Genomic DNA, 576716 nt, shown 5'->3' with positions numbered 1-576716 from the left:
TTGATTAAAAACAGAGATCCAACATGGAGAGAGAAGCTAAATTACTTTTTAAAAAGCAAGAGATATAATGGGTGTCATAATACAAATAAACAGAAAAGAGTCTCTTTATTGGAAAAGAAAATGCAGGTTTGGGAAATCTGATAACATAAATATTCATAAGTAGTTAGTAAATTATGCAGAATCATCACTGTTTAAGAAAGTAAATTTTTTCTTATTTAATACTCTGTAGAAAAATATAGAAATCATTATTTTACAAAAATATTGATTGAAGTTAAGTCTTTCTCATTCTTATAATACAAAATGTAACTGATAAACCCACAGAACTTCTGAGCACTTAACATTTAAAATAAAATCAAAACTGAAAATGGCCAGAGTTTCTATCTCTTTTCCTTTTTATCTCTTTAATCATGACTATGTCTCTTAATACCTTTGAATCTACTTTTCTCTATATAAAATATGCAAAGCAATATCTACATTGAAGTGCAAATAAGATTATTTATATATGAAAAATCTTATATTGCAATAGAATATATATCTTGACATTGATTTATGGAGCTAAATTAATTTATTGACAAGAATCATCTCTGTAATATAGTAACCCAAGTCAATCTAGTCAATGTGAACGTACGAATTTTACTCATATCTCTGTTAATAGTTATACCAGTAGAAATCTGTTCTGCCACCTGAACATTTGTTCACATCTTCAACAAAGGATCATGGATTGGCTTTGGGAAATTATCTCTTCCTCATTGGATATAGTATTGATGATACCATCTGTGAAGATACTCTAGATCCCTTTGGCCCAGGGTTAGACACATGACTTAAAATTGGCCAATGGGGCATGCTTCTGGGAACTTTAACATTGAACAATGATTTTTAAAGAAATGAAACAAAACAACAATAACAACAATTTTAAAAAATTGAAAATAACTGGAATGTCTGTGTTTCCAAAGTTTTGCCCTGAAGAGACTGGTCTTTATTTCCTGCTCTTGAATTCTCAGTTCAGTTCAGTTGCTCAGTCCTGTCTGACTCTTTGCGACTCCATGGACTGTAGCATGTCAGGCCTCCCTGTCCATCACCAGCTCCTGGAGTCCACCCAAACTCGTGTCCATTGAGTCGGTGATGCCATCCAACCATCTCATCCTCTGTCGTCCCCTTCTCCTCTCGCCTTCAATCTTTCCCAGCATCAGAGTCTTTTCCAGTGAGTCAGTTCTTTGCATCAGGTGGCCAAAGTATTGGAGTTTTCAGCTTCAGCATCAGTCCTTCCAATGAACGCTCAGGACTGATCTCCTTTAGGATGGACTGGTTGAATCTCCTTGTAGTCCAAGGGACTCTCAGCCCTGTGTAATTCTTTTTCCTATGGATGCTAAGTTCTAGTCCTTCAGCTTCTCCTGTGAGCCACTTCAAACCTTCCCCATATATTTCATTTTCAGTGAGTTAGTTAGAGTTAGATTCTATTTCTAGCCCCCAAAGAAAGTAGTTGATAAATTGAATTTCTCCAGCTTCCTGGAGAAATGCCTATCAGCTGCTAAGCCAATGCAGTTGTGTCCGACTCTGTGTGACCCCATAAATGGCAGCCCACCAGGCTCCCCCGTCCCTGGGATTCTCCAGGCAAGATCACTGGAGTGGGTTGCCATTTCCTTCTCCAATGCATGAAAGTGAAAAGTGAAAGTGAAGTCGCTCAGTCGTGTCCAACTCTTAGCGACCCCATGGACTGCAGCCTTCCAGGCTCCCCTGTCCCTGGGATTCTCCAGGCAAGAGTTACTGGGGTGGGGTGCCATTGTCTTCTCTGTTCTCCAGCTTATAGATACATAATTTAACTACTATTTACAACATTAATCAGCTTTGACACTGTTAGTGGGAATGTAAATTTGTGTGCTACTGTGGAGAACAGTGTGGAGATTTTTAAAAAATTAAGTAAATAAAAATAGAGTTGCCATATGATCCAGCTACCCTAGTTTTCAATTGTTTAAAGAAACACAGTATAGTTATAATAGAGACAAAAATATAAGTATAGACATTCAGACCGGATTTCTACCAGAGTTTTGCTACATGCTCCTTCTCCTCTACCACGCCCCACCCCCGCCACTTTCTTTTTCTTCTGTTTAGAAATTACTATTCTGTGAGGGGAAAGTAAACTAGGGGAAAAAAATCTGAGAGAACTTCAATTTTGTTTTCACCTAGGTATTTGATACTACTTAAAAAGTGGAGGTAAATTGTTAAGTCAGTATAATGCATCTAACTGATAAAGGTTTAGATTGTGTTAGCTATTCTAAATTGTGTGTGCCCCTATAACATAGCAATTTATACAGAATATATCTCTTTGTGTCCTCTAGAAGGAGAAAGATAACATAAAGATGAATATAATGAAAATGCTTTAGTTTATCAAATTATACTTGGGAAGAAAAAGGCCGTATCTATCCCTTCATCTTGCTGAGATGTCAGAAAAAGAAATCAGAACAATATAATTGCAAATAAGTAGAAGTTAATCATTGCATAAAATGCTCCTTTGTAAAAAATGATGATTAAGAAAGAAAGATAGTTTGTAGCCACCTAGTTACATTATCATGTAGACTATGAAAACTACAATTTAATTTAATCATTGAATTAATGGGAGTAGTAGCTATTTCCTTTAATGTGCTCTCTTCAGGACAAAAATACAATTTATTTAAGTTCCCTCTAGTAATATAAGAAATATGCCCATGAATTGCGTTGCTCGATCATATGGCAACTCTATTTTTGTTTTTATTTTTTAGAAGTCGCCACACTGTTCTTCATAGTGGCACACCAATTTACATTCCCACCAACAGTGTCAAAGGGTTTCATTTTCTGTACACGCTGTCCAGTGTTTATTATTTGTATACTTTTTAATGATGCTCATTCTGACCAGTGTGATTGTAGTTTTGATTTGCATATCTCTAGTAATAAGGAATATTAAGCATCTTTTCATGTGTCTGTTGGTCATTTGTCTATCTTCCTTGGGGAAGGGAATTTTTAGGTCTTCTGCCATTTTTGATCGAGTGATTTTTGTTATTGAGTTGTATGAGCTTTTTGTGTATTTTGGAAATGTATTCTCTTGTCAGTTGCATCATTTGCAAATATTTTCTCCCAGTCCATAGGTAGTCTTTTTATTTATGGTTTCCTTTGCTGTGCAGAATCTTATGAAAACTATAATTTGAAAAGGTACATACATCCCTGTGTTCCTTGCGGCACTATTTACAACAGAAATGACGTGGAAACAACCTAAATGCCGATCAGCAGATGAATGAATAAAAATGTGGTATGTATACACAGTGGAATGCTACTCATCATAAAAACAACAAAATGCATCTGCAGCAACATGAATGGACCTAGAGGTTATCATACTAACTGAAGGCAGAAAGAGGAAGACAAATACTGTGTGATATCAATTATATGGGGAATCTAAAGTATGATACAAATGAATCTATTTATAAAAGAGAAATAGGTTCACAGATATGGAGAACAGACTTGTGGTTGCCAAGGGGAAAGAGGGCATGGGGAGACCTGGATTGGGAGTTTTGGATTAGCAGATGCAAGGCATTATATATATATATAATGGATAGACAATAGGGTCCTACTGTGTAGCACAGGGAACTATATTTAATGTCCTGTAATAAACTATAATGGAACGGAATATGAAAAAGTATATTATATATGTGTGAAAGTGAAGTCACTCAGTCGTGTCCTGCTCTTTGTGACCCCATGGACTGTAGCCCACCAGGCTCCTCTGTCCATGGGATTCTCCAGGCAAGAATACTGGAATGGGTTGCCATTTCCTTCTCCACATATATATGTGTATATATGTATATGTATAACTGAATCACTTTACTGTACAGCAGAAATTAACACAACATTGTAAATAAGCTATACTTTAGTAAAATAGATTTTAAAAAATAAAGGGAAAAAAGTAAATATGACTGAAGAATGAAAAGGGTATATGATTACTATAGAGTATATTAAGACAGTACTGCAAAAAATTGTATGTCAAAAATTTGAAAAATGAAATGGAAAAAATTGCTCAAAAATATGGCTGACTTAAATCTCTTGAAATTGTTGTTGTTTTGGAGACTTAAATAATTCAAATGGAGCAAATAATTGTCAATCGTCTGCTAGACCTGCTTGGAGAGATAATTTTCAATAAAAAAGTAATAGTCAGGACAGTGGCTTCTCGTTCCCTGTATTCTCTTGAGTGTCTGCTACAGTGCACACAACTGGTAGGTGCTCATGTCTCTCTCTTGGCTAGTCTTGTCAAAGTACTGACTTGAGAGGTCCGCACAAAGTTATTTTGATTACATCTAAAAATTATTTTCAGAATAGTCCTTTAGGAGAAAGTGTGAAATGCTGAATAGTGAACAGACATAAAAATTTTAAAATATTACACTTTCTTTTTGAACTTTTTTTCTTTAAAAAAGAAAAAAACAACTTTGAACATATATTTTACTCAATGTTTGTACATATGCTGTTTTGAAAACAAGAACTATTAAAAGGTACCTGATACTGCACTTTAAAAAGTTACATTGGGATATGTTGTAAGAAAATATTTTAGCTCAGTGAAAACAGAGTCCCAACAGAGAAAAGTTTAGAAGGAACTGTGAAAAATGTTGGGGGATGTTCCGTACTCAAATGTAATTTATTATGCATGATTTGAGGATGCCAAATCATCAGGTTTAGCACACCAAGCTGCCTGATTTCACAGAACTAGAAAAGGACATAATATCCTTCACACTTATTTCTGCTGCTATTAAAACTAGCTTCTCAAATTTCTTTCCAGCAAAGCAGAACAGAGTTGCTTGTCAAACTGTGTTATTGATGAGGGTGAAGCACATAACAAAAAACAAGCTAGATAAATAGATTAACATAAATGATCACTTAAGCATTTTATCATTTGTCAAAGGAACCTGAATTAATATTTTTATTTGATATATGATATTATGTCTAAATGCAGAAAAAACAATGACAACAAAAAGCACTAGTTTTATTTGCATCGAATGACTGTTACCTCCATGTGGTATTAATCAAAGCACCAGTTAGTATAATTTTTGGTATGGCTAAGTTTTTGAGGATGGCAATTAATTTCAAATACACATATTATTTGTATTTTATTATAGTATTGAAGTTGAATTTTTTATTATTTACATTTTGAATGTTATTGTTATATTATTATTTTAATATAAATTGTTAGGATCTCTTTCAAAATTCATGCCCGTATCTGTCTTTAATACAAAGTCTAAGCTATTATAGTAAAGCTTTTTCATATGCTGCCAGTAAGACGCTTTCCATTTACGTAGGACAAGTATTGAAGTTCTAATGTAAAATATTAACAGTCTTTTTTTTTTTTGACTATTGAGGAAACCTTGTTAAGTGTGTAAACATATTTTCTGAAATTTATCAAAAATTCCACTTAATTTTGAACTAGGTATTATTAAAGAAAAATTATGAATATTTTTATAAAAGAACATTTTAGCATTCCATATTAGGCTTTTAATCTCATGGCAATAACTTTGTGGTGTTAGGTTGATTATTTATTTTGAAATTTTAAAAAAGTCATAAAATAATGCATTAAGGTTGGGATACATATATATTTTCAAATATAAATGAAATAATTTGTTATATTATTGAATGATTGCTTATTATTGATCTGATTAACAGAAGAACCAGTGAGAAAGTGTTTTTAAGTTGATTTCATATGAAAAATGAACCTTTCCTTATACTAGGTAAATGTATTATAATTTTAAATTATGTCATCAAAATCTAAGGAAGCTGTGCAAAAATGTTTTATAAACATAAGAAACCACTCCTGTTTGAAAAACATGTCAAAGATTATAATTTGACTCTTTTGTCTGTGAGGTATATTTTGATGTATTTTGAAAGCAAAATGATTGCAAAAAAAATAAATAAATAAAGCTGAGTTTCCACTGTTTACAAACATCTTCCCTGGACTTCAAAGTAAGAGACTGACATACCGTAATTGATAATTCTACAGAGCTCTTGCTTCCCATAAATTAACATTTAAAATGTAACCTTGAAGAAAGTAATCATTTTAGATATTACTGTTTAAGGGCACATGGTCACAATGTCTAAGATTAAGGTGGTTTATTAAGGTGAATAGATGTGATAGAAGATTTATAGTTCTGGGCTCCCCTGCCCGCCATAGCCTTTAACATCTCACTATACCTTATTTTCTGAATTTATAAAAATAGAGCTTATCTGTAGATATAAAGCTGAGACTTTGAGCAGATGTCAAATAGTAGGTGCCATGGGACAGAAAATAATTATTATTCAGAGAAAATCGTATCTTTTTCACATTGCCATTTATCTTTTTCTGCCCACCAATTGATAATAGAAAGTAGGGAAAATGTTGTTTTCAGCATACTGATGATTTTATTCTGTTGGTCTTAAGTTTCTCTTGGCTGTTGTTCCCCTTAATCTTTTTTGTTTCTCTCTGACATCTTTCTCGCCAAGCAAATAATGTAGGAAACCACAGAAATCTACTCTAATTATACAAAAATTTTATACTGGTTATAGTAATCTGTAAGGATGTGAATAAAAATTAGACTTATATAGGCATTGCTCATAACTGTAAATCTGTAAAGACTATCAAGATTGTACTTGCTGTGTAAAAGTGGTGTTAACTGTATCTTTCTTTATGAGAGTACCTGAAACATCTATGAGAATTGAAAACGTGCAGTTCCTACAACCGACACTTACATGACTAGGAATCTACTCTAGAGTATACTTACTCATATGTCAGATGAGACAGATTCAAAGATGGCCATTTGTGACTGAAGAGTATAGTGAAATACTAGAAAAAATGATACATGTGCTAGTTGATAAAGAGATAAATGAATAAAAAGTGATATATACATATAAATATTTAAAATTTACTCATTTATAAAATTTAACTGTATAGTGATCTATACAGTTATCTATACAGTGATCTATACAACTGCTCAGTTCAGTTGCTCAGTTGTGTCTGACTCTTTGCCACCCCATGAATCGCAGCACACCAGACCTCCTAGTGTGTAAAAATATTTAAGATATTATGGAGTGAACAAAGTGAGTTGCATAAAAAGCATGTTATCCTTCATGTAAATTAATGAAAATGCTATATACTATATACTATACTATATACTAATGCTATGGATACATATGTAAAGTTTTGAGAAAGGGAGTGGAAGGATGAATCATAAACACATAGCAGTGGAAACTTCTAAACAGATGTCAAATAGATAGGACTTGAAGAAGGGGCCAAGTAAGCTTTACATTCTGCTGTCTTTAACAGTTTATATTAGCAACTTGTTAATGGTCTTTGTATAATTTTTAATAGATACCATATAGAATTATATTCAACTGTATGTGACATAAAACCAAGAAATTGTGGTTTAAAGAAGATAGAAGTTGATTTCTCTATCACGTGAAAGAAGTAGGTTACCAGGGCTGGTATGGTGACATCATGGTGGCACCCAATCCTTCTCAGCTATTTTGAGAATTTTTTTTTAATGTCAAGTCATGATCCAAAATGGTTGTTGGAGCCTTAGTTGTCATTTTTGCATTCGAAACCAGTAGCAGGAAAAAGGGTTCCTAAAAATATCTCTCCATTCTTTTCAGGGACTAACTTTCATTTCTATCTCTTTAGCCAAATTTAGTTGTATGGTTGGAGAGGGAAATGGCAACCCACTCCAGTGTTTTTGCCTGGAGAATCCCAGGGATGGGGGAGCCTGGTGGGCTGCCGTCTCTGGGGTCGCACAGAGTCGGACACGACTGAAGCGACTTAGCAGCAGTTGTATGGTACTGCTCAGCGCTAGAGATACTGAGACATGCAGCATTCTAGCTTGTTCAGATAAGACATAAGCAGAGAATGGATGTAGGGAATCAATTTGCATTCTCCTTTAAAACTAATTAACTTATCTTAATTGGAAGATAATTGCTTTACAATCTTGTGATGGTTTTTGCCATACATCAACATGAATCGGTCGCAGGTATACATGTGTATCCCCCTCATGAACCTGCCTCCCACCTCCCTCCTTACCCTATCCCTCTGGGTTGTCCCAGACACTGGCTTTGGGTGCCCTGCTTTGTGCATCAAACTTACACTGGCCATCTGTTTTACATATGGGACTATACATGCTTCAATGCTATTCAATGCTATTCTTGTCTTCTCCCACTTAGTCCAAAAGTCTGTTCTTTACATCTGTGTCTCCTTTGCTGATCTGCATGGTAGGATCATTGTTACTGTTTTTCGAAATTATATATATATATGTGTTAATATACAGTATTTGTCTTTCTCTTTCTGACTTTCCTCTGTATAATAGGCTCCAGTTTCACCTACCTCATTAGGACTGACTCAAATGTGTTCCTTTTTATAGCTGAGTAATATTGCATTGTGTACATGTACCATAACTTCCTTATTCATTTGTCTGCCAGTGGACTTCTAAGTTGCTTCCATGTCCTAGCTATTGTAAATAGTGCTGCAGTGAACATGGGTACGTGTGTCTCTTTCAATTCTGATTTCCTCAGATTGTATGCCCAGAAGTGGGATTGCTGGGTCGTATGGCAATTCTACTCCCAGTTTTTAAAGGAATCTTCATACTGGTTGTACCAGTTTGCATGCCCACCAACAGTGTAAGAGGGTTCCCTTTTCTCCACACCCTTTTCAGCATTTATAGTTTGTAGACTTTTTGATGATGGCCATCCTGATGATGTGGGATGCCACTTCACTGTGGTTTTGATTTGCATTTCTCTAATAATGAATGATATTGAGCATCTTTTCAGGTGTTTATTAGCCATCTGTATGTCTTCTTTTTTGTTTAGTTCTTTGTCCCACTTTTTGATTGGGTTGTTCATTTTTCTGGTATTAAGTTGCATGATCTGCTCGTATATTTTGGAGATTATTTGTAAGTTGTTTCATTTGCTGTTATTTTCTTCCATTTTGAATGCTGTCTTTTCACCTTGTTTATAGTTTCCTGTGCCGTTCTAGGAATGGCACTTGAACAGCAAATTTTAGAAATTTTAAGTTCTTCTCTTTCCTGCATGCTAAAAGACCACTTTGAATTAATTAAATTGAAGCAGTGAGACCATATCTATGATAATGGTAACACAACTTATATTTTCAGTATTCAATCACCAATAATACTAAATTTTAACCTTAAAAGCATTTGTGCAAAAATTTTTAAGTTTAATTAGGTCCCATTTGCTTATTTTTATTTCCATTACTCTGGAAGTGGGTCATAGAGGGTTCTTGCTGTGATTTATGTCAGAGAGTGTTCTGCCTATGTTTTCCTCTAAGAGTTTTATAGTTTCTGGTCTTATATTTAGGTCTTTAATCCATTTTGAGTTTATTTTTGTGTTTGGTGTTAGAAAGTGTTCTAGTTTAATTCTTTTTCAGGTGATTGACCAGTTTCCCAGCACCATTTGTTGAAGAGACTCTTTTCTCCACTGTATATTTTTGCCTCCTTTATCAAAGATAAGGTGTCTCTAGGTGCATGGATTTATCTCTGTACTTTCTATTTTGTTCCATTGTTCTATATTTCTGTCTTTGTCCTAGTACCATAGTTTTTTGATGACTGTTGCTTTGTGCTTTGGCTATTTGAGGGCTTTTGTGTTTCCATACAAATTGTGAAATTATTTGTTCTAGTTCTGTGAAAATACTGTTCTTAAAGATGGAGATAGAGATGGGGAAGTGAGAAACAGCCTGTGCACTAGGAGAGAAGGAGGGATGCAAAAGTGAATAGTTGAATTTGAGTGTAGAGATATGGATGGCTACTTTTTGAAATATGCACATTTTATATTAAAAAATACTCATAGTTAAAAGTATTCAAGTTTTCTTGTTTTTTTTTTTTGATAATTACCAGCCCAATCTCATTAGCAATGTTTCATCTATAAAATGTAAATAAGACCACTTACAACATATACCAGGAAGTTTTCATAGTCACTGGGGCTTGAAGCAAGAAGCCATCAGTGCAGATGCTGCTTCCAGGTATGAATGGTTACCAACAGTGTATGCTTCAGACACCTCAAGTTCTAAAAGGTGCATCCAAATAAGTTTGTCCCTGAGAGAGTTTATTTGATTTATACTCCTTTTGAGGATGATCAGGAGAGGAAGAGTTACTGGTGATTGAATACTGAAAGTATAAGTTGTATTATAATTATCATAAATATGATATGTTTTCACTGCTTCCATTTAATTAATTCAAAGTGGTCTTTCAGCATGCAGTAAAGGGAAGAATTTAAAATTTCTAACAGTAGCTGTTCAAGTGCCATTCCCAGAAGGGCATTACCAAGTATTTTCTTTTGAGCTTTAATTAACACTATGGCTCTGAGATGGCAGGTAGAACATCACTGTGGAGAGACGTGCTTCTTTGAAGCCACTTAAATGCAAGCTGCTGTTGCTGCTGCTAAGTTGCTTCAGTCGTGTCCGACTCTGTGAGACCTCATAGATGGCAGCCCACCAGGCTCCCCTGTCCCTGGGATTCTCCAGGCAAGAACAGTGGAGTGGGTTGCCATTTCCTTCTCCAATGCATGAAAGTGAAAAGTGAAAGTGAAGTCTCTCAGTCATGTCTGACTCTAGCGACCCCATGGACTGCAGCCTACCAGGCTCCTCCGTCCATGGGATTTTCCAGGCTAAAGTACTGGAGTGGGGTGCCATAAACACAAGGTGGATGCTTAAACACAAAGTGGATTGCCATTATAAATTTCAGAATTTCATCTCTTCATTTCCTTCTCTTTTCCCAAATACTCAAAGGAACTGTGAAAAATATACATTGAGATTATAGATTTGGTTGTGAATGACATCAAATAATGGTTTTTGTTGGCTTGTTTCTGCTTTAGATCTCTCCCTCTTCCTGCCTTTCCCTCTCTCCCTCCTGTATCTCTTTCCAATAAATTAGATATTACAGATACAGCTAAACTCATTTCCCATGACATATTTGCCTTCTCTCACTCTCCTAAAGTTTACTACTCCAGGAAAAAAAGGATGGTACTTTGTGTATTTACATAAATAATGAAATCATAAACCTATCTTTTCCAATAAACATATCTTAGTTTATTTTTACTTATTATGCTTTGGAAATGCAACTATGTTGATTCATGTAGATCTAGCAAGATTATTTGATTTAGCAGTTGCTCATTTCAAAAAGAGACACAGATGTATAGAACAGTCTTTTGGACTCTGTGGGAGAGGGAGAGGGTAGGATGATTTGGGGGAATGGCATTGAAACGTGTATAATATCATACATGAAACGAATCGCCAGTCCAGGTTCGAGGCATGATGCAGGATGGTTGGGGCTGGTGCACTGGGATGACCCAGAGGGATGGTATGGGGAGGGAGGAGGGAGGGGGGTTCAGGATGGGGAACATGTGCACACCCATGGCAGATTCATGTTGATGTATGGCAAAACCAATACAATATTGTAAAGTAATTAAACTCCAATTAAAATAAATAAATTTATATTTTAAAAAATCAAGTTACAAAATCCAAAAAATAAAAATAAAGATCAGTAGGACAGGGTTCCAACTTTCAATGAAAAAAAAAAAAGCAACTTTAACTGGAAACGTCAACATCCTCTGATATCTAAAATTAAATTGTATATTTTATAAATTATACTAATGCTACATATTATTTTAGATAATTATTTTGTTTGGGTTTTGAGCATTAGAGTCAAAACCTGATTTTTTTTTCTTTTTAAAAGTTGCTTGTAAATATTTGCAAATTTGAAGTTGCAATTAATAACAATTTGTAATTACAGAACTCCAATTTTTTTCTAAAAAAAATGTAAACAACAACAACAACAACAAAAAAAAGAAAAGTGTTTTGTATTCATCTTTTTATAGAAACTAGTGTATGTAAAATGTGGTCCGTGTTATAAATTCTTATGTATCTATTCCAGTATCCTTTATTTAGCCAGTCTCCTGTTTAGTATTAGATAGACTGTATAATTGCAAATCTGCTACTTTCACAGTAATAGATTTTGACAGCTTTTTAAGTAACATGATTTTGTGTAATTAGAATGTTTTCCAGTCTGTAAGTTAGTCAGGAACCTCACCACTTTCTTGTATAAAGTTTTTGATTTTTAATCAGTGACACTTTCCACCTGTTTATGTGCAAATTCCATTATTACATGAATACTTTCCACTATTTACAGTCAAAACCTAGTTTATTGATCCAATATAGTATATTGTGTTTTCATTCCAAATCATCTGTATTAATCACTTAAGTATATTTTAAAGGGATTTGATGTTGAACAGTTTGAATATACTATATAGGGCCTGTACATCTAGTTAAGATTATAATTCATTTTATTAGACAATAGTTAATAGATTTATCTGAACCAAAACATCTTGTTGATAACACACCAGCAGATACTGCACCCAAAATGTAAACTTCTATATAATCAAATTAACAAATCAGGATAATTGTTAAGTAGCAATTTAATATCTAGTAATATAACCAACTAGCTCAAAATAGTCTCAAAAATGTAAACTGAAATTGAAACTGAAATATATATATATTAAGTGTTAAGTATATATATATTATATATATATTATATATATATTAAATGCTAAGTAAACAAATTAATATAAATTCTGGTTTAAAAAATAAGAACTCTGGAGGTACTGAATCTCAATGTTTTCCATGAAATATTGATTAAAAACATTTATTAAACTCCTGGTGAATATGCATGTAGCACTTAATTATGTTTAGTGGGGAAATAACATATTCTAGCCCACAAGGAATCTATGATTAACCATGAACATACAGTTAACTAAGGACATACTTAAAAGTAACAGTGATATAGTGAAAACTCTTAAATTATGTTATCCTGAATTATTGGTATAAGTTCCTTCACCTAAAAGAATTTCTAGTTAACTAAAGTATTGAAATGGCAATTATGTTTAATCACGTAAATGAAAGCCATATGTAAAGGAGGGCATGCTTTCTAAACAGAATATTCTGTGCAATTGTACTTTCAGTTATTATATTTGCTATAATGAAATAACTTTCTGTTTGCTTTCATGATGTTAGTGCATCTGCTTTTGTTTTCCCACTACAGACTGCGGAGGAGAATATGCCTAGTATGTGTTCCCCATGCTGTTCTGCACAAGGTAAAAAGGTTTACACATGTTAAATGGAACGGTTGAGATTTTTAGAGAGAATGGTCTATGGTTTAAAAAGTTTGGGAGACAATGTATTAAGTAAAAGTAGCTATATTTGTTTTAGAATCAGTTTCCATGCATAAAATGTTAAAACTTTGAAGATGAACTGTTTGTTTGCAATGTTTCACTAATTCTATTAGACCATAAAACTCATGTCTTCATCTTCAATACACTAGTGTTCCTCAAACATAATTTTGGAAATACTGGCATTATATATTGTCCTCCACTTATACACAGATGATTACCTTACCACTTTGACTCCTATATTTATAAACATTTTTATATTAAAAATAAAAATAATTTAAAAATTAAAAATTATTTAGGTTATTTTAGGTTCTTTAGATTTTTATAGAAATGTTCAAATCAGCCTGTGAATTTGTTCAAAAACTCCTGGTGGTATTTTGATTGGTATTACAATGAATCTGTAAATCAGTTTAGGGAGAATAGACATCTTAATAATATTGAATCTTTCAGTCTAGGAACATAGAATAGGTATCTATTAAATTGCCTTTAATTTCTCACAGTAATGTTTTGTGCTTTTTAGGTCTTAGTCATCTTTTGTTAAATGTATTCCTATAAATGTCATGTTTTATGATAATATTATAGTGTCATTTAAAATTTTTAATTGCCTGGTATAAATAAATGTAATAAATTATTTTTGGCTTCATATCCTGTAATCATGCTAATTTTACTTAATAAGTCTAGATTTTTATAATTTTGGTAGAGTCTTTAAGACTTTCTATGTAAGCACGTCCATCGAGTCAGTGATGCCATCCAGCCATCTCATCCTCTGTGGGACCCTTCTCCTCCTGCCCCCAATCCCTCCCAGCATCAGAGTCTTTTCCAATGAGTCAACTCTTCGCATGAGGTGGCCAAAGTACTGGAGTTTCAGCTCTAGCATCATTCCTTCCAAAGAAATCCCAGTGCTGCTCGCCTTCAGAATGGACTGGTTGTATCTCCTTGCAGTCCAAGGGACTCTCAAGAGTCTTCTCCAACACCACAGTTCAAAAGCATCAATTCTTGAGCGGTCAGCCTTCTTCACAGTCCAACTCTCACATCCATACATAACCACTGGAAAAACCATAGCCTTGACTAGACGGAGCTTAGTTGGCAAAGTAATGTCTCTGCTTTTGAATATGATATCTAGGTTGGTCATAACTTTCCTTCCAAGGAGTAAGCGTCTTTTAATTTCATGGCTGCAATCACCATCTGCAGTGATTTTGGAGCCCCCAAAATAAAGTCTGACACTGTTTCCACTGTTTCCCCATTATTTCCCATGAAGTGATGGGACCGGATGCCATGATCTTAGTTTTCTGAATGTTGAGCTTTAAGCCAACTTTTTCATTCTCCTCTTTCACTTTCATCAAGAGGCTTTTTAGTTCCTCTTCACTGATGGCATTACTGACTCGGTGGACGTGAGTCTGAGTGAACTCCGGCAGTTGGTGATGGACAGGGAGGCCTGGCGTGCTGCGATTCATGGGGTCACAAAGATTTGGACACGACTGAGCAACTGAACTGAACTGAAGTGTGTGGGTATAGACAGATTTATTTTTTCCCAAAATTGTTGCTGTATTTCACTGTTAAAACTCATTACAGTACAATATCTATAAAAAGTTGGAGTGGACAGTTTTGCATAGTTCCTTGTCTTACAGAGTAATCATTCAATATTTCACCATAAAGATGTAGGTATTTTTTGTTTTGTTTTGTTTTTTGTTTTTAGATACCTTCTATCAAATTAAGGACATTTTTTTTATTTTTCAAGTGTGCTGAGAACTTTTTTAGTACATGGATATTGAATTTTGTCAAAGGCTTTCTCTGTACCTATTAAGCTCATTATGAGTTTTATCCTTTGTTCTATTAATGGGGCAAATTACATTATTGATTTTTAGTTATTACACTAATTTTGCATCCCTGCAATAATTCCCAGTTGTTCACAATGTGTTTTTCTTTTGTATATATTCGTGTTTGATTTTCTGATATTTTGCTTCTATGTTTATAAGGGCTGCTGTTATGTAATTTTTTGGTAGTGTTTTGGTCAGAATTTGTATCAGGATTGTGCTGGTATTACACAGTAAGTTGGTAAGTTTCTTTCTCTTGTCTGTTTTTTCAAGGGTGGTTAAATGATTGATAGTATTATTTTTCCTTAAATGTCTGACAAATTTACCAAAGCAAGTGTTTGCCTTCAGAGCTTTCATTTAGGTTTTATTTTTAATTATGAGTTTGATTACTTGTACAGGTAGAATATTACTTTGGCTTATCTCTTTTATTCTTCACTAGTTTTAATAACTTATTTTTCAAAGAATCATCCTTTTCATTTAATTTTCAAGTATATTCACATAATACTATTTATGATATTCTCATTTAATGATTTTAGATTCTATAGTAATATCACATTCTGTTTTCCTAGTATTGGCTTTTTGTGTTATTTTTGTATTTCTTTATCTGCCTTACTATATGGTTAATTGGTTTTATTAATCTTCCCAGAGAACCAGATTTTGACTTTATTAATTCTAATATTTGCTTTGTTTTCATTGATTTCTTCTTTTCTACTGGTTATTTTTTAATTCCTACTGACTCTGATTTTAATTCTTTTTTAATCTAGCTTCTTAATTTATAAACATTGATAAGTTATTGTAAATCTTTTTTCCTTTAAAACATAGATATCTAAAGTAAAAAGTTTCCTTAAGTTCTATTTCAGTTACAAATCACAGTTTTCTGTTTGAATTTTCATTATCATTTTCTACAGAATATTTTGTTTTCTCATGAACTTTTGTTTTATATGTTCATTCTTTTTTTAATATAAATTTATTTATTTTAATTGGAGGTTAATTACTTTACAATATTGTATTGGTTTTGCCATACATCAACATGAATCTGCTGCAGGTATACACGTGTTCCCCATCCTGAACCCCCCTCTCTCTTCCCTCCCCATACCATCCCTCTGGGTCATCCCAGTGCACCAGCCCCAAGCATCCTGTATCCTGCATCGAACCTGGACTAGTGATTCATTTCTTATATGATATTATATATGTTTCAATGCCATTCTCCCAAATCATCACACCCTCTCCCGCTCCCACAGAGTCCAAAAGACTGTTCTGTACATCTGTGTCTCTTTCGCTGTCTTGCATACAGGGTCATCATTACCATCTTTCTAAATTCCATATATATGCATTAGTATACTGTATTGGTGTTTTTCTTTCTGGCTTACTTCACTCTGTATAATAGGCTCCAGTTTCATCCACCTCATTAGAACTGATTCAAATGTATTCTTTTTAATAGCGAGTAATACTCCATTGTGTATATGTACCACAGCTTTCTTATCCATTCATCTGCTGATGGACATCTAGGTTGCTTCCATGTCCTGCCTATTATAAACAGTGCTGTGATGAACATTGGGGTACACGTGTCTCTTTCAATTCTGGTTTCCTCGATGTGTATGACCAGCAGTGGGATTGCTGGGTCACACTGCAGATGGTGACTGCAGCCATGAAATTAAAAGACACTTACTCTTTGGAAGAAAATTTATGACCAACCTAGATAGTATATTCAAAAGCAGAGACATTACTTTGCCGACTAAGGTCCATCTAGTCAAGGCTATGGTTTTTCCAGTGGTCATGTATGGATGTGAGAGTTGGACTCTGAAGAAGGCTGAGCACCGAAGAATTGATGCTTTTGAACTGTGATGTTGGAGAAGATTCTTGAGAGTCCCTTGGACTGCAAGGAGATTCCAACCAGTCCATTCTGAAGGAGATCAACCCTGGGATTTCTTTGGAAGGAATGATGCTAAAGCTGAAACTCCAGTACTTTGGCCACCTCATGCGAAGAGTTGACTCATTGGAAAACACTTTGATGCTGCGAGGCATTGGGGGCAGGAGGAGAAGGGGACGACCGAGGATGAGATGGCTGGATGGCATCACGGACTCAATGGACGTGAGTCTGAGTGAACTCCAGGACATGGTGATGGACAGGGAGGCCTGGCATGCTGCGATTCATGGGGTCGCAGAGTCGGACATGACTGAGTGACTGAATTGAACTGAACTGAAGGCAGTTCTATTTCCAGTTTTTTAAGGAATCTCCACACTGTTCTCCATAGTGGCTGTACTAGTTTGCATTCCCACCAACAGTGTAAGAGGGTTCCCTTTTCTCCACACCCTCTCCAGCATTTATTGCTTGTAGACTTCTGAATAGCAGCCATTCTGACAGGCGTAAAATGGTACCTCATTGTGGTTTTGATTTGCATTTCTCTGATAATGAGTGTTGTTGAGCATCTTTTCATGTGCTTGTTAGCCATCTGTATGTCTTCTTTGGAGAAATGTCTGTTTAGTTCTTTGGCCCATTTTTTGATTAGGTCATTTATTTTTCTGGAATTGAGCTGCAGGAGTTGCTTGTATAGTTTTGAGATTAGTTGTTTGTCAGTTGCTTCATTTGCTATTATTTTCTCCCATTCTGAAGGCTGTCTTTTCACCTTGCTTATAGTTTCCTTTGTTGTGCAGAAGCTTTTAAGTTTAATTTGGTCCCATTTGTTTATTTTTGCTTTTATTTCCTATATTCTGGGAGGTGGGTCATAGAGGATCCTGCTGTGATTTATGTTAGAGAGTGTTTTGCCTATGTTTTCCTCTAGGAGTTTTATAGTTTCTGGTCTTACGTTTAGATCTTTAATCCATTTTGAGTTTTTTTTTGTGTGTGTGTGTATGGTGTTATAAAGTGTTCTAGTTTCATTCTTTTACAAGTGGTTGACCAGTGTTCCCAGCACCACTTGTTAAAGAGAATGTCTTTAATCCATTGTATATTCTTGCCTCATTTGTCGAAGATAAGGTGTCCATAGGTGTGTGGATTCATCTCTGGGCTTTCTGTTTTGTTCCATTGATCTATATTTCTCTCTTTGTGCCAGTACCATATTGTCTTGATGACTGTGGCTTTGTAGTAGAACCTGAAGTCAGGCAGGTTGATTCCTCCAGTTCCATTCTTCTTTCTCAAGATAGCTTTGGCTATTCAAGGTTTTTTGTATTTCCATACAAACTGTGAAATTTGTTCTAGCTCTGTGAAAAATACCGTTGGTAGTTTGATAGGGATTGCATTGAATCTATAGATTGTTTTGGGTAGTATACTCATTTTCACTATATTGATCTTTATTTTTTTTAAATCAGTGACTAATGTCAAGTATCATCACATCACTGGCAGAAAATGAGTATTTCTGCTGTGAAAATAGAGTTGTTTTTTATGTTTTGTGTGTTTGATTTACCAAAATACTGGATAATTAAAAGATATCAATAGGAATTTGAAAGTACTGGCCTGGTTTGGGGATAAATGGGGGTAGAATATTAAGGGATATAGAAATAAGGCTCTATAAAAGAAATTGTATTGATATGTGGAATTCTATCATTAGTCATGATTTAATATCCTAACAAAGCCACTCTGGAGCCACTCTTGATGTGTTACTGCTGAGCAGAAGGCTGTGTATAGTGTCCATTCCTGCCCTTATTCCTGCTCTACTTATGGGCCTGTCATAGGACTGTCACATAATATCAGCAATAGGGGGCTGAGGAAGAAAAGAGGCTGGCTCCTCTACTGTTCTGTTGTTCCATTTAGTGTTTATTGTTTAATAATGTTCTATTGTTTTTATTCCTCAATATTTCTTATGCAAATATTAATCTTTGTTTAAAATATGCCTATCGAAATATCTTAATACCATTCATTAACATTTATATTTTCACCATAAATATGAAGTACAATCTTGATTATATTATAGCTTTCTAAATGTAGTTGTTGTCATTTTTTAATTTGTCTTTTCCAATAGCCTGTCTACACAATGCCATTTTAAAATTTTAAAACGTTTAAGTTCCCTATCATTACAGACTAAGTAGCTTTAAGCCTCAATGTACAAGTTTTAAAGCACACATTAATACGACACCAGTAACAACAATTTTACATTTGTTTCATCATCTATCACCTCCACTGTATTATCTTAAGGGATTTGATTTAAGTCATATCTGAATGATATAGTGTTTTTCCCTACTTTCTTCAATTTAAGCCTAACTTTTGCAATAAGGAGCTCATGGTCTGAGTCACAGTTAGCTCCAGGTCTTGTTTTTGCTGACTATATAGAGCTTCTCCATCTTCAGGTGTAAAAAATATAATCAGTCTGATTTGGTAATGACTATCTGATGATGTCCATGTGTAGAGACAGCTCTTGTGTTATTGGAAGAGGTTGTTTGCCTTGACCAGTGTGTTCTCTTGGCAAAACTCTGTTATCTTTGCCCTATTTGATTTTGTGCTCCAAGGCCAAACTTGCCTGTTACTCCAGGTATCTCCTGACTTCCTACTTTTGCATTCCAATCCCCTGTGATGAAATGGACATCTTTTTTGTGTTAGTTCTAGAAAGACTTGTAAGTCTTCATAGAACTGTTCAACTTCAGCTTCTTTGGCAATAGTGGTTGGGGCATAGACTTGGATTACTGTGATATTGAATGGTTTGCGTTGGAAATGAACTGAGATCATTCTGTCATGTTTAAGATTGTACCAAAGCACTGTATTTCAGACTCTTTTGTCAACTATGAGGACTACTCCATTCCTTCTAAGGGATTCTTGCCCACAGTGGTAGATATAATGGTTATCTGAGTTCAAGTTGCCCATTCCCATCCATTTTAGTTCACTAAAATGTTGATGTTCACTCTTACCATCTCCTTTTTGACCATGTCCAATTTGCCTTGACTTATGGACCTAACATTCCAGATTCCTATGCAATATTGTTCTTTACAGCATTGGACTTTACACTCACCACCAGACACATCTGTAACTGAGCATCATTTCTGCTTTGGCCCAGTTGGTTCATTCTTTCCGGAGGTATTTGTCCTCTCTTCCCCAGTAGCATATTGGACACCTATTGACCTGGGGGCTTATCTTCTGTTGTCATATCTTTTTGCCTTTTCAACTGTTCATGGGGTTTTTGATGCAAGGATACTAAAGTGGTTTGCCATTCCCTTCTCCAGTGGACCACGTTTTGTCAATGGTAGACAGAGTGCCTGAAGAACTATAGAGAGAGTTTCATAATATTGCACAGGAGGTGGTAACCAAAAGCATCCAGAAGAAAAAGAAATACAAAAAGGCAAAATGATTGTCTGAGGAGGTCTTACATACATAGCTGAGAAAAGAAGTGAAAGGCAAAGAGAAAGAGAAAGAGATCCCCAACTGAATGCAGATTTCCAGAGAATAGGACAGAGAGGTAAGAAAGCCTTCTTAAGTAAACAGTGCAAATAAATGGAGGAAAAGAATAGAATGTGAAAGACTAGATATCTCTTCAAGAACACTGGAGATACCAAGGGAGCGTTTCATGCAAAGATGAGCACAATAAAGAACAGAAACAGCAAGGACTTAAGAGAAGCGGAAGTTAAGAATAGGTGGCAAGAATACACAGAAGAACTGTACAAAAAATGTCTTAATGACCCAGATAATCATGATGGTGTAGTCACTTATCTAGAGCCAGACATCCTGGAGTGTGAGTCAAGTGGGCCTCAGGAAGCATTACAACAAACAAAGTTAGAAGACATGATGGAACGCCAGCTGAACTATTTCAGTTCCAAAAAGATGCTGCTGCTAAAGTGCAGTACTCAACATGACAGCAAATTTGGAAAACTCAGCAATGGTCACAGGACTAGAAAAATTCAGTTTTCACTCCAGTTCCAAAGATAGGCAATGCCAAAGAATATTCAAACTACTGGACAATTGCACTCATTTCACTTGCTAGCAAAGAAATGCTCAAAATCTTTCAAGCTAGGCTTCAAAAGCCTGAGAACTGAGAACTTCTAGATGTACAGGCTGGATTTAGAAAAGGCAGAGGAAGCAAAAATCCAATTGCCAGTATCCATTGGATCTTAGAGAAAGTTAGGGATTTCCAGAAAAATATCTACTTCTGCTTCATAGACTATGCTAAACCTTTAACTGTGTGGATCACAATGAACTCTGGAAAGTTTTTAAAGAGTTGGGAATACTAGTCCACCATACCTGCCTCCCGGGAGACTTGTGTGTAGGTCAATAAGCAACTGTTAGACCCAGAGGTGAAACAACAGATTGGCTCAAAATTAGGAAAGGGGTGTGTCAAGGCTGTGGATTGTCACCCTACATATTTAACTTTGCAGAGTACATCATGTGAAATGCTGGGTTGGATGAATCACAAGCTGGAGTCAAAATTGTCGGGAGAAATATTAGCAACCTCAGATATGCAAATGATACTACTCTAATGGCAGAAAGTGAAGAAGAACTAAAGAGCCTCTTGTTGAAGGAAAAAGAAGAAAGTGAAAAAGCTGGCTTAAAATTCAACATTCAAAAAATGAAGATCATGGCATCTGGGCCTATCACTTCATGGCAAATAGGTAGGGAAAAAATGGAAACAGTGGCAGATTTTACTTTCTTGGGCTTAAAAATCTGCCCAGATAGTGACTGCAGCCACAGAATTAAAAGACCCTTGCTCCTTGGAAGAAAGTTATAATCCTAGACAGTGTATTATAAAGCAGACATCACTTTGCTGCCAAAGATCTATATAGTCAAAGCTATGGTTTTTCCAGTAATCATGTATGGATGTGAGAGTTGGATCATAAAGAAGGCTGAATGCCGAAGAATTGATGCCTTTTTATCGTGGTGCTGGAGAAGACTCTAGGGAGTCCCTTGGAGAGCAAGGAGATCAAACCAGTCAATCCTAAAGGAAGTCAACCCTGAATATTCATTGGAAGGACTGGTGCTGAAAGCTGAATCTCTAATTCTTTGGAATCATCTAATCAGAATCATCTAATTCTGAAGCAAAGAGCTGACTCCTTGAAAAAGACTTTGATGCTGGGAAAGATTGAGGGCAGGAGGAGAAGGATGAGATATTTGGATGATATCACTGACTCAATGGACCTGAGTTTTAGCAAACACAGGGAGATAGTGAAGTACAGGGAAGCCTGGCATGTTACAGTCCATGGGGTCACAAAGTGTTGGACGTGACTTAGTGACTGGACTGCAACATCGCCATCTATAATTAAATCAGACTTTAAAATAATAGATGCAGACTTTTTAATTAAAAAAGAAGTAACAGTCCTGATAACAGGCTTTCTAGTAGTCAAAGATTTTATAAAAAGAAGTTTTGTTACTAACATCTCATGTATATTCCCTCTGTGTTTTTTTTTTTGTTGTTGTTGTTGTAATATATTTTTGTCTAGAAGTAAGTTAACAACTCCAAAATTAAAGCTATGTTTTATTGCCCTAAGGCCCATGATTCATCTAACTTCATCTGGCTTCACTTTTTTCCTCCTGCAGTTAATAATTGAATATGATAAAATAGAAGGTAGAAATAAATTAGAATACTAATAGTTTCTTTGAATTCAAAAATATGCAAGGAAGGGATAAACAATTGATATTATTCAGAAACCTGGTTGTAAATGTGGCAGATTGTTCATTTCTCTTTGTTGTTTCTACAAAGATCTGAGTTTTCAACTGACAGAGATGCATTCTTTTTTTATCCCAGAGATAAATCATCATCAGTCTAAACCTGTCAATGTGATCTCAATCTCTTTGGTCTAATGAGGAACACTGTTACATAAGCAGAGTGTTTTAGAGAGCTCCTGAGGTTTCCTCTTCATGAGAGGAGAAGTATACTTGCTAGGCCCATCTCTTTTCTTTCCTTCCTTCCTTGACCTAAGGTATGATGCCTGAAGTTGTGGTAGCCAACTTGCATCTTAAGGAAAAAGCCCCAGAGATCACAGCACAAAGAGCATTATCATCCCAGGGATAACATTAGTGATCTAATGAGCTGATCACTATAGGAAACTATAGCTTTAGGGGAAGAATCATTATGGAACTGAAAATGACTCCAAAGCATTCACTTGTGTTTCCTCCCATTTTTGTAGCCTACCTTATTTAAGTATATGATACTGACAGATTTATTATGAAAATATTTTGAATAGTAGATTCCAAAGTCTTCAGAAATTTGATGCCAACTCTTCTGTATGATTCTCTCAGAGGACAGAACACAGATCACCCTGTTGTCTTAGTATTTATGCATCTAGGTTGGTCCTCTCATGGTCCCCAAGGATTCCTGCAATCTGGTATTTATGCATGTATGTATGCCTTTGAATGTGAACCAGGCTTAGTGACTTGCTTCTGTCAAGTAGGATGCAGTAGAAGTGATAGGTTGTCATTTCTGAGATCAGATTATAGGAAGACTGTGGCATGTATGTTGGGTGATCTCTCTGGCTCTCTTCCTCCCTATTCTGTGCTGTGAGCTGCTGTATAGGAAAATTACTCCCTGTGTGTTTCTTTTTTACTCTCACACTACTGCCTCCCGCATACCATTTCTGATACTAAATGAATGGGGAGTTTTCCTACACCAAGTAGTTCTCTGCAATACCAGCTGTGTGTCCTACAACTCAGTTCTGACACTAACCAGAATTAGCAAAGACACTATAGACTAAAGGCTAGTTTTACAAGACTGTACTGTACCCCAAATTTTTGAAATTGTTAGTTATTTATTCATGTCAACTCTTTGTGACCCCATGGACTATATCCCGCCAGGCTCCTCTGTCCATGGGATTTTCCAGGCAAGAATACTGGAGTGGGTTGCCATTTCCTTCCCCAGGGAATCTTCCTGACCCAGGGATCAAACTGGGGTCTCTCGCATGGCAGGTAGACTCATTACCATCTGATTCACACCCATTTCACACGTTAGTCTGAAGTAGTAGACCCCCATGTTACCCAAAACTTGTGTCTGACTTGCCTGTGAATCAGAAATTCTCATGATTCCTTCCTTGAATTTGATCATTTGCTATAACATTTCATAAACCCAGGAAACACTTAAGTTTAGCACTTTACTATAAAAAGGATATAATAAAGAATACAGATGATGTACAAAAGAGAAGAGATACATAGGGCAAGGTCTGAAAGGGTCCCTAGTGCCAGAGCTTTGGGCCCCATAGAGTTGTGGAGTACCACTCTTGATACAAGAGTGTGTTCACCAACCCAGAAGCTCACAAACCTTATACTATGGGTGTTTTTATGAAAGCTTCATCATGTAGGCCTGACGGAGCATTAACTCCATTTTCAGCCCTTCTTTCCTCTCCAGAGAATGGGGACATGGGGCTGAAAGTCTCAAACTTCTACTCCTAGGTGCCGGGGTCCAGCCCTGGTGGATCCAGGGAATTCGAAGCAGGGACGGCATCGGTGTCTGAGGAATTAATTGCTTAATTAAAGATATGGAGGGAGATTAGAAAGAAATAATGTAGTAGGAAAATAAGTGGAGAAAAAGATGCTGAATAACTTGGTTTACATGGAAAGCCAATAAAACTCTGAGACAAGGAGTTTGCACCACCTACGTAGGCCACCGGCACCCACTTGAATAGCGGAGGGTGCCCCGCGTTGGGCTCCCTCTCCCGTGGGTCTTAGAAGCCAGAGCAAAATTAGTAGGCTTGGGGAGCCTCCACACTCCAGATGGGAATTCAGCCAGAAAAGAAGAGAATGAGAAAAGACCACACGGGGGAAACCAGTCTTTCCAGGAACTGGTCCGTTTCTGTATTTTCCAGGTCCACTTTTATACTTTTAATTATACATAGAGATAAATGTAAGAAACAGAGTCACACAGGGTCAGCTGCTCCGACCCTTATCTAAAGACAGTGTTCTCAGTATATCTTTGTTCTTACAAGGGTCTTACATTTGTTTACAATATCTTCTGGTCTGGAGACAGATCAACATTTTATGGCCCCACCTTACTTTCTATTGATAAAGGTTAGTCGATCAGAAAACTTGTCTCCCCTTAAGATCTAGTAAGTCTTAAGATAGCGATAAAGTTACATTCTTACATAGCAAGGACACAATGATTTATAAAAAAGAAAGAGGAGTACAGTGATCTATAACAAAGAGAAAATTCATTAACTCAAAAGTCTAGTATTGCTAACATCAAAACTACTATACTTCCTTTTCTATGTTGCAATTACATCAATTAACATACTCCCAGGTGCCTAAGGATATGGAGGCCTGGTGTCAATCATTAACTCAGCAATGAAACCCTTCACCAACATAATTTCTAACTAAATCACTAGTACTATACTAATAATTTTCTAACTTCTCAAAAGAATATGTTTTTAGAAAGTTTAAAGCATCTTGTGCCTCTCACAGTTAGGAGGCTGTAAACAATCACATGTGGCGGGATAATCCTGTCAGGTAGGCTAGAGAGCCATCAGAGGAGTTTTTGGACTGAAACACCCTTGCCATGCCCAGGAGATTTATTAACTGGAGTCCTAAGTTAACTCCTTTTCAGAGAGAGGTGGTGGGGGATAGCCCCCTGTATAATGTCAGAAGAGCAGGCGAAAAGCACAATGCAGTAAGGCAGGCAGACTCTGGTTTTGGGACAGATGCACGAGCAGATCCAGCGAGGCTCCCTTAAGGCCCGACTCACCTTTGCCTGTCAGGCCCCTTAACCTCATGACCTTTGCCACTGGTGGGACTCCTCGTGCTGGCTCCCAGCACTTGGGTAGGTCTTTCTGGTTAACAGCTCCCACCTAGGAGCCTACCGAGTTATAAGAACAAAAGACATTTCTATCAGCCAGAAAATTCAAGGGATTTGGGAGTTTGGTGTCAGATGCTCCTATCACTAAAGTAATTAGAGTCTTCTGTATTAAGAACTGGGCTCAAACTCTAAATGTTTGAAAAAAAGATTCTCCTGGCAATTCTATTTACAAGAGTTTTAGGAATGTTGTCTTAGGAACCAGGGGGAAGAGATATATGTATTTCTTTATTTCACAGCTACCGTAAGGGATTCCCATGTAGCCAGGAGTTTATGTTTCTGGCCAGTGACCATCAAGGACCTGAGCCTGTCCTTACACTTACAAGGCTGAGCTTGAAAGCCGATCTCCCCCCAACAGAGCCTTAAAATAACTCTAATCCAGCCAGCACCTTGATTACAGACAGGGATTTTCTGCTTCACCTACAAAAGTAGGAAAAGCATGAAGAATGTTCCACAGCTGCTGCTCGTTAGTATCATCATTTAGCCTTCTTTTACTCTGTCTTTCTCATTTGGTATGTAGTGGTTATTCATTAGCACACATATGGATGATCTGTAGTCCCTAATTCCTTCTCATCTGTATTAATTTAACAGTGAAAATTCTGCTTTCACTAAACACAACTCTAAAGAAAGTAAAATGTTTTCTTCTTTTCAGTGATAATCTTTAAATAGTTGGTGATTATATTAAATATTATTACATTCACTCACCTTTCAAGAATTTTTCCCACTGAGAGATGCACATTTAGCAATAACAAAAGCTAAATGCAGTACAATAAAATTATGTGGGAGGGATTTCAATTTCATAGTAAAATGGTAAGTTTATTATGAAATGTTTACATTCCAGTCCTCATCTTAGAACATAATTGTGTTAGTTATTAAACTGTTGTCAGCTATGAGTTCATCCTCCATATGGAGTATTTTGATGCTGCGGCTGGTCCTCTGCCAACCACCTTTCTTCTCTGCCAGTTGGCTCCCCATTAGGTTCTGCCATAGGGACACTGGAGCAAGTGCAAAAAAACAGGAGAGGGGAGAAAGGAATTTTGTTTATCTGTTTGTTTGTTTTTTCTTGTTGGCATTGCTCCAGCCTTGGCCCTCTACCAGGTGCAGTAGCAATCACCTCTAGTTCCCAGGTTTTTCACTCCTCTTAGAAGTGGCCTTGGCAGCAATGTCAGCTTCAAAGCTGGCCTTCCTCCCTCAGGGTCTGGGCCAAGCTACACAGGGGTCTTTGAGGTTCCAGAGATTAATGTCAACCCTGTAGCATCTGCCCCTCAAATTCTTTGGTTCTAGATCTGCAGGGTCATTCCTCTGAACTGCTAACTTCTGATAACCCTACTCTTCCTTTTGGTCCCTTAGCCTTAGTTAGGGCTCTTACCTACTTCTTACAGTTACTATTTCTTTCCATGTTAGTATTCTTGTTTTGTTTTGTTTTCTAATATCAGCCTAATTTCCTCTATAAAATTCTCTTATTATTTTGTTTTGTTTAAGAATAATTGTTTCTGTTTTCCCACCTTGATTATGACTGGTACACAGTGCAGTAGTAGAAGAATTTACATGGAGAATATTTCAAATTCACAATAAAATACTACAGAAGTCCAAGACATAGATCCTATTAAGTTTATATTATATATTGATTGTTTTGTAATGTGTTTTGAATGTTAAATACTGGTCTTAAAAACACAAATGTCCATAATGGCTGTCCCTTCTAAAAGAAACACTTGAATAGGCTTAATAAACAAGTTGGCAATGAATCATTCTCTAATGTTCTCTCTGGTTCACAGAAGACTTCTCACCATCACTAACCACCTCTTTCTCTGAATTTATATTTGCTTTACATATTCTGCTTCTCAGTTTCAATTCTCAGTTCTTGTACACTGTATTATTTCTGCTATATCAGTTTTTTCTCCTAAATAACCTAGCAAGTTCCTTGTGATTTATGAATCCTTTTCTTTCTTTCTTGTCTCTCATATGCTTAGCACAACTTTCTTGAAAGATAGCACTATTTAACAAGTATTTGTTGATAAATATATCCAGAATGCTCCACTTTTATATTTGTAAAAAAAGATTTCTTTTAAAGAAGTCAGAGAAAAGGAATGTGGCAATGGTGGAGAATAAAAGAAAGAGCTAGATATTAATAAATTGATTAAAATTTGTTGACCAAATTTAACAAAGTCTGCTGATATTTAATACAAATATATTGCTAAATATTGCTAATTGCCAAATTCAGCATTTCATGACTATTTGGTGAATGATAAATTTATAAATATTTGATGAACTTCAGAAAGATATAAATTGTTGTTTAGATTTATGTAATGCTTCCAAGTTCCTTTAAATGAAATAAATGCTTGTGTGTATGTGTGCGTTAGTTGCTTAGTCATGTCCAACTCTTTGTGACCCCATGGACTATAGCCTACCAGGCTCCTCCATCCATGGAATTTTCCAGGCAAGAGTACTGGAGTGGGTTGCCATTTCCTTCTCCAAAATAAATGCTTACCTGTTTATATTTTATTTAAATCCACTAAAATTTAAATTTTCTACTTAAGCATTTTCTCATCAATGGGATATCTAAACCCCAATATCTAGACTAAAGACAGGTTTCTTTGTCATAGTTTTTACACTGGAAAAAGTTCAAGGATTTAGAAAATTATTTCTAGTTCTCAAAGTTTACTCTCTTTCTAAAACAGTCCAGTGATTAGAGAGATCTTTGTTCACATTCCACAGCAGCCATTGCACAACTCTGATCTCCAACCAATTAATAGATTTAATAATAATTTCTTTATAAGGATTTTTAAAAGATAAGATGAAATACTACAAATTAAATACATCAAATTCTTGGAGATTATTAGCTGTATGCAGGCATATGATAAAAGAGAACAACATCAAGCATGTAGTTGACACTCAGAAATCAACACCTTTTCTTCAGGTTTGTTTTCAATCTCAGTTCAGTTCAGTCACTCAGTCGTGTCCGACTCTTTGCGACCCCATGAATCTCAGCACGCCAGGCCTCCCTGTCCATCACCATCTCCTGGAGTTCACTCAGACTCACGTCCATTGAGTCAGTGATGCCATCCAGCCATCTCATCCTCAGTCGTCCCCTTCTCCTCCTGCCCTCAATCCCTCTCAGCATCAGGGTCTTTTCCAATGAGTCAGCTCTTCACATGAAGTGGCCAAAGTACTGGAGTTTCAGCTTTAGCATCATTCCCTCCAAAGAAATCCCAGGACTGATCTCCTTCAGAATGGACTGGTTGGATCTCCTTGCAGTCCAAGGGACTCTCAAGAGTCTTCTCCAACACTCCAGTTCAAAAGCATCAATTCTTTGGCGCTCAGCTTTCTTCACCGTCCAACTCTCACATCCATACATGACCACTGGAAAAACCATAGCCTTGACTAGATGGACCTTAGTCGGCAAAGTAATGTCTCTGCTCTTCAATATGCTGTCTAGGTTGGTTATAACTTTTCTTCCAAGGGAACAACTAGATTTTATAAGCCTAAGTTTCAGTCTGTTATCTCTCTGGTTAGAACAAAACTCTCAAACTTAATTGATTTGCGGTAGAAATGCATGTAACTGTCTACTAATTTAAATGCTTTATAGAATCTTTGATCCCTTTGGCAGTTTTGTGTGTGTGTGTATATATATATATATATATATAAAATTTTTATGATATGCAAAAAGTTAGCCTTTGTTTGAAACAGCAGTTTTCTCATTAAATATTTGAGTGCAATCTTGAATTGTGGGAGAACTGAAAATTGGGAACAATGTACTGTAGATAAAAGGATTTAGATAGTTGATAGACATCAACTTGCTGGTACTAGAGTACATGTGTGTAGTGAGTTAGCATGGGATGGTTTATAATACCACAGTAATTGAAATCCTATACAGACATGTCTGCATTAACTGGAAAGGATCTGCATCTTTCCAGTGTTTTTAAATCCTCTGAAAAATGTTTTTAGCATCACTTCTAAGTTTCTGTAGCAAAAATACTAGAGTAGCTTAAATAGGATAGAAATGTATTTCTCTCTCTTATATGGCAGTCTGCTTGCTCCAGGCCAGAGGGACAGCTCTGCTCCACAAGGTCGCTCAAGTGTTCTGGTTTCTTCCATCTTGATTATTCCGCTCTCCCTGAGGTGCCTCCCTTGTCTGCAGAGTAAAATCTCATTTGTGCCTATGTGAGATCCAGCTTACAGAAAAGAAAGAAAATCTTAGGCAAATAACTTACTTGTAACAAGGGCTACAGAAGTTGCCCTCATCATTTCCACTCCATTATATTAGCAAGACCTTAGTCACATATATAGAGCTGCAAGGAAGTTATATTTAACAATATATGTATATAATATATTATTAAAATACACAAAATATAATATATGCAAACTGGTGTCTAACATAACAAATTAAAAATAAAAATTTTTAAGACCTGGTGTCCAATAAAATTTTGTAAATGTTTCATATGTTCTATTCCATTTGTCTTAAAATGCATGTATTTTCTCTATGGTATATAATTCTATAAATATAAATATATCAGTATATATCACATCCAATCAATTCATTATGTTATTTACATTTCTATTCAGATTAAGTTTATGACTGTCAGTTTCTACTAAAAGTATATTACATGCATTCACTATGAATATAGTCTTGTTTTTTTCTTTATTATTTTATCTGTTTATGGTCTGTTTCTTTCTATGAAATTTATTAGTGCACACAAGTTCATAAATAATATTTCTTCTAGTGGGTTGGTTCTCATATTTCCTAATATTTTGTCCAAAATAATACTGTCCTCTTAGTAATATTTTTCCAACTACTTTCTTTTTCATATTTCTCTTAGTAATATTTAAGTATTTCTTTTAAACTGTAAATGTAGTCACCATGTAAAGAGAGAGCAGAGTCAGGGCCCTCTTGCCTAGAAAGACGTTAAGTCTGCCATTTGCTACTTACCATGTTTGACCTTGTTGCTATAGTTACAGGCATAGCTCATTCTTTATGTCTTCACTGGCCTTTCCAACTTAATATTAAGATCAAAGATAGTTTCAGCAATGTCTTATGATTAATAGTAGCATTTTATTTTTAAAGTTTACTATAAAAATAGGAATTTCATGAAAATAAAGATAGCTGTAATTATATCTGGAACAGTCAGTTCTACAGATTAAATAAATGTGTGCAAATGTTTGTGAATTTTTATATGCTGAGAATATTTTGAAAGTCCTTGACAAAGATGATGCCATCAGAGATAAACCATTGACTACCCAGCTGCTCTTTGAATAGGCCCTTGAAATCTGAATTTTCTCTCAATCCACTAAAATTGCCCTAAAGCACCCAAACTTCTAATTGCCAACTGATAAAATTTGCTTGAGCTGGAAGCAATCTCTGGGCATTTCTATGCCATGTCCTTCAGTAGATGAGGAAAGTATGGCCCAGAAGTGTTTATAGTTTATCCTAGTTGCATCTTTAGTTCTTCTTAAAATCAAACTAGTGACTTTAATAAAGTAACATTAACCTTGTAATTTTCTTGCTTTTTAGTACCATGCTTATTTCCCTTTTTTAAGATCTCCTATTCTGGGTCCAAAGCTTAGCCAAAGTTAGAGCTTTAGTCCTTCCTTCTTTGCACATTTTCCACTTTAGTTGTCTATTGGTTTATCTCATAACGATTAGATTATTAACCCATTGTTTTAGCTAAAATTCTCAGCAGGAGTTTTATAAAATCAATTTCCAGCCATAGCTTCCTTCCAGATTATTTACTCTTGACTTCCAACCAAAGGCCCAGCATTTCCACTGGCACTTGAAATTCAACATTTCCTTTCCCTTTCTGTTATTTCATTACACATTAAGATCTATAATTCTTCCCTAGAAATATAATCTTTTAAGAGGCAGTTCAGTTCAGTTGTTCAATCATCAACTCTGTGACCCCATGGAATGCAGCACGCCAGGCCTCCCTGTCCATCACCAACTCCTAGAGCTTACTCAAACTCATGTCCATTAAGTCAGTGATGCCATCCAACCATCTCATCCTCTGTCATCCCCTTCTCCTCCTGCCTTCAAACTTTTCCAGCATCAGGGTCTTTTCCAATGAGTCAGCTCTTCACATCAGTGGCCAAAGTATTGGAGTTTCAGCTTAAGCATCAGTCCTTCCAATGAATATTCAGGACTGATTGCCTTTAGGATGAACACGTTGGATCTTCTTGTAATCCAAGGGACTCTCAAGAGTCTTCTCCAACACCACGGTTCAAAAGCATCAATTCTTCTGTGCTCAGCTTTCTTTATAGTCCAACTCTCACATCCATACATGACTACTGGAAAAACCATAGCTTTGACTAGATGTACCTTTGTTGGCAAAGTAATGTGTCTGCTTTTTAATATGCTATCTAGGTTGGCCATAACTTTTCTCCCAAGGAGCAAGCATCTTTTAATTTCATGGCTGCAGTCACCATCTGCAATGATTTTGGCATATGCCCTCTAAATATAAATATTTTATACCATTAGGGGATAAATATTAGTTGCACTTAAGTATTTCTGAAAGAGGATACTTTAACCTTTATGTTTTATAAAAATGAAATACTGGCTTCCATCATGGTTCAATAAAATGCAGGTTTTTTTTTTTTTCTTTTAGTGCCTAATACATAGACCAAAGCCACTGAGGATAAGTTCTCAAATTGTCCATTTTCCTTTCCTTTATTTTCCCTCTATTAACTTGTGGCTGTTTTCTCCATAATATCCATTTTCTATGGTGTTCATTTACAATGTAACTATTAGAAAAGCAGAAGGTGACTGTGTCCTTAATGAGCTGGCTATTAGTTTTAAGAGAGCATATTTTTTTAATCTACCCTTACAACATCTGGTTATAAATTTATAATTTATTTAGGACCTTGCTTTTATATGTATTCTGTCCCCTGTTTAAAGGTGAGAACTTGTGCTTATGAGTTCACCTGTTTATTAGTTGTACTTAATGTAAAAAGCATTTTGCAGTGTTTGAGTAGTATCACCAGTATGTCCAAAAGTTTTAACACTTATTTAATAATTTCTGAGGCAGCTCTCCTAACCTTCTACATTTTCCCACATTGCCTATTAAATATACCAGCCATCTGGAACCTAGTTGTAGCTCAAGAATTCAGTTAAATAAAATCCCTCAATTTAGTTGGTTAATAATCCATTATGTACCGTGTTACTGAAAAAACAATTTCACTGACTAACTTTTTAGAGAATTAGGCCATATGTAAAATTTTTCCATTGGCCACTTAGTCTTTAGATGTATCAGAAAACAATTGAAGTGTCTGTACAAGTATGTAGATATATACTTCTTATTGAGAGGGAGTGTACAGTGCATATAGGAACAAAGTATAACATGTCATGATAAGCACAGTTGAGAAAATAAGAAAAAATAAACTATAAATTAGTTGTGCAAATAAAACATTTAAAAAACTGTAATAATTATTCTGCCAAGGTTTCTAAATGAAAAGTCATAAATTGATAGTTTAAAATAAAGTGTATAAATCTTCTTTCTTGCAAATTTGAGCTTAGGAAATATATAAATTATATCATACATGTTAAAATGTCCCTCAGTTCAGTTCAGTCTCCTAGTCGTGTCCGACTCTTTGCGACCCCATAAATCACATCACGCCAGGCCTCCCTGTCCATCACCAACTCCTGGAGTTCACTCAGATTTGTGTCCATCGAGTCCGTAATGCCATCCAGCCATCTCATCCTCTGTCATCCTCTTCTCCTGATCCCAATCCCTCCCAGCATCAAAGACTTTTCCAATGAGTCAACTCTTTGCATGAGGTGGCCAAAGTACTGGAGTTTCAGCTTCAGCATCATTCCCTCCAAAGAAATCCCAGGGTTGATCTCCTTCAGAATGGACTGGTTGGATCTCCTTGCAGTCCAAGGGACTCTCAAGAGTCTTCTCCAACACCACAGTTCAAAAGCATTAATTCTTCAGTGCTCAGCCTTCTTCATAGTCCAACTCTCACATCCATACATGACCACTAGAAAAACCATAGCCTTGACAGGACGGACCTTAGTCAGCAAAATAATGTCTCTGCTTTTGAATATGCTATCTAGGTTGGCCCTAACTTTTCTTCCAAGGAGTAAGTGTCTTTTAATTTCATGGCTGCAGTCACCATCTGCAGTGATTTTGGAGCTCAAAAAAATAAAGTCTGACACTGTTTCCACTGTTTCCTCATCTATTTCCCATGAAGTGATGGGACCGGATGCCATGATCTTCGTTTTCTGAATGTTGAGCTTTAAGCCAACATTTTCACTCTCCTCTTTCACTTTCATCAAGAGGCTTTTGTGTTCCTCTTCACTTTCTGCCATAAGGGTGGTGTCATCTGCATGTCTGAAGTTATTGATATTTCTCCCGGCAGTCTTGATTCCAGCTTGTGTTTCTTCCAGTCCAGCGTTTCTCATGATGTTCTCTGCATAGAAGTTAAATAAGCAGGGTGACAATATACAGCCTTGAAGTACTCCTTTTACTATTTGGAACCAGTCTGTTGTTCCATGTCCAGTTCTAACTGTTGCTTCCTGGCCTGCATACAGATTTCTCAAGAGGCCGGTCAGGTGGTCTGGTATTCTCATGTCTCTCAGAATTTTCCACAGTTTATTGTGATCCACACAGTCAAAGGCTTTGGCATAGTCAAGAAAGCAGAAATAGATGTTTTTCTGGAACTCTCTTGTTTTTTCCATGATCCAGTGGATGTTGGCAGTTTGATCTCTAATTCCTCTGCCTTTTCTAAAACCAGCCTTTTCTAAAATCAGGAAGTTCACGGTTCACGTATTGCTGAAGCCTAGCTTGGAGAATTTTGAGCATTACTTTACTAGCATGTGAGATGAGTGCAATTTTGTGGTAGTCTGAGCATTCTTTGGCATTGCCTTTTTTTTTTTTAACTAAATACGATATATTTTTTTAATTTTTATTTTTACTCTATTTTACTTTACAACACTGTATTGGTTTTGCCATACATTGATATGAACACACCACGGGTGTACATGCGCTCCCAAATATGAACCCCTCTCCCACCTCCCTCCCCATAACATCTCTCTGGGTCATCCCCGTGCACCAGTGCCAAGCATCCTGTATCCTGCATCGGACATAGACTGGCAATTTGTTTCTTACATGATAGTATACATGTTTCAATGCTATTCTCCCAAATCATCCCACACTCTCCCTCTCCCTCAGCGTCCAAAAGTCCGCTCTACATATCTGTGCCTCCTTTGCTGTCTCACGTACAGGATCATCGTTGCCTTCTTTCTAAATTCCATATATATGTGTTAGTATACTGTATTGGTGTTTTTCTTTCTGGCTTACTTCATTGCCTTTCTTTGGGATTGGAATGAAAACTGACCTTTTCCAGTCCTGTGGCCACTGCTGAGTTTTCCAAATTTGCTGGCATATTGAGTGCAGCACTTTCACAGCATCATCTTTCAGAATTTGAAATAGCTCTACTGGAATTCCATCACCTCCACTAGCTTTGTTCTTAGTGATGCTTCCTAAGGCCCACTTGACTTCACATTCCAGGATGTCTGGCATAGATGAGTGATCACACCATCGTGATTATCCGGGTTGTGAAGATCTTTCTTGTACAGTTCTTCTGTGTATTCTTGCCATCTCTTCTTAATATCTTCTGCTTCTGTTAGGTCCATACCATTTCTGTCCTTTATTGAGCCCTTCTTTTCCTGAAATGTTCCTTTGCTATCTCTAATTTTCTTGAAGAGATCTCTAGTCTTTCCCATTTTGTTCTTTTCCTCTATTTCTTTGCATTGATCACTGAAGAAGGCCTTCTTATCTCTTCTTGCTATTCTTTGTAACTCTGCATTCAGATGCTTATATCTTTCCTTTTCTCCTTTGCTTTTTGCTTCTCTTCTTTTCACAGCTCTTTGCAAGGCCTCCCCAGACAGCCATTTTGCTTTTCTGCATTTCTTTTCCATGGGGATGGTCTTGATCCCTGTCTCCTGTACAATGTCACAAACCTCACTCCATAGTTCATCAGGCACTCTATCTATCAGATGTAGGCCCTTAAATCTATTTCTCACTTCCACTGTATAATCATAAGGGATTTGATTTAAGTCATACCTGAATGGTCTAGCGGTTTTCCTGACTTTCTTCAATTTAAGTCTGAATTTGGTAACAAGCAGTTCATGATCTGAGCCACAGTCAGCTCCTGGTCTTGTTTTTGTTGACTGTATAGAGCTTCTCCATCTTTGGCTGCAAAGAATATAATCAGTCTGATTCCAGTGTAGACCATCTGGTGATGTCCATGTGTAGAGTCTTCTCTTGTGTTGTTGGAAGAGGGTGTTTGCTATGACCAGTGCATTTTCTTGGCAAAACTCTATTAGTCTTTGCCCAGCTTCATTCTGCATTCCAAGGCCAAATTTGTCCCTAGCTTTGATTATAAATCAAACTCAAATTGAATATATTAGTAGAATTGAGTTGTGACATGGGCCTTGCTTTCGAAAAGCTGCATGATCTTTATCATTCTCAGTTTCTTTCAGAAATCATTTAGAAACAAGAGGATCGGGTGAGTCAGAGTTCATAGAACAGTGATCTCTGTCTTTCGAGTGTGTAGGTGCTCAGTTGCTCAGTCCTGTCTGACTCTTTGTGACCCCATGAACTGTAGCCCACCAGGCTTCTCCATCCATTGGATTATCCCAGGAATACTGGAGTGGGTTGCCATTTCCTCCCCCAGGGGATCTTCTCGACCCAGGGATCAAACCCACTTCTCATGAAGTTCCTGCATTGGCAGGTGGATTCTTTACCACTGAGACACCTGGGAAGCCCCTGTCTTTCTAGTACATGAATCCAAATGCCTCTATGTGGCAGCCATAGGTCTCTATTTACTTAGCTTAGCTGATTATCTTTAAAATATTTGTGTTTGTCTCTTTTAGGTAGATAATTTCAGTGGTCTCTTTCTAAGCTAGAATTTTATAGAAGAAACAGGATTCTGGTTGCCTGAAATTTGACAGTTGTCCTATTTGTATTACTAGGGATATGCATCAGCCCTCTCTTTCCCCACACAATGATGGTCATCATGGTGGTTTCCCTGTAAATTTCTGATTGATTGTCCTTAACACAGGCTTTAGGCATTGTACAGGAAAAACTGTAGCTAATGTAAATGTTCCTTTATCCTGAATAAAAATAATCAGTGACCTCTAATGGCAACTGAGGTGGGGGACTTTTTGCAGATAAGTGATTCACCCATTAACAGTATGCCATTGATACCATTTCCAGACATATGCTCTCTGGAATTTGGTGACTTGCAGATGTTTCAAGGGGAAGCTGTCAGCAGAGTTGTCCTTTTGATATGCAATAATTCCTGGATGTCCTGCATGTATCATCACATGATCTAATCAAAGTCTTAAATCTAGTAGGTGGAGTAAATACATATATTGTGTCTTAGTGTCACTTCAATAAATATTGCTGATGTGACAGTCATTCTGGTTTTTGGGGCACTAAACATAGGTGCCATAATTCAAGAATATAATTAATATTATCAATCATGGCAAGTCAGTCGTAACTTATTGTGACTCACTAAATTTATTTAAGGTGACCATCAGAATGTAAACTTTGGATGTATTCTGATGTATGTATCACATTTTCTAGCTTCTGAGTCACTTATTGAAATAAACTGAAAGCTGGTTTTCATGACTACTTTGTTGTATTCTGTAATTACAGTTTTCCATTTTTTTCTTACTGTCTGTACTAGTATAGTTGTAAAATATATGTTAGTCTTTGTGAAGGTAAAACAAAATTTCTTTATCCAAGATTTGCTGTTTGTAAAAAGGTGTCTCATTTTGCAAATTGTTTTTGCTGGATTGATTGATCTCATGTGATAGTCGCATCAGCCCTAAAGAAGCAAACTGAAATATTATCACAGTTGTAAAAATAAAGATATCAGTGGTCAGAATGAACAAGTCACTCAGCCATCATCAGCTTCTGTATGGCAGAGCAGCCTCTTCCTGATACGCATCCTGAACATCTTTCCATCATGAGCATCATCTCTTTAAGCAAAGCATGTCAGTGAAACCCTCACATAATACAAGTACAGAGAGACTAGCTCTCAAACTTTAATGTACACTGAAATCATCTGGAGGTCTTGTTAAAAACATATTATGTTCTCAGCCCCTACAGACAATGACTTGAATAGGAACTAGAATTGGCATTTTACATAAACACTTGTAGGTGACAAGTGGACAGAAAATCACACTATGTGAAATTATGATTTTAAAAAAGTACACCCCAAATCTTTAGTGGTTTATAGAATAACTTAGAACTGATGTTATTTGAACATAATAGAGACACTTATGTTGGGTAAGTTTTATGCCTGAGTGTCTGGCATTTCTTATGTAAAACACAAGCTGATTTAGATAACAGTGCATGCTGTTTCTTGATTACATTACTTCATACCCTCAAGTAGTGGAAGCAGTGTTCTTCTGTGTGCATATTTTTGAATGCCTAAGATTAAGATGAATTTATTTAAGCCATAATTTCTGTTCTCCTTCTCTCTCTCCCCACTCCCTTTCCATTTTACTATGAATAAGCAGGTGGTATGCAGTAGGTTTATGATAGGATTTAAAATGAAAAGCAATTAGAAGAGTAATTAAAATGGAAACTGACAACATGTCTCGATGTGCTTGCTGCATAAAGTATAAATATTCCAGGAACTTTTTATTTAGTTACTAAAAAAATTATGAATCACGGGGAACCATAGAGTGTTTGCTCTCACCAGCTCCCTCATCACACCATTGCTTTATCAGCTGTGTCCTGAGCAAGAGCCAAGAAGGGAAATGGAAAGTATATTTATTTAGAGAAATAACTGATACTCCCAGACAATGGCCAAGGAAAAAATCCTCCATCTATTGCAAATATTGAATCCTTCACTGTAGTAAGTGAAGATATGACCTTTATAATGGATTATTTCCCCATGAATTAAGCAGAAGTCAAAGTTCTGAAGTGTTAAAAACAGACGGTGTGTAGAGTTCCACTTTCATCATGCCAGACTGAGCTCCACAAACCTGTTCTCCCATGGAACTGATCTCTGGTCTAAAAAAGAAAAAAAGAAAAAAAAAACCCTAACGATTTAAGATATCTGCAAATGATTATAAGATCATAAGGCCACTGAGAAAAACAGATTTGGGAGACTCTACCAGTATGCTACTGGACATCAGTGGAGAAATAACTCCGGAAAGAATGAAGAGATGGAGCCAAAGAAAAAACAATACCCAGTTGTGGATGTGACTGGTGATAGAAGCAAGGTCCAATGCTGTAAAGAGCAATATTGCATAGGAACCTGGAGTGTTAGGTCCATGAATCAAGGCAAATTGGAACTGGTCAAACAGAAGATGGCAAGAGTGAATGTCGACATTCTAGGAATCAGCAAACTAAAATGGACTGGAATGGTTGAATTTAACTCAGATGACCATTATATCTACTACTGTGGGCAGGAATCCCTGAGAGGAAATGAACTAGCCATCATGGTCAAAAGAGTCCAAAATGCAGTCTTGGATGCAATCTCAAAAACGACAGAATGATCTCTGTTCATTTCCAAGGCAAACCATTCAATATCACAGTAATCCAAGCCTATGCCCCAACCAGTAATGCTAAAGAAGCTGAAGTTGAATGGTTCTATGAAGACCTACAACACCTTTAGAACTAACACCCAAAAAAGATGTCCTTTTCATTATAGGGGACTGGAATTCAAAAGTAGGAAGTCAGGAAACACCTGGAGTAACAGGCAAATTTGGCCTTGGAATGCAGAAGGAAGCAGGGAAAAAGCTAATAGAGTTTTGCCAAGAGAATGCACTGGTCATAGCAAACACCCTCTTCCAACAACACAAGAGAAGACTCTACACATGGGCATCACCAGATGGCCAACACCTAAATCAGACTGATTATATTCTTTGCAGCCAAAGATGGAGAAGCTCTATACAGTCAGCAAAAACAAGACCAGGAGTTGACTGTGGCTCAGATCATGAACTCCTTATTGCCAAATTCAGACTTAAATTGAAGAAAGTCAGGAAAACCGCTAGACCATTCAGGTATAATCTAAATCAAATCTCTTATGATTATGCAGTGAAAGTGAGAAATAGATTTACGGGACTAGATCTGATAGACAGAGTGCCTGATAAACTATGGACGGAGGTTTGTGACATTGTACAGGAGATAGGGAGCAAGATCACCCCCATGGAAAACAAATGCAAAAAAGCAAAATGGATGTCTGATGGAGGCCTTACAAATAGCTGTGAAAAGAAGAGAAGCAAAAAGCAAAGGAGGAAAGGAAAGATATAAGCATATGAATGCAGAGTTCTAAAGAACAGCAAGAAGAGATAAGAAAGCCTTCCTCAGCGATCAATGCAAAGAAATAGAGGCCAACAACAGAATGGGAATGACTAGAGATCTCTTCAAGAAAATTAGATATACCAAAAGACCATTTCATGCAAAGATGGGCTTGATAAAGGACAGAACTGATATGGACGTAACAGAAGCAGACGATATTAAGAAGAGGTGGCAAGCATACACAGAAAAACTGTACAAAAAAGATCTTTACAACCCAGATAATCACGATGGTGTGATCACTCACCTAGAGCCAGACATCCTGGAATGTGAAGTCAAATGGGCCTTAGGAAGCATCACTACGAACAAAGCTAGTGGAGGTGATGGAATTCCCATTGAGCAATTTCAAGTCCTGAAAGATGATGCTATGAAAGTGCTACACTCGATATGCCAGCAAATTTGAAAAACTCAGCAGTGGCCACAGGACTGGAAAAGGTCAGTTTTCATTCCAATCCCAAAGAAAGGCAGTGCCAAAGAATGCTCAAACTACTGCACAATTGCACTCATCTCACACACTAGTAAAGTAATGCTCAAAATTCTCCAAGCCAGGCTTCAGCAATACGTGAACTGTGAACTTCCAAATGTTCAAGCTGGATTTAGAAAAGGCAGAGGAACCAGAGATCAAATTGCCAACATCCGCTGGATCATGGAAAAAGCAAGAGAGTTCCAGAAAAACATCTATTTCTGCTTTCTTGACTGTGCCAAAGCCTTTGACTGTGTGGATCACAATAAACTGTGGAAAATTCTGAGAGAGATGGGAATACCAGACCACCTGACCTGCCTCTTAAGAAATCTGTATGCAGGCCAGGAAGCAACAGTTAGAACTGGACATGGAACAACAGACTGGTTCCAAATAGTAAAAGGAGTACGTCAAGGCTGTATATTGTCACCCTGCTTATTTAACTTATATGCAGAGTACATCATGAGAAACGCTGGGCTGGATGAAGCACAAGCTGGAATCAAGATTGCCGGGAGAAATATCAGTAACCTCAGATATGCAGATGACACAACCCATATGGCAAAAGTAAAGAACTAAAGAGCCTTTTGATGAAATGGAAAGAGGAGAGTGAAAAAGTTCGCTTAAAGGTCAACATTAAGAAAACTAAGGTCATGGCATCTGGTCCCATCACTTCATGGCAAATAGATGGGGAAACAGTGGAAACAGTGTCAGACTTTATTTGGGGGGGGCTCCAAAATCTCTGAAGATGGTGATTGCAGCCATGCAATTAAAAGACGCTTGCTATTGGAAGGAAAGTTATGACCAACCTAGATAGCATATTAAAAAGCAGAGACAGTACTTTGCCAACAAAGGTCTATCTAGTCAAGGCTATGGTTTTTCCTGTGGTCATGTATGGGTGGGAGAGTTGGGCTGTGAAGAAAGCTGAGTGCCGAAGAACTGATGCTTTTGAACTGTGGTGTTGGAGAACACTCTTGAGAGTCCCTTGGACTGCAAGGAGATCCAACCAGTCCTTTCTAAAGGAGATCAGTCCTGGTTGTTCATTGGATGGACTGATGCTGAAGCTGAAACTCCAGTACTTTGGCCATCTCATGCGAAGAGTTGACTCATTGGGAAAGACTCTGATGCTGGGCGGGATTGGGGGCAGGAGGATAAGGGGACGACAGAGGATGAGATGGCTGAATGGCATCACCCAATCGATGGACATGAGTTTGAGTGAACTCTGGGAGTTGGAGATGGACTAGGAGGCCTGGAGTGCTGCAATTCATGGGGTCGCAAAGAGTCAGACATGAATGAGTGACTGAACTGACTGACTGACTGACTAAAATTAGTAAATACTGGCAGAATCTTTAGTGTTTGGACCAAGCCTTTTTTCTCCCAGCTCAACCCACACTGGTGAGTTGAAAACACAGGGCTCACTCTCCTACCATCTTTCTTCAAAGGGCAATTTTCCCAGGAGGTGCAGGCTGTCTGCAGTTCTCATCCTGCTAAGCTACCTATTGCTGAGGCTAAATTCAAGTTGAAGGCATCTGATAGGTAAAGACTCCTTTTTTCTACTGCCTTCTCACTGAAAGGAGAGAGATGCTCTACCACTAGGCATGACACCACTGAAAATCAGTTCAGTCACTCAGTCGTGCCCAACTCTTTCCAACTCCATGGACTGCAGCATGCCAGGCCTCCCTGTCTATCACCAACTCCCAGAGCTTGCTCAGGCTCAGATCCAGTGAGTCGGTGATGCCACCCAACCATCTCATCCTCTGTCGTCCCCTTCTCCTCCTGCCTTCAATCTTTCCCAGCATCAGGGTTTTTCCAAGGAGCCAATTCTTCACATCAGGTGGCCAAAGTATTTCAGTTTCAGCCTCAGGATCAGTCCTTCCAGAGGATATTCAGGACTGATTACCTTTAGGATTGACTGGTTGGATCTCCTTGCTGTCCAAGGAACTCTCAAGAGTCTTCTCCAACACCACAGTTCAAAAGCATCAATTCTTTGGTGCTCAGTTTTCTCTGTAGTCCAACTCTCACATCCATACATGAGTGCTGGAAAAACATCAGCTTTGCCTAGACAGACTTTTGTTGGCAAATAATGTCTCTGCTTTTTAATATGCTTTCTAGGGTGGTAATAGCTTTTCTTCCAAGGAGCAAGTGTCTTTTAATTTCATGGCTGCAGTCACCATCTGCAGTGACTTTGGAGCCGCCAAAATAAAGTCTGTCACTGTTTCCATTGTTTCGCATACATTTGCCATGAAGTGATGGGACTAGATGCCATGATCTTAGATTTCTGAATGTTTTAAACCAACTTTTTTCACCCTCCTCTTTCACTTTCATCAAGAGGCACTTTAGTTCTTCTTTGCTTCCTGCCATAAGGGTGGTGTCATCTGTGCATCTGAGGTTATTTATATTTCTCCCAGCAATCTTATTTCCAGTTTGTGCTTCTTCCAGCCCAGCATTTCACATGATGTGCTCTGCATATAAATTAAATAATCAGTGTAACAGTATACAGCCTTGAGGTACTCCTTTCGTGATTTGGAACCAGTCTGTTGTTTCATGTCCAGTTCTAGCAGTTGCTTCTTGACCTGCATACAGATTTCTTAGGAGACAGGTAATATGGTCTGGTATTCCTATCTCTTGAAGAATTTTGAACAATTTATTGTGATCCACACTGTCAAAGACTTTGGGGTAATCAATAAAGCAGAAGTAGATGTTTTTCTGGAATTCTCTTGCTTTTTCGATGATCCAGTGATGTTGGCAATTTGATCTCTGGTTCCTCTGCCTTTTCTAAATCCAGCCTGAACATCTGGAAGTTCATGGTACATGTACTGTTGAAGCCTGGCTTGGAGAATTTTGAGCATTACTTTCCTAGCGTGTGAGATGAGTGCAATTGTGCAGTAGTTTGAGCATTCTTTGGCATTGCCTTTCTTTGGGGTTGGAATGAAAGCTGATCTCTTCCATTCCTGTGGCCACTGCTGAGTTTTCCAAATTTGCTGGCATATTGAGTGCAACACTTTCACAGCATCATCTTTGATAATTTGAAATAGCTCAACTGGAATTCCATCACCTCCACTAGTTTTGTTTGTAGTGATGCTTCCTAAGGCCCACTTGACTTCGCATTCCAGGATGTCTGGCTCTAGATGAGTAATCACACCACTGTGGTTATCTGGGTCATGAAGATCTTTTTTTAGTTCTTCTGTGTATTCTTATCACCTCTTCTTAATATCTTCTGCTTCTGTTAGGTCCAGACCATTTCTGTCCTTTATTGAGCCCATCTTTGAATGAAATGTTCCCTTGGTATCTCTAATTTACTTGAAGAAATCTCTAGTCTTTCTCATTCTTGTTTCTCTCTATTTCTTTGCATTGATCACTGAGGAGGGCTTTCTTCTCTCTCCTTGCTATTCTTGGGAACTCTGCATTCAAATGGGTATATCTTTCCTTTTCTCCTTTGCTTTTCACTTCTCTTCTTTTAACAGCTATTTGTAAGGCCTCCTCAGACAGCCATTTTGCCCTTTTGCATTGCTTTTCCATGGGGATGGTCTTGATCCCTGTCTCCTATACAATGTCACGAACCTCTGTCTATAGTTTTTCAGGTACTCTGTCTATCAGATCTCATCCCTTGAATCTATTTCTCACTTCCACTGTATAATCATAAATGATTTGATTTAGGTCATAGCTAAATGGTCTTGTGGTTTTCCCTACTTCAGTTTAAGTCAGAATTTGGCAGTAAGGAGTTCATGATCTGAGCCACAGTCAGCTCCCAATCTTGTTTTTGCTGACTGTATAGAGCTTCTCCATCTTTAGCCGAAAATACTATTTTCCATTGAAAATACTAGACCTGAATTCCCTTGACTCCAACTCATGGGTGGGATATACCCTGACAAGAAAAGAAAGATGAGGAGACCTGGAGGTCCCTTCATCTATCAAATGCTTATCTTCTAAAGTAAAGATGTCTCTCAGAAGCAAGCCATCATTCCTTCCCCTAGCACAAGATGCTTAACTCAGAGATTTTGCCTGATGAGAGAAGCTAGGTTTAGGGTTAGCTCAAAGTCTCTCCCCATTGGAACTGACTTATTTTGCAACAGAATATAAAATTCAAGCTTAATGTCAATCTCAAAACCACTGAAAATTTGGTGAAAAGTTATTGGGAAGATGCTGATATCAGAGAAATATACTGATATAGGACAGTTAGTTTGCCTGGGAGAAACAGGAAAAGAGACATTTGGGAAGAACCTTTCAGAGATCAGGAGAAACCTCAAATACTAACTTGAAGAACTATCCCTTCAAAAAGTCTGATTTTTTTTTATACATCTGCAAAGCAATTTATGCCTCAGAAGATTTTCGAAAACAGTGAAGCAATCAGTAATTAGTGGAGTTTATCAGTTGAGTCAGGGAACTGACACAGTCAAAGGGAGACTTGCTATAACTGTTTTCATCTCAGGATGACTGTGAGCATATCAAAAACTACATTCCCTGAGAAGTAATATTAGAGGTTTCGTACTAACTTCCCCGTGATGGGGAAAATGGACTTCACTGGAATAACCCAGCCAGTCACTAAATAAGTACAAAAGTAAATAACAATAATAAATTGGGAGAACCACGACTCAGACTTGCTAAAATGTCTAGCATTCCAGTTTTCAACAAAAAATTTAGAAGACATGCAAAGAAACAGGAGAGTAGGACCTATAAACCAAAGAAAAAGGAGGCAACGAAAACTGCCTGTGAGAGCAAACAGATGTCAGATTAACAGAAAAAGACTTCAAACTATAAGAAACCATAATAGGAAGTAATGGAAAATAACATGTCAGTGCCATATCAAATAGAGAATATCAATAAGGAGAGAGAAATTGTCTCTATAAAAAAGATAACCAATGAAAGTACTGGGATTGAAAGTGCAATAGCCAAAATGAAAAATTCATTATAGGGGCTCAATAACCATTTTGAACTAATGGAAAAATTATCAGACTTTAAGAACTTGATGACTGGTTGATCAAGCGTATGCAAGATGAAGAGGAGAGGGAAAAAATGAATGAAGATACATGAAGACAGCCATAGAAAAATGTGACACCATCCGTCTACAACATGTATGTATGTAATGGTAGTTCCAGGAGGAGAGAAAGAAATAACAAATATATATATATATATATATATATATATATATATATATATATATATATATATATATATTTGAAGAAATACTGACTAAAAGCTTTCCAAATTTATTGAAAAACATTGATGCATACATCCATTAAACCCAGTAGAATAAATGAACCTGAGTAGATGTGAAGTAGAATAAATTCAAGGAGGTCCAAATGATCAACACAGCATGGTAAAAATGCTGAAAGTCAAAGTCAAGGAGAAAGTCTTGAAAGAAGCAAGAAGGGGAAAAAAATGATTTATCATTTACAAAAAAAAAACTCTGATAAAACAGTAGCTGACTTCTAATCAGAAACAGTGGAAGCTGAAATACAGTGGTCTAGCACATTCAGAGTTCATAGAGGAAAAAAACTGAAAATTAAGTATCCTGTAGTCATCAAAGGTATATTTCAAAAATGAGAGTGAAACAGCCTTTTTTAAGAGCCAGTTATGGAAACAATCTAAGTGCCCATCAACAGATGAATGGATAAAGAAGACGTGGTGTGGTGTGTGTGTGTGTGTGTGTGTGTGTGTGTGTGTGTTGTGTGTCACAGTCTTACATAACGCAATCATGGAATTGGCATCCCTTCAACTTTACCATATTCAAGTGTTTAACAGCACGTCACAGATCAGCCCAATTCAAGAAGAGGGGATTTCATGTGAGCCTGGTACCTGGAAGTGAGGACCGTTGGGGCTGTCTTCAAATCTACCCCCTACAAAGCTTAACACCTTTATAGTGGTTCCAACTTCTCCATCATAAGAAAAAGAATAGGTGGGGAATTGATAAGTAAGCCCCTAGAAGTAACATGCCCAGAGATTATGAGATCTTACTGTCTCATTCAAGGTCCTCTGTGTGTTTGTTTTTTGTTGTTATTGTTTATTTTTTGTCTTTGCATTAAAAAAAATAAGTAAAGGCGAATTTTCTGACCCTGTGTGGATATTTATCTTGATTAATCTGGAAAACATGAAAAGAATTATCAGGAAAAAAGAGCCCTCCTGATAGTTAAAATTGCATTGAGATGAAAGCCAATGTAATGATTCAGTTCAGTTCAGTTCAGTCACTCAGTCATGTCCAACTCTGCAACCCCATGAATCGCAGCACACCAGGCCTCCCTGTCCATCACCAACTCCCGGAGTTCACTTAGACTCACGTCCATCGAGTCAGTGATGCCATCCAGCCATCTCATCCTCTGTCATCCCCTTCTCCTCCTGCCCCCAATCCCTCCCAGCATCGGTCTTTTCCAATGGGTCAACTCTTTGCATGAGGTGACCAAAGTACTGGAGTTTCAGCTTCAGCGTCATTCCCTCCAAGAAATCCCAGGGCTGATCTCCTTCAGAATGGACTGGTTGGATCTCCTTGCAGTCCAAGGGACTCTCAAGAGTCTTCTCCAACACCACAGTTCAAAAGTATCAATTCTTCAGCGCTCAGCTTTCTTCACAGTCCAACTCTCACATCCATACATGACTACTGGAAAAACCATAGCCTTGACTAGACGGACCTGTGTTGGCAAAATAATGTCTTTGTTTTTGAATATGCTATCTAGATTGGTCATAACTTTTCTTCCAAGGAGTAAGTGTCTTTTAATTTCATGGCTGCAGTCACCATCTGTAGTGATTTTGGAGCCCCCCCAAATAAAGTCTGACACTGTTTCCACTGTTTCCCCATCTATTTCCCACGAAGTGATGGGACGGAATGCCATGATCTTCATTTTCTGAATGTTGAGCTTTAAGCCAACTTTTTCACTCTCCACTTTCACTTTCATCAAGAGGCTTTTTAGTTCCTCTTCACTTTCTGCCATAAGGGTGGTGTCATCTGCATATCTGAGGTTATTGATATTTCTCCCAGCAATCTTGATTCCAGCTTGTGCTTCTTCCAGCCCAGTATTTCTCATAATGCACTCTGCTCAGTGATAGTCATATAATAATAATCTGATAGTACAAAACAGCAACAGTAAAACACTACAGTTATCAATATCACAAAGTGCTTTCAGTTCAGTTCAGTCACTCAGTTGTGTCCAACTCTTTGTGACCCCATGAACTGCAGCATGCCAGGGCTCCCTGTCCATCACCAACTCCTGGAGCTTGCTCAAACTCATGTCCATAAAGGTGGTGTCATCTGCATATCTGAGGTTATTGATATTTCTCCTGACAATCTTGATTCCAGCTTGTGCTTCATCCAGCCCAGCGTTTCTCATGATGTACTCTGCGTGCAAGTTAAATAATCAGGGTGACAATATACAGCCTTGACGTACTCCTTTTCCTAGTTGGAACCAGTCTGTTGTTCCATGTCCAGTTCTAACTGTTGCTTCCTGACCTGCATACAGGTTTCTCAATAGGCAGGTCAGGTGGTCTGGTATTCCTATCTCTTTCAGAATTTTCCACAGTTTATTGTGATCCACACAGTTAAAGCCTTTGATATAGTCAATAAAGCAGAAATATAAGTTTTTCTGAAACTCTCTTGCTGTTTTAATGATCCAGCGGATGTTGGCAATTTGATCTCTGGTTCATCTGCCTTTTCTAAAAGTGCTTTATGATATGTTAAATTGTAAGTTTGCTTCTCTTGTCTGTTTCTCTTCTCTTCTAAATCAGTAATATCTTGGTCTGGGCATCATATGCTTTTCCCTTTTCTAAAAGTGTATAGAATAATACCTTAAGTTTAGTAGGCCCGTAAATATTTATGAAGCCTCATTCTGTGAGTTAATTCTTTAAAATGACCCTTTGTTTCTCACATTCCAACCTGGGCTCTTCATAAATCAGACTTGAAGTGTAGGTAAATTTATGTGGTAATTATTAAAGCTATACTTGAGAATTGTCGAAGCAGTACATATATACATGCTATATATATATTATTGAAGCTATACTCTTGAGAGTCCCTTGGACTGCAAGGAGATCCAACCAGTCCATTCTGAAGGAGATCAACCCTGGGATTTCTTGGAAGGAATGATGATAAAGCTGAAACTCCAGTACTTTGGCCACCTCATGCAAAGAGTTGACTCATTGGAAAAGACTCTGATGCTGGGAGGGATTAGGGGCAGGAGGAGAAGGGGTTGACAGAGGATGAGATGGCTGCATGGCATTGCTGACTTGATGGATGTGAGTCTGAGTGAACTCCGGGAGTTGGTGATGGACAGGGAGGCCTGGCGTGCTGCGATTCATGGGGTCGCAAAGAGTCAGACAAAACTGAGCATCTGAACTGAACTGAACTGAACTGAACTGATCTTTCAAGGGTATGGGTTCAAAACATGATCACCTCATCCATTTCTTAAGCAGAGATTGGTCTCAATTATTTTTACTTCCTCTTATTGTTTCTGTTGTGCCTGAGGCATACTTATTAGCCCACTGAATTTTGCTATGTGTAATTCTCAAGTAATAAAATCTTCATCCAATCCATAAAATGTATAAATATAATATACAGATCTGGTAGCTGATGCCAGAATATTACTTGTCCATTTCAGTCTCTGAAGGAGCTGTCTGAGAGAAATTTCTCTTATAATGAAGAAATGTGGTTTTGAAGCCTTTTTAAATTGTTTTAAAATTTGACTAAATTTAATTAATATGTACCTATATTAGTCCAAAAATTTTAGGTTACCAAAACATATAGCTTTAATTCTTTACTATAAATCACCTTAATTTCTATCTCAAGTACCTCTGGCATTTAGGCAGCAGAAACTGTTATAAAACAATTTGGGGTATGTCTTCTTCATATTGTATTGCTTGTATAAATGTTAGGTCTACAGAGGTGGGCAATAAGGGTAGAAGGGAGATCTTTTCCAAGATAGCATCTTTTCTTCAAGAATCCATATAGAAATGGCCTTTCATTTTTTATTTATATGAAGTAGATATGATGAAGCCAATGTTCTAATTGTAAAAGTAAAAAAAAAAAAGGTGAGATGTATTACAAAATAATCCTTTTTAAGATACAAAAGCTGAGGAAACTGTGATGAACTTTAATTCTGAAAGAGAGCCTTTCTGAGGTGAGCTGATTGCTGGCCATTTTCCTCACTGTGGATATTTGCCAATTCTGGGTATAGTCTCAAAATCAGAGCCAGCTTCTTCTGTGGGGCACTTGCTAAGTTCTGAGGCAGTGTGGGAGCTCTGCTGAAAGTATCCGAAAAACAGAGCCTTATCTTATTATCTCAAAAAGTCCCTGTAGAGAGAGGTTCCTATCTCAGATACATAATCAATTTGCCCTTCAATACAAAAGAAGAGACTTGCTAGACTTTGAGGTTTCAGGGGATGATATAATTGGAATCAAAATCATAGGGTTCTTGCTGAAATTAGCAAGTTTATTCTAAAATTTAAATGAAATTTTAGATGGGATATAAATAGAAATCTACTATAGAATATTATCCCATAATACTATGGAATGTTTTACATGAAAAGTTATATGGAATAGCTAAGGCAGTCTTAAGAATGAGGATGAGAAAGAGGAAAAGAAGATAGCTGGAAGACAGCCTGCTAAGTAGGAAGACTTACTATAAAATTATAGTAATTTAGGAGTGTAGTCATTGGTGCAAGTAGAGTAAAACAAGAAATATAAAACAAGTAAAAAAAAAAATCTCAAAAAAGAGATTCCCAAATAGATAGCAACATAAGTTCAATATTGCAATTCAATGTGGAAGGAATGTTTCTTAATAATTCATTGAGGGTCAAATGAATATCTACATATTATAGAAAAAAGTCACTCTTTCCTCATACTACATATAAAAATGTATGAGTAGATAAAATACTTTTATTTGAAAGGTGAAACAATAAGTACTCTATGAAAAACATGAGAATATCTTTATTAACTTGAGCAAATAAGATATTTTTTGTAAAAATAGAACAAGCACTGACAATAAAACAGTGATAAATTTGGACCACTTTAAATTTATGAATTTCTGCTTATCAAAAGACAACATTTTGAATAAAAAGTCAAGCTACAGATGTGGAAAATAGTTGCAATACATATTTCTGGCAACTATTATCCAAAGTATATGAAATATATATTTTAAATATATAGTATTATAATAAAAATAAATAAATTTTATATGATATATAAAACCTCCCACGTTGACTAAAGGTGTTCAAAAGCTACAGACTTCCAGTTATAAGTAAGTACTGGGAATGTAATGTACAGCGTGATGATTATAGCTAATACTGCTGTATGATATTCAAAGTTACCAAGAAAGTAGATCTTAGAAGTTTTCATAAGGAAAATGTTTTTTATCTACATGAGATGATGGATGTTAACTTATTGTAGTAGTCATCTCACAATATACATAAATCATTGTGGTATACACAATGTTATACATTGCAGTATCAATTATATCTCAATAAAACTGTAAGGAAAAAAAGAAAAAAACTCCTACAAGTTAATAAGAAAAGCCAGATTTTAAAAAATAAGCAAAGAGTAAGAGGAATTTCTCAAAGGAGGATATCTCAATCAACACTAAGTACTTGAAGTGGGGATTAACATCATTATTCAGCAGTGAGCTGCAAGTTAAGAATGACAGTGATGTACAATTATATCCCGAACAGGAAGGCTAAAATAACAATACAGGCAAGTTACTTGCTGTTGTCTGTGTTGTTCATTCTAGCTTTTCCCTTGTGCTTGACCCAGGAAGCAGAGTCCAGGGGAGTCCTTCATTCAGGGAAACTCATGGTGTCTCCTCCTCCTTTTCTCCTTGCTTCAGATAGGGGATTCAGCTTGTGCTCTTCAAGTGTGATAATCCTCCTCTTATTTATGTTGTTCTCTTCTAGATTTATTGCCTATGCTTTGAGTGCTTTTAATTCTAAGTTCCAGCATTTAAAAATTCAAAGACAGTCTTTATTTCTTTGTTTTTTCTCACATCCCTTCAGTAACCCCAAGCAATAGCCTGGTTTCTTAATGGAATGAAGACCATGAGATAGAAGAAAATATATATGTTTTAAAAAATATGTATCCTAATATGAAAGTATTAATGAATTTATTTTATCCGCATTAGTTGACAGTTTAAAAAATCTATCTACAAAGAAACTTTTATCTTTGAATTTAAAATTAAATGCCCTTGTGAACCTAGTTCAAGTGATTTCTCCAAAGTGTATTTTCATATTTGTAAAACATATGAACAGCATATAAATATTCATATGCTCTGAATAAAGTAGTTAATTCATTTTTAAAGTGGCCATAATGATCTTATTTCCTCAGTACCTGTGTGTTTAACTGGAAGCGGAGGTGTGTGTGAAGGTCAGCACAGAATAGGAGAGTGAGCTCCTCCATTCCAACCAGGCATGCAGAAGCCACTCTTCCTGATATCACCAAGGAATTGATGGTTGGGGAAAATAACCCTGCAGCAGCTATCCACATACCTCTTTGACATAGATTTTGGGGATGGGCTGCTGGATGCTTTTAGAAGCACCTTGAAGATTAAGGCCCTGTATGTCATGAAGTACTAGCGTGTTGTGTTAGAGATTACCAGATTTTATTTGTCTACACTTACTTACTAAATATATTTTTATTTATGCATTATCTCTTATTTATAGAACTCAGGGCTGGGATGAATGATTTCTTTTCTAAATTATCTGTGAAGATTAGTGTCTTGTACCTAATAACATGAAGTAATAACTACTAGATATTCACCAGAAGTTTTCTTTTTCTTCTAGGCAAATGGACTTAGGAACTGGGAATGTTCCTGAGCCTCTCCTGTTGTTAGGGACTAGGTGCTAGCCATTGGAACATGATCAAAAGTGATGGCTGTCATTTCTGGCCATGTCCCACAAAATGTGCTTCCTACATGTTTTCTTCCATGCTATTTCCCTCTTCTAGACAATTAGGAAGGAAATGATACAACCAAGGCAACTCTGGGAAAGCCCCAGAGCTTCAGGCAGCCTAGGCACCAGAATTATTGTGTTAACCGGAGATTTCCTACTAAGAAGGTACATCCACTTAGGTCTGTTGTACGAGCCATAAGTATACTTGTACTGAATATAAGTGCCTTTACATTTTCAGATCTTTTAAGTGCACTGACTGAGCCTGTGTTAGGATTATGCTAACTAATTTAAGGGGAAGGTATAATGATATACTTAGAAATTCTGTACTCAGCCCAGATTTACCACTGACTGCCTCTTAAGTAGCCATGGACGACTCACATTACCTCTTAGGCCTGGAATTTCTTCCTTATGCACTAATGAAATAGATTAATTTATCTATTCTTTTTTTCATGTTCCAACATCATAGAGTGGGACATTTATTAAACTGTATCAATGGTGCTTCTTTGTATTTTAATGCAAGGACACTATAGTGTTTGCCATTGCTTTATGTGTTATACATTTGTTATATATATCTGCCCATTTTATTTTCAAATCTGAAAGAATATTTTTAATAACTTTCTCAGGATGACTGTTCACTGCTGTTGGTGAAAATTCCAACTGAATTGTTGTAGATGCAAGGTCACACCTTTGAACTTATACTTTTTCTAACAGACTGTCTTTATCATTAGTGTATCTATGTATAAAGTTGGTCTCAAATCAATAGGAAAGTAGTATTTATTTATCCAAATATAGCATCACAAAATTGATACTATGTTAAACTGTTGCTTCTCTTCTATGCAGTTTATAACATTAAAGAAAAATGTGCTTTTGAGCAAAATCTTTCTATGCCTGGATTCTGTAAAAAGGACATTTTCTTTCTTTTAAAAGTGTGAGTAAAGTTGATTTGACTATTTTTGAGTCCCTCAAATAAATTATTCACCTAAGGGGAAAAAAAGATTGCTCATTTTGTTTTTAGCTTATATCATGAAGAAACCCTAGAAAACATAATGTTGCTCTTTGAAGTATGGGATTTCTGTATATTTTATAATTGCAATGGGTACAAAACCAGATATATATATCTAATAGAATGAAACTGGTCAGCTTTAGGTGCATTCCTTTCTTTTAGAGGATTTTGAAAAGCATTTGTTACTTTTGACACTTATGAACTTGACAGTTTCATATACTGTAATCCCTTGTACTTGGAAACATTAACTTGATGGGTAATTTTAAGTTATCAGCATTATTTAGAATGCATTAACTATTTTAATGTTCAATTATATTCTTCAAAATAATCCTTAATAGAAGAAGGAAAAGATGACTCATATGGGCTCTATAAATTGTGGCGTCCTTGATTAAAAGACAGTAAGATTGGGACACACAGTTTTGAGAGGCATGAGCCCACCATGTCCATTTTGTTTGGCAAAGCAATAAGGCTATTCTTTTCTACTTCACCTCCCCCACAAAAAAATACAAGAAGATGACAAATAGTAGAACTGTTGACTTTGGTTTTAAAGCACACAGGGTTGATGCTCAATGAGGCAGCATTACTGGTAAACAAACTTCAATTGCTTACATTTTCCCATTACTTCCCTTTTTTAGAATTACTACATTTTTCTCTTTAAGTGGAATTCTGGCCATCTTATTAAGGACAACTGGTCATTTTTTGGCATGAAAGTGATTTAATCTTATGGTGTTTAGACTTTTTTTTTTTTTTTTTTTACCATTTTCCCTAACCTTCTAGCTGACAAATACAAAGCCTGCCAAACAAGTAAAATATAAAGAGTACTGAGTATATGTAATGAAATAAATTTTTCTGGTCCCCTATATAGGATTAACTTTTTCAACCAACAGAGGTAGAGAAATTACTTCCTTATACTTTCTTAGATCAGAATGACAGGATATGTATATGAAATACTTTTTGTAACTCTAATCTCTGCTAGTTGACAAGGAAGTTAAATGTCTATGGGCCTTTCTTTTTTTTTTTTTCTTTTTCACTTTATTTTCAATGAAAACTAGGAAAACGAACCATCTTTCCAAATAGTTCTTACTGTTCTCTTATGTAAATCCAATGAAATTTATTATAAATAATTTGTGTCACTCAGGTCAAAGTGCACATTTTTAACTTGTTAATCTCTCTGAGTTTGACTTTAATGCCTTAATAAAATATGTCTCAACTTCTGGGCACTAATCAGTCCCAGAGACTTATCACTTGCTCTAACCTCAAAGAAGATATCCACCTCAAAGAAAATACTATGGCATGAGAAGACGATGCAGAGGATACTTGAAAGCAGAGTAACATTTATAAACTGAAAACTTATTCAAATGCCTTTGCTCGTTGAATGGTCTACAGACGATAGATATAAACAGAATAGTCAGAGTTAAAGCCTTTTGTAGAATGGAATAGAAGAAATCAATGAACAATTTCTTCAATTTTCTGGGCTAGTGTGAGAGGCCTATTTCTGTCAGATTCCTTGTCACCCAGTTGAAGGGTAGCAAAAAGTTGAGGCATCATGTTCCTTTCCATTACTGTGTGAGTTATTAGAGAAGCTACTTTAAAGAAATATTTACTGTATTCCTTTTAAAGGATGACAGCTTATTGTTACTAACTGCTGTCAGACAGAATATTTCCCCTTCATTTTGCACTTTGTAACTCTCCATGAGCTCATAATCATCAGAGAAAGCAAATGGAAATTGTTCCTTTTTGCTGAAGTCTCAAAGTCACATTACCATCAGTCACAGCCATGTGGCAAATGTTCACAGAGAAGGAGGAATTAGAGATGATGAAGAAGACTCTCAATTAGATCATTCTAGAGCTCTTATGACTGGATCATTTTCAAACGAAACAGGAAATATATATCATGTGACATTCACATTCTACATATTTTTTAATATCTTTGTTGTTGTGAAAATGTTAGTATCTAGGTTTAAACTAGATTTTAAAGTATAAAAGCAATATGTGAACATGTCAACAAAATCAACTAGTGCAGTATAAAATTGAAAATCTCTTTTTATTCAATATGCTTACCAGTTTCTCTCTCCAAAGATAATGGCTGTTACCAGGGTTTTGGTTTTCTTTTCTTTTCTTTTCTTTTTTTGTATCTTTACAGAAATATGTTTATATTATACAAACATGTATTTTTTTGTTTGGACTTCCCTGATGGCTCAGAGGTTAAAGTGTCTGCCTGGAATGCAGGAGAACAGGGTTCGATCCCTGGGTCGGGAAGATGTTTATATAAATAATTTTGTATTAATGCAATCATGCTCTATGGACTCTCATGTACTTTGATTTTATTGGTTACACTCTAAGAACTGCTAATATTTGGGTATGTTCAGGAGTATGTTCATGTGTACATCTATGTGTACATACACACACATGGCATTCATATAAATATGTTGATAGTTGTTCAGTTGCTAAGTGATGTCTGACTCTTTGTGATCCTGTGAATTGCAGCACACCAGGCTTCCTTATCCTTTACCATATTTTTTATAACCATGTAAAGGTTTAGAGAAAGTGTTCTCAGTTCAGTTCAGTTGCTCAGTCGTGTCCAACTCTTTGCAACCCCATGAACCGCAGGACGCTGGACCTCCCTGTCCATCAACAACTCCGGAGTTCACCCAAACTCATGTCCATTGAGTCAGTGATGCCATCCAACCATCTCATTCTCTGTCGTCCCCTTCTCCTCCTGCCTTCAATCTTTCCAAACATCAGGGTCTTTTCAAATGAGTCAGCTCTCACATCGGGGGGCCAAAGTACTGGAGTTTCAGCTTCAACATCAGTCCTTCCAATGAACACCCAGGACCGATCTCCTTTAGAATGAACTGGTTGGATCTCCTTGCGGTCCAAGGGACTCTCAAGAGTCTTCTCCAACACCACAGTTCAAAAGCATCAATTCTTCTGCACTCAGCTTTCTTTATAGTCCAACTCTCACATCCATACATGACTACTGGAAAAACCATAATCTTGACTAGATGGAACTTTGTTGACAAAGTAACGTCTCTGCTTTTTAATATGCTGTCTAGGTTGGTAAGAACTTTCCTTCCAAAGAGTAAGCGTCTTTTAATTTCATGGCTGCAATCACCATCCGCAGTGATTTTGGAGCCCCAAAAAATGAAGTCAGCCACTGTTTCCACTGTTTCCCCATCTATTTGCCATGAAGTGATGGGACCAGATGCCATGATCTTTGTTTTCTGAATGTTGAGCTTTAAGCCAACTTTTTCACTCTCCTCTTTCACTTGTATCAAGAGGCTTTTTAGTTCCTCTTCACTTTCTGCAATAAGGGTGATGTCATCTCCATATCTAAGGTTATTGATATTTCTCCCTGCAATCTTGATTCCAGCTTGTGTTTCTTCCAGTCCAGCATTTCTCATGATGTATTCTGCATAGAAGTTAAATTAGCAGGGTAACAATATACAGCCTTGACGTACTCCTTTTCCTAATTGGAACCAGTCTGTTGTTCCATGTCCAGTTCTAACTGTTGCTTCCTGACCTGCATACAGGTTTCTCAAGAGACGGATCAGGTGGTCTGCTATTCCCATCTCTTTCAGAATTTTCCACAGTTTATTGTGATCTATACAATCAAAGGCTTTGGCATAGTCAATAAGGCAGAAATAGATGTTTTTCTGGAACTCTCTTGCTTTGTTGATGATCCAATTGGCAATTTGATCTCTGGTTCCTCTGCCTTTTCTGCCAGAGTCCAGCTCCAGCAGCCAGGGATTCAACCTGAAGGTATGAGCGGTGTCGGTGAGAAACTGAGGCAGCCTCTGAGTTTGTTTTTTGTACTGCCTGTTTATTTCAAGCTTATGATTCTCTTTTATACTTTTACAAAAGCATTAGGTCAGAGGTTTGATATTTTTAGTTCCCATTGACCCAGATTTATTTTTCTCCAAAAATCATTGTTGCCCCTCAATAGGAGTTCCTTCCTCAGCGATTCTCTTATCTACTTCTTCTCATGTGTCCTTGTGAATACACTGAAACTCATGCTAATGTCTGGGCTGCATACCACATTCCTCAATTTATTTCTAATCTTTCAAAGTCCTGTTTGCCCCTAGTATCCTAAGCTCACTATTTCTTATAAAGGGCTTCTAGTTAATAATATCTCTAAAGTCCCTAATTTCTATAAGCTATAGTAGAATATTGTAACATCACAGCAATCCTTAAATCTTTAGCTTCTAACTATTTTAATTATTCCTAAGCCCTAAATTCAGCAAATTCCTTTGCCATAAACACTTTTCTCACAAATGAGCTTCAGATAGCAATCTCTCGCATGACCTCAAGCTGCAGCCTGTGTGCTCACCCTGGAACACTTTTTTGTAGAAGTCCTTGAACAAATGTCAGTGATTAACTTTATGAATTATTCTTTGAGCACAGCTGCAGAAGGCTTTATGCCTTCTCATGCTCCTCTCAAAAACAGTAAGCACCTTAATATTCTCTTCAGTCAACTCAGCCAAGGAAAGGAAAAAACAAGTCAGAATCACAAAGCCTAACTCCTTCATTCTGGGTCCACACCTACAGAACAAAGGGAGGGGGTTTAGGGCCGTGCCTCTATTTTGTCAGTAATGCCTAATGCGCTCCTGACACTTTTCTAAAACCAGCTTGAACATCTGGAAGATCACGGTTCATGTATTGTTGAAGGCTGGCTTGGAGAATTTTAAGCATTACTTTACTAGCGTGTGAGATGAGTGCAATTGTGTGGTAGTTTGAGCAAAGTGTTCTAAAAGGTCTCGTATGGACATCATGATATGTCCAGACTTCAGTTAACTCTATCGGCCATATTTTTCAACTAGAGGGAGCATGCCTCTCAAATTCATGAATTGTTGATTAGATTATAGATTTTGGAATCAGAAGAGAGATTTACTTAGATTTTGTCTGACTTGTCAAATATGACAACTTGTTCACTGTTGTTGTAGTTTTCTCTCTTTACCCTTGTTTAATAGAATCCTGCCTCTAAGGAATAAACCCAATATTAATTCCTCAATGAATTTGTCATTAGTGCTACAATCCCTCTTTTTTATCTGTTCTCCTCTTGCACTTTACAGATACACCTTGTAATTTAGTGTCTAACAATAACGATACTATAGATCCATTTTCTTAGCTTTCCTATTTAACAGAGTATCTTGAATATTATTGGCTAACCCAAAGACTAATATGCCTCCATTGATTGAACAATCAAGGAAGCAGATTATAATTAAGTCATTGAATCCATTTAACCACTAGAGCCCCTGTTGGCACAATTAACATGTGCCAGATAAATCCATTTTTTAAGATGTTTTAGCCTGAAAATCACTGCTTTTTCCGCATTTCTATTGCACATTTTGAAGATGAGTAGGAGTGTCAGGTGAAATCTTTGCATTAAATATAGAAGCAATTTGATTTTTCATCCTCATATTTCACTATTAGAGAATTCAGTGCACTCATACCAGCCTCAATCACCTTCCAGCAGATGGTGCTCCAGTTTGATTAACTCTTAAATCTGAAGCTGCTCCATTAGTTAGTTTTAGTAGCTTTAGGGAAGCACATTAGGACATTTCCTTCTTCAGATGGTTCTGAAAGCATGCATAAGAAAAAACTTTATCAGTCATTTCAGCATTTCAGTCAGTTCAGAAATCTGATAAATTCTTTATCAGAATTTCAGCAGTTGTGTGTGATTCTAGAAATACTTTGACCCCAAAAGTCTGGGGGAAAAAAATCAGTAGATTGAAAAGTAGGTTGAAAAGGAAGATCTACCTTGCCTATTTTTTTATCACTATAGAATAAAACTGTATACATCTCTCTTAAACCTGAAATTGAATTCTTAGGGGTGGGATTTATTGAGAAGTACTTAGATATAAGACAGAAGAAAATGAGACCAACTAAAGAAAGAATAAATGGAGAGATCAAAAAACGGTCATTATATTTCTCTTCTGTGCTTCAGTACAGACATAATTTTTACCTTGGTCTATATTTAGAATGAGCAAAAATCTATCAGTAATATATCAGTAATCTTTTAGAATGGTTACATTTTTTGGAAGTATAAGGGAATAATAAACTTTAATCAACTTCAAGAGTCATATTTATCATATCTGTTTGCTAATTATTTCCAAGCACACCTAACAGTTATAGTGAGAGGCTCACAGCATGCAGCTAAATGATGTTTTTCTTTAGAAAGTCCATGACTGTATGTGCAGGATTTAAACAAAATTCATCATACATTACTATCTGGCTGGTGCTGATGTTCAAAGCAAACACCATAAGTACATCTTACATTGCAGCATGGGCTTAAACAACTGTCATCTTTCATTCAAGTTTCCTAAGTTTGAGGAGGTTCTTATTTTAATGCTCAATAACTTAATTATCTAAGAAGTTGCTTTTTTAATGGGAAATAAATACAATTCTCAGTAATAGTCATTCTAATGTAGTAGAAATATTTGAACTTATATGTATATGAAAATTTGCCGGAATATATTTATGTCATAGATTTATTAGGAAGATTAGATGAGTATTTTGAATAGTAACTGGCATATGGTAAGAACTTGTACAATAATGGTGATTATGATGATGCCTTTAGTTGATTTGTAACATCCTTTGTTTTTTTCTGAGATCAATTTCCACTCTATTAAAAGATATAAGAAGCCATGATAATGATCACTAGTTCATGGAATAAGAATATATACAACCACCTTATGTATGTAGTACAGCCCTCTGCTGCTCTTTCCCAGTTTAGTTGAACCCTGTTTGGCATTAGGGGGAACATATTTTCCATCAGAAGCTCTTATCCATGGTTTAGAGTAGAGTTTTAACATCTAAGGAATTCCCAGAAATCATTTTCCCTAATCCAGAATGACCTAAATCAAATCCCTTATGATTATACAGTGGAAGTGAGAAATAGATGTAAGGGTCTAGAGCTGATAGATAGAGTGCCTGATGAACTATGGAATGAGGTTCATGACATTCTACAGGAGACAGGGATCAAGACCATCCCCATGGAAAAGAAATGCAAAAAAAGCAAAATGGCTGTCTGGGGAGGCCTTACAAATAGCTGGGAAAAGAAGAGAGGCAAAAAGCAAAGGAGAAAAGGAAAGATATAAGCATCTGAATGCAGAGTTCCAAATAATAGCAAGAAGAGATAAGAAAGCCTTCCTCAGCGATCAATGCAAAGAAATAGAGGAAAACAATAGAATGGGAAAGACTAGAGATCTCTTCAAGAAAATTAGAGATACCAAGGGAACATTTCATGCAAAGATGGGCTCAATAAAGGGCAGAAATGGTCTGGACCTAACAGAAACAGAAGATATTAAGAAGAGGTGACAAGAATACACAGAAGAACTGTACAAAACAGATCTTCACGACCCAGATAATCATGATGATGTGATCACTAATCTAGAGCTAGACATCCTGGAATGTGAAGTCAAATGGGCTTTAGAAAGCATCACTATGAACAAAGTTAGTGGAGGCGATGGCATTCCAGTTGAGCTGTTTCAAATCCTGAAAGATGATGCTGTGAAAGTGCTGCACTCAACATGCCAGCAAGTTTGGAAAACTCAGCAGTGGCCACAGGACTGGAAAAGGTCAATTTTCATTCCAATCCCAAAGAAAGGCAATGCAAAAGAATGCTCAAACTACCACACAATTGCACTCATCTCACATGCTAGTAAAGTTATGCTCAAAATTCTCCAAGCCAGGCTTCAGCAATACATGAACAGTGAACTTCCTGATGTTCAAGCTGGTTTTAGAAAAGGCAAAGGAACCAGAGATTAAATTGCCAACATCCGCTGGATCATGGAAAAAGCAAGAGTTCCAGAAAACATCTATTTCTGCCTTATTGACTATGCCAAAGCCTTTGACTGTGTGGATCACAATAAACTGTGGAAAATTCTGAGAGAGATGGGAATACCAGACCACTTGACCTGCCTCTTGAGAAATCTGTATGCAGGTCAGGAAGCAACAGTTAGAACTGGACATGGAACAACAGACTGGTTCCAAAGAGGAAAAGGAGTGCGTCAAGGCTGTATATTGTCACCCTGCTTATTTAACTTATATGCAGAGTAAATCATGAGAAACGCTAGACTGGAAGAAGCACAAGCTGGAATCAAGATTGGCGGGAGAAATATCAATAACCTCAGATATGCAGATGATACCACCCTCATGGCAGAAAGTGAAGAGGAGCTAAAAAGCCTTTTGATGAAAGTGAAAGTGGAGAGCAAAAAAGTTGGCTTAAAACTCAACATTCAGAAAACGAAGATCATGGCATCTGGTCCCATCACTTCATGGGAAATAGATGGGGAAACAGTAGAAACAGTGTCAGACGTTATTTTTGGGGGCTCCAAAATCACTGCAGATGGTGACTGCAGCCATGAAATTAAAAGACGCTTACTCCTTGGAAGAAAAGTTATGACCAACCTAGATAGTGTATTCAAACGCAGGGACATTACTTTGCTGACTAAGGTCCATCTAGTCAAGGCTATGGTTTTTCCAGTGGTCATGTATGGGTGTGAGAGTTGGACTGTGAAGAAGGCTGAGCGCCAAAGAATTGATGCTTTTGAACTGTGGTGTTGGAGAAGACTCTTGAGAGTCCCTTGGACTGCAAGGAGATCCAACCAGTCCATTCTGAAGGAGATCAACCTTGGGATTTCTTTGGAAGGAATGATGTTAAAGCTGAAGCTCCAGTCCTTTGGCCACCTCATGCGAAGAGTTGACTCACTGGAAAAGACTCTGATGCTGGGAGGGATTGGGGGCAGGAGGAGAAGGTCACGACCGAGGGTGAGATGGCTGGATGGCATCACGGACTCAATGGACGTGAGTCTGAGTGAACTCCAGGAGATGGTGATGGACAGGTAGGCCTGGCGTGCTGGGATTCATGGGGTCGCAAAGAGTCGGACATGACTGAGCAACTGAACTATACTGAATCCAGAAAGCTGTACATCTCCGAAGTCAATTAGTTAATCTCAGAGGCTCTGTTTTTATAGTCTGATGATTAGAGTTCAAAGTGGAAATGAAATTGTGTTTTCTTTGTGGATAGCAGGCAAATAAAGAATGCCTATTAAAAAGCATGTTATATTTTGGAATGTAACTGCAGAAATAAGAAATTACAAGAACTTTTTCTTGTAATTTCTTGTAATTTCTTGGGCAGCTGATTCCCTGTAAGTTAGAATAATGTTGCTACTCATCTCAACTCCAAGTAGATTGTCAAAGCAGTTATGTTATTCAGAAGGCTGATAAGAACTGCACCACACCTGTAAGGGACCTGTCTAGCAATTTTTTTTCACGCCTTTTTGAACTTGCAGCAGCTTAACTTTAGAATGACACTCTGTGACAGGAGGCTGTCTGAAATTTATCAGGAGTAGCCTTTGAAAAGAGACCTTTTCTCAGGGTGTTTGATTCAGAAAGAGCACAGTGTGGGTCTAAAAATGTCCCCTAAGTATGAAGGATGTTATAAAGTTTAAAAAGCAGCTAAAGGAATATCACCTTCATGAAACCAGGGCACTGACTACAAATGTCCTTTCCTGATAGAGACCAAAGTTAAAATAACCTAGAAAAGGCTTGGACTCAAAACAGATGCGTTTCACTTCATTGAGCCTTAAAACTGCGGTAAGAAGTGAGAAAAATCTTATGTATCTATTTTCCTACTCAAAGCAGTAATTACAGTATTATTGCTATACATTTTATTGTTGGTGTTTTGTCTGTTCTTTAGATTGTTTTTTAAATTTCTTGAAAGATGGGAACCATATGACCACTTAAAACTAGGTTTCACAAACCACAGTGTGAGTTTAATAGCAAATTCCATTACCCTCAGTGAGCCATCCTTGATAAGTACAGAAGTGGAGAATAAACTTTAACAAATACTTATAATGGGTTGATGTTGCTACAAACTTAAGCTTGTGATCAGTGGACATATCATACTAAATAAGGTATATTGGAAATGTTCAACTCTCTTGGTGCAGGTTATGTACTGGTCATGTGTGATAAAATCATGTATCTGTTCATGAAAGATTTGAAATAATAGAAAAAGACAAAAATCAAAACCACGGCCCATCACCAATGTGGGTTTAGAAGTTCTTCCCTGAATGGTTTGAGAGATTCTCATATCCCATACTCCATATATGATAGGGTAGGAAATTTCTTCATTGTTTTTTACATTTTTTATTGAAATATATTTGATTTACTGTGTTGTATTTGTTTCAGCAAAGTTATTCACTTATATACATATATTTTTTCAGATTCTTTTCCCTTATAAAGTGAAAGTGAAAGTTGCTCATTGGTGTCATTCTTTGTGACCCCAAGGACTGTATAGTCCATGGAATTCTCCAGACCAAAATACAGGAGTGGGTAGCCTTTCCCTTCTCCAGGGGATCTTTTTGCATTCTTGTATTAAGTCGTTTAAGGGTCTTAACATACCAGTTTTTTTATGGAAAGGGTCATAGCAGATACTCCATTGTGAAGTGTACCTAACACTCCTTCAAGATGAAAAGACTTATTTCCCCAGCTGCTGTGTATTTTGCTGCTGGCGGCTGATTAGTCTCTCCTGATATTAACTCTTGGCTGAAAAGATGTGCCTCATCTAATAATATGTCCCCCTTCCCATGTGAATATAATCACTGTTCTATGAGGGGATTTTACAAGCTGGTTCATTGCTTCAATTTGAAACAACTTTACAGTACCATCCCAGCTCCAGAGCTTCGCGTGGCATTTAGCTGAGGCTTTTGTTGGGACTGTATCACAGCCTACTCTTTTCCTTGGCTCAGTCTTACTGCCTCCACATTCCCAAAGCTGTTGATTTCAATAGCGCTTCCCAATAAACTTCCAGTATGCAAATTTCTGCCTCCAATTCTGCTTCCTAATGAAACCAAGAGTTATTACAGTGATTTGTAGAGACATATTTTCATTTTTATTTTTTTTATCAAGATAACCTTGATAGAGAATAACACTGTGAAATAATGAAAAAGTGAATCTGGAGAGTGATCTTGGGAGTGTGGGGGCTATCTGGTAGTTGTGAGAGCTGGCTGGAACTGAGAGCCCAGGTCACTTGGGCCAGGAGTAGGGAGGAAGCAATCGCAGAAGACTCAGGCCTGTAATTTTATATAGGGAGGGGACTAGGGATCTACATTTTTCTTCTTCATTTCCAGGGATAACCATTCCTTTCTATATATTCACAAATTCAACTTTATTTTTCTCATCTTAGGGTTCTGCCTGGGATTTCAGAGATGATAGAGGCCCAGTATCAAACTGAATACTGATACTCATAAAGTACTAAACTCCATGTTAATCATGGAGTATATAATATAATGTAGTATACAATCTAAGGAACTGAAAATGGGTGCACTAAAATTATTTTTATTTAAAATGGTTCAAAAGCATTCCTTCATATTTTAAAAATCTCTGGCCATACTTTATTGAGTCTTAATACATTTTTGTGACTACACCAGAGATTTGTCAAATTAATGCTTCCCTAGATACTCTAATGGTGAGGCAACCTACTAACCAACTGCAGAGTACTCTAGGCACATTATGACTGACATTTTGTGCTCTTGCAAGGGTGCTCTTGAGACATCAGCATCACGTTAGAGCCTGTTAGAAATTCAGAAGGCCTTTTCCAGACTTACTGAATTGGAACCTGCTCTTAAAAAATATTCCCTGGGTAGTTCTTACACATATTGGTGTTTGAGAAACATTGCTGTATACAACTAAAATTCTCTGGAGTTCTTAATATTGCAGTTTGCATGAATAACAACCCTGATATTAGAGGCAAGTTCTGCAATGCTATTGCTACCATTCACTCCAGCAAATTATCGTAGTTACTTCATATAAGGAAGTTGGAGAAGGGATGAACTGAGACCAGAATGATTAAAAAAAAAACAAAACTGCTGTTTTCCATGATACAAAATCTTTAATAAGTGAAGATAAAATACCATTTGACATATATATCTAAAGGAAAACATTAGCTTACTAGGACACAGGCCAAACTCTGAAAGATGATTTATAAAAACAAATCTGCATAAACCTACATGCTTTTTCAGCCTAATCTTTTGCTACCTCCCACCTCTAAAAAACACACACCCACAGTTTTATACTACTAAATCAATCTAGTTTCATCCCGAGCATTGCATGAGTTGTCTTTTTCTGAAACATTCTTCTTTTCACCTATAAAATTTATATTCATATTTTAAATTTCATATTGGATACCATTTCTTCCAGAAAGCCTTCTGTAGCTCCAGCAGGATCCTGTATTTCCTCCAAATTCATGCATAAAATAGTGAATGTCTGACTCATCAGGCCTTAAAAACTTGGTTTAGCACTGGACCCAACTCCCAGCACAGTACCTGGGCACATATTTACTGAATAAACAAACTATGATTTGACATAAATAGGAGTGTTAGTTTTCTATTGCTAAATAACAAAATTACTATAAACATAACTGCTTTAAACAACTCATACTCATTATCTTACAGTTTTCATGGGTCAGGAGACCAGGCATGGTTGGGACTTGCCTGGCGGTCCAGTGGTTAAGATTTCATGTTTCCAATGCAGAAGGCAGAGGTTCTATAACTGCTCAGGGAATGAAGATCCCATATGCTGCATAGCATGGTCAAAATATTTTTAAAATAATAAAATAAAATCACATAGCCTTGAAGTGGTATGATCCAGGAGCACAGGCATGGCTTAGTGGAATCCTCTGTAAGACTACAATCAAGGTGTTTACTTGGGCTGGATTCTCAATCTGGAGGTTCGTGGGGACAAATCTGCTTCCAAGTTGTCTCAAGGTGATGAGAGATTTTATTTCCTTCAGTTGTATGATTTAGGGCAACTTACTTCTCCGAAGGAGACAGAAACACTGGCAAGATGAATGTAACACTCATGAAATCTCATACACTTAATCATAAATATCCTATTACCTTTTTGCATCCATTTAGTTACAAACAATTCACAAGTGTTGCTCAGACACAGAGGGGCAGGATTAGGAGAGTTGTGTTTACAGGGAGATGGGAATCATGGGTGGGCGTTCCTTTAAAATCTATCACAAAAGGTATTGTTAAAGTTTTATTGTTTGTTTTTGCTATATTTAAAGTATTAATTTTCTAACTTATTTAGGAAGTTAAACTTTTCCAATATGAGATGCAAATTAGTGGCCAGTAAAAAAAAATTGTCAGGAGATTTTTTCAATTCTATTTCCTTCTTTTAAAATCTCTGCAATTGGATTTTGTACCTCTGAATAAACCCAATTGTCTCTCTTGAGATGGCGCTCCTATTTCTCTAGACAGCACCGCTTACCTGCCACACGAGTATTATAACATTTAGCTTTCTGACTTGAGTCTTCAAATATGTTTTTAATTTCTGCTAACATTAGTCAATAACCAAGTTGTTTGCTAAGCTGAAAATTTAAAGCTAGCCCATGTAATTCTCATACATTTTTTAATCTCATAGTTTTATTTTTCTCACATTCCTCTTATTGTTCTAAAGAGTTGATAATAAGCTGTCAGGCACCTGTGTCTGTTGAAAGGGAAAATTTTCAAATTTGCCTCTGGCAAAGGTGCACACTTTCCATGTTTTACAACTGAACATCTTCAAATTTTGTAGAAGTAGTGTAAGTCCACTTGAAACCCAGTTTAGCTACATTGTCCATTCAAAAAAAAAATAAGAACCACATCTATTCATTTCTTTAGCAGAACGATGGATACTAGAATAAAGAAAGGTAGAATGGATAAGTTTTGATTACTACATTTAGGGAAACAAATTCTTATTTCACTTTTAGTAATATGATAAATGATTTTTTAAACTGATTCCATCTTTTGGATGAACTTGCTTTTTCATATTCATGATATGTGTGTGTGCTTTAAATTTTTGTCTTTGTCCTTCCTCCCCAACTTACACTGGCTTCTGAAATAATGGTTTAAATAGATTACTGTGGTTGTTGTTGTCAAGGTGGTTACCACTGGTGTAACTATGATTTTTAAAAAGAACAAGAAATTATTGCCAATCTGATCCAAATTTCCAAGTGAGTAAAATTATAAGACAATATAATATAGACAGTACAAAGGTGATCAAACTTAAGTGATCAAATATGTTAATGTTCTTTAATTACATAGGAAAAGAGGAGAGATACTAATTTTAGACTGCATTAAGATGAACATTCATGTGAAGAATTCAGAGTAACCACTAAAAATTTCAAATATAGTTCTAAAGAATGGAGAATTAAAAAAAATAAATAAACAATGGAGAAAAGGAAATAAAGAAGATTCTCCCAATTCGATAAAAGTTAGGCATGACATATAGAAGAAAATATAGATAAAAACATTAAAATTATAGAAATAAGCCCAGGCATATAGGCAAATGAATATAATACAAGTTGATTATTTTTACTCAGCAAACTAGAGGCATTCTTCAATTAGATAAAACAAAACAAATCTACCTAAGAGTTATTTTCATTAAATACACCTAAACCCAGTGACATAGAAAAGGTGAAACTTAAATGATAGAAAATTAATATATTATCAGTAAAATCCCATGCCTACGTTCTATCCCTGTCCTCCCCCCCACCCCACCCCCACCAAAACCCTTGGGATTAGCTCTATTAATATCACATAAAATAGTATTTAAAAGTACTTTGGTGATATGACTGATTCTAAGACTGGAAGAGGAAACATTCAAGATGAGCCTGGAAATTTTGGTAATACCAAAAATTAAGAAAATGTTAAAAAGCAAATAGAACAAAAACTTAATGAAATAGCAAAACAAAGCATTATTGGCTTTATACCCAAAGTATAAAATAAATATCTATGTGCTCATACTGAGATAAATGAATGACTAAATAAGTAAGGGATAAGAGATAAATATTCCGTGCAGAAAATTCCAAAGTATAGATATTCTACCCTGAAGGAGGAGGAATGTAACTCCCCACTTATTAAGTATGGGCTGCACAAAGTGACTTCTTTCTGAAAAATGAAGTAGGGAAAGATGGAAAGGAGGGGAAAGAGTAACTTTACAGTGAAGAATTCTGACAAACACTACTTCAGCCAGATGATCTAGGTCAATGTCAACTGTCAAATTTTGTTGATAGTATGTACCCTTGAAATGATTTGATGAGAATGGTGTTTTGCCTCTGTCATCTTCCTCCCTCAAACTCATAACCCTTCTTATCAAGAGAAATGTATCAAATAAATTACAATATGGAAACATACTATTATATATTTAATACTTGACCAGAACGTCTCAAAACTATCAAGGTCATTAACATTATAGAAAAATCTAAGAAACTGTCACAGCCAAAGGGCCCATTTTCTTTCCAATAATTGTTTATAACATTTATATTTTCTCAAAATTAGCACATAATTATTTAAAAAGGCCATCTATTCTGGTTAATTCTGTTTACTAGTCAGAGTTCTTCAGAGAAATTGAACCAACTGCACAATATATAAAAAGAAAGAGATTTACCATCAAGAATTGGCTTACATGAGTATGAAGACTGACAAGTTCCAAGGTCTGCAGTTAGTAAGCTGGAGACCTAGGAAAGCTGATGGTATAGTACTAGTCTGAGTCTAAAACCCTGAAAACCAGAGAGCCAATAGTGTAATTCTAGTCCAAAAGTCAACCAGATAGAGACCCATTTCAGTTTGAATCTGAAGACAGAATGAAATGATGTCCTAGCTTAATGGCAATCAGACAGTAGGAAAGATCTCTTACTTGTGGGAAGGTCAGACTTTTGTTTTATTGAGGCTTTCAACTGATTAGATGGAACCCACTGATGTTAGGGAGGAAAATCTTTTATTTAGTCTATCCATCTAAATGTTAAACTTATCCGAAACACCCTTACAGAAACATCCAGAATAATGTTTGACCAAATATCTTGGCATCCAGTGGCTCAGTCAAGTTAAAATATAAAATTAAATAGAACAAATGATTTCTACAAAGGTTTTATCTGTGTCACTAAAAAAGTACTGGTTTTCAAAAATTTGATTAAAAACTGTACATTGAATGCCAGTTCAGTTCAGTCTCTCAGTTGTGTCCGACTCTGCGACCCCATGAATCGTAGCATGACAGGCCTCCCTGTCCATCACCAGCTCCCGGAGTTTATCCAAACTCATGTCCATCAAGTCAGTGATGCCATCTAACCATCTCATCCTCTATGGTCCCCTTCTCTTCCTGCTGCCAATCCCTCCCAGCATCAGGGTCTTTTCCAATGAGTCAGCTCTTCACATGAGATGGCCAAAGTATTGGAGTTTCAGCTTCAACATCAGTCCTTCCAATGAACACCCAGGACTGATCTCCTTTAGAATGGACTGGTTGGATCTCCTTGAAGTCCAAGGGACTCTCAAGAGTCTTCTCCAACACCGCACTTCAAAAGCATCAATTCTTCGGTGCTCAGCTTTCTTCACAGTCCAACACTCACATCCATACATGACTACTGGAAAAACCATAGCCTAGACTAGATGGACCTTTGTTGTCAGGTAATGTCTCTGCTTTTCAATATGCTATCTAGGTTGGTTATAACTTTCCTTCCAAGGAGTAAGCGTCTTTTAATTTCATGGCTGCAGTCACCATCTGCAGTGATTTGGAAGCCCCAGAAAATAAAGCCTGACACTGTTTCCACTGTTTCCCCATCTATTTCCCATGAAGTGATGGGACCAGATGCCGTGATCTTCATTTTCTGAATGTTGAGCTTTAAGTCAACTTTTTCACTCTCCTCTTTCACTTTCACCAAGAGGCTTTTTAGTTCCTCTTCACTTTCTGCCATAAGGGTGGTGTCATCGGCATATCTGAGGTTATTGAGATTTCTCCCGGCAATCTTGATTCCAGCTTGTGTTTCTTCCAGTCCAGCGTTTCTCATGATGTACTCTGCATATAAGTTAAATAAGCAGGGTGACAATATACAGACTTGACATACTCCTTTTCCTATTTGGAACCAGTCTGTTGTTCCATGTCCAGTTCTAACTGTTGCTTCCTGACCTGCATATAGGTTTCAATATTGGCACATTATAGGATAATTAATGATCACTAAGTTTCTTCACATTGTATTCTAAATATGTAGAGGTTCTACCCTGAGAAAATTCATCATAGGTTTAGAACACTATAATAAGTTCAGATTGTTTTTCTTTATGATCTACTAGTATCTGACTTTCTCAAAACTACCCATGTTAACCTATGGTCTATTGACATTTACTTCTAGACTGACCATGTTCTGGGACTGACTTGGATCAAGTGAGCTACACATATAAGGATCTGAAAATGACTGCTTGTCAGTGTATGCTAGTCGTTGATGTTCTATTACATTAAACTTGCTTATAATTACTGTGCTTTAAGTAATTAATTTTAGCCTCTTCCTTGATTTTATATACCGCTCTTACCACGTGTCACTGTGCTCTGCCAGATTTCACTTGCCACTGCGTTTATTCCTTGTCCCTTCTTTCTAACCCTAACTTGTCTCAGCTGATTCAGATTTACTCTCAAGCTTCTCAAATATAATGAGAATAATTAGGAAGTCAACAGTAAAAGGAAACCTATAGGCCAGGGTAAACTAGATCCTAATATAAAATTAGCACTGAAACCTGTTTTACGAGTCAGCCAAAAAATTCCATTTCTTATTTGATTTTTCTCATAAAACAAAGAGACTTCATTTGGAAAATAATGCCCTCTGTACTGTCTTGGATTATGACATTTTTCTTCTGAGTAATATGTAATGGTTTCAAGCACTAGATTTAATTTCTGTTTGAAATTTACTGTGAAGTATTTTATCTCAGTAGACTTCAAGTCCACACAGAAATTCATGGAGCTTTCATTGATTTAGTATCCCAACAACTGCATTCCAGATATGCAAATATAAGGAGATATAGAAGCATTGATGGATGAGTTTCATACAGCTGGAATCATATCAACAACAGAAAGGATGAAGAAGATGGAAGCTATATATCTGCCAGTTTAAGCAAACCCACACACAGTTATAGGACATCTAAGGCCAACTCATCCATTTTGTCAAGACATTATCTAGTCTGTTCCAGTGGCTTCTGGAGAGTCTTAGACATTCTAGATTGATAGTTTTCTATCCTATCCTTCAGCTGTGTTTTCTGATACTGCTGAAAGCTCATAGGTTCCAAATTGCTGACTCTCAGTTAAAGGGGCTATTTAACTTCCCCTGATAAAATAAATCATGTTCCTTACTTATATGACCTTGAATTCAGTGCATTTTTTTTTGGTAGACCTATTTATATCTTCCTATGGAATTGGTATATTTGTTCTCTGTCAACCATAGAAACAGAGAATTGTTTACCATACTCTTCAAATCATATGCTCTTAGGAATTTGGATGGATTATGAAACTTTTCTGTTTCATTTAATATTTGTGCTGATTTATTTAATCTTAATTATATATAGTAATAGATATATACTAGCATCTGATTTAATATTAGAGATATTGCTATAATATTTGCTATAAGGTTACATTTGAAAATAACCATCAAATGCAGAAAACAGTGATACAGGCCGATGCAACATTAGTGTTAGAAATAACCCTATATTGTTCATCATTTCATCATAATGAGTAAACTGAGGCTCAGAAGGTGAAGTGGCTTGCCTGAGGTCATGAAGCTGATTTGCTGCTGTTGCTCAGTCACTCAGTCGTGTCTGACTCTTTGCAATCCCACGGCCTGCAGCATGCCAGGCTTCCCTGTCCATCATCTCCCAGAATTTGCTCAAATTCATGTACATTGGTCAGTGATGCTATCTAACCATCTCATCCTCTGTTGTCCCCTTCTACCTTCAATCTTTTCCAGCATCAGTGTCTAATTAAGAAGCAGAATCCTGGCCTCTTAACTCCTGCCACAAACAATAGGACGCTGTGTTGTCTCAAGCATTTATACTTCAGAAAAAAAAATTTGTTCTTAAAAAAAGAGAATCAGTTTTTTAATAGATGAAGTATGAAACTAGATGAACTATGTTGAGTGAGTTATGCCTTTTGTCAATATATTATTCCTTTGCTGAAAATTAGCTAGATAATTAGCCCTATCATAATATTAAATTCTAATTAATATCTAATTATCAGAATTATTTTGATGGGCTGTCCACATAATGATCACAGTGCTTTGACCTAAATACACAGAGTGACTTTTTTTGGTTCCCCTTACCAATCATAAAAAGTTTCCCTCTCCTCTTGCTTGCCTGAGTCCAAGTTCACCTGTGGTTTCTTCTGGGTTCTCCCATATTTGAAGTGTTACTATAAGTCACCCATTATCCAGAAACAAAAGGCTAATTCTGAGGGGGAATATTAACAATAGTCTGTGGGGCCACAATCATCTTGGTAGACATATCACCACTCCCCTTTCTGTAAATAGAATTAATTTTACTAATTTGAAATTTATTTTAAAAAATAGAAAAGACACTTGTTCTCCTACCACCGTCACCAAACCTCATGGAACCTATATTTTTATTATTTTTATTCCTTTGTAAGAATACATTGATATCAGATGTATTGAGTTATATGTTGTTTTAAGAGAAGAGAAATAATCATCACTTGGAAAAAAGAACAGATAATGATAAATGATTATATTTACACATCTGTTTTGATTATGATAATGCAGTTTTTAAAATACATACATTTTGTGCAACAGTAACTATGAAAAATATTCTTTAAGTTGACTTTTCTGTTTCTACTGTCCCCTCTCTGTGAATTTCCCCTGTGGATCTAAATTAGTTTTATGCTCCAATTTCTAAATGGTTCACTAGAGAATTTTCAGAGCCTACAAAACTTCCATTTTCGGTCTTTAGTTGAATTTGACTCCTTATTGATTATTAGTTAATTATACAGACACATTTTTTTTTAATGTAAACTTTGTTCATGTTTCAGTTTTAAGTTAATGTTTAAGTCATCGACTCGTTCAGGGCATGAATTTTCTTTTCATGAAGTTGTCAATAAATCAAGGACACTGTTTAGAAACTTCTAAGGAAGACAACCTTTACAATATTATGCCTCCAGTACACTATAGGGCTTAAATTTATAGTCACATGGGACACATCATTGGAAATATAGTGTTGTTAAATAATGTTATCATCCTCGCAAAGGTACATATTTTTCAGCTGGGTACAGCTTAGGAGGATTCAGTATTTATGATCTTTTAGGCTAGAGATGCAGATGAGCATTAAAATTGTGAGTAAACAGTAGAAACAAAGGTCTCCAGATAGTTTCATGTTAATACAATAATCACATGCAAAATAAATGTGTTTTAGTTCAGTGTCAACAAAATGTCAGCAAACTGTGCTAAAGAAAGTAATTTAGTCACTTTAATAGATGATGAAGAATAAACCCTCTCCTTAACCCTCACATCCAGTAAAGAAACATACAAATCATTGGGGGAATTTGAACTTGTAATCCAACAGAGACAAAAAACAGAGCAAGGACTCTGGAGACAGAATCAAATCCCGGCCCCACCACTGTTTTCCATCTGTTAGACTTTAGTCAAGTTACCAGATCTCTCAAAGTGTTAGTTTTCACATATATAAGGTGGGATGGGGGGAGGGGAGTGGGTAAGAAATTTCTCAAAGGTTAAGGTGTGCTCAAAATGAAATGAAATGACATGAAGTGTTTACCACGTGTGTTCAAGTCAGTTAATTATCACATTTATTTAGACTAATATATTCAGTATGCTAGACGACATTGTATCTTTATTACTGTGGTCATTTTAGTTTGTTAGATTTATGTTGTACAGTTAAGATCATAATGTTCTGTGCATTTGCAGTCCCTTGTTTTTGTTTTTCAGTTGCTAAATCAGGTCTGGTTCTTTAGGACCACATGGACTGCAGCACTCCAGGCTTCCCTGCCCTTCACTGTCTCCCAGAGTCTGCTCAGATTCAGGTCCATTGAGTCGATGATGCCATCCAACCATCTACCTCATCTTCTGATGCCCCCTTCTCCTCCTGTCCTCAATCTTTCCCAGCATTAGGGTCTTTTCCAATGAGTCAGCTCTTCGTGTTAGGTGGCCAAAGTACTGGAGCTTCAGCTTCAGCATCAGTCCTTCCAAAGAGTATTCAGGGTTGATTTCCTTTAGGATTGACTGGTTTGATCTTCTTTCTGTCCAAAGGACTTTCGAAGTTCCAAAGCATCACTTCTTCAGTGCTCAGCTTTCTTTATGGTCCAACTCTCACATCCATACGTGTCTACTGGAAAAACCATAGCTTTGACTATAGGGACCTTTGTCGGCAAAGTGATATCTCTGCTTTGAAATATGCTGTCTAGGTTTGTCATAGCTTTCCATCCAAGGAGCCAAGCATCTTTGAATTTCATGGCTGCAGTCAGTCTCTGCAGTGATTTTGGAGTCCAAGAAAATAAAATCTGATACTGCTTCCACTTTTTCTCCACTATTTGCCATGATGTGATGGAACCAGATGCCATGATCATAGTTTTTACTCCCTAAAGAACTATATTATATAACTTTTAGGAAATGTAGACTGTCTAGAAGGAACCATGTAGTGCTGTGGTAATTTCATCCATAGGATATTTTCTCTCAGTGAATATCCACAAAGAATCTGTCTGACCCTGCAAAAAGAAAAATAAAGCAAAGCAAAACAAAAATAAAGCCTTTTAGGAGTCTCACAACACTTTCATAAAAGTGACAATAATTTTCTCTAGAAAGATTCCTTTATATAGTATTTATTTTATTGAGAAAATAGTGTATTATAATAAGTATCCAAACTTCAGCTGGAATAAACCATTATTCAATATCATTATATGTGTGATATGAGTACAGATAATATAAATAGCAATAACTTCTTTTGTAAGTGAAAAACTGTATAGTTTCTATTTAATCTTCCCATTATTTACTTCATAAGATACTTAAGACAGATCTTCAGTTCCATCAGTTATATAGATGAATAAGAGATTTGTCAAAGTTGCCTGGGTAGAAAATGAATGATTCAGACCCTAATCTTTGTTTATATTCACAAACACCTCAGATGTACTAATTCCTACTGAATAGAATGGTTGATTGTTGCTTATAAATAGAAGGAAAGCTGGTATAACAAGCAGCAAAACATTGGACAACTTCTATAATTATTTCAATGATAATTTATAATTTAACAAATCATCTAATAAATCTTACTGACAGGAACTAAAAATAGCATAATGGAAAAAGTGTGTTCTAAAGCTAAGAAAGTATATTTGAAATTCTATTTCCCTTTTCCAGATTGTGTCAATACTTGCAGAATGCCTTTAATGGACACAAGGATATAAAGGTAAAGAAAAGAATAAGTCCCCTGCCCTAAGGGAATTCACAGTATGGTCATGGAAGCAGACACATGAACAGATTATTTTAATAAAATATGATAATTGTTTCCATTGACACATGGCCTGAGTGTTACTGGAGCCCAGCAGTAGGATATTTGCCCAATCTAAGGACTTGAAGAAATTTCAGGAAGGAAATGATGCTGGACTTAAACTCAAGTCTGAGTGATCATATACTAGGTGAGGAAAGATAGGAAGAATATATCTGCATTAATCAATTTATGTAAGCATAAAGCAGATAATACATTTAAGGAATATGGATGTGTACTGCTGCTGCTGCTGCTGCTGCTCATTCGGCTTCAGTCGTGTCAGACTCTATGCGACACCAGAGACGGCAGCCCACGAGGCTCCCCCGTCCCTGAGATTCTCCAGGCAAGAACACTGGAGTGGGTTGCCATGTCCTTCTCCAATGCATGAAAGTGAAAAGTGAAAGGGAAGACACTCAGCCGCATCCGACTCTTAGCGACCCCATGGGGTCGCTAAGCCTACCAGGCTCCTCCGTCCATGGGATTTTCCAGGCAAGAGTACTGGAGTGGGTTGCCATTGCCTTCTCCGATCGATGTGTACTACCAGAATATAAATGACAAAGCAGAAAGAATCAGGAGTGAAACTAGAAAAGTAAGCGAGACCGAGTGACTAAAGAACTTTTGTGCTGAACTTTTTTTACTATGATGAGGAGGTGGGGCTATGAAAGGACATGAGTGGAAAAACTGATGAAATCCAAGTAAGTCTCTAGTTTCAATAATAGTATTGTATTAATGCTGATTTCTTAATTATGCATGTTAATATTGGGGGAAGCTTGAAAAGGATTGCTATTTTTTAGTCATTTTTTTTGTAGCTTAAAACCAGATTCTCCTCTATTTTTTGAAAAAAGAGGACTTTCTGCTTGCAACAAACAGCTAGCAGGCTATACAACCCATGGGTGACTTAAAACAGCATTCTAATTATGACTTCCTCTGGTATACATTATTACTTTAATTTTATTATTTCTATAACTTTTATAGAATGCAGTAGGAAAATTCTAAGGGAGTCAGTTTCAGAGAAATTCTAAGAAACTTAATAGTCTATTTTTTGCTAAAGAGATGATTTAATAATTAAAGTACATGACTACATAGCACCTTGCGTCGAGGCAATTTGCCAGTTTATTTAACAACATGAATATTACCAAATAAAATAGCAGTTACAGTAATGAAGCTTTGGATTTTATATACATAATATGTCTTTTCCATGTATCAAAAGTGATAACATTATAAAGCAATTAATAACTAAGTGGGGTGAATCTAGTGGTTGAAACATGTATTCATTTTTTGTGTGTTTGTTCACTTAGCAAAAGTGTTTTGAGTGTCTACTATGCTTTTAGCACCATGCTAGGTTTTCCTGATCACAATCAGAATATACTCAATATCTTTTCTACTCTGATCAAATACAAAATAATCCTTGGATTGTAGGCGCATCCACAAGAAGCAGAGGCTTATGTAATCATGTTCTATCTCTTCGGTCCAAAAATCTGCTTAGAAATTGTTTCCAGAAGAAACACTTTGTTCTTGTTTGCTGTTCAATCGTGCTTCAAAGTAAACCTTAGGCCTATGTGAGACATACATGAATAATAATTCAGAATTAATTTATTTTACATAACCCTCATTTTCTAAAACATGGCTTCCTCTGTATCCCAAATGGTACATGATTAATAATTTAGAGTTAAAGAGAACATTGACTCTGCATAAAATGAAGATAAAGTTGGCTCTCTTGAGTAGAATAGCTAAGAGATATCAGCTGCTATTGATTGCTTCTAAAATATTAAGGAACCCTATCCCCAGATTACTTGAATGAAATAAAGTTAGGCAATGGAGAGAATCATTTTTCCTGGCAAAGATGATAACTGTTTCCTAAATTGTTTCATGCACTGAGGGGAAAACCTAAGCCTTTTCCTTGAAAGGCATGATTTTACAATTAGTTCTTATTCTTGGGTATGCTTGCTTATGCAGATCTGTGAAGGAAATTGCATTTGAAGCAATGCATCTGTGGGAAGAGACATGGCAGAGTTATTTACTAAAGGATATTTTTCTTGCTTGTTGATTATAGTCACGAAAAGTACAGAAGCAAAAATCAAAGTATCAAAACTGATCAGAGAATACTGGCGCCATAAGGGCCTCACCTCAATTAATTGTCAAGTACAATTGAGGATACGAAGATAAAGGTATAGTTCATTACTGGCTAAGGATATCTTGTAAATATTGACAATGTCAGAACTGGGCTACACTATATCTTAAAATTCATTTTGAAAAAAAATTACTACAAAATTAATTTATCCTATCAAGTAACTTCAGCCTGTGACACTATCAGTACTAGAAAAAATACCTTGGTCATTGTATTTTGGGGAATATTAAAGAAAGTTCAATTTGGAATGCATGTGCCTATTTTTTTCTGATAGTAGTACATGTGGTAGTTCACTGATGATAAGTGGATAAGTAGATATACGCATACATACATAGAAATGTCTGTGTTAACACTGTGGATATTGTCTCTTTTTAGGAACCAATATCCTTGAAAATGAAATTAGTCATCTACTATATTTAAATAACCTACAGCATTTAAATTGGCATACAGGAAATACCATTTGAAAATAAAATACATTTATGTTATTTAAATTGAAAGATAGATTTGATTGTAGTATTTTCCCTACAAGTCTTTAGCTAAATAGAGCAAAAGTGACACATCTGTGCTGAAATATTTTTTTGTTTCTATATTCTCTGCTAATTTGACTCCAGAAGTTGGTGATGGACAGGGAGGCCTGCATGTTGTGGTTCATGGGGTCACAAAGAGTCGAACACAACTGAGCGACTGAACTGAACTGAATTTAGGCCCTGCTAAGCAAAAAAAAAAAAAAAAAAAGGGCATGAAATGCCAGGATAATATACTGAGTAGACTGTAAACATCTTTTTTTGGGTGTTAGTTCTAAAAGATTTTGTAGGTCTTCAAACCATTCAACTTCAGTTTCTTCAGCGTTACTGGTTGGGGCATAGAATTGGATAACTGTGATATTGAATGGTTTGCCTTGGAGACAAACAGATCATTCTGTCGTTTTTGAGATTGCATCCAAGTACTGCATTTCAGACTCTTTTGTTGACCATGATGGCTGCTCCATTTCTTCTGAGGGATTCCTGCTCGCAGTAGTAGATGTACTGGTCATCTGAGTTAAATTCACCCATTCCAGTCCATTTTAGTTCGCTGATTCCTGCAATGTTGACATTCACCCTTGCCATCTCTTGTTTGACCACTTCCAATTTGCCTTGATTCATGGACCTGACATTCCAGGTTCCTATGCAATATTGCTCTTTATAGCATCGGATCTTGCTTCTATCACCAGTCACATTCACAACTGGGTATTGTTTTTGCTTTGGCTCCATCCCTTCATTCTTTCTGGAGTTATTTCTCCACTGATCTCCAGTAGCGTATGGGGCACCTAATGACTTGGGGAGTTCCTTTTTTGGCATCCTATCATTTTGCCTTTTCAAAGTGTTCATGGGGTTCTCAAGGCAAGAATACTGAAGTGGCTTGCCATTCCCTTCTCCAGTGGACCACATTCTGTCACGCCTCTCCACCATGACCCGCCCATCTTGGGTTGCCCCGCAGGCATGGCTTGGTTTCATTGAGTTAGACAAGGCTGTGGTCCTAGTGTGATTAGATTGACTAGTTTTCTGTGAGTATGGTTTCAGTGTGTCTGCCCTCTGATGCCCTCTTGCAACACTTACCATCTTACTTGGGTTTCTCTTACCTTGGCTTGGGGTATCTCTTCACGGCTGCTCCAGCAAAGCACAGCTGCTGCTCCTTACCTTGGACGAGGGGTATCTCCTTACCACCACTGTTCCTGACCTTCAACGTGGGATAGCTCCTCTAGGCCCTCCTGTGCCTGCGCAGCCACCACTCCTGGGGTTGCTACTCCAGGCCGCCAGCCCTGGCCTTGGGCATGGGTGGCTCCTCAAGGTCACCGCCCCTGGCCTCAGGTGCAAGGTGGCTTCTCCCGGCAGCCCCTGATCTCGGACGTGGGGTGTCTCCTCCCGGCCGCCACTGACCTCGGACGTGGGGTAGCTCATCTCAGCCACCGCCCCTGACCTTGGACTTGGGGTGTCACCTCCCGGCCGCTGCCACTGACCTCAGATGCAGGGTAGCTCCTCTCGGGTGTTCCTGCGCCGTCGCAGCCTGGCACTCTAGGCCACTGCCCCTGACCTCGGACATGGGGTAGCTCCTCTTGGCCGCGCTGGAATGCAAAAGTAGGAAGTCAAGAAACACCTGGCGTAACAGGCAAATTTGGCCTTGGAATGCGGAATGAAGCAGGGCCAAGACTAATAGAGTTTTGCCAAGAAAATGCACTGGTCATAGCAAACACCCTCTTCCAAGAATACAAGAGAAGACTCTACACATGGACATCACCAGATGGTCAACACTGAAATCAGATTGATTATATTCTTTGCAGCCAAAGATGGAGAAGCTCTATACAGTCAACAAAAACAAGACCAGGAGCTGACTGTAGCTCAGATCATGAACTCCTTATTACCAAATTCAGACTTAAATTGAAGAAAGTAGGGAAAACCGCTGGACGATAATTGAAGAAAGTAGGGAAAACCGCTAGACGATTCAGGTATGACATATCAAATCCCTTATGATTATACAGTGGAAGTGAGAAATAGAATTAAGGGCCTAGATCTGATAGATGAGATGGCTGGATGGCATCACAGACTCGATGGACATGAGTCTAAGTGAACTCTGGGAGTTGGTGATGGTCAGGGAGGCCTGGCGTGCTGTGATTCATGGGGTTGCAAAGAGTCGGACACGACTGAGCGACTGTACTAAACCTGAACCGAGACTGCAAACATGAATAATTTCACATAAACATGAAAGACAAATATATATTTTAACACTGAATTCAGCTCAGTTCAGTCACTCAGTTCAGTTCAGTCACTCGGTCATGTCTAACTCTTTGCGACCCCATGAATTGCAGCATGCTAGGCCTCCCTGCTGGAGTTGAGTCCAGCAGCCAGGGATTCAACCTGAAGAGAGGGACGGTGTCGGCAATGATGATGTAGCCTCTGACTCATAGTAAGAAGCTACATCGGTAGACGATGCTGTCATTTCTGACTCATGGTATGGGACTATATCTGGCAGACAATGATGTAGCCTCTGACTCAAAGTATGGGACTACATGTTTATTTCAAGCTTCAGGTTCTCTTTTATACTTTGACAAAAGCATTAGGTTAGAGGTTTGACATTTTTAGTTTCCCCCACCCAGATTTACTGTACTTAACTTGTGATTACATTGTAACTCATGCTACAGTCCTCAGTTTATTTCTTATCTTTCTAAATCCTGTTTGCCCCTAGCATTTTAAGATCATTATCTCCTAAAAAGACTTCTAGCTATTCTTAATTAATCCTATAACTTAAACTCAGCAAACTTCTTTTGCCATAAACATTCCCCTCACAAACAGGTCTCAGATAACAATCCTTCCCATGGCCTCAAGCTGCAGCCTATGTGTTCATCCTGGGACATTCTTTGTAAAGATCCTTGCACAAATGTCAATGGTTATTTTATAGATTATTTTCTGGGCACAACTGTAGAAGGCTTTGTGCTTTCTCATGCTTCTCTCAAGCACCCTAACATTCTTTGCAGCCAACTCAACTGAAGAAAGGAAAGAACAAGTCAGAATCACAAGGCCTAACTCCTTCATCCCAGGGCCATGCCTGTGAGATGAGGAGAGGGTATTGGGGCCGTGCCTCCCTTTTGTCAGTAATGCCTAACATGGCTCCCGAAACTTCCGTGTCCATCACCAACTCCCAGAGTTCACTCAAACTGTTGCCCATCAAGTCCGTGATGCGATCCAGCCATCTCATCCTCTGTCGTCGCCTTGTCCTCCTGCCCCCAATCCCTCCCAGCATCAGAGTCTTTCCCAATGAGTCAACTCTTCCCATGTGGTGGCCAAAGTATTGGAGTTTCAGCTTTAGCATCAGTCCTTAAAAGAACACCCAGGACTGATCTCCTTTAGAATGGACTGGTTGGATCTCCTTGCAGTCCAAGGGACTCTCAAGAGTCTTATCCAGCACCACAGTTCAAAAGCATCAATTCTTCAGCGCTCAGCTTTCTTCATGGTCCAACTCTCACATCCATACATGACTATTGGAAAAACCATAGCCTTTACTAGATGGACCTTAGTCGGCAAAGTAATGTCTCTGCTTTCCAATATGCTATCTAGGTTGGTCATAACTTTCCTTCCAAGGAGTAAACGTCTTTTAATTTCATAGGTGTAATCACCATCTGCAGTGATTTTGGAGCCCAGAAAAATAAAGTCAGTTACTGTTTCCCCATCTATTTGCCACAAAGTGATGGGGCCAAATGCCATGATGTTAGTTTTCTGAATGTTGAGCTTTAAGCCAACTTTTTCACTCTTCTCTCTGTCTTTCATCTTTTAGTTCCTCTTCACTTTCTGCCATAAGGGTGGTGTCATCTGCATATCTGAGGTTATTGATATTTCTCCTGGCAATCTTGATTCCAGCTTGTGCTTCATCCAGCCCAGTGTTTCTCATGACGTACTCTGCATATAGTTAAATAAGCAGGGTGACAATACTTTGATGTACATCAAAGGAGCCTTGACATACTCCTTTTCCTATTTGGAACCAGTCTGTTGTTCCATGTCTAGTTCTAACTGTTGCTTCCTGACCTGCATACAGGTTTCTCAAGAGGTAGGTCAGGTGGTCTGGTATTCTCATCTCTTGAAGAATTTTCCACAGTTTATTGTGATCTGCACAGTCAAAGGCTTTGGCATAGTCAATAAAGCAGAATAGATGTTTTTCTGGAACTCTCTTGCTTTTTCCATGATCCAGCAGATGTTGGCAAATTGATCTTGGTTCCTCTGCCTTTTCTAAAACCAGCTTGAACATCAGGAAGTTCACGGTTCACGTATTGCTGAAGCCTGGCTTGGAGAATTTTGAGCATTACTTTACTAGAGTGTGATATGAGTGCAATTGTGTGGTAGTTTGAGCATTCTTTGGCATTGCCTTTCTTTGGGATTGGAATGAAAACTGACCTTTCCAGTCCTGTGGCCACTGCTGAGTTTTCCAAATTTTTTGGCATATTCAGTGCAGCCTTTTCACAGTGTCATCTTTCAGGATTTGAAATAGCTCAACTGGAATTCCATCACGTACACTAACTTTGTTCGTAGTGATGCTTCCTAAGGCCCCCTTGACTTCACATTCCAGAATGTCTAGCTCTAGGTGAGTGATCACACCATCTGGGTTGTGAAGGTCTTTTTGTACAGTTCTGTGTATTCTTGCCACCTCTTCTTAATATGTTCTGCTTCTGTTAGGTTCCCACCATTTCCGTCCTTTATTAAGCCCGTCTTGGCTTGAAATATTCCCTTGGTGTCTCTAATTTTCTTGAAGAGATCTCTAGTCTTTCCCATTCTGTTGTTTTCCTCTATTACTTTACATTGATCCCTGAGGAAGGCTTTCTTATCTCTCCTTGCTATTCATTGGAATCTGCATTCCAATGGATATAGCTTCCCTTTTCTCCTTTGCTTTTCATTTCCCTTCTTTTCACAGCTATTTGTAAGGCCCCCTCAGACAGCCATTTTGCTTTTTTGCATTTCTTTTTCTTGGGGATGGGCTTGATTCCTGTCTCCTGTACAGTGTCACAAACCTCCATCCATAGTTCATCAGGCACTCTCTCTATCAGATCTAGTCCCCTAAATCTATTTCTCACTTCCACCGTATAGTCATAAGGGATCTGGTTTAGGTCATACCTGAATGGTCTAGTGGTTTTCTCCACTTTCTTCAATTTCAGCCTGTATAACATTGAGTACCACTCATCATTTTATTAATATAGTAAAGATGAAAATATGTGTAGCTCCAGTTTCAGGTAAGTCAGAAGTATGCCCACTTCAGAGATTAGTTTGTTGTTTTCATTCTCCAAATAGGAAATGTCTTCGAAGAAAATCTGTAATCTAGCACTATAGAATTACTGTCCCTTACACATGGTAGAAGAATGCTCTACGGTTCTAATTTTTGTAAAGATGACAACCTCCATTTAGACTCAAGACATGATGTGCCATTTTCCTAGCCTTCTTTCTCCTCCTAGAGAATTCTTTGCTCTTTCTTAAAATCTTTTTGATGGTGGTAAATTTCACAAAAATCTGAAAATCTTTTTTTTTATTTTTTTCAGATGAAAATATGCTGGAATATCTGAAGAAATAAGAACTAAAAAATTGGTGATTAGGGAATTTTCTGGTGGTACAATGGTTAAGGACCTGCCATTTCACTGCCAAAGGCCAAGGTTCAATTCCTGTTCAGGGAACTAAGATCCCACAAGCTGCTTGTACTTAGTTGCTCAGTCATATCCTACTCTTTGCAACTCCATGGACCGTAGCCCACCAGTCTCCTTGGTCCATGGGGATTCTCCAGGCAAGAATATTGGACTGGGTTGCCATGCCCTCTTCCAGGGGATCTTCCCAACCCAGGGATCGAATCCAGCCTCCCACATTGCAAATGGATTATTTACCATTTGAGCCACGAGGGAAGCCTAACAATACTGGAGTGGGTAGCCTATCTCTTCTCCAGGGGAAATTCCTGACTTAGAAATTGAACTGGGGTTTCTTGCATTGCAGGTGGACTCTTTACTAGCTGAGCTACCTGGGAAGTCACTTGGCACAGGAAAAAAAATTTTTTTAATTTCATATTAAAAAAGCTAAAAATAAACTTTTATTGAAAAAAATTGGTAATTAGCTTCACTTGATTAGACTAAGAACTTGAACTCAGCTAAGAGATTATCTGACCTTTCTGTATATTCTTTTAATCGAATCTCAGGCCTAGAAGTAGAGGGAAGTTTGAATAACTCAAGTCAGCAAAAGTTTATTAACAAGACAAAAGTGAAGTAAATCAGTGGGAAGTCACAATATTGCTTCTGATAGATATAGTAAACAGCTTCCACATAAAATATAATAGCATATATCTTCTCTCAATTCAGAGAATATAAAGGGAAATATTCAGTTTGGATAGAGAAACATATTATTTTTTAAAAATCACTGATGATTATCTTTGATAATGCACTTACATTCTTTACAAACATTTTTATGGCAGCACAAAATACACTGAATCCCTGATTTTAGTTGGCCTCTGGGTTAAACTCACACACAGATTTTGGTTTTTGATAGTCCTCCAAGAAAAGAAAGTGGAGCTCCTTGGAGAACTGGCTAACTCTAGGACTGAGATAGGAAAATGAGATCAGCCTGGAGCATTTTATAGTGCCAAGAATTGAGGAAGTGTCAAAGAAAAGATAACAACAATAAAAAACATTGATTCACGAATGTCAAAAGGGCACAAGAGCCAACTCAAAATTCTTCTGATAGCCAGATCTGAAGCAATTTGAGCAACAAAATAGCCCAAAATATAGAAAGAATATCATGAGTTCATGCTTAACAAGAAAATTATTAAGCAAATTGGTTAGTAGGGAAGAAGAGACTAATATCTTATGTAGGAGAATTACAACTTATGTGTATAAATACTTCATCCTGAAAGAAAGAGAACATAACTCTCCACTACTTAAGTGTGTGCTGTACATAATGACTTCCTTCCCAAAAGAATAGTATAGAAACAGGGGGTGGGGGGGGGGGGGAGGAATAACTTTAAAGTGGAGAATTCTGACAAGCACTATTTAGCCAAGTGATTAAGGTCAGGACCAATTATTGATAGTGAGTACTCCTGATAAGATGTTATGAAAATGTCACTTTACCACTCTGACCTTTCTCCCCCAAACTCATAACCCCCCAGTCTAATTATGAGAAAAACACAAGTCAAGCCCCAGTTGAGGGGCATTCTATAATACCTGACCAGTATACCTCAAAACTGTCAAGATCTTCAAAAACAAGAAAAGTCTGAGAAACTCTGATAGCCAGTAGGATCCCAGGGAGTCATGGCAGCTAGATGCAGTGTGGCATAATGGAGAGAGACCTGAAACAGAAGACAGACATCAGTAAAAAGCAAGGAAATTTTAATAGAATATGGATTTTAGTTAATAATAACATATTAATGTACACATGTGTGTGCTTGATTGTTCAGTCATGTCCAACTCTGTGACCCCATGGACTGCAGCCTACCAGGCTTTTCCATTCATGGAATTTTCCAGGCAAAAATAACCAGTGGGTTGCCATTTCCTACTCCAGGCAATCTTCCTGACCCAGAGATAGAACTATCTCCTGCATTGGCAGGTGGATTCTTTACCACTGAGCCACTTGGGAAAACAGATCAATATAGTTCATTAACTATAAGAAATATATTCCTCTCTTTACTGCCAGTGGAAGACTTTGCTTGCCTGGGTGGTGCTGGCATCAGAAAGAATCTGATTTGCAAGGAGAGAGCTCTTGATCTTGTACCACATCCAGAAAGGGACCATTAGGAAAATGGGAAAGAGAAGATGCTTAAAAGTTTCAAAGATTTCCAGGGAAACTGGAGGATGCATTCAAAGATCAAGCCCTGAGCCTTTGGAGTGGGAGCACTGACTCCAAGACCCTAGACTACTGGAGAACTAACCCTGCTGCTGCTGCTGCTGCTGCTGCTGCTAAGTCACTTCAATCGTGTCTGACTCTGTGTTACCCCATAGATGGCAGCCCACCACACTCCCCCATCCCTGGGACTCTGCAGGCAAGAACACTGGAGTGGGTTGCCATTTCCTTCTCCAATGCATGAAAGTGAAAAGTGAAAGTGAAGTCGCTCATTAGTGTCTGACTCAGTGATCCCATGGACTGCAGCCTACCAGGCTCCTCCATCCATGGGATTTTCCAGCAAGAGTACTGGAGTGGGGTGCCATTACCTTCTCTGAGAACTAACCCTAGGGAGCATCAAATAGTGAGAACTCACACAAAGAAAACCACTTGAATACAAGACCGAGTGTCACCCAACCACAAGTAGCACCCTGTGCAGGACACTTCATCTAAACAAATCATTCAGTACCACTAAACCCAATCATCAGCAGACAGGATTACCACCTCACTCAGCCTTGCCCATCAGAGGAAAAACAAACAAACAAAAACTCAATACAAACCGTATCATATACTAAGCTTACACAAACCACTGGACCAAAATTAGAAGGCCAGAAACCAAAAGAAAGAAAGAACTCAACCTTGAATCCAGGGAAAAGGAGACCTCAAATACAATAACTTTAAAAAAAAAATGAAAATTCAGAGAAATACTGCACAAATGAAGGAACAAACTAGAAACACAGATGTCCAAGTAAATGAAGCGGAAATAGGCAAACCACCTGAAAAATAATTCAGAATAATGATAGTAAAGATGATTTAAAAAAATTTTGAAAAGAGATTGAAGAAAATGTAAGAATCAGTTAACAAAGACCTAGAAGAATTAAAGAATAAACATACAGAGACAAAGAACACAATTACAGAAATTAAAAATACTCTAGAAGGAATCAATAGCAGAATATCTGAAGCAGAAGAATGAGTCAATGAGCTGGAAGATAAAATGGTGGAAATAACTTCTGAAGAGCAGAATAAAGTAACAAGAATGAAAAGAACTGAGGATAATCTCAGAGACCTCTGCTGCTGCTGCTGCTAAGGCACATCAGTCGTGTCTGACTCTTGCAACTCCATATACAGCAGCCCACCAGGCTCCACCGTCCCTGGGATTCTCCAGGCAAGAACACCGGAGTGGGTTGCCATTTCCGACCTTTGGGACAATATCAAATGCACCAACATTTGAATTATAGGGGTCCCAGAAGAATAGAAAAAGAAAGGATATGAGAAAATTTTTGAAGAGATTATAGTTGAAAATTTTCCCAACATGGGAAAGGAAATAGTCAATCAAGTCCAAGAGGCACAGAGAGTCCCATATGGGATAAACCCAAGGAGAAATATGCCAAGACATACTAATCAAACTAACAAAAGATCAAATGCAAAGAATATTAAAAGCTGCAAGAGAAAAGCAATAAGTAACATACAAGGGAAACCCCATACATTTAACATATGATATTTTACCAGAAACTCTGCAGGCCAGAAGGGAATGGCAGGATATATTTAAAGTACTGAAAGGGAAAAATCTACAACTGAGATTACTCTACCTGGCAAGGATCTCATTCAGAACTGATGGAGAAATCAAAAGCTTTTCAGACAAGCAGAATTTAAGAGAATTCAGTACCATCAAACCAGCTTTACAACAAATGTTAAAGGGACTTATATAGTCAAGAAATACAAGAGAAGAAAAAGATCTACAAAATCAAACCCAAAACAACTAAGAAAATGGCAATAGGAACATATATATATCAATAATTACTTTAAATGTAAATTGATTAAATGCTCCAAACAAAAGACATAGACTGGCTGAATGGATCCAAAAACAAGACCCATATTTATGCTATCTACAAGAAACCCACTTCAGACCTAAAGACACATATAGACTGAAAGTGAGAGGACAGAAAAGTATATCCCATGTAAATGGGAAGCAAAAGAAAGCTGGAATAGCAATCCTCTTATCAGATAAAACAGACATTAAAATAAAGAAGATTACAAGAGATAAGGAAGGACACCATATAATGATCAAGGGATCAATCCAAGAGGAAGAGATAAGAATCGCAAATATCTATGCACTCCGCATTGGAGCACCCTGATACATAAGATAAACATTGACAGACATAAAAAGAGGAACTGACAGTAAGATAATAATAGTAGGAGACTTTAACACCCCATTCACACCAAGGGACAGATCATCAAAACAGAAAATTGATAAGGAAACACAAGTTTTAGATGATACATTACATCAGATGGCTCTCATTGATATCTTCAGATATTCCATCAAAATGCAGAAAAATATACCTTCTTCTCAAGTGCACATGGAACATTCTCCAAGATACACCACATCTTGCGTCACAAATCAAACCTCAGTAAATTTTAGAAAATTGAAATCATATTAAGCATCTTCTTTGACCACAATGAGACTAGATATCAATTACAAGAAAAAAAAACTGTAAGAAACACAAACACATGGAGATTAAACAATATGTTTCTAAATAACAAACAGGTCACTGAAGAAATCAAAAGGGAAATAAAAAAATTTCTAGAAACAAATCATGATGAAAACATGACAACTCAAAACCTATGGGATGCGGCAAAAGCAATTCGAAGAGGGAAGTTTATAGCAATATAATCCTACCTCAAGAAACAAGAAAAACATTGAATAGACAACCTAACTCTACACCTAAAACAACTGGAAAAAGAACAGAAAAACCCCAAAATTAGTAGAAGGAAAGACGTCATAAAGATCCGAGCAGAAATAAATGAAAAAGAAATGAAAGAAAAAATAGTAAAGATTAATAAAAACTAAAAATTAGTTCTTTGAGAAGATAAACAAAATTGACAAACCTTTAACCAGACTCATCAAGAAAAAATGAGAGAAGAATCAAATCAACAGGATTAGAAATGCAAAAGGAGAGGTTACAACAGACAATGCAGAAATACAATGGACTATAAGACTGTTATGACAACTATGTGGCAATATAATGGATAACCTGGAAGAAATGGTCAGATTCTTAGAAAAGTTCAATCTTCTAAGACTGAACCAGGAAGAAATAAAAATTATGAAAAACCCAATTACAAGCACTGAAATTGAAGCCAATATCAAAAATCTCCCCAAAACCAAAAGCCCAAGACCAGATGGCTTCACAGGAGAATTCTATCAAACATTTAGAGAAGAGCTAATGCCTATCCTTCTAAGGCTGTTTCAAAAAATTGCAAAGGAAGGAACACTTCCAAATTCATTCTACAAGGCCACCATCACCCTAAAATCCAACAAAGACAACACAAAAAAATAAAACTACAAGCCAATATCACTGATGAACATAGATGCAAAATTCCTCAACAAAATTTTGGCAGGATTATTCCAGGAATGCAACCATTCTTGAATTATGCAAATCAATCAATGTGATACACCATATTAACAAATTGGAAGATAAAAACCATATGATAATCTCAGTAGATGGAGAAAAAGGCTTTGACAAATTTCAGCACCCATTTATGATTACAACTCTTCAAAAAATGGGCAGAGAAAGAACCTATCTCAACATAGTAAAGGCCATATATGATAAGCCTACAGCAAACATTTTTCTCAATGGTGAAAAACTAACTGAAAGCATTCCCTCTAAGATCAGGAACAAGACAAGGGTGTCCACTATCACAACTATTCAACATAGTTCTGAAAGTCCTAGCTATGGCAATCAGAGAAGAAAAAGAAATAAAAAGAATCCAGAAAGGAAAAGAAGAAGTAAATCTCTTTTTTTTTTTTTTTGGCAGATGACATGATACTATACATAAAAAACCCTAAATATAGTATCAGAAAATTACTACAGCTAATCAGTGAATTTAGCAAAGTTGCAGGATACAAAACCATTACACAGAAATCACCTGCATTTCTATATACTAACAGTGAAAAATCAGAGAAATTAAGGAATCAATCCCATTAACCACTGCAACAAAAAAGAATTGAATATCTAGGAATAAACTTACCTAAGGAGACAAAAGAACTGTACTCAGCAAATTATAAGACACTAATGAAAGAAATCAAAGATGATATAAACAGATGGAGAGATATTGCCTATTCCTGGGTAGGAAGATTCAATATTGTGAAAAATGACTACATTACCAAACACAATCTACAATCTAGATTCAATGCGATCCCTATCAATGGCATTTTTCACAGAACTAGAACCAAAAAAATCTCACAATTCATATGGAAACACAAAAGACCCTGAATAGCCAAAGCAGTCTTGAGAAAGAAAAATGGACCTGGAGGAATAAACATTCCTGACTTCAGATTATACTACAAAGCTACAGTCATCAAGACAAATGTGCCATTTTGTACTGGCACAAAAACAGAAATATAGACCAATAGAACAAGATAGAAAGCCCAGAAATAAAACCATACATCTTATTTTTTACAAAGGAGGCAAGAATATACAATGGGACAAAGACAGCCTCTTCAATAAATGGAGATGGGAAAACTGGACTGCTTACATGTAAAAGAATGAAATTAGAACACTTCCTAACACCATACACAAAGATAAACTTAAAATGGATTAAAGACCTAAATGTTAGAACAGAAACTATAAAACTCTTAGAGGAAAACTTAGATAGAACACACAATGACATAAATCAAAGCAAGATCCTCCATGACCCACCTCCTAGAGTAATGGAAATAAAAACAAAAGTAAACAAGTAGGACCTGATTAAACTTAAAAGCTTTTGCACAGCAAAGGAAACTATATGCAAGGTGAAAAGACAACCACAGAATGGGAAAATATAATAGCAAGTGAAGCAACTGACAAAGGATTAATTTCCAAAATATAAAAGCAGCTCATACAACTCAATACCAGAAAAACAAACAACCCAATCAAAAAGTGGGAAAAAGACCTAAACAAACATTTCTCCAAAGAAGACATATAGACGGCTAACAAACACATAGAAAGATGCTCAACATCGCTCATTATTCAGTTCAGTTCAGTCGCTTAGTCATGTCCGACTCTTTGCGACCCCATGAATTGCAGGACGCCAGGCCTCCCTGTCCATCACCAACTCCTGGAGTTCACTCAGACTCATGTCTATCAAGTCGGTGATGCCATCCAGCCATCTCATCCTCTGTCATCCCCTTCTCCTCCTGCCCCCAGTCCCTCCCAGCATCAGAGTCTTTCCCAATGAGTCAACTCTTCGCATGAGGTGGCCAAAGTACTGGAGTTTCAGCTTTAGCATATCGCTCATTATTAAAGAAATGCAAATCAAAACTACAATGAGATATCACCTCACACCAGTCAGAATGGCTCTCATCAAAAAGTCTACAAACAATAAATGCTGGAGAAGGTGTGAAGAAGAGGGAACGCTCTTGCACTGTTGGTGGGAATGTAAATTGATACAGCCGCTATGGAAGATGGTATGGAGATTCCTTAAAAAACTAGGAATAAAACCACCATATGACACAGCAATCCCACTCCTAGGCATACACCCTGAGGAAACCAAAATTGAAAAAGACACATGTATCCCATTTTTCATTGCACTGCTATTTACAATAGCTAGAACATGGAAGCAACCTACATGTCCATCGACAGATGAATGGATAAAGTTGTGGTACATACACACAATGAAATATTCAGTTCAGTTCAGTCTCTCAGTCGTGTCCGACTCTTTGAGACCCCATGAATCGCAGCACGCCAGGCCTCCCTGTCCATCACCATCTCCCGGAGTTCACTCAGACTCACGTCCATCGAGTCAGTGATGCCATCCAGCCATCTCATCCTCTGTTGTCCCCTTTTCCTCCTGCCCCCAAACCCTCCCAGCATCAGAGTCTTTTCCAATGAGTCAACTCTTCGCATGAGGTAGCCAAAGTACTGGAGTTTCAGCTTTAGCATCATCTTTCCAAAGAAATCCCAGGGCTGATCTCCTTCAGAATGGACTGGTTGGATCTCCTTGCAGTCCAAGGGACTCTCAAGAGTCTTCTCCAACACCACAGTTCAAAAGCATCAGGTCTTCGGGGCTCAGCTTTCTTCACAGTCCAACTCTCACATCCATACATGACCACTGGAAAAACCATAGCCTTGACTAGATGGACCTTTGTTGCCAAAGTAATGTCTCTGCTTTTCAATATGCTATCTAGGTTGGTCATAACTTTTCTTCTCAGCCATAAAAAGGAACATAATTGTGTCAGTTTTAATGAGGTGGAAGAACCTAGAACCTATTATACAGAGTGAAGTAAGTCAGAAAGAGAAAGACCATATTCTAACACATATACATGGAATATAGAAGTGGTACTGAAGAATTTATTTACTGGGCAGCAGTGGAGAAACAGACATAGAGAATAGACTTATGGACATGGGGAGAGGGGAGGAGAGGGTGAGATGTATGGAAAGAGTTTCATGGAAACTTACATTACCATATGTAAAATAGATGGCCAATGGGAATTTGCTCTATGGTCCAGAAAACTCAAACAGGAGCTCTGTATCAACCTAGAGGGGTGGGTTGGGGAGGGAGATGGGAGGGAGTTTCAAAAGGGAGGGGATACATGTATACCTATGGCTGATTCATGTTGAGGTTTGACAGAAAACAACACAATTCTATAAAACAATTACCCTTTGCAAATCCTTATGAAGGCAAATTATCCTTTAATAAACCAATTAAAAAATAAATTTTTAAAAACTATAAGAAATATGCCATACTAGCATAAGATGTTCATAATAGGAGAAACTGAGTGTGAGGATATATGAAAGCTGTCTGTACACACTTCTCGTTTTTTTCTGTAAATCTAAAACTCCTCTAAAAATATTCTTTTATTTAAAAAAAGACTTCCTAGTATAAAATATGATAAAAAGATGGATAAATTTGAGCATAAAGACAAGGAAAAGGCCAGGAAATGTTACTGAATCATTGCTGAAGATACATGGAAGAAAAATGTTTATAATCAGAATTATGCTTTGACAGGATTTTATGTGTTTGTTTTTAATATACTTTCTCTTCTCAGTAAGTTGAGATACAAATTGTGATTGGAAAGCAGGGATTTAATGAAATCAAAATTTTAGTCCTGGGGACAGTGCAAGTGTTTATAGATTATTTAATTAACCTGTTCCTCAATTTTCTGAGAGAATAAAATAGTTTAGTTATGAAGTCATCCAAAGCTCTAGTATTTTGCATTTCAAATTCCTTGACAGATATTATTCCTAGTTGAAAAAAATGGCCATCTCATCTGAATCTGGTGATTTAATTCGGGAATATCATATTTTGTTGTTGTTTCTCAGTCGCTAAGTCCTGTCTGACTCTTTGTGATCCCATGGACTGCAGCATGTGAGCCTTCTCTGTCCTACACTGTTTCCCAGAGTTGGTTCAAATTCACATCCATTGAGTCAGTGATGCTCTAACCAATGCCTCCTCTGCCACCCGCTTCTCCTTGTGCCTTTAATCTTTCCCACCATCAGGGTCTTTTCCAGTGAGTTGGCTCTTAGCATCAAGTGGCCAAAATTGGAGCTTCAGCTTCAGCAAAAGTCCTTCCAATAAATATTCAGAGTGGATTTCCTTTAGGATTAACTGTTTTTATCCCCTTGAAGTCCAAGAGACTCTCAAGAGCCTTCTCCAGCACCACAGTTCCAAAACATCAATTCTTCAGCATTCAGCCTTCTTTATGATCCAACAGTCACATCCATATATGACTACTGGAAAAACCATAGATTTGACTATACAAACACTTGTTGACAAAGTTGTATCTCTCATTTTTAATATACTGTCTAGGTTTGTCATAGCTTTCTTTCCAAGGAGGCTTTGAATTTCATGGCTGCAGCCACCATATGCAGTGATTTTGGAGTCCTAGAAAATAAAATCTGTCACTACTTCCACTGTTTTCCCTTCTATTTGACATGAAGTGATGGGATCGGATGCCATGCTCTTAGTTTTTTGAATGTTGAGTTTCAAGCCATCTCTTTCACTCTCCTCTTTCACCTTTATCAAGTCTCTTTAGTTCCTTTTAAATTTCTTCCATTAGAGTGATACCATCTGCATATCTGAGGCTGTTAATATTTCTCCCAGCAGTCTTGATTCCAGCTTGTGATTCATCCAGCCTGGCATTTTGAATGATGTACTCTGCATATAGTTAAATAAGCAGAGCAACTATATACAGCCTTGACATACTCCTTTTCCAATTTTGAACCAGTCCATTGTTCCATGTCTAGTTCTAACGGTTGCTTCTTGACTCACATACAGGTTTCTCAGGAGACAGGTAAGGTGGTCTGTACTTCTGTCTCTTTAAGAATATTCTTAAACAGTTTGTTGTGATCCATACAGTCCAAGGCTCTAGCTTAATCAATGAAGCAAAAGTAGATGGTTTTTTTTTCTGGTATTCCTTTTCTTTCTCCATGATCCAATGAATGTTGACAATTTGATCTTTGGTTCCTCTGCCTTTTCTAAACGCAGCTTTATCATATTGTATATAAACATGTCTTTTAACTCCTTTTCAAGCTCCTTTGTTACTATGTTTCTATAGTATACAATATTCCAACACTAGAATAAGCATTAGTGTAAAATATAGTTCACAACAAAGCAGTGAAATTTCATGTGATACTTTAGTAGAAAGTTACATTTTCATTAATAAAGAAAACAAAATACATCTTACACGTATGTCAGTGAGAATTAAAAGTGGCTGAATACAGAATCAGTTTCCATATATTTACCTTAAGCTGTGCGTACAAAAAGTAATGTTATTTGGCTATTTTTTTCACTGTGATCAGGCTCAATGCTAAAGTATTACAGATCACTCATTATATTCACATGAAATATATACCAAGGTTTTATGCATTTTAAAATAGATGCAATTTTAACATACTTTTTAATAACATTCACTAAAAATATGATTGACAGTCTTAAGTGGTATTTTCTTCAATTATTTCTGTGCATAATAATAAATGCATTTATAAAACTACTAAAATAAAATTTTACTAAAATTCCACAACATTATATGACAATCATTTTTTTGTTGTTAATGTTAACTTAGAATTTTACTGAATCTGTCTAATTAAAGTGGTGATAATAACAAATGAAGCTGCACTCTTTGGGCACTAAGAAGAACTTTACTTATGACAATGAAGACCTGTTCTGTTAAGTGAAATGAAATTAGTTTACAACTGAGGGATTTCCTCCTAAAATTTTTGCAGGATTGCACTAAAAGCTTCCCCAAACAAAGCTTGAAATTATTTGTTCTAGTTCTGTGAAAAATGTGGCTGGTAGCTTGATAGGGATTGCATTGAATTTGTAAATTGCTTTGGGTAGTATACTCATTTTCACTATATTGATTCTTCCAATCCATGAACATGGTATATTTCTCCATCTCTTAGTGTCCTCTTTGATTTCTTTCATCAGTGTTTTATAGTTTTCTATATATAGGTCTTTAGTTTCTTTAGGTAGATATATTCCTAAGTATTTTATTCTTTTCGTTGCAATGGTGAATGGAATTGTTTCCTTAATTTCTTTTTCTACTTTCTCATTATTCGTGTATAGGAATGCAAGGGATTTCTGTGTGTTGATTTTATATCCTGCAACTTTACTATATTCATTGATGAGCTCTAGTAATTTTCTGGTGGAGTCTTTAGGGTTTTCCATGTAGAGGATCATGTCATCTGCAAACAGTGAGAGTTTTACTTCTTCTTTTCCAATTTGGATTCCTTTTATTTCTTTTTCTGCTCTGATTGCTGTGGCCAAAACTTCCAGAACTATGTTGAATAGTAGCGGTGAAAGTGGACACCCTTGTCTTGTTCCTGACTTTAGGGGAAATGCTTTCAATTTTTCACCATTGAGGATAATGTTTGCTGTGGGTTTGTCATAGATAGCTTTTATTATGTTGAGATATGTTCCTTCTATTCCTGCTTTCTGGAGAGTTTTTATCATAAATGGATGTTGAATTTTGTCAAAGGCCTTCTCTGCATCTATTGAGATAATCATATGGTTTTTATTTTTCAATTTGTTAATGTGGTGAATTACATTGATTGATTTGCGGATATTGAAGAATCCTTGCATCCCTGGGATAAAGCCCACTTGGTCATGATGTATGATCTTTTTAATGTGTTGTTGGATTCTGATTGAGAAAGAAGAATGGAGCTGGAGGAATCAACTTGCCTGACTTCAGGCTCTACTACAAAGCCACAGTCATCAAGACAGTATGGTACTGGCACAAAGACAGACATATAGATCAATGGAACAAAATAGAAAGCCCAGAGATAAATCCACACACATATGGACACCTTATCTTTGACAAAGGAGGCAAGAATATACAATGGAGTAAAGACAATCTCTTTAACAAGTGGTGCTGGGAAAACTGGTCAACCACTTGTAAAAGAATGAAACTAGATCACTTTCTAACACCGCACACAAAAATAAACTCAAAATGGATTAAAGATCTAAATGTAAGATCAGAAACTATAAAACTCCTAGAGGAGAACATAGGCAAAACACTCTCAGACATAAATCACAGCAGGATCCTCTATGATCCACCTCCCAGAATTCTGGAAATAAAAGCAAAAATAAACAAATGGGATCTAATTAAAATTAAAAGCTTCTGCACAACAAAGGAAAATATAAGCAAGGTGAAAAGACAGCCATCTGAATGGGAGAAAATAATAGCAAATGAAGCAACTGACAAACAACTAATCTCAAAAATATACAAGCAACTTCTGCAGCTCAACTCCAGAAAAATAAACGACCCAATCAAAAAATGGGCCAAAGAACTAAATAGACATTTCTCCAAAGAAGACATACGGATGGCTAACAAACACATGAAAAGATGCTCAACATCACTCATTATTAGAGAAATGCAAATCAAAACCACAATGAGGTACCACTTCACACCAGTCAGAATGGCTGCGATCCAAAAATCTGCAAGCAATAAATGCTGGAGAGGGTGTGGAGAAAAGGGAACCCTCCTACACTGTTGGTGGGAATGCAAACTAGTACAGCCACTATGGAGAACAGTGTGGAGATTCCTTAAAAAATTGCAAATAGAACTACCTTATGACCCAGCAATCCCACTGCTGGGCATACATACCGAGGAAACCAGAATGGAAAGAGACACATGTACCCCAATGTTCATCGCAGCACTGTTTATAATAGCCAGGACATGGAAACAACCTAGATGTCCATCAGCAGATGAATGGATAAGAAAGCTGTGGTACATATACACAATGGAGTATTACTCAGCCGTTAAAAAGAATTCATTTGAATCAGTTCTGATGAGATGGATGAAACTGGAGCCGATTATACAGAGTGAAGTAAGCCAGAAAGAAAAACACCAATATAGTATACTAACACATATATATGGAATTTAGGAAGATGGCAATGATGACCCTGTATGCAAGACAGGGAAAGAGACACAGATGTGTATAATGGACTTTTGGACTCAGAGGGAGAGGGAGAGGGTGGGATGATTTGGGAGAATGACATTCTAACATGTATACTATCATGTGAATTGAATCGCCAGTCTATGTCTGACACAGGATGCAGCATGCTTGGGGCTAGTGCATGGGGATGACCCAGAAAGATGTTCTGGGGAGGGAGGTGGGAGGGGGGTTCATGTTTGGGAATGCATGTAAGAATTAAAGATTTTAAAATTTAAAAAATAAAAAACTAAAAATAAAAAAATAAAAAAAATAAAAAAATAAAAAAATAAATAAAAAAAAATAAAAAGTAAAAAAAAAAAAAAAAAGCTTCCCCAAAATGTAGATGTTGAATAAAATGAGGAATATAATGCACATTTGTAAATGATAGAAACATCATGAATTCTTAAGCAGCATTATGAATTCGATCCTTATAGACTTATGTGTAGTTCTGAATCTTTCTGCTTATTCCTTTTTTTCCCAACTTCGTTCTTTCAGTCTCTAAGTCATGTCTGATGCTTTGTGATCCCCTGAACTGCAGCATGCCAGGCTTCCTTCTCCACTATCTCCCAGAGTTTACAACTCACTGGATATTTATTTTACTGGTTATTTATTCTGCTTACAGATTTGCCTATATCCCTGTGACTTATTCATTTTATAACTAGAAGTTTGTACCCCTTTATCCATTTTGTCCAGGTCCCAGCCTGCAATTTGTTGTCTGTATCAATGAACTTGGATTTGTTTTTTCTTTAATTATACACAGCAGTGAAATCATACTGTATTTGTCTTTATCTGTCTAATTTCACCCATGTAATGCCTTCAAGATCCATCTGTGTTGTCCCAGATGGCAAGATTTATTCTTCTTTATGGGTTAATAGTACTTCATTAATCACATACATTCACTGCATCTTTCTCCATTCATCTGTTGATGGACACTTAGATTATTTCCATATCTTGGCTATTGTAAATAAAGCTGCAATGAACATGGGTGTGTGTATATATATATATATATATATATATATATATATATATATATATATATTCAGATTAGCATTTTCATTTTCTTTGGATAAATACTCATAGTGGAATTGCTGAGTCATATGGTAGTTCTATTTTAAATTTTTTGGGAAACTTCCATACAGTTTTATATAGTAGTTCCACAAATTTATATTCCCATCAACAGTGTATAAGGGTTCCAGCTCAGATATTGCTTCTGATCAAGGATCAATTAAAAAAAATATTTTACTTTCTGTATAATAAAACACACATGTAAAATGTAGAAATTAATGAATTTAGACAAACATATGTGCCTTTTAACCACCGCTAGCACAATTAGCTTCTCCCAGGTGGCACTAGTGGTAAAAGATTTGCCTGTCAATGCAGGATAAATAAACGACACAGGTTCCATCCCTGGGTTGGGAAGATCCTCTGGAGAAGGAAAGGCAACCCACTCCAGTATTCTTGCCTAGAAAATTCCATGGACAGAGGAGCCTGTTGGCTACAGTCCATGGGGTTGCAAAGAGTTGGACACGTCTGAACGACTAACACACGCACACCACAATTAACATATGAACCACTTCTATCAGTCCCAAAAGCTTCCACTATACCCCTCACAACCCCTCTCTCTCCATCCTGGATATAGGTGAACACTGCTTTCTATGACTGCATGCTAGATTTACTTTTTCTAGACTTTCATGTAAGTGGAATTGTGGAGGATGTAGCCTTTTGCTTCTTGTTTTATACACGTAACATAATATTTTTGGTTGTTGTTGTTGTTTGATATTCACCCATCTTATATTAATAAAGTATGCCAATAGTTCAATATCCTATATTGCTTGTAAGATTCTGTTGTGTAAATATTATACAATTTGTTTATCCATTTCCCAAATAACAGATAATTAGGTTTTTCACAGTATATGACTAATGCATAAAATTGCAATGAACAAGTTTTGCATTGCATTTTATAAATAAGTTTTTATTAATATTGTGTGATACTTGGCCTTAGTAGGTCAAAGATGAGAGGATGTTTAATTTTCAAGAAACTGCCAAAATTTTCTGAACTGGTGGTACCCATTTTTGCACTTCAACATATAAGGCATGAGAGGTCCGTGCTAAGGGCTTCCCAGGCAGTGCTGCTCCAGTTGTTTTAAATTCTCATCAAACGAGTTTGTCAATATGTTTAATATTAGCCATTCTAGTCGACATGAAATAGTATTTCATTATGTATCATGTTGTTAACTAGTGTTTCCTAATGACTGATACTTAGTATCTTATCATGTATTTATTGGCCATAATTATAATTTGCTGTGTGAAGTGTCTGTCTATTCCTATCTTTTGCCCATTTAAAAACTGGGTTGTTGGTCTTCAGTTGTAAGAGTTCTGTATGTATTCTGGATAGCGTTTCACTGTATATGTATTGCAGGTATTTTCTCCCAATCTATGGCTACATTCTTATTTTACTCGTGTTATTTTTCAGAGAACAAAAGTTTTTAATTTTTATGATACTGATTTTACCTATTTTTATAGTTTTTACTTTGTATTTAAGAAAATTTGCCTACTCCAAGTTTGCAAAGACCATTTTTTATATAAAATGTATTTTTACATTATAGCCTTTATGTTTGGATTTATTATTTATTAATATTTTGGGTTAGTTTTTGTTTATAGTGACAGGTAAGGAGTAGAATTTCATTTCCTTTTCACACAAATATCCAGTTCTTTAGCATTGTTTACTGCAAATAATTCTTTCTTTAGTAAAAATATTACTTTTACTAAAAATGTTTTATTTCCTCTATTGAATTACTTTGGTACCTTTGTCAAAAGGGCCTCCCAGTTTGCTCAGTTGGTAAAAAATCCACCTGCCAGTGGAGGAGACACATGAAACATGATTTTGATACCTGGGTCAGGAAGATAGCTTGGAGCAGGAAATGGCAAACCAATCCAGTATTATTGCCTGGAAATTCGAATCAGAGTCAGACGTGAGTGAGTGCATACACAATCATTTTGTCAAAAGTTAATTTACTGTATAGATACAGGGCTATTACTGGATTCTCTATTCTTTTTCACTTATCTATATCTTTTTGTCAAAGCCACACTATTCTGATTACCATAGCTTTAGTGTAAGCTTTGGAATACAAATTTGTTATTTAAAAAAAAAGATGGCCCAGGTGTTTTATAAAATATGCCTGTCTGTACATATTTTAGAATCAACTTGTCTATTTCTTTAAAATAATCATCTGTTATTTTCATTGAGACCTTATTATAACCAATATCAAAACAAAATAAGTGAGATAAAGTGCTCACACCCATGGGATTCATTGATCTTACTATGTACCCATTACCCAGAATCAACAGGACTTGAAAATTCCATGGATGAGGAGCCTGGTGGGTTACAGTCCATGGGATCACAAAGAAGTGGTCACAGCTGACCGACTAACACACACAGACACACATACACTGCAATCTCATGCAGGCAGAGTCACAGGTAACTCAGGCCTTCATGAGTGAAGATCTTCTTTCACCCAACAAGTGAAAAGTGAAATAGTTACAACATATTCAATTATGAAAAAGCTGCTGCTGCTGCTGTCACTTCAGTCTGCAACCCCACAGATGGCAGCCCACCAGGCTCCGCTGTCCCTGGGATTCTCCAGGCAAGAACACTGGAGTGGGTTGTCATTTCCTTCTCCAATGCATGAAAGGAAAAGTGAAAGTGAAGTCGCTCAGTCATGTCCGATTCTTAGCGACCCCATGAACTATAGCCTACCATGCTCCTCCATCCATGGTATTTTCCAGGCGAGAGTACTGAAGTGGGTAGCCATTGCCTTCTCGAATGAAAAAGCTGGATTATGACAAAGCGTTAAGACTTGTGTGGTGCTATACAGATTTTAGCATACAACCTGCATAAACATATGAAGATGTTTATCCCATGGCCAGGAGAAAACATGTGTCCTGGAAATAAGTGTGGAAGTAAAAGTGGCTTAGGTAATTTCTGATTCTTGTATATACATCTTTAGACTTGGTTGGTTGTGAATCTTAGTTTTTAAAGGAGCTATGCTTTTATGGGGTACACAGTTATTCAGTTCAGTTTAGTCACTCAGTTGTGTCATACTCTTTGCGACCCCATGAACCACAGCACGCCAGGCCTCCCTGTCCATCACCAACTCCCAGGGTCCACCCAGACCCATGTCCATCAAGTTAATCATGCCATCCAACCATCTCATCCTCTGTTGTCCCCTTCTCCTCCTGCCCTCAATCTTTCTCAGCATCAGAGTCTTTTCAAATGAGTCAGCTCTTCGCATCAGGTAGCCAAAGTATTGGAGCTTCAGCTTCAATATCAGTTCTTCCGGTGAACACCCAGGACTGATCTCCTTCAGGATGGACTGGTTGTATCTCCTTGCAGTCTAAGAGACTCTCAAGAGTCTTCTCCAACACCACAGTACAAAAGCATCAATTCTTCAGCCTTCAGCTTTCTTCACAGTCCAACTCTCACATCCATACATGACCACTGGAAAAACCATAGCCTTGACTAGATGGACCTTTGTTGGCAAAGTAATTTCTCTGCTGTTTAGTATGCTGTCTAGGTTGGTCATAACTTTCCTTTCAAGGAGTAAGCACTTTTTAATTTCATGGCTGCAATCACCATCTGCAGTGATTTTGGAGCCCAAAAATATAAAGTCTGACACTGTTTCCACTGTTTCTGCATATATCTGCCTTAAAGTGATGGGACTGGATGCCATCATCTTCATTTTCTGTATGTTGAGGTTTAAGCCAACTTTTTCACTCTCCTCTTTCACTTTCATCAAGAGGCTTTTTAGTTCTTCTTCACTTTCTGCCATAAGGGTGGTGTCATCTGCATATCTGAGGTTATTGAGATTTCTCCCGGCAATCTTGATTCCAGCTTGTGTTTCTTCCAGTCCAGTGTTTCTCATGATGTACTCTGCATAGAAGTTAAATAAGCAGGGTGACAATATACAGCCTTGACGTACTCCTTTTCCTATTTGGAACCAGTCTGTTGTTCCATGTCCAGTTCTAACTGTTGCTTCCCGACCTGCACACAGGTTTCTTAAGAGGCAGGTCAGGTGGTCTGGTATTCCCATCTCCTTCAGAATTTTGCAGTTTGTTGTGATCGACACAGTCAAAGCTTTGGCATAGTCAATCAAGCAGAAATAGATGTTTTTCTGGAACTCTCTTGCTTTTTACATGATCCAGCAGATGTTGACAATTTGATCTCTGGTTCCTCTGCCTTTTCTAAAACCAGCTTGAACATCTGGAAGTTCATGGTTCACGTATTGCTGAAGCCTGGCTTGGAGAATTTTGAGCATTACTTTACTAGCATGTGAGATGAGTGCAACTGTGCGGTAGTTTGGGCATTCTTTGGCGTTGCCTTTCTTTGGGATTGGAATGAAAACGGACCTTTCCAGTCCTGTGGCCACTGCTGAGTTTTCCAAATTTGCTGGCATATCGAGTGTAGCACTTTCACAGCATCATCTTTCAGGATTTGAAATAGCTCAACTGGAATTCCATCACCTCCACTAGCTTTGTTCGTAGTGATGCTTTCTAAGGCCCACTTGACTTCTCTTTCCAGAATGTCTGACTCTAGGTGAGTGATCACACCATCGTGATTATCTGGGTCGTGAAGATCTTTTTTGTACACTTCTTCCGTGTATCTTCACAACACAGTTATTACCAGATTGAATTCAAGTTTGAATTCTGTCTTGTCATCTTAAGTACCTTTTGATCCTGTAGCAATAGACAAATAGGAACTGTCATCAAGGGGAATTATAATTTCTGCTACACAGTAGGGACAAGGAGAATATATCTAGAACCCAAGGATTCTCTCAAGCACCTATTATGCTTCTACTTAAAGTTAATGGGAAACTGCTTCCCTGGTGGCTCAGATGGTAAAGAATCTGCCTGCAATGCAGGAGACCTGGGTTTGATTCGTGGATCCGGAAGATACTCTGAAGAAGGGAACAGCTACCCACTCCAGTATTGTTGCCTGGATAATTCCATGACAGGGGAGCCTGGTGGGTTACAGTCCATGGGATCGCAAAAGATTTGAACACAACTGAGCAACTAACACACACACACACACACACACACACTGCAATCTCAGACAGCCAGGGTCACAGGTAACTCGGGCTTTCATAAGTGAAGATCTTGTTTACCCAACAAGTGAAGAACCATTAAACACTGGATTCTTACTGAGGAAAAGAACATAAAATAAGTAGTGGCAGAAGGAAGGTGTTTGTAAGGGTTTTGTGGTGGTATAGGTTATTTGCAGAAACACGAACTTCAGTAACCATATTTATCATTGATCATATGCATTTATCATTGATCTTTTATCTATACACACACAGATTTTTCTGTATCCTCTTCCCTCAGTAGTTTTTACAAGGTATTATATTGGTATTAAAGTTATGTGACATCAGTCGATGATTGCAACTGATTTAATCAGGATATATGTATCAGTGAAAAATCGATGCAATTACTTATGAATTTTTTTCTCCATTTTTAAAATCTACATTTGTTTAATGAATGATTGTATCCTGTTGTGACTTGGTAATTTAGACATATACATAAGTGTGTATGGAAGCTGAATAGCTAAAGAAGTAGAACAGACTAGAACAGATAAGTTCTGTTGATGCTTAGTACCATCTCCACCTTTCTAAGATTTCCCATCAGCCACAAGGGATTGTTATGGATATTACATTGCAATGATTCTCACAAAGAAATATTCAATCAGTGAAAGCCAGTGGTAAAATAGTTGGAAGACATTAAAGAAGAAGCCATAATTCTCTGGTGGCAATTTTAGGCAGAGTCTTGGGCAAAGGTATACTGTAAAGCAGCTTTCTGGGAGAGTCAAGTCATTGCTACAGGAGGCTGAAGTCATTTGTGGTGAATCCCTGTTTTCTATATTCACAGATTTCCTAAACCTTAGGAGTGGCTTTAGTGACTTCTGTTCTTCAACTCTTCCAATTATCCTCTAAGTCCTATAACGGATATTTTGGTGGGTGAGTGAGGGGGAGTGACATAAATAGAGCATGCTATGGGCTTTTGAGGTACTGATAATGTTCCATTTTAAGATTTGAGTCATATGTCATGGGAATGTTTACACTCATTTATTGAGTTATACATTGTAATATGTATATTTTAATGAAGGCACATTATACTTCAATTAAACTTTTTAGTCATAATTTCTGCTGAAAGTTTTGTAGACTAAAAGCTTCTGACTGATTGCTAACTGATACACAAATAAAATCAATAAATGGAAAGTATATTATTGCTACAAATCTTTTCTGCACTGTTCATTTTCTCATCTATAAGAAGAGTATGGTGATAGGACCTACTTCATGATATTGAAAGAGAAATTTATCAGACTTATCAAGTTTAGAAAGTGTATACCACTTTCTAATAAGAATGTACGCCAGAAAGTGTATACCACTTTCTAGTAAAAGGAAAAAAAGGAAAGTGAAGTTGCTCAGTCGTGTCTGACTCTTTGTGATGCCATGGACTGTAGTCTATAACGCTCCTCCGAGTTATGTAAATGTTAACTTGTTGAAAAAGTAAAGAGATGCGTACCTCCTACCTACATTTATATATAAATATGCAACAATTTTAGGCCCATAAATTATTGTTAGCATAGGGGCTTAGAATAGACCTCCCCAAGATGTGCTAATTTGGCATGTGGATTATTTTGAGCTGAAAGCATTCAAGACCCTGTAGTCTCAAGGGAAACTACCACCCTTCCCTAGAATACCCATAAGAATTTGAGTTTATTTTTTTTTAACCAGAAAAAGAGTTATTATCAGCAATCAATTTTATCTAAGTGACTTCATCATGGGTCAGGGCAAGCATCTGATTACCAAATATCTGTTTCTCTTGCCATCTGTGAATGACCTTCCCAGCCTTGAGAACCCTAGGCCCTTACCCCCTTTCTTAGCTCCAGATGGCTTATATACCTCATTTTACCTTTCTATCTATGAACCTCTTATGTATGTAGGGTCTCTGACTTTCTCGTGTATATAGAGTTCACATATGTGCAAAATTAAATATGATTTCTCCTGTTAATCTGTGTCATGTCAATATAATTCTTAGACCATCTGTAAGAACCCACAGGGCAGGGAAAGCTTTTTCCTCCCTGACAGTAGACTCCGTGCTTTCCATGGTCAGTCTACATGTCCATTTTCGTCATTGTTGTTGTTTAGTCGCTAGTGTGACTCTTTTGAGACCCTGTGAGCTGTAACCTGCCAGGCTCCTCTGTCCATCTAATTTCCCAGGCGAGAATACTGGAGTGGGTTGCCATTTCCTTTTCCAGGGGATCTTCCCAGCTCAGGAATTGAACCTGTGTCTCCTGCATCACAAGTGGGAAGTGAACTATGTGGGAAGCCCACATGTCCATTTTGGTCATCCTTAAATCCCCTTGATCTTGAACAATACCTGATGTGGCATTGCTGCTCAAGAAAAATTAATTAAACAAACTGAATACATTTAAGCCCCAAATTTAATATTGTGTGCTAAGCTTTATTTGGCATTTCCATTTTCTGGCTAAGAACCATCACTTTGCTTCTCTTCATTTCCATGAGTATCACTACTGGTCAATTTTTCTTAGAGACTGTTTCTCACTGACAAAGGCTTATCTCTTCAAAAGAGTTCACTGGATACGCAACATCAAACAGAGAACAACAAAGTCCTGTGGAAATGGAAATGCTGTGAGTTCTGCTGGTCTCAGATACCAGCTGAAAGCCTTGCTCCTGCTCCCTGGCCTCAAGGTGTATGCAATTCAAATGCTTGTTTCAATAAAGTGACCTATTCATAGGTGTCACCTTTAGAACCAGGAATTGATTGTCATAAACACAGATGTTCATTTAAAAGTCTACTATAATGCTAGATTTTTAAGCTAACTCTGGTAGTTTTAATTTTCCTAAAAGAAATACATGTCCAGAAAGATATTAGTTTAGTTTTTCAAGCATAACAGAAACTTAATAAAATAAGCGAAAGAACAGCTACTCTTCTGGAGTTTTTTCTGTGTATTTTATATTAATAGTATGTGTGTGTATAATATATATGCATATGTGTGTACACTATGATCATATATTATGTCCTTATATATCAACTGATGCAAGCATAGGAGGAAACAGGAAGAATGAACTTTGCATGGTATAATAGCTTCTTGAGAAAATATATAGACACCAAAGAAAGTTATAAATTCTCATCTGTATAAGCCTCTAAAGAAAAATAATTTACTGAATTAGATTTAGAATATAGCATCATATGTAGTTAAGGAAATATTTAATGCAAGAGGGATTGCTGTCTTTGAATCTATTCTCCCACCTTCTCTTGATATACCAAGTGTCTGAAGAAGTCAGTCACATTGATCCTCTACAGCAGATGGTTCTCAGTATTCATTTAGATTAAAATGTAGCATTTCTTTCCTTGAAATCAATTCAAAAGAAGGAATTCAGTGAATTTTAAGCAAGATGAATGCTTTTGTCTGGCTTTGTGGCTGACTAACTCAAATATGGATTATGTGGCCTAGCCCAGACGTCATCTGTATCATCAACTTCAAAGATAAAAACTCTGTTCAAGGGGGAAAAAATCAATTCAGATTATCTTTAGAATGATAGGCAGCTACCTTCCAGACTACCTATTGCTAGATTTAATTATTGCCAATTCTTATGATGAAAACTACATAAAATGTAGATTTCCTATTTGTTCCTCTTATTCATGTCAGTCTTCTCTGCAGAAACCCCAGTATGCCATGATGATTTTGTAATCATGTCACTGAAGGAGAACATTTTAAATACAAAAGAGTACTCATCTTTCCAGAATGGTATAGCTACCATACTTTTCAGAGGTGGAAAACATGGGTAGGATCTTTACTTACCCTTAAAATCTCCATGATACCACACACACAAGAATTTCTAAAATGCTTTCACTAGCTTCTATGGATAGTAAGGCATACACAAAAGGATACGAATGATTGTTGTGGGAAAAAGACCTAGATCATTAATATGATAGTGTACACTCAAAATACCCACTTATAACAAAGTCAGTGTTTTGTAGAAATCTCTGGATCTGAATCTTAGTTGGACAGAGGACTCTTGTGAGAAATTTAGTTGGTCAAATATAAAAAACTGGCGGATGTATGTCAGTCTTTTCTCAAACATGGTTGTGAGTCTAAGGCTGTTAACTAAAAGTAAATATCCCTTGGGACTGGATTTGAGACAAAGAGCGTGGAATGGAATGGGAAGTGAATAAACGCAAGGTGTTTCAAGATGGAGTACACTCTTTTTGTTTGATGACTAGAGAGAATATTCAAATACAGAGCTAGATACATAACATTCAAATAACTGAAATCTATTCTTGTAATTCAGTATAATTATCTCTTTAGGGGCTAATGAAGCATATTTGTCCGTTTCATCAATTTATTCATTTAATCATCATTCACTGATTTCTGTGATAATGTATGTTGAATGCCATACTTTCTATGCATGAATCCTTAAAATACAGAGAGGAAAAAAACCACTTGTGAGTTTACAGAAGGAAATCATTAGGATTAAGTAAGTAGTTACCAATTATTTTATATAATAGAAAAGAAAATAATTGTGTGCTCTAAGATACTATCATCAGTTCAGTTCAGTTCAGATCAGTCGTTCAGTCATATCTGACTCTTTGCGACCCCATGAATTGCAGCACGCCAGGCCTCCCTGTCCATCACCAACTCCCGGAGTTCACCCAGACTCACGTCCATCGAGTCAGTGATGCCATCCAGCCATCTCATCCTCTGTCATCCCCTTCTCCTTCTGCCCCCAAATCCCTCCTCAAAATTCTCCAAGCCAGGCTTCAACAATATGTGAACCGTGAACTTCCTGATGTTCAAGCTGGTTTTAGAAAAGGCAGAGGAACCAGAGATCAAATTGCCAACATCTGCTGGATCATGGAAAAAGCAAGAGAGTTCCAGAAAAACATCTATTTCTGCTTTATTGACTATGCCAAAACCTTTAACTGTGTGGATCACAATAAACTGTGGAAAATTCTGAGAGAGATGGGAATACCAGACCACCTGACCTGCCTCTTGAGAAATCTGTATGCAGGTCAGGAAGTAACAGTTAGAACTGGACATGGAAAAACAGACTGGTTCCAAATAGGAAAAGGAGTGCGCCAAGGCTGTATATTGTCACCCTGCTTATTTAACTTATATGCAGAGTACATCATGAGAAACGCTGGACTGGAAGAAACACAAGCTGGAATCAAGATTGTCAGGAGAAATATCAATAACCTCAGATATGCAGATGACACCACCCTTATGGCAGAAAGTGAAGAGGAACTAAAAAGCCTCTTGATGAAAGTGAAAGAGGAGAGTGAAAAAGTTGGCTTAAAGCTCAACATTCAGAAAACGAAGATCATGGCATTCTGTCCCATCACTTCATGGCAAATAGATGGGGAAATAGTGGAAACAGTGTCAGACTTTATTTTTGGGGGCTCCAAAATCACTGCAGCGGGTGACTGCAGCCATGAAATTAAAAGATGCTTACTCCTTGGAAGGAAAGTTATGACCAACCTAAATAGCATATTCAAAAGCAGAGACATTACTTTGCCGACTAAGGTCCGATAGGGGTTAGGAATTTAGATTAAGGTGTTCAGGATGGTTTATCTGAGAAGCTGTCATTGAAACTGAGATCTGGAGATGGAATTATCCAGGCAGTGAGTGGGAAGAAAAACCTCTTGGATAAAAAAAAAAAAAAAGAAAGAAAGAAATCTCCTGAATCAGGAAAGAGTCGTAGTGTTGTCAGAAACAAAGGAAGTGCAGCAAAGCTCCAGTTCGGTGAGTGGAGAGAGTTATAAGTGGTAAGGATTGTGAGGTAGGTCATTCCAGAAGGGTTTATAGATTATAGTAAATGTAATATTTTATCCTCTGCACAAGTAAAAACCATTTGAAATTTTGAGAAGGAGAGCAGTGTGATCTGATATATGTTTTATTGTTATCCTTCTGGTTGCTGTAAGGAAATCTATCGTAGTGGCATTAAAAGGTCAGGAGTGGAAATGCAATAGCATTTGTCTAAACTAGATTTGATAGTGGCAAGGATGAGGGCAATGTCAATGAGAAATTCTGGCAAATAGACAGATTCTGTGGTGTTCAGTATGCTGAAAGCATCAGAAAGCCCTCAGACCCACATGACCAGGAATGACATGGGCCTGCTTGACTGGCTAGATAGCTCCAATTTTGGTGACGAGTTAGAAGACATGCATAATTAATTTTAAATCCTGCTGAGATCTAGGAAATGATGAAAATGTATCAACTTTCCACATTGTTAACACCTACATGTGCCAAAGGCATAGCTGGGCTCTGTCTAGGCCTTAAATTTATGACTTTTAACTATGGTAAAGAGTTGAAATATACTATTAGTAATCTAGCTTAGTTAAATCATCAAGTCATTAGTAAATTCTATCAGTCCACCTGGGAACCTATCCACCTTCATAAAGTCGTTTCTTTGTGGAAAAACATCACCGTATTGTATATTGGAAGAAACAGAGCTGTGTAAAGTAAAAGGGGTCAAGGAGGACTCTACAGTAATATACATACAAGGTTCAAACAGAACTGTTCTAGGAGAGACTGAACAGCAGATAGACGACTTCAGTCAGTTCAGTTCAGTCACTCAGTCGTGTCCTACTCTGCGACCCCATGAATCGTACCTCGCCAGGCCTCCCTGTCCGTCACCAACTCCCGGAGTTCACTCAGACTCACGTCCATCAGATCGGTGATAGACTGCCATCCCCTTCTCCTCCTGCCCCCAATCCCTCCCAGCATCAGAGTCTTTCCCAATGAGTCAACTCTTCGTATGAGGTGGCCAAAGTACTGGAGTTTCAGCTTTAGCATCAGTCCTTCCAAAGAACACCCAGGACTGATCTCCTTTAAAATGGACTGATTGGATCTCCTTGCAGTCCAAGGGACTCTCAAGAGTCTTCTCCAACACCACAGCTCAAAAGCATCAATTCTTCGGTGCTCAGCTTTCTTCACAGTCCAACTCTCACATCCATACATGACTAGTGGAAAAACCATAGCCTTGACTAGATGGACCTTTGTTGACAAAGTAATGTCTCTGCTTTTTAATATGCTATCTATAGATTGGACTTAGATATTCCTAAAAAATCAATTTCAAGTAAAAAAAAATTATAAGTACATAATGATGTAACTCCTGGTTTTAAAACAAAGCTCCTACAAAACTGAAACTAGCTAGAAAAATTCTGAAAAGAGTTATAGTTTAAGGTAAAAATTAGGATTAGAGTGAGATTTTGTATTGGATAAGAAATTGCCTCAAACTAATACCAGTACATTGTTATTAGTGAAAATGTAAATGATACATATTAAAATCAGGGCAAAATAAGAATTTCTAATGAAAATTAATTTAACCTTGCTCTGTAAATATTAGCCAATGCAATAAATAAAAGAAAAATAGTACAAATAGACAAAGGTAGGGAAATTATTATTTTTACATATTGTATAATTGTACATCTAAGAATCTGAAAAAAATGGCTTGAAGCACTCTGAAGGTAGTAAGAGAAAACAGAAAAGTGCCTGGTGAAAAATAACATGACTTTTTAAAATAACAAAGAAATACTTGTAATACATTATTTACTGATATGAGCCATACATCTAAAATGTCAATTTACCTTTAAAAAGAGTAATTGTTATGTACACATACATAGAATGTCTGTTATACTGTTGCTTAGAAAAGCAAGTATTATATAATGTGATTTTATTTTTGAAAAAAATACCAGCATTATACACTTAAGTATTATATATGTTATGAAAATGTCTGCAGACTCATATTAAATTTTTTAATAATTGTTCTCTCTAAATAATGTAATGAGAGTGGTGTGAAGAGTTATATGTTACAAAATTGTCTGTTGTTTTTATGGCAAGTATTTCTTTTACAAGAAAAATGCTTTAAAAATCAAGTTACTCTTTAGTTTACTTTTCTCGGAGCATTATATCTTTGATAAATGACTTGCACAGTTTAATTACATTTTAATCAAGTTAACATTTTGTAACAAGATGTAAATCATTACCATTCGTCTGTGTTAAAAAGAAAACCATGAGGGTTACTCTTTAAATTGCTCACTACATCTACCTGAAAACTCAGCTCCACATACACATTTTCTAATACACACTTTCCTAGGCTACAATAAAAGCTAATACTTTTGCTGCAATTACTGGTGTCACCTTTCTAATCTTTTCCAAATCAATGTTTTTTAGACATTTATGGGAAATGTTTGACTATGCCAGTTTAAAATATACAATAGAATATAAAAAATAGAAAAGTCATCTGCCTCTATAGGTCTCCCATTTCCATAATAGATTTAGCTGATATCAATTACCCAAGAAAAAATAAGTTAAATGAAGACTTCTTTGTTGTGAATAGAGTGAAATGGCTTCAAATAAAAGGGTCTGTGTTGTAATGATCTGTATTAAAATATCTGCAAGCTTTAGAACTATAAAAATGCTGCAAGGTCATGGTCAAAAGTATTTTGATTAATAGAGATAAGTCTGCCCAACTAAATTACCTTGCTGAAGAGAACATAATGTAATAATGGCAATTTCCATGCTTTTCTCAACTTACCTTTTATTTCAGTGCTAAATTTTATTATGATACCTATTAGTTCTAGCTTCAGAAACAGCTTCAGAATAAAAAGCAACAGGTTTCTCTGAAATGAAAGTATAAATTTAAATTTTGAACTCAATATTACTTAAATAATTCAAAAATTCTAAAAATTCACCTAGACTTTCAATATAATTACTGGAAATAACATTTGTAGAATTTAATGGACATGGGTGCATATTTCTAAGAAAGCCTTAGGTTTGTAATACAAATTTTATAATGTTATCAATTCTACTCAATAGTGCACTTGAAATTTAAGAAATTAAACATAAATCTGTGTCTCTGTGCCTCTTCTTCTGTAATCTTAAAACGCCATTTACAATTTATTTTAAGGGATTTCTTTCATAAAGCAAAGCAAAATGAAACTATGACAACCTTAGAAGTGGTTTTCAGGGATACTTAATAATCAATTTATTCTGCCAAAAAGTGTTATTTTAAAATCATTTGAAGCAATTTTTAAAAAACTATTTAATAAGCACATTGTGTCAGAAATCTTTGAAGAGTGAAATTTTTTTCTTCTATATAATGTGCAAGTTTCATACCTTATCATGTGCAAAACTAATTTGTAAAGGACAGATGTCATATATAAATATGTGCATACATGAGAAAAATAATCAGATGCCAACTTGGAATCCAGAAAGGGGAAGCTCTTTTCTTTCTTATTTGGTTAGTGAGCAAAACTCAATAAAATTATTGAGACAGAACCTTCAGTGGTGAACAAATGAAAAATACACTTTGGGATGAAATAGTTCTTTGCAACCAAGAGAATATGTCATAGATTGTTGAACCTCTGTCAGTGGTTAAAAATTTAACCTGATTCCTTCTTTTAATCAGAAGAGGAAAAGCATCTTTCATAATTCAGTTTAGTTCAGTTGCTCAGTCGTGTCTGACTCTTTGTGACCCCAAGCACTGCAGCACGCCAGGCCTCCCTGTCCATCACCAACTCCTGGAGTTCACTCAGACTCACGTCCATTGAGTCCGTGAGGCCATCCAGCCATCTCATCCTCTGTCATCCCCTTCTCCTCCCGCCCTCAATCCCTCTCAGCATCAGGGGCTTTTCAGATGTGTCAGCTCTTCACATCAGGTGGCCAAAGTATTGGAGTTTCAGCTTCAACATCAGTCCCTCCAATGAACACCCAGGGCTGATCTCCTTCAGAATGGACTGGTTGGATCTCCTTGCAGTCCAGGGGACTCTCAAGAGTTTTCTCTAACACCACAATTCAAAAGCATCAATTCTTCTGTGCTCAGCTTTCTTCACAGTCCAACTCTCACATCCATAATGACCACTGGAAAAACCATGGCCTTGACTAGATGGACATTGTTTGCAAAGTAATGTCTCTGCTTTTTAATATGCTGTCTAGGTTGGTCAATACTTTTCTTTCATAGAGCAAGCGTCTTTCAATTTCTTGGCTGTAGTCACCATCTGCAGTGATTTTGGAGCCCAAAAAACTAGTCTGTCAAGGTTTCCCCATCTGTTTGCCATCAAGTGATGGGACCAGATTCCATGATCTTCATTTTCTGAATGTTGAGCTTTATGACAACTTTTTCCACTCTTCTCTTTCATCAAGAGGCTTTTTAGTTCTTCTTCACTTTCTGCCATAAGGGTGGTATCATCTGCATATCTGAGGTTATTGATATTTCTCCTGACAATCTTGATTCCAGCTTGTGCTTCTTCTAGCCCAGCGTTTCTCATGATGTACTCTGCATATAAGTTAAATAAGCAGGATGACAATATACAGCCTTGACGTATCCTTTTGCTATTTGGAACCAGTCTGTTGTTCCATGTACAATTTTAACTTTGCTTCCTGGCCTGCATACAGATTTCTCAAGAGGCAGGTCAGGTGGTCTGCTATTCCCATCTCTTTCAGAATTTTCCACATTTTGTGTTGATCCACATAGTCAAAGGCTTTGGCATAGTCAATAAAGCAGAAATAGATGTTTTTCTGGAACTCTTTTGCTTTTTCGATAATCCAACAGATGTTGACAATTTGATCTCTGGTTCCCCTGCCTTTTCTAAAACCAGCTTGAACATCTTGAAGTTCACATTCATGTACTGTTGAAATCTGGCTTGGAGAATTTTGAGCATTACTTTACTAGTGTGTGAGATGAGTGCAATTGTGTGATAGTTTGAACATTCTTTGGCTTTACCTTTCTTTGAGACTGAAATTAAAACTGACCTTTTCCAGTCCTGGGCCACTGACGAGTTTTCCAAATTTGCTGGCATATTGAGTGAAGCACTTTCACAGCATCATCTTTTAAGATTTGAAATAGCTCAACTGGAATTCCATCACATCTACTAGCTGTGCTCATAGTGATGCTTCTTAATGCCCACTTGACTTCACATTCCATGGTGTCTGGCTCTAGGTGAGTGATCATACCATCATGATTATTGGGGGTCATGAAGATTTGTTTTTGTATAATTCTTCTGTGTATTCTTACCACCACTTCTTAGTATCTTCTGCTTCTCTTAGGTCCTTACCATTTTTGTCCTTTATTGAGCCCATCTTTGCCTGAAATATTCCATTTGTATCTCTAATTTTCTTGAAGAGATCTCTAGTCTTTCCTATCCCCTTGTTTTCCTAGATTTCTTTGCACTGTTCACTGAGGAATGCTTTCTTATCTCTCTTTGATATTCTTTGGAAACCTGCTTTCAAATGGGTATATCTTTCCTTTTCTCCTTTGCCTTTTGCTTCTCTTCTATTCACGGCTATTTGTAAGGCCTCCTCAGATAGCCATTTTGCTCTTGTATTTCTTTTTCTTGCCATTAGTCTTGATCCCTGTCTCCTGTACAATGTCAAGAACCTCTGTCCATAGTTCATGAGGCACTCTATCAGATCTAACCCCTTGAATCTATTTCTCACTTCCACTATATAATAGTAAGGGATTTGATTTAGGTCATACCTGAATGGTCTGTTGGTTTTTCCCTACTTTCAAGAAACTGACCCAGATTTGCCCGGGAGTGTCCAGGAGTCTCCAGCGAGGCATGGGTTAGTGGTGGGCTGCTGCTGGGTTGGAAGCAGTGAGTGTAGCAGTACATACCTTGGATCTTTTGAAAGAAGTCACCATTATCTTCATTACCTCCATCATAGTTTGGCCCCAGGTAAACAGCAGGGAGGGAACACAGCTCGCGTGGACAAAAAATTGGATTAAAGATTTACTGAGCGTGGCTCTGCCCATAAGAACAAGACCCAATTTTCCCCCCAGTCAGTCTCTCCTATCAGGAAGCTTCCATAAGCCTCATATCCTTCTCCATCAGAGGGCAGAGAGACTGAAAACCACAATCACAGAAAACTAACCAATCTAATCACATGGACCACAGCCTTGCCTAACTCAATGAAACTATGAGCCATGCCTTGTAGGGCCACCCAAATCGGACAGGTCATGGTGGAGAGTTCTGACAAAATGTGGTCCACTGGCGAAGGAAATGGCAAACCACGTCAGTGTTCTTGCCTTGAGAACCCCATGAACAGTATGAAAAGGCAAAAAGATAGGACACTGAAAGATGAACTACCCATGTTGGTAGGTGCCCAATATTCTCGTAGAGATCAGTGGAGAAATAACTCAGAAAGAATGAAAAGATGGAGCCAAAGAAAAAACAACACCCAGTTGTGGATGGGACTGGTGATCAAATCAAGGTCTGATGCTATGAAGAGCAATATTGCATAGGAACCTGGAATGTTAGGTCCATGAATCAAGGCAAATTGGAAATGGTCAAACAGGAGTTGTTAAGAGTAAATGTTGACATTTTAGGAATGAGTGAACTAAAATGGACTGGAATGGATGAATTTAACTCAGATGAGCATTATATCAAATAATGTGGGCAAGAATCCCTTGGAAGAAATGGAGTAGCCATCATAGTCAACAGGAATCCAAAATGCAGTCTTGGGTGCAGTCTTAAAAATGACAGAATTATCTCTGTCCCTTTCCAAGGCAAACCATTCAATATCATGGTAATCCAAGTCAATGCCCCAACCCATAATGCTGAAGAAGCTAAAGCTGAATGGTTCTATGAAGACCTACAAGACCTTCTAGAACTAACACCCAAAAAAGATGTCCTTTTTGTTATATGGGACTGGAATGCAAAAGTAGGAAGTCAAGAAACACCTGGAGTAACAAGAAAATTTGGCCTTGGAGTACAGAATGAAGCAGGGCAAAGGCTAATCGAGTTTTGCCAAGAGACCACACCTTTCATAGTGAACACCCTTTTCCAACAACATAGGAGAAGATTCTACACAAGGACATCACCAGATGGTCAATACCAAAATCAGATTGATTATATTCTTTGCAGCCAAAGATGAAGCTCTATACAGTCAGCAAAAACAAGACCAGGAGCTGACTGTGACTCAGATCATGAACTCCTTATTGCCAAATTCAGACTTAAATTGAAAAAAGTAAGGAAAGCCATTAGACCATCTTTCATAATATTGATCCTTAAAAAAAGAGAAGACTCTAATACCTTACACAAAGACTGGAAATCTCATGCAGTATTAAATACAGATAACTTGTGTGATTGGGAACAGAAGATAAAAATATGGACTGATTACTTGCTTAATACAGAATTGAAAGCAGAATTGGACAAAGTTTTTAAATAATAGTTATACTCCTCAAATCTAACAAGATACAGTTGGCCTTCCATTTCTGAGGATATGGAACCTGAGGAAATGGACAGAAGGTGGGAATGTACTGCTCCACTTTGTATAAGATACTTCATCTTCCGTAGATTTATGTATCCACGGGGATTTTGTTGTTGTCGGTCAGTTGCCAAGTCATGACTGTCTCTCTGTGACCCAGTGGACTGTAGTACTCCAGGTTCCTCTGTCCTGAACAATCTCCCGGAGTTTGCTTAAATTTATGTCCACTGAGTTGGTGAAGTTACCAAACCGTCTCACCCTCTGCTGTCTCCTCCTCCTTTGGCCTTCAGTCTTTCCCTGCATCAGGGTCTTTTCCAGTGAGTTGGCTCTTTGCATCAGCTGTATTGAAGCTTCAGCTTCAGCAAAATTGTCCTTCCAATGAATATTTAGGATGGATTTCCTTTAGGTTTGACTGATTTGATCTCCTTGCCAGTCCAAGGGACTCTCAAGAGTCTACTCTAGCACCATAATTTGAAAGTATCAATTCTTCAGCACTCAGCCTTCTTTATGGGCCAACTCTCACATCCATACATGACCACTGGAAAAAACATAGATTTGACTAGATGGATGTTTGTCAACAAAGTGGTTGCTTTTTAATACACTGTCTAGGTTTGTTACAGATTTTCTTCCAAGGAGCAAGTGTCTTTTAATTTCATATATGCAGTCACCATCTGAGGTGATTTTGGAACCCAAGAAAGTAAAATTGGTCACTATTTCCTCTTTTTTGCCTTCTATTGGCCATGAAGTGATGGGGCCAGATGCCATGATCTTAGTTTTTTGAATATGAAGTTTTAAGCCAGATTTTTCACTCTCCTCTTTCACCCTCATCAAGAGGCTCTTTAATTTCTCTTCAGTTTCTGCCACTAGAGTGGTATCATATCCATATTGATGGTTGATATTTCTCCAAAAAATCTTGATTCCAGCTTGTAATTCACCCAGCCTGGCATTTTGCATGATGTACTCTGCATATAAGTTAAATAAACAGGGTGACAGTATACAATGTTGTCATATTCCTTTCCCAATTTTGAACAATTCCATTGTTCCATGTGGAGTTCTAACTGTTACTTTTTGACCTGCATACAGGTTTTTCAGGAGACAGATAAGGTGATTTGGTACTCTCATCTCTTTAAGAACTTTTAACAGTTTGTTTTGATCCACACAGTCAAAGGCTTTAACGTAGTCAATGAAGCAGATGTTCTTCTGGAATTACCTTGCTTGCTATAAGATCCAGTGGATATTGGCAGTTTGATCTCTGGTTCCTCTGCCTTTTGTAAACCCAGCTTGTACATCTGGAAGTTCTCTATTCATATACTGCTGAAGCCTAGATTGAAGGATTTTAAGTATAACACTATTAGTATGTAAAATGAGCACAACTGTATGCTAGTTTGAGCATTCTTTGGCATTCCCCTTCTTTGGGATTGGAGTGGAAACTGTCTTTTTCCAATTGTAGTGAAAACTGTCTTTTCCCAGTCCTGTGGCCACTGCTGAGTTTTCCAAATTTGCTAACATACTGAGTACAGCACTTTAACAGCATCATCATTCAGAATTTGAAACAGCTCCACTGGAATTCCATCACCTCCACTAGTTTTGCTCATAATAATGCTTCCAAAGTCCCACTTGACACTCCAGGATGTCCAGCTCTAGATGAATGACTATACCATCATGGTTATCTAGATCATCGAGACCTTTCTTGTATAGTTCTTCTGTGTATTCTTGCCACCTCTTAATGTCTTCTGCTTCTGTTAGGTCCTGAATGTTTCTGTCTTTTATCATGCCCATCTTTGCATGAAATGTTGCCTTGATAACTCCAATTTTCTTGAAGAAATCTCTAGTCTTTCCCATTCTGTTGTTTTCCTCTGTTTCTTTGCATTGTTCATTGAAGAAGGCCTTCTTGTGTCTCTTTGCTATTGTCTGGAACTCTGCATTCAGTTGGGTATATTTCCTTTCCTCCCATGCTTTTTGATTTTCTTTCTTCAGCTATTTTGAAGCCTCCTCAGACAACCATTTTGCCTTCTTGCATTTCTTTTTTGGGGGTGTGGTTTTGATCACTGCCTCCTGTACATGTTATGAAACTCTGTCCATAGTTCTTCAGGCATGCTACCAGATCTAATCCCTTGAATCTGTTTATCACCTCTACTATGTAATCATAATGAATGTGATTTAGGTCATGCCTGAATTGCCTAGTGGTTTTCCCCACCATCCTCAATTTAAACCTGAATTTTGCAATAAGAAGCTAATGATCTGAGCCATAGTCAGCTCTGGGTCTTATTTTTTTCTCACTGTGTGGAGCCTCTCCTTCTTCAGCTGCAAAGGATATAATCAATCTGATTTTGGTATGGACCATTTGGTGATGTCCATGTGTAGAGTTGTCTCTTGTGTTGTTGGAAAATGGTGTTTGCTATGACCAGTGTGTAATAATTAATGTAATAATTAAACAAGATCAAGCACATGAAAGCTTTTAACCAAGCACATGGCAGACAGAAGTTGTGAGCAGGAGGAGTAATAAATGGTGATTTTCTTACTGACTTATAGCAATATTCTATTAGTGTTAACACAATTTTGCATTTTCCAAAGAAAATATATACCCTATGGAAAAAATATGTGTCTATCTGGGAGATTAGGGAATGGAATAGGATTTCATGTTCAGGTCAAATACCTTTTTAAGAAATCCCCTACATAGTGTTTCTAAGGCAGTTATTAGAATGATTGATTGGGACCTAAGTCAGCAATATCAATGGAGAATGATACTTTTCATCCCTAAGTCACTTAAGTCAGATAACATTTTTGCCCTAATAATTCACATGTGAAAACAGAAAGACATTGACTATTTTCTTTTTTTCTATTTTCTTTGTCTTTCATGCCTAACCTTGCATAAAAATTATTATTATTATTATCAAATTTAAAATTCTTCTAGCTTTTTTTTTAATGGAAAGATTAAAACTTATAACTATGGTTTCATATGGTCAGAACTGTGGGGAGAATTTAGTTCATCATTCCTGAATAATGGTAGAGAAAGTATACGGTCAGTAAAATCACAAAAAGCATATCTCTCTTGAAAAACACAGGGGAGAAGAGGTGAAGGACCCTAAAGCTGAAGACACAGCAAAAAGAATGAGAGAAGCGGTATGGGTAAGGGGCAAGTAAGGACAATAAGCGAGAGAGGAACCCAGGAAAACAAAGGTCTGTCTGACGTGGCCACATGCAGCCTGATCATTGTACAAGGAGGGGTAAGGTCAGCAAGGAGCAGAAGGCATAGAAGGGAGCATCGGGTAACTCAGGGTGACCCGGCTCCAGGGAAACCTGAACTCCAGTAGGAGAGAAGGTATATTTAAGGTAGACCAGGGAGCATTCAAAATAAAAGGAATTGGATATCAGAAAACATTTTGTGATGCTGTAATGAGATCTCTGTTGGATTCATGCCCTAAGCAGTACAATGCAAGTCCTGTTATTTGAAACATATTGAGTTAGAGAAATCTACTGAAATACGCTCTGTAAGGGATTAGTCTTATATCATCACAACACTTATTTCACGGCTACATTCTTTTAGTGCAAATTCTGTGTTCCTTTTGTAACTCAGTAGTCTACTAAAACAGAAGAAACTGAAGTTAGTCAGTGAGAAATATTGTTTGTGTTTGTATAGAACTGTTTTTTGTTTGAGTTTTGTTTCAATATCTTGATGACACCACATTTCCTTTCTTTATCTAAACCTATCCAACTGTGAAGTTAGAATCCTTGAGATAACTGGACCATCCAATTAGGGCATTTATGTAGCCTGCATAAAGCACTTGGGTAATTGGCCCTTTACATGGGACCATGTAAGGGAATGGAATAAAAACAGGAAATAGACACCCTCAACTGCTTCTCATAGTTGACTTGTCATTTTCACAGCTCTCTGTGTGGCAGACTTACTCTGTTTAGCTGTCAAACTAAATCAGAAAATGTTTGTCATTCACTGTAGTGAAACATTTCATCTTGCTATGCATGTAGATTTCTGCAACTTTGCATTAAGAAAAAGAAGCCTTGTTTTCAAATAGCATATTTTTTTTTCCTGTGGGAGGAAGAAACAGAAAAAAGCACCTAAGCAGTACTCAATTTTTCTTAGCAAACTGAAGCTGCACTGTTTTATTCTGATAAATGATGCTAATGAAGCTTGGGGACTTTTACAGGTGTATAATTCTTCATTTCACTACATTATTGTTTTCCATTATTTTTTGGTAAAGAACATACATGCTTTAAACAGTTTGTTAGGCAGCCGACAGCATTGTTTTTAGCACAATATATTGAGAAAATGTGTAATCAAAGATGAATCTACCACAAATCCTCTTTTTTCTCATAGTGCCTCTCATCCCCAATTTTATTGTTGCAGACAATTCAGTGAATCGGGGGCTTTGTCTGGTCCTGTCCTAGTCTACACTTGACAAAACTAACAAATGTGAACTAGTTCATTTTAATACTAGAGTCCATGTTTTGGGGTCAGATCACCTCTTGGGCTTACTTGGGGAAAAAAGGGAGGATATGAAAAAGTATCATAGATTAACTTAATCTACCAATGCAGTTTTGTCATGGGGAATGTTAATACTTCTTGAAACTGAACAGGCTACCACTTTATGGCAGAAACATTTTGCAAGGTCCTATTAGTAAGTCAGTCTGTAAAGGCCAAATGAGGTCAAATACATAACATCTGGGAGTAGAATTGATACAGTCTTGACCTTGAAAGTTAGTTGCCTTGTGGTCACTCATAGCTTTCCCAGATATTTTTCTCTTCATCTTGAAGAGGTGAGGACCACAGTAGAAACAGTCAGCTTAAACTAGCACTGTATGGTTAGGGATTGTTCTAAAAAGTAACCAAAAACACTGTCTAGGGTTGAGATAGGGGTCCCATTTCTTTCCTTATCGCTTGTGTTTCTCAGTCAGATAGAGGATATTCACCACAAGTAATGACAAGTTGTAGCCACACACATAGACTACAACTGTAATGGCTTAAATACATTTCTGTATGTTGTTTGTGGGACTAAAAAAATACTACCTACTAATTAAAAAAAAATCACATAGTTACATGTGAAAAGAATGAAAATCACCTGTAATTTCTTTCCTGCCCTCTATCTCCAAAGTAAACCGTTTGGAATATATCCTTTCAGAAATGTTTTAGGTCATAAACATTCTATTAGAAAAGGAACCATTGAGGCCATATTTTAAGCCATATTTAGAGTAATAACATAATCGTTCCCTGACCTTCTAATAGACTTATTTTATGAATGTATCAAATTTTCTGATTCAAAATAGGAATTAGATGACTCTGTCAACCAGTATATAGCCCATGCTGGCAGGTGAACACAGAATAGACCCTGTCACTTTTAAATTACCTTCTAGCTTCAATTATATGCAGTCTCAGCAATGAGGCAGAAAAAGTATGCTGATAGAGTGTTGTCTCTATTATATTACTCTTATCTAAACCATGGCTTATTTTGTTCATATGTACAAAGTTAAGAGGAAGATCTAAATATAAATGTCTTATTAGATCCTTTAGGATTTAATTGAATCACAACACAAGGAGGAACTGTAGCAAGCATATAATGCAGTGTCTTCTTTTTACAAAAGTGAATGCTGAGATATTGAACAGTCAAGAGACTTGTCCAAAGTTAGATAGCTCATTAGTAGCAGGTCTGAGATCAGAACATTTAGTTCAGGTTATGCCCAAATATATGCTATTGTCTGAGATGAATTTATATCTTTCAAATTGGTAGTTTCTGGGTATTAGTAGGCCTGTATTGCTCTTAAAACCCACTTTTTATTTTTATTCTTCTTAAAGGAAAATTCTATAAATTTACTCTGCTTCTATGACAGCTATCATGGCTGTGTGAATTACCTTGTTCCTCTCGCAGTAGACCTTGGTTGCTGATGGTAAAGCTTTTCTACAGATCCTGTGAAATTGCATTTCTTGTGTGTTAATTCCCTTGTTGGCATATGGTATTGGTTCATTCTAATCCTACACTTGTCTTTTATTATTCCAACAGCTCCCCTTTGTCCCATTGTCAAAATGGTACATAAACATAGCCCACAGATTATATGAAATTCATTTCTTCACATATTCAGAGGATTTAACTCACTTCAAAAACCTTTATTGTCTAATATTTGCCAAGCCCCAAAACTATGTTTTTATAGGAAATGTAATTTTACTTGATATCACTTTTCTTAAGGTCTCCATGTGTTTCTGGCTCCAGATACCAGGTGAGATGGCTTTCCTTATATAAACAGTATTCAGTGCTTGTGTTGCAATGATTAGAGGTGATATATGCAGAGGGCACAAGAAAGGAAATTTCCCAAGACCTCATACAATGTTCCTCATAAAAATATCCTGAGATAACTCATTTATCAAAACTTTCCTCTCCAACTATGGGACCTGATCTGGGTGACCTTATCAGTCTGGGGTCATTTTGAAATAGTGACTATAAGAATGATCTTGGTAAACTATTGTTCTATCAGGTAAGATCTTGGCATTTTTACTTGAAAAAGCCTAGGAAGTAAGGCATCTATATTTTATTATTGTCAATCACAGACTTTTCCTTTTAGGCCTGGATATGGTTTCATATTATTTGTTAAAAAAATACCCAGGCCTGAGGAGTAAGGAGAATGAGGGAATGCAAACTCCTGTTTTATCTCATCTCTTGCCTTTAAACATGAATGCTTTATCCATGTAAAATAGTACAACTGACATCCTCAAGGCAATTGTTGACACCAAACTGTTTATAGACAATTATCCTAGATTGAGACTAAATTGACACCAGTAGTTCTTGTCCCTCTTGATATTAATTTCTCACTTTGTATCCCAATTCTCTATAACTGCTTTTGAAACTTCAAATTTTGGAAGTAAGTTTGAATTCATTTTTTAATTAATAAAAAATACTTACTCAACTCTCCTCTGCATATGCTTCTGGTTTTGAATCTCCACAACTCATATGAGAAATTCCCCTTCCCAGCTATAATTCCAGATAACAAAACTGGTTGGTTATTGTCTTCCATGGGAAGGGATTTGATTCGTCTGAGCTTTCCTTAGAAGCTACTATCTATGCCCACTTTGCCTCAGAACCAGTCATCCAAAATAAATTCAAGAGGCTCATAGTCATACCTAGAACATCTGGATATCTATAAACCACAGTATTTACTAATACCTTTCAGTTCAGTCGCTCATTGGTGTCTGACTCTTTGTGACCCCATGGACTGCAGCACGCTAGGCTTCCCTGTCTATCAACTCCCTGAGCTTGCTCACACTCATGTCCATTGAGTCAGTGATGCCATCCAAGCATCTCATCCTCTGTCATCCCCTTCTCCTGCCTTCAATCTTTCCCAGCATTAGGGTCTTCTCCAATGAGTCAGTTCTTTGTATCAGGTGGCCAGAGTATTGGAGTTTCAGCTTCAGGATCAGTCCTTCCAATGAATATTCAGGACTTTTTCTTTAGGATGGACTGGTTGGATCTCTTTGCAGTTCAAGGGACTCTCAAGAGTCTTCCCCAACACCACAGTTCAAAAGTGTCAATTCTTCAGTGCTCAGTGCTCAGCTTTCCATACATAGCCACTGGAAAAACCACAGCTTTGACTAAATGGACCTTTGTTGACAAAGTAATGTCTCTGCTTTTTAATATGCTGTCTAGGTTGGTCATAGCTTTTCTTCCCAGGAACAAGTATCTTTTTAATTTTTTCTTCCAAAAAACAAAATATAATTTATGAGCAAATGCTATTGATTGAGCACTGTGTACTTTCTGAAGGATGGCTCCAGTGTTTTGTTTTGTTTTTTAATTTTAATTGGAGGCTAATTATTTTACAATATTGTGGTGTTTTTTTTGCCACACATTCACATGAATCAGCCATGGGTGTACATGTGTTCCCCATCCTGACCCTCCTTCCCACCTCCCTCCCCATCATATCCCTCAGGGTCATCCCGATGCATCAGCCCTGAGCACCCTGCCTCATGCATCAAACCTGGACTGATGATCTATTTCACATACGATAATATACATGTTTCAATGCTATTCTCTCACATCATCCCACCCTCACCTTCTCCAACAGAGTCAAACGGTCTATTCTTTACATCTGTGTCTCTTTTGCTGTCTCGCATATAGGGTCATCGTTACCATCTTTCTAAATTCCATATATCTGTGTTAATATACTATATTGATGTTTTTCTTTCTGATTTACTTTGCTCTGTATAATAGGCTCATTTCATCCACCTCATTAGAACTGATTCAAATGCATTCTTTTTAATAGCTGAGTAATATTCCATTGTGTATATGTACCACAGCTTTTTTTATCCATTCATTTGCCGATAGACATCTAGGTTGCTTCCATGTCCTGGCTATTGTAAACAGTGCTGCAATGAACATTGGGGTACGTGTCTCTTTCCATTCAGGTTTCCTCAGTATGTAAGCCTAGCAGTGGGATTGCTGGATCATATGGCAGTTCTAGTCCCAGATTTTTTAAGGCATCTCCACACTAAGGAACAAGTATCTTTTAATTTCATGGCTGCAGTCACCATCTGCAGTGATTTTGGAGCCCAGAAGAATAAAGTCTGTCACTGTTTCCATTGTTTCCCCAACTATTTTCCACGAACTGATGGGACTGGATACCATAATCTTAGTTTTTTGAATGTTGAGTTTTAAACCAACTTTTTCACTCTCCTCTTTCACTTTCATCAAGAGGCTCTTTAGTTCCTCTTCACTTTTTGCCATAAGGGTGGTGTCATCTGTGTATCTGAAATTATTGATATTTCTCCTGGCAGTCTTGATTCCAGCTTATGCTTCATCCTGCCTGGCATTTCACATGATGTACTCTGCAGATAAGTTAAATAAGCAGGGTGACAGTATAAAGCCTTGACATACTCCTTTCCCCATTTGGAACCAGTCTGTTCCATGTACAATTCTAAATGTTTCTTCTTGACCTGCATACTGATTTCTCAGGAGGCAGGTCAGGTGGTCTGGTATTCCCACCTCTTGAAGAATTTCCTACAGTTTGTCATGATCTACACAGTCAAAGGCTTTGGGGTAATCGATAAAGTAGAAGTAGATGTTTTTCGGGTATTCTCTTGCTTTTTCAATGATCCAGTGGATGTTGGCAATTTAATCTCTTGTTCCTCTGCCTTTTCTAAATCCAGCTTCAACATCTGGAAGTTCACAGTTCACATATTGTTGAAGCCTGGCTTGGAGAATTTTGAGCATTACTTCACTAGCATGTGAGATGAGTGCCAATTGTGTGGTAGTTTGAACGTTCATTGGCATTGGAATGAAAACTCAACTTTTCCAGTCCTGTGGCCACTGCTAAGTTTTCCAAATTTGCTGGCATGTTGAGTACAGCACTTTCAGAGCATCATCTTTTAGAATTTGAAATAGCTCAATTGGAATTCCATCATCTCTACTAGTTTGTTCATAGTGATGCTTCCTAAGGCCCACTTGACTTCACATTCCAGGATGTCTGGCTCTAGGTGAATGACCACGCCATCATGGTTATTGGGGTCATAAAGATCTCTTTTTGTATAATTCTTCTGTGTATTCTTGCCACCCCTTCTTAATATCTTATGCTACTGTTAGGTCCATACCATATCTGTCCTTTATTTTGCCCATCTTTGTATAAAATGTTCCCTTGGTATGTCTAATTTTCTTGAAGAAAACTTAATACCTTTGGAGCTTCTTTTTTTTACAGTTTAATATACACTCAAGTAATACATACAATGCATGGATTTAACATATCTACTGGTGTCATTTCCACAACGAATATAATAATTTTGGAATCAAGTTTACAAACCAAAATTTATACCTTAAAAGGTGTGTCTATTTTAACATAAAGCACTATCAGCAAAAACTGCAGCTTCAGAAAAATGTCAGCCTCCATATATAGGGATTTTTGAAAGTATGAAAGTTTAGAGACAGTGGTAAAGTGCTCAGAAAAGTGAAGCGAGGTGAAAGGAGAATCTCAAGAGGCCATATATACATGAAGTGGATATGATTCTAGAAGAAGAGACACAAAGCAGGACAGTGAATCTGGGAAGAGAAAGCATTGTGTCAGCGCCCTCTCATGAGCTCATTCCTCCATAGTCATGTAAACAGCAAGATATGAGAGGGCCAGGGAAATTTTCCTTTCTTCTTTTTTCTTTTCCTCTTTTACTCCTATCCTTCATTTCATCTTTAAATAGAGTACATATTTGTTTTCATGGTAAATTTCCTCAAAATCTGTTTGGAATAAGCGTGAAAACCTGAGCATATAAAACTGAGAAGGGATCGAAACTTATCCTTGATGACCTGGGAAGAAACCAGGAAATAAATGGTAGATAGGAAAAGTTACAATCCATAGTTATCCGTCCACTCAATAAATATTTTATTGACATCCTACTTGTATTTGATCTTGTACATTTAGTTCCTTGAGCATGTCAAGGTAAACAATACATAGTCCCTTGTTCTTAAGAATATGTAGTCTAAGAGGAAGGAAGACTCAGATAACCAAAGTCTATCATCAAGAGATGTGCTGATTACAGTAATGGCAATGAGGAGAGATAAAGTTTTCTTAAGTGAATCAGAAAATCTCATTAAGTTCTCTTGGTAGAACAGAGAGGTAGAGAGAGAAAAAAAAAAAGGAATTTATAGAATTGCTTTTTGTAGGAATACCTGCAACAGGAACAAAGTCATGGGCAAATCACAAAAATCTTGAGCATTTTGGTATTTCTGGAAAATGGAACCAGAATGGAGTATGAAGAGAGTTAAGACTGAAATATTGTCAAAGATAAGAAATAAAGAACCTTGTTAGTATATCAAATTTAGGGATTTATCTTGTGATCAATGGCAATAATTTCACAATTTTAAACAAGCAGGATAGAATTATGTCCTAGAAAAATCTCTGGTTGCATTATGGAGCATAGGTTGCAGATGAGAGTGGGTATTATTGGTAGATAAACTATCATTCAGGTCAGTTCAGAAGCTCAGTTGTGTCCCACTCTTTGTGACCCCATGGACTGCAGCACGCCAAGCCTCCCTGTCCATCACCAACTCCCGGAGTTTACTCAAACTCATGTCCATTGAGTTGGTGATGCCATCCAACCATCTTATCTTCTGTCGTCCCCTTCTCCTCCCACCTTCAATCTTTCCCAGCATCAAGGTCCTTTCAAATGAGTCAGTTCTTAGCATCAGGTGGCCAAAGTACTGGAGTTTCAGTTTCAGCATCAATCCTTCCAATGAATATCTCAGACTGATTTCCTTTAGGATGGACTGGTTAGATCTCCTTGCAGTCCAAGGGACTCTCAAGAACCTTCTCCAACACCACAGTTCAAAAGCATCAATTATTTGGCACTCAGCTTTGTTTATAATCCAACTCTCACATCCATACATGACTACTGGAAAAACCATAGCTATCATTCAAGACAATATAAAATTTCAGAATGAAAGGAAATGGTGATGTTAACTAGGGTAAAAGTTTGGAGGTAGGTGGCCAGAACCAACACATAATTAGGAGTTAAAATTGATAGGCCTGATATTGTTTGGTCAAAAGTGGGCAGTTAGATAAAGGGAATCAAATATGATTTGTAAGATTCTTTTTTTTTAATTTGTACATTTTAATTGAAGGATAATTGCTGTGCAGTATTGCTCCTCCATACATCAACATGAATTGGCTGTAGGTTTACATATATCCCCTCCGTCTTGAACCTCCCTCCACCTCCTTCCCTTCCCCACCCCTCTAAGTTGTTACAGAGCTTCGAGTCCCTGGAGTCATACAGCAAATTTCCATTGACTATGTATTTTACATAGTAGTATATCTGTATAATATACATGTTTCCATGCTGCTCTCTTCATTCACCCCTCCCTCTCATTCCTCCCCACTGCCTGCGTCCAGAAGTTAGTCCTCTATGTCTGTGTCTCCACTGCTGTCCTGCAAATAGGTTCACTGGCACCATCTTTCTAGATTCCATATATTTGTGTTAATATATGATATTTATTTTTCTCTTTCTGACTTACTTCACTCTGTATAATAGGCTCTGCATTCAGAAGTATTTACACGATCTGCAAAAAAACCAGAGTATTGTAAGATTCTTGATTTAGCTTGGGTGACGTGGTTCAATACCATAAAATAGAGGTAAAAATGAGAGTAGGTTTAGTGAAGGATAATATGGGTTAAATCTTGGATCTGTTGTTAAGGTATTTATAGGATAAGTAAAGGTCAGTAAAGATGTCTTGTAGGCAGTTAATACTCAAAAGAGATATCTGGAATGGAGATTAAGTTTTGGTAGTCAGCATATATATGATTCAGAAGTTCTAAGTGTAAATATGACTGTCAAGATAGTGTGTAATAAGAAAAGAATTCTGCAAACCAGATCAACTGTTGAGAGTCACAAGATAGGCCCTGGGAAAAGACTTCTAGAATGATTAATCATGTCAGTCTGGAAGATGTCATTGTACGTTATTTTATAGACCTTAAAAACCATGCAAATAATTTTTAAAGGGTCATGCAATTTTCATTCTTATGTATTCAGTTGTAATGAATCTAGGACAGAAATTAAAAAAAAAAAAAAAACGGTAAGAAGACCTTGCACTTGAATATCATGTCATTGGTGTAGGTTAAGCTGTACCTCCCTGAGTTTAAAGGCTGAATTCGGTTATTCGGGAAACTTAGCCTCTAAGTTGTTTTTCATCTTATTTTGTTCTACCTTTCATTTAAAAAGTGAATGTGAGAGAGTTGGGGTGGGTAGGGAGGCTCAAGAGGGAAGGGATATATATTGAATAATGAAACCAACAACCAACACAGCATTGTAACACAATTACTTTCCAATTAGAAAATAAATTTTAAAAAGGTTAATGTGGATATTAAGAAAAATTGAAGATACCAGGAAAGCAGAGAGTAAAAAGAAAGGTACTTTTTCAGCTTGTTCTTATTTCCCAAACTCTGATAAGAAATAAAGTTATACAAGTAGATTCAAATCCTGAATGAGGAAAGATTCAAATCTATAAGAAGACTGAAGAGTAGATTCTAGGTAGGTATCTGTAATGAGAGTCTCATGTGAGGTGCATATTGAATTCACACTGGAGTTCAGATATTTTTCTTGAGACTATGGGGCCATCAGAGGACTATTTATTATAGGACTGAGGAGGGTGTGAGAAAGAAAGAAATCTCAAGTGTAGAAGGAATCAAATATACAGGCTTAGTGCAGCAACAGCATCTCAGTATTGATAACAGGGAGACTCGAAACCCAAAGCTTATCACTCTTGATCCTCCAGCTCATCACCAGGGATGATACATTTGTTTGTTTGTTTTTGAATAAAACAAGTTTTCAAAAGAAATCCATAAAACATTACAAATATGGGAAGCACAGCTTTAGAATGCATAAAAAGAGCAATCCAAAAGTAAATGATATATACTATATGATACCACTTACACGGAAAATCTAAAATCAGACTCAAGGAAGTAAAGAGTAGAATGGTGGTTGCCAGGGGCTAGGGGAGAATAAATTGAAAGATATTAACCAAAGGGGACAAAGTTTCAGTTATGCACAATGAATAAGTCCTAGAGATCCAACATCATAGATCCCATAGTCAATAATACTGTACTGTATAATTAGAAATTTGCTACAAGTGTAAATTGTATGCTGTATGTTCTTATCACAAAGTAATAACACTAAAACTAAGCTAATACTAATATTAAAGAGGGAAGAAGGAAACTTTGGAGATAATAGATAGATCTATGGCATAGATTGTGCTTATTGTTTCACAGATGTATACTTATCTCCCAACTCGTCAAGCTGGTTACAAAAGTATGTAGAACATTTTGTATATCAATCATAAAGGAAGAGAGATTCTCATCAACCAAGACCAGGGTGCAGGATTTCATCAGAAAATACTTTGGTGGATCTCAACAGGCACTGCAGCAAAGCAGACACTGTTCATTACACCTAGTAGCCACCCTTCCATTATTCTTGTCAGCAGAATATCTATATATTTTTTTATTGGAGCTAAGTGCAAGGTGGGAAGATAATTCATGATGGTCTAAGTCAATCCATATTCTTTGTTAGCACTTACTAGTCTAATGTGGCTACATGGTCCAAGTTCTAGTCCACGTAATGTAAAGAGAAATTGGCATGATTTATGTGAAAGATATTTCTAACAAAGCAAAAAGACCATTTTTTGTCTGAGTGCCTCCTTTCTTCTCTTACCACTTAGAAGGTTGTAATATGAAGTGCTCTAGCAGCCATTCTGTGACCATCAGTTCAGTTCAGTTCAGTCGCTCAGTCGTGTCCGACTCTCTGCAACCCCATGAATTGCAGCACACCAGGCCTCCCTGTCCATCACTAACTCCCGGAGTTCACTCAGACTCACGTCCATTGAGTCAGTGATGCCATCCAGCACCCTTCTCCTCCAAGGGACTCTCAAGAGTCTTCTCCAACACCACAGTTCAAAAGCATCAATTCTTCGGCTCTCAGCCTTCTTCACAGTCCAACTCTCACATCCGTACATGACCACAGGAAAAACCACAGCCTTGACTAGACGGACCTTAGTCGGGAAAGTAATGTCTCTGCTTTTGAATATGCTATCTAGGTTGGTCATAACTTTTCTTCCAAGGAGTAAGTGTCTTTTAATTTTATGGCTGCAATTACCATCTGCAGTGATTTTGGAGCCCCCAAAAATAAAGTCTGACACTGTTTCCACTGTTTCCCCATCTATTTCCCATGAAGTGATGGTACTAGATGCCATAAGGGGCAGTATTTGTAACACACTGACTTGGGCAGAGCAGAAATGAGGCAAACAAAAATGGGCCTTTAAAGACAGTACTGAGCTACTCCACGGACTTGAAATCATTGTCTCTGAAACTTTTTGTTATATTAGATAATCCAATGTCTTTATTGTTGCAGCCACTGTGAGCCAAGCAGGCTATTACTTTCAGTCAAAGCATTACTGACTTATACATGGTAGCAGAAATAAGGCACTTTCAATTGGCTTCACAGGGTCACTTGGATAACAGATGTTTCAAGCCAATGTTTCAGGAAGCAAAGCTAGAGTCGAGGGGGTTGTAAAGTGGCAGGTGCCACATGATAAAGGAGAGGAGTCTGTGAAAGTAACCAAGATAGCCCACCCCACCCTATTTTTGCTTTGGTGTAAGGATTTTCAAAAGTGAGATTTGGAAGTCTCCTGAGGGTTTCCCTAGGGGTACAGCGGTAAAGAATCCACTGCAGTGCAGGAGATGAAGGAGATGCAGGTTTTATTCCTGGATCAGGAAGATCCCCTGAAGAAGGGAATGGCAACCCACTCCAGTATTCTTGCCTGGAGAATCCCATGGACATAGGAGCCTGGTGGGCTACAGTCCATAGGGTGACAAAGAGTTGAACACGACTGAGCATCTAGCACTTTTTCTTTTCTTTTCAAGGATTTTCAAAAGTGAGATTTGGAAGTCTCCTCAATAATCTGGGCATAACTAAAAAATCTTTTCTCTTGGCTATTTTTGTGATGTGATTTATCTTATAACTGCTGAAACCTAGAGAAACAAGTTTATTAACCAAATGGATGAAAACCATAGTAAGTGTTAATGAAATTTGACACTGTAATTAGGCTATAAGAAGAAAACAACATGCTAACCAATCTAGTAAAACATCTGTCATAATAACTACTCCTTAAATGTCTGTTGAACACCACCAAAGCCTCAGATCCCATGTTTCTTGAAAAAGTTAATGCTAGTAAATGGATCTTACCACAAAATAAAAAGGATTACCCATAATTATCTCCCAGATCTTAGTAGTACAATAATTTCTTCTTTATTCACTGTCTGAATTCTGTGCCAGGCACAAGACTGGAGACATAAATTCCAGTGAACAATAACCTATTTGAGAAATATAGGTACCTGGTAGGGAAGTGTGGAAGTGTCTCTGGGAAGAGAATAAGTTGATAAAATGTGTTCAATCAAGCCACCTACCATAGTGGACTATTAGAGCTTAAATCATGACAGAATTCTGGGAAATGTACAGAACACTTCAAAATTTCCAAGAAGCCAGGAGTCATTGGTTGGGGAGCAGTAGGAAGGATGAAGAGGATTGGTAATTCCTTAATACTTGGAGTTTCAGAAAGAAAAAACCTTCAGGCACTAATGAAGTTACAAACATTTGTCAATCAGCGTCAAAGATCCTGAAGGGGTGTGGGCAAGGCATGATTATGTTTGCTACAAATACTTTTTAATTGTATCCTGTTCTGTCAGCTTTTTGTGCTTTCTCCCACTTGTCTGGAAATATGTGATGCATTTGGAAGGAGAAAGTTTTTAGGTGAAAGCAGAGATAATGAGCAGACGTATTGGAAGATTGTTGACAAGTGTACTCATCTTGCCTTCTATTGGCTTTCTTCTTAGAAGACTAAAATTGAACCTACTGTAAGTCATATACCTTGAACAAGACCTCTGCAGTCCCCTGATAGATGCAGCATGTAGCTTACTGCTTTCTCATTTCCCCTTTGGTTTCTTCTGTCTTCCACTGCTGGAGACACTATTTACCTGACTCCTAGATACCTAATGCCTTCATACTGCTCTCTGGTTGCTATAGTTTTTTTCCATCAACCTGATTGTTCTCAGTGTCCTAAAATTATGTTATTTCATGCCTTCTTCATTCCTCTGTAATCTACTATTCTATCATTGTCCTCAGCTAAGAAACAGAAAACCAAACTGAGTGATATTAAAGTTCAAAGAGGCACCTATGTAAACTAAATATTTGCAAATTAACTAAGCAGTTCTCCTCTGACACTGTATGAGAGCAGGGTGATAAACCAAGGGAGGAGATAGTTGGGGAACAGAAGTCTTCTCATAGCATCCCATGAGCCATAATTCATACACTCAAATCTGAGTCTATCTAATCTAATATGCTGATCTTTGAAAATATCCTAGGTTAGTTAGACTTTCAGGCAGTAGGACACAGGCTCTGGTGCTCCACGTTAAGTAATTTATTACTTTGTAAAATGTTATTATATTCCAGCAGGGCACCCTGGTGAAACTGGGCTTTTAAAATGTTAATTAGTCATTGAAAAATGATCCCTGTGACCCAGTTTGCCTGATAGTGTAGTTCCTATGAGAAGTAACAAATCCTATGTTTGAATCTTGCTTAGTCAGCATGCTGGAACATGATGCTCAGTAATTTAACCCTCAGTTTTCTATTCTTTTATGAAAAGGGTAAAGGGGACGTACTCATCTTGCACTTTGTAGTTCTCTCAGAGAGGGACGGCCACTAGCAGTGCTTTGGTTCCATCTCCCCCACCTCTGCCATCTTCCTGCTCACTTCTTATTCCTCTTCCAGAGGGGGAATGTCATATCTTTTTAATTTGGAATATTTCTCTATCTTTCAATTTTTCTCTTAAGAGTACATTCAAAATAGATGTATAGAGCACAGGAGAATTTTTAGGGCAGTGAAACTGTCATTATGTAATGGTGAGGACATGTTATCATACAATTGCCAAAACCCATATTATATATAGTTAAAGGAGTGAATGCTAAGTAACCATGGATTTTAATTAATTGTGATCATCAATATTGGTTTATCAGTTGTACAAATGTACTACACTAGAGCAAGATGTCGCGAAGAGTCGGACACGACTGAGTGACTTCACTTTCACTTTTCACTTTCATGCGCTGGAGAAGGAAATGGCAACCCACTCCAGTGTTCTTGCCTGGAGAATCCCAGGGACGGGGGAGCCTAGTGGGCTGCCATCTCTGGGGTCACGCAGAGTCGGACACGACTGAAGTGACTTAGCAGCAGCACCAGCAGAGCAAGATGTTAGAAAATAGGGGAAATCTGAGGGGCTAAGTGTATATATGGGAACTCTGTACATTTCACTCTTTTTGTGTATGTGTGTACTGCTTCTAAAAATCTATGAATTTTTTTAAAAAAGCTAAGTATACACCTCAATGACTCAGCCATACCACTTTCATCAATATTCACCCAGAATAAATGAAAGCAAATATCCATAGCAGTTTCATTTCTAATGGTTCACACTTGAAATAACCCAAATAGGCATCAACAGATGAATGGGTAAACTGAAAAATTCAATGAAATGCTACTCAGTAATAAAAAGAGATGAACTATCAGATGAATCACCAAATAACGATGTGGAGTAAAAGATACTAGAGAAAATAGGGAGGTGATGAAGGGAATGAGGAATCTTTTGGTGGTGAGATGGTTACTTTCACTTCCAGGTTGTTGTGATGGTTTTTTCAGCGTTTGAATGTGTCAGAATTTATCAGAGCATCCACTTTAAGTATGTGCAGCTCACTGTGTGTCAAATATGTATCAGCAATGATATTTAAAAATTCAAAAAACATTACATCTTCCTCCACCTTCCCTCCCTTCCTCTGTTCTTCCCTTTATTTCCTACCCTTCTCAGACTGCACGCCCTTGAATGAGATACTCATAGTCCCAAAATGCCTTTTACCGGTGTTCTGGCTTTACCAATTGCGGGTTGCAAAGCACAGAGAAAAAAAACCATCATTGTTTCTCAGCACTTGTGAGTTAGGTGAAGAGTTTTCTCTTCATACCTTTTGATTGTAATTGGTGTGCATCGTTTCACCCTGTGATTCCTCTATTAGGTTAGAGAAAGAGACACCTATAGTCTACAGACCTACTCACACCTTCAGCCCACCACACTGACACCAAGTTTTGAGTTTTATGGAGAAAGGGACTCAACCACTCAAGGGAAAGTTCAAGAGGAAGATAAATTGAATAATATAAGGGGTGTTTTTTTTTTTTTTCCCATAGCCCATTTCTCAGGGTGATTCCTTATTGTATATCACTAAGATGCCAATACTACTGTCTTATCCTTTAGAAGTCAATCAACAGAAAATGTCTAAGTTGTCCATTGCAAAAATTTGCATTACCCTTTTAGAAAGAGAGAGCTAGAATATGTAGCCCAGTCTCTTTCTACAAACTAAAGGAGGAATTTTAGTCTTCTTGTTTTACTTTTTAGTTAACTTTCTCCTTCTAAAGCAATCAATTTCTTTGGACATTACCAAAGAAATAATTTGTAGAATCTAACACACTATGGAATTTCATGCTAGTTAATAGTGATACAGTGTAGTATCTAGGAAGTCTCTCTTGAGGGTGTCTGCCTGGATTTAAAGAATATATGTCAGTTACCAAGTTAATAGCTTGTATAAACTTTAGCAGTTATCTGCAAAATGGAGGAATTAACAGAACATAGTACTGCATGTGTTATAAGGATTAAATGAGATACATTGAGTACTGTTTCATGTACACCATAGGCACAAACATAATCTTTAGCAAATATAATTATTATTTAATTACAGTGCCACAAAACATTTGGCTACTCATGTTTGAAAGACATAATGAAACTATTTTCTATGATAATGTGCTGATTTAAAGGAATTCATCTGTTATACCAGTGCTAAGCAGTAAATAACAACTGCCATCATTTCCCAAGAACTTAACATGAAATTATAGTGAAAACTAAACAGTGCAATCATAAACTGAGAATTTATTGTGATCACATATCTTCTCTTATGCAAGGTCCAATTTACACAGTTGTAAGCTAGCATTATCTGAACTGTGAAAATTGTGATACAGCATACGAAATCTGCCCATTTATTAGAGACTTGCCACATGATTATTCAGTTGTTTGTTTAACAGACAGATTGAGGTATGCCAAGCACTATCTTAAAAGCTAAAATTCAGCAGCAGCAGCATCAACAAGATATAAACAGTTTTTCTATCATGAAGTTTATAATCCAAGGGAGTGAGACAATAACAAGTAATCATTTAATTGCAATTGTGGTGAACCATTGAAGGAGAACAGAGTTATAAGTGGGTAAGTAATAAAGGATCCTCACCAGCTCATCTGCTCTGTGAGGGTAGTGCGGTTAGAAGAGCCTTTGCCCCACAAAATGTGCTCTCAAAACCATTTCCTCATTAAATTGTGTTTAAGATAATACTTCTTAGATTGTGATAATACTTACTAGCTTGTGATTTTGGCTAAGTTGCTTAAATTATCTGGGATTCAATTTCTTTGCTTATAAACTAAGGATAATATTTATTTTAAAACAATAATATGATTAGGAAAAATCTGTAAATTACTGGCCAACACTAATTACTGTGTCTACTTCCATGTCAAATATGTAACTTTGGTCTATTCTTGCAATCAGAAAGTGTTTAAAATTCAAGATATTGGATGTTATTGTAAAATTTATTTAAATTTTATAGAGATAGATTGTTGTAATATATACAAGTCAGGATGATGAGAATAGAAGTGAAACATTTATGTGTATGTGTGCACGCACATGTGGAAGTGGCTTCTGATTCCCTTAGTATAGAAAAGGACTCTAAAATGTAAATTTTTTTCAACTTTTGGCAGTAGTAAATGAATTATTAAATAACAATAAGGGAAAACTTTTATACTGTTGAACATGAAGGCCTGTTTACTCCTGCTGCTGCTGCTGCTGCTAAGTCGCTTCAGTTGTGTCCGACTCTGTGCGACCCCATAGATGGCAGCCCACCAGGCTCCCCTGACCTTGGGATTCTCTAGGCAAGAACACTGAAGTGGGTTGCCATTTCCTTCTCCAATGCATGAAAGTGAAAAGTGAAAGTGAAGTCGCTCAGTCGTGTCCAACTCTTAGAGACCCCATGGACTGCAGCCTACAAAGCTCCTCTGTCCATGGGATTTTCCAGGCAAGAGTACTGGAGTGGGGTGCCATTGCCTTCTTCAGTTTACTCCTGATGTATATATATTTTCCCTGAGGTATTAGTCACATGTCACCCCAGTATTAATATGAAACCAGTGGCATCTTAATCTGGCAAGTGATAAATGATTCCAAAGCACTTTTGAGTAAATCTGAGAGGAGCAATAAAATCCTTTCTTCACTTATGGAACACCATTACATTACAGGTGTATATTTATACCTTTTCCAACAATTCCCTGTCTGTGGATAAGAGAGAGCCTCGGGAGTTTTTTTGTTGTTGTTTTAATAACCGCACCCCTTTAAGATTCTCAATTTATAATGGAATGGGGAAAAGTATTTTTTGCCAGGATCAGCTTTTATATCTAAAATTACACCAAAGACCATCTCTTAGAAAGGCTTATTATAATTACTTTTAATAATAGATAAACTCTGGTTAGACCAGTCAACTAGAATAATATTTATGTAGAATAAAGTTGGTAATGTGGGGATTAGGAAAATATATTTCTCTCTGGGTACTTAGAATTATTATTCAGCTGTGTCTGACTCTTTGTGACCTAGGACTATAGCCTGCTAGGCTCTTCTGTCCATGGAATTCTCCAGGCAAGAATAATGGAGTGGTTTACCATGCCCTTCTCCAGGAGACCTCCCAACAAGGACTGAACCTGAGTCTCCTGCACTGCAGGCAGATTATTTACTGTCTGAGCCACCAGAGAAGTCCCAGGAATTGTTATTCACATTTTGAACATAATATATTATGAGGTTAGGTGAAGCTGTATATGAATTATAATAACTAACTAGAAAAGCATATAATACATTGTCTAGTTCCTTTGATTTTTAGAAGATATTAAATTATTAATTATGGCATTTTTTACATGGATTCCAAGATATGCCTACCCATTTTTTGGCGGGGGTGGGGGGAGGTCTTATTACATACTTTCCAGACATCCTGGAAGTTCAAGTGGGCCTTAGAAAACATCACTACAAACAAAGCTAGTGGAGGTGACAGAATTCCAGTTGAGCTATTTCAAATCCTGAAAGATGATGCTGTGAAAGTGCTGCACTCAGTATGCCAGCAAATTTGGAAAACTCAGCAGTGGCCACAGGACTGGAAAAGGTCAGTTTTCATTCCAATTCCAAAGAAAGGCAATGCCAAAGAATGCTCAAACTACCGCACAATTGCACTCATCTCACACGCTAGTAAAGTAATGCTCAAAATTCTCGAAGCCGGGCTTCAGCAGTACCGTGAACTTCCATATGTTCAAGCTGGATTTAGAAAAGGCAGAGAAACTAGAGATCAAATTGCCAACATCTGCTGGATCATGGGAAAAGCAAGAGAGTTCCAGAAAAAACATCTATTTCTGCTTTACTGACTATGCCAAAGCCTTTGACTGTGCAGATCACAATAAACTGTGGAAAATTCTGAAAGAGATGGGAATGGCAGACCAGCTGACCTGCCACTTGAGAAACCTATATGCAGGCCAGGAAGCAACAGTTAGAACTGGACATGGAACAACAGACTGGTTCCAAAAAGGAAAAGGAGTATGTCAAGGCTGTGTATTGTCACCCTGCTTATTTAACTTATATGCAGAGTACATCATGAGAAATGCTGGGCTGGAAGAAGCACAAGCTGGAATCAAGGTTGCCGGGAGAAATACCAATAACCTCAGATATGCAGATGACATCACTCTTATAGCAGAAAGTGGAAAGGAACTAAAAACCCTTTTGATGAAAGTGAAAGAGAGTGAAAAAGTTGGCTTAAAACTCAACATTCAGAAAACGAAGATCATGGCATCTGGTCCCATCACTTTGTGGGAAATAGATGGGGAAACAGTGGAAACAGTGTCAGACTTTATTTTGGGGGGCTCCAAAATCACTGCAGATGGTAATTGCAGCCATGAAATTAAAAGACACACTCTTTGGAAGGAAAATTATGACCAACCTAGATAGCATATTAAAAAGCAGAGACATTACTTTGCCAACAAAGGTCCGTCTAGTCAAGGCTATGGTTTTCCAGTGGTTATGTATGGATGTGAGAGTTGTACTGTGAAGAAAGCTGAATGCCGAAGAATTGATGCTTTTGAACTGTGGTGTTGGAGAAGACTCTTGAGAGTCTCTTGGACTGCATGGAGATCCAACCAGTCCCTCCTAAAGGAGAACAGTCCTGGGTGTTCATTGGAAGGACTGATGCTAAAGCTGAAACTCCAATACTTTGGCCACCTCATACAAAGAGTTGACTCACTGGAAAAGACCCTGATGCTGGGAGGGATTGGGGGCAAGAAGAGAAGGGGATGACGGAAGATGAGATAGCTGGATGGCATCACCGACTTGATGGACATGAGTCTGAGTGAACTCCAGGAATTGGTGATAGACAGGGAGGCCTGGCATGCTGTGATTCATGGGGTTGCAGAGAGTCAGACACAGCTGAGTGACTGTACAGAACTGAACTGAGCTGAACTGAAATATTTTCAGGCTTTCTTGAACTCTTTTGCCACACATATGGGTCTTCAGTTAATTATAATTTTTTAACTTTCCCTCAGCTTAAATATGGGCTTCCCAGTGATACTAATGATAAAGAATCCACCTGCCAACGCAAGAGACATAAGAGACACAATTTCAGTGCCTGGGTTGGGAAGATACCCTGGACGAGGGCATGGCAACTTACTCCAATAGTCTTGTCTGGAGAATTCCCATGGACAGAAGAGCCTGGTGGGCTACAATCCATAGTGCCACAAAGCCTACTGAAAAAACTTAGCTTGCACACATGCTGTTTAAATATAACCAGATATCTTTCCAGATTCTTTTAAAAAACCCATAAGTAAACAGCCACCAGAAGTTAGAATATCTTGGTGGCTAAAGGAAAAGGGAAACATTAAAGTCCATTCAGATTTTTTAAAAAGAAAAAGAGCAAATTTATTTATTAAGATTGTATCTAATGTCTAATATTTAATAAGCAGAACAAAAGCAGTAATTTTCACCAAAAGAAAATGTTAAAGTAGAAAGTTGTTGCTTAATATAAAATGAACAACATTGGACTGTATGGTTTGTAGAAGGTAGATATAAAATATGTAAAACTAATAGTACAAAAATGGGCAGGTGGAGGGGTTATGGAAATATGCAGAGGGAAATATATTAAGAACAAGACTGAATTAATGCCACATGCATGAAATGCACTTTAAAGAGTTAGAGAAAGTTGAAAAAAAAGTATGAAAAGATATAGACCATGAAAGCAGCATAAGAAAGAAAGTGTGGCTGTGGTATTATCAAATAAAGTATACTTCAAGACAAACTGTATTCCCAACAATAAAGAATGTTATTTGATGATGATAGAAGATTAATCAGAAAGACAATATAATCATACATGTTTATACACTTAAATAGAAAATATTCAAAATATATAAGGCAAGAAACTATCAGGATTGAAAGGCAGAAAAAGAAAAGTTACTTGTGATACCGGGAGATATTTATGCCTCTTTATCAAATAACTGAAAGAATGACTAAACACAGTATCAATAAGTGAATATAAGATTTAAATGACATTATCAAATATTTTGACCTATTTGACATTTATATGGTATAGTGATAAAGAACCCACCTCCCAGTGCAAGGGACGTAAGAGACATGGGTTCTATCCCTGGGTTGGGAAGATCCCCTGGAGGAGGAAATGGCAACCCACTCCAGTATTCTTGCCTGGAGAATTCCATGGCCAGAGGAACCTGGAGGGCAACTGTCCGTAGGATCACAAAGAGTCGGACACGATTGAAGCTGCTTAGCACGCACATGACCAACAATAGACATCCTGCAGAAAAGAATAGACATCATTTTAAAAGGCATATAGACTAGTCATCAAATATAGAACTTATAGTAGGCTGTAAAAAAGTCCTCACACATTTTTTATTAATAAAATACTGCAAAATTTTAGCCGATCACTGCCAGAATTAACAAGATAAGAGAAAGAAAATCTGACTACCCACTAACTGTTAAAGAAATGTAATATGTAATTATAAACTGGCATTTAAAAAGAATTTGACCATATGTTACATAGATTCATGATAAATACACTCAACAAAGTAGGAATAAAGGTGGATATATGTTTTCACCACCTTTATCAAAAATGAACTGAAGTCCTGACCAATTCAATAAAATAAGAGATAAATAAAGGATATACAGATTGGTAAGAAAGAAGTAAAATGATCAAAGTTTTATTATTTACATAAAGAATTCTACAAAGCAAATGTTAGAACCAATGAGTAGATACAGTGAAATTCTTGAATACAAGGTCAGTTCTACAGTAGGCCAAATTCTAAGATGATCCCAAGATTCCCACCCATTTGGTGTACCCATACTTTCTCCCAGTCATTAACTGAAACCCTAATCTCTTATGAAGAAGTTTTACAGATGTAATTGAGATCCCCAATTAGTTAGAGGTTATCCTTAGTGGATCTGGTGAACTCTTAAATGGAATAGAATTTTTGCTGATGAGAGAGATTCAAAGCAGAAGAGTGGTTTGACATGGAGATTCTTCATTTTGAAAATGGTTGGATCCACACAGCAAGGAATGTGGGTATCTCCTAAGAACATGGAGCCATGTCCAGCTGAGAGCCAGTAGGAAAACCAAGCCTCAGTCTTACAGAAATGCAAGAACTGAATTATGCCAGCAACCTGAATGATCTTGAAAGTGAATGCTTCCCTTGAGTCTCCAGATGAGAAATTGGTATTGTGGGCACCTTGATTTCAATCTTAGAAAGCCCCAATAAAAGGAATCAGGTTATGTGATGCCTGGTTACCTACAGAAATGAGAGTTTTAAATGGATGGTGTTTTAAACCACTAAGTTTGTGGTAGTTTCTAACACAGCAGTAGATAATTAATACAATGTGAAAGTATGCCATGATCCTATATATTAAAAGTAAATAATTAGAGAATGAGATTAAGGGAAAAAAACCACTCAATTTGGTAATAGCCTAAACAACTAGTTGAAAATATTGTTAACAGAAGAGATGCATGACCTCTAAACAAATAGCAACCAAGTATTGCTGAGAGAAACTAGAGTGAAAAAACCAGCGCTACCTACATAAATACTCTTGTCCTGAATTTGGGGAATTAAAATTAAAATGTTGATCCCCTCAAAATTAGTCTATTATTTCTGATTAAAATCTTAACAGAGTCATTTTTAGTTGAATTAAGCAAGTTTATTTTAAACTTATATTGATGAGCAAAGGACTGAGAATAGTAAAATAATCATGAAAAAAAAAGTTATTTGGAGGCTTCACACTACCTTATTTCAAATTTAATATAAAGCTACTATCTCAAATGCTGTGGCATAGGCATAGTGTAAACAAAAAGATCAGTGGAGGGAAAAGAGGATCTAGACCCAAAACCAGATATACATGACTTTAAACAAAGATGCCAAGACAATTCAAAGAACAGGATAGTCTTTTCAACAAATAATGGTGGATACGTTGGTTGAATAGGGGGAAAAAAGAATTTTCACTTCTATCTCAGTTTGAGATAGATCATAGATTTAAAAGTAAGCACTGAAACTGTGATGCTTATTAGAGAAATACGTCAGAGGATACCTTTAAGACCTGAGACAGGCAAAACTTTTTCAGAGGGGAGACTAAAAACACCAACTGTAAAATTAAATGCCATAAACAGGATTCCTTCAAAATTAAATATACAGCTTGTTAATATACATCAGTAAGAGAATGAAAAAGCAGTACAAATTGGGAGAAAGTGTTCTTGGTACATCTATTTGATAAAGGCCCTTTATTTAGAATAAAAAAAAGAATCTGTACAAATCAGTACTAAGAAAATAAGCAGATCAACTTTAAAAATGGACAAATGAAAAAGCTTCACAGAAGAAGATATATGAGTTATAATAAATTTATAAATTTATTTATAAATCATAAATTTATAATTATATTTTAAATTATAATAATTAATAAATAATAACTTTAAATTATAAATTTATAAATTAAATTATGAATTATGAATAAATTTATAAATTATAAATTTATAATTATAAATAATTCTATTAAAATGCATTCAAAATCTGTAGTCATCAGTAAATATCAGATTAAAACCAGTATGAGATACTATATCACATGCACTAAATAAAATGGCTAAGACTATATAGTATATAAAATTTTGATGAGGGTTCAGAGCCTCTGAAACATTCATTACAGGTGGAAGTGTAAAATACTGCTACTATTTTGAATAATATTTTGGAAGTTTCTTTTAAAATTAAATACACACTCCAGTATTCTTGGACTTCCCTCATGGCTCAGATGGTAAATAATCCACCTGCAATGTGGGAGACCTGGGTTCGATCCTTGGGTCAGGAAAATACCCTGGGGGAGGGCATAGCAACCCACTCCAGTATGCTTGCAAGGAGAATCCAATGGACAGAGGAGCCTGGTGGGTTATAGTTCATGCAGTCACAAACAGTCAGACATGACGGAGCAACTCAGCACAGCACAGCACAACACATGTTTATCCTATGACCCAGCGATACCACTTCTAGAAAGAAAGGAAATTTATGTCTATTAAAAAATAGTTTTATTTTTTACTGTCCAAAGACTAGACACAACACAGATATTCGATTAACATGAAAGTGAAATAACATTGTTATGTAGTCAATCAGTAGAATTCTGCTTAGCAATAAACAAAAATAAATAAGCAAGCCTATATTGACGAACAACTAAAACATTTTGAAGACAGACACAAAAAAAGTATATGTGGTATGATTCCATTTTTAAGAAGTTTAAATAAGTGAAATCATCTATTAAGGACAATTGCAGTGGTTACATATGGGGATATTAACTGGAATATGGCAAGGGGAACTTTCTGAAATAATATAAATATTCTATATTTTTCTAAGATGCAGGTTATATACTTTTACATATGTTAATCTCATCAAGTTTCACTGTTCATATCTGTGTAATTCATTGCATTGTGAATTATATTTCAATGAAAAACATGATGCTGTTAGGGTTTTCTGCTGCTGCTGCTGCTACTGCTAAGTCACCCTTCAGTCATGTACAACTCTGTGCAACCCCATAGGTGGCAGCCCACCAGGCTCCCCTTTCCCTGGGATTCTCCACAAGATTACTGGAGTGGGTTGCCATTGTCTTCTCCAATAAGGTTTTCTAGGAGGGCTGAATGAGTCACATCATTTCACTTTGTTGTCATGTTATTTATAAGCTTTTAAAAGAAGCTTACCTTAAAATTATATAGAGAAAATCTCTATCAGAATATTATTAACCTTCAATTTGTTTTAAAAGTTAATTTTAAGACCAGTAGCTGCCGGGGCCCAGCCCCGATGGATCCAGGGTAATTCGAAGGTGGGGACGGAGTCGGCGTCCTGGAAAAAACTTATTTAATAACAGATATAGAGGGAGATTAGAAACAGATAGTGTAGTAGAAGAATTAGTGGAGAAAAGAGGCTGAATAACTGGTTTACATGGAATACAATCACCACCTACGTAGGCCACAGGTGTCTTTCCATTCTCCCAAAGGAGAGGAGGCACTGAGGCCTCCCCGGTCTGATCTCAGAAGCCCAGGCAGAATTAGCAGGCTTGGTGAGTACCCACATTTCAGATGATAATTCAGCCAGGAAAGCAGGGAGCGAGAAAGAAACGACATGGGGGAATCAGTCTTTCCAGAAACTGATCCGATTTCTTTATTTTTCAGGTTTGTTTATATACCTTTTTGTTATACATAGGGATGAATACAGAGTCATGTAGGGGGTCGGCAGACCTGACCCTTGTCACAATCAGGTGCTTCATATAAAATTATACAAAGGTCTTATGAGTTTCATCATCTTTTGGCCATGAGGTCTGCTGACATTTTATGGCCTTTTCTGATACCTGTCAGTTAATCAGAAAACTTATTTTTCCAGGGGTGATTTTTTCTTAAATCAGGCGCCACCCTCCAAATAAAATTGCATTCCTATAGGGTGAGGGTGTAGTGAGTTACAATCAAGAAAGGAATTTGCTTAACCTAAGGTTTAACATGATTAATCTTAAAGGTTAAAACTTATTTCTCCTATATGCTAGTTATATTCATTATAAGGGCAGGAATATGGAGATTTAGCAGCAAATATTGGCTCAACAAATGTAAATCCTTCACCAATGTTCCCCTTAAGATCTATTTTGTCTCAAGATAGTGATAAAGTTACATTTTTACATAGCATAGTGATTTATAGTGTTTTATAACAAAGTACAGTGATCTATAACAAAAGAGAAGATTCATTAACTCAAAAAGTCTAGTATTGCTAACATCAAAAAACTACTATATTTCCTTTTCTATATTCCAAATACATTGATTAATATATTCCCGGGTGCCTAAGGTTATGGAGGCCTGATGGCAATCATTGACTCATCAATGAAAAAAGCCCTGCGCTAATACTCCAAACTCTCTGTGCTGTTTATGGCTGAGAGGCTGTCGCACAAGCTAGTCTGTCAGCAGAGAGGTTTAACCTGAGACATCCTTGTCACACCCAGGGCAGCGAATCAGCAGTAATTATTGGCAGGATAAATGAAAAAACCCTTCTCCAATATAATTCCTAATCATCCTACTAATACTATACTAATGATCTTCTAACTTCTCAAAAGAGTCTGTATTTAGAAAGTTTTAAAACATCCTGTGCCTCTCACAGTTGGGAGGCTGTAAACAATCACATGAGGCCGAACGAGCCTGATCAGGCAGGCCAGAGAACCTCCAGAGTTCATAAGCTGAAACACTCTTGTCACGCCCAGGAATTTTTATTAACTGGAGCTGCAAGTTAACTCCTTCTCTGAGAGAAATGGTTATGGGGGAGAGCTCCCTGTAAAGTACTCTGGTTTTGGGGGTAGATGCTCGGGAACAGGGGGTTTCCTGAGGCTTAATCACGCCTTTGTGTATGCCAAGCTTCCTTCCTCATGACCTTTGCCATGGGCGGAGTTCCTCATGCTGGCTCCCAACAATTAGCCATTTCCTTGGAATTTGGGTACAATGAGATTACTAGAAGAGCTTTACATAGCCCCGCCATCAGCCTCTCTAGACAAGTTATTTCATGGTTATTTCAATGTAGCAGAATGACTTTATTTATTGCCTTATAATTAACTGGAACATTCAAGCCAATATGAATGAGCCCAAATCACAGAGTCAATTGCCATTTAAACATTTGCTAAATCTCAAGGTAATTTCTAGCAGAAATTACTAGTATCAGTATCTAACCTAGTGATCAACCATTTACAGGATTCTTTCACACCTGTTACTTTATTTAGTATTCTTAACAACTAGATATGGAAGGTACTTTTAGTCTCATTGACCTGATGTGAAAATTAGCAATCACTGAAGTTAAGGAATTCCTCTAAGAAAGTGTCAAGCTATCAAATATCAGAGTCAAAACTCAAAGTCATATCTTCTATTTCCATGCTTAGTGCTCCATCCAATAAACCATCTGACAGGTGAATGAAAACAAGGTTATTTCTCAACAAGTTCATAACATTAAGAAAAGAAATAAGAAAATCTCTACTGCTGTAAGGGTGGGATAGTTGCCATGTCTGAAATTATACACTAAACAACCATTGGAAGAAACTTTTACATGACTCTAATAAAAAGTCCGTACAAAATAAAATTGTTTAAATGTCTGCTATCTATAATAGTTGAACTAGACAGAGAGTAGTTATGCCAAAGGTTGCATGCAAAATTATACAGTTTTCACTGCAGAACCATAAGCTGCCTGCACCTTGCCCCATTTATAACTTCTACATAACAACCTTACTTTCACCTGCATTTATTTTTAAGATAAATTGTCAAAGTAAGCTGAGTGAAAGTGTCAGATACTTCAGTATATCCCAGAATTTATGATTCATGGAAATCAGCAAATGTGCCAAAGTGATGGTAGAGCAGAAAGTGTCAAAAATGATTAAAGTAGTTATAAAAAAGAAAGGATCATTGAACCTCTTGAGAGGAAAGGTCTGATTAAGAACCTCACCAAAATTTAAACCTAGCTTTTTGGGGAGAGATATGGAAATAAGTAGGCAAATTAGAAGTTATGCAATCAATGGACAGTAAAAATAAAAATCTAACATTTTTATTTCACTTTAGAACCTTGAGAGCTTCATTGACATGGGCACTTCAAGCCTCCTGTAGAGTTAGATCATTTACATCCTTCTTCTTAATATCTTCCGCCAACTAACAATTCCAAAATTACAGCTAAGTTAAAGACATTGCCTGTTATTTGCTGTATCTTGGAACACAGATCTCCCCTTGGAGAGCTCTGAGCTCATTCAATGAGGCATAGCACTTAATTTCATTTGCAGAGTTGCTGCTATTCAACTTTCCACAAATTAAATGAGATCATTCATTGCTTCCCCTGTAGGCTAATGGGACTTATATTGTTTGTCCACATTTAATGTCCTAATATCTCAGTTTCACGGTCTAATGTTTAATAACAAATTGGTAATGGAATTGAATGTACTGTAAGAAAAAAAAATCTCTTCAGTTTATTACCTTGCTATGGTTCTATGGAACGTTAGACCTCTTCTATCTCAGAATTGTAAACTTAGATGCCTACAGGGACCAGGCAGGCTATAAATGTGTGAACTGAACTTGATGTTAGAAAATAGAATAAGTTGGTTCCCATGATAACCTAAAACGGATTTCTTACTTTAAGGTGTGAAAATTACAATTAAGAAAAAATAAGACATACAAACATACCAAGTGTCTATAGCTGGGTTTTGCCCAAAGCTTCTCCAATTCTTAAACCTAATCTTGCCTACCTTTTCCATTTTATAAGTTAGAAAATAAATAGTAAACAAAAAAAACTTAATTACCAAATTCATTTATGATCCAAAGTATAGTACCTGAAAAACTGTAGCAACACTTTACACTTGAGAGGAACTGCAAATATTCATAATTTTGACCTGTAAGAGGGGAAAAACATCCTTTTTAGAGGAAGAGAAAGCCTGGCATTGGATTAAGGTAAAGAACCAAACTGTTGGAATTAGCATGTGAAGCATGTTAATGAGAAAAATGAATATCTGAGAGAAAGCACATAAATGTATACATGTGATCAAGATAACAGATATGGTTTAGATGATTGGACTAATTAAGGTAGATATGTCAGCTCTAGAAAGAGACCCCATAAGTTGGAACATTAAATAGACAAACATGGTTTTTCTTTTTTTCTTTTCTAGTTATAAGCCTAGTCTTCAGCTAACTAGGCATTTTTAAGCAATCAAACTACAAAAACTGGCAAACTGTAAACTGCCTGTGGCTTCTGTAATTAACTGAAGTGTAATGTTTCTTTACAAATTTAGATTTAGAAAAGAATCACAAGATGCTTGTATAATTATAAACCATGAAATTTATTTGGAGACACAGGTGGAAACACATCATTTATACCAAATTTCTGTTCTTAAAAAGATGAGGTGGCAAGCCCAAATATGCTAGCTCAAGTGAGCAAGATTTTAAAAAAGAGCAGTGATCCTGGTAATTAAACATATGTTTGTACTCACAGGATCCTAGATAGCATATTCAAAAGCAGAGACATTACTTTGCCAACAAAGGTCCATCTAGTCAAGGCTATGGTTTTTCCAGTGGTCATGTGTGGATGTGAGAGTTGGACTGTGAAGAAGGCTGAGTGCTGAAGAATTGATGTGTTTGAACTGTGGGGTTGGAGAAGGCTCTTGAGAGTCTCTTGGACTGCAAGGAGATCCAACCAGTCCATTCTGAAGATCAGTCCTGGGTGTTCTTTGGAAGGAATGATGCTAAAGCTGAAATTCAGTACTTTGGCTACCTCCTGCAAAGTGTTGACTCATTGGAAAATACTCTGATGCTGGGAGGGATTGGGGGCAGGAGGAGAAGGGGACAACAGAGGATGAGATGGCTGGATAGCATCACCGACTCAATGGACGTGAGTCTGAGTGAACTCCGGGAGTTGGTGATGGACAGGGAGACCTGGCTTGCTGCGATTCATGGGGTCGCAAAGAGTCGGACACAACTGAGCGACTGAACTGAACTGACTCTTTGTTTGACATTTTACCAATTCTCAGTATTTGGTAAAAAGAAAAAAAAATACTAATAAAATAAGTTGTTTCATTTAATGTTGTTTTCAAGTTCTGTGTTTTCACTAAGCCAAGAAACCTCTTAGGAAACAGATTTTTTTTTTAAAACAGAGATTCACTATTCCATTTGCTGCTTTAGAAATAACTCACTCTTTTGGCCAATGTAGTTGTTTCAGCAACTAAAAATATGTAAAACACTTTGGAAAGGTGACATTTGGCTGAAGTTTTAGGGTTTGTGATTTTTAAGTTGAGATGTTCTGAACAATGTGTCTCCAGTTGTCCTATAAAAATCATTTTATTGAGTGAAAAAGCTAACAAGAAAAATTCTTTCATATCTGATACTGTAAAAAGTTTTCTGGGGACAGATTCATTATGTATGAATGAAGTGACATTTAAAATTGGAAGCTTATTTTTTAGTGTAAAATTAAAGAGAATGAATGAAGAATGTTCTGTTATAAAGCTGGGTGAAGGGGGAAAGGATAGCAGGTGTAGTTTAAATGACTCAACTAATGAAGAAGTATTTCAGATGAAGAAAATGTTTCAGATAAAAGGAACAGTTCAGGTAGAAGGAATTAAGTGGGGCTGAAATCATAAGTCATATTGTCAGTGTCTCCTTTGGAAGGTGGTTCAGAAGGAGGAAAGAAGTAAATTGATCTGTCTCACAAGTGTCCAGGGAGTTGACCTAAAATTCAAAGATTTTATGAGTTTCTCCAGGGACTTGATATTATGAATAATGAAGAGAAAAACAACTTTAATGTAGTCAATACCTACATTTTAATATATGAATATAAATTGAAAACAAACTAATTTAAATAAGTGGTGAAAATGACCTCATGCAAAGCAAGACTGGGAGAAAATTGTGACATTTATAGAAATTCTGATACCAGATGGTGTAGTTGAATTTAGGCTTACTGCTGTTTTTTATTTCTGGTAATGTTTGCATGACAAAGATGATTTTCAAGGGCAACTCTCCTCTGTTAATCTGATTGATTGATTTAACCTGCCAGTCCAAATTTTCTCTTGCTTGTTAGCTGAATAAAATTATCTGATGAAATAATGCCCTGAAATGTCTCAATTTCAAAGGCTCCCAAAGCACCTTTCCATACATCTTCTTCCTGTACGTTTGCCATCATGAAAGTAATATCTTCACTACTGAGAAAGTAATCAGATTCTAAATTATGAAATTAGTTATCAATGGATTTAAACTTTCTACATATATTTATACCTTCAAATGTTATATTTAAGTCAAATGGCTTAGTCAACATAAAAGCAGAAAACAAGAAAAAGAGCTTTTAAGGGTGGAAGGGGAAGAATTACTTGTTCTGGGTGCCATGCTGCTGCTGCTGCTGCTAAGTCACTTCAGTCGTGCCATAGTTTATCATAAAAATATCAGAAGAGGTGGAGTCAGTGACTTGACACAAATCATTTAAAACATTTTCCACATAGATTGTTTTGTCTTTTCTATTTAAATTTATTATAAATGGATATATAAACTTATAGTGGGTTGTAAGATCCTTGAAGTCAGATCCTGTGTCTTGTCTCCCATAGTAGACCTATTCCTAGCATAATGCCTCATAGTTAGAACATGATCCTAAATATGTCCTGAATAAATTCACAGTAACATTTGGAAGAAAAAAAAATGAATTTTGGATCAGTAAACATATAATCTTAAATAGCCAGTTTTTAATTCTATTATATTGATTAGATATGAAGATGTATGGGCATGGTACTGATAGCTTACAGAGGTTGTTGCCGAGTTTGTGATCTCCAAAGGAGAAGATTTAACTCAAAAATGGGTCTCAGTCACTCAGAGCTTTGTGCAGCAAAATTTAAAGTGACAGGACAGAGAAAGCTTCGGACATAGACATTGGAAACGGGTAGAAAGAGAACTCACCCTCACTAGTTTAAGCAGGGCCTTATATACTTCTCAAATGGCTGCTGAGAATAGATAAAAAGAATACCTCAAGGTTGTAAGAGTTCCATAGACCCTTTCCCAAGTCATACATCCTGAGATAACTTCAGTGCAACGTTAGCCAGAAGGAGCAAGTTCCTGGCAAGATCTCTCTGTGAGATATACTGTTGCTGTGTAATCAGAGGTACAATTCTTGAGAAACAGCAAGATTTGTTACAATTAAAACCTATAACATAGAGCCTAAGAAAAGCATTTCCTTAAGTAAGACAATGTCCTGCAGTGTAATTATCAGCTCCAGGACCTAAAGAAAGGCCAGTTCTTGGGCAAGATACCTTGTTGCACAAGGCTAAGGGAAGGCAGGACCAGAAAGGTTCACCTCCTCTTTAAAGGGCACTGGAATCCCTGCCTAAGTTAACTCTCAGTACATAACAGTATTTAACTAGGTTTTCTAGAGTGTTCCCTAAAATCTCAATATAGGTCATTTAACAGATACATCACACTTGCTGGACAAAAATTGCCTTAATATTGTAAAACCCCTAAGGAAATGATAAAGGTTTAAAAAAAAAGATATTCTAGTCCCTCATAACAATTAGAAATAATCCGTTCAGAATTCAGTCACCTTCCTCCTTGAATGACATGTAATTATAAATAAGACCCTTGCTTTATGTTATGAGTGAAGACTTGGTCTTCTACATTTAGTGGAACACAATTTTTTCTCTATGAAAGTAATGTGTACGCATACATGTAGTCACTCCTTTGTGTCCAACTCTGTGGCTCAATGGACTGCAGCCCACCAGGCTCTTCTGCCCATGGAATTTAATAATACCAAAAGCTAATTAAAAAGCCAACAAGTATTAAACTCCTATTCGCTAGGTACTCTGGGATCACCAAAGAACCTTGATCCTCTTCCTTTAGTATTCTACAGTATTATTGGAAAACCAAAAAATATAAATTTACATTGCTAATGAAAATACTGGGATATACAACACACCCATGAAAGAAGAAATTGGATTTGGAAAATATGGTTCCTTAATCCAGATGGTTTTTCTGTTTTTAAATTCAGTTCAGTTCAGTTCAGTTGCTCAGTCGTGTCTGACTCTTTGCGACCCCATGAATCGCAGCACGCCAGACCTCCCTTTCCATCACCATCCCCCAGAGTTCACTCAAACTCATGTACATCCAGTCGGTGATGCCATCCAGCCATCTCATCCTCTGTCATCCCCTTTTACTCCTGCCCCCAAACCCTCCCAGTATCAGAGTCTTTTCCAATGAGTCAACTCTTCGCATTAGGTGGCCAAAGTACTGGAGTTTCAGCTTTAGCATCAGTCCTTCCAAAGAACACCCAGCTGATCTCCTTCAGAATGGACTGGTTGGATCTCCTTTCATTCCAAGGGACTCTCAAGAGTCTTCTCCAACACCACATTTCAAAAGCATCAGTTCTTTGGTGCTCAGCTTTCTTCACAGTCCAGCTCTCGCATCCACACATGACCACTGGAAAAACCATAGCCTTGACTAGACGGACCTTTGTTGGTAAAGTAATATCTCTGCTTTTGAATATGCTATCTAGGTTGGTCATAACTTTCCTTTTGGAAAAGGAGTAAGCATCTTTTAATTTCATGGCTGCAGTCACCATCTGCAGTGATTTTGGAGCCCAGAAAAATAAAGTCTGACAATGCTTCCAGTGTTTCCCCATTTATTTCCCATGAAGTAATGAGACCAGATGCCATGATCTTCATTTTCTGAATGTTAAGCTTTAAGCCAACTTTTTCATTCTCCACTTTCACTTTCATCAAGAGGCTTTTTAGTTCCTCTTCACTTTCTGCCATAAGAGTGATGTCATCTGCATATCTAAGGTTATTGATATTTCTCTCAGCAATCTTGATTCCAGCTTGTGCTTCTTCTAGCCCAGTGTTTCTTGTGATGTACTCTGCGTATAAGTTAAATAAGCAGGGTGACAGTATACAGCCTTGACGTACTCCTTTTCTTATTTGGAACCAGTCTCTTGTTCCCTGTCCAGTTCTAACTGTTGCTTCCTGACCTGCATATAGGTTTCTCAAGAGGCAGGTCAGGTGGTCTGATATTCCCATCTCTTTCAGAATTTTCCACAGTTTGTTGTGATCGACACTGTCAAAGGCTTTGGCATAGTCAATAAAACAGAAATAGATGTTTTTCTGGAACTCTCTTGCTTTTTCCATGATCCAGCAGATGTTGGCAATTTGATCTCTGGTTCCTCTGTTGTCGAGGTCCAGCCCTGGTGGATCCAGGGACGGAGTCGGCGTCTTAGGAAAGAATTATTTAATTAGAGATATAAAGAGAGATTAGGAAAGAATAGTGTAGTTGGAAAATCAGTGGAGAAAAGAGGCTGATATTCCTTGGTTTACATGGAAAGCTAATAAAGTCTCAAGACAAGAAACTTACACTGTCTACGTTATGCCACAGGCGCCTGCTTGAATAGCGGAGGGTGCCCTGCCTTGTGTCTCTCACGTGGGTCTTAGAAGCCCAGGCAAATAAGTAGACACAGAAAGCCTCTGCCTTCCAAGGGATCAGCCTAAAAAGGAGAGAACGAGAAAAGACCACACGGGGGAAACCAGTCTTTCCAGGTACTGGTCCATCCTTTATTTTCCTTTATTTTTATAATTTTGGTTGTACATAGAGATCAATGGATAATACAAAGTTATGCAGGGTCAGCAGCCCTGACCCTTATCAAGCCCAGACTTTCTTCCTGCAAATCTTTCTGTATACTTAGGGTCTCAGGTGATTTACATTATCTTCTGGCCAAAAGGCCTGTTAACATTTTTTGGCTTTCTTCCTTAATGAATGTTAATCTCATTTTCCCTGTAGTGTTTTTCTTTAATTTGCATCACCTTCAAAGTACTAAATAAAGTTACATTAAAAGATATGAAAACTTGGCAGCAAGTATTGGCTCAACAATGCAACCTTTAATCAGTTTTATTGTAATGATTTTTCCTAGAATTTCTTAAGCTTTCAGTGCCTCTCGCTGTTGGGAGGCTGCAAACAATTCACATGCGCAGTTGTAAAAATCCGGACAGACCCGTCAGATAAGTTAGAAAGCTATCAGAGGGGTTTAAGCCAAGACATTCTTTTTACTTTTTATGCCCAGGAGACTTATTGACTGGAGCTCTAAGTTAATTCCTTTTAGAGGAAGGTGGTGGGGGACAGCCCCTGTTTATGTCAGAAGTAAGAGAAAAGCATAATGCAGTACAGCAGGCAGATTCTGGTTTTGGGGGTAGATGCTCGAGAAAATCCAACGAGGCTCCCTTAAGGCCAGACTCACCTTTGCCTGTCGGACCCCTTAACCTCATGACCTTTGCCACGGGTGGGACTCCTCGTGCTGGCTTCCTGCACTCTGTCTTTTCTAAAACCAGCTTGAACATCTGGAAGTTCATTGTTCACCTATTGCTGAAGCCTGGCTTGGAGAATTTTGAGCATTACTTTACTAGCGTGTGAGATGAGTGCAATTGTGCAGTAGTTTGGGCATTCTTTGGCATTGCCTTTCTTTGGAATTGGAATGAAAACTGACCTTTTCCAGTCCTGTGGCCACTGCTGAGTTTTCCAAATGAGCTGGCATATTGAGTGCAACACTTTCACAGCATCATCTTTCAGGATTTGAAATAGCTCAACTGGAATGCCATCACCTCCACTAGCTTTGTAGTGATGCTTTCTAAGGCCCACTTGGCTTCACATTCCAGGATGTCTGGCTCTAGGTGAGTGATCACACCATCATGCTTATCTGGGTCATAAAGATCTTTTTTGTACAGTTCTTCTGTGTATTCTTGCCACCTCTTCTTAATATCTTCTGCTTCTGTTAGGTCCATACCATTTCTGTTCTTTATCAAGCCCATCTTTGCATGAAATGTTCCCTTGGTACCTCTTTTAAATTCAGGTAGAAACAAATCCCATGGTATCAGAATGGAGTCTTGGATTTGCTCCTTGGTTTTTCTAATAGACATCAATGTCTTCTAAATATTTTAGGCAGGAAAAATTGTTTGATGATGATAAAGGCCTACTTAACCCAAGTTAAAGATATTTATTGTAAAAATTCATATTTTTAAAATTTAAAGAAAAACAGAACAACCAGATTTCAGTACTACTGGATAACATGAAGCTCCAGGGAGCTCATCTGTAGAAGTTCATGGACCTTTACTCTAATGATCTGCCATTACCTCAGCTAGCAGCTTATTAGATTTCCACATATCTTAGTTCATATTCTCAAAAGGGAACCTGATTAATTCAGATTGGTTTATGGATTAGTTCCTCTGGGGTTGGATAGCTACTCTTGGCTCAATCAACCATGTCAGGGGAATGGCATTGCTAATTAAGAAAAAGGAAAAGGAAACAAAATCTTTCTATAGCAGAGATTTTTACAATGCCTGTATTTATTTATTTACATGTAAATATATAACAGAAAACAGACTTTATGGATATTAGTAAAGTGTCATTATCTTATTTTATGGAGGTATATTTAATGGTGAGCTGTTAACAGTTCTTCTTTATATTCAACATATTCATCTATGTAGCTCACAAGCTACATAGATGCTTAAGTTAAAACCCAAGTTTTCATATTGACTGGGCCCCTTAAGTTACCACACATATCCCAATCACCAAATCCTAGCTCATCTATATCCTAAACAACTCATTATGCTGAAATCATCTATCCATGGATGAAAATCTCCCATTACATGATAAAATCCATGGAGGAATGGATTGTGTTCAGATTTTTCATATTTGTATTTCTAGTACCTAATACGGAGAAGGCAATGGTAACCCACTCCAGTACTCTTGCCTGGAAAATTCCATGGATGGAGGAGCCTGGTAGGCTGCAGTCCATGGGGTTGCTAAGAGTTGGACACGACTGAGTGTCTTCACTTTCACTTTTCACTTTCATGCACTGGGGAAGGAAATGGCAACCCACTCCAGTGTTCTTGCCTGGAGATTCCCAGGGACAGGGGAGCCTGGTGGGCTGCCGTCTATGGGGTTGCACAGAGTCAGACACGACTGAAGCGACTTAGCAACAGCAGCAGCAACAGCAGCAGCAGCAACAGCATCAGCAGCAGTACCTAATACAATGCTTGGCACTAGCAACCCTGTCTGATACGTTGACTGTAGCTCTTTGCAACCCAATTGCAGAGTACTCTACTACACAGTGTCCACAGGAAATGACACCATAAACATGTCTTGTTTAAGTTGCTAACTTTGTGGTAGTATTGTTATGCAATAATAGATAAAATAGCCATTTTTCTCTTTCTGCATTAAATTTGTAAAAATAATTAATGACAAAGTCTCATTTTAAATTCTGAATCTATGATTTTATTTTCTATAACAGTCTAGTATTTAGTGTTTAATGATTTTTTATTAACTGGGCACAGAGCCCAACATGGTGGAATGAGTGAGCAGGATGAAGACCAGTTGTGGGGAAATCACTTTCTTTTTTTTTTTCGGTTCCTCCTCCCTGCCTTGTTTTAGTTCAGAAGACTTTTGTTGTTTTAGTCAGGAATAATAACCAAATATTTGTTTAGCTTCTGTGTAATATGTCTATACCTCTTAATTTTTCCTAAAAGATTCCATGAAATTAGCAGGTGCCCTGAATTCATCTCAAGTTCAGATCAATATATCACATGTGCCTCTACTTTAGGAACATTCTACTCCTATTCGGAGGAGAGTAGATGGTTACAGTTTTTGATCTCTATAATCGTATATTGATACAGCAGAGACGCTTCAAATGACCATTTCCTCTCAATGGTTCCAGAGACCAGATATCCTGAGTCATCTAAGAAATCCTGCAACCTGATAGAAATCCATTTTAACCAATTAATACAATGGTACATGTGAGAAATGAATTTTACCACTCAAATACTCCAAAGAAGTTACAAAACTAAATAAAGAATGTTGAATAAAACTAAAGCAGTGACAATTTCATATATGTAGCCTACATGATTTATTGCTGCTATACCTGGGTGTGAACTTCGGAGTATGAAGCTCTGTGTTAATCTCTCCTTCTGTCAGGAGGCAGTAATCTTCCAGATGGACAAGCTCTCCTTTTCATCTGTTCCTGGAGTTTCCTAAGTCCACATGTGTATCAAGTTTCCAACTGCTTCTAGAATTCCTGCTTCTGGGAGGCTAGTAACGCCTCAGCTTGCCCTAGAATGTGACTGAGGCTTTAAGGCAGCATCACCAAAATTCTTTGTGATATGCTGTCTCTCAAACTAAAGGATTCAGAACACCCACAAGAACACTTAGCTGTTAAAGGCAACACATTTGAGCAATGGAAATTGATTAAAAGGGAATTTTTCTCTACTCACAGTAAGCCTAGACAGCACACGGCAGAGGACACATGCTTTAAGTTAGGAACCCAAGTCTAGCAAGTGACATTGAGTGTATCCTAAGATTTCAATATGTATACATGTAAGCAGCTCTGTTTGCACAGATTAGATAATCATTGCTTTGGAGACAAAAAAGATTTCCTCCCTTGAAAAGGAGCTCTGGCTACTATGATTTTTATAACCACATTATGATAATGTATTCAATCTTAAAATGTATTCAAGTATCTTAGGGTCTCAAAAATGATTATTCAGGGTGGTATTTATGAATAAAACAAAAACATAAAATATTTGACTATAAGCACTTATTTTATTGCAAAATGGTAAAAAAAAGAATTGTGACAATAGCTTGCTGCAGAGTATGTTCCTAGCTAACAGGACAAAATGACTCTGAGAACATACTATATGCAACTAAAAATCCTGAGCATTACCTATTTGTAACCAGCGATAAATTGTTTTCAGATAGTGTCCAGCTCATAAAGAAATCCAAATTTTGTATTCATGATAGAACATAGGTAGGAAATAAGAGTCTTATTTGCATAAGGCTAGATGTCTTTAAAAATTATTTGGTTATTTCAATGTTTGCCAACTTTTTTCTTAAAAACAAAGTTTTGTTTAAAGGTTTATAAGGAAAAATGTATGTTTCCTCTTTAAAAGAGGAAAAGAATTCATAATTCTTAATTCATTTAATTATGAATTAAACAGAGAAAGTGTAGTTCAACATTGATTTTAAAATAATAATTCTATAGTTGTAGTCTATACTGGTAAATGCAGTTACTACTGAGCATAAAATTATCAGTTTGTGGCCTGGCATTCTTCCATTCTGAGTAATTTTAATTTCTGTACTGAAATTAATAGTTGAGCTTTTACAAAAATATGGAGTAGAACATAGTATTTGTAAGAGAAATGTGAATATTAAATTGTGTAACAATTATAAAATTTAGTATTTTCCATTAATGTTTTAATGAGCCAGATAATTTACATGTCTATGGTTCTAAGGAAAAATTTATATTTGAAATATTTTAGCAAGGTTTCAAGGTACAAGTCTTATGCTTTTTTGTCACAATACTCTAGTTATCTAATAACTTTGTTCTTGATAAATTCTATTGTTCTAGTATTTAACTCACTTTAAGAAATTTAAATTCATATAATATTTTAGTAATAGATACATTGGAATTCTTCAGTAGAATTTTCTATAATTCAGAAAGATCCCAGTTTTATATATCCAGAATTTTGGAGTGGGAGAGGAACTCAGAGATGGATTTTCAAACCACTTATTTTATGTATACTAACTTAGAAATAAGATGGCATCCAAGATTCTAGACATCTTTCTCAAAATCTTCCTGGAATGAAATAAATAATTGATACTAAGTGATAATATTAACAGAAATTGAATATATACATATGTAAGCTTTGGCATAACTGCTGCTGCTGCTGCTAAGTCGCTTCAGTCGTGTCGGACTCTGTGCGACCCCATAGACGGAAGCCCACTACGCTCTTCTGTCCCTAGGATTCTCCAGGCAAGAACACTGGAGTGGGTTGCCATTTCCGTCTCCAATGCATGAAAGTGAAAAGCGAAAATGAAGTCGCTCAGTTGTGTCCAACTCTTAGCGACCACATGGACTGTAGCCTATGAGGCTCCTCCGTCCATGGGATTTCCCAGGCAAAAGTACTGGAGTGGGGTGATATTGCCTTCTCCGAAGCTTTGGCATAGCAGTGTGCAGCAAAATAGATTAAGGTTATAAGAGAATACTATATTTTATAAAAAGAAAGTGACTCTAAGCTTTTTAAAATGAGTAGGAGGAATAAAATATATCACAACAGGAATTTACAGAGTAAAAATTGTGCATATGTGAAAACATGTAGATTTTAATATTGTTTGAAAGTTAACATAGAAGACAGAATTGTTTTGCACAGGCTGAAGTCATACATGTGAATCTTACACATATAACTATGCATTTAACCATAGTGGATAGACCAGATGGTGGCTAAATGAAACACTTTGTATAGGGATTCAGAGTTTAAATTGCTGATTTTTTTTTTTCTTTCCACATCTCCTAAAGTAGACCAATAGAGCTTATTTCCAGCACTCCATGTCAGAATCTAAATATTAACACCTAAAAATGAAAGTTTTGAAGAACATGGAACTGTTATCTGTTGTAATAACACCTTCAAATTTAAATAAACTGCCATAAATGACACAAATAAATAGTGTTGTAGTCATGTGAGATGAGTTATGAGTGATTCTAAGACAAAGTAAATTGTATACATATGTCTGTTTGGATGCATACTAAAGCAGAAAGGTCTATATGGGAAACCTTGAACTTCATTTAGTAGTTTTATTTTTAATATTAACATCCTTTTTATGATCTGTGGCAGCCCAGATGGGAGGGGAATTTGGGGAAAATTGTTACACATATGTGTCTGGCTGAGTCCCCTTTGTGTCCCACTTGAAACTATCACAATTAAAGAAGTACTTGGTGTTGGGGAAATTTCCCCTCTCCACATTATGGAATTTGATCTAAGAACCCTAAAGAATTACATATATGATAAAGATTTTTTAAAATAAGAGAATAATATACAATGCCTCAGAAAATGTATTACCAAACCTGATGTCATATATCAATCTATATATATACACTAAGTTGTATGTGTGTCTATATAGTTCTCTCTCTCCAGATATATATCTCCAATTTTGTATTGGTTCTATTTCTCCAAAGAACTCTGACTAATAATGATGCTAATACACCTTCCAGGTAAAAATGAAACTTTCTTGAGTTCTGTTGAAGTAAATCAAGTAAAATAACACAAAAATGATCTTATCACTTTGGGCTGACATAGATGTCATTGTGGTCCTTGGAAACAGCAGTGCTGGTAGAGTGTTAGCTTGATAAGACAGGGTTGGAGGAAAAAATGAAGATGAGTGAATCGGAATGGTGACTATAAATAGCTTCTTCCCACTCATATTTATTCAACGCATGTTTCTTTTCTTCAGTAAATTCAGTGAGGGCAGGATCACAAATTTATACTCCACATAGTGCCTAACGAATTCATTTGAATAGTATAGGTACTATCTGTTTCTTATATTTGTTAAACAAAATATTTTATGATTTTTTGCTCAGAAAAATGAATCATGTCTCCAGTTGGTGGAGAGAAAAGCTTTCAAAGGTCTGCTTAAAGGTGTGGTAGGGGAACTTGTACAAGACATAAAATTTACTTTGAAGACTGTGTAGAGAGTATTACCTGCTGTCCTAGGCTAAATAAAGGCTTCTACAGATAACTACCTCCAAATTTCTATAATTTGTCAGCATAACCTCAATGTAACAGTTAAGAATCCTGACATTAGTAAGATTTTTTTTTTTTAGATTACTAAATGGGTCTAAAATCCAAGCACAAGTATCTTGTAAGAGGGAAGCACAAGGAGATTTTATCAGAGAGGAAAAGCCCAAGTGAAGCTGGAGAATAGACTTGAAGATATCTCGCTGGCTAGGAAGATGGAAGAATGGAAAAAATGCAGCAATAGAAGGTAGGAAATTCAAGGACACATATTCTCTCTAAGAACCTCTTAGGGGAGAGGAGTCTGTTGACACTTTGCTTTTAGCGCCCTAAAATTCATTTTGTACTTCTGGTCTGCACACCATAAAATAATAAATTCTGTCATTTTAAACCACTAAATTTATGGTAATTTGTTCCAGCAGTAATTCTAATACACCCATTTCCTCCTAGCATAGGGGTTCATACTGTGGAAAACTTAAAACAAAATTTGATTATATCGAATGTTGTGGGGTTGAGTAATACTCATCTAGAATTTTGATAGCCTACAGGAGTCTAGGTCTTATTCTATAAATCATATAGGAACAAAAATAGTTTTTACATGGAAAATTAACTAGCTAAAGAGTGACATAGGACATATTTTTCTGAGAGCAGAAGGAAAAAGAAAATGATCATGAACATTTAGTTGGATACCTGGGTGAATCCATGTGTGACGTGATAAGAATTTAGATGGATGTAGAGAAAACATGAAAGAGAAAAACTAATGGGTAAATGGAATTCTCCAAAATAGGAGTTATTATGATGGCAACTCCTGGGTTGAGTAACTGGGGATAAAGGTAAAAAAATTAAAATAATAATGATGAAAATGGAAGACTAGAAGGATAGTGCTCTTGGCAGAACTGATAATTAACAAAAAAAAAATTATGGTGGGAGAATTTAAAAAGCTATGATTTCATTTCTGCATGAAGGATCCAGTATAAACTTGGAAATCTGATATTAATATTTTGATGAGTAATACTGATACTTTGATGACTAAGTTAAGGCCACAGATGGATATATGTCTGACTACAGATGAACTGTCCTAGAATAAAACAAAGGTTTAAAAATTCTTAGAAGGTGAGAGAAGGAACTCAAAAAATAGCTTGGGGAATATCTCTCATAAATTTTCAGTTATATGATCTCTACTTCAGTCTAACAGCCAAGACATGGATCAGATTTCATATAATAAGAAACAGGCAGGTGAGAAGAAACAAGGTTTGATATATCTAATTCCCCTTTACGATTCCTTTAAGTCATAAATAGCTTCCTGACTTCCTAATTTTAGGAACTCTACATCTAATGGTCTGATGCATTTCTTTCTCCACACATGGCCTCTGATGGCTGGTCATTTTTTGTTGTTGTTGTTAATGAACTTTAGGACTTGGCTCTGTCACGCAGTTGACTATTGTAATGCTGGTATTTCATGGTCCTAGTCTTACTGTCTGTGTCTTGGAAACCCAAAGGACTTATGTATTTGCCTGGTTTCCTTTATGCAGAGCTTTAGGTAGAGATTACTGTTAAGGCTAATTGTGTTGCTTCTCCCAATATCTTTGCGTTTCATTTGAAACAAAGCACCTATTGAACTTAATTTTGGAATTCAGGGATTCCTATACAGGCCATAATGAAAAGATTCAATTTCCTTCATTTTCTCTTTCTGTTGTCTTCTTTTATTTGTTTTCTGTTCTTCTCTTTTCTACTTAATGGGAAAAAGAAGTGACACCCCCCCACCCACCAACTTCCTCAAGCAACTCTCCATGACTGGCCAAATTAGGTAGCTCTAGTCAGGTTAATTTCAGATCTTCTGGAGTCAACAGAAGACATAGTGATGCTCCATTGACTATCATTCCATCTGTCAAAACAACAGTTTCATTTTAATTGTGAAACTTCCAGTCTTGAGTAAGGTAGAAAATGAATCACCATGTAGTTTAATGCATTTTTGCATTCTTCTGCTCAAGCAAAAATACAACAGATGGCCATAAATTTAGGGAAGCTTAATGAATTGGCAAGTTATAACATAAGTAACTTGTAAGGAAGTAAATTAAATGCCTATTAACAAAGGAAGAAAAATCCTCAAACACACTATTTTGGACATGGAATACATTAAAATTTATGATTTCTATTTTCTTTTAATTATTATTTCCTTGATATGGTTAATTTAAAAAAGTTAAATTCACATAAATATAACTATTTAAAAATTTTTTAAAGACATGGTGCTTTTCAGCCAAAAAAAAAAAAATGATGTTCAGTTATACTTGAACTGCAGATTACCCCTCAGTTTACTAGTTTGGCTTTCTAGAGGCACAGTGCCAATTGCTTTGCAGGCAACTTGGAAAGTTCAGGGTTCAACTGTAAACAGCACTGATAGAGAAAGCCTCTGGGGAAGAAAATGCATTCCCTAGGATAGGACTGAATCATATAAATCCTTATTGAATTTTGCTGTATACCCTCAAATAATTATAAAACATAGTAATTTTCTATGGAAATACCAAAGACATAGAAAGAGAGAAAATTCTTCAAGGGTTGGCTGATTTGTTGCTCATAGGCATTAATCTCTTTGTGATGTATTTTCAAGATTACATTTTCTCATACTAAACATGTATTTATTGACATACCTTGTCTGGTACATACAGAAACTAGAAAAATGCCTGATGATTGTTCTATAAAATGTTTTAAGCAAGGCCCTGTACCCTTCTCCACAGCCAATCAAAATCAATTTTTTAGAGTGAGGATACATACTATGAATATGTTGAACAAGTAAAGTTGAGTAAATTGCCAAAAATTGGGGAGGAATTGTTAATCTGTCGCAAAGCTGTGCCAACTAGGTGTTAACCCTCCCAATGCAGAGAAGCCACAAAGAAATCAGTAGAGACCTTCATGTTGTTTATATCAGGACTATATGTTAACGCATTTATCTTAAGCATAGAAAATTTGCTTAGTAATTAGTGAGAATAATTCACATGCTTGTCAACTTACAGATCATTTCTCAAAAGTGTTTTCAAAATAAAAGTAAGTAGGTCTTATCACAAAGATGATTTCATAGTTCTACAAGTAGCAAAAAAAGTAGAAAACTTCAATATGATAAAGACTGCAAAGTGTCTATAGAATACTATGATATTGATGTTAGTTTCAATTTGTGAGAATCAGTTCAGCAATATGGCAGATCTGGAATCAGTTGCAAAGAGTCGGACACGACTGAGCGACTGAACTGAACTGAACTGAATGAGAAAATGCCAACAAGTAGTTGTAGACAGTGAGACACATTACTTTTTCAGTGAGCTTAGCAAGAAATGGCAGGAGAAGAAAGAGATGAAAAGACGTTTGTGATCAGACTTTAGCATATCTTGGGTAGAAGGAGCATTTTAAAGGGACAGATAATTAGTTAAGATCTCGCTGTATATTAGGTTTCACTGAGATGCTGGGAAGATTATCCTTGGTTGCAGTTTTGGGAGAGGTTCTTTTCTCCTTTCATTAAGAACTTTCATATTTTCCTTGAGGCCTGATTTTATACATATTTAAACAATGTTAGGTAAAATATCCTTGTGCTTTCGTAATTATGAAAAATATTTTATAAAAAATGTGATACATTTAGGACTGGACAGAGAAGATATCCACCCCTTCCACAGAACATTCATGTTAGAATCTCAGAAATATATTTGAATAATTCTATGGAATTAGTGTTAACAAAAATCAAAGTGTCATATATACCTCCAATCACCTTACCCCCACTAAAATATAGAATCACTGTATAGATGAACTTTGTATCCAAACATAAAATTTTATACAGCACAGGAAGTTACTTATTAGAAAGTGAACTTATTAATAAGCATATTTAGTTTTAAAAATCCCCAATGGACCTACAACAAATGAAAGGAGCAATAAAGTATAACTTGAGAGTTTCTAAAAAGCTTCTGTCCTCTCAGTTGGAAAAAAAGTAGATTCTTTTATTTTATTCAAACTTCAGCATCAGTTGGATTTAACTATGCATATTTTAAGCTTTAAAAATTTCTTATAGTACACAAGGCAATGGAAAATTTTTAAAATTTTTTCTTTGATGTCTGGTTTAAAGATAAAGAGATACCAATAAAAATAAAATTGTAAACAGTAGTTGTTGCTCAAACCTTTAAGGATATTGGAAACTTAGAAAAAAAATATGCTGAATACCTTTATGTTGTTCAAGCAAAGCTTATTTTTAAAAAGAATTTACATTTACAACATTAATCTAAAGATTACAATGTAAAATATAACCCTATTAATAAACCATCAAAAATACATGTTTTTTTTTAATTTTTAAACATCTATAGATCTGTTTAATATAACACATGATTTAAAAGCATTTACCAAACTTTCCCCATGGTCTTAAGCTTACAGCCAAAAGACAACACATATTGTCTATCACATGTTGTGTTGTGTTGCAGTTCTTGTTGTTGTTCAGTCACTCAGTCATATCCAACTCTTTGTGACCCTAGGTACTACAGCATGACAGGATTCCCTGTCCTTTCAATCTCCCTAAGTTTCCTCAAACTCATGGCCATTGAATCAGTGATACTGTTCAACCATCTCATCCTTTGTTATCCTCTTCTCCTTCTGCCTTCAGTCTTTCCCAGCATCGGGGTTTTTTCCAATGAATAGGCCCTTAGCATCAGGTGGCCAAAGTATTGGAGCTTCAGCTTCAACATCAGTCCTTCCAATGAATATTCAGGATTGATTTCCTTTAGGATTGACTGCTTTGATATCCTTGCTATCCAAGGGACTCTCAAGAGTCTTCTCCAACACCACAGTTCAAAAGCATCAATTCTTCAGCACTCAGCCTTCTTATTAGTCCAACTCTCACATCTGTACATGACTACTGGAAAAAACGTAGCTTTGACCATGCAAAACTTTGTTGGCAAAGTGATGTCTCTGCTTTTTTAATACACTGTCTAGGTTTGTCATAGCTTTTCTTCCAAGCAGCAAGCATCTTTTAATTTCATGGCTGTAGTCACTATCTGCAGTGATTTTGGAGCCCAAGAAATTAAACTATCTCTGTGTCCATTGTTTTTCCATTTATTTGCCATGACGTGATAGGACTGGGTGCCATGATCTTAGTTTTTTGAATCTTGAGTTTTAAGCCAGCTTTTCCACTCTCCTCTTTCACCTTCATCAAGAGGCTCTTTAGTTCCTCTCCACTTTCTGCCATAAGAGTAGTGTCATCTGCATATCTAAGGTTGCTGATAATTCTCTGGCAATCTTGATTCTAGCCTGAGCTTCATCCAGCCCAACATTTTGCATGATGTACTCTGCATATAGGTTAAATAAACAGGGTGACAATGTACAGCCTTGACGTACTCTTTCCCGATTTGGAACCAGTCTGTCATTCCATGCCCAGTTCTAACTGCTGCTTCTTGACCTGCATGCAGATTTACCTTACCTCACGAAACAGGTAAGGTGATCTATTCTCATCTCTTTAAGAATTTTCTGCAGTTTGTTGTGATCCACACAGTCAAAGGTTTTTGTGTAGTCAATGAAGCAGTTGCTTTTTTGGAATTCACTTTTTTTTCTGTCATCAAACAGATGTTGGCGATTTGATCTCTGATTCCTCTGCCTTATCTAAATCCAGCCATTACATCTGGAAGTTCTCATTTCATGTACCGTTGAAGCCTAGCTTGAAGGATTTTGAGCACTACCTTGCTAGCATATGAAATGAGTGCAATTCTATAGTAGTTTGAACATTCTTTGGCATTACCCTTCTGTGAGATTGGAATTAAAAATGACATTTTCCTGTCATGTGGCCACTGCTGAGATTTCCAAATTTGCTGGCATATTGAGTGCAGCACTTTTAATAGCATCATCTTTTAGGATTTGAAGTATCTCAGCTGGAATTCCATCACCTCCACTAGCTTTGTTTGTTGTAATGCTTTCTAAGGCACACTTGACTTCACACTCCAGGATGTCTGGCTCTAGATGAGTGTTCACATCGTTGTGGTTATCCAGATCATTAAAACTATTTTTTGTGTAGTTCTTCTGTGTATTCCTGGCACCTCTTCTTAATATCTTCTGCTTCTGTTAGTTTTGTACCATTTCTGTCCTTTGTTGTGCCCATCTTTGCATGGAATGTTCCCTTGGTAGCTCTGATTTTCTTAAAGAGATCTCTAGTCTTTCCCATTCTTTTGTTTTCCTCTCTTTCTTTGCATTATTCACTTAAGAAGTCTTTCTTATCTCTCCTTGCTATTCTTTGAAACTCTGCATTCAGATGGGTGTATCTTTTCTTTGTCTTTGTCTCTTCTTTTCTCAGCTGTTTGCAAGACATCCTCAGACAACCATTTTGCCTTTTTGCATTTCTTTTCCTTGGGGATCATTTTGTTCACTGCCTCCTGTGGAATGTTACAAACCTCTGTCCATAGTTTTTCTGGCACTCTGTCTATCAGATCTAATCCCTTGAATCTATTTGTCACTTCCACTATATAATTACAAGGGATATGATTTAGGTCATACTTGAATGGCCTAGTGATTTTCCCTACATTCTTCAAATTAAGTCTGAATTTTGCAATAAGGAGTTCACGATCTGATCACAGTCTGTTCCTGGTCTTGTTTTTGTTGACTGTATAGATCTTCTCCATCTTCGACTGCAAAGAATATAATCAACATGTTTTTGGTATTGACCATCCTGTGTTGTCCATGTGTAGGGTCTTCTCTTGAGTTGTTGGACAAGAGTGTTTGCTATGACCAATGTGTTTTCTTGGCAAAACTCTTGTTAGCCTCTGCCCTGCTTCATTTTGTGCTCCAAGGCAAGACTTGCCTGTTACTCCAGGTATCTCTTGATTTCCTAGCTTTTGCATTCCAGCCCCCTATGATGAATTTGTTGTAATTAGAAGTCACTAATTCTCTCTGAAATTCAATGTTCTCATCTGCAAAATGGGAAGATAATATGTTTTCTTAGAAGGACTGCTATGAGGACCTAATAAGAAAATGTGAGAGAAACACATTTAAATGTTGCAATGAAACTTAAGATATGACTGTTATTAGAGCATTTATTATTTTCTCCAAGAAAAGAAAACTTCTTGAAGTATTTATAAATTTATGAAATAGGTTATATTTAAAATTCTAGTCATAAGCATTAAATTTCCATAAAGGAAAAACATCTGTATTGGAAAAACATCTAGCAAAAACAGTCATCTACACAATAATATTTATGGAATGCTAGGTGCTATGCTGGGCTTCTCTGATGACTCAGTGGTAAAGAATTCCCATGTCAAGCAGAAGATTCCTGGGTCAGGGAAATCCCCTCGAGAAGGAAATGGCAAACTACTCCAGTATTCTTGCCTGGGAAATCCTATGGACAGAGCAGCCTGGTGGGTTATACTCCATGGAATCACAAAGGAGTCAGATATGACTTAGCAACTCAACAACAACAGCAGGGTCCTGTGCTGGGGATAAAATTGTGAACAAGATAGATCTGAATTTTTCCCTTATCAAGTTTATGATGTAAATCAGAACCTGCAGCAGGGGTCATTTGATTCATATTAAAATATGTATTTCCAAACCAACCACAGATATACTTAATCAGAATCACTGATAATGAAACTTGGGAATCTACATTTTCAAAAAGCATTGTGAGAAATTCTTAAGCATACTAAAGTTTGACATCAGTACTCCACAGTTTACAAAGGAGTTTCTTCGGAGTATGATTTGTTTTGTAGTGGCCCAAGAAACTGGTAGCTGTCTTTCTTTTTTCTGTTAAGCGGTAATACCAGTTACCAACTATAAAGAGTATAGCATCATAGAAGTAGGTCAAGTCTGAAAATATTCATTCTGTCAAAGAAGTACAGGCAAGTTAAATAATCAAGGAAAACTGAACACAAGAACATTGCAATCGGCATTCAGCTTCACTGGGGGGGAAGGTGGGAGAATATTAGGCACTGGCATGAGGTAGTTGAATAGTGCTTAAGACTTTGGTGGGAAGTTTGGTCAATATGACTGAACCATCTGTGTTTACTAATTGGCGATTATTGAATTTGGACTTCTAGTCTCTCAAGACACAAGGGAACTACCTTTCTTAATGATTACATTTCAAAGGGATGGCCCCAGTTTCTTGAAAAAACCAACATTCCTGGGTTGGAAAATTGACAGGATACTGGAAGAAGATTTCCATGGCAAAGGACAAAGAAAGAAATTACAATTGCAAGCTATCTAAAGTAAATACTCTAAGAAATGGGAGGAGAGGGACCTAGAGTCAATAAGAAATCTAATGTTAAGTCTAACTGAAAGACACGTTAAGGCTGGTGTCCATCAGATTTACTACTGTCTCTGTCACTAACTGTGAATTTGAACAAGCAATGTTCTCTCTTATGACCAGGACAATGAGGTTGTTTGATTGCAGGGTGTCTATTACAATGTCTAATGCAAGAAATCTATGTTTCAAAGGCTGTTATTTAGCCGTTATAGACTATTATTGTCTTACTGGTTTTTAAAATATTGAAACAGTTTTGAAATTGTTTTCAGATAGCCTCTGGTCTTTCTCTAAGACTCCCAGACCTTCCCAACCTAAAACCAATGCTTCTTGAACCCTACTTCAATACTAAGGTCATGTCCATCAGATATTATTTGTTAAATGTTTTGAATATCATTCTGTATGTTACAGTTTATACTCAGTCAGAAAATGACTTAAATGAAAAATAGCATTATCAAAAAAGGAATTCTTAAGATTTAAATATGTCATATTTCTCTGAGAATCTATATCAGTCATTGTAATTTCTCTATATTCTCTATAAGCCTTTGATATTTATTTTCCAGGAGCTAAAATGTTTTTCTCTTTTATATTCAATTAAAATCTATTCAATTTTGTTCTGCATAAAATGTACAGGAGCTCACAAATGAATCAAAACACTAACTTTTAGATTTTTCCATCTACTAAAGGGAGAGAGATACATGACTTATCTACAAGGCACTAAGAGGATACATGATTAATTCTGGTTGTAGGTAATGGGTTAGAGCTGAGATGTTTGAGAAAATTAAGACTATTTCTGGTAAGGTCCATTTGGATAGAAGTTGATTTATGGGACCAAGTAAAAATTTTTTTTCAGAATTTTAAAGCCTTTTTTCCTGTGGAGGAAGGATTAGACTTGTTCTGTATAGCCTCAAGTTTAGAATAGGCTCATGGGGGCTGGGAGGGGACATTACAAGGATATCTGAGGTTAATGCAAGAAATAATTTTTAAAAATCAAAGTTAATGTCAGTGTCCTGTTCTGAACTTTCACAGCACCACTAGGAGCACATTTTCAAGAATTAATGAAGTCAGAGATAAATTCTGACTTGGAATCTCTTATCAGACTATAAAATCCTGGGCAAAGATAGCATGGGATCTTTGGGTTTATCCAATATCTGATGCCTTTTTCCAGCACATATTGGATATCAGTTAGTGTGTCTCAAGTGAATAATTAATTTTAAAAAAAGATGTTCCAGCCTATTCTGGAGTGCCCATTCATAGATGTATTGTAAGAGAAATCCAGGCATCATGTAATTTTTTAGATTGGATGAATTAACACTGTCCAGCAGAATAAGTCTTGCTAAAATTCCTTAAAAGGTCCGAGTTACACATTCTGTGCATTAGATTCTGGACTTTAGCAGCCAGGTAGGTTTATATAGATTGAGTGTGTATAATGACACTTGGAAGTCTTAATTCAAATCCTAACAAAGATACTAGTGCCTAGTCGAGTCTGAATAAATGGATATTCAAGAATAGTTACTCCATCTGGATTAATTATACAATCAAATATAAATACTAGAGTTAAGCTATGATATAAACTTCCAGTCTTTGTCATTATGGGAAGAGGAGAATGTCTTCCACTCCATCAAATGAATGCTCAGCCCACTTATGGTTCACTTGCTGATCATGTTACTATTTACAGTAAGCCTCAGTTCAGTTCAGTCACTCAGTTGTGTCTGACTCTTTGCGACCCCATGAATTGCAGCATGTCAGGCCTCCCTGTCCATCATCATCTCCCGGAGTTCACTCAGACTCACGTCCATCGAGTCAGTGATGCCATCCAGCCATCTCATCCTCTGTCATCCCCATCTCCCCCTGCCCCCAATCCCTCCCAGCATCAGAGTCTTTTCCAGTGAGTCAGCTCTTCGCATGAGGTGGCCAAAGTCCTGGAGTTTCAGCTTTAGCATCATTCCTTCCAAAGAAATCCCAGGGCTGATCTCCTTCAGAATGGACTGGTTGGATCTCTTTGGAGTCCAAGGGACTTTCAAGAATCTTCTCCAACACCACAGTTCAAAAGCATCAATTCTTCAGCACTCAACTTTCTTAACAGTTCAACTCACATCCATGCAAGACCACTGGAAAAACCATAGCCTTGATTAGACAGACCTTTGTTGGCAAAGTAATGTTTCTGCTTTTCAATATGTATCTAGGTTGGTCATAACTTTTCTTCCAAAGAGTAAGTGTCTTTTAATTTCATGGCTGCCGTCACCATCTGCAGGGATTTTGGAGCCCCCAGAAATAAAGTCTGACACTGTTTCCACTGTTTCCCCATCTATTTCCCATGAAGTGATGGTACCAGATGCCATGATCTCCGTTTTCTGAAAGTTGAGCTTTAAGTCAACATTTTCACTCTCCTCTTCACTTTCTGCCATAAGGATGGGGTCATCTACATATCTGAGGTTATTGATATTTCTCCCGGCAACCTTGATGCAAGCTTGTGCTTCTTCCAGCCCAGAGTTTCTCATGATGTACTCTGCATATAAGTTAAATAAGCAGGGTGACAATATACAACCTTGACGTACTCCTTTTGCTATTTGGAACCAGTCTGTTGTTCCATGTCCAGTTCTAACTGTTGCTTCCTGACCTGCGTATAGGTTTCTCAAGAGGCAGGTCAGGTGGCTGGGTATTCCCATCTCTTTCAGAATTTTCCACAGTTTATTGTGATCCACACAGTCAAAGGCTTTGGCATAGTCAATAAAGCAGAAATAGATGTTTTTCTGGAATTCTCACTAGCCACTGCAAATGTGTTAGAGCTCATATGTAAAATGAAAATTCCTGGTCTAGGAAGCACTTTTTTTTTTTTTTTTGGTCTATTGTGTTTTACCTCTTGCAATGTTTCAGTTAAGTTCAGTCACTCAGTCATGTTGACTCTTTACAACCCCATAAACCATAGCACACCAGGCCTCCCTGTCCATCACCAATTTCCAGAGTCCACCCAAACCCATGTCCATTGAGTCGGTGATGCCATCCAACCATCTCATCCTCTGTTGTCCCCTTCTCCCCCTGCCTTCAATCTTTCCCATCATCAGGGTCTTTTCAAATGAGTCGGCTCTTTGCATCAGGTAGCCAAAGTCTTGGAGTTTCAGTTTCAACATTAGTCCTTGCAATGAACACTCAGGACTGATCTCCTTTAGGATGGACTGGTTGGATCTCCTTGCAGTCCAAGGGACTCTCAAGAGTCTTCTCCAATACCACAGCTTAAAGGCATCAATTCTTCAGCACTCAGCTTTCTTTATAGTCCAGCTCTCACATACATACATGACTATTGGAAAAACCATAGCCTTGACTAGACAGACCTTTGTTGACAAAGTAATTTCTCTGCTTTTTAATATGCTGTCTAGGATGGTCATAACTTTCCTTCCAAGGAATAAGCATCTTTTAATTTCATGGCTGCAGTCACCATCTGTAGTGATTTTGGAGCCCCAAAAAATAAAGTCAGCCACTATTTCCCCGTCTATTTGCCATGAAGTGATGGGACCAGATGCCATGATCTTAGTTTTCTGAATGTTGAACTTTAAGCTAACTTTTCCCCTCTCCTCTTGCACTTTCATCAAGAGTCTCTTTAGTTCTTCTTCACTTTCTGCCATAAGGGTGGTGTCATCTGCATATCTGAGGTTATTGATATTTCTCCTGGCAATCTTGATTCCATCTTGTGCTTCTTCCAGCCCAGAGTTTCTCATGATGTACTCTGCATAGAATTTTAATAAGCAGGGTGACAATATACAGCCTTAGCCTACTCCTTTTCCTATTTGGAACCAGTCTGTTGTTCCATGTGCAGTTCTAACTGTTGCTTCCTGACCTGCATACAGGTTTCTCAAGAGGCAGCTCAGGTGGTCTGATATTCCCATCTCTTTCAGAATTTTCCACAGTTTATTGTAATCCACACAGTCAAAGGCTTTGGAATAGTCAAGAAAGCAGAAATAGATGTTTTTTCTGGAACTCTCTTGCTTTTTCCATGATCCAGCGGATGTTGGCAATTTGATCTCTGGTTCCTCTGCCTTTTTGAAAACTAGCTTGACAATCTGGAAGTTCACGGTTCACGTATTGCTGAAGCCTGGCTTGGAGAATTTTGAGCCTTACTTTACCTGCGTGTGAGATGAGTGCAATTGTGCGGTAGTTTGAGCATTCTTTGGCATTGCCTTTCTTTGGGATTGGAATGAAAACTGACCTTTTCCAGTCCTGTGGCCACTGCTGAGTTTTGCAAACAAGCCGGCATATTGAGTGCAACACTTTCACAGCATCATCTTTCAGGATTTAAAATAGCTCAACTGGAATTACATCACCTCCACTAGCTTTTTTTTAAAATTTATTTATTTTAATTGGAGGCTAATTACTTTACAATATTGTATTGAGTGTTTGTAGTGATGCTTCATAAGGCCCACTTGACTTCACATTCCAGGATGTCTGACTCTAGGTGAGTGATCACACCATGGTTGTTATCTGGGTCATGAAGATCTATTTTGTACAGTTCTTCTGCATATTCTTGCCACCTCTTCTTAATATTTTCCACTTCTGTTAGGTCCATACCATTTCTTTCCTTTATTACACCCATCTTTGCATGAAATGTTCCCTTGGTATCTTTAATTTTCTTGAGATCTCTAGTTTTTCCCATTCTATTGTTTCCCTCTATTTCTTTATATTGATCACTGAGGAAAGGCTTTCTTATCTCTCCTTGCTATTCTATGGAACTCTGCATTCAGATGCTTATATCTTTCCTTTCCTCATTTGCTTTTCACTTCTCTTCTTTTCAGAGCTATTTGTAAGGCCTACTCAGACAGCCATTTTGCCTTTTTGCATTTCTTTTTCATGGGGTTGGTCTTGATCCCTATCTGCTGTACAATGTCACGAACCTCCATCCATAGTCCATCAGGCACTCTGTCTATCAGATCTAGTCCCTTAAATCTCTCACTTCCACTGTATAATCATAAGGCATTTGATTTAGGTTATACCTGAATGGTCAGTGGTTTTCCCCACTTTCTTCAATTTAAGTCTGAATCTGTCTCCTGTTCTGGTGGTGGTTTAGTTGCTAAATCGTGTCAGACTCATTGCAACTCCTAGCCCACCAGGCTCCTCTTTTCAAGGGATTCTCTAGGCCAGAATACTGGAGTGAGTTGCCAATTACTTCTCCAGGGGATATCCCTGACCCAGGGATCAAACTCAGTTCTCCTTCATTGCAGGCACATTCTTTACCGAGTGAGCCTCTAATGAACTTAAATTGTCTAGGCTGGGATACAGCATACTGAAATCAGGTCTTTTAACACTATTTCTAAATAAATCTCTGCTAATATGATTCCTCAAAATTCACTTTAAAATTAATAATTTTCTTTTATCAAATGGTTTGCTATTTTAATGTGTATTCAGATATCTGAGTTACTGCTTGGGAACTAGTAGTGTTTCATAAAAATAGGACTTTTTCTCTGGTTTGAGCAAAGTCTTCATTTTGTTAAATGTCTTGAGTGTTCAGAAATGAGAGGGATGCATTAAACTCTTCTTGTGGAAAGAAATCCTTGTGGTCATACATATAAATATATCCCTCACAGGGCAGAAGCAGTGATTCAATGGTACATCTGATTTCCTACCATTAATTTATTCTATTCTCCTGTGCCTCCAAGCTCCAAAAGCTCTGAGAATGATCCCATTGCAACATTACATGGACATTATGATTCTTTATACTCTTTCTAGTTGCAAATCTTTAACTTGACATTCATAATTTAACAAAGGCATGAAAAAGTCAAGAAAAGAGGCATGATGGGCTTGGTGTTGGAGAAGACTCTTGAGAGTCCTTTGGACTGAAAGGCTATCAAACCAGTCAATGTTAAGGGACATCCACCTTGAATATTCATTGGAAGGACCGATGCTGAAGCTCCAGTACTTTGGCCACCTGATGTAAAGAGCTGAGTCATTAGAAAAGACCCTGATACTGAGAAAGATTGCAGGCAGGAGAAGATGACAACAGAAGATGAGTTAGTTGGAGGACATCACTGTCTTGATGGACATGAGTTTGAGCAAGCTCCGGGTATGGTGAAGAACAGGGAGGCCTGGTGTGCCACAGGCCATGAGGTCGCAAAAAGTCAGACATGACTGAGTATCTGAGTGACTTTCAACAAATTGAAATAATGGTGATTCCTCCTTGGTTTTAAATCTACTAATTTAAATCCTACTACCTTTCAAATTTTCGTGAGAAAATTACCAGAATCATCCCTGTCACAGTTTAGTCTTGGATTTGAGCATCTTTATATCTAATTTCTCATCTAATATTCCAAATAAGTATCATTTCCAGATATATTAAGCATAGTCATTAATAGGAGCTCTTAATAAAGTGGTACCCAAACTGTATTTTCTCTAGTTATTATATGGAGCTGCTGCTGCCAAAGTCAGGATATATTTTGTCTATCAAGTTCTCTGTGGCTACCAGTCTTGTCACTTCTGTCATAGGTGGAAATTAAGTTGATTTGACAAGATTTACCTTTCACAATGCCAGGCAGATTTTACCCAGTAACCCATGATTTTCTAGGTGCTTGAAAATTGATTTTTTGATATCTTTCAATAAGTTTCCAACATATAAGTAGTGATGATGACAGACCTATAATTTTTAGGGATATCTTTATTTTTAAAATCATCATGGAGTAGGAAAAAGAAACACACTGAGATAAGTACTGCATTTATTCTTTCAACATAGTTGACTCCCCAAGTACTTTACAAATTAAATGATGTTGGATTAATTGTTCTTCATTGGCTTTGGCAAACTCCTGAAAAAGTGTTGTAAGTCACCAGAACTTGCAGTTCAGTATGTCACAGTTTATGAGATTAGTTTTACATAAGAAACTTTATATCACACCCAAATATCATAGCTGTTGTATATTTCAAGTTTTCAAATAAATTTAGGAAACGTAATTTGAGGATTGGCTAAACTCTGCAACTATTTATATGATTTATGATCCTTTCTATGTAAGAAAACTCATTAGTTAAACACTTAAGAAGTGATTTACATTAAAATGTATTTCTGCCATTAGATTCATTTATGAAAAAAAATTAGGCAATATTGCCCTAAATAATATATCACTCTAACAATTATATATGAAAACCTCCAGACTGGAATAATATCTATTAGAAGGACCAAATAAAAATCAGATGGCTAATTAGACTTTGTGATTACAGCCTCTAAGGAGAAAGACTCTTAATAAGTTCAACTGAAATAATATATACTTTAAAATATATAAAATAAAATAAAATAATCTCAAAACTGTGATATTCCATGGTTTGTAGAAGATAACTGATTTTTTAAGCACTTTTGGGATGCCAGTCATTACACTTAAATACTGCTAATAAAAGCCAATATCCATTGAACACTTACTCCATAATAGGAACTATATTAAGTTCTTAATAAAAATGATTTCACTTAGCATATTCATCTCACAAGGGTTCTACTGGGAAATATTATCATTTCAATTTTTAGATGAAGTAACTAATGTTTGGACATGTAAATAATGTATTTAAAGTCATATAAGTACTGGTGGTTGAGTATTTGAAGCCAGTTGTTCTTAATGTGCACTCCATGTGCCTGACCACTTCATAACATTACCAAATGTTCCAAACTGTCACAAATAACTCTGGAGTTAGATATCATATTCATTTTTATACATATGGAACTCAAATCTTAGTGATGGTTAACACATAGTTTAGTCATATATAGTTCAAAAATGCCACCTAGATTCAAATTCATACCCTTTGTCTCTAGAGATCTACAGGAAAAAATAATAAGTAACCATTAATTTATCTGGAACAAATTAACCTGTTAGTTTCAAAATAGTGAAAAGAATCTGGTTCTGATGAGGCATAAGGCAGACAAATTCTTCTGTAACTCAAAGGGTCTACATGTGGGAGTACCCAGGAAGTACAACTCTTTGGAGCCATAGAGCATGTCCCTAGGCAGCCAAGAAGGAGCATCCCATAGGGACTGGAACATCTGGAGAAGAGCATGAAATTAAAAGACGCTTACTCCTTGCAAGAAAAGTTATGACCAACCTAGACAGCATATTCAAAAGCAGAGACATTACTCTGCCGACTAAGGTCCGTCTAGTCAAGGCTATGGTTTTTCCAGTGGTCATGTATGGATGTGAGAGTTGGACTGTGAAGAAGGCTGAGCACCAAAGAATTGATGCTTTTGAACTGTGGTGTTGGAGAAGACTCTTTGGAGTCCCTTGGACTGCAAGGAGATCCAACCAGTCCATTCTGAAGGAGATCAGCCCTGGGATTTCTTTGGCAGGAATGATGCTAAAGCTGAAACTCCAGTACTTTGGCCACCTCATGTGAAGAGTTGACTCATTGGAAAAGACTCTGATGCTGGGAGGGATTGGGGGCAGGAGGAGAAGGGGACGACAGAGGATGAGATGGCTGGATGGCATCACTGACTTGATGGACTCAAGTCTTAGTGAACTCCGGGAGTTGATGGACAGGGAGGCCTGGCGTGCTGTGATTCATGGGGTCGCAAAGAGTCGGACACGACTGAGCGACTGAACTGAACTGAACTGAACTGAAGATCTTTCATAATTCTTTTACACATACATGGTTCCCTTCAGATTCTTATGACAGGACACTTTTATTTTCTCTATGTTCTTTTAAATAGCTCGTAAAATTAGCATAGAATCATGGCATGGTAGATATATTTGGGCTCGAACATGGTAACAGACTGCTTCTAGACTCTCCAGTTATTTGTTTGTCTTTCTCACTAAGAGAAATAAAACTCAGAGATGTCAATATACCCAAGAGAAATTATTGCTCTCCCAGGCTCTGTCACAGATAGGGCTAGCTATAGAGCACAAGTCTGGCTACGGAGAGGTAGCTAGGGAGTCCTGGGGAGGAAACTAAGAAAAAAGAGTCTCGCCAAGAGAAGAGCATTTGGTCTTTCTGCATTCTTCTGAGAACATGGATGCAGTTGTTGTTTCCTTGAGTATGGCACTTTTCCTATAAACTTAAAAGCTACATTCTAACAATGATGCAGAAAGACTGATGACATAACCTATCTTGGCCTACTTCTGAATACGTCTGTAGATGAAAATGATGTGGTATGATTCTCTGTTTAAGCCACTGTGCCAGGGATTTCTGTAATTTACAGTCATATGAAATATGATTTATTAATGGAGTCCTAAAAGAAGTGCAGTGATTCCCCAAAATTATTTTAGTCATAATGTAGTTTATTTAAATTACTTCATATGTGTGTGTGTATATATATATATATATGTGTATATATATATATACATATATATATATATGTATATACCTTAAGCATAGAATAGTTAAAATCATTGTTTTTAGGTTGAGGGAAGGGTATTAAATGTGGGTTTCCATTCTAAGCACCCCTGACTATCCTTTTTTGGAAAAAAATTAAGAGACTCAAAGTAAAATAAGACTTTGTGTTTATTAAAGTTTGATTTGCAATCAGGAGGAGTGAAATGCTCATTAGCCAGAGGTGTGTGCTCACTACACACTTATATCAGAATTTCAGCTTTGCTCTTGTAGATGAAGACAGCCTTGTGGCTCTCTGGGGGAGGAAAGTCCTGCAGAAACCCATGTAGGACAGATGAGAGCTCCGGACATTGTGTACCAAAGAGAAAAGTTACCTTACAGTTCCAAGTTTGTGAACTTCAACAGGGCCAAAAGAGGTTCTAATAAGGTGCATTTGAAAATGGTCTTTGTGTTTGTCCAGCAAAACATTACGGGCTCATTCATTTGTGAAGACTCCTTTGATCTTTAACTGCTAATGAGGAGCTCTGTGTTATTATGGAGAGACTAATCTCATCACCATTGTCCTTTATGCAGATCTCACAGGTACCTCCACAGGGCACTCAAGTCCCTACAGAATATGATTGTAGATTATTGCCTCTGCTTTACCAAGTCATGACAAATCTTACTAGAGGGGGTGTCCTGCCACAGGTTAAACCTGTTCTTGTTGACTAGAGAAGTACTCAGTTTCATCACAGGGTAGGTGAAGAGCTCACTAAGAGCAACCTCCCGCAGCAAATAAAAACCATGGGAATGTCTGAGGGATGTGTCTGTGAATCTGGAATGTGAAATGCAGAGTCTCAATTATGTTTTGAAGATATTTTTTAAAAAAGGAAAACTCCACATCTCTAGAAATAGGGAGTCTCGGGATGGGGGGGATGGGAAACAGAGTTTCTAAATTCCTAGAATAATTTTACTGAAACCAGTCCTTACCCAACACCTGTAGGCTGTTTCACCGTGGGAAGTGGCTCTATGTATGAACAAAGTTGTTCTGAGGGCCCTGCTCAAATGAGACTTACTCTTGGGAAGGAACTTCCTCCAAAGCATTGCTGTCAGTGGGCATGACCCTGGATTGCATGTGGACCAGAGCAGAGGTTCTGTACTAGTCATGGAGTCTTTGCCAAACCACTGTGGGCAGCATTGCCCACAGGAACAGACGAGATGCCCTTTTCTGACAAGCGCATCTTTTTCTGAAAACTAACGGCAACCTCATCCTGAGCATCTTCATGACTTCCACAAGAGATACTTGATTATAGACCTTCATCACCTGAGTCAGCTCCCCACAGTGGCATGTAGAGTGTTTGGACTCACCTCTCATTCTGACTGAGGGCTTCTTGAAAATGTAAGGGTGGAGAATTTAGAAACTTTCTAATTTTGCCATGGCATTCAGGGAATGAGCTAGGCATAGTCCTTGAACCCCCAGGTATTAAAAGACCATCCAATTCATATAAATGTAAAGAAACTAAGGCTCCGAGAGACCAAGTGACTTAACTGACTATCTTTAGGTACACACTTGCCTCTCTGGGCAGCTGGCTGTCATCTCGGTATTTGTGGAAGTGTTCTAAGAGCATAATACCATTTTAATCCTTTGACTTACACTGACTTTATTTCTGAAAGGCAAATCCATCCTTAACAGATAATTTGTCTCCCCTAAAAATCCAAAATTAATTCAGTTTTATAAATTCAAAATTAATTGACAATCTTTGAGGAAATTTTTAAATGTATCTTGATTGGTTTTAGTATAGTACTCAAAAGAAATAAGTCTACTGAATGCTATCTCTTGTACCACATGAAGAGATTCTTCTGACACTGAAATACTCTCAGAGTTCCACATATTTCCTTTAACACACGATCTGTGTAACTCTCTCAGGTCACGGAAAGCATTCGTGTTCCATTTTATTCCTAAGACACTGAAGCTCAAGACCATGTGGTGGCTGAACAGAAAATCAAGGGCGACAATGTCCATGAACTTAGTTCCAGATCTATATTCTTTGCTACTATACTGCAAGCATGTCCACACCATTACATCCATTCTTACTACACTGTTCTGTCTCCCTCATGTTCACTTACTGAATAAGAAGGTGATTTTCTTATTGTTGTTTTCTGTCATTTCCTAAGGGGGAAAAAAATCTATATATGCACTTGCCTATCTAATGACAGAATTTAAGCAGTGTCTACCTTCAAGTCTCAGCTGGGCTGACTTTTGTGTTGTATTAATTACCAATTTTCCATTTCCCCTTGATTTGCAAATGTTTGGGGGGTGGGAGTGAACAGAGGGTGGAACAGCATAGATTGAGTGCTCTTGCCTTTAATATCACATGTGGAAATTCCCTTCACCCATAAGGCTACTTTAATTTATTTTATCAAAATGGTTATTTACTTACCAGTGTACTTTCTACACTTTCTGATTATTATTTCCATGTCATTGAAAATGTCATGCTTTTCTGCATTTTTTATTTTGTGTGTGTGCTGAGTCACTTCAGTCATGTCCGACCCTTTTGCAACCACATGGGACTGTAGCCCTGCCAGGCCTCTCTGTCCATGGAATTTCCTAGGCAAGAATAATGGAGTGATATTTTCTTCTCCAGGAATCTTCCCAACCCAGAGATTGAACCCATGTCCTGCACTGGCAGGTGGGTTCCTTACCACTGAGCCACCAGGTAAGCCTGTATATATGCATATGTGTGTGTACATATTTTTTCTTTGCATTGATCACTGAGGAATGCTTTCTTACCTCTCCTTGCTATTCTTTGGAACTCTGCATTCAGATGCTTATATCTTTTCTTTCTTCCTTTGCTTTTCATTTCTCTTCTTTTCAGAGCTATTTGTAAGGCCTCCTCAGACAGCCATTTTGCCTTTTTGCATTTCTTTTCCATGGGGATGGTCTTGCTCCCTGTCTCCTGTACAATGTCCAAACCTCCATTCATTGTTCATCAGGCACTCTGTCTATCAGATCTAGGCCCTTAAATCTATTTCTCACTTCCACTGTATAATCATAAGGGATTTGATTTAGGTCATACCTGAATGGTCTAGTGGTTTTCCCTACTTTCTTCAATGTAAGTCTGAATTTGGCAATAAGAAGTTCATGATCTGAGCCACAGTCAGCTCCCAGTCTTATTTTTGCTGACTGTATAGAACTTCTCCATCTTTGGCTCCAAAGAATATAATCAACCTGATTTCGGTGTTGACCATCTGGTGATGTCCATGTGTAGAGTCTTCTCTTGTGTTGTTGGAAGAGGGTGTTTGCTATGAACAGTGAGTTCTCTTGGTAAAACTCTATTAGTCTTTGCCCTGCCTCATTCCGTACTCCAGGGCCAAATTTGCCTGTTACTCCAGGTGTTTCTTGACTTCCTACTTTTGCATTCTAGTCCCCTATAATAAGAAGGACATATTTTTTGAGTGTTAGTTCTAAAAGGTCTTGTTGGTCTTCATAGAACTGTTCAACATCAGCTTCTTCAGCATTACTGGTTGGGGCATAGTGTTGGATTATGGTGATATTGAATGGTTTGCCTTGGAAAAGAAAAGAGATCATTCTATCGTTTTTGAGATTGCATCCAAGTACTGCATTTCAGACTCTTGTTGACTATGATGGGTACTCCATTTCTTCTGAGGGATTCCTGCCCACAGTAGTAGATATAATGGTCATCTGAGTTAAATTTACCCATTTCAGTCCATTTTAGTTTGCTGATTCCTAGAATGTCAATGTTCACTCTTGCCATCTCCTGTTTGGCCACTTCCAATTTGCCTTGATACATGGGCCTAACATTCCAGGTTCCTATGCAATATTGCTCTTTACAGCATTGGACCTTGCTTCTAATACCAGTCACATCCACAACTGGGTATTGTTTTTGCTTTGGCTCCATCCCTTCATTCTTCATGGAGTTATTTCTCCACTGATCTCCAGTAGCGTATCGGGCACCTACCGACCTGGGGAGTTCCTCTTTCAGTATCTTATCATTTTGCCTTTTCATACTATTCATGGGGTTCTCAAGGCAAGAATAGTGAAGTGTTTTGCTATTCTCTTCTCCAGTGAACCACATTCTGTCAGACCTCTTACCATGACCCGCCTGTCTTGGGTGGCTCCACATAGCATGGCTTAGTTTCATTGAGTTAGACAAGGCTGTGGTCTGTGTGATTAGATTGGCTAGTTTTCTGTGATTATGGTTTCATGTGTCTGCCCTCTGATGCCCTCTCGCAACACCTACCATCTTACTTGGATTTCTCTTACCTTGGACCTGGGGTATCTCTTCACAGCTGCTCCAGCAAAGCACAGCCGCTGCGCCTTTCCTTGGATGAGGGGAATCGCCACACAGCCACGCCTCCTGACCTTGAACATGGAGTAGCTCCTCTCAGCCCTTCTGCACCCGAGCAGCCACCCCTCCTTGGACGTGGGGTTGCTCATCTCGGCCACCGCCCCTGACCTTGGGCGAGAGGTAGCTCCTCTCGGCCAAGCTTCTGTGCAGTGTGTCACAGCCGCCACACTTCGATGCAAAGAAATAGAGGAAAACAGCGATCAATGCAAAGAAATACAGGAAAACAACAGAAAAGGAAAAAACTAGAGATCTCTTCAAGAAAATTAGAGATACCAAGGGAACATTTCATGCAAAGATGGACTCAATAAAGGACAGAACTGGTATGGACCTAACAAAAGCAGAAGATATTAAGAAGAGGTGGTAAGAATACACAGAAGAACTGTACAAAAAAACTCTTCATGACACAGATAATCATGATGGTGTGATCACTCATCTAGAGCCAGACATCCTGGAATGTGAAGTCAAGTGGGCCTTAGAAAGCATCACTACGAACAAAGCTAGTGGAGGTAATGAAATTCCAGTTAAGCTATTTCAAATTCTGAAAGATGATGCTGTGAAAGTACTGCACTCAATATGCCAGCACATTTGGAAAACTCAGCAATGGCCACAGGATTGGAAAAGGTCAGTTTTCACTCCAATCCCAAAGAAAGGCAATGCCAAAGAATGCTCAAACTACTGCACAATTGCACTCATCTCACACGCTAGGAAAGTAATGCTCAAAATTCTCCAAGACAGGCTTCAGCAATACATGAACTGTGAACATCTAGATGTTCAAGCTCGTTTTAGAAAAGGCAGAGGAACCAGAGAACAAATTGCCAATATCCGCTGGATCATGGAAAAAGCAAGAGAGTTCCAGAAAAACATCTATTTCTGTTTTATTGACTATGCCAAAGCCTTTGACTGTGTGGATCACAATAAACTGTGGAAAATTCTGAAGGAGATGGGAAAACCAGACCACCTGACCTGCCTCTTGAGAAACTTGAATGCAGGTCAGGAAGCATGAGTTAGAACTGGACATGGAACAACAGACTGGTTCCAAATAGGAAAAGGAGTACATCAAGGCTGTATATTGTCACCCTGCTTATTTAGATTCTATGCAGAGTACATCATGAGAAACACTGGACTGGAAGAAACACAAGCTGGAATCAAGATTGCTGGGAGAAATATCAATAACCTCAGATATGCAAATGACACCACCCTTATGGCAGAAAGTGAAGAGGAACTAAAAAGCCTCTCGATGAAAGTGAAAGAGGAGAGGAAAAAAGTTAGCTTAAAACTCAACATTCAGAAAACAAAGACCATGGCATCTGGTCCCATCACTTCATGGGAAATAGATGGGGAAACTGGAAACAGTGTCAGACTTCGTTTTTCTGGGCTCCAAAATCACTGCAGATGGTGATGGCAGCCATGAAATTAAAAGATGCTTATTCCTGAAAGGAAAGTTATGACCAACCTAGATAGTGTATTGAAAATCAGAGACATTACTTTGCCAACAGAGGTCCATCTAGTCAAGGCTATGGTTTTTCCAATGGTCATGTATGAGTTGGACAGTGAAGAAAGCTGAGCCCCAAAGAATTGATGTCTTTAAACTGTGGTGTTGGAGAAGACTCTTGAGAGTCCCTTGGACTGCAAGGAGATCCAACCAGTCCATTCTAAAGGAGATCAGTCCTCGGTGTTCATTGGAAAGACTGATGCTGAAGCTGAAACTCCAATACTTTGGCCACCTCATGCGAAGAGTTGACTCATTGAAAAAGACCCTGATGCTGGGAGGGATAGGAGGCAAGAGGAGAAGCGGACAACAGAGAATGAGATGGCTGGATCACATCACCAACTGAATAGACTTGAGTTTGAGTAAACTCTGGGAGATGGTGATGGACAGGGAGGCCCAGGGTGCTGAGATTCATGGGGTCACAAAGAGTCGGACACAACTGAGCGACTAACCTGAACTGTGTGTGTATATATATATGTGTGTGTGTGTGTGTGTGTGTGTGTGTATGTGTATGTGTGTGTGTGTGTATGTATGTATATATACAATTTGCCATTTCAACCATTTTATAAGTTTACAGTTCAGTGGCATTAAGTGCATTCACATTGTTATGTAACCATCACCACCATCCATCTCCAGAAACTTTTCATCATCCCAAACTGAAACTCTGTACCCATTAAACAATAACTCTTCATTCTCTTCTCCTCTCAGCCTTGGTAACCACTATTCAATAGTCTATGTCTATGAATTTGACTATTCTAAATACTCATCCAACCAGTCCATTCTGAAGGCGATCAGCCCTGGGATTTCTTTGGAAGGAATGATACTGAAGCTGAAACTCCAGTACTTTGGCCACCTCATGCAAAGAGCTGACTCATTGGAAAAGACTCTGATGCTGGGAGGGATAGGGGGCAGAAGGAAAAGGGGACGACAGAGGATGAGATGGCTGGATGGCATCACCGACTCGATGGACATGAGTTTTGAGTGAACTCTGGGAGTTGGTGATGGACAGGGAGGCCTGGCGTGCTGCGATTCATGGGGTTGCAAAGAGTCAGACGTGACTGAGCGAATGAACTGAAGTACTTCATATGTTGCAGAAGGAAATGGCAACCCCCTAGTCCATGTGTTCGCAAGAGTTGCACATGACTTAGCGACTAAACCGCTTCCATCAAGTACCTCATATAAGTGGAACTGTACAATATTTGTTCTTTTGTAACTGACTTTCACAGTATAGGGTCATCCATGTAACAGCATATATCAGAATTTCCTTCCTTTTATAGGCAGAATAATATTCCATTGTATGTATATGCTACATTTTGCTTATCCATTCATATGTTGATGTATACCTTGTTTACCTCTACCCTTTGACTATTGTGAATATGCTGCTATGAAAATAGGTGGGCTAACAGTCATCAAGACAGTATGGTACTGGCACAAAGACAGACATATAGATCAATGGAACAAAATAGAAAGCCTAGAGATAAATCCACACACATATGGACACCTTATCTTTGACAAAGGAGGCAAGAATATACAATGGAGTAAAGACAATCTCTTTAACAAGTGGTGCTGGGAAAACTGGTCAACCACTTGTAAAAGAATGAAACTAGATCACTTTCTAACACCGCACACAAAAATAAACTCAAAATGGATTAAAGATCTAAATGTAAGATCAGAAACTATAAAACTCCTAGAGGAGAACATAGGCAAAACACTCTCAGACATAAATCACAGCAGGATCCTCTATGATCCACCTCCCAGAATTCTGGAAATAAAAGCAAAAATAAACAAATGGGATCTAATTAAAATTAAAAGCTTCTGCACAACAAAGGAAAATATAAGCAAGGTGAAAAGACAGCCATCTGAATGGGAGAAAATAATAGCAAATGAAGCAACTGACAAACAACTAATCTCAAAAATATACAGGCAACTTCTGCAGCTCAACTCCAGAAAAATAAACGACCCAATCAAAAAATGGGCCAAAGAACTAAATAGACATTTCTCCAAAGAAGACATACGGATGGCTAACAAACACATGAAAAGATGCTCAACATCACTCATTATTAGAGAAATGCAAATCAAAACCACAATGAGGTACCACTTCACACCAGTCAGAATGGCTGTGATCCAAAAATCTGCAAGCAATAAATGCTGGAGAGGGTGTGGAGAAAAGGGAACCCTCCTACACTGTTGGTGGGAATGCAAACTAGTACAGCCACTATGGAGAACAGTGTGGAGATTCCTTAAAAAATTGCAAATAGAACTACCTTATGACCCAGCAATCCCACTTCTGGGCATACACACCGAGGAAACCAGAATTGAAAGAGACACATGTACCCCAATGTTCATCGCAGCACTGTTTATAATAGCCAGGACATGGAAACAACCTAGATGTCCATCAGCAGATGAATGGATAAGAAAGCTGTGGTACATATACACAATGGAGTATTACTCAGCCGTTAAAAAGAATTCATTTGAATCAGTTCTGATGAGATGGATAAAACTGGAGCCGATTATACAGAGTGAAGTAAGCCAGAAAGAAAAACACCAATACAGTATACTAACACATATATATGGAATTTAGGAAGATGGCAATGATGACCCTGTATGCAAGACAGGGAAAGAGACACAGATGTGTATAATGGACTTTTGGACTCAGAGGGAGAGGGAGAGGGTGGGATGATTTGGGAGAATGACATTCTAACATGTATACTATCATGTGAATTGAATCGCCAGTCTATGTCTGACGCAGGATGCAGCATGCTTGGGGCTGGTGCATGGGGATGACCCAGAAAGATGTTCTGGGGAGGGAGGTGGGAGGGGGGTTCATGTTTGGGAATGCATGTAAGAATTAAAGATTTTAAAATTTAAAAAATAAAAAACTAAAAATTAAAAAAAAAAAAAGAAAAAAAAAGAAAATAGGTGGGCTAAAATCTGTTTGAGTTTCTGCTTTCACTTCTTTTTAGTATGTACTCTGACATGAAAGTTTTGAATCACATGATAAATGCACATTTAGTTTTGTGGGGAACCACCATACTGTCTTCCAGAGAAGCTGCACCATTTTAAGTACTCTCCAGCAATGTGCAAACATTCCAATTCTTCCATACTTCACGAACACTGGATATTTTCTGTTTTTATATTAAAGTTGTTTTATAAATGCTTTATAACTATATAGCATTATGCCTTTCCTCTAGTAGTCCTCCACAAGCATTTATTGAATTAGGAAATGATGTTATATCTTCAGTTCATTGATACTTCTGGCCTTGTAGCAAGGTATTTTTTAAATCCGGCATCCATGGGCATCAGAATCACTTGTGGTAGTCTGTAAGAAAGCAGATTCCCAAGGCCACATTCCACACCAATTGGGGTTTTAGGACTCTGCAATTTTAACAGCATCTCAGTTGATTTTGGTGCAAGATAAAAGTAGGAATCAGTGCATTTGGCCAGATTGTAAACCCTAGAACATGGGACTGATCCTTTCTAACCCTTTGGCAGATTCCCACAGTAAACTCTAAAACTGTTTTCCTTTATATTATGAACACTGAGATATGTATTTATATGTATTTTAAACCTCACAAGAGCAAGTTTTGGATGGTTGTTTTCTATCCATGGATTCTCTGTGTGAGAGTGGTAGAAGCCTGCCTGTAACAGAACATGAGCTTTGTGCTAAATAACAAGTATTGTCTGGTACCCAGCCTGCTTGGGATAATCCATGAAACATTTAATAATATCTTCTTTTATTAAATACCAGTTATCTACATCCTGCAGACAGTTTCCGGGATGCTGGGGGATCGGTCCTTTGACTGTGGATGGGTTTTTGTTCTATAGAATTTGAAAACAAAAGCTGCTTCAATCAGCCTTTACCTGGCAAACCTTGTAAGCTGAGTACCCAGCACAAGCAGGGGTTATGGTCGAAAGTGCACTTCTCTCTCCCATGACTTACTAAATAATGTAGCTCCCCGAGCTAGCTATGAGAGATTTGGTGTCTTGTAACCTCTATCTAGCGACGTATGTCCATCATGCTTGATGTTCATTAGTTAGATGAGATCAGTGAGTTAAAGAACTGTTAAATTTGTGTTTCCCTTTAATGGATATGTAACTGTGGTAGCCGAGTCACAGGACAGGAATTTGACAGAAAAGGACATGGCGGTAAGATAATCTTATTGCTAATATACAACTTCACAAATTTTTTAATAACTTGTCTTAGCTAGGTGCTTTGCCATTTCTTTTAATAAATGTGAATGAGGAGGTAAAAAAAGAATAATAAACAAATGCATTATTCCTATTTTTTCTTCATGTATATGAATTATGCATGTATCTTGTTAGTGACAAATTAAGTAAAGTACTAATTTTAGGTACATTTTCAGAAGGAAAACTAATTGAAAATCTGTTTTGATGAAGTTAGAATACCAAAAAAAAAAATTAATGGAATCGGCAACATCTAATATTAAAGCTATAGTCAGATTTTTTTTAATAGTCTTTGAAACTCTTGATTCATTTCTTTCAAATTCTTATCAGGGAGATGTTCAGCAACTATTCGCCAAAGCTAATTAAAAGTTCCCTCCCCAAAATAGCTCAATTAATTTTTTGACAAATATTTTTTGTCAATCTCGTTGTCATTAGATTTTTTTCTCTGAAAAAATGAGTACTGTCTGAGAATATTTCAAAGTCAGGACAAAAATACTGAATGCTGGATAAAAGAAATATAACCAAAAGAGAAAAATAAATTACACTAATATTAGTATTAGAAACCTAATGCTAGGGATTCTTACACATTTTTGGAAGGTGCTAGTTTAAATTATTTCCCTAATCTTAACTTGCTTTCAACAGTTGCAAGACTGAGGATTTCCTTGCCAGAGAATCTGGCTCAGTGACAACAGAAATTTGGCATGTTCTTAGAAACCTTTTGCTTTGTATTTTGAAACTACAGTTTGCTGATGTTGATATGCCTCACAATCTTCTTATGTTCTGTCATCTTGTTGGGCTCATTAGCTACTGTGTTAAAGGAGGCTAGTATTATATTGTGAAATATTTTCCCCTTCCAGGCATATAGCTGTAGTTACCAAAGATGAGACACCTACTGAAAAAAGTTCTACCATATAATACATTTTTATTCTAATCTGATTTTTTTATTATTAAATTGATAGAGACTTCATTTGATTGACAGATTTTTCTAAATTTGTTTGGTATGAAAATAGCTAAAATGTATGTGAAAACATGTTTTTATACTGTAGTCATATTTTAGGGCTTCAGGAGAAGCCCAGATTCTACTCTGATCCCTGAAATGCAGTGCTTAAGAGGGTGGAGTGTGTTGGGAAAATAAAAGATTTAGAAACCAGTAGAAATAATTGCATGCAAACAGGCACTTATTTTTAAAAAGCAAGTTGATTTATGTAAAAATTCTTGTATGAAACAGCTTTGTCATGCAATCCAAACCCTCTGCAGCATGCTGTGTTCAGAACTTCAAAATAAACATTAAACAATTGGATAGAGTAAACAGGGTTAAATAACCCCCTGAAGAACTCCACCTTCCTATATATGGCAAAAGGCTTCCCATCCGGGTCCCCACAGGAAATATGTTGAAGAGGCTTCCCGAGTTCCTGAAGTCGAGTTTGTATCCTTCATAATGTTTGGCTGGTTACTTAATGTGAAGTGCCATGAATTTTGAGCAATGGAAATGACATCACTTGCAGTCAGACTCAAGCATCATTTCATAGAAGCAATATAAATATATATACATAACCACAGAGGGAAAAAGGAATGATTGCATGCTGATTCTAGGGAGGGTTGGGTAGTGTTGTAATTTAAAACAGAGATGACTGCAGTAAACTGACTCTTGGGTTTAAATTACCTTCAATGGCTTTTCTCTGCTGCGTGAAAACTGAGAATATTTGAATTTGATGCTATAAATATTAGAGTAATAGGTGGGAGATTTTTAAATATTTTAGAAAAATCTGTAACTGTTTCAAAAGGCATCATTTCTTTTTTCTCTCCCAAGGAAGGAGGTAGACAATTTAAAGTTGCTAAAGACAGTATTGTTTTTAAGTGTGGGAAAGCCAACTTCCTCAAATCTCAATACACTAACACAATTATTTTTACTTTTTAAAATGCTTTCAGTTCTTGAACATACGGATGTATTTTGAATTAATGAAATACATTTACTTTCATGTGTTTATTTGCTTAATGTTATTTTGAATTAATGAAATACATTTACTTTCATGTGTTTATTTGCTTAATGTTATAATGTATGTTATTTCAATATTTTGATGCTACCTTCCTATTTACTAGTTCAGATGGTCACATAATTTCACTGTGTAGCTGAACTATAATTAAAACATTCCTCATGCTTTGAACTTTAGGATTTTCTTTTATAACGACTATAAAAATGCTGGAAGGGACATTTGCATATAAAGAGGGTTCTTCTATTAAATTATTACTTCAGGATAAATTTTCCATTTTGCCAAAATTATCAGCACTTTTGTCACCCTTGCTGTATATCAGGCTGTTCAAAATTTTTCACTTAATATGATTCTATAATAATAATCATATATCTTTTAGATCTGGAAGTGCGTTTCAAATTGATAAATAACTCTGCTTTAAACTTGAAACACTCTTAGAACAAAATTATACCAAAGCATGTTTCTAAATACAAGAAACAAGAATTATGATTTACAAGAAGTGTTAGTAAATCAACCATATAAGACTATTTACGAAGCTTATTTAAAATTTGACTTCAGGGAATTTCAGTAGAACGGGAAAGCATTTGGTAATTTTTCTTCTCACCAAGAGTTGCTCAGAGACTTCATTTTTCTTTGAGCATATTGATGTGCTTGACAGGCAAAAATCATTGTTGTTTGTGACACGTGCCACACACCTTATATATCACATAGTGTTATAGTTACATGTTATGTTATATATTATTATAGCTACATACTATAATTATATTCATAAATAAACTCAATGTAACAATAATAGAGGCAGGAGATAATTCTTATAGAGATCACAAGATATAAGAACATTTTTGTAAGTGTTCAGTTGTTAATGCCTTGATGACTTAATCTTGGTTAAGGTTTTCCTTTCTTTGCTTAAAAATTCTCCCTCTATACACCTGATACTCTTTTATATAAGATAGCAAGCAGATCACTAGGTAGCAACAAGAACTAAAGACTTTGGAATCCTCATGTGAATGCTAGCTCATTTATATAATGCACTAAACCTTGGCAGATTTTATCTCTGTCAGTCCCTACAAACTATCACTCTTTTTATTATTGTTTCACAACAGACCTGAAAGTGTGGACTTCAGATCACTTTCCTTAAAATGACCTCAGATGCTTATTAAATAGTGAACCACAGCATCTTTGATAAGTCAGGAATTGTTCAAGAGAGTCATGCCTTAAGTTGAGACCGGAAGCATAATTATGAGGTATCAGAACATAAGGGGGAAGAGTATGGAGGCAGAAAGAACAGCATTTGCAAAAGTCTTCTGGAAGGAGAGAAAATAAGGAATATATGAGACTGAAAGAACAAAGTGTTGAAATCCCAGAGAAAGAGGATGATAGAGAAGAATATTGCTTGAAAATCTATTAAATCATAAATACAATCCCCTAAACAAGGAAAAATGCACAGTCCATTTGCTGAAGTTAGATCAAAACACTTTGTGTCGCATGTGACAATGCAGGACAGCATGCATTTCTATGCCAACATTGGATGTATTATGCCCTAGTGCTTTTTCTTTTTTTTTCAGTTAATCCTGCTCCTGTGGACATTTTTCAGTTTTACTCTACCTCAGTCTGCTTAGCTAAAACCTCTGTCTCAATTGACACAACATAGTTATGCCTAACTTAGGCAAGACATCCACTCGACACTGAAAACCAAAGTCCAAAATTCCTAAACTCAAGTTGTTCTTGAGCATTGCTCCCCTGGGGGTCTAGATTCTACCATATCCACAAACAAGCCTCTGGATACGCAAACACAAGTAAATCCTGTGTGAGTCCAGTTTTGTCTTACTGAATGTGGAAGATGAGGATGCTGTAACCAACTGGCCACCTTGCAGTATAGTCCCAGGGAGATCACTTACATAGCTCCTGGGGATCTTTATTTCAACGTAGTTTTTTAAGTTAATATTTTCTTTGATTTTAACTACATTTTAATTCAGTGATTTTGGTTGTACAAAATATGAAGTTATCTTCCTCAGTTCACACATCCCAGATTCCTCAATTCTGGGAAATTCTCTCGTTTTTATACCTAAATGTTGCAGTTTGTCATGTGGTTTTTAACAGATGCCAGCTGTTTTTTAATAAAAAAGGTATTTGTTAAATATAGTAATTAACAGAAACACTTTTAAAAAGCTTGTCAAAATCATTAACTTAGATGAATAGCTAATCAGTTTATTAAATGGCAACCCACTCCAGGATTCTTGCCTGAAAAACCCCATGGACAGAAGAGCCTAGTGGGCTACAAACCACAGGGTTACAATGAATCGGACATGGCTGAGTAACTGAGTGTGCTCACGCACACACACACACACACACATACACAAACACACACACACACACACACATACTAAGAAGAAATCTGAGGCTTACTTTTTCTAGTTAGTGATTTTTGCCTTATGTCAACATTTTCCAAAATGGCTTTGATGAAAGATAATACTTAAGGATGTTAGGAGCAGTTTATGATAAAAGGTCCTTTGCTTAAATAAGCGTAGAACACCCTGAATTGCTTAGGCTTCTTTTTGTCTCAAAGATTGTTCAAAAGCCTTTAATTTAAAAGTTCACATTATAGCTCTCTCAGAACAGTATGAATATTAAGTTTCTTAAACTCATTTATCTAGATAATACTTGCTGTAATGTTTTCTGTAAAATGTCATGGAAGACTATAGAGTTCAATGGGACACTTTAAGGGCAATGCCTCCATCTGCCCTGTTGACTGTCATTTCCTGACCAGGGAATATAGGAAGCCATACCACATCCCAGCACACTCAGTTATAAGGGGGACAGTGGCATGCTTCGTGACAATACTGAAAACATGTGGCCTCGTGACCTACCTGTTGGAGTTAGATAGTGGATATTTCTTATTGAGGGCTTCTCAGATGGCTCAGTGGTAAAGAATCTGACTACCAAGAAGGAGACAGTTTCTATCCCTGGGTTAGGAATATTCCTTAGAGAAGGAAATGTCAACCCACTCCAATATTCTTGCCTGGGAAATCCCATGGACAGAGGAGCCTGGCACGCTACAGTCCGTGGGGTTTCAGAGTCAAACGTGACAGCGACTAAACAGCAGCATCTCTTATTGAGCAAGAGTAATGTGCCAGTGTGTAATCAGCAAATACAAACCAAATAAAGGTTAAACAGCAAAAGCTGAATATAAAGAATAAACAGCCACAGTAAAAGTGTAACCATAAGGAAATACTATATGGTACCCTAGGGCTGAGGGAGAGTAACCAAGGAAGGACAAACTCGAAAAGAGTTCAGAACCCCTTGGAGGAGGTGTGGCTCAGCCCCTAGAAAAGCAGAGTGGAAAGACTTGCTGGTTTAGCTAGGCTGGAGCTGTTCTGCAGTTTCTAAACAATAGGCCACCCTTCAGGGTGCAGACTGAATGGGTGATCAACAATTGGTAGCAAGGAAACACAGTGGTAATCAGTGTGTCTATCTGGGCAAGAGACTTCAGAGGACAAAACTGTGCAGGAGCTGGCCGAGGAAACAGCAGATGGGTGTTATCTCCTGTGTTATGGACCAGCTGCACGCAAGCTGCTCAAGGCCTCCTAGAATCAACAGCTGCTCCCTGTGTGAACCTCCAGGACACAGGCAGCTATGGGATTTGTTTCCATCCTGAGAGGACTGTGGAAAGATTATTCCCAGGCTAAGGCTATAAGATTATGAGTGGTGGCATTCCATGTCTGTGACTGGACAGGCTCCACTGGGTGTTCTCACATTCTCCTAACCCCTGACACAGCAGCAATGCAAGAACTTGCTAGAAGCTCTTCTTCCTACAATGTCCCTCTGGCGCCCTCTACTGAGAAAGCTAAACATTGTAAAGAAGAAATGCTTAAAGGGATTTAGTCATTTGTCATTCAGTGGCTCAGTCGTCTCCGACTGTTTACAATTGCAGGGACTGTAGCTCACGCCAAGCTTCCCCGACCTTTGCCATCTCCTGGAGCTTGCTCAAACTCATGCCCATTGAGCCGGTGATGGTGATGGTGCATTTATCATGGTGCATATATTGAATGATACACCTTGAGGTGAGAGGCAATGAATTGACAGCTGACATAGGCATGTAGCTTCCCATTCGTTATAGTGACCTATGTAGCAGAGTACCTTACCACTCTCTGTCACTGCACAAGGTGAAATGCTGATATTTCTATGTTTCTAATCCTTCCCAAGTAAAATAAAATCTGGAGGAATTACTACCAAATTACTGTTTTATTTTTTTGGTTTTCAACATCTTCAGCTCAGTTCAGTTGCTCAGTTGTGTCGACTCTTTGCTACTGCATGGACTGCAGCATGCCAGGCTTCCTGTCCATCACCAGCTCCCAGAGTTTACTATTTTATTTTGAAATTATTCTAGGTTCAAGGAAGTTGCAAACATAGTACAAAATGAGCTTATGGACCTCATGACTATAGAATATTCTCAAAAGCAGGAAATCAATACAAACACAACGTATGTATCAGTTCAGTTCAGTTCAGTTCAGTTGCTCATTCATGTCTGACTGTTTGCGACCCCATGAATTGAAGCACGCCAGGCCTCCCTGTCCATCACCAACTCCCGGATTTCACTCAGATTCACGTCCATCGAGTCAGTGATGCCATGCAGCCGTCTCATCCTCTGTCATCCCCTTCTCCTCCTGCCCCCAATCCCTCCCAGCATCAGAGTCTTTTCCAATGAGTCAACTCTTCACATGAGGTGGCCAAAGTACTGGAGTTTCAGCTTCAGTATCATTCCTTCCAAAGAAATCCCGGGGCTGGTCTCCTTCAGAATGGACTGGTTGGATCTCCTTGCAGTCCAAGGGACTCTCAAGAGTCTTCTCCAACATCACAGTTCAAAAGCGTCAATTCTTCGGTGCTCAGCTTTCTTCACAGTTCAACTCTCACATCATACATGACCACTGGAAAAACCATAGCCTTGAGTAGATGGACCTTAGTCAGCAAAGTAATGTCTCTGCTTTTGAATATGCTATCTAGGTTGCTCATAACTTTTCTTCCAAGGAGTAAGCATCTTTTAATTTCATGGCTGCAGCCACCATCTGCAGTGATTTTGGAGCCCAAAAAAATAAAGTTTGACACAGTTTCCACTGTTTCCCCATCTATTTTCCATGAAGTGATGGGACCAGATGCCATGATCTTCATTTTCTGAATGTTGAGCTTTAAGTCAACTTTTTCACTCTCCTCTTTCACTTGCATCAAGAGGCTTTTTATTTCCTCTTCACTTTATGCCATAAAGGTGGTGTCATCTGCATATCTGAGGTTATTGAGATTTCTCCCACCAATCTTGATTCCAGCTTGTGTTTCTTCCAGTCCAGCATTTCTCATGATATACTCTGCATATAAGTTAAATAAGAGAGGGTGACAATATACAGCCTTGACGTACTCCTTTTCCTATTTGGAACCAGTCTGTTGTTCCATGTCCAGTTCTAACTCTTGCTTCCTGACCTGCATGTAGGTTTCTCAAGAGGCAGGTCAAGTGGTCTGGTATTCCCATCTAAGAATTTTCCACAGTTTATTGTGATCCATACAGTCAAAGGCTTTGGTATAGTCAATAAAGCAGAAATAGATGTTTTTCTGGAACACTCTTGCTTTTTCCGTGATCCAGTGGATGTTGGCAATTTGATCTCTGGTCATATATATTTTCATGCCATTTTATCATGTGTAGACTTTTGTACTTTTGTTATAGCTATTAATTCTTTACAACCAAAGCAAGAAAGATATGGAATGTTTCACCTGCTCACAGATCTTTTGCTTCAGTCAACCCACCTGACCCCTATATTCATAACCTCTGGTAGCCACTAATCTCTTCCTCATATCTGTAATTTTTCAATTTCATGAATATTATATAAATATAATCATACACTATGTGAATTTTTTGAGATTGGATTTTTCACACTGTATAATATCCATATATATATATATATATATAGTTAGTTAGCTAATAATTTTTATCTACTCTGTAATCTCTGTCTTTTAATTAGTCTTTTTAGACCATTTATTGGAGAAGGAAATGGCAATCCACTCCAGCACTCTTGCCTGGAAAATCCCATGGATGGAGGAGTCTGACAGGCTACAGTCCATGGGGTCGCAAAGAGTTGGACACGACTGAGTGACTTCACTCACTCAGACCATTTACATTTTATATAATAATATTACTGGGCCCACCATTTTATTTTGTTTTATGTTATTCCCTCTGCTTTTTGTTTCTCTCTTTACTTTTTCATACCATCTGTGAGAATTTATTTTGATTTATCTACAGTGCATTTTAATGTATCTCATATGTGATGGATTTTTTAAGTGCTTTCTGTAGGTCTCACATTATACACATATAACTTAACACAATCTATTGGTCTCAACAATCTCCGAGCTTGAGTGAAATGTAGAAACTTCACCTTCTTTATCCCTTCACTGTTGCTAGTCCATAGTATAATTGTCTCAAATAAATCATCTCCATATACTAAGTACCACATCAGATAATGTTATACTTATTGCATCAATCATCAACATATTTTAGAATATATAAGAGGAGAAAGTCTAATGCATTTCTCTATGATTTTGCTCTTTCCATTGTTCCTTCATTCCTGATGTTCCAAAATTTCTTCTTTTATAGTTTCTTTTGTATTTTAAGAACTCCCTTAGTCATTCTCTTAGGGTAAGTTTGATGGTAATGAATTCTCTTAGTTTTTCTTTGAGAATATTGTCACTTTGCCTTCAATTCTGAAGGTTAATTTTGGTAGAGATACAATTTGGGGTTGACAGTCATTTTCTATTAGCACTTGAAAAATATTTTGTCACTTCCTCCTGAACTTCATGGTTTTTGATGAGATATTCACTGTCATTCAAATTGTTTTTCCTCTATAGGTAAGGTTTCATATATTTCTTACTGATTTCAACATTTCTGTTTTTTTCAAAATTTTGTTTTTCTGAAATTTTATTTTGATGTGTCACAGAGATTCACTCAACTTTTTTACTGTCTCTCTCTTTTTTTTTTTTTTTTACTATATCTTACTATGTCTTTTCATATCTTTTGTTGTTTAAAAAGTTAGAAACTTTTTATCCATGTTGTCTAATAATATTTTTCAGCACCACCATCTTTCTCTTCTTCTTCTGGGATCCCAGTGACATGAATGCTGGATCTTTTTTATGGTCTTACTGGTCTCTGATGTTCTACTTTTTTTAAATTATATTTTCTTTGTGTGTTTACATCAGGTAATTTCTATCATTCTGTATTTGAGTTCATTGACCTTTTATTTTGTCCTTTCCATTCTGCTGAGACTATCCAGTGAAGTTTCCTTTTCTTTTGCTTTATTTATATCTCATTCTAAAATTCAATTTGTTTTTTTAATCTTCTATTTGCTAAGCATTTTCCATTTGAACATGTTTAAAGCAGTTTGTAATTGTTCATTTAGCAAAACTACTTTAAAATTCTTGCCAGATAATTCCAATATCTGAGTGGCCTCAATGTTATTACCCACTGATTGTTTTTCTCCTTCAGTTTTTAAGTTTTTATGGCATTTCAGTATCTGGACACTTGGGCAACTATGTTATGAACTTTGGATCTTACCTAAATCTCTTTCAGAAGATGAATGGAGGAGTTGCCTCATTATTGCCAAGTTGAGGTAGAAGTCCAGTTTCCCCAATTAGTGTTCTTTGACTTCCTGGAGAAGGGAATCCACTACTGTTATATGGTGGTAGGATTCACTGATATTATCCTGCCTGGCTGGGGAGGGGATTGCTCCTCTTTATTGCTCCCCTTGTAGCCTCCACCGATACCACTGCTAGAAGAGAACCCCTACCAACAGTGAATGTTGGGGAAAGTTGTGGTTGCAAACTCCAGTGTCCTCTGACACAGGTAGGGAAGAGGAGAAATGTTTCATTACCGCTAGGTGGTGCAAAAGTACACGATCCGTGTGTGTGTGTGTGTGTGTGTGTGTGTGTGTGTGTGTGTGTGTGTTAGTCGCTCAGTCATGTCCAGCTCTTTGTGACCCCATGGACTGTAGCCCGCCAGGCTTCTCAGTCCATGGAATTCTCCAGGCAAGAATACTGGAGTGGATTGCCGTTCCCTTCTCCAGAGGAACTTCCCAACCCAGGGATCCAACCCAGGTCTCCGGCATCACAGGCAGATTCTTTACCATTTGAGCTACAGGGAAATCCATGATCCTTACACGGTCACCAGTGACAACTTGGAGGAAGACTTTATTACCATTGAATGGGTATGAAAATCCTGGCTCTTCACCCAGTTTTCTCTGATACCGTGGTTATAGTGGGGAGGGAAGTCAATGAGGGATTTGTGATAAGTATATATTTGATCTTTGTCTCTCACTCCTGGCACGTAGCTCCTAAAGCTCTTAGAATCTCTGAAGTGATGACTGATTGTGTTTTGTATGATGACCAGGTGACTCATGGCTGGGGGCCCAAGATAGCTTCAAAATGAGGGTTACTCACCAGAAACACCAAAGCGTGATTAAAAGATGGGAATTTTAACCACATACCCTGACCTGCAAGGAGGGGAGAGGGGCTAGAGATTGAGTTAATCATCAATGACCCATGATTTAATCAATCATGCCTATGTAATTGTTAGGTAGTTAGAACAGGAAAAAGGAGACCATAATGGCGGTGGCTAAAAGACAAAGAAAGGGAAAAGCCCATGACCATAGAACAAAGGAAGGTCCAAGGACCAGAGTGAGAATCTCAGGTGAAACAGCCCTCTTGGCTAGCCCTGTTTACACAGGGCAAGCTCGGGGGAGGAGAAAGAACATACAAAAAGAGGAGCCAAAATTGAGTCGGGGGCTTTTCTTCTCTTCACATCTTTTGGGCCGGCCCACCCTCACACCTCGAGGATCTCTTTTCCTTTGCTTGCCAATTAAAACTGAGCTGTAGCACCGACCCACCCATCACTTCAAATTTTTGCTGCGGTGAGACAGAACTGAGGAAATTACGCACTCCCCTGACATAATGATACCTTTGTAAAAGCTCTTTAAATGGTGGATTTGGAGAGCTTCCGGGTTGGTGACTACATCAAAGCGCTTGGAGAGTAGCACACCTGGAGAAGGCATGGAGGCTCCACAACCCCTCCCATGCTTGCCCGGTGTGCCTTTTACGTTTGACTGTCCATGGGTGGCATTCTTTATAATCAACAGGTACATTTAAGTAATGTAGCTTTCTGAGTTCTATACACTCTTCTAGAAAATTAACAAACCTGAGTAGGGAATCATGAGAACCCCCAGCTTATAACCAGTTTGTCTTATAACTGGCCTCTGAAATAGGGGCAGTCTTGTGGAACTGAAGCCTTAACCTTTGGAATCTGTGCTAATGCCAGATAGTTAAACTGAATGGTAGCACACGCCATTGGAGTCCAGAGAGGTATGGCAATTATTGTCTAAAACACTTGCTAACTTTCCCCTTTCCTACTTCTTTTGCTAGAGACAGCAGGCTGTTTGTTCCTATTGGAGTCTTTGAGTTACTGGCTCTTTGAGCAATATGTTCTGGATATATGACTAAAAGAAAACTCAAGGAATTCACCACCATTTTGTTCCTCAAGTGCAAAAGTTCCTAGACTGTCTGCCTTCTCTTTCAAAGTCCTCTTATGTTTCATTTTACGTATTATTTCCAGGATTTTTAGCTATATTTAGAGAGAGGAATTGAGAAAATATGCCTATTCCATCTTCATCTAGAGATAGAATTTCCAAGTCAGTTTTGAATATTAGGATCATCTTTCCTATATGAGAAAAATGGTTTTCCTTCTCCATCTTCGAGTTTTTTCCCCTCCCAGCTTTGCATTCCTAATTATGCAAGATTGACTCAGAAACAATTTTTTCATTAAATAACCTCATGAGGTCACTATTACCAGCTGTGAGATGTTTCCACCATTCTTTCCTTTGCTAGTGAGATCTTCTCTGAAGTCCATTTACACATGAGACACAGACATTTTCAGCATATGTTGATTAGACTCTCACCATATGTTGATCATTCTCTAAAACAGATATTCAGGTCTTGTTGGGTGCTACTGCTTTATTGAGACTTTCTATAATAAGAGGCTAATCCAAATTTATTAATTAGCAATATCATTAAAACCAAAATTTCCAGTCTGTTCAGTCTATGGATTTGTGGATTAAAATAACCTCTTTCTTTACAGCTTTCTTATCTAGGAGACTGCTACTTAGCATAAATGATTGAGTGATTAAAATGATTTAGCCAGAGGTGGATCTGGGAATGGAACTGACAGCTACTGGAAGATCTAATTCACACTAGACATTTTACACATTATCTAATGCATTTCTCAAAATAAAGCCTTAATGTACATAAGTCCATTTTACCAATGAAGCTTTTGCAAGGTCACACAGTTGGTAAAAACCCAACCTGGGATTGAGCTCCTACTGTACGCATAGACCTAGCCAGCAGTCTATGAAACATTAGTCAACCATTAATCAATTAATGGACAGAAAACATTTTCTTAAGTGAAGGATATTAGAAAATATCATCAGACATTTCACATAGTAAAGTGAAAAATTATTTAATGAAAACAAGCTCACTTCATATACATATATGTATAGATACATATAAATAAATTTATTAATACATATGCACTGAGTCCCGGTGCACAAAAACATTTTTTATAATGTGGTTGGCGGACAAAGAAGTCTGGAGCCATTTTGTTAGGTGACCTTTTGAGATACTCTCACTTAATCTAAGTGAGATTGTTTACCATACCCACTGTGCTAATAATTTTCCAGGAAAAAGCATCATCTTTCAAGAGCAAAATATATTTTTTGAAGCCCCAGATTTACTGTGAGAATCTCTGGGTTACAACAGAAAGTTGCTGTTTCTGTGACAAGAATTCATGCTAATGTGAAGCCCTTGATGCCTATGATTCGTTTATGTGTGTGTATATGTTTGTTTCTGGTAAACGGACATTTTACAATTTGATTTTTTCCTACTCACCACAAAACTCTGTATCAAAGTTAAAATTTAATCAGTTTCATAATGAGATATGAATTGGACACTTGAAGTACAAAGAGGACATTACACTCCAGTGGTTAAAAGGGAAGGTTCTGCAGTCACACAGATGTATTTCAAATCCAGGCTCTGTTACACAGAACCTTAGGCAAATTAATTCTTAACTTCCTTACCTGAAATAGTATTCATAGTAGCAACTAACTCATTTTGAGAATGTTGGAATTAAAATGAGGTATACATATAAATTATTATCAAAGTATTTTTCTTATAGCAAAAGCTTAATAGTTTTTAGCTATTAGTCCAAAACTTTTATGTTAATACATTTGCAGAAACCAAGAATTACAAAAGAAGTCCTGAATGGTTACAGGCAGAAAATAAACCCCCTTTTTTCCTGTTGTTGTTAAATCATCCAGTCGTGTCTGACTCTTTGTGACCCCATGGACTGTAGTACGCTAGGCTGCTCTGTTCATGGGATTTCCCAGGCAAGAATACTGGAGTGGGTTGCCATTTCCTTTTTCAGGGGATCTTCCCTACCCAGGGATCAAACCCATGTCTCTTGAGTCTCCTGAATTGGCATATGGATTTTTTTTTAGCCCTAGCACCACCTGGAAATGACATTCCTGTTGGACTTGTTAAATTGCTCTTTCCTCAGAACATACATGACTGAATTACTAACAGAATATACTAAATGATGAGAGAATATTGCTTAAATTTTACTTTGTAAGTAATTATTGGCTGATTTAACATAAAAGAAAAGGGAAGAAAATAATGTTTTCCTAGTTTTGTCTATATATGGTTTTGATATATATGTACGGTTCTATAGTTTTGCCTATAAATCGACATTTATAGTCAAATGTCCATGACTTAGGGCTTCCCTGATAGCTCAGTTGGTAAAGAATCCGCCTGCAATGCAGGAGATCCCGGTTCGATTCCTGGGTTGGGAAGACTTGCTTGAGAAGGGACAGGCTACCCACTCCAGTATTCTTGGGCTTCCCTTGTGGCTCAGCTGGTGAAGAATCTGCCCACAATGCAGGAGACCCTGGTTGGATCCCTGGGTTAGAAAGATCCCCTGGAGAAGGGAAAGGCCACCCACTGCAATATTATGGCCTGGAGAATTCGAAGGACTCTATAGTCCATGGGGTTGCAAAGAGTTGGACACAACTGTCCATGGCTGTACAAATCAGTCCTCTCTATAATCTAATTCTCAGTTAACTGACATAACTTTGAAGGGTCAAGTCATGAGCCAGAAATTACATAGGAAAGCTGGATTTCTGTACTGGAATACAAATCCCAAGATCTAGCATGCCTAAGCAGTGTTTAGAAAATTATTCACACATATCTTTAATGAAAGGACTTTTTATCTTGCAGGACAACCTGGAATCATCCATATTCCCAATGCAGAAGGGCTCTCTGAACTTCCTGCGGCAGAAATGGGAATCCAGCGATTACCAGAAAAGCGAGTACAGTCCCAGGGGCAGTCGTTGCAGGCTTTTCCAGCCTCAAGAAAACAAATTGCTTGAACCTGAAGGAGAGGTAGCGTCAACACTTGTACCTCCAAATCCTCCAAGTCTGCTCCGAAGTGTCAGAGAAGAGGTATTGAGTGCAGAGCCTGAAGGAAAGTGTCCTGAGGACAAAAGTGAATACTCTAGGGACTGTGCTCAGCTGGAAGTGCTGAAGGAGGGTTCCCTGAGTGGTCGGCACAGGATTGAACGGTTCTCCATCGCCCTTGATGAGCTGAAGAGTGTGTTTGAAGCTCCACGGAGTGGAAACAGACAAGCTGGACCAGCTGAGTACAGCCGGAAGGTAAGGAGCCATTGATTGAGAGTCCACATTTATAATAGTCAAGATAGGCAGCTTGCCTAGCCTTCCATTTCTAAGCATATAGTTTCCCCACCCCTCCACTATTCGAGACAGATATCCTGAAGCAACCATGTAATACAGTGTGAAACGTGGCATCCACTGTTATTGGCTTCCTCTATGGTCTGTTCCTTTGGGAACTTGATCTCCTTTCACTCCCACAAAAACAGCTCTGATAGGCCCTTTTATGTAGATGTTTCTTTATATATATGCCTTATTTCTGCAGCTAGCTTGTAAGTTCCTTAGAGGTAAGGACAATTTCTTATCAATCTTTGCACTTCAAACATCTAAGAAATGGTGCTGCGTTTAGCTCCATGAGGATTTATCAGTAATGATGATGAAGTGGAACAAGTGAAGGCTCTGGAACCAACTGTGACCTAGATTTTAATCCTGACACCTGCCATTTACTTCTAGCTGTGTGAAGCTTAGCATTGTGAATGTATGTCTTAATCTGCTACTTCTCAGGCATCTTGTAAGAATTATTGATATTATATTTATACCACAGGGCATACAGTCTGGAGTATTTTGTGGTAAAGTATGATTATGCCTCAGTGATTATGGTGTACTATAATGTCACCTATAAAATATGTCTATTAGCTAAAGGGGACATTTATTCAAATACAGGAAATAGGATTAGCAACATTGTTAACAAATACCACATTTATATTTCTGTTGTCAGTTAAAAGCATCTACTGCTTAAACTGAAATTGCTTGAATGTATCACACTCAGTAGAGTCCCTACAAAAGAGATTATAGTTGAATTTCATAAATAATTAATAAATAATCTCAGGTTTTCCATTGGGAAGCAAACTCCATGCTCTATTCTTTTTTTTTTTTTTTTTTAAGCTTAGTGACAGTTATCAGGGAGGCACTGTCCTATTCTTGTTAATGGATCATTAGCCTTTGTTGAAAGCTTCACAGAAATAGAAAAATTTTCAAAATAAATTATTTTGCAAATATTTTCTCTCAGGTTTTTATTGGGGCATATTGTAGTTATGATGAGACCATTGTTGTATATCAAGTAACTCAACTTGATTTAATGAGAATAAAGGATATAAAGTTATATATGAGATTATGTTGAAGCTAGAGAATGTCTCAAAAAAATCAAACTGTTGATACTTGCCAATCTTCAATTTGAGGACTTTGTTTCCCTTCTTTTTACTCTATAGGTGCAAATTTTTTGTTTATGGCTTTATAACATCTTTTGGTTTGATCCCTGGGTCAGGAAGATGCTCTGGAGAAGGAAATGGCAACCCACTCTAGCGTTCTTGCCTGGAGAATTCTCTGGACAAAGGAGCCTAGTGGGCTAAAGTCCATGGGGTCACAAAGAATTGGACATGACTGAGCGACTAACACACACACAACACACACACAGTTGGATGTCTAGGGATTGGGGAACACTTAACATAGATCCTTACAATGTCATTTATTCTTACCTTAATGAATTAAGTTAAGCCACAGAAAAGAGTTTCATCTCTGTTGATTTTAGTATTATAATTCTGAATATTTACCCAAGATAATTAATTAAAAAATTGGCTAAAGATAGAAAATGCCATTTTTATAAATTATGTAATAGAACCTAGCCTCATCTGGAACAGATGTAGCTGCTTAAATACATTATTTTTTAAAAATAAAACATTAATAAGGGTTTCTGGTTGAAATGTGAGATTACTGCTATTGGTTGGTATGTGATTTTTGGACCTGGTGCCTATAAAAATAATTATGGAAAGAAATCAGATGTGAAAACACCTCTTGGTTTTCAAAAATTAAATTTGATCAACATCTTTAATACACTGTGTTCTAGCCAGTCTAAGGTACTATGCCATAACATGGTATTTCCCTAAATGTATAAAACATGGATTGTGTGTTTAGAAATTTTTCATCTGTAGAAACAAACATGAATTTTAGAATAAGTTCTTATAAATGAATGTTAGTAATGGTTGCAGAACTCTCTATATAAATTCCATATGACTTCTAAAACAAGGAGGAAAAAAGGAAAAGAAAAATGAGAATCCAATAAGAAATTAACTGCTTTCTTCCAATGAATCATATTTTGTTACTAGGCATGCAAAAAGAGTCCTCGTTCAACTTAAAATTATGTATTTCATGCAAAAGCTTAGCTAGCAATTTTATACAACTTAACATTTAACCGTTTGTTTCTATAGATCCCTTTCTTCTTTCTTATATCAATACTTTGTTATTATTATAAGTTAATGGCATAATATTGATTTGCATAAGTTATCCAAAATATACTAACTACTTTATAACTGACAGTTATATTTATGGAGACCCTCTATTGAGATATTGGTGATGTGGGGAAAGGTATTCAATATTTATGATATTTAAAGTAAACACAAAAAATTATTTCAGATAAGAAAGGTTATTACAGTTAGAAATTCATCTCAACAATGATAAACAAGAACTGCATTTTTGTGTTGTTGTAGAGGGGAACTCTTCAGCAATAGGCACTTGTTAAGAAAAATTTCATAAAATTATTGAAGTTCAGTCTAAGCTTGTAAAATTTTTAAAGGCATGGAATTATATGTATATATGTATACATATTTACAGATATGCACACAAATATATTTGTTTAAAACATTTAAAGTCAACATAGGAGAAACATGTCTTTATTAAAAAGTGTCCATTAACAGATAGTTTAGAAAATATTGGTTAATTGGTAAAAGGAATTATAAGAGCCAATGTTGTTTCTATAAAATATAAGCTCATAAAATAGAGATGATCTTAACCCCTAAAAGTAGTCACTGTATTCCAGAGCTTTTGTTAAAACAATTTACCCTAATATAATTGCAATAGAAACTTAATGAGAAAATCTTAAAATAATTTACCTGCTGGCATTTTATAATTTCACACAACCTATTGTGATCAACTGTAAAACTCCTTATAAAAGCAACATAGAATGAACTTTTGCACTGAGGATTTTTATGCTCATGAGGCAGACAATAATTCAAAGACATAAATTCAAACAGGCATTATCCCAAATAAATGAAATGGAACATGATTTTAATAGAGTTTTTAAGAACTTATAAGAATCTAAGATTATAAATTTCAGAGAAAATGCCATATCCATTTGTAACAATAAGAAATTGTTATTATATCATGCGATGTATCCATTAGCATTTGCTGCATAACAAACCACCTTGAAATTAGAATCTTTAAACAATATACATCTGTGATTGCTTACAATTCTCTGGTGAGCTGGGAAGTTTATCTAGTGTTTTCTGGCCTCGCACATATATCTATGGTCAGTTGCCGAGTGAGCAGGAGTCTGGCTACTCTGGGATGGTTCCAGGGCTAGGACAACTCTGTTCTGCCTGATGTAGTCTTTCCTCCTCCAGTGAGTTGCCCAGATTTATGCTCAGGTCCTAGAAGTATCAAGAAAGACAGTGGAACTTCCTGAGGGCTCTAGAGGTCTCCTCTCAGAGCTTGCACATCTCATTTCCATATTGTATTGGCCAGAATCATCACAAAACAAGCCAGATTATAATGTGCTGAAATATATTTCACCTCTTGATGGAAATGGCAACCCACTCCAGTGTTCTTGCCTGGAGAAGCCCAGGGAAGGGGGAGCCTGGTGGGCTGCTGTCTATGGGGTCACACAGAGTCAGACACAACTGAAGTGACTTAGCTTTAGCTTGACGGAAGAAATTGCAGACTCATATTTGCAAAGATCTTCGGGACACAGATAATCACAATGGTATGATCACTCACCCAGCCAGACATTCTGGAATGCAAAGTCAAGTGAGCCTTAGGAAGCATCACTACAAACAAAGCTAGTAGAGGTGATGGAATTCCAGTTGAGATATTTCAAATTCTGAAAGATGATGCTGTGAAAGTGCTGCACTCAATATTCTGGCAATTTTGGAAAATTCAGCAGTAGCCACAGGACTGGAAAAGGTCAGTTTTCATTTCAATCCCAAAGAAAGGCAATGCAAAAGAATGCTCAAACTACTGCACGATTGTACTCATTTCACACGCTAGGAAAGTAATGCTAAAAATTCTCCAAGCCAGACTTGAACAGTACATGAACTGTGAAGTTCCAGATGTTCAAGCTGGTTTTAGAAAAGGCAGTGGAAAAAGAGATCAAATTACCAACATCTGTTGGGTTATCAAAAAGGCAAGAGAGTTTCAGAAAAACATCTATTTCTACTTTATTGACTATGCGAAAGCCTTTTGACTGTGTGGATCACCACAAACTATGGAAAATTCTGAAAGAGATGGGAATACCAGACCACCTGAACTGCCTCTTGAGAAATCTGTATGCAGGTCAGGAAGCAAGAGTTAGAACTGGACATGGAACAACAGACTGGTTCCAAATAGGAAAAGGAGTACGTCAAGGCTGTATATTGTCACCCTGCTTATTTAACTTATATGCAGAGTACATCATGAGAAATGCTGGGCTGGAAGAAGGACAAGCTGAAATCAAGATTGCCAGGAGAAATATCAATAACCTCAGATATGCAGATGACACACCCTCATGGCAGAAAGCAAAGAAGATCTGAAGAGCCTCTTGATGAAAATGAAAGAGAAGAGTGAAAAAGTTGGCTTAAAACTCAACATTCAGAAAACGAAGATCATGGCATCTGGTCCCATCACTTGATGGCAAATAGATGGGGAAACAGTGAAAACAGTGACAGACTATTTTGGGAGGCTCTAAAATCACTGCAGATGGTGACTGCAACCATGAAATTAAAAGACATTTAGTCCTTAGAAGAAAAGTTATGACCAACCTAGATGGCATATTAAAAAGTAGAGACATTACTTTACCAACAAAGGTCTGTCTAGTCAAGGCTATGGTTTTTCCAGTAGTCATGTATGGATGTGAGAGTTGGACTATAAAGAAAGCTGAGTGCCGAAGAATTGATGCTTTTGAACTGTGGTGTTGGGGAAGACTCTTGAGAGTCCCTTGGACTGCAAAGAGATCCAACCAGTCCATTCTGAAGGAAATCAGTCCTGAATATTCATTGGAAGGACTGATGCTGAAGCTGAAACTCCAATACTTTGGCCACCTGATGTGAATAACTGACTCATTTGAAAAGACCCTGATGCTAAGAAAGATTGAGGGCAGGAGAAGACGATGACAGATGATGAGATGGCTAGATGGCATTACCGACTCAATGGACATGAGTTTGAGTAAACTCTGGGAGTTGGTGATGGACAGGGAGGCTTGCCATGCTTCAGTCCATGGGGTTGCAAAGAGTCAGATACAACTGAGTTAATGAACTGAACTGATTTGCAAGGGTAAACAGTCAAGGAGATGAATAATTGGAGCTACTCTAAACAATCTACCACAAGCAAGTTTACGTAAACACATTCAAGAATCAGAATGGTTTAATGTATCATGAATAAATGCAAAATCATGGGACTTTACACAAAGGGATACATAATGTTAGCTATTTGTGGACAAAACTCTTTTCTTATTCTTCTCTTAGATTCAGTTAATTGACTACACTGATGATAATACAGAGGCAGAATAACAGCCTCCCAAAGATGTCCACATCCTGATCCCCAGAACTTGTGAATGTGTTACTAATAAGGCAAAGGGGACTTTGAAATGTGGTTAAGGATCTTGAGATGGAAAAGTTTTCCTGAAGTATACCAGGTGAAAACAGGGTGTTATGAAAAGGAGGCAAGAATGTCAGAGTGAGAGATAATCAGAGAAGATATGATGACAGAACCAGAGATGGGAATGGTACAGGGCCATGATCCAAGGAACGTGGGCAGCCTCTGGAAACAGAGGCAAGGAAACCAGGCCCTCGCCCTCCACCCCCTCCCCTGCCCACAGCATCCAGAAGGAATGTTTTCCTAAAGACATCTTGACTTTAGACCAGTGAAACGAACTTCAGACTTTGATCCCCAATACTACAAGGTCATAAATTTGTGTTGTTTTAAGCCACTAAGCTTATGGTAATTTGTTTCAGCAGCTATGGGACTAATACAGTTATATTGTAGACTTTTCAAAATCTGTTAAAAAATGTTAGGTAGTATATGATTTTGGCGTTTTCCTCTGCTCTTCCCTGATGAACATATTCCCATATTTTAGAATCATATTTTTTACTCTTTTCTATATGTAGTTGATGATATGTGTGTTTGTAACTTTAGGAAGCCGAGAAACATTAATAAATTTAATTTTGGATGATCTGTATTTGATATGCAACACATAGTCACCTAAAAGGGTGAATTTATTAGGAGAGGAAGTTTGGCAAAGGAACAATAACAAAAGAAAAAGAAAAGGAAGATATTATGAAGGAACAAGCAAACACAAAGCATTGTGAGATACATTTGCTTCAAATCATGTTTCTCTATGAGTAAACATATATTTAGGTGGAATATACATGCAATTTTAAACTTAATTCTGGATTGGCCACCTGATGCAACAAGCCAACTCGTTGGAAAAGACTCTGATGCTGGAAAATATTGAAGGCAGGAAAAGAAGGGGATAACAGAGGATGAGATAGTTGGATGGCATCACTGACTCAATGGACCATGAGCTTGAGCAAAATTCCAGGAGATGGTGAAGGACAGGGAAGCCTGGAGTACTGCAGTCCATGGGGCTGCGAAGAATCAATCAGACACGACTTAGCGACTGAACAACACAAACAACTCTGGGTATTAGATTTTGAATAGTAGCAGTGTTTAGACTAATTTGGAGCAAAGCAAGCTTGTTCAAGTTCTTTTGTCTTTTTTCCCAGTTCTCAGTTGCTATCCAGAGCACTAAGAACAGTGAGACCACTAAGCAAATGCTGCTGAAGGATCACTTCAGCCTTCCCTATGATCCTAGTGTGAATAAAGGGTCTCTTGATTCAATTAATAATTAGTTTTTCATCTATTCCATTCATATCTTTAGACTCCGAATATTAAATGATTTTATTTTCACAATAGATTACGTAATGATTTACTTGTTTTCAATGCACAGATATGATCTTTGTCATAAACCCCACTCACTTGTGCAATCCGTTTAATTTACCTAACACTCCAACAGAAACTGTTTCTGTCATTCACTTAGGCTATAGATTGACACAGAGCATTCAGGCATGAGCTGAACTTGATCCATCTCAGGAGGCACAGTCATCCTATTGTAGCTAGTTGTGTGGCTTCAGAATGCATTGATTCCGTCTATTGTATGATTGGAGGCTCAAAGAAGGACATGAAGACACAGGCTAACAGACTGTGGGCCTATGTGTGCATCAGTGATTGAATAGGATATAAACAATTAAATATGGGCTAGTTTCCAGAATATTATTTTCATTCCCTCCAATAATCAAAGCCTCTGGTTTTTCATTTAATGACCAATTTTTCATCTCCTACTTTTTAGTTCTGCATAAAATCAAACCTTTAAAGGCACAGGTGAATCATGGCTTCCAATTTGCTTCCACTACAAAATCACTTCATTAGATACACACACTTACATTTTTTTTGTATACTTGGGCACCTGGGGACTCAGGGATTAATTTATCTCTAATCTCAAGGAGCAGGAAGCACTACTCTTCACAGGCAGTTGCCCTGTCAGAGCCTCTGATTCTCTATCTCCCACCCTCCATTACATCAGTGTTTCTGAGATAATTTCTGTCAAGCATGATGTATTTTATAAAAGCATTTAAAGAGATGGAGGTTATTACAGTCTTGAAAATCACTGCTGAAAAATTTGTTCACCAAACTCTCAAGTATTTCCCTTATAGGAAAAGTTTTAAGGATCTTTGAAGAAAGAAAATATTTTTTTCTGTGCCTGAAAGTGAGCAAGTAGATTTTGGAGAGCTTAAGTAAATAATGAGAAAGATGACCCCTTTATTTTTGTTAGACGATATGTTAGACAGGATTGTAATTTTCATTTCAGCATAGAATATAAGAGCATAATATTTGGTGACAAAGGATCAGTTGGAAACCTTTGCTCAGCTACTTCCTCAATGAGTGAAAAATGAATTATTTCACCTCATTAATCCTTAATTTCCACACCTATAAAATGAGTATATTAATATGGCACAGGATTTTTGTGAAGATAAAGTTATATAACACCTGACGGGGAAGAGGTATTTAAGAGGTAGCACCAAATGAAATTTAAGAAATAGTACCAAACTAGAACCGAATGAATTTTTCTTCTATTTTCTCTTCTCCAGTATCATTTGTATAACTCAGTAGATGTCCTTGGGGGAAAATATTTAATCTCAAGGAGCTTTTGTTTTCTCATCTATAAAGGCAGAAGCCTATTCTCACCAGCTAGAGCAAATGCTAATGAAATTTTCCACCATGAGTTATAATCCCATTTTGAGATGAAAAGACAGTTTGTTAAACTACAGTTTTCAAAGTTTTATTAAGGCCCTAGACAGAGATATGTTTGCACCTTCATTGTCCTGATTGACAGAAGTTACTGGCACTTAGTCAAATCCAAATCCAAAACAGATGAGATTCACATTGTATGGTGTTTATTGTATTTACACACAGAAAGAGAATAAATTAAACTTCGACTTCAAAGATACCACAAGGGTGGGCTGTAATGGTTTGCTTCATTTTATGCGGCTTTTTCTTAGTGATATAATTTGCTTTTCAGTTATTGCTAGTGTTCTTTGGTTGTTCTTTCTCCATTTATATCTTTGTTATTTTACTGCCTCTTGCCCAGTGTTTGATGTTAGCTGAAGGAAAAATAGTTCTGTGGTCTGATGGTAACATTCCCAGCTGAACTCATCTGCATGCTCTTAAAGACTTTCTGAGGAAACTGCCATCTTGTCCCATTCGTGTATTGCAGTGACATATGCAGTCCCAATATGACTGTAGAGAATGCAGTGCCAGTAACCACAGAAAAATGTTAAGCAATATTGACTCACCTTCAGCTGCGAAAACTGCTGTCGGTTCATGATTGGCATTCTTTGATATTTTACTTGAGAGCCTAGTGAAGCTTTTCAGCCTTGTGTTATAAGAATATTGATACCAGCGCTGCTGCCTCTACTGCAAACCCACCTTCTTTTAGCCACTCTGTCTTCCCCAGATGCTTAGCCAACACATCTACTTACTGATTGAATTAATTCTTTGAGTCTCATACATGATTCTTTTCCTCTTTCCTGTCCTCCCAATGGCTGCTTTTCATATGCTACCAGGTTATTTTACCTTACCATCAGGATAAGCTAAGAGGAAAAATAAAGAAAACATTACCTGGGGAGGGAGAATTAAATAAAATTTTGTTTTTTATTCAGGGCCCTTAATTCTACCAAAGGTCATGAAAATGACATTCCAGTTTCTTAATCAGCAATTTGAAAACCATCTCATCCTTGCCTTCTCCTTTGCCCTAGCCCACATCTGGCCACCTCTAGAGACTTATGCCAATGCAGTTTCATCAGAACTGAGTTAATGGCTGAACACTTGATCTGGCATCTCAGAGCACAAAGCAGAGTGCTAGACAGTGCCTGACAGACAGCTGGCCCACCAGGCATTTGGGTGCCTCTTTTCAGATAAGATGAAAAGTCTGGCTCAAGCTATTTATCAAGCAAATCACTAAGCCCAGTCCCTCAGTCAGAGTTATATTGCCATGGCACCTTGTCCCAGGGTTCCAACCAGGTATCGAAAAACTGAATGTGGCCCAAAGTCTGTGTAGATGGGAGATTACCCTAAGCTAAAACAGAGCAGTGAACTGCATATGTGTGGGCTCAAAATCTGTAGCTTTCCAGGAGAAGAAAGGCCCCAGGGTAGCAACTGGGGCTTTAAATACGGAACCCTGGGGCCCCAACCTGATGTCTATTATGGTCCAAGTCTACAGCAACCTGAATGCATCATTCCATTGCATATCCTTGGGGCCAGTTATTCCTCTCGGCATCTGCAGTGTGTTTAGAATTTGTCACAGGAGACCAGTGATGTCTCTTCCTGGAGGGTTTGCCCTGAAGAACAGCCTCAAGGCATTGCCTCTCTTTCTCTCTAACAACACAGGAATACCTTCCAAAACACTCTGACAGATAAATTTCTATTTATTGTGGAGAAGCTCAGGAGAGAAAAAAAAAAAGAAGCTAAGTTATCAAAGTTAATATCACCAGTGATAAGATACACTGATATCATGCATCCCTTGAATGGGCAAAACACCACCCCTGTGGTATTCTTACCAAAATACATAATCTCAGTTTAATCATGGAGGACCATCATTTAAACCCACATATACAGGGATGTTATAAAGCAGCTGGCCATTACTCTTCAAAACTGGTAGGGCCACTTTGGACAAATACTAAAAAACTGCCCCAGATTGGAGAAGACTAGAGACATGATAACTAAATTGAGGATGGGATTGTCTGTTGAATCTTGGGCCAGAAAAGAGAGCATTAGTGGGAAAGTTGGTGAAATTCTAGTAAGGTCTAAATATTTTTTGGTTTCACAATCATACTGTGACTAAATAAAATTTTAAGATTAGAGAAAGGTGAACAAATGGTATATGGGAATCTCCATATTTTTCTTGCAACTGTTCAATAAGTAATATTTTCTCAAAATAAAAATTTTAATATTTATGATCAATCTTGAGACTTTAGCACTGTGGAGTGAAAGATTATGGTCCCTTTTACTCTGATTTTTCCATACCTCACAGATTTATTATTTTTATGTCCCTTTGTAGAATGTGATTCCTACCTCCCTACTCCCATACTTCTAAAATTTTGGAAGTTTCAGCCATTTAAGCTCTGCCTATAATTTCAGATTCTCTGCAATTAATTGTTTTTCTAGCAAGGAGAATTTAAGGAGCCTACTCAGTAGTTCAGAAGTTGAATAAATGGAAGCTCTACAGTTTGTTGTTATTTGGTCACTAAGTTGTGTCTAACTCTTTTGCAACCCCATGGACTGCAGCCTGCCAGACTTCTCTATTCATGGCATTTCCCAAGCAAGAATACTGAAGTGGGTTGCCATTTCCTTCTCCAGGGTGTCTTCCCAACCCACGGATCAAATCTGTGTCTCCTGCTTGGCAGATGGGTTCTTTACCACTGAGCCACCAGGGAAGCCCCGGCTCTACATTTGGATCAGCTTTGAATTTATACCCTAGTTCCACTCACTGAGTTTTACTACATTTTCAGAAGTAAATTGCTTGCCTTTTTTTTCCTTTTTCGTAGTTGTAGTTGTTACTGTTATTTAAGCCATTGGTTCTGTCTTGATTACAATCCTAAGTCATTGGCTCAAATTCAAGAAACTCAAATACCTCTGGTCTCAGACCCAAATTCCATGAACTATAACTCTCTATTGCCCTTCTGATGCTGATTTGACAGCAAACTTCAATCTCTCAAATACATTGTCAGCCCCTCCAAAATCCTCACCCTCTTTTTGGTAGTTATAATGCATTGTCTTTTGATAGATGCTCCTAAAATTTCTTCCATCTCTTTGGAACTGGTCCCTCTGATGCAAACTTTCTTAACTTCGTAGACTCCTTGTTGGTTCTTCTTACTGAGTGTTGTTATAGTAAAGCCTTCTTTATGTAGGTGTTCTTTCTATTCCTCAAATGAAGTCCTTTACCTGAACTTAGAAGTCTGGAATTTTTGGACAGGTTTGAAATTAAATATATTTAGCCTGGAGAGCACTGGAGGCAGTGACAGTTCAAAATGGATGTGGCTATTACAACAGGCATAGCCATCCTGGTATCCTTTTCCTGGACATCAGCCAGCCTTTAGACACTAAACTGTCCCCTTATTTTAGCAGCTGTTTAGCACTCACTATATTGTGTGTGGAAAACAAATGGTTAACCCGTTTTCCTACTTGAAAAGATATTTCTTTATCTGTTTAATGTGTAGCAGTGAGTGAACGCATTGAGCTTCAAACACCTGAAACAAATTCAAGCTCCATTAATGTTTCTCATCTACTCCCACTACCAAATATGATGATTTATGGTACTTAATAGTACACTAACTTGTTTTTATGTCAATGTAAAGTCATTTATTGGGTACCATGAGACAAATCACTCTAAAGCATGCTAATGCATCATAATGTACGCATTTCTCCCCTCACCACCTTTTGTGGAGCCATGTCAGGAGCATACACTTAAATTAATCAGACTGTTCTGATTTCAACCTTGATTAGATGTCAGAATCTTTTATTAATGATAAAGATGATATAAAATATATCCATTTCTGGTCATAATGATTTTATAATTTAATCTTTTTCCCATTTACCTTTGTTTTTGAGTGTTAGGAGCAATTTTTCCTTGTTTTGAAATATGACTGAAATTCTCATAGGAAAGGTAATTCAAGGTATTAAAAAGACAATAAACAAAAACTGACTTCCAGAGACAAATTTTATCTTTTTCCCCAGCCTCACCCCAAGTACACAGACACACACACACACACAGACACACACACACACACACAAGCATTGGCTTTTTAAAAGTATTTTATGTTTAAAAGTAAAATTGAGAGACTGTAGGACGTTGTGTCAGTATCTTTAAAAATGACTTATTTTTCCAGAACCAGCAAGTATCTTTTTTTCTGAGGTACATTTAAAGTTTTCTCTTTGATTTATAGGCATAGTCTTTTGAGCAGGTCCCACATATATTTGAGCTTATCCCTGAATCCCTCCCCTCACCCCAACATTGGTCTGCCTCTAGACCCTGGAGGATAAGGCACTGTGCTGCTGCTAATGGCTAGCAAGTACTAATTCTTCAAACACTGAGTATTTCCCAGGTACTTTGTTAGAGGCTTCATGGGTATTGCTGCCTATTTAACACTCAGAGTCATCTTAGAAATTCAGAGCTATCATTATTCCTATTTTACAGCTACAGGGTAGACAAGTTAAATAACTTATGGAAGGGTACATACACCATTGGTAAGTAATAGAGCAGGGGTTTGAACCCACATCTATCTAAATCTAGAACCCTATGGATATTCCCTGGATTCATATTGTCCATCTTCATACAGGCTCTCACAGCTGTGTTTTTGGTATAAATGGATCCTAGTCAGTCATAGAAATCACAGCAACTGCTAAATTTTGAAAGCCACAAATGCCACTCAGTTCAGTTCAGTCACTCAGTTGTGTCCGACTCTTTGCAACCCCATGAATCGCCACTAGATATACTCAATTCTAAGACACGTATTTCTTCACATGTTAAGCCTTTGAAACTGACATGCTTCTAGTAGTCAATGGCATTTTATAGTTTGCCAGAATTTTCCTCTTTTCTTAGAGGTACATAAAATAATGATATCACTTTCCTTTGACAGCATAAACAAACTTTGTATTTTGAATAAATGCAGTTAAAAAGTCAATAACCATTCATTGTGTGCAAGGAATATACTAAGCACTTGAAATATATTCTCTTTTTTTAATTTTCATAGCTACCCTATAGATTAAGCTTGTACAACACTATCATTTTGTGAATGAAAAAATAGAGGATTAGTAAAAATAAGACCTTTTGTTCTAAGGTCCTTCTGTGTAGAAATGGTTGAAAAAGGAATCGTGCAAACAGGCTGAGTCCAGAGGCTTCATTCCTAAAGGCTAGTTTTTGTATTATGCTTACTGGGCTAGTAGACTTTAAGCTAAAATTTTCTAGTCTAATGAACAAGAAACCCTGTGCAAAATAACTTACACACTAACAAGGAACTTAATAAAGATGTGAAAGCAATCAACAGTAGCTTATTTGGCAGGAAGAACAAGCATTTTATTTAACTTCTTTCTCTTCCAGGGGCTGGGAATAGAAGCAGAGATGAATTTAGTGTAACTTGACACAGAGAAAGGTATTTAGAGATATTTGAAGGAAAAGAGAGATTTTTTTTCTTTTTGGTCATATTCCACTAGTTTTATTTTTGAGATTTCACATATAAGTTATATCATGCAGCATTTTTCTTTTTCTGATTTATTTCACCCAGCATAATACATATGTGTCTTCTTTATCCGTGCATCTGTTGATAGATAGATACTTAGATTGTTTTCATGTCTTGACAATTGTAAATAATGCTGCTATGAACATTGAAGTGCGTGTATCTTTCTAAATGTTTGTACCAGTTTAACTCCCACCAGCAGTGTATGAGGGTTCCCTTCTGAGAGATTATTTTAAGAAAAAAAAATCTTTGAAGTTTATTTAATATTCATTGTAAGGCAAATTATCTGATAAATAAAGCCAAATTCTAGAGGAAAAGTCTAACTGTAAGAATTTTAGAAGCCTAAAAGCTGCTGGAGAGAGCAACCAGAGGGGAGGAAGACAGTAGGTCAAGAAAAATAAAATTTTTTAAATTTAATGAACAGGAATATAGTCTGCTTTGTCCAGTTTAGGTGCTTCTTTTTAATTCTCTGAATTACTTACTGTGGATAGTCACTCAGATTCTTTCTTCTCTTTCTGTGATTTCAATTTCTGACCCTATGTAAATAATGCCGACGTATTTATCTCAGTCCTACCTTGTTACCTAAGTTCTCTCCCCATATTTTTAAGTCATTCTGAATATTACTCAGATACCTCAGAATGCCTCACTCTCAGCTCATTATTCTCCATGCAAATCAACTTCTTACCCAAAGTCCATTTATTTTCAGTGACAACACCAGTGTGCAGTGACCAAGAGTTCTCTCTGATAGTTTAATTTATCCTGCTTATTTGCCTTCAACTCCACATTTCTCAGTTTCTCATTCTACTTTTCATTTATCACCTGGCCTTTGTCACTTGTTACCTGTTTCATTACATACCTTCATGTCTAGCATCTTAATCCTTCTAGGCCAAATCTTTTTTTGTCCAGGCTTGATCTCAGTGATACAATCAACTGCTAATTCCCATAGCCATGGACTTGTGTGCCATATCATATACTCATGTATGCCATCTATATGCATTCTATTTTACTGTGTTGCATTGTCAAAGTCACTGCCATGTGTGGTTAATTTAACTGCAATTAAAATTAAATTAGGCCTTCCCTCATCACTCAGTTGGTGAAAAATCCACCTGCAGTGCAGAAGACCCCAGTTCGATTCCTGGGTCAGGAAGATCCACTGGAGAAAAATAGGCTACCCACTCCAGTATTCTTGGGGGCTTCCTTAGTGGCTCAGCTGGTAAAGAATCCACAGGCAATGTGGGAGACTTAGGTTGGATCCCTGGGTTGGAAAGATACCCTGGAGAAAAGAAAGGATACCCACTCCAGTGTTCTGGCCTGGAGAATTCCATTGACTGTATAGTCCATGGGGTCACAAGGGTTGGATATGACTTATTTATTCCCTTAGTCACTCTAGCCATATTTCAAGTTATCAGTGGCTACATGTGGCTAATGTTTGCTGTATTGGACATCACGCATGTAAAGGAGTCTCATCACCTCTGAAAGTTCTCCTGGACTCTAGTTCTCCTATAGACAACTTCAACTTCCCCATTAAAGATATTCCTAGTGGTGTATGTGTTCTCGAGTTCTTCTAGTGTATTTCAGTCTATATCTCTGCATTTCCACTTCATACTAATGCCTCAGGTGAACTTTGTCTAACATTTTCATTTCGATCTTTCCCCTGGATTCTCAACACACTATATTTTTGGAGCCTGTCCAAGGAGCAATCCCAAAAGAAGGCGAAGCCAATCCAACATGAATCTGCTTACAGTAATTTATTTATCATGAATGCTAAGCATGATATTGGGACTAATTATAAGCCTCTACAGGACCCAAATGAATCTTCTCAGTCATGCCTGGATGGATTTTCTTATTTAATAAAACTTAAAAAAGAAATCTATTTCCTTTCTTCCAGCTTCTTTATTCCATGCAAACACCTGTCTTGTCGTGCTGCCTTGGGCCCCTTTATCCCTGCAGTAGGGTTCTTTGATTTCCCGCCACCACCAGGTCATGATAATATTCCAGATTCTTATTGCACATTCTTAAATAATAGACTTTGCTTTTAGAGAAAAGAAAGTTTAGAGAAAAAAAAAAAAGAAAAATTCCCATATCTCCTCTCCCTCCAACCCCCAGTTTTCCTCTATTATGAACATCTTGCATTAGTGTGGTACATTTATTAAAACTGATGAGCCATTATTGATACATTATTAACTGAAGCCCATATCTTGCCAGCACTGGGAGTTTTCAGTATGTTGAAATTTAGAATTTTTAATCAATATATAGTGAATGGTTGGATTTTTTGTCTATTATATCTTGCTTGTGCCCACTAATGCTAAAATGACTTTAATTTTTCACTATTCTTGGGTGTTTCCAACTTTGAGGCATAAATTTGTTTTCTTTGTTTATGACAAGATGCTCTTTTAGTCCTATTTTACATTTTATTTTACTCTGTATCATTTTATATTCAGTTCCCCAGATGTTTTATCATTGAAGACTGGATTTTACTTATTTGATCTATATGGCAACCATATGTCCTGCCATGTAGGAACAGTTCTGGTTTACACGTATTGCCCCAACATAGTTATTAATAGAATCCTTTCCATTGTCCCAGTTTGAGCGGTAAATTATATTATTATTCTGTTTGAATATCCACCCGGATTATAAGGCAAAAACATATCTTCTCTTCCTTTTCCTTCCCTCCATTGTTTTTAACAGAGTGTCGAGTACGTTGGATGTGTTTACTTAGTACCGTGGGAATGGGTGTTTGGAAGGCCCTGGTGAAAACAAGCTGGCTCTTTTAAGATCTACTTTCCAGGTCAGGTGCTGTGGCATTCCAACCACAGGACTCAGCTTCAGCCTAACCTTTTAGGAATTCTTCAGCCTGCGCTGCCTATAGCTGCACACCTTCTGTTCATTTGACAGCAGGTCTTTGATAACCTGATGTCACTTGTCCCTTGCATATGGTCATCCCAGCCAAAGCAATCTTTTCAGTGGTTGTGTGCCAGCTTCTCTGAGTTGGACACCCTATGTTATTATTCTGTATGCCCTATAGATGACATAACTATAGGTGAAATTGTACAAGAAATGGACATAAAGGAATTAATGCTTGTTTTATAGCCTTTTTTATTTCTGAAGTCTGATGTTACTTTGACATCAGGTTATATCTACCAGGCTATCAAAGGATACTTTGCCTTCCTGATTCATATTTATTCTATTTTGCCCTGTGTTATTAACAGTGACCTGGAATATGGAGCTAATATCAGAGAGAATGTCCATCTCTGCATTGCACCGATCCTCCTGGTAGAGTCTACCTCATGACTGCCAACCTACACCTAATCCCACTGCCATTACCAGCTCAGGAAGCTTCTCATAATGTACTTTGGCTTATTTTTTTTTATTTTTTTTTCTACTCTAGAGAATGTTAAGTAATAATCAATTATTACTTTATCTTTTAAATTATGAAGTATTTCACCCAAAAAGATAAGTAAAAAACTGTATTCTGCATCTTCCTGCAGTTGTACATCAGAAGTACAGTGCTGAGCGTATAAACCTCGGAGGTACTGGGATCCTGTATGTATACACCACATGGCATTGAAAGATATTTTTGGCTAGCAAGCAGCTTTATATTATGCTAATACTAAATTCCCTTTTCCCATAATATTTGAAGATTTCAACATAAAACAGGAGAAAATAAATTCAGCAGATGCAGAACTCAGAATACATAATAAAAATATACTGCTCTACACACATACATATGCATATACAACAATGAACCAACTAGAAAAATCAGTTACTCTCTTTCTTTTTTAAAGAAAGGTAACCAGAAGTCTATAGCGCATATACCTAAGTGAAATGTTTTCAAATACTCAAAGCAAAGTGTTCATAGACACAGTTGCGCTGAATCATCATATTTTCTTTCTTATTCTTCATCAGTGAATAAAAACAAGGCTTTGGGCCCCAAGGGTATTCAGCAGCTGGATTTCTTTGCTGCTGAAAGAAAAAAATATAGGTGGCATTTCTACCATTTCAGAGAAAATGAAGGGGTGGAAATGAAGGAAGAATGAGCTGCTAAGAAGCACAGATCCTATTTTCTTGCAATGCCACTAACAATAACTTCAGAGTGGTGGTTAGCGTATAAATGCTGTATAAGCAAAAATAAACCTATATTAAATGGTTTTTAATGTTTGAAAGGAAAAAGTAACTGCAAAGTTAAAATTAGTTTACTACAAACACCTTCTCTGTAGTGATGTATTCTGCCAGTGTTCTCCCTGGAGTTTTTTGGCATATTGCTCAGAGTTGCCTCAACCGAGTATATCTAATGAAATCTTGCTCATTCATCATTTCTACTGAGAGATGCTTTTCCAAATGTAGAAATTAAAAACTATAAATTCTTCCAAAGAAATTATTCTGGTTTCAATATGAACATTACTAATAAGTCCTCTCCCAGCGTGAAGAGATTATACTGTCTTTTAACTAGCAAGTGCAGTTCCAAAGTAGATAATCATTAAAAATCAGAGATGATCCAGATTTCATAAAGACATGGCAATTAAAGTGAATGAATAAGAATGATAAAATTATTAAAGGAGAAAGCTGCACTCAGATGTCTTTGAGTCAAACTCCCTCCCATGGTTGGAATTCATATTATATCATGGACAGATGGCAACCCAGCTTCCCTTTATATACTTCCAGTTTCAAGGAGTTCATGCTTTTGCAAAGCATTTCTTTCAACTGTCAGATGACTCTCTTTCATAGAAGGTCAATCCTCATGTTGAGTAGAATGTCTCCTGGGAACATCCATGTTTTGAATAAAATTTTGCCCTTTGAAGCAACATAATATTCTGCATTTGTCACAGTGGGAAATGACAGGCTATGTCTAACCTTGGGGTATCAGGACATTGCTTAGCAATAGGAGGTGAAGTTGAGATTCTCCTGAGTGATTTAGGAAGAGTCATGGCCAAACCAGTGCATGACAAGGGCATGATAAGACTCAGCAGGTTCAGACTAAGCAAAGACAGATGCCCTGAAGACAACATCACACAAAGTTTGGACATTAATTAAGGAATCTGTACTGCAGAGGTCAGCCAATATATTGGGCATCTTGCTTCAAAGGTATTTTTTAAATGTTTGGGAGTTTTATGCTTATTTTTTAGTGGATAACTGATGTCGTTTTTTTTTTTTTTTTGTCCGAGTGTTATATAACAAGCATTTGGGTAAGGAAAGTAGAGAATTTGACACAATGGGGTTCATCCAGCATTTTTATTATTTTTCTTGAGTGTAGTTAATATTCCTCCAAGCTGTTAGTACCCTGTGGTGCTGACATACTGTGTCCCTTTTGAGGCTTTGCTTTTTCTGGCTAGGCTTCAAACCAAGGACATGTAGCAGTTTTATTTGTATCCAGTTGCTCAGTTGCTCAGTTGTGCCCAATGAGTATGATCCCATGGACTGTAGCCTGCCATTCTGCTCTGTCCATGGGATTTCCCAGGCAAGAACACTAGACTGGGTTGCCATTTCCTTCTCCAGGGGGATCTTCCCGACCCAGGGACTGAGCCTGTGCCTCTTGCATCTTCTGCACTGGCAGCTGGATTCTTTTACCACTCTGCCACCTGGAAAACCTTTTATTTGTATAGATAGATACCAAATATGTTCTTTTCATCTTCTTTACTGTTATATTTTTATATTGAAAAAATCTCTTCAAAATAGTGACTTCAGTCACAAATATATATATATGCTAACTATTTTTGACTGATTCTGCGTGTGTACATGCTCTTCTTCCTCTGATAGTTACCTCCTCTGTCATTACAGGCAAGTTAAGGACCAGAGTTGAAGAAGAGGTTCCCTACATGTTTCTGCCACTAGAATCCTCTTTTGTAGATGCCAAATAACAGGACGTAAACTTTCCTCCAATTCACTGTATCCAGCTCGTACACTCCCATCTCTGTCTCTCAGCATCCAGCTCTGTGTCTCTTTTCTTCCAGTTTGTGTGTGTGTGCTCAGTTGCTAAGTTGTGTCCAACTCTTTGTGATCCCTTGGACTGTAACCCGCCAGGATCTGCCATCCATGGGATTTCCCAGGCAAGAATACTGGAGGGGGTTGCCATTTCCTCCTTCAGGAGATCTTCCTGACTCAGGTATCAAATTTGCATCTCCTGCATTGGGAGGTAGATATTTTACCCCGAACCACCAGGGAATTGAGGTATAAACAACAAATAAAGTTGTAACATTTAAATTATGTGATGTGATGATTTGATATATGTATGTATTGTGAAAGAATTCCCCTCACTGAGTTAATTTACACATCCATCACCTCATATTTACCTCTTTTGTTTGCTTACATGCTTAGCAATTTTTAATTATACAATACCGTGCTGTCGACTGTGGTCACCATGTATACATTATATCTTCTGACCTTATTCATTTTATAATTGCAAGTTTGTATTCTTTTACTAATCTCTCCATATTTGTTCCATCTTAGAGCTCCTAACAATCACCTTTCTCTCCTCTGTTTCTATTTACTTTTTAAAAAAAATTTCCGCATGAAGTGGTATCATGGAATATTTGTCTTTCTCTTTTTGGCTTATTTCACTTAGGATAATGCTCTCCCAGTTTCATTCATGTTGTCAAAAATGACAGAATTTCCAATATTTTAAAGGCTGAATGTACACACACACCTGGAGAAGAAAATGGCAACCCACTCCACTGTTCTTGCCCGGAGAATCCCAAGGACGGGGGGAGCCTGGTGGGCTGCCGTCTATGGGGTCACACAGAGTCGAACACGACTGAAGCGACTTAGCAGCAGCAGTACACAGACACCACATTTTCTTGATCTTTTCATCTATTGCTGGACACTTACATTGTTTCTGTATTTTGACGTTGTGACATTGCGGCAATGAACGTGAGAGTACTGATACCTCTTTAGGATAACGGTTTTATTTCCTTTGGGTGTACACCCAGAAGTGAAATTTCTAGATCATATAGTAGTTCTACTTTTAATTTCTTGAGAAACCTCCATAATATTTTTTTGTAATGGCTGAGCCGGTTTACATTCCTGCCAACTCTGTACAAGTTACACATTGTACCTTGTAAAAAGTTCCCTTTACAAGGTACAAAAGGTAGGAGTTCCCTTTTCTCTACATTCTCATTAGTATTTGTTATCTCTTGTCTTTTTGACAGTAGCCATCCAACAGTTGTGAGTGATATCTCATTGTGGTTTTGCTTTGCATTTCCCTGAGGAATCGGTTCAGTTCAGTTCAGTTCAGTTGCTCAGTCGTGTCCGACTCTTTGCGACTCCATGAATTGCAGCACGCCAGACCTCCCTGTCCATCACCAACTCCCGGAGTTCACTCAGACTCACGTCCATCAAGTTCGTGATGCCATCCAGCCATCTCATCCTCGGTCGTCCCCTTCTCCTACTGTCCCCAATCCCTCCCAGCATCACAGTCTTTTCCAGTGAGTCAACTCTTCACATGAGGTGTTCAAAGTACTGGAGGTTTCAGCTTTAGCATCATTCCTTCCAAAGAAATCCCAGGGCTGATCTCCTTCAGAATGGACTGGCTGGATCTCCTTGCAGTCCAAGGGACTCTCAAGAGTCTTCTCCAACACCACAGTTCAAAAGCATCAAATCTTCGGCGCTCAGCCTTCTTCACAGTCCAACTCTCACATCCATACATGACCACTGGAAAAACCATAGCCTTGACTAGATGGACCTTAGACGGCAAAGTAATGTCTCTGCTTTTCAATATGTTGTCTAGGTTGGCCATAACTTTTCTTCCAAGGAGTAAGCGTCTTCTAATTTCATGGCTGCAATCACCATCTGCAGTGATTTTTGGAGCCCCCAAAAATAAAGTCTGACACTGTTTCCACTGTTTCCCCATCTGTTTCCCATGAAGTGATGAGACCGGATGCCATGATCTTCATTTTCTGAATGTTGAGCTTTAAGCCAACTTTTTCACTCTCCTCCTTCACTCTCATCAAGAGGCTTTCCAGCTCCTCTTCACTTTCTGCCATAAGGGTGGTGTCATCTGCATATCTGAGGCTATTGATATTTCTCCCGGCAGTCTTGATTCCAGCTTGTGTTTCTTCCAGCCCAGTGTTTCTCATGATGTACTCTGCATATAAGTTGAATAAGCAGGGTGACAATATACAGCCTTGACGTACTCCTTTTCCTATTTGGAACCAGTCTGTTGTTCCATGTCCTGTTCTAACTGTTGCTTCCTGACCTGCATACAGATTTCTCAAGAGGCAAGTCAGGTGGTCTGGTAGTCCCATCTCTTTCAGAATTTTCCACAGTTTATTGCGATCCACACAGTCAAAGGCTTTGGCATAGTCAATAAAGCAGAAAGAGATGTTTTTCTGGAACTCTCTTGCTTTTTCCATGATCCAGCAGATGTTGGCAATTTGATCTCTGGTTCCTCTGCCTTTTCTAAAACCAGCTTGAACATCAGGGAGTTCACCGTTCACGTATTGCTGAAGCCTGGCTTGGAGAATTTTAAGCATTACTTTACTAGCATGTGAGATGAGTGCAATTGTGTGGTAGTTTGAGCATTCTTTGGCATTGTCTTTCTTTGGAATTGGAATGAAAACTGACCTTTTCCAGTCCTGTGGCCACTGTTGAGTTTTCCAAATTTGCTTGTATATTGAGTGCAGCATTTTCACAGCATCATCTTTTAGGATTTGAAACAGCTCAACTGGAATTCCATCACCTCCACTAGCTTTGTTCATAGTGATGCTTTCTAAGGCCCACTTGACTTTACTTTCCAAGATGTCTGTCTCTATATTAGTGATCACAACATCATGGAAAAGAAATGCAAAAAAGCAAAATGGCTGTCTGGGAAGGCCTTACAAATAGCTGTGAAAAGAAGAGAGGCAAAAAGCAAAGAAAAGGAAAGATATAAGCATCTGAATGCAGAGTTCCAAAGAATAGCAAGAAGAGATTAGAAAGCCTTCTTCAGTGATCAATGCAAAGAAATAGAGGAATACAACAGAATGGGAAAGACTAGAGATCTCTTCAAGAAAATTAGAGATACCAAGGGTACATTTCATGCAAAGATGGGCTAGATAAAGGACAGAAATGGTATGGACCTAACAGAAGCAGAAGATATTAAGAAGAGGTGGCAAGAATACACGGAAGAACTGTACAAAAAAGATCTTCATGACCCAGATAATCATGATGATGTGATCACTAATCTAGAGCCAGACATCTTGGAAAGTGAAGTCAAGTAGAATACCTTTCCATAAACCTATTGGCCACTTGTATGTTTTCTTTGGAAAAATGTCCACTCAAATCCTTTGCCCATTTTTAAATTAGGCCATTGGGTTTTCTGCTGTTGAATTGTATGAGTTCATTGTATATTTGAGATATTAACCCCTCATCAGATATTAGATTGATGCAAAAGTAATTGCAGTTTTGCACTGTTGAAATTTGCAGTTTGATATTAGAACACATTCTTAAATAAATTTGGTTATGTTATACATCATTTTAGTACATATTTCTCACTTTATGCTTTTTTACTAATGACATTACTTGCTGTTTATCTATACTATAGAAATGATGTTAGACAAAAAAGCAAATTTGAGTGATTTTTTATTCCAGTTCAAATGGGTTGTGAAGCAACAGAGACAACTCACAACATCAACAATGCATTTGGTACAAGAGTTGGTAACAAATATACAGTGCAGCAGTGGTTCAAAAAGTTTTGCTAAGGAGATGAGAACCTTGAAGGTGAGGAGTGCAGTGGCTAGCCATCAGAAATTGACAATGACCAATTGAGAGGATCCTCAAAACTGCTTCTCTAAGAACTACATGAGAAGTTGCCCAAGAACTCTACACTGACCATTCTGTGATCATTCGACATTTGAAGCAAATTGAAAAGATAAAAAGACTCATTAAGTGGTGTCTCATGAGCTGATCCCCCCCCCCAAAAAAAATCATCATTTTGAAGTGACATTTTCTCTTACTTTGTGCAGCAATGAACAATTTCTTTTTCGGACTGTGACATGCAAAGAAAAGTGCATACAGCAACTGGCAACATCAAGCTCAGTGGTTGGACTGAGAAGCTCCAAAGCACTTCCTAAAGTCAAACTTGCACCAAAAAAAAAAGTCATGGCCCCTGCTTGGTGGTCTGTTGCTTGTCAGATCCACTATAGTTTTCTGAATCCCAGTGAAACCATTACATCTGAGAAGTATGTTCAGCAGATCAATGAGATGCACCAAAAACTGCTATACCTGCAGCTGGCAATGGTCAACAGAATGGGCCTAATTCTTCTCCACGAAAATGCCTGATCGCACATCACACAACTATTGCTTCAAAAGTTGAATCAATTGGGCTACAAAGTTATGCTTCAGCCACCATTTCACCTGACCTCTTGCTAATGGGCTACCACTTCTTTAAGCATCTTGATAACTTTTTGCAGGGAAAATGCTTCCACATCAGCAGGAAGCAGAAAATGCTTACTGAGAGTTCATCGAATCTCAAAACACAGATTTTTTGCTACAAGAATAAGCAAACTTATTTCTTTTTGGCAAAAATATGTTGATTGTAATGGCTCCTATTTTAATTAATAAAGATGTGTTTGAGCCTGGTTATAGTGATTTAAAAGTCACATTCCAAAATTGAAATTACTTTTTAATCAACCTAATATGTGGTTTGCAAATATTTTCTCCCATCCCATGGGCTACCTTTTCATTTTGTTGAGCAGAAGCCTTTTAGTTTGTGGTCTCTCTTGCTTATTTTTGCTTTTGGTGTCAAATCCAAAATGTAATTGCCAAAACTAATGGCAAAGAGCTTACTCTGTAGGTTTTCTTCAAGGAGTTTTATGGCTTCAGGTCTTAGATTCAAGACTTGAATCTATTTTGAGTTGGATTTTGTGTATGGTGTAAGACAGTAGTGCAGTTTCATTCTTTTGCATGTGCTTGTCCAATTTTCCCAATACCATTTATTGAAGATATTTTCCTTTCCCAATTGTATATTCTTGGCTCCTTTGTCAAAAGTTAATTAACCTTACGTGCATAGGATTATTTCTAAGCTGTCTGTTCTGCTCCATTGATCTGTTTGTCTGCTTTTATGCCAATACTATTCCTGTTTTTAGTTCTATAGCTTTATAATATGGTTTGAAATCAGAAAATTTGATGCCTCCAGTTTTGTTCTCCTTTCTGAGAATTTAGCAATTTGGGGTCTTTTGTGGTTCCATGAAATTTTTCAGATTTTTTTCTATTTTTGTGAATTTTGATAGGGATTGCTTTGAGTCTGCAGATAGCTTTTGATATTAATCATGGTTTATGATTCCAAGTTGAAGAGTGATAGGAAAATAATAGTACTGCAAGATTTAAATGGACCATTTAAATTTTAAAAATATTGAGGTTTCCATAGAGCTGACATTTAAAAGTTGACTTCTTTTTCCTTATTAAACAGGATAGTTTATCTTGTTTTGATCAGAAAATGAGTCTTTCAGTCTGATTTTTAATATTAAGTATTACCAGGCTTTTCTCTCCCACTTTCCCACTCTCCAACACCTTGTGCCAGGCCTGCCTCACTACATATATTTTTCTCTGTACTGAAAGGATTGCAGGCTGTACTTTCACACATACTAGGTAGTAGCTATATTTGTCAAAAATCTTGTCAACTCTGCAGTTAGACAGCTGTCAGCCTGCATTCAGTATTGTTTTGTGAAATATCTGAGGCAGGCTCAATATTATGCATTTAAATGCTTTGTGTCAAAGGTTTATACAGTTTTCATTGAGCCATTTAATTCCATTTCTAAGTTAGAATTTTACCTTCTGAGGCCAAAAATTCACCAAACTCCTATAATTACTGATGATTGAACGTGCATTTAGGAATATTATCTTTCCTATTTTTGCTATGTTCTTGGAATTTTGATCAAAAAGACCACCAGATTTATGTTACTCCTTAGTTTATAGCCTAGTTTTAATTTTTCATCTGTTATGACTTAATAAGTGCCCTATGCACTATAATCACCTCAACTCACTTGATGCAACTGTCTTTGCATAAATGCATATCCCAATGTCCATACCAAAAAGTATTTATGTATATGTCTGATCCCTCCCCACTGTTCTCATGGGAAAGGACCGTGTCAGAATTCATCTTAGTATCCCCAGTGGTTAGCAGGGGGATAGGCACAGGACAAGTGTGCAATTCATATTTGTTGAGTAAATAAATCCATTTTGAAGCAATTCTGTTCCTTTGACAGTTACTTATATAAAATTTGAAGGATGACTGCCTGAGTTTATCTGGTTTTCTGAAGCCTTTTCTACTATTCAGTTTATTTGGTGGGTTACATATTTGCTCATTTCACATTGAAACAATTCTCAAATTTGTAAAATGTTTCCTGCCTACCTATCTTCTTTCATTATCACAACAACTGTAAAATAATATATAATCATTGAAATCTGACCAAACCAATAATCTATACATCCATTCCCACCTAAGTGTAAAAAGCTTTCCATCTTGATCTAAAATAGCCACTATTCCCATTTGCTGCCACCTGTCATTTTCATCATTGCCATTATAAAGAATCTTTAAGCACTAGTCTCTACTTTATTGCGGCATTCAAAGAGCATAAGAGGCAACCACAATAATCTCTTGCTTTTATAACAAATACCTAGATCAATCTGCCTTACATTATAAAGCCCACTTAGTGGCAATGCTGCCTTCTATATCCACATTAACACAGGTGTTGTATTTGGCAGGACAGATTCACATTTTCATTTGTCACCATTTTACTATTCAAGCTTTGTACAGAATTTTTCCTTGACATGAGTTATCATGAATGTTTACTTTCTGCCAAAGAAATACAATCTCATTGTCTAAGAATTTACACAGTGAACAGATCATAGAGCAGAGGAAACATCAGCCCTGCACAATGTTTTTCATGCTTAAAATGTAGCCCAAGAGTCTGCAAATAATAAAATAGCAACTGTCCATTGACCCAGCAGGAGCAGTACACCAGTCATAATATAGTCAGCAATAGCTCAGAAGCCTGAGAACATGGTTTATTTTAAATAGTCAGCTCTCAGTTGTTCCTGGTAACAGAAGACAAAGATGGACATGGCTCATTTAGTTGAGAATGTAATTTTAAAAGACTCATGTGTACTATTAGTTTAAAATATTTTCTTTCTCATGTTATTGTTTGGAGTTACTTTCAAACGGGAAAACTAATATTATAGTCTTTGTGTTCCTCCTCACTACTATAGGCTTTAAATCTAGCAGTTACAATTAATTATTAAAGAAATGGCCAGAATAGAAGCAACGGGATAAAAAGTAACTGAGAGGGGAGATAAGAGCTGCTGCTGCTGCTGCTAAGTCGCTTCAGTCGTGTCCGACTCTGTGAGACCCCATAGACGGAAGCCCACCAGGCTCCCCTGTCCCTAGGATTCTCCAGGCAAGAACACTGGAGTGGGTTGCCATTTCCTTCTCCAATGCAGTAAAGTTAAAAGTGAAAGTGAAGTCGCTCAGTCGTGTCTGACAGCGACCCCATGGACTGCAGCCTACCAGGCTCCTCCATCCATGGGATTTTCCAGGCAAGTGTACTACTTTAGGCTTATCAGTCCAGTTTCCAGTTTAAGTAACAATATTGCTTTTCCATTTTTTCTGTAACAAATTGTCTTGAACTTTGTGGCTTCAACAAGAACTTATTACTGTTCAGCTCTAGAGTGCAGAAGTCCTACATGAATCTCACTGGGATAAAATCAAAGTATTAGCAGGGCTACATGCCTTACTGGTGGCCTTAGGGAAGAATCCATTTCTTTGTCTTTTCCAGCCTTGAAAGACAGGCCATATTCCTTGGTTCACAGCCCGTTTCTCCGTCTTTAAAGTCAGCAGTTGTAGGTTGAGTTTTCCTCACATAGCATCACTTTGATCTCAGCTTCTGCTTTCCCCTTCCACTTTTAAGAACTCTTACACTGGGATAACCCAAATAATCCAGGATAGTCTCCCTGTTTTCAGGTCATCTGATTATCAACCTTGATTCCACTTGAGACCTTGATTCTCCTTTGCCATGTAACCTGACATATTCACAAGTTCTAGGGACTGGAACAAAGACATCCTTGGAGTCTTTTATTCTGCCACCACAATAATATAATAAATATCATATTTCAAATCATGAATGTGCCTTTTATTTTTATCTTTTCTAATATATATATATATATATATATATATATATATATATATATATATATTTACTATTTGGCCCCTAGCATTCATCTAGCTATAAAGGAAACTACAAATTTTAAAGAATGTCAAAGAAAGACTTTTTAGAAACTCAGATTCTGACATTCAAAAATGGAACTGTTTAAAAGAATTTAAAATATATTTTGGCTCTGACTTTAATATATCAATGTCCAAGGCTCAAAGAACCAGTTTGAAGAGGTCTATCATGCTAAAGAAGATATTCTTTACGCCCATGGCAGAAAAGTCATGAGGTGTGTTGTTATAGTGTAGACGTATATACAATGGGAGTAAAGAAAAGTTAGCCCTTCCCCAGACCCAGGTGAGACTGAAAAGAAAAAAGGAAAAGATAGGGTGTAAAAGTGTGGCAAGAAGGTGGCAGGTAAGTCAGAGAGGGCTGTAGGGAGTCAAGTCAGATGTTGTCAGCTAGCAATCACCACCAAACGCTCATAACAGTTTTAAATTAAATGCTGCTATAAGAGCATGCCGGGTAGTCAGTCACAAACATCAAATTAGTTAGAGACAAAACAACTTGACTTTTGGTCACACCACATTTCCATATGCAAGGTAGAATGATATAAGTGATGTAAACTTTATCCCAAGTTCCTTTCTCTTGGTTATTGGGAAAAGAGGTAGACAGAGGAGGGGGCAATTTAAGTTTAGACATATTTGTTAAAACATATCCTGCTCTGATCACATAAGCAGTCTCTCCCTAGTGCTCTCATTCTTAATATTCTAGTGCCCTTCTTAGCTTCTTTTCAAGAATATGTCTGTTCTAGAGGGAGAGAAACAGTTTATCATGCTTGCTCCTCTGTTCCCCAGTGAACAGCCATGTCTTCCTTGATTGCCTTGGGTGCTCTACTGGTCTTTGATGCCATAGGCTTTGCCTGGTTACTTTGCAGTCCATACTTTTGGCTAAAACGATGCTCAAGGAAGCAATAGTCATGATTTTCTTTTTAAGACTGCTCACTCTTCACAGTCTATTAACCTGAATCTCTCCCTATTTCCATCCGAACTGTGTGACTGGAACTCCAGTATCTAGGAAAGGGTCATGTTTTTCTCATTGCAGTAGATCTATGGTAAGTCTGCTGGCTTTCAACTAAATATCCATATCCCACTAGAACTAAATCAAGTTCAGAAGGGCTGACTGAAGTCCTTCTATCCCTGGCCATGCTGTTTGCTCCTTAGCTTGTTTCACACATAACAAGCTGATGCACAAGGCACTATAAAGAATCTTCTACAAAATATCAATTATGGAGCAAGAAAGGGCCTTCTGCTCTTGAGCTTTTCCCTCATTTGTCTCACACTCATCTATAGGATTTTTCTCTAGACGTAGCAAACACATATCTGCTACTCCATTTTCCTCTTTCTATTTCCTTTCTTCTCTCCCCGCTGACTCTAAGAACTTAACTTAAATGGCTTTCTTTTTTTAAGCAGCAACCTCTTGTGTGCTTAGTCCCTCAGTCATGTCTGACTCTTTGTGACCCCATGGACTGTAGCCCACCAGGCTCCTCTTTCTATGAGGATTCTCCAGGCAAAAATACTGAAGTGCATTGCCATGCCCTCCTCCAGGGGATCTTCCCAACCCAGGGGTCAAACCCAGGTCTCCTGCATTGCAGGTGGAATCTGTACCATCTGAGCCACAAGGGAAGCTTGGGGAAGCCCTCTTGATGTAAGCTTAATAACATGAAGGATCTCTTGAATTAAGTTGCAAGTAATAACAACCAACTCAAAAACAACAACAAAAAAACTAATAAAATCTGATGCTCAGAAAAGGGTTAAATCATCAGCTGATAGTCTGGGAAATTATGTAATTGAACATCATGAACAACTGTAAATCGATCACTGAAGTCTGCTGGATCTCCTCCTCTCTCATTTCTTCCCCCTCCCTATCTGGATATTTTCCTCTCCCGATATTGTCAGTTCAGGTTTTTATCAGTGTGAACCATCTTCCACCACATGCTGGGGAATATGGCGTCTATCCTGTTCATCATGATCATCATGCTGGGAAACACAACCTCCTTCACTCAGCATCTGAGTTTTACAGCTTTCATCATTTTCCTTCAAAGAAAGATTGATTCACAGTTCCATTTAAAAATCTAGAAAATATCTACTGATAGATATATAACTGCTCAGTGCAGCACTAATCAGATGTAGCTAGGGGGAGGATCCGGTAAAAGTATGGCTATTTGGGATCCATTCCTCTTTAATGTGGGGCCATTCCCAGAGAAAAGGAAATCACTGTGAGAAAAGTTAATCCAAGATCATCACCCTCATTAAAGAATCTGGGTGCCATTGGTTATATTTCCTTCATAGAATTAAAATGACCTTCTGAAATTTTTTCTCTCCCAAATGTTTAACTTACACTGTTTACACAAGAAATAGAAACAACTGATGGAATATAATGCTAGTGAACACTCCTCACTTTTCATCCTCTAGGCAAATATGAGTACAGATCAGTAGGGCTAATCATGAATTAGAGCTCTTCTGGATAATCTTCTGGATAAGCAGAGGGTCTGTAGGGGGAATCATCCATGGGAGACATTATCTTGCCACAAGTTCCTCAGAATTGTGGAATTAGAATAGTGAAAGTTCCTTAGAATTTCCATGATTCAGCATAAACAGAAAGTGGATTAACTTGCTCTAGTTCTCAAGTGCCAGAGGCCAGCATAAAGCTTTTGTAAATGCTCTCTGTCAGAATGATCTCCCAATAAGCAGCTATAGTGTCACACATGAATGTTTCAGAAATACAGATTGTGGGATCTAACCAGTGCCTACTAAGTCAGAAACTCTGGAATCAGCAATCTGCATTTTAGCAAACCTTCCAGGTGATTCTGATGCACATTAAAATATAAGAACCCTTGCTCTACACTACACTTATAGTTAGGCCAGTTAGGACATATTTTCACTTGGATCTGTCTCCTTGTTAAGTGAAGACTGTGGTCCTTAGTAATATAGCATTTTGGGGATCCTTACTTATTTATCTGCTGTCCACAAAACCCTGCTTCCAATTACACTGATAAGAGTTCTGAAAGCCAAACGTCAAAAGATCACCTCAGGGATTTAAATTTAACTTTCCTTGTTACTTCTTGAAGGCTCTAGTCAAAACCTTAATTAGCTTGACTTGCTTCTCTTTTTAGATTGACAGATACCCATTAGAAGAGATTGTGTTGTTATGGGAATATTATTGTAATTAAGTCTTCATAGTATTGTGAGCTTCCCTAGTAGTTCAGCTGGTAAAGAATCCGCCTGCAATGCAGGAGACCCAGGTTCGATTTCTGGGTCGAGCAGATCTGCTGGAGAAGGGATAGGCTACCCACACCAGTATTCTCGGGCTTCCCTAGAGGCTCAGCTGGTAAAGTCGGCCTGCAGTGTGGGAGCCCTGGGTTCGATCCCTGAGTTGGGAAGATCCCCTGGAGAAGGGAACAGCTACCTGCTCCAGTATTCTGGCCTGGAGAATTCCATATAGTTCATGGGGTCACAAAGAGTTGGACACTACTGAGTGACCTTTCACATAGTATTGTAGTGTTATTAGGTTATGGTGATTATAGCACTATAAAAAACTACTAGAGTGTTTCTGACTACATATTTCTTTAAACCAGTGCCCTTTTTCATTTTTATTTATTGCTTTGGTCTGTGTTTGATGTTTTTAAAATAAAAACTCACCAGCATATCTGTTCCTTAATTTCTTATATTGTTTTGCTGATTTCCAGAAAGAAAGGGTGATTGGACATGATTGGAGATGTACTTTGTTTCTTCTGCCCTTGTTACTTTTGGTTTCTTACTTGATATGACATCCTGAGTCAAACCGTTTAAATAATCTTTTAAATTCATTTTCTTCACATGGAAAAATGATTCTCAGGCCTGGCATGGGAATATTATAAAAATAGAGATCGATGTGTGATCCTCATCCAAGACCAAATTAAATTGAAATAATTAATGGTTGAGATACAAAGAATTATTATAATTTAATAATGCCCAAATAATGGCAATGGATAGCTAAGTTTGAGACCCATTGATATGGATTTTCCCTCGGGTCCAAGTTCCTTACAGTATAATTTCAGAGGTATTATACTAGATTCTGGGCTTCCCTTGTGGCTCAGCTGGTAAAAAATCCGCCTGCAATGTGGGAGACCTGAGTTTGACCTTTGGGTTGGGAAGATCCCCTGGAGAAGGGAAAGACTACCCACTCAAGTATTCTGGCCTGGAGATTTCCATGGACTATACAGTCCATATGATCACAAAGAGTCAGACACAGCTGAGTGACTTTTACTTTGATACTAGATTCTAGCTTTTTTGTGTGTGTTGATAATGGAAATTTTTTAAGACTTGAACAGGACATCAGCAACATGGGTAATAGCTAGATTATGTTTAACATAAGGCACCTCCATTTATTTTTAACTTGATACACAATGACACCTGTTAGTTTCCCATGGGGCATATTACAGAAGTAAGGGTAATCTAACCCTTGGTGAAACGCACCACTTACCACCAGTCTTCACTGATTAACTGTCCAGATTCCCTCCTTGAAACAAGGGAACACAAAAGAACTCTTTTTAATTGTCATTGCTGATATTACATTAGCTGCCAAGAATGGAAGTCACTTGTAGACATCTTAGATTTCTATTTATAGCAGCTTATTTCTATAAATTCATGGAAGACACATGATAGGTACACAATCAATTATTGAATGAGTAACTTAACAATTGATATATGTCGGTAGGGAAAGTGTTTTGAGATAAATAAATTAAATTGCATAAACATAATTTATTTGTATTGTTCAGATAGATCCGTTTGAATTAGAAACATGGAAAATTAGTATTTGAACATACTCTTTGACTGACATTAATATAGTTTACTAATGATAAATGAGTCATTCATTTTAATTTCTAAATGCCAGGCTTCATCTCTCTAAAATGATGATCTCTTAAAATTGTAGCAGAAGCCCTTCTGCTTCTCTTGTACTTCTGTTGCTCTCTTGTCTTCTACTCCAGACTTTATAGGCAGAGTTGTATTATCTCAGGACCTTCCTGTTGGAAAAATGAGCTTCTGTAAACATTTTGAGAGTACTTAGTTGTATTGTTGTTTAGTTGCTCAATCGTGTCACACTCTTTTGCAACTTCATGGACTGTAGCACACCAGGCTCCTCTGTCCACGGAACTTCCCAGGCAAAAATACTGGAGTCGGTTGCCATTTCCTTCTCCAGGGGATCTTCCTGACCCAGGGATCAAACCCATGTCTCCCATATTGGCAGGCAGATTCTTTACCATTGAGTCACCAGGGAAGTCCCACTTCTGATTTACAATTGACCTAAAAGTAATGGATGCTAATATATATTCCTGACATTTTAAAAAAATATTCAAAATGTAAATAATACATTTCTAAAATACATCTGCCTTGCCATTCATTCAATAAAGGTGATTTGTTTCATATCAGTCACAAAAGTTCGATTAACCAGGATTCTATACCTATTTCCTGCCTGTAATTTATTTCAGTCTTATTAGTCTGTACTGATTGTGTAAGCTTTTAGACCTCAGATATCTTAGCTGTTGAGTAAAAGAATGGAGAAGATGATTACTAATTTCAGAAGCCAGGAAGGATTTGAGCAGTAGGGCACAACCAGGATGAATATACAATGCAATTTTTCTTCACCAGGATGAAAAACATATCATAGTATTGTCTTATAAACTCAGAGAAGATAACTTAAAGTTCAGAAATTAGCAAAATATTGAAAACTATGACTTTTCAAAAAAGAATTAGGACTGGTGAAGGTCAAATAAGATTACAAACTAATGTGAAGACTCAGGAATGGCCCCGGTACTTGTAATGCAGTGATGTCTGGAGACCGACATGAATGGACAGTTTTATCTCTTACTTTGAAGTGGTTCATTTACATACAGTAAAGTAGACAGATTTCAAGTGTGCATTTTGGTTGATTTTTGACTATTTCCACTCACTCATTTAAGGATTACTCAGACCAAGATTTCACCTCAAGTGTGCCTCATGCTCCTTAGCAGTCAATGATACCCTCCCCAGAACTAACAACTATTATGAGTTCTATCCTAGAAATTGTCTTGTTCTTAAACTTCATATAAATGAAATAATGCAGTGTGTATCCTTTTGTGTTTGGTCTTTTTCCCTTAACAATTTTTCTAGGCTTTGTCCACATTGCTGTGTATAATAGTGGTGTGTATGTTTTTCTTGCCGAGTTGAATTTCCATTGTATAAGTATTCTCCAACTTGTTTATCCATTTTCCTATTGGTGTACGTTTGAGTTGTTTGCATTTTGTGACTGCTTTTTAAAGATTTTTTAATAACACTGTGAGGAATATTTTTATGCATGAATTTTGGTAGACATAGGCACATTTATCTCAGATAGGAGTAGAAATTTTGATACATTTGATGGTTTATGTTTAGCTTAAATAGAGTCAAACAAAGAGCTCTTCAAAGTGATTGAACTAATTTACATTTCCACTATCAATATATGAGAGTTCTAATTACTTAGTAGCTTGCCATTATTTATGTCTTTCAGTATTTTTAATGTTAGCCATTCAAGTGGATGTATACTGCTCTAATTATGCTTTTATTTGTAATCCCCTGGTGACTAACGATGTTGACCACCTTGTCAATGTTGATTAGCCATATGGAGATCTTATTTTGTGTGATGTCAGTTCAAGCCTGCTGCGCATCATTTTACGTTAGGTTTCAAAATTTTGTATTTGTAGCATTTATATATATATGTATATGTATATATATACACTAGGTATTTAAGTCATTTGTCACATTTCCATCTCTCATCTCCCTATTTGTGCTTTGTGTAATTGCTTTCCTAATAATGTCTTTTGCTCATCAGAACTGCTTTATTTTAATGAAGTCTAATCTGTAAATTCTTATTTAAATGTTCTGTCCCACCTTCCTCAATATTATGATGTATATTCTAATGTTTTCTTCTAAAAGCTTTATTAGCATCACTTTTAGATATATGGTTCAATTTGAATTATTTTTTGTGTGTGGTATAAGGTAGAGGTCAAGACTTTTTTTTTTTTTTTACTGTGTATCTATTTGCTTCAGCACCATGGCTTGAAAAGACCACTCCCACCCCCCAACATTCAATGAAGTATTGTGGTGCATTTGATACAAATCAAGTTATCTTCCACATACAAATCTATTTCTGGACCCATTATTTCATTCCTTTGGCCTGTTTGTTTATCTATACACCAATACCACATTATCTTCATTGTTGTATCTTTATAGTAAATATTAGAATCTAGTGAACTTCCTCAATCTAGTTCTTCTTCTTCAAGATTGTCTTGGCTATACCAATTTATTTATCCTTGCATTTAAGTTTATAGAATCAGTTTGTTAACTTACAGACACATACACATATACACGCATACTGCTTCTGGAATTTTAATTGATATGCATTAAAACTATGTGTCAGTTTAGAGAGAATTTATACATATAAATGTTGAATTTTTCAATTCTGTTACATAAAACATCTTTAGTTACTGAGGTCTTTTAAAATTGCTCTTAGTAATATTTTTTATTTTTCAGTGTAGCTGTCTATCATATGTTAGATTTATTCCTATGTGTTGGATATTTCTTAAGCTATTTGTAAATGGTACTTTTTAATGTCATTATCATCTTCTAAATTATTTCATTGTTGTGTTAAAGATATAAGTCCCTTTGTTTGTTTTTGTATGTGAGCTCTTTTTTTTTGCTTTTTTATTTTTATTCTTTTAAATATTGCAAACATATTACATATTTATTATAGAATTTTGAAAATCACTTAAAATTTTGAAAATCACTTATGGGGACAGCTCTTAAAATGGCCCCAATAATCTCTGTCTTCTAGTGGTCAAACCCTTGAGTGAGAGTAGGACCTGTGATTTGCTTCTAATCAACAGAATGTGGCAAAAGTCAAAGATGTCATTCCCATGACTATGTTACATTATGTAAGACTCTATCCAGCTAGTCTCTCTTTGCTTGCTTTGAAAAAGAAAGCCACCATGATATAAGTGGTCATATTAGAGAAGCTCATATGGGAAGAAATTACAGGCAGTCTCAAAAAGGATGGTGGCTGCCAGCAAAAAACTAAAACCTTCAGTTCTTCAGCTTCAGGTGAATGAATTTAGCCAACAAAGTGAAGAATCTTGGAAGTAAATCTTTTCTCCAGTTGAAACCTCTGATGAGAATTCAGTTGTAACTGACACTGATTATAGCCAGCTGAGACCTTGAAGCAGTTAATTCCTGTCCAGACTTCTGACCTATAGAATCTGTGAGATAATAAAATGCATGCTGCTTTAAGCTGAAATTTTAACAATAATTTGTTACCTGGCAATAAAAAAATGAACATAAAGAACATACAAAGAAAGTAAAGTCAATGGTCCCGTATAGCTTTCTTACCTATGGCCACAGCTTCTTCCACTTTCTTTCTCCACGTCTTAAAAAAATGCATGAATTGTGTGTGAATACTTCAATAATCAGCATTTGTTGAATATGAGGTAATAAATAAGCATCTTCTTGAGTGAGAATGTGTCTTCAGAGATATTTTTCCTAAATTATGAAATGTTATCTTAAGATATTTGTAGAGGATTCCCATTTATAATTGAAGACATGAATGACCCCCAACTATGATATATGAGACAATAATAAAGTTTTTAAAATTTGTTTCAAGAAGTTAAGAAATCTCTAATAGGTGGTAATAGCAACTATTCTAGTTAGTAAATGAGTCTGTTATGTGGGAAAATGATGATTACATAATGTAAAATGCAATTGCTAAAACCACATGTAAAGTATATTTGCAACTATGCAAAATAATAGGTCATTAGATAAATAGCATGTGTAAGTACAGATAGCTGGAGAGAGGGGCTGAAAGGAATACTATCAACCTGCTAACCATATTCATGTCTAAGTCTTTGAATGTTGGGATTTTTTAAGTGATTTTTATATTATTCTTTGTGCTGTCTTTCTTTAAAATTTTTCTACATATTTTTATTATATCCCCAAATAAAAATTATTTGAAAAAGAAATGATCAATAGAACATGTATTCTATTAATAGAAGAAATAAAAAACATGCTAATTTAAGTTATTTCAGGAATTTACATGTCTGACTTTGAGCAGAGAATCTTGCAGAGTATTTCCACTTTTGATGCCAATCTTTAGGAGAAGTTACTACTAATTACATAGCACCACCTGACCTGCCTTTTGAGAAATCTGTATGCAGGTCAGGAAGCAACAGTTAGAACTAGACATGGAAGAACAGACTGGTTCCAAATAGGAAAAGGAGTACGTCAAGGCTATATATTGTCACCCTGCTTATTTAACTTTTATGCAGAATACGTCATGAGAAATGATGAGCTGGAAGAAACACAGGCTGGAATCAAGATTGCCAGAAGAAATATCAATAACCTCAGATATGCAGATGACATCACCCTTATGGCAGAAAGTGAAGAAGAACTAAACAGCCTCTTGAAGAAAGTGAAAGATGAGAGTGAGACAGTTGGCTTAACATTCAACATTCAGAAAACTAAGATCATGGCATCCGGTCCCACCACTTCATGGCAAATAGATGGAGAAACAGTGGAAACAGTGTCAGACTTTATTTTGGGGGGCTCCACAGTCACTGAAGATGGTGATTGCAGCCATAAAATTAAAAGACTTTTAATCCTTGGAAGGAAAGTTATGACCAACCTAGATAGCATATTGAAAAGCAGAGGCATTACTTTGTCAACAAAGGTCCATCTAGTCAAGGCTATGGTTTTTCTAGTGGTCATGTATGGATGTGAGAGTTGGACTGTAAAGAAAGCTGAGCACCGAAGAATTGATGTTTCTGATAAGTGTTGGAGAAGACTCTTGAGAGTCCCTTGGACTGCAAGGAGATCCAACCAGTCCATCCTTAAGGAAATCACTCCTAAATATTCATTGGAAGGACTGATGCTGAAGCTGAAACTCCAATACTTTGGCCACCTTATGCGAAGAGCTGACTCATTTGAAAAGACTCTGATACTGGGAAAGATTGAAGGCAGGAGGAGAAGGGGACAACAGAGGATGAGATAGTTGGATGGCATCACCGACTCAATGGACATGGATTTGGGTGAACTCTGGGGGTTGATGATGGACAGGGAGGCCTAGCGTGCTGCAGTTCATGAGGTCACAAAGAGTTGGACACAACTGAGTGAATGAACTGAACTGAACTGAGTCTGGTGATAAAGATGTAATAAAGGAGCAGTAATTAAACATATTTCTCTGACTCTGTTTTCTGTCTTCTCTGAAAATTCTAGCATGTCAAGTTTCTCCCTGTTAATAGAGAAATTCTCCAGGACAATATATTCTCCTCAATAGTTAGTTTCTCAGCTTTTTGTATCTGTGCTGCTATAAAGCTGTCACAATCACCCATGGCCTAGCAAAGCTTCCAAAGCTGCCAGAAGGTTCCATAGCAATACAGTCAAATCCCTCTTCATATTACTTCTCTACTACATGAAACTCCCCTGACTCAGTTCAGGCTTTAAAAACCCCTGACCCTCTTGGGTATTTTGCAATCCCCAGACAAACATAGCTTTAGGGGTCATGCATAGACCCCTGAAACAATATTGTCTTTAATTTATGTAGCCCTTAAGAATATATAGTATGCTGTCACCGAGACTGGCTCACTATATTTATGAAAAACATCAAAAGCACAGAATTGCATTGCCGAATATCATTCTTTCCATCTCTGAACTGAACATAGTCACACAGTCATGTCTGAATCTTTGCAATCCCATAGACTGTGTAGCCCTCCAGGCTCCTCTGTCCATGGAATTCTCTAGGCAAAAGGAGTGAGTTGCCGTTTCCTTCTTCAGGGGATCTTCATCTCATATATAAGCAAAAGGTCCTCTGCAGCTATAGTCAGTCTGAGGATACACACCTAGTAAGTGAAAGAGCTAGAACTCAAATCAGCTGCCAAGTTCAAGACTGTTCATTGTGCTCTTTCCATAAATATATTGTCCAATATAGCCACAAGCATCAAATTCTATGTATTGTTTAAGGAGCATTGTGATTATGCATATTTTATAAACTGGTGCTGATAAACAGTTCCTAAGAGGAGACAGAAAATGTTATAATCATTATTTTCAAAATATGATCTTTTCATTGAAAAGTTTTGTATTTCACTTGTATTTTAAAAAGATATTCAGTGTCAGGTATTTTTAAAATGCAAAATGAATGCTTTGAAGAGGGACAGTTTTGAATATTCAGCTCTGTAGCATCAACCAAATTGCTCACATAAGTGTTAAAAATAATTAACAACATCAAAACATTACCAATTAAACAGAAATTCTCAAATGGCATCTTTTATGTTAGCAATGAAAACATCAAAATATACATGAATCATCAGGAGTAATATCTAAGGAAAATGAATAATTTAAAACATGGTTCCATTAAATTTGAATTCAATACCATTATATACAAATAAATGGCTATTAGATGGAATAATTAAATGTTTTTAATTGAAATATTTCTGTAGGAAACATTATTTCCTTTGTTACTTAAAGTAAAAGCATTTTCTCTTCAGGATTCACAGGAGAAAAGTGAAAAAACCATACCAGCTACAGATCTTTGCCATAGGACTAATAATAAAATTTAGATAATATATCACTTTTTATTTTTAAAACATAGAAGAAAAATAATCCATGACTCTTAATTCATTTTTAATTTAAAAAATAGCAACTCAATACATAAAAATTTAAAAGTTAGCCAAAACGTTCAAAGATGAAAGCATTTTACGAGACCCTCATGAAATAACTTTGCTCTCCCATTACTCTGTACTTGCTCTGCTCAAAGGATTCTTTTGTTCTTTACTTTAAAGCTGTTTCAAAATGCTACTGCTTTCACAGAATCAGACAGAGTACTGACTATTTGTAATGGTGGTGGACCTGTAGAGATTTTGGTCATTATGTACCTATTTGCCTTGATGTACACTTGACTCCTTATAGCAAGCAATACCCTTCTTTTTCAGTTCACCTGAGGATAGTAGATAGCTTCTGGGGTGGATCATGTGACTTTGGCCAAAAAAGAGCATGGTCGTCCCATGTCACAGAAACTGGCTAGTGGTAGGCATATGACTGCCTCATCAGGCCAATCAGAATGGTGGATGTTCCGTACCTGTGCATTTTCAACCCAAATTAGAATTTTTAAAGTCTCATTTGAGTCTCCTGCTTTTCACCTTTTATCTAGCTGCTACTCCAAGAGGTGAGCTGGGGTCATTGATGTGACCTTTAGCCTGGACTTTTTTATCAAGATGATTTTCCTCTGGAGTACAGACTCTTGTTCCATAGTGTGTTTGATTTCATGTCCAGTTCAATTATTTCCAGTTCAGAAATAGTCCTCAGCAGGAATCCTCACACACAAAATGTTCTGATGCATATAATTGGGTAAAATGGCAAATAATGAGAAGTGAAATATGTATGATGGCAGCCTTTTCTCTCTGACCCTCTGAATTTTTTTCCAACCAAAAAATGAATAATTGGTACAATTAAAGCTGGTATGAAGCTTACTGATATTTTTAAACCACACTTTAATCCTTCATTTTTCTTTACTGGTATCTTCTGGTTTATTGGTTTTAATATGTTTTTACTTTCTCTTTTAGTTCAAATTAATATGTAATACTAATGATTATTTTACTTAAAATATATGTTTTTACACTGTCACTTGTTCATTCATATTTCCATAAAAACATAAAGACCAATTATGACTTGTTATATATTTGGGCAGATCTCTAAAACAAATAATTTTACCTTCTGTTTATAAGTTATGTAGGATAAGTTAATATGAGGTTGTCTTGGAATTTTTAAAAAGAATATTTCATGCTTGAGTCAGTGATAAGAGCTGCCAACACCATAGCTTTTCTGAAATCTCAAATAATTACTACATTGCATTCCTACTTAGAAACTGGTAACTTTACAAAGAGGTAGTGGGAATTAACATCCATGTCATACGAGAGGAGGAACCATGACCTGCCTTTAATAATCATGGCTATATTGTTTGTTACAGGAACCTATTCAAACTACCCTAAGGAAAACAGTATATTTGTTCATGTCACTGTGTTCAAAAATAGTAATTAACACACCATTCACTATGTACTAGGCAGGATTCTAAGTGCTTTATATGCTTTAATTCATTTTATGTTTACAAATATCCCTGTGACCTAGGTGTTGTTAGCATTATTATAATCACTCTTTTAGTTTTGAAGAATTCACTTCATAGATATATTAGCTACTGTGAACAGGACACAAGAGCTAAAAAGCAGCAGAGCTGGCAGGTGATCCCATGCAGCTCAGTTGCAGAGGCCATGCACTGACTTTCCAGTCTAGAGTGGCTCATGCTCCTGTTGCTGAGGCAGTTCCCAGAAACAGAAATGCGGTGGGAACTGCAAACACAGACTTGACAGCAAGACTTTCTTGGTTCATCCAACTCTGTCAGTTTTAGATAAGGGATAGTAATGAAGATAATATTTTCCCCATAGAAGTCCAAATTGTATTCAGTGGAAAGTGGCATTGTCTCCTGAATACTGACAAGTTGTGTACCTATGTATAAATTAATTTAAGCACTTTTTAATCTATCAATATATGATACTGTGAGTTCTTCTTTGATTAGTAACATCTTACTGATTCCCCTTTTAATTAATGAGTTGAACAAAATATTTGTCATATATGCCTTTTATATGTATGCGAATCATGGTTTTACTCTTTTTGGAAAATCATCCTTTACCTGTCAGTTGATCTATCTCCATAAATATTTATGAGTTTGTATATTTATAAAAATCTCCCCAAATCTTTGGGCAAAATTATGTTCTATGAAGATGGGCCAATATGCCATGTCACTTCACACCTCACTGCTGCATATATGTACTTATACTCCACTGAAAAGGAGAAATATGGGTTAAATAGGGCCTATCCAGCCTACACTTAAAAACTCTGCAACAGTCAAAATAATACAATAAAACATCACAGTAAAAGCAAAAGCACATTCTCCTTTGTCTATGGGAAATATGAAAACAGATAAGCAAAGAGGTAGCTTGCTTGGTTGGTGGCCCAAGGACAGAGCACTATGATAACATAACTTACATCCAACAGCTAAAGAATAATTCGTCACTTTCAATATTATGTTCTACTTAAACAGTACATACTATAATTCCGAATTTAACCTCAATAATCAGGATAATTTATATTTAGGTCAGTGTCATTTGTTTAAAAATGTAAATATATTTAACCGCTCTAGAAATCATCATCATCATCTTTATACTCTGTGAGCAAACACAGGATGAGAATTTCTTACTTGTGAGAACTTTGGCAGAAACTCAGAAAAGGTAACCAAAGCTTAAGTAGCTCCATTTGTTTTGAGGTGACATGGATCAAAGATGGCAAATGAAATTCACTGAATGGTGACAATGTGCAATTTTTTTGTCTTATCCCTCTGGGTACTCTGGTCCTCCAAGAGCTATAATAGTGGAACTATGCCTTCTTCAGACCTCCAGAGGCTCAAGGATTCTCATTCTTCTGGGGAACTTAGTCATTTTTATACCAAACCTATTAAAATTTATCTGTATATGAGTGGAGTTGAGTCACAGTTATCTTGCCAAATGTTACTTTTGTAAAAATTTAATTATATGTGTGTGTATATATATATACACACACATATAATTTTTTTTTAAACCTCAGGACTTTTCATGACAGAGTTGTGAAATAGCTCCAAAACAATGAAAGACACAGCACCCCCGTGGAATCTGATAACACTGAAGGGTTTGCTAGACTTTTAGTTTTCAATGACCCATTGCAAGTCTTTGATAATTTTTATCGAAAAAAATCTAAGTAGATATATAAAGGAATGGATATACTTTAAATTAAAATGACAAATGCCCATATCATATTCATTTTAATTATAAAATAGGTGACATCTAAAGCATTTCTGACTTTAGCCATGATTATTGCCTCATTTTTCATAGTTCTTTTAAAATAGGGGTTCTTAACCCAGGGTACATGACCAGCATTTATATTCTCAGTAGGAAGAAAACAGTTGCTTTCATCAAAATCTAAAACAGTGTTTGATACATAGTGGTTTGAAGCCAGTTCTTTAGGGAGTACATTGAAAGAGAATTCTGTAACATGACCTCATTCATTCAAGTACTTCCTTAACTGGAGAACACATAGTATTCACTTCCTTGGTCTAAGGTTTCTTCTTGTGCTTCAAGACAGAATCTTGTTTTCAAAAAGAAAGAAAAGAAAAATTTCTTTAATATTTCCTCATACTGTTTAGTTTTGACATTTGTGTTCATTTTGGTTACCTTTCTGTTGTTTTTATTAGTCTCAAATTCCCCCACCACACCCCCTCACAGCACATGCTTACTTAAGTGTGGTATTCAAAGGTCTGTTGTGAAGTGGCAGAAAATTAACAATATTCATTTGTCTCAGCTTAAAACAATAAGACGAAAAGGAGTCAAGAATTTGAGAGGATGATGTGTCAAGCCCAGTTTAGTTACCTCAGGAATATTATTTGTAATCATTTCAATAATTCTTATGTGGTAAAAATTATTATCATTTTATAGATAATGATACTGAGCCTCAGAGAAGGCAATGGCTCCCCACTCCAGTACTCTTGCCTGGAAAATGCCATGGACGGAGGAGCCCGGTGGGCTAGTCCACGGAGTTGCGAGGAGTCGGACACAACTGAGTGACTTCACTTTCTCTTTTCACTTTTATGCATTGGAGAAGGAAATGACAACCCACTCCAGTGTTCTTGCCTGGAGAATCCTCGCGGGGGGGGGGGGGGGGGGGCGGGGAAGCCTGGTGGGCTGCTGTCTATGGGGTCGCACAGAGTCGGACAGGACTGAAGCAACTTAGCAGCAGCAGCATACTGAGGCTCAGAGGAGTTACATAGTTGCCTGTATCTGTAATTGTTCCTAGGTTCATCTAACTGAAATAAGCTGTACACTTCACTATGATGCCTCTATATTTCAAACTTTCTATCCTCTAATCTGCAAAGAGAAAGTTAAAAAAAAAAACCACGCTAAAAATGTAAAGATAGATAGTGGCCACATGTCAAAATTTCATTAATTAATTAGGTAACCAACAGAAAGACAAGAGAGCTGATTCCAAGAGTATTTGAAAAGCACACTTGTGTTTGGTCAGTAAGGAAAGAAATATCAACTTGAGATTCTTAAATACAAAATCGGTTATTTCCTGCTAGGGAATAAAATGATAACTTTTGAAGTTGTCTTTCCTACTAGTCCTCCGCCCCTGAAATCATACCTCATAAGCTTTTTTTTTTTTTTTCCCATTTCCTCTGCAAGTTAACCTCTGTTTAGGCACATAAACATTTGGGTTTTTGTTAGTAAAACAGAAGTATACCCTACAAGATAGTTAGAGGAGAGTGAAAAAGATTTATTAGCAAATGGTCTAGCATGATATTAAAAAATCAAAGATAGCATTTTTTGTTTATTTCCCATTTTGGAATGTTTTTCACAGAATATAGTGATTTGAGATTGCAGGCTCTGACACAAACTGGTTTTGTTTAAATGCTATGTCCTCCCCCTAGTTCTGTGTCATTACGCAACTGATTTAAATTCTCTGTGCCTTTATTTCCTAATTTTTTTAAATGAGGAAAAATAATGACGGAGTTTACCTTTCATAGACTGTTGTGGGAATTAAGGGAGCTTTGTGCATTGCAAATAACTAGCCAGTCATGGTTAATAATTCAAGGCTGAGTTCATTTTGGCCTTTTTCATCGTAGCCATGGGAAGAGGCTCCAGCAGTCAGAATTTTGCAGGGTGGGAAGAGGGGATTACTTGGTTTTGTGCATCAGTCTCACTTGTTCACTTCTGGACATTCTTTCATTACCTTGTTTTTATTTCTCTATGTCAATACCACTTTGCACTTAATGCTATTAAATTTTATGAACTGTGTTTCCAGTTGGTTAAATTTGTAAGTATTTACCTTCATGTCACACAGTCGATCAGCAAGTGTGATTAATGTAATATCACTACACATGAGATAAGCATATTCATGATTCCAGGACCAGGTCATCAAAGATTATATGATTGGTTTTAGAACCAATGCATTAACATAGTATAAAATTCCTTGAATTTCGCATTAAAATGTGCCACACACTGTATTTATAACTACGATAATTCTATAGTTTCTTCATTGACCTTAAAACTATAAAGGTACTTCATCTGGAGTACGTACTTTAAAAATCTGGATGACTCAATCTCAAATCCGCATTTTTTTCCTTTTCATTTTACTTGCCATTTTGAACTTACTGTCCTTTAAAGGAGTAGAAACTGAACAGCAGACTTCACGTTTGGATATAAAGGATATGCCATCAGTACCAATGACAGTTAATTACATACAAATAGTTTTACAAATGTGATGGCTAGCACTCCCTTAAAATTCTAAGAAATTACTCCATGCTGAATAATTTAAATTAGAAATGCAAACTAAATGCTAAAGGTAGCATTTGGCAATGCTCTTGATTAGAATATCTGCACGTAGTATTTGTTTATGCAGCAACTGAAGTGCCCTCCATGGTTGTTTTGCTATTTGAAGAATCTTCATAGAATCTCAAGTACTTGTTGTCACTGAGGCAGAAAAACTAATTTGCTTCCCATTATAATATCTACTTTTCCAGTCATGTATTTAATTGTGGTGAGATCTTGGGAGTAGTTTCTGATTTTTGTACAAGGAAAAATGAGAGTAGAGCTGTTACTTTTGACAGCTTATAGATTTTTTAAAAATGATGGAAAATAGGTTGAAGGCAGAATTAAACTCAAATTATAAAAGCCTTAATTAGTGGAAGCAAGTTACAGGGAGCTATTGTAGAATACAATCTAAATTGTATTATTTTTTCAACTGAAGATGGAAAAAGCGTGCTTTACACTACAAGCAATTTCTCTAAATTACTGCCCATCATTGAATTTCATAGATTAAAACTGAGTGCTAAAATATAAGCTTGTTACTATAATTCGTTTTGTTTACTTCAGTTTGGAATGATTTCCTAAGGCATTTTTAGAGCAGTAATATTATTTCCTCCTATTGTGTATGATGAAAGCTGTCTAGTCATTTTCAAAGCTAGGGATAACAATGATTTTATAAAAGTATAACTATAACAAAGCTCTCCTTAAGAAATCATTCAATCATTTATTTGATCAATAACTGAGCAATTATTATATACATTCACAGAACAGAATAGGCACTCAGTATCATGGTTGGTATAACCAAAGATGCTTAGAAGAGCTAAAAATGATGCTTAGGACTTTTTTCTCTTCTTTATTTGTTCCCAAATAATCTACGAATAGTCGTGAGTAAGCAGGGATATGACCATAAAAACTGAATAACGAATGAAAGAAAACTAAACATTGTGAGTTATTATTACTTTATAATTTTAAACACAACTGTATATTTAAATAGTCATGATATAATAATGTATTAAGCTTGATTAAAAAATAAAAATATGTTAGCTTCCAGAGTTTCAGGTCTGCATTGAGCCTCCTAGATTTTTAGATTTCATAAGACAGTAAAAAATGTTTATTTCTATCCACACTTGCATATACATACATTGGAGAAGGAAGAAGTGGCAGCCATTTTTTCCTTCTCCAATATATGTATGTACAAGTGTATATTAATAGAAATAAACATGTTTACATACATATATATGTGTATATATATCTATATACATGTGTACATATATATATATTATTTTGCCAAATAGTAGTTTAGAAGAAGAAAAAAACCTACAACTCTCTGTTCTCTACTTTATTTTACAAAATAAATGTATTTTTAAAATTTGGAAAGGACGTCATTGCAAATGAAGGGAGAGTCCTTTCATCACCTAACTCAGGTCCAGCTGCTTGATGCTTAAAAATAAATACCTAAGAGACAGTTGTTAAAAGAAAGTTGCTTTTAATCAGAATACTGGTAATCTGGGGAGATGGTGGATTAAGTGAATGAAACAAACAAACAAAAAAAACTGACTCCAAAGAAGATTCTGCTTAGCCATGAAAACGTTTAAAGGGAAGTATTCTGAATTTATCTCTGAGATGGGGGTCAGAGTTGTTACCATATACCATTCTGTATAGGCTTAGCCACTCCTGGTGGTCTTTCTTTAGATGCCATCTCCTTCACACAGGTTGTTCTGGAGATTACTGAAAGGTAAGATAGGAAGATATCTCATCATCTGTTAATTACTTATTCTTCATTTCTACCTCTTTGATCTACAGAAAGAACCAGTGAGGCAGAAATTTCTAGACAGTCAGTGTTGGACTCTTAAGACCTTGGTTGTTTTCAATAAACATCTCATTCCATTAACCTAAAGCTCTACACTTTGTCCTGAATTACTGCAGTGTGTCCTTGGTCTGATAAATTATCAGCACTCAGATCCAAGGAAGGGCAGTAATTAACTTCAGTCCCATATGCCTGAGGGAGAAAGACCTAGTGATCATTAATCTTGAGCCCATACATCTGGTCCAGGGTAAAATGTTCAGGGGGCATGATAAAGGGTGGTGACTTAATCCAAGGATCAAGAGAAACCATAAAGATGTTAAGTTAAACATTTTGACCTTTAAACTGATTGGTTAGAAATGATGTATTTTAAGGACAGGAGCCAACCAAAAACGTTCAGATTAGTACTGGTGAGGATATAAACTGCTGTGAGTCTTGCCTCTGGGGACTCTTTAACCCCTCTCACTGTCTATGCTGAGAACTTTGTACTTTCCTTCTCTTCACTAAATCCTATTCACTTGCTACCATGAGGGTTTGCATGTCTGTGAAGTTCATTCTTTGGCTCTGTGAATAAGAACTCAGATTCCCATTTTACCAGTAGGTTAGCCTGTTCAGTCACTCAGCCATGTCTGACTCTTTGTGACCCCATGGACTGCAGCACGCTAGGCTTCCCCATCCATCACCAACACCCAGAGTTTACTCAAACTCATGTCCATTGAGTTGGTGATGCCATCCAACCATCTCATCCTTTGTCGTCCCCTTCTCCTCCTGCCTTCAATCTTTTTCAGCATCAGGGGCTTTTCCAATGAGTCAGTTCTTCACATCAGGTGGCTAAAGTATTGGAGTTTCAACTGCAGCATCAGTCCTTTCAATGAATATTTAGGACTGATTTCTTTTAGGATGGACTGGTTGGAACTCCTTGCGGTCCAAGGGATTCTCAAGAGTCTTTTCCAACACCACAGTTCAAAAACATCAGTGCTTTAGCACTCAGCTTTCTTTATAGTCAAACTCTCACATCCATACATGACTACTGAATAAACCAGAGCTTTGACTAGATGGACCTTTGTTGGAAAAGTAATGTCTCTGCTTTTTAATATGCTGTCTAGGTTGGTCATAACTTTTCTTCCAAGGACTAAATGTCTTTTAATTTCATGGCTGCAGTCACCATCTGTAGTGATTTTGGAGCCCAAGAAAATAAAGTCTGTCACTGTTTCCATTGTTTCCCCATCTATTTACCATGAAGTGATGGACCAGATGCCATGATCTTCGTTTTCTGAATGTTGAGCTTTAACCCAACTTTTTCACTCTCTCTTTCACTTTCATCAAGAAGCTCCTTAGTTCTTTGCTTTCTGCCATAAGGGTAGTGTCATCTGCATATCTGAGGTTATTGATATTTCTCCCAGCAATCTTGATTACAGCTTGTGCTTCATCCAGCCCAGCATTTCTCATGATATTTCTGCATAGAAGTTAAATAAGCAGGGTGACAATATACAGCCTTGACGTACACCTTTTCCTATTTGGAACCAGTCTGTTGTTCCATGTCCAGTTCTAACTGTTGCTTCTTGACCTGCATACAGATTAGGCAAGGTATTATGTGATCAAAAGATTTGATGGGTGTGCTACAAATGGGTAGAGAGGGGGCACCTGATTTAAAATTAGTTACAACATAGCTTTGCTAAATTGACCAGAAAGGGATGAGGGGTTCCTGTCAATGCCAGTTTCCTGCAGAGAATTGCATGCACTTGCAAGGGGAAAATGAGTTGGGAATCTGAATGCCTTGTATTGAGTTTAGTATAATTTTTCATTCTTTTTGTCTTTTGTCATAAATTAGTCAAAATCCCATTACTGATTAAGATTTAGGAATCACTGAACCAGAGGTTAAAATATAATGCATGGACCTTTCCTAGGGCTCCTGTGGTGGTCTGATGGTAAAGTGTCTGCCCACAATGCAGGAGACCTGGGGTTCCATCCCTGCTTTGGAAAGATCCCCTGAAGAAGGGAATGGCAACCCACTCTAATATTCTTGCCAGGAGAATTCCATGGACAACGGAGCCTGGCAGGCCACATCCCATGGGATTGCAAAGAGTTAGACATGACTAGGCGACTAACACTTTCTGAAATTTTTACCCATGAATTTTAAGTTTAAGCTACACTGAACCACTTGCTATATCCCCCGCCCCCCGCCAAAGTACTTGCTTTGTAATGCATGGACTTGAGATCTGATTTCACAGCCTCTCAAATAAGAGGCAGGAGATGATCATAATATACCATGCTTTATCTTCAGGCTCCACCAGTTATCAGTGTGATTTTGGAAAATCATTTAGCCTCAGTACATTTCATTTGCTTTTCTAAACCATACTGGCACAGGAGAAAATGTGGACAGCCATATATGCAGACAAAATAGCGCATAATAGCAAATAATAAAAAATAAATTATTCATAAAATGGAATTAATGCTCTCAAATCGTTATGAGGATAAGATGAAAAATTTTGAAGACACAAGGCACCACCATTTTTGTCAGAGGCATCATTGCTAACATTTTTCACTTGTACAAGATTCTCACCCCCCGCTGTGTTTTTAGGAAATTGTAGCAGCTGATATTCTGCTGTAGCTGAATCATTCCAGCACCTGATTTCCAGGCCTTGGGCACTCCAGCAACAAGAGACCACCTCTACTCCTTTGCTGCCTGACCTATATAGTGTTCCAAGCCTCAGGTTGCCCTGAATCTCTCCACGATTTGGTAAAGAGGTGTAGATGGTAGAAAGTGGTTTTATGAAATAATATCTCCCACGGAGACAAAACTGTTGATTTTTTTCTCTAAAACTTGAAACATGTTTTCTGGCATTTATAGGATATCAGGAGTTAAATTTTCTTAGTTTTTTTTTTTTTTTAACCTTGGAACAGTAACGTTTTGAAACTAAGCTGTTTCTGAGGTGGTACCTACAGTGTAAAGGAGGTGGGCTGTCACACCTAATTTTATGGAGAACTAACTCTAAAAAATAGTGAAGCATCATTTGCTGTTTACAATTCACTGTTATACAAAAGGGACAAAAAGAGCGAATCACTGAACCGTTTACAAAATCTCCATATCCTGCCAGTTCCTTATCTTTTATATTCTTACCTTCCACACCAAACCTCTTTTATGCTGTTAATCTTCACGCAATTTTAAATGAACAAAATTCTAATTATAACACATTTTAATTTAGGCAATAAGTGAGCTGTTGAGGTTTTCATACGCCATAGATTCAAGAAACACCCCATTGAGACATGAGAAAATCCATTCTTCTGGGACAAACATGTCTAGAATGATACAAATTTCACATCTCTCTACATTCAGAGAGTAGTTTTTATCACCATGAATACCAGTTCTCTTTGGTGATTAATCCTAGAATTCCTGTATGAATCCTAAAATAATATAAATTGATAATAGTATTCCAAAGCTTTAGTTTCTTTCTGTCACAACTTTAATCAATCATATTTTTAAATAGAAAGAACAATTTATAATCAACTTTATCCTGTGTTTTTTATTCAAGTTATCCTTGATTTTGGTTATAAAAGTCTCATTTCAAGCAAAACTTGAATTTTAGACCATAGCCATGTTTCAACAAATATTATAAAGGACAATAATTTTGTACTCTCAATTATCTTCACAGCCAGGGTAGACTGCAGTAAAAACAAATGATTAAGAAAGTCTCAAATTTTATCATGGCTAACTTAATTATACTATATTGATATGGATAATGTCAGATTAAATTTAAAAATTAAGTATTTTCATAGACACTATTGTTTTTTTTTATTTTATTTATTTATTTATTTATTTAGCTTTTTATTTTTTAAATTTTAATATCTTTAATTCTTACATGCGTTCCCAAACATGAACCCCCCTCCCACCTCTCTCCCCATAACATCTCTCTGGGTCATCCCCATGCACCAGCCCCAAGCATGCTGCACCCTACGTCAGACATGGACTGGCGATTCAATTCTTACATGATAGTATACATGTTGGAATGTCATTCTCCCAAATCATCCCACCCTCTCCCTCTCCCTCTGAGTCCAAAGGTCCGTTATACATATCTGTGTCTCTTTCCCTGTCTTGCATACAGGGTCGTCATTGCCATCTTCCTAAATTCCATATATATGTGTTAGTATACTGTATTGGTGTTTTTCTTTCTGGCTTACTTCACTCTGTATAATCGGCTCCAGTTTCATCCATCTCATCAGAACTGATTCAAATGAATTCTTTTTTACGGCTGAGTAATACTCCATTGTGTATATGTACCACAGCTTTCTTATCCATTCATCTGCTGATGGACATCTAGGTTGTTTCCGTGTCCTGGCTATTACAAACAGTGCTGCACTGAACACTGGGGTACATGTGTCTCTTTCAATTCTGGTTTCCTCGGTGTGTATGCCCAGCAGTGGGACTGCTGGGTCATAAGGTAGTTCTATTTGCAATTTTTTAAGGAATCTCCACACTGTTCTCCATAGTGGCTGTACTAATTTGCATTCCCACCAACAGTGTAGGAGGGTTCCCTTTTCTCCACACCCTCTCCAGCACTTATTGCTTGCAGATTTTTGGATCGCAGCCATTCTGACTGGTGTGAAGTGGTACCTCATTGTGGTTTTGATTTGCATTTCTCTAATAATGAGTGATGTTGAGCATCTTTTCATGTGTTTGTTAGCCATCCATATGTCTTCTTTGGAGAAATGTCTATTTAGTTCTTTGGCCCATTTTTTGATTGGGTCGTTTATTTTTCTGGAATTGAGCTGCAGAAGTTGCTTGAACTGGAGGAATCAACTTGCCTGACTTCAGGCTCTACTACAAAGCCACAGTCATCAAGACAGTATGGTACTGGCACAAAGACAGACATATAGATCAATGGAACAAAATAGAAAGCCCAGAGATAAATCCACACACATATGGACACCTTATCTTTGACAAAGGAGGCAAGAATATACAATGGAGTAAAGACAATCTCTTTAACAAGTGGTGCTGGGAAAACTGGTCAACCACTTGTAAAAGAATGAAACTAGATCACTTTCTAACACTGCACACAAAAATAAACTCAAAATGGATTAAAGATCTAAATGTAAGATCAGAAACTATAAAACTCCTAGAGGAGAACATAGGCAAAACACTCTCAGACATAAATCACAGCAGGATCCTCTATGATCCACCTCCCAGCATTCTGGAAATAAAAGCAAAAATAAACAAATGGGATCTAATTAAAATTAAAAGCTTCTGCACAACAAAGGAAAATATAAGCAAGGTGAAAAGACAGCCTTCTGAATGGGAGAAAATAATAGCAAATGAAGCAACTGACAACTAATCTCAAAAATATACATAGACACTATTGTTATTACAGATGTTGATAGAAATATGTCAAGGAATATGTACATAATTTTGAAAGGATTAAATTTTGTTCCTTAAAATATATTATTGCTTCAGGAACCAGCCAGGATATCCCTAGTGTATATTGTAATATTCTTGTCCTGTCACTTAGATGTAACACACGTTGCATGCTCTTAATGGCAAACACACGGTGTACATTGTATTGTCACTTACAGAGCCTAGGCTAATACTATTGCCTCCTCAAAGGAAATTATTCATATCATCTTAAGCATTGATCTAGAAGATTCTTTGGAGACATGATCATATTGAGGATGCCTAACTGTTATCAGGCATGTAGCCTGAATTTTTGGATTTAATCAAAATTACAGTAGGCAGTAGGTTGCAATTGTTGCTAAGGTTTCATTAGTTTGGCCTTGCCTTTTGAAAGGAATTATAATGTTCCACCAGTTTAGAAACCAGTATAGGTTCTAAGGGTGAGGACTCAGGATCACTCTCAGCTGCACCACCTCAAGAGACCCTTTACTCCACACACAGCTTTATCTTCTCTAGGACATTCTTATGGCATTCTTATTGTTTCTCTAATATCCACCTTCCTTTCTTCTGTCCTAATTCTCTTGTACTGATCGTAAGTCAGTAAATCAGCCTCCCTTTCTCTCTTATCCTGCCTTTACTTTTTTAAAAGACAAACATCATTTCAGTTATGCCACTATGAATAAAAGTATGATGAACATTACCCCGATATTGAGATATATTGACATTTTAAGAATATTCCCCTTGGATTTATTTTTACATTTTAATTTTAATTGTGAAAGGAATAAAATATTAAGAAGATCAGAAATATGATCTAAAAGCCCATCATCCTAAGCAACTAATATATTTTTGAGTGACCCTGTTAATCTTGTGTGTGTGTGTGTGTGTGTGTGTATGTATACAGACAGATCTCACTTTTCATGCTAGTGAGGGACCATAGAAATGGCCATTCAAGCTAAATCATGCAAAACAATCTTAATGATCATTGAGAATATTTACAAATGTTCCACAGTCTATAAAATTTTTATCAAACTATTATAAAATCTCCTGCTAGTAATTAAAAATAAATGAAGAAATTAAAAGATGAACTATATATGTGTTCTGTTTGTTTAGTTGTTAAGTTGTGCCTGATTTTTGTGACCCCATGGATTGTAGCCTGCCAGGGGCTACATGGAATAGGTTGCTATTTACTTAACTAAGGGATCTTCCTAACCCAGGAATCTGACCTATGTCTCCTGCATTGCAGGTGGATTCTTACTGCTAAGCCACCAGGGAAACCCAAATATATGTGTTTAGTAAACTGTAATTTAAAACTTTAGAAATATTGAGAATTAAACACGAATGTTCATGGTGGTATTATTTTAAAAGTGCCAAAAACTGAAGCAACATAAATGTCTATCAACTGGTGGGTGTATAGATAATGTGGTATATCCACACAATGGAATATTATTCAGGAATGCAGAAGAATGAACTACTGGTACGTGCTATAATATGGATAAACCTCAAAACCACTGTGCTAAGTCAAAGAAGGCAAAGACAAGAAGTCACAAGCTGGTTTTAGAAAAGGCAGAGGAACCAGAGTTCAAATTGCCAACATCCGCTGGATCATGGAAAAAGCAAGAGTGCCAGAAAAAACATCTATTTCTGCTTTATTGACTATGCCAAAGCCTTTGACTGTGTGGATCACAACAAACTGTGGAAAATTCTGAGAGTGATGGGAATACCAGACCACCTGACCTGCCTCTTGAGAAACATATATGCAGGTCAAGAAGCAACAGTTAGAACTGGACATGGAACAACAGACTGGTTCCAAATAGGAAAAGGAGTACGTCAAGGCTGTATATTGTCACCCTGCTTATTTAATTTATCTGCAAAGTACATTATGAGAAATGCTGGGCTGGAAGAAGCACAAGCTGGAATCAAGATTGCCGGGAGAAATCTCAATAACCTCAGATATGCAGATGACACCACCCTTATGGCAGAAAGTGAAGAGGAACGAAAAAGCCTCTTGGTGAAAGTCAGAGAGGAGAGTGAAAATGTTGGCTTAAAGCTCAACATTCAGAAAATGAAGATCATGGCATCTGGTCCCATCACTTCATGGCAAATAGATGGGGAAACAGTGGAAACAGTGTCAGACTTTATTTTCTGGGCTCCAAAATCACTGTATATGGTGATCACAGCCATGAAATTACTCTTGGAAAGAAGAGTAAAGATGCCTACTCCTTGGAAAGAAAGCTATGACCAACCTAGATAGCATATTCAAAAGCAGAGACATTACTTTGCCAACAAATATCCATCTATTCAAGGCTATGGTTTTTCCAGTAGTCATGTATGGATGTGAGAGTTGGAATGTGAAGAAAGCTGAGCACTGAAGAATTGATGCTTTTGAACTGTGGTGTTGGAGAAGACTCTTGAGAGTCCCTTGGACTGCAAAGAGGTCCAGTCAGTCCGTTCTAAAGGAAATCAGTCCTGGGTGCTCATTGGAAGGACTGATGCTAAAGCTGAAACTCCAGTACTTTGGCCACCTCCTGCAAAGAGTTGACTCACTGGAAAAGACTCTGATGCTGGGAAGGATTTGGGCCAGGAGGAGAAGGGGACACAGAGGATGAGATGGCTGGATGGCATCGCTGACTTGATGGACATGAGTTTGAGTGTACTCCAGGAGTTGGTGATGGACAGGGAGGCCTGGCGTGCTGCAATTCATGGGGTCGCAAAGAGTCAGACACGACTGAGCAACGGAACTGATTGACTGATTTATTAAAAATATCTAGAAAAGGCAAAGCTATGGAGACAGATAATTATTGGTTGCCTAGGGTAGAGATTGAGGGTAATAGGATTATAGTAAATGAACATGAAAGACTTTTGAAGATGAAGGAAAATGTACTTAAAATTCAAAATGATGATGGTTCTAAAATTAATAAATTTACTTTTTAAAAAATGATTGAATTATACACTTGAAATGAACAAATTACATGATATGATATGATATGATATTTTAAAATATGCTTCAATAAAGTGGTATATTTAAAAGCAATGTCAAGAGCAGTTTGAGTATCATTCGCCTTCTTCTTATCCATATCACTCCTGTATAGAGTAATCATCTTTTCTATGCCTTAGTAAATTGTCATTCATTTTACATTCTAAGTCTGAATAGGTTGCCCAAGAATTTATCCACTATCTGTATTGTGAAATATTTCTGAGCATTCACTTAATATGAAGGTTTTGGAGGGAGGAAGAAGCCAGTGGTTGCCATCATCATTTCCTCTGGGCTCTCTTGATCCTTTTCCTTACAACCACTTTCCTCATATATGTTATTAACTTTCTTTTTACTAAGTTCCTTTGGTACATATCTAGGCTGTCTCACGTGACCAATGTTAACACTCCCGTGCTCTGCTATTGACTGTAGTTTTACTTTTAGCATTTCTCTCTTCATTTCTCTGCTGCATTTTCATCTTTATTGACCAGTTTTGTCTTTCCATATTCATTTTTGAAAAATGCACATGAATTTATCACTGGAAGACAATGCAACCATATGCTTTGCTGCCTGTGTGGAATGAAAAACAGATGTGCATTGACTAATCACCAACAGACTTTTGAAGAATTGGTATGATTGATTATTGATTACAATGAGTGTTTTTGTGTGTGTGTAGTCATTTCTGAAATGAACAGATAGTGGAGTTTTAAACTTAATATAATAATTCACTGCTAATGTTCTGTAGTGACTGAAATTTGAACTTTAGTTTTGGGGAACTTGTGTCATTTAACTAACTTATGGTTACTAAAATATATTTATGTCAAGATTGTACAAAGCAAGGACTGCCTGAATTTCTGTGTGTTTGGGGAGGGGCACATGTGCCTGTGTGATCAATTTCATATAATTTGTTATGTCAGTTGTCGAATGCATTCAGATTGAAGTACACAAAGCCTGAGAAAAAGTGTTTTAAACATAGTAATTTTTCTCCACATATAAAAGAAGTCCAGAGTAGACAGTGATTAGGTTTCCAGGATCTTTCTCTTTATAGTCCACTATCCTTCCCAAGGAGCATTTTATTCTCAGACAATATCTCATGGATTCAAGATGGCTGCTCCATGTGTAGCATGACACTGGAGTATTAAGTAGGAAGAAAGGGAAAGGTCAAGGGCCAAGTATTTACAGATTCTGTCCCTTTTTAAACGAGCTTCCCTGTAAAATCCTCCTATTGACTTCCACTTGTATCTCAACAACCAGAAATGTGTCACATGACCAGCTCTGGCTTCATAGCAGTCTAAAAGTAAGTGCAAGTGAAAGTCGCTCAGTTGTATCTGACTCCTTATGACCCCGTGGACAATATAGTCCATGGAATTCTCCAGGCCAGAATACTGGAGTATGTAGCCCGTTCCCTTCTCCAGGAGATCTTCTTATTCTCCAGGACTCTGAATTTATTTTGACTATATATGGTTACTCTTTAGAAACTGGAATTCTATTAGGAAAAAGAAGGTAGAATGGATATTGAATAGATAAGTAACAATACATCAGTATTTTGTAATTTTACTTTGTTGTATCATTAAGGATTTTCACAATTTAGCTGTTTTTTAAAACCAATGTGCTGGAATAGTATATATTTCATTAATCATTAATAATATATATTTTTATTTTGTGGAGTGCCCTTTGTTTATGGTTATTTTTCCCCTTATTTGGAAGTTTTCTTAATTTCTGCTTAAAGGATATTGACATTTTATGATCACCTTAAAATTTTCAATTTGGAAAAATCATTATTTATTAAAGTCAAGTTGTACATGGGAGAAAACTGTAGGAAAATGTCCCTCCCAAAAGTCCTATCTACCTTCCCTTACTCCATGATTAAAATATTTTTCTTCAAACATCGATAGTTATTTAAGATAAAAATATCATTTGATAACTTTTTAATTTCATTGTTTTTGCTTGCTAGAATTTGGAAAAATTCTATTTATACTATTTTCCTAGGCAAATATACACTAATTTACATTTATGATTCAATAAAAGGACTAACTTAGGGCTTAACACTAATAATTCTCTTTGTTTTCATGGATTTTATGGATTCCACATAAAATGAACCCTTTTTCACACAAAACTAACTTTAGAAACAAAATTAGCTATACACAGTTTCTAAGAATGGGGGGTATAGAATTTTTTTTTACACTAGGGCCCCTAAGTGTAAATCAGGTGTTGCATCTTATGTCTACCTTATGAGTACGAATTCAGACTAAAATCGAAGAAAGTAGGGAAAACCACTAAACCATTCAGGTATGACCAAAATCAAATCCCTAAAGATTACAAGGTGGAAGTGAGAAATAGATTTAAGGGACTAGATCTGATAGACAGAGTGCCTGATGAACTATGGATGGAGATTTGTGACATTATACAGAAGACAGGGAGCAAGACCATCCCCAAGAAAAAGAAATGCAAAAAAAGCAAAATGGCTGTCTGAGGAGGCCTTAGAAATAGCTGTGAAAAGAAGAGAAGAAAAAAGCAAAGGAGAAAAGGAAAGATATACTCATCTGAATGCAGAGTTCCAAAGAATAGCAAGGAGAGATAAGAAAGCTTCCCTCAGTGATCAGTGCAAAGAAATCAAGGAAAACAATAGAATGGGAAAGACTAAAGATCTCTTCAAGAAAACTAGATATATCAAGGGAACATTTCATGCAAAGATGGGTTCAATAAAGGACAGAAATGGTCTGGACCTAACAGAAGAAGATATTAAAAAGAGGTGGCAAGAATATACAGAACTGTACAATAAAGATCTTCATAACCCTGATAGTCATAATGGTGTGATCACTCACCTAGAGCCAGACATCCTGGAATGTGAAGTCAAGTGGGCCTTAGGAAGCATCACTACGAACAAAGTTAGTGGAGGTGATGGAATTCCAGTAGAGCTATTCAAATCCTGAAAGATGCTGCTGTGAAAGTGCTGCACTCAATATGCCAGCAAATTTGGAAAACTCAGCAGTGGCCACAGGACTGGAAAAGGTCAGTTTTCATTCCAATCCCAAAGAAAGGCAATGCCAAAGAATGCTCAGACTACCACACAATTGCACTCATCTCACATGCTAGTAAAGTAATGCTCAAAATTCTCCAAGCCAGGCTTCAGCAATATGTGAACCGTGAACTTCCTGATGTTCAAGCTGGTTTTAGAAAAGGCAGAGGAACCAGAGATCAAATTGCCAACATCTTCTGGATCATCAAAAAGGCCAGAAAGTTCCAGAAAAAACATCTATTTCTCCTTTATTGACTATGCCAAAGCCTTTGACTGTATGGATCACAATAAACTGTGGAAAATTCTGAAAGAGATGGGAATACCAGGCCACCTGACCTGCCTCTTGAGAATCTGTATGCAATTCAGGAAGCAACAATTAGAACTGGACATGGAACAACAGACTGGTTCCAAATAGGAAAAGGATTACATCAGGGCTGTATATTGTCACCCTACTTATTTAACTTATATGCAGAGTACATCATGAGAAACGCTGGGCTGGAAGAAACACAAGCTGGAAAAAAGATTGCCGGGAAAAATATCAATAACCTCAGATATGCAGATGACACCACCCTCATGGCAAAAGCAAAGAGGAACTAAAGAGCCTCTTGATGAAAGTGAAAGAGGAGAGTAAAAAAGTTGGCTTAAAGCTCAACATTCAGAAAATGAAGATCATGGTATCCGGTCCCATCACTTCATGGGAAATAGATGGGGAAACAGTGTGAAATTTCATTTTTTTGGGCTCCAAAATCACTGCAGATGGTGACTACAGCCATGAAATAAAAAGACATTCCTTGCAAGGAAAGTTATGACCAACCTGGACAACATACTAAAAAACAGAGACATTACTTTGCCAACAAAGTTCTGTCTAGTCAAGGCTATGGTTTTTCCAGGAGTCATGTATGGATGTGAGAGTAGGACTCTAAAGAAAGCTGAGTTGCAAAGAATTGATGTTTCTGAACTATGGTGTTGCAGAAGACTCTTGAGAGTCCCTTGGACTGCAAGGAGATCCAACCAGTCCATTCTAAAGGAAATCAGTCCTGAATATTCATTGGAAGGAATGGTGTTGAAACTGAAACTCCAAAACTTTGGCCACCTGCTGCAAAGAGCTGACTCATTTGAAAAGACCCTGATGCTGGGAAAGATTGAATGCGAGATGCCGGGAGCCAGTGTGAGGAATTCCACCCGTGACAAGGTCATGAGGCAAGAGCTCTGATGGCAAGGCTAATCAGACCTCAGGTTTTTCCCCTGGAATTTCCTGAGTGTCCACCCCCCAAAAAATAAGAAACTGCCTGCTTTTCTACTCTTCTGATATTCTCTGGAAAAAAGTCAATTCAGGGCTTTAGTCTTCTGCATTTGAAAGGGATGTTTCAGTTAACCCCTTCTGATTGCTCTCTAGCTTGCCTATCAGGTTCCCTGGACCTCTTACAGCTTGTGAATTGCTTACAGCCCCCCAACCGGGAGAGGCACAAAGCTTGAAAGCATCTTAAAGATACAGAGCCTTTTCTAAAGAGTTAAAAATTATATTGATAGAGGGTTTTCACTGTTGACTCAATGACTGCTGCCAGGCCTCCATATTCTTTATCTTTTAGGCACCTGGAAGGATGTTACTCAATGTAAGCAGGATGTAGAAAAAGATACATAGTAGTTTTGATGTTAGCAACACTAGACTTTTGAGTTAATTGCTTCTCTTTTGCTGTAAATCACTGTTCTCCCTCTACTTGTTATAAGTTGCTGTATCCTTGCTGTGTAAGAATGTAACTTCATTTAGTGCTTTCTGAGAGTGGCACCAGACCTTGGGAAGATCAACACAAATAAGTCTTCTGGTTGACAAACCCTTATCAGAAAAGAGGCTGTAAAATGTTAATTGGCCCTTTTGGCTGGAAGATGATGTAAATTACCTAAGACTTGTGTATACAATTAGGTATGCAGAGAGAAAAGCCTGGTTTTGATAAGTCTGGACTGCTAACGCTGCATAACTTTGTGTTACCCATTGATCTCCATGTTTTATCAAAAGTATAAAAGGCCTTCTGAACAATAGAGGATGGAGCTAGTTGCTGGACTGGTTTCCCCCGTGTCTCTCTCTCTCTTCTTCTCTCCCTTTCCCTCCCTCTGCTCTTTACTTTAACTTCAGGCTGAATTTCCACCTGGGGAGCGGAGGCTCGCCAAGTCTACTTACTTGCCCTGGCTGTTAAGACCCACGCGAAAGGGAGCCTAAGGCGAGGCACCCTTAGATATTCAAGCGAGTGCCGGTGGCCCAACGTAGATGGTGCAAATTCCTTGTCTGGAATTTTATTGGTCTGCTGCATAAACCAAGCTATTCAGCCCTCTTTTTCCACTTAATCTTCCTACTACACTATTGTTTCTTAATCTAATCTTATATCAATCAATAAATAAGTTTTTTTCACGCCAACGCCATCCACCCTTTGTATTCCCTGGATCCACTGGGGCTGGACCCCGGCAGTGAGAGAAGAGGACGACAGAGGATGAGATGGTTGGATGGCATCACTGACTCAATGGACATGAGTTTGAGTAAACTCTGGGAGTTGGTGATGGACAGGGAGGCCTGGTGTGATACAGTCCATAGGGTCGCAAAGAGTCAGACACGACTGAGCAACTGAACTGAACTGAACTATGAGAATGAAACTGTGGTCTGTTCCTGCATGGAGGGAACACTGAGCATGAAGACTGTGTCAAGAAACAGCTCTATTTAAAACAAACCATGTAGACGAACACATACGAGTGATTAGGACATCTTCCAGGGTAATTTTTGTCATTTTCACATTCATCACTGACTTCACAGCCTAACCCTGTGTATGGTACAACTGCCTTGGAAAGTATCCTGCATTACATACAGTGAATTTCCTTTTGAAGCTGTATTAGGAGCTTCCTATGTTAGCTTATATCTTTTTCTCACTCTGATTGGTGGCTACTTGCTGAGTGTTGATAATAGTTAAAAATAATTTCAAAATAATGAAGGTGAAAATCTTAATCTTATATGATTGGCAATCTCAAAATCTGAGTCATATTTATATTTGCCCTTAAAATATGAAACTTTGCAAATTGTGTGTTTCTTAGATTAAAATCATGACAAATTTCAGGGTTTTTTTTTAATTTTTTATTTTTACTTTATTTTACTTTACAATACTGTATTGGTTTTGCCATACATTGACATGAATCCACCATGGGTGTACATGCGATCCCAAACATGAGCCCCCCTCCCACCTTCCTCCCCACAACATCCCTCTGGGTCATCCCCGTGCACCAGCCCGAAGCATGCTGTATCCTGCATCAGACATAGACTGGCGATTCGATTCTTACATGATAGTATACATGTTTCAATGCCATTCTCCAAAATCATCCCACCCTCTCCCTCTCCCTCTGAGTCCAAAAGTCCACTATACACATCTGTATCTTTTTTGCTGTCTTGCATACAGGGTCGTCATTGCCATCTTCCTAAATTCCATATATATGTGTTAGTATACTGTATTGGTGTTTTTCTTTCTGGCTTACTTCACTCTGTATAATCGGCTCCAGTTTCATCCATCTCATCAGAACTAATTCAAATGAATTCTTTTTAACGGCTGAGTAATACTCCATTGTGTATATGGACCACAGCTTTCTTATCCATTCATCTGCCATATGACCCAGCAATCCCACTGCTGGGCATACACACTGAGGACAAATTTCAGTTTGCTACCTCTGCATTCCCTTGGAAAGCACTGACAGAGAAGACCCACTGACTGTGAGTCAGGTAACTAGATATATATTGGACAGTAGTAGCGGGGGGTGGTCGTCAAAAAAGCTTGCATAATTATATGAATTAAATAAGTATGCAGCAATACCTAAGCTGACTCAATTGCACAAGAAAACTAGTTATCAGGTTTAATAGAGAAACTAGAGCAGATTTTATTTTTCTTTTTTAAATGATGTTTACCTCTTTATGAAGGGCTTTTAAGGGTTCTCTCCATGTGAACAGAATCAGACTGGTGGTTTTTCAAGCAAATATTCTTATTTATATAAAGTTGTTAACAGCCGGGTTTAGAGCCGTATTGCCTGCATTCCAGCCTCAGCCCTGGCACTGTAGTTTGTGACCTTGGTGAATTATTAAATAATTTATGCCTTAGTTTCTCTGTATAAAAAAAATTAAAAGATTAATGATAGAAGCTGCCTCCTAAGGTTATGAGGATTGAATAATACATAGAAAGTAGAGTAGTGCCATGGAGTTGGATGTAGTCAGTAAATGTTATAATTATTATCACTATTATCATTATTATTAATTTTTATTTTATTGGATTAAAAAACATCAGGAGTAAGCCCTTCATCTTTCTAAGGTGAAATTGCTTCCTGGTATGTCTTTCTCTTTCAACATATATCTTCTTATCCTGGTTGTCTTAAATTATCACAACATAAATGTATTCCAAGCCTTTCATTCACATCATATGCTCATAGAATTTCAACAGCAAGGGGAATTTTAAAGGGCCTATCTTCCAGTCTCCACTTGGTCACAGAGGGTCAGGAGGACCCCAGCACAGGCCCCTTCTGCTTTTACAATGACTGTTCCACATCCCTTAAGGCTTTGGCAGGAACATCTCAGTTTCTTCCAACTTCTCAAAGTAGAAACATTTCTGAAAGAAAGGGGAGAATCTCTTTGGTGATTGCCATCTCTCTGGACTCAGGAGAAACTATTTTTTAATGTATTTTTACACTGTTTTTTTGTCCTGTTTCTTCTCTCACTGTTGTCTTTAACATATATCAAAATCAGTTTAAAAAGCAAGCAAGTGAGAAGATCCCTGGTGTAAAAAATAAATCTAAGCCATTTTCTCTGATCAAACCATGAAAAGTACCCCCTGAAGAGAGCCAAATAAAACAAGGGCTACAGAGACCTTCCACGGACTAGCGTAATAACTCATTTCTGTGCATTTGCAGCGCTTAGGCTTTGCTATGCAGTTCTGCAGGTACAAGCCAAGAGCAGCAGTGTGATTAGATTTTTAATCCCATTAACTCTAATTGCTTCTCAGAAGCTGTGTACTTACAGTATGTGTCTGGTTTTAGAAATGCAGGGAAAAGGGGAAGTGATTAAATGTTTCCTTCAGTCAGGATGGAAAAGGAAAAAGCAAGGAAAACTGCAGAGGCAACCAGTTATGGAGAATTACTGGCAGGGGTTTTTAAAGTCTCTATGATGATTAGATTTGCTTTTGGATATAAAGATCCTCCTGACTGCTCTGAAATTTCAGTGGAGGAGGGCTCATTACCTGGTGTTCATTCCTTGGGATTGGGTTTTGACATTCTTATTGTGCTTTTCATAATTTGCCCACAAGTTATTGCACTGAAAAGAATGAGGCTCTGAGGTTAAACATCTCCTATTTCAGAGCATACAATCCCAGTGACTGTCTTTGTGATTCCAAACAAGGTCTATTAAACACGCAGCTGATCTAGTGGAACTGATAAACACAATTGCTTTAAGGAAATGGAGATGGATTGTAGCTGGGCTTTAGGAAAATAGGAAAGCATAATTGAGTAAATTAAAAATAATTTTAAATCACAATTATAGTAGTGCTTCATTTATTTTCATCCTGCCAGTTGCATGTCGCATGGTCTGTAATTTGAGAATGCTTCAGTGTAGCAAGGCTTACTGTTTAAAAATTGAGGTTATTAACAGGGAAATCCATTTTACTCTGCAGAATGTCCATTCATTGTGAGACACTAGGCTAAAAGTGGAATTGTTTTTTAACTAAGGAGGTCACAACCTTGGAGGAGTCAGTAGTTGGTGGAAAGGGAATATGTTAGCATTCCCTTTATGCTATATTGTTAGCTGAATGATGAGAGAAAAGAAATGAAACAATGAATGGAAAAGAAAATGCCAGCAACAAAATCCTTACAACCTAGAGCTTACAGAGCAAGTAGCAAAATGGGAAAAAAAAAGAGAGGGATGGGAGAAAAGGTCAAATATGTGAATGTGTCATTTTAGCTCAGCTAGTTGTACTTATGAAAAGGCCATGTGAATGTTTCAAAAATAAGGATCATGGGGCTCCCACCAAGATCAAATTGGACCCACTTTGCAGACCCATGATCTAATGATCATATTATTGGAGGTTTTCAGAATTGTAATGAATCTTGGGAAGGAATGAGTCCCGTTCATTTTGAACTTGCGAGTCTCTTGAGAGGGCCAGTTCATGAAGACTGAGGATTTGCTTCAAATGTCCTTATGAATCTCAGATTAAAAGCAGCATATTACTGGGGGAAGCTTAGTATGAATCCTAGCTTCCTTTGACTCTAAGGTAGTTTATGCGCACCTATAAATCAGAGAATTTGGATCAATATCACTTATCTCAATGGAAGGAGACATAAGCGTAATTAATATTTGTAGAATACTTGATAATGAAAGTCAAGTCAGGAGCTTTTATAAGAACCCTATTAGAGAGACTAGGATTGGCTTTATTCCAAGCCTACTTTGAAGCATTTACTGGCATGCTGTAACCATTCTCCACCTTTAACTTCTTCAGGCATGGATTAAACTCATTGGCAGGACACTGACTTGTGCCCTTTGAGACACATTATTGCTATCAGAAAGCTTAGTTTAAGTACCATCATTGCATTAGATGGTTGTACTTGCTTAATTAGCATGACATGAATTTGAAGAGTGCTTTTAATGTAAAGTATAATGGCACAGCCCCCCTCTCTGGGGCTCTGTGTGGGATTCCATGGAAGTGTTAGCAAACTTGCAATTAGGAGGAGAATATTTTGCATAGAGCAGAGTTAACCCTCACTTCTGGGTGAGAGGATCAGAGACATTAACAATGATGATTGAGTCATTTTGAATTAATTGTCATTTAGAGCTTGTTTCTTCCCTTGGACACAAAGTGACCCATCTAGCATCAAAAGGAGGTATGCCAGAGAGCATTTAAATATGTTTCATCTAAATTCATCAGAACAGCATCTAATTAAAGCATCAGAATGTTTCTTAGAGACCTCAATTGATGTCCAGTAAATTTTAGGGTCATGGGATTGCTTTAAATTATCTTAATCACTTTGAGTTTGCATTATCAGTTAATTTAAAAAAGAAAAGTAAAAGCAAATAGGAGTAACCTCAGATCTGACAGTTCAACTATCCTTTAAACAACTATATATCTATTTACTTATTTTGTATTCTATTTAGAAAACAAGGAAATGAAATAAAATGCGCTATATGTAACAAGGGAATGTAACAATAACCTTGATCAACTACGTTTCTCTTTTTTTCCATTTTGTCAGGAATAGATATGAGAATTTTTTTGTCCAAGTTTAACAAGTAAGGGCTTGGAAAAGGGACATTATATCTACCTTCAGATGATTCTGTTTATAAATATACGAGGTGACCATCTTCGTTTCTTATCCCCCTAAAAATATCTTAGAGTTTTTCTCCACAGAGTAGACTCTAATCCAACATATCTGAAATTTCTATTATTAACTTTGCTGCTTTCTGATTAGTTAGCAAATGTAAATATGTCATGGCTAATGGAACACATTAAAATACATATAATTTAATCATCTACGTTTTCAAAAAATATCATTGAACACTTGCCTGGTAGGAAAGGTGAGGATAGATCACACTTAAGTCTATCAGCCAAAGAATCTTTAATTTAGTTAAAGGATTGTAATATGCCCCTGAATGGTGACCAGAGGATGAAAATGAACAATCAAAGACCATGGGACTTTAAATAGGAAGAGAGAGTTTTTTCAGTCTCTCGATGGGAAAGCTATCAGCATATTGACCAGAATAATATTGTGTTAAGAATCCCTGACATCCTGTCACCCACTAGTCTAATAACAACTTTAGAAAGTAAAAGTATCCACTCACTGAACTGAACTGAACTGAACTGAACTGGTCAACTCATTCCCAAAAGCCATCTAAACAGCCTGAATTGGCCTTCATTGAAAATAAAATATTTCTAGAGGACTTAAAGGAGATCTTTTAGAAGAGATAGATCTTAGACTGAAGATTTTCTTAGCATTTAAAGGGGCTTCCCTGGTGGTTTAGATGGTAAAGAATCCACCTTCAATATTGGACACCTGGATTCGATCCCTGGGTTGGGAAGATCTCCTGGAGAAGGGGATCCAGTATTCTTGCCTGGAGAATCCCATGGACAGAGGAGCCTAGTGGGTTACACTCCATGGGGTCACAAAGAGTTAGACATGACTGAGCAACTAAGCACAGCGTTTAAAAGTGGGATGGAAAATCCATGTAGGTCTAAGTAAAACCACAGAAATTGTATGTATGATGTGTGATCCATACGGAAGCTTATGGGGGGAACATTGTATTGCTGTAGGCTTCATTGAGGGCAGTTTTACCTCATTAGCACTGATTTGTTAATGCTAAATCTGAATTATTTTTCAGCAGGCAGTACATGTCTATAACATGAAATTATTAAAACAGTTGATTACAATCATATATTCAAATTTTATTTTGAATCTGCCACAAAAATCTAAAAAAAAAAAAGCTATAAAAAAGCAATTGAAAGAATTTTCTTGGCCAAGATAAATAAAAAAGGCAATACAATAAAAGAATTCCTTATTAACATTTCTTGTCATAGGGATGATCCAACGTTAGTAATTTAATAGAGGTGACTCTAAATGTAGTTCTTAATCTCATTAAATTACATTAAAAATTCACTTTATCAGAAATATTTGTCACTTTCTAGAAGAATTTGTGAGTTAGAATGACCCCAAAATTCCTGTTTCAGAACCAGTTTGTGCCAATTTTCTTTCTTGCATAAAATCCTAAAACAATGCCAACCACTCAAAGATACAAACACAAAAAGAATCAATAAAGTTTAAGTAATTTATAAGCAAAATAGCTCCATACTAGCACTGAATACCTATTTTGTTATTTACATTTCATTTGACTTTTTTTTCCCTGCCTCCTCTCACTTATTCATTCATTCCTTCACTAAAGCTGCTGGGAATTCACAGGTGACAGTAGAATTCACAGTTCTATCATTTCTCTAGCGTTATTATTTAGGGAAGAGTACAGTAAAACAAGTAAACAAGATAATTTTAGGTAGACAGCAAGCAATACATGTTAATGAAGACAATAAAGTAAACATTAATGAAGAAAAAAGAAAGGGAAGAGAAAATGTTTACAGTGGGTGGTCAGAGATGGCAGGTCTAAGGAAGGGATATATGAGCAGATTCCTTAAGATAAATGAGTCATCCATCCAGAGGTCTTGATTAAGAGAATTCCAGGTAAAGGTATAAGTTATGGCCCAGGCCATAAGGCAGATGTAGGGTGGATTTAGGAACCTGATGGAACAAAGGCCAGCTTGGTTGAAGCAGAGCAAAGAAGAGTACATGTGGAACCAGAAAGAAGCCGATCCTATGTCATGTAGGATTTTGTAACTGATGGTAAGTATTTTTTTTTTAACTGTGTTTTTAAATCAACAGGAAGTCCTTGAGGACTTTTAAGCAGAGAAAATTGATTGCAACGATTCTGGCTACTCTAAGAAAAATGGAACCAGCAGTTTGTTGTTCAGTCTCTAAGTCATCTTTGACTCTTTGAGACCCCATGGACTGCAGCACACCTGGAAGCAGGCAGTCACAGTAGTACAGGAGAAGAGATGGTCTGCTTAGGGAGAAGGGTCAGGATACATTTTCAGAATAGATTTGACAAAACTTACAGATGTGGATGTAGGAACTGAAGTAGAGGAATAAAGATGACTGACATGTTTATGTTTTGAGGATTTAAGTGGGTTGGGGTAAGGGTGGAGTATTAGCCACTGTAATTTGATTCTACACATATGCTAACTCTAAACATATGGATAAAAATTAATTGGTGCTTAAATTTTTACTATAGCAACTATTTTAGATCAGTATCATTTAAATAATATTAACATTTTTAAATATTTAATTGTATTACTGGTCACTTGTCATTCTGTTAAAGTATAGATAGATTGTACTTCTCATATAGTAATATAGAAGAATGTAATAATCAGTAAAAATTAGTTGTAATTCTGTTTGATACTGTATTAAGGCCATCTAAGTTCAGTTCAGTTCAGTTCAGTCGCTCAGTCGTGTCTGACTCTTTGTGACCCCATGAATTGCAGCACCACAGGCCTCCCTGTCCATCACCAACTCGCGGAGTTCACTCAGATTCACATCCATCAAGTCAGTGATGCCATCCAGTCATCTAATCCTGGGTCATCCCCTTCTCCTCCTGCCCCCAATCCCTCCCAGCATCAGAGTCTTTTCCAATGAGTCAGCTCTTCTCATGAGGTGACCAAAGTACTGGAGCTTCAGCTTTAGCATCCTTCCTTCCAAAGAAATCCCAGGGCTGATCTCCTTCAGAATAGACTGGTTGGATCTCCTTGCAGTCCAAGGGACCCTCAAGAGTCTTCTCCAACACCACAGTTCAAATGCATCAATTCTTCGGCATTCAGCCTTCTTCACAGTCCAACTCTCACATCCATACATGACCACTGGAAAAACCATAGCCTTGACTAGGCGGACCTTAGTCTGCAAAGTAATGTCTCTGCTTTTCAATATGCTATCTAGGTTGGTTATAACTTTTCTTCCAAGGAGTAAGCGTCTTTTAATTTCATGGCTGCAATCACCATCTGCAGTGATTTTGGAGCCCCCCAAAAACCAAAGTCTGACACTGTTTCCACTGTTTCCCCATCTATTTGCCATGAAGTGATGAGACCAGAAGCCATGATCTTCGTTTTCTGAATGTTGAGCTTTAAGCCAACTTTTTCACTCTCCTCTTTCACTTTCATCAAGAGGCTTTTTAGTTCCTCTTCACTTTCTGCCATAAGGGTGGTATCATCTGCATATCTGAGGTTATTAATATTTCTCCCGGCAATCTTGATTCCAGCTTGTGTTTCTTCCAGCCCAGCGTTTCTCATGATGTACTCTGCATAGAAGTTAAATAAGCAGGGTGACAATATACAGCCTTGACGTACTTCTTTTCCTATTTGGAACCAGTCTCTTGTTCCATGTCCAGTTCTAACTGTTGCTTCCTGACTTGCATACAGATTTCTCAAGAGGCAGGTTAGGTGGTCTGATATTCCCATCTCTTTCAGAATTTTCCACAGTTTATTGTGATCCACACAGTCAAAGGCTTTGGCATAATCAATAAAGCAGAAATAGATGTTTTTCTGGAACTTTCTTGCTTTTTCCATGATCCAGCGGATGTTGGCAACTTGATCTGTGGTTCCTCTGCCTTTTCTAAAACCAGCTTGAACATCAGGGAGTTCATGGTTCACGTATACTTTTTTAAAAAGGAACATCAGCAATGTATGCTTAAATATGGATATCTGTATTGATACTGTCACATTAAAACACTTTTATCTTGATTAACACAAATAGGTTTTAAACGAATTTTAATAAAGAGTAAAGTTTACCTTCTAAAATTCATTAACGAGTTAGTTGAGAATTTGGTCCTGATCTCCTTTCACTATTTTTTCTCCTACGTGACTGCCTACCTGTGACTCTACCACTGCCAGCCTTCTTTCCACATGTCCACCTGCATAAGCCAATTGGGCTGAGTGAATCTTTTGTCACCTCTTATTTAGCTGTGTTTGTATATATATTTAGTGTTCAAATATATTTCAGAAGTATCGGGCAATATTTTCAAGTAAGTTAAGTTTATCTCAGGCAGCCATCATGTTCAGTCACTGAACAAGTCACTCAGTTGTGTCTGACTCTGTGACCCCATGGACTGCAGCACACCAGGCTTCCCTGTCCTTCACCATCTCCCAGAGCTTGCTCAAATTCATGAAAATTAACCATTTAAATGTGATCAGTCAGTTCAGTTGCTCAGTCATGTCCGACTCTTTGCGACCCCATGAGTCGCAGCACACCAGGCCTCCCTGTCCTTCCCCAACTCCCAGAGTTCACCCAAACTCATGTGCATCGAGTCGGTGATGCCATCCAGCCATCTCACCCTCTGTCATCTCCTTCTCCTCCTGCCTTCAATCTTTCCCAGCATCGGGGTCTTTTCCAGTGAGTCAGCTCTTCACATCAGGTGGCCAAAGTACTGAGGCTTCAGCTTCAGCATCAGTCCCTCCAATGAATGTTCAGTATTGATTTCCTTTAGAATTGACTGGTTTGATCTCCATGCAGTCCAAGGGACTCTCAAGATTCTTCTCTAAATTCACAGTTCAAAAGCATCAATTCTTCAGCACTCAGCCTTCTTTGTGACTACTAGAAACACCATAGCTTTGACTGTCCTTCAGCTGTGCCCTATGATTTATTCAGTTTTGTAATTTCACATAGACTGAAATGGTTGGATTAGGCTTTCTAGAAAATACCAACAGTAAAAATAAAAGGCAGTATAGGGCTTCACTGATACTCAATGATGAAAGGTTTATATAAATTGCTACTGTGTCCCCAGAAATCTCATCATTTTGCATTCTACATGAAGCGACTTAACATAGCATCACAGGTCTCTGATTTATTAATAGTTGGTGTTTACGTATCTGACTTTTTTGAAAGTACATTTTTAAATTGGCATAAATAACTTCAGATGTGTAGAACTCAAGGAAGGGATATAAGGTACATTGTTAAAGAGAAAGATCCCTCTTTTGGCTGATGAGATTGTTCAGTTAATTCTTTATTTAGAAGTCAGATAATATAGTGCACACAGCATAGCAGAGGTTCAGGGTTGTATCTTTGACCCTAGATTCACTCAGAAAGAAGGTACATTAATATGACATCTCAACATCTTCACCTTTCCATTGGTAGTTGTCAAAATCTGATAACTGAAACAGTGGGAAGATAAAAACCATTTCATAATCTTTGTTAAGAAAACATTAAAAATAAATAAAGTGAAATGTTTCCATACACCCTATGGCAAATTTTCATGAAAGACAGACCCACTGCTGAGTTAAACTTTCCCCAGATTTAAGAAAAACAGATTGCTTTCACATATTTGAAATCACCTTTGGTGGGAAATTTTCTTCAATTATGTGAAATGAAATTAGCTCAAACCATCTTTGATGAACCATTTATTCCATATAGAGCCTTAAAAGCACAAAGTTCAGTTCAGTTCAGTTCAATTCAGTCACTCAATTGTGTCCGACTCTTTGTGACCCCATGAATCGCAGCACGCCAGGCCTCTCTGTCCATCACCAGCTCCCGGAGTTCACTCAGACTCACGTCCATTGAGTCAGTGATGCCATCCAGCCATCTCATCCTCTGTCGTCCCCTTCTCCTCCTGCCCCCAATCCCTCCCAGCATCAGAGTCTTTTCCAATGAGTCAACTCTTCACATGAGGTGGCCAAAGTACTGGAGTTTCAGCTTTAGCATTATTCCTTCCAAAGAAATCCCAGGGCTGATCTCCTTCAGAATGGACTGGTTGGATCTCCTTGCAGTCCAAGGGACTCTCAAGAGTCTTCTCCAACACCACAGTTCAAACGCATCAATTCTTCGGCGCTCAGCCTTCTTCACAGTCCAACAAAGTACATATTGCTAAATCATATTGATGCATCTATTGATTCTGATTTTCAGCACAAAGTAGTCTAGGCTCTTCTAAAGGAGTACTGGAGAGATGCTTTTATCACTGGGCACATTGGGCACTACATGATCAGAAAGCTGATGTGAAGAATTACACGGTTAAGGGAGGCCTCTCTATCCTATGCAAGGGTTAGAGGGGTCTTATGCTTAAACATAATGTATAAGGCTGTTGTTTTCCAATAACAACCACAGTACATACTCTTACCAGGGCTGTGACTATAATCAGTGGGACATTTCATTTCCAAAAACAATAGTTTCACCATTTCAATCATGTCCCACAGAACTATATAATAGTAAGTAGGAAATAAGTTCATTTTTGTGATCCTAAAAGGTGACACTAGTGATTTTTAAGTTTTTGACTCTAAACTGATGAAATTGCTTGTTTGATCATGAGGAATTAACATCTGTGTTTAAGTGATTGCATTAAAAAAATTTCATTGGAGTATAGTTTATTTACAGTGTTATATTTGTTTCAGGTGTACCACAAAATGAATCAGTTATACATATACCTACATCACTCTTTTTTAGATTATTTTTCCATACAGATCATTACAGAGCATTGATCTGAGTTGCCTGTGCTATATGATAGGTCCTTATTCGTTATCTGTTTTATATGTTCAGTTCAGTTGCTAAGTCATGTCCGACTCTTTGTGACTCCATGGACTGCAGCATGCCAAGCTTCCCTGTCCATCACCAACTCCCAGAGCTTGCTCAAATTCATGCCCAAGAAAAGAAAGTCTGTCACTGTTTCGCCATCTATTTTCCATGAAGCGATGGGACCAGATGCCGTGATCTGGTTGAATGTTGAATTTTAAACCATCTTTTTCACTCTCCTCTTTCACCTTCATCAAGAGGTTCTTTGGTTCCTCTTTGGTTTCTGACATAAAGGTGGTGACATCTACACATCTGAGGTTATTGATTTTTTCCCCAGCAATTTTGATTCCAGCTTGTGCTTAGGGCTTCCCTGGTAGCTCAGACAGTAAAGCGTCTGCCTACAATGTGGGAGACCCGGGTTCGATCCCTGTGTCCAGAAGATCCTCTGGAGAAGGAAATGGCAACCCATTCCAGTATTCTTGCCTGGAAATGGACACTACTGAGTGACTTCATTTTCACTTTCACTATGTGTTTCATCCAGCCCGGCATTTTGCGTGATGTGCTCTGCATGTAAGTTAAGTAAGCAAGGTGACAATATAGAGCCTTGACGTACTCCTTTCCCAATTTTCAACCAGTCTCTTGTTCCTTGTCTGTTGCTTCTTGACCTGCATACAGATTTCTCAGGAGGCAGGTAAAGTGGTCTGGTATTCCCATTTTGATATCTTATGGTGAACGGTGTTGGATTTGTGATCTCCAAAGAAAAAGATTTAGTTTCAAGATCAAGATTTAGCTTGATCACTCAAGAGCTTTTGCATAGCAGAGTTTTATTAAAGTGAAAAAGACACAGAGAAAGCTTCTGACATAGACATCAGAATGGGGACAGAGAGAGCCCCACTCACTAGTCTTAGCAAGGAAGCTATATAATTTTCACCTGGTTACTAACAATAAATCAAAAGAATGTCTCAAGGTTGTATAGGTCTTACCAGACCCACTCCCATAATAGACATTTTAAGATGACAGGATTAGTCAGAAGTTTCTCAAGAAGGATAAACAAGTCCTCAAGCAGGATACATTGTTGTTATATAGTCATTGGTACAGAGTATAAGGAAAAATATATCCTTGAGCAAGATGAGTGTTTTTTCTATGCAATTATCAGCTCTGGGCTTAAAGAAAAAAATGTTTGTCCTTTTCTTCTCCTTGAGAACTCCAGACCCCTATCTCATCCTTGAGAACTCCAGACCCCTTTCTCCTCCTTGGGGACCGTGGACTTATCAACCTACCTAAGAATGGACTCTCTCAACCTCTTGAAGAATTTTCCACAGTTTGTTGTGATCCATACCATCAAAGGCTTTAGTGTGGTCAATCAAGCCAAAGTAGATGTTTTTCTGGAACTCTCTTACTTTTTCTGTGATACAGCAGATGTTGGCAATTTGATCTCTGGTTCTTCTGCCTTTTCTAAATCCAGCTTGAACACCTGAAAGTTCTTGTTTCATGTTATTGAAGCCTAGTCTGGAGTATTTTGAGCATTATTTTGCTGGTGTGTGTGATGAGTATAATCATGTGGTAGTTTGAACATTCTTTGGCATTGCCTTTCTTTGGGATTGGAATGAAAACTGAACTTTTCCAGTCCTATAGCTGTATTTTACTTTATTTTTTATATAGTAATTGGTATATGTCAATCCCAATTGATGATTGCATGTTTTTAAAAAATCTGACAAAAATAAGTACAGTCAGATAAGTGAGTATAGCAGTTTTCCTCAAAAGATTATATTTAGTGACATTTACAATAATATGTCAGTTGGGTTTCTAGAATCCAAGGAGTATATATATGAAGGCTAAATACATCAATGGAGGCATGAGAACTATATGAAAATAAAATGAGCTACTTAGGAACTAATGAGTTCTTTACCAACAAAGGAGTTCCCAAGGAGGCTCAAGCATGACTTGGAGAACATGCTTTAAAGATCCTCCCAATGTGAAGAAATATTCCTAGTTCTGAACCTTTTAGATTTAAATTTTCAAAATCTTTAACATCAAAGCAATGTTCTATATATATATAAAATTGAATATGTAAAACAATAAAGAATATATGAACATGACAAATTTCAACATCATCAAAGAGAATTATATGAAAAACAATGCAGAAAACAGACACAAAATCTGTCCTTTAGGATCCTGAAGTAGTTAAACAATAAACCAGCTTATAAAGGGCAAGAGAATTCTTGCTTTCCTGATGATCACCATGTGCTGTGTGCTTCAACCACTTTCCCCACAGACTCCCAATATCTCATTTACCATATAATCACAGACTATTAAGGCCTGAAAGAAACTTACTAGTTATTTGTTACAAAGTCTTTTCACATATAAGAAAATATCTTTTCACATATAAGGAAATATCTGAATGTATTTTGCCACAATGTTCCTTTATACTAAATGTGCTCTGTTTTCAAAAGTATATGTAAATCACATTGGACCTAGTTAACTCTTTAAGATAAGAAAATTGATTTTAATATTTCCATTCTTTTCTAAAGAAGATGGATAGTGTGTGTAAATATTTTCAACTGACAGAAACAAAACTCACAAGTTGTTATAATAACAACATTCACAAGACTGATCAACATCCAAATTTTTGTTATTTATAAGGTGGTTTAATTTTTAAAATGCCAGATTTAAGGGTCTGAGCTATCAGAATAGTTAATTTGAATCTAATCAGAGGCAGTTAAACAATCTATGTTACCAAATGGATAAATGGTTTCAAAATTAGGGAAATGATACCTGCCATTGGAGAAGGAAATGGCAACCCACTCCAGTGTTCTTGCCTGGAGAATCCCAGGGATGGGGGAGCCTGGTGGGCTGCCATCTATGGGGTGACACAGAGTCGGACACAACTGAAGCGACTTAGCAGCAGCAGCAGCAGCAGCAAAGGTAATACATATCAGTTTCAGAGGAACTTAAATAATAAAGAAAACTCATTTTCTCACATAACAGAAAAGCCCGAGACCATATCACATGTAAGGAAGTGTCTTATCAAGTTTTGGTTCCTCTTCTGTGCAGTTCTAAGAACTGCACACTGCTTGTTGTGTCCACGTCATCCTTAGTCCTCAGGGTGGCATAATGGCTTCCAAAAGTGTCTGGCCCTGTACTTTTCCTCTCCCCAACAAGGAAGTGAATAGTATTATTAAACAGAAGTCTTGAACATCTCTTTAATGAGAGCTAATGAGATGTAGGTAAGGAAGCAACAGTTAGAACTGGACATGGAACAACAGACTGGTTCCAAATAGGAAAAGGAGTACATCAAGGCTGTATATTGTCACCCTGCTTATTTAACTTATATGCAGAGTACACCATGAGAAACGCTGGACTGGAAGAAACACAAGCTGCAATCAAGATTGCCAGGAGAAATATCAATAACCTCAGATATGCAGATGACACCACTCTTATGGCAGAAAGTGAAGAGGAACTAAAAAGCGTCTTGATGAAAGTGAAAGAGGAAAGTGAAAAAGTTGGCTTAAAGCTCAACATTCAGAAAATGAAGATCATGGCATCTCATCCCATCACTTCATGGGAAATAGATAGGGAAACAGTGGAAACAGCGTCAGACTTTATTTTGGGGGGCTCCAAAATCACTGCAGATGGTTATTGCAGCCATGAAATTAAAAGACGCTTACTCCTTGGAAGGAAAGTTATGACCAACCTAGATAGCATATTCAAAAGCAGAGACATTACTTTGCCAACAAAGGCCCATCTAGTCTAGGCTATAGTTTTTCCAGTAGTCATGTATGGATGTGTGAGTTGGACTGTGAAGAAAGCTGAGTGCCGAAGAATTGATGCTTTTGAACTGTGGTGTTGGAGAAGACTCTTGAGAGTCCCTTGGACTGCAAGGAGATCCAACCAGTCCATTCTGAAGGAGATCAGCCCTGGGATTTCTTTGGAAGGAATAATGCTAAAGCTGAAACTCCAGTACTTTGGCCACCTCATGCGAAGAGTTGACTCATTGGAAAAGACTCTGATGCTGGGAGGGATTGGGGGCAGGAGGAGAAGGGGACGACAGAGGATGAGATGGCTGGATGGCATCACTGACTCGATGGACATGAGTTTGAGTGAACTCCGGGAGTTGGTGACGGACAGTGAGGCCTGGCGTGCTGCGATTCATAGGGTCACAAAGAGTCAGACATGAGTGAGCCACTGAACTGAACTGAACTGAATGAGATGTATGCCAACAGCAGTTTGAACATGGCTTTGATAAGAAAAAACCGAAGTATTTGCCCAACTGAGACAATCACAGAGGTGAGAGGATGGGGTTAATTCCATCCAAACTCAAAACTCTGACACCTTGAGCAAGTATTTAATGAGATTGGGGGAACAATGTTCACTATATAATGTAAATTTATTTGCATCTGATATTCACTAACTACAGAGATTACATGTTTCTACATATGAAAATATTATATGAGTTACTACTTATAACTACTTATTAATATGAAATGTGATAATCCATTAAAATGAGTCAAGAATCCTGCTGGGTTTTGTAATGTCTTCTGCAGTATGAGTGAAAATAAATCATATCCCCTCCCCCCAAAAAAACCTTTTCAATCATTGTTCCTTTAAAAAATGGTTCAAATTTTAAGGCTTTATATATGAATCTTCTAAAAATATTTTAAAGAATCCCAACTGGGAAAGCAATTTCATGCTTGCTTTTTAAAGAATCTATTCAAAGAACTCATTAAAAACATTCATTTAAATGATCTCGTGTATGTTCATTATGCTATGTCCTTTGGGAGGGGAAAAAAAATCTATGAACTGCTGCCAGAAAGCAAATGAAGGGAATAAATGTTAAATGTAAAAGGTTAGTCCGTCATTAAAATTGTTTAAATAAGCAGCAACTCCCCCTTTACTCTTGTAAACTCTCCAAGAAACATTTGTATATATTTAAGACAGCAAATTAAAAGCAGAGACAACTAAAAAAATCTATAGGTCAGTTCATGAACTGTTAGCATTTGGATAATTTTTGTTTTTCATTTTAGGTTCTAGGTTATTGAAGCGGACACAGTCTGCCCACATAATGTTAGGTGTTCATGGAAACATAAATCTGAATATCATGGGGGTCCTGTAAATGGCAGGTTTTAGAAACTTAGAGCATCTATATTTTACTTAAATTTTCTTGTGTACTATATATACTTTCAGGCTTAACTTTTTCACTCTTGATTTTTGACAATAGTCTTTAGGGTCTGAAAGGTCTTGATGAGGGAGACATGAATAATATAAAATAGTTTGATTCACCTTTTAGGGTTGTAATATGGCATTTCTTCTACCCTTACTTCTTGCCTGAGTGTGGAAATCACTGTAACTTTACCTGATTTTATATATCTCTCTAAATGATGTGAGTTCTTGGCAAGATTTCTTGCTATGTTTTCTGGGGTTGTTGTTTTGTTGTTGTTGCTTTCCCAGATGAGTTCAGTTCAATGTTGGTAACTGACATGGCAGGTTGGACTTAGTATCTCATTCTCTAGCCACTTTTTTCTCAAATATTGTGGTGAATAATCATTTGTAGACTAAATTTAACTTAAAGGAGCACATATAAGTTACAGTCTCAGTGCAACTGAGGGACTCGTGGAAGACATGAACAAATGAAAATACATGATCTCAGATAGGAATATTTAACCTTGGTGAGATGTCATCTCCCCCAAGTTAATATATGAATTCAAAATGATCCCAATAAAAATATCAACAGTATTTTCCAATAGCTTAAAAACTGATTCTGAAGTTCATATTTTAAAATAAATATGCTATTGTACTATTAAAATATTGTAAGGCCTTAATAATGAAAACTGTTCATAAATAAATAAATGAAGCCAAATAAAAACTCTAGGAATAGAACTGAATGTGTATATCAAATATTTGGTAAGATATCATTCAGGGAAGATGGATCATATAATATAATTATTAGATAATATAATATTTATCTAAAAAATTAAATAACATGAATGAGCAAGGAACTAAGAGGAACAATAAAGGGGGTAAGTGTATTGATATTATTTTCCCACATCACATACTCTCTTAATAGAAAAGCTCTACCTCGTGCCATTTAATACAACTGCAATTTTACTTTAATTTTTAAATAGTTCTTTCAGTTTCTTCTACTAGAATATAAGCTACATCAGGAGAGGAACTGTGGATACTTTTGCTAATTTGTTTAAGAACCTAAATACATTGCCTGATTCATTGTAGAAAATCACTAAATGTTTGTACATAAATGAAAACTGATATAAAAAAAAAATCCCATGGACAAAGGAGCCTAAGGAGCTACAGTCCATGGGGACTCACAGAGTTTAACACAACAGAGCACACACGCCCACAGCTGCAAAATCACAGGGCAGAGTGCCGTATCCAGGTCAGCCTGGCTAAAAGAGTCCAGATCGGTGCCGTGCTGCTCTACACTGCAGGTTCTCACTGAAGTGTGTTCCACGGACCAGCAGTTTCAGTATCACATGGACATGTCGGAACACTGCAGAATCTCAGTCTTCATCTGAGAAAACTGATCAGAATCTACATTCTAGTAATAACTTTACATTAAAGTTGAGCACGTAGTGATTTAGATCAGTTGTGTCACTGAAAACAAACCTTGGCCCAAATAATACAGTGTCTCAGTTATTTTCCATACACAAGGTAGGAAAAAATATGAAAATTCCACAGTATGCCTAACTTTATACTTAGGTTATTAGACATGAAACTTACTCTACAGAGCAGAAACAAAGACTGAGAGAGAAAATGGTTTGTCCTGTAATCCATGAACATTTAAGCAAGATGGATCGTGTAGCTTACATGTAAATTTCTCAGCAAATACCCTTTACAATGTATTTTTATTTACTGATAATTGATAGTACTGTGCCTGTTAACCCCCAAACTCCTTATTTATCCCTCCCCTCCCCTTTTCCACTTTCAGTTCAGTTCAGTCACCCAGTCGTGTCCAACTCTTTGCGACCCCATGAATCGCAGCATGCCAGGCCTCCCTGTCCATCACCAACTTCCAAAGTTCACTCAGACTCACGTCCATTGAGTCTGTGATGCCATCCAGCCATCTCATCCTCTGTTGTTCACTTCTCCTCCTGCCTCCAATCCCTCCCAGCATCCGAGTCTTTTCCAATGAATCAACTCTTTGCATGAGGTGGCCAAAGTACTGGAGTTTCAGCTTTAGCATCATTTCTTCCAAAGAAACCCCAGGGCTGATCTCTCCACTTTAGTGACCATAAATTTGTTTTTTAAATTTGTGAGTCTGTTTCTATTCTGTAAACTAGTTATTTGGATCATTTTTAAATTAGATTCTACAGGTTAGTAATATATGATATTTGTCTTTTTCTGTCTGGCTTACTTCACTTAGTATGACAATCATGACAATCTCTTGGTCCATCCAAGTTGTTGCAAATGACATTATTTCATTAAATTTTATGGCTGAATAATATTTCATTGTATATATGTACCACAGCTTCTTTATTCACTTCTCTGTTGATGGACATTTAGTTTGCCTCCATGTCTTAGCTATTATAAATAGTGCTGCTGTTTGGATATCTGCTGTGGAATTACTGGATCATATGATAGTTCTATTTTTAGTTTTTGAGGAACCCTCATATGATTATACATGGTAGTTGTACCAGTTTACATCCCCACCAACAGTATAGGAGGGTTCCCTTTCTCCATGCCCCTTTCAGTATCTAGTGTTTGTAGACTTTTTGATTATGGCCAGTCTTACTGGTATGAGGTGATTCTTCACTGTAGCTTTGACTTGGATTTCTCTAATAATAAGTGATGTTGAGCATCTTTTCATGTGCTTTTTGGCATCTGTATGTCTTTTTTGGAGATGTATCTATTAAAACCTTCTGCCCGTTTTTTGATTGGGTTGTTTGGTTTCTGTATTGATGTAAAGATGCATGAACTGTTCGCATATTTTAGAGTTTAACCTTTGTCGGTTGCATCATTTGCAACTATTTTCTTCTATTCTGTGGGTTGTCTTTTTGTTTTGTTTATGATTTGCTTTGATGTATGGAAGTCTTTAAGTTTAATTAGGTCCCATTTGTTTTGTTTTGTTTTTATAACTCTAGAGGGCAAATCAAAAAAAATATTCCTCCAATTTATGTCAAAGCATTTTGCCTTTGTTTCCTTCTAAATCATTTTACCTTTAGATATTCTAATAGTTATCAACAGTATCAATAGTATCTAATAGTATTAAAATTCAACATTCAAAAAACTAAGATCATGGCATCCTGTCCCATCACTTCATGGCAAATAGATATCGAAATAGTGACAGACTTTATTTTCTTGGGCTCCAAAATCACTGTATATGGTGACTAAAACCATTAAATTAAAAAACACTTGCTCCTTGGAATAAAAGCTATGGATTGGGTGGTCCTAAGATGGCAGAGGAATAGGACGGGGAGACCACTTTCTCCCTCACAAATTCATCAAAAGAACATTTCAACGCTGAGTAAATTCCACAAAACAACTTCTGAATGCTGGCAGAGGACATCAGGCACCCAGAAAAGCAGATCATTGTCTTCAAAAACAGGTAGGAAAAAATATAAATGACAAAAAAACAGACAAAGGAGGTAGGGAGGGAGCTCCGTCCCAGGAAGGAAGTCCCATCCCAGGAAGGAAATCTTAAGAAGAGAGGTTTCCAAACACCAGGAAACACTCTCGCTGCTGAGTCTGTGGCGAGCCTTGGAAGCACAAAGGGCAACATAACAGGAAGGAAAAATAAATAATTAAAAACAACAGATTATGAGCCCAACAGTAACTTCCCCCAGTGGAGAAGCAGTGCAGACCACTGCATCTGCCACTAGCAAGTGGGGGTTGGGCAGGGAGGCCTGGGAGGTGCAGGCTGCAGTGCTTTTAGGAATCAGGCAGGAACACCCCGCGCGTAACCAGAGCAAACTAACTTGGGCTAGCAAACCAGACTGAGGGATAGCTATCAAGCGAAAAGCTCGAACATAAGACACCGCCAGGACCGCGCACAGAACAAAGGACGGAACAGAACTAGCCAGCTTCAGACCATCCCCCACCGGTGACAGGCAGCCAGAGCCGTAAGGGCTGGAAGGGGGCAATCGCAGCCCAAGAGAGACATTACCTACCAATATGCAAGCAGGCTTCTTTGCTAACTAAGACTTCTGGGGATTCTGGACAGCCATCATCCGCCTGAGAAGGGACACCAGTGGTACACCCAGAAAACTAAGCAGCAGAGACGGGAAAGGCGATAAGTTGCAGCAACCACGCTCGCCAAACACCTGAACTACTCGGACCTGGGAGGCCCAACCGAATCTGTGCCTCTGAGGGCTACCTGAGTGCCCAGCCTGAACGGCCTAGACCGGGAGGTGCATGCATCCTAGGGCCGGCCTCAGACGGTTCCTGGTGGAGCAATGTAGAGCCTGAGCGGTGTGCGCCGTGAGCAGGGGCAGGCCCAGCGGGGCTGAGACACTGCAAGTACATGCCAGTGTTATTTGTTTGCAGCATCCCTCCCTCCCCACAGTGCGACTGAACAAGTGAGCCTAAAAAAAAAAAAAAAAAAAAGTGTCCAACACCGCCCCCCTGTGTAAGGGCGGAAATCAGACACTGAAGAGACCAGCAAACAAAAGAAGTTAAACAGAGGGAACCGCCTTGGAAGTGACCCTACACTGCCCACAACACCAGAGAAAGGGCCAGATATATCTTTACTATTTTTACGATCATTCCTTTTGTTGTTGTTGTTGATGATGTTGTCGTGTGATTGTTTTTTTTTCTTTTCTTTTTCTTCTTTTTTTTAAACTTTTCAAAATTTTAAGTCCTCTATTTCTGCTTTAATTTTAATTTTAATTTTTATAACCTACTATTACTTTTCAAAAAAAAAGACCCTATTTTTAAAGAAAATGCTGTATATAGTCTTTTTGTGGTTGTTGTTGTTTTTTTAATAATTATTATGGCTTTGGGTTTTTTTTCTTCTTCTTCTTCTCTTTAATATTGTATTTTTGAAAATCCAAACTCTACTCTAGATTTTTAATCTTTGCTTTTTGGTATTTGTTGTCAATTTTGTACATTTAAAAACCCAGTCTTTAGTACCCAATTTTACCTCAGAGTGAGATTACTGGCTTGACCCCTCTCTCCTCCTTTGGACTCTCCTTTTTCTCCACCAGGTGGCCTCTGTCTCTTCCCTCCCCCTTCTCTTCTCTACCCAACACTATGAATCTCTGTGTGTTCCAGACGGTGGAGAACACTTAGGGAACTGGTTACTGGTTGGATCTGTCTCTCTCCTTTTCATTTCCCTCTTTTATCCTCCTGGCCACCTCTGTCTACTTCCTCCCTCTCCTCTTCCCTGTATAACTCTGTGAACACCTCTGAGCAGTCCAGACTGTGGAGTGCACATAAGGATGTGATTACTGGCTAGCTTGCTCTCTCCTCTTTTGATCCCACCTCATCTCATTCCAGTCACCTCTAACTACCCCCTCCCTCTTCTCTTCTCCATGTAACTCAGTGAACCTCTCTGGGTGTCCCTCAATGTGGAGAAACTTTTCATCTTTAACCTAGATGTTTTATCATTGGTGCTGTATAGATGGAGAAGTCTTGAGGCTACTGTAAAAATAAAACTGAAAACCAGAAGCAGGAGGCTTAAGTCCAAATCCTGAGAACATCAGAGAACTCCTGAATCCAGGGAACATTAATCGATAGGAGCTCATCAAATGCCTCCATACGTACTCTGAAACCAAGTGCCACCCAAGGGCCAACAAGTTCCAGAGCAAGACATACCATGCAAATTCTCCAGCAACACAGGAACACACCCCTGAGCTTCAATATACAGGCAGCTCAAAGTTACTCCAAAACCACTGACATCTCATAACCCATTACTGGTCACTTCATTGCACTCCAGAGAGAAATCCAGCTCTACCAATCAGAACTCCAACACAAGCCTCCCTAAACAAGAAATCTTGACAAGCCACTGATACAACCCCACCCACAGTGAGGAAACTCCATAATAAAGAGAACTCCACAAATTCCCAGAATATAGAAAGGCCACCCCAAATGCAGCAATATAACCAATATGAAGAGACAGAGGAATACTCAGCAGGTAAAGGAACAGGAGAGTTGCCCACCAAATCAAACAAAAGAGGAAGAAGTAGGGAATCTACCTGAGAAAGAATTCTGAATATTGATAGTGAAAATGATCCAAAATCTTGAAATCAAAATGGAATCATAGATAAATAGCCTGAAGACAAGGATTGAGAAGATGCAAGAAAGGTTTAACAAGGACCTAGAAGAAATAAAAAAGAGTCAATATATAATTAATAATTCAATAAATGAGATCAGAAACACTCTGGAGGCAACAAATAGTAGAATAATGGAGGCAGAAGATAGGATTAGTGAAATAGAAGATAGAATGGTAGAAATAAATGAATCAGAGAGGAAAAAAGAAAAACGAATTAAAAGAAATGAGGACAATCTCAGAGACCTCCAGGACAATATGAAATGCTCCAACATTTCAATTATAGGAGTCCCAGAAGAAGAAGACAAAAAGAAGACCATGAGAAAATACTTGAGGAAATAATAGTTGAAAACTTCCCTAAAATGGGGAAGGAAATAATCCAAGAAACCCAGAGAGTTCCAAACAGGATAAACCCAAAGTGAAACACCCCAAGACACATATTAATAAAGTTAACAAAGACCAAACACAAAGAACAAATATTAAAAGCAGCAAGGGAAAAACAACAAATAACACACAAGGGGATTCCCATAAGGATAACTGCAGATCTTTCAACAGAAACTCCTCAGGCCAGGAGGGAATGGCAAGACATACTTAAAGTGATGAAAGAAAATAACCTACAGCCCAGATTACTGTACCCAGCAAGGATCTCATTCAAATATGAAGGAGAAATAAAAGGCTTTACAGACAAGCAAAAGTTGGGAGAATTCAGCACCACCAAACCAGCTCTCCAACAAATGCTAAAGAATATTCTCTAGACAGGAAACACAAGAATGGCATATAAACCTGAACCCAAAACAATAAAGTAAATGGCAACAGGATCATACTTATCAATAATTACCTTGAACGTAAATGGGTTGAATGCCCCAACCAAAAGGCAAAGACTGGCTGAATGGATACAAAAACAAGATCCCTATATATGCTGCCTACAAGAGACCCACCTCAAAACAAGGGAACATACAAACTGAAAGTGAAGGCCTGGAAAAAGATATCCCATGCAAATAGAGACCAAAAGAAAGCAGGAGTAGCAATACTCATATCCGATAAAATAGACTTTAAAACAAAGGCTGTGAAAAGAGACAAAGAAGGCCACTACATAATGATCAAAGGAACAATCCAAGAAGAAGATATAACAATTATAAATATATATGCACCTAAAATAGGAGCACCACAATATGTAAGACAAATGCTAACAAGTATGAAAGGGGAAATTAACAAAAACACAGTGATAGTGGGAGACTTCGATACCCCACTCACACCTATGGACAGATCAACTAAAGAGAAAATTAAGAGAGAAACACAAACTTTAAATGATACAATAGACCAGTTAGACCTAATTGATATCTATAGGACATTTCACCCCAAAACAATGAATTTCACCTTTTTCTCAAGTGCTCATGGAACCTTCTCCAGGATAGATCACATCCTGGGCCATAAATCTAACCTTGATAAATTCAAAAAAATTGAAATCATTCCAAGCATCTTTTCTGACCATAATGCATTAAGATTAGATCTCAATTACAGGAGAAAAACTATTAAAAATTCCAACATATGGAGGCTGAACAACACACTTCTGAATAACCAACAAATCACAGAAGATATCAAAAAAGAAATCAAATTATGCATAGAAACAAATGAAAATGAAAACACAACAACCCAAAACCTGTAGGACACTATAAATGCAGTGCTAAGAGGAAAGTTCATAGCAATACAGGCATACCTCAAGAAACAAGAAAAAAGTCAAATAAATAACCCAACTCTACACCTAAAACAACTAGAAAAGTAAGAAATGGAGAACTCCAGAGTTAGCAGAAGGAAAGAAATCTTAAAAACTAGGGCAGAAATAAATGCAAAAAAAGAAAAGAAACCATAGCAAAAATCAACAAAGCCAAAGCTGGTTCTTTGAAAGGATAAATAAAATTGACAAACCATTAGCCAGACTTATCAAGAAACAAAGGGAGAAAAATAAAATCCATAAAATTAGAAATGAAAATGGAGAGATCACAACAGACAACACAGAAATACAAAGGATCATAAGAGACTACTATCAGCAATTATATGCCAATAAAATGGACAACGTGGAAGAAATGGACAAATTCTTAGAAAAGTACAACTTTCCAAAACTGAACCAGGAAGAAATAGAAAATCTTAACGGACCCATCACAAGCACGGAAATTGAAACTGTAATCAGAAATCTTCCAGCAAACAAAAGCCCAGGTCCAGATGGCTTCACAGCTGAATTCTACCAAAAATTTTGAGAATAGCTAACACCTATCCTACTCAAACTCCTCCAGAATATTGCAGAGAAAGATAAACTTCCAAACTCATTCTATGAAGCCACCATCACCCTAATACCGAAACCTGACAAAGATGCCACAAAAAAAGAAAACTACAGGCCAATATCATTGATGAGCATAGATTCAAAAATCCTCAACAAAATTCTAACAATCAGAATCCAACAACACATTAAAAAGATCATACACCATGACCAAGTGGGCTTTATCCCAGGGATGCAGGGATTCTTCAATAACTGCAAATCACTCAATGTAATTCACCACATTAACAAATTGAAAAATAAAAGCCATATGATTATCTCAATAGATGCAGAGAAGGCCTTTGACAAAATTCAACATCCATTTATGATAAAATCTCTCCAGGAAGCAGGAATAAAAGGAACATACCTCAACATAATACAAGTTATATGTGACAAACCCACAGCAAACATTATCCTCAATGGTGAAAAATAGAAAGCATTTCCCCCAAAGTCAGGAACAAGACAAGGGTGCCCACTTTCACTGCTACTATTCAACATAGTTCTGGAAGTTTTGGCCACAGCAATCAGAGCAGAAAAAGAAATGAAAGGAATCCAAATTGGAAAAGAAGAAGTAAAACTCTCACTGTTTGCAGATGACATGATCCTCTACATAGAAAATCCTAAAGACTCCACCAGAAAACTACTAGAGCTAATCAATGAATATAGTAAAGTTGTAGGATATAAAATCAACACACAGAAATCCCTTGCATTTCTATACACTAATAATGAGAAAGTAGAAAAAGAAATTAAGGAAACAATTCTATTCACCATTGCAACAAAAAGAATGAAATACTTGGGAATATATCTACCTAAAAAAGTAAAGACCTATATATAGAAAACTATAAAAACACTGGTGAAAGAAATCAGAGAGGACACTAATGGATGGAGAAATATACCATGTTCATGGGTCAGAAGAATCAATATAGTGAAAATGAGTATACTACCCAAAGAAATCTATAGATTCAATGCAATCCCTATCAAGCTACCAGCGGTATTTTTCATAGAACTACAACAAATAATTTCAAGATTAGTATGGGAATACAAAAAACCTCGAATAGCCAAAGCAATCTTGAGAAAGAAGAATGGAACTGGAGGAATCAACTTGCCTGACTTCAGGCTCTACTACAAAGCCACAGTCATCAAGACAGTATGGTACTGGCACAAAGACAGAAATATAGATCAATGGAACAAAATAGAAAGCCCAGAGATAAATCCACACACCTATGGACACCTTATCTTCGACAAAGGAGGCAAGAATATACAATGGAGTAAAGACAATCTCTTTAACAAGTGGTGCTGGGAAAACTGGTCAACCACTTGTTAAAGAATGAAACTAGATCACTTTCTAACACCACACACAAAAATAAACTCAAAATGGATTAAAGATCTAAATGTAAGACCAGAAACTATAAAACTCCTAGAGGAGAACATAGGCAAAACACTCTCCGACATACATCACAGCAGGATCCTCTATGACCCACCTCCCAGGATACTGGAAGTAAAAGCAAAAATAAACAAATGGGATCTAATTAAAATTCAAAGCTTCTGCACAACAAAAGAAACTATAAGGAAGGTGAAAAGACAGCCTTCAGAATGGGAGAAAATAATAGCAAATGAAGCAACTGACCAACAACTCATCTCAAAAATATACAAGCAACTTATGCAGCTCAATTCCAGAAAAATAAACAGCCCAATCAAAAAATGGGCCAAAGAACTAAATAGACATTTCTCCAAAGAAGACATACAGATGGCTAACAAACACATGAAAAGATGCTAAACATCACTCATTATCAGAGAAATGCAAATCAAGACCACAATGAGGTACCATTTCACACCAGTCAGAATGACTGCGATCCAAAAGTTTGCAAGCAATAAATGCTGGAGAGGGTGTGGAGAAAACGGAACCCTCTTACACTGTTGGTGGGAATGCAAACTAGTACAGCCACTATGGAGAACAGTGTGGAGAGTCCTTAAAAACTGGAAATAGAACTGCCTTATGACGCAGCAATCCCCCTGCTGGGCATACACACTGAGGAAACCAGAATTGAAAGAGACACATGTACTCCAATGTTCACTGCAGCACTGTTTATAATAGCCAGGACATGGAAACAACCTAGATGTCCATCAGCAGATGAATGGATAAGAAAGCTGTGGTACATAGACACAATGGAGTATTACTCAGCCATTAAAAAGAATACATTTGAATCAGTTCTAATGAGATGGATGAAACTGAGGCGATTATACAGAGGGAAGCAAGCCAGAAAGTAAAACACCAATACAGTATACTAACACGTATATATGGAATTTAGAAAGATGGTAATGATGACCCTGTATGCGAGACAGCAAAAGAGAGAGATGTATAGAATGGACTTTTGGACTCTGAGGGAGAGGGAGAGGGTGGGATGATGTGGGAGAATGGCATTGAAACATGTATACTATCATGTAAGAAATGAATCGCCAGTCTATGTTCAATACAGGATACAGGATGCTTGGGGGTGGTGCACGGGGATGATCCAGAGAGATGATACGGGGTGGGAGGTGGGAGAGGGGTTCAGGGTTGGGAACTCATGTACCCCCATGGTGGATTCATGTCAATGTATGGCAAAACCAATACAGTATTGTAAAGTAAAGTAAAGTTAAAAAATAAAATAAAAATAATAAAAAGAGAAGCTATGGCCAACCAACACAGCATATTAAAAAGTAGAGACATTACCTTGCTGACAAAGGTCCATATAGTCAAAGCTATGGTTTTTCCAGTAGTCATGTATGGATGTGAGATTTGGACTGTAAAGAAAGCTGAGTGCTAAAAATTTGATGGTTTTGAACTGTGGTGTTGGAGAAAATTCTTGAGAGTATCTTCAACTGCAGGAGATCAAACCAGTCAATCCTCAAAGAAATCAGTCCTGAATATTCATTGGAAGGACTAGTGCTGAAACTGAAACTCCAATACTTTTGCACCTGATGCGAAGAACTGACTCATTGGAGAAGTCCCAGATTCTGGAAAAGATTGAAGGCAGGAGGGGAAGGGGACGACAAGGATGAGATGGTTGGATGGCATCACTGACTCAATGGACATGAGTTTGAGCAAGCCCCAGGAGTTGGTGATGGACAAGGAGGCCTCATGTGCTGCAGTCCATGAGATCACAAAGAGTTGGACATGTCTGTGTGACTGAAATGACTGAAAATATCAATGTCATAAAGTGATCTAATTTCCTAGATGGTTAAAAGTCTTGAGCATTTTTTCATGTGCTTATTTGCCCTCTATATTTCATCTTTGGTAAAATGTTTGGTCAAGTCATTTGCCCATATTTAAATTGAGTTGGTTGATTTCTTATTGAATTTTGAGAGATTTTTGTATATTCTGGATACACATCTATTTCAGACAAGTAACTGGCAAATATTTTCCTCAGTCTGTGACTTGCTGTTTTGGTCCTTTAATTGTGTCTTTTGAAAAGCAAATGCTTTTAATTTTGATTAAGCCCATTTTTTCCCCTGTACCTTGGTTTCAGTTCAGTTCAGTCACTCAGTCATGTCCGACTCTTTGCGACCCCATGGACTGCAGCACACCAGGCTTCTCTGTCCATTACCAACTTCCAGAGCTTGCTCAAACTCATGTCCAAGTCGGTGATGCCATCCAACCATCTCATTCTGTGTCATCCCCTTTTCTTCCTACCTTCAATCTTTCCCAGCAACAGGGTCTTTTCCAATGAATTAGTTCTTTGCATCAAATGGCCAAAGTATTGGAGTTTCAGTTTCAGCACCAATGTTTCCAATGAATATTCAGGACTAATTTCCTTGGGAATTGACTGGTTATATCTCCTTGCAGTCCAAGGGACTCTCAAGAGTCTTCTCCAACATCATGGTTCAAAAGTATCAATTCTTCGCCACTCAGATTTCCTTATAGTCCAACTCTCACATCAATGTATGACTACTGGAAAAACCATAGCTTTGACTAGACAGACTTTTTCAGCAAAGTAATGTCTCTGCTTTTTAATATACTGTCTAGGTGGATCATAGTTTTCTTTCCAAGGAACAAGTGTCTTTTAATTTCATGACTGCAGTCACCATATGCAGTGATTTTGAAGCCCAAGAAAATAAAGTCTCTCACTGTTTCCACTGTTTCCCCATCTATTTTCCATGAAGTGATGGGGCTGGATTCCATGATCTTAGTTTTTTGAATGTTGGGTTTTAATCCAGCTTTTTCACTTTCCTCTTTCACTTTCATCAGGAAGCTCTTTAGTTCTTCTTTGCTTTCTGCCATAAGGGTGGTGTCATCTGTATCTGAGGTTATTGATATTTCTCCCAGCAGTCTTGATTCCAGCTTGTGCTTCATCCATCCTGGCATTTCACATGATCTACTCTGCATATAAATAAGCAGGGTGACAATATACAGCCTTGACGTACTCCTTTCCCAATTCAGAACCAGTTTGTTGTTCCCAATTTGGAACCAGTCTTTTGTTCCACGTCCACTTCTAACTTCTTCACCTGCATACCTTGGTTTAGGTAAAATGAAAATCAAACAACAAACACAAATACAAAAAGGCTTGCATAAAGAGTGTTAAAAGGTGTACATGCGATCCCAAACATGAACCCGTGGTGGATTCATGTCAATGTATGGCAAAACCAATACAGTATTATAAAGTAAAATAAAGTAAAAATAAAAAGTTAAAAAAAAAGAGTGTTAAAAGGACTTCCCAGGTGGCTCAGTGGTAAAGAATACACCTACCAATGCAGGAGACTGAGATGTGGGTTTGATCCCTGGTGGAGGAAACGGCAACTCACTCCAGTATTCTTGCCTGGAAGAAACCATGGACAGAGAAGCCTGGCGGGCTATAGTTCATGGGGTCGCAAAGAATCGGACATGACTAAACAACTGAACACACATGTGCACTCACAGAAAGAATATAAGAAAGACTTCTGAAAATTAATAATTGAATAAAAAGCAACAATTAAAATGTGATAAAAGATTTGAAAACATATTTACAAAAGAAGTTATATAAATGACCAAAAAGTAGATGAAAATATGTTCAACATTATTTATCAGAGAAGTCCATATCCAAATCATGAGATGCCAAAATACTGAAACACAATTATATACTTTCTAGAATATCTAAAATTAATATGACTTATAATACTAAATGTTAGTGGATATGTATAGCAACTTAGTCAGTTACATATACAAAGTTAATACATGTATAGCCTATCAGTCAGTAATTCTACTCCTAGGTATTTATCTGAGATAAAAGATGGCATATAACCACAAAGATATTCATGGAAATTTTATTCAAAATGTGAATAATGCAAATACTCTCAAAATTGAATGAATAAAGAAATTGTGACAGAGACATATAATTGAATGCTACGCAGCAAAAACAACAACAACAACAACAACAAATGTTGTTGGTGATTTTCAGTTGCCTGGTCATGTCCCACACTTTGCAACTACAGGGACTGTAGCTCACCAAGCTTTCCTGTCCCTCACCATCTCCTGGAGTTCAAAATGCAATGAGTAAAGAAATTGTGATCAAGCCATATAATTGAATGCTACTCAGCAAAAATAAAACAGAAGTACTGGTACATATAACAACATGAATAAATCATGTAATTATTATGTTGAACATAGTAAAACAGGTTATAAAGAATGTATATTCAATTATCGGTTTTATATAAAGTTTAAGAATAAGCCAAATAGAGCTATGATGATAGAAATCAGGACCCTTGTTCCTTTGTGAACAAGGATAGATTGTAAGAGGGCAGCAATGAATTCTGTAGAGTGAGAGGAATGTCCTGCATCATAATTGATGGTTACACAGGTGTATATACTTATGAAAATCCTGTGAATTATTATCTATGCATTTCAGTGTATATTTAAAAATAATCATTCCACAACTGTTGTAGACAGAGCCTTAAATGTCCTCAGACAGATATCCTCTGATAATCATCATCAATAACTTAGAAAATGGGAACTGAAAGATAAACTTTCTAATGGCTAAGGGAAGTCCCTTGCCACAATGTGAGCAGAGTCATTTCTATTCAATTCTCTTATAAAATAGAGAAAAAGAAGTCAATACTTTATATAACTTCTCAAATGGGATAAGCAGTTATTAAGACATCTTTTTTTTTTCCCCTAAAACAGACAACAGCACTGCTTTCTTTAACCTGTCTGAGAGAAGCAATATTCTTGACCTGCTAAAATTAAGTTGTTGCTTTGAAAGCACCACTTCATAGTGATCAAGACACTGGTGAATATAATGGAGAAATTTTCCTGATCATCATACAAATACTATCATTGTCTTGATCTACCATTAACAACTAGTTGGCTGCTTCAACTCATCTAAGTGTATAATTACCTCCCAATCTTACTGGGCCCGTATCTGCAATAATATGGTATTTTCTATCACATAAGACAAATCAGCATCCTGATATTGTCATTGACCACATCTCGCAGTTATTCTTTCCCTCTCTTTTCTATTATACTCAGAAGCAAGTCAGTTGTTTTATCTAAGGCCAACTTTTCCAGCTGTGTGGTGTTTCTTCCACTCTCACACTCTGTGTTAGCAGTTTAAATTTCTTTTATCTACATTGTATCTGAATTATTTGGCTGCTGCTTTTTGCCTCTTTGGCAGGGTGATAATAATAAAACTTTTCTATTATTGGCTTTTTCTTCCATAAGAATTTTAGCTGCAATTCTTCTAAATGTGTTTTTAGTGTTTGCTGGAGTGATTACAAAATGCATCTTTGCAATGGACTGAGTGTTTGTGTCCCCCCTAAAATTCATATATTGAAACTGTAATCCCTATGTGAATATATTCAGAGGTGAGGCCTTTGGGATGTAATTAGTTCATGAGGGGAGCTCTCAGGAATAGGATCAGAGAGTATAAGAAAATAGCTGGAAAGGTAGCTGAATCTTTCTGCTGTGTGAGGTTACAGGAAAAGTTGGCAATCTGTGATCTGGAGAAAAGTTTCTAACTGGAACCTGACCAGTTAGACTTCTGGAAATGTGAGAAGTAACTTTCTTCTGGTTATAAACCACCCTGTCTATGTCACTTTGTTGTAACAGACTGAATGGATGAAGACAACCCTAAAATTGTTACATCCTTCAAATTCATATTGTACCACTTTCCATTTCCCACCCAACACCTGACAAGTCCCACATCCCACTTCATAAGTCACTCAACGCATATCAGAGCCTCCTGATAACGTCATCCCATGCATGGCCTCCCATCCTTTGTGCTATTGTTGTCTTACTTTTATTGTTTCTACATGTATCAAAGACCCCATCTTATAGTGTTATTCTTTTTTTAAAATATTCATTTTCCTTGTAAAGAACTCAAGGGAAGAAAAATAATCTCTATATACCCACACATGTATAATTTCTGAGCCTCACCATTCCTCCTTCAAGATTTGAACTGTGAACTTCCTGATGTTCAAGCTGGTTTTAGAAAAGCAGAGGAACCAGAGATCAAATTGCCAACATCCTCTGGATCATCAAAAAAGCAAGAGAGTTCAAGAAAAACATCTATTTCTGCTTTATTGACTATGCCAAAACCTTTGACTGTGTGGATCACAAAAAACTGTGGAAAATTCTGAAAGAGATGGGAATACCAGACCACCTAACTTGCCTCTTGAGAAATCTGTCTGCAGGTCAGGAAGCAACAGTTAGAACTGGACATGGAACAACAGACTGGTTCCAAATAGGAAAAGGAGTACGTCAAGGCTGTATATTGTCACCCTGCTTATTTAACTTCTATGCAGAGTACATCATGAGACACGCTGGACTGGAAGAAACACAAGCTGGAATCAAGATTGTCGGGAGAAATATCAATCACCTCAGATATGCAGATGACACTGCCTTATGGCAGAAAGTGAAGAGGAACTAAAAAGCCTCTTGATGAAAGTGAAAGTGGAGAGTGAAAATGTTGGCTTAAAACTCAACATTCAGAAAATGAAGATCATGACTCCGGTCCCATCACTTCATGGGAAATAGATGGGGAAACAGTGGAAACAGTGGAAACAGTGTCAGACTTTATCTTTTTGGGCTCCAAAATCACTACAGATGGTGACTGCAGCCATGAAATTAAAAGATCCTTACTTCTTGGAAGAAAAGCTATGACCAACGTAGATAGCATATTTAAAAGCAGAGACATTACTTTGCCAACAAAGGTCCATCTAGTCAAGGCTATGGTTTTTCCAGTGGTCATGTATGGATGTGAGAGTTGGACTGTGAAGAAGGCTGAGTGCCAAAGAATTGATGCTGTTGAACTGTGGTCTTGGAGAAGACTCTTGAGAGTCCCTTGACTGCAAGGAGATCCAACCAGTCCATTCTGAAGGAGATCAGCCCTGGGATTTCTTTGGAAGGAATGATGCTAAAGCTGAAACTCCAGTACTTTAGCCACCTCATGCGAAGAGTTGACTCATTGGGAAAGACTCTGATGCTGGGAGGGATTGGGGGCAGGAGGAGAAGGGGATGACAGAGGATGAGATGGCTGGATGGCATCACGGACTCGATGGATGTGAGTCTGAGTGAACTCCAGGAGTTGGTGATGGACAGGGAGGCCTGGCGTGCTGCGATTCATGGGGTCGCAAAGAGTCGGACACGACTGAACGACTGAACTGAGCTGAACTGATGCTGTCATTTAATTTTTTGTAAGATTATTTCCCTTTGTTTTTGAACCTAGTTAAAATAGCTACTTTAAAATTCTTGCCTGCTAATTCCACATGTTTATTATCTCTCTATTTCCTTTCCAATGACTCTGCTATGGTTTTTCAAGTCAAAATTTTCCACTGGAGTTGTATTCTTTCCTGAATTGGCACCGATTGGGGATTTCCATCTTATTAATAGCTGTTAAACTGTGAAGCTTACCCAAGGCTCTCCCTTTGTACTACGTGCCAACTTACCTCAAGTTTTTGCCTATTTTGATTCATTCTCTGGTGCCTTTAGTTAGATTTTTTGTTATTGTTGCTATTCTTAATTTGTTTTGAATAAAATTGCCTCATGAAATATCAGTGTTGGGTTTCTGCCACTCAACAGGGGTCCCACCAAGGAGTTTAGAGAATCAAGACAAGGCCAAGTCATTCCTGTGCTTGCAGACTGGTGAGCTATTCGCATCGTAAGACTCACTCAAATTTGCTTATTTTTGGAACAGTTCCAACTGCTGCGCCTTTGCCTCCACCCACAAACCAAGTGTTCTCCTGTAATCTTACTTATTGTAACTATGTTCTTACTACATAGAGTTGTAATTACTTGCTTTTTTGCCATGTGTATCCATTAGAACTCCTATTGCCAGGTGTATTATATGATTCTTTGTTTTCACAACAGCTTGTGCAAAGTTTGGTTCTTGGTTCTTGGATTGATAACTAAGCACATGTTACAACTCCTTTTGCCCCTTGTCTTTATTAAAAATGGAAATCAATTAAAAGAGCAATTAAAGCAATAACCAGTGCAGCTAAGTAACCCTAGCTAATAGGCAGGTCAGAGAGAGAGATAAGAAAAGTATAGAAAAGTATAGAAAAGTAATCTATACAGTTATAAGAACTTGTAACCATGTGTATCTGCCCCAGCATGTAGTTGTTTTTCACTCACTGGTGAACAATGCCAAAATCTATGAATACTCTTTTAATTACATAATTATAATATTACAATATCTTCACCTAAAATGGTTTTCTAACAGTCCTAGAGTTCGTCTGAATTTGGAGAGATGTTGGGAATTTCTGATTACTCCACTCTGAAAATAACAATGATAATACACTCATGGTTCAGCCCATGCCAGAGGGAAGCATCATATTTCAGGTTCAAGTTCAAGTGATATAAGTCATCTGGGAGGAGACGCAAGACAGCAGAGGTTGGCAGAGCATGACTCTAAGTTGAGAGAAGGGCACTGATGAGCTAGGAAGTCACACACATCTCTCCTTCAAGGGCAGGAGGAGAGGAGTGGGGAACCAGGCTGCTCCAGAGGGAGAATGTGCACCCTGTAAAGGCACCCAGCTGCATCTGTCATTTCTGGATCAGGTAAAAGAAGTTTTGGGGGAATAAGAGACACAACTTCATATATTTGATTTGACTTGGTTATGTGGAATGACCAGAGGAGTGCTTTGAGATCTCTCCTGTGGTAGGATATTCTAACTGACCCTGTGGTTTTGAAGATGTTTCCCAGTATCCTCAGATCTTTTTCAATACAGCCTGGGAATCTTCATAACCAATCCTTCCAAATCCCCATGTAACTGATTTCTTGTTGCCACCTGATGGAGGGTTTTTATGAAATGTTCATAGTTCCTTCAAGACAGCATAAAATACCAATTCTCATTTCAACTGAAGTATTCAGTGTGGAATACTCACTGCATAGCATTCTTTTTGTTGGCAGTCACATATCCGTGGTAGATAGATACATGTCAAAAGTGGGGAAAGCATCACAGCGTAAATAGCATCAACCAAGTCACACATGCCTTTAGCATCTGCTTCCTCTTGAGTTGCTCATATCATCAAATAGTTACTAGATAGCAGGAAACTTCAGACTTTACATCAGTTTATGAAAAGATACTTTTTGGTATCCTGAATGTAAATTTGTGAAAGCAGTTGTGAGATTATCTATACATGTTCGTCTGGAGGTCTTTGAATTGAATTACTTTAACTGTTTTTTTTTAGCTGCAAAATGGTGTCATAAACCATACATTTAGATAAATAACATTATGGAGTCTGCACTACATAAATCCCAGTCTGTACTGGGATTCTTCCCTTTCTTTTCACATACTGCTGGAGAAGTAGGGTTGTTGAGATTTAGTATTATTCATTTCAAGGATTTTATAGGAATTATTAGCCAAACTACTGCCCATGATTCCCAAAATGTTTTACCTTATCATATCAACAGGTTGAAATTCACTGGAGTTAGTAGTTAACTTCATTTAGACATCAAATAAAACTTGAAAATCTGAATAGGGTAAGAATGTCATTTGAATTTAGTATAATCATGGTAAAATCCATTGCTTTGCTCTCAACATGTAGCCCATGTCAGCAATTCTGAGAATTCAGGAGTTTTGGCTGAGGCAGGAAGAGGAAAGAGTAGTTTAATATAGGGCTGTGAGCAATATAAGCTAACCCGAAATCACCTTTATGTTAGTTTTGAGTAATCAGGAGGCAGCAAGAGGATAGTGTCTGCCTAAGTGATGGGTTATGTATGGAGTAAATTAAGAAAAAAACCCAAAGATAGACCAATCTTTATAAAAAGACTCAGGAAAGGTGGATGGCAACAACAGAAAGACCAAGGCAACAGCAAGAAGCCTGGGAGCCACCAACTTCCCCCATCACACCATAGATCATCTCTGCACAGAAGTCTTCAATTATCAACATCTATACAAATAATGAAATACCTGGGGGTAAATATTAGTCAAATACTATTAATAATGAGGTGTTCCTTAAGGTCAAGCCATTCATGGCATCCGTGAGTAATGACAACCTCACCAGTGAATAATATAATGAATTTTAAAATTATAAATCTTTATTCAGTAAAGGATTTTAAAGATACACATTCAACTAACAGCCAGATAATGATTTCTAAAACCCATTCTCTGATTAAAGGAATCTGGGTTTCTTATAGAAATGCTTGGCTCCAGGAATTGGCAAAGGAAAATACAAGATGTACCTGGAACATTTTTAGGTACCATTAAGTAAAGTGTGCAAAAAAGATGAGAATATATATCAAGAAGGAAGGATCCTATTTGAGGGAGCTCCCAATGTCCACATATAGGAAAACTTGACAACAAAATAAGTAAGAACAGTAACTAATCCAGTCAACAGAATAAAACAAATATCCATCCATGAATCCATACGTATATACCCATGGCAGATTCATGTTGATGTATGGCAAAACCAGTACAATATTGTAAAGCAATTAACCTCCAATTAAAATAAATAAATTTATATTTTAAAAAACCAAATGTAAAACAGATACCAAAGGAAAAACGGTTAAAATATAATTAATAATTTTATATAAATATGTGTTGAAATGATAATTATTTTAAATATTTGCAGTTAAATATATTGTTAACATTAATTTTACTTGTTTCTTTTTACATTTTCAATGTCTCTACTAGAAAATTTTAAATTATGAGGGTTTTATTGTATTTCCATTGGATAATGCTATTCTAAAGAATATTCTGAAGATAATAAAAAGGATAATTATGAAACAAAAATAAAGGAAAAATATATTCTTCCATACAGTAGAATTCTAATTAATTAATATAGAAGGCATGGTGGAAATATAAAACAACTGTTAGGCAAACTCCACAGCAGTTGTGGTGACCAAGAAATACTGATGAGTTCTAAAGCCTGGGAATAACAATGTGATGGGAAATACTACATTTGCTTAGCCTCAGAGGATCTTCCTACAAGATATTTCTTTTGATTACAAAGAAAAACAAAAGGGAAAAGGAATAACTTTGATTCAGCAGTAATAAGACATATTGACGTCAAGGGCCTCCAGTTACGGGAACATTGAAAAGGAGACAACATCACCACCGTTGTACTCTTGCCAATGATACGTAGAAATTCATTTTAATAATGAGAAAACATCAGACTAATCCACCTTGAGGGACACTTACAAAATAATTGCCAATATTCTTTAAAAGTGACAAGGAAAGTCAGAGGAACTCTCATTAAGTGGAGGAGACCGAGAAGATATGACAGCTAACTGCCATGTGAGACCCTAGGCTGGATCTTCCACTAGAAAAAGAGCCTTAATCAAGAAAACATGAAGGTGTGGTTAAAATTTGTAGATTAGTTGCTAATATAATATCAGTGTTAATTTTCTGGTTTCAGTCATTGCACTATGGTTTTATAAATGATGCTGTCACTGGGGGAAACTGGCTGAAGTGTTTACAGAAATTTTGTACTATATACTCAACCTTTTTTAAGTCTGTAAATATTACAAAATAAAAAGTTTAAACATAAGAAAAATGTATACTTTGATTTTTTTTATTTTAACAGAAACTCTTTTTATTGATTCTAGGAAATTGTTAGTATAAATACAAAGGTGAAGTGACCATCTGGCATTTGGATATATGACTTGTTGGCATGATCAAGTTTTACTAAATTTTTAATGAAAAAGCACTAGTGACCTTTTTTTTTTTTTTTCTTAGTGCTTTACCACAAGTGTTGCCTCTCTAAATTACTGGCTGGTCAAGCAATATTGGCCAGAATCAATTAGCATTGATATTCAGCTGTGAGTGCTACTCCATTCCTTCTAAGGGATTATTGCCCACAGTAACAGATACAGTGGCCATATAAGTTAAATTTGCCCATTCCTGTACATTTTAATTCACTGATTCCTAAATTGTCAATGTTCATTCTTCCATCTCTTGCTTGACCACGTAGAATTTACCTTGATTCATGGACCTAACTTTCCAGCTTCCTATGCAACCAGCATCAGACTTTACTTTCACTACCAGACATATCTGCAACTGAATGTTGTATCAGCTGTGGAAAATTCTGAAAGAGATGGGAATACCAGACCACTTTACCTGCCTCCTGAGAAACCTGCATGCAGGTGAAGAAGCAACAGTTAGAACCAGACATGGAACAACAGACTGGTTTAAAATTGGGAAAGGAGTACGTCAAGGCTGTATATTGTCACCCTGCTTATTTAACTTCTATGCAGAGTACATCAGGAGAAACTCTGGGCTGGAAGAAGCACAAGCTGGAATCAAGATTGCCAGGAGAAATATCAGTCACCTCAGATATGCAGATGACACCACCCTTATGGCAGAAATTGAAGAGGAACTAAAAGCCTCTTGATGAAAGTGAAAGTGGAGAGTGAAAAAGTTGGCTTAAAGCTCAATATTCAGAAAATGAAGATCATGGCATCTGGTCCCATCACTTCATGGCAAATAGATGGGGAAACAGTGGAAACAGTGTCAGACTTTATTTTGGGGGGCTCCAAAATCACTGCAGATGGTGATTGCAGCCATGAAATTAAAAGATGCTTACTCCTTAGAAGAAAATTTATGACCAACTTAGATAGCATATTCAAAAGCAGAGACATTACTTTGCCAACAAAGGTCCATCTAGTCAAGGCTATGGTTTTTCCAATGGTCATGTATGGATGTGAGAGTTGGACTGTGAAGAAAGCTGAGCGCCGAAGAATTGATGCTTTTGAACTGTGGTGTTGGAGAAGACCCTTGAGAGTCCCTTGGACTGCAAGGAGATCCAACCAGTCCATTCTGAAGGAGATCAGCCCTGGGATTTCTTTGGAAGGAATGATGCTAAAGCTGCAACTTTAGTACTTTGGCCACCTCATGTCCAGGAGTTGGTGATGGACAGGGAGGCCTGGCATACTGCGATTCATGGGGTCGCAAAGAGTCGGACACAACTGAGCGACTGAAGTGAACTGAAGCTCATAAAATTTGTTAATCTAAGCAAAATTCTAAAATGTCTCCTTGGACATATTTCTTTAGTGTGTTTTAGAATTCCAAATATTTAATATAATGCAGGAAGATTATAATCAGCCTAAACCAAATGATTCACTGTTGTTCACAGTTTGGTACCCCTTCTTATCACAACCCAAATTTACAGGAGAACCCCACTGCCCACCAACACACACACAAACACACAAACTCACCTATCAAATTTAAGAATTCATCCAATCTGTAATACTGGCTAGATCCCATCTCCATTTTAAAATGAATCTCACTTGTGCTCATTCCCAAAAGTCTAATTAAATTGCTTCAAGAAGAAGTAATATTTGCCCTTTCTAGGAAATACTTAAACATTAATACAGAGGTGATAATTAAAAATATATCTAAGGTAAATATACCTAAGATAGATACCACAGAGTAATGAATGAAGGTACGTTTGCTTTGTTTTACTTATGCTAGGAAGGATATCACTCAACCTAAATACAGGATTATCTGTACATCTTTGGTGATGATCAGAACATATTTTTAGCTCTGATATATTTCAAGATCATGAAGTTATTTTTAAAGGATTTTGAATAATTTCTAGTTTTCCAAAACCACCATTTATTTTTACTATCTCCTTTACCTAATTTTGTTTATATTTCTTTATATTCTGTCTTGTATATTATAGGCATTTTTGTATTTTTGTTTACCTAAAGATACTCTTCTTATAACTGTACAATATTTTCCAGGTCCCAACTTAGTCCCCAAGAGAAATTAAATAACTCGTATAGCTTTAAAAAGCTACATAAAGAAGGTTAAATCAGGAAGTAGGTTAGTTGCAAAGAAAATCTAGTTCAATATGTCAGTCACATAGGGAGTAAGTCCCATTTAACTACTTATTTCTTTTCTAGTCATTGTCTCTCCATAAATGTAAGTTACTCAGAAATGACATTTTGAGGTGACTTTTGCAGAAAATGTGTGCTTTGACTTTGCACAAATTGAATTTCTGTATGAAATGTAGCTGAAATGCCTGAGAATTTTTGGAAGACTTTTTGGTTTAGATGTTGATTTCTGTAGGTCATATTAAAGAGTTCCAACTTGACAAATATGGAGAGATAAAATTGTTTCATTATGAAGTTCATAAATGGCTTCATACATCCCTTATAAATCATAACATCAAATGCATGTGCCTCTAAACTCTATCCTCTAGAATTAACTCAAAACTTAAATATATCCCTAGTTTATCTCTAGAAAGCAACTTTAAAATCTGTAACTTTTATTCAAAATAGATTTTTCAGTGTTGTTTTTTAACATTCAATGAATTTTTGAAGAAATTGACATCTAAAGTTTAAGTTAAATAGATGATTAAAAAATAATAATACCTAACTTAAAAAGTGAAAGTGAAAGTTGCTGAGTCCTGTCAGACTCTTTGCAACTCCATGGACTGTACAGGCCACAGAATTCTCCAGGCTGGAATACTGGTGTGGGTAGCCTTTCCCTTCGAAAGAATCCACCGGCAATGCAGGAGACCCCAGTTCGATTCTTGGGTCAGGAAGATCTGCTAGAGAAGGAACAAGCTACTCAGTCTAGTATTCTTGGCTCCCCTTGTGGCTCAGCTGGTAAAGAGTCAACCGGCAATATGGGAGACCTGGGTTCGATCCCTGGGTTGGGAAGATCCCCTGGACAAGGGAACAGCTACCCACTCCAGTATTGTGGCCTGGAGATTTCCCTGGACTCTACAGTCCATGAGGTGACAAAGAGTCGGACATGGCTGAGTGACTTTCACTTCACTTCAGACTAAAAAAAGAAGTGGTAAGTGAAGCAAGGCTAATTTTAAATACAAACTCAAAGTAAAAATCTATGGATTTTTCTTCATTCAACTCTAGACAGCAGATTTGTAACAGCTACCTTAAAAAAAAAAAAAATATATATATATATATATATATAAACTATGAGTCCCACTCAAGTGCTTTATTTGCTTGCTCAGGCAAAGATATATGCCTCACTGAATTGGAAGGTCTTAGACACAGGAAAATGTTTTGAAAATATTTAAATATAAGCTTTAAATATTTAAAATACCTTAAAGATAATGCAGTGGGTGAATCCGTATTGCTTTAAATTCACAACTCTCCTACCTTTCCCCACTTCTACAATTACAACAGAACTAGTCCAGAATAGGTATATAGAAGGAATAATTCCATTCTTCCTTTAAACTAAGGAAGATAGCTGTAAAAATATCAACAAATTTCAGACATGTCTCTTTGATATACTGTTGATTACACTAGATTATAGAAGAGCCTGGTCAATTTATAAGTCTCCTGTTAAACCACTGCTATATCAGAAGTAAATCAATGAGACCTCTGACCTCTTGAACAACACTGAACTTGAAATATCAATAGCTAGATTTGGAATAGGTGCGGTTCATAAGGCTGGCTGAGAAAGTTCAATTTAAATCATTTTTGTCACTGTAAATCTTTTTAGTTCCAGGACAACAGCAGTCAGGAACCAAAATCACTGATAAGCAGAACACCCAGAGGCCACTAACGTGATTTAGAATGGATTTTCCCCTGAAATAGTGCGATTGTTTCTGATAATTCAATTGACTGCTTGCCATAAAAGTTCCAGTTGGTGAGAAACTGAATGGAGAAACCACAGCTGAATACAGTATCCATGGCAATGGGGGGTTTGGATGCCTGCTGTGATGGCAGGAGCCCTGGAGGAGTGCCATCTGCAGGAATTGTTTGTTTTTGGTGAGACCGCTGTTGACTACTTTGTGAAACTGGACTTGGACACTGTGCACACAAGGCCTGTACCTAGTATATCATCTAAACTGGGGCACTTTTCAGAGTGAAAGTTGGTGGTTTTACCAACTTTACCTTAGACAAGGTTAGCAGGCATGGGGACTCCTGGACAAACCAGGCTGTATTTTCTCTCTATATCTGACAGCTGGCCCTGTTCTTTGCTTAGGTCAAGACATAGCAGGTGCCTTCATAGTCTCTTGAAACCCTGAATTTTATTTTTTCCTGTGACATTGGACAAAATATAAAAGCCATTACTTTTCAAGCATGAAAAATAGGTCACATTATGTTTGGCATTTTGAGGAATAGAGACCAGACAATAGTTATGGATTTATTTTTTAAGGGTTGCTCATTACCTGCCTAATGCATGCTCCCAGAACAAGCAAATATCTATGAGTCTTTGATGCTAAGAGATCTCTAAAACCAATTTTAAACATGGTAGCAAGCAGGGGTGGGGCAGGGTGAGGGGAATGAAGGAAAGGATGCCCGATTTCTATAATACAGCTCTACCTTTAAAAAATCTCATTTTAGTAATGTTAACATGAGGTATCTGAAAACAAAATTAATCGATCAGTCAATATTCAACATAAAAATGTATATACATATATGTTGGGCCTTCCCTGGTGACTCAGCAGTAAAGAATTTTCCAGCCAGTGAAGGAGATGCATGTTCAATTCCTGGGTTGGGAAGATCTCCTGGAGAAAAATAATGGTAACTCACTTCAGTATTCTTGCCTGGAAAATCCCATGTACAGAGGAGCCTGGTGGGCTATAGTCCATAGGGTCGTAAAGAGTCAGATATAACTTAGCAACTAAACAACAAATACATATGTGATAGCAACTAAACAACAAATACATATGTGATACAGAAATATATATTTACATATAAAAATATATATATAAAGGACAAGGAGCAAATTCTTGGTTTGTCAGTCTCTTAGCTGTATGCAACACAAACTTTCTCTAGCTGAGAGAAAAGGCTCAGAGCTTTTGGAAGCTATGGTAGTTTATTAAAAAAATAATGCAAAATTGATCTTAGAAAATGAGCAGGGGTCTACCTACTAAGGAGAGGAGACAGGGAAGATGATGATATACAGCTTCATATGGAGAGGTGGAGGCTTGCCTCCTACAAAAACCATGAAAGGTGGATTTCCTTTCCCTTCATCCAAATAGGAAGAATGTTAGGAGTTGGAAAGTTTCTAAATCACCAAGGTATCTACAGCATCCATGCAGGGATTTAAAGCAACAGGCTAATTGAAAAACAGAAAGAAAAATTAAGTTGCCCTTAGTATTCTCTGAAACATGTAATAGAAGGGAAAATGTATAGCGCTTTGGGATGAAAAATTTGAAACCTAAGGTTTTTATAAACTCAGCCAAGTAGTCATCCACAGCAAGAGATTACAGAAATAAATTTTAAAATACAAACTTATCAAGGAACTATGTAACACTGCACCCTTGAGAAACTACTTAAGGAAGAACTCTAGCCTAGCAGGAAATTTTAACATAATGAAAGGTATCAGTACTGAAACTTATATTAAGAATCAAATTACTTTCCTAGTTATCATAAATATAGCTTCAAACATAGTCAAACTGGTTTAATGATAATACAAACAATATACAATAATAAAATAATTTAAAATACATCAGATTGTGAAAAGAATAAAATTTGGGAAGCAAGGAAAAAGATGTATATTAATTTATTTTCATATAAGCATAGGTGGAAATTAGTTTTTTTCAAGGAGAAAAATGCAGAAATAAATAATCATACATATTTTTCCCTTATAGTTTATTATGAAATATTGAGTATAGTTCCCTGTGCTCTATAGTAGTCCTTATTGGTTATCTCTTTTATATAGAGTAGTGTGTAGTGTTAATCTCAAACTCCTAATTTATCCTCCCCCTTCCCCTTTGGTAACCATAAGTTTGTTTTCTATGTCTGTGGGGCTATTTCTGCCTTGAATATAAGTTCATTTGTATCATTTTTTCTACATATAAGCAATATCATATGATATTTGTCTTCCTGTGTCTGGCTTACTCTCACTTAGTATGATAATAGCTAGGTCCATCCATGTTGTTGTAGATGACATTATTGCATTCCTTTTATGGCTGAGTAATATTCCATTGTGTAACTATTCCACTTCTTTATCCGCTCATCTGTCAATGGAAATTTAGGTTGCTTCCAGGTCTTGGCTATTGTAAGTAGTGTTACAAAGAACATTGAGATGCACATAGCTTTTCAAGTTATGGTTTTCTCTAAATTTATGCCTAGGAGAGGTATTTCAGGATCATACGATACATCTATTTTTAGATTTTTAAGAAATTTCTATACTGCTTTTTTGGAGAAAGGCATAATAATAATTCCTGCTGGCTCAGATGGTAAAGAATCTGCCTGCAATGCATGAGACCCAGGTTCTATTCCTGGGTCGGGAAAATTCCCTAGACAAATGAATGGCTACCCACTCTAGTACTCTTGCTTAGAGAATCCCACGGACAGAGGAGCCTAGCAGGGTGCAGTCCAATGGTCACACAGAGTCAGACATGACTGAAGCAACTTAGCTAGCACACACACACACATACTCCAGAGTTGCTGTACCAATTGACTTTCCCAACAGTAAAAAAGGGTACCTGTTTCTCCATACCCTCTCCAGCATTTATTATTTGTAGACTTTTTGATGATGGGCATTCTGACTGGTATAAAGTGACACCTCGTTGAAGTTGTGATTTGCATTTCTCTAATAATTAGTGAATCTGAGCATCTTTTCATGTGCCTTTTAGCCATTTGTATGCCATCTTTAGAGAAACATCTATTTAGGTCTTTTGCCCATTTTTCGACTGAGTTTGTGTGTGTGTGTGGCGGGGGGCGTTTGAGCTCTATGCACTGTTTGTATATTTTGGTTATTAATTCTTGTTGGTTGCATGATTTGCAAATATTTTCTCCCATTCTATAGGTTGTGTTTTTGTTTGGTATATTATTTCCTTTGCTGTGCAAAAGCTTTCAGTTTTATCAGGTCCCATTTGATTATTTTTACTTTCATTAATTACTATGGGAGACAGACCCAAAAGTATATTGCTAGGATGTATGTCAAAGAGTATTCTGCCTTTGTTTTCCTCAAGGATTTTTGTAGCATCTGTTTTTACATTTAGGTCTCTAATCCATTTTTAGTTTGTTTTTTGTGTATGATGTTAGAGTGTTCTAATTTCATTCATTTACATGTAATTGTTCAGTTTTCCCAGCACCATTTATTGAAGAGACTGTCTTTTCTCCATTTTATATTTTTGATTCCTTTATCATAGATTAATTTACCATATGTATGTATGCTTATTTATTGAATTTTTATCCTTTTTAATTAATCTATATTTCTATTTTGTCACCAGTGCCATATGGTTTCATTTCAGCTTTGTAGTATAGTCTGGAGTCAGGGACCCTGATTCCACAAGCTCCATTTTTCTTTCTCAAGATAGCTTTGGCTACTCAGGGTGTTTTGCGTTGCCATGCAATTTTCAAAAAAATATTTTGTTAATATAAATTTATTTATTTTAATTGGAGGTTAATTACTTTACAATATTGTATTGATTTTGCCATACATCAACATGTATCTGCCACAGGTATACACGTGTTCCCCAACCTGAGCCCCCCTCCCTCCTCCCTCCCCGTACCATCCCTCTGGGTCATCTCAGTGCACCAGCCCCAAGCATCCAGTATCATGCATTGAACCTGGACTGGCGACTCGTTTCATATATGATATTATACATGTTTCAATGCCATTCTCCCAAATCATCCCACCCTCTCCCTCTCCCACAGAGTCCAAAAGACTGTTCTGTACATCTGTGTCTCTTTTGCTGTCTCGCATACAGTGTTATTGTTACCATCTTTCTAAATTCCATATATATGTGTTAGTATATGGTATTGGTGTTTTTCTTTCTGGCTTGCTTCACTCTGTGTAATAGGTTCGTTTCATCCACCTCATTAGAACTGATCCAAATGTATTCTATTTAATGGCTGAGTAATACTCCATTGTGTATATGTCCCACAGCTTTCTTATCCATTCATCTGCTGATGGACATCTAGGTTGCTTCCATGTCCTGGCTATTATAAACAATGCTGCAATGAACATTGGGGTACACGCATCTCTTTCAATTCTGGTTTCCTCGGTGTATATGCCCAGCAGTTGAATTGCTGGGTCGTAAGGCAGTTCTTTTCAAAATTTTAAGCCAAATACATATTACCTTTCTAAGCTAAGAAATTAAGAAAAAATGTTTAAAGGGAAAAAGAAGAGTAGTAGCCCATGTATGACTGTGTTTAAGTGCTGCTTTCTTGTTATCTTGACCAAAAGCAAAGACACCATTGCCAATGTATATGCAATATATATCCACATTCTTATATCAAATTCTACTTGCAAATTTAATGTTGTAAAAATCTTAGATACACATTTTATATCCTTTCACAGTGCATTCAAGGAACACTTCTGTTTCTAACTAACCCAGTATTTTAGACTGTCAATTTTTAACCCCTTATTTGACTCTCAGTTAAAATTAACCCCTTATTTGACTCTCACTTAAAATAGATGACTTAATTTTGAATCTACATTTATAGGAAAATCTGCAGCATTGATAAACTTCAGTAAAGGATAAATAAATTGTAATAAGCATTTACTCTTCCAAACACAGGCAACTAAAAATCCAAGAGCACTTCAAGTTATATATGAAAGTGGCTATTAGAATTTAGTGCCATTCTTCAAGTTGTTATTACCTTCCTTTAGCTGCTGCTGCTGCTGCTAAGTCGCTTCAGTCGTGTCCGACTCTGTGCGACCCCATAGACGGCAGCCCACCAGGCTCCCCCATCCCTGGGATTCTCCAGGCAAGAATACTTGAGTGGGTTGCCATTTCCTTCTCCAATGCATGAAAGTGAAAACTCAAAATGAAGTCGCTCAGTCGTGTCCGGCTGTTAGCAAACCCATGGACGGCAGCCTACCCGGCTCCTCCATCCATGGGATTTTCGAAGCAAGAGTACCAGAGTGGGGTGCCAAAGGACATTATTTTAAGAAAAGAATATTTATTGTACAGAGAGCTCAAGTAGAGCCATAAATGATTTTACACTAACTTAGAAGGTTTGGTCTAAAGTAGGCAAATGTCTTGGATAATTAATTCCCATTTGAAATGTGTGCTTACAACAGCCTAGCCTTGATAGTAGTATAAAATTTAAGTTGCCCACTGGGTTTTCTGTCATAAATATGAGAGTGCTCCAGTATAAAAATGTAAAAATAATATTTGATGAGGAATGTCAGAGAACATATTAGAGAAACATCATTGATGAAACTGGAAGTATTGCTTTTGTGTCTTTGCTAATTTATACTTTTTTTTTTTTTGAAAGGAAAAAAGGAAATTTTCGGTTTCTTCCTGACTTAAGATCCATAAAGCCCCACATTTTGTGATTATTTAATGGATTTTATAAGACACTTTAATATCTTTTTTGTTTGTTTATTACTTGTTGAAGAAACTTAGTTTTCCTGTAGATTTTCCCTATTCCATATACTTTTTTTCATTATGTGAGTTCCTCTGATTTCTGAAAGTCCTATAAAATTGTAGTTGGGCTTAGGGTTTAGTCAAGTTTGACTTTTTGTTGGTTTGTTTTATGGCCAAGACTAACTTAACATTGGATTATGTTCTTCTAAGAGGAGAAACGTGTATGTCTTTTTGGTATGTTGGTGACTGTGGGGCTTCCCAGGGGACGCTAGTGGTGAAGAACACCCTGCCAATACAGAAGACATGAGAGGCTAGGGTTCAGTCCCTGTGTGGGGAAGATCCCCTGGATGAGGGCATAGCAACCCTCTCCAGTATTCTTGCCTAGAGAATTCCATGGAAAGAGGAGGCTGGCAGGCTACAGTCCATAGTGTCACAAAGAGTCAGACATGATTGAAGCAACTGAGCACACACAGTGGCCATGGGTGTTCAGCTTCATAGATTCATTAAGGGTTGAAAAATTGGTTATAAAGAAATACATCTCATCTATTTGTTTACATAGAGGTATAGTTTCTTTAAGAGATCTGAATAAAACTTGGTTCTTCTCTTTATCATTTTTCCAAACAATAAGTTGTTTCCTTAGCAATCTTTAATTTTAACTCTAGTATAATCATTGGCCACAATTTCTCCATCTCAAATTATCCATGCTTTTTGCCATGTGACTTTACAGTTTCTCTTAATAAAAGCAAAGCACATTTTCTGACTCCTTGATTTGGACTCTAACCATGGATTTCTTTTGGTCAACAGGATATTAGGAAAATGAAAGAAGCTGAGGCTTGCTTTTGGCATAGTTGGACTTCTTTTTGGCATTTGTCATTGTTTTAAGAGCATGCACTAAGAAACCAGCTAATCTAAGGAGGCTGAGTAAGATGTGAAAAATCCTAAACCAGCCTGCAGTTTAGTGCTAAAATCAGCTGAATCCAGCCTAGATCAATCAGTCCCCTCTAGGCCACATATATGCAGGAAAGAATAAATAATTATTGCTTTAACCCACTGAGTTTATATATGATTTTATGTAGAATTTTTGTGGCAATAAATAACTCATAGTTGTTGTTATTTTTTAAAGTTTTTTAGTACCACTAAGGACTCATGAATTTAAACACACACTATGTGTTTCAATAATTTGCAGTTATTTTCTTGAATTATGTTCCAATTGTCTTCAACTGGGACATTGGGAGTGCCTTCATGTTGATCACTGTGCCATTTTGACATTATCCTATTCTTTTTTATAATCTGGCACTTAAAGATTGTGATTTCAGCCCTACACAATATTCAAATAACAGAAGTAGTAAACAATGAAATGCATGTAAGAAAGTCTAGACAAGTTCTTATTGTTTTCTCTAATGGTCACTTCAATTTTTTCTTAAAAATTGTATATTGAATTCTTTCAAGAATGTTTTAGTGGGATGGATGAGTTAGTTTTGCAAAGACGCTAAACTTTACTTTCTGAGCCTATTGGGTAAATAACTTAGACACAAAGCGAATATGTGCCAAAAGAATAACATCAATTCTATGTTGAACTCCACATCCCTTCCCCAGACATGAGAACCTATATTCCCCATGAAAAACAAATATTCACCTCACTTTCCTGAATCATTTCTGGCAGGTCATAAAGAATGGAAACTTCAGTGATTCAGAGATTCTAAGCACTGGTTAAGAGTTAGAGATCATCTTTAACAAGCAGTTATTATTTCAATTCAAATGATGTCTATGCTGCTGCTGCTGCTGCTGCTAAGTTGCTTCAGTCATGTCCGACTCTGTGCGACTCCATAGACGGCAGCCCACCAGGCTCCCCTGTCCCTAGGATTCTCCAGGCAAGAATATTGGGGTGGGTTGCCATTTCCTTCTCCAGTGCATGAAAGTGAAAAGTGAAAGTGAAGTTGCTCAGTCGTGTCTGACACTCCACGACCCCATGGACTGCAGCCTACCAGGCTCCTCCATCCATGGGGTTTTCCAGGCAAGAGTACTAGAGTGGTTGCCATTGCCTTCTCTGAATGATGTCTATAATATACAATAATATCAATATGTCTTTTATTGCTATTTCAAGTATACCATAAATCTTAAGCTCTGAACATGAAGTTAAATCATAGTATTAGATAAAGTATAAAACTAGAAAAGAAATACTACATTGGAAATAACATCATCACTGAACCAGTCATCTAATCATTACTATCAATGAAATCTTTACCAAAATAAACTTGTCCCTTTTGAACATAGCCTATTAGTCAACTGTTTAAAAAAAGAAGGAAATACATGCTGTAAAACCTAAGATATTCTAAGCGCCCCTAGTATTGAAACTTATTTTTTGATTTTCACGTGTCTATATGCTTCCTCAACTTTGATTTATTATATTTGTGATAATTATCTTCTTCTTGACTTTACGTCTTGAAATGTAGCGCTAGCTTAAAGAATCATGAAAGAGATACTGGTAGAGAACATGTCCACTCTTTTTTATATCAACATTTTAATTGACATTTTTTATTTTCTTCATTGTACCTTTATGTCAATCAACTATTGTAAAAATATTTTTAATTCCAGCTACTACAATATTTTATTTTCACTTGAAATAAAGTGTTGTTTGAAAGAATGCTACTAAACTTGCTCACTAATGTTATACTCTAGTCTTGGCAAAATAACATGACTTCTTATACAGCAATACAAATAATTTTCAGAAAAACTTTTTAAGTTCACTTAGTTTGGTTGAATGTGGCCCAACTATAATTGGAAGATTATATAATAATATTAGATATTTTTCTGAAAACTTTTTATTAGATTCCAATTTTATAAAATATCCAGATAAAAATAACTGAATGGCCCCAGCTAGAGAGGAGAGCCAAACATAAGCTTGGACAGATCTGTTAAAAATCTAGTTTCAATAATTCACAATTAGACAAATCAATTGGGCTTTGACTTAATGTCTAGTATTCACAAGTTATTGTCTTCATGATGTCATGTTATTTTACTGTAATTTAAGCATGCCCAAAGTGATTATGGTTGGAGAAGGCAATGGCACCCCACTCCAATACTCTTGCCTGGAAAATCCCATGGATGGAGGAGCCTGGAATGCTGTAGTCCATGGGGTTGCTGAGGGTTGGACACAACTGAGCAACTTCACTTTCACTTTTCACTTTCATGCATTGGAGAAGGAAATGGGAACCCACTCCAGTGTTCTTGCCTGGAGAATCCCAGGGACGGGGGAGCCTGGTGGGCTGCCGTCTATGGAGTCGCACAGAGTTGGACACAACTGAGGTGACTTAGCAGCAGCAAAGTGTTTATGGTAGGTTTTTTAATATCTATGTACTTCTCTTCACCAAAAATAAAAGAGGAAAAATACTGAAAAATTGAAAGGAGAGTAATTTCCTATCATCACATGTCCAGATCCTGTTAGAGTCTTAAGGTAAAACTCAAAAGTTTTCTTCTCTATTTTTAAAAGGGAGTTATCTTTCCTTATTTTGAACTTTTATTGTATTTCATTATTCATATCATTTATCAATGTCTGGCTTTTTCATGTGCATGCCTTATCTTACCTCCTAGAATTTAAATTCTCTGGAAATAAGAATTATTTCTCAGAGCATCAGGTCTAGTGTCTTGCACATAGTAATTTTCAATAGATATTTGTTGAATGAATGAAAAAATAATAGAATTGCATCAGTGAAAGTAAAGATGATAAAGTTATCTTTATCTGGTAAATACCTCTTTAAATATACAAATGTGGTATCAATGTTGTCTTACTCTATTAACATTAGGGCATAATCTGCATCCATTTGCTGTTTGGATTTTCAGATGCTCATGGCTTATTAATATAGCTTATAAAGCTTGAGAAAGAAAAGTCACTAGTGTATTTGCATACAGGCATACCTCAGAGATATCATGGACAGGTTCAGTTCAGAACCACCACAATGAAGCAAGTATGGCAATAAAGAAAGTCACACAAATGTTTTGGTTTTTCAATGCATTTAAAAGTTATGCTTATACTATATTATAGCCTCTTGTGCCATAGCACTATGTCTAAAAACTCAATGTATACACTGTAATTAAAAAAAATACTTTATTGCTAAAAAATGCTAACCATCATCTAAGCCTTCAGCTCTTTATAATCTTTTTGCTGGTGAAGGATCTTGCCTTGATGCTAGTGGCTGCTGACTGACTGGGTAATTTTTCTGAAGACTGGGGTGGCAGTGGCAATTTCTTCAATAAGACAACAAGGAAATTTGCTGCAGCAATTGTCTTTCACAGACAATTTGTCTGTAGCACACAGTACTATTTAAAAGCACTTTATCCACAGTAGAACTTTTTTTCAAAATTGAACTAGTCCTCTCAAACCCTGCCACTACATTATCAGCTAGGTTTATGTAATGTTCCAAACACTTTGTTTTTATTTCAATAACCATACTAGCACCTTCACTTGGAGTAGATTCTATCTTAAGAAACCATTTTCTTTATTCATCCATAAGAATCAACTCCTCACCCATTAAAGTTTTATCATAAGATTGTAGAATACAGTCACATCTTCAGGCTCCACTTCTAGTTCTCTTGCTATTTCTACCATATCTTCAGCTACTTTCTCTACTGAAGTTTTGAACCCCTCAAAGTCATCCATGGGGATTGGAATCAAGTTTTTACAAACTCCTGTTGATGTTGATACTTTGACATTTTCCCATGAATCACAAATATTCTTAATGCCATTTAGAATGGAGAATTCTTTCCAGAAGGTTTTCAATTGACTTAGCATAGATCCATCAGAGGAATAATTGTCTATGGCAGCAATAGCCTTACAAAATGTATTTCTCAAATCATAAGACTTGAAAGTCTACGTTATTATCTGATTCTTGGGCTGTAGAATGGGTGTTATATTAGCAGTCATGTTGTCATTGTTTACTCACTAAGCCATGTCTGACTCCTTGTAACCCTATGGACTAGCCTGCCGAGCAGGCTCCTCTGTCCATGGAATTTTCCAGGCAAGAATACAGAAGCAGGTTGCTATTTCCCTCTCCAGGGGATCTTCCTGGCCCAGGGATCAAACCCATGTCTCCAGCATTAGTAGGCAGATTCTTTACCTCTGAGCCACCATGGAAGCCTCATTAACAGTCATTAAAACAACATAAATCTCACTGTACATTTCCATCAGAGTTCTTGAATGACCAAGTGCCAAGTCAAGAAGCAGATATATTTTGAATGGAATCTGATTTATTTATTTATTTGTTTATTTATTTATTTTGAGCAGTAGATCTTAACAGTGTGCTTAAAATATTCTGTAAACTGTGTTGTAAAGAGAGGCACTGTCTGCCAGGTTTTGTTGTTCTGTTTGTAGAAAACAGGCAGACTAGATCCGGCATAATTCTTATGGACAGCACCAGATGGTCAACACTGAAATCAGATTGATTATATTCTATGCAGCCAAAGATGGAGAAGCTCTATACAGTCAACAAAAACAAGACCAGGAGCTGACTGTGGCTCAGATCATGAACACCTTATTACAAAATTCAGACTCAAATTGAAGAAAGTAAGGAAAACTGCTAGACCATTCTGGTATGACCTAAATCAAATCCCTTATGATTATACAGTGGAAGTGAGAAATAGATTTAAGGGCCTAGATCTGATAGAGTGCCTGATGAACTATGGAATGAGGTACATGACATTGTAGAGGAGACAGGGATCAAGACCATCCCCATGGAAAAGAAATGCAAAAAAGTGAAATGGCTATCTGGGGAGGACTTGCAAATAGCTGTGAAAAGAAGAGAGGCAAAAAGCAAAGGAGAAAAGGAAAGATATAAGCATCTGAATGCAGAGTTCCAAAGAATAGCAAGAAGAGATAAGAAAGCCTTCTTCAGCGATCAATGCAAAGAAATAGAGGAAAAGAACAGAATGGGAAAGACTAGAGATCTCTTCAAGAAAATTAGAGATACCAAGGGAACATTTCATGCAAAGATGGGCTCGATAAAGGACAGAAATGGTCTGGACCTAACAGAAGCAGAAGATATTAAGAAGAGGTGGCAAGAATACACGGAAGAACTGTACAAAAAAGATCTTCACGACCCAGATAATCATGATGATGTGATCACTAATCTAGAGCCAGACATCTTGGAATGTGAAGTCAAGTGGGCCTTAGAAACCATCACTACGAACAAAGCTAGGGGAGGTGATGGAATTCCAGTTGAGCTGTTTCAAATCCTGAAAGATGGTGCTGTGAAAGTGCTGCATTCAATATGCCAGCAAATTTGGAAAGCTCAGCAGTGGCCACAGGACTGGAAAAGGTCAGTTTTCATTCCAATCTCAAAGAAAGGCAATGCCAAAGAATGCCCAAACTACCACACAATTGCACTCACCTCACATGCTAGGAAAGTAATGCTCAAAATTCTCCAAGCCAGGCTTCAGCAAAACATGAACCATGAACTTCCTGATGTTCAAGCTGGCTTTACAAAAGGCTGAGGAACCAGAGATCAAATTGCCAACATCCACTGGATCATGGAAAAAGCAAGAGAGTTCCAGAAAAACATCTATTTCTGCTTTATTGACTATGCCAAAGTCTTTGACTGTATGGATCACAATAAACTGTGGAAAATTCTGAAAGAGATGGGAATACCAGACCACCTGACCTGCCTCTTGAGAAACCTGTATGCAGGTCAGGAAGCAACGGTTAGAACTGGACATGGAACAACAGACTGGTTCCAAATAGGAAAAGGAGTACATCAAGGCTGTATATTGTCACTGTACTTATTTAACTTCTGTGCAGGGTACATCATGAGAAACACTGGACTGGAAGAAACACAAGCTGGAATCAAGATTTCCGGGAGAAATATCAATAACCTCAGATATGCAGATGACACCACCCTTATGGCAGAAAGTGAAGAGGAGCTAAAAAGCCTCTTGATGAAAGTGAAAGAGGAGAGTGAAAAAGTTGGCTTAAAGCTCAACATTCAGAAAACTAAGATCATGGCATCCGGTCCCATCACTTCATGGGAAACAGATGGGGAAACAGTGGAAACAGTGTCAGACTTTATTTTTGGGGGGCTCCAAAATCACTGCAGATGGTGACTGCAGCCATGAAATTAAAAGATGCTTACTCCTTGGAAGAAAAGTTATGTCCAACCTAGATAGCATATTCAAAAGCAGAGACATTACTTTGCCAACAAAGGTCCGTCTAGTCAAGGCTATGGTTTTTCCAGTGGTCATGTATGGATGTGAGAGTTGGACTGTAAAGAAGGCTGAGCGCCCCAAAATTGATGCCTTTGAAATGTGGTGTTGGAGAAGACTCTTGAGCGTCCCTTGGACTGCAAGGAGATCCAACCAGTCCATTCTGAAGGAGATCAACCCTGGGATTTCTTTGGAAGGAATGATGCTAAAGCTGAAACTCCAGTACTTTGGCCACCTCATGCAAAGAGTTGGCTCATTGGAAAAGACTCTGATGCTGGGAAGGATTGGGGGCAGGAGGAGAAGGGGACGAGAGAGGATGAGATGGCTGGATGGCATCACGGACTCGATGGACGTGAGTCTGAGTGAACTCTGGGAGCTGGTGATGGACAGGGAAGCCTGGTGTGCTGCGATTCATGGGGTCCCAAAGAGTCGGACACGACTGAGTGACTAAACTAACTAGGATTTTTAGAATGATCAATTAATATTAGCTTCCACTTGAAATCACCATCTGCATTAGCCCCTAACAAGTGAGTCAGCCTATCCTGTGAAGCCTACTCTCTAGGTATGAATGTCTTAGATGGCATTCTCTTTCAACTGAAGGAAGTTTTGTTTACAGTAAAAATCCGTTGTGTAGTGTAACTGCTTTCATTAATTATCTTAGCTAGATCTTCTTGAAAACTGCTGCAATTTCTATATCAGCATTTGCTGGTTCTCTTTGCACTTTGATTTTAAGGAGACAACTTCTTTCATTAAACCTCATGAAACACCTTCTGCCAGTTTCATACTTTTTTTCTGCAGCTTCCTCACCCCTCTCAGTCTTCATGGAATCTAAGAGAGTTATGACCTTGCTCTGGATTAGGCTTTGGTTTAAGGGAATATTGTGGCTGGTTTGATATTCTACCCAGATCATTAAATTTTCTCCATATCAGCAATTAGGCCATTTCACATTCTTGTCATTCATGTGTTAACTGGGGTAGGACTTTTAATTTCCTTCAAAAGTTTTTCCTTTGTAGTAACAATGTGACTTACTGGTACAAGACACCTAGTTTTTGATCTGTCTCAGCTTTTGACATGGCTTCCTCACCATACCTAATCATTCCTAGTTTTGACTTAAAGTGAGACACACACTTCTCACTTGAACACTTAAAGGCTGTTGTAGGGTTATTGGCAAAATTTCAATATTGATGTGTCTCAGAGAATAGAGAGCTGGGAGGAGAGGGAGAAAGATGAGAGAACTGCCAGTTGGTGGGGCAGTTAGAACACACACAACATCCATCTATTAACTTCACCATCTTATACAGACACAGTTTGGGGTGCTCTAGAACAATTATAAAAGTAACATCAAAGGTCACTAATCTCAGGTCAACTTACAAATCAAATAATAGTGGGAAAGTCCATAATGTTTCAAGAATTCCTAAAATGTGAGACAGAAACTTGAGTGACAAAATGCTGTTAGAAAACCAGTGCCAATAGATGCTCAACTTAGGGTTGCCACGAACCTTCAATTTGTAAAAACTGTAAATCTGTGAAGCACAGTAAAGTGAAGCTTAATAAAACAAGGTATGCCTGTATTTCTCAAAATCATTATTTCTTGTGTTTCTCCGAGTGAATAATTCATAAAATAAGCCAACTTAGTTTTAAAATATAAATACCAAGAAAAGATAAAATATGTCTACATTAAAGAGAAGGAAATAGAGTTATAATTTGACAATCAAAAACATATGTAATATTCATTAGTTGCAGGTGAGCATTACATATAAATGAATCTCATTTATCTAGTTAACAGACACTTGTGTAGGTATGGGATACACCCCACAGACCTGCAAGGCCTAAACTTGCTTATCTTCAAGACCAAAGACAGAGCCTGGAGTAAGCATCAGTGACATCAGCGGTTTAAGGGATAGGGGGGAATTACATGTCTGAAGCAAGGACCTGGTGCAATACTCTACCCTGTGAGGTAATGCTGAGGCAGGGTATGACATCAGTCTTTGCTCCCAGGGGAATGAGGAGATTACTGGATACAGAGGAAACTGATGTTAGGTTAGCTCACCAGTTATCAGGGAAACTAGCAGAGGGGGCATGCCCCTCACTAGCTCTTTGATAAGAACAATCAGTAGCTGAGGCCTGAGGCAAGTATGTAGGAAGGTCAGTCATGTGAATATAGTGTAGGTGAAACAGGCACTGGTCCTGCATGGGATGTATAGAGAGCAAGAAAACAGTCATCTTGCATAGCCTAATCTTCAGTTCAGTTCATTTCAGTCGCTCATTCGTGTCTGACTCTTTGCAACCCCATGAATCGCAGCACGCCAGGCCTCCCTGTCCATCACCAACTCCCGGAGTTCACTCAGACTCACGTCCATCGAGTCCGTGATGCCATCCAGCCATCTCATCCTCGGTCGTCCCGTTCTCCTCCTGCCCCCAATCCCTCCCAGCATCAAAGTCTTTTCCAATGAGTCAACTCTTCGCATGAGGTGGCCAAAGTGCTGGAGTTTCAGCTTTAGCATCATTCCTTCCAAAGAAATCCCAGGTCTGATCTCCTTCAGAATTGACTGGTTGGATCTCCTTTCAGTCCAAGGGACTCTCAAGCGTCTTCTCCAACACCACAGCTCAAAAGCATCAATTCTTCAGTGCTCAGCTTTCTTATGGTCCAACTCTCACATCCATGCATGACTACTGGAAAAACCATACTTTGACTAGATGGACCTTTGTCGGTTAAGTAATGTCTCTGCTTTTTAATATGCTGCTAGATTGTCATAGCTTCTCTTTCCAGGAGCAAGCGTCTTTTAATTTCATGGTTGTAGTCACCATTTGCAGTGATTTGGGAGTGGAAGAAAATAAAGTATCTCATTGTTTCCATTGTTTCTGTCAGGCAAGTGTATGTTTCTTGGTTCTTGTCTCGTCACAACAATGATTTGGGGTGACTGACATTAAAGCCCTCTGAGCGTCACAGCTCTTTGGTCTTGAACAAACCGTGTCTCGGGTCTTGAACAAACCGTGTCATAGCTCTTAGACAAATCAGTGTCACAGCTCTATTTTATTTAGGAGATAGCAGGAGAATCCATCCTTGAAGAAGAGAAGAGTGGAGGAGCGTGCCAGTGTGCACGGTGGGGGCGTGGGGGGTCAGAGAGAAAGAAAGAGCGCAGGCACGCGGGGGAGAGAGAGCAGGAGAGCGCTTGGCTCCTCCTTTTATATGTTATTTTTCCTCCCTCTGGGCCTGCCCTGTGCAAGTTGGGCTTAGCCAGGAGTGCTGTTGGCTCTTCCTGCAGTCCTCACTGGGGTCCTCGGACCTTTTTTATCCTTCCTTTGTTCTATTTTCCAGGACTTTTCCCTTCCTTGTCTTTTAGCCACCACCACTTTGGACTCCTTTTCCCTATTCTATCTACCTCACATTTCCCCGTCTATTTGCCATGAAGTGATGGGAGCAAATACCATGAACGGATGCCACAACTAAAAATAAACTGAGAACTGGTCAAGAAACTTTGAAGAAGAGGCACATTTGAGCTGGTTTTCAAAGTATACATTTTGTTGATAAGTATCTGTGTGGAGAGGGATTCCCTGGTGGCTCAGTGGTAACGAATCTGCCTGCCAATGCAAGAGATGAGGATTCATGGGGTTGAGAAGATCCCTGGAGAAGGAAATGGCAACCCACTCCAGTCTTCTTGCCTGGAAAATCCTATGGGCACAGGTTCTGGCAGCCTATGTAGCCCATGGGGTCACAAAAGAATTGGACATGACTTAGCGAATAGACAATGACAAAGCTGTGTGGAGAGAGGCAGTGAGATATTCCAGACACAGAGAGCAGAGTTTCAGAGAAGTTTAATACTTTCCCTGACTTCATGACAATGATCTTGGCACAGCTATTTAACTTTTTTAAAATACCAATAAGTAACCTTTAACTAGTATTTATTTTCAAGACCGTATTACTGAACTTGATCTGCTACATGTAAAGGCAGCTAAAAAGTTTTTTATTGCAAGGTATTAGATCACAAACTGAATAGAACACAGTGTAATTTGTAAAAGCAATACGTCCATTATCTAAAAAAATGTGTAGATAGATTCTCACAGAAGTAGGAGACTTGAAGCTTCTGAAACTAGCTCTCCATGCGCAATACAATCTCCATTTATAACTAGCCATCTGTTTGTTTCATAAGTGAAGTGCATTGTATTACTACCTGGTATTGATATAATAGAGTTCCTATATAGAAGAAATGATAAATTCAAAAATGAAAGCAACTAAAATATTTTAAAATAAAAAATACCATTTAGGGAAATTTTTTTTATCACAATTTCTTGTTTTGGTACATTTGTAGATAACAAGTTAAAACCAATGTTGGGGATTTTCCATTTTTCTGGGAGTCATTCTATGTATAAAATGATAAGGAAATGAGTTACTTTCATCCTAAAGTTTTCCCCTTTACTCTTTAGAAGGAACAAGCTTGACTTTTATATCATTCTTCAGAGACTAGATCAGCCTAGGGCGTGGGTACTGTATTTTATCTATTTTGTTTGTAAGTGTAGTCACCACAGGTCTTCAATCAGGGATTGCCCTGCAGGAGGGAACCTTTGAGATACTACTGTAGCTCAATCCTATCATGCACAGATGAAGGAACTGAGATGTAAAGAGATTAAAGTCACCCAGTGAGTTAATGAATAATGAAAACATTGAGATTTAGAACAATGGAAAATTATTTAGAATAATCAAAATTTCTAGAACAATTATAAAGATTTGGCAACTGTTGAAAAGTACAATATAGAAGACTATAGAATGAATGACCTCATAAGTAATTTGTAGTTATAGGGATTACTCAGTAGGAGAGAAGTTCTGTAGTTGTTTTCAATTTAACCATAGGTTAGAACGAAACAGAACAGGATGAATTTAAATTTGATTGGGGGCGGGGGGGGGGGGTGGATAAATACAAAGAAGAGTATTTGCAAAGTACTGGACAAGTTTTATGTATGTCAAGAAGAATCTGTTTATGGAAAGGACTGACCAGTTATTCAACTGGCTATTTGCTAAGCCAGGGACTAGAATCAGCTTTAAAAAGCTTGACTTCTTGCTAGTTCTGAGTTAGCATAGGTGTGAGAGTGGGAATGTTGTTCCAAATGTATTTGGTCTGGTGCATGCATGTCAGAATTGTAACTTTAGAAGTATTTATGTGATAATTTAATGTTTATTTTATTAGTTTGCTAGGCATATAATAAATTAATTTATTATAATAAAATTATTTTTAAAATAGTTTGCTAAACAGCAAGGAGATCAAACCAGTGAATCCTAAAGGAAATCAATCCTGAATATTCACTGGAAGGATTGATGCTGAAGCTCAAATACTTTGGCCACCTGTTGCAAAGAGCAGACTCATTGGAAACGACCCTGATGCTGCTGAAGATTGAGGGCAGGAGGAGAAGGGGGTGACAGAGGACTAGATGCTGGGAGCCAGCACAGGAGATCCCAGCCATAACAAGGTCATGCGGAGAGACCTGACGGGCAAGGCGAGTCAGGTCTCAAGGGGTCCTCTGTCTGAGTATCTACCCCAAAACCAAAATCTGTCTGTTTACTGTCTGCTATACTATACTCTTCTGACATTACAGGAGGCTATCCCTGACCACCTTTCTCTGGAAAAAGTTAACTTAGAGCTCCAACTGGTCTCCTGCATATGAAAGGAATGTTTCAGCTCAAATCCCTCTGATGGCTCTCTAACTTGCCTGACAGTTGGAGACTTTTACAACTTGTGATTCTTTACAGCCCCCCAACCGCGAGAGGCATGAAGCTTAAAACATCTTAAAGATATAGAGCCTTTTAGAGTTAAGAATTCTTTTGGTGAAGAGTTTGTTGAGTTACTGTTTGCCACCAGGCCTCCATATCCTTTATCTTTTAGGCACCTGAGAGGATATTAATCAATGTAATCGGGAGGCAGAAATAGGAATATAGTAGTTTTGATGTTGGCAATACTAGACTTTTGAGTTAATGAATTTTCTCTTTGTTATAAATCACTGTACTCCTCTTTCTTTGTTATAAATTGTTGTGTCCTTGCTATGTAAGGATGTAACTTTATTTAGTGCTTTCTGAGAGTGGCACCAGACTTTGGGAAGAACAACACTATTAAAGCAAATAAGTCTTCTGGTTGACAGACCCTTATCAGAAAAGGGCCATAAAATGTTAATTGGCCTTCTGGCCAGAAGATGATGTAAATCACCTAAGACTTGTGTATACAACTAGGTATACAGAGAGAAAGCCTGGTCTCAATAAGAGTCAGGGCTGCTGACACTGCATAATTTTGTATTATCCATTGATCTCTATGTACAATCAAAAACATAAAAAGCCTTTCCAAGCAATAAAGGATGGACCAGTTTCTCAGATCAGCTTCTCGAACTGGTTTCCTGGAAATCTGGCTCCGCCGCCCCCCCACCCTCCGCCCATGTCAAATCTCTCTCTCTCTCTTTCTCCCTCTCCCTCCCTCTCCTTTTCAGGCTGAATTCCCATCTGGAGCACGGAGGCTCACCACGTCTACTTACTTGCCCTGGCTTCTAAGACCCATGCAAGAGGGAGCCCAAGGCAGGGCACCCTCCGTTATTCAAGAGGGCCCCAGTGGCCTAACGTAGATGGTGCAAACCTCTTATCTCGAGGTTTTATTAGTTTTCCACGTAAACCAAGTTATTCAGCCTCTTTTCTCCACCAATTTTCCTACTATACTATTCTTTCCTAATCTTTATATTTCTAATTAAACAGTCCTTTCCCAGACTCTGACTCCATCCCCACTTCGAATTCCCTGGATCCACCAGGGCTGGACCCCAGCACTAGATGGTTGGATGACATACCGATTCAATGTACATGAGTCTGAGCAAATTCCATGAAATAGTGAAGGAAAGGGATGCCTGACATGCTGTAGTGCACAGGGATGAAAAGAGTCAGACACAACTTAGCGACTGAACAACAACAAAGGCAACAGAATACCCCAGACTGAGTAGTTTAAACCACAATTTATGTTCTCAGTTTTGGTGGCTAGAAGTCCAAGATCAAAGCAGTGGCAGGGCTGGTTTCACGTGAGGCATCTCTCCTTGGCTTTCAGATGGCCATGGTCTCACTGTGTTCTCAAATGGTCTTTCCTCTCCATGTGCACAATCTTGGTGTCTCTCTGTGCATCTACTTCCCTCTTCTTCTAAGGATACCAATCAGAATGGTCTCATTTTGACTCATTTAAAAAGCTCTGTATCCAAACAGAGTAATGTTCTGAGTTACTAGATGTTATTGCAGCTTCATCTCCTCCTCCTTACAGCTTCAGGGCTTCCCTTGTGGCTCAGCTGGTAAAGAATCCACCTGCAATACGGGAGACCTGGGTTCCATCCCTGCATTGGGAAGACCCCCTGGAGAAGGAAAAGGCTACCCACCCCAGTATTCTGGCCTGGAGAATTCTATGGACTGTATAGTCCATGGGATCACAAAGAGTCGGACTAGACTGAGCGACTTTAATGTTCACATTACAGCTTCAACATATAAATTTGAGGGGGACAAACTCTGCCTATTATGTCTGCCTTCCCTTAGAATGTACAATTCATGAGGCTATGTACTATGTTAATTTTGTTCCTCACTGTATTCCAGAACCTAGTGCTGTGCCTGGCATGTTTTAGATGTTCAGTGTTATTTTTGATGAATGAATAAATGAATTGAGAGGTTGAAACAGAAGTTACAAAAAAACATTTGAGGAGATGTTTCTATTATTTGGAAATAAAAATGTTGATAAGCTTGCTACTTTTTTTTTTTTTTTTTGGCAAATCATGTATGATGTTATAAGCTGCCTAGGATTTTCTTTTCCTGAGATTTATAAAGAACAGTGTAGATGGCAGCAGTTTCATGAAAAAAAATGAATGAAGGTTATAGAAGATTCAAATCCTTTGCCAAAACAGAAGGAAAATTTGTGGTATTGCTCATTGTGAAAAGCTAAAATATTGTCTATGAGTTGCACCATTTTTAAAAAACCTTTTTCTCTTTATTTGTAGGGGAGGAATATTCTCTTGGAATAGAAAGTGTGTCCTTTCTGCTTTTAAACTGTACTGCATAATATTATCATGAGAGTGTTCAGCTAGCTGATAGGCAAGGCAGTCCCTTCTAAGGTTAAAAACAGCACTTTTTATTTACAGCCAAAGCCAAATATGTACTATCTTTTAGATACAAAGGAGACAAAGTATCCCAAAAAAATGCATATGACTTTCATATCAGTAGCTGGACAAAAAAAAAACCTTTGGATGAATTGAAAGCATTGTTAAAAATTCTATCATGTCAGTGAGTTTTCTTCTGTTAGTAATATTTTTTCTTTGAATAAGTCTTACCATCATAAAGATTTAAGTTTTAAGTGTTTTACTTTTCTCATCCTTCCTGTAGTTTCATTTTTTCCCCTTTCTTCTTTAATGTGTTTGAACTATGTGCTTTCATCGTTCACTAAAGTAGTATAGAAAAGTAATAAGAAACTCTATAGAAACAATAATTTTTCATGGAGTATAGAATTAGAACAACTGGATGTTACACACCAGAGGAAAATCACCTGAAACAACTTATAAGGAGCAATGTTTTATTTAAAAACAACATTTAATTTCTCTAGAGTTCTTTTGATTTTTCAAAGATGTTGGCAGTAATTTCTATGTTGCTATAGGAAATACATAATTACAAAGAAAAGAAGACTTTTTTTTTTTTGTAAAATAAGTTAAAGAGACACTTGGAAACCACACTTAGGACTAGGAACTAAAATGAAGTTAGAAGTTACATAGTCACAGATTCAGAAATCTCAGATTTAGGAAAAACAACAAATAAACAACTAAACAAAAAAGCAAGCCATTGCCAGTAATGAGTTGTGAAGCTAACAGAAACATTTCTAAATTACTATTTTAAAAACATATGCATTAATCAACATTGCCAGAGAAAAGACTGAGTTATCTTTCCAATACCCAAGAGAAAATGGTATGACAGAATTTGATTTTGCTGTTGTTGTTTCGTGGCTAAGTCATGCCTGACTCTGCGCAGTCCCATGGACTGTACTCTCCCAGGCTCCTCTGTCCATAGGATTTCCCAGGCAAGAATACTGGAGTGGGTTGCCATTTCCTTCTCCAGGGGATCTGCCTACCCAGAGATCAAAGCTGAATCTCCTGCATTGGCAGGTGGATTCTTTACCTCTGAGCCACCAGGGAAGACCCATGACAGAAATAGTATCCAAAAAAGATGTGTAAGTATATGCAGTCAAAAATATAGGGGGGGAGAGTATTACAGAAATATAACAGACACTTTAATTAAAATATTGGGTTATTTTTTAGACTTTATAAAACTTGTGGCATTGGACATCTTTTGAAAATGTGTACATTGTTGGATATTTTCTCATTCTAAATAAGCATGTGCTGCTGTACCTATCTCTATATTGCAGTTATGTATTTTTGTTTACTTCCATAAAGATAGTGCCACCAAATTGCAAAATCTTTAGGTTCCAAAAAGTCAGGAGCTATCCTTCAATTTAATATACTTTATCTCAAATGCCATTCCATTATAAGGCATGTAGCTTGTTTTATCATGTTGAACTCAAACTTGTCAACCTTTGTCTTTTCCTATACACCAAGACTCAATCCTCAAAAGCCAAAAAAGAGCAATCTTTATTATTTTTTCCAAACTAAAGTGATTATTCTCTTTAACCTCTGTCTTATTTTTGCTGGACAGTATCCTGTTTCCTCACTTACTTTTTATATGGAAATAGTAAACTGATCTTTCTTTTCTGTCTACGCTTTGTGTTACTCTTAAAGTGTTGCTAAGACCATAACAAGCAAGATATGATATGATGAATTTTTAATAAAGTCATAAAATATTGTTATAATAAAATAGTATTTCTGCTGTCCCATTTTAGATGATATTCATAAAATAACTGAAAAAATCAGCTTTTGTTGGTGAGTGATATCCTCAATGGCCAATGGGGTGATGTTCAACAAAATTATACATGTGTTTATCATATGACCAATATCACTTTGGAGAATTTACCTTCATATATGTTTGTACATGTGTGGAAAACTTACATATAAGATTATTTATTACAGTATTACATAATGTACCAAAAGATCAAAAGTAACCTAGATGCCTATCAGTAGAGGACTGGTTAAATAAATCATGGTACATTCATATAACAGAATTATATGCCTCTGTTTTAAAAATGGCAATGTAGTCAAATGATGAAACACAGAACAAGCTTTAAAGAAATTATAATAGCAAATTAAAACATATTAAATATATAAAATCATGAGTTCAAAATGACAAAAATGTACCTCCATGAGTCACCGTTACAGGATGCTGGGACATTAATTCATTACCCAAAGAAGTGATAAGTATCCTATCTTTCCTATAGGTATTTCACAGTACCCCCCAAAGTTGGTGAATAAAGGTTTGTTATCAAAGAATTACAGCAAATTAAAGCAAGAGGGATGATAGAATTATACAAGCATCATTTTGCAATTCCTTTTGAAACATGAATCTAGGCAACAATCATCAGTGGCTGCATCATCAGGGGATCAGTGAAGGAGAATTTTGTACTGAACAAACCAGGTTGATGCCACCTAGACCCACTGATTAATCCCTGCAAGTGAAGTACCCCATGATACATGCATCCTGCTGAGATGCATCAGGAAGAAGATAGGCTCACGTATGAAAGATGCTTGTAGGTAATTATACCTGAATTTAATAAAGTGCCTGACTCCAATAAACCCTCTAGTTCTGACTGTCCTTTTATAGGAAGTATAGTGGGAAGAGGACCATGTTAAATAGTAGGAGGATACAGTCAATTAAATCTGAATGTGGGAACTTCTACATGACAAATGATCCTTAGATTTAAAAAATCCAGGCCAGGGAGAGAAAAGAGAAAGAGAAATGTTATAGATTAAAAAAGGCTTTAAGAGACACATCAACCAAAAGCAATATATAGACTTGTCTGAATAGTGATTCAAATAAACCAATTGTACAAAACTAATTTTGAGCAAAGTTGAGGAGTGATTTGAACATGATCTGAGTTTTAGATTATATCAATAAATTGTTAATTTAACTGAGTGTGATAGTGTCAATGTGTTTATGCAAACATGTAAATTATGTTTTTAGCTACTAGAAATACAGTCGACCCTTGAATAATGTGGGAATTAAGGGTGCTGACTCTTTGTGCTACCAGAAATATGTGTATAACTTTTAGTTGGCCCTCCTTATACAAGGGTTCTCTCTATCTGAGGTGCCCCAGCCCATGGATTCAACTAACCTTGGATCCTCTAGTACTGTTGTTCAGTTGCTAAGTCATGTCCACCTCTTTGTGGCCCCATGGACTGCGGCACACCAGGATTCCCTGTCCTTCACCATCTCCAGGAGTTTGCTCAAACTCATGTATCTACTGTTAAAAAAAACAAATCCAGTTGAACTGAACTGTCACAATTCAAATCCATATTTTTCAATGGTCAGCTGTACAAAACATTCATTGATGAGATATCTGAGATTTGTTTTAAAATAACCAAGAAAAAATAAAAATAGGAAACAGATGAAGCATGAGTAGCAGAATATTGAGAATTATTTCAGGAATCATACTATTCTTTCTACCTTTATTTGTTTCAACAGTTTCCATAATAAAAACTGAATATGGAACCAAAAACCTCTTTATGTATGCCTATGGAAAGGTTACCAAAATACAATGAAGTTGGGAGATACCTAGTTGGAAAATATTTTGTATACTATGCTACCATTTGTATACAAGAAGAGGAAAGAGAAATAAAAATATAGATTCATATTCTTATAGTGATATATAGTAAAGCTATGGAAAGTTACATAAAAAACTAATAATAGAAGTGGTTAGCTACAGAAGAGGACAGGATAATAAACTTAAACATAGTATTAATTTTACTTACATCACACAAGTCAGTAAAAGTAAAGAATGAGTTGTTAATATATGCAACTGTGAAAACTGAAAACTAAATATAATCATCAACATGAAATTAAAGAACATGATTACATCCTTTATAAATTCCAGTATTTTAACTATATTCATATAAAATCTATTCAAATACTAGGAAAGGTATGGAGAATGGCAATTTGGAGTTATATTCTTCATGTTTTTCTCAATCATTTTGTATCTGTTTAATTAAGATCAGGATACTGTACTTAAATGTCCCTGTTGCCTGAGTTTAGTAGGACTTCCTTTTGCCAAGTATAGAACTTTATAAAATTCTGAAATGATTATTTAGTCATCATAATAACAGTTTTTAAAACTATAAGTAAAAATATTTTTAAGAGATAACTTCTCTTTTTAGCAGACATTGTTACAAGTCCCTATTACCAATATTTATTTCTCATTCATTCAACAGAGTTGAATGAGTGTACTTTAAACTATAATTTGGTAATATCAAAATTAACCAGATTAGATTTTTGTCATCAATTTAATAAGGGAAACTGATGCGAAAAAATGATTATAATACAAGTAGAGAGAAACCAATCTCAAAAACAACAAAATGATCTCTGTTCATTTCCAAGGCAAAGCATTCAATATCACCGTAATTCAAGTCTATGCCCCAACCAGTATTGCTGAAGAAGCTGAAGTTGAACGGTTCTATGAAGACCTACAAGACCTTGTAGAACTAACACCCAAAAACGATGTCCTTTTCATTATAGGGGACTGGAATGCAAAAGTAGGAAGTCAAGAAACACCTGGAGTAACAGGCAAATTTGGCCTTAGAATGCAGAATGAAGCAGGGCAAAGACTAATAGAGTTTTGCCAAGAAAATGCACTGGTCATAGCAAACACCCTCTTCCAACAACACAAGAGAAGACTCTACATATGGACATCACCAGATGGTCAACACTGAAATCAGATTGATTATATTCTTTGCAGTCAAAGATGGAGAAGCTCTATACAGTCAGCAAAAACAAGACCAGGAGCTGACTGTGGCTCAGATCATGAACACCTTACTGCCAAATTCAGACTTAAATGGAAGAAAGTAGGGAAAACCGCTAGACCATTCAGGTATGACCTAAATCAAATCCCTTATGATTATACAGTGGAAGTGAGAAATAGAATTAAGGGCCTAGATCTGATAGAGAGAGTGCCTGATGAACTATGGAATGAGGTTCGTGACATTGTACAGGAGGCAGGGATCAAGACCATCCCCATGGAAAAGAAATGCAAAAAAGCAAAATGGCTGTCTGGGAAGGCCTTACAAATAGCTGTGAAAAGAAGAGAAGTGAAAAGCAAAGGAGAAAAGGAAAGATATAAGCATCTGAATGCAGAGTTCCAGAGAAGAGCAAGAAGAGATAAGAAAGCATTACTCAGTGATCAATGCAAGAAATAGAGGAAAACAACAGAATGGGGAAGACTAGAGATCTCTTCAAGAAAATTAGAGATACCAAGGGAACATTTCAGGCAAAGATGGGCTCAATAAAGGACAGAAATGGTATGGACCTAACAGAAGCAGAAGATATTAAGAAGAGGTGGCAAGAATACACAGAACTGTACAAAAAAGATCTTCACAACCTGGATAATCACGATGGTGTGATCACTCATCTAGAGCCAGACATCTTGGAATGTGAAGTCAAGTGGGCCTTAGAAAGCATCACTACGAACAAAGCTAGGGGAGGTGATGGAATTCCAGTTGAGCTATTTCAAATCCTGAAAGATGGTGCTGTGAAAGTGCTGCATTCAATATGCCAGCAAATTTGGAAAACTCAGCAGTGGCCACAGGACTGGAAAAGGTCAGTTTTCATTCCAATCCCAAAGAAAGGCAATGTCAAAGAATGCTCAAACTACCGCACAATTGCACTCATCTCATATGCTAGGAAAGTAATGCTCAAAATTCTCCAAGCCAGGCTTCAGCAATACATGAACCATGAACTTCCAGATGTTCAAGCTGGTTTTAGAAAAGGCAGAGGAACCAGAGATCAAATTTCCAACATCTGCTGGATCATGGAAAAAGCAAGAGAGTTCCAGAAAAACATCTATTTCTGCTTTATTGACTAGGCCAAAGCCTTTGACTGTGTGGATCACAATAAACTGGAAAATTCTGAAAGAGATGGGAATACCAGATCACCTGACCTGCCTCTTGAGAATACCAGACCACCTAACCCACCTCTTGAGAAATCTGTATGCAGGTCAGGAAGCAACAGTTAGAACTGGACATGGAACAACAGACTGGTTCCAAATAGGAAAAGGAGTGCGTCAAGGCTGTATATTGTCACCCTGCTTATTTAACTACTATGCAGAGTACATAATGGAAGAAGCACAAGCTGGAATCAAGACGGCCGGGAGAAATATCAGTCACTTCAGATATGCAGATGACACCACCCTTATGGCAGAAAGTGAAGAGGAACTAAAGAGTCTCTTGATGAAAGTGAAAGAGGAGAGTGAAAAAGTTGTCTTAAAACCCAACATTCAGAAGACGAAGATCATGGTATCCAGTCCCATCACTTCATGGGAAACAGATGGGGAAACAGTGGAAACAGTGTCAGACTTTAATTTTGAGGGGCTCCAAAATCACTGCAGATGGTGATTGCAGCCATGAAATTAAAAGACGCTTACTCCTTGGAAGAAAAGTTTGACCAACCTAGATATCATATTCAAAAGCAGAGACATTACTTTGCCAACTAAGGTCCATCTAGTCAAGGCTATGGTTTTTCCTGTGGTCATGCATGGATGTGAGAGTTGGACTGTGAAGAAGGCTGAGTGCTGAAGAATTGATGCTTTTGAACTGTGATGTTGGAGAAGACTCTTGAGAGTCCCTTGGACTGCAAGGAGATCCAACCAGTCCATTCTAATAGAGATCAGCCCTGGGATTTCTTTGGAAGGAATGATGCTGAAGCTGAAACTCCAGTACTTTGGCCACCTCATGCGAAGAGTTGACTCATTGGAAAAGACTGTGATGCTGGTAGGGATTGGGGGCAGGAGGAGAAGGGGACGACCGAGGATGAGATGGCTGGATGGCATCACTGACTGAATGGACGTGAGTCTGGGTGAACTCCGGGAGTTGGTGATGGACAGGGAGGCCTGGCGTGCTGCAATTCATGGGGTCGCAAAGAGTTGGACACTACTGAGTGACTGAACTGAGAGAGAAACCCAGTGAGAGTTGAGTAGTCTGATTTCCTTCTCATGACTATTAAATTTACATCACAATCTCCACATAATAATCTATATTTGAGGGCCTTTGTCTTTCTAGAGTTAAACTTTTCTGTCATTGTCCTGACAGAACCAAACCATATGTTCATTCTCTATGTCTCCTCATCTCTGTTAATCCATATCTTATAAGACTTACTGGTCAGCTCCAGTGTTGCTTAAAGCTACAGCAGTCTGCTTTCTTACTGGAATTGTAAGTGACTTCTTTTTTGAATGCATGTCCTATAAACCATTTTTATTTTAGAGACCCAGACTATGGGATCATATCCAACACATTCTTTCAAGCTTTTGAAATGTAACTTCCCATAACCTGGCCTGTCAGACTGGCTCTCCTAGGTTTCTTCATTATCACCGACTCTTAAATGGCTAACTCCAATTCTCCAGCCTCCTATTATTTCCAGTTCATCAACTGACTCGTCCATGATGGTAAAAGTAGGACAATGGTAGTAAAACTTCTTGTCACTTGCTTTTTCTTTTCAGTGGAAAAATCGACATTAAGTCCTCAGTTAAATTGAAAAATTTATCTGCTAACCTGCTTTTACACTGAATCATCCAGAAACTGTCTATCAAGCTAAAACGCCCACCATTACCATATCTTATCTCTGATTTAGTTTGGTCATCTCTAATTTGACCTTGCCAGTTACCTTCTCTTTCCCTTTATTTTCACCAGAGGTTTTCAGTATATTTCTTTTCCCAAGTACATGTGTTTTCATGCAAATATGTAATGTAAAAAGCTGCTCATTGTTCTTCTCTAAGCTCCCCCCACCAAATATATTATGCTAATGCTTCCAGGTGATTGCATCCATGAAATTGAAGGACACTTACTCCTTGGAAGAAAAGTTATGACCAACCTAGACAGTATATTCAAAAGCAGGGATATTACTTTGCCAACTAAGGTCCGTCTAGTCAAGGCTATGGTTTTTCCAGTAGTCATGTATGGATGTGAGAGTTGGACTGTGAAGAAGGCTGAGCGCCGAAGAATTGATGCTTTTGAACTGTGGTGTTGGAGAAGACTCTTGAGAGTCCCTTGGACTGCAAGGAGATCCAACCAGTCCATTCTAAAGGAGATCAGCCCTGGGATTTCTTTGGAAGGAATGATGCTAAAGCTGAAACTCCAATACTTTGGACACCTCATGCGAAGAGTTGACTCATTGAAAAAGACTCTGATGCTGGGAGGGATTGGGGGCAGGAGAAGAAGGGGATGACAGAGGATGAGATAGCTGGATGGCATCACTAACTCGATGGACGTGAGTCTGAGTGAACTCCAAGAGCTGGTGATGGACAGGGAGGCCTGGCGCGCTGCAGTTCATGGGGTCGTGAAGAGTCGGACATGACTGAGCAACTGAACTGAACTGAACTGAACTGAATGCTTCCAGGATTTTGAAATAAGATCTTCAACATAAAATGTATTTTAAGGAAAAACTAGTTCTAGAAAAAGAAATAAAGACCCTCAACTTGATCATCTTTCCTATCTACTGCAGACTTCAGTGAGCATAAGAATGAGCTGGGGACTTGTTAAAATGCTGATTTTGATTCAGTAGGTCTGGGATGGGCTGAGATTCTCCATTTCTAACAAACTCCCTCAGTTCAGTTCAGTTCAGTCATTCAAACCTGTCCAACTCTTTGCCATCCCGTGGACTGCAGCGGCATATCAGGCCTCCCTGTCTATCACTAACTCCCGGAGCCTACTTAAACTCATGTCCATCATGTCGGTGATGCCATCCAACCATCTCATCTTCTGTCATCCCCTTCTGCTCCTGCCTTCTATCTTTCCCAGCTTCAGAATCTTTTCCAATGAGTTGAAACATTCACATCAGGTGGCAAAAGTACTGGAGTTTCAGCTTTATCATCAGTCCATCCAATGAATATTCAGGACTGATTTCCATTAAGACTGGTTGGATCACCTTGCAGTCTGAGGGACTCTCAAGAGTCTCCTCCAACACCACAGTTCAAAAGCATTAATTCTTCGGTGCTCAGCTTTCTTCACAGTCCAACTCTCGCATGCATACATGACTACTGGAAAAACCCTAGCTTTGACTAGACAGACCTTTTTTGGTAAAGCAATGTCTCTGCTTTTTAATATGCTGTCTAGGTTGGTCATAGCTTTTCTTCCAAGGAGTAAGCATCTTTTAATCTCATGGCTGCAGTCACCATCTGCAGTGATTTTGGAGCCCCCCAAAAATAAAGTCTGTCACTGTTTCCATTGTTTCCCCCTCTATTTGCCATGAAGTGATGGAACCAAATGCCATAATCTTCTTTTTTTTTTTTTTAATGTTGAGTTTTAAGCCAGCTTTTTCACTCTCCTCTTTCACACTCATCAAGAGGCTCTTTAGTTCTTCACTTTTTACCAAAAGGGTGGTGTCATCTGCATATCTGAGGTTATTGATATTTCTCCCGGCAGTCTCGATTCCAGCTTGGATCTCTCTTTGTGTAGCAAAGCTCTTCCTCATAATAAGGTGTATACTAATACACTGATTATACTGGGATCCCTAAATTAATATAAAGACTATACATGTGAAAATATAGATGAATATGCTATAGCACTATTATTATATTTGTTAAAGACAAATTTATCTGCCATTTTAGTTCACACTTCTAATGTGAAACTATTAGCATTTAGTCAACAGATCAAAAAAGTCACTTATTACAAGAAACCCCAGAAATAATATCTATCAATCTTAAATATTTCATGGTAGCTTTAAACTTATGAATATACATTCAGACATAATATTTCCACATAATTCCAAAGTTTTTCTTTTGAGTGAATTAGTTAATTAGAGTATTCCTTTCTCTTTCTTGCCATTCCACATCCTAAGATATTAATTAAATATAGAGTATCGCTTTCTTTAAAAGCGTATAAGAACTTAGCATTTATGAAATAAATTGAATGAAAATCAGTTTAGAATTCAATATTTAAGCACTTTCATCATTGTCTTGCTCTTAATTAACCCAGCAGTAACATTTTTTACTTCTTGTCAATTTGGTAATTATCTGTTGAGATTTAATAGAAACAATAACTCTTTCACCCTCTTTTTTTTAAAAATTTGTTTACCACTTCTTGTCCACTGCTAATCCAGTCATTCTTTCTATTTTAGAGAAGAAACAGGCTAATCCACGTTACAAAAAATACGAGGGACAGACAAGGATCAACAGGCCTCTGAGGAAAACGTCTAGAATAAAATAAACAAAATAACATCTAAACAGAGAATAAACAGATTTTTCAGGGAATATGAAAATAGCAAACTAGAGTCAGTTCAGTTCAGTTCAATTCAGTCGCTCAGTCGTGTCCGACTCTTTGCGACCCCATGAATTGCAGCACGCCGGGCCTCCCTGTCCAGATTGGTACATGTAAAAAGATCTAAATATAACACTGAAAAAATCAAGAATGTATTGTTTCTGTAAATAAAATACTTAATTCTGAAAAAGGAAAGGTCATGGGAAAATAGCACCTTGAAATCTGAAATATGACCGTATGTGTTATAAATCTGTAAAAGCACTGGAGGATAGAATGTGATGAAATTTTTCAAAGCAAAGACCAAACATACAAAGAGGTGAAAATATGAAAGGAAAAATGAAAAACAACAATTAAACACATATCAGAACAACAGAAAGAAGGTCAAAAACTAAAGAGGAAGCAAGAGGAAGAATGTGATAAAAGTTAATTTCCCAGAGCCAAAGGGAAGGAAATATCTTCAGTATAAAAGGACCCATAAAATGTTAAGAGGAATGAGTGATGTAACCATAACAATAGCTAGTTTTCTTAGGCTGTTTATTGTGTGTGATTTTCTGTGCCAAATATTTATTCCTCTTTTACAGAAAAGTGAGGCTGTAGAAATTAAATTATTTGCTCACTGTTACATGACTAGCACCTAATGGATTCAGATGTCACTCTAAACCTCCTGCTCTTCAGCACTACAGAAATAGAACATATTCTATGCCTCCTAATCTCACCTACTGGGTAGATTGTCCAATCAACCGTAATTTTGCACATTCACCAGTTTTCTTAGAAGACTAAAATATTCCTGCTGGTTTAAGCACAGCATGACTGGTTTTTTGTTTTTTGTTTTTTTTTCTTTTTCTCTGAAAATGAGTTCTTTCACTGGACCTTCTCTAGTCCACATATAAGTTGGTCATAAACAGTCTACCAGACATTACCACATAAATTCAATATAAATTCAAAATATTTTTTTCTTTTGGTTGATGCTGATGACAATTTGGAGTTTATTAGACATAGTGTTGACTTCCCTGGTGGCTCAGACTGTAAAGAATCTGCCTGCCAAGCAGGAGATCTTGGTTTCATCCCTGAATTGGAAAAATCCCTTGGAGGAGGACATGGCAACCCACTCCAGTATTCTTGCGAGGAGAATCCCATAAACAGAGGAGCCTGGCAGGCTACAGTTCACAGGGTCACAAAGAGTCAGATATAACTGAGCGACTACACACACACAGCACAAACATAGTGCTGGGCTTCTCGGGTGGCACTAGTTATAAAGAACCTGATGCCAGTGCAGCAGACATAAGAGACACAGGTTCGTTCCCTGGTTTGGGTAGATCCTCTGGAGGAGGGCATGGCAACCCACTCTGGTTTTCTTGCCTGGAGAATCCCATGGACAGAGGAGTATGTCAGGTTATAGTCCATAGGATCGCAAAGAGTTGGGCACGACTGAAGACGCTTAGCACACTCTTACAGGCATAGTGTTAAAATCTTTGCAGAAAAGTTAAAAATCCATATTATTGCTACTCAGTTAATACAAACCAGTAAAGAATGCCATTTCTCTTACTTTGAGCCATCTTTACTATTCTATCGTCAATCTTCTTTGTATCATAACAATAAAAGTTATATCTAAATAGCGCTTACCATTCAAGACACCTCACAGTACTCAGTCTTACTGCTCGCTGGCATCCTTCAGTTTCTCATTATCTCACTGGAAAGAAGTCAGTTCAAAGTAGTAATAACCAGCCAACTCTGAGGTCCTTGTAGAAATCACTGACCCCATATTTCTAAAACTCCTGAATCTTTTAATTTTTACTAATCAGAAAAATATTTTTAACTGAAGCATAGTTGATTTATAATACTATTTTAATTTCAGGTGTACAACATAGTGATTCAATGTTCTTGTATACTACACTCCATTTAAAGGTATTATAAGATATTGTCTATATTTCCTATGTTGTACAACATATCCTTGTAGCTCATTTATTTTATACATAGTAGTTTGCGCCTCTTAATCCTCTGCCGCTATCTTGCCCCTGCCCATGCTCCTCTCCCCACTGCCAAACACTGTCTTTTTCTCTGTATTTCTGAGTCTGTTCCTGTTTTGGTATATTCATTCATTTGTTTTATTTTTTTTAATCCACATGTAAGTGATAACATGTATTATTTGTCTTTCTCTGAATTATTTCAGTAAGCATAATACTCTCTAGGTCCACCCATATTATTGCAAATGGAAGAATTTCATTCTTTTTTTATGGTTTAGTAATATTCTGTTATATATATATATATATATATATATATATATATATACATATATACATACCACTTGTTTATTCGTTCATCTGCTGATAGACACTTAAATTGCTTCCATATTGTGGCTTTCATAAAGAATGCTTTATGAACATTCAGGTGCATGTATTTTTGAATCAGTGTTTTATTTCTTTGCATATATACCTAGGAATGGAATTGCTAGATCATATGGTGATTCTGATTTTAGTATTTTGGGGAACCTCCATGTATTTTCCACAGTGACCGCACCAATTTGTATTCTCACCGGCAGTGCATTAGGCTTCCCTTTTCTCCACAACTTTACCAAAATGTGTTATTGGTAGACTTTCTGATGACAGCCATTGAGCGATTAACACTATACTACTTTCTGACAGCTGGAGGTGACATCTCCTTGTGGTTCGGATTTGCATTTCTCTAGTAATTAGCAGTACTGAGCATCTTTTAACATTTCTGTTGGCCATCTGTATGTCTTCTTTGGGAAAATGTCTGTTAAGGTCTTACGCCCATTTTTAAATCAAGTTGTTTGTTTCTTAGATATTGACGTGTATAAGCTGTTTGTATATTTGAATGTTAGCCCATTATTGGTCATGTCATTTCAAATATAAATGTCTCAATCGTTGCACCTTCATGGGGCTTCCCCTGTACCAGAACATTTTTCCAGGTTATCTCCAGAAAAATCTTCAGCAGTTAGGCCACCACTTCTACTCAGTTCAGTTCAGTTCAGTCACTCAGTCGTGTCCAACTCTTTGGGACCCCACGAATCGCAGCACGCTAGGCCTCCCTGTCCATCACCAACTGCCGGAGTTCACGTCATTCGAGTCAGTGATGCCATCCAGCCATCTCATCCTCTGTCATCCCCTTCTCCTCCTGCCCCCAATCCCTCCCAGCATCAGAGTCTTTTCCAATGAGTCAGCTCTTCGCATGAGGTGGCCAAAGTACTGGAGTTTCAGCTTTAGCATCATTCCTTCCAAAGAAATCCCAGGGCTGCTCTCCTTCAGAACGGACTGGTTGTAGCTCCTTGCAGTCCAAGGGACTCTCAAGAGTCTTCTCCCACACCACAGTTCAAAAGCATCAATTCTTCGGCACTCAGCCTTCTTCACAGTCCAACTCTCACATCCATACATGACTACTGGAAAAACCATAGCCTTGACTAGACGGACCTTAGTCTGCAAATTAATGTCTCTGCTTTTGAATATGCTATCTAGGTTGGTCATAACTTTTCTTCCAAGGAGTAAGCGTCTTTTAATTTCATGGCTGCAGTCACCATCTGCAGTGATTTTGGAGCCCCCAAAAATAAAGTCTGACACTGTTTCCACTGTTTCCCCATCTATTTCCCATGAAGTGATGGGACTGGATGCCATGATCTTCGTTTTCTGAATGTTGAGCTTTAAGCCAACACTTTCACTCTCCTCTTTCACTTTTATCAAGAGGCTTTTTAGCTCCTCTTCACTTTCTGCCATAAGGGTGGTATCATCTGCATATCTGAGGTTATTGATATTTCTCCCAGCAGTCTTGATTCCAGCTTGTGCTTCTTCCATTCCAGCATTTCTCATGATGTACTCTGCATATAAGTTAAATAAGCAAGGTGACAATATACAGCCTTGACATACTCCTTTTCCTATTTGGAACCAGTCTGTTGTTCCATGTCCACTTCTAACTGTTGCTTCCTGACCTGCATACAGATTTCTCAACTCAGGGCTGTCTATACCCAGATACCATGCAAGATAGTATCCTCCTTGCTCACCAGGCAGCAAGTGAACCAGTCACAAAACGACATGTTCTTTTAAGTACTCTTGGTATCAACTATGTAATTTCAGGTTTCCCAAAAGACAGGGGATTTCTACATGGAGTTTATGGTAAATAATCCACTTGCCAATGCTGGAGACGTGGGTTAAATCCCTGGGTCCAGATGATCCCCTGCAGGAGGAAATGGCACACCATGCTGGAAAAATCCCATGGACAGCAGAGCCTGGCAGGCTACAGTCCATGGGGTCACAAAGAATCAGATATGACTGATCATCTGAGCATAAGAAGCAGTCTCCAAACCCAGATTAGTCACAAAAGAGAGATTGAGGGTGGGGAAAGGGAACATATATGAAAGATAAAAAGGAAGAAGAACTAGAGAGAAAAACCAATGAGTCCCTTAGAGACCTGACCTGAAAAAAATAAATAAATAAGAGGGGAGAGGTAAGAGGACTTGGATGGAAAATTCTCAGACTTTAGCACAAAAGAATGTTTTATCAGGCAAAGAGGAATGGAACCAAAGGCATCCATTAGACGAGTCCCCCATCCCACAGGAACGGTCTGCACAAGTACCCCACAGCTCTCAGTGTTAGGTCCAAAATAAGCCAAGGGAAGTATAGCTTCTACCTCAGTAAAGTACTGAGTCCAGCTGGGGCTGTCAATCAACTGTGCTCCATAGGAGGAGACCTGAGCGGTGCATTTTCTTGGCCTGCAGAGACTTGAAGTGCCATTCTCCCACCACTTGCTGACATTTACTGTTAATTCAAATTTAGCTTCTGTTTATTTCCACTGGGAAAACTTCCCTCTCCTCTTCCCTTCCCTTTCTCCATGTCCTTATAACATGCAAAACTTTAATCCATTCCCCAGATCCCAGTGTATACCAAATGTCTGCTTGCTTTGATCTTTCATATGAGCACCTGGAAGGTAGGAACTTTTTTCTTGTTTAATTTTTGACTTTTTAGTGCCTCATAGAGTTCTTAGGATATGGCAAATTCTGAGTGAGTGTTTGCTGAGTGAATAAGTGCATGCACAAGAGACCAAAGGAGCTCTCTTCTGGTTAGATGTTCAAAAACTGATATACAACAGTGATTAAAAGTAAGTGCCAAGTCAAGTCTACAATCTCTCTGTAAATAGTGAAATATTTGCAACTGCCTGGAATGGTTTGGAGACTTAAACTTTGAAGTGATTTAAGAAGTAAATGACTCAAGGTGCCATTCAGTCCCTGCTATTATCAAAATCTGTGTGTCAGCTTATTTTTTTTTTTAAGTTGTGCTTTAACCTAACAGCAAGATGTGCATTCTGATAACAAGCAATAATGATCACAGCAATAATACCATGAATGAGAAACGTTAGCAGGTGAAATAAGTCACCACGAAAAGGTAAGGAAATAGATAATGTTACTAAAAAGGATGAGAATTTAAGAGAAATATAAATGTAAAGGGACTGATTTCTTTGCTACAAATCTAATCTCTGGGGCAGTGTGATTGTCAAGAATTTTGTCTTCATTAAAGAAAAAAATTCAAAGTGAAAAAGAACAAGGCAAAAAAAAAAAAAATGTCAGACATGCCCATTAGCCAGCCAGGGTTAAGACCTACAGTCTTGAATTTAAACTCAGATGTTCAGTGTTTTTATTCTTTTTTTTTTTTTTAACTGGGAAATAGCAATATGGTCAGAAGATTTCCCATTGATTAAATAAAATTTAATTTTAAAATGATTTCCATAACCTTGAATTTTTATTAAGATATTTGGCCAAAATAACAGGAAATGAATTATATACTTCAGGGATTATAAATTCCTAAAGTTATTAAAAAGTAAATTGAAGTCACTCAGTTGTGTCCGACTCTTTGCGGCCCCACGGACTATAGCCTACCAGGCTCCTCCATCCACGTGATTTTCCAGGCAAGAATACTGGAGTGGCTTGCCATTTCCTTCTCCAGGGGATCGTCCTCACCCAGGGATTGAACTCAGGTCTCCCACATTGCAGGAAGATGGTTTACCTTCTGAGACACCTGGGAAGCCCTAAAGTTATTACACTTTCTCAGGTGAGAAAAATATCACATGCTTTAATATATTGAAACAGGTACATTTTATAGCAATTATTTGTGTTGCCACTCTAAGTGTTTCTGTTTGTAGCAAGATGACTTTTTTAAAGCATATATTTTAATATTCTAGTTTTCAGTATACTTATCATGTGGTTCACAAGTACATTATTTAATTTAAGGGATAGATGGTAATATCACACATTCTCTCAGGCATAATGAAGACCACTGATTAACTTTAAAAAGAAAGTATACTAATTAACTTGTCTTCATCTGCATTAAAGCATTTGCTTCAATTTTCTTGGAGCCAAATTAAAAATAGAGTCACAGTCAGGCTGAAGGAACATGTAGATGATCCAAAAAATTGATAATAAGAATGTCACTGTTATCTATCTGGAACTTTCAGGTTAAAATTTATTAACAGATATTTTAGTTACTTAAATAGTAGCTTAAAAGTTTGTATAATATTAAACAATATTCAAATAATGATGAAATATAAATAATGACCAATTCTGATTTTAAAAGTATATTCTAAATCTATCTCCTTGTACCATCAACAAAGACTATAGATTATTATTTAACATTTTAAAAATGAACTTATGTGCATGTATATGTGTAGAGCATATTACATACAGTATTATGCATATAACATATTATATATAATATACAACACCATGTATTACATAAATTTTGTATATGTTCTAACTGGAAATTTCTTTTTTATTATGTTTTTTGAGAGTAGAAATCAAGCCCACTCTAAAATGTATAGCTCCAAGTGTCTCATACTGAATGAAACTAATTGTTAATTCATTGGCTGATGCTTTTTTTTAAAAAAAATTATTGGAGTATATTTTACATACAATGTTGTGTTCGTTTCAGGAGTACAGCAAAATGAATCAGTTATGCATACACATATCCACTCTTTTTTAGAACCTTTTCTCATGTAAGCCATTACAGTGTATTGAGTAATGCTCCCTGTGCTATACAGTAGGTCACTACTGGGCATCCGGTCCCATCACTTCATGGCAAATAGATGGGGAAACAATGGAAACAGCAACAGACTTTATTTTGGGGGGCTCCAAAATCACTGCAGATGGTGACTGCAGCCATGAAATTAAAAGACGCTTACTCCTTGGAAGAAAAGTTATGACCAACCTAGACAATATATTAAAAAACAGAGACATTACTTTGCCAACAAAAATCCATGGAGACAAAGCTCTGATTTTTCCAGTAGTCATGCATGGATGTGAGAGTTGGACTATAAAGAAAGCTGAGCGCCGAAAAATTGATGCTTTTGAACTGTGGTGTTGGAGAAGACTCTTGAGAGTCCCTTGGACTGCAAGGAGAACCAACCAGTCAATCCAAAACAAAAGGAAATCAGTCCTGAATATTCATTGGAAGGACTGTTGCTGAAGCTGTAACGCCAATAGTTTTGCCACCTGATGCGAAGAAGTGACTCATTGGAATAGACCCTGATGCTGGGAAAGATTGGAGGTGGGAGGAGAAGGGGACGACAGAGGATGAGATGGTTGGATGGCATCACCAACCAGCATTCCCACTGCTGAGCATACAGCTGGAAAGTGAAAGTCACTCAGTAGTGTCCAGCTCTTTGCAACCCCATGGACTCTACAGTCCATGGAAATTTCCAGGCCAGAATACTGGAGTGGGTAGCTGTTCCATTCTCTGGACATGAGATTGAGTAAACTCTGGGAGTTGATGATGGACAGGGAGTCCTGGCATGCTGCAGTCCATGGGGTGGCAAAGAGTCCGACACGACTAAGCAACTGAACTGAACTGATTGCATATATAGTAGTGTGTATATGTCAATCCCAATTTCCCAGTTTATCCCTTCCCTTCTAACCTCCTAGTTACCATAAGGTTATTTTCTACATCTGTGACCCTATTTCTGTTTTGGAGATAAGTTAATTTCTACCCTGTCTAGATACCAAATACAAGCAATATTATATATTTGTCTTTCTTTCTCTGTCTGACTTATTTTACTCAGTAAGACTACATACAGGCCTATCCTTGTTGCTGCAAATGCCATTATTTCCTAGTTTTTATGGCTGATTAATATCACATGTATGTATGTACCTCATCTTTATCCATTCCTCTGTTGATGGACAGATTGCATCCACATCCTGGTTATTGTAAATACTGTTGCAGTGAACATTGGGTTGCATGTATCTTTTCAAATTATGATTTGTTCCAGATATATTTCTCCAGGGCTTCTCTGGTAGCTCAACTGGTAAAGAATCCACCTGCAATGCAGGAGAACCCAGTTCGATTCCTGGGTTTGGAAGATCCCCTGGAGTAGGGGTATGCTACCCACTCTAGTACTCTTGGGCTTCCCTTGTGGCTCAGCTGGTAAAGAATATCCCTGTAATGCGGGAGACCTGGGTTTGAGCCCTGGGTTGGGAAGATCCCCTGGAGAATGGAACAGCTACCCACTCCAGTATTCTGGCCTGGAGATTTCCATGGACTCTACAGTCCATGGAGATAATAATAATAATAATAATAATAATAATAATTACTCTACAGTCCATGGGGTGGCAAAGAGTTGGACACTACTAAGTGACTTTCACTTTCACTTTCCAGCTGTATGCTCAGCAGTGGGAATGCTGGATCATATGGTGGCTCTATTTTTAGGTTTTTTCAGGAACCTCCATACTGTTCTCCATAGTGACTGTACAATGGACATTCTCACCAACACTGTGGGAGGATTCCCTTTTCTCTACACCCTCTCCAGCATGTACTCTTTATAGATATATATATATTCAGTGTTGAGTGATACTTCATTGTAGTCTTGATTTGCATTTCTCTAAAAATTAATGATGTTGAGAATCTTTTCATGTGCTTTTTAGCCAGGCTGTTGCTTTTTTCAGTCTCTTTCTGACTGCCTCAATTGATGAGATATTTTTCAATAGCAGATGGCTTCCTTTCCTGTTTTATAATTATTTATTTTATCACTGTGTAGTGTATTTCATGTGACCAGAAACTCATCAAAAGACTAAGCAACACTTACTGTTTTTATTTCATAAATTACTTTTATTAAAATCTTACTTACTTCAAAATATAATGTACTTATTAATTGTCAAATAGAAACAACTTGCTATTCTAGTGGTCTTCCAAATCTACTTCTTAGATTCTTCAGTTGACAGCAGTGGTCCAGAGACCTGATTCACTTGGGAGGAGTATTACTTTTGTCTGTGATGAGGTCTAATCTGCATGCTTTTAAAACTTTCTGGGTAATTCTCACATATAATATTTTGGCACCTATTATTATACAGGAGCCATGGTTTCAGATGTGTTTTAGAATAATTACTCATAAGATTTTGTTTGAAAAAATGTTCTTATTGTAAAAAAAAAATTGAATCCTATGCTTCATTGACCTATTTGAAATGTAGTTCTTTTATCAGTAACTTGCATAATTTTTTCAAGAAAATATTTTATGATGATACAACTATCTGCTTATTATATTCTGATATTTCTGCTTCCAAATGATATTTTAATTATATTGCTATACTTAAAAATTATTATTAATAACATTAAATGTTATTAAAGCTTTTACTTTTGGAATACCACTTTCAGGCTCAATTTTCCCCTTTCTATGGATGGTTTCTAAAATTCACTGGGAGTTTTTATTTTTAAAAATTGCCATTTAAAAGAGAGTTAATTAATAAATAAATCTGTAAAACTAGTGTCAAGTTTCTTAATTGTTTTTAGATATATTTTCTATATATCATCATATTGTCTTTTTTTTTGAAAGTTATCATCCCTACAAAAGGAAAGATCCAAAACATATGATTAAAAATAAAGTATTAACTTATTCACATCTAATGTATTTATGACCACTATAGTAGTTGGCAATGCTTGAAGAACTTTTCATAGCAGTTCTAAACTTCTGTAGTCAATATTTAATACAGCCCTTTAATTTTTCTCTTATAACATTTTCAAATGTTAAGGCAGAGTTTTCTTTTTTAAATTTAAATTTATTTATTTTAATTGGAAGCTAATTACAATATTGTATTTGTTCTGCTACACATCAACATGGATCCACCATGGGCGTACACGTGTTCCCCATCCTGAACCCCCCTCCCACTTCCCTCCTCATACCATCCCTCCGATACAGTATGCTGCTGCTGCTGCTGCTGCTGCTGCTAAGTCGCTTCAGTCGTGTCCGACTCTGGGCGACCCCATAGACGGCAGCCCACCAGGCTCCCCCGTCCCTGGGATTCTCCAGGCAAGAACACTGGAGTGGGTTGCCATTTCCTTCTCCAATGCATGAAAGTGAAAAGTGAAAGTGAAGTCACTCAGTCGTGTCTGACTCTTCACAACCCCATGAACTGCAGCCTACCAGGCTCCTCCATCCATGGGATTTTCCAGGCAAGAGTACTAGAGTGGGGTGCCACTGCCTTCTCCCCAATACAGTATACTAATGCATATATATGGAATTTAGAGTGTAGAGTTTTCTTACAGATAATAGAATAGTAATATATGAAATTATGAGGGTTAGCAGTACTCTGTATTCCTAAGACAGCATCAAATTTTTCCAAGTAACAACATCATAAAATATTTAAATACAGGTTCACTTGAGAGTAATTTTTGCAATGTATGTAAAAGATAGATATAGTTTATTTCAATATCACCTTATATTTGTTAGGTACATGTTGTTAGTTATTATTCTAATTGTTAATTCATTTCATTTCCCTGCAACATATTGATCACACAATATTATGTGTTCATTCTTATGAGTTAGAAAACTGAGTTCTGAAAATGTTAGAATAAAGAGTATCATGAAGCTGTTGCTGCTGCAGCTGCTAAGTCGCTTCAGTCGTGTCCGACTCTGTGCGACCCCAGAGACGGCAGCCCACCAGGCTCCCCTGTCCCTGGGATTCTCCAGGCAAGAACACTGGAGTGGGTTGCCATTTCCTTCTCCAATGCATGAAAGTGAAAAGTGAAAGTGAAGTCGCTCAGTCGTGTCCTATGCTCAGTGACCCCATGGACTGCAGCCTTCCAGGCTTCTCCATCCATGGGGATTTTCCAGGCATGAGTACTGGAGTGGTGTGCCATTGCCTTCTCCAATCATGCAGCTAGTCATTAACAAAGCTTTGAATCAACATGTTTTGACTTTTCATAATCCTATAACCCAAGGATCACAGATAATCCTCTAAAAATACACACACATGTATTAGTTGCTGAGTCGTGTACAACTCTGTGACCTCATGGATGGTAGCTCACCAGGCTTCTCTGTCCATGGAATTCTCAAGGTAAGAATACTAAAGTGGGTAGCCATTCACTTCTCCAGGGGATCTTCCTGACTCAGGGATCGAAGCCAGGTTTCCTGCATTGCAGGTGAATTCTTTACCATCTGAGCCACAGGAAACCATAAATACATAAATATTTTATTAAATGTACTTCTATAATCATAATTAGCATTATGATAAATCTATGTAGTGTAGATTTATTTAAACTATAAACTTCTTCTAAATCACAAATGTCCAACAATATGGAAATTATTGATTTAAATTTTGGCTTCTCAGGTGGCTCAGTGGTGAAGAATCTGCCTGCTAAAGCAGGAGACACAGATTAGATCCTTGGCCTGGGTAGGTCCCCTGAAGGAGGAAATGACAACCACTCCAGTATTTTTGCCTGGAGAACCCACAGACAGAGGAGCCTGGTGGGCTACAGTCCATGGGGTCATGAAGAGTCGGCCATGACTGAGCACACAAACACTCAATCAATATTTGTTATAAAATGCTGGACATTTTATGGATTGCCAAAGCCACCTGCAATACAGGAGATGCAGGACTCGTGAGTTCAATCTCTGGGTTGGGAAGATCCCCTGGAGGAGGGCATGGCAACCCACTCCAGTATTCTTGCCTGGAGAACCCCGTGCACAGAGGAGCCTGGCAGACTACAGTCCACGGAGTCACAAAAAGCTGGACACTACTGAAGTGACTGAGCACGTACACACTTAGTTGCAATATCTTTATTTCTCACAATAACATATGACCTACTAACCACAATTGAAGATGAAAAACATAAAACTTTAAAATGATATGTATCATATAACTAGTAAAATGTGAAAGTGGCATTGGAAAATTTTATAGAATTATTATAAAAGGAATCAGGATACACAATTATACTCTAAAAATATAATACTTCCCAGGTGGCACAGTGGTAAAGAATCTGCCTTCCAATATAGGAGACACAAGAGACATGGGCTTGATCCCTGGATCGGGAAGATCCCTGAAGAAAGAAATGACAACCACCTCCAGTATTCTTGCCTAGAAAATTTCTTGGACAGAGAGGCCTCATGGGCTCTAGTGCATGGGGTTGCAAAGAGTCTGAAATGACTGAGCACACACACACAAAATATATAATGATGGTAATAAGCTAAATTTATAATTATTCAAAATAGTAAGCATTGCTATTTCTAATGTTGAAATCATTGATTTTTCATTTTTCATAATATGTTTCCATATTTAAAAGTTTTCCTTCAATCAGATTTACCCTTTCTATGGCAGGAAAATAGCAAGGTAAATTCAAATATTAAATTGAATTAAACCTAACACTGTCAGCGTATAGAAAAACACAATTTGAGAAACTTTCAGTATATATGTAGACATTTTCAATGAAAGGTTTTTCTTCATTTAATAAATTTCAAATCATTAATAAGCCATGTAATATTTGACAGTATCTTTTATATGAATTTTAAAATGAAAATTGTAAATGTATTGCTTTGCTATCTTTAAGTTCAAAGTTGTTATTTATAAATTTCTTGATTTGGGAATGTAAATTTAGTAGCTGTCATTCTTATCATCTCTCGTTGTTAATGAAGCTCTAAGAAATCATAAAAATTAATAAAATATGCTTTACTTAAAGTTAAGTACAAACTTCAAATACACTTTATTTGTATCTTTTTCCAATCAATATCCATAAAAGTTATAAATCATTATATAATCATTAAAATCCATAAATAGTGGAGATAAACATTGTCCTACATATTGAGATTAAGCTCTTGACTCATAAATTCTATTCAGAGCAATCTTAGTTTTAGAATTTCTATCTTCAATATTGAAATAGTATGTAATAATTAATGAGAAAAATCCTCTTCTTCTTTTCTTTCATTTTTTACCATGTAAATAGTAAGCAAGACATAGGTTCGCTCTCAAGTTCAGGAAAATCCCCTAGAGAAGAAAATGGCAACCCACTCCAGTGTTCTGGCCTGGGAAATCCCATGGACAGAGGAGCCTGGCAGGCAAAGAGTTGGACACAACTGAGCGTGCACACATGCAAATATTAAGGCTAGAATAATATAATCTACTATTAATTATTTAATTTTAAAATATGGAATCCTCACTGTATTTATACTAATATCCTAAAATGTGACCTAAATGATTTATCGATAATTTTTATGGCATGAGCCTCATGAGTCTAAATATTAATTTTGACTAATCTGATTGTAAAACCAAGAAGACTAAAGAGTTTGAAATTTGTGTATGTAATTGTCTACAACCATAGAATAAATCCATACAGGACCACTTAAATATCTATTTTAGTCAAGCTCTAAAAAAAAAAAATGATTTGTACAATGTGGGCAGTCATTGACGTGTACTAAATGTACTGATGTGTACAATCACATTTCTCTTTATGAAATCAAGTAACTGAACACACCAATTTGTTTTCCTCAACTTGTTTTCAGCGTAAAAATATAAATTCATTGAATTATTTTTGTATAATACTTTTCAAAAAAATGTACTGTTATTTGATTTTATCTTGACAAAAATGTAATTTAGAAGGTGCACACATATACATATCTACCTATACTCTATAAAAGAGGGATTTGTCACAAAATAATCCCTGGTGGCTCAGATGGTAAAGAATCTTCCTACAATATGGGAGACTCAGGTTCAACCCCAGGGTCGGGAAGATCCCCTGGAGAAGGGAATGGCAACCCACTCCAGTATTCTTGCTTGGAGAATCCCATGGACAGAGGAGCCTGGTGGGCTGCAGTCTGTGGGGTTGCAGAGTCGGACATGACTGAGCGAATCTTTCTGTCTGTCTGTCAAAGATAATTCTAAAGAGCCACAAAGAATTTAACTTTGGCAGGGCACAACTTTTGCATGAGAAACACATTTGTCTCACTAATTCTACTTTCTTTGTGTATAAAGCCTTCAAATTTTCCTTTACTGATTCATTCATTTATTTAATTATTCACTCATTTATTTAACAATATTTGCGGTATGCCAGGCATTGCTGGTCATTGCTGTGAAAACACATATTAAAAAAATATAGAACCTGTAAGTTCTACAGGAACCTAAATGGAAAAAAGGTTTAAGAGGCTTAATAGCAAGCAAGGTCAAGGAATCAAATAATTATGAAGCAAAGTCAAGAGTAAATGGTAGAGGAAAGAACAATCAAGTCTGTCTAGAGGGAGTCCAGGATGACTTCTCCTTCCTGTAGCTAAACGGTTGTGGAAAGGGGATTCCAAGAAAACAGAGCATAATGAAAGAAGCCATGAAAAATGTGGTGTGGAAAGAATGTGGGGAAGGAGAGGAGGAAAAATGGTGAAAGTCACTTTGCTAGACTACAGTAAACTTAGATGGGCCTTGTACAATGTCACACTGATTAATTATGACTTTTTTTATCATAAAAATTTTTAATCATACTATTTATCTTTTTATCTTATTAATATACACTGGTTAATATTTGAATGCTAAACCACCATTTAATTCTTGGAGTAAGCCTTTGTTAATGAACTATTTATTATTAACATTATGTTTTTTAATATACATGTATTTTAACCCTGTGCGTGAGTAGTCACTCAGTCATGTCTGACTCTGCAACCCCGTGGACTGCAGCCCCCCAGGCTCCTCTGTCCATGGAATTTTCCAGACAAGAACACAAGAGTGGTTTGCCATTTTTTACTCCAGGGGATCTTCCAGACCGAGGGATTGAACCTGCATCTCTTGCATCTCCTGTGTTGGCAGTAAGATTCTTTACCACTGAGCCACCAGGAAGCTCTATTTTAACTGCCCATGTCACTATTTTTATTTACTTAAACATTTATTATTCTTTTTTTTCCTCTCAAGCATAAACCAAACTTTTCTCTTTTTTCCTGCATTCCCATGCTTATGTCTAAAATAGTTAGTTTGGTTTTTCCCAGTTAATTTGTCTTGGTATCACTCTTGGAATGAACTTATGGTAATAAATTCTTAGATTTTTGTGGGTAAGGAAATATATCTAGAGATATTTTTGATTTGTTTTTATTACTGAATAATATTTTCCCTGTATATTGAATTCTATATTCAATATTTTCATTTTAGCACTTTAATGATACTGTTCCACTGCTATCCATTTTCCATTATTTTATTGAGATGTCAGCAAAAACCTTAATGATGACCTTTTATAATGAACCTTTTATTTTTATGGTCAAGTTTAGAACTTTGGTTTTGTTTTTAAGTAGTTTTATTGTGATATTCCTAGGTATGGTTTTCCTTTTATTAATACCATGTGAGTTTCCAGAATTTCTTAAATCTGTATTTTTACATTTTTTATCAATTTTGGAAAAATTCTCAAATATTTTCTCTCCAAATATTGCTTCTATATCATTCCCTTTTTCCTCCCTTTCTGAGCCTCAATTATACAAACAATATCCTTATTTACTCCGATCAATATGTTTTATGTGTTTTTTCTGCACATGATTATTTTTACTTTTGTACTCCATTTAGATTATATTCTATTTTTTATATTGAGGCAAAACCTGGAAAACAATCTTGTTTCCATGTGCCTTCCTTTTTTTTCCCCCCATGATCCCACAATCTTGGCATGAAAATCTGACTGCTTTCATATCCCTGAATTTTTTATTCCTCCCTAGGATTATAAGATTGCTGAAAGCCCTGCTGGTTTCCCAGCTTCTTAACTGCTTCCTCTGTCCAGCTTCTTGGCCCCTTGTCTGAAACTGCTGCTGCTGCTAAGTCACTTCAGTTGTGTCCGACTTGGTGCGACTCCATAGATGGCAGCCCACCAGGCTCCCCCGTCCCTGGGATTCTCCAGGCAAGAACACTAGAGTGGGTGGCCATTGCTTTCTCCAATGCATGAAAGTGAAAAGTGAAAGTGAAGTCGCTCAGTCGTGTCCGACTCTTTGTGACCCCATGGACTGCAGCCTACCAGGCTCCTCCATCCATGGGATTTTCCAGGCAAGAGTACTAGAGTGGGGTGTCTGAAACTAACAGTAGACAAATGCCTGAAGATTTAAGTAATATGCAAAAATTTGAACTTACCTCAGTGAGCTATTTTTTTCTCATTCTTTCTTCCTGAGAATTTTCTTTTCATTTCTGGCTCTTAGTAATCTCTAAGAAGTTTTCAAACAGATTTACTTTTCTTTATCAGTTTGTTTATTGTTAGTGCCTTTATTGATCTGGCCAAGCTTTGTCATCTTGGCTAGAAATTGAAGTGCCTTTTTATTTTTAAATTTGTTTTTATTTTAAAACTTTGTCTATAATTTACTAGCCAACAAAAACCAACATTATATTCAGCTGAAGATAAAGATATTCTCTGCTGCTTATGTGTTATAAAAATAGATTGTTAACAGGAGAGAATAAAGTACTTTGTATTTCTTTTTTAATTGAAGTATAGCTATCTATATATATGTATAGTAATATATATATATAATACATATACATGCATATATATTCTTTTTACATTCTTTTCCATTACAGTCATGTTCAACTCTTTGCTACCCCATGGACTGTAGCCTACCTGGCTCCTCTGTCCATGGGATTTTCCAGGTAATGGTACTGGAGTGGATTGCCATTTCCTTCTCCAGGAAATCTTCCCAAGCCAGGGATTGAACCCAGGTCTCTCACATTGTAGACAGACTCTTTACTGTCTGAGCCACCAGGGAAGTCCTTAGCATTATGGTTTATTATAGGATGCTGAATATACTTTCCTGTCCTATGCAGCTAGACCTTGTTATTTATCTGTTTTGCATAAAGTAATTTGTATCTGATAATCTCAAAAGTTCAAAGTTCAGTCGCTCAGTCATGTCCAGCTGTCTGCGACCCCATGGGCCTCAGCACGCCAGGCTTCTCTGTCCATCACCAAATCCCAGAGCTTGCTCAAACTCATGTCCATTGAGCCGGGGATGCCATCTAACCATCTCACCCTCTGTCTTCCCCTTCTCCGCCTGCCTTCAATCTTGCCCAGCACTGGGGTCTTTTCCAATTGCAAACTCCTCCTTTATTCCTCCTCCACCCTCTTTCCCCTTTTGGAATTGTAAGTTTGCTTTTTATGTCTGTGAGTCTATCTCATAAATAAGTTCATTTTGTCATATTTTAGATTCCTCATGTAAGTGGTTATATGGCATTTTTCTTTCTCTTTCTGACTTACTTCACTTGATATGCTAGGCACATCCATGTTGCTGCAAATGGCATAATTTCATTCTTTTTATGGCTGCATAGTATTCTGTTCTGTATACTTGCCACATCTTTTTACCCATTCATCTGTCAATGGACATTTGCTTCTTTATCTAGGCTATTTTAAATATAACTACTATAAACATTGGGATCATGTGTCTTTTTATTTATTTATTTTTTTTTTTACTTTATTTTACTTTACAATACTATATTGGTTTTGCCATACATCAACATGAATCTGCCATGGGTGTACATGTGTTCCCAATCCTGAACCCCCCTTCCACCTCCCTCCCCATACCATCTCTCTGGGTCATCCCAGTGCACCAGCCCCAAGCATCCTGTATCTTTCTGAATTATACTTTATCTGGATATATACTCAGAACTGCGTTTGCTGGATCATATGGCAACTCTACTTTAACTTTATTAAGAAACCTCCATACTGTTTTCCATAGCAACTGCACCAGTTTAATTGCCCAACAGTATTTGTTTCTTATATATAGACTTTTTAATGGTGACCATTCTGACAAGTGTGATGTCAGAATGAGCTCATTGTAATTTTGATTTGCATTTCTATGGCAGTTAGTGACGCATGTGTTTATTGATCAATCTATATATTGTCTTTAGAGAAATGTCTGTTTAGGTCTTCTGCTCATTTTCTGATTGGATCTTTTGTCATCATTTGTATTTCTTAAGTGCTTTTGTTTGTTTCACAGATATTTGTTTTTTCAAATACTGGAGACTCTGCTCAGAAAAATGTACATAATTAAGAAGTGCACAATTTAATTTGTTGTTTACCCAGCTCAAAAATCTATTAAAACCCTTACATGAACCCTAAATTTACAGCCTCGTAGGACATCTTTTCAAAATATTTAGTGTGGAGATTATCTTTATGCATTCACAATAAAGAAAACTAGAATGTTTGGATTAACTTTTTCCCCTTTTTGCCTTTTTATTTTTGCTGGACATATTTGATGTGTGTGATATCATACATTATGATATCATACATCATTATGATATCGTAATTGATACTGTGAAGAGTTTCAATTCATCTTAAAGGAGGAGAGATCCAGAATTAGAAGATAAATGAAAAATGATAGCGTGAGACTAAAGTACACCGGAATCAAGATTGCTGGGGAGAAATATCAATAACCTCACATATGCAGATGATGCCATCCTTATGGCAGAAAGCAAAGAGGAACTAAAAAGTCTTTTGATGAAAGTGAAAGAGAAGAGTGAAAAACTGGCTTAAAACTCAGCATTCAAAAAACTAATATGGCATCCGATCCCATCACTTCATGGCAAATAGATGAGGAAACAATGGAAACAGTGACAGACTTTATTTCCTTGGGCTCCAAAATCACTGTTCTAAACCCCATCACCAACCTGAGCTGAGAAGAATGGGGTAGGGGTCCGGAATTTCAAAGTGGAAGAAGACAAGTTACATGGAGATTGAAGTCTTTCTGATGTAAAGTATATTATTTTCCTAATAGCTCTCTTCTTTATAAGGGGTTTCCATGTACATTCTTTTAGGCAGTTAAGGGGTGGGGAGGTAAAAAAAAAAACAAAAAACTCTTGAGTCTGTAGGGCTTTGATTGTCTTCAGTTCAATTCAGTTCAAGCATTCAGTTCTGTCCCACTCTTTGTGGGCTGGTTGAATCACAGGGTGGAATCAGGATTGCCAAAATAAAGATAAACAACCTCAGATATGCAGATGATACCACTACAATGGCAGAAAGTGAAGAGGAAATAAAGAGCCTCTTGATGAGGGTAAAATAGCAGAATGTAAAAGCTGCCTTACAACTCAACATTCAAAAAACAAAGATCATGGCATCTGGACCCATCACTTCATGGCACATAGCTGGGCAAAAAGGAAACAGTGGCAAATTGTATTTTCTTGGGCTCCAAAATAACTGTAGACAGTGACTGCAGCCATGAAATTAAAAGACCATTGCTCCTTGGAAGAAAAGCTATGACAAACATTGACAGCATTTTAAAAAGCAGAGACATCACTTTGCCAGCAAAGATGCATATAATCAAAGCTATGGTTTTTCCAGTAGTCATATATGGATGTGAGAGTTGGACTGTAAGACGGCTGAGCACCAAAGAATTGATGCTTTCAAGTTGTGGTGCTGGGAAGACTCTTGAGAGTCACTTGGACAGCAAGGAGATCAAACTAGTCAATCCTAAAGGAAATCAGTCCTGAATATTCTTTGAAAGGACTGATACTGAAGCCGAAGCTGTAATACTTTGCCATCTAACGTGGAGAGCCGACTCATTAAAAAGACCCTGATGCTGGAAAAGATTGAGGGCAGGAGAAGGGGATTACAGAGGACAAGATGGTTGGATGGCATCACTAACTCAAAGGACATAAGTTTGAGCAAATTCTGGGGGATAGTGAAAGACAGGGGAGTCGGGAGTGCTACAGTCCATGAAGTTGCAAAGAGTTGGACAGGACTTAGTGACAAAACAACAACAATCTCAAGAATGAGTTTGGGATTCTGACACTATGGTTATATGGTACTTTTCTTCTACTAAAATACTTGGAATTCTAACTGCAGCTATGCAAAACTGTATACTATTCTCATTAATAGCCAGTTGCCAGTTTCCTTGATATTTTGCTTTCTTATAGTTTCCAGTGTGACTAGTGATGGAGTAACTGCTAAAAACTTGTACTGTTCCTGAGAAGTAGAAGCTATCTTTCAGCTGGTACATATGAGAAAGCTTACTCCAGTGACATAGATGGGATTTCTAGCGTGCACAGTGGTACAAAATCCACCTTTCACTGCCAGAGATGCAAGATCAAACATGGGTTTGATCCCTGGATCCAGAGGATCCCCCGTAGTAGGAAATGGCAACCCACTCCAGTATTCTGACCTAGAAAATTCCAGGGACACTGGAGCCTTGTAGGCTAGAGCCAATGGGGTCACAAGGAGTTGAACACAACTGAGAGACTGAGCACAGATACACACACAGTGATACAGATGGGATTTTAGCAGTGATTCAATCTAAATCTACAAGTGGCTCCAAAATATTTTGTTATCACAGATTTACATGATGGTCATATGAGGTCTGTGAACACAGGGGCTCTACTTAATATGCATTTGAGAAAGTTAAGCAATATAAGTACAGTTAGCTCCATTGTTTGTGTTTTTCAAGTAAAACCAAAATGATAGTTAGCCCAGAGTATGGAAAGTTAATTGTGTACCTGGCATGAATAGAAGACAAAAGGATTTAAGCCAAATGATGCTTTTCCTAGGGTCTTTGAAATGGAAATACACATAGGACCTGATGGCACCCAGCATGGAGTGCTAAACAGTCCTAGGGAGAGAAGTCCTGAGGTCTGTTCCATATACGTCATATCAGAAAAGAAAACATTAGGAAACTGGAAGAATTGAACCAAAGATTAAAATCTGGTTAAAGTTAATTACTAGTGAAACCAAAAGGGTTAAGCAGAATATAAAGCTGAAAAAGAAGGTAATAGCAGCAAGCTCACATAGTGGAAAAGTAGAATAATGGGTCAAGACTGACACTATCAATATTGAGCATCTGCCAGCACATTTCTTGTGTAATTACACTGGCTCCCTAGTTTGAGAGAAGGGGAGAGACTGAAAGGAGTTGTTTGAGACAACTGAAATAGTACTCTGTTGTCTACCATAATGTGTTCCTGTAATCCATCCTAGAATTCAAGCTTCCTCAATATATACACAAAGTTGTTTTTCTAAATTCTCACTAGCCTTCTTTAGTCATTCTTGTCATCAACTAAACTGCACTATATTGTCTGTCTATGGAAAATACCTCATGCTTCTTCTCTTAGAGTTATAATTCATACTGTCTCTTTTCCCTTCATCCTCATATGTGTACAAACCAGACTTCCATTAAATATCAAAACAAAATCTCACCTCTTCTACCAGCTAATGTAGGAATTTCATGAAGCCTTCTGTATTTCACACTAGCCAAAACAATTCATAAGAGCCTACAATCTTTAAGAAACTATCTTATCACTATTTTTTCATGCAAATGCATGAATTTCTATTTTATTTTCTAAACTTTTTCCAAAGCATAATTCCTATTTTATAGATATACCTAAGAGGGTCCATGTCTCCAATGTGTTATAACAAGTACATAAGTGTATATATATATATATATACACACATATATGTATATATATATTCTTATTAAATAAGTACATAAGTGTGTGTGTATATGTATATATATATACATACATATATATATATACATACATATATATATATATATGTTTCAGTGTGTCTGCCCTCTGATGCCCTATTGCAACACCTACCATCTTACTTGGGTTTCTCTTACCTTGGGTGTGGGGTATCTCTTCACCGCTGCTCCAGCAAAGCACAGCCACTGCTCCTTACCTTGGACGAGGGGTATCTCCTTACCGCCGCCGTTCCTGACCTTCAACTTGGGATAGCTCCTCTAGGCCCTCCTGCACCCGCGCAGCCACCACTCCTCGGGTTGCTCCTCCCAGCTGCCACCCCTGTCTGCAGTCGTGGGGTGGCTCCTCCCGGCTGCAGTCCCTGGCCTCAGGCGCAGGGTTGCTCCTCAGGGCCACCGCCCCAGGCCTCGGGCATGAGGTGGCTTCTCCTGGCCGCCCCTGGCCTCGGACTCAGGGTGTCTCCTCCCAGCCGCCGCTGGCCTCAGACGCGGGGTAGCTCCTCTCGTCAGCCACCCCTGACCTCAGACATGGGGTAGCTCCTCCTGGCTGCCGCCCCTGACCTCGGACTTGGGTAGCTCCCCTTGGCCGTTCCTGTGCTGTCGCAGCCTGGCGCTCTCGGCTGCTGCCCCTGACCTGTGACATGGGGTAAGCAAGGCACTCAGGGAGATCCCAGTGTTCTCTGAGATTCTGGGGGTGGCGACAGGGAGCAGACAGGACCACAGCCTTGTCTAACTCAATGAAACCAAGCCATGCCCATGGGGCAACCCAAGACAGGCGGGTCATGATGGAGAGGTCTGACAGAACGTGGTCCACTGGAGAAGGGAATGGCAAACCTCTTCAGTATTCTTGCCTTGAGAACGCCATGAACAGTATGAAAAGGCAAAATGATAGGATGCTGAGAGAGGAACTCCCCAGGTCAGTAGGTGCCCAATATGCTCTGGAGATCAGTGGAAAAATAACTCCAGAAAGAATGAAGGGATGGAGCCAAAGCAAAAACAATACCCAGTTGCAGATGTGACTGGTGATAGAAGCAAGGTCCGATGCTGTAAAGAGCAATATTGCATAGGAACCTGGAATGTCAGGTCCATGAATCAAGGCAAATTGGAAGTGGTCAAACAAGATATGGCAAGAGTGAACGTCGACATTCTAGGAATCAGCGAACTAAAATGGACTGGAATGAGTGAATTTAACTCAGATGACCATTACATCTACTACTGCAGGCAGGAATCCCTCAGAAGAAATGGAGTAGCCATCATGGTCAACGAAAGAGTCCAAAATGCAACACTTGGATGCAATCTCAAAAACAACAGAATGATCTCTGTTCATCTCCAAGGCAAACCATTCAATATCACAGTTATCCTGATGTCCCTGGTGGCTCAGACGGTATAGCGTCTGCCTGCAATGTGGGAGACCCGGGTTCAAGTCCTGGGTCGGGAAGATCCCATGGAGAAGGAAATGGCAATCCACTCCAGCGCACTTGCCTGGAAAATCCCATGGATGGAGGAGCCTGGTAGGCTACAGTCCATGGGGTCGCAAAGAGTTGGACATGACTGAGCGACTTCACTTTCATGCCCCCACCAGTAACGCTGAAGAAGCTGAAGTTGAATGGTTTTATGAAGACCTACAAGACCTTGTAGAACTAACACCCAAAAACGATGTCCTTTTCATTATAGGGGACTGGAATGCAAAAGTAGAAAGTCAAGAAACACCTGGAGTAACAGGCAAATTTGGCCTTGGAATGCGGAATGAAGCAGGGCAAAGACTAATAGAGTTTTGCCAAGAAAATGCACTGGTCATAGCAAACACCCTCTTCCAACAACACAAGAGAAGACTCTACACATGGACATCACCAGATGGTCAACACCAAAATCAGACTGATTATATTCTTTGCAGCCAAGGATGGAGAAGCTCTATACAGTCAGCAAAAACAAGACCAGGAGCTGACTGTGGCTCAGATCATGAACTCCTTATTACCAAATTCAGACTCAAATTGAAGAAAGGAGGGAAAACCGCTAGACCATTTAGGTATGACCTAAATCAAATCCCTTATGATTATACAGTGCAAGTGAGAAATAGATTTAAGGGCCTAGATCTGACAGATAGAGTGCCTGATGAACTATGGAATGAGGTACGTGACATTGTACAGGAGACAGGGATCAAGACCATCCCCATGGAAAAGAAATGCAAAAAAGCAAAATGGCTGTCTGGGGGGGGGCGGGGGGAGCCTTACAAATAGCTGTGAAAAGAAGAAAAGCAAAAAGCAAAGAAGAAAAAGAAAGATATAAGCATCTGAATGCAGAGTTCCAGAGAAGAGCAAGAAGAGATAAGAAAGCATTACTCAGTGATCAATGCAAGAAATAGAGGAAAACAACAGAATGGGAAAGACTAGAGAGCTCTTCAAGAAAATTAGAGATACCAAGGGAACATTTCATGCACAGATGGGCTCGATAAAGGACAGAAATGGTCTGGACCTAACAGAAGCAGAAGATATTAAGAAGAGGTGGCAAGAATACACAGAAGAACTGTACAAAAAAGATCTTCACGACCTGGATAATCACGATGGTGTGATCACTCATCTAGAGCCAAACATCCTGGAATGTGAAGTCAAGTGGGCCTTAGAAAGCATCACTACTAACAAAGCTAGGGGAGGTGATGGAATTCCAGTTGAGCTATTTCAAATCCTGAAGGATGATGCTGTGAAAGTGCTGCACTCAATATGCCAGCAAATTTGGAAAACTCAGCAGTGGCCACAGGACTGGAAAAGGTCAGTTTTCATTCCAATCCCAAAGAAAGGCAATGCCAAAGAGTGCTCAAACTACCACACAATTGCACTCATCTCACATGCTAGTAAAGTAATGCTCAAAATTCTCCAAGCCAGGCTTCAGCAATAAGTGAACCGTAAACTTCCTGACGTTCAAGCTGGTTTTAGAAAAGGCAGAGGAACCAGAGATCAAAGTGCCAACATCCACTGGATCATGGAAAAAGCAAGGAAGTTCCAGAAAAACATCTATTTCTCCTTTATTGACTAAAAACATCTATTTCTCCTTTATTGACCAAAGCCTTTGACTGTGTGGATCACAACAAACTGTGGAAAATTCTGAGAGTGATGGGAATACCAGACCACCTGACCTGCCTCTTGAGAAATCTGTATGCAGGTCAGGAAGCAAGAGTTAGAACTGGACATGGAACAACAGACTGGTTCCAAATAGGAAAAGCAGTACGTCAAGGCTGTATATTGTCACCCTGCTTATTTAACTTCTATGCAAAGTACATCATGAGAAAAGCTGGACTGGAAGAAACACAAGCTGGAATCAAGATTGCCGAAGAAATATCAATAACCTCAGATAGCAGATGACACCACCCTTATGGCAGAAGATGAAGAGGAACTAAAAAACCTCTTGATGAAAGTGAAAGAGGAGAGTGAAAAAGTTGACTTAAAGCTCAACATTCAGAAAAAGAAGATCATGGCATCCGGTCCCATCACTTCATGGGAAATAGATGGGGAAACAGTGGAAACAGTGTCAGACTTTTATTTTTTTTTGGCTCCAAAATCACTGCAGATGGTGACTGCAGCCATGAAATTAAAAGACGCTTACTCCTTGGAAGAAAAGTTTGACCAACCTAGATATCATATTCAAAAGCAGAGACATTACTTTGCCGACTAAGGTCCATCTAGTCAAGGCTATGGTTTTTCTTGTGGTCATGTATGGATGAGAGAGTTGGACTGTGAAGAAGGCTGAGCACTGAAGAATTGATGCTTTTGAACTGTGATGTTGGAGAAGACTCTTGAGAGTCCCTTGGACTGCAAGGAGATCCAACCAGTCCATTCTGAAGGAGATCAGCCCTGGGATTTCTTTGGAAGGAATGATGCTGAAGCTGAAACTCTAGTACTTTAGCCACCTCATGCGAAGAGTTGACTCATTGGAAAAGACTGTGATGCTGGGAGGGATTGGGGGCAGGAGGAGAAGGGGACAACAGAGGATGAGATGGCTGGATTGCATCACTGACTCGATGGATGTGAGTCTGAGTAAACTCCGGGAGTTGGTGATGGACAGGGAGGCCTGGCATCCTGCGATTTATGGGGTCGCAAAGAATCAGACACGACTGAGTGACTGAACTGAACTGATATATATGTTAGTCAGTCAGCCATGTCTGACTCTTTGCAACCCCATGGACTGTAGCCCACCAGGCTCCTCTGTCAAGAATACTAGAGTGGGTTGCCATTCCATTCTCCAGGGGGTCTTCCCATTCCAGGGTTTGAACCTGAGTCTCCTGCATTACAGACAAATGCTTCACTGTCTGAGCCACCAGGGAAGCCCCTTTAGAATATATCCAGTCTTTCTTCACTGCTCTTATGCATATGAATGTATAAGAGACAAATACATACAGTTCAGTTCAATTCTATTCAGTCTCTCAGTCATGTCCGACTCTGAGACCCCATGGACTGCAGCATGCCAGGCTTCCCTGTTCATCACCAACTCCCAGAGCTTGCTCAAACTCATGTCCATTGAGTCAGTGCTGCCATCCAACCATCTTGTCCTCTGGTGTCCCCTTCTCCCCTGCCTTCAATCTTTCCCAGCATTGGAGTCTTTTGCACTAAATCAGGTCAGTTCTTTGCATCAGGTGGCCAAAGTATTGGAGCTTCAGCATCAGTTCCTCCAATGAATATTCAGGACTGATTTTCTTTAGGATTGACTGGTTTGATTTTCTTGCTTTCCAGGGGACACTCAAGAGTCTTCTCCAACACCACAGTTTAAAAGCATCAATACTTCGGTACTCAGCTTTCTTTATGGTCCAACTCTCACATCCATACATGACTACTGGAAAAACCGTAGCTTTGGCTAGATAGACCTTTGTCGATAAAGTAATGTCTCTGCTTTTTAATATGCTATCTAGGTTTGTCATAGATTTTCTTTCAAGTAGCAAGCGTCTTTTAATTTCAAGTTTACAGTCACCATCTGCAGTGATTTTGGAGCCCAAGAAAACAAAGTCTGTCACTGTTTCCATCGTTTCCACATATGTATGGTACATATATATCAATATAAGCTTAACTTTTCTTCATTTACAAAATAGGATGTTCAATTGTGTTTCAATACATTATTTAACACTGGATCTTTCATTATTGATATGATTTTTTTTAATCTAATCCTTGTGAGGATAGGGCTAATAGATCACTTTATAGATCTTTTTATGTAAGCATCTTGCTAGAGCCAACTATGACATGAATATCTGATAAAGAGTGAGAAGACGCCTTCTCTCTATCAGAGAAGGGAGTCCTAAGTTATTTCCTTGGGTATAAATCTAATTATTGTTATGTAAAATATGGGAAAGAAAAATGTTTTGTATCCACTTTCTTGTTTCATTTTGTAGTGGTATTTCATACATATTTTGATCATTTATCATGTTTTACTCTAAGTAATTCTGTATGGTAATAGGGCCATTAAACATTTAATTTGAAACTTCCAATTACTGACCTTGGCATCTTATATTTTTCTTAGTTCTCGAAATATCAGACAACAAAATCACATTGCTCCAGACATGTTCACAATAATAAGAATTTCATAGTCAGATGTTCTTGATAAGGAGTTTGTTGAGTGAAGGGACAGCAATAATTGTGATGTTTTGAATAGTTTCCTAAAGTCATATTTCGGGGAAACGTTCTTTATTGTGATTGAAGAATTGCCTTGATTTTGGATTTAAATTTCCCTAAACATATTGAGAATACAGCTACAGCAGTTTTCACAATTACAGTTGACAGACTAAAATTCAGTAATCTTATGACTTCTTAAGATTTAACCAGATGGCCAGCATCATATTTTGCACGACTGCCTTCAGAAATTCACCAATATAGTTTTTATCACAATTGCTACTAAAAAATCAAGTGCAAAATGCCCAAAGAAGTATTTTTATTGCACCTCTATTTTGAACAGAGTTGCTTTTTTACATCAACTACAATAGATGCTTTGTAATTTTCAGTTATTAATGATCCATACCTTAAGAGAAAGCATTAAACATCTTTGCTTAATGCTTTAGCAGAAATAATTATTAGGTATTAAAATTGACTTATTAATGACTGACGTATTCTGAGATCTAAAGGGATCAGGAACAAGTTTTATCTTAGCATTAATTTACCATACTTGATTTAACTTTTATTGGTATGTGAACATAATTTTGTGTGTGATATGTGTGTGTGTGTACCACTGAGCCACCTGGGAAGCTCTTGTGTGTGATAATGTATGTGATTTTTCTGGAGCAGATTGAAAATTTTTTATGTCTCTGTCTTTGTCTACTTCTGTCTCTCTCTTTCTCTCTCATTCATGTGTTATAAGAACTCCAAATTGATACCGATATTTGAATTTACTTTCAGAATAGATTATGTTGAAATATGATACATTGTCTAGTTGTTACACAAAAAAACTCCAAAACTTAGTCTTAAATCAGTAATTATTGAGCTTATAATTCTGTGGGTCAAAATTTATCTGGGCTAGTTGTAGGGTTCCTCTGATGTCTAAGCTCAGCTGTACTTCCTCATGCCTTTACAATCCTGAAGGTAAACCAGTTATGGTAGAATTAGTCAGCCATTTATGCTTCATATACTTTCTATTTTAATGTCATTTTTATTGTACCTCAGTATTGTATTCTATAAAATCTTTGAAAATTCTTCCTTTTCAACCACAAGTAGGACACCAAAGAGAAATCTCTGTGTCGCTGCTTGAAAAAGAATTTTTGTTTTGTTTTTTAAAAAGGCAGTGGGGACCTTTTATCTGGGGACTAAATGAAGGTAGAGAAAGTACAATTCAAGAGCAACAAATGTGGAGTAACTCAGTCCAACTGCTCCCTGCCACCTACAGATTATTCTTCTAAGGGTGAAACATTGACACTTTATATGTATATTTCAATGATGGAGGAGATTCCACAAGGTGTTTTTTATTGGGAATATTGCATGGGTCACTTTATATAAAAATTATAATCTGTGAATTCAGTGCTATAGGAATAAATACAAGAAATGCTATGGTTTATTTACTGAAGTTTGTCGGAAATGTAAGCCTTTCTCCTTGATGACAAGTGAAGCATACTCCCTGTCTTAGTTTTCCCAGGTTGCTGTCACAGCACACCCGTAGCCTGAGTGGGTTACCAACAAAAATCTATTCACACGTTGTTGGAGGCTAGAAAACTGAGGTCAGGTGGCATTATGGTGGGTTAGATGAAAATCCTCTTCTGGTTTCAAATTGCCTACTTCTTGTATTCTAGGGTGGTGAAGAAAAGGCAGGAAATCTCTCTAGGATCCCATTTATGAGGGTATTAATCCCTTTCAATAAAGCTGGACTCTCATGACCTAAGCACCTCCCAGAAGGCCCTGCTCCTTAATACTGCCACATTGGAAGTTAGGATTTCAACATTTGAATTTTTCAAGGGACACAAATATTCAGTCCATTGCACCCCTCCTGGGTAAAAACATGAAATGATGCTACAGCCTCCTCTCTGAATATGCTTATTATACCTAACATTAAGAAACCCAGGAAAATGAATAGATTTATAATATTCCCCTAATATATTGAAGAAAATATATTGAGGAAGGGATGCTTTTAATTATTTTTTTAAAAACTGGTTGATTGATATAATAAAATTGCAACCTGATCTCAGACTAGATTGCTAACATCTTCTTTTGAATCTTTATTTATGTATTTTTAGGGGAATAAAAAAGTTTTATCTTCTGCTTTGGACAGTATGCTCTAGGGTTCAATTTTGTATGAAATACATTAGCACATTAAGCATTTGCCATTTTAAATAAGACCTAATTTCATAATTATGTGATATACCACACACTTTTCTTTAGAAATATACCAGGTTCAGTAAATACCTTCTAGTTCATCTTAATATATTCCCTTCTTCACTAATTTTCTGGAAAGTTAAGATGTTCCTTAAGTACATAATAAAAATAAAGCCAGTTCTCCTTAGAGAAAGCATAAACCTTACCTGTATTAGAAATATTTTAATATGATAAGTAAGCAATAGCTAGGGTGGCATTTACTAAGGAAATAGAGTACTTGCAGGCTTCTATGTCATTGGGGGAAAATAAAAAGAGGGCATTGCTCTCATTTTCTGCTAGAAAGCTGAAGTTATAAAAATCAATGTGAGAACATAAATGTGAAATTACTTTTTTTACGAATATAAATCTGATTGATTTAAGTGGTTACTTGTTCATGCTGCATGGTATCTCTCTATATTGAGAGTCTCAACACACATCTCTAGTTATTAGAAGTCCCTTTGTACAAAGTGATACCAAAAAAGTTTCCTTTTCAATAAATATTAGAAATTCCCAGTTTATTAAGAAAACTTTGTTTTCTTACTTTCCTAAGGCCTTCTCTGGGAAATATTATGATGGGCTTATTATGAACCTGGCTTGCACTCCTAATCACCCATGCTCATAGTCACATGATCCTTTTGTGAGTGTGGGTAGATTGCTTAACAGTGCTGAGTGCCGGTTTCCTCAGCTATAAAACAGGAACAAAGCTAACCACCCTACATATTGTATTTGTTGTTCAGAATAGTACAATAATGCAGGTGTAATGGGGCGGTTTTGGCTGATTGAGTTGGATACACCTGTCGATGCAAGCAGCTCCCCTGTAAACCTGCCTTTCCTCCATATCTGTTTTCATTCTCTTATAAGAGGAGCTTTGGTTATAAAATCAAGGAAGTGGAATAAGGGATGGGATGAAAGTTCCTGGTATCAATCAGACTTGGGTAAACAAATGAAATGGGACATGACAACCAAAAAGCTTCTTGAACTGGGTTTGTGCTCTTGTGACTAGAGTAAAGCTGATCAGACAAAAACTGATGCAGTTTCTTGGAAACTTGTTTGATCTTTGGCACTTTCACCTCTTGAAGTCTGCATACCCCTCTGAGGAATGGTGATGATAACAGTACTATTTCATAGAGGTGCTGGTTGTATTAAATGGAACTGTAAAATGACTGGCCAATGATTAATAAATATCTATTATTATTATTATTTATCATCTGTAAGACTGTATACAAGCTGGCCTGTTTCAGAACCTAGATGACAAGCATAGGAAAGAATTGGGTAGGAAGCTACTTTCCCACCTATGTTCTTACCTGCCAAACCAAGTAGTTCCAAACTATGAGAACATAGGGAGACCACACTCCTAATGTAGATTGGCATTTTCATGATGGGAAATGATGCTATGAGATTTCACCAAATCTCTGTCTCTGTATTTGTGGACAGAGACAGAAATAAGTTGAGCCAGAGCAGGAGTAGAATATCATGGTAGCTTCAGATGAGAACCTTCTTTGGTAAGCACAGAATGCTGAAATTTAGGACACCTGAATTTACACACGCAAAGGCCTGAACACAGTGCTGTAAGCATTCAAAAAACTGATTGCTATAATTATTATCATTGGGTTCATTTTCCACTTGCTGCAACAGCCAGATAGCTGAAAAAGAAAATGAACTCCTGAAACAGCTTCAATCATCTACAATAGTGGTTTTCTTGGCATGTCGACAGTTTACAATCACTTGGGCTTAAAATAATGACATAGTGTTGTAGTTCAGCCTGGTTAATGAAAATAGAGACAACCATAAATCCTGGGGGATTTTCTCCTCGGTGAGAAGTTAAGAAAGATAAGTCAAAACATATTAGAAATATAGGATACCTATATCACTTTGCTCAATAATTAATATTTCAACATCTTGAAGGATGTGTAGGATTCCAATAGGCAGGCATATACATTCTAGAAGGAAGTAGAAACATGAGAAAACCACCATAAAAGGAGGGAAAATGAGAAAGAATTTATGGAAAATGTGTGTAGTCCAGTTTGTCTGGGAACAAGGCTCTCCTTTGTGCCCAATTCAGTTATTTATTGATGCATAAGGAAATATCCACAAACAGTATCTTAAAACAGGGATTTTTACTTCTTGCTCTTCTGGAATTAACTGGTCAGATCTTTTGATCCACAAAGTTTTGACTGGGGTCACTCAAGTGGCTTCATTCAGTGGGAAATCTGGCATAAGTGTCTTTATTCTCCTTGACATATCTTTTTCTCTCATTACATGAAGTCTCATCTACCCCAGGTTCTCTCCATGTGACCCCTCTCCAGCAAAATGGCCTAACGTGCTACTCCCAATGTAAAAACAAATATATGCCTCTGCTTGAGTCATGAAAGCAAGCCATGTGAATAAACATCTGGAGTCAATATGAGAAACACAGGAAGATACAGATACTGAGAGTTGTGACTTATGTGTATATTGAGAATGGGAGATGCTGACAGCTCTAATGGAAAGGATTGAAAGATAGTCAACTAGAGTCACTTATCATCACCATGAAACATTATAGTGGACAGAGTCTACATGTCTACTTTCAAGCATAAATCTCAGGGGAAAAAATATAGAAAAAAGTTTGGGGAAAAAAGTAACAATAAATCTATCATAAAGATGAAAAGTAATTGTGAGTTTAAAATTTGGTAGATATCACTAGAAGATTTAGATCATAGGTAGGATTCAATTGACTCATTGAGAGAACTGTACTCAAAGGAAGCTTAGGAAATATCTCTGCAAAGGAAACATTCATTCCAGAAAAAAACTGGAATTCAAGAGAGAACAAATAGAATTAGTTGGATTAATTTTGAGGGGAATTTTCAGGGAAATATCTCCCTTCCCACCTACGTAAAATCCAAATCTATCAAGCAGTAGGCAGTGGTAACAGTCTGATTAAAGACAGCGTCCTGCTTAGAAGACAGATTTCCCAGTCCATGATAGACTGTTGCACTGGAGACCCCTGTGAAACGCATCTCCAGGATCCACACCTTGTGTTCTCTCTGCCAACACTGAATCTGGTCATGAGACAGCAAAAGTAGTACAGGAGCTTCACAATAGCCTACCCAGTGAAGGATTGCCATGTGGGAAGCTTTTAAGAGCATCCTGCTGCCTTCTAAGGAACTCTGGCTACAACTTTCTAATAAGAGAAACACCACATGGAGAGACAGTGGACATCTTGAATCATGGGCATCTTGGACATTTCCATTCCAGTTGAGCTGCCACGAGTGATCCCGGTTGATATTACATGAAGTTGAGACAACCAGATCCCATCAAATTTACCCAAACTGCAAAATTCAAGTTAAATAGATGCTTGTTTTATAAACCATTAAATTTTTAAATGACATATTATACAGCAATAGGTAAGTGAGAAAAATAGATGACTGGGGGAGAAAAATATAGAAATTGTGTAATTCTGTTTGTATAGAACATTCATGATGCAGGGAAGGCATATAAATGAAAGAAAAAAGAGCAACCACATCCACCAGGGGAAGAACACTAAAATCCCCACAGCCTCTCCTTAGTGTGGCAATTTAGTGGTAGTGGTATTTCCATGCCCCTCTTCCATAATTCAGGCAAATTCTCCTCTCAATATGTCCTCCCCACTGACAATTAAACCTACACAAAGGGGAAATATTGTTCCCTAAGTTTTCATCTTTACATTTTATTAGTTTAGCTTCTATACTTATGTTTATGATTCATTTTGAGATGCTTTTGGTATACATAGTATAAAATAAGCATTGAGATTTAATCTTTTGCATAGAAATACCTGATTGACCCAGATCAATTTATTGGCATTCCCTAACTAATTTCCTTGAAAACTTTTCAGAAATCTTTGATAGTACATATTGGTCTAATGTGAAATCTGTCCTGTTTCATTAATCTGTATGTTTTTCTTCATTCTAATACAATTCTATTTTAATTACTGTAAAGTAATAGTATAGTCGACCCTTGAAAAACTTGGGCTTGAAATTGCATGGGATTTTTTTTCAATAGTGTTAATACTGCAGTATGCCATGATCTTAGGTGATCTGAGTACACCAATGCAGAACTGCAAATATGGAGGAAACCAGGATGTGCAAGTCAGACTATGATTATACTCGAATTTGCAACTGCAAGTGACACTCAGGGATCCTAACTCCCTCAGTGTTCAAGGGTCAACTGTGATACTTGAAATAAAACTGCTTCTTTTTCAAAATGTATCTTTTCCTCTATCAAATTTGCCTTGATTATATTGTCTTCCTTTTCATATATATTTTAAAATTAGTTTATCAATTTCTATAGAAAACTTGAAAGGATTTTGATTAGGTTGCATTAAAATTTTTTAGATCACTTTGAAGAGAATTTACATCTAAACTACACTAAGCTTTTTGATCCATGTTCATACATTCTCTGAATTGAGGTGTTCTCTAACTTATCACAATAATGTTTTGTAGTTTTAAGCATACAGTATAAAACATGAATTGAAATGTAACCCCATGTTTCATGTTTTATATAATTTAAAAGGAATTTTTAATGTTAAGTTCTGGTTGTTTGTTGCTGGTATATAGAAATTAAATTGACTTTTGTATACTAATCTTATTTATATCTTATGACAATACTAAACTCACAAATCATATCTTTAACAATTAATTTGTACATTACTTAAGATTTTCTACATGGAAAATCAGGTTACCTATGAATAAACACAATTTTTCCCCAATCTGTATCCCTTTCATTTCTTTGTTTTGCTTTATTGGTAAAATTTGGACTGCCAGTAAAATGTTTATTTTAAAAAGTGGTAGAACCAGAAAACCTAGCCTTTTTCTGATCCTAGGGGGAAACCATTTGGTCTTTTAAGTGCAATGTTGTGGTAGATTTTTTGTAGATGTCATTTTTTCAAGTTTGTTCAGTATTATGGATTGTATTACATCCCTCTAAAAGATATGTCTAAATTGTAACCCCCAATACTTGTAGATGTGACCTTATTGGTTCGATGCAGAATACAGGATGCTTGGGGCTGGTGCACTGGGATGACCCAAAGGGATGGTATGGGGAGGGAGGTAGGAGGGGGGTTCAGGATGAGGAACACGTGTACACCTGCGGCGGATTCATATTGATGTATGGCAAAATCAATACAATATTGTAAAGTAATTAGCCTCCAATTAAAATAAATAAATTTATATATATATAAATAAAATAAAATAAAACAAATATAATCAAGATAAAAATCATACAAGGTTAGGGTTGTCCTCATGAGAAGATAACAAAGACAAAAATAGACACAAGAAGACCATTAAAGAGGGAGGCAGATATCAGAGTAATCTACAAGCCAAGGAATACAAAGGATTGTTGGCAAGCACCAAAGCTGAGCCAAGGAAGCGTTTCCCTTAGAGGCACCGGAGAAAATATGCCCCTACCAACAACTTGATTTTGGACTTCTAGCCTTCAGCACTGTGAAGCAATCAACGTTTGTTGTTTCAAGCTATCCAATGTGTAGTAATTTGTGATAGCAGCCCTAGGAAACGAACATGCTCAGTTTTCATAATCTATGTTGCATATGTATAAATGATTTATCTACACTCCAGTGTTCTTGCCTGGAGAATCCCAGGGAGGGGGGAGCCTGGTGGGCTGCCGTTGATGGGGTCGCACAGAATCAGACACGACTGAAGCAACTTAGCAGCAGCAGTCAAGGCTATGGTTTTTCCAGTGGTTGTGTATGGATGTGAGAGTTGGACTGTGAAGAAAGCTGAGCACTGAAGAATTGATGCTTTTGAACTGTGGTGTTGGAGAAGACTCTTGAGAGTCCCTTGGATGGCAAGGAAATCCAACCAGTCCATTCTGAAGGAGATCAGTCCTGGGTGTTCTCTGGAAAGAATGATGCTAAAGCTGAAACTCCAGTACTTTGGCCACCTCGTGAGAGGAGTTGACTCATTGGAAAAGATTCTGATGCTGGGAGGGATTGGGGGCAGGAGGAGAAGGGGATGACCGAGGATGAGATGGCTGGATGGCATCACTGACTCGATGGACTTGAGTCTGAGTGAACTCCGGGAGTTGGTGATGGACAGGGAGACCTGGAGTGCTGCGATTCATGGGGTCGCAAAGAGTCGGACACGACTGAGCGACTGAACTGAACTGAACTGATTGAGAGGATCATAGTTTTTTTTCCTTTTACAGTATGTTAATATCATGATTTATTTGAATTGATTTTTAAACATTAAATCAGTAGAATGCCAATTGTGTGCATCTTTCCCAACTCTGAATTCAGTAAAATGAACCGAAATAGTTGGAAAGAAATTGCCTATGGTGGGAATTGCAACAGGAAAATTGACAAATGCTGCAAATTATTAGTTTTTCTTTTTCCTCCTTCTGGAGCCTATTGTTAGAAATACATGAACACACCACTCTATTAAATCAAATTAGTGTCTCTCTGATAAATCTATTATTCATGATATGTTTTTTTTTCTGGAATTGATTTGCTAAAATTTTGTTAAGGAGTTTTGTTTGGTTGTTTCCCTATTCACTGGGGCTGCTGCAATATAGTATTTTTGTTACATCATTATCTGGTTTTGATAACAAATGCAGGCATCATAATATAAGTTTGGAATTATCCCCTTCTCTTCTATTTCAGAAAGAGATTGTGTAAAATTGATTATTTTAGCCTCAAATGTTTGGTGAAGTTCACTAGTGAAGACACCAGGGCTTCAAGTTTTCTTTGTGGAAAATATTTTACTATGATGGCACAGAGTTATTCAGGTTAGCTTTTCCTCTTAGGTGATGCTGCCTGTAGATGACATGTCATCATTGAACTACGCATTTCATCTAACTTATTGAGTTGGTGGTCATAAGGTTGTTGATAAAAGTCCTGTATAATGCTTATGATACCTAAACAAGTAATACCCTCCTTTCATTCTGATATCATTAATTGGCATCTTCTTTCTTTTCTTATTCGTCAGTCTGGGCAGAATTTTATCAACTGTACTGATTTTTCTGAAGAATCAACTGTTAGATTTATTGATTTTTATCAACTTTCTGGTTTTAATTTTGTTGATTTCTGTTCTTTATTATTTTCTCATTTTAAGTTTCATTTTATCTTCATTTTTCTAGTTTCCAAATGGAAGCTTCCATATTGATTTGAGATTTTTCATATTTTCTAACATAAGCATTAGAAGCATTGCTCTAAATTTCCCTCCAAGAAATGCTTTAGCTGCATCCTTCAAATACCATTTTTATTTTCAATCTTCAAAATATTTTGTAATTTTTCTTGTGAATGCCTTTTTGTTTAGAAGGTAACTTTCAAATATTTCAGTATTTTCCAGAAATATTTTTGTTATTGATTTCCATTTTAATTTTATTGTGTTTGGAGGCTATATTTTGTCTGATTTTAATCCTCATACTTTTTGAGATTTGATTAATGATATATAGTCTGTGTTGGAGAATGTTTTGTATGCACTTGAAAAAATGTGTATTCTCCTCCTTTGAGATGAAGTGCACTCTAAATTTCAATTTAGTAAAATGGGTTGATAGTGTTACCAAATCTTTTGTATCCGTATTGATTTTATTTGTATTCATTCTAACAGCTAGAGAAAGAGAACAGTTGAAATCTCCACCTGTAGTTGGTAGGATATGTGTATGTGATGTAATTTATCTGTTTCTTCTTTCAATTTTATCAGTTTTGCTTCGTTTATTTTTGAAGCATATACACACCCAAGATTGTTCTGTCTTAATAAATTGACACCTTTTATTATCAAATGTCTGTTTACTCCTAGTAATATTCTATTTTAATATTCAGTTTGTCTTGATACTAAAGAGCCAATCTAGTTTTTAATTTTTATTTTCTAGGTTTATATTTTTCCATCATCCCACTTTTAATCTCTGTGACTATATTTGAAATAGGCTCACTATAGATAATCTATAGTAGGTGTTAATTTTTTAATTCAATATGAATTTTTAACTTTTAAATAGAGTGTGTAAACAATTGACCTTTTGCAAAATATCAATATGTTTAGATAAATCTGCAATCAGCCTATTTTTTCTTTTTTTTCCTTGCCTTTTCAAAAGATTCTGTTTTAGCTCCACACTAGCTATTCCTCTTTGTTTTATTTATAGTGATTACTTTAGGATTTACATTGTATGTCTCCAATTTATCACACTTTGTTTCCAAATAGTTATACCACATTGGGCTTCTCAGGGGCTCAGTAATAAAGAATCCACATGCCAATGCAAGAGATGCAAGAGACGTGAGTTCTATCCCTGGGTTGGGACCATCCCCTGGAGTAGGAAATAGCAACTCACTTGTATATTCTTGCCTGGAAAATTCCATGAACAGAGGAGCCTGGTGGGCTATAGTCCGTGGAGTTGCAATGAGTCAGACACAACTGAGTACACACACACACCCCCCCCACACTGTTTGTAGCATAAAGTCCTTATAACAGTATACTTCAGTTCACTTCCGTCCTTTATATAATTGTTACACATATTATCTCTGCTGCTGCTGCTAAGGCACTTCAGTCATGTCCGACTCTGTGTGACCCCATAGACGGCTGTCCACCAGGCTCCCCCGTCCCTGGGATTCTCCAGGCAAGAACACTGGAGTGGGTTGCCATTTCCTTCTCCAATGCACGAAAGTGAAAAGTGAAAGTGAAGTCGCTCAGTAGTCGTGTCCGACTCTTAGCAACACCATGGACTACAGCCCACCAGGCTCCTCCGACCATAGGATTTGCCAGGCAAGAGTACTGGAGTGGGATGTCATCACCTTCTCCTATATTATCTCTATGCGTAATCTAATTTGAATTTTACCTGTAGCTGTGATATAATATACATAACATAAAATTTACCATCTTGGCCATTTTTCAAGTGTACAGCTCAATAGTGTCAAGTACATTCACACTGTTGTGCAACCCATCTCCAGAACTCTTTCATCTTGCAAAGCTAAATCTCTGTACCCATTAAACAACAAATCCCCGTTCTCTTTTCCCTCATTCCTGGCAACTACCATTCTACTTCCTAGCTTTATAAGTCTAACTATTCTCAGTTCAGTTCGGTCGCTCAGTTGTGTCCAACTCTTTGCGACCCCACAAATCGCAGCACGCCAGGCCTCCCTGTCCATCACCATCTCCCGGAGTTCACTCAGACTCATGTCCATCGAGTCAGTGATGCCATCCAGCCGTCTCATCCTGGGTCGTCCCCTTCTCCTCCTGCCCCCAATCCCTCCCAGCATCAGAGTCTTTTCCAATGAGTCAACACTTCGCATGAGGTGGCCAAAGTACTGGAGCTTCAGCTTTAGCATCATTTCTTCCAAAGAAATCCCAGGGCTGATCTCCTTCAGAATGGACTGGTTGGATCTCCTTGGTGCCTCATATAAACGGTATCACACAGCACTTGTCTTTTTTGTGATTGGCTTCTTTCACTTAGCACAGTGTTCTCAAAGAGTTATCTATGTTGTCACATGTGTCAGAATTTCCTTTCAAGGGTGGATAATATCTTGTCATGTATATGTATTCCACATTTTGCTTATTATTTACCGTTTGAGAGCCACTGGTGTTGCTTCTACCTTTTGGCTATACTGAATCACATGCTGTGAATGTACTAAGTCGCTTCAGTCATGTCCAACTCTTTGCGACCCTAGCCTGCCAGGCTCCTCTGTCCATGGGATTCTCCAGGCAAGAACACTGGAGTGGGTTAGCATGCCCGCCTCTGAGGAATGTTCCCGACCCAGGGATTGAGCCCTTATCTCTTATGTCTCCAGCATAGACAGGCAGGTCTTTACCACTACTGCTACCTGGGAAGCCCCATTGCTGTGAACATGAGTATACAAATATCTTCATTTCATTTGGGGAGATATAAACCCAGAAGGGGAATGTCTGGAATATATGATAATCCTCTGTTAATTGTTTTAATGAGAACTGTACATTTTTCCATGGCAGATGTTGATTGTTTAAAGGAAAACTGTACAGTTTTCCATAGCAGATGCACCATTTTACATTTCCACCAACAGTATTACAAGCATTCCAATTTCTCCACATTCTAACCAATACTTATTTTCTGGTTTTATAATTGTAGCCAATCTAATGGTATGAGGTAATATCTCATTGTGGTTTTGATTTAGATTTACCTAATGGTTATGATGTTGGACATCTTTTTATGTGCTTATTGGCTATTTGTATATCTGCTTTGGAGAAATGTCCATTGAAACCCTATGCCCATTTTTAAATTGGGTTATTTATCTTTTTGTTGTTGAGTTTTAGGAGTTCTGTGATATTAATCCTGTATCATATAATTTCTAAATATTTTCTCCCATTCCATGAACTCTGTTCACTGTAATCCTTGATGCACATAAGTTTTTATTCTAATATAGTCTGATTTATCAATATTTTTCTTTCTGTTGCCTGTACTTTTGGTAACATATCCAAAAAAAATCATTGCCAAATCTATTGCCATATAAATTATTTTTCAAGATTTTTTAAAGGAAAACTTGTTTTTGTGTTAACCTACATGTTTATCACTTCTAGCTCATTTTTTGTTCTTTATGAAGATTCAAATTTCTGTGGGCTATTTTTTCTCTGTAAAGATCAATCTGTAACAATTTTGCCATGCATGTCTCCAAGTGATACAATTTCTTTGTTTGACTCAAAAACTCTTTATTTTTCTTCATTTTTGAAAGTTTTTTTCCACTGGTTAAAGAATTCAGCAACAACAGAGGTGTGTGTGTGTATATCTCTGTGTGTATGTTATATGGGTTATGCATTTTTTTTCTTGCAGTATGTTATGGGTACCATCATCACATGCATAGTTTCTGATGCTAATTCTTATCTTTGCCCCCTGTACATACTGTGTCTTTTTCATCTGGCTATATTTCTCAATTACTACCCTTAAGCAATTTCACTAAGATATACTTTGGGGTGGTTTTACTTTATCTTTATTCTGCAAAGGGTCATTGATCTCCTTGAATTAAATCTGTGGGTCATTGAACTCCATGAACTGAATCTGTGGGTATATAATTTTCAGTAAACTTAGATACTCTTCAGTCATTATTTCTTCAAGTATATGCATTCCTTCTCTGTGTTCTTTTCCTGTGACACCAGTTACATATGTTTATGTTTGACAACTTGATAATATATCCCAGTTCCCTGATAGCCTATTTATTGTTTTTTTGTCTACTTTTCTATCCATGCTTTATTTTCAATATTTTCCAATGCTGTCTTTGGTTTCACTGATTTTTTTAATATAAATTTATTTATTTTAATTGGAGGTTAATTACTTTACAATATTGTATTGGTTTTGCCATACATCAACATGAATCTGCCACAAGTATACATGTGTTCCCCAACCTGAACCCCCCTCCCACCTCCCTCTCCATACCATTCCTCTGGATCATCCCAGTGCAACAGCCCCAAGCATCCAGTATCATGCATTGAACCTGGACTGGTGATTCATTTCTTATATGATATTATACATGTTTCAATGCCATTCTCCCAAATCATCCCCACCTTGCCCTCTCCCACAGAGTCCAAAAGACTGTTCTATACATCTGTGTCTCTTTTGCTGTCTCACATACAGGGCTATTGTTACCATCTTTCTAAATTCCATATATATGTGTTAGTATACTATATTGGTGTTTTTCTTTCTGGCTTGCTTCACTCTGTATAATTGGCTCCAGTTTCACCCACGTCACTAGAACTGATTCAAATGTATTCTTTTTAATGGCTGAGCAATACTCCATTGTGTATACATACCACAGCTTTCTTATCCATTCATCTGCTGATGGACATCTAGGCTGTTTCCATGTCCTGGCTATTATAAACAGTGCTGTGATGAACATTGGGGTACACGTGTCTCTTTCAATTCTGGTTTCCTCGGTGTGTATGCCCAGCAGTGGGATTGCTGGGTCATAAGGCAGTTCTATTACCAGTTTTTTAAGGAATCTCCACACTGTTCTCCATAGTGGCTATACTAGTTTGCATTCCCACCAACAGTGTAAGAGGGTTCCCTTTTTTCCACAACCTCTCCAGCATTTATTGGTTGTAGACTTTTGGATCGCAGCCATTCTGAACGGCGTGAAATGGTACCTCTTTGTGGTTTTGATTTGCACTTCTCTGATGACGAGTGATGTCGAGCATCTTTTCATGTGTTTGTTAGCCATCTGTATGTCTTCTTTGGAGAAATGTCTATTTAGTTCTTTGGCTCATCTTTTGATTGGGTCATTTATGTTTCTGGAATTGAGCTGCATAAGTTGCTTGTATATTTTTGAGATTAGTTGTTTGTCAGTTGCTTCATTTGCTATTATTTTCTCCCATTCTGATCTTTTATTTTGCAGTGCACTATTAATCCCAAACAGCACACTTTTAATTCTATATTTAAATTTGTTTTATATCTACCATTTCCATTTTTCTCTATATCTGGTACTCACATTTTCCTCTACCTTTTTAAAAGTATAGATATCTTCATAATACATATTTTGAGGCTATGAAGATAATTATAATGACTATTTGACATGTCCTTTCCAAAGGTTCTATCTCTGGCTTCAATATAGTTTTTAGTTTTCTTTATTCATGTTAGATCATAACTCAGCCAAAAACTTGAGGAACCTTTCTGCGTTTCTCTGCTGCTGCTAAGTCACTTCAGTCGTGTTCAACTCTGTGTGACCCCATAGATGGCAGCCCATCAGGCTCCCCCGTCCCTGGAATTCTCCAGGCAAGAACACTGGAGTGGGTTGCCATTTCCTTCTCCATCCTTAATTGTGTTCTCCAGAGCTCCACTCCTTTTATAAGTTTTGGAAATTGCTCAGCTATTATTTCTTGAAGTGTGCTTCTGTTCATTTTCTTTACTCTGTCAGAGACCCCAATTTAAGTTAATTTAATCATATTTATTCCGCTCTACAGATCTCAAATGCTTTTATATTTTTCACATCTTTTCCTTTATGGCTCATTATGCATATATTCTAAGACTCTGTATTCAGTTCAGTTCAGTTCAGTCGCTTCGTCGTGTCAGACTCTTTCTGACCCCATGGACTGCAGACACCAGGCCTCCCTGTCCATCACCAACTCCAGGAGTTTACTCAAACTCATGTCTATTGAGTCAGTAATGCCATCCAACTATCTCATCCTCTGTCATCTCCTTCTCCTCCTGCCTCCAATCTTTCCCAGCATCAGGGTCTTTTCAAATGAGTCAGTTCTTCGCATCACGTGGCCAAAATATTGGAGTTTTAGCTTCAGCATCAGTCTTTCCAATGAATATTCAGGACTGATTTCCCCTTTCCCTTCTCCAGGTAATCTTCCCAAACCCAGGATCGAATCCAGGTCTCCCACATTGTGGGCAGATTCTTTACTAGCTGAGCCATAAGGGAAACTCAATATATTCTATATTACACATCACTAATCCTTCCCTTGGAGAAGGCAATGGCACCCCACTCCAGTACTCTTGCCTGGAAAATCCCATGGATTAGGAGCCTGGTAGGCTGCAGTCCGTGGGGTCGCTGAGAGTCAGACACAACTGAGTGACTTCACTTTCACTTTCCACTTTTCTGCATTGGAAAAGGAAATGGCAATCCACTCCAGTGTTCTTGCCTGGAGAATCCCAGGGATGGGGGAGCCTGGTGGACTGCCGTCTATGGGGTCACACAGAGTCGGACACAGCTGAAGTGACTTAGCAGCAGCAGCAATCCTTCCCTAATATGCTCTTTCCCCTAAATTTTCTTGATAGAGTTTTTCATCTATAGAATTTTCATTAGATTCTTTTCTCTGGTGAAAATCTCAGACTCACCTTCTGTGGTTTCATCTTCTTCTCTGACTTCTTGATCTTATTAATATATTGTTGTTCAGTCACCAAGTGTTGTCTGACTCCTTGCAACCCCATGGACTGCAGCACACTCAGCTCCCTGTCTTTCACCATCTCCTCGAGTTTACCCAAACTCAGTTCCATTAAATTGGTGATACCTTCCAAACATCTCATCCTCTGTCACCCCCTTCTCTTCTCACGCTCAATCTTTCCCAGCATCAGAGTCTTTTCCAATGAGTCAGCTCTTCACATCAAGTGGCCAAAATATTGGAGATTTAGCCTCAGCATCAGTCCTTCCAATGAGTATTCAAGGTTGGTTTCCTTCAGAATTTACTGGTTTGATCTCCTTCCAGTCCAGTGGACTCTCAAGAGTCTTCTCCAGCACCACAATTTGAAAGCATCAGTTCTTTGGCAACCAGCCTTTTCTATGGTCCAACTCTCACAGCCATACATGACTCCTGGAAAAACCGTAGATTTGACTACACCGACCTTTGTCAGCAAAGTAGTCTCTGCTTTTTAATACATTGTCTAGGTTTGTCATACCTTTCCTTCCAAGGAGCAAGGGTATTTTAATTTGATTCAGTTTGTTGTGATCCACACAGTTAAAGGCTTTAGCATAGAGAATGAAGCAGAAGTAGATGTTTTTCTGAAATTTCCTTGCTTATTCTATGATCCAACGGATATTGCTCATTTGATCTCTGATTCTCCTGCCTTATCTAAATCTAGCATGCACATTTGAAAGTTCACAGGTCATGTAGTGCTGAAACCTAGCTTGAAGCATTTTGAGCATTACTTTGCTAGCATGTGAAATGACTGTAATTATATGGTAGTTTTAACATTCTTTGGCATTGCCTTTCTTTAGAATTGAATGAAAGCTGATATTTTGCAGTCCTGTGATCATTGCTGAGTTTTCCAAATTTGCTGGCATATTGAGTGCAGCACTTTAGCAGCAACATCTTTTAGGATTTTAAATAACTCAGCTGGATTCCATCACCTCCACTAGCTTTGTTTGCTGTAATGCTTCCTAAGACTCAATTGACTTCACACTCCAGGATGTCTGGCTCTAGATGAGTGACCATACCATCGTGGTTATCTGGGTCCTTAAGACCTTTTTTGTATAGTTCTGTGTATTCTTGCCACCTCTTCTTAGTCTCTTCTGCTTCATTAGGTCCTTTCGAATTTTGTCCTTTATTGCACCCATCTTTGCCTGAAATAGTCCCTTGGTATCTCCAATTTTCTTGAAGAGATAGCTAGTCTTTTTCATTGTATTATTTTCCTCCATTTCTTTGCATTGTTCACTTAGGAAGATTTTCTTATCTCTCCTTGCTATTCTCTGGAACTCTGCATTCAGTAAGTACATCGTTCCCTTTCTCCTTTTCCTTTCTCTTCTTTTCTCAGCTATTTGTAAAACCTCCTCAGACAACCACTTTGCCCTCTTGCATTTCTTTTTATTGGGAATGGTTTTGGTCACTTTACCCTGTACAATGTTATGAACCTCCATCTGTAGTTCTTCAGGTACTCTGTCTACCAGATCTAATCCCTTGAATCTATTCATCACCTCCACTGTATAATCATAAGAGATTTGATTTAGATCATACCTTAATGTCTGGTGGCTCGATGGTAAAGCATCTGCCTACAATGCAGGAGACCTGGATTCGATCCCTGAGTCAGAAAGATCCTCTGGAGAAGGAAATGGCAACCCACTCCAGTACTCTTGCCTGGAAAATCCCATGGATGGAGGAACATGGTAGGCTACAGTCCATGGGGTCGCAAAGAGTCAGACACTACTGAGGAACTTCACTTTCACTTTCTTTATTTTTTTTATTTTTTATTTATTTATTTTTTTAATTTTAAAATCTTTAATTCTTACATGCGTTCCCAAACATGACCCCCCCTCCCACCTCCCTCCCCACAACATCTCTCTGGGTCATCCCCATGCACCAGCCCCAAGCATGCTGCACCCTACGTCAGACATGGACTGGCGATTCAATTCTTACATGATAGTATACATGTTAGAATTCCCATTCTCCCAAATCATCCCACCCTCTCCCTCTCCCTCTGAGTCCAAAAGTCCGTTATACACATCTGTGTCTTTTTTCCTGTCTTGCATACAGGGTCGTCATTGCCATCTTCCTAAATTCCATATATATGTGTTAGTATACTGTATTGGTGTTTTTCTTTCTGGCTTGCTTCACTCTGTATAATTGGCTCCAGTTTCATCCATCTCATCAGAACTGATTCAAATGAATTCTTTTTAACGGCTGAGTAATACTCCATTGTGTATATGTACCACAGCTTTCTTATCCATTCATCTGCTGATGGACATCTAGGTTGTTTCCATGTCCTGGCTATTATAAACAGTGCTGCGATGAACATTGGGGTACATGTGTCTCTTTCAATTCTGGTTTCCTCGGTGTGTATGCCCAGCAGTGGGATTGCTGGGTCATAAGGTAGTTCTATTTGCAATTTTTTAAGGAATCTCCACACTGTTCTCCATAGTGGCTGTACTAGTTTGCATTCCCACCAACAGTGTAAGAGGGTTCCCTTTTCTCCACACCCTCTCCAGCATTTATTGCTTGCAGATTTTTGGATCGCAGCCATTCTGACTGGTGTGAAGTGGTACCTCATTGTGGTTTTGATTTGCATTTCTCTAATAATGAGTGATGTTGACCATCTTTTCATATGTTTGTTAGCCATCCGTATATCTTCTTTGGAGAAATGTCTATTTAGTTCTTTGGCCCATTTTTTGATTGGGTCGTTTATTTTTCTGGAGTTGAGCTGCATAAGTTGCTTGTATATTTTTGAGATTAGTTGTTTGTCAGTTGCTTCATTTGCTATTATTTTCTCCCATTCAGAAGGCTGTCTTTTCACCTTGCTTATAGTTTCCTTTGTTGTGCAGAAGCTTTTAATTTTAATTAGATCCCATTTGTTTATTTTTGCTTTTATTTCCAGAATTCTGGGAGGTGGATCATAGAGGATCCTGCTGTGATTTATTTCTGAGAGTGTTTTGCCTATATTCTCCTCTAGGAGTTTTATAGTTTCTGATCTTACATTTAGATCTTTAATCCATTTTGAGTTTATTTTTGTGTACAGTGTTAGAAAGTGATCTAGTTTCATTCTTTTACAAGTGGTTGACCAGTTTTCCCAGCACCACTTGTTAAAGAGATTGTCTTTACTCCATTGTATATTCTTGCCTCCTTTGTCAAAGATAAGGTGTCCATATGTGTGTGGATTTATCTCTGGGCTTTCTATTTTGTTCCATTGATCTATATGTCTGTCTTTGTGCCAGTACCATACTGTCTTGATGACTGTGGCTTTGTAGTAGAGCCTGAAGTCAGGCAAGTTGATTCCTCCCGTCACTTTCTTTCTTATAGCTTAATGTCCTAGTGGTTTTCTGTACTTTCTTCAATTTAAGCCTGAATTTTGCAATAAGGAGCTCATGATCTGAGCCACAGTCAGCTCCTGGTCTTATTTTTGTGGACTGTATAGAGCTTCTCCATTTTTGCCTGCAAAGAATATAATCAATATGATTTCGGTATTGTGCATCTGGTGATATCTATATGTAGAGTCATCTATTGTGTTGTTGGAAGAGGGTGTTTGCTATGACCAATGTATTCTCTTGATAAAACTCTGTTGGCCTTTGCCCTGCTTCATTTTGTACTCCAAGGCCAAACTTGCCTGTTACTTCAGGTATCTCTTGACTACTTACTTTTATATTCCAATCCCCTATAATGAAAAGGACATATTTTTTGGTGTTAGTTCTAGAAGTTCTTGTAGGTCTTCATAGAACCATTCAACTTCATCTTCTTTGGCATTAGTGGTTGGGGCATAGATTTCAGTTACTGTGATGTTGAACTGTTTGCCTTGGAAATAAATTAGGATCATTCTGTCATTTTTGTGACTGTACCCACGTACTCCATTTTGGACTCTTTTATTGACTATGAGGGCTACTCCATTTCTTCTAAGAGATTCTTGCCTGGTGGTTTTGGTTTAGTCGCCAAGTCATGTCCGACTCTTGCAACCCCATGGACTATAGACTGCCAGGCTCCTCTGTCCATGGGATTCTACAGGCAAGAGTATTGGAGTGGGTGGCTATTTCCTTCTCCAGATTCTTGGCTACAGTAGTAGATATAATGGTCATCTGAATTAAATTCACTCATTCCCATCCATTTCAGTTCACTGATGTTCACTCTTGCCATCTCCTGCTTGACTGTGGACCTAACATTAATGGACCTAACATTCCAGGTTCCTATTAAATATTCTGTAAAGAGAAGACTCTTTACAGCATCAGACTTTGTTTTTTCCACTAGACACATTCAAAACTGAGTGTCGTTTCCACATTGGACCAGATGCTTCACTCTTTCTTTCATTATTTCTCTGCTCTTCCCCAGTAGCATAATAGACGTCTACTAACCTGGGGGTCTCATCTTCCAGTGCCATATCTTTTTTGTCTTCTCTTACTATTCATGGGGTTCTCAAGGTGAGAATACTGAAGTAGTTTGTCATTGTCTTCTCCAGTGGACCGCATTTTGTCAGAACTCTCCACCATGACCCATCTGTCTCGGGTGGCCCTACATGGCATGTCTCATAGCTTCACTGAGTTACACAAGATTGTGATCCATGTGATAATCTTGGTTAGCTTTCTGTGAATGTGGTTTTTGTTTTAGAGGTTGTGGGATTTTAGTTCTTGCTTCTTCTGTCTGCCCTCTGATGGATGAGGATAAGAGGCTTATTCAGTTCAGTTCAGTCGCTCAATCGTATCTGACTCTTTGAGACCCCATGGACTGCAGCATGCCAAGCATCTCTGTCCATCACCAATTCCTAGAGCCTACTCAAACTCATGTCCATTGTGTCACTGATGCCATCCAACCATCTCATCCTCTGTTGTCCCCTTCTCCTCCTGCCTTCAATCTTTCCCAGCATCAGCGTCTTTTCCAGTGAGTTCTTTGCAACAGGTGGTCAAAGTATTGGAGTTTCAGCTTCAGCATAAGTCCTCCAATGAATATTAAGGGCTGATTTCCTTTAGGATTGACTGGCTGAATCCCCTTGCAGTCCAAGGGACTCTCAAGAGTCTTCTCCAACACCACAGTTCAAAAGCATCAATTCTTTGGCACTCATTGAGTGCAGCACTTTCATAGCATCATCTTTTAGGATTTGAAATAGCTCAACTGGAATTCTATCACCTCCACTAGCTTTGTTCATAGTCATGCTTTGTAAGGCCCACTTGACATTGCATTCCAGAATGTCTGGCTCTAGGTGAGTGACCACACCACTGTGGTTATCTGGGTTATGAAGATCTTTTTTGTATAGTTCTTTTGTGTATTCTTGCCACCTCTTCTTAATATCTACTGCGTCTGTTAGGTCCATAACATTTCTGTCCTTAATCGTGCTCATCTTTGCATGAAATATTCCCTTGGTATCTCTAATTTTCTTAAAGAGATCTCTAGTCTTTCTCATTCTATTGTTTCCCTCTATTTCTTTGCATTGATTGCTGAGGAAGGCTTTCTTATCTCTCCTTGCTATTCTTTGGAGCTCTGCATTCAAATGGGTATATCTCTCCTTTTTTCCTTTGCCTTTAGCTTCTCTTCTTTTCTCAGCTATTTGTAAGGCCTTGTCAGCATAAAAGATAATGCTGTGAAAGAACTGTACTCAGTATGTCAGCAACTCTGGAAAACTCAGCAGTGGCCACAGGACTGGAAAAGGTCAGTTTTCATTCCAATCCCTAAGAAAGGCAATGCCAAAGAATTTCAAACTACTGCACAATTGCGCTCATCTCACACACTAGCAAAGTAATGCTCAAAATTCTCCAAGTCAGGCTTCAACAGTACATGAACCATGAACATCCAGATGTTCAAGCTGGATTTAGAAAAGGCAGAGGAACCAGAGATCAAATTGCCAACACCCACTGGATCATCAGAAAAGCAAGAGAGTACCAGAAAAACATCTACTTTTCTTTATTGATTATGCCAATGCCTTTAACTGTGTGGATCACAACAAACTGTGGAAAATTCTTAAAGAGATGGGAATACCAGACCACCTGACATGCCTTTTGAGAAATCTGCATGCAGGTCAAAAAGCAACAGTTAGAATGGGACATGGAACAACAGACTGATTCCAAATCGGGAAAGGAGTATGTCAAGGCTGTATATTGTCAGCCTGTTTATTTAATTTATATGCAGAGTACCTCATGCGAAATGCTGGGCTGGATGTAGCACAAGCTGAAATCAAGATTTCCAGGAGAGATATCAATAACCTCAGATGACACCACCTTTATGGCAGAAAGAGAAGAAGAACTAAAGAGGCTTATTACTATAGTTATTTTAGTCTTCCTCAGCTAACACCTGCATCTAAGTCACCTTTATATCTGTTCCATTTCTTTGTTTTCAATATTGATTTTCAGTCATGTGTCCCTTTCTTTCACTAGAATAATTTTCTTAATTGAATGATAAAAAGTGAGTATGGATAATTGCAAAAGTTCTAGAGAAAGGCATTGCAAATATTAGGTTTTGAAGGCAGTATATGATCTCTATCTCATATGTTTCTTTTTTCTTTCTCTTTCTTTTTGGTAACAACCCTTTAAAAACAGTTTAGTTTGTGTGGGCAAAGCAGTACGTGTGTCTCAGCAGCCATGGTTTGCCAAGTCCATGCCCTGAATAGTGAAGTGATTTGCCATTGCCTTCTCTGCTGCTGCTGCTGCTAAGTCGCTTCAGTCGTGTCCGACTCTGTGCGACCCCATAGACAGCAGCCCACCAGGCTCCCCTGTCCCTGGGATTCTCTAGGCAAGAATACTGGAGTGGGTTGCCATTGCCTTCTCCAATGCATGAAAGTGAAAAGTGAAAGTGAAGTTGCTCAGTCGTGTCTGATTCTTCATGATCCCATGGACTGCAGCCCACCAGGCTCCTCTGTCCATGGGATTCTCCAGGCAAGAGTACTGGAGTGGGTGCTATTGCCTTCTCCATTGCCTTCTCTAGTGGGCCACATTTTGTCAGAACTCTCCACCAGTGTTCATGGTGATAGGCGGTTGTTGGTAAAGAGTTCAGTGCTGTGAAATCTTGAAAGGCTGGGGGTTAGGTGGTGGAAATGATGAACTAGGAAATAGGATGCTGATGGTACAGATATAGACATCTCTCTGAGAGCAGAGTTAAAAGAGAGGCAAGAAAAGAGTTGGAAACTAAACAATCAACCACCGTCAAGATTAGAAATTTTCAAGATGACAGTTTAGGACAAGGTCAAAGGTAAAGCTAGAGTTGAACAAAATAGGAATTAGGTTTCTTGTTTTCTTGATAAACATATTTGTACAAAACTTCTACAGAGTTTATACTGAGGCAGCAAAGTATATTTTGTAAAAAAATTTTTCAAACTGCAATACTAGTAAAAAGCGTATTTGAAACTTGTAAATTGCTGATTTGCCCTTAGAATAGCACTGAAAAAACAACACTTCTTACATCATGTTTTGATACAAAATCAGTCAAATAATAACATGAATTTTGAAATGACTATATTTTTACATAGCAGATTATTCAACATCATCATAGACTAGTAAGTAAATAATAATGCTCAAAAGTTAATAAACACATTCATATGATACACAGTATTATTTTCAATAGATTAAATACTGTAGCTTCCCAACCATGATCCTTTGACCCATATCTGCTGCTGCTGCTGCTGCTGCTGCTGCTGCTAAGTCGCTTCAGTCATGTCCAACTCTGTGCGACCCCAGAGACGGCAGCCCACCAGGCTCCCCCGTCCCTGGGACTCTCCAGGCAAAAACACTGGAGTGGGTTGCCATTTCCTTCTCTAATGCATGAGTATCTATAACAGCTTAAATAGATATTTATTAAACCTAATCTTGAAAATATATATATATATAGGAAAAAAGTCTTACCTTTCTTATGTAGAAGTTGTTATTATTAATATTTAGCTATTTTCCTGGTAAAACATTTTGACATTGAATACTATTGCAAAATACTTTTATTTCTTCACTCTGGAGAATCTTATCTTCTATTATAGAGTTCACGCTTCCTAACAGTAGATAGATAGAACAGTGGTTGAGCACCTTAATATAGACAGGCACTGTGCAGAGTTAAACTGGGTAGATGTCTGATAACGTTCTGTTTATCTCTGCTATTCCCCTGGCCCTCCAGCATTTTTAATTAAGAGCATGGTATATAACCTGCAGATCCCTCCTCATAGTGTGTCCTATACTCTAGTCATTGTCTTGCCAGAATTTCCACATTTCTACTCTGCTGAAAAGGGGCTTTCTGCTCAGATTTGTAGTTTCCTAGACGTAGATAGCGTATTCAAAAGCAGAGACATTGCTTTGCCACCTAAGATCCGTCTAGTCAAGGCTATGGTTTTTCCAGTAGTCATGTATGGATGTGAGAGTTGGACTGTGAAGAAGGTTGAATGCTGAAGAGTTGATGCTGTTGAACTGTGGTGTTGGAGAAGACTCTTGAGAGTCCCCTGGACTGCAAGGAGATCCAACCAGTCCATTCTGAAGGAGATCAGCCCTGGGATTTCTTTGGAAGGAATGATGCTAAAGCTGAAACTTCAGTACTTTGGCCACCTCATGCAAAGAGTTGACTCGCTGGAAAAGACTCTGATGCTGAGAGGGACTGGGGGCAGGAGGAGAAGGGGACGACAGGACGAGATGGCTGGATGGCATCACTGACTCGATGGACGTGAGTCTGAGTGAACTCCAGGAGTTGGTGATGGACAGGGAGGCCTGGCGTGCTGTGATTCATGGGGTCACAAAGAGTCGGACACGACTGGGGGACTGAACTGAACTGAACTGAGACCAGATATCCCCAGCATTTAGGAAATACCCTGAGAAGAAACTGGCTCTGTTATGGAAACACCAAAGCCCCTCTGTCCACCGTAGCCCTCCACCCCACAGTGACCATCCTCGCCACCTGCACGCCCAGCAAATTTGGTCTGAATCCTCGGTTCCCGCTCATGCCCAGAACTGGCGCATTTCCCCAGGAGAAGCTGGCAAAGTTCGGCTCACTTCTCTAGGCTGACGCCTTTTCTCATGTTAGCCTTTCTGTTTCTAATTGGCTTCTGTTATTCTCCATTTCCTTCAGACAGATGATTTCTACAGTCTATTTGGCTATCCTAGTTTTTCCAGAAGTGTTACCCTGCCATGAGCTACCCCATCCCCCTGGAAGCAGAGCTCTTCAAGATGGCCTAATAATAAGCAAAAAATCATCAGTTTAGCCTTCCACAGTCTGACCTCTATCTTTATTCCAGTCATTTCTCAGCTATGCCTGAGTGACATGCTTCAGTTCTAATTTGCAAGTGCTCCAAATAATCTCTCAGTGTCACTCGTTAGAGTTCTTAATCCAACCTCTCTGAATCCCTGGTTGTAGAAGTAAGATCTACTTAACTCTCTCCATAGTCAAATGCTCCATGAAGTCAGACAGACTGAGTAATGCTTGTGTTTACATTTTCTGGTGACTCGTCATTCAGAGCTATAAGCATGGCAGGAACCCAATAAATATTAGATGATCTTATTTGAGTAGCCTTTTTTTAGTATTTTGACACCCTTTGCTCTTTCTTCTATGACCCATTAATCTAGGAAAGTTCAATTCCAGATAAGTCTTTTATCAGCTATGATTTTTCCCAGTGAAACTTCAGATTTTGAGCTCATTGACCTTCAGGTTAGCCATATAGAACCAAATAAACAGAAAATACGATATCTAAATGAATTTTAGTAACTGAACAGACCAGAGAAATTAAAATCTTTATCTTTGACATATTCTGAATTTAATGACTAATATAGTTTGGAATTTAAATTCAGATACATTATTCTTTAAAATGTCCATAGGAGTCCAGATGGCTATTTCTTATCAGCTAATAAAAATAGAATTTCTTATTAGCACTTTTATCTGTTCCTTCCCTTTATGAGTTTTTATTATAGGGATGGACAGTGTGTCTGCTGGTGAAAAGTCTGCCATTAATACTTTTAAAGATTTAAGTTGGAGCAAATGAGACTCACAGAAAGTTGTTTTATCCATGACATGGTTTTAGCATTTTTCTTTAAAGAACAAGTTCGTCTTGATACCTTTTTTTAAAACTGTTTCAGAAGGAAAAAATATCTTAAAGAAACAATATACAATGGCAACAACTATTGCTTCTTAGAAGTTTATTATGTTGACATCCCTGTACTAAGCAATTTTCCTGTTTATATCTCCTTTAAAATTCATAATAACGTCACAAGGTGGATACCCTTATAACTGTTGTAATTATACATTTATAATTATACACTAACCATTGTAAATGAGTCTTGGAATAATTAAGTAGTTTGCCCAAGACCAAACATCTAGCAAGTGCCAGAATGAGAGTTGTACCAAATTTTGTCTGAATTCCGAACTCTGTACACTTAACATATAAGGTGCTGGCCTTCTACCAAAAGATGGAAAGTCACCAACAATGATTTTTGAGGGAAGGAATCAAATTAAAATATTATAGCCTGAACATGTGTGATTAAGTGTTGACCTGAATCAGATTAATAAAATATGTTAATTTTGACCATAAATTAATATGAATGGCCCCATTTTACATAGAAAAGTTCATGAATTAATAAAACTGAAACATTTTCCTAAAGTATCTATACCTGAAAAATGTCCATTTTAGATGTAATATATGTCACAGATATAAGAATTCATTGCTGTTGACTGTAACAAATCTGAAGTAAGCATGCCTGGGAAACTGGAGAGGACTCTTCAGAAGTCTGTCTTACTTGGGACCTACAAATATCATATGGAGTAAAGTCGTAAGAGAAGCTTGGTCTCGTGCTAACATAATCATTTTCTGAAGGGAAAGGGAATTTCACATAAAGGGTAGGAACTGTCACTGAGATTCAGCTCCTGGTCCATTTCCTCACTGATTTCTCTGTAAGGAGCAAAAAAAAATATAAAAATCAGAATAACAATTAAACTGTGTAAGGCAGCACAACAAAAACCTAAGAAATAAGAAAAAGGGGAGAGGGTCTTTTCCCCACTTCTGCTGCGAGTTAGCTGGCCTCCACGTAGGGCCAACTCCTGAGAATGTGGTGCGTGGCTGCTGTCAGTGTCTCATAGGCTGGACACCTCCCATGAGATCAGCATCAGCTACTCCCCGTGGGCATAGATAATTGAGTGAAGAATCAGGAGCCCAGATGAGGAACACATCCAGCCACTACTGAACCCACATTTGGTGAGAGACTTTGCTCATAAATCGCTTTGAGGTGTTATACTCAGAAATAATGCACAGGCGCTTATCAGTGATATACCATATGCCACGCATGGTAGTGGTTGATGTTTAGTCACTAAGTCATGTCTGACTTTTTTGTGACTCCATGGACTGTAGCCCTCTAGGAGCCTCTGTCCATTGGATTTCCCCAACAATAATATTGGAGCCATGCATGGTACAGTGTTTAAAAATAATGGTCATTAAATATAGCAGCACAGTGGAGTAAATATTTTTTAAACGTATCAGTTCTGTTTAGTCACTCAGTAGTGTCCAACTCTGTGATCCCATGGACTGTAGCCTGCCAGATGTCTCTGTCCATGGAATTCTCCAGACAGGAATACTGGAGTGGGTTTCCATCCCCTTCTCAAAATCAGGCAAAAAATCACCAACATTAAATCAGTAAATATGTAACCCTGACTGGATTGCCTGGTACACTATACTTTTTCTTCACGTGATAAGACGACCTTCACTCTTCACATTGGGTCAAATCCTTTTGTTTTAGAATTCTCTGGTACCCTGATTTCCTTTGTCTTTAATACAGCAATACCTATGTCATATTATTCAGCATACAGGGCTAATTGTGTATTACTCTATATCCTCAACCCAAGTAGAGTGACACGCATTCAGAAATACTTCATGTGAACTATGTTCTCTGAAATCAAAAGTTTCTCTCAGATGCGTATATCTAACAATGACTTATACATTGACCTAGTGTATTATTGGGCCACCTTTCCAATCATATTTACATTGTGGATATCTTGCTTATATAAAAACATTTATGAATAAACAATTGAAATTTTTCCATCCTACAAAGCAGATAGGAAATATTTGAGGATCCAAGAGAGACTGCCATCACCTCCTGAGTCAGACCACATCAAGGGTCACATACTCTGCATAGAGTATATTTACATCTCATAGCATAGTTTTATTCTTAATATTTTAATTTCATTGTTTTAACTTTTTATTTTATATTGAAGTATAATTGCTTAACAATGTTGTGATAATTTCAGATATACAGCAGAGTGATTCATCTATGCACATACATGTATTTACTCTTTTTCAAATTCTTTCCCTATTTAGATTGTTTTATAATGTTGAGCAGAGTTCTCTGTGCTGTACAGTAGGTCCTTGTTGGTTATTCATTTTAAATATAGCAGTGTGTACATGTCAGTCCCATAGCATAGTTACAATATGAATTTTTTTAAGCCTTTTGCATCTTCCAGTTTAGCTTTATTCTATTGAGTAACAAAAATAAAAAGATAAAAAATTTTTAAAACACAAGTCATTCTGTAGGACAAAATTATTATTTTAAAAATGAATTGAAGACGATTACAACAGTTATTTTAAACACATGTTAAATGATCATTAATTAAACCTCCAAATTTGAATTGTTATTTAAAATATATTTTTCTTTTTTAAAAGTAAATGAATCCGCTGGTAAATAACAATTATTTATTTTCTTTTATTAAGTAGTGAAAACTATTACATAAAGTTCTATTCTTGTAGGATCCATGCTCCCGTTTTTAGGCTGTTGATATGTCCAATAACATACTGTGTTCTTTCACCTACTTTACAAGATCTGTCACTTAACTTTACTTCAGTCTTTATCATATGCTTTCAAATCCTGGCAACCACATATCAGTGTCATCCCATTCATGATTCAGTGCATTATACTACAGTTCTTCTCTTGCAGCAAATGTCTACCGATGTAAACCTACTGGTAAAATTAAAGGTTTGAGTAAGGAACAAATAGATAAATGAAATTTAGAAAAAGGATTTCCTTGACTGTTTCAATCAAAAGCTCTCTATTCTCATAAATATAGATTATTTCTAGGTATTAGAATATATTGTCCTAACTAGAGGGATCAGTTTTTCATTTCCTATTTATAAAACTATTTAAATAGTAATCTTTATACTAAGCAGGACAAAAGCTTAAACAGTGAATATCTTAGATTTAGAACTTTATCTTTGAATATCAAAGTAAGGTTAGTTTTTTGATAGTGTAGCTTAGCATGTTTTAAATCTTCTGTTCACTGTACACTTTCATTTGGCTACTTTGTTAAGAGTTTGTTCTCATTGAAAGCCAACATACTTTAGGAGAAAATGAATTGAACCCGGCAACAGAAGTTGTCGGGACTACTACAACAGTTTCACCATTTATTTGAAGGAGTGATCTTAGACAGCCAATCATAAGAGGCCCAAATCATCAGCTATAAAATGGGGATTGGATGAATTATCTTCATGTGCACTCCCAGCTTTAACATCTACAATGAGTTCGTGTTTGTGTGTGGGGTGTATGTTACACAATGTACAGCCTGTAAATATTTTTTGAATCCATAGAACCTAGAACACTATCTGGTCCCCAGGGGTATTGTGTTTTGTTTTGTTTTGCATAAAAGTAGTAAGGATCACAAGGTACAATGGTGGTGGGAAGGAAAAAAAGGGTGTTTAGAAATGTGGAATTAAAAAAGACTATTTCTACTTCTGCTTTATTGACTATGCCAAAGCCTTTGACTGTGTGGGTCACAACAAACTAAGGAAAATTCTGAGAGATGGGAATACCAGACCACCTGACCTGCCTCCTGAGAAATCTGTATGCAGGCCAGGAAGCAACAGTTAGCACTGGACTTGTGACAATGGACTGGTTCCAAGTTGGGAAAAGAGAACATCAAGGCTGTACATTGTCACCCTGCTTATTTAACTCATATGCAAAGTATATCGTGAGAAATGCTGGGCTGGAGGAAGCACAAGATGGAATCAAGATTGCAGGGAGAAAAATCAATAACCTCAGAAATGCAGATGACACTACCCTTATGGCAGAAAGCGAAGAACTAAAGAGCCTCTTGATGAAAGTGAAAGAGGAGAGCAAAAAAGTTGGCTTAAAACTCAGCATTCAGGAAACTAAGATCATGGCATCTGGTCCATCACTTCATGGCAAATAGACGGGGAAACAATGGAAACAGTGACAAACTTTTTTTTTTTTAATTCCCAAATCACTATAGATGGTGACTGCAGCCATGAAATTAAAAGATGCTTGCTCCTTGGAAGTAAAGCTATGACCAACCTAGACAGCATATTAAAAAGCAGAGACATTACTTTGCCAACAAAGATCCATCTAGTCAAGCTTTTGTTTTTCCATTAGTCATGTATGGATGTTAGAGCTGGACTCTAAAGAAAGCTGAGCCCCAAAGAATTGAAGCTTTTGAACTGTGAAGATTCTTGAGAGTCCCTTGAACAGCAAGGAGATCCAACCAGTCCATCCTAAAGGAAATCAGTCCTGAATATTCATTGGAAGGACCAATGTTGAAGCTGAAACTCCAATACTTTGGCCACTTGATGTGAAGAGCCAACTCATTTGAAAAGACTCTGATACTTGGAATGATTGAAGTTGGGAGGAGAAGGAGACAACAGAGGATGAGATGGTTGGATGGCATCACCAACTCAATGGACATGAATTTGAGTAAGCTCCTGGAGTTGGTAATGGACAGGGAAGCCTGGCATACTGTAGTCCATGGGGTCTCAAAGAGTCAGACATGACTGAGCGACTGAACTGAACTGATTGCCTGTTGCGTAGACCTTTCAACATGAGGAAACAATATCACAGAAAGATTTGGGGAGATATTTGTTGTTGTTCTATATTTAGCCAACCCCCCCCCCACATCAGGAACAATTCACTCACATTTGAGGCACAGCATTTCTAACAGTTTCACAGGTGCTCCATCGAGGTACCATTTTCATTTCTTAGCAAGGAGCACTGTTGTTAGTTTGTTAACAGTTTTTGCTTCTTAGTGTCTCTGGGTTTTATTTTCTCTGTCAATTTTTTTAAACTTCATTCACATTCAGGGCCACTATTTTAAAAGAGATTTTAGTCTCATCTCTTTTACTGAGATTTATCTTTCAACAAGGACCAATGTGTATTCACTTCACCAATCCTGCAGAGTAGGCAGTTCTTAACTGAGTTCTCACTGAAAGGAGAATAGGTCCCTACAACACAACCTTCTTTAACATGCAGAGGGTGGTATCGTGAGAGAGGCAACAGATGTTTGCTAATTATGATAGAAAATGGTGGCTCACTTGTCTAGCTTTTATTTTTCTTAAATGTAAATGATCTTAAATTATTAGGTGTTCAACTCATAGGTGAAAGTTAAGGTAACATTTCCAAAGAAATTTAGAAGCAATTTATATGGCACCCAGGCAATTTCTGCCTTCGAATATACTCAATTTTTTATTTTAATGCTGACACCTCAAGCTGGAAGGCTTTCAGTTTCTATTGAAGTTAAAATAACACAATGGAGGTAGGTGAATAAACTGTTACAAAAGACATGATGAATGTTCAGAAAACAGTGTCTATTATATGCAAGAGAAAACACACTGAAGAGAAGAAAATGAACTTGCAAGATGAGTTGAGGGGAAAAAAGACAACTAACATGCAGAAAAATGAATGTAGACTGGGGAGAGAAGAGAGATTTGCTAAAGAAAAACAAAGACAAACTTCTTTCTTCATTACAGTTAATAAGCTTTACAAATCTTTCTTGCATTTTAGCAGTGTTTGTTAGCCCCTTCAGGTTGACTGGTCCAGGTGAATTGACTACATGTTTAAAGAGAGAAACGTATTTTTGAAATGGAAGATTCACTATATCCATAGGCATGAAATGTATACTCACTTTGTGGTAAACAGGAGAGCTAAGAAAGTATTTCTCCATTCTAAGGTGACAGTTACTACGATTACTTATTTGTTTATTTGTGCTCTATTTTTTTCTAAATTATTTGAGGCAAAAACAGTTATTCAATGAAGGAAAACCTTTGTGACAGTATAAATGGAGTAGTTAGATGAACTTTGCAAAATGACATTTCAAAACTGATAGTACAAGCATTTTAATGGTTTTCCTCTCTAATATTGGTGTCCATATATTGAATCACTTACGACTCAACAAATAATTGTTGGGAGCATATTTTGTGGCAGGTGCTAGTCTACACGGAAGATGGAGGAGTTTTAGAAATTGCAAAATAACCTCCACTTAAAGGCTGATTTTTAGTTAAGGAGACACAAAATAAAATATATACACAGCTTGCCCTAAGTGCTATAGAGGAGAATAATGAATGGTAAGGGGATAGGACTAAAAGAGATGGAGACAGGACTGTGGTTTAAATAGTGCGGCCCAGGAAAGTCACTGAAATACATCTAAGTAAATATCTGAAAGACATGAAGAAATTAGTCATAAAAATACCTGGGAAAACATTGAATCAGCCTTACACACATAAAGTATTAAGGCCTGAAGTCAAGAGCATATTTGGAGTATCACAGAAAAGACCTATAGGCCACTGTTAGGATATGTCCATTACCACAGTAAGATGAGAAGCTGTAGCAGGCTTGGAGCAAAAAAGTAACATAATAAGTTTTAAGTTTTCAGAGGATTGTTTTAGCTGTTCTGTGGGAAATAACTGTTGGTGCCCAAGGAAAATAAAAATTGTGAACAGTTAGGAATTACTGAAACAGTCCAGACAAAATATAATTGTGGCATGTGCCAAAGTGGTAGCATGATTAAAAAAAAGGGCTATGGTGCTCTTTCTCCTTCATGGATCACAGCCTTATGGTGAAGGGGCTTATGTAACTCAGTGAAGCTATGAGCCATGACATGCTGGGCCACCCAAGATGGACTGGTCATAGTGGAGAGTTCTGACAAAACGTGGTCCACTGGAGAAGGGAATGGCAAACGACCCCAGTATTTCTTGCCTTGAGAACCTATTGAAAAGGCAAAAGATATGACATCAGAAGATGAGTCCTCCAGGTTGAAAGGTGTCCAATATGCTACTGGTAAAGAGTAGAGGGCAATTACTAACAGCTCCAGAAAGAGCTCTTATGAAGAGACTTCACCAAAGCAAAAACCATACTCGGTTCTGGATGTGTCTCGTGGTGAAAGTAAAGTCTGATGCTCTAAAGAACAATATTGCATAGGAACCTGGAATATTAGGTCCATGAGTCAAGGTAAATTGGACATGGTCAAGCAGGAGATGGCAAGAGTGAACATCGACATCTTAGGAGTCAATGAATTAAAATAGGCAGGAATAAGCTAATTAAATTCAGATGACCATGATATCTACTCCTGTGGGCAAGAATCCCTTAAAAGAAATGGAGTAGCTTTCATGTTCAACGAGAGTCCAAAATTTAGTACTTGTGTGCAATTTCAAAAATGACAGAATGATCTTGGTTTGTTTCCAAGGCAAACAATTCATAATCACAGTAACCCAAGTCTGTGCCCCAACTGCTAATGCTGAAGAAGCTGAAGTTCAATGGTTCTATAAAGACTTACAAGACTTTCTAGAACTAACACCAAAAAAAGGTCCTATTCATCACAGGGGATTGGAATGCAAAAGTAGGAAGTCGAGAGGTACCTGGTGTAACAGGCAAGTTTGGCCTTAGAGTATAAAATAAAGCAGGACAAAAGCTAACAGTTGTATCAAGAGAACACACTGGTCACAGCAAACCTCCTCTTCCAACAACAAAAGTGAATACTCTCTACATGAACATCACCAGATGTACAATACTGAAATCAGATTAATTGTGCTCTTTGCAGCCAAAGATGGAGAAGCTCTGTACAGAGACAAAACTAAGACCTGGAGCTGAATGTGGCTCAGATCATGAGCTAATTATTGCAAAATTCAGGCATAAGCTGAAGAAAGTACAGAAAACCACTAGGATATTCAGATATGACACAATTAAATCCCTTATGATTATACAGCGGAGGTGATGAATAGATTCAAGGGATTAGATCTGGTAGTTAGAGTGCCTGAAGTACTATGGATGGAGGTTCATAACGTTGTACAGGAGGCAGTGACCAAAACCATCCCAAAGAAAAAGAAATGCAAAAGGGCAAAGTGGTTGTCTAAGGAAACTTTACAAGTAGCTGAGAAAAGAAGTGAAAGGCAGAGAGAAAGGGAAAGATATACTCAACTGAATACAGAATTCCAGAGAATAGCAAGGAGAGATAAGAAAGCCTTCTTAAGTGAACAGTGCAAATAATTGGAGGAAAACAATAGAATGGGAAAGACTAGAGATCTCTTCAAGAGAACTGGAGATATCAAGGGAGCATTTCATGCAAGGATGGGCATGATAAAGGACAGACACAGTAAGGACCTAATAGAAGCAGAGGAGGTTAAGAAGAGGTGGCAAGAATACACAGAACTATGCAAACAAAGTCTTACTGACCCAGATAACTACAAAGATGCGGTCACTCACCTAAAGCCAGATATCCTGGAGTGTGAAGTCAAATGGGCCTTAGGAAGCATAACCACGACCAAAGCTTAGTGAAAGTGATGGAATTCCAACTGAGCTATTCAAAATCCTAAAAGACGATGCTATTAGAGTGTTGCACACAGTATGTCAGCAAATTTGGAAAACTCAGCAGTGGCCACAGGACTAGAAAAGGTCAGTTTTCATTCCAATCCCAAAGAAGGCCAATGCCAAAGAATGTTCAAACTACCATACAATCATGCTAATTTCCACATGCTAGCAAAGTTATGCTCAAAGTCCTTCAAGCTGAGCTTAAGGTTCCCAGATGGCACTTGTGGTAAAGAATCCACATGCCAGTGCAGGAGACATAAGAGACACAAGTTCCATCCCTGGGTTGGGAAGTTCCACTGGAAGAGGACATAGCAACACACTCCAGTATTCATGCCTAGAGAATCCCACGGAAAGAAGAGCCTGGTGAGCTACAGTCCATAGGGTCACAGAGAGTCGGACACAACTGAAATGACTCAGCCCACACACAGGCTTCAGTATTATGTGAACTGAGAACTTCAGATGTACAAGCTGGGTTTAGAAAAGGCAGAGGAACCAGAGATCAAATTGCCAACATTCACTGGATGATAGAAAAAGCAAGAGAATCCAGGAAAACATCTATTTCATTAACTATCCTAAAGCCTTTGATGGTGGAAAATCCTTAATGAGATAGGAATACCAGACCACCTTATTTGAATCCTGAAAAATCTGTATACAGGTTAAGAAGCAACAGTTAAAACCAAACATGAAACAATGGAGTGGTTCAAAATTGAGAAAAGAATATGACAAGGCTAAATATTGTTTTACAATACCCTGTTATTTAACTTCAATATGCAGAGTACATCATGCAGAAAGCCAGGCTGGATGAATCACAAGCCGGAATCAAGATTGCCAGGAGAAATATCAACAACCTCAAATATACACATGATACCACTCTAATGACAGAACATAAAGAGGAACTAAAGACTCTTTTTTTTCATCTTTTATTTTTATCATTTTAATAAATTTATTTATTTTAATTAGAGGCTAATTACTCTACAATATTGTATTGGTTTTGCCATACATCAACATGAATCTGCCACAGGTGTACACGTGTTCCCCATCCTGAACCCCCCTCCCTCCTCCCTCCCCGTACCATCCCTCCGGGTCATCCCAGTGCACCAGCCCCAAGCATCCAGTATCATGCATCGAACCTGGACTGGCTATTCATTTCATATATGATATTATACATGTTTCAATGCCATTCTCCCAAATCATCCCACCCTTGCCCTCTCCCACAGAGTCCGAAAGACTGTTCTGTATATCTGTGTCTCTTTTGCTGTCTCGCATACAGGGTTATCATTACCATCTTTCTAAATTCCTTATATATGCGTTAGTATACTGTATTGGTGTTTTTCTTTCTGGCTTGCTTCACTCTGTGTAATTGGTTCCAGTTTCACCCACCTCATTAGAACTGATTCAAATGTATTCTTTTTAATGGCTGAGTAATACTCCGTTGTGTAGATCTACCACAGCTTTGATGGGGGTATAAGAGAAGAGTGAAAAGCTGCCTTAAAATTCAACATTCAAAAAACTAAGATCATGGCATCTGGTCCCATCACTTCATGGCACATAGCTGAGGAAAAAGTGGAAGCAGTGACAGATTTTGCTTTCTTGGGCTCTAAAATCAGTGTGGATGTTGACTGCAGCAATGAAATTAAAGATGTTTACTCCTTGGAAGAAAGCTGTGATGAACATAGACTCTAGCATATTAAAAAGCAAAGAAAACATTTTGAAGACAAAGGTCTATGTAATCAAAGCTATAGTTTTTCCAGTAGTCATGTATGAATGTGAGAGTTGGACTAAAAAGAAGGTTGAGTTCCAGAGAACTGATGCTTTCAAATTGTGGTGCTGGAGAAGAATCTTGAAAGTCCCTTGACAGCAAGAAGATCCAACCAGTCAATCTTAAAGGAAATCAACCCTGAATACTCATTGGAAGAACAAATGCTGAAGCTGAAGCTTCAATACTTTGGCTATCTGACACGAAGAGCTGACTTGTTGGAAAAGACCCTGATGCAGATTGAAGGCAAAATGAGAAGGGGGTGGGGGGCAGAGGATGAAATGGTTAGATAGCATCACCAACTCAGTGGACATTTTTCTCTCTCTTTAGTCACTAAGTCATGTCCGACTCTTATGACCCCAGGAACTGTAGCCTGCCAGGCTCCTCTGTCAATGGGATTCTCCAGGCAAGAATACTGGAGTGGGTTGCCATTTTCTTCTCCAGGGGACCTCCCTCACCCTGGGGTCGAACCTGGGTCTCCTGCACTACAGGTAGATTCTTCACCAAATGAGGTATGAGGGAAGCCCAAAGTGAAAGTGAAAGTCGCTCAGTCATGTCCAGCTCTTTGTGACCCAATGGACTTAGTCCATGGGATTCTCCAGGCCAGAATACTGGAGTGGGTAGCCTTTCCCTTCTCCAGGGGATCTTCCCAACCCAGGGATCTAACCCAGGTCTCCCACATTGCAGGCTGATTCTTTACCAGCTGAGCCATGGTGGAATGAGTCTGAGCAAACTCCAGGAGATAGTGAAGGACAGGGAAGCCTGGCGTGCTGCAGCCTCAGGTTTGCAGTGTCAGACACAACCTAGGGACTGAGCTACAACATGGCACTCTTTGCGGTAATGATGATATTGGTTATTTAGAGACCAACTCTGAAACAGAGATGCAGAAGACAAAATCAAAATGGTTCTGTGAAAGCTTTTAGGAAGTGAGCATACAGCAAGGACTTTCAGAATAAATAATTATCAGAGAAAGCAAAAATCCCAGAGAGGTAAAACAGGACACTTAAGATGTAGTAGCCCCCCCCCAAAAAAAAAGATGTAGTGGCCCAAAGAACATTTGCTTATACTGTAGGCTAGCTGATACGGTGATGGACTCTGAAGGAGAGGGAGTAGAAATGAATGCCAGAGGGTACTAATGGCAAGAACCCTTAACAGTATACATTATGGGATAGTATGGAATGGTATGTATAATAAAGCAGAACCCTGAAAGACAAGAATTTTATTATGCTAAAGATGACCCAGAAGTTAAATCAGTCCTTTTCACTCCCTGAGCATTGAGCAAAGAGATGGAAGGGAAAGCAGAAATATTCCAATCTCATTTGAAGAGTTCAAAATCAAATATGTATTTTTGGCTAAATGAATTAACTCATGAATGTGTTTACTGTATGAATGTTAGTTTATACTTTGGAGTTCTGTAATAAGATAATTTCTCTCTCTAAGTTAGAAGTACAGTGGAACCTTTCCCTACATGAAAGAACCATTTCTGGAGACAAATGTAGCCATTTCCATGATTATGATTTTTTTATTTACCCCCAATTTATATATAATTTTAATAAATATGATATTTATGATTGTGTTAAGAAAATATTTAGTAGTTTCCAAAACACTGAATGTGAAGATTTTGAAGGCTTTAGGACAACAATATGCTACAACTTTTTGATCTGAATATATGATATTCAATTTAATTAGGTTTTTTTTTAAGAAATGAAATAACTTAACTGAGAAATCATGTAGAATTTGTTTTGACTCTACCTTTAAATTTACACAATGGTCAATTTTAATTTCTAAATTAAATTGCTTAGCTCACCTTGTACTGTTATAGCTTCAGAAAGAACCCAAAGAACCTTCATTCTTAAGTTAAAAGGAATCAGAATACATAATAAATGTTACTTACAGTAAGAAAAAGTCTTATGTTGTTAAAATAATCAGATGATGAACTGGAGACTCTTCATGCACAAAGAGTTTTCAGATTCTGAGAATCTGAGTGTTATCTTCTGTTATTTATCTATGATGAATAAAATAAGAGATCTCTAATTACTAGGTCAGAAGCCAGAAATTATTTAAATATTGGTCCCTTAATTTAAGATTGGAGTAAAGCTATTCAAGCATACAAAAAAATATGCCTGCTTTGAAATATTATTTCCTTTAAATACTTTGAATATATTCAGGAGATATTATGGTTGATATCTTATGTGAGAAAACATAGCTAGCTAGGAGGGGTGGAGATCACATCAACTTAACCATGTACCTTAATCAGATAACTGTAATCATATAAAAGGCTGTATGATTGTAAATCATGTATCCTATGAAAATATTTCATTAGGAACTACTGGATTTCTGACAATAGTGATCTTAAAACTTTTCTTTTGGAAAGAAGAGAAATTATAGATGGACAAAATCTGGAGTGCATGAAAGTATCCAACATATTATAAAATTAGATAAACAGTATAAAAATTTTGATCTGGGACTTATTCCATTAACGTTTTATATATGCTCCCTCCCTGACTCAACCCCCAAAGCACTGTCAAAAATTTGCTGTATCCTTTATTCTAGCCAACTCTTAAGCATGCTTCAGGTGCCTGCTCGAACCTCTCAATCTCACTTTCACTGCACCTCAGACTAGGTTACCTTTCGCTGTGTAGCTCCACTGCCTCTGCCCCACCACCCGCTGCCTCATCTGTCTCCCCTGGGTGCCTCTTTACTGAGGGTCCTGGCTTCCAGTGCAGGCCCAATCTAATCCATTCTCCACCTCATAGCCAGAATGATCTTTTAAAAATGCTAATTTGAGCATACCAAAGCCCAGATTTAAAACCTCATATCCCTGGCATATGTTTTAGGATAAGGTTTAAAATCTCTAATGTGCTCTATACATTCTAAGATTGCAGAGTGTGCAAGCACTCCTTGAGCCATCATGACTGCCATGCCTTGTTCTTTGTGTCCTGGGCACATTGGCCTCCCTTAACTTCCTTCCATGTGCTCCCTGCTCTCTCATATTTTCAAGGCATTGGTTTCCTTTCTGGAAACCCTTCTCTCTATCCTTTATCCTAGCCAACTCTAACTCATTTTTCAAGTTTGGCTTATACTGTACTCAGAAAGCCATTCATTGCACCCCCGACAGGTCACATTTCCATAGCCCTCTGAATTCTCCTCACACATTTAATTACAAGTGTATTCTCCGTCTTCTCTATTAGAATTTAGCATCTAAGATATGAGGGACTCTGCCATTTTCCCCTGTACTAGGCATATAATTAGCATTTAACAAATGTTTACTAAATAAATGGGTAGATTAATGACCTGAAAAAAAAAAACAACTGGAAGAATAACCCTTGTACTACACTGCTATCCACTTAGTATACCAGCAGTATGCTGCTTAAGATGCCGTTGGCTTTGCCTTCTACCTTATGAGATGGTTGTCATACTTCTGGGCATCACATGCAGAGAGGATTATACCCAGTGGAGGAGAAGCAATTATTAGAGTGTTTTGTTTTTATTTTTGATAGCAAGGACAACTTTTTCCCAAAACCCTTTATAAAAGTTCCCTTCACATCTCATTGTCTGGTCTACCAAATTTCAAAATCTAAATAACTATAGTTGATGTGTTAATTGTTCTTTCAAGTGGCAATGGTCTTCAACAAGGAAGCAGTTAGTTCAGCACACAAATGATAGGGTCGCGTAAGTACATTTTCTTAAGACAATATGCAGTTTCCTTCAGCATGCAGGCAATATGCTTTATGCTTACTTCCCACTATGTCACAAAGAATATACATGTACTCAAGAGTTAAGCTTTTAAAAAATCAATAATTCCTACTGCTTCAGCAAGGGACATTTTTAAGTAAACCTGTCTATGTGTATGTGTATATATGTGTGTGTATGTGTGTTAACTTGTTCTTACTGCAAATGTGAGTCACAGAACAGAGGTCAGCAAATGATAGTCAATAGGTCAATTGCAACCCATAGCTACTTTAAAAAAAAAAATGACAATTTCTTGGAATACAGCCATACCCATTTATTTATATATTGTCTACAGATGTTTTGCTTTTAAATTTCAGGATTTAGTAATTAAGACAGAGACTATATGGCCTGCAAAGTCTAAAACTATTCCTTTCTAGACCTTTACAGGAAAAAAAAAAAAAAAACAGCTGACATTTAGCACAAAAAAGTACAACAAAAACTAGTAAGAGTTTGGTTTCACTGCCTTATTTGGGGGTAAGAATCTAGCAATTTTACTTGTCATGGCCTTCGCACAGTCAAATAAAATGCCAACTCAGTGAAAAGGGCAAATACCATCTTATTATGAAAATCAAACCATCTTCATGGACACATTAACGGTCTTAGGTACCCCTTAGACCAGTACAGTACACTTTGGAATAATTCTCATATTACAATGTGCATTCATATCAGAATCTAATATAAATTAGTAGTTTTACCTCTTAGACAATGCAAAATTTTAGAATACTTTGACTCCGTTTGCTCCATTCACAATTGTTATGTCATTGTGATAGGGATTTTCTCTGTATTTAAACTCTATAAGACATTATTGTTTTTAAGCAGTTGAAGTGAAGTGAAGTGTTAGTCACTCAGTCATGTTCAACTCTTTGTGACACCGTAGTCTGTAGCCTGCCAAGCTCCTCTGTCCATTGAATTCTCCAGGCAAGAATACTGGAGTGGGTACCCATTCCCTTCTCCAGGGGATCTTGCTGACTCAGGGCTTGAACCCAGGTCACCTGCATTGCAGGAAAAAGTTAATATCACTCAAATATCTTTTCAAATATTGCTTCTTAAATCTCCAACCTTTTCTCATGGATCACTGGCCAACTATCTGAAAAACACTGTAGGGTATCTTGTTTGATCTGTGGCTGGTTGTAGTATATGCTCCACATTTTTATTTGCTTGAAAATATCTGTATTTCACTTTCATACTGGAAGGATGGTTTGCTGAATAAGGCATAGTATAGTCAATATGCTGAAATGAAGTACCTGTAATGCTAGCTATGATTCCATTGCTAGTTGTTTGAAATAGTTTCCAATGAGGAATTAACTGACAGTCTTGTTCCTGGAGTATGATCTAGAATGATCTTTCTTTGCTTTTGACTTTTAGTCATTTTTCTATGATGACACTCTAAAGAGTATCATTTTCCTTATATCTATAATTCTTTGCTTTGTGGAAATGTTTGCTGCCTTTATCAGTCTTGTGAAATTTTTAGTCAGTTAATCTCTTTAAACTTTGCTTCCATCATGTTCCCTCTCCCAGTCCCTTCTAAGACTCCAGTTATACTTATTATATACTTTTCATACTACCCACTTTATCTTTTATTCCCTATCTGTATTTGCAACCTAACTTTTATCTGTATTTCAGTTTGTATATTTTTTCTAACTTCTCCACTAATTCCCTCTTCAATTGTGTCTAATAGAATTCAAACCATTGTATTATACTGTTAATTTTAGGAATTGTATCTTCCTTTTGTTTAGAATCTCCATTAGGCTCTTTTAAACATATCTTTTTCTCTCCTCAAATTCTTAAATTTGTCTTTTTGTTTCCCTGAACATATTAAATCATACTTTTAATTCTGTATCTGATAATTCTGTTTTTACTGTCTGTTGCTTTTGTGATCCTGTGAGTTTGTATTCCTGTGTTCTTGACTACTTCTGAATTAGTTTAAACATTGCGTATGAAAATATGTAGGAATTAATAATTACATCTGGCAGGCTGCTATGAGTACTTGGTATCCAAATCCTTATATCTCAGCAGAGATCATTTGACACTGGTTCTCCTTTCATTTTAGTGCTAGTCAATTGTCAGTTCCTCCTTCCTTTTAGTTTGTAGTACCTTGGGGTTGAGTCTCAAAGCTTAGGACATATACTAGATAATCCCTCCTTAGAGCCTCCAAACTAATTATTTGTCACTCTAGCCTCCATAGTTTGTCAACAGCCCTGCTCTGCCTCTTAAAATCTGTCACATTTTATGGGATCAGCAGCCAACTCTAGAAGAAAAGAAGCCCAAAGTTGGGGCTCACCTTTTGGGGTTCTAGTATTCTCCTGGATTTAGCCGTAAAAATTGATACTACTTTTAAAGCTTTTCAGTGTCTTCATACAATTGTTAATTATTTTGCTTCTCAGCTTTTCAGATAATTGTTACAGTTTGGCAGATATAACCAAATTACCTAGTCTACCCTTATTGGGAGTAAATTCTGGATTGGTACGCCTCTGTCATAGCTCATTCTACATGTCACTTCATTATTTCAACTTTTATGTTCTTTGTTTTGAGTACTGTACAGTTCATATCCCATAATATTTTGATGCTTACTTTTTTTAATATCATGGATTTAAATAAAAATAAGTTTTCTCAATCATTCCATCTGCAAGTGGTGTTTTCAGAAGAAGAAAGAACTTACCGATTGCGCTTTCATGTCTCAAGCACCTTCTGATCTTAATTGCACAGAACTGCACAATATTGACACCAAAATCAAAACATTTAATCAAAGTTATCCCACAAATTAACATACTTTTTAGACATAAGGTATTTTATTTTTCCATGTGGCATTGCAGTTTACTGTGATCTGTCCCTGGAGTCTAAATTTAGTTTCCATATTAAATCTAAAAAATATTCCCAACCAGGCAGCATTTCTTAGAATCTATAATAATTCTTTTCCTTAAATGATGTTTATTTGTTTTTAATTGATTGATGATTGCTTTACAGTGTTGGTTTGATTTCTGCCATACATCAGCATGAATTAGACATAGGTGTAATACGTCCCCTTTCCTCTTGAATGCCCCTCCCCTATCACCCTTTCCCACCCCTCTAGAAAATCATAGAAAATCATAGAAAATTTCCATGGGCTATCTGTTTTACATATGATAGTGTGCATGCTTCCATGCTGCTCTCTCCATTCATCTCACCGTCTCCTTCCTCTCCCCCGTCCTTGTCCATAAGTATATTCTGTATGTCTGCATCTCCACTGCTGCGCTGCAAATAGGTTCATCAGTACCATCTTTCTAGATTTCATGTATATAGGTTAATATGGAGAAGGCAATGGCACCCCACTCCAGTACTCTGCCTGGAAAATCCCATGGACGGAGCCTGGTAGGCTGCAGTCCATGGGGTTGCGAAGAGTCAGACACAACTGAGCGACTTCACTTTCACTTTCACACACTGGAGAAGGAAATGGCAACCCACTCCAGTGTTATTGCCTGGAGAATCCCAGGGACAGGGAGCCTGGTGGGCTGCCGTCTATGGGGTCGCACAGAGTCGGACACAACTGAAGTGACTTAGCATTCACAGCAGGTTAATATACCTTATTTGTTTTTCTCTTTCTGACTTACGTCACTCTGTGTATTAGGCTCTAGGTTCATCCACCTCATTAGAACTGACTTAGATGTGTTCCTTTTTATGGCTGAGTAGTTTTCCATTGTATATATGTACCACAGCTTTATCCATTCATCTGTAGGTGGATATCTAGGTTGCTTCCATGTCCTAGCCAATGTGAATAGTGCTGCAGTGAATATTGTGGTACATGTGCCTTTTTCAATTTTAGTTTCTTCAGGGTTTATGCCCAGAGGTGGTATTGCTGGGTCATATGGTGGTTTTATTCCTAATTTTTTAAGGAACCTCCATACTGTCTTCCATAGTGGCTGTATCAATTTACATTCCTACCAGTGGTACAAGAGGGTTCCTTTTACTCCACATCCTCTCTAACATTTGTTGTTTGTGGATTTTTTTGATGGTGGCCATCCTGACTAGTGTGAGGTGATATCTCATTGTAGTTTTGATTTGCATTTCTCTAATAATGAGCAATGTTGGGCATCTCTTCATGTGTTTATTAGCCATCCATATGTCTTCTTTGGAGAAATGTCTCTTTAGTTCTTTTTCCCACTTTTTGATTGGGCTGTTTGTTCTGGTATTGACTTGTATGAGCTGCTTGTATATTTTGGAAATTAATCCTTGGTCAGTTTTTTCATTTGCTATTATTTTCTCCTATTCTGAGGGTTATCTTTTCACCTTGTTTATATTTTCCTTTTCTGTGCAAAAGCTTCTAAGTTAATTAGGTCCCACTTGTTTAGTTTTGTTTTCATTTCCATTATTTTAGGAGGTGGGTCATAGAGGATCTTGCTATGATTTCTGTCATACAGTGTTCTGCCTGTGTTTTCTTCTAAGCATTTTATAGTTTCTGGTCTTAAGTTTTTAATCCATTCTGAGTTTATCTTTGTGTATGGCGTTAGGCAGTGTTCTGATTTCATTCTTTTACACATGGTTATCCAGTTCTGCCAGCACCACTTACTGAAGAGACAATCTTCTTCCCATTGTATATTCTTGCCTTGGAGACTAATAACTGTTACCAAGTGTATTTGATAACTTTCTTGACTTCTTGTTTGTATCACATACAGATTATACAATTAATGATGAAATGCTATTGCTCCACTGTGGTTTAACCAGGAATTGACTTGAAGAAGCATACTTAGTGATAGAAACTGATGATTATATATGAGTTATAGAGAGAGATTTAAGTAAATTACAAGCCAGGTACTGATCTAGAAAGGGAGACACAATATTGAAGGATGTGTGTGTGTGTGCTAAATCCCTTCAGTTGTGTCTGACTCTCTTCAGCCCTATGGACTGTAGCCTGCCAGGCTCCTCTCTCCACGGGATTATTCAGGCAAGAATACTGGAATGGGTTGCCATGCCCTTCGCCAGGGGATCTTCTCAACCCAGGGACTGACCCTGCATCTCTTAAGTCTCCTGTATTAGCAGGCAGGTTCTTTACCACTAATGCAGCAAAGAATGGTGAATTTTAATTGGAGTATAAAATAGACTATAACGGAATTTTTTAAAATATATATATACATATATATTTTTTATCTACTGGTTTATATGGTATCTAAGAAAGCAACCAAAATTAAACACTTTATTAACCTCTTATAATAACATTATTTTACAATAGATGTTAAAGCAAAACATACTTCTGCAAATAGTAAAATATTTGTAAAAGTAAAAATTGTTTGTTTTCCTCTGCTTTACTATTCCAACTTTAATGTGTGCCAGAAATTTTTAATTTAAGGTTTAGGGAATAATAATATGACACTATAGTTATGTTATTTAGTATAAAATTAATAAATTAAATATTAATAAATATTAGACATATGACTTAATACAGTAGAATATGAAGTATATTACTTGACAAATATATATCAATGCATATTTTTGTTTTATATTTTTAACTCAATAAACCTCTTACATAGTTTACCTCATTTACTCCCCACAATACCACCAAAAACTGGGACCACAAAAGCCTTTGCAGAAATGACTCAACCAGTAGCTGAGTAGTTGAATTGAGATATGAGCACTGGCTGATCTGATCCCTGAAATTATATTTTCCCCACTGTATCATATCAAGTAGAAGAAAAAAATGCAAAATCAGACATGATACTAGTGTTCACAGACATACATATAATATTTATGAAATATTGTGCAAGGATCTCTGGTTGTGGCTAAGATGGTGAATTAATAATCAGTTTTCTGAGAAATATTTATTTCTTTAGAATTATTTCAAATATTTGATTTTATCAGAGTACATAAAACACCTAAAACTCAGGGTATATATGAATAGTAAATAATATAACAATTGCGTGGAAATTATTGAATCACATGTGACATATTAGCCTGTCTAGATTATTATTCTGAGGAGACAATCTCTCATTTAGCAGCATCAAACTCTCCCCCATAGCAGCAGACCATTAAAAACAACAGTACTTCCCTTTGGCCTAGAAGGAAGCTACATGCAGTGTTAATATTTTCAGCAGACTCTTTTAGCAGTTACAATCTATAATCACTCACCTGGGACTGAACATATGTTGTGCTGAATTGTCATTTGTCTTTGCAGATTAAAAGCGAGTAAGCATCTTGACTGCAGTAATCACTCAGGAAATAGTGGTTGACATGAAATCAAAGACCTGCTTCTTGTCAGGTCTGTGCATGCTACTTTGATCTTCAGTCTTCCATCTCTAGTTTTCCTCTTTCCATCATTATTAATTCCCTGCTCCCAAGCTCTGAACAGAGTCATGTTTTAATTCATTTCATTTCTTACCAGAAAAATAAGTTATGGAGAAGATAAAGCAGATGTTTATTTCTCAGAGTTTCAAGTATAAAAGGATCCTTTGGAAAAAAAAAAAGGATCCTTTGTTCTACTTTTTGTTTGCTTTTGCTATTGTTGTTTATTCTTTTTCTCTAATATCTTTACCCAGATGCTCGAGGTCATTACGAAAAAAACCATTGAACCCTTTGAGTTTATAATCTTGCAAAACTATGGTTTACCTTACATTCCCTGTATTCTAAATCCACAAGTATAATTTTAAAATATTAATAATATACTTCATACATTGGAATATTAAGAATGAAAATCTATATGTAATGTTATAAATAATCCATAAGGTTTATTACTAAATAAAAATGAAAGTGTAGGAGTGTGTTTAGAGTATAATCTTATTTGTGAAAAATGGTGAAAGTGTCTGGATATGTACATACATAGTTTGTTTTGCATTGATTGTAAGTGGAAAGATACAGAAGAGAGTAGTTTCTGAGCTCCCTGGTGGAAGGGAAACTTACTTTTTAACTCATACACTCTTGTGTACCATTCAAAATCTTTATGAAATGCTTCAGGTAGTTTAAATTTTAAAAAATAAAATGACACAACTCAAGATTTCTCCAAACAAGAGTATACTGTTATAATGCATTTATTCATTCATTCATCTAAGAACTATTTATTAAATCTCCTTAATGTTCTGCCTATTAAACTGGATTTGTTGTTGGGGAAGAAGGTGGAGAGTAGGGTGGTCAGTGTGCTTCCAGGACACAATGAGTAGAATAGATGCCATTGACATTTCTGAAAATTCTAACATGTATACTATCATGTAAGAATTGAATCGCCAGTCTATGTCTGACGCAGGATGCAGCATGCTTGGGGCTGGTGCATGGGGATGACCCAGAGAGATGTTATGGGGAGGGAGGTGGGAGGGGGGTTCATGTTTGGGAATGCATGTAAGAATTAAAGATTTTAAAATTTTAAAAATAAAAAACTAAAAAATAAAAAAATAAAAAATAAAAATGAACAGTTATCCAGCCAAGATGAATTTCATACTCTGTGTTCAGGTTGCCTTAGTGCAGATTAGCGGTCTCTACTGAAGGGTTTAGTTGCGCATGTAGGTTACCCCTACAGTAAATGGTTACCTGCACAGAACTTTTAAACCCTGATAATAACAGCTTGATTTAGATTAGCTAGGACACAAATTAATAGGAAGAAATCTAGGGATTGTGGAAACAGGTGTCCAAATCAGAAACCTGGACGGGCATTGAAAACTATTAATACTAGGATGAAATAATCAAAATCCTAAAGAAAAGGAATCCTTTGGTATGGTAGCTTTTAAAGCTTCAGTTCAGTTCAGTTCAGTTCAGTCGCTCAGTCGTGTCCGTCTCTTTGCAACCCCATGAATCGCAGCATGCCAGGCCTCCCTGTCCAACACCAGCTCCTGGAGTTCACTCAGACTCATGTCCATCGAGTCCGTGATGCCATCCAGCCATCTCATCCTCTGTCGTCCACTTCTCCTCCTGCCCCCAATCCCTCCCAGCATCAGAGTCTTTTCCAGTGAGTCAACTCTTCGCATGAGGTGGCCAAAGAGCTGGAGTTTCAGCTTTAGCATCATTCCTTCCAAAGAAATCCCAGGGCTGACCTTCAGAATGGACTGGTTGGATCTCCTTGCAGTCCAAGGGACTCTCAAGAGTCTTCTCTAACACCACAGTTCAAAAGCACCAATTCTTCAGTGCTCAGCTTTCTTCACAGTCCAACTCTCACATCCATACATGACCACAGGAAAAACCATAGCCTTGCTAGACGGACCTTAGTTGGCAAAGTAATGTCTCTGCTTTTTAATATGTTGTCTAGGTTGGTCATAACTTTTCTTCCAAGGAGTAAGCATCTTTTAATTTCATGGCTGCAGTCACCATCTGCAGTGATTTTGAAGCCCAAAAAAATAAAGTCTGACACTGTTTCTACTGTTTCCCCATCTATTTCCCATGAAGCAATGGGACCAGATGCCATGATCTTCATTTTCTGAATGTTAAGCTTTAAGCCAACTTTTTCACTCTCCTCTTTCACTTTCATCAAGAGGCTTTTTAGCTCCTCTTCACTTTCTGCCATAAGGGTGGTGTCATCTGCATATCTGAGGTTATGGATATTTTTCCTGGCAATCTTGATTCAATCTTGTGCTTCTTCCAGTCCAGCATTTCTCATGATGTACTCTGCATAGAAGTTAAATAAGCAGGGTGAAAATATACAGCCTTGACGTACTCCTTTTCCTATTTGGAACCAGTCTGTTGTTCCATGTCCAGTTCTAATTGTTGCTTCCTGGCCTGCATACAGATTTCTCAAGAGGCAGGTCAGGTGGTCTGGTATTCCCATCTCTTGGAGAATTTCCCACAGTTTATTTTGATCCACACAGTCAAAGGCTTTGGCATAGTCAAGAAAGCAGAAATAGATGTTTTTCTGGAACTCTCTTGCTTTGTTGATGATCCAGCGGATGTTGGCAATTTGATCTCTGGTTCCTCTGCCTTTTCTAAAACCAGCTTCAACATCAGGAAGTTCATAGTTCATGTATTGCTGAAGTCTGGCTTGGAGGATTTTGAGCATTACTTTACTAGCGTGTGAGATGAGTGCAATTGTGCAGTAGTTTGAACGTTCTTTGGCATTGCCTTTCTTTGGGATTGGAATGAAAACTGACCTTTTCCAGTCCTGTGGCCACTGTTGAGTTTTCCAAATTTGCTGGAATATTGAGTGCAGCACTTTCACAGGATCATCTTTCAGGATTTGAAACAGCTCAACTGGAATTCCATCACCTCCACTAGCTTTGTTCGTAGTGATGCTTTCCAAGGCCCACTTGACTCCACATTCCAAGATGTCTGGCTCTAGATTAGTGATCACATCATCATGATTATCTGGGTCGTGAAGATCTTTTCTGTACAGTTCTTCTGTGTATTCTTGCCACCTCTTTTTAAAATCTTCTGTTTCTGTTAGGTCCAGATCATTTCTGTTCTTTATCAAGCCCATCTTTGCATGAAATGTTCCCTTGGTATCTCTAATTTTCTTGAAGGGATCTCTAGTCTTTCCCATTCTGTTCTTTTCCTCTATTTCTTTGCATTGATCGCTGAAGAAGGCTTTCTTATCTCTCCTTGCTGTTCTTTGGAACTCTGCATTCAGATGCTTGTATCTTTCCTTTTCTCCTTTGCTTTTCGCCTCTGTTCTTTTCACAGTTATTTGTAAGGCCTCCCCAGATAGCCATTTTGCTTTTTTGCATTTGTTTTCCATGGGGATGGTCTTGATCCCTGTCTCCTGTACAATGTCACAAACCTCATTCCATAATTCATCAGGCACTCTATCTATCAGATCTAGATCCTTAAATCTATTTCTCACTTCCACTGTATAATCATAAGGGATTTGATTTAGGTCATACCTGAATGGTCTAGCGGTTTTCCCTACTTTCTTCAATTTCAGTCTGAATTTGTTAATAAGGAGTTCATGATCTGAGCCACAGTCAGCTCCTGGTCTTATTTTTGTTGACTATATAGAGCTTCTCCATCTTTGCCTGCAAAGAATATAATCAATCTGATTTCGGTGTTGACCATCTGGTGTTGTCCATGTGTAGAGTCTTCTCTTGTGCTGTTGGAAGAGGGTGTTTGCTATGACCAGTGCATTTTCTTGGCAAAACTCTATTAGTCTTTGCCCTGCTTCATTCCTCATTTCAAGGCCAAATTTGCCTGTTACTCCAGGTGTTTCTTGACCTCCTACTTTTGCATTCCAGTCCCCTATAATGAAAAGGACATCTTTTTTCGGTGTTAGTTCTAAAAGATCTTCTAGGTCTTCATAAAACCATTCAACTTCAGTTTCTTCAGTGTTACTGGTTGGGGCATAGAGTTGGATAACTGTGATAGAATGGTTTGCCTTGGAGACCAACAGAGATCATTCTGTCATTTTTGAGATTGCATCCAAGTACTGCATTTGGGACTCTTTTGTTGACCATGATGGCTACTCCATTTCTTCTGAGGGATTCCTGCCTGCAGTAGTAGATGTAATGGTCATCTGAGTTAAATTCACCCACTCCGGTCCATTTTAGTTCACTGATTCCTAGAATGTCGACGTTCACTCTTGCTATCTCTAGTTTGACCACTTCCAATTTGCCTTGATTCATGGACTTGACATTCCAGGTTCCTATGCAATATTGCTATTTACAGCATTGGATCTTGCTTCTATCACAAGTCACATCCACAACTGGGTATTGTTTTTGCATTGGCTCCATCCCTTCATTCTTTCTGGAGTTATTTCTCCACTGATCTCCAGTAGCATATTGGGCACCTACTGACCTGGGGAGTTCCTCTTTTGGTATCCTATCATTTTGCCTTTTCATACTGTTCATGGGGTTCTCAAGGCAAGAATACTGAAGTGGTTTGCCATTCCCTTCTCCAGTGGACCACATTCTGTCAGGCCTCTCCACCATGACCCGCCTATCTTGGGTTGCCCCCCAGACATGGCTTGGTTTCATTGAGTTAGACAAGGCTGTGGTCCTAGTGTGATTAGATTGACTAGTTTTCTGTGAGTATGGTTTCAGTGTGTCTGCCCTCTGATGCCCTCTTGCAACACTTACCACCTTACTTGGGTTTCTCTTACCTTGGCGTGGGGTATCTCTTCACGGCTGTTCCAGCAAAGCACAGCTGCTGCTCTTTACCTTGGACGAGGGGTATCTCCTTACCGCCACTGTTCCTGACCTTCAACGTGGGATAGCTCCTCTAGGCCCTTATGCTATAGCCACTCTCAATTTTTCAGTTGCTCAGTCATGTCCATCTCTTTGTGACCCATGGATGGCAGCATACCAGGCTTCCCTGTCCTTTACTATCTCCCGGAGTTTGCTCAAACTCATCTCCATTGAGTCAATGATGCCATCCAACCTTCTCATCCTCTGATGCCCCCTTCTCCTGCTACCCTCAATCTTTCCCAGCATCAGGATCTTTTCCAGTGAGTCAGCTCTTTGCATCAGGTAGCCAAAGTATTGGAGCTTCAGCTTTAGCATGTCCTTCCAATGAATATTAAGGATTGATTTCCTTTAGGATTAGCTCAGCCATTCTCAATAGCCATCTTTATATTACATTAACATGGACATTTATGAACCATTTTCTGTGAAAAATAACTGCAGAAGTATACATATTAGCATTCGTATAAACAACATACAAATAAACATTGTAAAGAAGCAATTAACTTCATGACAACTAAGAATTATGTATAAAGCTTGAAAACAGGCTGTGTGAAAACTGCACTTACTCTATCATTAACCTAGATTTATTGCTAGGAAGAGTTTCATTGTAAATCTAACATTAAAATGGTGACAATACCATTGTTTTTTGACAGAATGAAAATTGTAAGATATGCTCTCCTTTAATCTCCATAAAAGTACTATCTTTAGAAAGATCAGAAAACTGAAGAGACCATCAGGGCAGTTCTCATTGCTCTCCTCTGCATCAGAATGTGGTCTTATCAGCTCTGTGTCTCACAAGTATTCACTCTTTCCTATTTCTCTACAGGATACAGCAGACTTGTTGGCAGCAATTTTTTTGTTCTACTACTATTTGGTTTCCGAATGAAAAATTTTTTCCTTTGAGATTCAGGTCTTATTCTTTATCTCTTGGGCTATTTTATTACAATATACTCTTTCTATAACTGGCCTGTCAGATAAAAGATTAATTGCTGTAAATAACAAAGACTAAAAACCCTTTGGAATCGGTCTACTGTGATCTGCCAGATTAATAATTTCAAAGAAAGAATTGTGTCCTATTTGGGTACATTCTTGGAGCATTGGCTTTTTTTCTTTTCCAAATTGAAAATCATCAGCTATGATACTTGAAAAGGATAATGTTCTATCACAGATAAAACTGGCTTCAGTGTGTTCTTTTTTTCTCTCTCTTTCTTTTTTTCCCTTTGTTGTTGCTCTTTGAGATTGGTGTCTTCTGGGTTTGCACAGTAAGATCTTTCTTTATTTCTTACCCAAACAGGCTTTTCTAACAAATCTTGAGATTTGGGAAGGCACCATTGCTTCCAGGAACTTGTTGCCCAAAGTCAGCAAACAGACTTAGCCAATATTATAGCAATGCTCTAGGTTACAGGAAAGCTGTTATTTGACCAGATGTTATTACAGAGTAGAAAAACAGATTACTCTTTATGTTTTGGACTCTACAGAAACCTTATAAAATAGTTATACCTAAGGAAATACAGAAATCCATTCATCAGAAACACTGTAGCTAAATGGAGTCAAGCACTGGTAATGTCCTTGCCCAGGTTTGTGAAAACTCATTCTTAGGACTTCACGTTATTTTAAAAAAAGAAAGGAAAAAGTAATGAAGTGCCAAGGCCAAACTGCAGCTAATTTTAAATGTAGCTTCTGTTATCACAAAACTCTATTAAGTTATTGCATTATTACCAGAAACAGTGATTGTTTTTTTCTGCCCTAATCTGTATTCCCTACTGTTGGAAAAAAAAAAAGTCAGCTGACTTCCTCAGTGATGCCTTGCACATTATAGTTTTTATTAGGACTCCTTTAGAAATTTCTCTTACAAAGTGTTCACTTGGGTTTTATATGAGAACAAAAACTAAGCTACCGGCACACCAGCTGATAAGAGCTGACGTTCCTTGGTGATTAATTCTCCTTAAAAAGAAATTACTGTCTTTTATTCTCTCGGTTTTTCTCATGAAGGATTTATATATCTTTACTTAATTGGAATAATTATCTTACTTCTTACAATAGAATTTATCTGTGTATTTTTCATGTCCAATTTTTATTTTCCATTTTATTCCTTACAAAATTAATAAATAAAGAAATGCATACTGGTAAGATATTCAAAAATATCAATGAGTATAGAATAAAAATTAAAAATTCCCCTTCCCTCTTTTACCAACCCTACATATTAATTTGATTCCTTTCCCCAAAATAATCATTATCCTTGCAGAATATTCTCAATTTATATTTATATACTCTCACAGATTGTATTTATCTACTTCTCAGTTCAGTTCAGTCGCTCAGTCGTGTCCGACTCTTTGCGATCCCATGAATCGCAGCACACCAGGCCTCCCTGTCCATAGCAAATAATCAAGCTATTTAAATTTTTTTCTGAGGTAAAATTAAATGAGTAAAGTAATGACCTGAACCAAATGCTTGTGCTTCATTGTGTGAATTTAGTGACATTTATTGGCTTCTTAGAGATATTTACTTGTTTATATGTGCCTGTCTTCATTCTTAATGGTTGTAGTTGCCAAATTAACAATCTCTTGGTAAATATTGTACTGTCATAGCTTTATTTTAGTGTTGCTTCATTTATTTCTTCCCATATGAAATTGAGTTTTTGCCATTGTTAGTAGCATTAGATATATTTATGATTCAAATCAGTTGACCCACAGACATAGTTATGATGGATTTATGTCATCAAAGCTACTTTCAATTTGCTTTCTTGATCACTCACTACCAGTATATAATGACATTTAGTTATCCTTATTCTGCACATACCTGTTAGCTCATTCAAATTACTAGTCCAGATGATGAAATCATCCAATATATATGTTTACTAAAAGTAAAACCAAACTCCTCAACACAATTTTTCTGCTAAACCAATCTATGAATTGTGTTGAATCGATATATTTGAATAGCAAAATCTACTTATGATTAATAACTAATTACTACATAAGTAAACTAGTTTTTTAATCGTTTTATTTTGAGATAGTTATCGTCTTACCCAGGCTTCCCTGGTGGTTCAGATGGTAAAGAATTCATCTGCAATGCAGGAGACCCAGGTTCAATCACTGGGTCAGGAAGAGCCCCTGAAGAAGGGAATGTCTGTCCATTCTGGTGTTCTTGGGACTCCCCTGGTGGCTCAGACAGTAAAGAATTTGCCTGCAGTGCAGGTGATCTGGGTTCATTCCCTTGGTCAGAAAAATCCCCTGGAGAAGGGAATGGCTACCCATTCCAGTATTCTTGCCTGGAGAATCCCATGGACAGAGGAACCTAGTGGGCTACAGTCCACGGGGTCTCAAAGAGTCAGACACAGCTGAGCGACTAACACTTTCACTTCTTCACACAGGTTTACACAAACTCTTAAGAAACAACAGAGATCCTCTATACCCTTTACCCAATTTCATCTTGTAAAACTTGTAACATCTTGTAAAACTCTCACAGTATCACAACCAGGATATCCACAGTGAATATATCCATCACTACATAGACCCTTTCTATTCCCTTTCAGAGTAACATCCACTTCTCTTCCAACCCCACCACTTCCTCAGACCTTGGCTACCACTGATCTGTTCTCCATTTCTGTAATTTTGTCATTTCAAGGATGTTTTATACATGGAATCATACAGTTTGTAACCTTCTAGAACTGGCTTTTTCCATCCACTCTAATTTTCTGATGATTCATCCAAGTAGTTGAGAATATGTGAAATTATTTAATTTGGTTTTTATATTGCTGGAAAGTATTCCATGACATGGATGCATCCGTTTGTTGACTCACCCACTGAAGGACATGTGTCAATTGCAGCTTGGGGCGATTATAAACAAAACTGTTATGAGCACTTATGTACATAGATGAGAGAGAATGAGAGAGGACTACGACTGAAAAAGAAAGCAATTTATAAAAACGGTGGCCTGAGAAATAAGAGGAAAATCAAGAGAGTATGATGTTGTAGAAGCCCAGGGAAGGAGATGATTTCAAGGGAATGAAGCTAGCTAGAGTGTTAAGTGAGCTAAAGGCTGAGACATGTCCATTGATTTCAGCAGCAAGGAGGATATGGATGAGCTTGACAGCATGAAAAATCAATGCAGTGAATCCGTGGAAGCATGAATCTGCATTGGGGTGAGTTGAGCAAGTGAAAAGTAATGGAGTGGCAGTAGTAGCAGTGAACAATTCTTTCCAGGGTTTTGGAAAAGGAGAAGGAAGATAAGGACTTCCTGAAAGGGAACCAGGAGAATTTTTCTTTTTAAAATTTTAGCATTAGATAAACATTAACATCTTTTAGGAGGAATCTAATAACTGGGGAGAAATTGAAAGTGTTTAAAATATAATTTTCAAAAAGGTAAAATATCTTAACATAACAAATGGCAATATAAAGTCAAAGATTTTATGTAACATTAATTAATGAAGGAAGCAGTGTGATACTCTGACCTGTTCCTATAGCAGCTGAGAAGCTGAGATTGTTATAGGCAAACTAACAAAGATATGCTATGATAGGATTACTGGATTAGATATAAAACATGTTCATGTCTAAAAGGCCATAAGTCACTGAAGTTATCAGTTGGACCAGTCAGAAATTATTTGCATCTCTATTAGACAAAAATTTGCACGTTAAAATGTGTCTTCTCTAAGTCTCCAATTCTGACTTCTAATCAGTAGTAAAGATATGATGTGAATTAAGTACATTACCCAAGACAATCTTTATGTACTTAGCTCCAACATGACATTGAAATATACCATCACTTATTTGGCCTTTTTTTCAAATTTTAGATAATTTTTCTGACATGGTACGTTAGGGACACTGGATAACTGTGGAATAAGATCTCAAAGATGATAAGAAAGTGTTCTCATCCTGGCTGAACACTGGAATCTCCTGCAAAATATCTTAACAGTACTTAAGTCCTAGATCTAGTCTGAGAGAATCTAATTTAATTAAAGCAGGGTGGGGCCCCAACAGCATCCAGAGACGAGAACTGTAGCAGAACATATAATAATAGGGGCACAAGTGAGAGAATTAACCCTAGAAAAGGGAGGATACCACTTGGTCTATAGAAAAGAAGCAAGGGTGAACTGGAGATGCAAAATCGTAAACTTAGAGGGAAAGGTTATGCCTGTTTCATTTACCTGGTTCTGACAATTTAGTGAGAAAGCAGAGACAATTTCTTTGAAATGAATAATATTTTAATCGGGCTGAATAGATTCATCACTCTTTGTAGTTTCCTTGTTTTCATCGACAGAAGCAATATTTTAAAGTAAAATTAATGGTCTCTATGGAATTTTAGTTGTTAAATTTACCCTCTTTAATTTAACTTAAGTGTTCTCCATAATAGGAATGACGCATTCTCCGTAACAAACTCCTCATTTTCTACTGCTCTGGTTGGGCTTGCACCCCTTTTTTAATTAAGATAATGCTTTGATATGCAGAACAAGAATAAAATACTGTAAGGATCACCAGGAACAGGACAAAGAAGCAACATGTGTAACTCACTTGCAAAGTTCAGCACTTGGGTAGTATCTCAGGACTCACTACCTCTGAGCACCATTGCACCAGCCTACAGTTACTTCTGCCAGACTGGGAGCTCTTAAAGACAGGCTCTTGACTGTTTGTCTTTTTAAAATTTCAGTCTTTGATAACATTTTTGGCATTTGATAGGTGCTTAATAATATTTGCTGAATGAATAGATTTTACTTATGATGCCCACAATTGTTCCAAAGACTACAAAAATAATTATAATTCAAACCACACAAGTTTCTGAGTTAAGACTGAAAATTTCTTAATATGGCACATGCTAAAGTTCAGCAGTTTATTTATAGGACAATTTTGTTTCTACTTCTCTCCTTCATTGCTGCAAATGTTAAACATCAGTCTGTCACACATGCAAAGTGCTCATCTAATTGGCCTGTAAGAGCGCTCTCTTCCCTTTCAGCATCATAAAAATGTTATATGGATAATCCACTTAAAGCCTCCCCTTCTGTGCTACTATATTTAAAATAGTTGTGTTGTTCATGGGGATTTATAAAATGAGTTTCTAAGAGATAAGAAATCTTAGAGTGCTTGTACACTTTCTACTTTTCTCTAAGTCTTTGGAAGGATTTATCTCAGTCACAGTGGGACTGATTTCCCTTAACACTTTTTTGACCATCTGTAGTCCAGAAATGCAGAAACAAGAACTCTCCCAGGAAAAGCTTTAGAAAAGATGAAGTCCTTTCTGCGCTTCTTCAGTGCCACTTCATGGACTTCTTCTCTCTGGGGCCGTATCTGGCTTCCTAGAGCTCCACAGTATTATTTCTAGCAGAAAGCACAGTCTCCAAGGAGGCACAGACTTTTTCTTTGCCATCTGTTCCTCCATGGTGTTGAGTGTTTTATTCCTTAAGAACTGCACATAATGGTGTCAGGGCATGTTATACCTTCACAAGTCAGAGTTTCTACCTTTTGCTTCTGAACAATTCAAACTTTGAATGAGAGCATGCTGCCTCTGAAGCATTTAAGGTATTTTGTAAGCATTATTTTCAGTACTTATTCTAATCATCACTATAGCAAGTCTGAGCTATCATTGCCTTCCATTTATGGTAAAGTAAGAGTTATAGGTAGTTTATGATATATCAAGTTCCCATACCTCATAATGGAGAAGGCAATGGCACCCTACTCCAGTACTCTTGACTGGAAAATCCCATGGATAGAGGAGCCTGGAAGGCTGCAGTCCATGGGGTCGCTGAGAGTTGGACACGACTGAGTGACTTCACTTTCACTTTTCACTTTCACGCATTGGAGAAGGAAATGGCAACTCACTCCAGTGTTCTTGCCTGGGGAATCCCAGGGACGGGGGAGCCTGGTGGGCTGCCGTCTATGGGGTCGCACAGAGTCGGACACGACTGAAGTGACTTAGCAGCAGTAGCATACCTCATAAGGGATGAAAAAAGATAAAAGCTCATCTCTTCTGATAATTAGAAGATTCTTTCATAAAACATGGATAGTCAGAAGCTTCACAAGAGCATGTATCTCAGGCTGTCTTCTTAACAAAATTTCAATGGGACATAATTAGCTCATGGATATAAATATTTATACCTTATGAGGACTACATATTTTTCTGAATATTCAATTTAGTGTCTAGAAGAAAATTTGCAGCCAGAAATCAAATACACTCCCCAAGAAATCCCTGAGGTGTTTCTTTGACTTTGAAAACTCGGTTTACTTAGCATTTTATTGATGACTGTTAAAACCACGTATTGAAATACCTATGGAGTAGCTATCAGGTGTTGAATGCCTGCTCTATCCAATGCCATATTTCATATTCACCACAAAATGAGCAATAGTATCATAATTTTACAGAGGAAGAAATGGAAGCTCATGGAGGTGAAATAATTATCTCAAGTTCACCAAGCCAGAAAGTAATGAAGTTGAAATTTAAACCCAGGTGTGACTAGCTTTGGGCCATTTTCCACCTTGTCACCCCAACTCAACACAATCATGTGAATTGTTGTAGTTGTCAAGAACTTTGTACTCCTTGGGAAACATACATGATTCACTCAGAGCATTGTTAGGTCATCATCCACACAATTACACATTTCTTCACTTTATTCTTATGCATTTTTTAGAATGATAGTTTGAGTACAGAAATTTGCTCTTAACTCATTCATGCAGCTCTAGGGAATAGCATCAGGTTATCTCATTTTCAAAAAGTTAAGGGAAAATGAAATAATGAGTGAATATAAGACTAGGAAAAGAAAACACTTTGCATGCTAACACCTAAATCTCAAAAGGCACATCAGTTTTAAAACGTGTTAAAGCAGATTAGCTTTAAAGGGTTTGGCCATTAGGGAATTTTCCATTGCAGTAATATGGCCAATTGAAACTAGTTAGAATATTTTAATAGAAGTTTTCTTTTCATTAGAATTATTTCAAGCCTGGATATAGTCTCCAACTAATAAAGATAATCATAAAATACTTCAGGGGTCCATTTAAGCAAAATGAGAGCAACTGGGGGCAAGCTGCAGGCTGTTATTCTTGACTGAGAAGAGAAAGAAGGCGGTATTTCTGCTTTTTATGGAAAATTAACTGCCTAAATGAAATACCAGCATGAAAATAAGGGTACATGGCACTAAAATTCTGCGTCTTAGGGAATTTGTGTTCAGTTCTCCCGGAGCATAAAATGCCACAGGCTCTCTTAGGTGCATATCAAGTCAGATGAGCATGGTCTCAAAGGAGGTGAGAAATAAAGGGACATAATGATATGCGCTGCCACTCAAAGCTCAGATAACAACATGGTTTATTTTTGCACATGGGGAACTTCAGTGGACTTTGAAACATACTTCTTTCAATTCTTTCTGTTAAGTCAGTAGCAAATAGCAAAATAGTCATGTACAGGTCCAGCTTCTAAATGAGATATGTTAAACTAAAGAAACGAGGAAATGTGCATTGAAGGCCTGAATCAGCTTTTCCCCTCCCTGAAGAATATTTCTTCTAAGAATATTAAATAATGGCACACTGAATATTTTCTTTGAAAAGTTGGGGCAAAAACTAAAATAAAGTAAAAAGTTGGGGCATAGGAATATTCATTTTAGACCCAACCAAAAATGGGGTTATGAACCAGGATTATAATTGTACTTAATTTCTCTCACTTAGAAAACAGGGATGACAAGATCTAACTCTCTGTGTGGGGCACAAATACAAGATTCCATACCAAGAAGGTGAATATATGCTGAGTTGTTTCATACCCATTTGTGTGTTCTAGGAGAGGCGAGGAGGAGCATACTCATTCTGCAGAGAAGTGACATAATAGGCATGAGAAAGGTTGAAGGTCTGGGTTTCTCTGGTGACTCAGGTGGTGAAGAATCTGCCTGCAATCCAAGAGACCTGGGTTCGATTCCTGGGTTGGGAAGATGCCCTGGAGAAGGGAATTTGTGTGTTCTAGTATAGGTGACAGAGAAGCGATGGCACCCCACTCCAGTACTCTTGCCTGGAAAATCCCATGGACGGAGGAGCCTGGTGGACTGCAGTCCATGGGGTCGTGAAGAGTCGGACACGACTGAGCGGCTTCACTTTCACTTTTCACTTTCATGCATTGGAGAAGGAAATGGCAACTCACTCAGGTGTTCTTGCCTGGAGAATCCCAGGGATGGGGGAGCCTGGTGGGCTGCCGTCTATGGGGTTGCACAGAGTCAGACACGACTGAAGCGACTTAGCACCAGCAGCAGCAGCAGCAGTAGAGACGAAGAGAAGCAGACTCACTCTGCAGAGAAATAATATAACAGACATGAGAAAGGTTGAAGGTCTACCCATAGTTACTAGTGACATTGTTTCCAGCCCCAGAAATATGTTGTTGTTCAGTCACCCAGTCGTGTCCATGTCTCCACGACCCCATGGACTGCAACATGCCAGGCTGCAGAATTATAGGTGACAGTGTTGACTAGACTGTGATAGTGTTAAATAAGCCGTCCAGGCTCACCAGCCTCTCTGGCCAAACACAGGCGCCAGAGAGTACCATCTGAAAAGGACCTGACTGTGGCCGCATGGAGACCCAAGGTCCCAGTGGCTGAGCTCGCCTGAATCCTGCGGCTATGTGACTGCCCACTAGTTGCGTTTGTGAGCAAAAAGCCTCATTTTGAATTAACACATTAATTTTTTTTGATAATATAGTGAATATTGATAGGTGCATTACATTAGGCAGTCTACAGAAATCCTGGAGACTGTCATTTATTTTGAGAACATTTCTTACTGAATGCCTTCTCCAACCCTAACCTGTAGAGAACACAAAAAGGAAAAGATGAAAGATAGAAGACACAGACCCTTATTCCTGAGCGCCACGGCATCTATTTCAGGAATCCTGAAGAAGAAAATTTGGGGAGAATTTTAGTATACACCACAGGCTTAGAGATAAAATTCAAGATGTCTTCATATCTTTTTAGAACTAAAATCAAAGTGAAGAATGGCCTTCAGTGGTAAACCTAGAATGAAAGAAAATAAATTAAACACAATGTAAAATAAAACACAGGGAGAATGATCTTGAGAGTCAATGCTGGTTATGCAATTATAGGGTTTTTTGCTTTAGATCTTTCTGCCAGAGACTTCTATGGGACTTTGTGCCTTCAGTTCTGCTGGCTTGTCAAGAACTGGGTAACGGTTTCACCTGAGGACCTAAAAATCTGCCAGAATTTAATGACATTGACTAGAATGCAGGCAGAGTCACAGAGGAAACATATTTGCAAAAGTCAGAATTTCAAGAATGAATCTCAGTTTGGTCAGGAGGTTATAAAATAGCTAGGAAAACTTTTGCCTGTGGCTTTGTCTCAGAAGAGAGGGTCTGCATACATTATATCACATGTGAGCCTTACAACTACTTTGATAATTATCCTGTTAAATGCATCCAGTAAGTGTGACTGAGAGACCACATTAGTGGTAGTAAGGACTTTTCTGTCTAGCTATAGAGACATGGAGCTTCCCAGGTGATGCTAGTTGTAAAGAACCCACCTGCGAGTGCAGGAGACGCAAGAGACGTGGGTTTGATCCCTGGGTCAGGAAGATCCCCTGGAGGAGGGCATGACAACCCACTCCGGTATTCTTGCCTGCAAAATCCAGGGGACAGAGGAGGCTGGTGAGCCACAGTTCTAGGGTTGAAAGAATTGGACATGACTGAAGTGACTTAGCATGCAGTAATCAATCATATCCTTATCTCTCTAAGTATACCATATTAGTTTGCTAGGACTACAATAACAAATACGCAGACTGGGTGGCTTAAACCAGCAGTCCCCAGCCATTTTTGGCACCAGGGACCAGATTCATGAAAGACAATTTCTCTACAAACTGAGTGAGGAGGGGATGGTTTTGGGATGATTCAAGCATGTTGTATCTATTGTGTACCTTACTTATATTATTATTACATCAGGTCTACCTCAAATCATCAGGCAATAGATCCCAGAGGTTGAGGATCCCTAGCTTAAACAACAGAAATTTATCTTCTCATAATTCTGGAGGTCGAGTTCCAAGCTCCACTCACTGGCAGGAGTGGTTATCTCCAAGGCCTCTCTCTTTCCTTGGCTTGCAGATGGCCACCCTCTTGCTGCCTCTGCACATGGTCATTCCTCTGCATGTGCACGCCTGGTGTCTATTAATGAGCCCAGATTTCTTCTTCTTATAAGGATGCCAGTCCGACTGGATAAGACCTACCCTAAAGACCTCATTTTAACTTAATCACTTCTTTGAAGACCTTATCTCCAAATACAGTCACATTCTGAGCTACAAGGCATTAAGGCTTCAGTGTATGAATCAGGGAGCGGGGAGAGTCACACAGTTCAGCCCAGTTCAGTAGTAAGTGAAATGAATTAATGAACATGGATGGGTGTGGTATCTGTATGTAGTGTACTAGAACAGGGGACTATAGGGACTGCTCGGGATAAAAGTACCTACAGGAGTGACTAGGATGATGATTTTATGGCCATACAGTCAATAAGGATTTATAACAACAACTTGAAAATTATAAAAATTATTGATGCATTTTTTTCCCCTGGGAAGTGGTAACTTCTATTCTGTTATTTAATATTTAAACTCATTCTGGAAGGATGAATAAAAATACCATGATAACTTATGATCCATTTTTTAAAGGAAATTGTTTTATAGCACTTTAGCAAAAATGCATATATTCTTGCTTATAAACAATAATTTTAGTACCCCAATTGTTTCTCTCATATGTCATGGATTTTTTTAAGTTTAGAATTGTTTTAAATTGTGAAAAAACTGTTTTGCATTAGACCACTGAGTTGTATCTAAAAGAGTAATTTTAAAGTGTTGGCAGTAAAGTTTTGGGTTGTCATGTGTAGGGTATAAATTTTGTTTTTTCTTCTCTCCCCAAAGGAGTTGGCCTGCTTTTTTTTTTTTTTTAACATCTGCTCCTTTCACTCTCTCTCACATCTTTACCCTCTTTGGACATTTCTAGATTGTATTTAGTTCTGAATTTTTATTTGAATATAAAATTCAAAAATTATTTGAATCCATTCAACAAACATTTAGTAAGCCATCTGCAGTGTTCAAGGAAAGCAGTGTGTTAGATGCTATGTGGGCTCTAAAGGTGAAAAAAGCATATCCTTAATGAACTGATGGTATAATGGGGAAAACAAGAGGAGTCAAAAATGAATAGAGTGCAAAGCAGAATGAAAGGCATCAGTTCAATTCAGTTCAGTCGCTCAGTTGTGTCTGACTCTTTGCGACACCATAAATCGCAGAACGACAGGCCTCCCTGTCCATCACCATCACCCGGAGTTCACTCAGACTCACGTCCATCCAGTCTGTGATGCCATCCAGCCATCTCATCCTCTGTCATCCCCTTCTCCTCCTGCCCCCAATCCCTCCCAGCATCAGAGTCTTTTCCAGTGAGTCAACTCTTCGCATGAGGTGGCCAAAGTACTGGAGCTTCAGCTTCAGCATCATTCCTTCCAAAGAAATCCCAGGGCTGATCTCTTCAGAATGGACTGGTTGGATCTCCTTGCAGTCCAAGGGACTCTCAAGAGTCTTCTCCAACACCACAGTTCAAAAGCATCAATTCTTTGGCACTCAGCCTTCTTCACAGTCCAACTCTCACATCCATACATGACCACAGGAAAAACCATAGTCTTGACTAGACGGACCTTAGTCGGCAAAGTAATGTCTCTGCTTTTGAATATGCTGTCTAGGTTGGTCATAACTTTTCTTCCAAGGAGTAAGCATCTTTTAATTTCATGGCTGCAGTCACCATCTGCAGTGATTTTGGAGCCCCCCAAAATAAAGTCTGACACTGTTTCCCTATCTGTTTCCCATGAAGTGATGGGACCAGATGCCACGATCTTCTTTTTCTGAATATTGAGCTTTAAGCCAACTTTTTCACTCTCCACTTTCACTTTCATCAAGAGGCTTTTTAGTTCCTCTTTATTTTCTGCCATAAGGGTGGTGTCATCTACATATCTGAGGTTACTGATATTTCTCCCTGCAATCTTGATCCCAGATTGTGTTCTTCCAGTCCAGTGTTTCTCATGATGTACTCTGCATAGAAGTTAAATAAGCACGATGACAATATACAGCCTTGACGTACTCCTTTTCCTATTTGGAACCAGTGTGTTGTTCCATGTTCAGTTCTAACTGTTGCTTCCTGGCCTGCATACAGATTGCTCAAGAGGCAGGTCAGTGGTCTGGTATTCCCATCTCTCTCAGAATTTTCCACAGTTTATTGTGATCCACACAGTCAAAGGCTTTGGCATAGTCAAGAAAGCAGAAATAGATGTTTTTCTGGAACTCTCTTGCTTTTTTGATGATCCAGCGGATGTTGGCAATTTGATCTCTGGTTCCTCTGCCTTTTCTAAAACCAGCTTGAACGTCAGGAAGTTCATGGTTCACATTTTGTTGAAGCCTGGCTTGGAGAATTTTGAGCATCACTTTACTAGCATGTGAGATGAGTGCAATTGTGTGGTAGTTTGAGCATTCTTTGGCATTGCCTTTCTTTGGGATTGGAATGAAAACTGACCTTTTCCAGTCCTGTGGCCACTGCTGAGTTTTCCAAATTTGCTGGAATATTGAGTGCAGCACTTTCACAGGATCATCTTTCAGGATTTGAAACAGCTCAACTGGAATTCCATCACCTCCACTAGCTTTGTTCGTAGTGAGGCTTTCTGAGGCCCACTTGACTTCACATTCCAGGATGTCTGGCTCTAGATGAGTGATCACACCATCGTGATTATCCGGGTCATGAAGATCTTTTCTGTACAGTTCTTCTGTGTATTCTTGCCACCTCTTCTTAATATCTTCTGCTTCTGTTAGGTCCAAACCATTTCTGTCCTTTATCGAGCCCATCTTTGCATGAAATGTTTCCTTGGTATCTCTAATTTTCTTGAAGAGATCTCTAGTCTTTCCCATTCTGTTCTTTTCCTCTATTTCTTTGCATTGATCACTGAAGAAGGCTTCCTTATCTCTTCTTGCTATTCTTTGGAACTCTGTGTTCAGATGCTTATATCTTTCCTTTTCTCCTTTGCTTTTCGCCTTCTCTTCTTTTCACAGCTATTTATAAGGCCTCCCCGGACAGCCATTTTGCTTTTTTTGCATTTCTTTTCCATGGGGATGATCTTGATCCCTGTCTCCTGTACAATGTCACGTACCTCATTCCATAGTTCATCAGGCACTCTACCTTTCAGATCTAGACCCTTAAATCTATTTCTCACTTCCACTGTATAATCATAAGGGATTTGATTTAGGTCATACCTAAATGGTCTAGCGGATTTCCCTACTTTCTTCAATTTCAGTCTGAATTTGGCAATAAGGAGTTCATGATCTGAGCCACAGTCAGCTCCTGGTCTTGTTTTATAGAGCCTCTCCATCTTTGGCTGCAAAGAATATAATCAGTCTGATTTCGGTGTTGACCATCTGGTGATGTCCATGTGTAGAGTCTTCTCTTGTGCTGTTGGAAGAGGGTGTTTGCTATGACCAGTGCATTTTCTTGGCAAAACTCTATTAGTCTTTGTCATTCCACATTCCAAGGCCAAATTTGCCTATTACTCCAGGTGTTTCTTGACTTCCTACTTTTGCATTCCAGTCCCCTATAATGAAAAGGACATCTTTTTTTGGTGTTAGTTCTAAAAGGTCTTGTAGGTCTTCATAGAACCGTTCAACTTCAGCTTCTTCAGCGTTACTGGTTGAGGCATAGACTTGGATTATGGTGATATTGAATGGTTTGCCCTGGAAATGAACACAGATCATTCTGTCGTTTTTGAGATTGCATCCAAGTTCTGCATTTCGGACTGTTTTGCTGACCATGATGGCTACTCCATTTCTTCTGAGGGATTCCTGCCCGCAGTAGTAGATATAATGGTCATCTGAGTTAAATTCACCCATTCCAGAAAGGCATCAGGGAGAATGCAAATACTGGAGGAGTTCTGATGTGAAAGGGACCCTTCATGAAGGGCCATTTAACCTTCATGTGAAAAGATGGTTGAACGGCAAGTAGGGACATGGGGGAGAGTGTTCTTTAGAGAAACATGTATGAACACAGGTGAAGAAGCAGAAAGTGCAGAGACGATTTAGGAAATACCTTTGAGAACAGCCAGAGACGTGGCCAAGCATGGGCAGATGGAACTTGGTGGAGCCATATTGAAAGATTCTAGATGCAGAGTTTCTGAGATGATCCTGGGAAATCATGCAGCTCAGTTCACTCACCTGATAAACCCAACATTGAAATCATCTATCAAGTGTGGTTAAATGAGGGAGCTAGCCATGGTTTCTTTTGATCCTTCTTGAGTGAAGGCATGCAATAGAGTGTATAAATTATGTTGTAGTGTCCATCAAGCTTTCCCCATCTAATTATTGAATTTGCTTATTTTCTTTATGTCTGTTTCTGAATGCCGTGTGAATATAAAACATCATGAGATTTTAGAAATTCACCTCAACATTTGTTAAATGCCTACTGTGTATAAGGCATAATGCTACCAAAGGTGTTTAAGGAGGAATGAGACTATTTATAGATGTAAAGGACTTGATATTTTCCTGTCATCCCATTCTAATCCATATTATTTCAGTTTGGGGGACTGATTAATAAGTTACACTAGGAAGACAGGTTTATGTAGCAATTAAAAATATCAGCTAAGAATCAAAGACATCAGCATTTGAGATGAAAATCTAGCACTTTCTACTGTGCGGATGGGGGCAACTCTCTTAAGTTACTTAAGTTCTCTAACTTTATTTTCTTTACTATAAAATAAAAGTTACTGCTGGAAATTCCCTGGTGATCCTGTGATTAAGATTCATACCTCCACTGCAGGAGACACAGTTTCCATATTTGGTCCAACTGGAACTAAGTTCCTGCATGCCAATGGCATGACCAAACAAGAAATAAACAACAGCAAAAATGAAAAAGGTATTATTTTAACTTTAAGTATTAAAAAAATAAAAGTAGCTACCTCAGAGTATTAAAGTATTAAATAAAAATATGCATGTAGAGCAAAACATATGGCATAACATAATATTCAGGAAATGCTGGCCCTTGAGATTTCTTCAAAGGGTGTTTCTCTTCTCCAGCTTTCTTATTGTTGAGTAGAAAAATGAGGGCCACAGAAGCTGAACAATAGTGGGTGAAGATATATTTTCTGGTTATTTATTACTGAATAACAAGCCAGTCCCCAAATCTGGTGGCTTCATATGATTTATCTTTATCTGTCATGGTTCTGTGGGTTGGCTTGATTCAACTGAGCAGATCTTACTCAGACTCTTTCATGAATTTTGCATGTCACATGGTCTGAGGCTGTGCACATGGTCGAGGCTCTAAGTGTCTGAAGATTCCACAGCACTCAACAGCCAAGATGGCTCATACACACTGCAAGCTGCTGATTCTCCTGTGGCCTGGGAAATCCAGCCTGGCTGTAGAATGGAGCATGTACAAATGATCTGTCCAAGTGGCTTGGACACCTCAAGCATAGGGATGCTTTCTGAAAGAAACCATTCTCGAGACTTGGCCGGAAACTGTATAGACTCTTCAGTTGCATTTCTGAGCACCCATGCTGCTTGCAATTTCCTTGTCTCCTCCTTTCCCCTTCTCTCCCCCATCTCATTCACAAGGGCCTTTTACGCCACAGTGTTCTCTGTTGTAAGCACACCTGCCATATCCACTAGGTATGCCCTGACTCAAAGAAGCAGAGACATAGACCTTACTTGTCGTGGCAAAATTGACAAGGGAGGGAAAGATAACATGTGCAGAGGAGGAAAACTGTTGCTGTTTTGTGACAGTCTTTTAAAAAGTACCGTGAAAATAGGGTAGACAGCAAGGTGTCTCCATTTCTCTGATGAGGAAGCCGAGGCTAAGGGATATTAAGAGTTAGCAGGGAGAACATTAGTCTTAATGAAAGAACTGGACAGTGGATTTGGCCTTCTGAATCCAAATTGCATCTTCTGGGAAAACAACCATCTGCCTCTCTTCACACATCCCATCATGAATTCTCTGCAGAGAAGCGAAAGATCATGAAGGCTCAAAGCTATGATCTCTTTGCCACACAACTCGCCACACATCTACATATCACCCTCACCTTCTTTATCTGTTCCCTGTCCTCCTTCCTATGAACCACAGTTTCATAATCTCTAAAATGGGGGTAAATTTATCTTCTCATAAATTGAGATTAGGCTTGCAAGAGTAATACACATGAAATGCTTAAAATGTAACGTGTTCAAGGCTTACTAGCTATTCTTTTCATTGCTATTATTTTTATTATTACTCAAATCCTTAAGAATTAGGATGCTTATATCATTTTTCCCCCTCATTATCAATTCTTCACAAACCAACTCTCTTCTACCAGAATGGGTTTTACCTAGTTCAGCTCCTCATTGCCTAAACCAGGAAATGTTTTTATTGCTTATTTTCTCTAAACTCTCTGCTGCATTGAAAATGCCCACATCCTGGGCAATTATGGCTTTCAATCATCACTAGGTGCTTCTGGCAGCCACCTGGAGTTGTGCAGGTTATAATCTGCTCAAGTCACACATCTAGGGAAAGAGGTACCCAAAACAAGAGTGGTGTCATCTATTAGGATATTTTCCAGCATGTGGCAGTAACATGTTCTGATCTAACAAAATACATATAGTTTCTGACAGACGGAATAGTGTCTTGAAGAGGAGGCTTTTTTTTTTTTTTTTTTTTGATTCACACAAGGTACCACGTGGACCAGAGTAGCCCTGCTTCTGACTGTTTCTCCTCTCCTGCCTTCCCTAGATAAGCTTCCTTTGCCTGTCTCCTAAATGTCAGTGACGTTCTTTCTCAGCTGTCTGGACTTAGTCAACATACTCTGATTGGGAAATTTAATATACTTTTACTGTAATAACTATCACCTTATTGCTAGTGAGTCCTAAATCTTTCACTCTAGCACAGACTCCTCTTTTGAGAAATCTAGCTGCCCCCTGGATGTCTTCATCTGGATGTCTCATGTAAAAGTAATATTCAGCATGTCAAAAACGTAATTCACAGAGGAGGCTGCACCTACCAACCCTTCAAAACTGAAACCCAGACTTCATTTTTAAAGCAAAATAACTGTTTTCTTACCCCTATTTTAATGAAAAAGTTCAACTTCACTTTCATGTGTAAAATATGTATTGGGAGAAAGAGAAGAGCGTGTTTGTGGGATTGCCCCTGTAACTTGTATCCGGAGTAATATTGCGCCCAAATTGCGAAGGTGTGGCGTATGTTTCATCTCCCAGGATTCCTCCCGGGACACCTCACTGTAGTGGGTCCAGAAGGAAACCTGAAATTGGCCTCAGCTCTCTGGGGCACTGATTGGTTTAAAGAAGAAATTCATCCTGGTTTATTAGTTTCAGAGAACAATCCATGTTAGAGTCTCTGAGTTATGCTAGACTTTGTTTACTCATCTACCTCCTTTAGTCTACCAGTTACTAATTTTACTCATAAATATGGTTTAATATGCTCTCTTTCTACTTTCCTTTTCACTATGCTATTGTAGGTTTGTCCTGTCCCCCAAACAGTTTCCTTACAAACTCACTGTATAAGATACTATCATCTTATTCCATTGTATATTTCTCATAGAACTGACAGATACGTTTATCTAAAGTATGAATCTAATCTTGTCACCCCTATTTCATTCACTTTCAAGGATTCCTGTTACCTACAGGATGGAGCTCAACTCCAGCCCATGAATCAGCTCTGACATAACCTTTTTGAGGAAGCTCTCTCTCACCACATCTTAAAGGAATCCTCCCTCTGTGTGTCCAGAATGCCTTAATATTTCATTATTATTACACACTCCTATTTGTGTTAGAAGGGTCAATTAATGTATTTCATCTGTCACTAGACTGTAAGCATCTTGAGGACCCAAGATGCATCTTAATCATCTTTGTATTCACAGTGCCTAGAACAATGCTTGAGACATATTAAATGTTCAAATATATTTTGAATGAACAAAAGATGCTTGTGGAATGGAATGATTGGAAGAACTTCATAGAGGAGGCTGCACTGAGTTATGAGGGAAATTATATTTTTTAATACACAGAGGGAGAAGGTAAAAGTTTCCAGAAAAATGGGTCAGGAAAGGGGGATTATAAACTTTCAAGAGGATTGTTCACTCATGAAGTCTTCAAGCCATGATTAGAGTTCTCTTTTTCTCTCACATTAGCAAAATTCATCGTGAGGAGGCATCTTCTCCTATCTCTCGTATTTTGATGATTTCCGTTTCTTTCTGACCTTTTCTTTATGAAGGCATAAAACTTCCCTTTTTTAAAATTTCTTTAAAGGCAAGAAACCACTGAGTCTAGAAATGTACTTAAGCAAGCTCAGCACTTTAAATGCAGGCAAGTCTAAACATTCTCATTCACCCATACTCATCTTCCACCCACTCCCACCTCAGCAACCTTTCCACTCACATATCCATACTGAGAGGAAAAACTAATAATGTCATACGGCAGTCCACTTTCCTTTGAAATGTCTGGGAAGATGTTCTGACTGTTTTAGGTGATCTTATATAGCTCCATGGTCTCTTGGGAACTAGACAGCTAGATTGATTAAAAGTTGGCATTTTCCATTCTCATATTTAAAACACATATATTTCATCTTCTAAGACAAATTATTCAGTATGTTAAATACATAAATGTATATAAATAACAAAAAAATTTTCATTCTCTTTTAAGCTTAAATTTCTCCTACTTCCCATGGCTTTCCTGGTTTCAAGGTGTTTTAAAGCTAGAAAAGGTTGTAAACGTTATTGAGAGATTTGACTTATTTAGATATTATTTAAACCAGAGCTTTCACCAGTACTTCTGGAGCTGCCTCTCCATCATCGGCAACCTCCTCTGTACCGTCAACCTCCCCCACAGGTGCTTTCTCTACTTTCTTGCCTTCACAGAAGCATGACTCTCCCCTGAAAAACTGCCATCCCTGAATCCTCCTCCTTGTGTACTTGGAGGCATTGCTCTTTCTGGCCACTCCTTTCCCACTCTCTTGTTAAAATTCTGATCATCTGACGTTCATGATGAACCCTCTTGTCCCCTTTCATTACTGTTTTAATTAATTTCAGTCAAGTTTCCCATGTTTACCAGGGATGTTGAAACTTAACTCACAGTTATTCTCAAGCTTCCAAGCCCTCTCATCAACCTGAGAAAGCATAGCCTCTGAGTTCCTTTTCCTCCTTTTTAACAATATTCTCCTCTACTCTACTTTAGCATCCATATTCATGGTCACATCTAGATCCTAGAAACCGTATCTATTTTACTTCCTAAATCACTGAAGCAAATACCTCATTCACCTTCCTTTCCAATTTGCTTCACCAAATATTCACAGTATAAGTGTTCTTTAAATTCACCAGGATTCTAGTCTGTTGATCTTTTTTTTGTCTTCTGATCCACCCTTCCTTTACTTTCTTCCCTTTCAATTCATCTTACCTCCCATGGTTTCATTTCAATCACTTTCTTATTTCTCTTGATGGGAACCTAAATACCCTTAAACCTTTCCCTCCCACACCTTAGCCTACCCTACAGTACACATTTTATTTTGATTTTTTCCTCACATAACCTCTACCAGGTTGAAGTCGGCAACTATCCACTTTCTCATTACCTAAAGTAGAACTATGGAGAATTTTCAGACAAAGTCACTCAACAGCATCTAACAATATCCCTGTAAACTCGATATTGTCAACCTCAAATGGGCACCCAGGGCTGCATTAGGCCCGGCCATCTGTCTGCTCATCTCACTTCTCTGTATCCCACAGCAATGAAATTAAACTTCTTTCATTGTCTTCTCCAAGCTCTTCCTGCTTGCATCAGACCTCACATTCTAACAGTGAAAACAGACTATCTCAGATTGGGATGTTCTTATCTTCAAGCTACCAAGCCTACAAATTATCTATATCTGTATTTATTTCACCTTCCTTCCCCTCAGTGACAACCAGAATGCTTACGTTCTCTTATCTTTGGGTTATGTTTGATCCCATGTTTTGGGTCCCATTCTCTTCCCCCTCTCAGAAATTTTACATCATTGATATTCCTTGTCTCTGCAGCATAGCCAACCAGCTTCTCCATCTCACTTAATTCATTCAACTGACTTTTCAACACATGCACGTCTCTCTCTTTACCACAGAAATAAACAAAACACATCTCAAGCTACTGCTCTATTTCTTCCCTTCGCTTTAACACTACATTATATAAGAAATTATCTTCACCCACTATCTCTCAGTCAGTTCTTCACCCATTTCATCTGCCTCCTAGCTTTTTACTTTCACCAAAACAGTTTTACTCAACAGGTTATATCCATGTTGCTACGCTCAAAGTATGTATTTAAGTTTCTATCTAACTTTACTCCCAATAAGAATGTAATATTGTTAAACATATTCCTCCCTTCTAATTTTCTTCTAACATTCTTCTTGTCTGCTATTACTTCTCTGCCCTAATATTAAATGTCAGCATTTTTCAAGGCTCAATTCTGGATGTTTTCCTCATCACAGTTGAAGAAAGTTCATGCACAACCGCTGTTTCAATTACCACTATAAGACAGATGACTCACAGATTACTTGTTCATTAAGACCTCTCCTCTAAGCTCCAGGGCTACAAATGCAGTCCTTTTGGATATCTTGCTACCCAACTCATGGTCTATTTTTTTCTGCCAAACCAGTCTTCTTCTGGTGCTTTCACATTATTTAATTATACCACAACTCATTTAGTTATGTACACCAGAAAGAAGAAAGATGAAATTCTCTCTCTCTCAAACCTCAGACAATCCATCATTTAGCATTGTCAATTTTACATCCTAAATAGCGTTCAACTTAGTTCACTGCTCTTTATTTCCATCACCACCCTTTGTCATCACTTGCCTGGAGCACTACCATACTCTCATAATTTACCTTCTCATATAAATATTGATCTTCTTCTGGTCCAGCCTATTCTGAAGTAGCAGCTCTCAATCAAGGATGTCTTTGCTCCCCATGGGAAACTTGGCAATGTTTGAACACACCTTTAATGGTCACAGCCAGGGGGCCATGCTACTGGCATCTAGTGGGTAAAATGGAAGAAAACTTGCTAAGCATCCCACAATGCACAGAATATGCTCCTCACAATACAGAGCTACCTGGTTCAAAATGTCAGTAACCCCAACGGAAGGCCACACTAACTGTTATGACCTTAGCTCAGTTACTGAAGATTTTTAAGCAATGTGTGTATGTGTGTGTGTTTGCATATGTGTGTGTGTACATATGCACACATGACAGAATCAGGGCTACAGTGTGAAAAGCTAGAGTAGATTTTGTCAAAGTAGGATGTTTATCCTTCAAATATCAGCCAAGTTCTTCTAGGGTAAGGGTAGAGGGGAACACTGTGATTTTCCTCACTAGGCTAATTCTTCTATTTTAGACACTCAGAGTGCATGTATCTCTTCTTCCTCACCTGTACATAGTTGCATATTTATGTTGATTTATGTGGTGTACTATACTTTGTCTCCTTGACTAAACTGGAAGCTAGGAAAAATTAATCACGTTTTAAAATTTTATTTTATTTTATTTCAAATGAAATTACACTACAAATAGTTGATTGTTGGATATTAGATGTTCAGTGACTAAATCTTTTCCTATAATATATGAGAAAACTTAGTCCCAGATATATTAAGTGACCTGAACAAGATCACATAGCTAATAGGTAGTGAAGGGAAGGCTTGAATCTCAGTTTCTCATAATCAAAAGCTGTGGGTATTTTCCCCCTCTAAGCTGGTGTTCTGTGCATTTATTTAAGCCTGTGGATTTTTACTCAGAGTAAATCTTTTGTAGGAACACAGTGCATAAAACAGATTAAAGAGATTACAGCAGATCACTGATTAGAGAACTCAATTCAACCTTATCTAAAAAGTCCTTTTCTGTACAGGCCCCTTCTTACCATTTGACAGGGTGCTAAGGAAGTTGCCACACACTGATATGAATCTGACAATCAAGGCTTGGAAATGGGTCTACTTGTCCATATTTGAATTGTCTGTGGGGCCCTTTACTGCCTCAGTATATGAGGCACTCTTGATAGTTGTGAATTCAGAGTTGAAAATACCAATGTAATATATGTCAGAGTCATCACTGGCTGAAATTTGCTTAAACAATTTCACCAAATCACATTTTGTGTTTACATATGAAACAGAGAGATGATAAATTTCATATCACCTATCAGGAGACACAAGAGACAGGGGTTCAATCCCTGGGTTGGTAAGATCTCCTGGAGAAGGAAATGGCACCCCACTCCAGTGAATACTGGAGAATTGCCTGGAGAATCCCATGGACAGAGGAGCCTGATGGGCTGCAGTCCATGGGGTCACAAAGAGCTGGAAACGACTAAACAATTGAGCACATGCGCACATCAGGTTCGTGGACCATTTTCAGCATTCTGGCCATTATCAAAACAAAAATTTTCTGAACAAGAATCATGACTTTTAAAGCAATTTTATTTTTTCTTTGCTTATCTTAGTTTATTTTTGCCAATGCAAGGAGCCGGATTAAATTGCTGAAACAAGCAAACAAACATGCTGCATCCATTTCACAGCAGTCACTCCCTGTGACAGTAGAAGACACCAGATTGAACTGAGGAGCGAGTTCTGTGCTTCTCCGCTAGCTAAGGCAATCAAGCCAAGCGCCATGGCTTATCTGACATTGTATCTTGATGACTTAAAGCAAACTACTGTTATGAGCATTTGGGTTTTTGCTCATAGTTGGAAACAGAAATGTTAAAGGCAATGCCTTTTTAAAAATGGAAACTTCTTTACCATTGTTTGACTCCTGTAAATGTTTTTAGTTCCAGTTAAACAGTCACAGTAAAGAAGACAGTATGTATCATATATTGGAAGGAGGGGTACTGAAAGATGACATGGTCAATCACATACCACTATTTTCTAATTATACATATGAACTTCATGTGAAATAGTTGTGGAAACAGTGGCAGACTTTATTTTGGGGGGCTCCAAAATCACTGCAGATGGGGACTGCAGCCATGAAATTAAAAGACGCTTACTCCTTGGAAGAAAAGTTATGACCAACCTAGATAGTACATTCAAAAGCAGAGACATTACTTTGCCAACTAAGGTCCGTCTAGTCAAGGCTATGGTTTTTCCAGTGGTCATGTATGGATGTGAGAGTTGGACTGTGAAGAAGGCTGAGTGCCAAAGAATTGATGCTTTTGAACTGTAGTGTTGGAGAAGACTCTTTGGAGTCCCTTGGACTGCAAGGAGATCCAACCAGTCTGTTCTAAAGGATATCAGCCCTGGGATTTCTTTGGAAAGAATGATGCTAAAGCTGAAACTCCAGTCCTTTGGCCACCTCATGCAAAGAGTTGACTCATTGGAAAAGACTCTGATGCTGGGAGGGATTGGGGGCAGGAGGAGAAGGGGATGACAGAGGATGAGATGGCTGGATGGCATCACACACTTGACGGATGTGAGTCTGAGTGAACTCCTGGAGTTGGTGATGGACAGGGAGTCCTGGAGTGCTGTGATTCATGGGGTCGCAAAGAGTCGGATATGACTGAGTGACTGAACTGAACTGAATGGAGTGTATATATATATGTTATAAATGTAATATATGTATGTATATATACTGTGTGTGTGAAAATTAGAAAACATAAACATGCTAAGAAGTTAAGAGGTTATTTTTCTGAAAGCCTTGCCTGTCTAACCATATCATAGACACAGAAAATGTACCTACTCTAAGAAATGTTTTAGAGTTTTTATCTGTCTCTCAAACTTGACTTATTCATGCCAGTGTATTTAAAATGTAACAAAAGTAAAGAGCAGCTCATCAGTTCTTTATCTGAATGGTCATGGTTTAGAAAATACAACTCCATGTACAAAAATATAAAAGTTGTGAGTAGCTATTAAAGTTTTTTCAACATATTACTTAATTTTAAAAAGTACCCTTTGCTTCTCAAGCTGTCTTGGCTCATTTACATTTCACAATTTTTTATTCAAAATCATTAGTCTGATTGATGGGGTTTGCTTGATTGGATTGTGTTAATCTATGAAACAAGGAACAGTAGACTCCCTATATTTGAAACATCATTTACACATTTTTATTTGGGAAATTTTTATCTCTCCAATTTTGAATTACTGTCTCAAAGAAGTAATTTCATAATCTCTATGAATGGCCAAACTGTACTTACTGTATGGTAGTTGAATAGGTTTGTAATTTGGGAACTCTATAATTACTAAGATTATCACTATAGGATGAGCATGATATTAAAGAAAAACTCATTTCCTTCTGTCTTAAGCATATGACATTGATATATATAGCTATTTTTTTAAATCCCTTAAGGACATTTCTCAGGCCTTAGGAAGTTGCATCTATTAACATGTATTAGGTTATATTTTGACTCTTATTTCTACTTTCTCTCTTTTATGAGAACAAAACAAGCCACATGAAAGCAAAGCTAATTTGGAAAGTGGAACTAGTTCCAGAGAAGTAAACTAAGTGTCAGATATGTGTTTACAGTTCTTGGCTAAGTTATCAACATTTTACCCGAAGCATATTGGAAAGCATCACTCATAGAAGCCTCCTCCCTCACTCACTCCCACTTTTTAAACCCCCTAAAAACCACATCTGTTTCCCACTGATAGCTTTTAACACATATCCCTTTAATGTCTTCTAACAGGAAGTAGAAATTGAGAGAAATTTGTGTTCACCAGCATTTAAGAGTCACCTTGGGAGCCAGTCCGATGATTCTGTGAAAGATTCAGGCAAGAAAGACAAGGAAACACCTTTTGACAAGATCTCATCTGAAAGTAGTCACAGTCACACCTTTGAAGGTTAGCATAATTTTTTTATATTTCTTAGGGTTGTACATTGTATATCATGAGTGGTTAATAAGTAAAATCTTTAAAAATTTTGTTTAAAAATTGGGAAAGAACAGCTCAAGAGATACACTTCAGGGGAGAAATGGTATATTTAAATACTTCTCTCTATATATCATATTCTGGAGAAAGCAATGGCAACCCACTCCAGTACTCTTGCCTGGAGAGTCCCATGAACGGAAGAGCCTGGTGGGCTGCAGTCCATGGGGTCACTAAGAGTCGGACATGACTGAATGACTTCACTTTCACTTTTCACTTTCATGCATTGGAGAAAGAAATGGCAACCCACTCGTGTTCTTGCCTGGAGATTCCCAGGGACGGGGGAGCCTGGTGGGCTGCCATCTATGAGGTTGCACAGAGTCGGACATGACTGAAGCAACTTAGCAGCAGCAGCAGCGTATATCATATTTACTTTGAGTTTTAAAAATAAAATATCTTTTAATTGATTATAAGCCAGTACAATACGTGTTTTCAGTATTAGGCTTTTGGAGCCACGCATTTTACCGTCACTTGACTTTTCCTTTTCTAAAGGGAAAAACATATTTGTCTCCCTGTCTGTGGGAAATAAAAGAATAAAATATAAGTAATTGTCAATGGCCAAAAAAAGAGTGCAAAGCCTTCAGCATCTCTTTTTCAGACAATTAAACTAAATGTGCTTAATGAATTCAGAATAAAAAGTGACATGAGCGTGTCATAATTTAAGGGAAAACCTCATAAATTTGATCAATGTTCTGCATATGTCATTAAAAAGTTAATAGCTCATATGTTAGAAATTACAGTATCAGTATAATTTCAACTACAACAGAACTGCAAAATATAAATAATTTATTGTAAAATACAGATATAATTTATCATTTCTGATTAGTCATATTCTGGGTTTTTCTATTTTAGCCAAGCAATGCATATTATAGTATTTGTGATGTTTGTTAATAATCACAATTAGTACAACTTTTAGGATACTTTTGATATATATATTTATATACAGCCAAACATCAAGATGCCAGTCGAAAGTAATGTGAAATAGTCTTTGGAATATGATAGACAAGTCACAATTTGGGAAAGCAAATGGTGCTCTACTTTAAAACTTTGCTGTTCAAAGTGTCTTCTGTGAATCAGACCAGGAGCATCCCTTGGAGGCATATTACAAATGCAGAACCTTGGGCTCCTCATCAGTCTTACTGAATTAGAATCTGTATGTTAACAAGATCCTCAAATGATTCGTGTGCACATTAAAGTTTGATAAGCTATAATCTATGACAGTACAAACTGAACCTCAGAATAATTTACATATGATTGAGCCCATTCTGTTTCCAATTGATTTAAGTATGTAATTTGGAGTGGGAGATGATGTGGGAAGAATAAAAGAGAGCTTTCTTTCTGTTTTTGGTGGGGGTGAGGGCTAGTTTTCTAATGAGGGCCAGGCATGGATTTCAAAATATCTTCAAACTGGGATCTCAATCCCTATTTTTCATTTTCAATTCATTTTGGTATGCCCAGTAGATATCCTAATATGATTAGTATTAGTCTTGAAGAATTTACTCCATATATTTCTGGCCTTGTGATTAAACTTTGTGTGCACTTGGCTGAATGCTAAGAATTAGATTAGCAGAGGCAAAAAAAAAAAAAAGGGAAGCTTTAGTGAATGATTTATGTCTGATGATGCTGGCCTGTGGAGATCTTAGCACAGAGAGGCTGGCAAACTAATCAAAGTTACATGAGATAAACAGCTCCTCTCATCTCACCTTACTTCTTCTCTCTTCTGTTTTCTTTCATTTCCATGCAAAGCTTTTCAAAAGCCTCTTAACTTTACAAGCTTAGAAAAGGTAGTCTGAAGGGTATTATTTATTATCAAGGTATGACTTAAATTTTAGAGTGACCACAGATTTAAATTTCTAGGTATATTGAACATCTCAAACAACTAAACTAAAACAACAACAAAGCCAGAGTGGAGAGATTGCACTAAAGATGAACATAGCAACTAACTGAATTTTTATTTTATATGTACCTTGCACGAGACCTGATCCCTCTGCATCACTACTTTCTAAGAGAAGCTTCTTTCATTATAGGATCCTTTTAATTCTTCCATGGTACCCCCAATTTTTCTCTCTGATGGAATAATCAATCATGAGCCCCTGTAATACTTAGAGTTAACTTATAATCTTGACAAAGCCAACACAATCAAAGAGTATATTCATATTGTTGTTCTGCTGCACAGAGATAGAATTTATTCCAAGAATGTAAACACAAGTGTATGAATAATTGTAATAACTGAAAGATATCAGAGTTTATACAATTATATGAGTGACTGTAATGGCCTCACATATTAGTTAAACCTCTTAAGTAGCCTCAAGCATTTCATACTTGAAGGTAACATTTACGTATAGCTCTTTTATAGACAGTAACGTTTTAAAAATAAACTAACAATAGATTATTAACATGTAGTTACCTAATGGCCTGCATTGTTTGAATTTAGTAAAATCGATGTAAATTGATAGTCCCATCTCGGAACTCAGGAATGGAGATGCCGAATGGATTAGCCCTGTCCCTTATCCAAACTGCAGGTCATAGGGAGCAGCACAGAAGGGCACTGGGGTTTCCCCAGGCTCCTTTCCATGTCTGATGATCCATCCCGGCTTGTGTTTAATTGCCCTCTCCACCTCTTCTTAGGTTTGCAAGGTTTCCTCACTGGTGTACTAGAGCCGAATAACATGTAGTGCTGTGCGTGCATGTGAGTGCGTTATGTTCACATTTTCTGTGGAATGCACTCTAGTAGTTAGTTGTTCCAATGCTTCTAGGAAGACTTGGCTCATTTGAAATTAAATGTCAAGCATGACGAATCCATAATTTGACAAATTTGGATGATATGATAGGTGTGAGAAAAGACAAATTCATATAAATGGTTTTTGACTGAAATGTTGTAGTGCTATTAAAAATCTGATTTATGGAATTTCCTTCAGAAATTTAAAAACCACTAAGTTGGAAAGTAAATAATGAGGGTCTTAGATACTGATTTACATGGTTTGATCTACTTCAGTTTGATCCACATGTACATAGTATACAATATCTACTTTTTCTGCTGAAAATTTCTGGACCAAGAGATGCTTCAAATATCACAGGTGATTGGGTAATGTTCATAAATTTTAAGTTAATTGGGATTTTTTTATATGACAGTTGCCTACTTTTCACTTTTATTCTGCAAACCATTATTTTAATATTGATTTTTTAAATTGTCAACAGGTAAAATGCTAACAGATAAAATAACATTCAAAGTTACTCTTTCAAGGCTTTTGTGATAAACCTTAAGATAGTACCTGGTATATTGCTTGTTTTATTCTGCCGAATTAAAGGTAAATTCACTTTTATTCTCATAACAGCCATTCATCTTCCCTGATAGAGTTCTGGGTTCTCTTTGTTCGAATCTTCCACTACTCTATAAGTGGTGGGATCCTTTCAGTTATTAATGTTTCCACAATATTGATATATGTGCACTGCTTATACTTGTGTGTGATTATTATTCACATGCCTCATTTGTTCTTTAAAATTAGATGGTTTGATGTTTTTCATTAATTTATTATAGTTGTAGGCTAATTACTTTACAATATTGTGGTGGTTTTTGCCATCTGTTGACATGAAGCAGCAACAGGCATACATACGTCACCCCCCATCCTGAACCCCCTGCCCCCTCGCTCCCCACCCCATCCCTCTGGGTTGTCCCAGCACACCAGCTTTGAGTGCCTTGTTTCATGCATCAAACTTGGACTGGTGATCTACTTCACATATGGTGGTATACATGTTCCAATGCTATTCTCTCAAATCATCCCACCCTCGCCTTCTCCCACAGAGTCCAAAACTCTGTTCTATACATCTACGTCTCTTTAGCTGTTTTACAGATAGGGTCATTGCTGCCATCTTTCTAAATTCTGTATATATGCGTTAATATACTGTATTGGTGTTTTTCTTTCTCACTTACTTCACTGTGTATAATAGGCTGTAGTTTCATCCACTTCGTTAGAACTGATTCAAATGTGTTCTTTGTTATAGCTGAGTAATATTCCATTGTGTATATGAAACACAACTTTCTTATCCACTTATCTGCCGATGGACATCTAGGTTGCTTCCATGTCCTAACTATTGTAAACAGTGCTGCAATGAACATTCGGGTACACATGTCTCTTATAAAAGTGTTCCACATGTGTACACTTCAGTGTGGTAACACCAGTAGCAAATAACCACTAATGACAATTAAGTACTTCCAAAGTACCTGCTGAGATGGAGCAATTTGTGAATTTTACTGAATTTTAATTAATTTGAATGCAAATAGTTACCATTTTGGACATTATAGTTTTAGTAGAGGTCATTTCCTCAAGAAACTCATCATCCACCTTTCTCATAGGAAGGGATCCAGATGATAGTTAATTTTAACTTACCCTTTCTCTGCAAATTTATCCTTCTAAAAATATGGGTGGGTAAGTATAAAGAAAGTCTATCTCAGCAAAATAAACAAGTAAGTAACAATAACCCACATAATAAAAAGATTGTCTACAAGGTTTAGTAATCTCTTCTGTGCAGTATTTCCTAGTGACAAAATTAAGAGAAACATAGTTTCACCTGTGTCCCCTTCTCAACGCACTATAAAACAATGGTACTATTATAGGAAGAGACATTTCTACTGTGAGGGTATGTGATTTTCCTACAATATCTTTTCTAGAGCTTAACTGTCTTAGGAATATGAATCCACTCAGGTCAGGAAGCAAACCATTCTCTAAATACCTAAGGTCAAAAAAGTTAAATGAAATACAGTAACAGGATGCCTTAAAATTAACAGAACCATTCCTTTAATTTAAAAAAAAGGGGGCTTCATTTGGAAGCTCATAAATAAATTAGACACAGAGCAGTTCCAGCGACAGCCGTCAGCACCATTTGTTCTGCTGTGACTGATGTGCTCTCTCTAATGGAACTCAAAGTACAGGCTTTTAGACCCAGTCTCTGGGCACACCATGGTGAACCCAAGACTCTCAACCCCAGCTTCTACTCCCAGATCTGCTTCCTTACCTGCTTGTACCTTTTTTCATGCCCCCAGGTAATCTCCTATAGAATAGCCATGTTATTTTAATTCACACAGGAGACATGTCATCAGTAAAAATATTGTCAGTGAATCACCATTTAAAATAATCTCACAGTGACGTCCTTTACAAAGTGAAGATTCCTTTTGTCATATCAAAAGGATTTGCTCTGTTTGATCTCTTTACTCAGTTTGAGGTTGCTCTTTTTCTTTCTTAAAGTGGGTTTCACCTGCAGTTTTTCAATGACTCCCATACGTTCCTTTTAGTCCCTTTTATAGTCAGTGAGTCAAAACAAAGTCCAGAGTTAAATCATGGACTCTGTTGGAAGGGGCAGCTGGGGGTTTGCTATTCTGAGGAAACTGTAGTGAAGGATCTATTCATGAGGTCTTTCACATGCTAGCTATAAATCAGCACCTTGGAATGCTGGAAAATTTCCATTGGTTAATAATCAAAATCCCAGGAAATCATTTTGAGCTGGGACATGGTCATACTTAATTTTAAAACATGATGCCATCAAAGAAAGAGAACAACAAATATAAATATCCCACTTGAGAACCATTCATTCATCTTGTGTATTGGAAGAACTAAATATTATTTTTTAAATATTCTGATTATAGAATCAGAAATGTATATCTATTCCTAGAGAATATTTTTGATGCATTGTTTTCATTTGTCCATTCACTCATTCATCAAATGTTTTTGATTCTTTTTTTGAGACAGGTACTAGTCTACATGCTTGGGAACATCCATGAATAAAATAGACTAAGATGAGGGAAAAGAAAAACAAGAATCTCCCTTCGTGCAGCTTGTATTCTAACAGGGAGAAACATACAATGCACAATAAAAATAGTTAAGTAAATTATATATCAGAAGGCAATGAGTACTATAGAAGATATAGATTAGGATAAATTGGATAGGGACCTGTGAAGGTTTGCAGTTTTAATTAGGATAGTCAGGATGAGCCACAACAAAAAGATGACATTTAAGCAAACACTCAAATAAAAGATTTTTTCTCTTTCTTCATCCCTAGGAGTATACAAAGTTATAGTTTTTAATGTGTTTAAAACAGATATAGTCAGGAAGGTTTGAAGCAGAATCCTCCTTGAGAGATGACAGGCCCCATGATCTGAATTGACTATAGTGTTGGTATTTATGCAGTTACTTGAAGCAAAGGTAACGTGGCAGTAAAATCCTTATGGGGTTTCACAGGTGGAGCTAGTGGTAAAGAATCCGCCTGCCAATGCAAGAGATGCAAAAGACATGGGTTTGATCCCTGGGTCAGGAAGATCCGTGGAGAAGGGAAAGGCAACCTACTCTAGTATTCTTGCCTGGAAAATTCCATGGACAGAGGAGCCTGGCAGGCTACAGTCCATGGGACCATTGAGTCAGACATTACTGAGCAACTAAGCACACAGAGAACCCTTATACCTTACCAATGTCACCATGCAAAGTGTGTGACTATTCCGCCCTTTGCTCCTCAGTACACATGTTATACGTTTGGCATATCTATTGCTCACTTTTGGTCTCCAGAAGACAGGCTAAGATATGACGCAAATGATTCAGGCAGAATCACAGGACCGGCTAAAGACTTGGAGCTCACACGTGGGACCTGAACCAAGAAGTGGTTATTCTAGGGAAAGGGACATGAGAATTGTGTTACCTAATAGGTTTGAAATTAGAATGTCAGTACAAAGGTGAAACACAAGAACCCCGCATCTTAACCTGAGTTCATGTTCTCTCCAGGTTGGCACAGCTCATGTAGCTGTCAGTGTTTCAAAATAAAGGCAACGTTAGAGGTTCATGAATGTGGTGGGACCACACTGGACAAGTTTCAAGACAGGTGTTGAAGATGCAATCATAGTTTGGTTTAAGCACAAAGCTAGTCACAAAGGATTAATGCATGACTAAGAAAACACATTACTTTGAGGCAGTGATTTTTGAGGGAAAAGAAAGAGAGAACAAAGAAAGGAGGAGAGAGAGAAAGTGACAGAAACAGAAGTAGGAATAGAGGGGGAAAGGCAGGAAAAGGCATCAGGGAAAAGCAGTTCTAAAACAGTTTTTGAGAAATATCTAGAATCCAGTTACTAAATAACTGGCGTCAAAGACAAACACAGAGGGAGAGCAATCGCAACATCCATAAATTCAGCAAATGTTTACTGCACTGTGAGCCTGCTTCTGTATTTGGTATCGGGGAGTAGGGTATATGAAGACATATTCTGTCCCTGAGCCACTTTTAAGAAAGGAAGCACATCCACAAAAAAATTGTCTTTAAAGGATGAATAGTTGTATAGTAGAAGGGCATACAGAAAGTCATTTGTCCCTGGACCCAAGATGCTTTGCAGAAGTGCTGATTTTCTTTTTTTTTTTTCTTTTTGAAGTCTTTTTGTGGAGGGGAATGGTGCTGACTATGAAATATGATTGGGATTTGTAAAGAATATTTTTTTTTCAAAGATGTTTGAAAGGGAGGAATATGAGAAAGGGGGAAAATTCCAGGTAGATCAATTGAAAGTAAGGAATTTGGGGGGAATAGGAAAGCTTCCATATATTTTATACTTAGCAGTTCATGTCAATGAATGTCTTTATACCCAATGAGGTGGTGCCTGAGTAGGATCTCAATTCCAAAATGAAACAATTTAGGTTGAGGTTAATATGACTCAGTTGCCAGGTTAAGAAAGCTGGTTTGAATGAAAAAGGAAGGCAATTTTTATGCATTCAGGGTTGATTAAAATGTTGATTGACATGTTTTAACAAAATTTATAAAAGTGAAGGAGTGGAGTATTTACCTATTTTTTTACCACAATAAAAAACAAACATTCTAAGGACAATCCTAAACTCTAGACATCCTAGATATGAGGAGTGGGGAAAAAAGCTGCCAAGTACATTAGCTAATTAGCAGTTCTTTAAAAATTCAGTTTTCAAAGTATATGTTTTTTATGTATTTGTATTTTCAGATTTTGAGCCAAATATTTTTATTACAAATGTGTATTTTTTCCACACAATCTAATATAAGAAATATCTCACGTATTTGAAATCAAAATTAATTAGAAGCATTTTGTTTCTTTCTAAGATAATATCTTATTATTTCTGCTTAATACAGCTTTGCATTCTCCTTAAAATATTTAGTGTCCGTGGTGAATTAGAAGAATAATAACTTATCAATAAGGAATATGAAAACAAGTAATAATAGCACATGAATATGAAGTTATATTTACAAAGAGTTACATGTTTCTATATTTGGCTTTTTTTGCACATCTATAAATATGAGGATTGAGCTAAAATAATGTTCTATGAATAAATATTGCATGTCATAGTTATGATTCTTTATTTACAACTTCCAAAGTGATGAAATACTATATGGGGCCTCAATTAGAAGAGTACACAAAGTCCCCGCCAGAGGGTCTCAGGAATTCTTGAAGAACAACACATAACTTTGTATTGCCTAATATAAAAGACCAGTTGTTCAGTTTTTTGAAGATCACCTATTTAAAAAAAATAATCAGTTCTTGCCAAACACAATAGGAAGCATCCTGTTTAATAGTTTACTAGGTCTAATATTTCAGTGTGTAACATTCTAGGTAGTTCCAGATTTATTAGGGGATGTGTAATCATTCTCTAGTGACTTGTTAAGACCATTGCCTTTCAAAAACATCAGGGAAGAATTTTATACACCACCTCCAAACCTATTTTATATCATCATGTAACAATACTTTTGACTCATGGCTGAAGTATCTTCACTCTCTATCCCTAGTGATGATGAAGTGCTCTGTGGGAAGATGATGTCAGAGCATGAAGCCCATTACTTTTAGTTATATTATGGATAGGTAACTATTAAGGAACTTTAATATCAATTTTGAATGGATCCAGGTTAGTAAACAGCTGGTAGGACAAAATATAAATCCTTTCTGGCGGAATGTATGTAGTTGACTAAGGCCTCAATAAAATCCAGGGTTAGAGTTCCAATGAACGTGAGCTCACAATCAAAAATCACAGTATAGGCAAGAAACAACACTATGTAAGAGTCAACATGTATAACAAAACAGAATTATACATACACAAACATCAGATGTGAATTAGAGGTTTTAGAAAGGGAGCTCTGTATAAAATTATATTAATATAAGTATATATTTATGACTTGAGAGGGGAAAATAAACAGAAAATGTATGAGACCCAATGTCATAAAAATATGTAAACTTCCGTTGACTGAAAAAATTGCACAGCCTAAAAGGTGAGCATTATGTTTTAGTTGGGGCATTATTGAAGACTTATCCAGAATACACAATACTAAGCCCAGAATATAGCCTCTTGGATATCTCTGAGAGTCTGTTCTAAAGACGTAAGGGAAGAGCCAGGACATTGGAATTTTTGCAAAACAAACAAACAAACAAACAAAAAGAGTTGAACATGAAAAGATTACTGCTAATTAAAGTAAGAGCAAGCATCCTAAGTTAATGAACTTAGCACTTTTCTCTGTATGAGAAGATGCGAGTCTAGGTTTTGTTTTTTTTTTTGGGGGGGGGGTCATGTTGCTGGGCCTGTGGGATCTTAGTTCCCCAACCAAGAATCAAACCTGTACCCTTGCTTTGGAAGTGCAGAGTCTTAACCACTGGACCATTAGGGAAGTCTTTTTTTTTTTTAATCTGGGCTTAATGAAATTATTCCTTTGATATGCTTCTTAACTAAGTAGGGCCAGTGTCCTGTTTTTCTTCATCCTGAATCCCCCTAGGGTGTACCGTCATCGAGGGTGGCCTCAGTGGCGGATAGCTTGATAGCCCCAATGTCCTTTGGTTACTGATATGGCAGGTGACATATTTTGTCTATGGTTCTGAAAACAATATATTAACTAAATAAGAGAACAGAAAAATAACAAATATTATAGCACATATAACCAACAAAACATGAATATCCAGGATATATGGGCAGCATCTATCAAAGAGACAACCAAATTTAAAACTGGGCGAAGTATCAGTTTCCATTTCAGTTCAGTCACTCAGATGTGCTCCAGCTTTTTGCGATCCCATGGACTGCAGCATACCAGGCCTTCCTGTCCATCACCAACTCCCAGAGTTTACCCAAACTCAGTCTACTGAGTCGATGATGCCATCCAACCATCTCATCCTCTGTCATCCTCTTCTTCTCCTGCCTTCAATCTTTCCCAGCATCAGGGTCTTTCCAAATAAGTCAGATCTTCGCATCAGATGGCCAAAGTTTTGGAGTTTCAGCTTTAGCATCAGTCCTTCCAATGAACACCCAAGACTGATCTCCTTTAGGATGGACTGGTTGGATCTCCTTGCAATCCAAGGGACTATCAAGGGCCTTCTCCAACACCACAGTTCAAAAGTATCAATTCTTTGGCACTCAGCTTTTTTTATAGTCCAACTCTCACATCCATACTTGACTACTGCAGAAACCATAGCCTTGACTAGATGGATCTTTGCTGGCAAAGTAATGTTTCTGCTTTTTAATATGCTATCTAGATTGGTCATAACTTTCCTTCCAAGGAGTAAGCGTAGGAACCAAAATAAAGCTACAATTTATAATAATCATATAAAAATGTGAACAACACTAGTAATTATTGATAAAATTGACATAAGAATTAGGCATAATATTTTCCATCAGATGATCAGAATGTAAAAACTTTCTGTGACAAACTTCCACTTGTGAAAAAGTGAAAGTTAATTGCACAGTTGTGTCCAACTCTTTGCAATTCCACGCACTGCAGCCTGTCCTGCTCCTCTGTCCATGGAATTTTCAAGGCAAGAGTACTGGAATGGATTGCTGCTTTCTTGTCCAAGGGATCTTCCCCAACAGGGATCCAACCCAGGTCTCCTGCATTGTAGGCAGATTCTTTATCAGCTGAGCCACAAGGGAAGCCCCTCATTTGTAGGATGCATTAGGTAATGAAAGTGCGTTAGCTACTCAGTCATGTCCAGCTCTTTGTGGCCATGGACTGTAGCCAGGCTCCTCTATTCATGGGATTCTCCAGGCAAGAATACTGGAGTGGGTTGCCATTTCCTTCTCCAGGGGATCTTCCTGACCCAGGAAATGAACTTGGATCTCCTGCTTTGCAGGCAGATCCTTTACTGTCTGAGCCACCAGAGAAGCTATATAAAGAAATAGACCCTCTCATATGTTGTGGTGGTGAAAAAGAAAAAAAAAAGTATGATCACTTGGAGAGACAGTTTAACAATGTTAATCAAATTCAAGATTTCAATCTAAAAATTCATACCAACTTTTATCTATTTTTCTAAAAGAAACACTAGAAGTAAGTACAATAATCAGTGATGGAGGATATATATTGAAGAAATGATTTTACTAGAGAAAAATTTTTGATTAAGATACTAAAATCTATAATATTATTGAATTTTTTAATTTTGTTCAAATATTGTTAAAATCTTTATAGTATTGTATCATAAGCTTCTCATAAAAAAATTCAGACTTAAGCCAAAGAAAGTGGGGGAAACCACTGGTCCAGCCAGGTATGACTTAAACAAAATCCCCTATGAATATACAGTGGAGGTGATGAATAGATTCAAGAGATTAGATCTAGTAAACAGAGTGCCTGAAGAACTATGGACAGATGTCCATAATATTGTATGCTAAGTCACAGCTAAGTCACATCAGTCATGTCCAACTCTGTGTGACCCCAAGGACTGAAGCCCACCAGGCTCCTCTGTCCCTGGAATTCTCCAGGCAAGAACACTGGAGTGGGTTGCCATTTCCTTCTCCAGTGCATGAAAGTGAAAAGTGAAAGTGAAGTCGCTCAGTCATGTCCGACTCTTAGCGGCCCCATGGACTGCAGCCTACCAGGCTCCTCCATCCATGGGATTTCCCAGGCAAGAGCACTGGAGTGGGGTGCCATTGCCTTCTCTGATAATATTGTATAGGAGGCAGCAAACAAAACCACCCAAAGGAAATGAGAAGCAAGAAGGCAAAGGGGTTGTCTGAGGAGGCTTTACAAATAGCTGAAGTGAAGTGAAAGGCAAGGGAGAAAGCAAAATATACACCCAAATAAATATAGAATTACAGAGAATACCAAGGAGAGATAAGAAGGCCTTCTTCAATGAACAATGCAAAAAAAAAAAAAAAAAAAAAAAAGGGAGGAAAACAACAGAAGGGGAAAGACTAGAGATCTCTTTCAGAAAATTGGAAATACCAAAGATGGAACATTGGAAATATCAAAGATGGAACATTGGAAATACCAAAGATGGGCATAATAAAGGACAGAAATGGTAAAGACCTAAGAGATACAGAAGAGGTCAAGAAGAGATAGAAAGAATACACAGAAGAACTGTACAAAAAAGGATCTTAATAGCCTGGATAACCACAATGGTGTGGTCACTTACCCAGAACCAGACCTTCTGGAGTATGAAGTCTACTAGGTCTTAGGAAGCATTGCTGTCAGTAAAGCTAGTGGAGGTGATGGAATTCCAGCAGAGCTATTTAAAACCCTCAAAGTGCTGCACTCAATAGGTCAGCAAATGTGGAAAACCCAGCAGTGGCCACAGGACTGAAAAAGGTCAATCCTCATCCCAATTCCCAAGAAGAGCAGTACTAAAGAATGTTCAAACCACCGGACAATTGCACTCATCTCCCATGCTAGTAAGGTCAGGCTCAAAATCCTGCATGCTAGGCTTCAGCATCATGTGAACCAAGAATTTGCAGATGTCCATGCTGGGTTTAGAAAAGGCAGAGGAATCAGAGATCAACCAGAAAAACATCTACCTCTGTTTCATTGACTACGCTAAAGCCTTTGACTGTGTAGATCATAACAAGCTGTGGAAAACTCTTAAAGAGACAGGAATACCAGACCATCTTAACTGTCTCCTCAGAAACCTGTATACTGGTCAAGAAGCAACAGTTAGAACCTTGTATGGAATAACCAACTGGTTCAGGACTGAGAAAGGAGAATAACAAGGCTGTTTACTGTCACCCTGTTTATTTAACTTATATATACATCATGAAAAATGCTGGGCCGGATGAGCTATAAGCTGAAATCAAGATTGCCAGGAGAAATATCAAGAACCTCAGAAATGCAGATGATACCATTCTAAGGGCAGAAAGAGAAGAGGAACTAAAGAACCTCTTGATGAGGATAAAGGAGGAGAGTGAAAAGGTCAGCTTTAAACTAAATATTAAAAAAACTGAGATCATGATATCTGGTCCCATCACTTCATGACAAATAGAAGTGGGAAAGGTGAAAGCAGTGACAGATTTCCGAAAAGGGCTCTAAAATCACTGTGGATGTTGACTGCATTCATGAAATTAGAAGACAATTACTTCTTGGCAGGAAAGCTATGACAAACGTATATAGTATGTTAAAAAGCAAAGACGCAACTTTGTGGACAAAGTTCTGTGTAATCAGGACTATGGTCTTTCCAGTAGTCATGTACAGTTGTGAGAGCTGGACCATAAAGAAGGCAAAGCACCAAAGAATTGATACTTTCAAACTGTGGTGCCGGAGAAAACTCTTGAGAGTTCCTTGGACTGCAAGGAGATTAAACCAGTCCATCCTAAAGGAGATCAGTCCTGAATGTTCACTGGAAGGACTGATGCTGAAGCTCCAGTACTTTGGCCACATCTTGCAAAGAGTCAGCTCATTGGAAAAGACCCAGACTGGGCAAGATTGAGGGCAGGGGGAGAAGGGGGTGACAGAGGATGAGATGGTCAGAAGACATCACTGATGCAATGGACATGAACTTGGGCGAACTCCAGAAGATGGTGGAGGACAGGGAGGCCTGGTGTACTGCAGTCCATGGGGTCTCAAAGAGTCAACACAGCAGGATGACTGAGCAACAATGACACTTGTTGATCCCAAGGATACGTATCACATTGTTATGTATATCCCTTATATCCCTTGAGGAGTAACCAGAACCCTGCTGCATCACTGCCCTGTTTCTTGCCAGTCTTTCCTTTGTTTCCTCGGTCTTCTAATTAGTAACTGTTTGAATCTGTCCTTTAGAACTCTGGGAATGTCTAGAAGGTTGAAACCTTTTCTTACAAAAAAAGAAACAGTGACATGGAAATCTTTTGTATCTGGGAGGGCCCCATAGGGTCCTGCTTGCTTTCATCACTGTTGAGTGGCACGTCTATATGCTGAAGAGTTGTAAAAAGCTGAGGGGCCATGGCAGCAGGCCCACCCCCCAAAGTGTTACAACCTCCCCCGCCCCCAGCAGCAGCAAAAAGAATTGTAAAAAGCTATAAAGAGTTAGGTTTAAGTTTTATAATAGCAATATAAATGAAAAACTATTATATTAAAATGTGGCTGTTAACTGGCCTTTTGTTATTTGATTCCATATTTTGTAAAAGACTACTGTTATTTCAATTTCTACTTTGGTGGAAGTTTTTTTAGAGATTTGCAAGTTTAACAAATATGAGTGAATAAAGTATTTTAGGAGAGGTTAATGTCAAATCCTGTAACTTTAAATAAAATCTTTTTTTAGGACACAACTCAGTCTATGACAGAGCATTGTGTGAAGTACAAGGTCTAGATTCTTTTACAGGTTTAAAGAGTGAATTCAGTGTTCATCATTTATCACCAAGCAATCTGGATTGGGTCCCAGTGGCTATGGGATGTTGTTTGCATTTCAACTTGCTCTTAGTAAACAACTCAGTTATCTTAAGTGATATTGGAAATTGTTAATGGCATAGAGAAGGTTCTCATTAAATATAAACCAATGGGCTAAATTTCTATTGAGACTAGGCCATAACATAGGATAAGAAGTGATAGGAAATGGATTCTGGGGCAGAAGAAAGGTTAACAAAAGAAGACAGATCATGAATAAAACCGATTGTCTAAGAAGCATAGGCATCTACATTTTGAGGAAGGATGTTAATACCAATTATATGTCAGACACAGGCACTGACAATGCAAGGATGTATAAACATCCTCTCTCAACTCTGGTCTTAAAATTTGAGTTTCTCAAATCACCCTGCTAGCATGATTATTGGGAGAAGGCAGTGGCATCCCACTCCAGTACTCTTGCCTGGAAAATCCGATGGACAGAGGAGCCTGGTGGGCTGCAGTCCATGGGGTCGCTAAGAGTAGGGCATGACTGAGCAACTTCCCTTTCACTTTTCACTTTCATGCATTGAAGAAGGAAATGGCAACCCACTGCAGTGTTCTTGCCTGGAGAATCCCAAGGACAGAGGAGCGTAGTAGGCTGCTGTCTATGGAGTCGCACCGAGTCGGACACGACTGAAGCGACTTAGCAGCAGCAGCTGCAGCAGCATTATTAAAATGCAGATTTCTCAATGCAACCTACAGCTTATAGTAAAATGTAGCTTACCTCTTTGATTTAGACTCTGAATATCCATGCATTTTAATAAACTTCCCAAGTGATTTCTCTGCACTCTGATCTAGTTTGGTAAACAATATTATCTTGGATTTTTGTTTGCTAAGGGAAATAGCACTGAGTTCTAGCAGCTCATCAGTACTAAGATTGATCCTGTATTTGGAGAGAGGCAGGAGTTGGGCCGGAGTGGGATCAAAGTTTGAGTTTTGGGTACAGGCCAATCAATGTGAAAATAACTAACAATATAAAGCACAAGAATGCAAATAAAAAGTAGCGTAAATTTTAGATTAGCAAAAATTTTCTTTAGACAGAGACAAACAGGGGAATAAATTCTCAAATAGATCCTGGGATCCTACCTCTCTCCCCATTATAGTCATTCAAGGAAATATGTTGTAGTTGTTTGTGTGAGTGGAACAGTTTTGCAACATCTGGGTTGAGTTAATTTATTTAGCAAATTATGGTTGAGCATCTCTTATAGACTAGGCTCAGAAGACACAAATATGAATTAAGACTATGATCTTGATCTCAAGGAGCTCAGAATTTATAGAAGATGGATATAGATACAAATGCAACCCCTCATGGGACTAGTCCACCAGGCTCCTCTGCCCATGGAATATTCCAGGCCAGAATACTAAAGTGGGTAGCCATCCCCTTCTCCAGGGGATCTTCCCAACCCAGGTCTCCCACACTGCAGGCAGATTCTTTACCACCTGAGCTACCAGGGAAGCCCAGTAGGGCAATAGAAGTCATTATTAATTTATTCAAGCAACACATTAATAAAATGACTACTGGATACTAGGCCCCAGATATACCATGATGAACAAAAATGTGGTTCCTGCCCATATGGATCTTTTCTGGTGGTGAATAAAGCAGATAATAACTATATAACGTGATAACAAAATAAATAATGACAAATTGAGAGTAAAGGAAGAAAATTGGGTGTACGAGGTGGCTGTGGAATTACTGGGGACAAAGGAACCATTTACACATAATCTTTAAAATTGAATTTCTCTCTAGATTTGAGAAGAATTCGCTAAGTCTGACTAGTTATTTTCTATTTATGTGTCAGTAGGCTGTCAAATGATTGTATTAACAGAGGTGATATCAACTCTCTTTTCCTGTTGTATTTTTAAATTAACTTAGTCCTAAAGTGAGCACCAGAGGCTGACAGTTTTGTGAGAGAAATGTTTTGACCATGTACTTTCATTTCATTCAGGTTAAGCTTACTTTTTTTTAGACCAGCTGGTTATTATTGCTTACATTGTTAGTCTTTATATATATATATATATATATATATATATATATATGTATATATATATATATATATACACATAATCATTTATGTCCTCACAGCAATGAATTTGATGTGTCTTCATGCCCAACACAACCTGGGCCTGAAGAGCAAGAGGACAAGTCAAATCATATTTAATTAAAGCTAGAAAAGCAATATAACAGAAATCTCAGCTCTAGACAAGGTGAATAGCTATTTCATTAAGAATAAATGGGCTGGGGCTTCCCTGGTGGCTCAATTGTAAAGAATCTGCTTGCCAATGCCAGAGATGCAGGTTCAGTCCCTGATCTGGGAAGTTCCCACATGCCACAGAGCAGCTAAACCCATGGGCCGCAGCTATGGAGCCTGTGCTCCAGAGCCTATGCTTCAGGAACGGCAGCTCCTGAGCCCGGGTGCAGCAACTACCTAAGCCCACACGCCCTGAGCCCATGCTCTGCATCAAGAGAAACCACAGCAATGAGCAGCCCTTGCGCCACAACTAGAGAGCAGCCCCCGCTTGCCACAACTGGAGAAAGTCCAAGCAACGACAAAGACTTGCACAGCCAAAAATAAATGAGATTATTTTTAAAATAAGTAAATAAATGGGTCCATAGAGAATTGTTTGCCACATTGACGCCTATTACTCTGCATAGCACTCAGAATGGCACAGAAATAGTTTGCCCGCTAGGGAAAGTGCAGTCCATAAAAGTTCTATAAGATATATTTATAATTAGAGTGAATTATTTTAAATCATCTAAGATGTTTCCAAGTTCTTTGCATCAATAAACAATTGTAAGTTCATCAATGCAAGATAAGTTGTATTTGCATACTCAGTGTTATATAGATGTTCAAGGAAGGTAGTTTGTGTGAATACATGATTTTCCAGTTTTTGACAAGGTGGTTGACTATGGATTGCACTTCTAAGGCATAAATTTAGATAATAAGTTTTGAAAAAAACTTTGTATCAAATAAAGTCTACTGTGTTCATGTTTTATGACCTGTCAATAGGAAAAAACATTTTTTTAATAACTAAGTCTTGAAGAGTAACAGAAACTGACCTATCAGCCTGAAATGACATCTGAAGCAAAGCTTAAATGGCTTTTTGGTTAGTCAATAAAAATAGATGAATGTCTAAAACTTCAAAGACAATGAAACTGACTGTTCATGATTTTCCTCTTCCAAGCTCCACTGGAAGCTTTTAGGTTTCTATTTTCATCTTGCTTATGTTTTTTTTTTTCAATTCACAGTCTAAAAATGCACATACTAAATCATCCTTACACATTCTCCCAATTCTCAATATAAACAAATCAAATGTTGCTTGGAAATATTTACTATGCTTTGTTATTTACAACAACAACAAAATGCATCGATTGCAATAAAGACATGGAGACAAGTATTCTCAACAGACACACAAAGCAGTTTATGACATCGAAATGGCATGCTTGAAAAAAATGTTAGATTAATGAGAAAACCTAGGGATCCTAGTTTGTATTGCTAAATTCTTCCATCAAATCTTTTCAGCTTTGATTCATTCATTCACTCCTTTACTTATCTGTTTATTCTGTGTGTCATAAACAGATGTTTTCAGTGTGCTTTTGACTTAATTCATTATCTTTGGGGGGCTTCCCAAGTGGTGCAGTGGTGAAGAACCTGCCTGCCAATGCAGGAGACACAAGAGAAGCAGGTTCGATCCCTGGGTCAGGAAGATCCCCTGGAGCAGGAAATGGCCACCCACTCCAGTATTCATGCCTGGACAGTTCCATGGACAGAGGAGCCTGGTGACTACAGTCCATTGGGTCACAAAGAATCATCCATGACTGAGCACACGTGCACATGCTTGGGATAACATGTGAGCCTACTGTGTTCAGTGGGATGTTCCTATGTGAAAAAGTCAGTATCTACTTTACATGGACATTGCTCTTCATTTACAGGAAGCAAAGGAAAGAAGCTTACACATATGCTGTATACAATATACATGTATATGTATAACAGCTCAAAGACTATCCTATGTCTTCATTTTTTTTTTTTGAAACACCAGACGCACAGAGAAGGAAGTCCACCAAAAAATAAGTGATTTTCATTACTTTCAAGAAAAAATTTTGAGAATCCAGAATTTTTGCCTGTCTTTCCCCATCCACCCCTGTGATCAAAGCAGCTTGTGAAGTGTTACTAATTCCATACTCTTAGAAAAAAGCAACAAACTTCCTTGACAAGGCAGCTGAAGATCATTATGAAAAGTGTTGCAATGGGAGGAACAAACAGTATCGGTGTATACAAGCCCATGGACAGATGTAAGAAGAAAAAAATTATAGAGCTTCATCTTGGCCATAGTGACATATTTTAACTTGATATCTGTCTAGTCTTTTGGGTGAAAATAGTAGCAGAGACTATTAAGAGTGGGGGAAAAAATCTATGAAAGCTGTTTCTTTTCTCCCTGAAAATAAAGGGCATCAAATGTGAAGTTATTTATCCACATAATAACTTAAAACAGTGTTCTAGTTGTGCTGTAACATAAACAGTTTGGCATCAGAACCTATAATTTCCTTAAAGATAACAAAAGAAGACTCATACACAATTAAATGTTTTCAGTCAGTTCAGTCACTCAGTTGTGTCCCACTCTTTGCAACCCCATGGACTGCAGCATGCCAGGCCTCCCTGTCCATCACCAACTCCTGGAGTTTACTCAAACTCATGTTCATTGAGTCGGTGATGCCATCCAACCATCTCATCCTCTGTCGTCCCCTTCTCCTCCTGCTTTCAATCTTTCCCAGCATCAGGGTCTTTTCAAATGAGTCAGGTCTTTGCATCAGGTGGCCAAAGCAGGTTACAAACAGTAACTGTTCTTACAAAATACACCTGAAAATCATTAATTCAACAGTACATCACAGTTTTATCTCTGGGACTGCATAGGGGTTTTTTTTCCATGTTTTCTATCTCTTTATAACTACAAATGTGTTTGAGGCAAGAGTCGAGAAGATTTTGAGATGCTGTTGAAGGATGCAAAGTAAATTTTTATTGTATAATATTTGCCTTTTGCTCAATGTCTTTATCTGACATATTTAAAATTTAGCTCAAACGGACTTAAGTGTGAAATGGAATGACAGAGATGTGTTCATACATCTGTTCACCAAACCAGCATTTATGGAGCACCCACAGTGTACCAAGCCCTGTGAAAGGCATGGGGTATCCAGTAACAGCAAGACAGAAATGGGCCTGTCCTCACAGCATTTACCATGCAGTAATAATAACTCACATTTCTATTGTGCTTTCACAATATGTAATACATTTTTATAAACATTTGTGTTATCTACTTATCTTTTGAGATGTGTTATTATTCCCAACATATAAATGAGATTATTGAAACTGGAACACTTTAAGGTTGGGAGGTTCAGAGATAACTACAGATATGTATAGAGGATATTCAATCTCAAAAAAAAACCATTTACATATCTTTAAAAATGTTTTACTGGCATATGATTGGTTAGAATATTTTATTAATTTCCACTGCAAAGCAAAGTGAATAAGCTATATGTATACGTATATCCTGTCTTTTTTGAATTTCCTTCCCATTGAGGTCACCACAGAGCATTGAGTAGAGTTCCCTGTGCTCTACAGTAGGTTCTCGATAGTATCACTAGTGTGCACATGTCAATCCCAATCTTCCAATTCATCCCAACACCCCCTTCTCCCTTGGCATCCGTGTTTATTGCACATACTGCTGCAGTGAACATTGGAGTGCATGTTTCTTTTTAAATTATGGTTTTACCCAGGTATATGTCCAGTAGCAGGATTGGTAGGTCACATGGTAGTTCTATTTTTAGTTTTTTAAAGGAAACTCCATGTTATTCTACCTAGTGGCTGGACAGCCACATGTAAAAGAATGAAATTAGAACATTCCCTAATATCATGCACAAACATAAAATCAGAATGGATTAAACACCTAAATGTAAGGCTAGATACTATAATACTCTTAGAGGAAGACAGACAGAACACTCTTGGCACAAAGTACAACAAGATCTTTTTTTGATGCCCCTCCTGGAATAATGAGAATAGAAACAAAAATAAACAAATGGGACCTAATTAAACTTAAAACTTTTGCATAGCAAAGGAAAGCATAAACAAGACAAAGAATGTAACCCTCAGAATAGGAGTAAATATTTGCAAATGAAGCATCTGACAAGGGACTAATCTATAAAATATACAAGCAGCTCATGCAACTCAATATAAAAAAAAAAAGCCAATTAAAAAAAAATGAGTAGAAGACCTGAATAGTCATTACTCCAAAGAAGACATACAGATGGCCAACAAATACTTGAAAAGATGCTCAACATCACTTATTATTACAGAAATGCAAATAAAAACTACAATGAGGTATCCCCTTACACCTGTCAGAATGGCCATCATCACAAAATCTACAAACAATAAATGCTGGAAAGGATGTAGAGAAAAGGGAATCCTCTAACACTGTTGAGAATGTAAATTGATACATCCATTTATATTTTATTGCACTTAATAGTTCTTCCAGTAAGATTTCAATCAGGAGACAAGAAACATACAGTAACTTTAACAGGGGAAGTTTAAAACAGGGAATCATTAACTATAACAGGAGATAGGAGCAAAAGAGAATTGTACATAAAGGAGTAAAGAAACCTCTAAGGAATACAGAAATAGAAGATATAGAAAGCAACCACAACCTCTAGAGGTAACAAAGATCACCCAAGAAACTAACAAATATAGAAAGGGTCCTCTGCCCTGTAAGGCTGGGATCCAGACCTCCCTGGAGAGCGCACTACTGAGGCCCCCCAGATGGCAGAGAAGTTCATAGAGGGGCTGCACTGGGAAACTGGGGAATCACTTTCTGGGCCTCTGAGGGAGGTACCATGCAGAGGTACCATATGCCCTGGCCACAAAGCACTGTAGGAAGCTGCCAGGAGAGAGGATGCACAGAAACCAAGAGCTGACTCTCTTCCAGGATCCCTCCAGGGTTCTCTACTGATGAAGCTTACCATCTTGCCAGCTGGCAAGAGAAAAATGTTCCAGCATTGCATGCAGAGCCACCGAGGGTAGATCTGCAGCTTAGAGGAATAAAATGATAAATGACACATTGGTATATCAAGAACATTTAGATGAATTACATAATATCATTTATTTGTCACAGTTCACTAAGGGGATACATATTTTATTCTTCCCTAATGGATTAAATCATTTTTAAAAATATATTTCATCTATTTATTTCTAAAAGATAAAAAATTTTGAAATTACTTTGCCCATTACTATAAAGAGTAAGACTTACAACCTGGTAATCAAAAGCATTGAATTGGGCACCAGACAGTTTGGATCCAATTTCTGACTGTTAGACTTTGAGCAAAATATGTTGGGAAAAATATTTAACCTGTCTCTATATTTTGGTTTGTTTGCTTTAAAAAAAAGCAGAACTTACTACATATATTTCTTATGGAGATTATATTAGATGATGTTTGCAATATACTTGGAATGCAACTGGCACATACGTATGCTCTCTTGCTGTTATTGTTATCATTTGCTGCTATTATTTTCATATATGGTTATTATTTCTTCCATTACAAATCTTAAATATGTAGGATAAAAAATAAAAAGTCTTATAAGCATCCTAAGAAGAAAATCAGTATATACAAAGTAATACTGTCAAGATGCACTGAATTTTTCTCCAACCTATGCTCTGCTAGAAAACAGTAGAATGATGTATGTAGGTTTGAGGGAGAAGAGATTATTAACAAATAATTCTATAAGCAATCTAGTTGTTTCTAACATCTTGACTATATAGGCAATAGAATCCTAGAGGTCCAGTGGTTAAGACTCCATGTTCCCAAAGCAGGGGGCACAGGTTCAGTCCCTTGTCAGGGAAGATCCCACATGCTACATGGTGTATCACACACACACACAAAAGACATAAAAAAGTCTAGCTACAAAAGTTCTTCCACTTCTATATTTTCAGTGGCAAATGACAGCATGTTTATTTGAAAAACATTAATGAGGCTTATTGTTTTGTTAATGTTATAAATATGTGATTTTCCATTGTGAGATATAGTTTAAAAAATTAAAAATTACTGGTATTCCTACCGTGGAGAATCAGGTGTATTTCCTCCTAGTTTTTTCTCAGTGGATATACATGTAAAATAGCATGTAGAAACATACACTTTTAGAAATTAGTGTTCTGCTAGCTGTGTAGTGATGTTCCACATTCTACTAGATGTGTGGTGGTATTTGGTTTTGCTTTTATTAGTTATAGTAATTTTTGAAGACTTTTAAGTATATAGTAATGCTATTTGAATAGTGATTGGTTTACTTCTTCCTAATCATTTGTCTCATATTTCTTTTTCCTACCTTATTACACTGGCAAACACTGCAGCATGATGCCAAGTGGAAAGGATAAGAGTAGACATCCTCTCCACAATCTTAATAAAGACAAAACATTCACGTTCCATCATTAAGTGTGATGTAGGCTACAGAATTTTATGTACATGCTGTTTATGAACTTTAAAAAATCTTTTTGTTCTTAGTTTATCGAAAGTTTTTAATCATGAATAGGTGTTGAATGTTGTCAAATATGGTTCTTTGGTTACTGGAATGATAAATTACTTAAAATATTTTAATCTACAATTATGGTGACTGACTTTATTTACTTTGGAGACATAAATGGATTTGCATCATTTCTCACGAAAAAATAAGGCAAATATAAACCACTGGGTATAAAATTATCCCATTTTTTATAAAAAAGGAGGGTATGGAGATATATATATACATATAGATATGTGTTTATGCATATATTATCACTCATATAATGTGTCTTTTTACGTACAAAGAACATTTCAGGATACTTGAAAAACTTGACAACAGTGTGTTGCCCACATAAAAACGGTCTGGGTGTCTGGACTCCAGAGAGATTTAATTTTATTCTTACTCTCTTGTGTGAAATGTTGACTATATATGACTTTGAAAAAATACATGTCTCTATTTCTTATGGTTGTTTGTTGCATTTAGGCTTAAGTATTTTATTAGCTTAGAATATGTATTTGAAATATAAGGTGTGACTTTGAAATGTTCTCTTTTTTTTCTTTTTTCCAGTTATTTAGTTGAATTTCTATGCTCTAGAAAACTAATTCCATTTTATATGCTTGATTCAGAATGATTATTTTTATTCCATCCACTAAAAGGATATTGATTTCAATGCCAATTTCACTATATTTGAGTTAACACAGCTTTGTAAATCGGAGATGGCACCCCACTCCAGTACTCTTGCCTGGAAAATCCCATGGGCAGAGGAGTCTGGTAGGCTGCAGTCCACGGAGTCGCGAGGAGTCAGACACAATTGAGTGACTTCACTTTCACTTTTCACTTTCATGCATTGGAGAAGGAAATGGCAACCCACTCCAGTGTTCTTGCCTGGAGAATCCCAGGGACAGGGGAGCCTGGTGGGCTGCCGTCTCTGGGGTCGCACAGAGTCAGACACGACTGAAGTGACTTAGCAGCAGCAGCAGCAGCTTTGTAAATTGTAATTTTTGCTGGGGCTAGTGTGTCATACTGGTTTGTCATGTTTTTTAACTCACTTTTTTTTTTAATTTTTGTATTTATTTTCCTGATAAAATTTGAAATTTGGTCACTACCTTAAATGTGTTCCTTGACCACTCAACCTAAAGTGTTTTCTTCTTCATACTGCTGATTTCTTCTCCTTCATCAACTTATCCCCTATATAGTATATCTATTTGTGTATTGACTAGGGCCCATGGATGTTTTGTTCATCCTATAAACACTTTATCTATCACAGTGCTTGATATACAGCTGCTCTATTAATATTTGATGACTGACCTACTCAGTGAATGAATGTATGAGTGAGTGATTTGAATAAATTCATCAAATTCCAAAAAAAATACACACTTGATTTTATTTCCCCTGCTTTCTCTCCACTCTTGACATTTAATGTCACATAATTTATTTTAATCTGTGATTAGAACCCTGAATTATTATATTTTAAAATAAGATGCTATGAATACTAAAATGTTGTTTTCCATATATGCTTTTTCAAGGATCTGGGGGAAGTTTACATTCAATTTTTTTTTTTTTTTTTTGCTGCACTGTGTGGCCTGTGGGATTGTAGTTCCCAGATAGGGGTCAAACCTGCCCTCTCCCTCACAGTGGAACAGATGAGTCTTAACTACTGGAGTACCAGGGAAGTCCTTGCTGCTAAGTCGCTTCAGTGGTGTCTGACTCTGTGCAACCCCATAGACGGCAGACCACCAGGCTCTCCAGTCCCTGGGATTCTCCAGGCAAGAACACTGGAGTGGGTTGCCATTTCCTTCTCCAGTGCATAAAAATGAAAGTGAAGTCGCTTAGTCGTACCCGACTCTCAGGGACCCTATGGACTGCAGCCCACCAGGCTCCTCTGTCCATGGGATTTTCCAGGCAAAAGTACTAGAGTGGGGTGCCTTACATTCAATTTTATAACTGTATTTACAGTATTTGTCTGCTTTTAACTCAAATAATAAAGCTTTTATACAATAAATTTCTCATTCTTTTAATGCTTGATTTGAATCATCTTTTGTAGGCTTACAGATATATTTTAGCAGCTTCCCTACTGAGGATATATTAACCACTTGCTTTGAGAAATTTTTTATTTATTGAAAATATGTCTCTATGTGCCTCATACATAAATAACAGGTACTTGTCTATAAAGAGAATTGTCCATTCAATCTATGTCCATCATAAAAACAAACAAAAGCAAAACCCCTCATATACAATATTGCATTCTATCATGGTACATAATGTCTCAGTGAGAACTCTGAGACTAGCTTGTCTTCTTCCTTATTCATTATTTTTTATCTTTAAAATTCAAAAATTTATAAGGACATATCCAGGTATCTGGATGAGCCTTTGGTTTTGTCTTCTCAGATCTTTCTTCAGCTTGAAAACTTTTTCTTTTCTTTTAAATTTAATTATTTATGTCCTTGCTATTTTTTTTTCTTTCTTCCCCTAAACAGTTATCTTTCTTTGAGCATATCTCTGTCCTTCATATCCATCATTATCTAGGCCATCATTTTCATCTCTTTGATTTCACTCCTGCATTACAAAAAATTTCTCAAATCTTTTCCCATTTCATCGATTGGATTCATTTTTTTCTTACATGCTCTTTGCTATCTCAACTGCTACTTTAATTTTCTATTGAATTTTGCATTTTCTTGCCACCTACTATAGCCTTCGCTTTTCTCATTTTTTTATTTCATCCTATTCTCTCCTTAATAACACATATTATAGTTTTGTAGAGGCTTTTATTCATGAATCTTCCTGAGCACATCAAGACTGTAAATGTTAAAATGAAGAATATAACTGTAAGTTTTTCAGCTATTTTAAAAATAAACTAATTCTCAGAATTATTCTCTCAACTGGCCTCATCAAGTCAGTACACTTTTGCCTTCCTCCAGCAGTGCCTCTTTATGACATCTTGACTTATTTACTTTACTTGCACTGTGTTGAGATTGATTCAGGCTTGCCATTTCCTTCATATAGGGTGAGGGAATTTTTTCTTTTTTTGCCATCATGGAACACTTGGATCTTCATTCTTACTATAATTTTTTTCCTTTTTCTCTTTGAACTACATCTAAAAGCTTTAATTTTTGCTCCTATCCAAATTTGCTAGGTAAAGGTTAAAGCTTCTACCTTCTACCTTACAGAATTAAACTAAGATTATCAGATACAGTGTATAAACTTGCCTTTGCATAATGCAAAGCATGACAAATTGTACAAAGTTCCTCCATCTGCTGTCTAAAGTGCCCCTTTAGAACCCTAACAACCCACCCCACTTCTCCATTCTGTTCTGATAGATGTAGTGTATGTACTGATGTATAGTAAGAGGGGAAGGAGTGGAGATGACTCAGGGCTATAGTGCGGCTTGGTCCAGAAGGTATTCACATGATATAGAGAGAAGACCTCCTAGTTTTGGTCAGAGCAACATGTGACTGGGGAGTGAGTCATTCTTTCTCTCTTATTTGAGAGAATTATGTGTCGCCTGATTCGGAGGGTTCTCTATGCAATGTGTCATCCAAAACTGTGATTCATGTCTATAGCTCGGAGGGAAACCACTGTTGGATATTCTGCACAAACATCAGCATATTTTCTCCTGTTCTTTCTTCTTTTCTCTCATTTTCTTCTTCGTTCATCTTCTCTCTTACACAAACATAGCATCACTTTAATATTCTAGCTCTCTCATTATTAGCAATCCATGATATTTTGGACAGCTTTATTCTTTTTTACTATTTTAACTGACAGTGGCTTATTAGGAATACCTAGTCATCTGTCATTTTTTAGCCAAATTGTACCCTAATATTAACTTTATCGGAATCAAATCTCATAGTCCCTGGAGTTCTTTAATTCATCTCCATCTTTGTTATTGGGAACATGTTTTATCCAAATTATATTTAAAGAGTAGAGATGATTCACATTCTGAAGTACTTAGTAAAGGACTATTTTATATTGGGAGCCAGGTCACCAGTCTCTTGCATGCAGACCCTGATAGTGAGTCAAGAGGGTCCACATTAGGCTTATTAGTCATGTCATTCCACCATCCTGTTTGCCCTGGACTGTTACAGATTGTGCTATTGTGTTATCATGCTTATTTATAGTGTTCTGTTCATTCTCTAAAGCATTCTGGTTTGCATGATAAATTTCAAGATCATCCTATATGACACTATGAGATACAATTTAAATGTCAGTCATATATCCTTGAAGGACTTATTCATGCTTCCTTAATATTGTGATGTAATTTTAATGGAATTAAACTTAAGTAGGTGAAAACTGCTGTTAATTAAATTGAGCTACAATTTAGTTCAGTTCAGTTCAGTTTATTTCAGTTGCTCAGTCGTGTCCGACTCTTTGCGACCCCATGAACTGCAGCACGCCAGGCCTCCCTGTCCATCACCAACTCCTGGAGTTCACTCAGACTTACTAATATCCTAATCCTGCTTGCATGAAAACTGAATGGGTCATGTCATCAACAATGTTCAAAGCAGATTGTTAAACTCTAATTGGTGGACTAGTACTTCATGTATGCTAGATAATAACACAGAATTTGGAGCTTTATATATTCAAGTTCTTTAATTCTACAGATTCTAGACATTTAGTTCTTTAATTCTAAAAATCTTAGATTGGCCCCATTGGTCTAGGGATTATCTATCAGGTGACTCAAGTGCAGATGTCCCAGCTGTAAAGTTCTCACTCATCCACTCTTTTTGTCTTTAGAGTGTCCACTGTTAGTTTACTTTGCTGCAATGCACAAAAGGGGCTTTCCAGAGTCTACCTATTTTGCAGGCAGTGATCAAGACCATCTCCAAGAAAAAGAAATGCAAAAAGCCAAGATGGTGGTCTGAGGAGGCCTTACAAATAGCTGAGAAAAGAAGAGACGCTAAAGACAAAGGAGAAAAGGAAACATATACCCATTTGAATGCAGAGTTCCAAAGAATAGCAAGGAAAGATAAGAAAGCCGTTCTCCATGATCAATGCAAAGAAATAAAGGAAAACATGAGGATGGGAAAGACTAGAGATCTCTGCAAGAAAATTAGAGATACCATGGGAACATTTCATGCAAAGATGGGCTCAATAAAGGACAGAAATGGTAGGGACCTAACAGAAGCAGAAGATATTAAGAAGAGGTGGCAAGAATACACAGAAGAACTATACAAAAAAGATCTTCATGACCCACATAACCACAATGTATGGTCACTCACCTAGAGTCAGACATCCTGGATACAAAGTGGACCTTAGGAAGCTTCATTATGAACAAAGCTAGAGGCGGTGATGGAATTCCAGTTGAACTATTTCAAATCCTAAAAGATGATGCAGTGAAAGTGCTGCACTCAATATGCCAGCAAATTTGGAAACTCAGCAGTAGCCACAGGACTGGAAAAGGTCAGTTTTCATTCCAATCCCAAAGAAAGGCAATGCCAAAGAATGCTCAAACTACTGCACCACTGCCCTCATCTCACACGCTAGTAAAGTAATGTTCAAAATTCTCCAAGCCAGGCTTCAACAGTACACGAACTGTGAATTTCCAGATGTTCAAAAAGGATTTAGAAAAGGCAGAGAAACCAGAGATCAAATTGCCAACATCTGTTGGATCATCGAAACAGCAAGAGATTTCCAGAAAAACATCTACTTCTGCTTTATTGACTAAGCCAAAGCCTTTGACTGTGTGGATCACAACAAATTCCCATCAGGAGATGGGAATACCAGACCACCTTACCTGCTTCCTGAGAAATCTGTATGCCGGTCAAGAAGCAAGAGTTAGAACTGGACATGGAACAACAGACTGGCTCCAAATTGGGAAAGGAGTATGTCAAGGCTGTATATTGTCACCTTGCTTATTTAACTTAGATGCAGAGTATATCATGTGAAATGCCAGGCCGGATAAAGCACAAGCTGGAATCAAGATTGCTGGGAGAAATATCAATAACCTCAGATATGCAGATGACACCACACTTCTGGCAGAAAGCAAAGAGGAACTGAGGAGCCTCTTGATGAAAGTGAAAGAGGAGAGTGAAAAACTTGGCTTAAAATTCAGCATTCAGAAAACTAAGATCATGGCATCTGGTCCCATCACCTGATGGCAAATAGATGGGGAAACAGTGGAAATAGTGACAGACTTTATTTTCTTGGGCTCCAAAGACACTGCAGATGGTGACTGCAGCCATGAAATTAAAAGTAGCTTGCTCCTTGGAAGAAAAGCTATGACCAACCTAGACAGCATATTAAAAAGCAGAGATGTTACTTTACCAACAAAGGTCTTTCTAGTCAAAGCTATGGTTTTTCCAGTAGTCATCTATGGGTTTGAGAGTTGAACTATAGAGAAAGCTGAGCACTGAAGAATTGATGCTTTTGAACTGTGGTATTAGAGAAGACTCTTGAGAGTCCCTTGGGCTGCAAGGACATCCAACCAGTCCATTCTAAAGGAAATCTGTCCTGAACATTCATTGGAAGGACTGATGCTGAAGCTGAAGCTCCAATACTTTGGCCACCATATGCAAAGAACCTTCTCACTGGAAAAGACCCTGAAGCTAGGAAAGATTGAAGGTGAGAGGAGAAGGGAACAACAGAGGTTGAGATGGTTGAATGGCATTACCAACTCAATGAACATGAGTTTGAGTAAGCTCTGGGAGTTGGTGAAGGACAGGGAACCCTGGTGTGCTGCAGTCCATGGGGTCACAAAGAGTCAGATACAACTGCTGAGTGGCTGAACTAAACTGAACAAGGTGATCGCTCTCAAGGCATATCATCCAGCATACATAACAGTGATTGGATAGAATGTGTAGATTATGGTCAAGATAAATAATATATCCCAAATGATCCAAACATATGAAATCAACAAAATTGAATCTAATCTCCAATACTGCTGATTATTAACTTTTGTCTTTGAAGGAGTTCCTTAACTTCACTGACCCTCAGTTTCCTAATATGAAGTGATAATACCGAAAATCTTGGTGGTGTTGTGACGATAAAATAAAACATATGTAAATCACTCTGATACTATTCTTTTTCATAAAGTCTATATTTATTAAGAGAAAATTAAAGAAAAAAGATTCACTGCTTTTCTTGGAAATTTGTACTATTAATGAACAAGAAAACAAAGTGAGCCAAATGAATTCCCAGAGAGTGTCTATACTTTTTGTCAAGGATAATAGTCTTCAACCAATAAATGGTACCAGGAAAAGTAGAATAAGGGAATAAATTCAAGATAATTGATGACCTAGTAAAGAAGCACATAGAATTTTGAAATCTCCTAATGTAAACATTTTATATCAAGCTACCAAGAACGATACAATTCTCTATACATAAATGAACCTAAACTCATACATTAGTTTCCCCTCAGAAGGAGGTCTTTAGCAGCAGTATGACTTTGAATATGTCAGTGGTTCTTCTCTGTTCAATATTCTTTATCATTCACTTAGATAAAACATATTGCAGTTTGTGAAGAGAAAACTATGGTAAATGGCAGAAGCATGCTGGACTAATGGGATGGTGCCATTACCATTCACTTAGGCATAAATTTTTAAAAAATAAGAGAATGTAATGAGGCTTGTCAGTAGCATATGCAAAAAAAAAGGCTTACATTTTAATGAGCAGTAGTTATATGATTCAACAGTGGCATATGTCTACAGAAAATCTCATGAACACTTTTTGATATCCAATATAAAATATCCAAACAAAACCTTTCTATTTTTTATTCACCTGTCTTCCAGATTATTAATCTTGTCTTTCACTGTCTCCCACCTGGGATAGCGGGAGACAGCGAACACTTGATAGTTTAACACTATCCCTCAAGTTCTTAATTTCTGATCAGCATTGGAATGTCCATTTCATTATTATTTTGTAATTTTGATTTTATTGAAAAATTCTCTATATTTTTATATACATCCTGTGATATTTCCTATATTTTCTTAAATACATAAATCATGATTGTTTTAAAGTCCTTATTGTCTAATTAACCAACTATTAATATCTGCTTTTTTCCTTTTTGCATGTAGAGACAATGTTCTGTCTCCTCACATGCCAGGTACTTTTTTTTAGTTGAAAGTCAAGCATTGCGTTTTCAAAAAACAAAGGTATACAAATCTCCAGATGATATACTTTCATTAGAGAGGTTAGCCTCTCCTCTGCTAGGCAGACACAGCAGAGGAAGTAGAGGGGCTGACTACTTTAAGCTTTTATTGAGAATCTGTCAGAGCCTATCTCTGCTCTACTTTTCAGAGGTCTTCAGCTTGGATATGTAGTGACACACCCTGTGAAGCTTCTGAGTTTGGTAAATTGAGGAAGAGAGACTGGCTATTGTTAAGTCTATTCAAGTCATTAATTTTATCACTCTATGCCTAAACAGGTCCCTCCTTTGTTGTTTCATCTGTCTTCCATCTTCTAGGGGCTGAGACAGGATCCTCACTCAGCTCCAGTTCAGTCTGCACTATCAAGCACCCCCAGAGACAAAGCAGTTACTGAGGATTATTTAAAAGTCAATTCCCCTTTCCTTTGAGGACTTTGAGCTGTCCCCTGTCCTCCTAGTAGATCATGAAAATGTAGGCTATTCCACTTTTCTGTGTTTGGGCTTATAGCTATAGCCTGCTATCCTGTGAAATTTTGAAACTTAGCTGATATCTTGAGGAGTAAAATAAATCTGAGGTCCTGCTCCTCTCCAGTTTTATTATCCCAGTCTGGTGCAACTGCCAAAACTATTGTTGTTCTTTTGTCCCCCAGCCTCAGTACTCTTCCTGACTTAGCCTCGATTGTCAGCTTCATCTGCATCTAGAAATGAAAAATAACCTCCAGGGATAGCTTCAGATTCTTAGCTCACATTTGAAAAATCATATTTCTTGAAAGGTACTCCCTCTAGCCCTTATTGTTTGGCTGATCCTTGATGCCGTTAATATACTTTTTTTGTAATTGATTCAACTTTTCTAATTGTTCTCAATGGGAACATTGCATGCTGTCGCTCAGTCATGTCCATGGCTTGTGACCCTTATGGACTGTAGCCAGCCAGGCTTCTCTGTCCATGGGATTTTCCAGGCAAGAGTACAGGAGTGGGTTGCCATTTCCTTCTCCAGGGGATCTTCTCAATGTCCACTCAGCTATCATTCAGTCTCACAAAAGTGTTTTGCAAAAGAGCAGAGAAAAGAGATGAGATGCCATATATAGAAGCATTTATGCTATCGCATCAGGAGAAAAAGGAGTCAGAGGACTACCATATTACGGTATGGAGGTCGAAGAGAAAACCCAAAAGGGTACATAGACAAAGGAGCTTTAAAAATGCAGGAGACAAAACCAACTGAGGATCCATCAGAGTTTCTAGAAAGAATTTATCAAACTTTTAGGTTCAGCTCAGCTTAGTTCAGTTCATTTCAGTCACTCAGTCGTGTCCAACTCTTTGTGACCCCATGCACAGCAGCACGCTGGGCTTCCCTGTCCACCACCAACTCCCGGAGCTTACTCAGACTCATGGCCATTGAGTTGGTGATTTCATCCAAAATCTCTTCCTCTGTCATCCCCTTCTCCTCCTGCCCTCAGTCTTTCCCAGCATCAGGGTATTTTCCAATGGGCCAGTTCTTCACATCAAGTGGCCTAAGTATTGGAGCTTCAGTTTCAGCATCAGTCCTTCCAATGAATGTTCAGGACTGATTTCCTTTAGGATGGACTGGTTGGATCTCCTTGAAGCCCAAGGGACTCTCAAGAGTCTTCTCCAGCACCACAGTTCAAAAGTGTCAATTCTTTGGCCCTCAGCTTTCTTTATGGTCCTACTCTCACAACCATATGGAAAAACCATAGCTTTGACTACACTGACCTTTGGTGGCAAAGTAATGTCTCTGCTTTTTAATATGCTGTCTAGGGTGATCATAACTTTTCTTCCAAGGGGTAAACATCTTTTAATTTCATGGCTGCAGTCACCATCTGTAGTGATTTTGGAACCCAAGAAAATAAAGTCTGTCACTGTTTCCACTGTTTTCCCATCTATTTGTCATGAAGTGATGGGACCAGATGCCATGATCTTAGTCTTTCGAATGTTGAGTTTTAAGCCAACTTTTTCACTCTCCTCTTTCACTTTCATCAAGAGGCTCCTCAGTTCCTCTTTGCTTTCTGCCAGAAGTGTAGTGTCATCTGCATATCTGAGGTTATTTATATTTCTCCTGGTAGTCTTGATTTCAGCTTGTGCTTCATCCAGCCCAGCATTTCATGATATACTCTGCATCTAAGCTAAATAAACAAGGTGACAATATACAGCCTTGATGTACTCCTTTCCCAACTTGGAACCAGTCTATTGTTTCATGTCCAGTTCTAACTGTTGCTTCTTGACCTGCATACAGATTTCTCAGAAGGCAGGTAAGGTGGTCTGGTATTCCCATCTCTTGAAGAATTTTCCACAGTTCACTGTGATCCACAACATGATTATAGGTGCTACATGCAAACAGACCTGGAGGTCCCTGAGAATGTAACGATGATAAATATGACCCTCATCAGGCAAAGTGCCCCAGATATTTTAAAAATGTAGAAGTCATATTGTGTATTTGAAACGAATCCTTCTCACCTAGTAAGTGTTGTTTCAAAAGTATTCAATAACAGGGAACAATGGCAGAAGCAAGGAGATGCAAAACCAAACTCAGCTTTTCTGGTAGCCACACTGAAAGCAAGTAACCTAAAGGGAGGCTTCCCAGATGGGTCAGTGGTGAAGAACCCACCTGCTAATGCAGAAGATGCGGGTTTGATCTCTGGGTCAGGAAGATCCCCGGGAGGAGGAAATGACAACCCACTCCAGTATTCTTGCCTGGAGAATCCCATGGACAGAGGAGCCTAGAGGGCTACCGTGCTTTGGATCGCAAAACAGTCAGACATGACTTAGCAATTAACAACAACAAACACTAGAAAATATGAAAAAATAATTTTATTTATGTATTTAAATCAAATATATTTATTTCCTGAAAGGGCCAAAAGCTGGAAGTTTGAAGAAATATTATCTTGAATTAAACTTACAGAAACAAGTGAAGAAATTTATCACTACAGTGGAATGAGAAAGCAGGCAGTTTTGAGTAAGAAGAGAAAGTACAAAGCTACAAGTCCTGTCTTTGAATAACTGACAATATTTTGAAATACTAAAACCATGATAGCATCATTAGGTTCTATATTCAAATACAAAAGTAAAGATTATTATACTTACCTTGTAGGTCAATCTCCTCATGACTAAAATCAAACTGTTGTGATGATAGATCTAGTGCTATTTTCTTAACCATATAGCAGGATAAAGTCATAATAATAATAATGATAATTTTCAAATAAACATTTTTCCTAGATTTAGACTTTCACGCATATTATATACTGTTGTAGTTTAGTTGCTAAGTTGTGTGAAACTGTTTTGCGACGCTGTGGACTGTAGCCCACCAGGCTCCTCTATCCATGGGATTTTCTAGACAAGAATACTGGATGGGTTGTAATTTCCTATTCCAGGGGATCTTCCCAACCCAGGGATTGAACCCACATGTCTTACATTGTTAGGCAAATTCTTTATCACTTAGCCATTAAGGAAGCTCCTGAGTATTGCACACATACACACACACACACACACACACACAGAGTCAATTAATCTTCACAACCATCATTTAAAGTAGGTAAACTGAGTTCCATTTAGTTATAGAGAAGTAAAGTGAAATATAAACAATGTATGAAATTTGTCAGGTCACAGAGTTTAGTTGGTATCAAAGCTATGTTAAAATCCTGTGTTCTAAATCAGCATAGAATTGTCTGCAATAATAGGAATGTGCTATCACTGCAATGTCTAATACATAGCCACCAGCCACATGTAGAAATTAAGTACTTGAAATGTGTCTAGTGCAAGTGATGAAATAAACTTTCAATTTTATGTCATTTAAATCAAGTAAACTTTTGCTAGCAAATTTGGAAAACTCAGCAGTGGCCACAGGACTGGAAAAGGTCAGTTTTCATTCCAATCCCAAAGAAAGGCAATGCCAAAGAATGCTCAAACTACCGCACAATTGCACTCATGTCACATGCTAGTAAAGTATGCTCAAAATTCTCCAAGCCAGACTTCAGCAATACGTGAACCGTGAACTTCCAAATGTTCAAGCTGGTTTTAGAAAAGCAGAGGAACCAGAGATCAAATTGCCAACATCCGCTGGATCATCAAAAAAGCAAGAGAGTTCCAGATAAACATTTATTTCTTCTTTATTGACTATGCCAAAGCCTTTGACTGTGTGGATCACAACAAACTGGAAAATTCTGAAAGAGATGGGAATACCAGACCACCTGACCTGCCTCTTGAGAAATCTGTATGCAGGTCAGGAAGCAACAGTTAGAACTGGACATGGAACAACAGACTGGTTCCAAATAGGAAAAGGGGTACATTAAGGCTGTACATTGTCACCCTGCTTATTTAACTTATATGCAGAGTACATCATGAGAAACGCTGGACTGGAAGCAACACAAGCTGGAATCAAGATTGCTGGGAGAAATATCAATAACCCCAGATATGTAGATGACACCACCCTTATGGCAGAAAGTGAAGAAGAACTAAAGAGCCTTTTGATGAAAGTGAAAAGGAGAGTGAAAAACTTGGCTTAAAGTTCAGCATTCATAAAACTATATCATGGCATCCAGTCCCACCACCTGATGGCAAATAGATGGGGAAACAGTGGCTGACTTTATTTTTGGGGGCTCCAGAATCACTGCTGATGGTGACTGCAGCCATGAAATTAAAAGACACTTACTCCTTGGAAGAAAAGTTATGACCAACCAAGACAACATTACTTTGCCAACAAAGGTCTGTCTAGTCAAGGCTATGGTTTTTCCAGTAATCATTAATGGATGTGAGAGTTGGACTGTAAAGAAAGCTGAGCACCAAAGAATTGATACTTTTGAACGGTGGTGTTGGAGAAGACTCCTGAGAGTCCCTTAGACTGAAAGGAGATCCCACCAGTCCATCCTAAAGGAATTCAGTCCTGAGTGTTCAGTAGAGGGACTGATATTGAAGCTGAAATTCCAATACTTTGGCCATCTGATGCAAAGAGCTGACTCATTTGAAAAGACCCTGATGTTGGGAAAGATTGAGGGCAGGCAGAGAAGTGGGTAACAAATGATGAGATGGCTGGATGGTATCTCTGACTCAATGGATATGAGTTTGGGTGGACTCCGGGAGTTGGTGATAGACAGGGAGGCCTGGCATGCTGTAGCCCATGGGGTTGCAAAGAGTCAGACATGACTGAGTGACTAAACTGAAACTGAAACTTTGAATGATCACATGTGTCTAGTAGCTCCCAAACTGGACAGCACAGCTCTAAAATAATTAAGTTGTATTGGCTTCTGGCCCTGAAAAATCTGTGGGTGTACAAGAACACTGTCTCAGAAGCTTTTTCTTAGAGTTAATCAGTTGGAATATCACTCCTTGACCTATTTTTAATAGAAAGTACATGTATATGGAATATTGTATATGGGAAAGTGTAATGTATATACTAGTCTTTATTAGGAAACAATATGAATAGCTTACTTGTAAGCATTTGTATGAAATAAACAATATGTAAGTCAAGTGATTTCTTTAAGTCAAAGTGTGATTTTTCTCTTTATTTGGGCTTCCTGTGAGGCCGTTAGTGTACACAGTAAACCTATCAGAAGCAAGTAATAGAAGAGAGGAAAGATAGAGGATGCTGCCTGTTTTATGTTTACTTAGAAGGTATTAGATGTTGGCATTATGGAGCTCAACTGCAATTCTAGGCGAGTTCTACTTGCTTCCGGGTCAGGTCTCCAGGTTGTGCTGAGTAAGGAGAGTGGTAGCAAAGGACACCTGATATGATTCTCTCAGGAGCATGTGAGGTGACTCCTTTCCCTGGCCTGCTGTTCCTTCTGGCAAGTGCCCTTTATTCTCTCTAGAATGCCTTATCACTCCTTCCTCTCTCACTTTCTTTAAACAAGAGAGCACTTTCTTACTTACAAATATACCACAGCGGTGTTTTGCTTTGTATGTGAAGCCTCAAAACACAAACCAATATTTTCAATACCTAAGAGCTGTTTGTAAATAAAAACAGGGTTTCTGCTTCCTGAAAACCCAAATTCCATCATAATAAATTAGAACATTTTCTCTATGCTTTATTTTCTTTATGCTTTATATTCTTGACTCTTAAAATGTTGAAATTATTAAAACAAATGAAGCTAATTCAAGGACTGTCAGTCCTTTCCCTCATCGGTGCTAGTTATTTTTTAGGCTTTGTTCGGAAGTGGAGAGTTGGCTTGATGGTCCTTGGCTGCAGAAGGAGGTTTGATTGACTGCACATGTGTTAATACCATGCATACATTACTGAGGAACTACGAGGCAGAGTGCCCTCAGAGACACACTTCTGAAGAGTAGTTGACTCAGGCCCCACCTATACAGAGCTCAGTTCCTAAAAATAGGTGCTAAGTTACATCCTTAGACGCAGGGCTAAAATAAATTCAGCCGTCCCATCTACTTGCTTGATAGACCCTTCAGTGGAGCTGGCCTCCACTCCACCGATTGCTTTCAGGGGACTGGGAAATTTGCTGTACAAAGGAGGAAACTAGTCTGTGAAGAACTGTAAAGATATATGATATTTCCACGAACTTGGGGTTAAGTCGAAATATTGCAGAAGGTATGTGTTACGTTGTCATTGATAAATGTCTACTTCCATAGCTATAATATGTTCTTACTGATTGCTTAAGATCAGGGAAGACCACAGGTGTAACTGAACTTGTTAGCAGAGGAAATATTCAGTCAGATTTTGTTCTTATGACAATATTTAGCATTACTTCAGATTATTACATTTAGGGCTTCATCTATTAATCTCTTTACAGATTAATAGTTAGTCCTTTTTTATTTTTAGTATTAAAGAATAATGAGCCAAATTTGATAAACAGACATGAGTGGAAGTTATACTTCAGTTTTTAGCTAAAAGAGAAAACTGAAAAAATTAGTTCATCTGTTATGAGCATAAATTGATCATCTATACAATAAATATGTTTAAAACTCTAAACTATATTTCTTAAAATTTGCTGAGGGAAAAAGAGAACTTAAAATATTCTCAACTGTTGCAGCTTACTCAGAGAAATCTATGAAATGTATTCTTTATGCAGCCTTAGTTTGATTTTGTACTTCTTGCCCCAACCACAGTCTCATCTCCTCTGGGAGTATTACTGGAGTAAGGATTAAAGAATCAGGTTCTTACATGTTTTCCAGAATTAAGAAAAGCGCAGCCAGTCGGATCTGCCAGCCCTAATTATAGTAACTACAAACTTAAAGAGAGAAGACAGATTTTACTTTAAAAGTAGCATGCCCTATATACTGTTTCAAATGAAATTTTTCTGTCTTCAGTTGCCTGTGAACACCTTAATTTGGTCCTGTTGTGCCTTAAATGTTTAGAATGTTAGAGACTAAAGTGATTTGGAAGAGACATTATAACAGATTCTCTTAAATTAAGACACCAACTAAAAGCAAGGACACTTTAAGATTACATAATACAGGGTTTAAATTTAGCCAGCTGGTGCTGAACTGAAAGATATTTTATTTTTATCAGAGCTCTATTTGGTCACTGACAAGTTGGTGGTTGGTTGAATCATTTTAAAATTTTATGTACAGAGTGCCAAAGGACAAGTAAAATATTTACCTCAGCTACCTTCAGAGCCATGAATTTTAATATGAAAGAGCACCTGTTTTGAGTTTTAGAAGCTATTACCATTGAGTTTTAGAAGTAAAAATACCGGATCAAAAATGGGAAAGTCTTGAATTCTATGCTTAAGTATTTCTCTACTTCTCTGCCTAATCTTTGATTCTTTTACCTTTTTTATTGTTAATATATAAACAAACAACTAGACCTATTTTTTTAAGTCAATCAGCATTTCAAATGTCTACAATATGGCAAAGTGCCAGCTGTTTGGGGACAATGTAGTCTGGAGTTTGGCATGAATGTTTCTGCATGAAGTACTGGGCATCTTTGATACAACTGCCTGTAACCACCTGAAAAATAAAAAGAGGCACTGTTTAATGATCACAGAGAGCATCACTTTAGAAAATGTCAGGTGGGCCTCAAGTCTTCAGCAATTAAAGAGGGAGACAGGGTTGGTTCTCTTTCTTCAAGTTGACTTTTGGGTAAAAACACCACAAAGTTCATGTATAATTTATTGTTGTTTACCATGGATAGCTGTCTGCTAGTCAAGAATTTTGCCTCTCACATTTACCACAATTGAAAAGCTTCTGCACATCAGTATTCTTTTTTTATTTGTCTGGTAAAATATTACTTACGATGAGACTATTTGGGGTTGGACTCCTGTGATAACCTTGAAACAGGGAATTGATACTCAGTTCTTCTCTCACTTTCTCTCTGTCTCTCTCCTCTCTTTCTTCTTCATGCCTATACACAATTCTGGGCAGTAAGAGACCATTTTGTAACACTTATTTGTTAGCTCAAAGTCATGTCTAGATTCAGTAATTTATAGACCAGGGCAGCAACTTAATAAGTGCCTGGCAGTATAATTTCAAGACTTCTGATTGAACAGTCTGTGGGGAACAGTACTTAATTGACAATACGTTGTCCTTTTTATTTGTTTTCCACCTCCTTTTTTAAAAGCATTCGAGTTACACTTTGAAATTTAATTAAATTGTAATTTGTTTTTTCCTGCTTCTGAAACAACCACTTGCTCATTCAAATTACAGTTTCATCCTTTGCAGAGTATGGTTAACTTCAGACTTTTCTGATTCAGGAATAAACTATTTTAGAACACTGATTTATTCAATCTTTTTTTAAGATTTTTTTTAAACGTGGGCCATTTTTTAAAGTCCTTATTGAATTTGTTATAATATTGCTTCTGTTTTATATTTTGTGTTTTTTGGCTGTGAGACATGTAGGATCTTAACTCCCAACCAGGTATCAAACCCACACCCCCTGCACTGGGCCACCAGGCAATCCCCCTAGGTAAATGGTCTTCACGTGACTGTGTAAGATATGATATTGTTGGTTTTCCTCCCTTATACCAAATGACTGATGTTTCCTAACACCAACCAGTTCTCCAATTCTCTGATAGCAACTGGGTATGCAACAATTCATTTCAGTACTCATACTAACTTCCAGAGTTAGAGCAGAACCCACAGGTTGCCCCCACTTTAGCCTTGAATTTGGGTTACAACTCAAGAACAGTCAAATGGAAGAGATTTATAGAGTAATGTGTGTGTGTGGAGATGGTGCACAGAACTTCCATGCCCTCTCTGGGCTCACCATCAATCAACATGTTCACCAGCCTGGAAGCTCACTAAATGCTGTTATTTAGAATTGAGATTTCTTTATGTGGGGAAATTGGCTGAATCATGGCCATTGGTAATAGGATTCAGTGCCTAATCCCTCTCCCTCTTTAAGTAGAAAGTAGAGTTGAATATTCCAACTCTTTAATTACTCAGTTGGTTTTTCTGAATGCAAACCCTGTCCTGAAACTATCTATATTTCCCCCCACAACCAACAGGAAGCCAGGAGTTACCTCATTAGCTCACATACCAAAGTGAAGTAGCTCAGTCGTGTCCGACTCTTTGCGACCCCATGGACTGTAGCCTATCAGGTTCCTCCGTCTATGGGATTTTCTAGGCAAGAGTGCTGGAGTGGATTGCCATTTCCTTCTCCAGGGGATCTTCCTGACCCAGGAATTGAACCCAAGTCTCCCACATTGCAGTCAGACGCTTTACCATCTGAGCCACCAGGGAAGCCCTGCTCACATACCAAAGACACCATCAAATTCCAAGAGTTTTAGGAGCTCTACGCCAGGAATCAGGGAAACAGGCCAAATATGTTTTTTTTAATTATTTCACATATGTCCCACAATATTACTCCTCTGTGAAATGCTACCTATGAACTCCAGAGTGAAATATTCATAGTATTTATTTTCCTAATCATTGAAATCTCTTTTTTTGCAAATTTAACCTGAGTATTTTTCTATTTGTACATTATAGTCAAGAAAAGCACAAAGAACAGTGACAATCAGACAATGTAAAGAACAAATATTTTGCTTTCTTAAAAGAGTTGAGAGTCAGCAAATTCAATGAGTTATTTGTGTCAGTTGGATACAACAAATGACAGCATGGCTATATTTAATGACCCCTGGGACTCCATGGGCCTAAATGGTGGCTCAAAAATAATCTGGCACCGAGCAGTGCAATAGGTAATCCAAATTCCTGGTAGAGTGGCTGTAGTTCTTAAAATGTCACAAAGAATAAAAGGAATTTGTCACATAGATAACACAAAGAACCCCACTGACTTATTTGACTTAGCACTTTTAAGTTCTAGATAAGAAAACTGAGGCACAGAACATTAATTAGTAACTTACAAGATTTAGGCAGAGAGAAGTAGAAACCTACTCTCTTGACTGTACTTTATTCTGCAGAGCTTCCTGAAACCATCACTCCATCCCCACTCCACCCCCGCAACTTAGAATACATTTCAAAGTACAACTTGATAAAGTCTTTTTGTCCCAGGTTATTATTTTTCTTTTTATTTTTCATTTCATATTTCTCTCAAATTTAGGGTAAATTTTGGAAAAGCAGACCTGATCCACATATTTATTGACAACTTAATAAATGGCGCTTGGTTTATTTTTTAACTTTACTGTCACCTAAGTTTGCTTGTCATCTGTGCTGGATGAACTCTTCCCCTCTTCCCCAGCACTTCCGGCCCATGTCCCCTGCCCTCCACCATCAGCCCATCATTGGACACATCATTTTGCACTGTTGTTTTTGGCAGACCTTCAAGTAGGCTTGTGTCTTCTACATTTTTCTAATTGTATGCAGGATATATCCTGTTGCCTGGTGAGCTGAACACTTTAGATATGTCTGGCTGTTCAAAAATAAATAATTGCCAAATTGCTCCAGGCATACATATGACTTAAAATGAATATAATACTAAAATAATTTATTTTAGGAAATTTTTGTTTGTCAAGGACCCAATTCCACCCAAATCTGAATATATCAGCATCTGTGTTTCTAAATGCATTTACTTGGTAGTCAGCAACATAGAAAAGCTAAAAGAAAAAAAAAAAAATCATGTCACCGTTAATTTAAAAAGCTAAGTCCAGTGTTATAAATGGTTTCAAAACATGTCAATGCTTTTCATGTTAACTTTCACAAACAGGAACTATACATATAAAATAATGTTCAGATAATAATTACGTTATTTTCTTACTTAATTCATAAGAAGTTAGTTGCACTGAAGTAAGATGTAGGTGGATCACTTTATTAAGTGGTGGGTTTTTTTAAAAGCTATATATATGAAGTTTTGATGAGTAGAGTCACATTTCCCCACTGGATTGCATTAAAATCCACAGGTGCTTTATCACTATCTCTGTTGTTGACTGTTTTCAGTCCATGCAGTCATAATAAGAATTCAGCTTTATCTTATCTAACCACTAAGCCTTTTTGTCAAGTAATTAGACTTCAGAAGTAACTACAGTAAATAAGTGTTCCAAAGAAACAGGGAGAAATCTTTTTGTAAAGCTAAGGATCAGCTTTTAATTTATTTGTTGTATAAGTTAGAGTTTTTTATTGTCAACACAAGCACCTTATTATCAAGTTGGAAAATCCTAGAAAGAGACAAAAATAAAATGAGTTCATTCACATTATTTAAGGGTGGTCAATTCCAGCTCCAAACTTTGATTCACTGCCTCTGCTTCTGTTGGATCCTGACCTAGACTCCTGAGTATTGCATAGGATGAAAGTCTGCAACTGGGGTGCAGCCCAGCCCAGGTTCCAGTTGGAACACAGGGGCTAGAGCTAGAGGTGCCAAAGGAAGAGCAGTGGATGGCGATCAGCTGCTTGGTCATTCCCTCTGTCCTCTGTGCCACCCCAGACTGCTCAGAGCAAGAACAGAACCCTGTTTTACAGCCCTGACTTCTGCAGTGGAAACTGTGCTAGCCCTCAGGATCTCAGAGGACTCAAAAGTGCTTATTTTGAGGAATATAACTGTATTATGCACGTGTGCTTCAGTCACTGACTTGCTCTGGAATGGGTATGATTTCAGGATTCATCATCCAGATAATTTCATTATCCAGAATTGGGCAACAACCACAAGTTTAACTCTATAAAGCATCAGAGAAATGAAATTTGAAAGGCAGCCATGTGTTTGTATTTAAGTTGCAATCTTTTTTTTTTTCTGTGAAGATCTAGTTCAGTTATTTCAATTGTTGGCTCAAAACTACAATTGATAGTTTCTAATAGTTCACCCTTTAACTAGAAGCAACAAATTACCTCAAATTTCAATTTTCACTGCTTTTCTTTTAATTCATCATTTCAACCCAACTGGTCCCAGCTTCTCTACTATGTCATTTTGTTATACGGTTACCATCTCTTTTAATTTGTGTTCCATTATGATCATGTATATACACATATGTGTATATATATGTATGTGTATGTATCTGTATGGGCCTCCCCAGGGCCTTAGTGGTAAAGAACCCACCTGCTGGTGTAAGTTTGATCCCTGAGTCATGAATATCCCCCGGATGAGGAAATGGCAACCCACTCCAGAATTCTTGCCTGGAAAGCCCCATGGACAGAGAAGCCTGGTGGGCTATGGCCCATGAGGTTGCAAAGAGTCAGACATGACTGAGCAACTGAGCACGTGTATATGTATGCATTATTACACACAAGACACAGTGTTGCCCATGTCTCCATATTGCTTTCCCTTTAGTTTATGTTCTCAAAGTCCATTTAGATGTTAAAAAAAAAATGAGTAGTCTTCAAACAATAACCAATAACCACAATATCATCTACAGTGACACTTTACCTTTCATGTAACATTGCTTTAAAAACTGCTGTTTTGTAAACATTTGTACTGATAAAGTACAAAGCTATATTTTTATAAAAACTATAACAATAATAAACCTTTTCTATAAGATTATTCTCCCATAGATAGCTGTATGGAGTTGATATATAAAATTTCATTATTTATAATCATCTTTATATTTTGAAATTAGAAAGTTTTTTGAAAATTTTCCAAAATTAGAAAGATTTCACAAATGACGTGCATTGTTCTCTCTCTCTCCCTTTCTCCTTCCTTCTTTTTTATTTCATTTCTCTTAAAGACCTGTGGAATATATTACTTAACCCTAGCTCTATCACTATCCTTAAGATTTGTGGAGTGTCCCCAGTTTACCAAAATCACAAGAACATCACCTTCTAGAGCCAGAAGAGATCTCAAAGGAAACCCACATAATACTTTACTAGGAAACCAGAAAATGCTGTGTCACATAAACTCTAACTAGTTGAGTACAGACTTTGAAACAAGACAGTATGGGTTTGAATTCTGGCTCTTAAACCTAACCAACTGATTGATCCTGGGTAAATTACTTAAATCCATCTCTGTGCCTATTTCCTCATCTGAAAATGGAGATACTAATAGAGTCTATCTCATAGATTACTGTTTTGAGGATTAAATAAATTCATATTTGTAAAATGTCTAAAACAGTAGTGCCTGGTATACAGTAAATGCTACATGAGTTTTGGCTATTATTATCATCATTATTATTACTGTCTAATATATGGGGTTAATATAATAACATTTATGTCTTTCCCAGAGAACAACTTAAGAATGTAAAGTACCAAGTTATCCTAGATGCTGCAAATTCAAAATAACACCATACTAAATAAAAACGTTTTTAAGAGAGAAAATTACCTACCCATTTTAATAGGTTGTTCTCTTGTTAAAGGCATCCTTCCTTTTCAAAGGTGCACTCTTGAGCTCAAATTAAATTTCTGTCCTCTTTGGAGTTGTAGAAAGCTATTAAATATCATTTTTCTATTATAATCATTCTAACACTTGAAACTAATAACTTTTTGGTTATCTTCAGTGATGTCAGTATCACATTACTTCAAGAAACTGAGCTCTTCAACCACTTCAACCATGATGTGTCTGTCTCCTTTCTGATGGAGCTGCTCATAGCCACACATTGGACCCCCTCATTACTTTGACTTAGTTCTTAACTCTCAAAATACTCTTAGATCACAGTCTTTTTTCTTTTAGCTGCAACTAACCTTGACCCACAGCATAGTGTTCCCATCCTCAACACATCCTGCCCATCAGCCCCTCTGCTCTTTTGCCTCATCTCTCTGCATTTTGAATCCACTCAGTGTCTGAGTAAAGATGGAGGGAGAACTCTTACTTGGGAGGAAAGCATTGAAAGATGCAGCTGTGGGCACCTGTTCATCAGTAGAATCTAAAGCAGAAAAGGCCAAGAGGAATCCAATAATGGAAGAGGAAGCAAAACTTTATGAGCCAGTGAAATGGTACAATGTATCAGATTTGATGGATGAAGCTAAGCTATAAAAAGAAAAATAAATCACAAGGTCAGAAATAAGGAAAACTAAGAACAAGACAGGATGGAACCTAGGATGGATTAGGGCACACATTTCAACTGAGGCCAAGAACAGTTCAGCAGTGTTGGTGGCCTGGTGTTAAGCACTCCTGACTCCATGCTTCAGGCATGGGTCTAAAGCTTAAAGGACCCATGCCAGACCCAGTGCCCACTCAGCCCGGGCCCATTGTCAGCTGCAAGATTAGAGGTTCCATTGATCTCCCATTTCATTTGTCCCCACATTCTTGAGCTAAATATACCTTATCAAAAGCCAGTTCAACATTTTCCTCATCATCTGATATATTTGCCCCCATTCCCAGGTTGTGTGTGTGTGTGTATATATATATACATATATATATATATTTAAAGGTTTGTGGTTTTGCATATATGTTAATACCCAACAATCATTTTATCCACTTTTAATTGACTTCATGTCACATTCACCACTATTCCTGACAATCCCAGATGTTCTCCATTGTAATATACAACTGGAAAATTTGAAAATGAAAAGACGTTTGTGAGTAATATTCTTTTTAAAAGTCACATTGAATTTTCAAAAGTATGGCAAGGTTAAGTCTGAAATAGTTACTAGAGATATACATTGATATAATATGGATGAAACTGAGAACTAATAGAATGTGTGTGGTAAGACAAAAACAGAAGATTGGGGATGGAACCCTGAAAAATGTATGTGATTGGGTGCCAAGAATTGTGTGTGTGTGTGTGTGTGTGTGTGTGTTTCAGGAGACTGGTCATGATAGATGAGTATTACTTCTGTCTGGCCTAAGCTATTCACCAACTCCACACTCAGTTTTAAGATTTTATAAAGCACACTGCAGAGAGTGCTGCAAAGCATCATTTTAAATTCCTTCTCCTGAGATACTTCCTGTAACAGCAAATGTTAGGCTCAGAGAGTTTCATGATGTTTTCCTCAGGTCCTGCATGGCTGGTGAATGGGGCCTGGGGATTTCTGCCCCATATGTTTTCCTTGGCAGGCTTCCAACCCAGAGCTGCACTGGGAGAGTCTGAAAACCTCCTGAGGTCTTCCTCCTCGATCTCATAAAGCAAACAGGATACTACTTGTGATTAAATAGTCCCCTAAAGAAAAGTGTGTGTGTGTGTGTGTGTGTGTGTGTGTGTGTGTGTGTATTAGCACTTACATGTTCTATCTGTAGTCTTGTACTTATCCACTGGAATGAGGAAGCTAGTTATTTTCTTCTGGACCAAACTGTGATGGAGATATGAATGTGTCTGAAATTTTTTAGCTATAACACTTTTCTGCAGATATGTAATAACAAGAGAATTTCTGACAGAAATTAAACTGGGCAGAAAGCCCAAAGTTGACTTGTTTCATTTTCCAAACACATGATTTTATGCAGTTTTAATTTTCACCTGCTCATGTGGTGTCTTGCTGAGCATTTTGGGAGATGAGCTGGATTTCATTGTGGGAGACTCACAGGTTCACAGGCAAGAAGTTTATTTTTCCTCCTTCCTGGAAGCTCTAATCCCAAAGTTCACATCACTGCTCTGCTTAAATAACTTCTGTTACAGAATTTGGAACTTGTTTTCTACTCTTTAAAAAGAACTACAAGAGAAAAATTAAAATCTGTCAACAGGAACCCTAAAAAGATGTGCACTGAATTTTGCAGTATTGTTGCAAGGCAAATTCATTCAATAAATGCTTACTGGGCAAGTTATAATGTTATATGTTAAATACCTGTGAAGCTGGCCATATTCATCTCAACTGTCAATTGCTTCTTGGCAATCTAGGAATTTTAGTTCCTGGTAATAATAAAAATTGCATGTAACCTGTTCTTCCAAAAACAAAAAATTTTTAGGAGCGGCTCTGGCACTCATTATTAGGAAAAGCACAAGAACATCATTCTTACGAATGAACTGTATTCCTCCGATCCCCATATAAAGGCCCATGGGGATCGTTTCTGGCCACTGTTTAATGACCAGACTTTCACATTCACATTGTGGATGTGGCCATTCTGTGAACTGATGAGACTAAGAGACTCTTAGACTGAAATGACGGTAAGCATGGTGATGTGCGCTCCTAGGAGACTTCAGAGATGGAGCCTGACGCTGAGTCCCTGTCTAGTGATTGTTAGTTCCCGTCTACAGCCGCAGTTAAATGTCTAGATTTTTAAATAATCTTTACAAATAAACAAGGAGATACTTAACTTTATAGTCTGAGTTCCTTTTCAGGTAAGCTATCTGAAAACAGTAGAAGGTTACACTAAGTTGAAGTGACTTGTCCAGCTGCCTAAGGTTTTTTGGTGCCTAAAGGGAGTAGTCTTGGAAAGTGAATCTGTTTGAAAGTTGTGAAAGCCTAGCTTCATGTGGACTCTTACAAAGAAGCACAATATATAATTTTTAATTCCTTTTTACGTTTCTTTCCCGACCCCCCCCCCACAACTTTCCTCCCCTTACCTACCACCACGCCTGAATTTAAATATAATTGGTCTATCAAAACTTCTGTTTGCAAGTTTTAATTAAATTCATTGTTCACAGACGTTACTGTCTTATCGTGCACAGAAAAGAGCAAGTTTCAATCCGAATAACATTTAGAGACTGATTTTTACACTTCGCCCTTTAAAAACAGGAGTGAAATAAGCAGCATAAACTGAGTTCCACCACTTACGGGGCCTGATAGGATTAGGTTTTGAATCTGAGAGAACAGAAACAAATGCCAATGCCAAATTTTCAAAGATAGTAGCTATAAATAAATTAAGGGATGATGAGACTGACTGACTATGTGTCCCATGTGCATCTTAAGCAGGGAAGACTATTAAATTACTTCCACTCTTTGGACTGTTCTAGGACCAGGATATCATTAGGAAACTGACATCATCTCTTTCTTTTGAAATTACAGGCTGCGTTGATATGCAAAGGGTATTTAGGGCATGTTAATGGTGACAGGGACAGTAACCCAGCACCTGGCTGATTTAGTTTTGACGTAATTAAAATTATTATAGTTTTAATTTATAAACATCCTTGTTCTAAATTAAAAGACTGTTCAAAATGTATACAGTATTATCAAGTGTCCTTTACAATTATGGGGGACAATAATCAGAAAGGAGTCATGCCAGTACAAACATTTGACAAGTGCTGGTTACCCTTCATTTTATAGCATATTAGGAGAACCTAGAACTTTGGTAAGAGCTGTGCTTAGTCGCTCAGTTGTGTCCGACTCTTTGCAACCCCACAGACTGGATGGATTCTTATTATTTCTGCTTAACATTCACAGTTTTATTTTCCTACCCAGGAAACATTTAAATGATTAAAGATCGCATTGTTTGGAATGTGTTTGTAGAATTTTTCTAGTATATCACTGCTCTGAAAGAGTGAATTTACTTCAAGAGAAGTCTGTTATTTAGCAAGCAAAACATTGCAGTACTTAAGCATTTTCACTTTTCTCCTTGGTTGCTTAGCCTTTCCAAATAATGTTCGGTAAGGAAACTGTGTGGAGTTAGTGAGTTTTCCTTTCTTTTATGAAGTCTATTAGCCATTTAGTTCAAAAGAAAATGATATCAAAGTATGCTGTTATTTGTGGACTTAGGCAGAGAAAGCATTTTAAACAAAGACTTACTTAAGGTCATTGAAAACTTTGTGTAAATTCAGAGACTGAATTTCTCTAAGACAAAAAGCAGACTGAATTAAATGCATTTTGTTTTTCAAAGGAAAATATGGTTAGTAGGAGAGAAGCTGCCGCAGCATCAATTGTCTAAGTCAGTGAGAATCAGAATTAAATGATTCAGGCTTTCTTTTAATGCCCTCTGTCAGAATAAATCTCAGATGCTAACCTTAATGGAGAGGGGAAAGTTAGAGGATGAAGAACTGAGGAATTCCTAAAAATGTCTGGCTTTTCCAGATTGCAGCTAGCATAGAACTGATTTAAGTAATAAATAACTTTCTTACTCTGCCCAAGCTTGTTTTAAAGGTAGGCATACTGGGAAGATGTTTTTCAAAACTGCAGATGATTAAAGGTTCATCTGCATTTTATTACTGTTGCTTATTTTTGATCTGTTGAGTGACAACAGCATACTTGGAACTAAATAAAATAGTTCAGTACACACGAACTAGCTTTGCATGAAATTTTTCCAAGCCTGAGAAATAAAAATGGATTGTTTTAGGGAAAGAACACATTCTAAGCTAGTATGCAGTAGGAGTATAAAAGGAATACATTAGGAAATAATGGGTGAGAAAAAGTTAAGTTACATCAAAGAGGAAATGAGTTAGCAAGAGGTGAATTATGCAGAAACATATCAACTTTGGAGAGTTGCGAGAGCAAGACCTTAGGGGAAAAGGGGGATGGAAATCAATTTAAGTAAAGGAATATACAGATGAAATAATAGAAAGAATACCTATATTCCAACTAACCAAATAGAAAAACCCCTCTTCCTTTAGCAGTTATCAAACATCTTACTAAGGTACTTAGAAGAGATACTTAGCAGAGGTATCTAGAAATGTAGAGGTACTTAGCAGAGGTACCTAGCAATGTAGAGGTACTTACCAGAGCAGCAATGGAATGGATCGTTAAACATGGAATCCAGGATCCTTCTCTTTCTTTGCCTTTGGAAGGCAGCAACAAGGATGGCAGAGTCTTAAGGAGCAGCCCAGTCATCACTACCTAACTGGTCCAGGCCAGGGTTCACTGTGCCAAGCCCACTGCTCAGAGGCACCACAGGGAAATAAAACATGTGAATAGCTTTCAGTGATGATTTCATGATTTTACCTAACAAAACAGAGGGCAGGGGGAAATGTGAGGAACCATTTGCAGGAAGAAAAGGAGTAGATCCATCCCCACAGTGTTGTGATTTTCACACATTTCACATTTTCTTTAGGGGACTGCCCTCTTGTTTCCTGGTAAAAATTTAATGGTTCATTTATTTCAGTTCAGTTCAGTCGCTCAGTCATTTCCGACTCTTTGTGACCCCATGCATCGCAGCACACCAGGCCTCCTTGTCCATCACCAGCTGCCAGAGTTCACCCAAACTCATGTCCATCGAGTCAGTGATGCCATCCAGCCATCTCATCCTCTGTCTTCCCCTTCTCCTCCTGCCCCCAATCCCTCCCAGCAGGCTAATGCCAAAAACACAGACAGACTAATACTTTGGATATCACATTCGTTGACATTCTTCTCTCTTAAATACTTTCTCCGTTCCTGTGGCCATATGAACATGACTGTACGCCTTCTTTGCCCCAGTCTCTCCCAGTAATTATCTACTCTGTCGTGCTCTATTGTATTCTTGTTGCAAGTAGCATGGCAGATACTTGACTTTAGAAAGGAGTGGAACAGCCTTGAGATTCATATGGATCAGTCAAGTCCTATCCTTTCTACTTACTGGCTTTGAGATTTGGGGAACTTTGTAACTTTTATTATTCTCAGACTCGTATCATCTCAAATTATCTGGATAATATTACCTAGGATATATAACACTACCTAAGGAGAAGGCAATGGCACCCCACTCCAGTACTCTTGCCTGGAAAATCCCATGGACAGAGGAGCCTGGTGGGCTGCAGTCCATGGGGTCGCTGGGAGTCAGAAACGACTGAGCTACTTCACTTTCACTTTTCACTTCCATGCACTGGAGAAGGAAATGACAACCCACACCAGTGTTCTTGCCTGGAGATTCCCAGGGACGGCGAAGCCTGGTGGGCTGCCGTCTATGGGGTTACACAGAGTTGGACACGACTGAAGTGACTTAGCAGCAGCAGCAAGGAGACAGGAAGCTAGGGAACATATATTATTTACTATGTGCAAGATACTATGTAAAACTCATTACTTTAATCAGATATCCCTCAGTCCTCACAGGCATTCAGGTTCTGGTATCATCTTCTTGTTATAGGTAAGAAGAAGAAGGCTTCCAGGGGTTAAGAAATTTGCTTAAAGTCAAAAGTAAGTGTCAGAGACAGAATAAATATCAGGCTTTCTGGGTCCAGAGTAGATGATTAATCTCCCTTGGGCTTGCCTCATGCAGGATGAAACCCAGGTAGAACGGATATAAAATGGGTTTCAAAATGAGCTTAACCCAGCCCTGTGCTGGAGGAATCTGCATATAGGTGGAAGGGCAGAGAAGTAGGGATGACAAGAGAGATTCAACAATACAATAAAAAGTAACACATAATACAAACAAAAGTGTAATTTTCAAACATTGGGAGAGCACAGTAGAGAGAGCTACTCATTGCTTGGGTTAAGTGGGAAAAATCTGAAGAGAAATTAAGCCATTATGAGGATACATGTGAGGGACTTTTCAACCCCATCAAAATGATTAGTCTTGATCTAGTTTAATTCAGTTTCATCTCAGTATAAATGAATGTGGTTTGGGGGATGGGGATGTGGTGTGTGTGTCACCAAGTTCCTTTAGGATTCCCCACCTCAGGAGGACTCCATCTGCTGCATATTCACAAAAGCTAACTTCCTTGGCAGGGCCAGCCATATGGGAACTTTTTATTCCTAAGTCAGCATGTGGAAATGATGCAAGCTGTTGTGGTTTTCTATTTTTAGACACAAGGCCAGATCAACACTTAAAACATTGTGTTTCTCGAGGATCACTCTGGGGTTTTTCTTTTCTTCTCTTTTCAAGGAGAGCAGGACTAAATAAAACAGTGATTAATTTGTGCCCTGCCCTGAGCGCTATGCGTCGTCAACAGTTGTTGCTCAGTTGCTAAGTCATGTCTGACTCTCTGTGACCCCATGGACTGCAGCACACCATGCTTCCCTGCCCTTCACTATCTCCTGGAGTTTGCTCAAATTCATGTCCGTTCAGTTGGTGATGCCATCCAACCATCTCATCCTCTGTTGCCCCCTTTTCCCTCTGCCCTCCATCTTTTCCAGCATCAGGGTCTTTTCCAGTGAGTCAGCTCTTAGCATCAGGTGACCAAAATATTGGAGCTTCAGCTTCAACATCAGTCCTTCCAATAAATATTCGGGACTGACTTCCTTTAAGATTAACTTCATCTCCTTACTGTCCAAGGGACTCTCAAGAGTCTTCCCCAGCACCACAGTTCAAAAGCATCAGTTCTTCCGGGCTCAGCCTTCTTTATGGTCAACATTAGATGAGTAATAAATGTTTACCAAATGTATGCTGAAAGCCTTAAGGGGAGCGTTTATCAAATACCCTTATTGTATACCTGGGATACTGATTTAAACAAGAAGAAACTTTGATGGAATCATGCCAACACCTCCCATGCCCTGAGGCAAAACAAATCAATTGCACTGAGAGCAGTCCTGGCTTTGCATTTCCTTCCCTTACAGAAAAGCTTAACTCTGTCCCTGCTGGCTTGGATCAATACCTAACCCCATCTCAAGTTTGAGCTCTACAGTGAGTGACCAAAGAAATATAGATGAAGAATTTGCTTGATTTCCAGTTCTAAACTCAAGCTTATAAGGACAAAAAAGAACTCACTTAGAGGCACAGAAATTCAACTTACTGGTTTTCCTTTGATTTATCCCTAGATACTCTGAAATAAAGGATTTGTGTGTAGATGTTTAGGAAGCAGAAAGGGAGATTCATACCCTTAATGAAAAGCTTACTTTATAATGTTATATGTTAATGAAAAATACTTACATAAAAGACTGTGCAGAGTTAAATAGCTTTGTACTCAGAAATACCTGAACTTTTTCAAGCTCAGCTCCTTACTGTATGATTTTATCTTTTTAAATGTTACTTTTGCCATTAGTAAACTCGAAATAATACTACCCATCAGGTAGAGTTGTTGTGAGAATTAGACATAAAATGATGTGTAAGAATACACATGTAAAATGGCTAACACATAATTTATCCTCATTAACAAGTAGTTATTGTTGTAATGCAATATACGTCTCATTGTGTTAGGGAAATATCTAACAAGACTTATTTTGTAAAAGTATGCATCATCTATAGGCATTTAATACTTTTAAGTTATTTGACCACTTCAAAGAAATTTAAGTCATTTAATTCAAGTATTGATTTTTTAACTGGCCAATACTTTAAGCAATCAATTTAACATATTTAATAGCAATATGATTGAATTTTCAAATATGTCCAAACTAGCAATATTAAGCACGAATGATTATTTAATTTCCGTCTAAATTCTATACATTTATAACTGCTCTTGTACCAGGAGAACTTCTTATGAGATGCCAGGGGCTGCAGAAAAGAGAAGACAAGTCTATACAAGAATTTGTTATTACAGTTAGAAATGGCAGTTCTGTTACCCAGAGAGATTAGAATCTAAGTGGACTTTTATACTAAGTCTTATCTATGAGTAGGTAGACATTTATTCTTTGAGGCACAAAGAAATTCAAAGATGTTTCCAACAGAGCATGGTTTGTGTATATAAATCTATGAAATTTGGGGCAGCTAGAACTGATATATGCCATTAAAAGAATTGACTGTGCAGTGATTTCAGACTTGGTGAGGTGCATGTACATGTACAGTGGATACTTGTATTAGTTTTCTATTGCTGCTGTAACAAATTAATGCAAACAGTTATTAATACATACAGTTGTGCTTACAATAGCACAATCCATTCTATTACAGTTCTGGAGGTCCAAAACAAGTTTCACTGGATCAGCATCACAGTGTTGCCTGGGACCCCGCCTCCTCCTAGAAGTTCTATGGGGGAGCTTACCTTTTGAAACTTTTAGAATCTACCTGCATTCCTTGACTCATGGAATCTTTCCTCTGCTTTCAAAGCCAGTAGCTTAGATTTTGTATTACAGCTCTCTCTCTCCACCCCCCACTCTCCTCCTCCCCCCTCCCCTCCCTCTCACTCCTCTTCCTCTTCTCCTTCCTCCTCCACTTCTCCCTCCTCCTTTTCTTCTCCTTCTTCACCTTTTTCCCCCTCTCTCACCTCTGTCATTATCTCTCCCTTTTGACTCTGACTCTCCTGCCTCTCTTTCCCTCATGTGAAACCTTGTGACTACATTGAACCCACCTGGACAATCCTGGATAATCTTCCCACCTTAAAATTCTTAATTTAATCACATCTGCAAAGTCCCCTTTGTCATGTATTGAGTTAACCAGAAAGTACATTCAAGATTTTCTGTAAGATCTTGCAGGAAAATCTGAATGAACTTTTGGTCAACCCAATAAAATACCATATTCACGGATTCTGGGGCTTCTCAGTGGTGCAGTGGTAAAGAACCCACCTGCCAATGAAAGAAAAGCAAGAGACACAGGTTCAATCCCTGGATCAGGGAGATCCCCTGAAAAAGGAAATGGCAACCCACTCCAGTATTCATGCCTAGAGAACCCCATGGACAGAGGAGCCTGGTGGGCTATAGTCCATGGGGTCGCAATGAGTCAGACATAACTGCTCATAACACATAACACGCACACACACACACACACAGATTTGGGGGATAAGGATGTACACATCTTTTGAGAACCTATACTTTGTTTACCGCATTGCTAAACCTTGTCTTTCTCCTCTTTAAGGCAACTGAATGTGTAGGATCTCTTCTAGTACCTGCATAAGGAGAATAGTGGTTAGGGAAGATTTACTAAGAAAGCAAGAACTAATCCTTTTTATTACCGTGAGAGATGATCTGTTCTTGTTAATGTATAAATCGTGCAAATCACATGAATGAATGGAGTTTGGAGAGGCGACTAGAGTACACACAACACAATGCTTCTGGGGGGAATGGGGCCAAAGGGAGGTTGGTCTTAAAGGTGGAATCTGATTTACTGGGTTCATATGCCACAGCATGCCTTTTGCGCCGTCACGTCAAACACTTTTACTCAGTTAACTCTCTGCCCTTCTTCTCCATGTTTTTTTAAAACACTGTAAATTAATGCAAGATTTGCTATACACTTGCTGTTTCATTTTATTCTCCACCTATTTCTTGGTTTTATAATATTCAAATGAGGGTAAAATATATAAAACTCAAATTGAGTACAAATTTGACTTGGCAGCAGCATTCTGAATGCTTAAAAGAGATGAACTTTATTATTAGCTGAGGGATATGCAAATATTAAGAATTATAGAAAATTTATTCATGCTAATGGCTCTGAGTCTATGGTATGTCCATAGATTTGATCTGGTGTACACAAATTTGAGCTGGGTTATAAATCATATATTTAGATTTTATGGAATTTAGTTCATCATTCTCCCAATTTAGTTCTAAGTCAATTTTCTGAGTAGTTGACTTCTTTAGAATGCATCCAGAATATAATAGCAAAGCTATTGATATGTCTCCAGAAGTACACTTGCCTTCTTGAAGCTGACATCTGTATTTGTATCAGCTTTGTGGACTTTTGTGACACTCCAGCTCATTCTCTGCCTAGCTTTTAGTCTGGACTAAATAAAGGCTTCTTAAATTGATTTTAGAAAATTTCTAATAAAAAAAATCTTTAAATTCTTATTTTTCTGCCTGAGAATTCAAATTACTATTAAACCTTAGAATTTCTTTTGAGTCATAATTATACATCAGATCAGTTTTCTAGGTCTATTTATTTTATATGTTTTTATTGCATATGCAGTGAGTCAGTTAGCAAAAAAAAAATGACATTATTATGTTGTTTGAATTTTACTTCATCTCTTTCCTTGGGAAGGTAATTGTTTGGGTTTGTCTTTTGGTTTTTGGACACTTGTACTTCTTGAGATATAGCATAGAATTGTACTTAAGTCACAGAACCCAGAGCCAGATTGTCTAGCTTTCTTTCCAGCTCTGAAGCTTACTAGCCACCTGATCTTGAACAAGTTTGACAGTCTTTCCATGTCTCTGTTTCCTTATCTGTAAAATGGAGATTAAAAATAAATATAGTCTCTACCTCATACGGCAGTTGAGAGCATTAAAAAGACTAATGTCTGACATGTAGAAAGCACTTTATACATATTTTCTATTGTTTTTTTGCTTGTGAATCATTCCTTTGAATCATTTATTTGCCTTTTCAATAATGTTAGAAAATAATTAGAAAATTAACACTTCAGCCTATTTATTATGCTTGTCTGTCCTCCAGTTTTCTTTTATCTCACTACATATTTGGAAAGATTTTGTCACTTTGAATTTTTATGCTAAGAATGTCCAATGGAACTCATTTTATGAATTAGCTATATCTCTCTAAGGAATTTTTATCATTTTAAAAATCACTTAAGTCTTGCTTTAGAAATAAGATCACAACAAAGCAGTTGGTGGTGTGAATCTGGTCACATTAGGTGTTTTCTAAATATTTTCCTGACTTTAACATGTGGTGAGAAACTCTTAATGTTTTCCTCAAAAGCGTTGCCTAATTTTCCCAACACGATTTGTTGGTAATGCTGCTGTTTCCTTCCTTTTCTGCATCTTCTTCTCTTCCACGCGGTCACGTGCCAACTCTTTCTTGTTTCAGTGTAGATGTTCCACTTCTCAGGATGCCTTCCTCACACAACGCAACGACACACCCAGGTAGATTAGGTTCTCCCCATCCCAGGGGCTCCCAACTCAACCTGATGGAAAACCATAAACGCTCTGGGCTAAAATTGCCTGTCTCTCTTACCAGTTAGACTGGAGGCTCTGGAGCATAGCGAATATGTCATGTTTATTATAATCAGTATTTAATAATAAAGAATACATAAATGACATTAAAATAAACCTTATTAAAGTATAATTCAGCTAATTTATTTCTGAAGTTTCATATGGCAAAGATGGAAAAATATTAAAGTCATCTACAGCAATTATATTCACAACAATTATATAAAAATTCTCCTTTTTGTTACAGATGACCTTTATATGTTTCTGTTCTATGCTAGTCAGCATGCAGAAGCCCATAGTTGCTATGGCTTCATAGTGGGGTAGCATCTTCTATTTATAGAATAGCTCTCTATTTCATTGAACATATTTTTGTTTTTAATGCTACTGCATGAAAGGAATATAGCCATGATAACTCCTCTTCATTTATTTTTGCCTGGCAATTTCTTGCCCAATATTTTCTTTTTAAATTTTGTCTTGCAGATGGCATATGATTGGACTTATTAATATTTGTCTTTGTCTTTTAGGTGAAGTTTGGCACGTGTTTATTTACATTTGGTTTTACACTATTCCATTTTATTTTGTTAAGTCTCTTTGTTTTCTTTTTGGCTGACTTGTTAAAAGGATTGTGTTTTTATTTTTATTGACTTTTCACATGAATACCAACTAGAATTCACATAGACTGTAGTTCTCAGAGTTTTGAATTCGCATAGACTCTTGAATTCGCATAGACTCTTGAATTTGCATAGACTCTAGTTTTCAAAGTCTTGAATTCACATAGACTCTTGAATTCACATAGACTCTTGAATTCACATAGACCCTAGTTCTCAGAGTCTTGCATTCACATAGACTCGGATTCACAGAGACTCTAGTTCTGTACTGAAACTAAAATTTCAGTAATCAGTTCTCTAACTGCTTTTAGTGTTCAGTGTTAAAAAGAAGACATCCTGAATTTTGCCTCATCATCACAGAAATCCTTCATCTGTCTGGATAATTTCTTTTCCTTGATTCTGAAATGTTTTACCAGGATTTACTATTGGTGTTTTAGAACTACTTTTTGTCCTGGATTATGGTAAATACTTTAAATCTATCAATGCCCAACTTTTATTTTCAGCAAATATTTCTTCTATTTTCAGCAAAAAATCTATTTTTCATTTGTTCTGCTCATTCCTCCACCTTCCCACTGAAATTCTACTATCTTGTAGTAGCATTTTGAATTTTGCTGTCTTTTCTGTATCTTTGTCATCGTCTTTCACATTGTCATTGGTATTTCGCTATTGGTTTTTCTCTTCTGCAGCATATGAAAAAGAAAGTCGCTCAGTCATGTCCAACTCTTTGTGACACCATGTACTGTAGCTCGCCAGGCTTTTCTGTCCATGGAATTCTCCAGGCAAGAACACTGGAGTGGGAAGCCATTCCCTTCTCTAGGGGATCTTCTGGACCCAGGGATCAAACCCAGCTCTCCTGCATTGCAGGCAGATTTTTTACCACCTGAGCTACCCAGGGAGCCCTCTGCAACATACAGTAACTCTATTAACTGCCTTCAATGTGTGCTTTAATTCTTCTAAAAAACTTTTATACCTTTAGTTCTTTTCCCGCCTTTGATAACTTTCCTTCTGATTTCACCACAGCTAGGAAATCAGAAACACCTCTGCTTATACCTGTGCTCTCAATCAGAGAGACCAAATATCAGCTTCACAACTCAGACTCTAGCAGTCTCTTAGTGAAATAAAGAGGTCAAAGTATTTTTTACTTTATTTCACATAGCTCATATTGTGCAGGCAAAAGGGAGAAGTAAAGAGGTGACTCACAAAAATTTACACCATCCTTGTGCAAGCCAGTTTTAAAGCTCCTGGTGTTCAATATCAGTCTTTCATCCAGTAACATCCATTGACATAATCATCTTTTCCATAAAACTTTACCCACAACTATGATTTGGGAATGGGCCTCTCGTATTTTGAAAATAATAAGACATATTTAAATTTAGAAAATGTGTTGAGATTGAATCTTGCTTTAGAAATAAGATCATGACAAAGCACTTGGTCGTGTGAATCCTGCCACATTAGGTGTTTTCTAAATAAACACTTTTATGACTTTGACAGTATTTTGAAGCAATACACTGAGCCTACCACTATGTATCTAGACATTAACCTTTATTTCCAAGTCATTAATTATATTTATAACTTATTTCAGCTTTTAGACATTTGTTTAATGAGAAATAAGGATAGATTTGTCATTTTTTAATGCTCTAGGAACATATCATTTATAAAATAAAAAAACTGAATTGCATCTTTGAAAATTCCTGAACAGCTAATTTGAAGACTAGTTCATAGCAAATGTCTCAGTGACCCTTTTGAAATGCCTCTTGATATTAGTCTCTGCATATTTCTAAGAATTCTTTCACTGATAACAGAAATTGTGAAATTAGGAGAAATTTTCAATGTGTATTCAAAACATTGACTATTCCTTATCATTTTGTATATCTGATATCTTAAAACTATTATCACCTCCAAGAAAACACAGAAGGCTGACTATGCAAACCCTTCTGTGACTGATTACATGCAGATGAATAATCACTCAACAAAATTAGGGCATTCTGCCTTATCTTGTACTACTTTCCTTTTTTAAAAATTCCTTAAACAAGGACTTTCCACAGGAAGTAAAATTCAAGGAAGCATAATAAACTTTGCAACCTAGGTAAATTTGCTTGATTGATCCATTGGTTTAGTCAGTTTCTTCATTTTTAAAACCTGCAGAAGAAAAGCACATGTTTGAGGCTCATGGAAAATAGAGACATGAAAAATAGTCACACACTCTCTCATGATTTAAGAAAATAGGAAGTGGACATAAATTGGGTCTAACTGGAGTATGTAACTTCTTATATTACAAAAGGTAATAATAGAAATCTTTCCCCTGAGAACCTCAGAATTCTTTGAAAATGCATTCTTACCCTTGGTTTCTAATAGTCTCATGATAACAGCTTAGATTTGTTAGTGGTGTATATTCTTTCCAAGTGCTTCCCTATATGCTCTTTCTGCTTTACAGGATATATTCTATTACAGAAAGAGTTAATTTGGGGGTGGATTAGCAAGTATTTTCTTATCAGCAAATAAAATATTCTATATATAGGATTACAATAGATTCTAGGCTGGGCTGGAGAACTCATTAACTGGAGATTTGAGAGAATTCATTGAACTTTTAAAAAAGTTTATTTACTCATCTGCACAGTGAATTACCTCTAAATCCCAGAAACAAATAACTTCTAGTACAATGGTTTTGTGATGTAAATATTTATAATGCTTATCAGAAATAGTCATGTAAAATTTTATTTTCCCTTCCTCTTTTTCACAGACCACTGTAGCCTTATGGCATGGTCCTCCACACTCTGGTTTCCATTAGAATACTTACAGGTCCTATTATTCCCTATTTTCTACAAGTATTTTATGACAATAGCATCTTTAGTTTCCAGTCAATTATTAGTAATGTTTTTAAAAATTATTTAATTTTTAAAGGTTATCTTCCATTTACAGTTATTACAAAATATTGGCTATGTTCCCTGTATTGTACAGGATAGCTTTGAGTCTGTCTTACACCCACCTTGTTCTGTGTTACCTTTCTCTTTAAAGTTTCCCTAAACTCAGTTAACCCTGTTTCTAATGTCAGTCATATTCTGAAAGAGAATATCATGAGGTCAGACAACCAATGTTCCTATCTTCTTTGCCACACATCACTAAGAAAGGGACTGTCCTTACAGATGGCTAACAAATACATGAAAAGATGCTCAACATCGCTTGTTATTAGGGAAATGCAAATCAAAGCTACAATGAGATATCACCTCACACCAGTCAGAATGGCCCTCATCAAAAAGTCTACAAACAATAAACGCTGGAGAGGGTGTGGACAAAAGGGAACACTCTTGCGCTGTTGATGGGAATGTAAATTGATACGTCTTCCACTATGGAAGATGGAATGGAGATTCCTTTAAAAACTAGGAATAAAACCACCATATGACCCAGCAATCCCACTCCTAGGCATATACCCTGAGGAAACCAAAATTGAAAAAGACACATGTATCCCATTGTTCACTGCAGCACTATTTACAGTAGCTAGAACATGGAAGCAACCTCAGTGTCCATCAATAGATGAATGGATAAAGAAGCTGTGATACAAATACACAGTGGCCATAAAAAGGAATGCATTTGAGTCAATTCTGATGAGGTGGACGAACCTAGAACCTATTATACAGAGTGAAGTGAGTCAGAAAGAGAAAGATAAATATTGTATTCTAATGCACATATACAGAATCTACAAGAATGGTACTGAAGAGTTTATTTACAGGGCAGTGATAGAGAAACAGACATAGAGAATAGACTTATGGACATGGGGAGAGGGGAGGAGAGGGTGAGATATATGGAAAGAATAACATGCAAACTTATATTACCGTATGTAAAATAGGTAGCCAATGGGAATTTGCTGTATGGCTCAGGAAACTCAAACAGGGGCTCTGTTATCAACCTAGAGGGGTGGGATGGGGAGGGAGATGGGAGAGAGTTTCAAAAGGGAGGGGATATATGTATACCTATGGCTGATTAATGTTGAGGTTTGACAGAAAACAACAAAATTCTGTAAAGCAATTATCCTTCAGAAAGAAAAAAAAGAGACTGTTTTACAAACCTTACAAATTTACATCAGGTGTCATCAACATCAGGATAGGAACAAATGGGCGCGCTGCCTCACAGTACATTCAACAGGAAGCATCACCTTGTTTTTCAAATGAGGAAATTAAAAGACATTGACTTAGGAGGTTAAAAAACAACATGGACACAATTTATTTGTTCCAGGTAGGTTTTCTACTCCACTACCCTGCCTGTGTAGGCAGAGTCACTGATGCGGAAAAGAGAGGAAGAGAGAGAGAGAAACAGAGAGATTAAAACATAATGTTTTTTCTGTGATCAGAAGAAAAAGCCACAAGGCAATGGAAGCCAAATCTCTCTAATACTCGGACAACTGATTTCCTGACCATTAATAATCTTAGGCATTTCCCAGTAGGTAGGATAAAAACTGAAGTATTTGGAAAGTAAATACTCTGTAAATTTTTGCAAAAATAAACTAATGACTTTCTGTTAAGATTGATGTAAGAATGACATATTTTATGAATAATGTACAAAATGAAATTCATATCATAATGTGGAAAAACTTTAGTGGTTCATGTTCAATAAAATTTATATAGAGACCATTTACAACAAGAGGAGTATGGCTGAACATAATCAGAATTCATCTGTACAAATAGACAATGCACAGAGAAAAATAAAGACATATTTTCTTCTGCATGTGAAAGACTTTCAGTAGTTTGTGTGAATCTCTTTTTATCAGGATTATCTGGAGGAGTTATACTTTTGTGTGGATATATAGAGTTTTCAGAAGACAGGTGAATTTTAAAAACTAATTCACATTTATTGTGAATATATCAGGTTATACAATCACAGCATGCATATGATACAATGTCTTATTCCTTTATATTTTGTTTCTTTTTGATATGTGTGAAATAAAATATAAAAAAATTAAAACTTTAAAATATACCTATAATTTAATATAATAAGAAGTCCTTAAGGAAAGCCAAATACGGAGTCAAACTACAAAATACGGAGTCAAACTACAAATGATTTTTAATCTCTCCTGGGTCACGCATATTATTCTCAAATTGCTGTGTGTACATAAACTTTCAAGTAGCTGATGGAAAAAAACAAACAATGTACTAAGATGGTTCAGTGTGGGGATAAGGTGAGAAGATTAGGGGAGCAGGGCAGGGAGGAAACAGCTTGGTGGTCTGTTAACTGGGGTTGTCTGGGGCTTTGAGTCAGTGTTGGTAAACCAATTCAAATAACAAAGCACACCAAAGACCACTACCCTATGAGTGCAAAAAACAACAGCCCTAAGGAGAAAGGCAGGGGTGTATGAATGAGTGATGAACATATCAAAACACACACACACACACCATTCACTGGTTGGCCCCAGAAGGAGCCCTTGAAATGATTTTGGAATTACAATTTTTAAAGAGTAAATAGTAAACAAACAAACAGAGTGATAGCAGCAAAGAACACTGAATTAAATAACAAAAACTAGTTTTGAAATCAACTCTGGCACCTGTATTTAAATAAACATGGAGAATCACACTCACCAGGGAGGGTCCTTATATTCCATTCACATCAGGAAATATTTAGATGTGTTTCCTTATGCCTAAAAGGAACCGATTAGACCAGATGAGACTACAGTATCTCTAAGACGTTTCTGCTTCTGACATCTGTTATTCTGTGATCATGCAATCAGGCTTTTGCTCTGTTTGCAAATATGTAATATCTGATGCCCTATATTTTTGTCAGGTAGATGGCTTTCATGGGAAAATATCAGGTGATCTGGAATAACTGGAAAAACTTATTTTTAAAGGGAACTATTAATGCTGTCTTATGTAACACATGCCACTATGAAATAAAAGGAAAAACTCCAGTCTATAATTCTCATAGCATTCACATATTTTAGATCTATCTCAATAGATCTTTCTAGATCTATCTCCTTGAGGGTTGAAGGGTAAGGTAAGAGGCAAAGAGCAATTTTTAGACTTGCTAAAGATTTAGTCAAACCACCAAATCTGACACTTACTAATTGTGTGATCATGGGAAAGTTTTTTAATTACTCTGATTCTCCATTTTCTTTATCTATAAATTTTAGAAAATAATGGAACATACTTCATGAGGTTGTTAGAGAAGTAAATGAGATTACGCTTTTATAGCATTTAGCATAAATCCAACACATAGTGCTTCAGGAGTTTCATTAACATTATGTATGTCAATAAATACTTACTGTTTATCGGAATAATGGCAGGAAAGTGGGGCAGTATTTTCATTTGCTGTTTGCATAAGCAGATGCCTCTCTATTGGCATTTTGTAGCTTTGCTTGAAGGTTTAAAAAAAGAAGGTGACTGTGAAACATGGGAAATACTGTGGTATATTACAGTCTGCTTTCCAAAACCAGATGTTTTAAGTGCCTTCACTGTTCCTAAGATGATGTTATTTTCTTTTCAAAACCTGAATCATATCTGAGCATGCTACATTTGTTTTTAGTGACTGCTGGCCCTACTAAGCCTGCGAGTGGATTTGCAGAAGACACTGCCGCGCAGAGCAAGAGTGTGTCAGACCTCCAAGAAGTGGTGTCCTTGAAGGAACGGATGGCGAGGTACCAGGCAGCTGTTTCCAGGGGCAACTGCCGCAGCTTCTCCGCCAATGTAAGCTGCTCCTGGTGCTCCTGCATTAGGCCGGCTGATTGCCTTTCACATGCCTTCTTTACATGGCAATATAAGAATACTACTGGACAATTGGATAAGTAGAGAAAACAGCAATAATGTGTATCAAATTCAGGGTATCTGAAATTAAGCTTCAGCTCTGCCACTTACTGGGGCTTCCCAGGTGGCACTAGTGGTAAAGAACCTGCCTGCCAGTACAGCAGACATAAGGGACTAAGGCTTAATCCCTGGGTCAGGCAGATCCCCTAGAAGAAGGCATGGCAATCCACTCCAGTATTTTTGCATGAAAAATCCCACAGACAGAGGAGCCTATCAGGCTACAGCCCCTAGGGTCACAAAAAGTCAGACATGACTAAAGCCACTTAGCATGCTTGCTGCCACTTACCATTTGTATAAACTTGGGCTCCTATCTTAACCCCTCTCTGAACTTCAGTTTCCTTAACTGAAAAATGGGAAAAAAACCACCTACTGCAGATGGTCTCTGTGAAGAGTCAGAGATAATTTACATGTAAGCCGTAAGGCACTGTATAAATGTGTTATTATTGCCCCAATTATCATTTAACCTATAGCTATTCTCCTCAGGAAGGTTGGGAATTAATTTCAAAATCTTAATCATGTGGGTCTGCCTCCCATCCTCCTTGTTCACATGTATAGTTAATTTAAATTCACTGGCAATATAATTTCTTTTGCTTTTTTCATTTTTCTGTATGCACTAAATCCATTACGAGTAGCTTAATCAACATAGAAATGAGGGAGATTAGCAATGTAGGCGCTCTGCTAAACCACTTATGATTATAGGAAAGAGCAGGATTCAGTAAGACCACCGATATTTAGAGCCAATGCATACTAAAGTCATATTCAAAAGTTTGTTGGGCTCCATATTCTGCGGCCTGCAAGCCACAGGATTTGAGAAGTCATTTTATTAGTAGAAGCTTTAATGGAATGTAAGGATATTCTTTTATAATTATAATCTCCAAATTAGCAAAGATGTTGATTTATCCACGAGAGAGAGAGTAGCCAAGAAGGGTGGTATTCTAAAATAGCTACTGTGAAGCAGCGTTTTTCTTTACAAATTATTCAGAGACAAGAATGACTGAGCCAAACTCATTAACAATATTGCAATTCTAGATGACATTTAAGATTTTACATAGTAATTAAAATACATTTTAGACATAGCATAGATGTTGAATCAATGTAGAGAAATACCTAAATACTTCCAAAACAAATAGTATCCCTGCAGCACCTCCTGCCAGTCTTCTTACATAGCACCCCCTGCTGGATCATTAAGCAATTTCACCACAAGTTAGATAATAAATTGGAAGAATGTTTCTTGGGGTAACAAGCTGACTTTGAAAATACCTAGATAAAGACTAGCTATTTACTAAGCCATCTTTTATCTAGGAAGACTTTTATCTTGCTAGGCACGAGGATAATATACCATAAAACACATGTGTACAAGGCATGATTTGTATTTAATGTCAAAAGGAAAACATTTAAATCAGGCACATGGGAAACAATTTCTCACTATTTAATATAAAAAATTTTTAATTTCAGTGCTATTCTGAAGAAAGTCTATGTAAAAGGAATTTAATGGTCCCTGTCTTTCCTGCCCATGTACAGATAAAACTAACTGAGGGACAGCGATTTATGGGAGGTCATGTAGTTAGATAGCAACGAAGCCAGACTAGATTCAAAGTCTCTTGACTCCAGTACTCTTTTAACTATATTCAACTGCCTCTTCTTATACAGGAACGCATATTGGCCCAAAAAATGCCCTATTGTTTGGTTTGCCCCTAAGCTAATATTTTGAGAAAAATGAGCACATATATTATCTCAGAGAAATCCTGATAAATATTTAAGATACAGCAAAATAACTGCCTCATTTGGTCAATTGCATCAAATGTTTGTTTAATCAAAAAAGCATGGAAACTACTTATAACCAAGTGTTGTCTACATAAATAAACCAAATATTTTATGTGCAGAATTTGGAAGTCATTGATGTGGCCCCAAACTGAATCCATTATATTTGAATTACACTGAGATAGTTTCTTTGTCCTAGATCAGTTTCTCTTTGTCCTAGAATCAGCCAGGTGGTATTTTGTTGAACATAAAGGAAAGGCTGGGGCTTCCCTCAGAGCTCAGTTGGTAAAGGATCTGCCTGCAAAGGATACCGGGGTTCAATCCCTGGGTCAGAAGATCCCCTGGAGAAGGAAATGGCAACCCACTCCAGTATTCTTGCCTGGAGAATCCCATGGGCAGAGGAGCCTGGCAGGCTGCAGTCCATGGGGGCTCAAGAGTCCGACACGACTTAGGGACTACACCACCACCACCACCAAAGGAAAGGCCTGCCTGTGACAAAGCATCAGTCTACAGAAGCCCCCTAGAGGAGAAAGGAGAAGCAACATTTATTAAGCAACAAAGCAACACATTTTGTGCTGTGCAATTTTATTTCCTTTATCTTCCTTTTTAACACTTGCTAAAAACCTGTGAGAAATATGTTGCTTCCCCTGCACCGCCCCCCCAGTTTGAAGAAAGAAAACTGAGGTTAAGGAACTCTAGCCCAAGGTTTTAAGGCTCATACATGGGATTAGAATCACTGTTTGTCCTACTCCCCAAATTATGTTACTTCTATTATGCTCTAGAAAGCAAGAACAATTCTTTTAAACAAAATTGCTGATTCTCTATGTAATATACTTGCCTAAGTTTAAGTGTTATATATTTAAATTAACTTACTATTAAAATAACATTAGGTAGATTTTGTGTTAGGTATTTAAATTGACTTGTTTATAGAATAATTTTATTGGTATACCCATTAAATTCCAGATCTTATTTCTGTGTCCAAGAATAGGAAACATAGAATAAGGATAAACATTTTTTTTAAAGGTTCAACGCAAAGCAATCTAAGTTATATGGTCATTGACAATTACATGGAGTAGTTGGGATGTCAGTACCTGGTGGTAACCAAGGCATAATGATTTCAGTCTAAGCAAAGAAACATCACTCCAGTTCATAGTCACAGGCTGCTTCTTGAGTAAGTCCTGCCATCTTACATAGGTAAACTTGCACTTACAAGCTGAACTAAACAATAAAACCTTTTCACTCCTACTAACTGAACTATAGCTCAAAGGGCTTTCCCCCTTAGCCCAGCAAGTGGCATCAGGAGTACTGGGTTGTATTACTAGAAAATATCAACAAACTGTATGCATTGTTGCATGTGCAACATGGTCTAATTCCAAAGCACAATGCTAAAGGAAATGAATGGATATATTCATTTTTTTCTAATTCGTTTAGTAGATAAGAGGCAGTCTATTCAGTGTAAGAACTGATATTTTTTGTGCAAACACACATACCAGGAAAGTATCCATTCATTAGCATAGTTAATCAGACCAACCAGATTAATTTGTGTATCATTTGGACATTGTTTATAGTTGTTGGAAAAGGTAACTTTCTTAACAAAATTTGGCTTGATTTCTGTAATTTGATATTTATATATTATCTACAAATGATTGGAGAAGGCAATGGCACCCCACTCCAGTACTCTTGCCTGGAAAATCCCGTGGACGGAGGAGCCTGGTAGGCTGCAGTCCATGGGGTCGCTAAGAGTCGGACACGACTGAGCAACTTCACTTTCACTTTTCACTTTCATGCATTGGAGAAGGAAATAGCAACCCACTCCAGTTTTCTTGCCTGGAGAATCCCAGGGACGGGGGAGCCTGGTGGGCTGCCATCTATGGGGTCCTACAGTGTCGGACACGACTGAAGCAACTTAGCAGCAGCAGCATACGTGATCAATTGAAAAAGGTCATTTATGTAAATTAAATGATAGAGGGGATAAGAGAAATACTGTAGCCTTAATTTACCCTTCCTTTTCTTTATCTTAAATTTCAAAAGAGATGCCATAATTTCTTATGATTTTAACATGTATCAAGTGATAGTAATTCACCAGGATTTATGTGTGAAATTTGTTACAGTTTGATAGAATGTATCCCTTCTTTCCACTAAGCTAATGTGCTATTCTTAAATATTTGGCAAGCCCTGTAACTGGGGAAAGGTTATAAACTTGATAAAGCAACCACTTGAGTATCTGCCAGTAATTCAGACAATCCTGAATATTAATTTCATCTCCAGTATTTTAGAGTATTGCCTGCGTGTGGGCATGCATGCACGGTCAGTCCTGTCCAACTCTTTGTGACCCCACGGACTGTAGCCCGCCAGGCTACTCTGTCTATGGGATATCCCAGGCAAGAATACTAGAGTGAGTTGCCGTTTACTCCACCAGGGGATTTTCCCGACCCAGGGATCAAACCCAGGTCTCTTGTGTCTCCTACATTGGCAGGTGGATTCTTTACCACCGTGCCACCTCTGGAAACCCATTTTAGAGTATAGAAAACCTCAATATAGTGTTGTACTTTTAGTACTTGTTTGAGAAACTATTTCAGTAAGGATTTCAGGATCGTAAGAATCCACAGTCCAGGGAACCTCAGCTCACAAGTATCCAGATACTCTCAGGTTTCAAGTCTTCCAGGGTTATGTCAGGACTGGGCCAGACCTCAGGAGACCTTCTGTGCATGAAGTGTCACTGAATCTCCTCCCAGTCTCATACTGGGACATATCCTAGAGGAGAGTGGGTTGGCCTGGGGCCTGTTTGCTTAACAGTTGTCATCCCACCTGGGCTTGAGTGCCTGCTGGGCTGCGGAATATGCTGAATCGTCAAAACCAAAGCCGTCAAGTTACTGAGCTTCCCACAGGGACAGAGTATCTGAGACAACTTCTCAAAGTTGTTCAGGTTGTTCCAAGTGACTCCTACTAGAATGAGCTTTCTCATCTATAAACTGCCAGTGATAGACCAGGATCTTTCTAAACTTAGACCCTCCGACCCAACCCAGAGTCTCATATACCAAGGCTAAGAGCTGAGTCCTAGGGTACATCCATCTCAGAGTATCTGTTTTTCTGCCTATGTTTTAAAGGCTAGTGTTAAGACAGACAGCTGTGATTAAGACAGGCAGATATGGTTTCAAACTCCAGCTCCCACACTCACACCCTAGTTGTGAGAATTTAACAAGATGTCTTCCCCAAACCTCAATTTCCTCATTTTAAAGTGAGGATGATAAATGTTCATATCTCACAGAATATGGAGAAGCATCAAATGAAAAAAAATATATAAATATGTAGAAGAAAATCAGCACTCAGCACTATGTATTAAATAGTGGTTATTTTTATTAACTTTAATATTTTTTCCTATGATTAAAAATATGCTCCCTTTAAAGAACTCCAAAGCTATTTTGTTTATCCTTAATGATTTAAGTACATTTTGGAATAAGTCAAATTTCTTTTTTAATATTGTTAATGATGTGTTACCTATCTAGACATTAGGGATTTTAATAACAACTTTATTATGGATTAAAATTTAATCCATTGTTCTAATATCTGGCTAGTTTATATAGTATGAGAGAAATACATTCTAACAGGTCTAATCTCCAGACATCAAAATCTATCTGAGATAAAGAAAATTAACTCAATACTTTGAAGATTCTTCTAACTTTATATCAGAAGACTGACACATGAAAAACCATCATGGATAGATTATTTTTATTAAGGTTTTCTGTAATAAAGGCCTTCTGAAATAATTATTTATGTTACTGTCTTTCTATTATACCACCCACTAATAACTGTCAAAGATTTTTTTTTAAATAGCTTGAGAATCCTACCCTGAGATGATGTAAAGTTGAATTTTCCTTTTTCTTAATTTTTTTTAGATGCTGGAAGAATCAGAAATGTGCACAGTGCCTGGTGGTTTGGCCAGAGTGAAGAAACAATTTGAGAAGGACAAAAGTGCTTCTTCCTCTAATACCTTCACTCAGTACCAATACCAACACCAGAACAGATCTGAGCAGGTAATACTACTATCAGTCAAGGATAAATCCTGTCTGGCTGAAATGCTCTTATTTCAGTGCTAATATAAAACACACACACCCGCCCTCTTTGGTGGTATATTTGTTTTTATTACTCATCAAGAATGGTAATTTTGAAATGTTTTTAAAATCATCCTGAAAGCATATCAGTGTATTAACTTATTGGAGCATTTTGACATGTTTCTAGAAAATCACACTGGTATATTTTTTTTCTCGGCTTCTAATGTCTCAAAAATGAAAATTAAATAGTCTAAGTTAGTCAACAGGTAAACAGAAATGTTGAGAACAATATTTACGTTGAACTTCTGCCTTTACATTATAACTCATGATAAACTATCTGTTATTTCTTTGCGTAGATTAAATCTGAAGCATTATTCAGCTGCTTATTTTGATGAGTTTTCTATTTGCTTAAAATAATCAAAAATTGAGTAGTGGAACCCAGATGTTATATAAAACTTAATAATGCAACCTCTAAATGCTATCTTACATAAAAGATTTTATTTTCCCATTTCATTACTCCATTGTCATATATCACCAAATATTGTCATGGGTTATAATGACTTTTGATTGTGAAAATATTAGTAATAAGACTCATTAGATTGAGCCTGGCACTGTGAAAAATAGTAACTGCACTGTAAATAGCCTTTCTATGAGGAAGAAAGTAACTGGGATATTTCTGAAATGTTGTCATAGGACATAAAAGTATTTTTTGTTTTTGTTTTTTCAGAAAAATCCCAAGGATATTTACAGTTGTCTAAGTTTTGAATACTAAGGCATTCGAGTGTGTATGGTGGTCGGGTAGCAGGGGAAGTATATCAGATAGATTAATTAAAAGTCTGATATGTGAAATAGTATTTGTTTTCTTTTTCTGGCTTTGTTTGAAAAAAAATTTTAAGGTGCAATATAAGTAGCTCAAGTTTAAGGCAAGATTTCTTTTAATTTTACCTAAAGGAAATGTAACGTAAATAAATTAAGATTGGCTATTGCTGCCATTTGGTCGCTAAGACATGTCCAATTCTTTTGTGACCTCAAGGACTGCCCATGGAGTTTTTCAGACAAGATGACTGGAATGGGTGACATTTCCTTCTCCAGGGCTATCTTCCCGACCTAGGGATCAAACTTGCAGGTGGATTCTTTACCACTGAGCCACCAAGGAAACCTGGGATTGGATATAGTTGCGATCTAAAATATAGCTTTTGCAACATAGGAATCTATGTGAATCAAGTATGTGTGTTTACTTGAAATTGATCAACTACATGATATATAGTCATTATTAATAATTTAAGTAAATCCTATGTAGAAGTACAGGTTTTTACAGGTCCTTTAATTTACAGGAAAGCAGAGTGATAGAGTGTAAGAACTATGAGACTTGGTAGATATGAGTTCACGCACCACCTCTGACATGTATCAGCTGAGTTACATAGACCCAGGGCCACCTTCACGGGGAGCAGTTACACAGAACCCCTTGGGTGGAAGGGCCCTGCACTTATTTTCATACTCTGCTATTATCTTGAAATTCTTAGTGATTTTTAAACAAGTAACATTACATTTTCATTTTACACTGAGTATGGTAAATTATGTTGCCAGCACTACATAGTCCAAATTCATAACCCCTCAAGTCTTAGTTTCTGTTAAGATGGAGAAACCAATGAGTGATTTGTCTATTTCATGAGGTGATTGTGGTGGTCAAAGATACCAAAGGGCATTTCCATGAAAGCATTTCATCATCTGTAAAATTTGCTATCAATTAGGATGCTTTATTTTGCAAAAGGCCAAAAATCCGACCACAAACGTCTTAAGCTAAAAAGAATATAACAAATTCATAAAGATGCAATCTTGTAGAAGGGAGATTTGATGTAATCTCCAGAGGTATACTAGAGCAGCTGGCTTGTGCCAACACTTTCGTCATTAAATTTTTAGGAATTTTGAAAACCAGATAATATCATGTTAATAGCTTGCAATCAGCCATATTATGAATATTAATACCAAGGGAACTGGCAACAAATCAGGAATATTTTTCCTCCCTTCCTTCCTGCTTTCCTTCCCTTCTATTCTTCCTCCCTTTCCTCTTTCTGTCTTTCCTTTGAGAACCCATTGTTAAGCATGTATTACATTACCATGGATTTAACTAAGGATTCACAGTATGTCTCTAGCACAGTAGCTAGGAGCACTCAGATGGAGCAAGATCGCTTGGGTCCGTATCCCTGCTCCTCAACTTACTGCTGTTGTCATTTAGTCACTCAGCCATGTCCAACTCTTTGGGACCCCATGGACCATAGCCCGCCAGGCTCCTCTGTCCATGGGATTTCCAGGCAAGAATACTGGAGTGGGTTGCCATTTCCTTCTCCAGGGGATCTTCCTGACTCTGGGATCGAACCCACATTTCCTGCTTTGGCAAGTGGATTCTTTACTGCTGAGCCACCAAGGAAGCCCTCCTTAACGTATTAGCTGGTGACATTAGGCAAGTTTCTTTGTATCTCTGTGTCTCAATTTCCTCAATTATAAAGCCAAGATTAGAATAGCATCCACCTCATAGGTATGTTAAGAGCATTAAAAAATCTGTTTTTGTAAAGTACTTAAGATTGTGCTTGGACCTTATAAGCACTTTCCAAGTGTTTGTTTTAAAAACTGATTATCTCCTTGACCATATTTCTTTTCTTTTTTAACCTCTCAGCCTTACTTCCTCTCAGTTGGCCCCTTTTTCACTCAAATTTTCCCCAGAAAAGACTAAAAATGATGAAGAAAAAGAGGGAGAATCCTTTTCCCAGAAGCCTCAGGAAAAAGCCTTATGACATCTAATTGGCTCTAAATGGATACATGTGCTTCCCCTAGAGCTAAAGTACTACAGCCAGAGGACACGGATTGGCTGAGCAGCCTCTGTGCATGTCCTCAGCATCCCCTTAGGAACAAACAGTAAATAGAGGCTGGGTAAAAACCATCAAACCAAAACAATCAACCAATCAAAAACAAATCAATCCTGGGTAAAAACAATCAAATCAAAAAACAATCAAAAAAACCAAAGCAATCAAGCAATATATGTGTGTGTGTGTATTGCAGACGTATTTTTCTCCTTGCAAATATAGTGTACTATAATAAGCTGTAATCCCTGCTCTGAGAACATGAAATACTAAAGTATGTAAGAGTAATTTTAAAAATGTACTAAAAATCTGAATAGCTGCATGATTCTAGGCCTGTAATGACCTCTCTGAACTTCAGTTTCATTATCTGCCTTTAGACATACTAATAATACCCCATAATTCCATGAGAAATGGCTAAATCTAAGTCATAATGCAATGCAATATAAATAAAATAGAAAGGAAACACGAGAGAATGAACAAGTAAATACCATTTATTGACCCTTACACAGAAATCTGTAGGGAAATAAAAGAAACAAGTCATCTGTCCTTAAAAATCAAATTACTGACTTATAGTCCTTAATGGAAATTTGAGCTATCTATCAAATTTGAGCAGAAAATGTAGAAAAATCATGTTTTAGATATTCACTTAAATGTTTAAAGCATTCTGAATGCATTCTAAAAATCTCTTCTTTTATCAGCAGGGATTGAGGACAAAACATTTATTGGTAGACAAACAGTTAATTATGTTTTATCCAAATTGTTGTCATGCCTGAGAGTGTTTTCTGTCTCTTTGTTTAAAGTACTTGAGATTTATCTCTCTGCTAAATTCTGCCCATAGCCAGAAAAATATTTAGTTTGCTAACATATATAAATTAACTTGAAAATCAAGTTTAATTAGAGTTAAAAGAAAGAATATTTGTTTTGGATTTCTGACAATATTTAACATCACAATTAGTAATAACTTCATCAGTTCAGTTCAGTCATTCAGGTGTTTCCGACTCTTTGCAACCCCATGAATCGCAGCACGCCAGGCCTCCCTGTCCATCACCAGCTCCCGGAGTTCACTCAGACTCACGTCCATCAAGTCAGTGATGCCATCCAGCCATCTCATCCTGGGTCGTCCCCTTCTCCTCCTGCCCCCAATTCCTCCCAGCGTCAGGGTCTTTTCCAATGAGTCAACTCTTCTAATGAAGTGCAAATGTTAGTCGCTGAGTAGTGTCCAGCTCTTTGCGACCCCATGGACTTGTAGCCTGCCGAGCTCCTCTGTCCATGGAATTCTCCAGGCAAGAACACTGGAGTGGGTTGCCATTTCCTCCTCCAGTAATTTCATAAGGTGTAATATGAATTCCAATCCACCTCTTTTTTTTTCCTAATGTACTGAAGTCAAATGTTTCAAGGTAATTAGCTATTTGGAAGCAGTTTGTCTAGAAGACAGAGAACAGGACTAAACAGGTTTTGAAAATTAAGCTATCTCTGAGGGTAAAGTTCTCTCTTTTATTTAATTGATTATACCTATTGAAAGAGGTTTAAATAGTGGGGGAAAAACAGGTACAAGATATAGGAACACTCACTATGCCAAACATTTTAAACTTGGACTAATGTCCTATTTATGTATTCTAGACTTCAACTTTATGGTTCTGCCTAACAGTTAGCAGCATCACTGCTAGCCTGTGGGAGTATCCTTATGAAAATTAGAAAAAGAAGCCACTCTGGACAGTCATGGTCTCTGGGTAACAGGGGTATGGAGTTCAGCTTCTTAGAAGAATATGTTGGGCAAAACTTTATTATTATCGGTGGTTCTGGTAGTTAGTACTGCTTTTAATATCACCCATTTAGAGTCTGTTTTTCAAAGCATCCATTACTTATTCCTGTAGATGAGAATGAAATCCAACCCTCCTTAAGGGATTATGAACCACTCAGCATGTGTCCTGTTGATATTTAGGTTAGAAATACCACATTAGCATTGTTTCTCATTTTGTCTTAGGACTGAATTCTCAGAATTCTATGCCAGTGAAAAGCAGTAGGTTCTTAATACTAGAATGGAAAGGACCACTTAAGAGGGATATTTTTAATCCACTCACTACAACAGGCTCCATTTGGGAAAACATTCTGAATAATCCATCCCCTCATCTTTAAAAAGAGGTCTTGAAGTACATGGAGCAGATATTAGGATAAATATGTTGTTGGTAGGAAAATGCCATTCTTCCTGTCAGAGTTTATTTTCACTCATCCATTGTATGGTTGCTGGGTTGTTGTTCTATTTAAAGACTTTCATCCTCTCTTTCTTCATTTTTAACAGCTTTATTGAGGTAATTTGCATACCATAAAGTTCACCCATTTACAGTGTACAGTTCAATGGCTGTTCAATATATTTACAAAGTTGTGTGGTGTTGCCACAATCTAATTTTAGAACTTTCCCATTCTTCCAAAAACCAAACCTTGGACCCATTAGCAATCTTAGGCGCTTCCTTCTTTGTGCCATATTTCTCACATTCAGGATTTGATCTTCATTCTCTCATGCTTATTTCCTCTTCATTTTCTTTCTCTTGTATTTACACAGCACTGAGTAGCTCTTTGCGTATTAATTGTGAAGTCCTAGCAGCTCTTTTCTGGAGTTGCTTCTTTTTTCCCTCATTTTAAGTGGTCTACATAGGGAAGAACAGATGGAGCTCCAAAAATCTGGTAAGTACTCAGTCCGATGCTGTGCTTAGGTAATTGCTTTCATATGAGAACGGCTGCACTGAATCTATGTCAAGAGTCTAAAGCATGCCTGACCTCCACTCCCTGCCGCCAAGTCTGATGTGGACCAGTAGGGAGCTGCAAGACAGGGTGTATCTTTCCACACACATCTGCTGTTGCAAAAAGCCTCACATAAACAGTCGTACTCTATTAAGATTATGTGGATTTGAAGCAATCTCTAAACAATTTTAGGCTGATAGAAAACATTTTTGACAGCTTGTGATGTATCTGACATCTGTGTGTTTTAGACTCTTTAAAGGTGACCCATAATTATTTTCTAGCAAGCTAAACATATTTTTATCAACTGTATGTCCACATTGCAAAGCATTTCTCATAAAAAGTGTTTTAAGCCTGACTTTAGCTTTCTGCCACATACATAATTTTTCAAGGGCCTGGATTGCTATTAACAATCCCAACCTAACTTATATCTCTATCAGCACACAGGATTGTGACCAAAAGTATGTGTTGAAATGTGTTGTGTTTTTTTTTTTTAAGTTATGTGCATGGTTTTTAAATGACTGCTGTAACTAAAGTAACCCAATCAAACTGAGGCAGTTTAGAGGAATGGTTAAGCCTATCAGTTCCAGAATCAGACAGCCCAGGTTACAGTCTCCTGAGCTGACCACATAACCTCCTTTATAAAATGAGGATTAAGTACCGTGTGTGTTGAGAATAAAACGAAGTGGTTCATGTAAAGTTCTTACCAGAACTGACCAGCAGATATGAACAGTTCAGTAAACACCAGCTACTATCAGTAGTAGTATTGCCACTACTTTGCCATTCAAAGTAGAATACAATTCATAAACTTATTTTATTTATAAGTAAAATGACAAAGAAGGATGGCATTGTTCTATGCCTCACACTGTCCTTCTTTTTGCCTTTTTGGCCTAGGGAGACAGAATCATTTCCTAGAAGCTCATTAGGCAATTCTAGTTTAAAATTAACATCCCTGAACACGCTTTTCAACTTGTAACCTCTGGCTACCCAGTCTCCATCTGCCTCCTCTCTTCCTGTTCATGTCCACCTTCCTATAGTTCTGTGCGTCTTGGTGAAACCATGTCCAGTTCTGTTGCTATTCAGCCTGCACACAGGTTTCTCAGAAGACAGGTAAGGTGGTCTGGTATTCCCATCTCTTTATGAATTATCCACAGTTTTTGTGATCCACACAGTCAAAAGCTTTGGCATAGTGAGTAAAACAGAAGTAGATGTTTTTCCAGAATTCTCTTGCTTTCTCTATGATCCAGTGAATGTTGGCAATTTGATCTCTCGTTCCTCTTTTTCCAAATCCAGCTTGTACATCTGAAGTTTCTTGGCTCACGTACTGTTGAAGCCTAGCTTGAAGGATTCTGAGCATTACCTTGCTAGCATGTGAAATGTGTGCAATTGTGTGGTAATCTGAACATTGTTTCGCGTTGCCCTTCTTTGGGATTAGAATGAAAACTGACTTTTTCTAGTCCTGTGGCTACTACTGAGTTTTCCAAATTTGCTGGCATATTGCATGCAGCACTTTAACAGCATCATTTTTGGATTTGAAATAACTCAGCTGGAATTCTATCACCTCCAATAGCTTTGTTCATAATAATGCTTCCTAAGGCCCACTTGCTTCACACTCCAGAATGTGTGGCTCTAGGTAAGTGACCACATCATTGTGGTATCCAGGTCATTAAGGCCTTTTTTGTATAGTTCTATGTATTCTTACCACCTCTTCTTAATCTCTTCTGCGTCTGTTAGGTCCTTGCCATTTCTGTGCTTTATTGTGCCCATCTTTGCATGAGATGTTCCCTTTGTATCTCCAATTTTCTTGAAGAGACCTGGTCTTTCCCATTCCATTGTTTTCCTCTATTTCTTTTAATTGTTCACTTAAGAAGCCTTTCTTATCTCTCCTTGCCATTCTCTTGAACTCTGCATTCAGTTGGGTATGTCTTTCCCTTTTGCCTTTTGCCTCTCTTCTTTTCTCAGCTATTTGTAAAGACTCCTCAGACAACCACTTTGACTTCTTACATTTAATTTTCTTTAGGATGGTTTTGATTACCACCTCCTAACAGTATCACAAACCTCTGTCCATATTTCTGCAGGCACTCTGTCTAGCAGATCTTATCCCTTGAATCTATTCCTGACTTTGATTTAGGTCATACCTCAATGGTCTAGTGGTTTTCCCGACTTTCTTCAATTTAATTCTGAATTATGCAATAAGGAGTTCATGATCTAAGCCACAGTCCGCTCCCAGTCTTGTTTTTGCTGACTGTATAGAGCTTTTCCATCTTCAGTTGCAAAGAATATAATCAATCTGGTTTCAGTATTGACCATCTGATGATGTCCATGTGTAGAGTCATCTCTTGTGTTGTTGGAAGAGCCTATTTGTTATGATCAGTGTGTTCTCTTGACAAATCTCTGTTAACCTTTACTGTGCTGAAAATGAGCAAAGAAACTAATCTGCCTGGTGGCTTAGAGGGATTTAGAGGCATTACTGTATGAAGCCCCACCCCTATCCCCTTGTTTCCCAGGCAGGCAGGACCTTGGGGGATAGTACAAATACTCGTAAATAAGACTAAGTTACAAGCATAGATTCAACACTTTCAAAATATCTTGAATTGGTTGCTTTTCTTTCTATGATCATCTTACTGTTTCTCCAAAAAAAAAATTTGTAGAAACAAGATTTATCCCAGTTATTGGAATATTATGACCATAGTTCCTCTTCTTCTGGATGGTACTGTGAGTTTTTCCATTTCTGTAACCTATTTGTTCTTATAGAACCCATTTTCAATTTCTTTTACAGAAGACAAGTGTGCTTACACATATACCCTTCACTTCGTTCAAGTAAAAGGAGTTAGGATTGCTCAGGAGGAAAGGAATGGCTTTGTGCTTATCACAGGGCCTGTGGCTGTTGAGGGAGTGTCACCTGGACCCTTTCCACAAAGGCACAAAATCACAGCAGAATTTCATATTCTCAGTGCTCCAGCACATGATCTCAAAAAGCTTTTAATGTTGATAAAGATGTAAATATTATTTAGACATAATCAAGTTGTATGTCTTCTTTTATGGGAGAGAGTAGACATTTAGGGAAAGTTGGAATAGAAAAAAGAATATATATTTGTATAGCCCCTTCTTCAATCTGAATTGTCCTATTAGTTTAGAATTATAACTGTGCTCTTTGCATAATTATACCTAAAAAGCTTCTCAAGTATGTAAACAATATAGTATAATATATTTACTAAATAAACTTTCTTTTTAAATTTAATAATAAAATGGCAAGATACAGAATTTTAAGTTTTGAGATTTTGCTAGTTTGTGAAGAGCAAGGAAAATTATAGCACCAATAGAAATCATTAACATTATACAATCATTATGTTTTCAGAACTTAGTAAAATCTGCAAAAATGTTTTTTTCCCATATAATTACTTTTATGAAAATGGGCATTTTCTATAAGCACTTGACATCAGAGGATATATTATTAGCTTTTTCTGCTGCTTCTGGATCTGATATTTCTCAAAATAAACCTGTCCTCTTGGGGCTCTAAAAATGATTGGATTGAGTCAAGCCTGTCTGTTCTTTTGGATGCTCATTTATTTATTAGTTTGCATAATTACAAATGAATTATCCTGCTAAAAAAGCAAAACTGGAAGAACACAAGGCGTGAACAAAGAAGAAGAAGCACAAAGAGATTCTGTGCTTAGAGGAAATGCTTCTGCAGAGATATGTTTAGGAAATTCTTCATTTTTTTCCAGTTTCTTGGCAAATCTCAACATCACAGAACCCAAAAGTAAGATTACATCTCCTTCCAACAGGCTTTTCTTGTGCTTCTTCTTTATCCCTCTCTGTCCTGAGTGATCTACTCAACATGGTCCAATAAACAGCTCTTTCAGTTCAGTTCAGTTCAGTTGCTCAGTCCTGTCTGCCTCTTTGTGACCTCATGGACTGTAGCACTCCAGGCTTCCCTGTCCATCACCAACTCCCGAAGAGCCTTCATTTTCAACCCCGTCAGGAGGACAGAGCACTTCAGGTAGCAGCCACTAGGTGGACACCAGAAGCGGGGAGCCAAGTACTCAATCCATCTTCCTTATCCTTGGGTATACACCATGGTCTTCTAGAGACATCATTCTGCTTTGGTATTTGAAATCCCTCCATTGGATTATGTAATTCATCATATTGCACAGTGTATAGAAATAGGTTTGGAGAAGGTTTGTGAGGCTTCAGTGCAGTCAAGACTTTAGGCTGGGGTCCAGTTTGTGAACCTGTTATCATAAGCATTTTTTATCATTATTCTAAAAGTATCAATAACAAATTCCCCCAATCACATTTCCATTGTTTTGTTTTTCTTAGAGGATCTAAAAAAGGAGTATTCCTTTCTTCCCCTCAATTTCTTTTCTTTTCTGTCTTTATTGTTCCCAGCCCTTTTATTACTAAAGAGGGGATTATGACAATGACAGAGTGTACCATCAAGTCTGGGTACAGAAAACAGAGGACGAAAAAGCAGTAATTTATGGAGATGGGGGAATGCAAAGAAATACGGGTGAGAGAATTAGAGATACTCACATACATAACTACTTTTTCTATATCAGAATCAGATACAAATGTGTTGATTTCCTCCTGTAAAAATAGTGCTGAGACAGTATCATTTCAGACAAAATACAGGCTAACTTATTTAAATATAATGATCATTGTCTCTGTGTTTAGCACTTACGCTCAGTATAATTTCTCTTATAATTTTGAGATATGTAATCAAGTATTTATCTTTTACTGTTTCCTAGACCACTATTCTTGAAGTTTTAAAGACAAGACTATCACCCCTTCTTAGTAAAGTCTATTTGAATCTCATCTGCTCTGACCCCTCCTTACAGAACTAATTTGACCTTCAGTCATGAATCTCCAGCAAGTGGGTGGGTGTTCTGCCCTTTACATTGCCCTGGAATTGATAAGTATAATTGGAGAAAAATCCAATACAGATCAAAGGCTATGTCCTTAAATTTCATTTCATCTGATTTGTTTCTATATATGTATAGGAGTTAAATGGCTCAATTTTTAAAAGCTATAGATGTATACTTTTAGGCAAAATGAAACTATTTAAACATCTACTTAAAGCAAATAGTTCTTTGTTCTCTTTTTGTAAGAGTCTCTTTTCAATTTTGAGACCCCTCTAACTTTTGTATTTTTTAAATCTTTGCATGTGATTACCAGTATTATATTGATAGAAAAGATGTTTCATTGAATCACGAACCTTAAAAGAAATAAAGAAAATTGTGCAGTTACCTGATGGACTAGTAAAAACCATATTAGGGGAAAAGACTCAGTGATTTTTGAAATCAATGTGCAATAAAAATGACAGCACGTGACTTAATTTTTTAATTCTTTGAAGGTGTTTCAGTGCAGTTCTTCAGCATAAATATTTAGCTACTTGAGGATAATGACTCTCCTTTCTTGTTCCTAGTTTAAACACACTTTAGGTACATCACAAGTGCATGTTGAGCACATAACTTACTGCTTTTAGGTGTTAAAGCATTGATTCTATACTGATGGAATTCTTGTTAACCTCTGTACCATGGTGTATGTTTGGAATTTTCAAATCTTGTGCAGCATTTTCCCTTCAACTCCTTTTACTGATTAAGTCCGTGGGTAATCAACATGTAGAATTTAAAAATGGTAAAATTCTTAACAAATCAGATATTATGAAGTGTGAAGGGCCTTGTGTATTTCCTGACATATACAACACTCAGTCAGTGACAGGTCTTTCTTTCCGTCTCCTTCAATGCTTCCCTACACTCTGCCCCAGCAGGTTATGAATCAGGATTCTAACTGCGACTGAAATTAGCTGTCGTTTACTTACCTGATTTCTCACTTGAACTGATGACAAACTCCAGCTCATAATCCGCCATTCCTATTTCCACTTCATTATGTTTCCATTCCTGATGTTACTAGTAGATACATTCACCAGTGCAACTGCAACCAATTGCCCTTTTATTTTTCAGAAATTTCCCTCATTTTGAAGAAAACCCAAGTGATCAGAGTAATTAATTTGCAATCATAATTAATAATTACCCTGAAAGGCTTTGTTTGCACAGATTATCTTGGAATGCTTACATCAGAGCTTAATCTGTTTTATTGCACTTTCTTCTGCTTGGATTTTTATATAAGGAATTAAAATGTGTCCCTCCAGTGAGTAAGACTGATGACCATAAAGACTCAGAGGGATGGTGAAAGAAGGAGGCAGGTTTGTATAACAGGAACTCTTCATGATCCTTTTAGCAGAGAAATTTTACTGTCTCAGTCCTCCCAAAGGAATTTGTAAAGTCAAATGGAACATATATTACCAAGAAATAAGCCCGAATCAATTTCATCATAAGACATGAATAGTGTTTTCTACAATGAATGGCATCCCTTTTCTTGTGTTTTTAACTGGTTTCTGTTTGATTAATAAGACTGCAGTGTTGATAAATAACACTTTCTTAGGAGAGATAATGTCCTATTTTCATTCTTTCGGACATCTGCACCTCCATCTACCCCTGGTGACTTCACCATCCCATGAGGCAGAACCAGTCTCCACTATCAGAAGCTGCAAATACCATACGCTCACTCACCTGGTATCTAGGACTCAAGCTTGTCAACTAGACTGCACCAATCAGACACTTCCAATTCAAGCTTTGCATAAGGAAGTAAAGAAAGGACATGAGAAGCAAGAACTATGCAGAAACAGTTTTAGTGATGGCTGGTAACAGGAGATTAGCTGCATCAAGTTTCAAGAAATAGTCACTGTAAAAACAGTATTCATGATATAGTGTCAATGGCTTTGGCAGTGGGTGTGTCCAGTGTCAACCGCAAGGGTGGATTCACCGGAAGGTTCTGCAGTATTATTCAGCATGGTTTCTCGCTATAAAACCTCCAAGTCTCATTCTCTGAGAATATTTCGGGAATCTTATTCCTGGAGAGTCTGTGAAATACACTTCTACTGTGAATTGTTTCTTTAACAAAGTACCTTTCCTATTTATATCAGTTAGACTCTGATGCTTGGCACTGGGAGCTGTGACTGATAATATACATATATATGTAGTGGTTTAGTCACTATATTTTGAACTTCCCTGGTGGCTCAGACGGTAAAGCAACTGCCTACAATGTGGGAGACCTGGGTTCAGTCCCTGGGTCGGGAAGATCTCCTGGAGAAGGAAATGGCAACCCACTCCAGTGTTCTTGCCTAGAAAATCCCATGGACGGAGGAGCCTAGTTACAGTCTACAGACTGCAGTCTATGGGGTCGCAAGAGTCAGACACGACTTAGTGACTAAGTGGAAGTGAAGTAGCTCAGAAGCCTGCCAGGCTCCTCTGTCCATGGGATTCTCCAGGCAAGAATACTGGAATGGGTCACTGTTTCCTTCTCCAGGGGATCTTCCTGATCCAGGAATTGAACCCGGGTCTCCTGCATTGCAGGCAGACTCTTTTTACCAACTGAGCTATGAGGGAAAATTATAAATCTTAACATTCAATTTGTTATTTACATGAGAGGCACAAAACAGGACCTTTTAATGAAGAGTTAAGTGTAAAAAGAATTGTATAATAGTAGATCAAATCCCTGTGAACTGAGTCTTCATTGGATGTCAGTTCAGAGAAAAACTAAATCGGTGATCTGAAAGCTACTCTCTGGCCATGCCTCTATAGAAATTTCCATGTCCTGGGGGCCAGAATGATTTAGAAGGTTTATGATATGCACAGGCCCCTTTTTGCTTCTCTTTCAATAAACCTCACAAATCCACTTCTTCTCTGGTGGAAAAAAGAATATACATATTGAAACTTGTTTTTTCTTTTGTTTCTGGACTCATTTCTATAATGAAAAAATTCATGGCAAAATATATTGACATAACCAGAGACAATCTACTTTCATTCAATCTTTTTGTTTTTTTCTTTTGCCTTATTTACTGTATCTTGAATTACTGGGGAAATAGCTGATACAGAGTAAGTGTACAATGAATATTTGTTAAGCAAAGATAGCAAATATTAATGTAGCACTTATAAGCCAGGTTTTCACATATGTTACTCCGATTCTCCTTGCAGTAACCTTCCAAGATAGGTACTATTTCATCTGCCCCTACACACACATACACACACACACACACACACACACACACACACACATACTTTTTTTGGACAAGAAATGAACTCATGGAAGAGCTAAGTAACTTGCCCAAAGAAAGTGAGCAAATGTGATCCAAACTCAAGAAGGCTAATTCCAGAGTCTGTGCCTTGTAATTTTGTTATTGTGCTGATAGTCATTAACATGCACCATCAGTCAAGCACGAAAGATTCAGTGATGAGTGTGATATTACTTTGCCCTCAAGAAGCTCTCTCTATCAGAGAGACAGACACATGACAAATGATTACAAGTGCAATATGGTAGATTCTATGATAGAAAATATAAATGAGGTTTGTTAGGACACAAAGGTTGTGATAAACTTTACTCTGGATGAGGGATAATTGAGGAGGGGAATCTGAGAGTGGAGAATGCTTCAGCGGAGACTTAAAATACATTTTTTATAAATGTAGAACTACACTGTAGGTGAAAGAAACAGCTTATGCCACAGGTAAATTAGTATATTTATGAATATAGTGAAACATAATTGAGTCATGGGGCTGGAAGTGTAGCCAAAGCCTGCATAAGAGAAAAAAAATATAATTTTTATTTTATTCTAAGGCAATCAGAAACCATTGAAGAAACAAACAAGGGAGTGAGAAGAATAGATATGCATTTAAGTAATGTTCTTCCTAGCTGTATAGGATTGATGTAAGGGGTGTCAAAGTTAGATTGGAGAAGGTAAGTTAAGAGAATACTGAAATAGCAGATTAAATATATGAGGGCTTAAATGGGTCAGAAATTCTAGAATAAAGGGGACACTGACTCAAAAGATAATTAAAGGTAGAATTGGCAGGGCTTTCACTGACAAATCAACTGAATATTGGTGAAGAGGAGTTGTGTAATGAAAAGGTACAATTCTTCTTTTTCTATATTTTGGTTTGTATTAATTAACATAGTATACATGTTACCCCTGGTTTTCTTTTTCTTTAAGTTATTTTCATTCTTTTTGCAAGCTTTTTACTTGCAATTTCACTACTCCTTGAGACTCCATGTTTTAGCCTCTTTTATTGTACTTTTATGTTTATTTATATCCAAATGCCCTTTTGGTTTTAAGATGCCTTACTTCTATGTTAGACTGAAATGTTGTATACATGTATATGTGTGTGTGTGTGAATATATAATATGTATATTATACTCTACATAAAGCTTCTAGGTGTCTTTTGCTGAAAATCAAATGTTTTATGTATCCTGTTTTTTTTAGTTTGTCAAATAAGTATTGCTATTTATAGAACTAATATGTTTGATGGCTCAGTTGAGAGTACATCTTTTAAAGTTCTTTTTATGAATCTTTAGCATTTTAGATGCTGAGATATGACTGTATAAATAACACTTTGGGGAAGGAAGAGGACAGAATTTTAGCAGTGAAAGCTGTCATTACTTATTCAGAAACCTCTCTTTGAAGTCAAATATTTCTACTTTTAAATTAAATATTTTATTAAAAATGATAAGTTTTGTTCTTTATAGCTAGATGGGACCAAAGCATAATTCTTTTGAGTCAGGAAATAGTTGATATTAATTGAATGATAGCATTCAATTAAAGCATGAATTAGTATGAATTCAATAAAGTATGAATTCAATTCTCTCAGAGACTTATACAACAAACCTACATAATTTGTGCATGTCTATATATTACAGATCTTAAGAGAATTTCAAGTTAAGTGAGCCATTTTTATTCCATTAGATATATAAGTACATATTTTTATATACTGCACAGATATAGAGATAGACTGACAGATTATTGATATGTAGATAGGTTGGTAGATAAAACTTTTATTAAAACAATGCTGGCAATGCCTAGCAAAATGCTATAGAGATAGGTGGTGCTCAGTAGCTGTTGGTAGAATAAATAAATATATAGGTGAAGTGATATGAGGTCACTCACATTTAGAGATGCAGTAATTTCAAAGGAAAAAGTTGCTACTTTAATTTTTTTTACAAATGTTTTGCATCATCACTCTCATAGGCTCCAATAGTCCAACCAGCTTCAGGGAGCACTCATAGCTTCAGGCAGCGCTAGTACTAAATGAAGTACAACTGGAGTCTTCACTTCCAAGTATATACAGTTATACAAAGGGTCACGACTCGCATTTGCCTTGACTCTTCTTTCCCCTTTATAGTGAAAATAAGGATAAAATATTATCTTTTATTGTCATCACAAATATATCAACTTAATTTGTTGATGCCATAGAAACTCTGCCCAATGCATTCTACTGTTGTTTTTACATAATGCTTGATAATGCATTGATTTACCAACTCAATGAATAATAACAATTTACAAAAGAAAAAGAACATACAAGTTAGTTTATCACCAATAAGATCTTTTATGAAAAGAACATTTGAAAATAAATTTTCCTATTTTGAAAGGTTCTTTACTTTCTGTATGTGTTTGCTGCCTTTGTGTATCTTTTGGTTTCTTGATACAGGCTTCCCTCTAGTGATTTCAGTTGCTCTTTATAGCATAACAGCACTGACCATGTTCTTCCATAAACGTTCCAACCATTTGTAATGTTATCAGGAGAACTCTGCTAAGTATACTTTGTCAGTGATTAACATATTATTGCTATATGCATCAACTTCAGTAACTCTGCCTACCAATTATGAAATATTCAGTATCAAAGATTATCAACTGAAATATTAAAAAATAAAATCATAGGATTTTATAGAACTTTCATTTTTAAACTAGATTTTTATAAAATCATAAAGCTTTCACATTCCTAAAAAAAAAGTTATTTTTATCCATGCATTCACTTCTTGACATTTAGAGGGGAGGATCTACTCTCTAACAGGAAGATAAACATCAAGATTTGAAGATGTATGAGTTCAGTTAAAGGAGAATGTCATATTATCAAATAATGACTGTGAAATGTGATAGGTAGGTAATAGAGATATGTACTGACCATATAGGAATATGATAATAAGAGCAAGAACAGGTAACTCTGTACAGAAAAGTCAGGAAAGGTTTCAAAGAAAATACAGTTTTTGAGTCAAGGCTCAAAAGTGTGTAGTGAATGAGGAAAAACCCTAACATGAAGCTCAAACTATAGGGATATCAAATTTTATGCTGTAAAATTTTACAGTAAATTTTTTAAAAAGTGAAGAGAGAAAACTCGGGGCAAAAATAAAACAGGTTTGAATTCAAATATATCCAATATCCAAATAGACAAACACAATATATCAACCACAAATTTTTATGTTCATCACTTAAAGAACTGATTATTCTTTCAAGTCTTGAATCAACTGACATTTTTGTTAACATAAACAGCACATTTTGGGTATTATTTCCGCTTGTTTGACAATGGTACAAACCCTTCTTGGTTTTATTAAGAATGAGGTTAGTGATGGGTAAAATTGCTGAATTACTAGCATTGAGAATGAGCTATTTTTTCCACTTTAGTGAGGCAGTTATCAACTACTCTTCTGCCAGTCTTGCATCACACTTTATTTTAATGGATGTCCTTCTAAGAGTCACAATAATAATGAGTCATCATAAAAAAACTGTCTTTTTTCTTCCCTTACTCATTATGGTAGCATGAGTTTGCATTTTTATCAGTGGAAATGTACAATGCCTTTTCTTACAGTGATAAGAACAATGGCAAATTAAGTAGGTGAAGTGCAGAATCTTTTCTGTGCTGGAGAAATCCCTTTTGGAGAAATGTACATCCATGGAAATTTTGTAATATACTTGATTAATCCATGAGCTGATATCAGATTGGCATGAGTTATGCAAACATTATAGCTTTTTTTTATTTTGCCTGATATTGTCTAGATTCCAAAATTAGAGCATATATATCATATGTTTCTTTTCAGGGATAAATGAGATTTTTTTTTAAGTTAAGTGTGATTTAGTAAGTTACCCATAGTAACTTATGACATACCTAGTATAAAGGAGGGTGTGAGTACTGATTTTGGTTAATCCACCTATGAACCCAAAATTGTATTTTTCTTCTTGCAGCCAATCTATATTTGAATTTAATTTTTAAAGTATTAATACCAATTTTGTGAACTTTTCATGTGAATTTATGTATGGTGTTCTGGCCAGAATTCTTTATTGTATTTATTTGTGTAATTGGATTTCTTCCTGATCGTTATGACAATCCATCCTTTTATCTAATACTTCAGTCTATAGACACCAACACTTGGGAAGAAAGAAAGTCAGATTTAAAATCCAACTCCACTACTTACAAAATATGAAACACAGTAAATAATGGAAACAAAAAATTGGAATATTTTAAGACAGGCTTTATGTAAATTACAGAAAACAGGGGGCAGTAAAATTGATGCCTTGACACTAACATGCCGAACTAGTGTAACAGTTATAGTTCTGTTTCATAATAGCACATAAGTGCTGAAGTAGAAGCTTATAACTCTAAACTAAATTTATGTATCCTTGTACTGTTTATGTATTTATGTTGTGTCATCTCCCACAAGAAAATATATTTAGAGATGATAGGCCTGGATTATTTTAAACCAAGTAGATATACATAAAGTGTTAGCCCCAGAAAATGATAATTTTTTTAAATGTGTTGAAATATATTTATTTACTGTTTTTCTACTCCCAACATTTTACTTTTATCTTTCTCAACACATCAAGTTAACATACTGACTTTATTCTTTCAGCCTGACAATTAGCAGCAAGTATCAGAAACTCAAATTTCTATGGTTCCAGGCAGATTTGGTATTAAACATTAGTGAATGATAGGAACGGTGCCCAACTGAAAAGTATATGTCCCAACTAAGACAGGTGGCCACTACTTTGTCCAGCAAGCCACTGCCATGTTGGAATGTGAATCCAGTGTTGCCAGATCTTCAAAATTTCAAACATAAGCAGGAATCTTGATTTTTTGGTCGGTGTTATCTAGTTCAAAACCTTAAAATCATTGAGTGGGTCAAATAAATGGGTCTCTGGGTCACAGCTTGTCATATGTGCCTCTAGGCAGAGATGTGATTCTGTAGTAATGATCAAAGTGCCCTTCAATAAGGATCTTGTCACTGATCAAGTTCCCATGTCCTTTGCTCTTTCACTGTTTAATCAGTACTTCCTATTTCTCAGTGCGTCAAAAGAAACCCATAGAATATCCCCATTATATGTCGATAAAGATCTGCCATAGTTGCAAACAGTTTTTATACAAAGAAATGTTATTTGTACCCATGCATTCCTTTCTCTCTGTCATCTGCAATGGCACTTACTTTTCTCTCCATGCATGCTAAGTTGCTTCAGTCGTGTCTGACTCTTTGCAACCCCATGGACTGCAGCCTGCCAGGCTCCTCTATCCACGGGGTTGTTCTCCAGGCAAGAATACTGGAGTGGGTTGCCGTGCCCCCCTCCAGGGGATCTTCCTGACCCAGGGATTGAACCCAAGGTTGTTATGTCTCCTGAATTGGGTAGGTGAGTTTCTTACCACCACACCACCTGGGAAACCTAGGTGATGACAATAAAAGATAATACTTTTATTATTTCCTCCAGCCTAATGTTATTAATAACCTTAAATAAAACTTGATTATGCACAACTTATTATATAGAATTATGATTATTTGAACCTGAAAGAATATGGATTATTTTCTATACTCCCTCTTGAGAAAATAAAGTACACATTTGTTCATTGTTCTAACCCCTGGTCCTAGGACATTCTCAGTCAAATAGAAGGTTGAATGAAATTAATTTGTTAATGGAAGTTTTATTTTGTTTTATTCATTCATTCATTAAGTAAGCTTTTCCTTAGCATAAACTATGCATCAAGCATGTTAATAAATATCATGTGATAAATGACTAGAGCTGGAAGTATATTCTGCTTAGGAAAATATTACACTGGTCTTTAATTTAATGAGGTATAATTTAAATTTTTTCAGGTACCTTTTCAAATGCCTTTTTCAGATATTCAGTTATACCTTTATTGAAGTACAATTGAAAAAATTATAAGATATTTAAAGCATACACAGTGATAATTGGTATACTTATACACTGTGAAAGGATTCCTCCCATCTAGTTAATTAACACACCTAATGGAATATTAGGTATAAATATTAGGTTTACCCAAAAATATCTGGGTAAACTCTGGGAGTTGGTGATAGACAAGGTGGCCTGGCATGCTGTGATTCATGAGGTCACAAGGAGTCGGACACAACTGAGCGACTGAACTGGACTGAATGGAATTTAATCTACATTTTAAAGTGCAAACCTAGATTTTGGCTTCAATTCTCTGTAGGACTTTTGAGAAGTTATCAATTTTTTGTCTTAATTCTTCTTCCCAGAGAAATATAATAAGATCAAGTCATGTTTTATACACACACACACACACACACACACACACACACACACATATATATGTATATACAACTTCCCTGGTGGCTCAGTTGGTAAAGAATCTGCCTGCAATGCAGGAGACCAGCTGCAATGCAAGAGACCAGAGTTTGAGCCCCGGGTCAGGAAGATCTGCTAGAGAAGGAAATGGCAATCCACTCCAGTATTCTGGCCTGGAAAATTCCATGGAGAGAGGAGCCTTTCAGGCTACAGTCCAAGGGGTCACAAGAGTTGGACATGACTTAGCAAATACATATATACATACATACATATAATGTAAATATATATATGCAAATATATGACTGCCACTTTATTAAATTTGACCCTATATACCAAATAGACTTGAGGGGAAAAAGCCAAACACTGCAAGTATACTAGCAAGAAAAAAAATCACAAGTCAAGATCTCATGAATTAATTTTAATATAAACTTATTCTTGGTTTAAAGGTTTAGAACTTAATCACTTAAAACTATTTAACTCCATGTTTAAAAAGAAAACCTCTAGTGCTTCTATTTGATTAATAACAATAATTCACCTTTGCTCACTTGACTATTCTTTAGTAAGACAACATTTTTATTAATGAAATCCCATATCAAAAACAGTACTTGCTAATCATGTAAATTATCAAAAGTAAAGTGAAATCCCAACTTCAAAGGTGTTCAAATAGATGTGTTCTTGGAGAGTCATCTGTCTACATTCTATTTTTTGATGGTAAGATTTTTAGCAGTGTGCCAAATGCTTCATATCAATCAATCAATCATATATTTGCATCAGATCCCATCCCAGAGTAACAGCAGGGATGGACCACCAAAGTTAGCAGCAGTTTCAACCACCCAGTTCAGTCAGGATCACCTGCGCTAACTTAACTGGAGAAGGCAACGGCATAACTAAAATCAAAAGCAGCCTGATGTGTGGTGATGGAGATATGCTAGCATAATATGGCCTGTTTATATTGGTTTTATGTAATGGTTATACTCTTAAATTAGACTCTAGATCTGCCACCAAATCAGAAGGTCAGCTTGAACACAGGAATGTCTTTCTGTAATATGAAAAATCTGGCTTATAAACCACAATATTGATATATTTCTTTTTCATCAGGGATTTTCACTTTCTTTTCGAGATTCATCTCTGTCATATGGGGTATGAGTTGCCTCATTAACAGTCGTTGCTTTCTAAGGGTGGTGAACAGAATACTGGCTCCTGAAGATACCTGTGTCTTAATCCTCAGGATTTGTGGATATGTTAAGTTATGTGACAAAGAAGAATTAAGGTTGAAGATGGAATTACAGCTGCCAAGTAGCTAACCTTTTGACAGGGAGATAATCCTGGATTCTGCGGATTAGTCCAATGTAATCACAAGGGTCCATAAAAGTGAAAGGGGGATCAGAAGAGAAAATCAGCAAGATGGCAGAGAGAGAAAAAGTTTAACTAGAAGGAGGCCATGAGCCAGTGAAAGTGGGCAGCCCCTAGAACTGCTGGAGGCGAGAGAATGGATCCTCCCCTAGAGCCTGCTAACACCCAGCAAGACCCATTCAGTGTTTCTGACCTATACAACTGTAAGATACTGTTTGTGGTCATTTGTTACAACAGTCAAGCAAAGCAATATACTGAGGAAACAACTTTTTTCAGAAGTCTCTTTCACCGAAATTACACTGATAAAAGTTAAAAATTTCAGAATTTTCTTAAAGCATGTCTATTCATTCATTCATTTTCAGGAGGTAATCTGTAGCAACCAGGTCAACATTTCAAGACGCAGCCAGGAAATGGAAAGAAATGAACCAGAAATTTCCGAAGCACACAAAATTGATGTTCTTGGAACAGAAATGGTAACTACTTAGAAAAAACACTTTCCACACAGTTTCCAGAACTGTGTGGACATTCTGATCTTGTTATAAACAATTGCTTTTATACTCCTTTATGTATTTAGTACCAATACACATCAGTGTCTCTTTCCCAACTTTGAAGTCTTTGAAATATAAAATGAGCACCCTGAAAATATAAGGGTACTTTAGATGTCCATTCATATATGTTCTGTTACAGCATGAGCTCATTAAAACAAATGATCAGTGTTTAATTTGCATCTCTCTATGTGTACTGAAGTCTTGGATGAAAATCACTCTGCAATGTAGAATACATGTACAATCCTGAAATAACTGATTTCTTAAAAGCAATTATTTATTTAAAATTATCTTTAAACACAGGTCTCTCATCTTGAAAAGCACACTGAGGAAATAAATCAAGCTTCTCAGCTCCATCAATATGTTCAAGAAACAGGTAAGAATCTGATATTATTTGATTTGAATATACCTTTTTACTGTTGATGCTTCTGTGTTTGAATAGAGGACTTCCAAAGCACAAGCCTTCCCACTAAATAAAGTTAGTAACTATTACTCATGATTCTAACGGAGACAGGACAGTATTTCTATTATAATTAGGTTCTGTCTATGCTAAGAGATGCAATAAGCTTCTAAAATAGTTCATTGCCCTTCAACTTTATGATGTATCCAAAAAGCCTAGAAAGTGATAAGCCAGTCACCTCTGAATTGTTTTTGCCTTAGGGATCTAGAATAAACTTGATGTTTATCAAGCTCCTTGGGAACAGAAAAGTTATCTAGATTGTATTACTTTTATTTTATTTTTTTGTATATGACTTTAATTCCAGTTAATTTTGCTGCAGAATACAAATACTTTAGTTGAGAGTATTACAGATATGAGATCTCTGATTTGATTGTGGACAGCTGAGGTTATTTTGTTTTTGTTTTTGTTTTAAATTTTTTTATTTTTTTAACCTTTTGGCTAAGATCAAGTGTAGACTGTATTACTTTTAATGATAATCTTCCCTAGTGGATCAGACGGTAAAGCGTCTGCCTACAATGCAGGAGACCTGGGTTCAATCCCTGGGTCGGGAAGATCTCCTGGAGAAGGAAATGGCAACCCACTCCAGTATCTTGCCTGGAAAATCCCAGGGACGGAGGAGTCTGGTGGGCTACAGTTCATGGGGTCGCAAAGAGTCGAACACAACTGAGTGACTTCACTTTCACTTCACTTTAATGATAGATACAAGCATGTTTAAGTCTAATTCTCCAACCTACAGATATGAGATTAGATTCCAGGCAAACTTGTGCAGATCTGCATAAAATGGGTACAGAGTGTCTTGCCTGTAAAAGGGGAATGAGTTTTGCTGTTCCTAAGTGCTAAAAGGGAAGATTTAAGCCAACAGTGACCCAGATGTTACTTAACTATATCTGAATTTGGTTTTATGGTAGTTTTGCTTAAGGAAGTAGATCCTTTCTTGTTCTTCTGCTGTTCTTTTCTTGTTTTATAACTTTTATTATTATTTGAGCGCAACAGTAAAACATGCTTGTAGAAAATTTGGAAAATATATACAATCAAAATAAATAACAACTTCATAACTTATGACTTTCCATCCAGTAACCACCATCATTTTTCTTCCTATATTTTTTGACATCTACTAACTTACCTAATGTAGTAGTACCATATGTATACACTTATATCCTGAATACTTTTATTTAACGTATGTTATAAGAAGTTTTCCATAGTATTATAATGACTTCTCAAACATCATGTTTATTAGTTACATAATATCCATGGTGTTCTTTTCTGTTTTTAGTCATAGATACACCTGAAGATGAAGAGGTTCCAAAGGTTTCAACTAAGTTTTTAAAAGAACAATTTGAAAAGTCTGTCCAGGAGAAGGTCCTTTATTCTGACAAAGAATTGACCCCAGCCAAGCAGATTAAGGTAAGACAATTTCTCTGCACAGAGACATGTTAAGTATAAAACCACATGTAAACACATAACATTTTCGAATTATTGACTGAAGAGGTTTTTCAATAGCAAAAAATATCCTAAACCAGTCCTTATTCTGTTCCAGAAGAAGAATATTTTTCTACATGAGAAAAGCAGTACAGAGAATTAAAACTTTTCTCACTAAAGCAAATTAGGGGAGAAAAAATTATATATGCACTTAAGTTTAATAATTAACATTAGATAAAGTAATAAAGCCAGTTTTCAAATGTCATCTACTTACTCTGTTGTGTCTAAAATTCCAAGGAAAACGAAACAACCCTCAAAAGTACTTTAATTGTTTCCCTCTAGATTACTCTGCATAGCACATTAAGTAAAGAAGGAAAGACAGTCAAAATTATGGGTAAATGTTAAAATACTGAGTTCCTGATGTATTGAATAGGGAATGTAATTCTAAAAAGTGCAAATGGATTATAGGAAAGGTAGTAACATATACTGAATGTTGCTTTGAAGTAGGTCTCTAAATGGAGTCTATCACCTGTTGTTCCCAAGGGAGACATCGTAGCATGGGCAGGTGAAAGGCAGTGCCCAGAAAGTCTCCACCAGTATACTCATCTTTATAAGATTTGATTTTCTCTCCCTTAAAGATTGAAAGTGAATCTGAAGAGACTTTAAAGCCATCATCAATTGTGGGTACCTCTTCTACTTCTTACACTTCAACCAGCCAGAGGAAGGAAACATCAGCCACCAGATACAGTGACCACAGGGCTGCTTCCTCAACTCTGGCACAAATTAATGCCACTCCTTCGGAAAAGACAGAAGAATTTCCTCCTCCCCCACCTGACATGCTTCAACCTCCAGTCGATGTGACAGCATTTTCCCAGTCCCCTGAACTCCCCAACCTTCCTAGAATACCACCAGTCCCCAAAGAAGTATACTCCAAACAAAGAAATTTGTATGAATTAAACCGTTTATATAAACACATCCATCCTGAGTTAAGGAAAAACTTAGAAAAAGATTATATCAGTGAGGTTTCTGAGATTGTTTCTCGTCAAATGAATGTGGGGAGCTCAGTTTCAGCAGATGTGCAACAAGCCCGGTATGTTTTTGAAAATACGAAGGACAGTTCTCAAAAAGGTCTGAACTCAGAAAGAGAACACTTGGAGTGGGATGAAATTCTGAAGGGGGAGGTGCAGTCCATGAGATGGATCTTTGAGAATCAGCCATTAGATTCCATCAACAATGGCTCTCCAGATGAAGACAACATCTCCAAGGGCATTGCTGATCAAGAAATCATCGGTGGTGGTGACGTGAAATATACCACATGGATGTTTGAAACCCAACCCATCGATACTCTGGGGGATCATTCTTCTGGCACTGAGGAACATGCCGAGAGAATTCCTGAGCTAGCCAGAGGAGATGTCCACACAGCTCGGTGGATGTTTGAAACAAAGCCATTAGACTCGATGAATAAATTGCATCAGAGTCAAGAAGAATCAACAGCAACTGCCATAAAGGACATAACTGGGGGAGATGTCAAGACTGTGAGATACATGTTTGAAACTCAACATCTGGATCAACTTGGGCAACTTCACTCAGTAGATGAGTTGCACCTACTGCAACTCAGATCTGAGCTCAAAGAAATTAAGGGGAATGTTAAGAGAAGTATAAAATGTTTTGAAACGCAACCATTATATGTTATTAGAGACGGCTCAGGTCAAATGCTAGAAATTAAAACTGTTCACAGAGAAGATGTTGAAAAGGGTGATGTGAGAACAGCACGTTGGATGTTTGAAACACAGCCCCTAGATACAATTAACAAAGATATAACAGAAATTAAAGTCGTCAGAGGAATATCCATGGAAGAAAATGTCAAAGGTGGGGTGAGTAGGGCCAAGTGGTTGTTTGAAACTCAACCTTTGGAGAAAATCAAAGAAGAGACAGAAGAGGTCATCGTTGAAAAGGAAACAGTAATAGGTACAGATGTCTCTAAAAAGTGTTGGATGTTTGAAACACAGCCATTAGATATTCTGAAAGAAGTTCCTGATGCAGACCATCTAAAGTCTGAAGAGATAATAGGGGGTGATGTGCAAACTACTAAGCAACTATTTGAAACACTTCCAATAGAGGCTTTAAAAGATAGCCCTGATGTAGGAAAACTTCAAAAAATTACTGCTTCTGAAGAAGAAAAGGGGGATGTCAGGCACCAAAAATGGATTTTCGAAACCCAACCTCTGGAAGAGATTAGAGAAGATAAAAAAGAGTACATACGAACAGTGAAACTTGAAGAAGTTGACAGAGGAGATGTAAGGAATTATACACATATCTTTGAGTCAAACAACTTGATTAAATTTGATGCATCACATAAAATAGAGGTGGAAGGAGTCACAAGAGGTGCTGTAGAGCTAAATAAATCACTCTTTGAAACAACACCATTATATGCCATTCAAGATCACCTTGGAAAATACCATCAAGTAAAGACAGTCCAGCAAGAAGAAATCCTAAGAGGTGATGTAAGAAGCTGTAGGTGGCTTTTTGAAACAAGGCCCATTGATCAGTTTGATGAAAGCATTCATAAATATCAGATAATTAGAGGAATATCTGCTCAAGAAATACAGACTGGGAATGTAAAATCTGCTAAGTGGCTATTTGAAACCCAACCACTTGATTCGATTAAACAATTCAGCAATATGGAAGAAGTAGAAAGTAAAACTGAACAAGTCACTGATATTGTTAAAGGGGATGTCAAAACCTGTAGATGGCTTTTTGAAACCCAGCCAATGGAATCTCTTTATGAAAAAGTTTCACTAATGACTGGCAGTAAAGAAATTCATAAGGGAGATGTGAAGGCCTGTACATGGCTCTTTGAAACTCAGCCACTTGATACGATAAAAGATGACTCTGAAGCAACAGTCAAACTGCAAACTGTGAAACAAGAGGAAATCCATGGTGGGGATGTTCGTACAACATGCTTCCTTTTTGAGACAGAAAATCTGGACAGCATACAAGGAGAAGAAGGAAAGGAGATCAAAGCCATAGAAGTGGATATCCAAGCTGGGGATGTCGCCAGCATGCGGCATAAATTTGAAAGTCAGTCCTTAGATTCTATAAGTTCTGGTTCAGAGGAGGTTTTGAGAAAGATCAAAACCCTAAAGACGGAAGATATTCAGAAAGGCAATGTTTTACATTGTAGGTGGCTCTTTGAAAACCAACCAATTGATATGATAAAAGAAAGTCAAGAAGGTGATGAATTAGTTAAGACAGTGACAGACATACAAGGTGGAAATGTAAGAAAGGGGTGCTTTATCTTTGAGACTTTTTCTTTAGATGAGATTAAAGAAGAATCGGACTATATTAGCACCAAGAAAACAATTACTGAAGAAGTAATAAAGGGTGACATAAAAAGCTATAGAATGCTCTTTGAAACCCAGCCACTCTATGCAATTCAAGATCGAGAAGGGTTTTATCATGAAGTCACTACAGTTAAAAAGGAAGAGGTAATTCACGGAGATGTACGGGGGACAAGGTGGCTTTTTGAAACAAAACCATTAGACTCAATTAATGAATCTGAGACTGTGTATGTGATTAAATCTGTCACACAAGAAGACATTCAGAAGGGAGATGTTAGTTCTGTTAGATACAAATTTGAAACCCAGCCACTGGATCAGATTGCAAAAGAATCATGTGATATTGTGCCCACTGTGAACTGTATTCAAGGTGGGGATGTAAGGACAGGTAAACAATTCTTTGAGTCTGAAAATTTGGATAAGAATACTTATGTAAGAACAGTAAGTGTCAATGAAATACAGAAGGGCAATGTTAAAACATCCACGTGGCTATTTGAGACCCATACTCTAGATGAACTGAGAGGAGAAGGGTCAGAATATGAAAATATCAAAACAGTCACCCAGGAAGATATGCAGAAAGGTGATGTGAAGCAGGCAGTATGGCTCTTTGAAAATCAAACTTTGGATTCTATTAAGGAAGCAGATGAAAGCATCGCAAAAATCACCAAGGAAGAAATCCCTCCTGCTGATGTCAAGACAACTACATGGCTCTTTGAAACCACACCCCTTCACAGATTTACTGAAAAGAGGGTAGAAAAGGTGGAAATTATTGGCAAGAGCATTAAAGAAACCTTAGGAGAATTGTACTCTCAAAAAGTTATCGAGGCTCCTGGAATCATCATTGAAGCTGATGAGGTTGGAGATGTTCGAATGGCAAAATACAAGCTAATGAATCAAGCATCACCTGAGATACAGAAAGAAGAGATTATCAAGGTTGACCTCAGAAATATAATGGTGAACCTTCTTTCCAAAAGAGACTGTAAGAAAAGAGAGATCTTGGTCAGTGAAGAAGAGAAAGGAAATGTTAATCTGACCAAAACTCAGTTATTAAACAGATCAGCAGAATTTCATGCTGAAAAAGAAGAGATAGTGAGTGGTGATGTCCAACAAGCAATAAAAAACCTGTTCTCTGAGGAAAGATCTGTAAAGAAAGGTATTTTGATTCAGGAAGATGAGAGAGGCGATATTAACATGACTATCTATTGTCTTCTCCATGAAAATGCTGCTGACACAATTAAGCGTGAAGAAATAGTAGGGGGTGATGTAAAACGTACGATTCATAATTTGCTATCTTCCATATCAAACAATAAAGTATCTGAAAGGGCTAAAATTGATGCCTCTGAGAGAGGAAATGTTCAGTTTTTTACAACATGCATAGAAACTGGAGCTTTGGATTATCTCAGACAACTCCAGACAGGCTCAAATGAAATACTGACAGGTGGGAAACAACAAAAAGAGGAAGAAATAATCGGTGGTGATGTAGAAGGCACAAAACTGTTATTAAAGAAAAGGCAATCTCAGGTTGAACGTACTGTTAATGAAACTGACATCATCCCAGGAGATGTGCTTAACACAGTCAAGGTTTTTCTGACAGAGCCTCAGAAAACATCTTGTAAGTTACCCAAAGAAGAAATTATTAAAGGTGATGTGAAGTCAACCCTAAACTCCCTCAGCCAGGCCGTAAGTCAGAGAACAGTGGCTAAAACAGAAGAAATTTTAAAAGGTGACATGCTGACCTCCCTCAAGTCACTTAAGGAATCAAGTCAAAAATGGAAAGACTCTAGACAGCCTGATGTCATCCCTGGGGATATTGAGAAAGCTATTGAATGCCTTGAAAAGACTGCACATACGAGGACAGAAATACTGAAAAAGGAGCTTATCCTAGATGACCTTGAGGCATCATTAAGGAGTCTAAAAGAAACACAAAGAGCTTTCAAAGAGGTAAATAAAAGTGCAGTCAAAGACGATGTGCACACTGTGATGGCAGGCTCCAAAGAAGAGCAGAAAAGAGGGATTCATCAGGTGGCTGTCCAGAGGGACAAGAAAAGCATTCTTCAGCCAAGACCAGGACCCTTTGAGCCAGCAGCCAGGTGGCAGGAGGGAGGAGACATTCTCAATCAAACTGTAAACAAATCTTGTCATGGAGATTTAATGGAAGAAAGAACTGAGGTTAATCTTCCAAAAGCCCCCAAAGGCCCTATAAAGATCGTCATAGATCGCGAACAAAACAATGATGCTCTTGAGAAAAACCTTAGAAAACTATCTAATTCACACCAAGTGGGTATCGGTATCTGGACTGATAACACGACAGAGCAACATCTTAGGGATGAACATGTAAGCGGACAGTTGACTTCAACCCTGTCAGTTAGGGAACATCGAAAAACCAAGGAAGCAGAGACAGAGAGAGGACAGAAGAAGGAGGCTGTCTTTTTGCAATCTACTGATAAAACAACTGGAAAGCAACAGACTGAAACTTGCCAACTGGGGAATGACCACCAGCAGATTGAGGCTTTCCCGGTCAAGTGTTCTAAAAATCCCCAAAACACTAAAACATCAATAGATACACAAAGCTCTAGGCCTGGTTTAACCCAGGCTCCAGTCTACAAGATGGTTGGAGAAACACGTGAGGTTTCAGAGGACTTTCAGAAGCAGACTCTGTTAAAGCAAGAAAAGCAATATTCTAGTAAAGATATAATGAAAAAGAATGTGACCCCTCAACCAGGGTGGCAGACTTTGCCTGTGAATCAAGACATGTCAGATGTAACAGAAGCAAAAGTCTCCCAAAAAAGCCACAATCAACTTAAAGCAACTGACAAAAAGCAGACTGATATTCATCTGAAGAGCCAGGACTTTCTAATGAAGACAAATACCACCAAAGATTTAAAAATGGCAATGGAAATGTCCTTTAATCCAATCAAATTTAACCCTGAAAATAATGCAAAGGAAAATGAGTTCCCTCTTCCACCTCCATCTCCACCTCCTCCTCTACCTTCCAATGCATCATCTGAAATTGAATTTCCTCTTCCTCCTCCACCTCCTTTAATGATGTTGCCTGAAAAAAATGTGTTTCCTCCTTCACTGTCCACTGAGAAGATACAGGCTGAATTTGAAAGTTTTCCAGGCCTCCCTCTTCCTCCACCACCAGAAGATGAGAAATTTGAAAGAGAATGTCTATCCATGTTTCCACCACCGCCCCCTCCTCCTCCAGCTCCAGCTCTAAAACCAGCACATCTCCTTTCCTCTTCTGTTCAAGAAAAGCATAATGGAACATTCATACAATACTCCCAAGAAGAAGCCTCAAGCTCTCAGGCTAAAATCATAACAGGAAAATCTGGAGGACGTTTGCCACCTCCCACACTCCCCAAACCCAAGTTCCCCAAGCAGATAGAAGTTGATTTGGAAAATTCTCTGCCAGATACAGAATGTAAAATGACTCCCTCAATGGATCAGAAAAGAGTAATAATGGCAACTAGCAGTGAACACATAGAAACAAAGCAGAACATATCTAGCAAAAGTCTTGATAAAAGAAAACAACGATCTATGGACTCTACGAGGTCTTTTTCACAGGCAGTTCCAGAAAGTTCACCAGCCAAGAAAAAACCTATCGCACCTCTCATAAAATCTCATTCATTTCCAGCAGGTTCAGGGCAGCAAAGTCCAAAACCTTATATGAGAAAATTTAAAACACCTTTAATGATTGCTGAAGAAAAATATAGGCAACAAAGAGAAGAGCTTGAAAACCAGAGACAGGGGAGTTCAGGCTACAACATAGTCAGAACAGAGAGCCAAAATCAAAACATATCAGAGCTGAAAAAGGACGTGCTGTTACAAAATACAAAGGAGGAGGTCCCCCTGACTGCAATGGATTCAGAGGTCACTGTGGCCCAGACAAACCCAGTCTCTCAAAGTCTTTCTCAAGAACTAGGGGTCTGTACAGATAACCAGATTTCCACAGCACCGGCAGTGACATTCTCTGCCAAGAGGCTCCAACATGTTCCAGCAACCTTGGAAGGCAAAGATACCATGAAAAAGGAAGTTTTGCAAAACTCAAAGGATATGATCCAATCTAAATCAGCTTGTGAAATTAAACACAGTCAGCAAGAATGTAGGACCCAGCAAACACAACAGAAGCATCTGGAGCACTTGCACTTGCCCCAAAGCAAACCAGTTTCCCCCAGTTTCAAAGTTAAAACCATCAAGGTTCCAATTCTAGATCATAAGTTAAATGAAACAAGCCACAGCTATGAAAGTCATAAAAAGCAATCTGAAGTTGATATTCAAACCATTACCAAACAACAGTACCAGGAAACTGAGAGAACAGAAGCAAGGACTGAAGGTAGTAGCAATAAGCAGTCAGTGACTGAAAAATATTATCAATTACCTGCGAAGGAAAAGAGAGCAACAATACAGTTGCCTACAGAAACCACAGGGAAAAGCCATGAAAGTAATGTCAAAATAGTTCATGAGAAGCAAAGAGAATTTAGAGAATCTGAGAGTGGGAAACCTCTAGGAAGTGAAGAAACAATTCAGGGACCGCCGATGATTGGCCCAAAGAAAGAAAGTCTAATAGTTGAAGCAAAACAAGAACACTTGAATAAATCAGCTCAGAAGGTAGTCGAACAAAAGGTTGCTGAGGCACATCTTGATTCTCAGACTCAGAATTTTCAGCAAACACATATACAGTCTTTTGAAAGTCAAGTTGAACATAAAAAATTGCCCCAGCCAAATAATCATCTTCAGGAAGAAAAATATCTTGGCGTCAAGGGCACACAACAGAAACAAGTCTTTTCTAATACTAAAGAGTCAAAGCAAGAGATTACACAGAACAAATCTTTATTTTCCTCTGTGAAAGAATCCCAGCAGGATGATGGAAAACGTGCTATAAATGTATTGGAATTCTTGAGAAAACGTGAAGAACTACAACAGATTCTGTCTAGGGTAAAAGAGTTTGAAGCAGAGCCAGATAAAAATGGCCTTAAGACATTTCAGATGCTGTTAAATATTATTCCAGTATGGCTATTAAGTGAAGAAAAAAGAGAATATGGAGTTTGCATTGCTATGGAGAATAACATAGAAAAAATCAAAGAAGAAATAACACAGATTAAGACTCAGGCAGAGGATATGCTTGTGTCCTGTGAAAATACAATTCAAACGGCCATGATATCATCTAAAGCAGGAAAGCAGAGAAATAAAGCTACCAGTCTTAATGAAACATTATCTAAAGTGTCTAATGCTAATGTCAGTTATAATAAAAATACCCAGCAGAAAGAAAATACAACTGTGGAAAAAGCAGAGCACCACCAAGTAGCAACTCATCAAGAAACTACTGCTCATCATCAAGTGAAAACGCATCAGGAAATTAAACTAGATGATGCCAAGGTTCCTCCTCCATCTTTAAAAACACGCCCACCGTCACCAACTTTCATAACGATCGAGTCTACCGCCCGGCGAACACAAACCTCTCCTAAGGATGAGCTTTCCCAGTCCCCTAAAAAGGACAGTTTTGCTGAACCATCACCAAAACTGTCACAACCAACTAGAATCCTCAGAGCAAGTATCTCCCCTTCGCCACCCAAGAGTCGTTCTGAACAACTTGTGAAACTCAAAGACACCACTGCGAAGTTATCCAGAGGGATCATCCCATGTTCATCGATAACCCCGGTTCCCATTGTGGAGAAGAGGTCTGAGATCATCACGTCTCCTGCAACACTTCGCCGTCAAATTAAGATAGAGGCTCGTGGTAGGGACTCTCCACCTACAATCACAATACCTATAACTGTCAATCATGCTGATAGTGGTTCTTTCAAAGAATCCATGGAAGCTCAAGAGGAAGTAAGGAAAGTAGAGAAAAGGTCGACTTACATTCACAAAGATGGAGTAAATTCCGCTAAAGACATAGTGCCAGATACTGAGAGTTTTGACGCAGTGGAAATCATCCGCAAAGTCGAAGGACCTCGCCTGGCAGAGCACACGCAGAGATACGAAGCAGCCAACAGGACTGTTGAAATGGCTGAAAATTTCGTGAGTGACCATGAAAATGACATAAACAGATGGTTCAGGGGATTTGAGGATGGCCTAAGTTTTGACACACAGTCAAATAGAAGAGTTTATGTAAATGGAGAAGCAAATCGTAATATAAAGCAAGAAAGCCGTTCATTTAAGGAGGAATTTGGATTGACATCTTCAGAAAGCACTAGCTTTACGGGTTTTTCTCACAGTCGTCCTAGAGAGCGACAAGAAATGATGCCTGTTAAGCTGCCCAGCATACGCTCTGAAACAAGGTCTCTCAGTGAACATTTCTCAGGTCTGGATGCATTTGAGAGTCAGGTTGTAGGGTCGAAGACGACGGTCTCTTCGTCACATGGTTCAGAAGCTGGCAGATCTCGCTTTGACTTCAAGCATGCCCCACCCACCTATGAGGATGTCATCGCTGGCCACATTTTAGATGTTTCTGATTCACCTAAAGAACTCAGGAGGAATTTTCATCAGACTTGGCAGGAGAGTGAAAGAGTTATTAAAAACTTGGGATATACAACCTCAGATGCTTCTGCAACAGAGATGGAAACCACCTTCCAAGAGGAATCTGCATTTATACGTGGTAAATGACCTTGCAAAGAGTGAAGGAAGATTAACCCTTTAAAGGCAGAGAACTAAGACGCTTTGCAATTAAAAGAGTACATGGAAAGAACTAAACAACATAACGTAAAACTAACAGCTTTCCCTGGTTGTTGCTATCCTTCCCTTTACCGTGCTTGCTTTTACTACTTTCTCTTTACAAAAGCATTTAATATGATTCACCAGCCCTGTGTGAGAGTAACAAACACTACTATATAGGTTATTGAGACCTATGTTTGTCAAGGTAAATAAGGCTTTAGATAAAGCAGCAGGTATAATAATAATTGCTATTGTGGTAGCATTCATTATTATATGGAATTAAAGATTTATTAATTATTGCATACTACTAGTACATTATACAGAGACGGCAACGGCACCCCACTCCAGTACTCTTGCCTAGAAAATCCCATCGGTGGAAGAGCCTGGTAGGCTGCAGTCCATGAGGTCGCTGAGGGTCGGACAGGACTGAGTGCCTTCACTTTCACTTTTCACTTTCATGCATTGGAGAAGGAAATGGCAATCCACTCCCGTGTTCTTGCCTGGAGAATCCCAGAGATGGGGGAGCCTGGTGGGCTGCCATCTCTGGGGTCGCACAGAGTCGGACAGACTGAAGCGACTTAGCAGCAGCAACAGCAGCAGCAGTACATTATGAGTATTTCTTATTAAAATATTATTTTATACACATGTTAAAGACAATATGAGATAATATTTCTTGACCTATTATTGATAGAATTTTAACTGCCAGACTTAAGTGGTGTTTGAGTTTGCATTCAATACAACCTGGTAATAATCCAAGAAACAATTTGCACTCTGCATATGTGCTTTAAAGATTTTCATTGATTGAGATCTCTGACAAAAGTATATTTAATTATTGTTGTTGAGTTGGATGGAATTGGCTCTCTAATGCCACTGCTATTTTTCCCCCTATAACTGATTTTCTTTTGCCTTTCGTAAACCCCAAATTATAGCTCAATTGGTCTCATTCACAGATAAACATGGACAATAATTTTAAAATATAATTATATTTGGAAGAAGAGATTTAAAACACATGAACTTAGTACAGATTTTTTAACATCAGAGAACCGTTCATTTCTTTATATTCTCCTTTTTACAATTAATGAGGCTTCACAATAAGAAGATTTGACATAATTAATGTAGCCCATTATTTTAGATAGACTGAAAGAAATAGCAAGCCTAAAAATAAAAACTGCTGAAACTAATAATTCTGCCCTTATCATATTTGCAACATATGTGTCTATTTTATCAGGTTAATATGATTTCTTAATGTACTGACTTCTGGCATAATTAAGCAAAGCTGTCTAATTTCAAATGCTGAGTTTCTGTTAACTAAAGACATAAAAAAATACAAGGAAATTGGCATTAAATATAGAAGTGTGTCTCCAATTAGAACAAAATAAATAAAGGAGATTTCTTAGTAGCCCAAATTGAGCATCAAAACATTAAAGTGTGTGTATATAATATTTTTTATATAAAGAACAGTGCACATATATGCTCATATATAAAACTACTACACTAGCTTATTACAGAATAGTTGTGAGAATCAAAACAATACTCTGGCAAAAGTTGTGTCAGTTTTGAACCACTATGCAAACACTGGTAATATAACTATGCAAACACTTGGTAATATAACTACTATTACTCATAGGAACTGGCATTCACATGTAACTTTGGGAAATCATAAGAGGCAGAGATAAGAATCCCCAAAGCCCTGAAATCTTAAGCTATTTAGACTGAGGACAAATGGCCCTGAATAGTTCCTTGTATTTAGGAGTCTCATCTGATTGTTAAGAATTGGTGTCACAGAGTCAACACTAAGTCATCAAGAAAATACCTAAACAAATAAAATATCAGCTGAAAAAATACATGGATATATTTTAGAAAAATCTCTACCGAATACTTTAAAGACTAAAACTTTAGACCAAGTTAGGTATAAACTTTTATATACATAGAAAGTTCAGTCATTTAGAATGATAAGTGGTCTCAGGAAGTCTCCTCATGACCGATTTTCTATATATCTTTTTCAGTGTGTTAAAGTTAGTGAACACATTTTACTCATGTATATTTCCTAAAATAATAAAAATTAACTTGTACCACGTATAAATAGTAGATAAACCAGAATAAGGTTGATTGTACCAGAACCTTAAGCCTAATGGTAGATGCCCTACATCCAGAGAAGGAACATCGAGACCAGTAGTGTTAGAGCTTTCTGTACTAACTGCATGACCAGTTAATATGCTGTTGCTGTTTGTTTTGCTTTTACAATGTGACTGAAAACAGTATTACATAAGCTCTTATATATTTTTATTTTTAGAAACTGCAACTCCAAGACAAGGAAATATGTATACTTTGTCGAAAGACAGTTTATCCAATGGAGTGCCTAGTAGCAGACAGGCAGAGTTTTCATAAATCCTGTTTCCGCTGCCACCATTGCAACAGTAAACTGAGGTAAAACTGTTTTGTGGCCTGGGGCCCAAGTATTCAAAGAGCTTGCAGTATACTTATAACATCATGTCTCTACAAAGATGTCAGTTTTTCCAAATCCTGTTTCCATCAGTTAAAACAACAAAGGGAAATGTGGTCATTTTCTGTGTTGCTCGGAATGGCTGTTACCTTTTTCCTTTTAATGTTTTGCTTTCTTAATAAAATTCAGAAGGGGCCCTTTAGTCCAAGCATGAAGATCACATAGATAAGAGAAAAAACTCTCACCACCACCAACCTCTCCCAATGCCATGCTCCACTGAATAAGAAAAATGATCTTTCTAAAAATGCAAATCTGGGATCACTTCCCAGTTTTAAACATATAATGGCTTCCTCTATTCCCAAAATTAACATATAAATATGAATTAAAAAGCAATTCAATATATTATCCCTTCTCATCTCCCAACACCCCTTCCTCCTGTTGCCTGTTGCTTTTCATGAAGACTGAATTTCAGTTCCTCAAAGTCATTTTTTTCTCTCACATCTAGCTGATTCCAAATGTTGTTGCTGCTCCTTGGAGGAGTTTTCCCATGCCTCACCCCCAGATCATTCCTCAGAGCTCAACTGAGACTTTATGTCTTTGAAGTGACCTGCTTTTACCCCTGTATATGGATCACAGCATCTCCTGTGCTCGCCCCATTCTAACACAGTCTAGTGTAATTTTCCCTGGCTGTAGGAAATGTGCTAATGTTTGTCTTGTCAATACCAAGTAAACCCAAATATACAACAAGGACTCAAAAACATTTATTCAATGACTGCTATTTTTAAAAAGCATTATATAAAACCCAGGCTTCCCTGCTGGCTCAGGTAAAGAAATTGTCTGCAATGCGGGAGACCTGGGTTCAATCCCCGGGTCGGGAAGATCCCCTGGAGAGGGCATGGCAACCCACTCCACTATTCTTGCCTGGGGAATCCCCATGGAGTAGGGTTACCTAGTAGGCTACCATTCTTGGGGTCAGAAAGTATCAGACACAACTGAGCAATTAAGCACAGTACAGCACATATAACACCCACAGATACAGAAAACCAAGCAAAGCAAATACGTGGCTCACTAAATTATAAAGTGAACACTTCATAAGCACTATCAAGATCAAGAAATACAGCATTGTTAGCCATTCCAGAAGCTCCTTCCTCCCTTTGCCCTATGCAAACATAACCAGTCTCTTGACTGTGAGTCAATATCATCCTTTATAGTAATTGTTTCCTTGCATTTTATAGTTTTGTTTACCCAAATGTGCGTTCTTAAATTCTGTACTCTGGTTTTATCCTTTTTAAAAACACTCTTTCAAGTCTTTCAAGTCTTTTTAAAAAATAATCTATGGGTTTTCCATCCATTCCTTTCATTCCATATTGTTTACTTGTGAAAGACCCAGGACATTTGACCTGTGAAGTTTTGCAGTCTGCAATTGCTGATTACACACTCATACTGCAGTTCATATGCTCCTTTATCCTCTGTATTTTCAAAAACTGTCAGCTGAATCCAGGTTCTAGATTAATTCAAGTTTAAAATAAGATTTGATTCCTTTTGGAAGAACATAGGGAGTATTGACAAGAGTATACTTAACACATTATGTCAGCTTTTCTCTCTTTTTGTGACATAGCAGATATTGAAGCTTGTAATACCTATATCTGTTCAATGATGTCTGCAAAATCCTGATACTCAAATTTTGTTCTTCATTTTTTATGATTAGAATACTTTCACAGAAGATGCTTCCCTGTATTTGGTATTTGTTTACACGGTGATAAAGTTAATTTTTAAAAAGGCAGAATAAGTCCATAATTCTTTTCCTTTATTCATCAGTTTTGGCAATGTATCAATTTTTATTTAGTAATTTAATATAATAGTTTCTTATCTCCTAGAGATAACCACTTTTAAGATATTTTAATGTCTTTATAAACTTCAGATTTACACATGTTTACACAAACAGTTATCATCATTACTGAAACTCCAGTTATTCTATACCTGGCCAGTGGAAGCTACTTCAAGTTGTCTCCTGAGTCCTTTTGACAGAACCCAAGTTATCTGTGATAACTTCCTCTTTATCTGATAGGTCTAGATGTCCCATGTTCATCTTATACATTTACTGGCCCAGATGCAGAGTCAGTCATTTCTCTAAGCTTTGGTTTCTTCTAGTGAGAAATGTAAAATATTTCAAGACTATAATCTTGATGCTCTTTCTACCGAGTTGATCGCTATTTCTAAGCTTTTTAGTGTTAAGATATAGTAAATATTTATATACACAGAAAAAAATAGGAATTCATAGTGATGTTTCCAAATTGAATTCAGAATTTCGTAGCTTTTGCTTAGCCTCTTCTCTGTTACAGCTGTATCTTCTTCTTCTTCTACTTCAGGGCTTCTGGTTCTCAAAGACAAAGGAGATAACAGAGTTAGACTATCCCATATTCATTTGAACAACAATTTTAGAAAAACAAAACTATCAGCACCACTAATTTGATTATCAAAGCATTAAAAGTTGTATTTGCTCCGCTGATCACTCACACCTCATATTTTAGAATAGTGTGCTGAGTCTTTGGTGTCATCATATGTAGCTGTTACATGTTATAGTACCTCTCTTTGTGCCCTCATTTCATCACAGTTTATAGATAACAGTGTATTTAATCTAACCCACAATCCTTATGTTGAGATTTCCTTAGTCATTATGGTTGCTCAAGCTTATTTTCAAGTAGATTCCTTAGAAAAGGCTCATGGAAAGTTTATTCCTTCAGTTCTTACATACTGATGATAACAATTTGTGATCTTTCCATATGTAATTTCATTCTTTTTTATATTGGGAAATGCTCTTTAAATTATAGCTTTTTAGTATTTAACTTGTTTCATAATTTTATTTTCTTATTCAGGAACTCCTATTATATATTTTTCATTTATGATTATAAATTTTTTATCTTTTAATTTTCCTGTTTTTCTTTAGTGAAAGTGTTAGTCGCTCAGTCGTGTCTGACTGTTCGCCACCCCATGAGCTGTAGCCCACCTGGCCCCTCTGTCCACGGAATTCTCCAGACAAGAATACTGGAGTGGGTTGCCATTCCCTTCTCCAAGGGATCTTTCCAACCCAAGGACTGAAACCAGGTCTCCCACACTGAAGGCAGACTATTTACCATCTGAGCCACCAGGAAAGCCATATTTTTCTTAAGATGTTTCCTATTAATTTGCTCTTGGTTTTCTTTTAGTTTGGTTTTTATTGCTGACATGTTTGACTTTTCCTTTCATTACTGTTTTCTTCTTGATACCTGAAACCTTCTTTACTGCTTTTTCTAATTAGAATTCATGCTGTTCTTTTGGGTCTTTTATCTCTTTCTTAATGTCTTTTAGTTCATTTTGAAATAGTAGGTTAAAAGTTTGGTGTTTCAAGAACATGTTTTTCTACCATGTTTTTGTTGCCTACAATGATAATGCTCCTTATTCTTTCACTTCTCATAATAACTTTATATACTGTTTGGCCTTGATACTTTGCTGTTGCTTGTTTTTATATGGAGTTAATTTATGCAAATCTTGGAAGGAAGCAAAATTCAGGATGGTTTTCCCAACTTCACAGGGCTACCTTTTCTAATTTTCTTATACTGTTCAAAAAACTATGGTGCCTTGATATTCCTGGGATTTCCTGTCTTGGATTCTCTCCTTCATGTTGACTGGGACCTTTTGATTTCTGTCATCATTGTTCACCTCACTTTTTATTCCACTCCCGTATTTGTTTTTCACAGTGTAGGATCTAAAGGATCACAGTGGGTTAGTTTTGAGTTTAATTTCTCCAGCCTCTTCAGACTTTCCTGCCACAGGACTTTTGCACTCTCACTGGCTATTGAAATGCCAAAACCTCTCCCAATTTGAGCTGCTGCTCTCCGATTGGCATGTGATACTTTCCAGGAACTATTGATTGACTATTTTGTAGTCTCATATTTTCAGGTCCATCAGACACCTTCCTTTCTCCCTCTGTTGTCATCCACACACATGCTACTATTATGCTAATCTTGTAGCTAATGTTGGTTTGTCCTTCCCTCCTTGTATTTTGAGGTTGACGAGGATACCTTGTCACTTGGTTTTGTTGTAATTTTATCCTTGGGTTTTTAGTTTTTCTCTCCATTTTTACGTAGTGATTCAGAAATATTAAAAAATGATACTGCTGCCTTTGACTAAATTTGATGTTAATTTTAACAGGCATTTCTATTTGTTAATATTTCCAAAGAGACAAGATTAAAAATTGCATAGACAAACTTTCCAATTCATTCATTCAAAATCCAGTTAACTGGGAAGTTCAAATAGTTAATTTTTGTATGCTATTCAGGATTTGTTGAAAATTGCAGCCCCTCACAATTCTCTGAGTTAGCAAAGATTTAGTCCTACCATTTTACATCATCTATAACTACATATGCATTACACTATAGCACCTTTTGTAGCAGTACCTGACATACAGCACGAAATTCTGACTACTGCAAGACAAGTATTATAGAGGGCATTAGTGGTAAATATTATCTAACAAGAATGTTCAATCAATAGGCACATTCCTATTGCCAGTAAGCTAATTGTACTCAATCTCTGATTCATTGCTCGAAATAATCAATTCCCTAATGCTGTATAAATTTGCAGTGTATATATAAAATGTTTAAAAATGTTTTTTTTTTTTGACAGTTTGGGAAATTATGCCTCACTTCATGGACAAATATATTGTAAACCTCACTTTAAACAACTTTTCAAATCAAAAGGAAATTATGATGAAGGTTTTGGACACAAACAGCATAAAGATCGATGGAATTGCAAAAATCAGAGCAGCTCAGTTGACTTTACTCCTAATGAAGAACCAACTATGTGTAAAAACAATACGGAAAATACCCCCATGCTTGGAGAACTTAATAAGCATTTAGATGCTGGTAAGAGTGAAGGGCAAAGGGATGTTTTGAAAAAATGTGGAAAGAGGGGGAAATTAAAAATCATTTGGCCTCCTTCCAGGGAGATACCTAAGAAAAGCTCTTCCCTTGAGGAAGAGCTCAAAATGAGTAAACCTAAATGGCCACCGGAAATGACAACCCCTACATCTGCTGGATTTAAAAGTGGATCACTGATAGAACACATGAAAACTGTGGAAAGTAAAGGACAAGAACAAGATAACATTTCTTTCCTGCAGCCATGCCTGCAATCCACCCACATGTGTCAGAAAGAAGATATTACAGGAATCAAAGAAATGGAAGCATATGAAACAAGAAAAGAGAAGAAGGAAGGAAATAAGGATGTACAAGATAAGGTGAATGAGGCCGAAGATACAAAGAATAAGAGGAAAAGTGAAATGGATCTTAACGATAACAATAATGCGGTCGCACAGAGTGCTGAGAAAGAGAAAAATGAAAAAGCTAATGAACCTGATGGTGCAGAAGGTCTACAGGTTACTAACACCGATGATGAGGTGGTACCAGAAAATCGTAAAGAGAATTTGAATAAGAATAATAATAACAATTATGTAGCAGCATCATATCTGAATAATTGCAGGCAGAAGACATCTATTTTAGAATTTCCTAATCTATTGCCACTGTCAAGTGAAGCGTGCTGCACTGCAAATGAATATCAAATTGAAAGCTTAGAAAATGCTTCTAAACTCCCGGAGTTACTTGGTATATTCGAATCTGAAAAGACTTACTCAAGAAACGTGCTGGCTATGACTCTAGATAGACAGACTGACCGAGCGACTGCAGGCAGTCCCGTGCAGTGTGTCCCCAGGTCAGGCCTCAGTGACGGGAAAAGTTCAATGCCCTCTTCTGAGACAAATATTTTAAACATCAAAGAAAACCACTCAAATAATAAAACCCTACATTTCTTCTTTTCGAACACTGTGAAAATTGCTGCTTTTTCCAAAAGGAATGAGAACATTTTTAAGCATAATTTAATAGATTCTGTAGATCATATTAAAAATATGCCATGTTTGTATTTAAGAGAATTGGGGAAGGATATCAAACATTGGCATGGGCAAACAATAGGAGCAGCACACGTCAACAGAGACACAGATTTTGATGCTCCGAGCTGTGAATTTACAGCCAAGCCTCCATTTCCCAGAGTGGAAGTCCAGTCTGAACAACTCACAGTGGAAGAGCAAATTAAAAGGAATAGGCACTACAGTGATACTGAGTAGAACGTCTCTGGCCACTTGCAGTCCACACTCAGGCAGTATCAGTGTTCTGAAAGAAGGCTCTGGGGGTTTTGATAACCTTTTGTTGAATTTGTAAACATTCAGAAATCTCATGTCTATCACAATGGATGTAATATATCCATTGGATCCACAATGGATGTAGTAAATCCATTGGATCCACAATGGATATAATAATTCCTTGTATTACACTAGATGATGTTTTTCATAATTGATTTGAATCTACTTTTAGTCTGAATGGAATCAAGAGATGAAACATTCTTGAATGTTTTCTTGTCAAATGATACTTAAGTGTATTGCTCTGTTTTTTCAACATGCCAGATAACATCATGGTGACATTCTGTACTCTGATATTTATCACCATTCTTACACTTTCTCTATAATTTCTGCTGAAATAAAATCGAATCACCTGGGGTGCAAACCAAAACACTTGTGTCTGTTTTCTCCATGTATATTTTCATTCTAAGCATGTATGTTTTCATGATTTAGGAAATATATGTCTTGTGCCAAGTATTTAATATGCAAACACACACTCCTGGAAAAATTAAATACTAAGCCAGAGCCACAGTATTATTAGAAAATATAAAATATTCTTTCCCTTTTTTGCTCTTTTTATAGAGATACAAGAACTATTATGGTTGTTTATTTACCTGTGTAAAATTATTATGGAACATGCCTATAAACATTTAATGAAAAAATATCACTTTTCATCAAAATAATGTGAAGTTCATACTCAGAAATCAACTGAACTCAAAAAGTATTAGAAGTTACTTAAAAAAATTATGGCACACATTTTTAATGCTTACTATATATGCAATTAGTGAACATATAAATGATATCACTACATTTTGTCAGATTTTTTTCTTACCCTATTTAATGGATATTAATTTTTTATTACAAAACACTGTCTTTTGAAAATTTCTTTTCTGAATTTTCCCCTCAAATACATGTGATAATTCTGAGAAGAAAAATAATGTGAATATAGATGAGCCAGTGCATGTTGACTTCAGTTCAGTTCAGTCACTCAGTCATGTCCAATTCTTTGAGACCCCATGGACTACAGCACAACAGGCTTCCCTGTCCATCACTAACTCCAGGAGCTTACTCAAACTCATGTCCATCGAATGTGAGGCCATCCAACCATCTCATCCTCTATCGTCCCCTTCTCCTCCTGCCTTCAATCTTTCCCAGCATCAGGGTATTTTCCAATAAGTCAGTTCTTCGTATTAGGTGGTCAAAGTAATGGCGTTTCAGCTTCAGCATCAGTCCTTCCAATGAATATTCAGGACTGATTTTCTTTAGGATGGACTGGTTGGATCTCCTTGCAGTCCAAGGGACTCTCAAGAGTCTTCTCCAACACCACAGTTCAAAAGCATCAATTCTTCTGCGCTCAGCTTTCTTTATAGTCCAACTCTCACATCCATACATGACCACTGGAAAAACCATAGCCGTGACTAGATGGACCTTTGTTGGCAAAGGTCCTTTGTTGTCAAGAATATGAAAAGGCATGTTGACGTAAAATATACATATATGAAATAGGCCTTATCCTGTATTTTTCTACATGAGCACAAACCGTTGCCTTTCTGTCAAGTATGAAACCAAAATGTAATGTTGAAAACTCATTCTTTTTAGAAATTATAACAATTCTCTCCTGTTAGTATGTTCTCAACAGGTTCCTAAGACATTGTTCATTTGCCAGGGTTGCCATATAAAGTACCACATATTAGATGGCTTAGACAACAGAAATTTACTTTCTCACAGTTCTGAAGGCTGGATGTTCAAGATCAAGGTGTCTGCAGGATTGGTTTCTCCTAAGGTCTCTCTCCTTCACTTGGAGACAGCTTGCCCTCTCACTGCATCCTCACATGGCCTCTTCTCTATGCAGGTGTACTGCTGATGTCTCTTCCTTTTCCTATAAAGATATTAGGCCTATTGGTGTAGGGCCCCACTCCAGTAACTTCATTTAACCTTAATCACCTCTAATACAAACCCTACCTCCATATATAGTCACACTAGGGATACGGCTTCAACATATACGTTTTGTGGGAATATATTTACCCAGTTTAATGGAGTACTGTGAAAATCTGCAAAGAAAACAGTTAACTGTAGTACTACAATAGCAAAATTATTGTTTAAATTGAATTATTCCACTTTTGATCTACTCTTTGAATCTTTATTATTTATTTATTGGCTTCCAGTTGGCTCAGTGGTAAAAATCTGCTTGGCAATACTGGAGACACAGGAGATGCAAGTTTAATCCCTGAGTCGAGAGGATCCACTAGAGAAGGAAATGACAACCCACTCCAGTATTCTTGCCTGAGAGACCCCATGGACAGAGGAACCTGGTGAGCTACAGTCCATGGGGTCACAAAGAGTTGGACATGACTGAGCCACTGAGCATGCACACATTATCCATTTGGCGGCACTGGGTCTTAGTTGTGGCACATGGGATCCCATCTTTGTTGCATCATGCAGCATCTTTAGTTGTGGCATCTGGGATTCTAGTTGTGGCACACATAACCTTTAATTACGTCTTGTGAGATAATATATGCTAAGATTACACAATAGTTTCCATAGAGGAAAAAATAATTTATAAATGATCATGGCAATATCTTGAGATTTAGTTTCTTAATGTCAGTTGCACTTTAACAAAAGTGGTTTGCTTTACAAAATTTCTACCTTGGGATTCTGCTCATTTAATTTGGGTATCGCAGTCCACATAACTGTCAGTTACATTAAAACCTGGGATTAAAATTAGCTAATGTAGATATCAGGGAAGACAATAGAAAAATATGAATTGTTCTTTTGTTTACCCTTCATTCAATCAACAACTTATTGTTTTCAAACCTTCTCTATCAGACATAATTATTGACTGCCTCACCTTCCTTGGGTAACATGTAAGATTTTTTTAAAATTCAGATATATTTGGGGAGAGAATAAGATGGCAGAGAAGTAGGTGGACGTGGAGTACATCTCTCTCCATGGATACATCAGGAAGATGCCTTCAGACACAGAAGTGCATGCAGAACACCAGCTGAGAGCAGACAGGAGTACCTGACCAGTGGAAAAGAATATATAGAGCCACACACAATATGCAGAGAGCCTCAGTAGGACAAAGGAACTAAGGGGAAAAACAGGAGTGTTAGTAGGACTGGACCTGCCCTTGGCCGGTGAAGGAACTGAAACAGGGATCCGATCCCCACATCGGGGCAACTGTCTGAGTCAGAAGAGAAACATTTAAGGCCAAGAGTGAAACAGCTGACCTGTGGCAGCCTAAATGGAATGAGAATCAGACAGTCCTTCCTGCAGCCATACATACCCCAGACAGGGACACAGGTCCCCTGGAAGGCACAGCAGCTGGGAGCTGGAGTTTAGGAGTTGTGGAGAATCCCAGTGCAAGAGCTGCTGTTGAGTGTGAAGAGACAGATCAATGGGATGTGAGGGAGGAGACTGTGGTGGGAAATACCTGTGGCGGAAAGTCTGGCTGCCATGGAAGCAAAGCAATACTGCCGAGTCATGCATAGAGGGTGAAGCCATCACAGAGGCTCTCTCCCCACAGGCCAGCATCGGCAGCTGAACAATAGAGAGGCTGGCCCATCAAACGCCTGACACACTGAACTACAGAGTAGGACCCCAGCCAGGGTGCTCCTTTAAGTGACTGATGCACCGAACTACAGAGTAGGACCCCAGCCAGGGTGGCCCTCTATGTGCCTGACATGCTGAACAACAGAGTAGGACTCCAGGCAAGGGAGCCCTCTAAGTGCCTGGATGGGCAGAGCTACGGTGAAAGACTGGCCAAAGAGGCTTTCTGATTGCCAGCTACAAGAGGCTTGAAAATCCGATAGGGCCATAACTCCTGTGGCAGAGGCAGTCTGTGGCCCTGCACACTTGGCACAGCCAGGGTTCTCACAAGCCAAGCAGCTGTGCCATCTTCACACTCAACTCTTACTGGGCAGAGCTGCCACAGGCAAGCAAAAGTCTTGCATCTACACACACAGTCAGTAGTGTCTGATGCTTCGTGACCCTGTAGACTGTGGCCTGCCAGGCTTCTCTGTCAGGGATGGGGTTCTCCAGGCAAGAATACTGGAGCATCCTGGCCAGTACTGGTTCCCATACCCTTCTAAAGCACTATATTTCCTGCTTCCCTAGCCGCAAACTCCCCTGAGTACTTGATGCTGCCAGAACCCCTGCGACCCAAGCAGCTGCACCACCTCCACATCTGACTCTCAGAGGGGCAAACCCAAATCCTCCAGGGCAGCCTCAGGAACAAACCCCAGTGGATGAACCGTGTGTGGAGGTAGAAATAAAACCACAGTTGAAACCCAGGGGCAATGTGGCTAAGGAAGAAGACCCAAAGCCTTCCCACCATCTGTACAAGCTGTAGATTAAATCCACACAATCAACTAGGCAGACTCTGTATCTACAGAATATAAAAAAGGTCATTGAGAGCTCCCAAAAAATAAAACACACTGGTTCTGATAGCTGTGGACATTGGAGGCAAGAACACAAAGAACTAGGACCAGATTAGAATCCGAGCTGCCCCCACAGCAGGTCCAGAGATCAGCACAGTGTTGGAGGGCATCCTAGGGAGGTGAGGTGGACTGTGACTCTCAGTAAGGAAAAGGACTCTGAAGCAGCAACTCAAGAAAAACTATTTTTCTTATGCTTTGACTTGTTCTGTAGATTCTTTTGGATTTTTCCATTTTTGTTTCTTTCCCCGCCCCCCTCTATTGTAGTAGTTGATTTTATTGGCACTAGCTGTATACAGTCAACAAAAACAAGACCAGGAGCTGACTGTGGCTCAGATCATGAACTCCTTATTACCAAATTCAGACTTAAATTGAAGAAAGTAGGGAAAACCGCTAGACCATTCAGGTATGACCTAAATCAAATCCCTTATGATTATACAGTGGAAGTGAGAAATAGATTTAAGGGCCTAGATCTGATAGATAGAGTGCCTGATGAACTATGGACAGAGGTTCGTGACATTGTACAGGAGACAGGGATCAAGACCATCCCCATGGAAAAGAAATGCAAAAGAGCCAAATGGCTGTCGGGGGAGGCCTTACAAATAGCTGTGAAAAGGAGAGAGGCAAAAAGCAAAGGAGAAAAGGAAATATATAGCATCTGAATGCAGATTTCCAAGGAACAGCAAGAAGAGATAAGAAAGCCTTCTTCAGCAATCAATGCAAAGAAATAGAGGAAAGCAACAGAATGGGAAAGACTAGAGATCTCTTCAAGAAAATTAGATATACCAAGGGAACATTTCATGCAAAGATGGGCTCGATAAAGGACAGAAATGGTATGGACCTAACAGAAGCAGAAGATATTAAGAAGAGGTGGCAAGAACACACAGAAGAACTGTACAGAAAAGATCTTCATGACCCGGATAATCACGATGATGTGATCACTCATCAAGAGTCAGACATCCTGGAATGTGAAGTCAAGTGGGCCTTAGAAAGCATTATTACAAACAAAGCTAGTGGAGGTGATAGAATTCCAGTTGAGCTATTTCAAACCCTGAAAGATGATGCTGTGAAAGTGCTGCACTCAATAGGCCAACAAATTTGGAAAACTCAGCAGTGGCCACAGGACTGGGAAAGAACAGTTTTCATTCCAATCCCAAAGAAAGGCAACGCCAAAGAATGCTCAAACTACCACACAATTGCACTTATCTCACATGCTAGTAAAGTAATGCTCAAAATTCTCCAAGCCAGGCTTCAGCAATACATGAACTATGAACTTCCTGATGTTCAAGCTGGTTTTAGAAAAGGCAGAGGAACCAGAGATCAAATTGCCAACACCCGCTGGATCATAGAAAAAGCAAGAGAATTCCAGAAAAACATCTATTTCTGCTTGATTGACTATGCCAAAGCCTTTGACTGTGTGGATCACAATAAACTGTGGAAAATTCTCAAAGAGATGGGACTACAAGACAACCTGACCTGCCTCTTGAGAAATCTGTATGCAGGTCAGGAAGCAACAGTTAGAACTGGACATGGAACAACAGACTGGTTCCAAATAGGAAAAGGAGTGCATCAAGGCTGTATATTGTCACCCTGCTTATTTAACTTGTATGCAGAGTACATCATGAGAAATACTGGGATGGAGGAAACAAAAGCTGGAATCAATATCAAGCCGGGAGAAATATCAATAACCTCAGATATGCAGATGACACCACCCTTATGGCAGAAAGTGAAGAGGAACTAAAATGCCTCTTGATGAAAGTGAAAGAGGAGAGTGAAAAAGTTGGCTTAAAGCTCAACATTCAGAAAACGAAGATCATGGCATCTGGTCCCATCACTTCATGGGAAATAGATGGGGAAACAGTGGAAACAGTGTCAGACTTCATTTTTCTGGGCTCCAAAATCATTGCAGATGGTGACTGCAGCCATGAAATTAAAAGACGCTTACTCCTTGGAAGAAAAGTTATGACCAACCTAGATAGCATATTCAAAAGCAGGGGCATTACTTTGTCGACTAAGGTCCGTCTTGTCAAGGCTATGGTTTTTCCAATGGTCATGTATGGATGTGAGAGTTGGACTGTGAAGAAGGCTGAGCGCCGAAGAATTGATGCTTTTGAAGTGTGGTGTTGGAGAAGACTCTTGAGAGTCCCTTGGACTGCAAGGAGATCCAACCAGTCCATTCTGAAGGAGATCAACCCTAGGATTTCTTTGGAAGGAATGATGCTGAGGCTGAAGCTCCAGTACTTTGGCCACCTCATGTGAAGTGTTGACTCATTGGAAAAGACTCTGATCCTGGGAGAGATTGGGGGCAGGAGGAGAAGGGGACGACCGAGGATGGGATGGCTGGATGGCATCACAGACTCGATAGACATGAGTGTGAGTGAACTCCTGGAGATGGTGATGGACAGGGAGGCCTGGCGTGCTGTGATTCCTGGGGTCGCAAAGAGTCAGACACGACTGAGCGACTGAACTGAACTGAACTGATGAAATCTAATTAAGCTTTTGAACTTTTTATTTCCTCAGTCACATTTCTTATTGTTGTTATAAACCTCTGCCTCTACATTGAGCTCCTGCAGTTCTGTAGACTTTTCCTTTTTTTTTTTAAATTGTTCTTTTCTCTTTTTCTAATTTTAATTTTTAACCTATTATTATTTTCTCTACATTTATGTATTTGTTTGCTTTTCCCACTGCTATTTTCCCCTTGCAGTTAATCTTTAATGTATATAAATCTTCATCTATCTATATTTAACTTTGCATATCTATTCTATCTTTCTTTCCTTTCTTCTCAACATATTTGTTAATTTTGTTTTCATTACTTTATTCCCCAATTGGCACCTTGCTTTAGTTTTGTTTTCCAGTTTGTGCTTTGGTTAGTTTTGTTCTTAACTGGTAAATATAATTTCTGATTTCCTTTATACGCCAGGCCAATCTACTGTACTTTATTTTTGTTGGGCTGTTTTGACTTTGCTCATAGATGTATATGTATATGTGTGTATTCATTATTTTAATTATTATTTGCTGATTTTGTAACTGCCACTTGTCCGGAGTTCATCTTTGGTTTCTCATTTTGGGATATTTGTTTTAATCTCACTAAATGCCAAAAAAAGAACACTTGTGGAATCTTTGTCCCTGACCAGAGATAAGCCCTGAGCCTTTGGAGTGGAAGCACTGACTCCAAGACCCTAGAAAAGTGAAGTGAAGTCTCTCAGTTGTGTCCGACTCTTTGCTACCCCATGGACTGTAGCCTACCAGGCTCCATCCATGGGATTTTCCAGGCAAGAATACTGGAGTGGATTGCCATTTCCTTCTCCAGGGGATCTTCCTGACCCAGGGATCAAAACCATGTCTCCTGCATTGTAAGCAGATGCTTTACCATCTAAGCCACCAGAGAAGCAAGACCCTAGATTACCAGAGAACTAATCCTCAGTTCAGTTCAGTTCAGTCCTTCAGTCATGTCCGACTCTTTGTGACCCCATGAATCACAGCACGCCAGGCCTCCCTGTCCATCACCATCTCCCGGAGTTCACTCAGACTCACGTGCATCGAGTCCGTGATGCCATCCAGCCATCTCATCCTCCATCGTCCCCTTCTCCTCCTGCCCCCAATCCCCCAGGATCAGAGTCTTTTCCAATGAGTCAACTCTTCACATCAGATGGCCAAAGTACTGGAGTTTCAGCTTTAGCATCATTCTTTCCAAAGAAATCCCAGGGTTGACCTCCTTCAGAATGGACTGGTTGGATCTCCTTGCAGTCCAAGGGACTCTCAAGAGTCTTCTCCAACACCACACTTCAAAAGCATCAATTCTTTGGCGCTCAGCCTTCTTCACAGTCCAACTCTCAAATCCATACACGACCATTGGAAAAACCATAGCCTTGACAAGACGGACCTTAGTTGGCAAAGTAATGTCTCTGCTTTTGAATATACTGTCTAGGTTGGTCATAACTTTTCTTCCAAGGAGTAAGCGTCTTTTAATTTCATGGCTGCAGTCACCATCTGCAATGATTTTGGAGCCCAGAAAAATGAAGTCTGACACTGTTTCCACTGTTTCCCCATCTATTTCCCATGAAGTGATGGGACCAGATGCCATGATCTTCGTTTTCTGAATGTTGAGCTTTAAGCCAACTTTTTCACTCTCCTCTTTCACTTTCATCAAGAGGCATTTTAGTTCCTCTTCACTTTCTGCCATAAGGGTGGTGTCATCTGAATATCTGAGGTTATTGATATTTCTCCCGGCTTGATATTGATTCCAGCTTTTGTTTCCTCCATCCCAGTATTTCTCACGATGTACTCTGCATATAAGTTAAATAAGCAGGGTGACAATATACAGCCTTGACGCACTCCTTTTCCTATTTGGAACCAGTCTGTTGTTCCATGTCCAATTCTAACTGTTGCTTCCTGATCTGCATACAGATTTCGGAGTATCAAATAGTAAGAACACAAACAAAGGAACCCATTTGAATACAAGAGTCAGCATCATCCATGGACCAGTAGTACTCTATGCAGGACCCCTTATCTAAACAACAACAACAAAATGCAAACCTAATCGTCAGTAGACAGGATTACCACCTACTCAGTCTTACCCATCAGAGGAAAAACAAACAGGCAAACAAACAAAAACTCAACACAAATTTCACCCTATAAAAAGCTTACTCAAACCACTGAACCAAACTTAGGAGGGCTGAAACCAAAAGGAAGGAAGAATTCAACCTTGAAGCCTGGGAAAAGGAGACCTCAAACACAATAAGAAAAAAATAATAATAATGAAAAGGCAGAGAAATACTATGTAAATGAAGGGACAAACTAGAAACACAGAAGTTCAAATAAATGAAGATGAAATAGGCAAACTACCTGAAAAATAATTCAGAATAATGATAGTAAAGATGATCAAAAACCTTGAAAACAAAATGGAGAAAATGCAGAAATCAATTAACAATACCTAGAAGAATTAAAAAATAAATACACAGAGACAAAAAACACAATTACTGAAATTAAAAATACTCTAGATAAAATCAATAGCAGAATATCTGAAGCAGAAGAATGAATCAGTGAGCTGAAAGATAAAATGGTAGAAATAACTTCTGAAGAGCAGAATAAAGTAAAAGGAAGGAAAAGGACTGAGGGTAGTCTCAGAGACCTCTGGGACAATGTCAATGTACCAACATTCAAATTATAGGGATCCCAGAAGAAGAGAGGAAGACAGGGTATGAGAAAATTTTTGAAGAGATTATACTTGAAAATTTTGTCAACCTGGAAAAGGAAATAGTCGGTCAAGTCCAAGAGGCACAAAGAGTCCCATATAGGATAAACCCAAGGAGAAACACACCAAGACACATACTAATCAAACTAACAAAGACTAAACTCAAATAAAAAATATTAAAAGCAGCAAGGGAGAAGCAATAAGTAACATACAAGGGAAATCCCATATGCTTAACAGCTGATCTTTCAGCAGGAACTCTACAGGCCAGAAGGGATTGGCAGGATATATTTGAAGTACTGAAAGGGATAAATCTAAACCAAGATTACTGTACCCAGCAAAGATCTCATCCAAACTTGATGGAGAAATAAAAACCTTTTCAGACAAGCAAAAGTTAAGAAAATTCAGTGCCTTCAAACCAGCTTTACAAAAAAATGTTAAAGGGACTTATATAGTCAAGAATATGAGAAGAAAAAAGATCTATAAAATCAACCCCAAACAACTAAGAAAATGGCAATAGAAACATATATATCAATAATTACTTTAAATGTAAATGGATTAAATGCTCCAACCAAAAGACACAGACTGGCTGAATGGATACAGAAATAAGACCCATATATATGGTGCCTATAAGAAACCCACTTCAGACCTAAACACACATTTAGACTAACAGTGAGAGGATGGAAAAATATATTCCATGCAAATGGGAAGCAAAGGAAAGCTGGAGTAGCAACCCTCATATCAGACAAAATAGACCTTAAAATAAAGATTATAAGAGATAAGGAAGGACACTACACAATGATCAAGGGATCAATCCAAGAGGAAGATATAACAGCTGTATGCACCCATCAAAGGAGTACCTCAATACATAAGACAAACACTAACAGACATAAAAGGAGAATTTGACAGCAACACAATAATACTAGGAGACTTTAACACCTCACTCACGCCAATGGATGATCATCAAAACAGAAAATTAATAAGGAAAAACAAATCTTTAATGATACTTTAGATGAGATGGATCTCATTGATATCTTCAGGACATTCCATGCAAATGCAGAAGAATATACCTTCTTCTCAAGTGCACATGGAACATTCTCCAGGAATGACCATATCTTGGCTCACAAATCAAACCTCAGTAAAATCTTCTCCAACAACAATGCTATGAGACTAGATAACAATTACAAGAAAAAAAAACTGTAAGAAAGACGAATACATGGAGATTAAACAACACGTTTCTAAATAGCCAACAAGTTATTGAAGAAATCAAAAGGAAAATCAAAAAAATTCAAGAAACAAATGACAATGAAAACATGACAACTCAAAATCTATGGGATATGGTAAAGCAGTTCTAAGAGGGAAGTTCATGGCAATATAATCCTAGCTGAAGAAACAAGAAAAACGTCAAATAGACAACCTAACTTTACACCTAAAACAACTGGAAAAAAACCCAAAAAACCCCAAAAGTAGTAGAAGGAAAGAAGTCATAAAGATCCGAGCAGAAATAAATCAAAAAGAAATGAAAGAAACAATAGTAAAGATTAATAAAAACTAAATGCTGGTTCTTTGAGAAGATAAACAAAATTAACAAACCTTTAGCGAGATTCATCAAGAAAAAAAAGAGAGAAGAATCAAATTAATACAATTAGAAATGAAAAAGGAGAGATTACAACAGACAAGGCAGAAATACAAAGGATTTTAAGAGACTATTATTAACAATTATATGGCAATAAAATGGATAACCTGGAAGAAATGGACACATTCTTAGAAAAGTTCAATCTTCCAAGACTGAACCAAGAAGAAATAGAAACTATGAACAACCCAATTACAAGCACTGAAATTGAAACTGTGATCAAAATTTTCCAAAAAACAAAACCCCAGGATCAGATGGTTTCACAGGAGAATTCTATCAACCATTTAAAGAAGAGTAGAGCTAATGCCAGAGAAGGCAGTGGCACCTCACTCCAGTACTCTTGCCTGGAAAATCCCCTGGATGGAGGAGCCTGGTGGACTGCAGTCGATGGGGTCGCTAAGAGTCGGACACGACTGAGTGACTTCATTTTCACGTTTCACTTTCATGCATTGGAGAAGGAAATGGCAGTGGCACCCCTCTCCAGTGTTCTTGCCTGGAGAATCCCAGGGACGGAAGAGCCTGGTGGGCTGCCATCTATGGGGTCACACAGAGTCGGACATGACTGAAGTGACTTAGCAGCAGCAGCAGAGCTAATGCCTATCCTTCTAAAACTCTTTCAAAAAATTGCAGAGGAAGAAACACTTCCAAACTCATTCTACAGGGCCACCATTACCCTGATACCAAAACCAGACAAAGACAACACACAAAAAAGAAAACTACAAGCCAATACCACTGATGAACATAGATGCAAAAGTCCTCAACAAAATTTTAGCAAACAGAATTCAGCAACACATCAAAAAGCTCATATACCATGATCAAGTTGAGTTTATTCCTGGAATGCAAGGATTCTTCAATATATGCAAATCAATCAATGTGATACACCACATTAACAAACTGAAAGATAAAAATCATATGATAATCTCAATAGATGCAGAAAAAAACCTTTGACGAAATTCAGCACCACTTTGTGATTAAAACGCTTCAAAAAAAAAGGTCATAGAAGGAACCTACCTCAACATAGTAAAGGCCATATATGATAAGCCTAAACAAACATTATCCTCAATGGTAAAAACTGAAAACATTCCCCCTAAGATCAGAAACATAACAAGGGTGTCCAATTTCACCACTGTTATTCAACATAGTTTTGTAAGTCCTAGCTACAGCAATCAGAGAAGAAAAAGAAATAAAAGGAATCCAAATCAAAAAAGAAGTAAAACTCTCACTGTTTGCAGATGACATGATACTGTACATAGAAAATCCTAAAGATAGTATCAGAAAATTACTAGAGCTCTAGTAAATCAGTGAATTTAGCAAAGTTGCAGGATACAAAATCGATACACAGAAATCACTTGCATTTCTATATACTAACAAGGAAAAATCAGAAAGAGAAATTAAGGAACCAATCCCATTCACCAATGCAACAAAGAGAATTAAATATCTAGGGATAAACTTATGTAAGGAGACAAAAGAACTGTACACAGAAAATTATGAGACACTAATGAAAGAAATCAGAGACAACATAAACAGATGGAGAGATATTCCATGTTTCTGGGTAGGAAAAGTCAATATTGTGAAAATTATACTACCAAACACAATCTACAGATTCAATGCTGCTGCTGCTGATGCTAAGTCATTTCAGTCGTGTCTGACTCTGTGCAACCCCATAGAAGGCAGCTCACCAGGATCCTCTGTCCCTGGGATTCTCCAGGCAAGAATACTGTAGTGGGTTGCCATTTCCTTCTCCAAGGCATGCATGCATGCTAAGTCGGTTCAGTCTTGTCTGACTCTGTGCAACCCCATGGATAGCAGCCCACCAGGCTCCTCTGTCCACAGGATTCTCCAGGCAAGAACACTAGAGTGGGTTGCCATTTCCTTCTCCAGATTCAATGCAATCCCCATCAAATTACCAATGGCATTTTTCACAGAACTGAAACAAAAAAAATTTCACAATTCATATGGAAACACAAAATTCCCTAAAAAGCCAAAGCAGTCTTGAGGAAGAATAATGGAACTGGAGAATCAACCTTCCTGACTTCAGATTATATTACAAACTATAATCATCAAGACAGTAGAGTAGTGGCACAAAAACAGAAATATAAGCCAATGGAAAAAGATAAAAAGCCCAGAAATAAACCTATCAACCTATGGGTACCTTATTTTTAACAAAGGTGGCAAGAACATACAATGGGGCAAAAACAGCCTCCTCAATAAATGGAGCTGGGAAAACTGGACTGCTACATGTAAAAGAATGAAATTAGAACAGTTCCTAACACCACATACAAAGATAAACTCAGAATGGTTTAAAGACCTAAATGTAAGACCAGAAACTATAAAATTCTTAGAGGAAAATGTAGGCAGAACATTCGATGACATAAATCAAACAAGATCCTCTATGACCCACCTCCTAGAGTAATGGAAATAAAAGCAAAAGTAAAAAAAGTGGGACCTGATTAAACTTAGAAGCTTTTCAACAGCAAAGGAAACTATAAACAAGGTGAAAAGAAAACCCTCAGAATAGAAGAAAATAATAACAAATGAAGCAACTGATAAAGGATTAATTTCCAAAGCATACAAGCAGCTCATACAACTCAATGCCAGAAAAACAAACAATCCAATCAAAAAGTGGGGAAAAGACCTAAACAGACATTTCTCCAAAGAAGATGTACAGATGGCTAGCAAACACACAAAAAGATGCTCAACAAGGCTCATTATAAGATAAATGCAAATCAAAACTACAATAAGGTATCACCTCACACTGGTCAGAATGGCCATCATGAAAAAGTCTAGAAACAATAAATGCTGGAGAGGGTGAGGAGAAAAGGAAACACTCTTGCACTGTTGGTAGGAATGTAAATTGAAACAGCCACTATGAAAGATGGTATGGAGATTACTTAAAAAACTAGGAATAAAACCACCATACGACCCAGCAATCCCACTCCTACATTTCTTCCAAGGAGTAAGAGTCTTTTAATTTCATGGCTGCAGTCACCATCTGCAGTGATTTTGGAAGTCCAAATATTGCTTTACTTAGTAATGAGTATTGGTTAACTCTAATTATGACAAAATCTTTCAGCTAAATAAATGGACCCAAAGTTATGACCAACCTAGACAGCATATTCAAGAGCAGAGACATTACTTTGCCAACTAAGGTCCGTCTAGTCAAGGCTATGGTTTTTCCAGTAGTCATGTATGGATGTGAGAGTTGGACTGTGAAGAAGGCTGAGCGGCAAAGAATTGATGCTTTTGAACTGTGGTGTTAGAGAAGACTCTTGAGAGTCCCTTGGACTGCAAGGAGATCCAACCAGTCCATTCTGAAGGAGATCAGCCCTGGGATTTCTTTGGAAAGAATGATGCTAAAGCTGAAACTCCAGTACTTTGGCCACCTGATGTGAAGAGTTGACTCATTGGAAAAGACTTTGATGGTGGGAGGGATTGGGGGCAGGAAGAGAAGGGGACGACAGAGGATGAGATGGCTGGATGGCATCACTGACTCGATGGCCGTGAGTCTGAGTGAACTCCGGGAGATGGTGATGAACAGGGAGGCCTGGCATGCTGCCATTCATGGGGTCGCAAAGAGTCAGACACGATTGAGCGACTGAACTGAACTAAAGTACAGATAAACACACAAATCCAAATTCAATAAATTTTCTTGTTTTTTGCAAAGAGGGTATTAGTTTGCTAGGGCTGCCATAACTAAGTACCACAGACTGGAGTCATTTAAATAACAGAAATCTCACAATTCTGGAAGCTGAAGTCCAAGATAAAGTTGTAAACAATTTTTTTTTCCCTGAGGCCTCTCTATTTAGCTTTAAATGGTTACCTTCTCTCTGTCATGATCTTTCTTTTGTATAGATCTATGTCCCGATTTCTTCCACTTGTAATGACGCTACTCATACTGGATTAGGGTCCATCTTAATGACCTGTTTTACATTAATTACCACTTCAAAGACCCAACATCCAAATATAGTAACTTTTCCAGATAATGAGTGTTAGGACTTCAACATATTGTCTTAGGGGGACACAACTCAGTCCATAACAGCAGTAATTACATTTTACCTTGGTACTTTTTTAAAATATGTCTATGAATATTATGAATAATTTTTCATTCAATTTTCACTCAAAATTCTCAATAATTTTCTCTAATTTATATCACAGAATTATGTTACATATGGATTTATGCTTTCGGTTCAGTTCAGTTGCTCAGTCGTGTCCAACTCTTTGTGACCACATGGATTATAGCACACCATGCCTCCCTGTCCATCACCAACTCCTGGAGGTTACCCAAACTCATGTCCATTGAGTCAGTGATGCCATCTAATGACCTCATCCTCTGTCGTCCCCTTCGCCTCTTGCCCTCAATCTTTCCCAGCATCAGGGTCTTTTCCAATGAGTCAGCTCTTTGCATCAGGTGACCAAAATATTGGAGTTTCAGCTTCAACAAAAGTCCTTCCAATGAACACTCAGGACTGATCTCCTTTAGGATGGACTGGTTGGATCTCCTTGCAGTCAAAGGGACTCTCAAGAGTCTTCTCCAACACCACAGTTCAAAAGCATCAGTTGTTCGGTGCTCAGCTTTCTTTACAGTCCAACTCTCATATCCATACATGACTACTGGAAAAACCATAGCCTTGCCTAGACGTACCTTTGTTGGCAAAGTAATGTCTCTGCTTTTGAATATGCTGTCTAGGTTAGTCATAACTTTCCTTCCAAGGAGTAAGTGTCTTTTAATTTCATGGCTGCAATCACCATATACAGTGATTTTGGAGCCCCCCAAAATAAAGTCAGCCACTGTTTTCAATGTTTCCCCATCCATTTCCCATGAAGAGATGGGACTGGATGCCATGATCTTAGTTTTTTGAATATTGAGTTTTAAGCCAAACTTTTCACTCTCCTCTTTCATTTTCATCAAGAGGCTCTTTAGTTCTTCACTTTCTGCCATAAGTGTGGTGTCATCTGCATATCTGAGGTTATTGATATTTCTCCCAGCAATCTTGATTCCAGCTTGTGCTTCATCCAGCCCAGCGTTTCTCATGACGTTCTCTGCAGATAAGTTAAATAAGCAGGGTGACAATACACAGCCTTGACGTACTCCTTTCCCTATTTGGAATGAGTCTGTTGTTCCATGTCCACTTCTTTTTTTTTAATTTAAATTTATTTATTTTAATTGGAGGCTAATTACTTTACAATATTGTATTGGTTTTGCCATACATCAACGTGAATCCCCACAAGTGTACACATGTTCCCAATCCTGAACCCCGCCCCCACTCCAACTTCCCTCACCGTACCATCCCTCTGGGTCATCCCAGTGCACGAGCCTCAAGCATCCTCTAACCTGCATTGAACCTGGACTGGCAATTCGTTTCTTACACGATAGTATACATGTTTCAATGCCATTCTCCCAAATCATCCCACCCTCTCCCTCTCCCACAGAGTCCAAAAGACTGTTCTGTACATCTGTGTCTCTTTTGCAGTCTCACATACAGGGTTATAGTTACCATCTTTCTAAATTCCATATATATGCGTTAGTATACTTTTGGTGTTTTTCTTTCTGGCTTGCTTCACTCTGTATAATAGGCTCCAGTTTCATCCACCTCATTAGAACTGATTCAAATGTATTTCTTTTTAATGGCTGAGTAATACTCCATTGTGCATATGTACCATAGCTTTCTTATCCATTCATCTGCTGATGGACATCTAGGTTGCTTCCATGGCCTGGCTATTATAAACAGTGCTGCGGTGAACATTGGGGTACACGTATATCTTTCAATTCTGGTTTCCTCAGTGTGTATGCCCAGGAGTGGGATTTCTAGGTCATAAAGAAGTTCTATTTCCAGATTTTTAAGGAATCTCCACACTGTTCTCCATACTGGCTGTGCAAGTTTGCATTCCCACCAACAGTGTAAGAGGGTTCCCTTTTCTCCACACGCTCTCCAGCATTTATTGCTTGTAGACTTTTGGATCGCAGCCATTCTAACTGGCATGAAATGGTACCTCATTGTGGTTTTGATTTGCATTTCTCTGATAATGAGTGATGTTGAGCATCTTTTCATGTGTTTGTTAGCCATCTGTATGTCTTCTTTGGAGAAATATCTATTTAGTTCTTTGGCCCATTTTTTGATTGGGTCGTTTATTTTTCTGGAATTGAGCTGCAGGAGTTGCTTGTATATTTTTGAGATTAGTTTTTTGTCAGTTGCTTCATTTGCTGTTATTTTCTCCCATTCTGAAGGCCATCTTTTCACCTTGCTTATTGTTTCCTTTGTTGTGCAGAAGCTTTTAATTTTAATGAGGTCCCATTTGTTTATTTTTGCTTTTATTTCCAATATTCTAGGAGATGGGTCATAGAGGATCCTGCTGTGATGTATGTCGGAGAGTGTTTTGCCTATGTACTCCTCTAGGAGTTTTATAGTATCTGGTCTTATGTTTAGATCTTTAATCCATTTTGAGTTTATTTTTGTGTAGTGTTAGAAAGTGTTCTAGTTTCATTCTTTTACAAGTGGTTGGCCAGTTTTCCCAGCACCACTTGTTAAAGAGATTGTCTTTTCTCCATTGTATATTCTTGCCTCCTTTGTCAAAGATAAAGTGTCCATAGGTGTGTGGATTTATCTCTAGGCTTTCCATTTTGTTCCATTGATCTATATTTCTGTCTTTGTGCCAGTACCATACTGTCTTGATGACTGTGGCTTTGTAGTAGAGCCTGAAGTCAGGCAGGTTGATTCCTCCAGTTCCATTCTTCATTCTCAAGATTGCTTTGGCTATTCGAGGTTTTTGTATTTCCATACAAATTGTGAAATTATTTGTTCTAGTTCTGCGAAAAACACCTTTGGTAACTTGGTAGGGATTGCCATGAATCTATGGACTGCTTTGGGTAGTATACTCATTTTCGCTATATTGCTTCTTCTGATCCATGAACATGGTATATTTCTCCATCTATTAGTGTCCTCTTTGATTTCTTTCACCAGTGTTTTATAGTACTCTATATATAGGTCTTTAATTTTTTTAGGTAGATATATTTCTACGTATTTTATTCTTTTTCTTGCAGTGGTAAATGGGATTGTTTGCTTAATTTCTCTTTCTATTTTCTCATTGTTAGTGTATAGGAATGCAAGGGATTTCTGTGTGTTGATTTTATCTCCTGCAACTTTACTATGTTCATTGATTAGCTCTAGTAATCTAGTAATCTAGTAATCTTTCTGGTGGAGTCTTTAGGGTTTTCTATGTAGAGGATCATGTCATCTGCAAACAGTGAGAGTTTTAATTCTTCTTTTCCAATTTGGATTCCTTTTATTTGTTTATCTGCTCTGATTGCTGTAGCCAAAACTTCCAGAACTATGTTGAATAGTAGCGGTAAAAGTGGGCACCCTTGTCTTGTTCCTGACTTTAGGGGAAATGCTTTCAATTTTTCACCATTGAGGATAATGTTTGCTGTGGGTTTGTCATATATAGCTTTTATTATGTTGAGGTATGTTCCTTCTATTCCTGCTTTCTGGAGGGTTTTTATCATATATGGATGTTGAATTTTGTCAAAGGCCTTCTCTGCATCTATTGAGATAATCGTATAGTTTTTATTTTTCAATTTGTTAATGTGGTGTATTACATTGAGTGATTTGTGGATATTGAAGAATCCTTGCATCCCTGGGATAAAGCCCACTTGGTCATGATGTATGATCTTTTTAATGTGTTGTTGGATTCTGATTGCTAGAATTTTGTTAAGGATTTTTGCATCTATGTTCATCAGTGATATTGGCCTGTAGGTTTCTTTTTTTGTGGCATCTTTGTCAGGTTTTGGTATTAGGGTGATCGTGGACTCATAGAATGAGTTTGGAAGTTTACCTTCCTCTGCAATTTTCTGGAAGTGTTTGAGTAGGATAGGTGTTAGCTCTTCTCTAAACTTTTGGTAGAATTCAGCTGTGAAGCCGTCTGGACCTGGGCTTTTGTTTGCTGGAAGATTTCTGATTACAGTTTCAATTTCCATGCTTGTGATGGGTCTGTTAAGATTTTCTATTTCTTCCTGGTTCAGTTTTGGAAAGTTGTACTCTTCTAAGAATTTGTCCATTTCTTCCAATTTGTCCATTTTATTGGCATATAATTGCTGATAGTAGTCTCTTATGATCCTTATTTCTGTGTTGTCTGTTGTGATCTCTCCATTTTCATTTCTAATTCTATTGATTTGATTTTTCTCCCTCTGTTTCTTGATGAGTCTGGCTAATGGTTTGTCAATTTTATTTATCCTTTCAAAGAACCAGCTTTTGGCTTTGTTGATTTTTGCTATGGTCTCTTTTGTTTCTTTTGCATTTATTTCTGCCCTAATTTTTAAGATTTCTTTCCTTCTACTAACCCTGGGGTTCTTCATTTCTTCCTTTTCTAGTTGCTTCAGGGGTAGAGTTAGGTTATCTATTTGATTTTTTTCTTGTTTCTTGAGGTATACCTGTATTGCTATGAACTTTCCCCTTAGCACTGCTTTTATAGTGTCCCACAGGTTTTGGGTTGTTTTGTTTTCTTTTTTTTTTTCATTTCTATGCATATTTTGATTTCTTTTTTTGATTTTTTTCTGTGATTTGTTGGTTATTCAGCAGCGTGTTGTTCAGCCTCCATATGTTGGCATTTTTAATAGTTTTTCTCCTGTAATTGAGATATAATCTTACTGCACTGTGGTCAGAAAAGATGCTTGGAATGATTTCAATTTTTTTGAATTTACCAAGGCTAGATATATGGCCCAGGATGTGATCTATCCTGGAGAAGGTTTGGTGAGCACTTGAGAAAAAGGTTAAATTCATTGTTTTGGGGTGAAATGTCCTATAGATATCAATTAGGTCTAACTGGTCTATTGTATCATTTAAAGTTTGTGTTTCTTTGTTAATTTTCTGTTTAGTTGATCTATCCATAGGTGTGAGTGGGGTATTAAAGTCTCCCACTATTATTGTGTTATTGTTAATTTCCCCTTTCATACTTGTTAGCATTTGTCTTACATATTGCGGTGCTCCTATGTTGAGTGCGTATATATTTATAATTGTTATGTCTTCTTCTTGGATTGATTCTTTGATCATTATGTAGTGTCCTTCTTTGTCTCTTTTCACAGCCTTTGTTTTAAAGTCTATTTTATTTGATATGAGTATTGCTACTCCTGCTTTCTTTGGTCTCTATTTGCATGGAATATCTTTTTCCACCCCTTCACTTTCAGTCTGTATGTGTGCCTTGTTTTGAGGAGGGCTCTTGTAGACAACATATATAGGGGTCTTGTTTTTGTATCCATTCAGCCAGTCTTTGTCTTTTGGTTGGGACATTCAACCCATTTACATTTAAGGTAATTATTGATAAGTATGATCCTGTTGCCATTTACTTTATTGTTTTGGATTCAAGTTTATACACCCTTTTTGTGCTTCCTGTCTAGAGAATATCCTTTAGCATTTGTTGGAGAGCTGGTTTGGTGGTGCTGAATTCTCCCAGCTTTTGCTTGTCTGTAAAGCTTTTGATTTTTCCTTCATATTTGAATGAGATCCTTGCTGGGTACAGTAATCTGGGCTGTAGGTTATTTTCTTTCATCACTTTAAGTATGTCTTGCAATTCCCTCCTGGCCTGAAGAGTTTCTATTGAAAGATCAGCTGTTACCCTTATGGGAATCCCCTTGTGGATTATTTGTTTTTCCCTTGCTGCTTTTAATATTTGTTCTTTGTGTTTGATCTTCGTTAATTTGATTAATATGTGTCTTGAGGTGTTTCACCTTGGGTTTATCCTGTTTGAGACTCTCTGGGTTTCTTGGACTTGGGTGATTATTTCCTTCCCCATTTTAGGAAAGTTTTCAACTATTATCTCCTCAAGTATTTTCTCATGGTCTTTCTTTTTGTCTTCTTCTTCTGGGACTCCTATGATTAGAATGTTGGGGCATTTAGTATTTTCCTGGAGATCTCTGAGATTGTCCTCATTTCTTTTAATTCGTTTTTCTTTTTTCCTCTCTGATTCATTTATTTCTACCATTCTATCTTCTACTTCACTAATCCTATCTTCTGCCTCCGTTATTCTACTATTTGTTGCCTCCAGAGTGTTTCTGATCTCATTTATTGGATTATTCATTATATATTGACTCTTTTTTATTTCTTCTAGGTCCTTGTTAAACCTTTCTTGCATCTTTTCAATCCTTGTCTCCAGGCTATTTATCTGTGATTCCATCTTGATTTCAAGATTTTGGATCATTTTCACTATCATTATTCAGAATTCTTTACCAGGTAGATTCCCTATCTCTTCCTCTTTTGTTTGGTTTGGTGGGCATTTATCCTGTTCCTTTACCTGCTGGTTATTCCTCTGTCTCTTCATCTTGTTTATATTGCTGAGTTTAAGGTGGCCTTTCAGAATTCTGGCAGTTTGTGGAGTTCTCTTTATTGTAGAGTTTCCTCTCTGTGGGTGGTGTTGTGTGGGTGGCTTGTCAAGGTTTCTTGGTTAAGGAAGCTTGTGTCGGTGTTATGGTGGGTGGAGCTGGATTTCTTCTCTCTGGAGTGGATGTCTTCTCTCCGAAGTGTCCAGTAATGAGTTATGAGATGTCAGTGGTTTGGGAGTAACTTTGGGCAGCCTGTATACTGAAGCTCAGGGTTGTGTTCCTGTGTTGCTGGAGAATTTGTGTGGTATGTCTTGCTGTGGAACTTGTTGGCCCTTGGGTGGAGCTTGGTTTCAGTGTAGGTATGAAGGCATTTGATGAGCTCCTATCAATTAATGTTTCCTGGAATCAGGAGTTCTCTGGTGTTCTCGGGATTTGGGCTTAAGCCTTCTGCTTCTGGTTTTCAGTCTTATTTTTACAGTAGTCTCAAGACTTCTCCTTTTATACAGCACCATTGATAAAACATTTA

General features: G+C 37.5%; 1 protein-coding gene across 5 annotated transcripts; it reads left to right on the top strand.

Annotated features, from left to right (window-relative positions):
- Window positions 1-198597: 198597 nt before the first annotated feature.
- Window positions 198598-555015, top strand: XIRP2 (xin actin binding repeat containing 2). Of its 5 annotated transcripts, XM_069577329.1 has the most exons (11): window positions 198629-198858; window positions 202970-203404; window positions 441829-441982; window positions 506110-506270; window positions 512045-512182; window positions 533926-534036; window positions 534412-534484; window positions 535842-535972; window positions 536626-545923; window positions 548273-548406; window positions 553085-555015. In XM_069577329.1, the coding sequence occupies exons 2-10, from the start codon at window positions 202997-202999 to the stop codon at window positions 548365-548367; spliced, it is 10569 nt and encodes a 3522-aa protein (XP_069433430.1). In that variant the 5' UTR covers window positions 198629-198858; window positions 202970-202996; the 3' UTR covers window positions 548368-548406; window positions 553085-555015. The 5 variants fall into 5 exon arrangements, with proteins under 5 accessions (XP_069433433.1, XP_069433430.1, XP_069433431.1 ...); XM_069577332.1 differs by lacking the exon at window positions 536626-545923 and having other exon boundaries at window positions 198598-198858; XM_069577330.1 differs by lacking the exons at window positions 198629-198858; window positions 202970-203404; window positions 441829-441982 and adding an exon at window positions 479626-479822.
- Window positions 555016-576716: the final 21701 nt, after the last annotated feature.

Source organism: Ovis canadensis, chromosome 2, assembly GCF_042477335.2.
Source record: "Ovis canadensis isolate MfBH-ARS-UI-01 breed Bighorn chromosome 2, ARS-UI_OviCan_v2, whole genome shotgun sequence".
NCBI lineage: Eukaryota > Metazoa > Chordata > Mammalia > Artiodactyla > Bovidae > Ovis > Ovis canadensis.
The sequence above is the reverse complement of the archived record's forward strand: the minus strand, read 5'-3'. Positions and strand labels throughout refer to the sequence as shown.

Excerpts from the sequence above, each read along its gene's own strand:
- XIRP2 (XM_069577329.1), top strand. The coding sequence starts at position 202,997 with ATGCAGAAGGGCTCTCTGAACTTCCTGCGGCAGAAATGGGAATCCAGC. Across the intron at positions 506,271-512,044 it reads GCCGCAGCTTCTCCGCCAAT|ATGCTGGAAGAATCAGAAAT; the intron begins GTAAGCTGCTCC and ends AATTTTTTTTAG. Across the intron at positions 535,973-536,625 it reads CCCCAGCCAAGCAGATTAAG|ATTGAAAGTGAATCTGAAGA; the intron begins GTAAGACAATTT and ends TCTCCCTTAAAG.